Raw genomic sequence first — 537,487 nt, 5'->3', positions numbered from 1 at the left:
TGCCCAAAATTTGTAGTGCATACTGGAGGGATTTACACATCATAGTAAAATGCATTTAGACAAAGCAATCTTTACATTCCAGATATATATATTTTAACCTATGTTTCACCTGTATGGCTTCCTTGGGGTTAATATACATGACTATTTGATATTAGAATAGTTATTAAATTATGAAACTACTTGTAATATTATACTTATCAAATCTTCCATAATGTGCATGTAACATTACATAAATTATTGTAATAATTTTGTTATTGTTCTAATATTATAATATAATACCTAACTGTACAGCTATATTAACATATTAGGTGTATACATCTGTTTTATGAGATATAAAAATAAACACAATTGGTTTCATGATTAGCTGAATATTACATAGATGGAAAATTGAAACTGCTAAGAAACAATAAGAGATGGAAAGGATAAAAAATTTATAAACAGTGTTAAAACCAAAGTGCAAGACTTTGTGAAACTTCAGAGTATGCAAGTGTTAAACTAAAAGTAAGTAGTATCAAGTACAAAGGTATGGAATGTTATTTGAATAGCGATTTAGTTACAAGGATATACCACTCATTGTCTCTTATTATTTTTGGATATTTTTTTTTTGTTAATGAGCCTAGCTTTTATGTATTTTAAAATATTTGATTGTTTGTAAAATAGAAACTTTAAGTTGGTTTCTGTGTTTTGAGTACAGTGTTTACATAGGAAAACTCTGCTGGATTAGTTTTGTATTGGTCATATGTATGTAACACACTGTTCTGAGAAACGTGAAAGGTCTTCTGTTTCTCCTACATATGCATCTCCACATGTATTACAAATGATTTGATAGGAGTGCATTTTTGATATGGCACATTTGTCATGCTCCATTTTTTCTGATGTAGCATTGTTTGTTTTTTTACACATTTTGTATGTGAGAATGAAGACTAATAGCTCTTTCAGAGTTTATCTGGTTTCTGTGTTACGTTGATTTTCAGTTGAAATTATTTAATGGCTTTACAAACCTTGGTTGTGATTGTGTTTATGAAAGGAATATTCATTGTTGATGTTTAAGCATATGTTTGATGTTGTTTTTTGTTGGATTTTTTTTTTTTGGGGGGGCTATTGCTGTTGTAATTTTTGTATGTGTGTGATTTAAAAACAGTGTCAATGTAATATTCAGGGTATCCATTTCATAATAGTAGTTTTGAACTCACATTGTGCTGTTTATATGGCCTGCATGGAGCAGTTTTGATTTATTTTCTTTAATTACTGTTCTTCTATTCTTCTATTACTGTTCCCATTTTAATTATTATTAAAGAGTAGCCTGAGTTTGCAGTGGGTGGTCATGACTAGCTACCTTCCCTCTAGTCTTGCACTGCTAACTTAGGGGCAGCTAGCACAGATAGCCCTCATGTAGTTTTTCATGAAATTCAAATCAAAACAAACAAGTGTGAAGCAATATACTTTATACTAAAGCCAGTGGTACATATCATCCTCATAATCAAGAATTCATGTTTGTTTTAGTTAAATTTCTTTGGAGAGTAAAGCAGACCATGTTGAACAGTACTGATGATTATGTAGTCATGTGAAAACATTTGGAAAAATGTTCGTAGAATAATTCTGTTCAAAATGTTATTTCAAATAAGGCAATGTAATATTGAATAAAGTTTTGCTGTCCTTTAATTCGTATAGTCAGACATTCTCATTTTACTGTGGAAAAGATAATGAATGGGTATCATAAGGAGATTTTATGGTGAGAGGGAAAATCAATTTGGAAAAACATCAGCATCTATTTAAACAATGAAATATTTATCAGCAAATGCATTAATAAGACAGTTGTACAAGTTTCTAATTTGTAATAATGTACAATAAAAGATTCATTTCTTGCTACAGTTTCACATCTGCTAAGAAATTCGTTACACTTAGCAATTGGAAAAGGGGGAGTCAATTGAAATTCTTTAAAAGGAAAATAAAACTTCACTATTTGGGACATGTTTGTTTGTTTTTTCAACGTATAGAAGAAAACGATTGAGAAAGGCCTCACATTTGTTAACAGGAATAAGTAAAAAGCATTCAGTTAGTGTGGTAGCATTTAAGGCATATTGAATACAATGTAAATACCACAAATTTTCTTTCACTTGGGATCAGTGTCTAGTGGTTATGGAGTAGAAGTTTCTCAAACTTCACTCCTTTTATGTGTTTGGGTTTGTTTGCCTTCAGTACAAGTTTGTAAATATTCAAATTGGTGGAGAATAATAATCCTAGTGAAACGTAGCTGAAAAATTTTTACATTTGTCATTTCATAAAGAAACTTCATTGAGATAACCCCTAAAAATACTCGCATGAATCTAATCTCGCATTGGAGAAGTGCTGATTATAATTCTGAATTTACTATATGTACCTAAATGGCATATGAGTACCAGATTGTTGTCCACAGAAAATATATTTGTTAAAGCATTTGTACTCAAGATGTATCTATGAATTGAAAACATCTGTCTGATTCAGGTCCTGACAATTTGGAATGTGAGGTGATGTTCATTTAGAGAATAAAAGCACTTTTATCCATCATACATTTTGGATATTACATTTTCATAACTTCTAGAACCTTCAAACTGCATGTTTATTTCCCATTTTCTGTAGTTACTCTTCCCTACCATGAACTGTTGTTAAGTTAGCAATGTTTAGTAAAATTAATAACCTTTATCAAATATATAATACTGTGTTGAAAGGCTATCTGAAGTTCATTGCACAAGCACTTTGAATTGTAAATGTGGACATGAGGTTTACCAACATTTCTTCAAAGAGTTAGAGGAACAGTGAGTAAAAGGCAACCACCCCATAGTAATCTGTGCTCTATATTGTTGTGAAATGCAAAACATGTTAAACAATGGAAATTGGTATGTTTTTTTAAGATGATAAAACAAGGAATGTTATCAATGTCAGCAAATGCATACTATATATATATATATATAGTGTCTGCTTAAAAAGCTTAAAGTAAGGTCAAGAGTATGTATTCTCAAGATGGCTGGTATGGGTATTAGAACTTTAATTAAAATAAAGTGTGTGTGTGTGTGTGTGTTTTCTTATATAGCAAAGCTACATCAGCCTATCTGCTAAGTCCACTGAGGAGAATTGAATCCCTGATTTTAGAGTTGCAAGTCCGTAAACTTACTGTTGTAACAGTGGGAGACTAAAAGTACAGAACAACGTTTTGACCTTCTTAAGTCATCTGTACTTCATTTGCTCACTGATCAAAAAAAGAATTCTGCTTTATATTCCAAGAAATACCACAGATATGAGTGATATTCATTTATAAGAGATAAATACACTGTTTTACAAGGTCCTTAGTTCATATCATATGTCATATCAAGACTTAAGTTCTCACTTGTAGCCTCAGGAGTTTATCAGAAGGGTTGCTAACTCTAGCACCTTTAGGATCCTTACCAGTAAGTGATTACCACTTTATCAGTGGACATCAGCCAGTAATTGATCACCCATCTCTATTAGTACTCATAACTCTCATTGCAAAAAGATCAATTTTGAACTTTATGGTCAATTCTACTATTCAATGGTAAAGGAGTATCTCAAGAGTTGGTGGGTGGTGATGATTAGCTGTCGTTCTTCTAATATTTCACTTCCAAATTAGGGACGGTTGCTGCAGATAGCTCCCGTTTAGCTTTGCACAAATTTATGTTGAATTTAGAATCATGGCAGTCAGTCCTAGCTGTGTCAAAAGACTTTTGAGTAGATTGGATCACTTACTTAAAGGTCAATCATCTGTGGAGAGATTTATAGTTACTGTTAACATGTATCCTAGATTCTGAAGTTAGAATAGTAGATAAGGAATATATGTAGTCCATTCATCTTCCATATAATGTTATATTACAAGTAACGAATATTTCCAGGTTGATATTATCTAGGCTGAAGCTGAACAAACATTAAGTTGCTGGTATAATATATAAAATAAACTTGACAAACTTAACAACAAAAGTAATAATTACCATACATATGATGGATCTGAGGTTGCTGATTGGACTACACAAGCAATCTGAATTCAACTGAGGTGTCGGTTATCTGTTCTTAGAATATGCTGAACTAGGTGTAGGACCCAGCTGAGTCAGACGAAAATCACTTTAAACTACTAAGGACGCCTTTCCAATTAAACAAATATTACACAGGCTTTCCTGGAGAAATGCGGATATATTAATCACTTAAATGAAGTGTATGCTTAGGACATGATCAAACAGTCTTCAAAACGTGCATGGTAATCTCCAGTAGTAATTGTCAGAAAGGAAAAATAATTTGTGCAGCTTCTGTGTTGACATCTGGTGGATTATACCATTCTTTTCTATTAAGTAGACAAATGTCTATATATGTTGATGGGTGCTCAGTGGTTCAACGATTTAGACTTGGTCTTTAGATATTGGCAGCTCAAGTTATATCGTGAGACCAGATCTAAAACTTTTCAATGCTAGAGACGTGTAATGCTTCCACCACTTTCCAAGAAAATAGTGGAGCATATGATTAAGGAGTTGCTATAAAGTTGATGTCTGGTCTATGTAAACTGTGGTTAGTCGCCCATGTGATAGCATACACGAGCTTTAAACTTAGTTCCTGAACATAAATACTACACAGTGAAGAAAGAACTGCTTGAAATTGTCTTTGTAAAACACTTTTGACATTACCTGTACAACAGAAGATTAACGTTTTGAGTGAACTCTTAATCATTAAAATAGCTTACGAATTTTAAGAACACACAAAGAGTGTGATAGCTTGTGGATCACAACCTTACAGGAGTATGTACTTTAACATGCAATGGTAGTTTTACTGGCTGTATTTAAGTTTAGACATTATGTATTGATGTTGGTATTTTAAAGTGTGGTGTTATGAAAAGGAAAGCTGAAGTAGATAAGATAAACTATAACTGGGTATTCATAGTTTTCCTCTTTAGAAAATAACCCTTAAAGTCATTATGTACTTTAAACTATATTGTCTAAATGTAGAATTTTTCAACTTTTGTTATTTATTCACATTTCTATAGATTTCATATAACACAGGTCAAAACATATAGCCTCTAATGAGTTACAATGACTTTTAAAGTATGAGATCATACAACATTTTTAAAGAGCTAAATCGTCTTCAGTAATAATTGTCGCAAAATAAGGAATGTACGTCATGATTCTATGCTGATTTTAGATTGACGAACATGGTAAGCTAAGTTTCCTTTGCTACGAATATCTGTCTGTATTTGAAAGTTTCCATTCTTTTAACACTGTAGATCTGTCATTTGGATGTTGGAAATTAGCTGAATGGCCAAAGCAAATCTAACGATACTTTTAACAGAGGGAATGGTTTGTAAGCATTCGATATCATGTCTTTGAACCTGAGTAATATGTCCACTAATTATACTCTAGTGGAAAAAATACCCGTTTTTGTGGTTGCTCATTCGAGTCTGCAGCTGGAAATCTAGGAATGGTATTTAATATGATAAAAAATGCAGACTTTGACCTGAAACTAATTAAAAACGCTCTCATGATCATTCACTGAAATGAATTTTCTCAGTTACATAGTATGTGTGGATACAAGTTCTACCGGACCTGCTAATTTAACAGCAGTGGGATAGTGGTCTCAACCTGTTACCACAGCAAGAAGTTCCCAGTATTTTGTATTTTACATCATGTTATCGGTTAATATTTTTGGAGTATTTTTGCATAATGTTAAAAGAATAAGTAAACAACAAACAATATTAAAATCGATACGCAATTTGAAAATAGTTTTAAAATGGGGAATCTACATGTTTAACTTATCTTCAGGAGTGAAAATGAAAGACATAAATGTAATATTTTTTTATTATCAGCTAGATATCAGAAAATGACCTGCTACATCCTTATACAGATATTCATCATACATTTGTCTATTTAATGATCTCCTTTAAACGTTATTATTCCTAAGAAATCGTGGATTTTACTGGTTCCAATACCTTTTGGTTGAGCCAATGTTGCTGTATATTCCCACCATAATATATTACGTTGTGCTTTACATATATGTTCTGCTGTGGCCGAATCTTCAGTTCTTGCATTTTTCACACACTCTTCAAAGTTATGCTAAACGATAATTTAAATCGTGTTTTACCTGTCCAATATAAACACACATTTAATTTTATAAATCTCAGTTTTTCCATTAACTGTATATTATCTCTTGTATTACATAAATTTGTTTTATCTTATTCATCGGTTTAAATCTAGAATAAAGCCCAGCGTGGCTAGGTGGTTAAGACGCTCGACTCGTAATCTGAGGGTCGCGGGTTCGCATCACCTTCACACCAAACATGCTCGCCCTTTCAACCGTGGGGCGTGTTATAATGGTGCGGTCAATCCCACTATTTGTTGGTAAAAGAGTAGCCCAAGAGTTGGCAGTGGGTGGTGATTACGAGTTGCATTCTCTCTAGTCTTACACTGCTAAATTAGGGACGGCTGGAGCAGATAGCCCTTGTGTAGTTTTGCATGGAATTAAAAAACAAACAGAGCCCGGCATGGCCAGGTGGGTTAAGACGTACGACTCGTAATCTGAGGGTCGCGGGTTCGCATTCCCGTCGCACCATGCTCGCCCCTTCAGCCGTGGGTGTGTCATAATGTGTCGGCCAATTCCACTATTCGTTGGTAAAAGAGTAGCTCAAGCGTTGACGGTGGGTAGTGATGACTAGCTGCCTTCCCTCTAGTCTTACAGTGCTAAATTAGGACGTCTAGAGCAGATAGCCCTCGTGTAGCTTTACGCAAAATTAAAAAAAAACAAACAATTGACAGTTTAGTAAAATATGTAAACTATCAAACACAAACACATTTGTTATTCCTGGCCAAGCTAAGTGAGATGAACACGTATGTGTCATAATGGCATGCAAAGCAATAAACAAAATTCTACAGGTTGTTCACTGAACATAATAATGTATGAGAAGTCCCTTCTCCCTATCAACGTATGGTCCTTCTCTACAGTGAACATCCCAAAAATATGTACATGAATATGAGTGGTATGTGTAAGGTCTGTTTTAATTGATACACGTGAGTTTGCAGCAGAAAATATATGTCAAACGTCAGAAGACGCACCACAACAAGACAATAAAGAAATAGCACAAAAGCTTTTTGAATCCGGCAAGGCAAAACTGTATTTTATATCTCAACAACTTGGCCAATGCAAGTTACAGTGGATATATATCAGTAAACTTCATCCATATGTCATATACAAATCTCTAGTACAATGATTCTGCAAAGAATTAAAGGTTGAGATTAACAAGTCACAGTAAGATGAAGATGCCATCTCATCTCTTGTCAATTTACCCAACGAAGAAAAATGTTTGAGACTGATGAACTATGAATAAGTTAGGGCACTTTGCTTAGGAACGTTCTTTTTTCCAAGCTATCAAGTAGAATTTCACTGTGAGAAATGTCTGATACTTGCTTGATTATCAGAAACTAGGATAGTTTATTAAAGGGTATCTTGAGTAAACATAGACATATCATTTTGCATTATAATGACTATTTTTGTGTTTTTAGGGCATGACTTTATATTCAAAATGTCTTATTGAATAGTGATAATAGTAATTTATATCAGTTCATATTTAGTGAATTTCTTATTTTTTTGCTTGATAACAAATTTATGCTACAATTTTAAAGTTAGCAGGGTCCACTCTGGCAGGTAGACTCAAAATGGTTTAGAGTTATAGTCCCCTAAAAAGGAAGGATGAAATGTGTCATGAAGGTTACCCAAGCTAGATAGGAATATAGGAATAGTTATTCAAGATTGATGAATTCTAATTTGCCATAAGTCTTCGTGTTCCTGGTTTTACAAATAGAAATCCCAGTGGTCAACACATTTGAAATTATGTTCTTGCCCTAACAAATATGCTAGTAGGATCACACTTTGTCTACGACATTAAGTGCCAAAGACAAAAATACAAATAGATTTATAGGCCTCATTTTGAAGGAAGTACAAATTTGACTGACATGCCAATAGATTATTCCTACATGTAGGGATTCTAGGAGTATATTTTAAATGTTGTTGACTCTAGATTTGGCACCACATTTTGTATTACAAAGCCCATCAGGGCCCCAGTGGCCATGGTTGAACCTATATTTATATAGTTCCACTCACAGGCTAGCAGGACGAAATGTAACATGCATGCTCGAGTACTATAGCTGGTTATTCTACTGGGACGTGTTTTTGGTATTCACTCTTGGGGTAGTCATTGAAGTAACCGGAAATAATGTAGAAGCTTGATTGGCACATTAGGCCTCTATAAATCATGAGAGGGTCCTTGAACCCCAAAATAGAATGTATTTTATTATAGTCATTGTTAAAGTTTTGTTTTCTTGTGACAGTTGTGTTATTGTCAGTTTAGTTTTTTTTAATTTTGCGCAAAGCTACACGGGGGCTACCTGCGCTAGCCGTCCCTAATTTAGCAGTGTAAGACTAGAGGGAAAGCAACTAGTCATCACCACCCACTGTCAGCTTTTGGACTACTATTTTACTAATTAATAGTGGGATTAACCTTCGCATTATAATGCATCAACGGCTGAAAGGGAAAGCATGTTTGGTTTAACGGAGATTCGAACCCGCGACCCTCAGATTACGAGTCAAGCGCCCTAACCATTTTATCAGCGTAAAGTTAATTCTTGTGTGTGTGTACATTAGTTAATTACCAATATTCAGTGTTCAAAGATTCTCTTTTCTAATGAATTTATTTTACTCAATCATTGTTAAATAATATTCTTGTGCATGTTAGATATTGAAATAAATATTCTACCAAAGTTTTTAATGTACTGTATCTTTGTTTGATGGTTTAATATGTTTTATTTTTTTGGTTTTTATTGAAATGCATTACAAATTTATTCTTAAAGACTTGGACAGTGTAATGTTTCAACTGTAGTTTGAATTGAATTTCTCTGCTATAGGATTTTGTTATCTGTGTTATGTATAAGAATATTCAGGATCAAGAAACAGCTAGGTAATTAATATGACTAATTCAATTCGTAAATTCAATCGATTTTAAAGTACTCCAGTAAATGAGCCTATGGATGTTTGAGATATGGTACTCACGTGGTGTGCAGAAGTGTGTGAACGCAATGAGAAACAGCGATCGTATATCAAAGCAACACCTATATTCTATCAGCAGTTAGGTCAGTCACTAACTGAAAGGAAGTAGCATCCCTTTCACGCTGAACTATCAGGTGGTATTACTCATCAAAATATATGAATTGCATGTTGTAACTATTGTTTGATAATTGCAACTGCGATATCTATTTAGTTGCATTGTTCAGGGTCTTGCAACTCCTGCTTTCCAAGTTAATGATTGGTATTGTCTTTCTGACATGCTCCCATTGGCACAGCAGTATCTCTGTAGACTTACAGTGCTATAAGCCGGATATCAATACCCGTGGTGGGCGGAACACAGATAGCCCTTTGAGTAATTTTGTGTTTAATTGCAAACAAAAACTTCGCAACAAAATATATGAACTACATTTGTATATCGTAAGAATGAAGGTACTAAAAGTATGTTATTTGCTATATTCAAAGGATGTCCAGTTGCCTAGTTAAGATAGCTGGTGTTAGTACACGTAACACATGAGATATCACCAGTTTATACAACTAGAAATGTTAGCCAGGAATGCAAAACTGAGTTAAAATGATATTGCAACTCTCACGTTACGCACTACTGATTGCCTTGATCCAATGAAGCACTCTTTTGACACTTTATGAAGAATGCTTACGAGCTGGCTGAGTGGTTAAAGTTTACCGGAACAAGATGGAGTACTCGCTACAGTCTCTCAGCATCTATGAATATGTGTAACACCTTTGCATATGAGCATTGAGAGTTGTATTCTCAGTCAACGTGGAATATAAATCGGGTTGTTGCAAATCTGAATGTAATCAGCCTTGTTTCATTGGATTTGTTCGCATTTATTTCGCTGTGGTACAAACTGTAATGAGTAAAGCGACTCGTATGACAATTTAATAAGTTTGCTAGTTTTACTGTGGACTATTGTAATTAGTCTTGGTTGGTAAGAGAGTAGGATTAATATATAAACTGGAAAGAGTGTCAAATTATGAGAGAATCGTAGTTGAAAAGTCTTAGTTCAGCTAAATTCTGCTAGATTATTTATTTCACAATGTCAAAAGACAAGTATATTTTCTCTTGTTCACAGTAAACATGCTTTTGCTGTCCAGAATGGTTGCCAGTCATGGACTATCACAATACTACATTGTCTTACACGACTATATACTCTCATATTAGTTGGCATCGTGGAAAGATTGTAATAACTTCAATGATAAAAACTTATTACATTAAAATATATTTTTTGCACATGTAAAGAAAACACCTCTCTCACTCTACATAAAGGAGCAACTCATACCCATAGTCTTTTATTGAGAAGAGACATTACTTGAAAAAGGGTGAGTATTTTTTGCAAAAATCATTCAGTACTTCAGAAAGCAACGGTTGCAAAGCCTTTGATTTCTCGACCAACTTTTTCTCATAACTTTGGGTAAATGAGAGATTGTTACAGAATGTCATTCATACATTTTGTTTTAATAAACCCACAATAAGTGCAGAAAGCAAGTATCATTGGTGCTAATTATTGATACTCATGTGAAAATCGCAAATGAATGGTATAGTGAACATTACTTGATGTCTTAGAAGGTGAGTAAACTGTCAATTACAGATTGTGTTTTAGTGAAATACTTAGATATAAAGTGAAATTTTAGGTGTACAATTAATGAAAAATAATAAATCTGGTGTTGTAAGATGGTCTATTTTTAGTACTTTTACACACTAATATGTAATACAAAAATTAATTGATAAGTTTTGCTACTTCTTTCCAATCAGGTTTTGTGAAACCAGAAGCTATTTTAACTGCTGAGGTGATAATTAATTCCAGCCACAATGATCACAAAGTAACTGACATTCCAGCCAGTTACTGAAGTTTCCTGTCTTTCTTTAGGCACTTCCTCATCTGATTCATTGAACATAATCAAATAACTGTTCTCAGTTTCGTCCTCTTTATCAGCTAAGCTGAGATTCTCCAAAACATTAATTTCATTTTCCTCTGACTTACTGGCCTTTAACGCCAATCCAGGGTTAAACCAAAGTATAAGAAGTTCATCTGTAATATAAGATTACAGCTGATCCATATCTTGTACAAATAAACTTGCACTACGTGAATGTTGGATCTCATATGACAATATATCAACAAATCTAAATGTGGATTTATCCAACTGAAGCCGAGCTGCTTTATTACTACAGCCATACCCAATCTCCACCCAGGAAAGCTAGACCCTAGCATGCAAAATAACGCATGTCTGTCATTATAATTCTTAGCTACTTCATACAAACTTGTGGACACTGTGACGCCTCTGCATTAGATGGTGTATTATACATCACAGCCGCTGAGAGCTTCATTTCTCATCCAATTATAAACATGTTGGGCAAACTACCAATGGATCTTTATTCAGTGAACAGTATGACATACGCCAAGTGTTCGTCACAGTCAGTTTGAATATAATTAACAAAATCTTGCAAGCATATTTTTGGCAGTCAGTATCACATGTTCTGGCAAACTATTGGCGTGACAATGATAAGGTGAATTACACTTTGGACAACTCATACAACAGCTACTATCAAAATTAATTTGCTGAATCTATTCAGGAACTTCAAAATGACCTATCCATTATTGTGCTAATGCATCAGCAGCATACTCTACTAAAGTGTTGAGCAATGAAAAATATATAAATGATTGGTACATATAAATTGCCCCACTCTGTGTTGAGTAGAGGAACAGTGATATCCAAGATTTTTCAATGTAGAGGATATTTAACACTTCTTTGTTAAAGTTTCCTTTGAAGGTTATCCTATCAATACACATTTCATTTTTCCTCTGTTTTTCAGATTCCATGCAGAGGTGGAATTACACCAAATATCACAGTTTGAACATAGCCAATAGAAATGACGTCAGTTGTTGGCATTACTGTGTGTTTGACACTCTAGTGACCTCTAGTTCTTGCATCATGCAAAGTCTAGAAAATTTGCTTCAACAAAGTACTGAGAACCACTAACCTCAACACAGTTTGAGGATCACGTTTATGTGGCTGATAAAAACGATACAACATGCACATCCATAACCACTTGTACACTTGATAAAGATTGTGTGCATCTGCACTATACTTTACAACCTTTTATGCATAACAAGAAACGTCCATGCTAGTTCTGGGAACTCTGTGAACCACTATTACTCGAAATTTTAATCAAACAAAAGATTGGCAGCACTATCTAAGATAATGCACAGCATAATTTGTATATCAGATATGACATAGCTAAACTGTACATTATTGATGGAAATAGTTTATAAACCTTGTTCATGACTGCCTGAATTAATTACGTTATTGTATCGGCCTACACAATATAGTCTTTAATGCCTTTGCTTAATATGATAATATCAACTCCATGAAGACAGACGAAAGGATCAGACATCTTGCTTGTGGTAGTGAGGCCTGAAAATTCCAAGTAATTGTTGGATAGTTAATGCCTCAGTCGTCGAAGTTCATGGTTCTATCACCAAACAAAACCTGAAACAAAGAAGCTACCAGACAATCCAAAGAAACTACTCTAGTAGTTGGCAAGCTAGATGGCAAGCTCAGTGTCTGTATTTCGTATCCAGCCATGAAATATGATATTCAACTATTATCAACACAGGAGAATGCTGACACTAGAATTTCTTTACATATGAAGCAAGCTGATGTGCAAATCACAAAAAAGTATTTGTGTGGCTTCATCACAATCAAAACAGCAGACACTGATGTATTTATCTTAGCTTTTTATTACTTTTCACAGCTCCAGAATATTGAAAAGTTCGAGGTAGATATAAACTCCAGTTGGATACATAATTATACCAATGCTCAAACCTACTTGCACAGATGTGCACAAGTCTTCAAGATTTCATGTACTGACTGGTTGTGACAACGTATCAGATTTCTATGGCTATAGAAAAAGAAAACATGGAAACACTAAAATTTCTGCAAGCTAACAAAAACTATCCAATCCTTGAAACATTAGCTACTAATAACATTCAGACAGCTGTTATGGTATCAATGCAGTTGGTAAGTATTATGTATGATCCACAAAGAAGATATGACTCGGCACACACAAATCTGGATGATCTAGGTGAGAAATTTACATAAAATAATGTACAAATACATAAGTTGTCACCATCAGAACCAGCTTCCTTCAAGCAAGTTAAAATGTATGTTAATTAATGAATGCAAGTGTGAATGATTGCTTATCTGACAAACCCAGATATTTCTACACCAGAGGGTCATGTATAGTACAGGCAGGAAGAAGTGGTTCAACAGAAATTATTTAATGATTCAACAGCAGCTAAGAGGCTAAAAGATCTCGTATATTCATCTTGTGGGAGAAAGCCATGCATCAATGACTGCAGTTGCTCTCAGCATTAATTGCCCTATACTAACGAGTACCTGTTTGTAAACAGTCAGAAACTAAGTGGTAACAAAATGTCTTATGATAATAATCATGATAAAGACAATGATGGTGACCATTGAACAAAAAATCAGGTTACTACATGTAAAATGCATGTTCATAAAATACCATAAATAATTATTCATTTATATACTTTCCTAATTTTGGTATTGACAGAAATGGTACTAGAGATTTTGTGTCAAACATTTGTTATTCATATTAAAAGTCTAGATGTGAATATTTTATCGATGGTCCAGGTCTATAAAAAGCGAATTAGTTCTGAGTTGATATTGTTACACTTTGCTTAAGCTAGCTAGCTGTCTATTCTTGGCTGACCACTCGCCACTTACAAGCTAACTTTTTACTGGCGAAGGTATTTAATGTCCTCGTAGAAATACTAACATTCGAAATTAATTCACTGAAGTCAAACGGTTTGTAATGTTTGAAATATATAAACGTTCCTGGTCAAATATCTGTAGTTTTCCAATTAATAAGTGTTTATCATAATTATAGCTTCCGATGTTTATAGTATACTGACTTGATCGACCCAACAGTACATACTATCTCCTCACATATTGTGATGACTGACTTTTACAGTCATCAGGCGAGATTTTCGAAAATTCAGTTAACCCAACGATAGTGGTGTTCATTAGTATTATATACACACCTAATTCATTGTTAATTCTCACGCTCAAGAATATTCTACAAATTTAGAGAAAAGGCTGGGTTTTTTGCAATACACATATGAATTTCTAAATATGTATTAAACTAAAAGAAAGATAGACAGTAAACTAAATACATAACACTATACCCCTTACATCTATAACCACGAAATCCATCTGCACTACATGACAACTACTACGCCAGAGATTGAATGTTTAGAAATAGGGGTGGTGGCAATTATACCACCAAAAAGTTAGATAATCTTATTAGGGTTAATAGCAATAATTTTTCATCCAGTGACTGAAGCTTCATGGAACTAAAGATTCCAGCATTCATGAGTAATTGGTATTTAAAGAGCTTTCCTAGATGTGAAGAATAAAGATGATGTCAAAACTACAACTCGTCTACTTCATGGAACTAAAGATTCCAGCATTCATGAGTAATTGGTATTTAAAGAGCTTTCCTAGATGTGAAGAACAAAGATGATGTTAAAACTACAACTCATCTACTATGACTGTGTTTGAAAGTATGTTGATGAGAGAATGGCCGACTGAGTAACTTCAAACAATAACTTGTCAGTGGAACTTCAGCTTGTAATGGAACTCAAATTTCCTGATACGACTACTCCCGATCATCAAGGTTGAATCCAGGAAAAACTCCCCAGTGAAAACAAGGAACAAGATGTCATTCTATCGATATATAATGGGACTCGGAAGAAAAAGTCACCAAAAAGACTTGGTGAATTGGACGATTTAATATTGTGTTTTATCTTTTCATATTACGATTGTTCGAAGGACTTCACATCCCAGAAAGTAGGCAATATTGTAAAGAGTTATTATTAACGTTGTAACTTGTTTGTTAACTAGTGAGTATAGAATGTCTCAAAGGTTTTAAAGATTTGATGTCAAATTTTTTCTAGTATATTTGAAGCTAGGTTATAAATAAAAATAGTTGTGAAATGCGTAGAATGATTTTCAAGATAGAAGGTGAACAAATCAAAGTGCGACTCATCGAGGTTACTTTGTACAAGTAAGTTTCGTTTTACTTAGTTAACATTATTTCTCACAAAGGCTTACAACTATTTTGGAATATGTATGAGTGTTCACGTTTACAAAAATGTTAAAAAGGGAAATAATGTAATATATTTTATCACGCCAATGAAATTAAAGCACAATAACAATATGCTGACTTGCTTAAAAGTATTTGTCAGTATAAATAATACTTACTGAAACATGGCCTGGCATGGCCAAGCGCGTAAGGCGTGCAACTCGTAATCCGAGGGTCGTGGGTTCGCGCCCGCGTCGCGCTAAACATGCTCGCCCTCCCAGCCGTGGGGGCGTATAATGTGACGGTCAATCCCACTATTCGTTGGTAAAAGAGTAGCCCTAGAGTTGGCGGTGGGTGGTGATGACTAGCTGCCTTCCCTCTAGTCTTACACTGCTAAATTAGGGACGGCTAGCACAGATAGCCCTCGAGTAGCTTTGTGCGAAATTCCAAAAAACAAAGAAACAAACAAACTTACTGAAACTATATTCGTGATTTATATCTTCTAGCACAAAAAATAATTTTCGATTAACATGTGTTACTTTAACAACTACAACATCATTTATGGCTTTAAAACTGATAAATTATTATCACTATCTGAGTTTGTTGAAAATGTCACAGCGTAATGATGATGATGATAATAATAAAAATGAAAGGATGGTTATCTTTTATCTCTTTACTCTGGTGATTTTTTAAAGCAGCTAGACGGCAGACAGTATATGGCATTTTATGTGTAGGAGTTTAAGGGAAGGTGTGTGAGGTGAAATGTTAGTTAATGATAGTCATATTATTGAGAAAGAATGCTTCTTTCAACTTTCGTTTGTTGATTAGAATATGCCCGTGTTAGTGTATATTGTATACCGTGCGTTACAGTGATAAAAATAAACTTAATAGAAATAACACCACATACGTGATTATTAAGTAAATGTTATTGTGATTACAGACTCGAGGACTTGCTTCGTCGAACCTTCTCGGCCCTACTCTAGAGAAAACTGTTGTAGATTGTGTTGTTGGTACGTTGCAAAACTATGAAGGAGTGAATTAATTGTAGTACAAATAGTTTAAATTAGCGTAATATCATTTTAATTTTGTTTGCATCTGATTGTGCATTTTAATTTTTTCATGCATGTGTTGAATTCAGTTTAGTTTAACACTAAAAAAGTGAACGAGTATCAAAATGAAGGAAAGGCAAATTAAAAAATAGGAGTAGGCCTAACATTAGTCATTAAACATAAAGTAACAGTTGTCCACAATAAAGAAACTATGACATATTTCATGAAGAAAAGTTTTGATACGATGGTGAATAACAATATTCAGGGTCACAAACAAGTAACAATAATGAGCAGTGTGCCAAGGTGTAATAGACCGTATGGAAAACTTGCAAGGGTCTGTGCTATCATTCTGTTACTATTCTAATTTTCACTATCAGAGATAATGAACACAGTCAAATATATTGTAGAAGACGTACAAATTTTATGATACTTTAGGGATAATGTATTTGTCAATGTGGAGATTTCAGGAAAACTTGAACACTGTTGAAGGGAGTTACTGTTTAATATTAGAATAGTGTTATGCATTTTATTAAGAGATTTGAAAACTACAAAATACTATAATTATGCTAAAACAAAAATATTGCAGTTCTGCACTATGTCAGGGAGGTTAAGAAAATTGTGGAATTGACTAATATTTGTTCTGGTATGTCTCAGCAATAAGTTTCTTTTATGTTTAAATGCAATGTAATGTATACTGTGGGAATAATTACATGTTGTCACATTTTATAGTCTCATTATATAAATATAAGTCTCATTAGTGTAATGATGGCCTGTCTTAGTACCTGTGTAATTATTTTTATAAATTTTAGGTACATACATGATTTCTTCCAAATGCTATTGAACAAACTGTTTACTATACATATATTTTCTACATAAGGGTGTATTTACTTCCTCAAGTTAGTGCTCCAACAATTAAGAGACTTGTTTTTGGAGATGTTGAAATTTGTGGTTACATGAGTTTTTCTGGGTAGAGAGATGCCAGATAACAAACTTTTGTTGTAGAAATTTTTAATAATATGTGATGCAAGTACATTTTAGTTGTGGAGGAAAATACTTTTCACATTTCCACAAAAAAACATAGGTCTTTAGTTATCAAGTGATAAAATTCAGTTAAATTTTGAACCAGAATTGGGATTTATCTACTCAATCACACAAGGGTTATTTGTCTTGCTGTTTGGGTAGAAAAATTTATATATTTTTTTTTTTAGGGATTACTGACCTTTTATGGACTGTGATTGAGTCTGATTAGCTATGTATGAAGTGTAGTGTTACTGTTGTCTGGTTTTAGATAACATGGATAATACATGTATAAACATTTGTCTTGGGAATAGTTATATGCGTGTGGACCATTATATAATGTTGGTGAAATTGTAACTTATAATTTATATATATATTTATATATTTCATTTTAACTTAAACACTAGTTCATATTTATTGTTTTGGTGAACTACACAGTATATTTTATGTAGTATACCACAGCAGTAGTTAGAGATTAATTGTAATGCTGATTATGGTATTGTTATATTTTGATTGTATTTTGTGTGACTCCTGTTTTATTAGAAACCATATATCCAAATAAGGGTTTGACCCACAAGCAATCTAGTAGGTATATAGTTAAAAAAAAATTTATTTAAGAAACTGATGGGACATTATTCGCTGCACTGGTAACTTTGTAATTACATTGTTTTTTTATTTATGGAAAGTTTGAAAATAGGATATGTATAATTTAAACTGTTTTCATAAAAGTGTAATCGTACCCCTAGTTTGTTACTTCACTTACACTGATAGGTAGGTCTTTGTTTTATAAGGAAAAGCAATGTGACATGAAGTAAATGTGTTCATTGAAGTCAATTCTTTGCCAAGAAAGAAATAAAATTAATGAAAAATTCTTTACTTTTGTTTCAGTTTTAAACTTAAATACTTTTCATACATTTGTTTAACAGTATTAGTAGATTTTATAGTAACAGCACAAAGCTACAAACCTGATCACAAGGCAAACCATTCCATGGGTTTTAATTCTAATTTTAAAACAACAGCTTAATAATGAGTCTCATGTATACTTTAATCTATTATACTTTTAATGTACTTTCAACAAAATTTTCGTTCCTTAAGAAAACCATTGTTATAATACTTTGTTACATTGGTAGAGTTGATGAATAGGCCCAGAGTTATTTTTAATTATGTGAACTGTGTTATTTATAAAGAATGCTAATTGTTACATGGTTTTTGGTTTTTTATTATAATAAGTTCAAAGATACAGAAGTTAGCAATATGTGTGAGAAATAGAAAATTATGGTTCTCAGGGAAAATACTTTTATAGAATTCTGATGTGTATAAAAGCTGATGGAAAGCATGTAATTAAGATAGAAAAATTCTAATGGGCCCAGCATGACCAGGTGGTTAAGGCACTTGACTCGTAATCCAAGGGTCGTGGGCTCGAATATCCATCACACCAAACATACTCACTCTTTCAGCTGTGGGGGCATTATAATCCAACAGTCAATCCCACTATTCATTGGCAAAAGAGTAGCTCAAGATTTGGCAGTGAGTCGTGATGACTAGCTGCCTTTCCTCTAGTCTTACACTGCTAATTAGAGATGGCTAGCACAGATAGCCCTCATGTAGCTTTGTGCAAAGTTCAAAAACAAAATTCTGGTGATACAGTACTTATATTTAAGGGCAAATTCAGTAAAGCAGAGTAAATAAATGTTAGAATTATGTTGAAGAGAATTCCATTTATATCATAGTTTGTGTTTCTTTCACCTTTTGTGAGTTAAAGAAAAACTTAATATTTTCTTTTTTACACTATTATTTTTACTACTGGAAGGTCCAAGTAAAATGGAGTTAGCCAGAAAACTAAGCCTATATTATAATAAATCTGATTTTATCGCACTGTATTGTACTTGTTACTAAGTTACATTTGTGTAAAAAAATGTTAATTGTACTACATTTTGTGAACTACTGGGAAGCAAATAATCTGATGATTTTTGTCACATAAGAAAGTGCTGATATTATCACATTTCATTGCAATAACAATGAAAAATTAATTAATTTAGACTTGAACAAATGAATAATAGAAATATTTTGGTTAAAGGATTTTAAACTGCTGTCACTGCTCAACATCATAAAGTTATACTTAGGAAACATGTTAACCTTGCATTTAACAAAAGCACATCTCATACTGAAAAAGTTACATAACTCAATTTAAGGTTTCAACCCCATTCAAGTATGCTTGAGAGCAAATGGGCTGTAAAATGTATAATTTCTAATATAAGCTGAAAGCATAATATTTTATGAAGGAACTTGGGTTATTGTTGATACATTTAAACTTTATGTTTGAAATGTAAACTTTGGTAGTTATGGCACTTCCTGCAAAAAAACAAAACAAAAAAAAACATCATTGTCTTGTAAAGTATTTTTTTTCTGTTTTCAGATGACTGACATTCATTAAAGGCAATCAAAATATTTATAAACTTAATGAAGTGGAATGCTAGCAAGATTTTTTAGCATGTAAAAAAAAGCTTTTAAAATAAAGCCTAGCACATAAAATAACACATGCAACTTTACAATAACAGTGATAAATTAAGGTTCCAAACTACAGTAAAGAGTTTACTGATTGGCACTTGCTGGACCTAGGAAGTCCCAAATAAGCAAAAATTCTATTTATGAAAACATTTCTCTTATAATAGTTTACAGGAAAAATATTAACTCCTTGTTAATGTAGTATTTTATATATTATCTTTGTTTTAAACAGTAATAAATGTGAAAGGCCTCAAATTGTATAAAAATGTAAGTATAGTATTTAACGTGTGAATCACAGTAAAGATGGCTTGCAACTGTATTGTATGGGAAATAATGTAAGCAAAACCACAGTTTTGCTACTAGCTCAATTAAACTGAGCATTTGTATTTGGAGAGGTTGATGTTTTTAGTTACCAGAGTTTTCTATATGTGAAAATACTGGATAACAAAGCTTTCACTGTAGTAGTTTTGAAATTGATAAATTAAAAGCAAGGTTTGCTGTTCTTGTAATGGAAGTTTATACTTCTGATGCTTGTATTTATACACTGTATAGCTCTTTGTGTATTTCTTATTTATGGTAACAAAAATATTAACTGTACCTATAGTTCATTAATAGTTTGTAATTTTAGGGTTTTAACCAGGTGTTTTCATTGTAATACAAAAATAAAAACATACTAAACTGGGCACCAGATTAATTGCACTGCAACACTCTTAACTTGATCAAATTGTTAACTATTAAATTAAGCTGTGATATTCTACTAGTTCTACTTTGAACTAAGAACATGAAGTAAAGTGACAAAACCATTCATCTCATTGAGGTTAGTTTTATGTACTTAATGTGAGTATTAGATCCTTTTTATTGCAGAGTTTATAATCAGAGGAAGAGTTAACAAATGTAGAAGATTGGATAAACTGGAAAACTGTGATTGTTTAAACAGAATAGTATATTAATTTGTGCTTTATTTTAGCTCTTACTCCAGTGGAGAGACCAGGCTAAGGTGATAGTTATATTAAAAAACATGTAGTCAATGTTAAAATATCATTTTGTATGTGTAAGGAGACTGTTATTGCATGTCACATTTTTGTTGTTTCTATAATAAATAAACCATAGAAATATGATTGTGTTAGAAGGTCTGAATTACACAACATTTTATTGTATTTTGTTTTGTGGAGATAATGAACAAATTAAGCCATGGAATTATAATTGTCTCAAATTAGTTTTGATAATATCATACTTTCTTTTGGTTCTTATAATGATGCAAGTAGACCAGAGAAATGTAGCTTAGATGAAAAATACTTTTCTATCATTAAAGTAATGAAGATGGAAGTAAATTACAGAGTTATGGTTAAGAAAGAGAATCTTGAAACTATGAAATTTTATTTCAGTTCTTATACTGATGGGGAGTCCATGTAAAGCAGATAATTGGATACTGTTGGGTAAGGGAGGAGCATCATATCATCTTCCTCAAAGCATGATTTTTATTGGTCGTCAAGAATGTGATATTCTCTTGCAGGTAATAATTGTATAATTTTATGTTAAAAGCATTTTTGAGTGATTAAAGATATTTGTTCTTTTGAGGAGCACTGTTTTTAAGTTTATTTTATAATCAATGCTTTTGGGATCAGAGAATATATTTTTACAATAAATGTGTAGATAAATGCAATTAATCTGGTAAAAGTGTTATTAGTTTTTAATATTAATGTTTGTAAATATTTGTTACTATAAGTTATATAATTTTGGTTTATTTAGAATATTAAACTATAAAACTAATTATTAGTGTAGAATTTTTGTTAATAAAATATAGTAGACACTAGGAAAAAATTAGTAAACATTTTCAGAATGAAGAATCACAGATCTAGCTATCAAGTTTCATTACACCTCTGATACATATACTGTTACTTATATTGCAAGAAGGTTAAGAATAATTACAGAATGTTACTGTAATTGTAATTAATAAGGCTCATTGTGTCATTTAACAGTACTGTAAGTTTTGCAGTTCCCAACTGAATTGCATGGCATAATGATATCCAAGTAAAGTATCATGAAAGGAATATCGTGAGACTGCAGCTTAAAGTCTTTTGATTGGTTGCCACAGCAATGATCATATAGGCCAGCTGACTAAACTTGGATTATTAGGCCTCTGAAGTGCAGTTCTGCCAGCTATTGTTGAAATATTTGCTCAGTTGGTTACCTACTAGAAGTAACAATAAAATATATATCACATAAACTACAGAAGTTTTTCCCTATTTTTCTCAATTTGTCTATGGATAACATAAATATTAGGCCTTATTACTTTTTAATGCTTTGCTGGCTTTCATTGTTGAAACCATAACTTTTAATAATATAACATTTTTAGAATAGGTGGCTGTAAACAGTGTGATACTATAGATTTACACCAGTTTCCACCAAAAATAAACATTTTTTAACTTCTTGTAACAGTTAAAATGCACTATTACATGTAATTAAAATGTTTCAATATGTGAACATGTTTCAAAAGAAAAAAAAACAAGATTTATACATACCATATTTAATACATGAAATGAATTATGGCACATGCACACATTTTGATTAGTTGATTGTTGAGATGAGGTATGACATTAATCAGTAAAGTTAAACTCCTTTAAATCAATCAAAAATAGTAATGAGAAATCAAAATGGCAGAAGTTTGGCAAGTTGGATGGTTGAACTAATCTTAAGGTAATAATAAGTGGAAATGCTAACTTCTATTAGTTGATTATTTTACTTAACTAAGTGATGTCAAATATTCACATATAATTGATTGCCAGTTCAACACTAATCACCCAATTCTTGTACCCATGTCTTCATATGTACATGAGAAGTGTTCATGATTTCTTAAGTTTAAAAATCTAATGTAATAACTAACATTTAAATTTTGAAATCTATCAAGAATACAGGAGATAGTCTAATATGAAATAAAAGTTAATACTATAAACTTGTTATAAATTTCTAAAGTCTAGAAAAATAAATAGTTTGAAGATGTTGGGTATTACTAATGCATGTGATGGTTAGATACAAATATTTAGCATTCTCTATTAGGATTTAACTCGAGACTTTCTGATATGGCACCATGGCAGAGCTAATGAGTATGAAAAGATCAAGTGCATTGTTAGAGAAAGTTTTCATTACGTGAACATTTTGATCATTTGCTGTTTAAATCATGTGCATATTTGTGTAGTAATAATGAAGTATTTTAGCCATAAAATTATATTGTAGTACCTTATGATAGCAATTTTATCCCTTTCATAACAAGATTTTTTTCTCTTCTCATGAGAGAAATGAAATGTAATAAAGTTTAAAAATGAAGCCTTCAATATTAAATAGTTTGTCAATGGTTTATATTTGATTTGTATGACAGAAAGAGTATAAATTCATTAATAGAAATTCATATTAAACTGCTAATCTAGTACTGCACTATCTAATGTGCTCACTAGATGACAGCACTAAAATTTATCTGTGAGTTGACACACAATTCTTCTGAAGAGATGTGTAGGTTTGACCATGACCTCATGAGTGTGAGTTGTCTGACAAGTACAAACCTGTAGTAAAGTACACTTACCTTTTGTAGACAAGTAGGGCAAGCTTTTGAATCATTCTGTGATTTTCCTATCTAAATAAGGAATTGTAAGTTTGTGTTATTTGTTGAGCCTTTGTAATACTGAACAATAGCTTGTTTCAGAATTATGCATCTTGCACTTTTGTTGCTGTATTTAAGCAACATTTTTCACATAGATACAACTTTGACACTTTTCTTTAGTACTTCTTGATACTTCTAGAAAACTGTTATTTAAAAATTAAAATGTGGTAAGTTTACTTTGGGTCTTGATTTTTGTTAATTATTTCTGATAACATTTTGTACTAAATTAAGTTATAGATAATTTTTATAAAAGTTGGTGTTGTACAAGTGTGTGAAATATGTTGTTTAATTATAAGAGTATTTAGAACTTGTATCTTACCTACCCTATTATGGTTGTCTTCTTTTATGTGTCTATCTTTTCCTTTCTCAATGAAACATCATTTTAAATTTTGTGATGTTTGTCATTGTGAGAAAACTTAGTTACTTAAAATTAACTACAAGAGAAGGAATACTTTTCATTTAGTATATATTGGAGTAATGCAGTAAGTTAATATACTTTAGCAAAGCAGTTAATAATTTTATTATTCATATTTCTATGTCTCATCAGAATAAGTTCAATTTTGCTTGCGTGAAAAATTTATCCAATCATCACTCACTAATTTTAATGAGTACAAGTTAAAACAGGCCCATTCTTATATTGGATATATACATTTAATTGGTCTACTAGCCTAACCTTTTGAAGGTTGAGTGATGCAATTCCTTAATTATATTCGATCTACCATGTAGAACATTTTGTCACAGTTGAGTGGGATTTAAAATCTAGTTATCTTAAGCACTCTGCTGACGAAATAAGTTGCCTGTACATTTATGTAGTGGTTCTACAAGCATGGTTATGTATGTATGAATATCCATGTTTGTGCAAGTTAGTCCACATAAAAGATTTGAGAGGGTGTGGTTCTAAAGTTTGTGAAACCAGTTGACTGTCTTATATAAGTGCTGTTAGATCCACATATTCAAGTATTTGTGTTAGTTACCAGATTCTGGTTCTGTTTATTGCAAGAATTGCATACAACTTGCTAAAACAAGTGGTTGGTGTTTTTGTGTTGTAAATGCTGTTGGATCCTCAGGATTTCATATTTTATGTATCTTACCTTTGAATTTTGCATAGTACATAGGCACTGTACTGGTTAATGAGATTAGTTGTGTGTATTTGTATGTTGTAAGTACTGTTAACATAGTACAATACAAATTGCATTTTTGTATGATATATCAAGTGCATACAGTTTGATAGAGCTATCTGTTAGTTGCTGTGATGTGTTATGTAAGAAGAGTATTTTAAAGATCAGTATCTTATGCATTTAACATAAGAAATCAAGCCTTTACTACATGTTGAAATACACAACATAATAGTCGATAAAACTAGTTGTATATGTATTTCTTGTGTTACTAAGAGAAATAGTGGTGTATGGCATGTATAACCAAATATTAATATATCTCTTGTGTTTTTTATAACCATCTAGAATTAGCAAGGTTCATGCATACAGTCGGTATGTAAAATTAGGTTGATATTTAATTACATATAGAAAACAAGACTAATATATTTTTTTTAGTGTTCCAGTTATAATGTTGTTAGGTGTTACACTGATGATTACTTAACCATAAATATGACATTGTTTATGTAAATTTTGTCGATCTTCTAGAATTGACAAGAGACACACTGTTACGTATGTTGAGATCAGCTGTCTAACCATGAAATTGTTTTCCCAAGTTGTGTGATTTTTAGCTTTAACAAGGAAAACTTTATTGTGTTTTATAAAAGTTGTATGACTGCAAAATCATGAAACTTACATTTGTTTTCTTTCTGTTTCAGTCTTCTAGTGTTGATAAAAGGCATGCTGTGATATGTTATGATGCCAGTGAACGATACTTTTGTATTAAAGATCTGAACAGTCTAAATGGAGTAAGAAAACTTTTTATTTTGAACTGAAACAAAGAAATGTTCAAGTAGATGGGAATACCTAATTGTTCAGAATTTAAGTTTTTAAGAAAAAAGAAAAATTAATATGAAGCAATTACAATAATAAACATTTTCTTTTAAAGAAAAATTAAATTATATTCTTGAATTCAGAACTAGACACAAATGACATTCTTATGCATAATAAAATAATTATTAATAAAAACAGGTCTGCTCGTTTTGGCAACAACTGTTGTCATCATCATCATTCATGATGGTTGCAATTATTGTTGAAGTTGCTTGGATCATGCTTTTGTTAATAAATATTTTAATATCCATAAAAAAATATTTGCTTTTATTTTTGAGGTAAATAACATAATGTGCATAAGTTATTTTTTTCTAATCATAAAAAATGTAGTTGTCCTGTGATAGTGATTTATAGTAGTAGGTGTTTTAATCAATAGACTGGTTCACAGTTAAATTTCCAAAGTGATAAATATCCCTCATATTGTTTCATGTAGATGTAAATATAGTATGTTTAAATCTTAAGGAATGTACAGTAAAACATTCTGTCACTTACTTCAGACTTATCTAAATGGATTGCGTATACCAGAGCAGTCTTATGTGAAGTTAAATCATCTTGACTGTCTTCGTTTTGGCTATGATATCCTTTTATAGTAATCTACAATGCGACTTAAATACTTGTGTGAACTAGCTGTTCTTTATATACTACTTACAGAAAGTTTCTTTAAACATACATATATGTATATTTATATCCAGAGTGGTAAGTGTTACACTGTTGTCAATGCTGCATGTTTTTTCATTAAAACTATATGCTGGTTCTGAAGTGGTAATAACTAATTATTGCCACTTAGTTTCTCTCTTTTTAGAATAGAATGTATATTGTTGGAAAGTTCACTCAATGTGTATATTTATGGATAGAGTGGTACCATTTGGCTATTCTGAACCTGGCTAGTTTGATATATAAGTTGTTTCTAGTTATATATAACATAGTGCTACTACTTAATCATTTTCACAATACTTATTTTCAGTGTAAATTACATAGCTAATGTCAGTGCTTTCACACAACCTCATTAATCTATTTATTGAATATTACCTCATAACTATTATAATTATTATCTTAGGTAATTTTCTCTGATTTATTTATGAATATGGGAAGTACCATTACATACCAACAATCCAGCTCAATTACATTTTTTCTATACATACAGTAAGATCTTGCCAGGTAATTGTTGTCAACTAGCTTATTTCTTCTGTAAATTACATTTTATAAGGTGAAACTACTTGTTACCAAAGTGGCATATTTCTTGCATAAACTATATAATTATTTTTAACCAAGCCTTGTATAACTTAAATTATTGTTGAATACAAAATGGTACCTTTTAGCTATTAGCATTTGAACTCTTCTGCTGTAAGTTATTAATATAAAATTTATTTTTATTTGTGATTAAATGACAACACATATATTGGTATTTTTCTCCAGCTTGCTCTGTATATTGGTTCTGGAGATTACATAATACAGTATCCTTAGCTTGAAAGATTATTTAATATTATCAGCTTAGAATTAGTTCAGAGGTGCTGAGGAAGTTTTCATGTTTCCTTAGCAGATGTATGGCTTCTAACTTCTGGTATTAAGGTGCATTTAAGCTAAATAATTTTTTTTTTATAAAATAAGTATTTATAAAAAGTTATTTTCATAAAAAAAATATTCAGAAATTATTGTTTTAGTTTTAGATGATATTGCAATTTTATTTTGAAAATTGTTTTTGTAATTTTGTTTCAGTAGTTAAGAATTCATTATTTCAAATATTCATGGAGAGGACAAGTGAGATCTCTGTTTTTGATTGAAACAAAACAAGCAAACCAATCTCTGTTAGCAATTTAAGTAAATCAAAAGCCCAATTTTTTTGTTATTAAGTGTATAATTCATTGTATGTGTAAATATGGTAGCAATGTAGGTCATGAAATATTACTGCTGCATTGTGAATTGTCTGTTCTGAAATTTTGTTTCTACACTTTTCTTTCAGGAAGTAAAATAGTATTTTTAAAGTAATTTTATCAGAGAAAGTTTTCACAGCTAGGATGCACCTTTAGCCCTATCCACCCAGGAATGTTTTGCTGTGCATGACACAGAGTTTGTGTCTTACATTCAAACTTTTATTAAACTATCTTTTGTTTATGATGTACCAATTAGAATAACATAAAATCTTAACTAATAATTCATATTTTAATTGTTTACAAGTTTTAAGTTCATAATTCTACAAGGCAATATTTAAAAAAAAAATCCTGATTTTCCTGTAAAGTGACACATAATGCATTTTCTTTTAGCATGTTATCATCCTTTTTATATCCACCACCCCTTGAAAAAGTATAAAATTTATAGTAAATTACTCTCTGAAAACCCATCTTTGCTCGGATACATCATGTTTGTTATAGTCTTCAACTTGTGCTAGTTCAATGGTTCTTAACGTTGTTGGAGGTACTGAACCCTGGCAGTTTCATACTTGCATTCACTGAACCCTTTGTAGTTGGAAAAATAAAATATAATTTTTTCAAATTCAAAACATAAGTAGATATTTTATTAGTGCACAAAATGAACCATGCATCAGTTGCATGCAATATCACTGTGTTCAAAAATCAAAACCAACAAAATATGAATTTCACAAAAATGTAACTCAGTGAATATTTACTGCAAATCAGTGTGACTTTTGCTGTTGCCTTTCAGAGACAAGTTCAGAAATGTGCGGCTTCATCTTGGCAAGTGCCACTCTCATATCATTTTTGCAACAAAGTCTGTTCCTTTTCTTCATTTTTTACCCATGCTGGATATGACTCTATGGTGGGAAAGTATCCGTCATGAGGCTTTGCGAGTACATCTAAGTGCATGGCAATTGTTTACTTCAGTTCCCTGGGTACAGAAATGTCTCTAATTTCAGACACATTTTCAATCTTATTTACACAGTCATCCAGCAGGGGAAAGTTTGCAAAGTTATCATTCTCTGTTTGTCATTTCCATAACGGTAGCTTTTTTTGAAAAGCCTTCAGGCTTTCTTCTGCCTTGATGATGTTGACTCCACCACCCTGCATCTGTTGATTGAGATGATTGAGAGCATTGAAGATATTGGCCATGTATGCCAAAATGAGAATGAACTTAGATTTTTTGAAGTAATCTGCATGACCGTGTTGGTGCTCTCACAAAAACAGAGCTAATTCCATATGTGTGGCAAAAACACGATTCAGCACCTTTCCCCGGGATAACCACCGAACGTTAGAATGGTACAGATGTACCTCGATTTCAGAGCCCATTTCATTACACAGCTTTTTGAAGATGCAGTGCTTCAAGGCACTATTTTGCACAAAGTTCACACATTCCACTACAATTTTTAATACTTCTGCCAGTTTTGAAGGCAAAGGTTTTGTTGCCAATGCATACCTGTGCAGAACATAGTGCGTTACAATGATGTGTGGTGCATCGGCTTTCACCAGCGCACCAAAACCAGAGTTTCGCCTCAGCATGACTGGAGCTCTGTCCGAACAAACTGCAGAAACCATATCCCATGAAAGATCGTTGTCTCTGAAGAAGTCATCCAAAAGTTTCTTCACTTGGCTGCCTCAGTTGTTGTTGTAAGAGGTTTACAAAATAAAAAATCTTTTATCTTGTCGTTCTTTGCATAGCACATGAATACAAGCTGGTTTAGATTGGAAACGTCGGTGGTCTCGTCCAGTTGAAGGCTGAATTTTGCTGGGCTTGAAATCAGATCTGCAACTACTTGAGCTAAGATGTCATTGCTCATGTCATCTATTCTGTTGCTGATGGTGTCATTTGAAAGAGGAGTTGGGATAACTTATTTTCAGCAGCTTTTCCCAGCATGATATTCGCCATCTTCAATGCAGCTGGTTTTACGAGTGCTTCACTAATGGTGCGTGGTATGCCCTGCTTTGCGATCAAGTACGCAACTTTGTATGATGGTGTGAGGATCGGTTTGTTGATGGGTGCAAAGCTTCCTTACCTTGAATTCAGCAAGCGTTGTGTTCTTGTATTTCCCATCTCCATGCAGCTTTAGGGAGTGTTCTCTTAGTTTTGCTGGTGCTGGACTAGAATTGCTTAACCTGGCATTGCAAATCATGCATTGAGGATGTTGACTCCCATCATGTTCTGTTATACACGTGAATCTATATTGTACGTATTCGTCTGATTACTTTGTTTTTGCTCGACATAGTATGAAGGGATTGAAAGATTAGTAAAAAAATTACAAATGACGCACAATTACTACAGTCACAAGTCGACTGCTAAGGGCACGAAGTTCCCTGCAGCACAGATATTAAGGCCAAGTGATGTGACGTGATCAGCCGTAGTTAATGATGGCCAAGTGGAGCATGACGTCACGAATTATACGAGTGGGGTGAACGGAATGGACTCGCACACAGTGTGTGTGTCTTGACCTCCCCCGAACCCCTGAGACTGACTCACTGAACCCCTGGTGTTTGATTGAACCCAGGTTGAGAACCACTGTGCTAGCTGTAGTAGCTTGTGGGTAATGTAATTTGACAGCATAATGTAAGTTGGTGAGTTGCATGTTCCCCACACAGTATTTAGTCATGGTTCAAAGGGCAGTAAATGAAAATTTAATTATGAATACATGTATATGGTTACAAACTTAGAGTTAAGTAAGATAAATGAGTGTAGTTTCATATTAAAGTGTTAAGTCATTATAAAAAGAAAAAAGGATAACTTACATTTATTTTGATTTTTTTGGTATTTACAAGGTTGGTCAGTTTGGTTGATCCTATTTTGAGTTAGAGAAAATAAAATATAAACTATCAAGTTTTACGTGTATTTAGAAGGTTTTAGGGATTACACAAAGGAATTTTAAATGTTTGAGGTAAAGAAAAGTATTTTGAACATGAAAATTACTTTTTACGTGGATTACTCAAAATAAATACTTGATATATGAATGGGCAGATATTTATTTTATTTTATTAAAAATTCTTCATATTTTTAGTGAAGTATTTTTTTGGGTGTTGAAGACTGTGAAATACTGTCAAATTTTGTAATGATATACACACTATAATGAAAGCAAGAAGTATTAAATCTAAAAAGACTAAATGAGTACAAAGAGGTCATGTGGTTTGTCATATAGACTAACTCTGTGTTGAGAGAGTTAACATTTATTAATTTTACTTGAGTTATTAAACCTTAACCACATTGTACGATCTGATGTATTTTATGTGAGAAAATCTGTAGAAGCTTCTGCTCCAAAACAAACAATAGAATCAAGTAGTTGTCTTTCTCAAGATGACCAGAGTTCTAAAGGGGTAAGTTATTGTTCTATAAAAAATCTATATTTTTTCTCTTAATAAAATAAATTTTATAAAAGTTATCAACTTCTCTCTATAAATGCTGTTTTTCTGTTTTTTAACTTAAGCTATCAATAACAAATACAGGTATTATTTATATTTAGCATGAAGTATAGTCTCTAAGCAACTAAGTAGAAAAAAGAAAACTAGCTGAAAATATACAATACTCCCAATAAATACTATTGCATACATGTAATCGTTTTGGTGAGACTAATAAAATTTGATTACACTGTTTAAGCCCACATAACAATTGTATTTCTTGTGAAAGTTGTTTATTAATAATATAGAATCAAAAATTTCACAAGATTTCAAATTGTTTATATTTTAGTTTTAACTTGAGTTTTATACTTTGAATTAGTATAACATAACCACTTGGACTTCCTGAGTTTTTTCATTTTGTGTGAATATTTTAAATTGCCAATTTGTTATTTCTCAAGATAATTTTGTATATTGCTGTGCAGCAGCATATACAACCCTATAACAACACACACACATTTTATTGTTTTACTCTTTAAAGATATTGATCAGTTTACTTGTAAATCTAAAGATAGTCCTTGTGCATTGATAGGCAACATTACTGAGCAGACCATTCACAGATTCTTGGAACTCTACCAGTCAAAACAGAGAGACTAGTACAAAATTTAAACGTCATTCTGTTGGAGATACAGATGTAAATGGATGTCATGTAGTGGCAAATAGGAAATACAGCACATCAGACAAGTTGCAAGACCCCCAAGAAAAGCTACAATATACTGATTCACTAGAAGACCTCAGGACTACTCCAAATAGTGCTCAAGAGCAGTCTTCCCATTCAAGACTTTCACCAGTGTTTTTGGTTTCACAGAAGTTACAACCTCAAGCAAAACCATCAGTCATGAGTCCTCATGGAAGTCATACTAATGCAAAATCTGCTACACAAACTGACGATAGTAGTCATCCACATTCACCAGGTGAGATTGTTAATATAAGCAATGGCTGTATGGTATATTAGGAGTTTTGTATACAGGTGAACCAGCTACATAAACTTTGGTTGTTTGGTAACTGCCAATTTTGTGTAATGACAATTATGTAAACACTAGGGTATAGCTCATCATAAATGACAGGGAAAATACTAATACCCTCACCCCATAATACACTCTAACCTCACATTTCATAGCTAACTGAAATAAATAAAATTTGTGAAATCGAGTTTGACCAACAAAGAGGTAGAAGAATACACGAGGCAACTTGATAAACAATGACCATGTAATTTCAACAATTTAATTTTAAAGACAAATCAAACAACCTTGTTAATATTGACTGTGTGGTACACCACATAGTATATACTGGTGATATAGCTAAATGAAATATATTTGATCTCAACAGTTTTTGTGATTTCACTTATATAGGAAAATATTTCATTTTACAACAGTTTCAGAATAGTTGAAATCATTGATGAAGTTATCAGAAGAAAACTCATGTGGAGTATCTCCCGTCTGTTGTTATTGTAAAATAGGCACAATTATCTTACATTTCTTTACATTTGTGTTTAATGTTCAAAATGATCTTTGGACCAACTAATTTAACAATAGTGAAGGAGTTTAACTATTTTTATATTTATCCTTGAAAAGGTATTTAAATAGTTATTCACAAATTTATAAGATTCTTTAACTTCAATTTCTAAATTACTTGTAAACTTCAGGTCTACTTGTGTAATAATAATCAGGTTCTTTATCAAATATTCACAGAAGGCACTGCTGTGGAGAAAACCCCAACATCAGCTACCCAACATACTGTTAGTGAAGAAAGCTTTTCAAACAAAGCTGAATCTCCATGTTCCGAGGATAAAAATGATAGGACAGACAGTGGAATTGTTAGTTCTCCAGATAAGGGAGTGGCTACATCACCTGTAGCTTTTACTATTGCTTTTAGTAACGAGTTTGCTGCACCTCGAAAAACGTTGGGTATCAAGGACAGCATAAGCAAATTTGCCCCTCCTGACAGACAACGACAAAGAACTAAAGCTAATGACAATACAAATGGAACAAAGGTATGATGATTAATACATTTATAAGTATCTGGTGAAAAAATTCTGTTTTCAATTTTTACTATTAAAATTTCTATTTGTATCAATTATTTATAACTTTGGAAAACTTTCTGTTACAAAATCTTAAAATTCACTTTCCCATTTCTCACAGTTTTTCTCTGGCATCACTTTGAAACTGGATAAAGTGGGCACATTAAATTTTTAAACATTTTTTACGATTCCAAAAATTATAGTCTTTACAGTGAGTAAAATGGCACTTTGCATTGTTGGGAGGGCACTATGGTTTGTTTATTCCAGTGTCTTTTTTGTTTTGTTTTGAGTAAAGGTCTGTTCCAGGGCCCTAGTTATTGATTGGATAATACAGGGGTTTATTTTATTTGTCAAAAGAAATGTTTTGATATCTTGGACTACTGGACAACTATTGACCCTTTTGCAATGGATTTGGTATAATATACTTGAGCTTGTATGCATATTTGCATATGTTAAGTATTTGCACTATAACTTTTGATACAGCATGTGTATCATTACAAAATTTAGTAGATTTGTAGTAAAGATTACAATTTTTGTTTGTACACAAAAATCAAATTTTTTTAATGAAATAATTTTATTAAAGATTCATTTGTGAAAATAGTGACTTTCATTACCAATCTGAGTGCAAGGTGATTTTGTGTTATTAGTAAAAAACTATTCTTCATCCCAAAAATCTCAGATATTATTTATATAATCTCTAAAACCTCCTAAAAATATTTCGAATGCTTGTTTTTACTAAGACTTCATATTTTGCTACTTTCTCTACCCTGAATATGTGGGGTCTGTCACTTGATCAACCTCATAAACATCATACAAAATTGGGAAAGAAATATGAATTATGCTAGAATGACTACTTATTATCACACAAATAAATATGTAATATACAGTCACATTTTAAGTATTTATTATACATATATATATAAATTATTACTATTTAGAAATAAATTATTAAACTTTTTTTTAAAATACTAAACAATAAATAAAGTAAAACAATTATCTCTTCCAGCTATGATCTCTGAACTCAGTTGCTGCTAGATATAGGTTTCTAAATCTTTTAAAGTTTCTTACGTGGAGGTTATCTCAAACAAAACTTTTTAGAGGTTTATATATATATATATCTGAATAACCAAAGCATCATAAATAATTATCCTGATACCATAGAATTCCTCAATAATTTATTAAGCTTACTAATCAAGATATATTTATATTTTAAAAAAATATGAAACTATGAGAAGACAAGACACAACCTACCTTGAAACCTCAGCTCAAATGAATGTGTTAGCCTTTTCACAGATTAAAATTGTTGAGAAAACCATTAGGGGAACATTCTAAGCTATCGATTGGTTATTCACATGCCATATATTGAAGTAATTCTATATAAGGGCCTGTTTTCATAAGTCATATCTTGGCAAAATAAAAAGATATTAAGTTCTTTTTTTATATATTAGCTTGTTAATATTAGTAAGTTGAGTTTCTAATTTGTATGAAACTATAGACTTAGTGTTTTGACATCACAAACATCTTATTTTAAACAGTGCTACATTCAACATATCATGTGACTCACCAAAATCTCTATTTGGGTGTATTCTTTTAATATTTAATTTTAAATTAAGAAATTAACTCGTATATAATATTGAAGTTTGAATTACAATCTATAATTTGATTCCACACTTATTGACATGACATAAAATTAGTAGTTCAATAACATTTTCAATACAAGTCAACAAATGTGATGACATGGTAATCGACCCATGTTCTATTGCAAAAGGGTTAAAATCAAGCCATGTGTGTACAATTAAAAAGTGTAGATGGCACTCACAAGTAGATATATACAAGTGCTTTGCTATGAAGTATGGAACAGGTTTGTCTGCACATATATACTATGGCAGCATAACTAGTAAAAATAAGTAAGTATAATAGTTTTGCTAGTGTAGATCCATATTACTGTTTAAATTATTATAAAGCATAATTAGCACTGGTATGTTTGTTACTGTATGCTTTTGTAAAGTATAACTACCAAAGAATGTTTGTTACCATATATTGTAGTAAAGTTGAGGTTTAAAAAGTATATGAGTAAAATAAAGTGTAAGCAGTTGTGAGTAGTTTTGCATGTGATTAAAACATTTTATTAAATGTATACAATTATTGCAGATGTATATGTAGAACATATTAAAACATAATGTAGTCAATTACAAATCTGTGCATGTATGTATAAATATATACACATATCCTAAAAAACCAGAGAATTTTTTTACTTTAAGTTCCAGGTTAAAAGTTCATGTAAAATGACTATGAATATAAATGGCCTGGGAAGTGGTAACAAATATATATATTTATGAAAGATATTAAATATACAGTAAGTAATTGTATTTGAGGCTGGTAGAGCTGCCCAATGTAATAGCAGTTAATGGTTAATTATATAGAGTAAAAAAAGAAAAGGATGGGGATAGATAGGAAAAGTGATTCAAGGCTATGTAGCATTAAGAAAAATGTTTGAAATGGCCTGGAAAATTGTTTTTAATCAAAATTGAGAACTCTGAGAAATTTGTAGAATTTTTCTTGTATTGATTTATGTATGTGTGGGAATTTATATGATTAAAAGGCAGTGTTGTAGAATCTAGGTTGATATGACTGAAGTGCACAGTGTAGTATTTACTAGTATAATATATTAAATGGTATATTTTGAAAATAATGTATATATTTAAAAAACTTATTTTTTAGGCACTTTCTCAAGACCTAAAATCTGCAAGTCCCATTGAAGCCAACCGTAAGCAAGAACGGCTTACTTCAGAAAAATCAGGTTTGTACAGGAAAATCAGTTTTAAACTGAAATTTTCAGAACATCAGTATATTATTTACTTAGATAGGAAAAGGTGAAGCATGACATAGTGGTTAGTTATGCTGAACTGTAGATCTAATGTTCCATGATTGATGTCCCATTCCCATGAATATTTGAAACAAATGAAGAAACAAATACAGCATTAGTATAGTTATGTTAAAACAAATGGAATAATAATTTCAGGCAAACCAGAAAAGTGCAATGTTACTTTATTAGCATAATAAGTGAACTATGTTAGTTCAGTGATATTATGATAAAAAGTAACACTTATAATTTTTCTTTGTAAGTAGTGATGATATAATAATTCTTAAAATGAAACAAATAATAGCTTCTTACAACCTTTGTTACTTACACTGGTACTGAACAACAAGGAATATTGATAATTTACAATATAGTACAATAATGTTGAAATAAAAATAAAATTGATGATATAAGTGAATGTGCAAGGCTATTACAGTGATACTAGATTAAGATAAATTATGACATCTTTAGTAGTAGCATAAAATAAAAAGGGAGTTTGGTAATGTGATATTAAAATAAGAGGAACACACTTGCATGTCAATAGAAATGGGGTTAATTTGACTACTTAAATGAAAGGAACAAGTAATATTTATAAATTGTGTTGATGCAACATTTTTCCAGTGCTTTAAATATGTTTGTTCAACTTCTCTAGAAGATAATCATTGGGTTATGTTTCAAAAGGTATTGACAGTGCATGATGTGTGTTAACTCTCTCACTGTGGAATTGGCTAAGTTTGTGACCCCAATTTGATGTATATAGTTTTCATAATATAATGTCTAATATGTTATGTGTATCTTCAGAAAATTTTGCAAGTTTTCAGTAGTCATAACATACTTTTTCACATGAATATGTGAAGTCAATGTGTTGACTGCTACATGTGCAAAGTGAGTTTTCTGTTAACTTTTGTTCATCTGAAAAACCTCATATTTCATTTGTGTAATCTCTACAACCTCCTAAAAATTTCAAATGCTTTTTTTTTTCACGAAAACTATTTTATTTGTAATTTTCTCTACCCTAACTCTGTATGAAGTTGGTCAATTTGACTGACATCATAACCACTAATAAAAAAAGTTGAAATATATCTCAATTACCATTCTTTTTTCTGTTTGGAAAGACTTCATATTGTAACATGAAACTCTTTGTTTGTCCTAAATAGCTTTAAACTCGTAACACCATACATGTATTTCTACTTAAATTTTATTGTATTGTTGCTATTTGAACGTTGTCTAACTAATCCCACAACCAAAGTTGTAAATCACTTGGTGAACATGCAGCTGGCATTACCCTATTAAATTAAATAATACAATAGCTACTCACAAGTGTACCCCATGAAAAGTTATTGTTTTTTTTATTTTATCTAATCTAACCTTAACAACCTAAAGTGTCTATTTTTTTTACATATTCACTACATTTATAGTAATAAATAAAGAATATTCATGAAGAACAAGAAATAATGCACTTACTTGGGGATATTTTTTTGCTGTTGACTGTCAGTGAAGTTTAACCCTACATTTTTATACTAAAAAAATACTGCACTGAATAATTTTATATTTAGTTAAGTAATGCACCAAAGAACACAGAATAACAACATACAAAAAGCAGATAAAATTCTATAAATATCGCACTTTTTTTCTGCCTTTCTAACTATGTGAAAGTAGCTGTTAAAATGTCAGCTGAGCTTGTCAGTATGTGTTTTCTGTGGGAATAAAGTTTGGACTAAAACCAAAATACAGTTCTCTGTTCAGAAAACAGTGTAATATAATATGTCATTTGATAGATTAAAATAATGGCTTCTTATTGGTTTTGAATAATATAGTATTAAACATCAGAGGAGAACTATTGGCAATTTTTGAAAGAAATGATGTGGCAATAGGTCTGATTTTTTTTTATATATGGCTCATTAACCAAATACAATTGAAAACTATAAAATTGTGCTTTATCTGAGAGATGTCACAATGCATTTGGTCTCAGGGAAGCCAACCTCATTACCACTTTGTGCTTGTTATAGTTTTTGTGATATAACTTTTAATACAATACGCATATCTTTACAAAATTATGTGGCTTAACAGTAAACATTAAAAGGTTTTAGTACACAAAATATGATCATTATGATTTGTTCGTGCATTGTTTTATACTTGAATGTTGACTATCCAACATAGAAACTAATTTTCATTTTAAGATTGATCATACTTTTATGCATTAGGAAATAGTGAAATTTCACATCTGAAATCTTTATCTCTAAATAATTATCAAATTTTTTTTTAGAAAAACTGTTTTATCTGCAGTTTTGATGATTATATCTGTGTGGAGCTGGTTGATTTGATTAACGTCATAACCACCATAAAATAAATTAAGAAATAGATATTAAGTTTCTTTCTTTCTAGAGATTATAACAAAAAATCACATTTGCTTAGTCTTAAGTATCTTAAATGTCATACTATTATATATTGATATATATTATTTTTATTTTATTGACCTTTGACATTGTCTGATTAACATTACAGAAGTTGTATTGAGTTGAAGCTTGTGCACTCATGTTTTCCATATCCAGTAATATAACACTGGCTTTTACAAAGTGACTTGTCTTGGCTTTATTCTAATGTGAAATACAGTCACAATTTGGTTATAATACATTGTGTGTGTATGCGTGTGTGCACTTATTGTTATTTACAAACAAGTTCTTGAACTTCAGTTATTTTTCTTAAAACATGAAACAGTAAAAAAAGAAAAAGCAATGATCTCTTCTTGTTATGAACTTTGTGCTTGCTTGCTGCAATTTGCTAAGCCTTGTCAAATCTTGCATGTGGAGGATACAAGGTTTTTTTTTAAATAGCCAAAGGAAACAAATTAGTATGTCACTATTACACACTTCCACTGTAATTTATTAGACTTAGTAACTAAGCTGTATTTAGTATCTGTATGTAAGCACTTGGAAGAGGTGGGTGGAGCCATCTTGATTGATTCACTAAATATAATCGTATTTCAGAAAATAAAAAAAAGAGGTTGTTATTTTATATCTTGGCTTGACAGTATTGATAATTTGAGTTTTTGATTCATAAGAAATATACTGTATTTGGACGTCATAAGCATCTCATTTGGACTGAACATACCACAGCACACACAGAAATCAATACTTAAGAATTTTAATATTTGCTTTTAAGTTAAGCAATTAATTAATATATAATACTAAAATTTGAATTATATTCTGCAATTTGATACCAAACTTGTTGAATTTCATTCATAAAATAGTTGGTCAATAAAATTTTGATTGTAATTCTACAAATGTGATGACACACCCTTTGACCTTTGACAGTAGGAAGACCTGTCAAAAAATGATTAAATTTCTTACTTCTTAGAGGTTGTAAATAAATTAGAAAAGAAGGAATTCCTAGAGTCAATGTTGCAATTCTCATTCAAAGGGAAATTGATGGTTTGCTTTTTAATATTGCATTAAAATTAAGAACTTTTTAAAACTTCTATAATATCAAAATTTGGATTATTATGAATATGTGCATGATGATGTATTTTTAGCTGTGGCATAGTGGTTCATAGAACAGCTTAGTTATTTGTTGTTTTCAAGTAAAACTTTTTAGATCATAGCCCCATCATCTTTTGATCGATTTGAATTCTTATTACAATTTTGGACTCAGTTTGTCAAATCCTTTTGATTGATGTATTTGATCATGCTCAAAGTCTTGTAGGTTAATTTACTCTAATCCTGCCCAAACAAATTTATATTTGAGGGTAGGCTGGTAACGATCCTGATGAATAATAAAGTATTCCCCATGCTTGATATTTCTGGCACAAAGATATATATCAAAGAAAAAAAGAAAAAAAAAGGTCTTGTAGATGAATTTAATCCTGTCTGATTAATTTTATTGTTATTGAGGATTTCCTTTGCTTACTTCTTGTTCAAGTTAATTTAGACAGTGAATTGAAACAGAGTATAGGTTAACATTTGAATTATTATTTTTTATCACCAGATGTTGAGGGGAAAGGTAATTCTTCCATAATTATTATGTAATTCTTTAAGAATAATTAATGTCTGTTCTCTGAAGTATAATTAAGGTACTTAGCAGTATGAAAAAGATATTAAAACATCATTAACTTAAGTTTACTTAATCAACTCTGATACTATTTAGTCTTTGTGTTTTGATTTAACCAAGATTTGGTTAGTGGAAAATGGGGTAGTATGTCTCATAATTAGTCTAATCCACAAAGATTGACCCAACAAAATCTAAATCAAGCCTTTAACCTGAAAATATCAGCATATTGCAGAAATTTAACTTTAATCAATGTATGTTATTGTACTGAGTGTGTATTTTTTTATTTCCTAAATTCTGAATTTTTCTTCTAAAGTTTATATCCATTATTCTATTTGAGGAAATTATAACTTATCTGTGTATCACATTTTTATATTCACCATGTTTTACTGTTTTCAATTTTGTAGTATAATCTCTTTATAAATTGTGATTCATTCTGTAAGTCATTTTTAATTAATATTTTTTCATAACTAATCTTTGTGAATCTTAGAAGAATATTCTGAAGAGAAGGTGAAAGTGAAACATAAGGAGAGTCCTTCAAGGAAGCAGCCTGCTGCTAATGGTAAACTTAGTACTTCTGCAACTTATTTAATACAGAGAATGCTAGACAGTGAACCATCAACAAAGATTGTGTCTGAGCAAGAAACAAGTCAGGAAATATCTCCTTGTTCACTTGAAAGGAAAAAACAGTTTACTCCTCCTCAGAAGCACTCAAGTCCAAAACAAGATTCCAAAAGGCAGCAGAAGCACCTTCATTCCCCTACAGTTGATAAAGAACTTTATATTGGTGATGACAAAAGTGAAACAGGGACATACACTGTAGAAGGAGACCAAACTGACAAAGATCTTGAAGAGGCTCGTCGGAAAATTGATGAAGTCTTTGGTGTGCTTATAAATCATGATTCAGTGTCTGAAACACAAAATGCTTGTACTTTAGTTGGAGGCATAACTAAGGTAAGTAGACAGAGTGTTTATTTTCCATTTTTGATTGGAAGTATTAGTTTTATTTTCATATATTACTGGAATGTCTAAAGAAGGTATTCTTGTTTAAAAGGTTAATTTTGTCTTGAATTTTTGCTATTAATTTTGTTTTTTTTTACTCCTTTTATACCATTTTGTGCTAAATCACTGGTTGTAGAATATCTCAGTTAATGTTTAAGGCTTCTGTAAAAGATGATTATGCTTTGAAATAAAATAATCACTCTTATCCTCTTTCAGTATAGGTTAATAGCACATCATACCTTTAAAATATTTCCAGTCTTTTTTGCAGATAGTATAAATCCTCTTCCTATGAGCATTCCCTTCTGCACACATTACAATTTTTTCTGAATTATGTTCAAAATCTAATTGAACTACTTTCTTATCCAGGTATATAAATAAACTTGGCATAAAAACATTGTTACTAATTCAAATGTTAACATTATTTACATTTTAGGTTATTAATTTTATGATGTAATATTTTAAAAGATCTTCTATTTACACTAGCATGAGAATTGTGGCATTTGCTCTCCAGGCATCTCCTCGTCTCTGCCTTATTTACTAATTCTCCAAGAATTATGAAATTTATTGTAACTTACTCGTTATAATGTTCTCATCACTCAAGGGCATAGTTTTTACAGCCTTCAATCTTATTTCATTACTGAACCATAAACTAGAAAATCAGACCCCTCTTGCCACATCCATCTGTCACAACCATTCTTTCAGAAATTGTTGATTGCTCTTTCTGACACTTTATATTTGTTTTATCTACATTTATTTTCATTTCCAATGTTTTCCAGCTTGTGAAATGCATACAAAAATCGCACAATACAATGTGTGGTCATAGTTTCATTTTGAGTTTACTTACTGATTTGAATGTATATATATATATATATATATATGTATATATTTTACATGGACTGATACAGGAGTAATAAGTATTCAATAATTTTTAACTATCTGTTAAAATATTTTGTTATGTTGAAGATTAAATGTCTCTATGTTACATTTTAAGATAAAGCTGTAGTTGAAAAAGAAATTCTGTCTTTTAGATTCCTGATGCAGTGTCAGAAGAGATGAAAAAACCTGCTGAATTTTCACATCAAGGTGAATTTTTTTAATTTCATAATTTTTTTCGGTAAAGCTTAAAATATATTTTAAAGGTGTCAGAAATAATTCATATAGATTTCTATGTTGAAATGTTCTTGCTAGAAGATGTGAACAAAAATCTAATATATTTTTACCTAAAAAGATTAAATTAAGATTTAAGTATTTATGGTAGTTTAAACTTATGTGAGTTCTGTTTTTGCAAATATTTACATTATCATCAATTATTTATTAGAGAAGGGTATATTACACTTGAAAGAGAGAGCCTTTATTTATTGGAAAAAATAAAATAAATATAGCGAACACTATGCTAGTTGATAAATTCTTTTGTTAATTTTTCATTTGAATTAACATGTGTTGTGAAACTTGTATGATTTTGTTTTTAAAATGCTTTGTGGTTACTAGTTGAATAAAAGGGACTGTTGAATATATGATCACAAGATTGTGCAACAACTTATGACATGGAAGTGTGATATGATAAAAGCTGTTTATGTATGTCCAAAAGAAATATTTAATAAAATGGCGAAGATGCGTGAGAAAATAAACTTAAGGTACCAGCTAAAGACATTGCTTGCAATAGATTGTCAGTTTATCTTTGTACAGGTTCAAGGAATAATGACCACATTCAAAGTTTTCCCAAGTTTTAACATTTAGCTTCTAATTTGTGTACTGCCATTGTTTTGTTTTGTCTTGATGAAATAATTTAAAAAGAATATTAAATTCTATTAACTACTTTGCTGATTAAAAGTTTGAAATCTGGGTCAAAATTAGTTCATTCTGGTTTCCAATCAGATAAATGATTTCATTAATTCCTTAGATTTTTTTTCTTATGAGGATATGTTTTGTTTGAAAATGGTCAATTATGGCTTAGAAAACAAAACCAGAGACATGGTACAATAATGCTAGAAATTTCAAATAAGATTTGTTTACTGTTTTATGCAGAAAGTTCTAAACTAAATAAATGTTTAAGAAGTCTAAACTGAATGTTCAAGGTAGGAATTCTATAGTTTATCAGTGGGAGATAATGAAATCAAAACCTCAAAATGTATTTTTAACTATTAAATACATATAAAATATGTTGTTTTTACTCTGATTATTTTAGGTTAATTCTTAATTAATAATACTTAAATGTGAACTGTTAAGTGAAAGTACATTAGGCTGTCATGATGTTTTAGAACCTACTTAACAGTATTAATCGGGAAGAGGGCTTCTTAGGTAGGATATAACCTTTTGGCTCATTTGGTTAAGAAATTTACGTATTTATTTTTTCAGAGGAGTGTGGATCTGATTACTCTTTAGGATCAACCACACTCAGTAGTTATTAAAGACAGATCTTACTTTACACTGTTAGAGAATCTAACTTTTCACCATAAATAGAATTTTATAGCTTGTCAGAACACCTACAAAGATGTAAAAAACACAATTTAATAGTAAATTGATTAAAGTTATTGGCTTGTTAGAAAGGGCAGGATTTGTTAGGTCATTTGTTTAGACCTTGAATGCTAGAACATTGTGTAATAAGCTATGACAAGGATTAACTTTTCTTGGTTAGAATATTATCTAATGACATAGACCATGGATTAAGTGCTTTTTTAATGATAGCACCTTATCTACTGAGATAAAACATGGATTTACTGTTTCTCCATGAGAGCATCTATTCTAGTGAGACTTAATATGGATTGATCCATGTTGGTTTAGAGTATGTATCTAGTGAGTTAGGACAGGAAACCACTGTTTTGTTCTTTAGTGCACCTATTTGTGACCTAGGTTAGGAAGTTATTATTTTGTTGGCCAGTGTGTGTGTATTCAGTGACTTATGACAGGGAATTATTGTTTTGTTGTTTGGAGCTTGTACCTAATCTGGGACAGGAAATTACTATTTTATTGGTTGGTGCATGCATCTAGTGATAGGGAATTACTATTTTATTGGTCAGAGCATGAATGTTTGTGTGATAGTATATATTCAGTAGCCACATGTTCTATCCTGTAGACCAAGCATGTTGACAACCATATGGTAAATTGCCAACAACCTCAAAAGTGAAGATAGCTGTACATTTTAGCCTGAATTGCAAAAATTAATTGGTTTCTGTCTACTACAAACAAATGGAAGCAGTATCAGTTGGTTTTCCAGCTGCTCTGCTGTATCACTTATTGTGACTGGTTTCTTTATACTAATGCAACTACACTTCTATAGGGTAGGTAGATAATCAGATAGGACCTTGATTGACGTTTGTTCAGTACATTTACTTAATTAACAGGGACAAAAGTTTAAGATGTCAGTTGGTAACAAAAGTCTATATAGTAAGAACAAGTTTTGCTAATTTGGTTAATGAACTGTCTCATTTGCAAGGATAGAGATTGATAGATTAATTGGTTAAAACTCTTAGAAAACTAATGCAGTTTTTAAACCAAATTAGTAACATTGACAGGGTTTATTAGGTTGTTTTGTTAGAGCTTCTTAGTTGACAAGAACTGGCTGCCACATTGACTAGAACCCCTACATCCTTAGCAAGAACAGTGTTTGATATAGGTCAGTTGGTTGGAATATAAACCTAGTTAACCACTATAGAAACTGAATGCCTTGTCAGCTTGAGCATTTAAATTAATTCCAAGGAGAGGGATTGGTAATTTTGTTGACTCAACACATAACTTGTTTGTAAAGATAAGAGTTTAATAGGTCATTTAATTATAGCAGCTGTCAAGATAGCATGGACGAGGTCTGATGTATTAATTATTAGATACCCTTTTCTAGAAGAAATTGGTTTGAATAGTGTAGATTAGTAGTTTGTGTACTTAATGTGTTAGTAAATTGAATCAAAAATGTTTTTACTTCATGTGGATTAGATTCTAGGTTAAATTCAGGATCCTACAAAAATAGAGTTATTCTGATGGTGAAAAGTAATCAATGTAGAAATCTTTCTGGAAAAACAAGCTTAGACATACTAGCTAGTAAATCTTAATTATAGTCAGTGGTACCTTTGGTGTTAGTTTAGTGCCAGTGAAAGGTCTGTACATATGAAGAATTAAAGCAAAATTAATTATATTATTAATCTTGTAATTATTTTTCTTAGTATAAATTATTTAACATTATATATATAATGTGTATCAGTGTTAAGGTTTCAGATGATTATTTCAGAAATCATAGATTAATAAAGTTTTAACAAATTAATTGGATTTTTATTAACTTCAGATTATTTTGTATTAACAAGTTTTGCTTTCATAGTAGTTTAAGTACATCTGATTATGTTAAATTATTTAATCTGTAAGGTTGTACACTTGTATTTAGACATAACTGGATTGATTTCTGTAGACAGTGCATATCTTAAATAGTTTGAGTAATATCACAACTCATTAGTGATTTTTTTTCAAAATAGTATCATCTCTTTCTCCCTGGTATTAATTGAGTTAAAAAATAATTTACAAATTAACTTCATCTTTCCTTTCTCTCTACTGAAGAACATAGCAAAGAACAAACACCATCTAGACCTAAACGTCGTCTTCCCACTCCTCCTGTTCAGAATTTGGTTCAAAGTGTCAACACTACAAGGTCAAGTTCTCCCTCAAGGATTACTCCAAAACCTATTTCTAGTCCACATCCTAAGCGTAAAGGACAGTCCTGTCTTCAACAGTCCTGGCATGGTGAACTTCCAAGTGGACTTTGTGTGCAAGAATCAAGTACAGGTGAGCTTATGGACAGTCGACTGACCACATCAACAAATGATCTTCAATTAAAACCTTTACCACCAGACAGGAGTATAAAGAAGGGAAAGAAAATTTCTACTAAGAGAACAGTGTCACCTGGAAGGTCAAATGATATTATGACAAAATCAGTAGATGGAGCTCTACAGAATCCTGCAGACAAAAGAAGTCCTCGTGCCAAAACTGGAGGGATTCTTTGGAAGAAAATGCCATGGAATCTAACATCATCAGAACAAGATTTAGATCATAGCCGCTCAGAAACAGCCAGTATTGTGTCTGACCTCTCCACAAGCACAGAACCAAGTTCTCAAAGTTCTGGAAGAGGTAAAACAGACTCAGGACCACAGATGAAACTTAATAGAGCATTTGCTTTGCGAAGAGCGAGACTAGGCTTAGATTCAGACACACCTTGTGGTGTCTCAGGTGCCAATAGCCGTCCACCCACTGGCACAACTGATGTCAAAAATAGAGCTACTCACCTTAATCCTTCTCTAAATAGACAAGATGGAGGTCGCTTTAGTCTTAGGCTTCCTCGTAGTTCTCCTCGACCAGGCTCTGCCAAATTCGCAGATGCTAAGAAGCCAGCAGTGGGTCGAGTTAGCTCTCCAAAGGTGAGCTCAGTATAATTCAATACTTATATATTCTTGTATCATTTTTAATAAATATTTAAGCATTAATTATTCTGATATTATACAAGACTTTTATGTAAACATTTTATTTGCTAATTTGAAACTGTTTGATCTGGCCTCTGTGAAACAGTAACTCATAACTTCAATTCTATGATATATGTTTTTAATTTTATTACCTATTGTAATATGATTTTGTATTTAGTATTACATTACAGTTGATGATTCATTTTACTCATTTCATAAATTTGTTGTGATGTATTTAGTCCAATTTAATATTTTGCATTGTCTTACAATTGACATTAAGTATTATTATATTACTTAAGCTTTTAAAATATTAATATTCATGTAACTCTAGAAAGGCTTGTTTTAGATATTTAAAGCATATTTCAAATAAATTGTTTAATAGTAAGTTTTTATCGAACGTTTTTAGTTTTATTATTTAAATGTTGAACTTGTTATTGATAATAACAATTCTTAATGTTTACAAAACTTAACATTTGCTCTATTAATGTTAATAAAATGCAGCTAGTAAATTTAAATACGAAAGTAATTATTTTACAAGATAAGCACTTCAGTGTTTTATTTAAAATAAATGTCTTAATTCAAAGTACAACTAGTAGCTTGCATTATTTATTGACATAAACATAAAAATTTGAACATCATCCAAAAAAGCTTCTAATAGTCATAATCATAACTAGAAATAAATTTTAAAGAAAAAACTCTTTGAATTATATAAGCTGTTTTGGAGAACACAAATAATAGAAAAAGTGTTGCTCACTATTTTAGAGGTTCTTTTACACATAGACACAAGTGGACTTTGATATGAATACTGGTTAGTATTCTTACATTAAATACTTGATAATGAAGCCCCCATGTTGGAATTTGTCAGGTGGACAGCACTTTTAATACAACTTTTGATTTTTTGCCACCATTTTGTTTGGATATTTACCTAATCTGCATTTATGTCCATAATCAATGGTTTTGTTGACTTTGTTTTGTCTGTAAATTCCAAAACACATGCCAAAACATATTTGTGCTGTCTTTCATGAGTTTCTTCAAATGCATAATTACTAATTGTTTGCACAAAACAAGTTCAGTCTTTCCATTTTGTGTAGTTGAACATTTTACGTACATATCTCCATGACATTTTAGCTTGAACCTGATGAATAGCAAATTTAGATGACCTTGTGCCATGTGTTGGCCAGAATGTATGCTTTGTCACATACCCTACAATGGAGAATGCTGGTGATTCATTTATTTGCAATCTTTTACAATTAGAAATTAATACATGCATGATTTTTGCTAATTTTATTGTTATTAAACTCAAAGGGTGTTGAATATATTATTCACTGAGTTTAAGAAATGACTGGTTTTTTTGTGCACATGTGCAAAATACCTACATATTGATCATGAAATTGATTATTATTGTTAAGTTTATCCTCTTTAAACAAGTCACATAAATATGGGAACTTGTGATTTATTAAGAAGAAATACATAAATTGATTTAAGTCAAGAATATTATTATGAAAATTACTGTTAGTTAGTCTGACCTCACACCCTTTTAAAAGGTCAGGTCACCAATATACCTATACTAATTTGTGTGAAGTTTTCTACAATTTATAGCAGGAAGTGGTTACTACTTCATTTCTTAAAATAAAGTATGAAGAGAAATATTTTAGTGAATGCCAAATCAAGTTGAAACTGATAGGGTATGTAAAATGGAACTTTTTTATAAAATTATAAAATATTTAAATTCTAAAATGAAAGAAATGTTTTTTTTTTAAATCAATGAATCATAGACAAAAATTAAAATTTTTACAACATATAAAGTTATAGTAAGATTAAAGCAATTTTGTATGAATTTTTCAAAACTGGAACTAGATACTCTGTGATGAGCTACAGCTTGTTTGATGTAGATAAGAGTTGCTTTGTGCTAATAAATGCCAAACAACCAATCAAGACATATGATATGATGTTGTTATGAATTCTCATTTATAGGCTTTTCTTTTCCCATATTAGGGCTTTACATTGTTCAACCAGCTAGAAACAGTTGCTACAGGTACTAAGAAACCAGAATAATAAATATCTATTCTCCTCTTGCTTTACTGAGATACCACTATATTTTTGCCACCCATATAGATATGCCCCTCTCATATCTTCTATCTTTTAAGTGTCTGTAATTCTCTTTGACAATGCTGTTAAGCATATGTATAATGAAACGAAAGGGTAAATTCTAAACTACATGCAAGAGACAATTGTTTGCTTTGTTTTAACAATTAAAAGTTGATAGTTTCCATGAGGTTTTGATGTGTTTGGACTGTGTTGCTCCGAAGAGTAAAGGAACTTTTTAGCCTATTGATAAGTTACTTAAAAAGCCACATAAACCATAGCAGTTCTAAAACAGTATATTCTAGTGTTTTATCTACTTTTTATGTGCTAAAGAACATATTAAAAACTATATGAATTATTTTTGGACAACCAGCATAGTGAAAAAAACTTGGGTTAAAAACCATAAACCCACGTACAAAAAGTCTCAAGCACTAAATTTCTTGGCTTATATTTTTATTTTTAACAAAAATAACTAAACACTTATAACAGACTTGTATAATAAAAGCTTGCCAATTTTTGTCAAGAAAACTCAAAGTAAAAATTAGAACCTTGTTAGGTTGCTTTTGAAAACTTAAATGGAAACAAAATTAAAAGGTTATTCTTAAGGAATGCACATAAGCTGCATTCATGAGATTTAGTGCTCTGTTTTGCCAGTTAGACATAGTTCAAAGAGAAAGTAGATGTGAAACTGTTAGAAGCTTAAAGGTATTCAAGATAAATGTCATTGTTTGTTATAATCTGCAATTAATCTAGAAAACACTAATTTTAATTTCATTTAATGTTATTCAACTTCCACAACATTCTGCATTAGGATAGAGAAAATTACTTAAAATATAGAGTTGTACACAAAGAAATTGACATTAATTTAGGGTGATGTGGCTATTCTAAAGAAATATGAAACTCTAAGATAAAAAGTAGTGTTTTAATTCTTTATGCATGGAATTGTCTTTCACTGCAACTTTGAAGAATTTTTTATAAATTCACAGGCAAATCTTTTGTAAAAATATTCCATTAATTTTTTCCTTTTGTATATGTGTATAAAAGACTTGTAATGTGTACTAAAAGCTTGTCAGATTTTGTCAAGATACCCTTAGTAAACTGAAAGTTCTCGTTTGTATAGTTTTGTGATAACAGTAGTTATAGGGTCTGTCAAAATGCCAAGCCCATTAAGAGAAAGTTAAGTAAGTACTGTGTATTGGTTTCAACAAAAAAGGAACTGATAAAGGATAGATATTGTAACACATTGATGGATTTATTTAGATATTACATTTTAAATTTTATATCAATATTTTTTGTGTAAGTACATGTGTCAACATTTATTTCTATTACATTATTTATAAGTGTCATGGTTCTTTCTTTCTTTCTGCTGCATCAAGTCCCAGCAAAAAGCAAAGAAAAAACAGGTAGGTTATGATATGTGTCTATGCCTTTGGTCACCCCCCTTTTCTATATCTAATAACCTGGCATAATTTGCAGATTTAAGTTGAATGCTGTATGATTTGTTGTTGGTACTCAAATTAGTCTGCTTGTTGGTTAGGAAAAATTAACAAATGCATGAAAAATAAAATACAATTATCAGGTTATTTTGAAACATTTGGAGACATACTGAAGTGGTATACTATTTGTTGTATAAAAAGGTTTGCATAGAGCTTCAAAAAACATTTCAGCTCTAGAATTTTGGTTAAATGCCAAATAAAAATTCTGTTGAACTTTGAAACTTAAAATTTGTTTTCGTTGTTTTAATTTTTCAGTATTTTACTAACTGGTAGCTGTCATGAAACATTTCAGTTCAAATAGGCTACCATTTAGACTGACACAACATTCAGTTTACTACTTACCTTTTTACCACCAACCACAAGAACTCACCAAGAGAATATAGTAAAAAGTAATAACATTATAATGAAACTTTCATTATTACCAGAATATTTAAGGGAATTATTTTGAAAATACTTTTCATTGTGGGTTATATTAAATACTTACATAGAAGCACTCAGTTGGATGGACATTACTTTGTTTTCTGCTAAAAGTTGTGGTATATTTTAAGAACTCAGGTCACCAAGTGTAGTGAAATAAATCAAGCACCAATTCACCATTTTCAAGATTTGTGGCACAAGGATAATAAATTACTTATGTGTCTCGTACGATCTCCATATTTATTGTTGCCTTTATTATTGAAACAGGTTATTAACCAAGTGACTAATGCCAGTTGGTTGTTGCATGTTCCAGTGAGGTTTTTGTATTAAATAACATTTTGTAACTTCTGCACAATCTGTGAAGCATTTTTCGAGATCTGCTGTATTTGTTAAAATGTTAGCCAATATAACTCTTGTATGATGATATTAACAATAAAATGATCATTGCTTCCTAGTATATATAAGGGTTTTGTATTCTAACATTAACTTCATGAATAAACTGTAGTGAAAATATATTAATACAAATTGTTAATGTGCATAGGCATCCATGATTTAATGTTGAACATGAAGTTGACATGTTCATTTGTATATCTGAGCAGAAATCTGTTTGTAAATAAAAGTGTAAATTTTTTAATCCTGTCAGTTTAAGTTGATAATGGTCTACTTTATATTGTACTAAAAATAGTAACTAAATAAATGTGTAACATTATATTAATAATCTATATTGGTTTATTGCTGTGTGTGATATGATGTTTGCCTTCTGTCATGCTGATGCTGTTTAAATGCAGTTAAAGAATGATTATATATTTTTTATTAATGTTACAAGTAAATCTGTTGAACTATAATGAAAGAAACTGAAATAGAAACATATTACATTGAAATATTCAGTATTTTACAATTCATAGAGCCATTTTTCTTGTTTTTCATATCAAAAAATAACTTAGTAAGAAAAAATAATTTGCTTTAGCCTTCAGATTATAAAGGTCACAAGCGAAATGACAGTGATCCTGGAAAACCAAGAATCTTGCACAGAAAAACTAGTTTCACAGTCACAGTGTCTGATACTGAAGCCCGATCAGGTACACCAAACTCACAGAATTCATCCTTCGATGGGGATAGTAATCAGTTCTTTCACAGATCGGCATCATTCAGTGGAGCAGATGATTTGTTAACAGAACACCGTCCTTTCAGAGGCATTCCTATCAGTTTGTCACATCGAGACTTTACAGGAAAATCACACTTAAGAAGCCAGTCATTCCGTAACAATCAACTAGCAAAAACTAAGCAAGGGACTTACAACAAGAAAGAAGAGGTAAGTTTTGAGGGCAGTGCTTACTGTGTAGGTACCCTGCAATAAATAATTGAAGGATCAGCTGTTTATCTCCAGGTGTATGCATGTAAAATTTGAGTTTTTCATTTAGTTTTATTATTATTATCTTGAAATTTATAAGGCTTGAACTCAACAATACAAGTCTTTAATTTATAGATTTTGAAGAATGTGTATAGTTTATTTTTTGTTTCTTTGTTTGTTTTTAGTTGTACAGGAACTATGTCTTTGTTGTATATCTTTTTATTTTCAGATGTAAAAACTCAGTTTCACTTATACATGTTTTATCCTTAGGTGTTTAGGGATTTAAGCATCATGAAATGAGTAAGACTTTGGTTTTTCTCATGCATTTTTTTCTTAAGATGTACGAAAATTAGAAATGAATATGGATTTTGGTATTTTACATATGTGTACAACTATTTTTTATGAAATTTTTCTTTTTTTGCCAACTATAGAATACGTGAAAGTATATAACAGACGTATGCATCTGCAGATCCGTGTCTTCATATTATGACCAATTTCTATAATTTCAGAGCAATGAAGAATGATAAATGCTTCGTAACATTAATGACTATATAGACCAAACTCTTACAGGTATAATTCCTAACTACATCTTGCTTTTGTGCAATTACTTATGAATTTCTGATTTGTTGTTGTTGTTTCTTTTGTTCTCTATTTATGGCAGTTGTGAATGTCTTTCTGCCACAAAGTTTGGCAGTTCAGCAGTTGTTAATCTTATGTTTTTAGCTATGTCTTTGACACAATCATTCCAATGCTCTCGTCTTCCCCTGCCACTGTTTCGTGTTAGTTGTAAATTATATCCTCTATCTGGTAACTGTTCTCGACCCATTCACACCAAATAACTGAACTATTTCAGTCTCAGTTGTTTTATATGTTTCAGTATGGGTCTCACTACAAGCTGTTGTATAAATATTTTGTTCCTTACATTATTTTATGTGGTTTTGACAGCTTTATGGAGGCATTTCACACAAAGTTGTTCTTTGTTTGTTTTTCTGACTGACATTAATATATGAGTTTCAGGGTTAATACAATGTTGGTCTTGTCTTTTCTAAAGAGATGCCTATGGGCAACTGTGGGGGGAGCATCTGATAGGCTTCATTGTTTGCTCTCTGATACTTGATTTTATCTTTCCACCTAATTTGCCACTTTGCTGAAGGTACTTCCAAAATATTTGAATTTCTTACTTTGTTTCAGTTGGGTCTAGCCACTCTGTAAGCCTACTTGATATTTTGTCAGCACATTTGTTTCTTATACAAAGCCTTTATGCTGTACAATAAGATGCCTTCCCTTTATATCAGAGTCTTGTACCCCTTCTATGCAATGTTCAACTGTTTATGAACTATCAATTTCTTGCTCTTTCTCAGGTTTGTCAAGCATCTTTCATACATAGCTTGATGAGGAGATCCACATATACTTTATTACAGTCTCTTTTACTCCTTTTCTTCCATATGAGTATAATGATTGCTGTTTGTCAGTCTTCTGTAACTTGTTTTCACACCATGCAGTGTAAAAAATTCTTGTACCATAATATGCCAACCTCTTCACATGTTTTTATGGTTTCTGCATATAATTCATTAGAACCTCTGGGTTTGTTTCAATAACTTCTACCTTTTTGTTCCACCATATTGTATTTTTCTTTTTAACCTTCCTCCTTTTTTCCTTCTTGTACAACCCTCAGTGGTGAGGGAACCTCCCAGAGAAGGTTGTGTTCTTTCAGTTTACCTCCTCTGGGATCCAAACATCCACCCACATGGTTGCTGTGCATGGTGACCCATGAAATGGAGAAGAGGATCCTGGTGGTTGAGAGGTTCAACCCTAACACACCACTTTTGCCTTGAATTCCTGTAGATGGGAGTGGCCCCCCTTTGGGTCAGTTGGCTGATCAACTTGGGCTAGTGTCAACCAAGTACCAGTGTTGGATTTTCTCAACAGGTGTTGTGGACATGGTATCTGATGCTGGTGTTTGGGTATAGTGCTCACGAAACCCTGACATTGCTGCAGTGTCCTTGTTCGGCATTGTAGTGCATCCTCTTGTAGGGCTCTATGGTGAGTGGGGACTGAAATATTCCTTTTTTTATATGGATCCTCCAAATAAAAAATTAAATAAAATAGTGAAAAAACAGTCCATAGGTAAACGACCACGTCTTGAAGATTCTGAGCAGCAATCTTCAACATCTGTAACACCTGTTGTACCTCATTTTCTTATATTACATTCTCTTTCAGAAAAACCTTTAGGGCAAATGCCCTCCTTTTTTTATTCAGAAGGGACTAGAAGGACTTGCTTACTCTCCAAAGTCAGTAAAAAAGCTTCGATCTGGAGACATATTGGTTGAAACATCCACATCCCAACACAGTGAACTCCTCTTAAATTCAAAGACAATTGGGGATGTACCTATTGAGGTTACCCCTCTTACTGCCTTGAATTCATCATGAGGAGTTATTGTTGAGAGGGATTTGAAGAATGTCCCCGAGTCAGAGATTCTCGCTGGTTTCTCCACTCAAGGAGTTTCTGCAGTGAGGCGCATCTCCGCTCGCAAAGATGGAGTTACACTGCTAACAAATATCCTCATTTTGACATTTACATCACCATGTGCACCTGCCACCATCAAGGCAGGTTATTTAAATTGCAGGGTACCGCCATACATTCCATACCCTCTCCAATGTTTCCAATGTCAGAGGTTCGGCTACTCAAAGATGTCATGTCATGGTTCCTTGATGTGTGCTTGTTGTGGTGGTGAGAACCACAATGCCTATGAGTGTGAAATGGATCCACATTATGTCAATTGCAATGGTTCTCACCCTTCCTACTTTCATTCTTGCTTTAAATGGTTGGAGGAAAAAGAGGTGCAGCATTTGAAAATGACTCATAACATTACTTATCCAGAGACTTGGAAATTGCTGTCCACCACTGCATCTTTGACATATGCTGCTGCACTTCATTCCACAACTACAGTGGGAGTGCAATCAGATCTATCTGTGCCTCCAAGAAAATCGTTTTCAAAACATATGAAAAGTATTTTGCCCTCCATGGTTAAAAAGGTTGTTGAATCAACTTCTACACCCATCTCTGTTCCTCCCATACATTTCAACAAATCCCAAGATCCACATCCTTTGGTTCCAGGTACAGGCATTTCTTCAGATACATCTTTTTCTCCCACCCCAAGATGCAAAGCAGTCATTTGTTCTTATCCTCAGTCATTGTAATCCCCTTCCAACAACAAAGACCTGCCCAATTGACCCAGGGCATGATCCATGGAAGTTGATAAACCTCCTCCGAATAAGGGCAGTTAGGAAAAAAGACATGGTAGTAAACAGAAGGGTTCTCCAGTCACTTTCTTTGCCTACCCATCATCAAAAATGGCCACCTCGATACAATGGAACTTTCAAGGTTTACGTTCTAAACTGGATGACATCAAAACACTGATTGCTTCCTACCATCCTGCATGTCTTTCTTTACAAGAATCATTTCTGAAACCTGCTGATACAGTCACCTTTTGGCAGTTTTCTCTGTACAGAAATGACAGGCTGTGTGATGGACAAGTACATGGAGGGCTGGCACTGTTGGTTGATCGGCATGTGCCCACCCTGTCTTTGTCACTCAACAAACCCTTGGAGGCCGTAGCCATCCATGTTTCCTTGAGTCATACCATCACTGTTTGTTCTCTCTACCTGTCCCCTGGAGAGACATATAATTAATCAGACCTTGATGCTCTCGTTAAACAGTTGCTGCCTCCCTTTCTACTCCTGGGGGACTTTAATGGACATCATCCCCTCTGGGGAAGTGCTGTTCTTGATAGGAGGGGTTGCTCTGTAGAGCATATGCTCTCTGATCACAATCTTTCTCTTTTCAATACTAGTTCTTCCACTTATTTTCACACACCTAGTCAGTGCTTTTCTGCTATTGATCTCTCAGTTTGCTCCCCTTCATTATTCTCCCATTTTTCATGGAGAGTTGACAATAGTCCACTAGGTAGTGATCACTTTCCTATACTTTTGAGAGAGACTGGCTATGGTCAATGCCACTCTACCTGCGTGCCTCGGCAGAAGCTGGATCAGGCAGACTGGTTCACTTTCACTGGTCACGCAGAACTTGATCCTGCCATCGTGAGTCAGCCATCAATAGACAACTGTGTGGCAGTGGTAACTGACTGTATTATAAAAGCAGCTGCTCAGTGTACTTCTAAAACCTCAACATGTTTTCCATGATATCCTTGTCTGTGGTGGAATCCTGCCTGCCACATGGTACAGAAGGCCAAGAGGTAGCTGATGTCTGGAGCATCGCTGATACTCTAGGTGAAAGCTTTTGCCGTGTATCTAGCACTTCTGCTTGTTCCTCCACTTTCTTCGCCATCAAGACTTGGGCAGAGCTTTCACCTCTTTCCTTCTGAACTGAATCTCTGTTTGACTATAATTGTTCCTTTACACTGGTGGAACTGGAAATAGCCCTTCAGCAGTCTGGCAGTGCATCTGTTGTACCTGATGATGACATGCTGCACTATCTCTTTCCTACTTCTCTTGATATTTTTCGAATTGTTTTTACCTGGATCTGGCAGGAGGATGTTTTTGTAATGCCTGGTACCAGGCTATTTATCTTACCTTTCTCTAAGCATGGGAAAGATCCCAAGTTTCCTTCAAACTACTGTCCACTTGCTTTGATGAGCTGTCTCTGTAAGACCTTAGAGAGGATGGTTAATGCTCGTCTTGTTTGGTTCCTCGAACCAAACAACCTCCTCTCGCCCACCCAGTGCGAGTTCCAATGACAGCACTCCACCACAGACCACCTAATTCAACATGAAATATCAGTCGGAGAAGCCTTTCTCAAGCGACAACACCTTGTATCAATATTGTTTGACATTAAGAAGGCTTATGACACAACATGGAGGTATGGCATTTTGCGAGACCTCCATGTATTTGGAGCTTCAGGAGCAGTGTTCTTTTAAGGTTCCATTCTGCTTCACTGTCTACAGAGGGTCTTACATGTTCCTCGTATGGTGATCTTGTTATTATGTTCCAGTTAAAATCTCACTTAACAAATACTTTATTTTCTTTCTTAATTTCGTTTAACATATCTGCCATACTGTCAAAGAACTATTTTGTTTTATAATATAAGAATGATTATATGGTTTGTACAACTGTATGTAGGGCTACATTTTCAGTTCATTTATCCTTATTTTGATGAATCTTCCTGATGTGTATTCTACCTCCACAACATACTTTGCTATGGCCAGATATAACATGAGACCTATTTTGTGTTTTACTCTGTTTTCTTGGTCAACTCTAGACCACATGTGTAAAATCCATGCATTATTTTAATACTTAATATATTTCTTTTTTGTTGCGAGATATTCTTAGCAGCTTCATTTTGTATTTCACCATTACTTCACCAATTTCTTTCTGTTCAATCCATAGATGTTCGAAGTTACCATTCTAATCCTTGTCTGAATTGATCATTATTTGACTTTCTGTATTCCATTTAAGTCAGTTCAATTTTCCTTTGAACATTCAGAAATCCACTTCTGGCTTGCTGAGCTTGTTGCAGCTTTAGCCAGGATGCTTTAGGGTGACCCAGACCACTTTTCATGGTTACTATAGTGGTTTTGTGAGATATCTCTCACCACATGTATACTTCATCCAAACCCAATAATCTCTGACTTCATCCTGTTTCTAACTCCCATGATGATGGATGAGGGATGTGGCTTTGGGAGATGTTTATGGTATTGCTTTTAAGAATGCTGTAGTTTAAGATCAGTTCAGCTCATTATAAAATTGTTTGTATACCATTATAGTTCTGTTTAGGATGTGTTAAAGCTAAAAATTATTGATTTTCAAATGAGGGGCATGATTTAAAATTCATTTGTATGTCAAAGTATGAAGATTTTTTCCTGATGAAAAGTTGTGTCTAAATGTTTTATTATACTAATTTCTGATATTATTAATATTTTTGTATGGCTAAAGTAGATTCCTAGAGATATGAAAAAAAAACACCTTATGTTTGATATGTTCTGTTAATTGTTTTATATTTTAGGATCTGCTATTTATCCTTGAGTATGAACTGCAATATAGTATTTCAGCATCCATATCTAGTGTAATTTGTTGTGTAAACAGAAGACTTAACTATTTTCATCCAGATATCAAGTTCATTTGAACTATATATTCTTGTTTAGTGACTTGTAAAATGTTTATACATATTTATAGAAAAGCCGAAAACATTTCTGACATTATGGTTTTCACTTTCCACCAGCAATACTATGTGCAACAAAATTATCACAAAAGCAACCAATACAAAAACCACAATTTACAAATTCCACAATCATAATAATGATAGTACTTTTCTGTAGAATCATTAGTGACGTGAAGAAATCCCTGTAAAAGGTTTCCACTTCAAGAATAAAACAGGAGTAAGCAACATAAACATTTTATCCTAACTGTGAGCATACCAATTGAACTTTGAGATTTGGTTTTCTCTAAGTCAAATTCATATAAATTTTTCTGAAACTAAGCTTTAGTAATATATTTTCAGAATTAAAAGGACTATCAGTGCATATTTTTGAATTACTAAAGACATGCACTTCGATTTTCAAAAATTATTGCACTTAAACATATTTCTAAAGTTTATATTATATTTCTTTATAAAACTCTTTTTCTATAAAATTTTCAACATTTATAATGTTTCTTCCAAATTTTAAACACACTAAAAACTAGTTTGCTGTATTTCCAAGTGCATGCAGTATGTGTTTTTCTGGATTTCCAAGTACATGCTTTATTTTTCTAGATTTCTAAGAACATCTGGTGAGTTTGTATGTCTGTTTTTTGTGTTTTCTACCACATTCACTGTCTTTCTTTAGATTTTCAGACGTGTAGTATGTATATTTCTCTAAGATTCTTAGCATATCTAGTGTGTGTGGGTTTATATTATGAAATATATTGTGTCTTTCTCTGCATTTGCAGGCATATATAATGTATGTTTCTCTTGATTTTCAAACTCTTGTAGTGTGTACTTTTCTTGATTTCCGAGTAAGTGCAGTTACAATAATTAGTACTACAAGTTTATGTACTGGATGAGTTTTGTTAACTCAAGCTGTATATGAACAAATGTGACTGAAACTGAAGTGATTGTTGCATCTCTAATTTGGAATTTTTTTCATAATATATGAATAACGTGACTTTCAGTATTTTTGTTTTATGTTGTTACATTAGATTATATGATGCTTTTTTACTTAGTTTATTGATAATGGCTTGAAGGCAGAGATAGATCAGGAGAAAAGTCAGAGTGGTCAGCAGAAAAGAGAACTTTCAGTAAGTGTTTCTTTCTTCTACTTGGCTGATCTGTTTGAAAACAATAAGTACAATTTTTTTTTTTAAGTGTTGATAATGGTAGGAGTTTCAAAACTTGTGTTTTTTATTCCATGTTGGTGTTGCTTTTAAAAGCAGTGCATTCTTCGGATAAGTGCAATGTTATCAAGATGTGATTTGTTTTATTACTTCACTTTTGTTAATAATAACATGATCATATCTCTTAACTGTTTATATTATCACAATAATACTAATCATTTTAATCACATCTTTCTTTACTGGTTTTCTATGTGTTGTCAATAAAAATAATGTATAATAACATTTTATCTACACTTAATATATTCTATGCCATAGATGATGCCTTTCACTGAATGTTGGCTTGTTATAACATACAGTCTATTTGAAATGATATTACTTTCAGTCACTATGAATCAAGTTGATCATGCCAAAGCAGTGGAAGTATTACTCATTATTTGATAACGGTTGTGCTAGTGCACCAGAAAGACTGACATTAATTCTTATTGCATCTTTCTTGACTTGCCCAATGTAGGTTTTCAGTAAGTAAAAATAATTGGCAGGTTTAGTTATGTGTATATTGTACCCTTAATATCAGAGATGTTACCGAGTAATGGATTATGATTCACCAACTTTTTCATTATAAACTTTAAATGTTGTAACTAAAGCTGGATTTATAAAGTATGATAGAGTAAACAGCATTTCTTTGGTAATGACTTATAACAATAGATAAAATGTGATAGAAATGCTTCGGTATACACTTCTTACCCAAGACATTATTGAGTATGAAAAGAATGAGGTAGTTAAAGTTATCACCCATTTTATAGTGATGTGATACCAAATCCATATGTCAGGTAATGCCCCAAGCTTTGTCAGCTTCAATGTTATACAATTTCTTTTATTGTCATAGAATAATGGTTTGTTTTTCCTGACTTTCATTATTATTACAAATAAAGTTGTGAATTGAATGTACAGATTCTCCTTTTGTTTATTACTAATTATGAGAAATGTGATTTTTTTCATTGTCAAGTTGTAATATTTTAAAAAAACTGTTAATTATAAGTTTTCACTAATTTTTAAAAATTGGGTTTATACAAAGATTAGTAAATCTTTTAAAGAAACACTGATCTTCATAGATTCAGTACCAAAATCTCATTTCTCTTGTATAATTGAAAATCACTCTTCACTTTTACTTGTTATTAAAGATTTATAACTTCTTTTAGAAAATTGTAACAATTATTGCTGATGTAACAAATGGCTTATATAAATAGTGTTCTGAGAACTACTGTGTTTGTTGTATCCCAGCTGGCCTGAAGATCTGTAGATTGAATGAAATACATCATCAACAACAAATGTGACAAATACAGTGTGGCTAGAATACTATTGTTATACACTTTTTTAATTCTTGAAAATCCCTAAGGGTCCAGATAAAGATGTGTTTAAAAATACAGTTTTCTTCACTACTGTAAGAATTACTATTTATTGATTAAAACAAAAAGGAAAAAAATATTATTAATGTAAGAAATACTGTGTTGGTTTCAAATATTTATTAAACATCAATCATTTCTCAATGGGTTTTTTTTTCACTAATATAAAAATAACTGTTTTAAGGTATTTGTTGTAAAACACAGTTATATCATTAATAACAGAATAAGAGTTGTCTAGCATCAGCTATTTATTGACATAAAAACTTCATGGTTTTTGCTACTTGTTACATATTATAAATTACCTCAGGTGAGTCTCCAGTTTATTATGTTACATATTATGATTTCAAATAGCTGGGAATTCAAAGTTAATTAAATGTTGATATGTTTTAAATTTATGATATTTTCCAAGAAGATTGATACATACAGTTTTCTTAATACAGATAGTTATTACAAATAATAAATTATATATAAAAGTTTTTACAAACATTACTGAGTCTTCTATCTGGTCTAGAACTGAATATTTTATCAACGGTCCAGGTCCACGATGAGTGAAATAATTTTATGGTGATACACAGATACACTTCACTCAATGTGAATGCAAGCTAGCTTTATTCTTGTTTGTCCTGATGTGGTTTACAAGCTTATTTTTCACAAGGAAGATAAATATCTAATGTTCTTATAGAAATATTAAAATCTAAAGTTAATTCTCTGAAGTTGAATGGTTTGTAATGTTCAGAATCTACAAATGTTCCTGATCAAATATCTATCTTTCTGATTAATAAGCATTTGTCACAGTTAAAGCTGTTGAGGCTTATAGTCTACTGACTAATGACCAAACACTATTCTGTTACTAGTTCTTGGCACGTTGATTTATAATCTGTAGGCAAAGTTCCAGAGAGTTCACTTGGCCCAACAATATTCAAAGATATGCTAGTACTTTAGTAAAACATATATTGTTGATTCTTACTCTTGAGAATCTTCTACAAATTTAGAGAACAGGCAGGACTTGCACACTATACATTTAACAATATAAGTTACATACATATCTAACTATATATTAAACTGAAACAAACATAGATATTGAAATAATATTAAATCCACTGCATGCTGCTGTAGGAATTACTGTTTGTTGGTGTAAGCCTTGTGGTCACTCTTATATTTTATGTTTGTGAGTTTCAACATACATGTGTGACATCTTGTATATTGGGGTTTGTCAGAAGTTCAAGCTCTTAACTGCCACATGTTTGCATAGAATAAGTGTAATCATACCACTTTGCCAAAATAAATACTTTTCATTGTGTAAACATTATTATACATAACTCAGTGACCATTCAACTTGAATCTGATAGCTGTCAAAATGAAGTTTTTCTGAGCTGTATATGTGTCAGAATTTATGCTTTGCCACATATTCTATGTTGGTTATGCATTTATTTGCAATATTTTAACAATAAGAAATCAATACATATATGACTTTTGTTAGTTTTGTTTTAGTTCAGCCAAAAGGCATTGAATAAATTGTTGACTGATTTACAAAAATGCTGACCTCCTGTATTGAGCTGTTTTGACATCAATGAATATATGCACATGGATCATAAATGTTTATCAGAGCTGTAGACATGTTTTTTTTCAGTTATCACTCTTAATTTTAGATGCAGCCTCTTGGGGGCTGATACTGTTACTAGCACCATATGCAGTAACTAAAGAAAATGCAAACAAATAATTTTTCTTTTTTACTGCCCCTCAGTGTGGATTCATGTACGTGGATCCCAAGATTCATTCAAACCACTGTCCAATTACTTTACCCCTCTGTGTGGATTCCTGTATGTGGTGAGGGGACCTCCCAGGGAAGGTTCTGGTATTTTAATTTACCTCTTCTGGGATCTAAACGTTCACCCATGCATTTGCCGTGGGTGGATACCCATGAAAGGGAGGAGAGGATCCTGGTGGTTGAGGGGTCCAACCCTAACACATCACTTTTGCCTTAAATTCCTGTAGACGGGCGGCCTTGGAGTGGTCCCCCTTGGGTCAATCGGCTGGTCCACTTGGACTAGGGTCAACCAAGTACCAGTGTTGGACGTTCTCAACAGGTGTTGTGGATATTGTTTCTGATGCTGGTGTTTGGGTATAGTGTTCACAAAACCCTGGCATTGCTGCAGTGTCCTTGTTTGACATTGTAATGCGTCCCCTCGTAGGGGTCAGTGGGCATCGAAATTTCCCTTTTTATTATGGATCCTACAAATAAAAATTTAAATAAAGTAGTGAAAAAACAGTCCAAAGGTAAACATCCACATCTTGAAGTTTCTGAGCAGCAATCTTTAATATCTGTTACACCTGTTGTACCTCATTTTCTTATCATACATTCTCTTTCAGACAAATCTTTAGGGCAAATGTCCCCCTTTTTTATTCAGAAGGGACTGGAGGGACATGCTGGCTCTCCAAAGCTAGTAAAGAAGCTTTAATCTGGTGACATATTGGTGGAAACATCCACATCTCAACACAGTGAATTCCTCTTGAATTCAAAGGCAATTGGGGATATACCTATTGAGGTTACATCTCATGCTACTTTGAATTCATCATGAGGAGTTATTGTTGAGAGGGATTTGAAGAACATCCCTGAGTCAGAGATTCTCACTAGTTTCTCCACTCAAGGAGTTTCTGCAGTGAGACATATCTCCACTTGCAAAGATGGAAGTATGATGCCAGCCAATATTCTTGTTCTGACATTGTGCCAGAAGTTGTGTTGTGGTTCCCTGAAGTGTGCTCGTTGTGGTGGCAAGTGTGAAATGGACCCTTATTGCATCAATTGCAATGGCTCTCACCCATTCTACTTTCGTTCTTGCCCTAAATGGTTGGAAGAAAAAGAGATACAGCAGTTGAAAATGATTCATAACATTACTTATCCTGCCATTGCTCCTTTTGGCCTTCGTATCCAGGCGCAGTTGGACAAATTGGGTCTGTCCTTGGATAACATTGCTTTATTCACAGGTCAGCCCATCCCACCATGGCTTCTTACAGTCTTCAAATGTGACCTTTCCTTAAGTCATCTGAGAAAAGCAAATACTCCCAATTGGAAGTACCATCTTTTATTTGCTGAACATCATTCGAACCATCCTTCCATTCCTATTTATACGGAGGGTTCAAAACCAGGTGACTCTGTAGGCTCTACCATGGTTTGTTTCAATTTAGTGGTTGCATGCAGAGTCACCTCTACAGCTTCTGTATTCACTGCTGAACTGTATGCCATTTCTCTTGCCCTGAATCACATTGAAGCTAAGCAGTGCTCAAACTGTACTATTTATACTGACTCGCTTAGTTTTCTATTGGCCCTGGAATCTCTTCACTTTTGTTCATACCCTGTTCTTGCTGATATTCAAAACTGACTGGCCCATTTCTCTTTAGCATCTACTTCTATTCAGTTTTTCTGCATACCGGGCCCCATTGGTATTCGAGGGAATGAGCTTTGAGCTCGTTGACACTGCAGCTAAACTGATCTGCTCTGTTACTATCACTGCTGTTCCATATGCAGACTATGGTCCTGTATACAAGGCTTGGCTCTGTGCCAGCTGGCAGTCGACTTGGAGTGAGCAACGTGAAAACAATCTATTCCAAATAAAACCAGATATTGGACTTTGGCCATCTTGCTTCTGTAAGGATCAAAAAAAGGACATTGTTCTAACTGGACTACACATTGGTCACAGTTTTTAACTCATTGTTTTCTTTTATCTATAACTGATGCACCAGTGTGTAGTCTGTATAACACTCGGGTCACAATAGGCGACGTTTTACTTTCTTGCCATTGTTAAGCCTCTCAATGGTGGCACCATTTTAAACGTATTCTGTCCCAAGGTTTATCTGTGATGTTAGACAGTGTGACTGGTGATGGTAAAATTTTTAGTTTTTTAATTTCTACCTTAACCCTTTTTTATTGTGGTTCCCTTTTAAGAATCACAGTCCATCTAGTTTGATTTGAAATTCGAAAATGGCCATAATGTTAAATAACTTGAAACCAGGACTGGAAAGGCCAACTTCAGGTGACTAACGCTGCTGTTTGAACTACCCATTAGTCATCCTGGCGAGTTATTATTAAAATTTTGCAACACGTCTTTTAAAACCTTTATTACTTTACTTTTTGAAAATGGCCATATCGTCAAATAACTCAGAAACAGGACTGGAAAGGCCAACTTCAGGTGACTGATGGTGGTTTTTGTACTTACCTCTTCGTCTTCCTGGTGAGTTATGATAATTACAATTATGCTACAGAAAGTTCTTTGATTTCTATTACTGTAGTTTTTTTCTTAATGTTGTAGACTAGATGTAAACATTTGTTTTATGCTATTTGTTTTTTTTTAAATTTTGTTTTACCTTAATTTCCTTTTCTGAATGTTTACATTAATTTTACCTTTTTCTGGATGTTTGGTGCAGATAGCCTAGCTGCTTTGTGCCATAAAACACTAAATCAGCCAACCAGTCTTATTTACTGAAGTGGAATCAAGCAGTGTGTTGAACTTTAAATAACTAGTGTTAGTTGAAAGTAGTTCTTGCTAGAGTTTTTTTATCTTAGTGAACAACAACAATCATTATTCCAATTGATTGACTTTTCTGATGTTCATTTTTGAGTGTATGTGTATATAATAGCATGGTCACGATGGTAGGAAATACTTTTATATACTACATTTGTGAAAAGAGAACATCACATTCAAATATTTTAATTTTGCAAGATAGTGTAGTAAGTGAAATATCATTCACAATGTATAAAGTACAAAAGACAATGGTTCAGTTTTTCCCAGTACAAGGTTACTTGAATACAGAATTGTTGTTTCCATTATTATTTTGTGTCATCAGTGTCATTATCCCTAATAAGATCAGCCCTTAAATTTACATGTATTGAACAAACAAGCAGAATATTGTCAAAAAGTTACATGAAGGAAACTAGTACAATGCTGCTTAGTATTTTAGAAACTTTAGTTGTCTTTTTGCTCTTTCCACATGGCTTCTTTCATGAGAATTCTTATTAATATCATATTAGTTGCACCAAGCTAGGTTTTACACTTGGTAAATGCAAAAATATTTAATTTTACTTTTAACAGAAAAAATAAATCATGAAGTGTGAATCCTGTATCTGCCATAATTTCATCACCAGGCAAAATGTTCTGATATTCCATATCTGTGAGACAGTTCATCAGATATCAAATGTAGCTCAAGTTGCATTAAAACAAACATTAATTGATCATCTATTTGCAGTTGATAATTTAAAGTATTGAATTCAGTCATTATGTCAACCAGGGTTAAAAGAAATTTGTTTGGTTACATCTATAAAGATAAACATAAAAACTAAACTTAATGCTAACAGTACATTATTACAGGTTAGAGAACATGTATGAATAAATATTTTATAAAATACAATAATCTAATAGATGTGTTGACTGTGTATCAATTCAAGTAACACAATAAAGTCTGAAATAAACATGTGAAGGAATTACAGGTACATGTACAACATACAAGGATAAAATAAATTAATCCACTTTAAAGCAAAATATTAAGTAAACCTATTTATCATCTGTAATATACCTTTATAGAGAAGTGTGTCACTATTTATAACCCCATTTTTAAAGCTGACTTTATCCTTTCTTCAAGTTTACTCTGTATTCCTTTTGCTTCTATTAACATTAAATTGGTTTGGGTACATCTTGTTTGAAAGTCTGACCAGGGTGTTTCATACATGTGATCATTGTACATAATATAGATTCATCATACTGGGTGCTGGTGGTAAGTACATGTAAAACATTGAGTTACGTCGTCACTGCACACACGTGGCTTCTTGATGCAGTTCAATGTCAACATCCATTAAAAGGTTTGGAGACATCATTATCATGAATGTCAAATTGTTCATTCATGTCAATCAACTTTTGTCAACCAGGCATGGCTTTTTTCTCAATTTAAATTTAGGGAACAGATTTCTTTCAGTTGGTGCTCTGTCTGGAAAATGTTTTAAGAAAACATATGCTTTCCAGGTTATGTTTTTCTGTTTATTGCTTTTATCCATTTGAACTTGTTTATTTCTTCACATACTTGTACATGGAGTCACTCCACTTTTTTTTCATTATCCATTGCTAATTCTTAAAGTAAATAGTAATTTAAGAAATGTAACCAAAGGATTGATATTCTTGCTGTTAGAGACATTTTTCCTTTCACTATTATAATGGTAGACACATCATATGATTGATTATTTACATTATATATAAAAAGTTGGTTAATTGTAAATACATGTTCCAGTAAGCCAGACACAGAACTTAGTTAAATCTCATTGAAAGTCAGTAATAACTTACATCAGTCACTAGGAAAAGAAGTGCCTATAACTAAAACTTAAATTTGAATACTGTTGAGTTTGATTTGCATAGAAATTGCATTGACTGCATTTTTCAGTCAAGTTTTAAGAATATTACCTAGTTAATGGTTTAAAATAAAATTCTATGAAGTTTAATTCTTATAAACTATAGGACTGATTTTACTCAAAGTTTTTGTTTGTTCATATTGAGATTTTTAAAATTTGAATTTAAATTTAAGTAAAAACTTTAAAGTATCAGGTGTAGAACTTGTTTCATGGCAACTTAAAACAAAATTCACAGAACTAAGTTACAGAATGAGTAATATTGTATCACCTTATTTTCATATTAAATTGAAAATTAATAAAAATAACAAAAGATTAAAAAATAAAAAGCAGGACTTAAGCACTAACACAGTGAATAATATTCTGAGTGTTATTATATACTTTAAACTTTTTGTGACCCTGTGTAATTTTGAGCACCACACTAAAGACACAACCTACCTGGTTGAAATCTTGGTTTGAAAAGAATAATATGGCTTCCAAGCACTTTAAAATGTCTTGGAAAGCAACTATGGGGACATTCTGAGCTTTTAGTTGGTTATTTTTACTTCATGCATTGAAGCTAGTATATATATGAGGGACCATTTCCAAAAATAGAAAGAGGGGAGTGAAAGGTGTATTTGATTCAGTACATAAGTTATATCTCAACATGTAAGGAAAATAAAGTTCATATTTTGTATTATGGGTTGTCAGTATCAGTAATTTGAGTTCCTGATTCATATCAAACTAAGACTTAAGTGTTTTGACATCATAAACATCTGATTTGAACTAGTGTTGCATTTAACATACCATGTGACTCACAGAAATTTATATTTAAATGTGTTGTCTTAATATTATATTTACTTTTAAATTAAAAATAATACTACAATTTGAATTATATCTACATTTTGATACCAAACTTATTGGCATAAATTCACAGAATATAATAGTTTAATAAAATTGTGAATGTAAGTCAACAAATGAGATGACATAGCCTTTTACCCATCAGTATAGGGTTAAAGAGCATCAAGATTGCATCTCAAGTGAGCTTTTATGTATATTTTAAATCAGTACTAGCCCCTGTCAGCACTGGCAGAGGTTTTGATTACACATCTACATTTCAAATGTTTAATGTTGAACCCTTCCATCAAAAAAGTAATCATTTTATTGTTTTTCAGTTAAGTGGCTTCTTTGTGAGTTGAGACTGTAATAATCAACCCTTAAACTGAAAAAAACATTTACAATAACTGCATTAAAATTTATGAATTTATTTAAACAGGAACAGAAACTAAATAGCACTTAAGTATTTAGTAAGTTCCACACTTCATGCAATTAATTAAATATTTTTACCATCAGAAGAAAAATATCAAGGTATATGAGTGAAATCCTCCCATGCTAGGACTTAAATTTGTTCATGAAATTAATAATTGTAAACTGTTTATTAAAAATTTATATCCATTCTAAAAGTTATGATACATTTGTGTCAAGTATTTATTTTAAAAATTGATTTTTGTTACTACTTTAGGCATTGGACTGCCTAGTAGTGTCAGCTATTTATCAGCTATCAGCCAAACTTCGTAGTACAGCAAGAATCATTCTGGAAAAAGAGAAGTAAGTGCAATATTTTTATTAATATGTTTCAGAAGTGAAAATAAATCAATAGAATCTCAGAACATTACACTATATTCTGTTTTAAATGAGCTGTTTTTCCCAAGAAACAGGCATCCAACAAACAGTGACACACGGCTAATGATTGATGAAGTTCTTCCCCAGATTACAGACAAGAGACTGCCAGACTACACTCTTGACATTAATCATACTAATTTAACCAGAGAATTGTCTAGTGTTCTGAAGAATCTCAAACGTGTAGAGCAAGGTATTGAAGGTAAATAGATTTTTCAGTGACATTATATTCATTACGTATTACAATTTCAGTTAGGCAGAAAATTTAATTTAGAAGTTATATGAATTTTGATATGTATCAGATTTCTAATATTTGCCAAAAAGATTGATACTCAGTTCTCCTTCATAATGCAAATATATTTTAATATACAAATAACAATGCAGTTTATAATGACATTTATTACAAATAATTGAGATAAATAATATATATATATATATATATATACAGCAGTTTTACAAACTTTCAGACAATAATAAGTATTATGTTCAGTCTAGAGCTGAACGTTTTATCAACAATCCAGGTACACAGTGAGCAAATTAATTCTTAGTTGAAATTGTTACACCTCATTTATGCTAACAATGTCTTTTCTTGGCTGGCCTCACACTGGTTACAAATTCACTTCTTTTTAAGGAAAATATCCAATATCCTCATAAAAATAAGTGTCAAATGTTAATTCACTGAAGTTGAACAATTTGTTGTAATGTTCAATATCTGTAAACATTCCTAGTCTAATTCTGAATTTTTCTGATTAATAAGAGTTAATCACAATTATAACTTCAAAGGCATATCGTAGACCGATTGTAACTCACCAATAGTTATAATATTGTTTCTTGGTGTATTGGTTTATGTAGCTTTAGGCAAGATTTCAGAACTTTCAATAATGTTCAAACACATGCTAGGATTTTCATAAAATAAATACTGTTGATTTTAACTCTCATGAATCTTCTGCAGAGTTAGAAAACAGGCAGGACTTGCACATTACACATCCAACAATATGTCATATGCATTAAAAAAAACTGTATTGAAACAAACATAGGCACTAAAATAAATATATAACAGTAAATCTGTTACAGTAATCAATGCTTTTGCAACTAGTTCATATTTTCATGATCTGAGATTTTTGCAGTATGATTCTCATGAACTTGTACTAACAAAAAATATTAAGCTAGTATTTGACTAAAGAATGGAACGAATTTTGTAATGCTCATTGTTTGGAAGGTTTTCAGTAATGTGGAATGTATCATTTAACTATTGGTCTTACTTCTAAAGATCTAAGTATATTATTATTATTAGCTTTTTTTTATCTTTGTTCCACATAAAAGAAATGTAAATCTTATGTTTCTGAACTTTGCACCACCATATTAGGTTTTACATAAGGCATTTATCTTAATATTGTAAACAAATGGGATGGTTTGTGGCTATAAAGTGTAAGGTTTTAAATAACTATATTTGATTACCTTTTTGCAGTTGTAGCTACACTAATGGACTCTCAATGTGAAGATGAATCACCTAAACAGAAGGAACAGAATGCCTCTCATAGTGGCTTTTTTATTGTAGATGTTTAATTTTGCTTTTTTTTATTTTAAGTGGTGGTTGTTGCGTGCAAGGCTTTTAATATGAATGTAATATAGCCAGTAGTTATTAAAAAAAAAAAAAGTATACAATATTAACAAGAAGGTGATCTGTGATGTATAGATGCCTAAAGTAGCAGATGTAAAGATTTCTGTGTTTGCAGCGAGAAATATTTAATATTAACTTCTTGTACATACTATATTATACCTTGTATTTTGTTTGGTATAAGCTATTAGCTGATATTAAGGTTGTGTTTGGTTAACAATATAATTTGTCACCCTATCTTTTACCTTTTAACTAACTGGTAGCCATGAAGATGAGATTACATTAAATATTAAAGCTCTTTTGAGGAATTATTTATGTAATAGTAAATGTTACCTTCAGTCACATTCAAGTTATTTATTTTATTGTTTTAAGTAGACACTTCTGGTGATGGTAACACATAATCATATTGTTTGAAATTAATGATAAACCTCATGTATGTATCTGTCTATCTATCCCAAATTGTTCTTTCTATGAAGAAGTTTATTTTTTGTATCCTACATTCTTCTTATCAGCAAAGTAGCCTAACAGATGCTCCTATATCTATTTTGCTCTGTTTAACAAGAAGTTATTTTTTTATATTCTGTCATGTTCTGATTACTTGAGTAATAATGAATATTTCTGTCTTACTCCATATTATGTAGCAAAATTAGGTAACATTATAATGCAAATTAGTTCCATTGCTTATCTTTTTCTTTCTTGAAAGAATAGTTGGTATTTTTGCACCTTCTCTTGCAAACAAGAAGAGCTTGAGCCCATTCTGTCTGTCATGAAAGAGTTAAGATTTGTGTATTCCACTCTGACATAAAGATTTATATCCTAACCTTCATTTTGCTTCACAATTTTTTATTAGTTGTATTACCATGTTAAGCCAACATTGTTTTGTTTAACATGAAGATTTTACACTTGTCTTGATTTTTTCTCTTCTTTTTAGCAAAAAAAAAAAAGTTCTTGGCACTGCTTGTCCGTTATGAAACTTTTATAGTTCTGTTGTTTTATCCTGTTTGATCAAATTAGTATTGCTGTAATTTACTTTATTTTATTCTGTTCTAAAAGGAACATACTCTTTTTTATTTTTATTTTTCTCTCTTGATGACTCTTGCCCCATCTGATGAACAGAGTAAGTATTGAATTCATGTTAATTAATGAGATACCAGTTAGTAGTGTTTAAAGCATTCCATATTTAGGCCCACTGTTTAGCTAGTTTAAGCTAGTACTCATAAGTGTGGAGCTAGTGATAATTAAATGCTCATGTTGTTCAGTGATTTTTTTAATGTAAGCCCTTCTGTGGATTTATTCCACAGCTTGTAATATCCACACTACTAGTATTTCTCTCTTCATTTGAAAGTAACTTGTGATAACACTGTTTCTAACTTTCCTATATTCCTGAAAATTGTGAATTTTTGATTATCACCCCTTTGTAAATTCTTCACATTGAAATTTGTGAATTGGGTTATTTTAATTGTCTCTCTCTCAATGCTTATAACTTCTGTTTGAAACATGCAGGTCCAAACCAAATATATAAAAATATTATGCATCTTATGGTTTCCTTTGTTCTCATTTTCTTACATTATTAAAAATTAAGTTTGTTTTAGTGACTGTTTCATTAATGTTGTTAATATTTGATTTAAGAGTCAAAATTTTCTTTTGTATACTATGACTCCTTTATGCAATCTAATTTTGTGTTTTAAAATGATTTGAGGTTTGCCATTTCTGCCATTCATTAAAACAGCTTCCACCATGGCAGTCTTTAACATTTATTAAGGAAAATACAAGATTTATTTGAAAACGTATAAAATTGTAAGATTTGTTTAAAACCTTGGACATTTTTTATACTGAATTTCTCTGAAATTTCAGTTAAATTTCAAAAGTGCTACATAATGAATGCATTAGAGGTTTTTAAAGCTTCTGCATATGCATAGTTGTGGATAAACAAGTTCTTTTAGGTGGTTACTGATCTACTATTTCTCTGTAAACAGTAATCACCTACCTTTAAATTTCAGTTAATCACTTGTTTATTTTTAATATTTCTTTGTATCAAGAGGTGCTATTTACTTGTATTTTTGTAATATTAATCTTTCAGATGAAAAAATGTTTATATAGTTGTGAATTACTATGGTACCATGTTGCAAGAAGTGAATGAAAGATGTATTTGAAAAATATGGAACTGTCATGCAAGTCAGTAAAACAAAGGTTAAACTATAATCTAGAAAGCTTTTGAACTTTAAAATTTTTGGAAAAAATTCCATCCATTATTGTTCATTTTCACCTGGTTTTCATTTTCTGTCTTGGTAGGTTGTAAGCTGATAATTACCAGGTTATTTGATTTTTTGGCTAGGGGAGGTGGAGTCTATTGATCCTCAGGTCATAATTACTGTCATGAACAGTTGTAACTTGTGGATTGTTATGTTGTCTTTTATCTTGAATATTCAGAGTCTAAAAGTAAGGAAATATTTATCATTATAACAGTAGACATATGTAGTCTGATAATCATTAATCCATCCAAGCCTATCTTAAACATTTGTAGTTTTATGGTTATCAAGGCATTATTGCATTTAATTTTGAATATTTTAGACCTGAAGATAGTCGTATTTATACTGACCAACTGAAACTTAATAATTATTTTAGAGGTCAAAATATTTACCTGATTATAAACAAATCATCCAGTCCATAGCATAACTGTAATAACATACATTATCCACGCCTCTATTTTAAATATTCTGTTATTTATTTTTGATCATTGGAGTGCTGAACAGTTTGAGAATATTGGTCGTTGGGTCCTACTAACTATTAAGTGTACAATTATAACCATGATAACAAAGTTATCTAAATTTTTCTGTTGGACACTTGTAAGTTAATGATCAGTGGATTGTCTTGATTGTTTAGAAAATTTTTAATATTAGGATCACTAAGTTATCTTGACTTCTATTCTGAACACTGGTACCCTTGTTAATTACCATATTTCATTAACTTCTGTTTTCACAGTTACTGCCTGATTTGGGCCTCTGTAACCATATACTTAGACCTGTGACCAACATGTCAGAAGGGTTTTAAATTTTAGAGTATCCCTTCTTATGGTACAACATAATGAAATCAGTATGATATTGTAGCCTTATGTCTGCTGATCCCAAAAGTTGCATTGGAGTTGCCAACTACTTCATCTAGTGTATTTTTTAACGGTTTCCAAGATAACCATGTAATGTAAATCCAAATGCTTTCAGTTAAAAGTCTTATCTTAGTTCTAAACTTTAGAATATTTTGTTTAATGCACCTGGATATTTTTATAGTTATTGTGTAGCATAGTCAGATGAGTTTTTTGATAATATCTGCATAAACTGGTCCTGTTTTGGTTTATAAGAGAAAAAAATCATTTTGTCACATATATCACAGTTTGTCAAGATAAATTGCATATATTTCTATAATAATCAATTCTTAAGTAAGTGTCAGGGGCACAAGCACTAATTTTTCTGTACACACTAAAATAGTAGACCTAACATTTGATTGTGTATTTTATAAAATTACTGCAGTGTTTCATATCACAAATAAACCATTTTCACAATTCAGAGTATTGGCTGTGTGATTTCTGTAACAAAGTGCTAAAAATAAAGTGGCCTATACCATGTAAAGAAACAGAATAAAGAAGTGTACACAAAATTGACATTAAAGCAATGAGCCACTGGCCAATCTAGTAACAGCAAATGTTTATTGTATGAAGAGCTCTATGTTTATTTATTGTATCAAAAGCTCTCTATGTATTTATTGTACCAAGAGCTCTCTGTGTATTTATCCATTGAAGTGCCATAAAACATAAACACCTGTAGAAAATACAACATTTTTATATGTTCATAATACTTGAATGATGCTCAGACTATGAGAGAGGGATAGTATTTGTAAGTGATACAACAAACAATATGGACCCCAGAGTCCCATAGTAGAGTTTAAAATGTTTCAGAGATAGTCTGTGTTAACTCCACATGCAAAAAAATGTACTTGAAAATAATTTATGAATAAATGAGAAAGAAACAATACAAAATATAGAAATTTGCATCAAAGGCTGTAGGGATCATTCTTCTTTGGAGACTTCTATTTATAATATAGACGGGCTTTCTCCCTGATTTTTGTCATATTGGAATCAAAAGTTATTAAAATATAATGCTAATTGTGAAATATACTCTGGTGCATCTAACAATTTTTCTGAGGGTTAAATGTAAGTTAAGAATGGTAACTAAATTACAGTACTTAAAAATGGAAAAAAGAAAGTACATTGACTAGGTATTAGCAAATATCAGGTTACAGTATCATAAGTTTCAGTATTCCATAGATAAAAGTGTCATGAAAAACTGGAATTTTGGTCACTGGTCTGAATGTAAAGCCTTACCTTGCTAATCATTAGATCTTTCTAGTGTTTATTTTGGATGTTGCAGTCTGGTTTTCAGCTTCTCATCTGTACTTTTAGCTTATTGATTGTAAGGTCTGTCTACCTTCATACTAAATAGTAACTTAATGCTCACTGTATTTTCCAGTCTGTTCTAAAAACTGTAACCTGAGTGTCTCAGGCTTGGCAATTTTATGAACTATATATTAATAATCATTAAGTAATCCTAAACTTTATTCTGGACTGTTGTAGCCAGATGGCCATATTTATCCTGGACAGTTGTAACTTATTGTCCATCATCTAATTTGGGTACTGATAATTTGTGATGGGATCATTAGAGGCACTAAAAAGGTTTCTTTGAAATTGTATAATTTCAGTCAGGAAGTTGTTTTGTAATTTCTCATGGACAGTTATAGCTTGTTCAAAACAGCTCTAAACATTAATATATTACTTGATAATCATCCATTCATTCTGATCTTTTTGTCAACTTAATGATCATCAGATTGCTTTAACTTTTACCTGAAAACTGGTTATATTGATTATCAAGTCAATTTTGTCCTTATCCTTAACTGTCAGAGCTCAGTGAACATAGTGCCATATCTTCTTTCCCTCACAGTATTTTTCCTGATGATTATTAGATCATTTTTACTTATTCCTGATAAACATAACCTGACCATCATTATTTTGGTATGATCTTTAATCTAGAAAGTTTTAACTAACTGATTAAACTAGAAAGATATAGCTAACAAATTATACTAAAAAGTTATAGTTAAGTGATTAAAAAGTTACAACTTGGTAATTAAAGTAAATTTGTAGTTTACATATTATTAATTCATTGGTTTTTTTTATATCAGACTGTTGTAGCTTCATGAATCAGTTGTTCTGTATACTTTGTTAGTGTAAATATACATTCCCAGATATTCCTTAACTTAATAATTGATACCAGTAAGATATTCTGATTATTAGTCACATAATGCGTGTTTGATCTTTGAATCAGAAAATGTCTAACTTATCCTTTCAGTATTAATAACTCAATCACAACTGAATATTATTTTAATAATGATGATATGCTTCAACTATTTTTCAAGTTGATTATCCTGTATAAAATAGACATCTTGTAATCAAAAATATGTCTGCTTAAAATTTTAAGGTCTGATCAAGTCAGTTTTACCTATGTGTAAACAGAATTACGCCAGTGTAATTTAGTGAATGGATTACTTGTAGTGCAGTACTTCATACCATATAAATATTTGAAGCTACTCTACAGTTGTGGATGTGATGAGCATGGTTTTGTACTTTGAAATTTTACTTTTGTTTTTCAGATTCTATGTTTTCACTGGTTTGTAGTTATTTCTAGGTTTTTCACCTTACATAAATTATATTTTTGATTATTAGGAAATGACAGACTTAATGTTCCTCTTCCACAGATTTGGTAACATTTGTCTCTAGTGGACTTGTTTAAATAAGAGCATTTTTTGCCAATCTTGCCTAAATTTTGCATTGTTCTATCTTTGCTATCATAAACTATAGCTAACTATATTGAAAAGTAATATAAAGGTTTAGACTTTAAAGACTAATATAATCTATTTTCATGTTCAGAGGCTTTGGTCATACAATAGATCTCTTTTGAAGGATTCTACTGTGTTTTCGTATTTTGTATCGACACACATGATACTGTAGTGTTTTTTCATTATCTGTGCTAAATGTGTATGTGAAATTATTCAGTTTTCCCCACTGATTGTTATTGCCATCAGTTGATATGTCAACCAATTGAAAAAGTATTGCTGAAACAATAAAATTAATTATATAATAATATGTTTCTGTAGTGTTTATTATAACAGGATTTTGAGATCATGTGATGTAATGATCAATATAGAACATTCTACAGAATGCTTTAAGAAATGTTGCATGCATTGCTGTATAACAGACCCAAAACTCAAACATCTTTGTAAAGTTCACTGAAGAAGAATAATGAACTACTTGAAAGTATTCAGGTTTTGTGTCATGTTTTAAAACCATTGCAACTTTTGTATATGATTCTGTTGGCTAACTTCTTAATCACACTGAATAAGTAGGATACTAGTGTATTGAACTACAGCATGTTAAATAAGCATTAAATATGTTGTGATCATGAGTACAGTGATCTAACATTAAATTTCTCTATGGAATGTTCAGGTACTGAGAATGAGGTTAAAAGCATTGTATTTATTGTTGCAAGTGTTTGTATGTACCTTGTGTGAATGGAAATTACAAGAAATTCAATGTCTATGCTGTTTTGTTACATAATCTTAATGTTGGAAGTGAAAGAGATATAAAATGCATTGAAACCATTGTTATCCATTTTGTCACTGGTTCTTACAGGAAAACTTGTGGACAGTCACAATAATGCATCTAACGTAAATTATGTAATGTGTAGGTTTGTCTAGATTCATCAGTCTTGGTGACTGTACCTATTAACTAAAGTTTCTGGATTGTGTTCCAAAACCAATAATGTTCTATGGCTGTCTTATCAACAAAAGTGGCAGATCTTGGTGTTGTATCTTCTCCCACTTTGTCCATGCATATGGCAAGCTGCTTCAGAACATTCTGTTTGTAAAATGTTTTCTGAAGAAAGTTGAAGGCGGAGGACATTTAGCATCAATTTTTTGATCCACTAGATTTAGCGAATGGCATTGACTCAGAAATTCTTCCATGATGAAATAAAAGCTCCTTGGATGTCCTTGATAACCAGTTTTTGAGCCACTGATTTTTTTACAACAGATTCTTTTGTCAATTTCCAAATGGTGCTTATTTCTGTTATTTGTCTATGGTGCTTGATACTACTTTATCAAATTGTTTTCCAAGTGTGTTGTTGCAGCTGCTTAAACTATTTCTTCTGATTCAGCTTTCACCTGTGTGAGAAAGTAATGTTCCACATCTTTAACCCAAATTATATGGAACTGGTGTATGACCTATAACATCATACAGACCTCTAAGATGTAAATTGAATATGGTAAACAGAGCTGTAGCTTTAACTAACTTGATACAAAAATTAATCTAATACTTACAATACGTTTGTTTACCAACATAAGGACAGATAAGAACATGAAAATAGTTTTCGTTTCACAAAAAATTGAGATTTTTTTGCAAAGATTTCCTATAACTTAAGACATGGAGATCTCAACTGGAATAATCCAGTTATTGTACATATTTTCTTGCATGGAATTACCCCAGCTTGAAAGCAGAAATAACAAATAAGGTCAGCAAATAACCACGTGATACTTTGGTCAGTATACTATACGTACTAGTAAATGTAATGTTCAGTTAGAGCTAACTATACAAAACACCGGACAAGTAATCCTTACTGCATGAATGTGCTTAAATTAAGGTCACGCTCTTAGACCTGGTCATGCTGACGTCTAACCCGTTTAAATTTTCCTTGAAACAAAATTATGGTTATTATTGATATTTCTGAAAGCTTTCCAGTGTAAAATCATCATATTTTCGTTTTCTGAAGAATGTACTTTATAAACGTTTGAGAGGAAATTAAATCATTCTGAATATTATCAGTCCATAATTGGTTAGGATGGGTTCCATGCGTACACAGTTTTATCATTTTGAATGCGAACAGCCATTTTCAGTATTGTGCTCTGAAGGAAAGCAAACCTAACGTACGGAATAGTTTACAGTACTGTTTTTAGCTGCATATGAAATGTATTCACACCAGTTCTTTCAAATTAATTTACTTTTTAATATGGGTTTTCTTTGTTTTCATGATTTGGTGAAACTGTAGCTAATGCTTATTATATTTTACAAATTAAACTAAATGACAAAGTGAAGGTTAGAGCTAATCCATTTTTACCTCGACCGAAAGTGTTCTGATATCAGTTAGCTCAAAAAATATTCATATGAAAAAAAAAACTTGTTACATGCAGTATTTTTGACGTATTTTAGAGTGGAAAGATAAATTGATCACCATGATGAATGTGTGAGACAGTTTGGTATAAATAAAAATACTGTACTACCAAACATGTTTACGTGGACTAACCCCAGATGGTGGTAGGCTTTTTTTTTCTTTTCATCCATAAAAAGAGTTTATTTTTGGTAACTTCAGTTTTTCCCTTCCCATTGTATGGATTCTTAAAATTTCCTCTGTGAGAACTCCGGAAATACTGGGATTGATTATGTTTCACCGACGCGTTAGAACCTAACCCTTACAAACCACCGGAGCTTATGTCTAACCCTTGTAATTCTGCTTGCTACCCTTTTCTAGTTAGATGTGGGTCAGTCTTATGCTAAAGATAGCTCAGGGTCACGCCCCAATGGTCGGCAGCCTACATTTGGCAATGGTGGCTTAGCCATGAGATAACGTCAGGGTCGGACTGTTTACCTGGATCTTAGTACATTCCTATAATACATGACAAAGGGTGGAATCGGCATTGGCTCCTAAAAATAGTTCGCCTTCTTGGCCTGTGGCTAGTGGCGCAAGAAAGGCCGTAAACAAGGTCTTCCAGCACGCTACGTACGTAGTTATTGAATATGAAATACAACTGTGAACTAACGCAAGAACAATTTACATTTTGCATGGAAAAGATAGGGGAGGAATCTTTTGTTGATTTTACCCTTTTGACTAGAGGGTCGAATTCAAGGTTGAACTAAAACCTCTAGTGTCTTTTTCTTGCCGCCATTTTGAATTAATCCTAACCTCTGCATGGGCAAAGTAAAAGCTTTCTGACTTTTCAAATTCAGTACTGAATAAATAAATGTATTTGTTCTGGTAATTAAAGGGGACATATACTGTCTGTGAAAACATCTCGTGATTCTTAATGAAATATTCTTTATTATAGTTTAAATACTTTTACAGGCTTAAGTAACGTGCAACACTTTTGAACACAATTTCCACAGTCATATGTTCTGTTGTATTCGTCAAATACACAAATTTTTAAAGACTTATTTTTTAGTAAGAGGGAAATGTGCCACTGAACACTTTGATACTGTCAGAAAAACATAAAGCAAGTGATAGGGCTAATTCCTGAACGACTCTTTCCACTTGAGACGAACACAATTTGAAACGAGTGTTATTGTAAAACGAACAGTTCGATACTGGAATTTTACTAGAAGATAATCAACCCTTGTTTGTCGTGAAAAGTTATGGTGAGGATATACTGTGGAAACAAGTGTAGGCTTTCCTATTCTGGTGGGTCGTCCTTATGTTTATCAGTCTCCTGTGGCACATTATGAACTAAGGGCTACTCCTATCTTATGTGGCTTACCTCTATTTTGTTTGTGTAATATAAAATAAAACCAAAGTGAATTACGCAGAAATGTTATGAACCTATTGTTAGGGTTTCAGCAAAATTTCAAACGGGGAATAGCCACGGGGAAGGGGACAAAATATCATCCCAATAAGCTAAAAAACCCATTATCTTCTATTTTTTTCAAGGAAAACATTTGGCTTTCATACTAATCACTTAAATTCTTTGTGCATATGTTACCACCTTTTTTGTTTTGAAAAAAGATATATTCCAACACTTTCTAGTGATAGCTACATGCAATATGTTCTCTACAGAAAAAAGATAAACCAATGTTCTCTATATAAAGTGATTATAAATTGTTGTTGCTCAATTAATTACTGTATTACATTTTTGTGATTTACTATAATCAAGGCTCGGTATGGCCAGTTGGCTAAGGCACTCGACTCTTAATCCGAGGGTCGCGGGTTCGATTCCCCGTCACACAAAACATGCTCGCCCTTACAACCGTGGGAGGATGTTATTATGTTACGATCAATCCCACTATTGGTTGTAAAAGATTAGCTCAAGAGTTGGCGGTGGGTGGTGATGACTAGCTGCCTTCCCTCTAGTCTTACACTGCTAAATTAGGGACGGCTAGCGCAGATGGCCTTCGAGTTGCTTTGCGCGAAATTCAAAACAAACAAACAAACCAATCCTATAAACGTTTTACAAGGGTGTAGCTATTACTAAAACATTGGCCTGTCTTCTTTTGAAAACATGGAACTTGTTCTCTACATGACTAAATTTTATTGTGTTTATAAATCGTTGTTTAATTTTCAATAGTAAAATATTGCTTTAAAACTTTAAATACATTGTTAAAAACTATAGATTATTTTTATAGAAATCTAAAAAACAGAAACCTAAATATTAAACAAAAGCTTTATGTTCAGAGATGTCTCGCAGACCTCCATCAACTAAACAGTTGCTAAGTCCTAATGTACCTTTGAATAATAACTAATATATACAGTTTTACTTTGTTTAGAACACTCATTCAGTTATAACGTAAAAAATTTCTTTATCTTCGGAAAAACTTTACTACAAATCATTAATAAAAAACGTTGAATACAAAAAAATTACATTATGTGGATTTTTAAAACGAACTAATAAGCTCTAAGCTATATTAGGTTAAAATATAAATATCCGTTCTAAATAACAACAAAAGAAATATATATATATAACGATCACACCATGAGGTTAAAAACAACACAAGTATGGTTTTCAGACGCTTTTTGTTCTCTTTCTTAAACTGTTTTTTTTTATTCATTATTGATGTATCTCTGTGGATCAGCGTTAAGTTTACAGACCGTCAATGTTAAAATGCAGGATTCGATTCCCCTAAGTGAGCAGAGTGCAACTAGCTAATTGTATAACTTTGTACTAAGAACACAACAACAACAATTCATTATTGATAAAGTTAATAAACAAAGATCGCAAATCAAGATAATACGTTTGTTTTAGAAAGACATCACAACAAGGGCATACTTTCAGAAACGTTCGTGTATTTGCTGGAAACATGAAAAGACGTAGATTACCATAACTTTGGTTCAACATTTGTTTCTGCTGGTTATACTGTATATATCTGGATTATTACAACAATTATTGAGAATTCATATCAAGTTTGTCGTTGGTGAAAGAGAAGATTTTTCTATTACGTGTGTTTCATTAGTTTGTTTTTTTCAAATATATTATGGAATTAATGAAGTATCTAGAAATAAATTCGTATTAGTTTGAAAGTATTTTTTCTGATAAAGTAAACAGAACCCTTACTCGTATAAGCAAGAGAACTCTAGGGTGTTAATACTTCATAACAAATAATTTGTATCAAGATTTTAACTGGCGTCTTCTGGAAGATGTCACCAATCATTAGTTTGTTAGCTGTAAATAGACAAGAGACTTTAGTTATGTCTCCATGACCACTCGACGTTTACCAGAATCCTATCAACACTTTGCCCTTATGTCTGGAAGTATCTACCAAGGTCAAAGTAACATTACACCAAACTCTCATGCTTTACTCCAGTATTGGTCACTGTTGAACTGCCAGCCACAATAATGACTCTCAAAACAAGTGCTAGTCACGTGACATATAGCGATAACAGGCAGTAAAGGATTGTGGGGATGAATTTTGTCCCACATGGCCTTTGCCCGAGATGGACAAGCAGGTCAAACAATGAACACGTATATATTCAAGTTAAACTTCCTGACAACCGTAATATGGCCTCAGGTTCTAATACACAAATGGTCCCATTTCCTAAAATAAATAAAGGGAAATAAACTGGTATTAGAATGAAATCGTATGATTCGTTGCAGGGGTGTCATTGTTTATAACAAACTTTAATTTTTAATCATTTGGGTAAATGTTTCTAAAAGTTATTTTAAAAAAAAATCAGTTTATTTTCCTTGTTTAAGAATGGACTATTGATAAATAAGACAGGCTAATACGAGTTGATTAACAAGTTTAACATATAGTAAATTAGTAGCAAGGTTTATCCAGTTAATATTTTGAATGTCCAACAGTATGTTTATAAATTACATAAATAAGGTTACTACAATATTATTTAAACAACTAAATAATACCTGTAAGATTCAGTTTGTAATAATCAGACATTACCAACACTAATACAGCGATAAACAGAAACGATTTCAAAGAATTAAATAAATATGCAATTTTATTTTAGTTGAAAGCTACGCCGTTCATTATATACGCCCAATAAAAACGCAACATTTAATAGCAAAATAGTTTATAGTTATTATAATGAAATAGTTAATATCTCTTACCACAACTCCGTTATTGTTTTGTGGGAATTCAACTAATAACAAGCTTTATAATGGTTCTTTAAGAGTTCTCTGGTAAGCCTTCCGTCCCATTAAAACCCCCATATTCTGGTTGAGTCACTGATTGATCTTAACATTGTTGATGTTATCAAATATTGTTGTTCACAATTAGGACTCTCCCAGTGGCACAGCGGGATGTCTGCGGACTCGCACCACTAGAAACCGGGTTTCAATACCCTAGGTGGGCAGAGCACAGATAGCTCATTGTGTAGCTTTGTGCTTAATTCTAAACAAACAGTTAGGACATTGAGTTTGAAACACGTTTAATATTTTGTTCTGAATTCCATATTTATTAATTCTTGCATGACAACAACCACTGTTACTGATAACAATTGAAAAAGTTACTTTGTTATTGTTGCTCCAGCACTATTAAACAAGACAAATACAGTTAAAACCGAATAAGCGACAAAAATACCAACATTAAATAATAGGTTGAATACCCACCAAGTTTTTTATGTTTTTTATACAAAAAAGATGTTGTTTCGAACTTGTGCTCTTCGTTAGATTGTACATTTAATTTTAAGAGTCATTGTTATAATCAAGATACTACTACAACAATGTAAACATACATGGAAAAAGTTTCCTTGTTTTTATAATATCCACTGTTATAATCTCAAACGCGACTATAACAAGACAGTGTAAGAAACTTAAAAGGAATTGCATTATCAAAAGTTACGAGATTTATTGTCATAATAAGTCTTCATCCTGTATTATTGAATTTTGAAGCAAAATAACGTAAATGAAAAGAGATGGTGGTGAACGAATCAGATTACATTCGTTGATCAGTCGTTAGGCTAAGGTCAGTTTAATATTAGGTGTTTGTCAGTATTACTGTAAATTTTGGACTCGGTGATTTGTGGGCGGACCATCTTTACAGCAGCCAATGAGGATATGGATAATGTTGCAAGAGCTATAGGAGAAATATTAAGTAAATAGCGCTTTCCTGAGGAAGTGGCCATGGTTGGCTTAAGCCATTGGCTGCCCGAGGCTAACCCTTCCCCCACGACATAACCGTAGTGTATAATCTTGACCTACACGAGAAGCTGAGTGATCTGTGGATCACCGTTACGTGAAGTTAGCTTTTCGGTGTATTCACCTTCTATCTACTGAGAACTTCCAAAACTTGTCACATATGACTTAACCATTACTATTAAATTTCTAATATTTTTTTTTCATCCAGGTGCGTAAAGAGTCTGTATATTTTGGTGTAACAATCTAGTTCTTCTCGTGAACAAAAGATATAACGAAGGTAAGTGGTCTGCTTATTGTCTTATGAACATTGGACCTTGCACGCAGTATGAATAAATGGCCTAAATGTAGCAATGTTTCGTTAGCAAACGTAGGTTTAAGTCGAACTAGGTAAACCTTGAATTGTCACTGATCTATGACTAAATGAAATTATTCATGAATTAAAATACAAAAGTATTTCATACAAGAATGGATTGAAACAAAAAATTAAAAGTTTAATGAAAACTAAAACGAATAAAGTCATAATAGGTCAGCATGACATTTTAAGTACTATCAATTATATTGCAAAAGCATTGAAAATTATGTGCAGATTATTCAAATTAGCAAATGTAATTTATATGTAACTGATAAAGTTTTATGTTACACGTTATTTAAAGTAACGGACGCAACAAAAGCTGAGAGTTTTACATCAGATATATGTAATATATATATATAATTCACAGTAAAAACACGTGATTTAAATAATGAATTTAATTTTTTCTCATAGCTTTCTATTTGTATTGGCTAATATTTTGGGGCGGTACTTATACACAACATTGAACTTATTTGCAAATATAGTGGCGTATTTAGGTAGGAGCTCTAGGGGGCTCAGCCCCAGGGCCCATACTCTTAATGGAGGCCCATTGATAATTTTATTCCCTGTCAAATTACATGAGATGTGGGGCCAACAAAAATTGTTAGCTCCTGGGCCCACACAACCTTAAATCCGCCACTGAGCAAATAGCGTAATTCATCTTCGATATCTAAAACAGTGATAGATAACAGCTTTGGAAATACAAAAATTATTATTATGGTTTCTGGAAGATTCAAGGGGTAGTAAATGATTGAAGCATAAGCGTAAAATAGTAGGTAATTTGTAGAATGAGGTGTGTTAGTAGAATCTCTGAGACCTGATACTAGATAATTAGATAAAGTTAAACGCAATATACAATATGGATTAGGATTCGTGTATGTAATCACATTTTCTAAAAACTGACACTGAAGGGCATGTGGTTTGCATAATGATGTATCTTTCAAATTTTATAAGCAATCAGGTAACAAGAAAAACGTACAAAAATAGAATATTCTGGAAAATTGAGGAATTGGTGTAAGTTCACGATTTTGTAAACGATATGCAAGGTAGACAAAATGTTGTTAATATGTTATATCTTTTATTAGATAACAGAAAAATATGTAAAACTATACGTTTTTAGAATGCACTTGATAAGATCTATTCAAATATATATTCTCAACTCCTAATTTTAACACTAGCTTTTGTAAATACCTGAACTTTTCATGATTTTTATTTACATTTTTTCATAAAAAGTGTTGTGAATCTGTTTTTTTTTTAGATCTTCTAATTCCAGTCAGTCTACAAAATGGTAAAACAAGTTTCTTTGCAATTGTGGAGTTGTTAAAGATATCTTAGAAATAAAATAATTGATGTTATGGAATGGCCAGGTAAATCACTTAATATTAATATGATTGAAATTTTATGGGCTGAGTTTGAATGATTAACGAAAGATTACAAGCCAAACACGGAAGATGGATTTTTTTTGAAATACTCGAAGAAGGATAGCAGCAATCACTCAGGAATATCTGTACAAACTCACTGAAAGCATGTTACGTTGATGTGAGGCAGTATTGAAATCCAAGAGAATGCTGACAAAATATTAACTTGTGAAACTGGTTTGTGTTATTTTGAGTTTCATTTTTAAGTTCGATTATTGCAGAGAAACTTGTTTAATCATTTCTTAGACTGATTGGAATCAGAAGAACTAAGAAACTACAGCAGGTGCACAACACTTTTTTGATAAAATGTAACTAAAATCATGAAAAGTTCAGGTATTTACAAAATCTAGTATTAAAATAAGGATTTGTGATCATATTTGAACAGATCTCGTCGAGTGCGTTCTAAAAACATACTTTTACATATATTTCTTTTCTCTAATAAAAGATATAGCAAATTAACAAAATTTCCAGGGGGTCACTTTTTGTTCACACTTCTGTATCTTACATAGACCCGGCATGGCCAGGCATCCAGTTCCTGTTTATACACTCGTCTCACTCTTTGATATCTGTTTGGACAACAATGTGTTTAGGACAGTACTACAAAGGTAGAAAGTAGCAATGGAATATACTCTACTACCATTACTATCCAACGTTTCCAGAAAAGCTTTGGAAACGAAGTACTTCCATTAAATTAAGCCCAGCATGGTCAGGTGGGCACTCGATTCGTAATCCGAGGGTCGCGGGTTCGAATCCCCGTCACATCAAACATGCTCGCCCTTTCAGCCGTGGGGGCGTTATATGTGACGGTCAATCCAATTATTCGTTTGTATAAAAGAGTAGCCCAAGAGTTGGCGGTGGGTGGTGATGACTAGCTGCCTTTCCTCTAGTCTTACACTACTAAATTAGGGACGGCTAGCACAGATAGTTCTCGAGTAGCTTTGTGCGAAATTCAAAAACAAACTGTATTTTACGAGATAGCTTACATACTGCTGTAGAGAGTTAAAACATTAATTTTAACTACGATTGAGATCTGAAATACCATAATTTTTAAAGGTTGAAATAATGTTAATAACTCTAAAGACTAATAACGCTAAAAATCTGGTTCTGATACCCGCGGTTGACAGAGCACAGATAACCCATTGTACAACTATGCCTTAACAAATAATGAAATATTATAAATAACTTAAGTCTCTACTTTATGAAACCATTGATTTTAATTGCAGCCATAAATTCAAAAGAAAAGTATAAATGTGCATTCACGCACAGTGCTGAAAGGTTTGTTGATATTAATGTAATTTACTTGAAGTTCTACAGACAGATATGATACACAAAAAGGTTTAAATTCACGTTTCTAGAGAAATAAAACACCGTTACGAAGTACTAGAATGTTTAGTAAGATGTAAAAGGGTTTAGATACTTGTATAAATGGCAAGATAATAATTATCTTAATATATCAAAGGTGAAAACTGTTATGTAAATTACTAGAGAACTAATGTTAAAATGCTTGAAGGCCTGTAAAATATTAATTTTAATACTGACATCATTTTAAATACCTACTTTAAGTCATACGTTGTCTAGAATCTTCCACCGTTTTAGTCGTAATCTTGTTCTAAATACTTAGTTAACTTTCCCAATATATAAATTACTCAAAACGGTATGTGTACGAATAAGTGTAATGTCTTTTGTGTTAATGTTTAGGAAATGTTAAGTCAGTATTTATCGACTGAGTTGCAACTTCTTGCTGTGCCATAGCAAACTTAATCAGGCTTGACATTTTGATTATTTACAAGCTGCTTGTTGGTCACATATGTGATGTTACTTTGCACTGATTGAATAGTTTTCATGCCACTAATATAGCTTATATTTATTTTACAGCTTAAATACTACGCCTGTTAAACGTTGCAGAAGCATTCACATGGTAAACGGGTAAAAGAAACAACTATCAGAACATATTCGCTCATATTTAATTTCTGAACACCACAGGATGAATGGACACGCTTTTCCATATTACTCAACTCCACTGTCTTATCCTCAAACAGGTCAATCACTAGATGATCAACCGCTAGACTTTTCAACCAAAAAATCCCAGAATAGTTTAGTTAGACAGTTAAACTACAGAGAAGAAGAATCACCATTTACTCGATCTCCAGATTCTCCTGAACATCTAATTCATGCTACCAATTTAACATTACCTCTCTCCCTAAAACTGCCGACCACGAGAGTCTCACCTCATACTGAATTTGACGAAGTTAAAAAAGATAATATAGCTGAGCACCCAATATCAACCACTAGTTCTATGAGCAGTTTCTCGCCGCCTGGTATTTGTTATGCTTCAAGTCTGGGTATATCCACAAGCTTGGAAAGTTATTCTTCTGGACTACTAACCACTTTACCTTCTGCTCTGTCGTATGGAATCCTAGACCCACGCAAACCAGGCAAAACTACTCGCCCTTTCAAGGCCTATCCCAGAGACCCACTGAACATGCCACTTGGAATACACGGAATTCCATTACAGCTGCCTTTTACACCAGATGTAATTGCAACTCAAAGCATTTTGGCTGGAACCTCTGACCCGTCGTTTTTAAAGTTCAGAGAACATATGCTGGCCAGTCGTAGAAACAGACAAGAGTCTCAGCGGAGATCGTCCTCTAGACAGCAAGTGAATGGGAGAAAAGAAATTAATGAACCAAACAAGAGCTCGGAGGTGGGTAACGTCACCACTGGTAACAGCACTAACAGTATCATTTCATTTGTGGGAGTTCAGAACCACGCGACTGTCACCAACACCAGTGCTCTGTCTGCGGTAACTCAGGACAGCACTAGAATCAGTGGTATCACTAGTCATCCTGTAGAAACCCAAGACAAGTCTAACAGTAACAAAACCAACACTCCACCTTTGATGTCTCAAGGTAATGCTGTCATTGAAAATGCTATTTCTTCACCTGCTGCTTCTCAGAACAAAACTCAATTCTGCGTTCAGGCTGAAAACTTGGTGAACACTTTAGAACTCTATAACAATCAAATAAATGAACGTTCTCTTAGCCCCCCGAGTTCAGCTGATGATAATTCTGTTGCTGTTACTGTAACTACTGTCTCCGAGGCTAACGACTCTATTACAATGTCTACCGATAGTAAGAAAAACAAACAATCCAATGGCACTTCCTTAATTTCAAACGGAATAACAGGGACTCGTCAACTTCACCAGAACACAGACAGCGACAACAGCATTCCAGGAGATGAAGTTATCCTGTCTACAGAAAATGAACTTTTGACGCCTCCATGCTCACAAACTGTTGGTAGAAAGAGAGGACGGTCTCTACCTAATGAAGTAAAGGATGAAGCTTATTGGGAACGAAGAAGAAAAAACAACGAAGCCGCGAAACGTTCGCGTGATGCTCGAAGAATGAAGGAAGACGAGATTGCTATCAGAGCTGCTTTTCTTGAGCAGGAAAACCTAAAACTTCGGATTGAACTTGCTGCTTTAAAAAGTGAGACGGCGAAACTCCGATGTCTCTTATATGGAAACTAAATTGTTAGAAGCTATTTTATATGTAAATTTTTGTTTCTAAGATAAAAAAAATAGTAAATTTAATACGTTATTAATCTTAGTCTTTAAGAAATATAAAAAGCTTTTATCGAAGATAGCTTTTTCTTCATTCACTGTTCATTATATAACGTTAAACATTTGCGTTTTAGATAGTTTCGTGTTAAAAGCAAAACTACAGAATAGGCTACGGCTACCAAGAGGAATCGAACTTCGGACTTTAGTGGTACAAAATTTCAAACCTACTGCCGAGCCATCGGAGACGTATATTTTTAAATATATTATTTTTTAAGCCTAAGTTGTATATAAAGTATGTACAGAAGTATATGAAGTTGTATAAAAGGTCACTGTATTTGAAATTCATTATTCATTCAACATTAATGTACTTCTTCAAGTCCTTAAGAGGATAGATATTCACTGAAGCTAAGACAATAACTGTGAATGATGAAGAGGGTTATGTTATACTTTTTGTGAAACTGTTTTTAAAGTTTAGTAATGTTATCTTGAGAAATTAGTGTTGAGGTGTTGCTTTTAACTTAAAACAAAACTTTTCTTCTTTATTGAAAAGTACAAAAATTGAAACTTAGACTATAACCAATAAATAGGTTGTACTGTTCGTTTTCTTAAAACTGTTTTTAAAGTAAAATATACAAAAGTTTGATCAATTATGTTTTCTCTAAAGTTGTTTGTTGTAATAATATTTTATTGTCTGAATTTAGTTTTTCATTGTCATGACTCACATCTAAACATAATGAATGCTTTTATTTTTTATACTCAGCTGTTTTTATATTTTCTACTCTCTGTGTTTTAGGATCGAATAAATTAATGGTGTATACAAGCAATTATTTGTCAGTACAACTAACCTTATTTCTAAACACATACCAATTCAAAAAGGCTACAGTGACTACTAAATTAAAAAATAATAGTATACATATAGTCAAGACAACATCTTATCATCGTTTCAAATAATATCAAAATAACAATAAGATTTAAAACTAACGTATGGGATAAAAATATATAAACATTCGACTTAAAAATACCTTATATAATCGAGAAGGCCTACGTATAGAAGCCAATGTCTACTTTTTATTTGTTAAACAGACAAAGAATATGTTTTATCTTGTGGTTTTGTGGTATTTACAGAGAAAATGGGTAATATAAACAGTTAACAAGACCATAAACAAAGAAATTCAGGTAACTTATTTGCCATTTATAAAATGTGTCAAACTCAACTACAAAATGAGAAAAGAAACTGGCAAAAAATACACTGTGAAACATAATTAGGCCGCTCAGTAACAGGGTTTGGGATTTGTATAGAGTACCTACCTCATCTCTAGTCTTACACTGCTAAATTCTTGTAGCTTTGCGCGAAATTATAAAAAAAAAAAACAATCATACTACATATGTATAGTTGCTGTTAGAGAGAAGGCAGCTAGTCATCATGACCCACCGCCAACTGGGCCTACATACGGAATACACAGCAATATCAGGAACATTGACAGCCAGAATGGTAGTGTTAACTTTATTTTAGAATATATATACATATAAAGTTCTAACGTTAATTTAGACCACCTCACTAGTCATTAATAGATATGACAGCTGTTTGTGTTTTTTGGACAGAAATGAACATCAATATAATCGTTCATGCTAATATTTCACAGAGTACTTCAGGCATTATGCAATGTAACTGTTGTAAAATCACTTGGTATTTATACAAGCTAAAAGGCCCGGAATGGCCAGGCGGTTAAGGCACTCAACTCGTAATCCGAGGGTTGCAGGTTCGAATCCCTGTCACACCAAACATGTTCACTCTTTCAACCATAGGGGCATTATAATGTGATGGTCAATCCCACTATTCGTTGGTAAAAGAGAAGCCTAAGAGTTGGCGGTGGGCAGTGATGACTAGCTGCCTTCACTTTAGTCTTACACTGCTAAATTAAGGACGGCTAGCAAATAGCTCTCGTGTAGCTAGCTTTGTGCAAAATTCAAAACAAACCAAACCATAAGCTAAACTTGACAACTGCAGTTATAATATTATGCTGCTATCTATGAGTTAATATACTAAGTTCTCTCCAGCGTTGCAAAATAAATATCCAGAAGCAAAATTCAGCTGAACTAAGACTTTTCAGTAAATATCACCAGAATTAATATCCCTGATACTCAAAACAGCATACATCAATAAATATTCAGAATGATACAAACTAAATAAACACTCATTTAGTGGACTATACAATCATAATACTGTACCCATCAAGAGAGAGTAAACCCATCTACTACAGTTGAGAAGAATTAAAAATAAATGCAGAATAAAAAAAAATACGCTAAAATGTATCAAAATTTGATTCAGATTTTGTGCTGATTAAGTGCACAACAACACTTTCACTACGAGTATCCTTATCCTTGCGTGCAGATGTTTAAATTTCATTCCTTCATAAACGCAAACTATCTGAGGAAATTTTTATGTAAACATCCTGTCACTGTCCATCAGAAAATTTCATCTATGTGCTTGAGAAATCCTTTCAATCATTTCCAGTCCCACCGCCTCCCGCTAGTACAGCGGTAAGTCTACGGATTTACAACGCAAAATCAGGGGTTCGATTCTCCGCGGTGGGCTCAGCAGATAGCCCATGTGGCTTTGCTATAAGAAAACACACACAACACCCAGTCTCACCAGACGAAAATGTTCTAGTCATCAGACTAATAACATCAGCTCTGTATCTAGTGAGTATTGTCTAATTTACCGCACACAAAAAGTCTGTTACAGCTCAGTTAGATAGTACAAGTATAAGACGTCATATCAACACCTCACTGTCAAACACAGCTCGATAACTCGGCATGGGTCACAACAACCTTTCGGTTTAGTTTCTGAACTCTTAACGATCGTCTCCAGTCATACAAAGTTTTGATTTTCTATATATTGTAACTACGAACGTCAGCTGTCCTAAATGTAACTTCCATGTGATGTTTTGCCTACATTCTATTGTGAAACATCGTGGTAATTCATGACAAGGAAAACCACTTTCTTTCATTAGTTAATCTACTGATGTTAGTCTACCATCTTACTGATGAACTTTAGTGGTGCTGAGGGGCCGACATATTTAAATAGATATTTGGCCCCTACTATTGGGTTGCAGAATAAATAGTTGCGAAAGGAATTTCGAGTTTTAGTACTGCAACATTTTAAAGTTTTTCATGCCCACCCACACTCTTATTAACATACTTCCCATGTTGGAAACGTTCTCACCTGCCTCATGGGTCACTATCTTGATCACTTTATGCTCAGTTTTTCCTGACAATGAGACAGTTTATGCTGGTGGAATTCTTCTTTTGGCAATAGGAGACAATGACCATCAATATAGTTCAATCCCTCTAGTCAACAACAATCTGTGTGCCTTATAGATACTCCAAATAATGTAACTAATACAGCCTTCAACTGTCCTTACTTTCTGTGAGTTGAGTGTTAAGGGTAGAATTTGGACAATAGCTGTGAAACTTCCCAGCTATAGTTTCCTTTCTTGAATTTGTAACTGTGTAAATAGTATAGAAATGGACCCTTACATCGTAACAAAATGCCGACATCCAGAAGAAGACTTCCGAGGTTAATAGTGTGCCGACTGTAGCAAACCAACAATACTATTAAACGGTGTCTCCTCATACTTCAATTTATAACCTATAAGACGAGGTTCTAAAAGTTCAGTAAAAAACAATACTGGCAACCACTAGTACTTTACATACATCGTACATTGTTAATTCTTAGGCTTGAGTATCTTCTACAAATTTAAAGAATAGGAGGGACTTTCGCAATACACATATGCATTTATATATATTAAATTAAAACAAACATGGATAGTAAAATAAATACATAATTGTAAGTCTGTTACACTTTTAACATACACCCTTGTGCAAATTAATTGAAACAAGACGGAAAATTACGATTTTTAAATTTTTTTTGCGTTTTATTTCTGAGAATCCAAAAATTACTCATAAATTAATAGATGATATGACCACCTTTATTTTTCAGAAGATCATTAATCCACTTTGGCATCGAGTCCATGAGTTGACTGCAATCTTTACTAATTTTTGGATCGCGGTACCACACCTCAATTATGGTCTTATTTAGCTTATCTTTCGTAGTACAGTCTTTTCCCCGACAGATCGCCCAAAGATTTTCAATAGGATTTAAGTCCAGAAAGATTCCAGGCCAGTCCAGCACCTTTATTTGCGTTGTAGTTATAAAATTCTTCACAAGTTTTGATGTGTGGCACGGAGCCAGATCCATCTGGAAATCTCTTTTTCAATTCTGGAACGACTCTTCTCTGCAAAACTTCAATGTACTGTGGTCCTCACATCATACCTTCTACGATATGTAAGCTTCCAATGCCATATTAGCTGAAAAAGCCCCAAAACATCTTCTTCAAGGGATGTTTTACGAACTGATTGATGTGAGATTCTCGAAGTTTCTTACCTGGAGAACTGCGAACATGCAGACTTCTTTGACCCTGTACAAAGAAATGACTCTCGTCACTGAATAACACCTTCCTCCATTGTTTTTGCGTCCAGTTCTTGTATTTCAGACCCCATTGATACCGTTTTTTCTTCGTTGAGTTGGTAAGAAGTTGTTTTTTGACTGGTCTCCTTGCCCTTCTAACGCAATTTCGAATGACGTAATATTCCTCTAAATTTCGTTATATATCCCAAAAATAGATGGACCGTACTGCAAAACACAGCTAATGACGCCGTCTGTGTGAAAAAATGACTATTAAAGAAAATCAGCGGGTCCAGCGAGCCTACACCGGCCGCCATGCTGAAAATATTGTAAAATGACCATTTGTTTCAATTAATTTGCACAAAGGTGTAAAGATGGTCTATTTATGTAAGTGTCTGTAATTAATCATAGTTTTCAGTCCAGTAACTGGAAACTCTTCGACGGTGTATTTAGACTATTTTGTTTTAGGATTTTCTCCGAGAAGGGTAGAGAAAAGACCCTATAATAGGGAACATTTAAACTTTTTCATAAAGAGACAAGTACTTAATAAGTTAAGTGAGTCCCTTACTACCTTCCACAAGAAGGATATGTAATTAGCATCTAGTGAAACCATTAGGGATTTAATAACAAAAGAAAGGAAACATTATCTAACAGTTTCCTTTATCGGATTTTTTTTTTTTTTGTGCTTACTTGACGAATACCCTTAGCTGGTATTAATAATGATATAAAAGCCCTCCCGGTAGCTTAGTAAGTCTGAAGGCTTATGCTAAAATTCGGGATTCAATATAGTTACAGTTGGCACAACGTAGATATACCATTGCGTAGTTTTGCACTTAACAACATACAAACAAAGGAATAATAAAAAAATCTCTATTGAGGATCAAAATTCAGTAATATTTGGCATCTAAAAATGTTGTATTGTTTGTCAGCAAGCCTTTTCGTGGGTATAAATCCGAAGTTTACTCCCATGAACCTGAACAAAAAACGTTTAGGTGTAGAAATGTAAAATAGCGGACATTTATTTGATAAAGCTAACTTTTCCATATATATATAAATATTGATATAGTCATGAAGATGTTAACTTTTAATTTTATAGTTTACCAATGCAGAAACTGAATATTTATTTTTGAAAATTTAATTTTAACCTAGTTTAGGCCTAAAGGCTTGTATTGTTGTGCCCCTCTGTACGCTAATAGCGAGTTTTGAGTTATATAAAGATAAAATTACGAGTTTGATTCCTCGTAGTATATAAGGCACGGATAGCTCATTGTGTAGCTTAACATTAAAAACATCCATTTTCATTTTACGCGCACGCAAGTGTTTCTATTTATAAGTTCCAAGTGCAAAATCCCCTTACAATATTAGAAAAAGGGAATAATAATAGTAAGAAAAAAAAACCTAATACTTGTGGACAAAAATTAATTTCTATGTTGTGTTAAATGTAGTTAAGAATATACTTCAATTGTTGAAACTTTGTAGAATGGACGACAACTGCCTTATAGTGTCTACCAGTCACAACACGCTCTCCACAATCTACCAGGACACTATAAAAGACGGTCAGCACCTACACACACACTGACTTGAAGACGAAAGGCGGAAGACTTTTGAAACGTCGTCTTCTACACTTGTGTCTCCACAAGAGACAGTTGTCGTCCGTTCTACAAAGTTTCATCATGAATACTCTGCCTAAACAATCTACCAAAGAATACATTTCAGTTGTTCTTATATGTTTGTCCCCCGCTAGTACAGTGGTAAGTCTTCGGATTTAGAACACTAAAATCAGGGGTTTGATTCTCCTCGATGGATTCACCAGATAGCCCAACGTGGCTTTGCTATAAGAAAACACGCGCTTTCTCATATGTTTCATAATATATTTATGAGTGTGTGTGCAAAAATCTCAATTTAATTTTTGTACTAAAATATTCTTTTAGCATCACATGATTTTTCCTTATAACTGAGTTATGTCTTAAGTTGTCAGTAATTTCATAAAATTATGTATATGAGAAAAATAAATTTGAGGCCAAAATAAAGATATATTCAAACTTCAAATTGCCTCATCACAACTTCATTTGAGAGTAACGTCATTATTTAGATTGTACCAAACTTAACTTAGATTTTGTTCTCTAAATGTTCAGAGCAGCTCTAAAACGTCATTATAAATCCTGCACGAACCTCTGAATTGCGTCTTCAAGGTTTAATCTTCTGTTGTTAAGTCTAAAGCTATCCAATAGGTTATTTGTGTTATACCTACCACAGAAATTGAAAACCGATATTTTAGTGTCATAAGTATAAAGATTTATCGTTGAGCGACTGATAAGGTGAGAGGCGTTTCCTAAGTAATTCTCTGTTTCTTGAATAATTAGGGCTGTTAGGCGTTAAATCTGTTTAAGAATCTTCCCTTGTGTGCTCTACAAGGCTATCTTCTAGAAAAAAAAATACTTTCCTATAAATTTTCATAATAGCTCTCTGTTCTGGGTAGAATATACTATTTGAGAATGAGTAGCGTTCCCTATAAATAAAATCAAGTCCAATATATCAAACAGCGAAATGTCAGAAATTAAGTACAGAGATATGTTTTACTATAGAACATAACACAGCTCTGCACTATAGAACATAACACAGCTCTGCTGGTGTTAAGTGTTTGTAAACTATTTTCTGATTTTTACTTGAGTGTTTTGAAATTTCGCACAAAGCTACACAAGGGCTATCTGCGCTAGCCGTCCCCAATTTAGCAGTGTAAGACTAGAGAGAAGGCGGCTAGTCATCATGACCCACCGCCAACTCTTGGGCTACTCTTTTACCAACAAATAGTGGAATTGACCGTCACATTACAACTACCCCACGGCTGAAAGGGCGAGCATGTTTGGCGCGACGGGGATGCAAACCCGCGACCCTCATATTACGAGTCGCACGTCTTAACACGCTTGGCCATGCTGGGCCCGAATCTTTTAAGTATATAGTAATGTTTCTGGGTTAAGGAATTTGGTAACACGTTCATAGTTACAAACAAGTAAGAATGTATCATCTACATACCTTTTGTAGAGCATGGGTCTGATATCAGGAGTACTCTTGTTTAGCCAAGTGAGAAAGAATGATATTAGTTAAGGAGAATCCTAGTGGTGAACTCATCACAACGCTATCTCTCTGTTCACAAAACTGACAGTTAAAGAGAAAGTGGTTTTCCTTTAAATTAAAGCTAAGTTTAGTAGTTGTTCAAGTTTAATTACTAGTATGTTGTTAATGATCAATTCAGTGTCGCTAAATTAATCGATTTTTTCTTAAAATCTACCGACTAAAATTAGTGCTCTAGCGAATTCAGTGGAAAAAAACTTAACTAATTCTAACGACTGGTTATGATTTTTGTTAAAAATAAAAGAAAAATATAAATTTAATTGCTGTTATAAGATTGTTTTTTAGATTTACAACTATGTATAGGAAATGGTGCCTAATGCACCGTCATCAGGACTATTGCATAAAAAATATCCCCTTAAATAAAGAGGTTTTATGACCTTCTTATCTTTAACTCCTTCAAACGATGGAAAAAACATGAACGACAAAAATTCAGAAATTATACTTACTTTAATCTTAACTTCTTATTAAATTCATTAACATGGTAGGTTAGGTTAAATTATTTTTAAAATGTTTATCTATACGAGCTAAATACTTATATACAATTTATAAATAAGATATATAATGAATTTGACATAGGTTTATTTATTTCGTGACGTTTAATTCAGATTCTGTCGTAGTGAATATTGACAGTAACCAGTGACGTGCACTGAGCAGCATGACGTACAAAACAATGATATATATATAAGTGGATATAGGAGATATAGGGTGGAGAGGACATAGTAATTATCGGGTCACCTGAGCGACAGTCCGTTAGAGAACTCACCTGCATGTCGATTTCAGGTAACTAGAAGTGAGGAGGTTAGGGATAGAGACGAGGATGTCACTAGAGATAATAACGTCATATTTCCAAGATGCGTCACCAAAGGGCTCGCAACAGAGGAGAAGTAGAGATGATAATATCACCCGAGACGAGAACATGCATGAAGTGGAACCAAAAGGTGTGTTGCTAAGGGCACTTTCTTAGAACGTCTTGGCAGGTGTATATGACAACAAAAGTTGTCCATAAAATGTGTTGCTAGTTCCACGAAGTGGAATAAGAGGGCATAATGATATGATGTCTTAAAAGTAATAATTTAAGCTAATTCGTAAACATGCGTTTAGAGTTTTGCTTTATATGCAGATCATTAACTACAGATTACAAAGGCTAATAACCCCATAGGAGTACATGTCGACTTTTGCTTTTGTTTTCACTTATATAATTATGTGTATTACACATGCTTTACAAAGATGGGCAACGTCACTAAGAATTACAAACAGATTTTAAGAAAGGTATTTCTATACTTTTGTACTAGAGCATGCAAGTTTTAACAGGTCTCATTTAATTTTTCATTTACTAGTGTTTCTATAGGACAGTAATGCTATTAATCCATTTAATTTACTACTGAAATATTTTACCACACCTAATACTTTTATGAATATTGAACAAAACAGCTGATTGCTGTTATATGATTTAGTACACATTTAACATATACTGATCATAGTTTTATTATTTATATTTAATAATGCTTTTCATAAGTATTATTACAACCAATAATTTACTTTTTCAATCCTGGAAAAATGATACTTATTTAATTCTTTATATAAGCTAACATAAAAATTACTGGTTTACTTTATAATTATATATTCACATATAAGACATATTTAACTAGTTGTAATGTTTGATGTAAGTCATATTCTTATGTTAATCCTCTCTGTACGATTTCATTCATATCATTTTGCTACTACTAAATATTATAAATGAATGACTTACTGTTTATCCGATCTATTATAGAATCTATACACATACACATGAACTTAGTTTATAAGCATAAAACATTCATACTTTACAACAATAGCTTAGAATAATGTTTCAACATATATTAGATATTATTATTCAATGATGGGTAGTATGATGATTTCCTGCTATATTTTTCAAAACTAAAATATATTTTTCAACAGTGTCACAATAATACCTAAAAATCAGTGCATTTAATTTGAATGACATACGATTTCTTGCTAGATCGTATTACTATTACATTTAACATACTGCTGGAACTTTTTTCACACTAAACTTTTTGTAACTACTGAAGGATTTAACATACAGGTAACAGTTTTGTCCTAAGTTCTTACATTTTGTCTTAAAAGGACACTTTAACATACAAACTTTCTATACACACATGACACACGTCTCACTAATTTTAATTTTAAAATATGGTTAGTAAATTCTATAATAAATAATTTTGTTACACAATAAATGTGTTCAATCGCTATTATAACATACCATGTTTTTCATAAATCTTGAGCATAGGTATAAATGAAACTTATTCTACAGTTGATATGTAACTAACATTACATAATATTGAAACCCAATTCAAAGTTAAATGTATGTGTGTTTTTCCTAACTGACGTCATTAACACTGAAAGCATAGAATCACCAAATGATACTTCATTTTAATTGACTCATAACTTACAGTATGCTAGGAAGAAAGGAAGCTGACAGAATACAAAGTTCAGTTTGGTCAGTAACATTGCCAGTATTTAGTCTGTCAACATCATGACAGAAAAACTTTTATGAAAACCAGTTATCATTACTCTCTAATATTTAAAATAACTTGTTCAAACTTAATCTAAATTTAATTATTACTTTACAAAACACTAAATGTGTATTTATGCGTTTAAGTTAATTACAGATTTCTATTCAATTGGACACCACATTTCTAAAAATGTATGTAAACAAATTCATGAAGTCTAAATAAGACTGATGCCACACTCACTGAATTATTCGTTAATAAAACTCAATATGCACTACTGTTTTTATATAATTGTCTTAGTTTATAAAATACTGGATTAACTTTTATATAGTTTATGTCCATGTAACTAGAGCCAGGCATGACCAAGTAGTTCAGGCAATGGACTCGCAATCCGAGGGTCGCAGGCTCGAATCACCATACCACTACACAAACTTGCCCTTTCAGCCTTGGGGGCATTATAATGTGACGGCCAACCCCAATGTTCGTTAGTAAAAGAGTAGTCCAAGATTTGGCAGTGGCTGGTGATGATTATCTGCCTTTCTTTTTACTGATAAATTAGGGATAGTTAGCGCAGATAGCCCTCGTGTAGCTTTGCGAAAAATTCAAAAAAGAAACAAACAATATAACTGCTTCTTCATTCCAATTCATTATGTAAGATTTTATACAGTGTAAGAACGATAATGAACAATAGGTCAGTTGGTCACTTTAATTATCTTATGCTATAATTTTCATAGACTCAGAAAATATAATTAACAACTGCGAAACAAAGTTATGGTAACAATTGAATTCCATGCTTCTATATGATAGTATACAGAACACACCCCATAGCATTAGAATAGGTAATTGAAAGGTATGACAAAGATCAGTTCTGAATTGACCAAGCCTATTATAATATATTGTTGTTATTTGTGTTTTACATTATACTTAATATTAAAAATAAACTGATTAAACTGCACACAATCATATGTTTTATACATAAATTTAATGCTCATTATACTATAATCAGAGCTCTTGTATACCACTGAATTTAAAAAGTCAATAAACATACTTCTTTCACACTACATAATGATACATAACACAGAATGTATATTCACGATATTAGATGGGACACTTCCACTTTCTATTGTTCAGGAAATGGAGCAAACGGTCAAAAATTCAGACTGTGTCAGTCAGTTAAGAATAATTATTCAAAGACTGATTAAATTGTACTTTAATATTGACTTAGTCGCCAAAATGTATAACACATGAGATTTCATTATACAAACTATGATTAGTTGTTACTGGGTAGTACTGCCTAATCACAATCAGTTAGAGTTTACATTTTTCACTGTTTTCACAATATGTGAAAGCAAACTGAATTAACATAAGACATAGCACTAAACTCATGTCACTACATAAATTTATATATGATTTAATGCAAACTAATCATGTAATATTTTAGTTAATAGACTAGGTAAAACTAGTTTGTTGACAATTTCATAGCAGAAACTTCCTCACATAGATTTTGAAATTGTTATGATAACACAGTTTTTCACTAAAAATTATAAAAAACATTGCCCTGTGACGTTTTTCTAAAAACGTTTGATCATGGATTAATATATTTGCTACTTTAGTATCTGTAAGTAAAATGTTAACCTTAAATATAACACATTCAGAAATATTTGTTAACACAACTTCGAGATTCACTCACATAATATTAACGAAAACATCTGAGTTAATAAAATATTGATCTACATATGCCTAATTTAGTCCTTTATGATAAATCACATTTTATGAATATCAATTTCTAACGATATGTGCCGTCATTACTTTCTCTCTCTCAGGATATAATGGTCTTGACAATAACCTTTAAGCAAAATCATTTTCTGTGGAAGAAGAACAGTCTTTATCTTCATTACGAATCCTCATTTGAAATATATTATGTCTATTCTGTATAACATTAATAACCCAGTGAAGGAATAGTTGGGGAATATTGAATGTTCAGTCATATGACTGCGTAAATAAAACACATCTCCATAAACAAAACAAATAGGATACTTACCAACATGATTTGCACAGAGATGATGATCACATGATTGTACATTTTAAATATGTTCACCACAAAGTATACACTCGTAACCAATGTCTGTAGGTAAAAATGTATATTATTTTTACCCACATATATAATCCATATCAAAGGAACTTTTTAAGTGACGCCAAAGGGTAAAAATTGTAGCCAATGTTCTGATCTTTGTCCATCAGTTACGTAATCTTTATTTGAAAAACAGTCAGTTCTCTACCATATAATGAAAAGAAAATACTAATATGTTTTACCTGAGAAATAAAAATACTCGACCCGCAATCTGCGGGTGGCGGGCTAGAATCTCGGTCCCACCAAATATGCTTGACGTTTCAGCTGTGGGGACGTTAAAATATGACAATCAATCCCACTATTCGTTGGTGAAAGAGAAGCCCAAGAGTTACTGGTGGGTGGTGAGGACTAGCTGTCTTCCCTCTAGTCTTACAATTAGGGATAGCAAGTGCAGGTAGCCTTCGTGTAACTTTCTGCAAAATTCGAAATCAAGCAAACAAACAAACAACACAGAACACTAATTGTGGCTCTATTAACATATAAAGGACAGATAATTTATTAAATACTTTGTTATATCACTTTATCATTGGAAAAATAAGTACCATCAATATTAAAGAAGGCGCTTTTCAATATTGTAATATATTTTCAAGGTATTGTCTGCAAGACTACACGTTTCTATCCTTTATACGAAATCAGCTTATAAAGAGCATTCCTATAAATTAACAAAAAATTCATTCACTAACGTGGTTAGTTTTCTCTAGAATTCAGCACTTTTCGTAACTATACAGAAAGACAAATGTACTTTTACGAAGCCCCCCTCCAGTGGCTAGGTGGTATATCTGCGGACTTACAAAGCTAAAAATCGGGTTTCGATACACGTGGTGGGCAGAGAACAGATAGCCCATTGAAAAGCTCTGTGCTTAATTCAAAACAACAATCCTCATGAAATCATCAATATCTGATGGTACACTAGAAAATCGTTTTCTGTTTCTAAACTGATACTTTATATTTTTGGTCTAGAACTTACATACTTGTCATTTAAAACTACTATTGTTTGCAAATATAACTCATCAATATCTACACATAGTGCAACTGCTCTAAAGCATTGTTATTTATATATAATAGAGTTTTCGTCTTTACATATTAAGCGTAACAAAGTTGTTGTAAGACTTACTAAAATTTAATTGTGTTCGCTGTAGTAATATAAGTGAGTTAAAGTCATAACATGTTATCACGCGGGTTTCCTTAAATAACAGTTAGCCATCTTTTCATATTAAGGAATAAACGATGTCTGGCAGAAATGAAAAAATGTTATCTACATTTACACTAGTGTTGTGATCATCGATTAAAAAAATATGAATAGTAAACAGGTGTAAAATGTAGAACTGTATTTTTATATTAGTGATTATACTTAAAATTGTTCCATTCATTGTTATCATAGATATACTGAAAATGGAATATGCGTAAGTTCGAAACGTTCACGAATGATTTTTACAATTGTTTAAAATTTCCAGCCTATTTAAACTCTGAATTGAAAATAGCCGTGAGAAAATGTTTTGAACCAAAAGCATTATACGTACTTAAAAAATTCGGTACTCGGTTCCTGTATGCGGAAATTTTTGTCGTTTCAGTATGATATCACTTCTGCGTAATCACTTCTGTCTTTGTAGATGGTTTTAATGATTAAAATATGTATTAGAACGTGTAGAAAAAGGTTCAGACAAATAGAAGAAACTTAACTAACACCACTTTTTCATAACATTAATCAAATAAAATCAAATCAAATAGTGCAGCAGAAACTATCCGAAGCAATTAAGGTGTTTATGGTGCGGAGTATCTCAATGAAAGAAGATGTTGAAGGTGGTTTCAGAAGTTCAGATCAAGTGACTACAGCTTAAGTGATGCGCCACGTTAAGGTTGTCTTGTTGAGTTTGATGATGACTTGCTGCTGGTTGCTCTTGATGAAACTTGTGCTGTAACAGTTGAAGAACTAGCACAGAAGCTTATTTCAAGCTATTCAACAGTTCACCGTTACCTGCAACGGCTTGGAAATGTGTCAAAACTTTGAAAATGGGTTCCCCATAATTTGATAGAAGCCATCCTTAGAGTAAGAGTGGACATTTGCTCTTCTCTGTACTCTCGTGAACATAACTCACCTTTTTATGGACAGGTTAGTAACTGAAGATGAAAAATAGATATTGTATAAAAATGTTAAGCGCCGCAGACAATGGCCAAGCGCAGGTAAACTGGGTAAAGCACAGCCCAAAATGGACCTCCACCGTAGGAAAGTCTTGTTAAGCGTTTGGTGGAATATTGTTGGTGTGATCCACCTTGAATTGCTGCCACTCAATGTAACAATTACATCAGACTTTATTGTCAACAGTTAGGACGCTTGAATGTTTCACTGAAATAAAAGAGGCCTGCTTTGATCAACTGTAAAGGTGTTACGTTACACCAGGATAATGCACGGCGCCATACAAGAAGGATCACATCTACAAAGATTGAAGAGCTAGATTAGGAAAAACTTCCACATCCTCCTTATTCTCCAGACCTTGCCTCATCTGGTTATCATCTATTCCGAAGCTTGCAGAACTATCTTGATGGAAAAAAGCTTGGAACACATGAAGATGTCAAAACTGCCTACTCTACATTCTTTTCCTCCAAACCCCAATAATTTTATAGAAGTGGCATTCAGAAGCTTGTGAACCATTGGCAGAAAGTAATTAATAATAATGGAACATACGTTATTGATTAAATAATATTAAAAACGTTTGAAATCCTTTCTCTTTTTCTGAACCTAAAATTGGACATTACATAAGGGATGACCTGGTAAATAATTAATCTTAAATATGTATATTTTATTAGTTTGTTAAATGATAAAAGCCGAGAGGGGCCGCAATGAACGTTTCGACGCTAAACGAACAAAAAACTACAACATTTTATTTGATGTTAGTAATAACGATAGTCTTTGTGCAATATTTAAGGGAAGTCAAATAAAGAACAAAAAAGTGAAAAAAAGCAGATATTGAGTGAATTTTGGGCCGTGATTTGATAGTACTAGTATGAGGGAAGAAGTGTTTTAATAACTATTATTAAATATTTCTTAACGAAATATTGTACTCAATATTGTACATATTTTAATAATATTACTGTTAGTCAATGTCATTTGAAATTAAATACACCTTAGAATTGGATAATTTTGGCTTGTAGTATTAACGTTTCTATTAATAATATAATATTATGATTATACATTCCATATAAATTTCTAGTTTACGTTTCCGAGAAATGGTTATTGCCATAGTGGTTAGTCTTTATCGTATCTTGGCAGTATACTAGGCCTATGATAGGTATTTGATAATAGTATATATGATTTTAAATTTTAAAGCATTTGTGTTTTATTCGTAACTAGTATAATTATATTTCTTTTCCAGGAGATCCTTTGATGAAAGTGTTATAGCAAGATTATAGAAAAGGTCAGTTGACAACTTTAACATCTATTGCTATGTTCTTTTTGGTGAAAAGGTGGAATGGATTACAAGAAAACATAATGTATGTTTTACAGGTTTGTTGAAATAAAAGATTGGGTTCACTTTGTTTTGACATTTTAAAGCAAATTAAAGACAAGTGAAAAGAGGTTGAAAAGATATATTCTCAAGAAGTGCATGGTATTCAAGCTGCATGTGCCTCAGGAAACTTATTCATTTATCATTTTATTATTACAAAATTATCAAATATTTTTTAACTATAGTCAACCAGTTATAAAGGTATGAATAAAAAAAGTACAAATGAAGTAGAATGGACAGTTAAATGTGAATTTTGTGACCGTAAGTTTAAAAGAAATGTGGATAGAGACAGACATGCAAAAACACATTCAAAGAAAACAACTTTACCGTGTGGAATTTGTGGTAAAGAGTTTTATTACAGGCATTTGGACTCTCACATGAGGATACATACAGGTGAGAAACCTTTCAGTTGTGAAGTATGCAATACAAAGTTTACCCACAAATCAAATTTAAATAGGCACAGAAAACTTCATGATAAAACTGTTCAATTTATTTGTGTTGTGTGTGGTAAACCATTTTTGTCACGTTATGCCTTAGGTCAACATTGGAAATACCACATTGGTGACAAATCATTTAAATGCACTATTTGTGGAAAAGGATTCAGTGAAAACAAGGATTTGAATATTCATAAAAGAATTCATAGTGGTGAAAAGCCTTATAAGTGTGAGTTATGTGAGAAAAGGTTTACACAAATTGGCCATCTTACAACTCATAAGAGAACACATACTGGAGAAAAGCCATATGTATGTACTGTGTGTAGTAAAGGTTTCACTACTAATTCTTCCCTCAACACACATACTCGAATTCATACCGGTGAGAAACCTTTTGGTTGTGATTTTTGTGGCCACAGGTTTACAAGGAGTGCTAACCTCTTGTGTCATATGCTTGTTCATACAGATGAAAAAAAGTTTGAATGTAATATTTGTGAAAGAAAGTTCAAGGACAAAGCATCTTTGAAAAAACATATAAAAACACATTCAGGAGAAAAACCCTTCAAATGTGATACCTGTAGTAAAACATTCATGTCAAAGACATACCTCTCATCACATAGAAGAATGCATGCTGGTGATAAACCTTACAAATGTGATGTTTGCAGTAAAACTTTCTGTGATGACTCCAGCTTACGGAAGCATGTCAGAATGGTTCATAGAAATGATGCTATGTTTCAGTGCAGTTTATGTAACAGCAAGTTTTCTCAAAAGATTCTGCTGATTAATCACATGCCAGTTCACAGTTGTGAAGAAGGACCATATAAGTGTAATATGTGTGAAGATATTTTTGAAAATATTCCTTTATTAGTAAAACACATAAAGTCTCATACATTAAAAAAACAGTTTGTGTGTAAAGTTTGTGGAAAAGGATTTTGTTTTTATGGAAAACTTGTATTTCATATGCGGACACACACAGGCGGAAGACCTTTTCAATGTATTATATGTAGTGAAACCTTTGTGAGGGTTTTGTATTTGAGAAAACATATAGCTAAACGACATGGTAATAAGGCCCTTTACAATGCATATGCCAATTCTAATTTCAATGATGTCAGGGTTACTGTAGAGGATTCTGAAACTGCAGAAACTTCATTTACATCTGGAATAGATACAGAATTACCAAGTGAACTGGTTGAACCAATTGTTAAATTAGAGATCAGAGATGATTGTTACCAGTGTGAAAATTAAAAGCTAAACAGTAGTAAAATGAACTAGAAAGTGAGGGAAGAGGAAATTATTGGGTGGAAGATAAAAAAATTGCATCAAAAATTAAATAAAATGATCATAAACTTATCAATGAAAAAGAAGAGTATAGATTACCCAGTAATGAAAATTATCAAGGTTTTTCAGTATTATGTAGCTTAACAATATGTAGTTAACATTTTGGAACTAAACATTACAATACTAATTTTATACAGATCTCTGTTATCTGTTAGAGTGGTATGGAATTTATATTGTATGACCCTGGACAAAAAAAAATTTTTTTCATATTTTTCATTCAGTTACTAAAAAAAGCACCTCAAGCAAATTTTTAATGAGTAACTCAAGTACCTGAACATCCTGAGCTTATACACACAATATCTATCTGTATATATAATCACAAACCCTTAGTCACAACCATATATTTACGTGAAACACTATTTTATTTCTTGACACCATTATTATAACAAATAGTATTTATCTGAACTGATTTCTCTGTCAGTTTGTATGTGGAGTGCTATACATGTTGAACTGTACAAAATCTTTGTAACTAAATGTTAAAAACCATAAAACATATAAATATGTTCAAAGAGCTAAGAAGCAAAATGCAGTAAATGCCAGTTATGAGGAAACAGATGCCAGTAACAACATATTACTGAATATACAGCATTTTGAATAAAATGTCTTATTTGATAACAAATAATTTTGTTCAGGAATAATATTTATTTTATGATATTTGAATTAATAATAAAGCTGAATTTTTTATGTTTTAATATAATATACAGTGGTTTTTTATAGCATTTTGTCTGAAAATTACAGGATAAAGTATTTTTTGCAAATGGTAAATTGGATATACAGGGTTTTACTCCTTAGCTCTTCACACACACACACACACACTTATACTCAAATTTATCTATTTTTCACTATAAAAATTGGAATATAGCAAAAAAGAATGTTTCTGTGTTTTCTATGATGGGTCAAACACTGAAACAGTCATGGATTGTAAGGTTACTAACTTTTCAAAAATACTCAGAATACAGTATTTATGTACTGTGTCTACAAAATAATCTATTAATGAAGATATGATGAATATTGTAGACTTGAATTTATAGAAATTCAAATGGTTTTTTTTCACCATTAATGTTCAATATGGCACATAGGAAGATTTTGAATCTTTAATGAGAATCAGAACTTTGAGATCAATTGCCTTTCAAGTTGATATTTTTTCCAAACAATATTTTTGTAAAATATTGTACCAAATGAAATATTTTGTTCATTCAATATTAAGAAAAAAATGTACATTTCCTTTTAAATTGGATTGATCAAATGGAAAAATATATGTAATTTAAGGTAATCAAAATGTGTTATGAACTTCAGTTGTCTAGATAATATTAAGTTTAACTGCGTAGAGATAGGGTTGTGTATTGTGAAGTTGTAAATTTTTTTTGAGCAAATGATTTGATCTAAGGTGTGTATATTAAATACAGATTATGGAAAAGTCACCTACAACCATCATATTTTTAAACCCACTCTTACTCTGATTTTGCATGTCATGTTTGTGTTTCAATACCTGAACTCTTTTGTTACAATAATTAGTTGCGACTTTAATAACCTTGCACTTAACTTAGTGGTAGGCAACAATAGGATTTAATTCTTGATGACACTCCTTTGTTTCTGTAAGCACTGAACTTTTGTTTGTCAAATTTTGTGAAACTGATTCTGTGCCAGCCATCAAGACAGTAAAAATGTAAAGCCTTTAAAGAGGTGTGAAGACTTTAGTCTCTATTATTGCATACATTGCCCTGTGTTTTTATGAAGAATAATTATTATGATTTTTCTGTATTTAATCTGCTTCTATGAAATCTGATAATTGTTATTGTTTCAGCATTTTAAAAGTTATTGTGCGTATCTAGAAAATGAAGAGCATTCATACTAAGTTTCTGTATTTCTCAAGTCCACTTGAAAATATTGAAAGTATAGTTTTAAGATAGAGTAAATTAGCTGTTGCTGTTGTCTTGGTAGTGTCAGCTGATTTAAATGTGTTTCACTTGTCTGCAGATTGTATTATAAAAACAGTATTTACACTTTTCTAGAATTAAAAGGGTAGGTTAGATTTTTTGTTTTGTTTTTTTATACATAACAAATAGAACAGTTTTTTGTGTTTGGTGTTTCACTGTAAAGTCAAAAGTAAACATTTTGGTAAGATGTTATTTTACTTTTTTACGTTTGCTCAATCTGTTTTATATATATATTATTTTTGAATTTGCATACAATTTTAGTAAAACGAAATTTAAAACAAGTCCAGCACAAAGTTTTTGTGAAAAGGTCTGATTAAAAGTGAAGGGAGTCATCTATTGACTCAATTTCACCTCTAACTTTTTCTTAACTGAGTGAGACTTTTTTTTTGTATGTAAACCAGGTGAAGTCTGGTTTTACCTGTTAGATGATGTGTAGTGGGATGATCCAGCATCTAGGTGATTTATGAAGAAAAATTAAGCAATTGCATTAGCTGTCATTTTTTTTAATTTAAAAGGTTTTATACACCAAAGTGTGATGTGTGTGTGTGTGTGTATTTATATAATGACATGTTTTTGTGTTTTTTCTGTCTCTCATGATTGTGTTTGTTTAGGCCATGATGTAATGGATGCTCAAAGGATGACATTTAATTTGGCTAATGATATATTGTCTAACATGTTCATCATTAGATGCAATTTTAAATCCTATATATATGTATATAAAATTTGTTTTTAAGTTTTGAGTTAATATATGCATTTCTGTGACAGTTCCACAGTTTTTCTCTTCTGGCTCTCATTGAATGTCTCATATCTTTGTACAAGAACACAAAAAAGCTTGTTATTTTTAGGTTTAAAACGAGTGTTCATAAAAATCTTTTGCCTATTGAGGTAGAAGTAACCTTTTCATTTTTGATCTCTTTTTATTTCAATTAAAATCAGAACTGAAAAGTCAGAAGTATTTCATTTTGTATCAGAATTATACAGATTTGACTGGAGAAAAAAAACTTTCATGCAACCTAAACTTGTGTAGCCCTGTTTAAAACAATCTAGTTCGCATTATTCACTATATAAATAAAAAGAAAATTCAAAAACTTTGTCAAAATATGTAAAACAAGGCCTTATATTTGTTTTATTATGTGTAAACTAATACCTTTCATGATAAAACTCGATGAATACAGAAACTTGTGTTTTAAAGTAGAGAATTTATGATTAAGTTCATTGACATTTTGTGGTTAGCTTATGCATAATACCTATACGTTATCTGCTCTGGCAAAGACTACTTTATACTTTTTGGTGACTTCAAACTGTTAACAGGTATTATAATTATTTAAGCAAGCCTTAGTTAGGGTTTGATGCTAGCTTATTCTTGACAAGATTATACATTAATCTTGGATACCAATGCCAGTGTACGTTGAATCAGTGCACTTCTTCACAGGTGCAGGTGTGAAGCATGTTAATGGATTTGCACTTCTACGTTGACAGCACCAGAATGTCTATACTTCACCACAAAAAATAATTATTTGCAGTCTGTGCTTTTCGACACCTACTATTCCTAGTACTTGTACGGTAGGAAGCCCATTCGCATGTCCCAAGGATCATTGTAATCACCGATGTGCTTGAAAAATGTGGAAGATACATTGGATTATAATATCAGAAGATTACAAAGTCACAGTACAGCATCATCAAAGGCAGTATAACAGAAATGCTGACAGGTGAACCCATCATTGAATGACTGGAATCTTAGACATATGGAGCAATCAGAGCCATTGCAATAGCAGTGATGAACCAAAGAAGCGGTGACAATTCTACTTACAGATGCACAAATCGGGAGCTTCCGGAAGAGTAGCCTCACGTGGCTTGATTTCACGCATTATCTAATTGTAAAATAATATTAATAATAATAAAACTGAACCTTATTTCATAAAAAACTTTCTGAGTAATATCAGGTTTATTTGAGGAAAAAATCATATAATTTGAGTTAACATTTATATAAATGTTTAACTTCAAAAGTTTATAAAATGTGAATGTAAAACGGTGTTTTTATATTTAAAAAAAAAATTTTTTTTTATTGCTAATTTTGATCATCCAAAGTTATCCATTAAAGTTTGTTATTCAATAAAGCCAAAATGTACTTTTTTTTTTATTTTACATAAGGTAAAGATTGTGAGAAATAAGTAAAACCCTCTTTTCTTTTATCATGAAGTTACTTCTCGACTGATGTTAACTTGTTTCACATGTATTAGCATATTTACCATCTTATTTTGTCTCCATGGGCTTAATGGTAATCTTGAGTGGTTAATACTAAAAATCTGGTGTTGAAACCGGTAGTGGACAGAGAAAGAACAGCCCATTTTATAGCACTGCGCTTAACGACAATCCCCCTGTTCTTACTCTCCATTCAAGTAATTACGTACTCAAAGACCGAACTTCTGCATTGTTGGCAACAACTGATTGCATTGCTAAACTCCATATACCTATGTAATATTTTTATAACAAAATATCTCAAACAATATATAACAAAAACCTAGTATAAGGAATATTAAAAAAAATCAACAAATTAATAAAATATCTAAAATACTAAAAAATGTGTGTGCTCTTGAAATACAGTATTATTGGATTACTTTTCTAAAACTTAAAGATCTATAAAAATTTGTTAGGAATGATTAGCAAATTTCGTCATTTCGAAGCTTCGGTTTTCATCATTTCGATGGATTTTAGCTGAGGAAGGCATTTATTTTTGAACCAGATATGCACATTTATTTACCAAGATCATTCATACGAGGTAAATAGGGAGAAAAAATGTTAATGGAAAGTATGAATGATTAGTTAGTCGTAGAACTGGTATAAGAAGTATCCAAAACAATGACAGCCAAAATAGGGATTGAAAATCATTTAAAAGTATATATGACTGATACCACATTCCTTGTGTAATTTATATTGCATCATTTGTTTTGAATACTTCTCATTGCAATTCTACGAATAACTAACGATTCCTGCTTTCCTATAAAATTATATTATTGTTTCCAATTTATTTGCTCAGTTTTTATATGTCCATAGAATGAACACGTCTACACATTTTCAGTGTAGCCATATCACTGATAACTATAACTTTTGTAGCAATTAGAAACAATCACAAATTCATAAAATCCTTTGATTTACAGTATATAAAACTGCTAAGGTTAGGGTTAAATTTTATAAATATGTATTTGTGGTCTTAATTCTTGTTTCATCGCTTTCTGTATCAGGAGCCGTTCTTACTTTTAAAATTCATATTTTGTAATATTTTTGTTAGTGTTATCTTGTTATATCTTTATAAACTATATACTTTACCTTTAGAAACTGTCGCATGTGTTATCCATCGATATGTAGTGTCATCCCCTTGGGTTGAAAAGATATTTAAGTACGTGCTTGATATGTTTACCATCTATATTATATCTATATTATATCTGTATAAATATGTATGTATGTATATACACTGCTGGCCAAAATCTTAATGAACATAAAGAAAAAATATGCATTTTGCGTTGTTAGACACAACCACTTATTTGAGTAGAGCTTCGAAAGATGAAAATAAGAAAAGGGGGAAAAAAAAAACTGTTTTAGCATATAACATGGAAAACGTGAACATTATGAAATTAGCCTAAATACTAGTTGGTCAAAAGTTTAAAACCATACCAAAATATAAGTTCTAAACAGGGTAGGAAATGCCCAACAAGAGATCTCAGTAGTGAGTTGCACGGCCGTCATTGCGAATAACTGCAAACATTCGCTTTGGAATGGTCGATATAAGCGTTTGCAGAAGGCTGGCTGGAATGTTATTCCAAGTGGTGAAGATGGCTTCACGATGATCATGCACTGTTTGGAATTGACGTCCATTTCTATAGACTTCCCTTGCCATCCACCCCAAACATTTTCAGTGGGGCTCAGTTTGGGTGAACACGCAAGATGGTCCAAAAGAATTACGTTATTCACCATGAAAATGTCCTTTGTCTTGCAGGCGTTGTGGATTGCAACATTGTCTTGCTGAAAGATCCAGTCATTTCCACACAAGCGAAGACCTTCAGTCAATAAAGATGCTCTCTCCAACATGCCAATGTAGTCAACTGCTGTTTCCCGCCCCTGCATAACCTAAAGCTTCCATTGTTCCATGGAAGGAGAAAGCACTCCAGAGCATGATGGAACCTCCTCCATTGTGTCGTGTAGAAAATGTCTCTGGTGGGAATTACTTATCGTGCCAGTAACGTTGGAAGCCATCTGAACTATCCAAGTTAATTTTTTTCTCATCAGAGAACAAAACCTTCATCCACTTTTCTACGTCCCATGTTTAGTGCTTCTCAGCAAAGTTTAACTGAGCTGTTTCGTGGTGTGGAAGGAGAAGTGGCCTTTGAAGACGTTTACGGTTTTTAAAGCCTTTCTCTCGTAGATGCCGTCTTATTGTTCTTGAGCTGCATTCTGCGTCCGTAAGGGCCTTAATCTGGTTCGACGATCGGCTGGTGTCTTGCCGGATAACCTGTCGAATCCTCCTCAACGCCGGCGAAATTTTCTTGGACCGACCACTGGAAATTCTCGTTCCGTATCTCTCAGGGACTTTTAAGAAATTTACATCAGCAGTTTTACTAAACCCAATCTCACCAACGATGGCATATTGACAGAGACTTTGCTTTTGCAGCTCGACAGTTTTGCCACGTTCAAACTCTGTCAACTGTTTAGCCTTGCCAAGTTTTTACCCAATGTAACGCAGGAGATGTTAGTGGGAAATGTTGACAACGCTAATGCTTGCACACAAATGACTAAGTTTCGTTACGTGTTTACCGATTAACGCCTTACCCACCTCGACATGCCGGGCTCTTGCTTTTGTAAAAATAGCTTTATTGAAAACTACACAAATCCAAATACTTTTGCTTTAAGTTAGAGCCAAATAATCTTGAAATAAATAATGTTATTAACACTATTTATCCAGTAGAAATAAAAATAAAAGTACTTCAGTATCTAATGTAGAGGCGCATTATTTAGATTTAGAAATTAAAATAATTGATAATGGTATTAATCTAAACACTTTTAACGAAATAAAATATTTTGCTTTTCCAATATTCTGTTCACCCTCTCTTAATATTGTAAGTTATAAGTATTATAACTCGATAATTATTCAAATTTTGTAAAAGTTGTAATAAGTTACAATATGTTATTATTAACGTTGAAATGTTGATACAAAAATTAATATTTAATGGATTTAAAGAAATTCGAAATAAATTTATTAAAATATTCTGTAATAAGTATAAGAATGTTTTAAATTAATATAGACAAGTAAAAAATGAAGAAATTTTGCTGAAAGTTTCTGATAACTATTTCCAGTTGGTTAATAAGGCCATTTAAACAATGTGTCACTACCTTATGAGCTCGGCATGGCCAAGCGTGTTAAGGCGTGCGACTCGTAATCTGAAGGTCGCGGGTTCGCATCCCCGTCGCGCCAAACATGCTCGCCCTTTCAGTCGTGGGGGCGTTATAAAGTGACGGTCAATCTCACTATTCGTTTGCAAAAGAGAAGCCCAAGAGTTGGCGGTGGGTGGTGATGACTAGCTGCCTTCCCTCTAGTCTTACACTGCTAAATTAGGGACGGCTAGCACAGATAGCCCTCGAGTAGCTTTGTGCGAAATTCACAAACAAACACTACTTTATGCAGATTGAAACCTTATCGCATACAAAGGCTTGTTTTGTCTGAAAATTGGTAGTTACAGCAGACTTAATGGGTGATAATTAGGAGTTATACTAGTTAGTTTAATTGGCTCGATTTTTTTGTTTCTTTTTGAATAAGTGTAATTAGTAAGTGTTTATTGGATTCTTCTTTGTAATTAACAGATTATTTTTGTGTTGTGGCCCGGCATGGCCAAGTGGGTCAAGGCGTGGGACTCCTAATCTGAGGGTCGTTATATTTCCGTTATATTTTATTAAACCAGTAAACTTAAGGGGTGATCGGTATGGCTACGGCTATCCGATCGTATTCCGTCCGACCACAGTCGATCAGGTTCGTGGTCCCTGAAGACTCGATCCCATTAGCGATAATAGACGCTATTTGTGATCATCTGAGTGGGAACGTCCTCGAATATCTACAACAATTTTGCAAGGAGCGATATGTGGCGACGCTGTTGTCTTCCACAGTCGCCCAAAAGCTTCTGAATAAAGGTAACTTTACCTTTAAAGGACAATTGAGCCGGCCAGCCAGAATATTAAATGGCTGACCATTCGACCATCGTCTTTCGAACTGCCTTATGACGCAATAGCGTAAAAGCTGCAGAAATATGGGGTGGTAATTAACGTTTGCTACCAGACACGCCCTAATATATGCACGGGTAACAGAAGGGTGTGTTTTAATACGAAGACACCTGTTCCAAACTTCCTTCAGATGAAAGGTTTTTATGTTATGGTGAACTACCCTGGTATGCGACGCATGTGTTGTCGTTGTGGCTACCTGTCTGCAAATCGTGACACTCCACAGTGCAATAAGTGCCAAGTATATGGACACACACGCGACACATGCTTAGTAAAATGATCCTCCTGTGATGACTATCACACGTTGTTACTCTGCCCGCGACGTGTAAAATTGTACGCAGCCAAGGTCACAGGAAAGAGTAAGAAAATCAAGACATCACAACATGACCAGTCATACTGGAGCAGCCCTTGGCACCGGCCCCTCGTTGTGGATTCCTGTACGTTGCGAGGGGACCTCCCAGAGAAGGTTCTATTCCTTAGTTTACCTCCTCTGGGATCTAAACATCCACCCACGTACTTGCCGTGCGTGATGACCCGAGAAGGGGAAAAGAGGATTCTGGTGGTTGAGGGGTCCAATCCTAACACACCACTTTGGTGTTGAATTCCTGTAGACGGGCGGCCTTGGCGTGGCACCACTAGGATCAATCGGTGGGTCTACGTGGGCTAAGGTCAACCAAATACTAGTGTTGGATGTTCTCAATAAGTGTTGTGGACATTGTATCTGATGCTGGTGCTTTAACCAGTGCTTACAAAACCATGGCGTTGCTGCAGTGTCCTTGTTCGGCATTGTAGTGCATTCCCTCGTCGGGCTTCATGGTGGGTGGGGTCAGTGGGCACCAAAATATTATTTTTTATCATGGATTGTCATAATAAAAACTTAAATAAAATAGTGAAAAACAGTCCATAGGTAAACGACCACGTCTTGAAAATTCTAAGCAGCAATCTTCAACATCTGTAACACCTGTACCTCTTTTCCTTATACTACATTCATTTTCAGACAAACAGATATCTCACTTTTTCATTCAGAAGGGACTAGAGGGACTTTCTGGCTCTCCAAAGTCAGTAAAGAAGCATCACTCTGGTGACATAATAGTGGAAACATCCACATCTCAACACAGTTAACTTTTCTTGCATTTAAAGTTGATTGGGCATGCTACTTTAAATTCCTCACAAGGAGTTATTGTTGAGAGGGACTTAAAGAACATCACCAAGTTAGATTCTCGCTGGTTTTCCACCCAAGAAGTTTCTGCAGTGAGGCGTATCTTCACTCGCAAAGAGGGAATTATGATGCTGACCAATGTCCTCATTCTGACATTTACATCACTGCATCCAACTGCCTCCATCAAGGAGGTTATCTTAATTGCTAGGCATGGCCATACATTCCAAACCCGCTCAGATGTTTCGAGTGTCGGCAGTTCAGTTACTCAAAGACATCATGTGGTTCCTTGACGTGTGCTCGTTTCAGTGGCAAGGACCACGATGCCTATGAGTGTGAAATGGACTCTCATTGCATCAATTGCAATAGCTCTCACCCGTCCTACTTTCGTTCTTGCCCTAAATGCTTGGAAGATAAAGAGGTGCAGTGTTTGAAAATGATACAAAACATTACTTATCCACATTACTTAACCTCAAGATCCACTTTCTTTGGTTCTAGGTATGGGCATTTCCTCGAATATATCTTCTTCTTCCACACCACTATGCAAAAACGATCATTTGTTCACGTTCTCAGTCACTGGAATCCTCTTTCAACAACAAAGACATGCCCAGTCGACCCCGTGCAGAATTCATTTTTGAAAATGATTCAAAACATTACTTATCCTGAGGCTGGAAAGTTACTGTCCACCGCTTCATCTCAGACATATGCTGTTGCACTGTGTTCCACTACTACAGTGGGAGTTCAGATGGATCTGTTAGTTGACAATGAGGTTAACTCTAAAGAGGCTCAGTTCTCTTTGTTAGCCTGAGAGAAGGTTCAAGTCGCTGAGGGGGTTCAGACCTTGTTAGTTAGAGAGGAGGTTCCCCTCTCTGTGTGGGGTCAGACCTCCTTGCAGGCAGGTCCAGGGTAGGCTCGGGCTCTCTCTTTGGGTGAGGGTGTTCAGAGGATTCCTTGCTACCACGGATGGGGTTGGGGCCTCTGAAGAAGCTCAAGCCTCTTCACTGGCCTGAGAGGAACTTGACGTCTGTAAGGGGCTCAGGCTTCCCTGTTAGTTAACAATGAGGCTGGGCCTCTGAAGAGTATTTTTTCTCTTTTTAGGTCAAGAGAAGGTTCAATTTTTTTCTCTCAATGCTGGGAGAAAGCAAAGTTTTAGAGTGGTTATCCCAATCGGGTGACCACTCCAATGAGTCTACATCTCATTTTTGTTTAGAAAGGGTGCATGATTCTTCACTGACAGCTCTTACACCTAAGCAACAGCATAAGTAATTTGCTCCGTCGAGAGGCGTTGATGAGTTTATCCTGCATCACACTGAACATCCTGAGAATGTGTAAGTGGGAATCCTCTTCAACTCCAGTTTCTTAAGAAAGGATGGCTATATACGTTGATGTCACCACTCACGGACATAAGATACAACTTATTAATGTCTATGTGCCTATTCAAGGGAAGGAATTGTGGGCTTTCTTTTCCTCCTTGAACAGTTTCTTGATAACACAGGCCGATATTGTCATTGATTGGGGCTTCACTTGTGTTCAGGATCCCCACCTCAAAGATTGAAGGAGAATCCCTTTCTGGCAATCTGCATTCGGTGTTGTCAGACTTCGACTTCCACGATGTCTGGTGTACACTTTACGGTGCTGCCTTTGTCACCACTTGAACTGGTCAGGACGTCTTTTATCACCTGGACTGATTCTATGTCACAGCTGGCCTGAAGCAGTGTCTAGTCAGAGGTGCAGTCTATCGGGTAGGTGATATTTTGTTTCACGTGTCTGACCATCGAGACTTTTTTACCCCAATTCAATATTTTACCCTTTTTTTTTTTCGGGGTCCAGGAGTGTATTGAGACTCAATGTCCCTCTTCTCGCTGAGAATGAGGTGGTGGATGAATTGGTAACCTTTGTCAGGAGCCTCCGTTGCAATGAGACCTGATGGGTGGGTTTTAAGGAAGCCTGTGCCTCCTTGCTGAGGCAAGCAGACTTGAGGCATTCGCAAACTCACCATTTTGCCTTGCAAAGCAAGCAAGACATCTCAGCAGCCTTATTTAGGGGCATACCAATGGACCAGTGGATACTTGCAAACGTTGGCAGGCTTAAAAAGGACATAGACTTGGAATATGCCAAATTATTCTGAGCAGCGAGCATTTCCAATCTGATGGAGTCACTAGGTCCCAGAAATGTTACTAGGATTCCACTGTGTAAGGCACGGGAGATGTTTAAAACAAGCACATCTCCAGTTTGTTGAGGAAAGCAGATCAGGTGTCCTCGGACCTTACTGACATACTCAACACGTGCAATGTTAATGCACTAACTATTCTAGCTGACTATATTCTGCTTCGCCTGTGAACAAGGGAATTTGGCGAGACATTGCACAGTTCTTGCCAACCCTCGATCCTCACATGTTGACAATCTTGTGAAACCCATTATTCATTAAGTTAATGTTGGGTGGCTATTCAGTCCATGTTACTTGGTAAATGTTCTGGATTGGATGGCCTACTAGTGGAATTCTATTGCCACGTGTGGCATGTTATTGGACCCTTTGTTGGACTTTTTAACCACTCTCTGGCTCGTGGGTCCATGCCTGCAGATACGCTGGATGGGCTACTTACTCTAATCTGTAAGGATCTCATCCGATCCAAAGATCGGATCCAATATCTCTCCTGAAAGTGGATGCAAGGATTGTACCTAAAGTCCTCTGTGCCTATTTGAATGCTACTATGTCCTCTCTTGTCCATAGCACTCAGACATGTGGTGTGCAGGTAGAAGTAACTAACAAAATTTGGAGCTTCTATGGGGCCTGTTTCATTACATCATGGACTGGAACATTCCAGCAAATTTTGTGTCACTCGACCAGAGTAAGGCCTTTGACGAGTTCACCACAAATTCTTGTGGTATGTTATAAAGAGATATGGCTTTTCTCCAGTGTTGGTGCAGTATGTGCGAACCTTTTATATGTCTTCTTTGAGCTGGCTTTTAGCAAATGGACACTTGATGACCCCTTTAACATCTGTCAGGGTGTTTATTAAGGATGTCCGTTATCACCATCTCTTTATACGTTAATATAAAGGCCTGCTTTCTAATCTGTAACACTGTTTCAGTGCGTGGCCTTCAGTTGCCAGGAGAGGTGTCAAGCAAGTATGTCAGCCATGTAGATAATGTGAACCTCTTTTTGGGGAACCAAACATTTTTGGGTTCAGCACTGGCAATTGTTAATAAGTACTTTCAGGCCAGTGCAGCTCGACTTATTACGCCAAGTCTAGGGTTCGGTATTTTGGTGAATGGGCCTCAGCTGCAGACACCCTATTTAGATTGGCATGAACTTCATCTGCAGTTAAATGTTTTGGGATTCGCTTCCTTGCGAGTCCTGAAGCTGCCTGGGAGATGGTGCAACATGTCAGTTCGGCAGTTCGAGACTATCGTTTCAGCCCTGTTAACTTGTCTGGTAGAGCAGAGGTGATGAATTGCAGGATATTCCCCTTGGTATAGTGTGTTGGAGCTATTGTTCCTATAAACAATTGCAGTACACAGGCTGCCGAGGAGCACGTTTACACCTTCCTGTGGAGTGGTAAGTTAGAGGCAGTGTCTCGGTTATCTTTAATTAGACAACTCCACAAGGGAGGTCTGGGCATCTCACGTGTCTGGACCAAGTGTTTTCCCTCTTTCTGTCTACGACTAATGTTGTCTGTCTTAGGAAGATCATCCCTGTAGCTAACTTGCTCGTTTCTTGATTGGCATGGGACTCGGGCATTTTGGTATTTCGCCAGACCTAACTAAACCAATGTGTTTTGAACCCACCAATTGGTACACTGTTGAGCTATTGGTTGTAATTAAATTCACAATTTCTGATTTTGATTTTTTCATCTTTTGATTATATATAGATACAATTTTTGCAACTATGTTTCTTTATTTGACTTTTATATTTTTTGTAATTTTCCTCTTATATTTTGTATTCTTTTTTAATTCAGGTTTTGTTTACATAATTTTTGTAGTTTTGAATTTGATTACTTCTATGTAGCTGTATGAATTGTTATGTTGTTGTATGTTAATGTAATGTTTATTTGTACTGTTTTCTTGTAATGTTTTTGTTGTAAATACTTTCAATAAAATAGTAGTTAGTTTGGATAACTGGTTGTGACCCTTTATACTGGTATAATTCATCTACTTGGCTACTAATTAGTGCCTTACCATCGTAATAGGGGCTGGAATGCCAACTTAATGAGAGGTAAGTTTATTTGATTTACTTACCCCTAAGTCGTAATGCCATATTTTTTCTTTATTATTTATTGTCTTTCTTTTTTTACTTTGGAGAGTAATCACCTTCCCACAACTACTTACAGGTAGTGAAGGGTGATATAGATGTGGGATGTTGTGGGCTTGAGTACCCACTTCTTGCTCTCCTAATTTCTATTTGTATTCCTTTGATTATTTCATTATTCTTCATGTGAAACTGGGGAAAGACGGTTAAGACTGTTAAATGGTGTATCCACATGCTTAGACTTGTTTTTCTTTATAACAAATTATACAATATGGAGTTTTATTATACAATATGGAGTTTTATTAGCATGTCGCAAATGGATATCCACAGACCAGTCAAATGAGCTGGAGAAATTCTGTAGCAATAGTCTGAGCCATCTAGGCGCTAGCCCCTGCTAGTGTGATCAGGTAGGTAGGTAGGTAGTAGAAGAAAAAGTTATTGTTTCAGAAAATTTTGAATTGTTATACCAGAAATGTTAGCGATATTTTAAGCGTATTATTAGTGTGTGTGTGTGTGAGACTATATATACATATATACTATATATACATATGTGCATAATATATCATTACCAATATTTTGAATGGATGTTTTTTTGCTTAAGAATTCGATAGGGTGGTTTTTAATGGTGCACAAGTTATTTGGAATTCTTCTCAAACCCAACTATCAAGTACTACTTTACTTAATATAACTGATCTACCAATAAAATTATATTTCAGCTTGTACTGCCTCTAAAAGAATTATTTGCATTTCTACATAATTTATTCGAATACCTCAATTAAGTCATGTCACTTGTAAGAGAAAATGCATAGCATGCACATCATCCAGTACAAAAACGAAATGTTAAACATTGGATATTGGTAAGTTTAGGGATTTGCAACGCTAACATTCAGTGTTAATTCACGCAAAGAACATGGCGGATAGCCCAGAGAAGCTTTGCCATAAATATTTTGATTTTTCTCTGTAAAATTATCTCGCTAATAAGTAACACACTATTTTCAGGCTTAACATTTCCGAAATGATTACGGATTTTTATATTACACATGAAACTTTATGAATGTTATGTAACGTTATGTATTGAAAGAGCTAAGGCAAAAATTACTTCCGTTCTCAGATAATGCAAGAACTGGAGACGGTAAGGAATATCATTCACCATCGTGATCACGTGTAAATGCTGTTTTGTTTTGTTTTTCTGGCCGTATTTATGCAAAACTTTGCTGTGTGATGTCTAGTGAGGTGTGATGATATTACATGTATAATGGGTCAGTTTCTTTCTCAACTCAAAACACATCTTCTTGACATTTAAAAAGTTTGAAAGAAAAGTAAGAAGTTTCAAGTAACGAGCCAGTTATAAACGAAACGTCAAGCATTGTCACGATTCATGCCACTGATCTTACCCAGAGGTCTACCAACTTTTAACTACAGGAGCTTTACCTATACTTGTTTGTAAAAAAAGTACAAGCAACACTAGAACTACGTCATGGAACTGGATAGATACTTAAACACTGTACCAACATAACTTGGAGTAATAGCGAAGAATGAAACAGTCATTCCCAACTGGTGGCAGGAAATCAACATTTACAAAAAATGAAAGTTTGTTTTAAAGGAGGTGTTTATATGGCTAAAAAAATCTTTACCAAGATTTGGACCGAGACTCATGAAGGGCCTTCTGAACGTTTTGCCATCTCCTATAGAGACACTTTCAGGTTTAACAAAACTAAAAATGACCTAAGCAGGTCGAAACGTTGTTCTGTACTTTAAGTTACATAAAGTTTTAATGTCCGTACCAGCTGTCTTGAGAATATAGCGTTAGGCTATACCTTTGTTGCTAAGCAACATAACATAAAATCCGTTGTTGGATGGTGTTTACAAAATGCATTGGCTTTTCTATATATTAGAAATTGTTAACCTAACTGATTTTTACCAATAATCATTCTCTGAAAACGCCACGAATTCATTTTAATGATCTTAAATTTGATTGGCTCAGAAAGAAACTTAAAGTCGAAATAATAAGTATATGACTCCTAAATGGTGAATGCAATCCAGAAGCTTGAAATTACATCAAAATGTAATACAACTCTAATCAGTAATGAAAAAAACTGTTTTTATTGAAACAAATTACAAAGAAAAATACTATTATCCCGAAACAGAACGATGTTTACGTAATATATTACTTGTTAACTTGTGCCATCAGTTGTTATAAAAAAGATCCGAGCAAAATATACTTTTCAAAAAAAGAAACGCAAAAGGGATATTTTGTTATTTTAAAGATGAATATATGTAATAACGTTACAAGCTTAGAGTATGTGATGTTACACGTGTTAAGGCACTGATTGTCAGACCAAAATAACAATAAAATTTGTGCACTTTGAAAACGGAGGAAAACATCGGATTTTTCGCCAAAACGCATGAGATCTGCATGTTCTGCAAGTGCAACATGTGCAAAATCCCTATAAAAGTGACGGGTTCTCGGTTTCCATAGCTCAGTGTTAAGCCACCGACACGCAATACAGTTACGTCAAGACTGACTGAAGCACAACGCAACAACGCCATTGGTCGTTTGGAAGCAGGCGAATTTCGATCAGATGTTGCCAGAGCTGTGAATGTTCACCCAAGCACCATCACAAGGCTATGGAATAGTCACCAACAACATGGATCAACTCGTGACCGTCAACGATCTGGCAGACCTCGTGTGACCACGCCCGCACAAGATCGCAACACCCAGTTATGTCACCTTCGGGATAGGACCACCACTGTGACGTCTACTGCCTCAACCATACCAGGGCTGCGTAGGATTTCCGATCAGACCGTACGCAACCGTCGACGAGATTCTTAGGCCCCATGTGCAACCCATCATGGTGAACGTCAACGACGTTTTTCAACATGACAACGCCCGTCCTCACACAGCCCGACTCACCACTGTCTTCTTGAGACACCACAACATCAACGTTCTTCCCTGGCCCTCCAGATCACCAGATTTAAACCCCATCGAACATCTTTGGGACGAGTTGGACCGACGTCTGCGACGGCCGCAGACTCTACCTCAGCTTGCAACAGCTTTGCAGGCTGAGTGGACAGCCATTCCACAGGATGTGATTCGTCATCTCATCGCTTCCATGGACAGGAGATGCCAAGCAGTTATTGATGCTCACGGGGGGCATACTCGTTATTGACGTTGAGTGACGTTAAACCTCACCTAGTGAGCGTGGACTTCGCCTTTGCAGACTTTGGATGTTCAGCAGTGAATGTGCAAAGTTTCACACATGTCATACAGAACTGCTCGGAATAAACTTGTTAACAATTTGTCTCATATTTTGCCTTTTGCGTTTCTTTTTTTGAAGAGTATATAACAGTAGACAGCAAATAAAACAACTGTTCACACGACGACTAAAAGTTAAAGTTGGGAGAATAATTTATCAAAAAAATTTTATAAAGAGCAAACCATAGTTAGAAAAATATTATTAATCAAGGAATTTGAAGCTCCTGTTTTAATACAGAATTTCACAAGATCTGTCATCACACAGTATTTTAAATACCAGGCTTCTGGCTATATGGGTGATCAATATTTATATACTTTTAAATTTGTCAGATGTTCAGTTACGTACATTTAAGATGACGAAGGTAAATGATGAATGTACAAAGTGTAACCAGTACTACTATTCCAGTTTCAAAATATATTAAATGTAGAAAAAAAAAAAACATGTTGAAGGCTATCTGGAGTACTCGTTCCCTAGATGGAAATTACGTAAGTTCGAGATTAGAACATGAAAAAGATTTGTATCTGTGCAATTAACGTTAGAATAAGTAAATAAATTTAAAGCGTTATGGTTAATGCAATAGAATTTTGTTTTTTCTTAAATGTAATAACATTTTCATCTGCTTTTATTTTTCATTAAAGACTCAATGATCAGTCGTTTCCTGCATATTTCTTGTGTGCCAACTAAAGTTATTGTTTGCTGCATATTCCGAAACAATCAATTTTGACCCGAACAAGAAAATGAACGCGTAGATATCAACTCAAAAAGTAGAGGGAACATTCGCTTTGTTTTAAAATAGTAAAGGTGAGAAACTAAGCTTGACTGTGAGACTTCATTTATTTTAATATTTTTAAATGAGTTTTTCACTAACTTAAGCTACTGCATTAAACTTTTAACTTGTGGTTATGAATATGAAATGGCATTTTACTTTTAAGCAAGATTTAGATGTACTAGAATAGATAACAACCACGAAGTTTATATAGAGTGAGTATACGTTAAATCAGTGTTCAAGAGCGCTATATTTGAAGTAAGGGCAAACATTGCTTTAACACTTGTTCAGTTCTTTAGTATCTGAAATTCAGTCTTTGTGAACGTAAAGAGGCCCTAAGTTACTATGTTTGATATACTACTAACTATTACTACTTGTATATTAATCCTAGATCTGTTGTATCCACATAAAATTAAATATATAGGCTTGAGCAGTAGTAATACTAATTTGGTACCAGTCATGTTAGCTGTCAGATTCTGCAGTCGATATTGCTTTCTCTGGTAGAAAATTGGATTGGTTACGTATAATGATAAAGTACTACAGTAATACTAACAGTCTAATTAGATCTATAACATATTCAACAAGTTGCTTTAAACTATAATCTACTAAGACTAAATTCACAGTACATGAGTGAACCTTATTAGTGATGTCGAGAAACCCACTTGTTGAGAAATTTATATGCAAAAACGGCTCGTTTGGGTTGAGAAAATATTTTACATAGAAGAGCGAACAACGTTTCGACCTTCTTCGGTCATCGTCAGGTTCACAAAGAAAGAGATAACTGACCGGAAGCTGACCACATGTTTGAAAGGGGTTGTGTAACTGTGTGTCGAAATGTAGAGGGCGGTATTAGATGTTTGAATATATAATTTTATTTATTTTATTATATTAATATAGGTATAAAGGCGTTCCTTTATATTGGTTTATTTTGGGTTTAAGTTGTTGTATAAGTAAGGCTTCTTTAATTTAATATAAATTTCTCAACAAGTGGGTTTCTCGACATCACTAATTATTATTTCATCACGGCGATTGTACGAGAAGTGTAAGTTTTTGTGTTTTTCTCAGTGTATTTGTACTTACCTGTTACCATTATGTCTGAACTAGCATACCGTACACCACTATTAACAGTACACGCTCACACGATCGTTAAGAAACTAAGAAATTTAAACCAACGAATTATTAATAGAAGAAATGACATTTATTTTATTCAACAATGTAGAAAAGAACAACTAACCCCTAATTTTGTAAAGGTAAAACTTTCAAAAAATTTTAATACATACACAAACATTATCCAAAATTTACAGAAAAACTACTTAAAGCCATGTTGAACACAAAATACAAAGAACTACATGACTTACAAAACAAAAAATGAACCTAGACCATCAACTGGCATGCTGCATTAAACCAGAGATTTACGGACTTATACAACGAAACATAAACCAAATCAATACTAAGAACGACAGAGACAAAAGATCTGCCACAACAAAAAAACTAGAAAACTAAGATGCAGACAACAGAAAAGACACCAAAACGACAAACCGTTGACTAACCTCATAATTAACAGATCCGACCGTCAATTAAACACAGACGAGAAACAACTACTTAACAAAGGACTCAACTTCGCAATAGCACCTAGGTACATTCCAACCATAGAAATCAAAACATGTTTAGAAGACCTAGCCAGGAGACTTATGATACTTTCTACAGAGAAGAAAACAAGGAAACAACCAAACACAACCAACAGAAAGAAGACAACTTAGATAATTTTATTGACATCCAACAGCCAAACTTCCCAGGTAAAATTACAAATTTATATTTTCCAGAAACACCTAAAACAACATCTTAAACGATTTTTTCAAAGAATTTTCTCACAAAACCATCAACATAATTTCACAAAACAGAAAACTAAAAAACAACCTTACAAAAGAGACATTAATTCCATTAAAACCTAAAACAAGACAAAAACATATAAAATTCTAAAAGCAGATAAAGGTAACGCTATAGTCATAATGAACACGAATGAATACATCCAAAAATGAATAACATCCTATCAGACACGAACAAATTTAAACCAATACACACAAATCCAACAAAGACACACGAGACGCAACTGAACAAATTACTACTACAAATGAAAAAAGCCAACACAATTTCACAAACACTTTATTCCTACCTACATAAAACCGACTCACGCACACCGCAAATATACATCCCAAACCTCATAAACCAGATTGTCCATTACGACCAATAATGTCCACATATGAATCGTTTAATTACAATCTTGGTAAATACATAGCATGGGCATTCTCCAAATATGTAACATCAGCCAGCTCATTCATCAAAGACTCTTTTAATTTCAAGTCTAATCTAAATCAACTTAATCATAAAGCCTTAATGGCCAGTTTCGATGTTATATCCCTCTTTACAGAAGTTCCAACCACTGAAGCCTGCAAGATAGCCTTAGAACTCTATATCCGAGACCCTAACCCAACTATAGAAATTCCCAGTAACCAGTTAGCAACCCTCATAGAATTCACCACGATAAAGACAAACTTCATGTTCAACAACCAAAACTATATACAAACAAACGGCCTAAGCATGGGCAACCCAGTATCACCAGTTCTAGCCAATATTTTATGACACAAGTTGAAACACAAGCAATTAACACAGCATTACATCCACCACTATACTGGTACAGATATGTAGATGACACGCTTGCGGGATTCAAATCTACAGAACACATACTTAATTTTTTTCAATCACATTAACTCTATACATCCCAACATTAACTTCACATGTGAACAGTAAGAAAGCAATCAAATATCATTTCTTAACCTCAAAATTACAAGAACTGACACACAAGTCAAAACAGAAATCCACCAAAAAATCACCCATACTGGACTATACATTCCTTGGGACTCAGCACATGAAACAGAACAAAAACTCAACATACTAAGAAACCAAATAAACACAGCCATAAAACTATGCTCACCAGATAAAATTAACGATGAAGTAGACAAAATAAAATAATACTTCATCAACATCAATAAGTTTCCTCCACAAACCGTAGAAAACATTATACGCACACACCTAGACAGAAAGCAAAATCAACCAACTAAAGTAAATACAGCTCACGAATAAAAGAATCACGAAACCATATACTGCTGTATACCATATATTCCTGACACCAGCAAACAAATAACCAACATTTGGCAAAAATTAGTAACAAAATATGACATTCCAGTTAATACCAAATTTATTCAAAACCCGGCACAAAACTGAGGTCTATACTATGTAAAAACTACACTGACAAGCACCACACCAACATTATTTATAAAATACAATGTGATAACTGCCACGACTTCTATATTGGAGAAACAAGTAGAAAAATGGAAACCAGATTCAAAGAACATAAAAAGTCACCTTCACACGTTTTCGAACACTGCAAGTCAAATAAACACAACATAACCATAGAAAACACTCAAATACTAAATAAAGAAACAAACATAAACAAACGCAAAATTAAAGAAGCCTTACTTATACAACAACTTAAACCCAAAATAAACCAATATAAAGGAACGCCTTTATACCTATATTAATATAATAAAATAAATAAAATTATATATTCAAACATCTAATACCGCCCTCTACATTTCGACACACAGTTACACAACCCCTTTCAAACATGTGGTCAGCTTCCGGTCAGTTACCTCTTTCTTTGTGAACCTGACGATGACTGAAGAAGGTCGAAACGTTGTTCGCTCTTCTATGTAAAATATTTTCTCAACCCAAACGAGCCGTTTTTGCATATAAATGAGTAAACCTAGTGGACGGACGTCTTATGCGGGCCAAGACTAAGGCCTTCGGGTAAAGGCAGAACACTATTTTAAGATTTACTTCATTATAAGTAAACAGGGAGATACAATACGCCCAAAAATATTTTTATGTTAACAGCTAACATGGGATAGAAAAAAATACATAATTTAAAAACAAAATTTTGCTACTATTAACGTGGCATCATCAGATACTCGTGACAATTATACACGGCAGTTAAAGCTATTTGCATCCATATTAAACCCGTTTGGGTCTCTAGTAGTGGATATAAAGGGAAAAGCCTTTTAGTAGCAAGTTGTTAGAGACCACAAAATTATAGTGAAGAAATTAGTGAGAATCGTTACAATGAGATTAAGATTTCAGCTGTTATTGAAGTGATGGGTGATTTTAATTTCAGGCGAATATATTAGGAAATGTTAATTAAAATATCGGAAATAAATGTTTTGGAAACTGTTCGGGATGCCTTCCTGTAAAATTAGTTAAGGAACGTGTGAAACTGTTCGGGATGCCTTCCTGTACCAATTAGTCAAGGAACGTATGAAACTGTTCGGGATGCCTTCCTGTACCAATTAGTCAAGGAACGTATGAAACTGTTCGGGATGCCTTCCTGTACCAATTAGTCAAAGAACGTATGAAACTGTTCGGGTTGCCTTCCTGTACCAATTAGTTAAGGAACGTATGAAACTGTTCGGGATGCCTTCCTGTACCAATTAGTTAAGGAACGTATGAAACTGTTCGGGATGCCTTCCTGTACCAATTAGTTAAGGAACGTATGAAACTGTTCGGGATGCCTTCCTGTACCAATTAGTCAAGGAATGAATGAAACTGTTCGGGATGCCTTCTTGTACCAATTAGTTAAGGAACGTATGAAACTGTTCGGGATGCCTTCCTATACCAATTAGTTAAGGAACGTATGAAACTGTTCGGGATGCCTTTCTGCACCAATTAGTCAAGGAACGTGTGAGAAACAATGCTATTTTAGATTTATTGTTAACTTCAAATATAGAAATGATCGAAAGGTTTGAAATTGGAGAACACCTTAATGCAAATGATTGCTCCATTAGGTGTAATGTTTTGCTGGAAAAGAGATAAAGAAGAACGATATTTGGGTTGCAAATATAAAAAAGCAAATTTTGAAAGGATGATACAAGAATAGTGTTCTAAGTTCAACAGATGAGTTATTTGGCGACACTGATCAGATGTGGAAAATTTTAAAGATGAGTTTTTCAATATTCAAGGCAAATATTTTCCTTTAAAAATAAAGGATAGCTGCAAGTAAAGAAGAACAGGTTGGTTCACAAATAATGTGAAATATTACAGAAACCCATCATAAATTCAAGTAATTTAAAGTGACTGGCGCGACTGGAGACTCAGAAGGTTATAGAAGATAAAAAAAATGAAACGGGAAATTAGGACATCAAAAAGGATGTAGAGAAAAGACTGGCTGAAAGTGCAAAAATAACAGTATGGATTTCTTTAAGTACATTAAAAATTTTAAAATATGAGTATGGCCCTTCAAGTGTGAAAAAAAAAGCTAATATCTGATCATTATAAGATGGCTGGGTTACTAAATTTTACTTTTTTATTCGATTTTTATTAACGAAGATGTTAGCAATATTTCACGTCTTAAATAATGTAAATGACATTGAATAAAGTTACTGCATTAGTTTTGAACTGAATGAAATATTTGGAACATTGAAAAAAAATAAAAGTCTCCTGAGCTAGAAAATAATTCCCCAATGGTTTTGTGAGCCATTTACTATTGTTTTTTGTTAGTTTTTAAATAGTTGGCAGGAATTAGAGGATTGGAGTTAGTTAAGGTAAATTTTCATTTCAAGAGAAGTAATAAAAATTGTATCAGTAATCTTGTATCAGCTGTGGGAAAATATTTGTAAATTGTGTTTAGAAGATGCTTTGCAAAGTAATTTAATGACGTTTGGAATTTTATTAGATAGTGAACATGGTTTCACTACGTAAAGTTTTACATTACAAATATTTCGACATTCTTTAAAAAGGTTACTGCTTATATAGATGAGGGTAAGAGTATAGCTTTGTATCCGGAATTTTCAGAAAGTATTTGATAAAGTGCCACATAAAAGGCTTATGAAGAAACTTACCTCTTTAGGCGTGGGGGATAAATTAACTAAGTGGATAGAAGAGTGTCTGGGTGGAAGAGAGAAGAGGCTGATTACAAATGAAGTTTAATCAAACTGGATTATTGTTGTAAGTAGTGTACCATGGAATGATTATTAAATTACTTTACTTTGCTGATGATATCAAGTTTTTGGGTACTGCTGTTTGAGAAGAGGATACTGCTGTTTTACAAAAGAGTTTAGATTATTTAGTGTGTTGAAAAATAAATGGCAGATGGGTTTTAACTATGATAAATGTAAGCTGTTTCATGTGAGTTATAATAATTTGAATTATAAGTATAGTTCGGATATGAACAACCTTATCAGTATCGTGAAAAAAAGATCTTGATTTAATTGTTGATCAGTCTCTAAAGCCATCCAAGTAGTGCGCTGTTACTAGTGGAAGGGCAAATAAGATTTTGAATTGTATGTACAGAAACACTGAATACAAGTCTAAAGATGTTATAACTTCATTGAACATGTCACTGGTTACGTCAGATTTTGAGTACCATCTTCAGTCTTGGGCTCCTTACCTTAAGAAAAACATTTAATTTTGAAAATGGTTCAGAAAAGGGTTACTAGAACGGTGCCTGGGATGGAGGTGTTGTCATATGAGGAGAAGTTGAAATCTTTCAAATTGTTTTCTCCTGATAAAAGAAGAGTTGGGAGGCATCTGATTGAGCATACGTAAAAAAAGCTGATATACTGTTGATGCATTATCTTTTATCATATTTAATAGTGAGAATAGTAGGAGTAGTGGATACAAATTAACTTTTGGCAGGGTAGGAGTCGTCTCTAGCTAAGATAGTTTCAATTTTCTAAGAGGGTGGATGGCTTTTGGAATGGATGACCTACAGATGTTGTAGAAGCGCTAAATTTAAGTGAGTTTAAGAAACAAGCTTAAGTATATGAATAATCATGGTTGGCTTTAAATATCTTAAATTATTTTAATTAATAGTTTTATGTTTATTTAGTTTCCAACAGTGGTTTGTATGTAAATTACTGCCAATCGCGTAAGATGTACTGCAAGATATTATCCACTCTGAATCCTATTCCTCTGCCCATGAAGCACATACATCTGCCCTGAATGAAACTTAAATTTTTAGGTCTCCAAAAGAATAACACAGACCCATAACAATTCTAATAATGCGAGAATTCTTTCCTTTGCTTCCTTCAAGTATTGTATTTAATATCAAGAAGAATAAAAATATAATTAAATACGAGAAGGACATAAAATATGGTACATTATGGTGCCTGACAGGAAAGGATATAACGGCACAACGATATAATGTATTCTAGTGACACCTGAACCAGATATCGAAAGATGGTCACATTGTTTAATTAAACTGGCCTTAGGGGCTGAAAAACTGTTATTCAGTGAAGAGTGGTGCAGAAATTATATCTTTTTCTAGATTGATTCTTTTATAGCTATTGTGCGAATGTGATTCCGTTTATTTACCAATAAAATCCAACATACAATTTTGTAAAATACATATAATGCAATGAAGAATACAATGAAAGTTTTTCTTAGATTCATTGTTTTACAATATTAATCCTTGAAACGTCGCATATATAGATAATATAAATACATAGATAATACAATTAATGACAAAAATGCAATTCGAAGTCTCTGTTTCAAAGCACCAACAGATGGCGGGTTCACGATGATCGACGTACTTTTTATGTATATTTTCAACTGTATTTCCGATTAGCTTGCTTTTTGAATTTCGCACAAAGCTACTTGAGGGCTATCTATGCTAGCCGTCCCTAATTTAGCAGTGTAAGACTAGAGGGAAGGCAGCTAGTGATCATCACCCACCACCAACTCTTGGGCTACTCTTTTACCAACGAATAGTGGGTTTGACTGTCACATTATAACGCCCCACGGCTGAAAGGGTGAGCATGTTTAGCGCGACGGGGATGCGAACCCTCGACTCTCGGATTAAGAGTCGCACGCTTTAACACGCTTGGCCATGCCGGGCTATTTCCGACTAGAACGTGGTAGGATGGTCAAGCATATTTTTTTCTTTCTTACTATCAAGTCGTTTTCTCAGTTACATCTTCCTATGTTACAGTAATTCCGTCTACCTTTAAAATGGACCCGGCATGGTCAGGTGGTTAAAACTCTCGAATCATAATCTGAGGGTCACGGGTTCCAATTCCCGTCACAGCAAACATGCTCGCCCTTTCAGCCGTAGAGACGGTATAATGTAACGGTCAATTCCACTATTCATTGGTAAAAGAGTTGGCGGTGAGTGGTGATGACTAGCTTCCTTCCCTCTTGTCTTACACTGCTAAATTAGGGACAGCTAGCGCAGTTAGCCCTCGATTAGCTTTGCGTGAAATTCAAAATAAACCGATCCTTTTAAATGTTGTCAACTACATCCATCAAATTAGAGAGAAAAATCATTTTTTTATAATCTCTCATCCGACTTACGAACACTCGTGAAACTATCAAAGCAATATATATATATATATATAAATGGTGAGATCTTTACAGTTATTTTTAATTGTTAGCATGTTTTATCCACCCAACTAAATTTAATCCAAGAATATTTAACTTGCTTTGGTCGCCGATGTTGTCCCTCGTTGGTTCAGCGGTAAGACTACGGATTTACAACGCTAAAATCAGCAGATAACCCGAGGTGGCTTTGCTGTCAGAAAACACACACACACATATACTCGAAGATGTTAGTGTGGTTAGACACGAATACGAAATAGCTTTAAATTTTTTTTGTCCATACAAGGTAACAAAATGTTTGAAGATTTAAATAACGTTAACCAATAAAATGCTTGTCCCATTAACATATCTTATTCTCTTTAATGATTCGGCAGTTATGGTAAGTGAAACTGCTGCTTTTTCCTAATTCTCTTTATCGTTTTCAATAAGTAAGAATTTCCCAAACTGACAATTCAATGTTTCTAATAAATGAATCATAACAGTCATATTGGATGTTGTTCAGTTATTTTTGGCATAAAAAATAATAACGCATTGCGACTTTTTCTTTTTTCACTACCTGAACAATCCTTAAAGAAACATCAAATCAATGAAAAACGTACGGAACTACGTGGGCTTAATTATATAACTGTTAGTAATACAACATGCCCTGGAGCAAATAGGTCCTTACTGACTTTGTTCAATCTCGCAACTTTATTTCTTGACTTAACTCTCAAATTACAAACTTGGTTTTCAGGCTGTTAACTGCTGGAGGTCATATCGAATATTTCTATGTTTCTTCCTGTTGAAAGTGTAAAGTGGGCAGCGTCCGGGTCAAGGGTTAGCAGGAAAGGGCAGTGGACCTGCGTGTATTTACTACACGCCATAAGTTCATGCTCCACTACTTAAGGCTCTGTGGTTACTCTTTAATAGTGACAGTCAAATCCTACTTTGCTGTTTGTCATCCTTTCCTGAGCTATAAAAAATCCACATGATTTTAACACGTTTTATCGGCTCCACTACCGTGATCCATTCAGTTTCAAATGTATGTTTGAAACTCCAGTTACAATAATACTGAGGATACTAATATAGCCTACCCGTTCTAGATTACACATGTGAATTGATACGTCACGTGGGGAAAAAATCTAGATAAGTACAATTGTTGTTTCTCTTTCATATTAATATGGATTACAAACTTAAGACATCTAATTACTTACATGCCACGCGGATAATAGTAACAAACATAAAAAGCACATAGTTGTTAAATGAAGTACCACGAACCTACATGATATACACACTTCATACAATTTGAGTTTTAGTGTAAAACGAATATTAAATTAGAAATAGTCGATTATCCAAAAGTCATGTTAAAAACTACTGCATTTTTTCACATCTAAAAAACACGCTTTTTTGAAACGGATCCTTACCGAAATTAAACTTTAACATTAATTTATTTTTTACATATTCTACTAAAATTGGCCAGCAGTGGCTAATATTCAGCTTGTAGGGTTGCGTTTCTTTATGCCTAATAAAATTCGAGCCACAGTACAGCTAAACACAATGTGTAATTTTCATTGTGCTCACGTAATAAGAAAGTTAGTCCCGTTATTCGGTTCTAAGAGCTGGATAAGGTTTCTTATGATAGTCAGATTAAAATTAGGAACGATTGGGTGATTATGACTTGCCATTTAGCCCTTGTGAACATGAAATGCCCATCAATTGAAAATATTGGAATCAAACTACTAAGAGACTTTCCAGAAGAGTTTGGAAAATTATGAATTCACAATTTTTGACCGAGAGAATATTTGTGTTTAAATGTACGAAAGTCTAATATAAAAAAACAAAAATGAAACGTCTACTAAATATCCACCGCATGTTGAAGTTATTCACCCTCTAGACATTTAGTCCCATTAGTAGTTCTTTTAGATAACTAGTGCCCTGAAAATAATATTGGGATCATTTTGTGGATCAGATAATGATTATTATACTAAGAACCCTTTTCAGTGCTAGCTTGGCTATTAACAAGTTATTGTCATTTCACCAGGTAAAATACGGTTAAGTAATCAGTGTAACTTTTACTAGTATGAGAAAACTATACAAAAGGCTTGACCAAGGCCATGGCCTGACCACTTTTTCATAGTTAAAATTTATGTATTAAAACTTACTTTTTATAATGCAATACATTACGTTGAGTATATGCAGTATGAAAATTCGATATCCTATTTAAATCATAAAAACGTAATATTTATGAGTCGTGGCACCAGGAGTTAGTCTAGCTGAGAGTATTTCCTTTATTTTCTCTCTCTATAAGGTTTATAAGCATGTTATCTGCTGAAAATATTTTGGAAGATCTAGATTTGCTTCTTGAATGACTTTTTCGACAGGTTTGATTCTTTGTAAAGGGCAAAGTCACTGGAATAGAAGCAACAATTACAGAAAATAAATTTGTCAAAGTATATTTACACAAAAGTGGATTTTATGAAATAAAATAAAAATTTATTTAAATAAACAGTGATATCTTGATAAATCTTTACTTTAGTATTAATGGCTAATTACTTAGTTAAAATTGATAAATATCAAATTCCCCGACTTAAACTAGTTTACACCAAAACAATTATTTTTCAGTCAATTTGATAGTATGTCTCAACAGCTATTAGATTTGCCGTACACCAGCCAAACTGTAGAGTCCTGGTATTACACGAAATACCTTGATAACACTTGGTATAGTAGTTGACATATTCTTCTCTACTTTAATTCACAAGTTACTATAATACGCACACTTCACAGTAACGTTACTTAGAATAAAAAATGTTGGAATATTGTATAGGGAAAAACGAAAGTTGAATTTCGTTAAATGAAATTAAACATGTTTGAATATTTATATGGTAGCATAAATATCGGATAAATTTATTATGGTTATTTCAGGGTTACGTAAAACATACGTTACAAAATTTGTTTTCTTGATTCAAAAGTACAAGAATTAAGAACTCGAAGGAAATTATAAGTGAAAATGACTCTACAAGATGTTGAAGACAAAAATGATATGATAGGTAGCGTTCAACTAGTTTTAGCCTGGTATCATAAGTACAAGGTATTTGAAGAAATTCAATGATTATTCAAGTAACAATAAATCTGAATTATATGTGCGTGTTTTTTTAGAGCAAAGCCACATCGGGCTATTTGTTGAGTTCACTGAGAGGAATCGAATCCCTGATTTTAGCGTTGCTAATCCGTTGACTTACCGCTGTACCAGAGGGTGACCCCAATTATATGATTGGATTACATACTTTTCTGTTTGATAATAAATAATAAGCATCAATGGTACACATTCTTAAAGCTTATCAAAATATAAATTAGCCATGGTGAATGGGAGGAGAGGATCTTGGTGGCTGAGGGGTCCAACTTCAAAACTTCACTTTGGCCTCAAATTCCTGTAGACAATCGGCGTTGAAGTGGGCCCCCAGAGGGTCAGTTAGTTGGTCCTCTTGGGCTAGGGTCAACTAAGTACTAGTTTTTGACGTTCTCAACGGGTTTTATGGACATTGTGTCTGATGCTGGTGTTTGGGTGTAGTGCACACGATACCTTGGCATTGCTATAGTGTCCTTGTTTGGCATTGTAGTGCATCCCCTCGTCGGACTCCATGATGAGTGAATTCAGTGGGCATTGAATCTTTTTTCTGTTATAATGGATACTCCCGTCCACGAAAAACATAAATATAAAACTGAAAAAACAAACAAAAACAAACAGGTAATTGGTAAACGACCACCATTGGACGATTCTGTTACACAGTCACCATCTCAGTCGGAATCAACACCTCGATTTCTCATTCTGCATTAATTATGTGAGAAACCTTTAGGGCTTTCTCTTCAAAGCGAAGGCCATTGGGGATATACATATCGAGTTTACTCTTCATGTTACTTTGAATTCCTCAAGTGTAATCATTGTTGAGAGGGATTATTCAAAGAACATTTGTGACTCTGAGATCTTCGCTGGTTTCTCCAGCCAAGGCATTTCTGTGGTTCATCATATCTACACTCATAAGGACAGAATAATGCTGCTTGTTTTTTGTTTTTTTTTTAAATTTCGCACAAAGCTACTGGAGGGCTACCTGTGCTAGCCGTCCCTAATTTAGCAGTGTAAGACTAGAGGGAAGGCAGCTAGTCATCACCACCCACCGCCAACGTTTGGGCTACTCTTTTAGTAACGAATAGTGGGATTGACTGTAACATTATAACGCCCCCACGGCTGAAAGGGTGAGCATGTTTGGTGCGAGGGGGATGCGAACCCGCGACCCTCAGATTACGAGTCGCACGCCTGAACCCACCTGGCCATGACGGGCCTAAAAATAATGCTGCCTATCAATGTTCTTATTTTGATGTTTACATTGCCACACCTACCTGCCACTCTCAAGGCAGGTTACTTGAACTGTAAGGTGTGGCCATATATTCCAAGCCCGCTCTGATGTTTCCAGTGTCAGTGGCTTCGTCATTCAAAAACGTCTTGTCGTGGTTCTTTGACGTGTGCTTGTTGTGGTGACAAAAACCACGACTTCTACGAATACAAACTCGAACCTCACTATGTTAAATGTAGTGGTTCATACCCTTTTACTTTCGTTCTTGCCCTAAGTGGGTAGAGAAACGGGTCTAACGTTTAAGAATGGTGAACTATGTTCTGCTGCTACAGTGGGAGTGCATACAAATCTTTCCATGCCTCTGACAGAGTCATTCTCTAACCATGTGGAGAGTCTTTTTCCCTCCATAGTTAATAGAGCTGATGAGTCAACGTTTATTCCAATTTCTGTTCCCCCCACTTCTTCCAGTGGCTCCCTTGATCCACCTCCTTTAGTTCTGGCTTCTGGCATTTCTTCTGGTCCATCTTCTTCTTTGGCTTCAAGATGCAGAACGATTATTTAACCACGACTTCAGTCGTTGGATTCTTCGTTCATCGACATAGACCACTAGACCCAGGATAGGAACCATGGAGGTAGATAGACCTCCTTCTAATAAAAAAAAACGATATGGGCGAAAACAGAAGAGTTCTCTGTCCAATGAGCCTGGGATGCCTTTCAATAGTATCTCACACTTTCAAATCGCGTTTATTTTCAGAGGGCCTACGAACATAATTGGCTAGTGAGATGTCAAAGCCAGAAGGAATATTGAATTAAGTTCACAACTAGCATCTCTCCTACCACCAAGTCAAAAGTCATATGAGACAAGATTCAGAAGGTCAGTGGGCAGTATATTTCCCCTTTCCATCTTACTTTCCAAGGGCCAGGAAGTGGCTGATACTCAGAGCATCACTGATACTCTCAGTAAAAGTTTCTGGCGGGTATCTAGCATTTTTGCTTCATCCTCTACTTTATTAGCCATCAAGACTCGGGAAGAGTGATCGCTTCTTTCCTTTTGGATTGATTGTCTCTATGATCATAACCGCCCCTTTACACTAGTGGAACTCAAGCTCGCTCTACATTGGTTTGCAGTACATCAGTCAAACTTGATAATATACACCACGAAATGCTGCGCTATCTCTCTCCTGTTTCTCTTGTTATTCTTCTGGTTGTTTTTAACCAGATCTGCAAAAGAAATATTTTCTTGATGCGTGGGCGCCATACTACTGCCCTATCTTTTTTCTAAGCCTTCAAACTACCGTTTAGTTGCTTTGACGATCTGTCTCTGTAAGACCTTAGAAAGAATGATTAATGCTCATCTTGTTTGGTTCTTCAAATCAAACAACCTTCTCTTATCCACCCAATGTGGGTTCTGACATCAGTACTCTATCATGAAACACTTGATTCGACTTAAAACGTCAATCAGGGAAGCCTTTCTCTTACGACAGCGTCTTGTTTCTGTATTTTTTTACCTTTAGAAGGCTTATGGTACTATGTAGAGGCATGGAATTTTGCAAGACCTCCTTTTGTGTGGGTTGTGTGGCCATTTACTCATTTTATTAAACATTTTTAATGGACTGGATATTCCAAGTCCGTGTGGATTTGACACTATCTCATCTTTTCCACAGGAAATTGGAATCCCTCAGGTCTGTGTCTTGAACTTCACATCTTTCATTATAAAGATTAATGCTATCATTGGACAACTCCCTCATACAGTTGCAAACGAACTCTATGTCGACGAATTCCACATCTCGTGTCAGTCGTCGAGTCGATCATGACGTTTATTGAGCGGCAGCTACAGACTGCCTTAAATCATTTTAGTCTTTGTATTCAAGTGTAGTTGGCTGAATTGGCCAGCTTATCCCACCATGGCTTATTACCATCCCCAAATGTGACCTTTCTTGGAAGTACCATATTCTATTTGCTGAACATCTTTTGAATCATCCTTTTATTCTCATTTATAAGGATGGTTCGAAATCAGGTGACTCTGTGGGCTCTGCCATGGTATGTTGTGTTTTGGCAGTTGCACACAGGATCCCCTCTACACTTTCTGTGTTCACTGTCAAATTGTATGCCATTTCTCTTGCCCTGGATCACGTAGAAGCTATGCAGTACACAAACTACTATTTATACCTACTCGCTTAGCTCTCTATTGGTCCTGGAATCACTTCACGTTAGTTCTTACCCTGTTCTCGCCGACTGGCCTATTTCTCTTTATCATCTACATGTATCTAGTTTTTTCTGAATACCAGGCCACATAGGTATTTACGGGAACGTGCTCACTGACACTGTTGTCTGCTCTGGTGCTATCACTCCCGTACCTGTTCCATACATGGACTATAGTTCTCTATTCAAAGCTCGGCTCTATGCCAATTGGAGTGGAATTAGAGTGAGCAACGTGATAACATCCTTTTACATCAAACCTGCTGTTATTATACTAACACTAAAGTTATTATCCAAAAAGAACTTACAATCCTATTATGGATATGTCAGGATGGGCACTTGTACTAAACGAGGCTTCAAGAAGAGCAATTTGTTCTTATATTTCTTGATAAACCTGAAATGTGCTTCAGCTTTCGTGAAATCAGACATTGGTTTAACAATCTTAGAAAAAAATCTACTGAGAAATGCTATGATATAATTAAAACTCCAACCTTCTCATTTCATCGTGGGTTTGGGCCAGTATATTGACTGAATGTTTCTTTGCATGACCAATTAAGGTACCTTCTTTATCCATATGACAAAGGCATTATTTTAGTGTGTGTGCATGAGTACATACTTACTAGGTTAAAAATTTAATCTTGCATTTTTATCTACTCTAAAACTATGGATAGAACAGTAACAGTAGAACCAAATATTCAATAAAACGCATCCTGGTATTTATTTATATTGCTGAAATCCTCAGTTAATAGCCTCAGATGTGCCACGAGCATAATATTGATTTTTGGGTATGCTGAAATGAATGGAACCCTAAAATCATAGCTAGTAGCCACCTCATCTCCACTTGTTTCTCAAATGCACTCAGATGGAAAATGAGCAGCTGATCATCTATAATTAGAGAGAAGCATAAAGATTTTGTTTCATGATGGACATGATGTCACTGTTCATGCGACTACTTAACTGGTTTGAAAACCTTTGTACCTCATTTTGACACTTAAACTGGTCCGTAGAAAACTACACTACTTCGCTTATACGTACAAATATACTATTGTTGCTTTTGCAAAATACATGAATGGCCTAGTCTATAGATTGGTTCCGATCTGTGCAAAAAGTAATTGAGTTTTAGTGGGATGCATTTCCTACCAAAGCTCAGCATACTTTCATATACTAGAAAGTAGACAACTTAGACAAGTATTCATTTGAACTTGCAACCCAACCTTCAAAACACCCAACAGACAAGTTTTATAATCAAAAATCTGATTAAAGAACAACATAAATTAGCTTATTAAACTGTATTGGTAAATTTTTGTAAATCAATAGGCAACTGATGAAATAAAGAAGCACCTTTTTGACGGAAATTCGAAACAATTTGTAAAGATAATCCAGTTTATGTCCACCACACAATCATACACAACAACAAATCAGTTACAACACACACCGAAAAAGTGAACACATTTAGCTAGTACTTCTAAAAAATCTTCACCAAGCCAGAGACAATAATTTGACGAAACTCTATACTTCTACCAATAAATATAGAAAAGAAAGAAAACAAATCGTCGGCCAAACTTTTCCACTTCTTCAAATTTAGTCCCAACATAAACAGACTGTTGCAATGACAGACCCATTTCGATTCCTGAACTTCAAATAAATATTAAACAACTCGAAAACATCCCCTGGTTTATGATATTAAACATCATACTAATAAACCCAACACATACCCTATTAAAATACCTCTGCACAGTATACAACCTCTCAAATAACTCTGGTTTGTACTCTACAACATGGAAATCCACCACGACAACCATTATCCCCACCCCCCACCACCATCACTCCAAAAAGTATAATCTAAGTGACGATGTGTAGTTTGCAGGGTAAACTACTGAAAAAAAATAATCACAATCTGACTCCTTCACCACTTATAAACAAACTATTAACAGACGTAAAGAGCCTCCAGAAAACGCAGACAGACAACAGACTACTAAGTCAAACTGGCTGAAGCTGTTTACTGAAGGTTTAATAACAATCACGAGATAGTAGCCACATTTCTAGATGTTCGACAGAGTGTGGTATGATGGATTCCATTACAAACTAACGCATTATTTGATGGATCTCTAGTCTTTAGTAACATGGCAGCTTCCACCAAAATAAACAAAAAAATATCCACGCTCTTTACAATAAGTTCAGGGGTCTTCCAAGGATTAGTCTTAAACCCGCTCTTGTATATTTGATTGATAAACGATATCAATATTTCCTAACATACATTTGCAAGTACACCGACGAAACTGCCCTTTGGAGCACGTCGGGCGAATCTCGTCTAGCTGAATACAGATTACAATCGCTTCTTATCCACATAACCACAAAAGAAACGAACCTAAAATACAAAACATCACCACATAATCACTAAAATACCCAGATAAAGTTCACGAACAACATTAAATTTCTTGGCATAACTTTTAACAATGAATTAAGATGGAATATACACCTAAACAACGCATTAAAAATAGTCACTCAAAGAATATATTACCACAAAAAACAAGGGGAGGGGTGCGCGAAATGATGGACCTACAATCCCTCACATTAATCTACAAATTGTACATAAGTCCATTTTTAAAAAACGGTAACCACATAACTTTTAACGTGCCACAACATTTATACGCAAAATTACAAACAACACAGTCCAAAGCGATCAGAATAACCCACAGTTTACCATACTATACCAAAGCATGTTACCCAAACAAAATCAAGAAAACTAAAAACAATAAAACAGAGGCTCACTGACTCAACCACAACCTACTATAACAAATCAGAAAATCAAAATAATCTTGCTGCACAGTTCTACAAAATTTCTTACACTCCAATACCATAGTGTGAACATACTTCACTGTACAAAACTCACATAAGCAAACAAGCAGTTTTGACGTTCAGCATACTTGGTCTTTAACCAAGCCTGTCCGACGAACCCACCTGATCAACTGCTCATCTGTATCACGTTCACTTTCTCGTCCTCCTATCTCTATCCTACCTTCAGCATCTCCTAACAGCAACTTTAACAGAAGGAACCTTCTCAACGTCTCACCAACGCATCTTCCTTCCAACTGTTGTTTAAATGTACATGTATCTCTGAGTATATATGTATGCTTGTTTGTTTTGGAATTTGTTTTGGCCAGGTGGGTCAATGCGTTCGACTCGTAATCCGAGGGTCGCGGGTTCGAAGACCCGTCGCACCAAACATGCTCGCCCTTTCAGCCGTGGTGACGTTATAATGTAACAGTAAATCCCACTATCCGTTGGTAAAAGAGTAGCCCAAGAGTTGGCGGTGGGTGGTGATGACTAGCTGCCTTCCCTCGAGTCTTACATTGCTAAATTAGGGACGGCTAGCACAGATAGCCCTCGAGTTGCTTTGTGCGAAATTCCAAAACAAACAAAAAAGACAGGAAAATAATTTTATTTTTAGGGCATTGTATTTTATATGCATGAAACATTTTATATTCCAAACTGGATAAATGAATTTTGAAGAAAAAAAAATTCTGAAACGACATTATAATATGGCTAACCAAGAATCCAAGATGAAAGATGTAAGTACTAAATGTTTAATTTTTTATGTATACAGTTTATTTATTATTATAAATACTATAAGTAAAAATTAGTAACTTATTATAAATGATTTTAAATCAAATAAATATCAAATCAATGGGAGCACAACTCAAATGCGAACATAGTTGTATAATTTGGTATAAACGTGCTGCTAACTGGATCTATCTTTTACAAAAGTCTGCCCAGTGCAATAAGTAGTTGTCAAGGTAGTTTGAAAGTAAAATTCAACTGTAAATGTGAAAACAAGAAAAAAAACTATGTGGAAAAATATATTAGCTTAGGCTGTAAAAATAAATAGTGTGTTACAGTTTGCAAACATTCTGAAATGAAGAAAAGGTAGTGCACATTTATTTTGCTATTTTTCGAAACAGATTGGTATGAGATTGGTCTAATTGATGGATTCTGTATAGTGTTAAATACAAAAATATTACAAATAATGTAAAGTTTTACACAAAACACAACTCCTGATATTCAGTCAGGAGGTTCAAAAATTTTTGCAAATGAAACTTGAAAATGTAAGGTGAAAAAGAGTATTTTTAATTTTAACATGAAAATCACCTGTCTTCAGACTATTGAGAGTTTTAATCAGATTCTGAATACAAATTCACAAGCAAATTTTTAGTAAAAGTACTTTGTGAAAGAACCCGATATTTTTGTGTATTAAACATTTGTTATGTCTACTAAAAGTTTGTGAACTTTTTTAAATGTCCATTTACTGCATTAAAAGTTATAATGTCTATATTTTTATGGTTACCTGTTGATTGTACAATACTTGCAAAGTCAGTCATTTTAACCAATCCTGTATTCCTAGTATTCTATATCCTTAATAAATGTTTCCACAATTATTTCACAAATGAACAATAAAAGGTTGCTTTAAAGCATCTTCAAAATAACATACTTTTCCCCATACTTCACAAATGTACAATTTATTTTGAGTGTGGAGAATTTGATGTTTTCTCAAGGTACTTCCACCAAACTCAGTACAGCTGTATTCTTCCTCTTTAGTGTGAGTACTCTGATGTATTCTGAAGCTTACTACTAATATGTATTTATTATCACTCACATCACAACTGTACCTTCCATCTAAATTGTGTTTTAAATGACATAATCTTAAGATATTTATGCTTGAGAACATTCTGTCACAAGCACTACATTACAGTATGAAGTGTTTTATCTATGTTTAGGACGTCTTGAAAACTATTCACCACAATGAACACAACTGTATGGTTTCTTCCCAGTTTGAATACTATGATGGTTATTCAATTCAATTCTTTTTCTGAACATTTCACCACACTCATCACAACTGTACTTTTCCCCTGTAATGTGTTTCACCTGATGCCCGGTGGTTAAGGTGCTCCACTCATACTCTGAGGGTCATGGTCTCAAATTCCAATCATATCAAACATTCTCGTACTCTCAATCATGGGGGTGTTATAATGTGACAGCCAGTTCCACTGTTTGTTGGTAAAGAGTGGCCTAGGAGTCGACAATGGATGGTGATGACTAGTACCCTTTCCTCTAGTCTTACACTGCTAAATTAGGGATGGCTAGCACAGATAGCCCTCATGTAGCTTTGTGCAAAATTCAAAAACAAACAAACCAATGTTGTTCTTAGTAATCTCTACTTTCAAAATTTTATTGCATATATTAGAACTGAACATTCCCTCTACAATGCAAGTTAATTGTCCCTCTGTAATGTGTGCTAACTATTGGCATTTAAAGTTATTTACGCTTGTGAATATTCTTCCACATACATCACATTTATACGGTTTCTCTCCATTGTGGTTTATTTCATGTATACTGAGGGTATCTTGTCTTGAAAACTTTTCTCAACACAAATCACAACTGTATGATCCCACTCTAGTGTGCACACTAAGATGGTTTCTCAAGTCAATTTTTTTTTAACTTTTCACCACACTCATTACAGCTGGACGTTTCTTCTTTGTTGTGTGTCAAGTTAGGTTTTCTAAAGTTGTATAATTTTGTGAATTCTTTTTTACAAACATCACAATAGTACTGTTTTATTCCTATGTGAAATATTTCATGTTCATACAGTATCTTTTTGAGAAACCATTCACCACACCAATCACAAGTGTGTATTATATGACATAACTGTAGACTACATATTGTTTGGAGGTTTTTGCCACTTACATTACAAATGTGCATTCCTTGGTATTGTGTGTCATCTGGTGTTACTTTAAATAATTTTAACTTGTAGATGTTTTATCATATTTATCACAATTGTATAATTCTTCTGTATTTTGTGTACTCTTATGTTTTATTTTGTAATCTGTATTTTCTGCCACACACGCCACAGCTGTTTTTTTTTTCCTTGTAGTTTTTTGTGTTTGTTTAGGTTATGTAATTTTGAATACTGTTTGACACAGTGTATGGTTTCTCTCCAGTGTGGTTCCTCTAGTGTAATTGAATGTGTTTTTTTTTTGGTTTTGAATTTTTTGTTTGTACGTCCACAACTGTACTTTTTATATATGCTGTGTGCCATCTGATGTTGTCTTTAACTATTTTTATTATGAAATATTTCAATACATATACCATAACAGTATGTTTCATCAACAGTGTGGATACTTTTTTTACCTGTAACAGGATCATTCTGATTAACTTCTCCACTGATCATTTCTTTACTATGTAAATGTGCATTGTGTTCAAATATTTTACCCAAGTCATCACTTTTGTACTGGTCTCTTTCAAAAAACTAGATTTCGCAGCTAAGTTACCATAAGTTGCATATCCATAGCCTAAAACTTCTCCTGAACATTCTATGTCATGATAAGCTGCTCTTCACTGTATTTGTTAATGTATGTCTTGGAATCTAGGTAAAAAAGAAATAAATCTACATTTATTAATTATTACATTTCATTAGTTGAACTTCTAAGATTTTATTCTTTGCATATTTCAATAGTTCATAAAACTAATGATGCCACAAAAATAAAAGGAAAAATACCCAGTACACTCAATTAAATATTAGCTATAAAACTGATTTATTGAACATTTACAAAATTTTTAACTTTCAAATAATTCAAGTGTAAAAATAACATGTTTTAAAATGGCATAATCTAAAGATATTAAAATCACTCCATTTGAAAAATAAATTAACACTCATTTAAAACTATACTAAGCAAATGTAGCTTTAATGAGCATCAAAGCAGTACTGCAGTTTATTATCCAACATGAAACACCTTTTATACTGTCTTCAAAAATTATACTTGCAAATTATATTTCAGTTCTTCCACTGATCTAAGAAACTTACACTATTGTATAAAGAAGTTTCCTGTTTGAGCACATAACATAAAAATATTTTTTGAATCTTACCACATCATTACAGTCTATGTTGGCACTAGATTTGGACAATACAGTTGCTTTCCTTCATTGATAAGCAGAGAGGTTTCTTGTCATTAAGAGTTGCTTACCTTTGAGAATCAATTCCATCTATTAATATTACATAAGCTAATTCACTGATTACTTAAAATTATGAGTAAATTGTCACAGAAATAATCAACTCATCAAAATTATTTTTTTTATTATTTCAACTATCCAAGTAATTGGTATATTACCCTTATGTTTGTTTTTCATTAACAACAAAACTAAACATTGGGTTATGTTATTTGTTTTTGTTTACTAAGAATATCAAAACCTGATTTTAACATTACAAGTTTGTTCAATATTAGGCCAGTATAATCTCATGGTTCGAGGGTCTTGGATCAGATTTTTCATTTCCACTAAACTTACTTGCCCTGTGTATGCTACTAAAACTACTAAAACCATCTGCTACTGTCACTAAATATGATTCTGCTCACTCAAAATAGGCAAGATGATGGTTACATCCACCACCAACTCTTGAACTATCTCAGTGTTAATTAGTGTAAATTTTTCTTTTTTTCTTTTTTTGATGCTTTTATTCTTAACCGAGTAACTGTATTTTTTAATATTGAATAAGCAGATGAAGATACAGGGGTTGAAGACCCCCCTCTCCAGTTGTTTCCAGAAATTATGAAAAGAAAGGAAGGCCAAATAATTTTGTTCTGTACTTTAGTACAGAAAGAAATCGATGTTACTGTTTTTATTTGATTGATCCATTAAGTACCATAAAAGACAAAAAAGAGATTAAAATACGTTGAAAAATTTTCAAATTAATGATGGCGTTTTTAAATTACATTGCTTTAACCTGTTCAGTGCCGGAGACGAGATAACTCGTCCAAGCCGATCAGTAATACAGTGCCACGGTCGAGTTAATTCGTTCTCAATAATACCTAACTTTAACGCTAGATGTCATTACCATACATGCATTTGACCTACTTGCAAAGTGTTTCACTTTCGATCCAAAATGGCGTCACGAAAAAAGTTACAAAATGAAGAAGCATTAGAGTTGTATTGTAGCAGCTGAAATACTTGGCAGTCAACAGGTTAATGTTGTTTTTTTTAAGAATAATGTAAATGTGGCTTCAAACCACAGTTTTGTTAAAATCAGTAAACTGAAGAACGTTGCTAACAAGTTTAGCTGTGCAAACGATTTTATTTCATAACAAATAAAGATCCTGTGGCCAGTTGTAATTCCAGATAAAATCTACACCATGTAAACTTTATATAAATTAAATGTAACTTTACGAATGGGCTGTCTATTTCTTTTTTTAGTTACACATCCCCATATAAGCAAGTCTTCCATATTGGCACAACAATAATTTTGCAGACTTATAACCTTACATACTGGGTTCCGATACCAGTCTTTGAATCATCACAAATAGTCCATTGTGTAGCTTTGTGCTTAACTAAAAAGCATGAGTAAAAAATAAGAAATCAGTTCAATAAACAAGAGTAGATTTGAAACATCATTTTAACACTATAGATCAAAGATTATGGAAGCAATACATACATTTCAATTCGAAACCAACTGAAACTAATGAAATCATTACATTGTTTGGGAAGTATGAGGACCTTGTACTGAAAATATTAATACAATTAAGCACGAAACATGTAAAGATGAATGTTATGGAAAAATTATTGATAATTCAATGTATATTATTTGGTTCTGTAAAAGAGTTGTTTTGAACTTGACGTATACATTTCGATTGTCTCAAAATTTGGAGTTCTGAGTTCGAGGTATATCATTCGGTTGCTTAAATGTATAGGATTTTGAATTCGACTAATTTTAATTATTAGCTTGTCTAAAAGTGCAGAACTTTCAATTCGACAATCATCATTCGGTTATTTAAAAGTGTGTATTTTGAACTGGACAAACATCATTCAGCCATGTAAAAGTGTAGGGTGTTAGATTCGGCGTATACCATTCAGTTGTCTATAACTGAAGAACTCTGGATTAGACAAACATTATTCAGTTGTTTAAGAATGCAGAAATATGAGTTTGAAGTACAACATTCTGGTGTCTAAAACTTCGAAGTTTTGAAATAGACAACATCATTCGTTAGTTAAAAGTGTACTGTTTTGGATTCGACTTTTATAATTTAGTTATCTAAGGTGTAGAGTTCTGAGTTCGGCGAATATTACTTGGGTACTCGGTTGTGTAAAAGTATAGAGGTTGCAATTCAGTATATATCATTCGATCGCATAAAAGTGTAGACTTTGAGTGTGTGTGTTTTCGTATACCAAAGCTACATCGGGCTATTTGCTGACCCACCGAGGGGAATCGAACCCCTGATTTTAGCGTTGTAAATCCATAGACTTATCGCTGTACCAGCGGAGTACTAGAGATTTGAATCACGTTTGTATAATGTAGTTGTACCGTTATAAACATGTAATTTCTATGTATGAAAAATATACTTTAAGTATTATATATCACACATACATGCATAAGTTATAAGCGAAATGTTGTGAACAATTCGTCTATAAGTAGCTGTCTTTTATACAATTTGTAAGGGTTACAAAGCTAAAATATAATATGATTTTACTCAAAAAATCTTGTTATGCATATAACTGAACTGGTTGATCGTTTACTTGTTATCACATTCACAAAGTGATAACAAGAGGACCGAATATACTAAAATCCCTATAAGGATAACATCAGTGTGGGAACTAATCAGAGTATTTACTTTCAGTACGGATGTGTATAGACATTTTGTAAACATGACGAAAATAGCCACACTGGGAAATGCCCATTGACAAAAATTAACAGTAATATGCTAAACTTGTGATAAATAAATATATAATATGCAGTCAAACCCAGTTCTTCGGATAACAGTGTATATGCAATATGATTGTTTAGTAGGCTGTTTACAACTCTCTTTAGTCCTACCATGTGCTATTTCAATAATGAAAATTTCATTACCTTTGTCTTTAAGCAAACAAAACTGTTTATAATACACTGTTGGCAAAAATGTTTGGGTTTCGATGAAATGGGTGCATCCAGCGAAACAGAACGCTCAGGTTCACTAAGTATCCACAGGGATATTTCCTGCTGGATACTATTGTTCCTTATCATTTTACTGAGTGCAATAATAAACCGCTAGCGAAGTGAACGTTTGATAATTGTGATTTTTATATGACGTATTACACAGGAGATATTCAATAAAATTCAACATGGAGTAATTATATCATACATGTATGTAATAAAGACATGAAAATACAATGTATTCTATAAACCGAACAACAACAACTATGTATTTAAACATGACCCTGTCTTTATGCATTTCTTTCCGTTCGTACTTCTATCCTCAAAGTATTTCTTTCAATCAACCGACGGTTCAAGTTCCATTATGTGTGAGAATCCCTTACAAGAAGAAACACTGTTTTTGTCAGTCATTATTTTCTCACACTGACCATTCCGGACACAAACAGGACGACGTTGCTATCTATATGAAAATTTAGGAATTACAAAAACGAATAATTTTCTCGTAATGTACTCTTTAAAAGAAACGTCTATATATATGTGTATGTGTGCAGGGGCGTAGCCAGGGGGGGGGGCTTGGGGTTAATCCCCATGGACCCAAACATTTTAAACAAGTTCAGTTGCCACCTGTGAAGTTTCATAAAGATCTGTGATTACATGGCAGATAATTTCACACACAACAAATGGCCAAATGCAAATTTCTGATTGAAAACTCTTTTAATACAAGTTTTGTCAGAACTAAAGAAATACGATCGAATATCTATGAAAGGCTCAAACGCCTGTTCGTTCTTGCCAGGACATCTACAACACAGTTTGGTTCAACTTTAATATCACGGTGAATGTATAATGAAGCCAGGCCATTTAATCGATCTTCAGTGGTGGTATTTCTCAAATACGTTTTGTGTCTTCTGAGAGTTGAAAACGAACGCTCGACTGAGCTCGTTGGCACAGGCAGCGTGGCAAATACTTTCAAGAGACGAGAAATGACTGGGAACATTTCTGCATTGCACATTGCATATGCATCTATGACATTTTTGGTCTGTTGTACGCAAGTGATTTGTAGCAACCCTAAGTTCATCTACTGCAGCTAGCGAAGTGCTGTCAATGTCAGCCTTGTGTATATTGACCAACTCTTTAATTTGGTCACATTGTTGTGCTGTAGGTTCTGACCATTCTGTGGTAGATCCTGATGGTAGTAAACACATGAAGTTTGTAAGGAGAGTTTTGTGACTGGACAGACGGTCACATATTTGTGAAAGAAAGTTATCAACAAATGGTACAAATACAACAATACGAAAATACTCCTCAGGGCTAGTGGTTTGTAGGTTAGCACGGTACAACTGTCTTTTAACCTGCCTTGGCATTATGATGTCAATTTGAAGCTCACTGCATAGAGTTTGAGCCTCACAGAAAATGTTGTTAAATTCATTCACAGTATTATTTCTGAGTGAACGGATTAAATCTTCCACTATTTCTATGTGATGCATCGCAGCACCTAAATCAATGTTCTGTTGCTGCAGTAAGTTTCACAGAGGTAAACTAAAGGAAAACAATTTAGCAATGGTAAGTAGAGTGATGATGAATTCTGGCTATGTTATAGAATACAACAATTGATTGGCTTGCGTGGCAGAATCTCTGTCTTGCCAACCTGATATGGTCTCAAGGGCATCTGCAACTGCATGGATTAATTCTAGAAAGACAATGACTGAGTCATGCCTCTCAACCCACCGGGTGGAGCAGAGACCTTTCAAACTTTTTTTTCGATTCAGGTGCTTTATTCTTCACCGAAAGAGCCAAATAGTGCTTTCGTTTGGGTGTATTGAGAAAGTTTTTAATACTAGAAATTACTCCCATGCAATTTAGCACAGGAACTTCTTTACAAGTATCAGAAATTGCCAAGTTTAGGGAATGGGCATTGCAGTGTACACAAGATGCAAGTGGGAATTTATCACCACTCGATTCGTAATTCGCAGGTTCGAATCCCCATCACACCAAACATGCTCGCTCTTTCAGCCGTGAGGGCGTTATAATGCGACGGTCAATCCCATTATTCGTTGGTAAAAGAGTTGGCGGTGGGTGATGATGACTAGCTGTCTTTCTTTTGTCTTACACTGCTAAAATCGTTAGAAAAATTTAATTAGACAATTTGACATATTGTCATAAAAATTTCGTGTTGAAACATACAGAAGAGATTTTTAACATTTTTTCAGTAAAATGGTTAAATTGGCACTTTTTTACAGTTTTATTTAATTTCTTATTTCAGTTTATTAGGCACCAGATAGCAACATCATCTGTCCATATGGATACATGTTAGGGAAAAGTGATTGCTGTAAGTTACGAATAAGGATTGACGTTTGTTTGTATTCTATTTATTTATTTGTGAAAAAAAAATGTTTCATAGAAATATGTGTTTATATTAATTTAAAGAGAAAACTATAAAACATAAAGTACATGTGGATTTATAACAAATTAAAAACTGCTACTGAATCGTTATAAAGTGTTTTTGCTAGTATAATTCTTCAAGTATATTTTTCACGAGAAGATGATGAAAAATCGGCTTTGAATATGAATTTCCTTTACACAGAGACACAAAGTAACTTGGATGAACACAATATGTTATATGATAATAAGTAGTGTAAGCAGCATATGTAATGATATTTTTGTGATTTTCAGTTAAAACGAAATATTACAATAGGAAAATACCTGTACTGATTACACCATCACATAAAAGTTTACAAGTTAGGTAAAATTTCTATGAGACCTAACTTACCATACGTGATAGAAATGGCAGGTGTTTCCTAGTGGACAGCGCTGCGGGCTACTTACTATTTAAATGACCCCAGGTTATTTATCTCAACTATTCATTGCATCGTGTTTCAGGATAAGTTTTCGTGTCAAAAATACAAACAGTTGCTCACAAACTGTTAACAAAAACATTAATAAGTGTATTGTAGAAAATATCATACATTAAAGGAACATTTATCAAATATTCACGTTTTGGTATTATTGTGAAAAAAGAGGTTACTTTATGAAAATGTTTCCCAGTGGTACAGCGGTGTGTCTGAAGACTCACACCGATAGAAATCGGGTCTCGATACTTGTAGGGAGCAGAGTACTGATAGCCTAGTGTGTAGCTTTGTGCTTAATTTCAAACAAACAAACAAACAAATTATGGATATTACTTTACTAATTGGCCCTGCATGGCCAAGCGTGTTAAGGTGTTCGAGTCGTAATCCGATGGTCCCAGGTTCCAATTCCCGTTACACCAAACATGTTTGCCCTTTCAGCGGTGGGGGCGTTATTATGTGAGGGTCAATCCCACTATTCGTTGGTAAAAGAGTAGCCCAAGAGTTGGCGGTGGGTGGTGATAATGACTAACTGCCTTCCCTTTAGTCTTACATTGCTAAATTTGGGACGGCTAGCGCTGATAGCCCTCGTGTATCTTTACGCAAAATTAAAAAAACAAACTAAACTGTGTAAAATGCAATAAAATAGTTGGGTATAATGTTGAAAAAATATTTGTTTTATGCCATTTAATTAGAGATGTAGTGTAGGTTTTATGTTACAGTATATATATATACACATATCTTATTACGGTTAATGCATCATACTATGCTTATCATGAGCTAGTTAATAGTCTATTCTATCCATTATTAGTTCTATCACGTATTTCTTTTAACCATAATAATTATTAATACACATTCTTTTTGGTTATCGTCGTACTTTCATAATATTTATTATTTGTGCATTATTTTGTTATATATTGCGAATTATGTATTGATTGTGTTTTGGTGTACTGCAGCTTTAGTAAGACTAAGTTATTTGAAAATATTCATATATAACCGATAGTCTCTCCGTGTTCTATTTCTTACCGAGTCCAGATATTTCTATTTTTTTTCCAAATAGTTTTTTAAATTCAATTTTAATTTGATTTTGTTTATATTCTGATGGAGGTTAGTGATTGAAGACACAACAAACAGGTAAATGCTCGCATTTTTGAAAGCATTTAGTACTAATTTCAGATTAACATACACATAAATGTAGAATATCACCAGCATTGTGCTGGGAACATATTTATGTCAGTGTTAATTCATTTAGCAACACACAGTTACTATGTTCTAGAAATTCGTATGGTTTTCTTATCTTATTCGTTAAGGCATTATATCCAAATTTGTTACTGTTAGTATTTAGATCTCCTATTATAATCAGTCTTTGGTTACGTTAATGTAATTTATTTAATAGGTTTACGTCTATAGCCTTAGAGGACGAGCAGCGAATTGTGATGGATTCATTATTTGATAGGTTGCAGTACCTTCACTTGCTCTTTCAGTCACTATTTGTGACCGAAAATGTTGATTTATGTGTTAATAATATTCTTCTGTTAAGGCATTTTTTGTTTATTGGGTCTTTTATGATCGATATTAATATGTTGGGCTGTGCGTTTTTAGCGAATAATGAACGCATGAATTGTTGGATTATATAAGGAATGTTTTATGCGAAATACTTATTTGTTATTATAACGAATAATGTGATATAATCTTGCTGATTATGTGGGTTTAAATGTGCTGAATCCTCCCAGAAAAAGGTTTTATTTTTACTGCTTCATTTACTTGGTTATTTTCAGTGTTAACATTAGTATTGTTTGATGTTTTTAATATCTCAAGTTGCGGTATATTTTGTGGTTGTTTACCAACTTGTTCCGTGATTTTATTTGGTTTTGTGTTTGTCCTTCTAAAGGTTAACTTATATAACATTGTTACCTGCTTTGGCAGTAGTCGTGTTTTCATTGATGTGTGTGTTTTGTTTGTCTGTGTAATTTCTACTGTTGTTTGAACAATGTTGTGATGTTTGTTGTATATTGTGGTTTTAATTTCCTTATATTTACTCCATCCTTTGTAGTTTACCGTATGTATTTACTTAAAATTACAACAGTACAGATATTCGTGTTTACTTGGATATTATGTATTATGATGATTTTTACCACAATCCACACAGCGTGGGAGAGATTTACAGGCTGCGCTCTTAACACCGGGTGTATTTAATAATCGTAACAAGTACTTTTACTATTGAATTCTACATAACGACAATTATTAGTAAATATAACTAAATCGATATGACTAAATTGATTATGTAAGATGTTATGTTTTCACATAATACTCACAACTTACAGGCAGGATTGTATTTGAAGCCTGAAAAATAACAATAAATAGGTATAATTGTATCCAGAGACTGATTTTGATTAAACCTATTTTGCGTTAATTCTGTTTCCGTCATTCCTTATTATATCATAATGATATATTAATTGTTTATTAATTGCAAATTGTTTGTTTTTCAAAACTATATGTGGCCTGGCATGGCCAAGCGCGTAAGGCGTGCGACTCGTAATCCGAGGGTCGCGGGTTCGCGCCCGCGTCGCGCTACACATGCTCGCCCTCCCAGCCGTGGGGGTGTATAATGTGACGGTCAATCCCACTATTCGTTGGTAAAAGAGTAGCCCAAGAGTTGGCGGTGGGTGGTGATGACTAGCTGCCTTCCCTCTAGTCTTACACTGCTAAATTAGGGACGGCTAACACAGATAGCCCTCGAGTAGCTTTGTGCGAAATTCCCAAACAAACAAACAAAACTATATGCATTAGAACGAAAATTCTTCTAACAAGTGATGTAATAAAACAAAGGTGTGCTGACGTTCACTAAATCCGTATCATGAAATTTATTGTATGTGAAAGTATATGTCATTATGAAAGATGTAATTCACAATAAGTATTTGATATAACAAACTTCACTAACTATTCACATGTGTGGAGGGGCGGGGAATCTGCCCCTCAAAATCCAAGTCGTTTGGGAAAATTGTTTTCTCGATTCGGGCAAAATAGGAGAAAGAGTTTCATTCTCAGAAGTTAAGAATCCTTCACACCACTGTAGTTAATGCTTCAGATTCCATGATGTACAAAATTATTTTAGTGACCACATCAAATATTAGTCACTCATTTTATGCTTTATGTTTGCATGACCCTAATTAATTAAACATCAACCACATTCATTTTTCATGACAAAAATGATATGTTGCACTTAGAGATGCACTAATTTTTACATTATTGTAAGAATTGATAGGGGTACTATCAGAACATATTGGTACAAGCGAGTTCAACTACCACACATATATTAGTAGTACAAAATAAGTATTTTTTTATACATTTCTTGTAGTCTCTAAATTTATGATGTCAAAGAAAATTGTTTGTTTGTTTTGAATTTCGCGTAAAGCAACTCGATGGCTATTTTCGTTGTTCGTCCCTAATTTAGCAGTATAATGTGCCCTTTCTGAATATCGGGTATACTATTCCTTTTTAGATCAATAGTTGCTAGGTTTCTTGTTACCTATTTGGAGGGCAGTTTGTATCAAATGTTCATCTTACTCATGCTCTACATTCTCGCTTCGGTCTTACCCTAACAACCCTTTTACAGTTACTTTTTCCATACATCCTGTAGGGGTTTCTGCAGATACCTTTCCCCTTCTTTTTTCACTTTAGCGTGCATTTCATCTTTGGCTCTGGCATTATATTCGTAGCTTCTTTGTTATTAGGACCTCTTAGATAAAGATGTAGTTTTGGTTCGAGCCAATTTTCCTTCAACGTTACTTGAAGATTTACGTCTGGCACCTTTTCTGAGATATTAAATAGTTGGCACAGTCCCTGAAATTATGGAGCCTGAGGTGACCTCGGGTTACCAATAATCCACCCTTATTGGGCCTCAAATGAATAACTCGGTATGGTCTGTTTTCAAAATTAGGTTTCATGGTCATCCATTGTGATAGTTTCTGTGATGATGTTCCTCTGCACTTTCCACTGCATTGTCATCCTTCATTCCTCAAATGAAGTATTAGAGTCCTTACTACTTTCTATTCCCATGTTGCTGGGGTGGTTAAGGTAGAGGCACTCTCCTGAATGGGTTGCACGAAATGGCAGCTATAACCATTCTGTTGAGAATATGATAATGGTGTTCTGGTGGTGGAGATGAGACGTGCCCTTCAGTGGAGTTGAGCTGTCAACTTATTAGATTATGTGGCTTCCTAGTATCACTTACACAACCACTTAAGTCAAGCTGCCGCCTTACTGAATTACATGGCTTCCTGTTACCATTTACACAACCACTGAAGCTGAGCCGTTACAGTACTGGATGACATGCCCTTTTGCTAGCATTTATACAACCATAAGATTTGAGCTATCATCTTATTGGATGATGTGTCCTGATACCCTTTATATTAGCACTGAAGTTGAGCCATTGAAATTGCAGTTCACGATTTCTATTGGGAGCCCTCATCCTATCCTCATGTGGATGTTGGTATCCATCAAGGAGGCTTTATATTAGTTTAAACCTCTTTTTGTATTATTTCGAACCGCTGATTTTAGCGTTGCAAATCCGTAAACATACCGCTATACCAGAGGGGGACATCACTGAAAGGACAAGTAATTAAATAGGTTTTTCACCAGTTAATTCTTTTGCTTTACAATTGGTTTAACTGCTTATTTATGCTTTCAGACTTTTGCTACTTTTCTTAAGAGAATACCGTTCATATCATGGATTCAGACTAACTATCAGTAAAGTTGTCTTTAACTCTTTCAACCTATAATGTTTTGTTCATTGTAACAAAATTTTCATAATTTCCCTTAAGTTATCACTATACCTTATAATATTTCTCCTGCTCCTCAATATGTACGTTTAAGGCACTTTAAATTAAATTATTTATTTTGTTTGTTGTTTGGTACAAAGTTTCACAATTGGTTATACGTGATGTTTTACCAAAAATATTAAAATTCTATTTTTTTGATATATGGTTCTCTCAGACTAACCACTCAACCACCACTCATGATTTATGACTGACGTTTATAACAAACAAGAAGTTGAATAAAGTGTCTTCCCAAGTAAAACCATCACTTACATTCAGATTACTACAATTTTAACTTTGTGATATTTTTACTGCAAAGTTTCACTGTGGATTATTATTTTTATACTAAGTAATGCTTTCTGTTAAAACTTTACAGAGGACAATTCAAAGTTATTCATTCGATCTTGTATGGTGGATTTAATATTTTGGAAACATTATAAGAAATTCACCGATTACATAGTGATTCCAGAATTGTGGCTATTAGCAGGAGAAAAGAATGTGTGTTCTGATTAAACTGACTACATTAATGAGAACATCCGGAGAAAATCTAGGTAATAACACCTTCTCACACTCATACATGTATACACACAATACCTCGACACACACATAATTCATTTTTAATTTGTATGTTACAATGTGTACTGTCTATACGAACTTTCTATTCGGTGTACCCATTGGACAGATATTTACTAACACGTTCATTGATAGCAGTACGTCTGCGCAATTATACACTTCTAACGGTAAACTAACAGGTCACGTGATTGGTATTGTTTTTGATAATAAGCCTTCAGACTTTCGACTCATACGTGGTTTGTGAATTTTTTACATACAAATGATGAAATGCTCTGCAAATATGTTTGAATAACTAAACATTTTAACACTCACACTAAGTTTAAATCTTTGCCTTTTTTATTCAACTCATACAACATACTGGAGTGTAAGACATTTGCTGTTGTACATTTATTTTAATGCCTACGTTTGTTTTTGTATAGTTTTCCTTTTTGCCTGTGACATTTATTCTGTGTATTGTAACTGAGATTTGTGCAACGCCTGCCTGTTCTAAAAACGTTAGGACGTATCAGGATCGAAGTTTTGAAGTATATGGTAAAGATAGCTGCAAACAGTGGAGGGGTAGAGGAGGTTCATGAGACTCAGTGTACACATTCTGGACTAAAGAAATGCAGAAGTTCCCTGTGCATAGCCAAGGCTCCAGAAGTAGAGCGGGGCCCAACATCTTCCAGGCCGAGGTTTTGGCAAAGCCATAGACCAGAGACCCATAGTCTATTCTTGATCAACTTAGGACACGATAGATGTTGAGCTTAAAACATCGATCCGCTCCCCAAGACGTGGAAGAGAGGGCACAGAGGATGTTTAGTACCCTTGCACACTTGACATATAGCTACTTTATGTGTAGGATGAAAATCTGCTTACTGTCAAGTATAAGCCCTAAGAACTTTACCTCGGGGAAGCACAACATAACCGAGATGGAATTCGGGATCGGGATGAATACCCCATTGGTGGCAAAAGTGCATGAAGATGGGTTTAGAGAGAGAAAAGGTAAAATTGTTTTCTATGGTTCACTTCAGTAAACGATTGAGGGCAGTCTGTAGCTGCCATTCAATAAACCGCATGCTCTACGACTAACATCAGATGTCGACCATAGTTCAAGTATGGAACAGGCACGGTAGTGATGTTGCCAGAGCAGACTTAGCTGCAGTGTCAGCCAGCTCGTTCCTGCAAATACTGTAATGGCCTGGAATCGTCGACATAGAGTCCGTTTGCATGTTTAGGGATTAAGGGGGAGTTGTCCAGTAATGTCATTGATCTTTATAACGAAAAGTGTGACACTCAAAGCAGCCCTGAGGAGCTCCATGTTCCTATGGGAAAAAATGGCAAAATGTCGAACCATCATGAGCTTGAAATCGCTGGTCCACAAAAAATATTTGAAAAAAATTGGCAAATCGCCATGCAATCCATATGAGTGGAGGTCTCGCAAAATGCTATATCACCACGTCGTATCAGAAGCTTTCCCAAGGTAAAAAAACAACAAAAAGCAGAAACAAGACTTTCTCGCTTAAGAAAGGATTTCTTGATTGAAGTTTCTTGTCAGATCGGGGGTTCCATGGTGGAGCACTGTCGTTGACACATTGGGTGAGCAAGAGAAGATTAGATTGTTGTATTCTAGAAACAAAACAAGATTAGCATTAACCATCCTCTCTAAGACCTTACAGAGACAGCATGTCAAAGCAACAGGATGGTAGTTTGAAGGAATCTTAGGATACTTGCCGTTTATTCTTGAAATACAAATAAATGTAAACTTACTGTTTGTGTAACTATTAAAAACATGGAGATGTGTTACTCATAACAAAAGCTTATTCTCTGCATTTGTTTTTTTAGTATTTATAAATTTAGTTTCACCAAAAGAACACTTACCAGAGGTATTTAACACTTTATGGAAGTTTACTTTTTGATGTTCCTTTCATTGTGCTTTATTCATAGATGATACTTACTTTTCTCTATCATTTACAAACGTTTTTGACGTCTGTTTTCGTCACGCTCATGTATTAAGTAGTAATTCTACACTTCAACATCTGATGAGACTTCATTGTACATCTCGTGAAGGTCCATGAGGATATGTTTTTGTTCCTAATTTTGTGTAACGCTGCTCTCGAGAGCTATGCATACTAGCCATCCCTAATTTATCACTTATAGACTAGGGTAAACACAACTAGTTAACACAACCTACGACTTATCATGGTGTTACAACGTTCTGAAGAAAGTAGATTCACTCTATTTGAAATACATTAGTAAATTATATAGTCTTTCTAAATGCGAATGAAAGTTTATTATTTACATAATCTTTTGGGAATAAGTAACTTTTTCCTTTATAGATTCATGCCTTTGGTTGAAAATTACCCAACGTATAATTATATTTTTTCACTCCTTGTCTGATTTGATAAAACATCTTCAGCTTACTCAACTCAATATTCACTTATACCACCGAAAGTTCTTCACTTCCTTGTACGTTCAGAAAACCGTAGTATTAACTTGTGAATCTGAATGTTTCCTTTATACATCTAGCAGAACGCTAGATGCTGTTGATTCAAATTTGTTCAAGAAAGGAAATACAGTCAGAACTGCAACAAATAATAGATTATTCATCTCAGGAGGGAATCAGGATTATACTTTTAACATTACTCAAGAAACTGATGTCTCATGTTTATCTTGGATGAAGTCTGGCAGCCGTACCTGACAATTCAAAATACTTCACTCAACATTCAGGACATCAAGGAGTCATAGGGTAGATACCACATAACACCCTGCTTACAAAACCAGGTATCGTCGTCTCAGACAACTAGGAAGTGTCGCTTTACATCTTCGTTCAATGTCTACATTGGAGCAAATGAGGGCGCAATAAATCCTGAGCATGTGAAATATAAGCCCCAAGACTGTTTCAGGCTACTGGAAGAACATTAACGAGACGGGGCTCGGGATCAGTGTGTATACTTTGTTGGCAGCAAAAATGCATACAAACAGTTTTGGAGTGTAAGAGATTTGCCGTTGTGCATTTATTTTAGTGCCTACGCTTGTTTTTGTATAGTTTTCCTTTTTGCCTGTGACATTTATTCTGTGTAATGTAACTGAGATTTGTGCAAAGCCTGCCTGTTCCCAAAAATTTTAGGACGTTTGTGTGCATAAGAATAAAAAATGTACTAGACGTGTATGCAATACAAGTGATTGACAGTACTGTTGCAAGCAAACTTTGGTGTAGACTCTAGAGATTCGCGTGATTTGTATAAAAGCAAGCACCAAAACAAAATAAAGAGTGTATTATTGGATAGCTACAGTCAGTATGCTATAGGCCTAGGAAAACTACAGAATTTGACCAGAAACGTTATAGATTTCGAACATTAAAAACCATTAAACTTCAATAAATTACTGTGGACGTTAGTGTTTCTACAAGAACATTAAATATCTTCTTTGATAAAAAATGAACTTTTAACAGGTGTAAGGCTGGCCAAGAAAGACATCATTAGCTTAAGCAAGGTCTAACAATATCTGCTCAGAATTAATTTGCTCGTCATGGACCTGGACTATCAATGAAGTATTTTGTTCTAGACCGGAAATAAGGCTTAGTATAGCTTGTAAATTCTTTTGTATAAACCATCATTTATAATAATTATTAGTAATAACCATTATCATATATTTTATTAGTTTCATGTTTGTATGTTAAAATAGATTTGTGTAAAAAGGGAAATTGTGTATATTAATTTTGTTGATAAATAACATAAATTTCATACATATCAATATTTAATTATCTACTAAGATCAAATTCATATTTTCAGTTAATATAAATAATAATACGCAACATAATAAATTGGGGTCTCATGTCAGATATCTGAATGAGAAACAAAATTTATATTAAACTAAAATTCAAATCTTAATTCAATTTATATTTGTCAGTGTCCACAAGATTTGGTCGTGAATTAACCTCTCTGGAACTAATTACTCGAAATTGCCCAAATCTTAGAATTAGAGGTTAAATTTCAATGAGAAAAAACTAACTAAAAAGTGTATTATTAAAATATTAGTCAATGATGATTTGTTCTCTGAAGGAATATTAGGGAAATACTCTTTCGCATAAAGCTACTCGAGGGCTATCTGCGCTAGCCGTCCCTAATTTAGCAGTGTAAGACTAGAGGAAAGGCAGCTAGTCATCACCACCTACCGCCAACTCTTGGGCTACTCTTTCACCAACGAATAGTGGGATTGACCGAACTTTATAACGCCCCCACGGCTGAAAGGGCGAGCATGTTTGGTATAAACCGTCATTTGTAATAACTATTCGTAGTAACCATTATTATATATTTTAGTATTTTCATGTTTGTTGAGTGATAAAGATAAGTTAGAAATCCAATTAAAACACCCCAACAAATCGAGCTTGACCAAGTCCAAATCGAAGCCCAGAAAGAAGAGCAAGGCCGTACTGAAGCGAAAAAAAAAAAGAGGGCAGTCATATCAAATCAGAAAAAGAAAGTAAATGTCTCAAAGGCAAGCAAATCGTTATCAATGCCAAGAGAGAAATTAGGGTGAAAGAAATGGAGTTCAGACTCATCTCCAATCGACCAAGGCAAAATGACAACTTTGAACATAATCAACACATTAAAGTTAATAAATATTTCTAACATTTTTAGAAAGTTGCCCAAACCATGGAATGGCCTATCGAAAAGTGGTCATTATTTTTAGTGTGTTTTGACTGGTAAAGCCCAAGATGCTTATGCTGTTCCCTCTCTAGAAGTCTATGCAGATTATAATAAGGTGAAGAAGCTATCCTTAAAGCATACGAGTTAGTACTAGAGGCTTATCGCTAAAAGTTTCGATGTTATCATAAGCGAAATAGACAAACTCATATGGAGTTCGTCCACGAAAAAAAAAAAAAGGTTTATTTCGATCGATGGTGTAATTCTATGAAATATTGGCAACAGTTTTGAAAAATATGTCTAAATGAGGAACTCAAATGCTGTACATGTGACGACCTCAAAACTTATTTGGATGAAAAGAAAGTTGAAACACTACAAGAAGGAGCAACGCTTTCTGATGATTACATTTTAACACACAAAACCACTTTTTAGTAAAAGGAAATTTGAGCCATTTCAGCAAAAATTTGTACCCGTTTAATCTATTAACACTGAAGATTTATATAAAAATACACTCTTCTAGTTCGAATTATTCTGACAGTCAGAATAAAACTTTATCAAAACCATCAAAGCCTGTCTCTTATTTATGTAAAATGCCTGGTCTTATTATGTCTAACTGTTAGCATTTCAAAAAAAAAAAAAAAAGAGTGGAATGAAACACGTAATGTGTTCATGTTCATATGTGGACCTAGTTTCACCAGATCACCCAATGTTGTTGATTTGGCCACTAATAAAGAGACTGATGTAGTTAGAGAGGAATGTAGAGCTTGCGTAGCTGTTGGTTCTATGTCATTGACAAATGACACTACTAATCCCATACCTTCATGTATTTTACATGATACTGGGATGGCTCAATCATTGTTGTTAGAAGGTGTATTGCCTTGAGATTCGAATCCTGCCACTGGTGAGTGTTACTGCTTATGGTATTGAGGGTGGCTTTGTTAGTTCCTCTTCATAACATTTGTTTAATATCATACCTAGTTTCGGGACCAGTTGTGGTTGGAGTAAGACCTACTCTGTCAATTCAAAATGTAACATTATTGTTTGGAAACGATTTGGCTGGGAGAAAAGTTGTTGCCGAACCCAAAATGGTTAGTGAGCTGATCACTGTTTCATCTAAAGATGATGCTGATAGGGAGAATCCACAAGTGTTTTCCTCGTGTGCTGTGACTCGAGCTCAGGCTAAGAAGTTTACCCACAAATATATAAACACGTAGTGTTCAGAGGACGTTACAGATTTGTCACAGATATTTTGTGGGTCTAACATGGATCGCGTGAATGATTACTCTACTAATAAGTTTTTGGTGAATGGCAATAATAGACGTGAGAGATCTGGTTCAGCTGGTGAAGTTCCATTTGCTAAAAGCAAACTGACCCATAAAGAAGAAAAGGATCCATGGATCTTTTCAGTATTTAAGTATGAGCTCCCAGTGAATGAAATGAAGAAGTTCCAGGTAGTTATTTTTGGAAAATCGTGTGTTAATGAGAAAATATGTATAGGCAGGTAATTTTCTCATTGATTGTTCCTTCTCACACTGTACTTCCGTTACTGCCTTATGCTTCACATTTCTGAATCTTGCTTGGAATTTTCTTTACTCATGATAACGTGAAACCAGTTGTTTTTTAGACTACATTTTCACTTCAAATACCTTGTAGTAAGAGTGTAGAGAAAAACTGTTTGTGTGAAGCTGGTGGAAGCTGTGAAACCGTGAAAACATTTACTAAGAATTACAAAAACAAAATGCAAGTGGAACTACAACATTATAAAATAAATAAGTTCTATTTCTATTACAATTATGAGGAAAAGTATGATAAAAATAATATTTTAGTAACAGTTTGAAACTGTTCTGTGCTATATTATAATTAATGTTTTAATACCCTCTACAGAGCCCCTCAGTGTGCAGTCCTGTACGTGGTGAGGTGACCTCCCAGAAAAGGTTCTGTTCTACCAGTTTAATTCATCTGAAATCTGATCATCCACCCATGTGTTTACCATGCGTAGCGACCCGTAAAGGAGAGGCGAGGATTCTGGTGGTTTAGGGTCCAATCCTAACACACCATATTGACCTTGAATTCCTGTAGCTGGCATTACTGCAGTGCCCTTATTTGGTATAGTAGTGTGTCCCCTCGTACGGCTCCATTGTGGGTGGAGTCAGTGGACCCCAAAATATTATTTCTTTTTTATGAATCCTCCAAATAAAAATAAAATAGTGGAAAACAGATATGTAAACGAACATGTCTTGAGAATTCTGAACAGCAATCTTCAACTTATTCAACACCTGTACCTCATTTTCTGATATTACATTCTTTATCAGACAAATCTTTAGGCAAATGTCTCTTTTTTTTTTTCTCAGAAAGGACTAGAGAGGCTTGCTGACTCTCCTAAGTCAGTCAAAAAGCTATGTTCTGGGGACATCTTAGTGGAAACATCAACTTACAAACACAGTGAACTTCTCTTGCATTCGAAGGCCATTGGAGATATACCAATTGAGGTTATTCCCCATGCTACTTTGAATTCGTCACGATAAGTTTTTGTTGAGAGGGATTTGAAGAGCATCCCCGAATTAGAGATCCTCAATGATTTCTTCACCAAAAGAGTTTCTGAAGTGAGGTGTATCCTCACTTGCAAAGATAGAATTATGATGCCGAACAATTTTGACGTTAACATCACCTCATCCACCTGCCACTGTCAAAGCAGGTTATCTAAATTGTGAAGTATGGCCATATACTCCAAACCTTTTCAGATGTTTCTAGTGTCAATGGTTTGGTCACTCAAAGAAATCATATTCTGGTTTCTTGACATGTGCTTGTTGCAGTAGCAAAGACCATGATGTCTACATGTGCAAAATGGATGGAACCTCCTAGTGTTAATTGTAGTGGCTTTCACACATTTTACTTTTGTTCATGCCCTAGGTGGGTGGAAGAATAAAGAGCTACAGTTTGAAAATGGTTCACAACATTTCTTACCCTGAGTCTCGAAAGTTAATGTCCACTACTCCATCTTGGATGTATGCTGCTGAATTCCATTCCACTGCTACACTGGGAGTGCAGACAGAGATTTCCATGCTTGTAACAGAGTTGTTTTCAAACCACGTGTAAAGTCTTTTGGTCTCAGTGGTTAAAATTTTGATGAGTCAATGTCAACACCCATCTCTGTCCCCATCGGAATGATGACATCTCTCTGGATCTGCTTCCTTTGGTTCTGGGTTTGGGCAATTCCTCGAGTTCATCTTCTCCTGTCCCGAAATGCAGACGATTATTTGTTCATGCCCTCATTTGTTGGAATCTTCTCTCAATGACAGAGATCTGCCCTTCAACCCAAAGTAAGAAGAGGTTGACAGCACTCTTTCTACTAAAGAGAAGAGAGAAAAGTCGAGGTCGAAAACAGAATGGCCCTCCATACAATTCTTCGTTATGTAAATAAATATGACTACATTGATACAGTGGAACTTTCGAGGTTTTCATTCTAATTTAGATGGTATCAAGGCACTGACTGATTCTTATCAGTTTTATTTGTACATAAATCACAGGTTGTGTGACGGACAAGTGAATGGAGGTGTGGCACTGCAGGTTAATGAGCACATTCCTGCTCTATCTTTGCCACTCGATATACCCTATACCCTTGAATGACATAGCATTCCTTGTTTCCAAAGAACAATTCAAACTTGATGCTCTTATTGAATAATTGCTGTCTCCTTTTTTAATCTTGGGGTCTTTAATGGACATAATCCTCTTTGGGGAGGTGCTGGTACTGATGGGAGGGGTCACTCCATTATCACAACGTTTCTCTTTTCAATACGGGTTTTTATACTTGTTTTCAATGCACTTAGTCTTTTGTTGCTATTGATTTCTATGTCTGCTCCCTTTCACGTTTCCTTATTTTTCTTGGGGGTTGACAATGATCCACAGAGTAGTGATCATTTTCTTATCATTTTAAGAGAAAGTGGACGTTGTCGATGTAACCAAACCTGTTTGCCCCGATGGAAGCTGGACCAGGCCAAGTTGGTTAAGGCACTAGACTCGTTTTCCGAGGATCGCAGGTTCGAATACCTGTTACACAAAACATGCTCGCCCTTTCAGCCGTGGGGTGTTATAATGTGACGGTCAATCTCATTATTGGTTGGTAAAAGAGTAGCTCAAGAGTTGGCAATGGGTGGTGATAACTAGCCACCTTCCCCCTAGTCTTACACTGGTAAATTAGGGATGGCTAGCGCAGATAGTCCTCGTGTAGCTTTGCACAAAATTCAAAAGAAACCAACTCTGCCCTCTTGGAATTTCATTCTGTCGTCGTCTGTAACTCATCGATATATGACTCTGTGGAAGCAGTAACTGACTGTATTGTCCAAGCAGCTACTCAATCTATACCTAAAACCTCAACATGTTTTCCATGGTATCCTCGTCCGTGGTGGAATCCTGCCTTCCACGTGACACAGAAGGCTAAAAAATGGGCCTGGGATACCTTTCACAGATATTCCACATTTTCGAACTGCATCGATTTTCAGTATGCCCAGGTACATGCTCAACAGGTAAGTCGTCAAAGCCCAAGGAATTTTGGATTAAATTCACAGCTAGCATTTCTTTTACCACCAGTTCCAAAGTCATATGGGAAAATATTCGGAAGGTCAATGGGTAGTATCCTTCTGCCCCCTTTTTGATATTGCTTTACAATAACCAGAAAGTTGCTGAGGCCCAGAGCATTGCCAATACTCTGGGCAAAAGCTTTTGCAGGGAGGGCATCTAGCAATTTTGCTTCATCCTCAATCTTTTTAGCCATCAAGACTCGGGCAGAGTGATCATCTCTTTCCTTTTGGGCTGATTGTCTCTATGACTATAACTGCCCCTTTATATTGATGGAACTCAAGCTTGCTCTTCATCAGTCTGGCAGTACATCAGTCGGACCAGATGATGTACACTACAAGATGCCGTGTCATCTCTCTCCTGCTTTTCTTGCTATTTTTCTAGTTGTTTAAAGTGGATCTTACAGAAGAGAGCTAATGTGCTTCGTTTTTCTAAGGATCCCAAGATTCCTTTAAACTACTGTCCAACTGCTTTGACAAGCTGTCTCTGTAATACTTTAGAGAGGATGGTTAATGCTCATTTTGTTTCATGCCTCAAATCAAACCTCCTCTCATGAACGCAGTGTCGGTTTTGATGACAGCACTCCACTATGAACCACCTGATTTGACTTGAAACGTTAATTAGAGAAGCCTTTCTCCAGTAACTTCTCGTATCAGTATTCTTTGACCTTGAGAAGGCTTACAATGCTACGTGGATGTATGGCATTTTGCGAGACTTCCAGTCATATGGGATGCGTGGTTTATTCGCCCATTTTTATTAAAACGTTTTTAATGGTTTGGCGATAACAACTTCGTGTGGGTTTGATACTTTCCTAGAGGAACTTGGAGTCCTTACGACTGTATCTTAAGTCTCACACTTTTCAGTATAAAGATTAAGGCCATCACTAAAGAACTCCCTCCAACTGTTGCAGGCTCTATGTCAACGACTTCCACATCTTGTATCAGTTGTTGTAGATGAGGTTTGTTGAGCAGCAACTATACACTGCACTCACTCATTTAATGAAGTGAACCACAGCAAATGGTTTAACCTTTTCTCTCTCCAAAGCCGTTTGCGTGTACTTTTGCCGCAAATAATGTAATCATCCCGATTCTGTTTCAGTGAAGTTATTTTCGTGGTCCCTGAGGTAAAGTGGGTATTATCTTTAATTGTAGTAGGCTGACATTTATACCAGACATCAAGTCAAGTGTACAAGGCCACTGAAAATCCTATGTGAATTGGTGTTCCATGCTGAAGATCTATCATGTTCTCATTTGACCAAACGACTATGGGTTTCTGGTCTATGGCTCTGCCGAGACCTCAGTTTTGAAGATGCTGGACTCCATTCACCATAAGGGTGTTTGGCTCTGCAAGGGGGCTTTTAGTACTTCTTCAGTCCCAAGATTGTAGAAGTTCAAAGTCTCAAGAATCTCCCCTATGCCTCCACAATTTGCAAGTCTTTACTGTATGCTCCAAAACTTCGATCCTTAACACAGCATCGCACCGGGGTTTGTGTTTTCCTTCCTCAGTGGGCCATGCTTGTTCATAATAGACGGTCTGACATTGTTCCTTTTAGCCTTCATATCCAGGTGCAGTTGGCTGAATTGGGTCTGTCCTTAGATGATGTTGCTGTTTCCACAGGTGAGCTCATCCCACTGTGTGTTTTACTATCCTCAAATGTGACCTTTCTTCGAGTCAACTCCCGATTTGAAGTGCCATCTTTTATCTGCCAAACATCCTTTCATTCCCATTCATACAGATGGTTCAAAGTAAGGTGACTCTGGGGGCTCTGTCATGTTTTGTTGTTATTCGGTAGATGCACACATAATACCCTCTACAGTTTCTGTGTTCACTGCCGAATTTTACGCCAGTTCTTTCGTTCTGGATCACGTAGAAGTTATACAGTACACGAACTGTGAACTGTACTATTTATACCAACTTGCTTAGCTCTTTACTAGTATTAGCCTTGAAATCGTTTCACGTTAGTTTTCACCCTGTTCTCGTCGATATTCAAAACCAACTGGCCCATTTCTTTTAAATATCTACTTCCATCCAGTTTTTATGGATTCCAGGCCATTGCAGTATTTGCAGGATCGAGCTGGCTGACACTGCAGCTAAGTCTGCTCTGGCAACATCACTACCGTGCCTGTTCCATACTTGAACGATGGTCCTGTATTCAAAGCTCGGCTCCATGCCAGTAGGCAGTGGACTTGGAATGAGCACGTGATTACAAGCTTTTCCATATTAAGCCTTATGTTACTCTTTCATTGTCTTGCTTTCCAGGGATTGGAATTGGTCCATGCTAAGCTACGCATTGATCAAAGTTTTGCAACTCATTGCTTTCTTTTACCTGAGACTGATGTACCAATGTGTGGTCTGTGTGACACTCAAGTCACAATAGTCCACATTTTACTGTCTTGCCATCGTTACGACTCTCAACGATGGCACCATTCTAAACATATTCTGTCCCAAGGTTTATCTGTAGCGTCAGACAGTGTTATTGGTGATACTGACACTGTCCACCTTACTAATGTTCTTAAATGTTTAAAGGCCATTAGCCTCTTAACTCTGTTTAAGTTTTAACTGGCTGTTTAAGGTTTATTTGGTTTTACATCAGTTCGTTTTTATTTTATTTTTTTACCGCTTGTTTGGCGCAGATAGCCTAGTAACTTTGCGCCAATAAATGCCAACCAACCAACTGAGCCATACCAGCCGTCTTTAGAATTATCGTTACGTTTAATACTACCTCACTCAGTCCAGTTCATGTGTCCCTGCGCTATATAATACTTAAGTTACTTTTCTCTGCGAGTACCTGGCCACAGGATAAAGAATGACTTTTTTGTAAAAGTGCCTAGAATGACCAGGTGGTTGAAGCACTGGTCTCGTAATTTGAAGGGCGCGTTGTCGAATCCCGTCACATTAAACCTGTTCGCCATTTCAGCCGTGGGGGACGTTATAATGTGACGGTCAATCCACTATTTGCTGGTAAAATAGTAGTCCAAGAGTTGGCAGTGGGAAGTGATGACTAGCTACTTTCCCTCTAGTATTACACTGCTAAAGTAGGGATGACCAGCACAGATAGGACTCGTGTAGTTTTGCGCAAAATTGAGACCAAGCCGAGAAATTGTTTGTAAACACAGTATTGCTCCACGTATTGATATACTGGGCATGTAGTATGTAGTAGGTTTTTCTGCATCACACCGTGTACAGAATAAACGTTATTTGGCCTTATGATGTCGGTTTCTAACTGTTGCTATATGTTAATTTATATCGGACGAGTCTGCGATTTATTACGTTATGTACGTTACGCATAACGGCTTTAAACAGTGGAAATTTTAATTTAGAAGTTAATTAAATGTTGATATGTATCAAATTTATGATATTTGTGAACAAGAGTAATACATACAATTTTCTTTAACATAAATATGTTTTAATATACAAAAGAAAAAACAATACTATTTGTAATAACGGGTTTTCCAAATGGTTATTACAAATAATTATTTATATAGAACAATTTTACAAAGTTACAGATAATACTGAATCTTATATTCAGTCTAGAACTGAATATTTTATCGACGATCCAGATTTGCTTGTTTGGAATTTAGCACAACGCTACGCAGTGGGCTATCTGTGCTCTGCCCATCATAAGTATCGAAACCCAGTTTCTAGCAGTGTGAGTCCAAAGACATGCCGCTATGCCACTGGGAGGGGCTATTGACGAACCAGGTCCAAATTAATTTTGTATTGATATTGTTACAACTCTTGGCCTGGCATGGCCAAGCGCGTAAGGCGTGCGACTCGTAATCCGAGGGTCGCGGGTTCGCGCCAAACATGCTCGGCCTCCCAGCCGTGGTGGGGGCGTTATAATGTGACGGTCAATACCACTAATCGTTGGTACAAAAGTAGCCCAAGAGTTGGCGGTGGGTGGTGATGACTAGCTGCCTTCCCTCTAGTCTTACACTGCTAAATTAGGGGCGGCTAGCACAGATAGCCCTCGAGTAGCTTTGTGCGAAATTCCAAAAAAACAAAAAACAAAATTGTTACAACTCGGTTAAGCTACCTAGCTTGATTTGTCTCACGTCGCCGACTTTTTATTGATTAAGATATTTAGTATTTAATGTCCTCGTAGAAATACTAACCTCCGAAGTTAATTCACTTAAAGTTGAATAGCTTGTAATGTTCAAAATTTATAAACGTTCTTGGTAACATTCTATAGTTTTCCGAGTAATAAGCGTTAATTATAGCTTCCGAGGCTTATAGTATACTGACTATAGCTAACAAATAATAATATTTGTCTCTCGACGAATCTGTTTCATATATCAATCACGCGAGATTCTCGAACGTTCAACGATGTGCGAAAACACAAACAACGTGTTGTTGATTCTTGCTCTCGAGAATCTTCTACAAATTTAGAGGACTTGCGCAATATACATCCAACATGCATTATACTGAAACAAACGCAAATATTAAAATAAACGCATAACGGTAAATCCGTTACACTGTCCAGATGCTAGAACATGAGGACTGCCTCAGTTAACAGTCACCTTCTTATATTGTAGATGTCTTGTCCATTAGTAACTGTACCACTGATTTATGAGTGACCGCGTTCCACTCTCACAATTCTTTTGTAAATCTGTTTGGATAACGTTAACCACATACAAAAACGTTTACTCATATATTATCTTGTATCTAGGTAAGCCTTACATTAATATTTCGTGCTGAACTGAATTCTAGAAAAGCTAGTAATATACGCGAGTTAGAAAAGAAAATAGAAATACCTGACCATAATAGCCTTTCTGCTGCTCCTTACTCATGCTTTGCAGGGACTGCTCCTCACGTGACTAATTAATTTACGTGAATGCGTTTCAGGTAATGTATTCACTGCCTTAAAGAAAGATAAAGTTGTATCTTGTTGCTAATCATCAATAGTCAAAATGAGTAAAACAGCAGGTCTGTCAGAAGTTTCGTACCTTAGACTTCAAAAATAATCAAATCTTTGAAGGGGAACAGTCTCTACAGTCCAAATAAATCTCACCCACGAAAGAAAATAACGGTTGGAAGTGTGGCACGTGCAATTGGGATCGTATCAAACCTAAAAATGACTACAGAAGTAAATATGAACGAATAACGATAATCACTTACTACATCAATGCATATTGTTTCATTCAATAGTGCAATGACTACAAGACATGAGCTTATTATCTTTATGGGAGTGGATGGATCTAGGATGATGATAACTGGTTTCTGTAAAATGACAAATCACTTCATACAATTACACTGGCCAGCCCATATTATTGATCCACTGTTGTCAGTATTTTAAAATGTTCATTGCGACCTGTACCCATTTTATCACATATACCATCTATTATTTTAGGACCTTGTATATACAAAAGTGGAGATGTATGAAATGCTAAATTAAGTACCTGTTTATGATTACTTACATTTTAAAAGTTTTATTACCATTACATACAACAGTAATTGTGTTCTATAAAGACAACGCTGTAATGATTATTTACCGACGTTCACTTGAGTGTTTGAAACAGTTAAAAGAACAAAAACTATTTCAGATTTATAGAAATAACTGAACCATCCTCCTTGTTAAGCGAGGCTGATTGTTTTTGTATAAATTCCACGTTCTTTATAAACAGTGTTGTCCTCCACCTGTGTTAAATTCCCGTGTAAATGTCTACATAAAATAAGCACCAATTGCTGCTACGATTCAGTGGTGTTCATGCTGTGAATTCCCGTCCATAAATTGTTGCAACAATCTTGCTTCCTGGTCTACCCATAAGGTAAAATATAACTGCATGCGAGTGATTACTATTCCAAATGTTCTAACTTTCAACATAGTGTGAGAGGTTTGAAATTTTAGATACTATTAACATATTTAGCACGGTAAGTATAGAATATTCCACATTCACCATAGATGCTCTAGTCTGATACGCCCCAACAGAAGTTTCGTTAGAAGAGAATGATACTACTTTCTTAACTGTCTCTGTTAATTTAACGATGTGATTTCATATGAAGTTATAGCCTTAACAGAACAAAATTTTATTCGTTAGCTCACTTGAGAAGTTATTATTAAAAGTTTCCATTTCCACTCTGGAAGAAGAAACATAAGAAAGTATCTGGAAATGGCTTGGTGAAAAAAATACGATGGAAGAAGATGAAACACAGGTTTTTATTATTCTCGTGGATGGACTAAATAAAAAGCAGTGAACAACAGAACAGCATATGCTAGAAATCTTGCACACGTTATATTTTCTCAATTAGATGTACTGTTCAGCGACTTTTCCGACACAAAATAAAAAGTCGGTAAGGATCTCTACAAGTTATATATCTTTGATATCAACAGTACACTACAGGTACTCTACTAATGATTGTGGTTCCACCTATTCTAGAAATCTCCAGAGTAATGATAAAACTATGCGCAAATTTTAGTGCAGCTGATTCAAGAGTTGTTAAAATCGAACTGGTCATAACCATTATACGTTCACAATTCATTACACGAACAAAAGCTTTCATAGTTTATTATTTTACCACGAGTTACCTACCTCCGTTTTAAAAAGTATTGAATATTTCAATAATTCAGGATGTGACTAATGACTAGGCTGTATAATCGACAAGTTTCATACGCAGAACTATGTTTGTCAACTAAGTGAAATGAATTATCTACAGGTTAGAAACTTCATTCTACTCCAACATTTCAACCGTTTCGTAAAGTTCACCCGATTCGTTTATTCTAACACAACAATCAATGCGTACATCACTTATGTTAATGACAAACTATTAAAGATACCCTAAATTAAAGATCAGTAAATGATGTACTTCTTCTGGATTCTCATTTCTTACAAGACACCAAACTTTGGTACGACAACTTGTTGCTGATTTCCATGTGGATGGTCCTCGAGTTTTGTTACATTCCTTTGTATCCCAATACTAATGGATTTAAATGAAATCTTGAAGCTGAATATCCCTTTATGATCCAAGTTATTCAAACGCAATAATTTTTCGGGGGATATCGTTAACTACCTATTAACGCTAGTCAACGTAAAAAAATGTATTTCTGATAGATTTTGTTCTACCTAGACTTTATACTACCTGTTTGTCACGCGACTTGAATATTCGTTTTGATATGACGAATTCAACGCAATGTATTGGCTCTTCGAAACTTAACAATAGTGAAACCTAACATCTGAATTGGCATCGTAAAATGTCATTAAAACTATTTCAGTTTTTATTATATCTAATTTTTTTTAATGTTACTTAAGAAAAGTATTATAAGCAGCATAATTACTGATCATATCTGTACTTCCTTAGAGAAACCAAGCTTAAAATCTTGATTTTATGAGAGAAAAATAACGAAATATCAGTTTCATTATTTACATATATGTTCCGGTCATTTAACAAATGTTTTCTTCATAATGTTAAATACATGTTTATTACTATAATTTGGTTTGACGAATATTTGATTTTCACACATCTGATATTCTGAGGAATATTTAAGTAATCAATATCAGAGACTCTTAATTACATTATTGTCAAATTTACATCTAAACCTTTAAAGATGTTGTAGTGATCGTCCCACGGTGGGAAAACGGCAACTTTACGGATCTACAACACTAAAACAATGGTTCGATCCCTGCAAATAGCCTAAAGTGTCCTTATTTTAAATAGCAGCCAATCCAACGTGTTATAAAGCCTACTGGATTAAAAGTTTAACTTCCAGTCACATATATGTAATAAATTTTTATTCACCTACAATCAACTTGCATCTCAAACATTTTTTGCGACAGGATGATAGTTTGCGAAGCTATCATTTTGTCCAGTTTTAATGTCTTTTGTTTGCTGCTTCTATTTATGCTAATATTTGGATTCATCTAAATGCATATATATCTAGTACCATTAAATTTATTTCTGTCGTTTTCTCTAGGTTGTCACTTGTACATATCTGTGCTAAATCTATATGATAGTATCGTCTGTCCACATAACTTCGTAGGGTGTGGAAGGAACATCAAATTTGTCATGGAGGTTCATTGTGTTTATGAGGAGAGACATACAAATTTTCGGTTTTGCATTTTGTGCCTTTTATAGGCATTTGTTTTACCACTATTTCGCTCCCTGTTGATGGATCTTCATCAAATTTGACATGAAGGTTTGTTGGGTCAGTACGCAGATACATGAAAATTTGAGATTTCACATTTTATTTGACAGTTTATGTGGGCGTTAGCGCGATTACTACAATTACATATACAATGAAAACAATTTTTCATGTCCTAATCACGAACTTACGTAATGTCCGTCTAGGGAACAAGTACTCCAGCTAGTCTTTAACATGTTTTTCTCTACATTTAATACATTTTGAAACTGGAATAGTAGTACTGGTCACACTTTGTACATTTATCATTTACCTTCGTCATCTTAAATGTACGTAACTGAACATCTGACAAATTTAAAAGTATATAAATATTGATCACTCATATAGCCAGAAGCCTGGTATTTAAAATACTGTGTGATGACAGATCTTGTGAAATTCTGTATTAAAACAGGAACTCCATCTTCCTTGATTAAAAACACTTTTTCTGGCTATAGTTTGTTCTTGCATATTTTTTGATGAATTATTATCTCAACATTTCAGCTTTTAATAATCGTGTGAAGTCGTTTTATTTTCTTTATACTGTTACATTTCACTCGACTTTTTATAACAATCTTTGGGCACAAGTTAACAATATATTACGTACAAATCGCTTTGTTTTGGGATAATAGTACTTTTCTCAGACATTTGTTTCAATAAAAACGAAACTTCTTCATTACTCATTAGTGTCAGGATATAGCATTTTAACCTCTTGACTGCCAATTATTTCAGCTATTACAACACAACTAATGCTTCTACATTTTGTAACTTTTTTCGTGAGGCCATTTTGGATCGAAAGTGAAACAAATTGTAAGTAGGTAAAATGCATGTATTGTGACATCTAGCGTTGAAGTTTGGTATTATTGGGAACGAATTAACTCGTCCGTGGAACTGTGTTACCGATCGGCTTGGACGAGTTATCTCGTCTTCGGCACTGAACAGGTTAAGTTTTGTACATTTGGATGTCATTTTAAGTTTTTGGGTTGTATTAACCACTTGTGTGTTACAGATTTTTATTATTCTGACTACTGGAATTTTCTTTGTTTAGTATAATTATCTCGCTTGTTTAGTTAATGTTTAATTGGATAAACACTATACCATCCTGAATCTGTTAGCATTGTGTTCCAAAGATTTCCTTCCAGTCCTATTTTGCAGTTTAAATCTTGTTCCAGTGTAATATTTTCTCCATACTTTTGACTTCTAATTACACAATTTTTCAAGTTTGTACATGAATTTTTCTTCTTAGGTTGGTTACTCATACTTTAATCCTTAGACTTTCAATATAAAGGTTCAATGCTTAGTGCTGTGTTTTTCAGTATAACTTCATACAGGGTTTACACCAAGTTCACAAAATACTAGGACTTGCCCTTCAATAAGACAGCCTGAGAACTTGTAAACTAAAAACTGAGTTTCAATATCTGCGGTTGGCAGACCACTGATAGCCCTTTATGCATAACAAAAAACAAACAAAGAATAGGACTTTCCGAGATTCATATAACTGAAGAAATATAGAAAGAAATTAAAATAAAACTATTTCTTGAATTTGCTCTTTTAAAAAATCTGGGATGTATATTATGAATTAAGCAGAGTTAAGAAATTACTGGACTTTTTTTTTTAACCGACCACAGTGAATTACACAATATCAAGTTAAAAATAGAAACTTTAAGTTATATTATGCTTACTAAATGATGGCGCTCAGATTCAATTAATGTTACATAGTTCAGGACTGTATCATTAGTATAGTAAACAATATTTGTATACTTTGGTTACTCTTTCCTAAAATAAATGTTCTAAAGGTTCCTAATTGGAATTAATGTATATGAGCCATGTTGTCAATAAATTATCCAAACTATTACTTAAAACGACAGTTTCTCATCAGACATATTTTTCTGTAGATTGTGGTTGAATTAACAACGGTTAACCGTCGATTTCCAGTAATATCACTTAAAAGTTCAACATGTTCCAAAGATGTAATTTCTTAATCAAAGCATGACTAAACGCTATTATTTTCATGGTTTTGTAGTCATATTTTTCAAAGAGATCAGAAATAATAATGAGATAAGAGAAAAAACTCTGACACGATTGTTTTCAACTCTCCTTATTTATTAGTGCGCAAAACCCCAAAAACAGCTTCCATAAAGCCACGGGTAACATAAGAACTGCAACTTGACAAATATCTGTAAAGTTTAGTTAATGATAGCCTTTTCTCTTTTTTGCAAAATATACCAATGCTTTATCCTATGGCTACAAACTTATCACTGTCACATCCCGTCAAAACCTCTGTACAAACGAAACGTTAAAACACACCCTCTGCTGAGGCCGACGGGTAAACAATGCCACAAGTACATGTGAAAATAATATATATATGTATCATATATATATATATATATAAACTTAGTCATTGACCAACCCATGCCTATATGTATTTAATAATAATAATAAAATAAAACAGAAGAGGTTGTCCAACTTTTCTAAACAGCCAACTGGAATGCTGTACTTATTTCGGACTACAATGGTGTCTGCATTTTTCAAACATTACAAAAACCAAAATGAAATTTCCTATAATGTTTATTTTTCTCTATGCACAGCTTCTTATATAAAAAATGTGGTTAAAAACTCCACCCAATTTCCACTTTTACGCCTTTTAATGGAAAAACAACTAAACACTCACAATGTGTGTTCATATTTTGTAACTTAATGAATGTTTTAAGTATTTGATCCAAAAACGTTTCAAAAACTTGCATCTAAAATATTAATATCATATACGTTTCGTTTTTTTTCCCAAAATTATCTTAGTAGTAAGAAAAAAATTAAAAATAGTTTCCGTACAATCTCTTTCATACAATTTGATAAACAGAAATCCATTTGAAAAATTCTACACAACTGTGTAAAAACCAATCACGACTATTGTATTTTAAACTCAACAATTTATATAACCAACCATTTAACTGAATAATTCCATTTACCTAACTTTTCTACTGAAGACATCAAATCTAAAATTTATATTTCCCAATGAAAAATAATTACTTTTCCTCTGTTAGATGTTATATAAATATTCTGAAAAATTTCAAGATGATTCTTGAAATCAAACAAGTAAAACAAGACGTTTTGAGAAAAATAATTTCCAGAAAGTTCTATGTGAATTTTTCGATATATATATATTTATACAACGTAGCACATACTGCCGAAAGATGGCGTGGTTCCACATAAAATAAAGACGTGCACCTTTCCATGTATGAAGATAAAACCCGCATCACCCAGGTTCAGCAGAGGCTGATGTAAATTAGCCTACCGCATTTGACCTAACAACTGATGGTAAGAAACTCACAACAAAGAGAGAGACAGTAAGATCCAGCATGCGTTACTTAAGGGAATCCTGATCATTTTGATTTTCACATACGTAAAAATGATAAGGTAGGCGTTAAATAAGAAAACATAAAACATACCTCTCTTTCAAGAAAACAAGGCAGTTGAAACTTTTAAACGTAACATAGTCCATGGTCAAAGTAGGCCTCCTTCAAACAAACAAGTCGTTAACATCCTACGTGTTTGGCACACAAATTTGGTGAATACGGCTGCGTAGAGGTACCCCCTACTGACAACCAACGTCATTACACAGTGGAATCTTTTGAGCCACAAGATTTCAACGACACATTAGCTTCTAATATACAGCTTGCTCACGGTATAATAACTTATATATCATATTCACCAGGTACTAAGGAACATCAAATAACGTCTTAATCTTTTTCTCTCCGCTGTACCCTTGACGCCCCCAGTTTATATGCCATCTAACTGACAGTGTTTCTCTTCCATCATAATGTAGTGCTGATTACCTCAATATTTCCAAGAAAATTTCTATACTAAGAAATGACTAACATTTAGTACAAGTCTGCAGTTTCCCAATTACGTATTGGAAGAATGAAATATGATGAGAACAAGGAACTTAAAATATTACTCTTTATCAATAAATACTTAAAAATTGGTAGCTTTTAACATACTTTACCTATCTGAAGTGGAAGATAATATATTAAAAAAACAATGTAATGGTCATATGACTTGTAATTTGCTCGGTATTAAAAGTTTTATGGATGGCGTCATGGGTACAACAGCCAAAAAGAGTTTTTTGATGAAAAAATATTCAAACTGACTGTGATAACACTGTTTACGTGCCACAAGAACGACTACTATGGAAACACACACTACAAAGACCACACTTTGACCGGGGCACAACTACACCTACATTTGCTACAACAGTTTTACCTATGAAGAATTCACAAGCCAGAAACAACAAACCGGAAACACTGGTGACGTCACAGCAAAAATAGGTTACAACTGGATAAACACACCACGTTTAAGGCAGTCAACTCACTGCAAGTGTTTGATACACTGTGTCTTTGGTTTTGTTAACAACGACACAACATACGCTGTCTGTAAAACCTCTTACACACGTAGACTAGATACGGAGTTCGTTTCAGCAGCTTCTCCCTGTACTATTGGTTGCTGCTGCATATAAAGCGTCCTCTAGTGTGAAGAAGGTTTAGTATATATATTTATGGTATAATACTGGTGCAAGTACTTGTGTACAGATCTTTTCACATTTTCTAAGCTCGTTTTTTTAAAAGATCCAATACTGTGTTTATAATCTGAGCCAGGCTTCAATCCTTAAAATATGAATACATTTTGTTACTGTCTATTATACACTTCAACAAGAAGTTAAACAAGAGATTAGATTTATTTCTCGCTCTTCAGTTATTTTTTTTATTCTAGCTATCTGTCAGAACTGAATCTAATACATCTACCTGGCCGGAAAAGCAACTGAGCGACCACTTCATTAAGTGGAAAACCATGGCTTCTTCTCTTTCGCTGTTTTGAGCAGGAAAGGATGTTATTCGCTGCGTTTTTCCAAATTTAGGTGCTAAATATACTATAAGTGTTATATGAATAATAAAAGAAGGTTAATTCAAGTGTTGAAAACAAAAGTAAAGAAAGAACACCAGAATCTTTTGTTGCTTATACATAATTACAATGCCATAATGTAGTGAGAATTAAACACAATGTATGCTTACACGTCAGCTGCCACATACAGTGGACAAGAAAAAATAAAACAAACTTAAAATTAAACGTTACAAGTGTTCGGCTCCAAAAACACTTAAACAATCAAAACAAACATATTATAAGCCACTACAAACCAAAACAAAAAAAAATCCCCAGTTTACATTTATGTATGAATCTAGGCTGATAACTCAATTACCACAACATTAATTTTGTACAAGGGGACGGTAGTAGTTTCTATAAAGTATTCCAATCCGATTAAGCCTAACTGCTAGGGTCTCCACTGACGTTGCTTTGACAACCACCCGTCCACAGTGCCATCTGGTGACACTTCATGAAATAAAATAAAAAAGGCTTTACACTCACGAAACCCCACAAGGTGTGGAGTACATGTCAAATGGGAGAGGGAGTAGAAGTTACAGCACACCACTGCACTGCACGGGTACAGGAAACACAGGTCACGTGAAATGCACCAAGTGGGCAGTCTAGGAAAGAAGAAACAAACAGGGGTGTTAAACTAAAGTGCAACATAGACAGCTGCCCTCTGGTGGACACCATTTAGTCGAGTATAAGAATTTTCTTTCTGTTGATCTTCGTGTCTAACGTTACTGATTTTTTTTACATTACTTAATGGTAGAAGCTGATTACACATAACACACACACGAAACTACATTTAAACATGTTTCAGCTGAGGTCCAATTAAAAATAATGTTTGTGTACATTCTAAATGGACAGATAATGAACTGTTTCAACATTTACATAAACCACCACCAGAGGGCAAACAATGGACATACTATTCAAACAGTAAACTAAGATTTTGTTACTAAAGAAGAAACATGAATAGGTAAAAAAACAAATAAAAACTCCATGCCATGACAAACAAAAATATATCAGTAATGTTGACCTAAAAATTTTATTTAACGTTTCGGTTAAATCATTTAAATGCCATAATTGTTTACATACATATAAAAATATAAGTTATTTTTAAGTCAGCAAACATTAGTCGTTTTTGTCTTTCAATATTTAGGTTTTTGGTTTATTTTTGTCTCTCAAAAATAATAATAATAACCTTGTATAATGGGGGTTCACTGATTTGAATATCGGAATATTGTATTCACTCACAATTTGCAGTTGCTTACCTAGGAGTATTCGAGGTAAACAAGTTAGGTTTAACAAAAAATATTTTGGTGAAGAGTTACTTCATATAATTATTTCAGCACCTCACAAATAAAGCTTCCTATCACCCACCATTACAAAGGTATATATTATATATTTATAAAAGCTTTCTTTCGGCTCCTATGTAAGTATTAAACAACATGTGACTGAACTCGCGATAAAAAAATGAGAAAATATGTAAGTTATGAAAAAAACACACAAGAAAACTGTATTACAAATATAACATGAGCAACTATGTTACGATAACATAGGAAACTCTACAATATTTTGTAGAAAGATAAAGAAACTAATAAGTTACAAAGTAATGTGAAACACTGTAAGTGTTACACATTCGAGGTGGTTTGTTTCAGAATTTTCACTCAACGTACAGAAAGAGCTACCTGCGTTATTTTGAACTCGTAAGTCTAAGGGAAAGCTGCTAAGGAACATCACACAGTATTAACTTCTGTTGTTACTGTTATCATTTCTAATGGTGAAACTTTACTGAGTAATATGCATCCACTGTATCAGTAGCCTAACTACTTGGGTCATACCCAGCCCAACAGGAAAGAGAATAAATACATTCTAGAAAGACAGGAAATGGCACGGATGTGCTAAAGAATGTCAGGAACTTTCATTCATATAAAAATGAGATTGTTTGTTTATTTCTCGAAAGATTCGCGCTAAGCTACACGAGCTATCTTCGCATGGCCACCCTGTTACATTTTATAGCACACTCGTAACCAGAAATACAAAGTGCGTTTCTGGAGCAACGGGACGCGAACATCATTCTCAGTTCATAAACTGGGTATGGTAACTATTAAGCCATGTCTGACCTCAAAGGAAATAAGACTAATGTGTAACAGTTATAGGTGTTTAAAATACGTTATGGGGATGTGTCATAGAATAATATGAAATTGAGCAATTGTGTTACACACTAAAAAAAAGGAGTACACGTGTCACAGAATCATAAGACATAGGACAATGTGTTGAAGAAAGACAAGAAACAGAACAAGTGTTATAGACGGAAGTGTGTAACAAAATAACAAGAATTGCTGAAGGAACACAGAAAACAAATGTTTAGTATAAATAACATGTATAATGAAGAATTTATAATTAGTTTATAACAAGTTTCTATTCGATCTCACATTAGAAAATGACATGTTTTAAATCAAAGAAACATAATACTGAATAGTATTTTAAAAACAAAAAAGAAAAATCGTGTAAACATTTAACATTTGAAAGTAATGAATCACAGACATTTTAAGTTGTTGGTGTAACGACTTTATTTGTGAATGTAATCATTAGTAAGAACAAAAATAGAGTATAACAGAATTATATCATTCTATTTTTGAACGTAATTATTTGTATGAACCAGAAATACTGTATGTCAAATAATGTTCTATTTGTGATTATTATAATTAGTATGAACAAGAAAACACTGTCTATAACAAAGAAATAATATTCTACTTTTGAATGTAATCATCAGTATGGGCATCAAAACATTATATCACAAATAAATAGCCCCCCAATGGCTCAGCGGTATGTCTACGAACATACAACGCTAAAAACCGGGTTCCGATACCCGTGGTGGGCAGAGCACAGATAGCCCATTGTAAATCTATGTGCTTAATTCAAAACCACAACAACAACACAAATAATCTATTTGTAAATGGAGGGTTATAAAACTACGTGAAATGGAGCAAACGTGTAAAAGAATAAGAAATGGATAATTGAGTTCAAGAAAGATAGAAAACAAACATGTTTAGTATAAGCATTTTATCTCAAATAATTAAGTTTTAAACAATTCAATAATATTAGCAATATACATTTTGGTTTGAATTCACACTAAACAATGACAGAAAATTAAACAGAAAATTACGTTTTAAATCAAACAAACATAATACTTAATACAGTTTTCAAAATTTAACACTTGAAAGTCATGCATTATAAAGAAAGTTTATGTCACTGGTGTAATAAATACTATTTATGAAAGTATTGAATAGTACGAATAGCAAGTACAACAATATACAACATTCTATTTATGTAGTCATTAAGATAAACAAGAAAACAACGAACAGAACAAATACATAACATACTACTTGTGAATGTAATCACTAGTATGAACAAGAAAACAGTGGTTATGAGGAAATAATATAATTTTAAATAAGTACAGAAAAAGTGATATTACAAAAAGTTACAAAAGATATATATATATATATATATATGTATAACATACAACTTGTTAAAATGAATTAGTTGAAACAGTTATGATGTGTGTGTTCATGTTCTACACCAGAATATCTCTTTTGAATAAATACTTTTTTTGGTTTCTTCTGCATTAGCACACTGTGTATCACGCACCTATGCAAAGGAATGTCCAATTTTATAATTAGCATTTGAGTACTCTTGAAATGATATATAAACTACTACCTACAAACTATACAGTCTTGTAGCTACATAAACCCATTTTTCCTTTTTTCTACAGACTACATTACTGTTCTTAGCAACATAATCACCCATAGTTACTTTGTTCTCCCTAATTACAAATTTGCCATTGCACAGGCTAGCAACATTTTTCATTAATTTGCAACTGTTCTAAGTTGCAAGAAACATGTACATATCTGATACTGTTACATGTAGTAACATGTATTAACTGATTTGTTACATCATCCTAATAGGACTTGTTTCAGAATTTTTATACGAAGCTATAAAAAAAGATATTTGTACTTAAAACCTATAATTTTGAAAACTACAAAAAATGAAGATAGGAAACTTCAGCAATGCTGTTTCTTGAGTTGTATCTTACTGTCACTCTTATTTATACAGTTGAAGTGATAAACAGAAAAGTACAAGCTATATTATTGAATAGTTCAGTAACACCTTCGTATGAGTTGCTAAAGTTCAGATAAAAATCAATTTTAATTCACTTGTGCAAGAGTCCCTTGCATTATAAAATTATAAACAAATAGAATTTAGAAATAGTACCCTTGGTTGAAATACTTGAACACAGACATACAATATATGATGTATAAAAACATAATACACAGTACTTAATTCAAAACCTATATTATACAACATTCCATGTTGCTGTAATCTAAGCACAAGAAAGTATAAATATGTATGAGGCTGTGTTCAATCTATGAAACTAACTAAATGCATCATGCTCATTTTAACAAGATCAGACAGAATTGTTACAAAAGCTTACTTTAAAAAGACTACTGTGTGAATATATGTTATGTATGGATGCACTTCAATTTTTACAAGTGTAGCACTGAAAAACAGAAAATTGGAAACACATTGTTTGATGATGTGTTTAAATTCCTTGACAAAAACTAATACACACAAGTTCTTTTCACATACACATTTATGTTACAAAAGATTTATCATAAAACACCAAACACACAAATAGAAAAACACTGGCAAAAATATAAATCCTAAAAGGAAAATTGCAAACACAAAAGGATATAAAAAATACTACTAAAGCCAAGTTTTGATTTTTCATTTTAAGTAACAGTTAGGAGAACTAAGAACCAGTGGTTGAATTAGCTCACAAGTTCAGCATGTGAAAGAAATGCATGAATAGAGGCTCACTTCTGTTTTAACGCAGCTAACTGACAAACTTTTAAAGGAAGAGTTTTAGTATTCCAAGTGGACTTGCAATGACATACAGTTATCAGCCATGATTCAACTCTAATTGTTTTTGGTGTCATTTTGTTTATTTAATTTTAAATATACAAACTATTCAAGTATGCCATATTTTGAAATGTCCATAAAAAATAGTTATAATGTAAATAGTGTTAAAATGCATTCTAAAAAAAATCTATAGTCTATAATTAAGCATAAGGTTACAAAGTTTCACGTATAGTGGCAACTACAAATACATTAAGATGTTAGCAAATAATCAAGATTAAAAAATACCCATCAGTAAACAGCAGTCTGTTTACCTATCTTATGATATTACCAGATCAACAGGTTTCTCCTCTTAACTCACAAAAATCACCACAATACTACAATAATCTAGAGTTTGGTTACCTGTCATTTAAAAATACCAGAATACTATCAGATCAACAGTTTCAGTCTACAATAACAATAAAGAATGAACAGCTATTTTGCTATATATAAACTGCAAATATCATAAAACTATGATACCAACCAACAGTTTATCTACTGATAATTAAAAAAGGCTAAAACACTAATAGATCAACAACTATATCTACTGATTAACTCTTTCCAGATGGGTTAAAGGCTACATCATGTTTGTTGACTTGCTTTCAAAATTTTATTGAACTACTATTTTATGATTTTATGTTAACAAGTTTGTTACCAAACTGTAGAGTATAATTCAAATTTTAATACTATGGATTATCCAGTTTGTTATTTTAAAAGTAAATAATAAAAAATCACAGTTAAATATCAATTTTTGTGAGTCACATAGTACGATGAGTGCAGCACTGGTTGAAATTAAATTTTTGTGATGTCAAATTACCAAGTCTATAATTTTATATGAATTAAGAATTAAAATTACCAATACAGACAAGCCAGAATATAAAACAAGAACCCTATATCTTTTCATTTTGCCTAGATACAGCTCATGTACTGAATCAAACACAGTGCCCCTACTTATATCTTTCTATTTTTGGAAACAGCACCTTACTTCAATATACAACACGAATAACCAATCAAAAGCTTAGAATGCATTCACTAGTGGTGTCCTAAGCCATTTTACTGTGTTAAGAGGCCACCTAATTCTTTCCAACCAAGATTTAAAGCAGGCAGATTGTGTATTTAGTCTGTTCAAAATTTTATTTTTTAGACCAAAATACAGCTTAGTTCTAGTTTGATAAATTATAGTGGAATTCTATGATATCAACATAGTAATTAATTAATATTTGTTTATTCAACTGTATACATAAAATCTTAAAATAATTATTTCGTTTCATATCCTGTATGTATGAAATTTTAAGAGGCTTTGCAGCTTGTGCCAAACAGCAAATGAGTACAATGGTTGTAGCTAAAAGTGATAACTTTTTGCTTTACTTCTTTATTTACTGTGATATATTTTAAGAAAAATAACTATTAACACATTTCTAAATAGTAATAACCTACATACATACACACACACAATGTACAATAAATAAAATATGACTGTATATCACAAGATAGTCTATGAAAATACAGCCAAGACAGGGTTATTCTGTAATGACAACAGGCCAGTTTTATATTATATAGTAGCATGAGTGCATATGTGACATGTTTGTAACTTCTGTATTGTTAGCCAGACACAGCTGAAAGGTCAATATAACAAAAATAATAGGTATATATAAATGTATAATGTTATGTGAGTTATGCCATTTAGTCTAAACACTAGTGTTTTTACGTTATAATCTTTTATCATTCTAGAATGAAAGATGTATAATTTATATTTATTTACTAATTTTTTATTGTGGATATGAGATCAGTCAATTCTACTAAAGCCATATGGAGATTCATTAGAGAAAAACAGATAAGTTTCTTTTCTTAAGAAAACAACTGATAACTAGCTGGACATTATAAATATTTTGTATGTGAAATTTTGATATTTTCTGATGCATAAAATTATTTTTAATCTTAAAAAATGAAAATTACTCTGCATGTTGAACAGGTAACATACAAAAAGAAAAAAAAAAGGCACAAGGAAAACATTGCTTAACAAACCTTAAGACTTAATCCAATAACTTCATATTTTGCATAAGAAAGCCTTGTAATGTTTACTGCTAATCTGCCAAATATTGTGAACATGAACTTTTTATTGTGAACTTTAAAAGTTATAGCATGAAAACTATAACAAACTCAAATGGTTACAAGGTCAGTCCTAGGGCCTAGCCCATGCTGAAAGAGTTAACCATTTTGGCACTGAATAAAAAATTTTAATGTTTGGCATGGTGCTGAATATATATATTTGATACTTCAACTAATTATGGTATCAGTACTAAAAGCACGATATCTCGGAAATAACTCAACAAAAGTCCCTGAAATATTTAGTGATTGTACCCAATACTATATATGTTAAATTTAATACATAAGAATAACAGGAATAAACGAAGACACCCTGATACTCAACGAAGAAGTGCCATGTAAAGCACAATAATTTATTATAAATTGTATAAAATTTGTGCAGCAGGCTGTCAATAGTCTTTGTGGTTATGATATATCTCATGGCATGGCAAAAAACACATGGGGAGATTGCACTGTTTGTAGAAATAATTATTCTGCTTTCTTTTCCTATTGCTGCAAACAGTACAATCAGGTTTGTGTTTTTTGTCCTCATATTGTCCAATACTATATCTTTCCACCAAGCACTGACCTTTATCAGTACTTGGTCTTCCTTTCTGTTTGGCTTTGCTGACATATCCCTCCAGTAAATTTTGAATAATCTGCTCTCTGAATAGTCTTGGAGATACTGGATTTTCACCATTGTTTTTGCAGTCTGCACAATATATTATATATCTGTTAACAAGAACCAGCCTTGGTCAGTCAGTTTATGCAATAAGTTATATGACCCTAACTACACCATGTGCTTACCTAAAGCGGGGGCAGATTCCAGGCCATGAATGTCTTCATTATCACTCTTGTCCGTTACAAGTAAGCTTTCGTTATCATCTGGCTCAAACTCTGTCACTCTCTTCATCGTTAAAAATAATATTGATTACTTCTTTAGTAGTATAAGCTTTTCCTTTGGCATTGTAACAACGTTGCACGTATCAACAGAATATGCAAAAAAGGCGTCTTCTAAAACAATGAACAGTATGATCTACAAAGGCTAGAAAACAAAGAAATCACATGACCTCCAGTTTAAATACCTGCTGGGAATCCCAAGTAAACAATGCATACATGTGGTTCTAGCCTCAAGTGGGTCTACAGGCCTGTGTGATTATGATAATTAGCCACAAGGGTATGTTGTTCACATCTTGTTGACAAAGATCGCCTGTGGCGCTGAGCCTTCAGGTCGACTGCGGTCGCCAACCGTGCCAAAAGGGTTAAATAACCTCACTTTCTATGGAAACTATAGGACCACAGCAGTAATTAGTTGGATTAATTACAACAGTGGTGATATTTTTTTTATGTGGCTTGTATGTTATCTAAGTCTCTTTTTACCAACAAATAAACAGATCTACAAGTTTAGACAAATGTATTTAAAAAGAGGATGTTAAGAATATAAAATGTCCTCAAAAAATGTAGAAAAAATTCCATACTTTCTCAACAAACCATTTTAATTCAGTTTTTTACAGGATGGTCTGCTTTGTAAGATTTATACAATTTCAGTCACTATCTAAAAAGTGTAGTATATAAATGGTAAAAAAATTCACAACAAAGGTGTTTTAAAAATACTTTTATTGAAGATAAAGAAGGTATGTCTTGTCAGGTACAATAAATATTTTTACATAATACTCTTTAGTATATTTATCAGTTGCACAGAGATGTTATTGTGACTCAAGTAGTATAGTAAACTAAATTATTATAATTTCTTTAACTTTAGGCCTTAGAACTGCACAAAGGCATGTTGTGTAACAAAACATTCTATTAATTTCAATTTCTAAATATCTTTACAAGACACGTAATGTTCATATAGGTAAAGCCAGTGATTATAAGTAAGACCTAAAAATGTGGCAACAGAAAATCTGAAATTATTGTATTTTTGTCAAGCACCTTGAGCAAGTTATATTAAAAATAAAACTGTGTCACACATTCCACATACGAATCAAATCAGTAGTACTGCAATCTGCATACGTAACAAATAAAAAATGCATGCTTCCAACTTTTCTGCAGTGCAAATCATCTTTGACAACAAAAACATTTAATGGTTATCACTAAGAACAGGTCAAACTGACTAAGAAGTTACAAGCAATGAAGAGTGCATGCATTCATTTTTTGAGCTTACAAAGAAATATTAATAGGAGAACATAAAGATGAAAACCTTTTTCAAAAAATGGTCAATCATTAAAACAATAATGTAATTCCTGGTTGCTTCTGACAGTTGACAGAATGGATCAAAATCTACATACATTTTCAAACTGGTGAAAACCTCAAGTATAGAAACTAAATGATATGCATAATTTAATAACTTTATAAGAAATGCTATATTCAGGCTTAACTATATTCTAGGTCAAAGGTTTTAATAACCAATATTATGTAAAATATCTAAGTGACAAGCTGGACACTTCTGGAATATCAAGCATGAAAGAATGGCTTCTGCATCACTTAAAGAACACCGTCATGTAATAAGAACATGCAAATAAGCTATTTTCAGATGATTTATCTTTATTTCCCTAAGTGCATTTACTGAGTCAAGTGTTTAGTTCTTACTTAAAAACTAGTATTTACAATTGTCCTTAATTTCAACTTCTGACTAGTCAGCCATCACCTATTCTCATCACTTAATAATGCTCCAAAAACAACTAAACATATACACCACCAGATTTCAGTCCCATGACTCAAAGATTGCAAACTGAATAACTTAACTGGCAGGTCCATTTCAAATGCAAATGTTAACACTTGGATGCAGCAATGGAACATTTAAATGTTTGGCTGCAGTAGTGAAACACTTAAATGTAGTTTAGCATATTAATTTGGCTGGAACAGTGCAATACTTAATTTTGGTTTAAAACATTAATTTGGCTGGAATAGTGCAGTACTTAACTGTAGTTTTAAATGTGAATGTTTAGCTGCAGGTCTCACAGAGGAATATGATTTTTCTCTAATATTACCTGCTGGATGATACTCTGTCATCCTTAGCAATTTGAACATGTCGCATGTTAAAAATAGTACTCTTTCAATATAACAAAGAACAGATTTTGGTGTATATATATTTTAACTATTCCATTTTTAAGAGATTTTGTAGATTGGTAGAATGATCACATATTATATACAGTGTTTCACCTTTGAAGAAAAAGTAAAAAACATATTTCTTGCCTTTATATACTGTTCTCTTTTCAACAAGTAGCATAAAAAAGTTGAGATGGCAGAAAACTATAAATTTGAATGGAAGTTCAATTCTGTTGTTACATGAGAACCTTACAGCTGTCAGGTGATGGACATTATAAACTAATATCAGGTGCAGCAACAACCACAAAGATTGAAAGCAAACTCAACTTTGAATCAATTAGATAAAAATGACCAACTGATGCACAATTTCATAAAAGTTGTTTCCACATACAAATCCAAAAGTCATTTGAAAAGATACACAAAGTTTAATTAATCTGCAAAAATGCAGTAACATTTGTGGAGAGGGCTGCTTCTTAGAAAAGGGCAGAAAAAATAGACTTATGAAAGCCAAATATCTCATCTCATTCCTCACAAGATAATGGAATTCATAGAAGTACTTCTCAACACAAGCAGTGAATGAATGATGTGATGACAGACCATCTACAGATAGGGTAAGATTAATAGGTGCAGTGAGTTACATATATGTTGCAGATGAAAAATATTACACTGACTGCTATAATACATGTACACAAGTGTTCAAAAAGTTACACTGAGAAGCAACAAGGGAATTGTGAAACCCTTCAGATCAGATAAAGCATGTATCTGGAATTCAATATAATGAGTCTAAACTTGAAAGAAAATTATCAAAACACTGGCTGAGAAATTCAGTGAAGATCTCCTAGTGTCACCTTCACTTTGATATGCCAATAATATAACCTTCCACTTAAAAAAAAAAAGTCCTTTCCTGAAACTGGCACCAGATGGTGATGATTTACATACTGTTATCACAAAAGTATTTAATGAGGAGAAGTCAATTGCAACAACTAGTACTAAAACACATGTCTGAGTAAAGATGATGCTTGGTAAGTAACCAGTGAGACATGGTTGCTGTCACCTCATCTCACTTACCCACAGACTTGCAGATTGGGTTAGGCATAAAGAATGCACCTCTCTACAGAAATGTTAAGCTTCAGGCACAACTTTTAGGTGGTGTGTAAATAATTCCATAGATTCACTAGATGTATTTATGACATGAACAAAATATATAACACCAAAATCAGTAAATTCCCTAACTATGAACTAGAAAAATTGAATTCCCACACAAAAATATATTTTTGCCCATTTTTTGTTTAAAAAAATTGTACTTTGTATAAGAGAAATGTTGGAGCAATTCACAAAAAGGTGCTGAAAATGTTAGGAAAACTTGACTTTTGCAATTAGCTAATAATGTTGATTTACTCAGTAAACATTCTATCGTGGACAAATTTCACTTTTGTGCAGCTTTATGCATGTATATTTTGTATGGAGTTCAACTTAATGTGAACGGTTACTTGTGGTAATATGGTACAGTGTATACAGCTCAGATTACCACATGCTGTATTATATGATATTTGTATGCATATATATGGGCAGGTGGGAATTTACATCAAAAATGAATGGTGGTAACAAATGTTTAGTGAGATTAATATCTAGTATAGATGCTTATGACAATAAAACTAACATGAATGTCTCAACTTCTTAGCAATAAACTTTAGCAAAGAAAAACAACCAAATTTGCAAAATCAAACTGTTAATGTTAGATAGACATGACCAACTAGGTCTAGGCAATAGAGAAAACCTAGCTACTGTGAGAAATGTGGGGAAATCCATGAATTAAACAGAACATTATGATTATAAATGTAAACAAAATTTTATGAAAATTTTGATCAGTACAAAACAAAATAACAATAAATAAAATAAAGCTAGCTTTGCCTTTCTCCAGGTAAATACAGAGAACAACACATATCAGTGGTACATGCGTGTATGTATACAGTTCTCAGACATTGTGTACATATTACACTATAGTAGTATGTGCAAGAGTTCCAATGCATCTTGTTTCACTATAGGCTGTACTTGATGGATAGGTCAAGCTGATTAGAATGAGAACATTGAATATAACTGGCCAAGGTCACTGTTGTGTTGTTACAAAGTCTTACATGTCATTGCCTGTTTATTTCCTTAAAAAACTATGTAACTAACATATAGTATGGTTTGGGCTCATTTTTTTCCCAATGCAACAAAAATTTCCAGGAAAATAAAGCATAAGAAATTAGTTGAAAAAATATGCAAATTGCCAATTTAACATTAATTGCACTTTTTAGAAATAAACAAGATATAAAAACATCAAAATCCTCAGCTTTTTCTTGTTTTTTTAAAATCAATCAATACACTCTTCTGGACAATAGTTGATAAAGGTCATGTTGTCCAAAGGACATTGTGAAAATTAAGTGGTTTACCAGAGTTATGGGGGAGGTGTTTGCTGGTATGCCAAAGATATTGGTCAAAATGGTCACAGAAGTTATGATGTATGTATACAATTCTATTGCACTTACTGGTGTCAATGAATTAAGGCTCAGTCTCAAAGAAACAACTATCAGAAGAAAGATCATCAAGGTCTGGGCTGGTGTTCTTGTTAAGCCTGTTTCCATTATGGTGACGTAAATCAGGATTTAGAAGGAGGCTGACTGCTTACTGAAGCAGTTCAACAAATGATGCCACATTTCTATGCTGCTAGTCACATAAATTATGTCTGTTACAGTTTATTCTGCATAAAATCAGTTGATGTACTGCCTGCAGTGTGCTACAGCATTTCTTGTAGATAATACCATGATGCAACACATTCCTGGGTTTTGAAATAATATACGAAGTGACATGTGGATCAAAATAACGTTCATGAGATATGGGTGAGAGCAGGGAGGAATATAGGAAGCAAAATGAAGAGGCCAAGCAATAAAAAATCAAAGAATAAATGAAATCTAAAAAAGCAGCCAATGCCAAAGGTCAAGAAGATTTTTGTTGTATCCTAAAATTTTCTGTTGATCCAACAAAACCAGACATTCATTAAAATTATTATGAACATTATCTCTGGTAGGGTTTCCTACCAACAGCCAATGTTCATGATACAATATCCATTAGATTTAAACAGTGAAAGTTTTTGAAGGTGGTTGGCAAATTATTATAATAAAATATTATAATGTAAACTAGATACAAAAGAGTTATTAAATCAGAATCTTAAAGATGGCTATAAATATGAGTGTGTAAACATACGAAAGGAAATAGACTGTATGTCAAACTGTCATTCTTCAGATCTGTAAAATACATCCCTGGCCATGCACAATCAGCAGAAAAACAAACTTAATATCAATTTATTGCCAAACTAAACTATGACTAAGGCTAAGAATGTCAACATTTAGCTGTTGTAATAGAATGCTTAACTATAGCTTACAATTATATTTAACTCGAGTAATGCAAAAACAGTTTATCAATCATTTGTTACACATAAAGAAACCCGATATTTAGAGCAAGTGCAGATGTCCTTTTCTTCTTGAACATAGCTAAGTATAAAACAGTTATAACTTGTATATGGTCTGAATGTTACATTTTAAACCTGACCACAAATCTAGAATTAGAGATGTAACTGATTTTAACATCAGATCTTATTGTATTATACAATGAGGTTTAAAATTTTGTGTAAGATTAAATGTATTTAATAGCATTTTGCTATAAGCTTTTTGTTGTGCTGAGACCTAAGAATTTAGCTGCATGTTATGTATTGGATAAAAATACAAAATGATATTGCTATTTAAGTTATTTGTAATAATTCTGAAGAGGAGACATCATAATGGGAGTAGTACACAATAAAGGTATATTTTAATGTCTACGTGGTAAAGACACTGAGCATTTACGTATGTCTGTTGACTAGACTAGATGTAACAAATACATACCCTTTGAAGAACGGGTGGATATCTAGGTCAAGGCAGTGGATAGCCATCAGTAAGGTTTGCTGGCATCTTTTGAACGCTTCAACTGAACTTTGAGTCGCTTTGTGCCAATCTGAAACCCATTCATGGCCTGGATGGCAGCCTGGGCACTTACAGGGTTGTCATAACTGACAAATCCTAAAGTGTAAAAAAGAAAACTGCATGTTGATGAAATTCTAGTACTGAATGAAATCTGGGCATAAACCCTGGGGGTATGTTTCCAAAGTTTACTTTCAGTTTGTTACATAAAAAATTGACAAACAATAGCTTAAGGTTTGACTAATATATTTTGTATTTAGTTTTACTATTTTTCAGTATGTAAACCTATACCTCATGAAAGATATCTCCAGGTTCAGTATATGAATAAGATTATTACATCAAGTAAGACTGAGACCCAAGCATCTAATATTACTCTCTTTCTTAGGAAAAATAAACAACAAACGTGATTCTAGCATTATAAGTCAATCACTGATTTGGTGGTACAACAATTTAATAATCATTGTATACAAGTTAGTTGACCTATTCTATCATCTGTAACTCAAAAACTAATCATTAGAAAAATATATTCAACTAATAAAGTAATAACATGATGGGAAAGACAATACCACTGAAAAATAATTATCACCAGATGGTGCTGATCCCAAAACTTGCATAATGGCAATTGTAAACAATCAGCATTAACCATGCCATAATCCACCCCTGCCTTTAGAAACAGCATCTAAATGGTTGTCATTGAATATTGGAATTGCTCTTTTAAAGCATTACTAAACAATAGTACTAACACTAGTGTAGCATTAATATTTTATTGACAAACAAATGACAAATGAAAAGAATCATGAAACAGTACTGAAAGTTGATAAAGAAAAGCAACAAACATGACTGGGCCCTGGTGAGATACATACTAGTACTGTGGAAGTTAAACAGCAGTTGCTGTTGGAGAATTTCATTGGGAATGTAGCACTAGTCAAGATGTCAAACACACCACTCTTAAAATTAACAATGTGGAAAGTCATGATAAAAATGATACCATACTGCTACAACACGATCAACTAAAAACAGTAGTCTGAAATATGTTACAGCTCTGTTGGGGGGAAAACAGATGCCACCATATGGTGATTTCCAAGCTTTAAATTAGTTTCAAACCCATTATCTAGAACAGTATCCAAGATTAAAACTTTTTGTCTTGTGGCTGTTTTTATATATATAAAGTTTATTTGCAATTAATACAAATTGATGACTGAAAGATCTGACATACCAAAGCATTTGCTAAGATTAGTCTGTTTGTCAATGAAGACTTTAGCAGAAATCACAGTCCCAAAAGGAAGAAAAGTTTGGGCCAGGTCACTGTCTGTGAATTCCTGAGGAAGATGGTAGATAAACAGATTGGCACCTTCTGGGCCTGAATAAAAGGAAAAAAAAAAAACAAAACAACAAAAAAGATATTTTAGTAGGTTTAATGAAAAATAAAGTATAACTTAAAATAGCTATGCAAAACTATACCTGAATAAATATTACACTTATGAAAGATGTTTATCATCAAAACAAATAATTCAATTCTGATACAAATGCATTTCCGTACTACAATATGCACCAATACGTATGTTCTTGGTAAAAAGTTAGCATTGCATTTACAGTAACTAATGTTTTCTACTCAATACCTTCCACTTGTTTTCCAGCAGGGCTTTGAGATTGTTGTAATCCAACTTGAGTATAGGTTCCTGGTAAAGCAGCTGTAATGAAATATCATACAATGAGCTTGCAAATTATGATACAATACACATATAAAAATATACTTTGTCATGGACCATGATTTCACACAACTCTATTCAGTTATCAAAACACAAAATAACGAATCATGTCAAGATTACTTGAGCACTACAGAGAATCCTATAAATTAGCATTAAAGATAGGTGAATGACAATAATCTATGAACATTATTTATAAATCGTGATTATTACATATCACTGGAAAACTATGGCTTCAGTTATTTAGTATTAAATTAATTACCAGATAAACAACACCTAATAGGAGAGGGATATTAACTATAAAACCCAAGAGCACATGACAGAACTTAAACTTGCTTTTCCTCCCTGTCAACTGTGAAGTATTCCCTCCAAAAATACAAAAGCCTTCCTGTCATCAATTTACGAATTAATATGAAAAAGAACTAAACTGATTAACCTATATTACATGCTCAAAAAATAAAAACTTGTATATAAAATTAATTGCTTTTATGAATTTTAAGGAAATATTTAGCATTATTAACATTTTATACACTTGTGTAGTTTATAAATTTGTATAACATAATTTACTTATACAAGAACAATTACGCAATTATCAAGAGTTGTTTGAAAGATATAACCTCGTATAACACGAGGCTAATGAGTCTGAAGAGATAATTCAAACTATGAAAAAACTGATACACGTAAATTTCTATTGAGGGAAGTTTCACTTACATGGGTATTGCTGCATTCCTGAGTAGGCTTGGGCAAGAACATCCAAGTTAGGACCATTTGTACTTCCAAGACTGAAAAAAAAACAATAATGGAAAAGCCTCAATAGTTTTGTAACATCCAATATGCATAACCATGTATGTTTTATACTTAACACAGTTTATTTGTCTGCTTGTTAGTTATGCAGGATTGCCTAAGCTATCAGTTATGCTTGTTTCTTACTTATATGTTAATAGATTTATAAAGTAATACATGCTGTCATTCACACAAGTTTTTTAATTTTGGAATAGTAGGAAAAACAACCAAGGATGTTGTCACACATGTCTGCTTTTTTATTTATATACTAAGAGATATATTGAAATATATAATTATTATTTATATTTGTTTATCATGTTTAGATTAGTAGAATGATCTTCATTACAAATTTTACATCATAAGTACTTAGTTTGTGAACTAGTAAGGCTTATGTAAAACCAAGTACACATATGCAATAATGTTTGAAATCAACAATCCTGTAAATATGATTTCCAGACAGCCAATGCTTCTCTGTAAAAGCAACTTAACTAGTTGTAAGAAAAGTTCTCGAATTTCAAGCTGACACACTAGATCCAGACACTACTGTTCACACCTTTTTTCTTACTTTTAGACCAGTAGAGTAAAATTTTTTCTTACTTTTATCATGTAAGATAATAATGTGTGAGAAAAGACAGATTATGTTTACCACTTCGCAGTTCATCCCATCACATCAGTAAATATACCCATGTCATTCGACACATTTTTCTCATTCATATTTCTAACTCACAAGCAGTTGCATTTTCAATGTGATGCACAAACCATTTTGTTTTTAAATAGTTCACAACTGGAGTTGTTACTTTGTGGTACATACGAGTAGAGGATTAAACATATTACCTACATCTTTTATAACAATAGTCAGTTGTTGTCTGTCCTGCATGTGTGTGTGTACACCTTACTCTCCAAATGTGCATGTGCATGCACTTCATTTCAATAAATGTAAGCATATTTTAGTAGAACATATTCAACGCTTAGTCTTAAAATGTTCTAATGTTAGGTCATAAAGTATAACCCTAACTAAACTTAGTCGAAACACATACACAAGTTACAGTGTTAATTTACTTCTACATCAAATATAGGCTGTATTTAATAAAGATTTAACTAATTTTAAGCCTAAGACAAGTGGACTTATAGATTTTGGTGTTTGTGATTAGAATTTTAACGTATTATTCTAGAAATCCCGTATTAAAAGAATTATTGTTGCAATACAGATACTAATCCTACCACAAATATTTTGCAGATTTATGCTAGCATACATATATTACGAAACTGGAATTAGCCTTATTTTAATTGCATCGCCAATAGTGTGAAACAACTTCAATGATCCCTAACACTCACTTTTATTACTTAACATGTATAGTCTCATCAAGACAATGAAATATCCACCAGTTTATATCTGATATATTCTGCACTGTGCACCTTACCCATTCATGCCAGTCAAAGTACCCATACTGGAAAGGGAATTTGTAGTCATTCCTAATGCCATACTGGACACAGGACTCATAGAGTTCATACCACTGAGAGAGGAATTGGCACTGGACATGTTCCCTGATATATTACCTGAGTTGAGAAATATAAGGATGAACAAAATGTACTAAAAGCCAAGCAGTATACTAAATTGCCTTTTACTATCTTACTTTTCAACTAAAAATAAAGTACAATTAAATAGGTATGAAAAGTTTTAAAGATAATTCAACAGAACCACTAATACTTTTTCTTAATAAGACTAAAACATTTTCTATTCAAAAAGGACAAAAGTAACCTTATCACCCATATGTCAAAACTTCATTAAAATATATATATTTAACAGTGTAAGAGATAAAACACTGAAAAAAAATGAAATTCTGATAGTTTACATCTTTGAAAACACAATTTAACTGATACATTCTAGGGGAAAATATATATAACTGTTTAACTTATCTACAAATATCTAAGTTTTAAACACGAATGACCCCGATAAAGATCTATTAACAGTTAGTAAAAATACAATAATGCAGACCATAATTTGTTTAATGTTTCCAAAATTTACATTTCTGACAAATGAACACTATCACAAACAAACTGGACAACAACCAAGTAAGAATGGACATTGGTAACAGCTAGTGCACTGAATTTTTAGAATAAATTATGGTGATGATAGAATGCCATATTAAGAACAAACCTAGCAAGTGCTAGAAGTTAAAAAGCACAGTAAGACTTGACAATTTTCACATGTCTACAAAACAAAACAGCACACCAAAACATGGAGAAAGAAAAATGACCTGGAACACATCCCACAAGAACCTGTAGTTGTTGAAAGATGAAGTAGCTGAGATAGGAACAAAACTGAGACATACAAATGCACATTTCTCACCTGCTCTGACAGCTCTACCAAGGACAGCTGTGTCCCAGAGGCAAACAATGAAGAGTCAACCAACCCAACCAAAGGAAGGAGAAAAAGGCAAGAGTTAGTCAGGTAAATCAGATGATTAGGAATTGTGCCATGCCATACACAGGATAAAATGTACTAAATTAAAACAACCGTCCTCAATTAAACCAATTCTATAGGTTCAATGTAATCTTATATACATTATTACTGTCTAAAGACTGAGCAGATTACAATTCATTACATTTATTTTTCATGAAAATAATGTTTACCCTAGAATAAAAGCACAAACTTTTCTTTTCAATATGTATTTATAATGAAAGTAAGAAAACAATTACATCAATTAAAAATCTTAATTTTGTATCTTAGTAAGCATCAAACAAATCATATCTTAATAATTACATCTGTTAAAACATTAAATGTAAAAAAAATATCACAAGTTGGAAGAAAAAAAAATAAAGTGAAAAGAAACTATAGTCCAAATAGCAACAAAGCACAATATTCTATGGATTTTCAATGTATACAAGTTTTTCAAACAAACTAAACAGGTACATGCATTCAAAAACTGAACTTAAAAATTTACATTGGAAGTTGAGAAGAAATAAAACAACAAGTGTTTATTCACTAACACCAGAATGGTTTGTCTTCAGACTTGTCAGGCAACAAACAACGTCACTGTTAGATTGATATATTGTTTGAAACTAACTAAATACAGCCAGGGGAACCCTTCTACTGAAAATTTGCACTTATATAGAAATTTTTAAAACATTCAACCTTTGTGGCTATAAATGAAGCAAATAATCAGAGATTGACAATTACTTTCCTTCAAAAATTACTAAATTCTGGTAAGCTATAGCATTTTACAGAAGCTGTAGGTATCATTAAGATAACAGCAATACTTAGTATATTTATTGATGGGCACCATAACCAAGTTGCTTTTTTTCCCCTTCTCATAAAGTTTTTTTTTTAATAATAATAAAGAGCTTACAGTATAGGAAGAAGTTTTTTCTTTAATACTTCAGAATTAAAAGATACTAATGTAAATGCTGTCTGAAAAAATTTAAATATTTAAAATTTACTTTGAAGGAAAGTAAGATTTACAGACCTTTACAGAGCATGTTACATTTTTTACTAACAACATAATGCATTTTTGTAACAGTTTTTAAACATGCATTTTTTTCTTTTGAAACCTACTTGTATATAAACATGTATTTTCAAACAATATTTCTCTTTTTACATTTCAGAAAGACTTCCTGTTCACAATATATGGCTTAAGTGCAAAAAAACAAACACTGTATAATATTAAAATCCTTGATGGCACTACTTGATTTTTACATTTTTGGTTTTTTAAATCATGAAAGGACTCAAAAGACTTGCCAAAACCTGTCTTTACCAACTAACAAAGTGAAAGCCAAAATTAATAATGTTTAAAATCTAATACAATAAATGGGTACAGAATCTACAAAGCATTGTGAATTATACATTTAATTCTTTTATCAATATCACTTTTCAGTTCTTTACATAAATTCTATTATAGTGATTATAGAACGGCATTCAAAATATTAAAATCTACAAGTTTGTGTTCTAAAAACCTTAAATGTTTTAGCAATACAATGCATTTGACAGGGTATACAACTTTCTTCATTATACATATTTATTTAATTTTTTTACCATTCTGTTTACATTTCATGAACATTACTTACTGTGGCTTTGGCCTTGATAGCTCAATGGAACTTACAAAAATTAATGTGTAGTTACATTTAAGGTCTCAGTGTAACTCTCACCTGCTGCTGAAAGTCCAGGAATTGCTGTTGAATTATTTCCCCCACCAGCTGCTGCTAATGCTGCCAGGTTCTGTACCATCATAGAGTTAAGTCCAGCTACAAAATGAAAATGAAAACAATTACTTCTAGTTATCAATATATCAGTAAAGAAAACATTATGTAGATATATATATAAACCTGATTTGTGATACTTATTTCATGCAAATTACTAAAAGAACTACACAACTTATCTTTAATAAGACAGAAACAATTTACAATAACATACAAAACTGTAGTTTCCTATTTCAGAATGTAACTGTTCTCTTTACATATAATTAAATATTTAATAAAAAATAAGTATTCCGACAAAATGCCCTAAGAATCTAACACATTTAACATGCAATGAGCAATTTGACAGTGAAACACTTTTTCATCCATTTGTTCTATAACATCTATAGAATAAAAAGGATATATTTTACATGTCTTGTTAATGTGTAAATAATGCTATGAAATTCAGTTGAGAGATGACACACTAAAGTAATGTAGCTTAATATTTAAAAGTGAACTATTTAGTACTATCAAATATAGTAGTTTAAAATATTTACAGTTTAATTACAAACAACAATTTCTCATGTCATAAATTTACCTAGATCTTTATATGAAATCTGGGAAACATTATGAATAATAATACACATCACATCTTTTCATAAGACATTCAACATCTATGAAAATATTCAGGTTTTAAACATCCTATAAAGCTGATAATTTATTAAGCAGGTTATTAAACACAGTAACCCACATGTTAAATTGTTAATTCACAATCTTTTATATGTACATATTAATATTCAAATTTCGATTTTATGTTAATATGAAGATCAGTATTCAATTATATCATGTTTTATTTATTCTTGCAACACTAGTTTTATAATGACAATACATTACATATGATAAAAATTTAATTTAGTGTTTAATTTGTGCAAACACTATTTACACAATAACACATTATACTAATGGAAAATACAACATTATCTTCTTTGAATAACATTTAATTTTACAGTATCATTTCAAATTTTCAACAAACAATGACTAATGAGTAGCAATTTATCTCTGAGAATACCATGCCTAACCTTGTAGCAATGTGTTAGTAATTTTAGAAACTATCCCAATTTTATTTGTTAGAAAACCCAGCACAACACCAGAGTAATGTTAGTAATAATATCTGTACAGTTGACTCTCAATTATCTGGTACAATGAAAGTGAGGCATAACATCAAAAACACAGTTTGCATAAAAAATATGAAAAAAAAACCAACTGAAATATACACATATTTCTACCCAAATAAAAAAGTTACACATAACTCACAGTATGAAAATTGTTATTAAGATCATTTAAAGTCTTCCATTTGATATCCGTTTTCTAAGTTGCAAAATGCAGGTTACGTAAATCAAATTTTGACATTGTGTTCTCAGTCTATAAACACACAACAAGGAAAACTAAAATTCAACAATAAAATAGATAAGATAAAAATAATGAAACAAATGAAAAGAATGGTGAACAAATTGAATAGGAATTGTAGTGAAAGCAGATCAAAGCTTTACTGATATACAACAACTGTTGAAAAGTTTATTCTGCAAATCAGATAATCCGTCCAGGAACAACTGAGAGTCAACTACTATTTTATCTGCTAAAATAACCAGTCTGACCCTGCAGTAACATGTCAGCCACCATCTTCATAGTTTTATATGTTAGAAAAACCAGCCTAATATGTTAATTACATTAGCAAACATCTCAATATTTTTATCTGTTAAAATAATTTTTACCATGCTGCAAATGTTTCAGTTACAATGACATACAAGCTTTCAATCCATGCAAATAATCCACCAATTTTTACAGTTACAATTTTTTATAAATACTGAAGTTAAATATAATTGACAGTGTTACTTCATTATTGAGACTTTGCATTAAGAGCAAACAAGTAGAGAATGTTATTCTAAAATTCAAATTAAGAGTACTATAAATACAAGTTTGTAAACTAAATTGCAAAAATACAAATTACACATTGCTGCATGCATATCAAATATAACATGACCCAGAAGAACAGACAACTTCATCTATATGCAACTAAGTTTTATGAAGATTTATGATTTTATAACTAATATAATTTTAAACCACTGATTTTTTTAAGTTGTTCTAAAAGGTACTTTTTTCATAATAAACTTATCCTGATGTTTAATCCCTCCCCCCTTCTGAATTCCAGTTTTTTTCTTCATACTGTATGTTCTTTTGGGAAGGACATCACAAACAAATACCTAAAGTACTGAAAATGAACTATGCCAACAAAATGAAGCCTCATATTTTAGTTGTGTTTTTACTTACCAGGACTGTTGGTTATGTTAGCTAGCGCGGCAAGGCTTTGTAAGTTGGTGGTATTTAGATCTGGAAGAGGCAAGAATGCAATTTTGTTCAGGCCAAACTGACAACAATTAAATAATGGAGAATTTAAGCATTAAGGGAAAGGACATGTGCTGGTCAGAGTGTACAAAGAATAGGAATTTCTCTCAAAGAGTGAAAGAAAGCAGAAATTGCACAATATAAACAATCACAAAAGAAAGAGAGAAGAATAGAGTAACAACTGACCTGAGGAGTTATTCCCTGAAGTAGGCAAAGACAGGCCTGCAGTTACTCCCTGACCAGTCAGTCCCTGAAGACTCAGGGAATTGATGCCTGAATGAATACAAAAGTTACAGAAAAGGACAGCAAGGAAAGCTCTAAGCAACAGACCAATTCCAAAATATAGAGAACAGAGAAAACAGATCAATAACACAGGCCTATGAAATTTAAGCTTCATAAAAGCTATGCAGAATTTTAAAATAATATTCATTTTTTCTATCATATTAGGATTTTTTTTTTACAACCAGGAGGAAAAACTCTTATTTAGATCAAACAATTAATTTGTATGACACAATGAACATTTTATATTGTTTATGTTTTAGAATGATCAATAAGACTCTCAAGTCACAAATGGTCTAGAGAAATCTATAACCTGTGATTCTCAAAATTTTAAGCACAATGAAATGTGACATGATTTTAATGAAAATGATTTATTTATGTAAAAGTATGTGACATTTTGTGAACAATTCATACTTGGAAAAAAACGATTATTTTCAGACTGAACATGTAAGAATTACTGTAGAGCATGTAGAAGTTTCAAGACAAAAAAAAACATCACAGGCCTGTGTAATTTGCTTAGTTCTTTTGTAAGAGTCTCAAAAGACAACTGCAGTACATGGTAAAACATTTGTGATTAGGAGGAGTTCTGGTTAGTAATTAATATTTTAAGAAATCATGAGAAGCAGGTTAACCTTAAAAGTTGTAACTGTTGTACTGTAAAAAAAAAAACACATGTTCAGCCACAAAGAACTATAAAGTGTACCATTAGTCTTTGTTAATTAGTATGCTACTGAGAAAGAAGATATTAATAAAATCGAGCTTCTGGTCAACCTGTCAAGTCCAATACTTGAGAATTATTAACAAGAGAAATATTTAACATTCTTAAACAGAATATTGATACAGAACTTTCCTTGTCTGCCTTTTAAGAACACTTGTAAACAGCATTAATAACAGGAAGAATGAATATGTTAAGCAAGGTATAACACTCAAAAACAAAATTTCATTAGGTAGAGATTTTAATCTACCAACACAATGCAACATTCAGAAACAATTTATTATTAAATATAAGTCCTAGTCTATCATAACAATACTGAGAAACAAGATACTGTTGAATAGATCCCTAGTTTAGATTAACATTAAACAGCTTTAACTGTTGTATTCTGCTTTCAAATTAGCAATGAAAAACAAAGGATGTTTCAATTAAAAAAATTAATTTGCATGTTCAGCCATAAAAAACAATGTCAGTCTTTCTTAAACCAATTTAGTTTAATACTGAGAAATGGAGATATTAATAAAACTGAACTTCTAGCCTGTTAAGAAATATCAAAACTCTTATGAAAACAATAGGATTTCTTAGTTATCTTTTATATAAACTCACCTAAGTGCTTTAGTTACAATAACAAGCTAATGATGTATAATCTTTCAATCTATATGAATAATCCTCCAATTTTTACAGTAACAATTTCTTATTGATGTTGAAACTAAACATAATTAACAATACTACTTTATTACTGACACTCTACATTAATTGCACAATCCCCCCAAAAAAATTGAGACTGAATGGATCAATAATTTGCTTAGTTCTTTTGTAGGTGGTACTGGAGTCAATTATAATATATAAGGAAATACTAACAAATGGTATTATTATTAAAATTAACTCCTAGACTAATATAATAAACTGAGAAACAGAACATTGTTAAATAACAGCTTAGTCTCCCAACACAGTGCAATTTTCAGAAACAAATTATTAACACCTGCTGCATGAGCCAACCAAACATCTATTAGTACCAAGACTAAAATAGCCCATAATAGGGTAATTCCAGAAACCAGTAATTTAGTGTTATTTTAATAGATCTCGAAGAATGAAACTCAGCAAAACTTCTCAAGTACAAAAGATTAAATATTGATGAAAAATATGGCATGATGAAATCTATGGTGATACCATGATGGGCACTATACCATCATTCTTACATTTACTTTTCATCACTGAAATGGATTATTTTAATTTGAGAATCACAAGTGAAATCATCTCTTTTGCATCTGCTTCAATGCTGTATCTTTGAGATTTACTATTAATGACAAGATACTGAAACTAATGATTTCTTATATACAATAGTAATTGCTCCTTTTAAAGATAACAATACTATTGTGCCCATTTTATGTTTTGCTATCAATGTAGTAATCATCTGACGAATTTCTAATTCAGCTGATTTGTCAAATTGATTGGAATATCTTCAAAAAAGTTCTTCCCTTGTCCGACCTGGACTGACAGTTTAGCTTAATCCCTACACATAAACCATCATGTCCACAACTACATCTGGAACTTTTCAAGCAAGTTTCATTACTACATTGCTTTACTTTATATTTACAAGTTAACTTCTCCATGTTGGTTCTCAAGGTCTTGGATCAGGCAAAGGCCTGACCAGTGGCCTAAACCTCTAAAATAGTACTAAATGTCTCTTTTTGTCTGCACCAATGCAAACTTTTCTAGACTGACTCAATTTTAACATTCAAATCATTAGGTCAGGCTGTTTCATGTAGCAGATATTAAATAATGCTTTTAGTCTATCAACATGGGATAGCATTCAAAAAGTGGAGAATATTAATGTTTATCAAATTGTTAACAGTACAATTTCAGAGAAAAATAATTAAAAGAAAACACAAATATACGAATATCATAAGATACATAAGACAGAAGGCACTTTCAAACAAAAATTATATTAGAAATTTGAGATAGCTAAAAAAGAACAACAAACACATTTACAATTTTCTGTTTAGGAAAAATAATGTTAGTGATGTGGTTAAAGAACATATGCAATCATACCTGTGTTACTGTTGTTGGCAGAAGCTTGTGCTGCTGCAAGAGCTGCTAGCTGCTGCTGAACATTCAAGGAACTAACACCTACACAAGAGGAAAATAACTGTCATCATCTTTTTTCAATCCCACTGGAAATCATTATTAATATTATGAACATTCTTACTTATCCAAACCATATTAGAATTCTACTCTTCTAGCATGAAAAATATATTACTTGATATTTTTATCTTCAAAAGCATCTTATGTAAAACTACCTAAACAACCAAGTAAGAGACTCCAAAAATGACAAATAGCCATCCCTTAACTTAGAACTGCTAACAAGAGGGTAGTCAACCACACAACAGGACTTGTAGTCTAATTTTAACAAAATATCATGACGAACTGCCAAGGATATAATGTTCCTCCTTAGCTGATTATGAATGTATATGGTAGCATACTGTGGTTCAAATCTTGGACCTTCTGAAATACACATGATGCTAATTACTATGTCATACACAGCCCGTAAGGAAAGATCAACAACGATAGATTTGCTACTTGTTTTTGAAGATATAATTCTACACATAAAAAAAATACTATATGTGAATCCTGCTTAAGTTATTTAATAAATTAATTGAATCTTCTCATTACAAATTAAATTTTTATGCCAAACAAAATATTCTAAAACATCTAAAAAAAATTAATCCAAGCACATTCGTATCAAACAAATTTCCATTCAAACAAACATTAAACAATTTTGAACTCTATGACAACATCTTATTCAGCCATAAGTTTCCTCTGAAGTATATAAAAAACTTACTTCGGAAAAAAGCTTGCAAATAATGCTGACCACCTAATTTTTGTTAAGCCAGAAAATTTAGATTACAAAAGTAATGAAATGTAATGAAGCACACAATAAATCCTAAGTGTTAAACTTATGTTGTATTCTAATTGTTAATAATTACATTACAAAAATATACACAAGTAGTATATTCAAGATGAAACTAAATACTCATACTATAAAAACTAATCTTATTTTAAAGTTCATTAAAACTAGCAAACTTGTCACTTTTTTATACTTTACATGGACTATATATAACCAAATCAGATTATCAAAATATAGCACAATTCCTATGAATACAGTACCATTCAAGGTTTAGTAACTACTTAATGAACTCAGATTTAATTAATATACAAGTCAAATAAAGCACTGAAAATAACATGTTTATATTTCACTCCATGTTTATCAATGTATAAAGCAGTAAAAGAAGTAATGAATCAAATAAAAAAATAGAAAAAAACATTAAATAAAACTGAGCAGTTATCTTTGAAGATTAAATTTATATATTGTGCATATATTACTGTTTAACCACTTTTCTTTTTATCATCAAATATATTATTTATTTATACAGTAAAGCTATATATGAACATGAATTTCATTGTTATTTGTTTTTACATGTACACACACACATTATATTATATAATTACACAGCTTGTACACACTGTTTGGAAAAGAAAGAACAATACACAAAGTAAACAGCCATAAAATAATGGTATTTAAATGGCATTCAAAATGGATATTTGCTGTATATATCAGCAGTGGATACTGTATAGCATACAGTTTAAAGTAAGTAGTCAAGTTTTATGATAAAAAAACATTAGTTCTAATTTACTAGATGCATTCCATTTCATGTTAAACAGAACATTATACATATCTTACTTTAAAAAAATCAAAGTATTGAGTTATTAAGGCTTGTATTTAACTTAAAAAAGTAAGGTTTTATGTATGTGTGTATGAAAACTGCTATCAAACAAAACAAGTAATAAAGATTTCTTAAACAACAAATATCAGGTTTGCATTCAGTGTTTAAGCCAACAATTCTATATTTATCATGGCACATCTTAACATATTTACAGTAATTATTCAAGACATAGAAGCCTCACATACCGTAACATTCACCTCCAGCTAACTGCGGAAGGTTGGTGAAACCTCCAAAGGCCCCAGTCTGAGCAGCCTGCTGAAGAAGCTAACATTGAGAACAAAAAAAAAAAAAAATTCCGTATAACCAGACCAGGACACTTTTTAAAATTAAAGGCATCTGGATTCCTTGGAAATCAATCTTCATGGCATATAATACAACACAGAGCATTTTTCTCTCTCTCTTTTAGTTTTTGTTATGTATGTAATTCTATAACTAATATTACTTGTGTTTAATATATTATACACTTTCATTACAGCATCACTTTAGTACACTATTTTTAACACTTACGATTGTAGCAGCGATACACTTCTACTCATTCCTTCAGCAATTTATTTTAATAACCATGTTATAACATGATCATTTTCAAAATAGTTAACCATATTTTAAAATTGCACATAAAAATGCATCCATCTTACAGATGTATCCATGCACTATGTTACGTTTACTATTATTATCCTATGATGGTAGTGTGGCTAATTAGACATTTACTAGTTCAATACACGTTCCATTAATTCAAAAATAAAAAGAAAAATTAATTACTCACATAAATCATTTTCTAGTACTGTTTTTAAAGTCTTCAAATAAAACTCCAAATTAGCATATTTGCATATGAAAGTTTTAAGATGAGTTTTGTAAATGATTAATATTTTTAGTGATCGGTTCCTACAACTTGCAGAATGGTAGTGTGTGTTTTGGACACTAAAACAAATACAAGATTTTTACACATTGCCATAACTAATTTTTAACTGGTACACTAAAGATAAGGCAGCTAGCCAAATCACTCACCACTAACTTGTTGGTTACTTAAATCTGATCAAGTTGTGGAATTTGACCATTACTCTTGCAACACACCTACTTTCACAAAGAGAGAGTTACAAATTTGTGGCAATGAGACACAAACTTCAAACTCCTGAATTTAGTCTACAGACTAACAACTATGTTACAACATGACCATTAAAAGTTTTGAATAACAAGAATAATATTAATGGTAAAGATTTTGAAAGATATATATTCACCTGAATCTGTGGTAAGAAAGAAACTACAATATGTTGAAAACGCCCTTAGCTGTACTACTCAATAAAGACTGATAAATTATTATATAAGTGTGTATTTTATTTATATTTTGTTAGCAAACTGTTAATTCTGGAGAAAAATCAGGTATTTTTTTAACCCTGCATGTATTATATGCTTGATAATTTAAAAAAATTAAAAAAAACAAATATTAATTTCCCATTCATTACACTTATTACCAGATTGCCTCTAATATAAAGGTTTTGAAAATTTTGGGTCTGGATAATACATGAATGCCTCATAAGCATTTTCAAACCTTTTATTTTAAATTAAAACTTACTTACACCAGTATAAGACTTAGAAAATAATAAGCTACACTTTAGTCAAATATAAAACATAACAATCATTAAAACATTTACAACTGGAGACAAGATTTAAATTTGCTTCAAATCACACTGTAAAAACTTTGTTTTTGAAGTGATTTTTAATATCTAAACAAATTACAATTTGTTCTAGTATTTTATCAACTAGTCAATCAAATAATACAGGATCAAGTCAGTTGTTGGCCACAGTCTATCAACAAATAATTTGACATTTCAAGGCTGTTGAATAAAAGATCTTCAACTAAATTATCTTACATTTACATTGTTATTCAATTAATTAATTAATACCACAAACCACTTTTAACTTTGGCAAAATCACGACAGATTCAACTTAAACAAAATAAATTTGTGTACTAGTAAATGTGAATATATAAATTCAGCTCAAAGCCAGTCACTTAGGTTTTGTTCACAATATTTGTCAATGAAATGAAATCAGCCATGATAATATTAAGATTATGCTATATGTATATAAAACAAAAAATTAAATTACAACACAAATATATAAGTGAGTAAAATATAGTGATAGGTTAGCCTCACTGTAAACAATATTTAGATATTCAACCCCAATAATCTATAGAAGGTCAAGTCCAGCTTAGAACATTTAAATAAAGTTTATACAAATGTACAAAGAAGCACAAAAGGTTGTTTGTTGACAATATGAATGTGGGTGGTTCACTAAGGCCTACCTTTTAATCACATCATTTATGAATTTCTATAAATCACTGATTTCTATAAAACTGCTCATTTCAAATATGGTACTAATACACTGTACACTTACTGATAAGTACTGTGGTGCTAAAGTACTAATATTTCCAAAATTAGTCATATTCCATAAGTTAGCCATCATCTGCTGTTGTCGTTTTTGATCCTTTTCTTTTTGAGTATCAGCAAATTTTACCACCAGAGGACTGCTACAACCCTACAATAAGATGGAAAAAGAAAATTCAGAATTTTAAAAATAAAAACAAACCAATACTCATACACACATATACAGTACTGTGCAAAAATGTTAGGACATGAGAATATTTTGTCATTCTTTCCATTTCATGGGCTAATTCTTCCATGTCATTACAGAATGTAAATTTCAATACTATGGTAATGCTTCACTGATTCCTGTTGACAACTGAATGAGCCAGGACGAGAATACTTATCATTCTTTAGAATTCCCATACACTTTCAGACAGAACATGTCATAAGGGTTCTGCTTGAATGAGCAAACTGATCAAATTTAGGGTCTGAAATAACTGTCATGGTATGGTATGCAGTGTCTTGACTATATAGAAAAACCTAGGATATGGTACTAGTATATGCTAAAAGATATGCTAAATTTAATAGTACTCCACAGAGAAACCTTCATAAAAAAACTATATATTAAGTTTGTTCTCATGCCATGGCCCAAAAAACAGAGAAATGACAGTAGAGCAGAGAGTTTGCATAAAAACTTCCCAAGATGCCAGTGGGACTCTCCAATGAATTACCACAGACTTTATATGTTTCCCCTAACACTATCAAATACACTCTAGGTCATGAAATTGTGACATATAAATTTGGAAATAGGAAAGAAAGAGGCAGAAAGAACAACTAAACTCAATGATACTGACATTAAAGATCTTCGTAAATATGGCCTCTGGGACAGAAAAAAAACTACACTGATCTCAAGCACAAGATAAATGACCATGTACCAAATGACACAAGTGTGTCCAGACCTACAGTATTAAGAAGACTCACCGAGAATGGAATATTTGGTTATATGGCAGTTAAAAACCTTTATTTCAGTCTCCAAATATTGTCAAGAGACGGAAATTTGTTAAAAGGTACAAAGATTAAATTGCTGACAATTGGAAAAAGTGTGTTATGGATGGATGAGTCCAAGTTCGGAATATTTGGTTTAAATGTAGGTTGTATGTCAGACAGAAGAAAGATACCTCAATGCATAGCACCTACCATGAAGCATGGGATGATTTGTGGGCATATTTCTGATAGTGCAACACGAGATATTTGCAAAGCAGGTGAAATAATAGAGCAGCACAAGTACTATCAGTTTCTGATCCACTGTGGTATTCTCAGTGATTTGCATATCACAAACAAAGATTTCTACTACCAAGAACATAACAACCTTAAACACTGATCCAACCTACGAAAAAATTTGTGTACAGCATTTTGTTGATTTCAAAAAGAAGCAAACTACCTGCTGTTCATAGAGTTTTCATAGATAAATTTTTATAAAACTTTCAATGGAACTAGCAGATCTAGTTAATGATTTTATTCACACATTTGACTTATAGATTGTTTATATTTGTACAAGTGTCTTTTAATATGTTGTTGTGGGTTATCATTAACTGTAGCCCTAGCATTTGATGCAAAATCCTATAAAATAATAATAATCTGGTTACAAGCACTAAAGTAAAAAACAAATATGCCAATTGTAAAGGCTTGAGAATCATTTCACCCTTAAAATATTAGTAGAATACAGCAATAAAATACTAGTTTTGCACTTTCAGTACTTATGCTGCATGGTTATATCAAATTCCAATGGAAGGCGACATAGTATTGCATTTTCACTTTAGAAATATCCAAGAGCTGCCACAGCTATAATGAGTCATATCATTAAATAATATGAGACCAATACATTAAGAGTATAATAGTTATAGTTGCTATTCATACTAATAGGAAATTGAAGCTAGTTACAAAAGTGGACACTACTCCTGAAGTGAAGAAATTGACTTGTATTATTTTAACCAAAAGAAATGTTTAAGAAAATTTGTTTGTTTTATATTACTTACTTCCATAGTCTGGGAGTGATTCATGCCTTTGATGGCATTAATTGCACACTGGCGAGACCCGTAAGTCACAAATCCACAACCTGAAGAGAAAAATTCAGGATATTTGAAAACAAGCAAAACAACACGTTTTTTTGAAAAGAACCATTTTAATGTTTCTGTTGACAATTATGAAATACATCTTTTGTGCAAATTCCTTAAGTTATGAATTAGGTAGTTAAATTGAAACTTTGAGCACTTTGTCATCAAACACGTATATATACATCTTTGTTCAAACTGTCATAAAGTGTTAAATCAAGACAACTTTTATTTATATAGCGTTTCCTCAGTTCTAAGTAAGTTGTTATAATCTGGTGTACTTTTATTGTAAAACCATTATCATAGCTGACACTGATAAAACCTAAAAATATATATTTACCTCCATGCATAATTCAAAATCAATACTTACTTATATGAAAAGACAAAACTTTTAATTAAAATATCTGCAAAACGTTGCACAGAGTAGTTTTATTTTAAGGGTTAAAAGTTATTTATAAGGGAATGTTTCAGACACCCGTTTCCCCTTGGACTACTTCCTACATTGGAGCACGTGCTTATTAGGAAAATCATCACTACGTACCAGCGCTAGATATAAGTTCCCATTGTTATAAGCTTATGAGAATGACTGCAAGGTCAGCCTCAAACTGCGCACCTTGAAAGACTTTCTATATACCCCTCACTGAACAAAATAAGGTGGTGATTTCCAAGGTCAGTCACATTTAAAAAGATGCAATAAGTGTTCACTAGATCCACATCAAAGAATTTAACAAATATGTGACTCCACTTTCTTAGGTCACGTTTCTTATGGAAATAGCTGTTGAATTCAATATACAATAAAGCCCTAACTAGGCAATTTAGCAGCTAAAGTAGGCCACCATATTTGCGCCCCTTTTCCTCTAAACGTTTTGTGAACGGAGTATTTAGCCTGTGAACTATTAGCACACTCGTTCAGTTTTGTTTTTTTTGACAAGTAACATAACATAGACTGGTTTTTTTCTTTCGGAATTAACTTTTAACTTTGAGAAGGCGAAAGCGTTGCTCCAAAATAAAGGTGTGGGTGCTGTGTTAAATGTTACATTTTTTTTTTTCTTTTTGGTTTTACACTGTTTAACGATCTCGCTTTATGAATATTATTCTTTGTAAAAGGACCGAAAGAGCCATCCAGTCATAAAGAATCAGTGGGTGCAGTGCATGCAGAATGTTGGGAAATTACTGTGAATAAAACATGTAAGCGCTACGCATATCGTCCGCAGCGCCGCGCCACTGTATTAGTGCATGCGAGGAATTCCCATAAAGTGCGATTAATTCGTTGCACGTGTGTATTATTTAAAAAGTTTCATTATTTTTCTGTTTAACATTTCATTTTCGTATCAATCTAAGCCAAAAGTATAAGCAACTACGATAAAGGGTGTATGTGTTAATCTGTGTGTATGTTAGCGCGCGCACGCACACACACACACACACACAACATTCTTTGGATAAAAAAAAAGAAAATATAAAAGTTAGTTCACAAAGTAATAAATTACACACACACTAAATAAATTATATTACGGGTTTTCTTTTAAATCGCGCAAAGTATTCTTAAGTGCTCAAAACTGATATATCTTTTTTCACACGCTCACAATTATTTTCTCCCCATTGTCAGTCATAAAAATACGATAGAACTAAATGTGCATTGCTAGTATAGCTTCGAGATCTCTCAAATAGTTTGCTTGTTTGTTTGTAATTAAACACAAAGAACTATCCATGCTCTGCCAACCACGGGTATCGATACTCTGTTTCAAGCATATAAGCCCGCAGACATGCCGCTGTGCCACTGGTGGGCTCTCTCAAGTACTCACAGACAATTCGACTACAAATCAAATGCGTTATTTTACGTTTATCTTCTCCAATTTCACGAGATTCCGAATATTTCTCGATCAGTTATAAATCTGTTATGATGTGACGTTAAACATTATCAACCAAGAAAGAGTGCGAATGTTCTCCTGAATTCCTACAACAGCGCACTAAAGTTACGATGTTTTTCATGTAATTTCATCAGCCGTTGAGTGCACGCTTAGCAATTACATATGAAATATTTGAATTCCGTGTCCGAAGTTTAAATCATACATGTGGGTTTTAAATCCTATAAAAACATGACAGATTTTGTTTGTTGAATTTCGCACTAATCTATATGAGGGATATCTGCGTTAACCGTCTCTAATTTGGAAGCAACAGATTAGAAAGAAAGTAGCTAGTCAATACAGCTTCACTGCAAACTATTGGATTACCTCTAACCTTCATTGTGCGATTAACCGTCACATTATGATGGTATCACGGATATTGTTTGTTTTGAATTTCGCGCAAAGCTACTCGAGGGCTATCTGCGCTAGCTGTCTTTAGTTTAGTAGTGTAAGACTAGAGGGAAGGCAGCTATTCATCACGACCCACCACCAACTCTAGGGCTACTCTTTTACCAACGAATAGTGGGATTGCCCGTCACATTGTAACGCTCCTACGGCTGAAACGGCGAGCATGCTTGGTGTGACGGGGATTCGAACCCGCGACTCTTGGATTACGAGTCGAGTGTCTTAACCACCTGGCCATGCCGGGCCCTAAAACGGATAAAATGGCTAGTATGCTCGGTGAAAACTTGCAGATTGCCCTAAATACCAGGATATACAAGATACAAAACAATATATTAGTATAATATAACGAAAAAAAAAAGATTTATAACAGAAGGCTTGGAAGAAACAATTAAAACGTTCCAAGCAAGAAAAATCATCCGTACAAAATGCTTGAAAGCAACACAACAATCAAAAGTTTCTTGCAAGTCACTACAAAATACTTTAAGCATAGAGAATTATCACAAGTATGCAGTTTAAACAGGGCACTTTTGTTTATTATAGAAAACAGGTCTGCTTTTTGTTACACGTGGTCTGGCTAATACTCTTCTGCAAGTCCATCTGACACCAAGCCTATAGTGCATCGTTTCTGGCTTGAGATCAGCTATTAAACAAAGAGAAGTGAGTTGAAGTTCCAAAATTATCCATTTGACGTCGTGCAACATAGTTTCTATTCCAATTAATGGCTGTACTAACACTTTTTATTTTGAAATTGTTCGTGTAGAATATGCTACAGTAGTAGTAGTATTTTTAAACCTAAGAACACATGCTAAAGCAGATCAAAATAAAATGCAACCAACCCAAGCAGGAGGAAGTAAAAGTACTTACCTGTAAGTATACTATGACTAACAATAATGTCAACTCCTGTTCACGTTTACCAGGTATTCACCGACACTTAAGTATGCACAGACAAACAATGAGGACCTTTTGTATGGATGACCCATTTAATTCAACGTACTGGAAAAGTATTTCACCTTAACTCACTGTGGGACAACTTTATGTAAGCTACGGTTATATTTTGATGCCTAGGACTAACGTAATAAAATAGCATCAAAAATCTAACTTTAGTTACCTTTAAACGTTAATCTTTGAAAATCAAATAAAACTGAGTATTTCAAACTATTTTTGTTGTTATTGTTCAGCTGAATATATCATTTCTGCTCACTAGCAACTCAACTACATTTATAACATACTGCACCAAAAAACAACTTGTGTAGTTCTTGTACAGTGAGGACTATACAACCTCCAAAAATAGAGCCTCTAATTGCGGAAAAACGGTTAAGAGCTACAAATGATAACGATATACAACGTGGTTTACACACGCTGAAGAGGTAGCATTCAAATATAACTGACTTTGACCTCTTAATTAAAAACGAAACAAAGTGTGACCAAATAATTTTCTCTGCAACCATTTAAGATAATTTAAAAGAAAATCTCCGCTGCTACCGTGACAACAATACAGAATAAATACAGTATATTCACAAAATTGGCACTTTTATTGAATTTTCTTCACGTGATTTCCTCAACGTTTCAGAATTAGGATTGAAAGAGATGGCTGACAATGACTACTTAGTATCAATGAAATAGCAAATAAAAGTTTGGAATGCACCGTCTACTAAAAAAAAATATTTATAGACGTTCTAAGATATTAATGAACCTATCTATTTGCTGGTTTATTATATATTCGAACACACACACACGTGCACACGTCTTAGGTTAGAACTTTGAATTAAAACCACTTTGTATGTATTTTTTAGTTTAGTATATGGACTTACGACTAACTTAAATTTTGTCAGACATCGTAAAAATATTACTAATGGCGAGAAGGGGGTCACTTAACTAAAGGAACAATGCATTCTTATCCCATGAGCCCGAGAGTTTTTATTTTCTCGAAATTTTTACAATGTTTATGCTAATCCCTGTACGCTGAATCCGAAAATATCCATTTTCTCCATTACATATAGATATTTCACAAAATGTCATATGCACTATTACATAAGTGAATCATTTCCACTGAAATTGGGTCACATTTTGTTATGCTTAAAATGCGGACAACCACTGGCTATAGATTTTTCTAAACGTGTGAGACTAATTGATCAATTTAGAACTCACGAGAAACACACCACTAGTACATAAACGATTAACAGGCCACATGACGTGTCATTTTTGGATAGCATTTGTTTATGCGTTATTTTCTCTTTTCAACATTATTTCTTCATTGCTATGGCAACAAACATATACGCTTCAAGTGTGGGAAATCGACGAATTAATCTTGGCTGTATCCGTTTTTAATTGTTTTTATAAACAATGTTTCACTGGTCAATTAAGTTTAATACGCGAAGCACGAGTTTAACATAAGTTGAAACATTATTGTTAGCAGCACACTTTATGTGCTAACGTGTCTTAATTACCATTATAAAATCGTGAGTATCAATATCAGTTGTAAAGGTGATTCACACACACAACAGCTTCACAATTATTCCTACCTAAACAACCTCTCAGAATCTTACAATATCAGTAAATAAACCAAATATTCCAGTCTGCACGAAACTTATCCAACTACTTTGAACTATTCACCTAGAAACTAAAGCAAAGGTTATTTCCTCTAGACGAAAAAACAGAAAACTTCACACTCTCGCATAGTGATATCAAAGACATGTTTATGAGAAGAAACTGTATCAGGACGTTTATCTAGCCAGGTTGTGAACGCCTTTTAATATTTTAAATAAAGTACTTTGTGTAAAACTAAGCTCATAAAATGATATGTTTCTACTTAACATTAATCAAACATTTACTTTATTACGTTTTCTTACACTATACATCTCCTTGTCCAACAGGAAGAACTGAGTGTTGTTATGCAATAATAAATATTCAAATTAAAGAAACAGCTTATGGTCATTTAACTTTCCCACATATACAGTTTTATAAGCATGAATCTTGAATAGTGACACATCATCCAATATTCGTCACTTTTATGTAGTCTAAACTCTAGCCTTTTGAATTAGTATTTTAAGATATAAGCTTTGTTGATGATACTGTTAAAAATCACCAATACATGACCTTACTCAACCCTTGAAAAAAAGTTTCCACATTAGTTATTTAGTTATGTTTCAGCATCATTCATTAGAAAAATATAATATATATTTTAGATATTATTTAAAACTCGTGGGCTACACGTCTAGAAATATATTCACATAACAAGAACGATTCTTGGTATTACAGCTGAATGATGACAAAGTCAGTTTTTTTATTAATAAGGATTTAGTTGAAATAATCGTAACTTTTCTATCTGACCTCTTACAATCTACAATAAAATTTACCATCAACTTACAAAATTGGGAAACAAATGTAACCCATTATCCGAACTATAGTTAAAAACATTTTTTTTGTAATATTTTAACTTTCAGCAAATTATTTCACTTGTAAAGTCCAAATAATATATTTTACTATCAATGACCAATTTTTAGGTTTTATTCTATGCAATGTTAAAAAAAAATATTCTTGCATAGAAGTATATTTTCGACACAGTCTCTTAAGAAAACATGTACATGAAATGAATGGTCTACGGAAAAGCAAACTAATAACGTGTGGCAAGTTTCTTGTAATATCGACAAAAGTATAATTAAATGCTGCAAGTGAACAAATAGTACATCTTAGTGAAGACGTGACAAATACCAATAACCTTGTTAACACAGAAAGAATCAGAGATTACCATTAATTATCGATGTTACCAACTACCTAGCAACATAAGGCATTAAAGACTACCATTCACAAATTTTCTCATCAACTAGTTGGTAAAATAAAGAGCTGGACAACATTGCTACATGTCTCTCCAATCAACTAGCTGGTACAGTAAAGAGCTGGACAACATAGCTAATTGTATATCCAACCAACTAGCTGGTTCAATAAAGATGTAAAGAATATTGCTAATTGTCTCTCTAATCAACTAGCTGTAATAATAAGGAACTAATCATTACTACTCCTAATTATCCTTTTATCAACAAGTTTGAACCCCAAGAAATTATTCCTACTAATCGTTTTCATCAGTTAGCTGTCACAATAAGTAGAGGTTTATCAATGATATATCACTTACTAAAATAGCAAGTAAAGTTGATAATTACCATTGTACGCCTATATAATAAATAAATAATTAGGTATAGTGACTATCGCCACTAGATATAAATATACTATATTTGACATTTTCAATCATAACAGCACTTTATAAGGCATGGGGCTAGGCAGACTCACCAGCCACTCTTCAGGTTCAGACAGATTTCCCTAAATTCTGCCCTGTTAACAGAAGAGTCCCCGAGTAGAGTACATTCTTCTATATGACATCGAAACTTACCTTTACTCTGTCCATTGGCGTCCATGAGTATTGTACATTCTTCTATGTGACATCGAAACTTACCTTTACTCTGTCCATTGGCGTCCCTGAGTACTGTACATTCTTCTATAGAGCCAAAGGGGGAGAACATAATTCTAACATCATTCTCGTTGCACTTTTTAGAGAGCATTCCAATGAAGAGTTTTCTTTCTGTAACGTAAAAACATTAATTATTCTGCATGCAACGTTTTCTATACATAGCCAAAACATGAGTTTACTTAACACATTAAATACCATCCACAATAAACGTTAAATTATGAAAACATTCGTCAACACTAAGTCAATGCAAAAGGATTATCACGTGAACTTTTTTTTTTTTATTATTATTCAGCAACACTCGGACTGTAATGCACACAACAAAAATTAAGTACAGTGGAATCCCTCTAAAGCAGCCACCTTCGGGACTGAGACAAACTGGCCTGATTAGAGGGGTTCCACTGTACATAATTAGGGATTATGTAAACAAAAAAAGGGACTGCGTTTGAATGACCGCTTGCAAGGGGTGACTGAATATGACGGGTGGCCGCTTAGAGGGGTTCCACTGTATATGTATACAATAAATGTTTTATACGATATTACAGCTAATGCTTTAACGTAAACAGTAACACAACAAAATCATTAAAATCTGTAATAACGTTTTGCAATCTTGATGTTTTTCGTTTCATACGAGTTATTAAGCAACAATAAAAAAATGTATATAGACATAAAAGGTAATAAAATACATTGTGATTAAGGTTTTTAGATGATTACGACAACCCATGTTATTGACTTAACACATTACAGCTACGTTATGACCGTCTTTACAGCTGCCATTATTATTATGACAGAAAGTTTATTTTGTAATCGATTTTTTATTGATCATTTACACGAATAATAACAGCGTAAAAACTACTAATATGTATGTGAGGACTAATAAAACCATGCACTTGAGATCAGAAGCCTTGTTAATGTTAACTTGCACATGACCACCGATGATAAATGAAATTACCTTACGAACATTTTAGAGAATTAATGTTCAGCTCTTAATCACAAAAGAAAAACTGCACGAATAGTCGTCATGAAGTCATACAACTATAAATCAATCCAAAAGGAAAGATTTATCTAGATATATATTTATATCTGTGGGTAGACATATGAATGTATGAAATCAGTTTTTTTATAGGAGTGTTTACATTATATTACAAATGGTTATTTAATGAGAAAGAAAAATCCTTCAGATTCAACAGTAGAAAACGTCCATGTTAGAGTAAGTAGTGTGTGGTTCAACTGTTATCTAGGCCCAAACCTTTACTGAAACCAAGTTTTGAATGGTTAAGACTGGTGGTAAGATATTTAGCAGTCCCCTGAAAGGATGTACAAAAAAAAAAAAAAGTTCTCAGCATGTGATTTCTTGATTTATGAGAAGACCGAAAACAAAATTTACTGTGATATTTTCATATTTTTTTAAATGTTTAGTTGCCTGAACACATTACCTGAGACGCCAATATCATTTTATATGGAACACTACTTTCGTAATACAATGTTTTACTTTATTCAGACCCCCGCTAGTACAGCGGTAAGTCTATGGGTTTACAATGCTAAAATCAGGGGTTCGATTTCCCTCGGTAGCTCGATGTGGCTTTGCTACAAGAAAACAAACACACATTTTATTCAATTAAATGGATACATCGTAAATCACCAAATATTACAACTAGTCTAATTTATAAGATTCTTAGCAATGAGTAGGAAAATGCCAGTTATAACACCAGTTCAAAGAACTATTACAATAAAGTACTGCAACTGGTGTTAGAACTTTACGTTACAGCGTTGAATACAATTTAAAATTTCAACTGTACAGTATGAAAGCAAAATTCATTGATTTCTCAAAGTTATATTGTAACTTCAAGACTACTCATGAGATTTTCTAATTTATGTTGCCTAAGTCAATACAACTTTTAGATCGAGATCCCTCAGTACAACATAAATATACATAATGAATCTTCCTTACAGAAGGCCGCTCCATTTTCTTAATATTATACAAAACCATACTACTTAAGAAACGAGGATTTTTGTGCATTACTCACTTCTTCCCTCATTCGAACTTTTGTCACGTTCACTGCACGTGACGAAAACGTTTTCGAAGTTCTCTACCCTATTCACACTGCAAAATGAATTCTACTGTCCGTCCCACTTATGGTATTTTTCTACCCCTAGTAATAACATTTCCAAGTAACCTAAAATGCCATTTACATTCTAAAGACGGCTGGTATAGGTTATAAAACTAATTAAAATAAAGTACAGAACAAAGTTTCGATCTTCTTCGGACATCTTCAGGTTAACAAGATGACCTTAGAAGGTCGAAACATTGTTCTGTAATTTATTTTAGTTAAAGTTCTAATACCCATATCAGCCGCCTTTAGAATACATTTTTACTTCAAGTGATTTTCTCGTCATCATAAAACGTCACATATTTTACACAACATTCTGTTTCGACACTTTTTAATTAAAATCTTTGTATCCCATTATTTTCAATGCATTTTATACAATTAAAAGAAACAAACACAAAGATATAACAGTGATCCAACGTATTGCTACTCATATCGCATTATTTTCAATGTTTTTTGTACCATTAAAAGAAACAAAACATAAAACTGTGTCGGTAACGAAACGTGTTGCTACTGGTTTCTAATTTTTTCATGATACACATTCAAACAGTTCGTGTGTTATGGACATTTCACTACTTCCAAAGAAATATTATATAGCTAGCGTTTATGTACGGTCAACGACCCACATGAGCTAGTGTATGTTTCTAACATTCATCGCAAATGAACTTGTTTATGAAATGGGTAACTCGCTATTGAAAGAACAGCTTTATCACAAAAACCACACGAAAAATTTCAATTCATAGATCGAGAAAAATTAGACAAAGTATTTTTTTAATACACAAGGAAAGTTTTACTCACCACAACACACAAACACTTTCTTCGAAATGAAAAATATTTTAAAGTTGGTTAGTGAAAAACGCTAAAAGACACTTTAGATAACCAAGATACTGCTACAAAACTACACGTGATGAAAAAATAATCATTTTTAAAAAGTTTAAATCTCAAACAGCTGCAGGAAATGGAGAGAAATTACCGTAACGTTTCTACAGTTATATAAAGACAGGTTGGTTGCTACATGCACACGCCCGTGAGCTCACGTACGAACAGGACATGTACGATGGAGCCGGTCCCCCGCTGAAAGAGCAGTAAGTCTTCGGATTTACAACACTAAAATTAGGGGTTCGATTCCACTTCGTGGACACAGCAGATAGTCTCATGTGTCTGCGATAAGAAAAACACTCAAACAATGGGGCCAGGTGTTGATTAGTGGTTAGCATTATAAATAGCACTAATATACACAGGTAACCCTTTAAATAATTGCGAAATATTTTGAACACAGAGTAAAAAATAAGGAAATATACCATCTTAATCCTTACACAATGGAGAGGTACCAAAATGATATATAAGCAGACATAAGAATCCCAAACATTGTCCAAAGATAACCTAGAAATTCCAAGATATATGTGAACAGATAGGTTGTAGTCCCCAATGCGTTTGTAATGGTTTGAAAAACCTGGTTCAATACATTTGATAGCTCAGTCTGTACTGTAGACGTTACAATTTTATAAGTTCGTAAACACTATATATATGGTTGACATTGATTCTGATACGAGATGTGTTATAGGTTAGTTTGTACAAATACATTTACTGTTTGTTACTCAGTCAGTGTAAAAGTTTTCAGATTTTAATTGACTTTTCTTCCCTACAGTAATCTTACAAATACAATTTATCACACTGCCAGTTTGATATATTTGCTGTATTTAGGTATCATATTTACCTTCAGTGCTTGTTATATTATCCTGAAAATGGGACTATAATCTCGTGTCTAAGCTTTGACAGATAGATCTTTTTTTGTTGCTTTGTCAGGTAGGGAGGTTGGGTATTTCATATTTATTGGCACAAAGCTACTAAGCTATATGTGCCAAACAAGATGTAGTATACTATAATGGTATATGGAAATTAAGGTAAAAATACGTAAAATATGTACAATTAAGACCCGCCAGGAAGACTGAAACATTAAGTTCAAACTTGCTGTCAGTCACCCGAAGTTGGCCTATCCAATGAAACTGGATAGAGATAGATGGACCAGTTTGTTTTTGGATATTGATAAGAATAGGGAGTAACTAACATGGAATGATGCCAGGGCCAATAGACAGCTGGGTGAATCAGTATAGATCGTACAATTTGTATATTGCACAGTTTCAATATGATTCAGGGCAAGAGAAATGACCTACAATTCGGCAGCGAACACAAACTGTAGAGGGGATTGTGTGTGATACAACCAAACTGTAACAAACCATGGCAGAGCCTAGAGTCACCTGATTTTGAGCCATCTGTATATATGGGAATGGACGGATCGTTTGAAAGATGTTCAGCAAATAAAGAGCGATATTTCCAATCAGAAGTATCGGCCTTTCTCAGATAACACAAAGATAGGTCACAGTTAGGGATAGTAATTAGTCATGGTGGAAGAGGCCGAACTGTTGATACTGCTATGGTATTTAAAGGTAGATCCAATTTTTCTGATTGTGCCCGGATACGAAGGCTAAAAAGAACAATGGCAGATTTTCTATTATAAAGACTTGTGGCCCACTGAAGATGGAAAACACAACCACAAGTAGGATGCTGTGATAAAAAGCAGAGTTTGGAAGCATACATAAGAGACAGATGTAAACGGCGAATATACAGAAGGGGTTTCATGGGACTCCAGATACAAACTTTGGACTGGAGAAGTACGAAAGGACCCAGTGCAAAACCGAAGCCCCTGATGGTGGATAGTATAAGTTTTCAGTACTGAGGTTCTGGCAGAACCATAAACCACAGACCCATAGTCAAGTTTGGATCGATAAAGGCACAATAAATTTTAAGCATGGAGTATTGATCCACACCCCAAGAGGTGGAAGAGAGGATACAGAGGATGTTCAGTGCTTTAATACATTTAACACAAAGTTGTTTGATATGGGAAATAAAGTTTAATTTACAGTCAAATATAAGACCTAAGAACTTTGCCTCAGGGACGACAGGAAGTACAGCATCATCAATACGAAGTTCTGGATCTGGATGAATACCCCATTGGCGACAGAAATGTACACAAACAGTTTTAAGGAGAGAAGGTTGTTGTTTTGGAATTTCGCACAAAGCTACTCGAAGGCTATCTGTGCTAGCCGTCCCTAATTTAGCAGTGTAAGACTAGAGGGAAGGCAGCTAGTCATCACCACCCACCGCCAACTCTTGGGCTACTCTTTTACCAACGAATAGTGGGATTGATCGTAACATTATACACCCCCACGGTTGATTACGAGTCGCACGCCTTACGCGCTTGGCCATGCCAGGCCGGAGAAGGTTGAAAACTATTTGCTGTGGTCCACTTAAGTACATGACTGATTGTAGTTTGTAGCTGCCGCTGAATAAACCTCATGTTTGAAGAGGTTCACGAGATGTGAAAGTCATCAACTAAAAGACCATTTGCAACTGTAGGGGTAGCTGTTCAATGATGGCATTAATCTTTATTATGAAAAGTGTGACACTCAGAACACAGCCCTGAGAGACTCCAAGTTCCAGTGGAAAAAAAAACGGGAAAGTTTCAAGCCCACACGAACCTGGAATCGGCGGTTCATTAAAAATGCTTAATAAAAAGTGGCAAATTGCCATGCAATCCGTATGAGTGAAGTTCTTACAAGATGCCATATCTTCAGTCAGAGAAGCCTTTTTGAAGCGACATCTTGTTTCTATTTTTTTGATTTAGAGAAAGCTTATGATACAACATGATGTTTCAAGACAAATTAAGTGGTCTATCGTGGAGTGTTGTCTTCGAAACCAAGTGGGTGAGAGAAGGTTGTTTGATTCAAGGAAATAAACAAAACAAGCATTAATCATCCTCTCTAAGGTCTTACTGAGACAATTCGTTAAAGCAATGGGACGATAATTCGAAGGAATCTTTGGATTCTTCCCAGGTTTAAGAACAGGGAGTACAATAGCATGGCGCCAAGCATCAGGAAAGATTTTCTCCTGCCATATCCGGTTAAATACAGCCAGGAGAATAGTAAGAGAGGCAGGAGAAAGGTGACGTAGCATCTCATAACGTATATCATGCCCAACTGATGTATTGCCAGAGCGGTGAAGCGCAAGTTTGAGTTTCACCAGTGTAGTCATAAGAATGATCAGTCGAAAAGGAAAGAGGCAGATGTTCAATTTGTGTTTTAATAGCTAAGAAGGAAGGGGATTAGTTTGAATAGCTAAATACATAAAATCAACATTCATCAAGAGTATTAGCAATGCACTGAGAACCGGCAACTTCCTAGCCATTGGATATTAAGATAAACAAACGGGCAGTAGTATAACGTTCACTCACCTTCCAGATCTTGATCCATGACTTTTGAAATGGTGGTTAAAGAAATGCTGGAGGTATATTTAATCTAAGATTCCTTCTGGCTTTGACGTCTAACTCGCCGAGCCTGTGCACGGGCTTGCTGAAATGCAATGCGGTTCGTAAGCGTTGGATATCTACGAAATTTATCCCAAGCACATTTCTGAGTTTTTCGTGTTATAGAACATAGAAGAAGCAGGATTCCATCAAGGGCGGGGATGCCGTGGGAAAGATGTTAAGGTTTTAGGGAGGCATTGAGCAACTGCTTGGACAATACAGTTAGTTATTGCTGCTACATAATCGTCTATCGATGATTTACATAACATGGCAGGGTCATGTTTCAAGAGAGCAATGAAAGAGGGCCAGTTGACCTGGTCCAACTTCCACTGAGGCATACGGGTCAGGTGGCACTGCCCACAGCCAAACTCTCTTAATATGATAGGAAAATGATCACTACCCCGTGGATTCATGTCAACCTCCCAAGGAGAGCGAGTGAAAAGCGAAGGGGAGCAAATAAAAAAGATCTATAGCAGTAAATAACTGACTGGGTACAAGGAAATAAGTGTAAGAGCAAGTATTAAAGAGGCAGATTGTGTGTGATTCAGGAACATATGCTATATAGCACAACCCATCACATCAATACTAGAACCATCCCAGAGGGGACTATGCCCATTAAGATCCCCCAAGATTAAAAAGGGGGTTGGCAGTTGCTCAATGAGAGCATCAAGGTCTGATAGATGATAATTTTTTCCAGGGGTAAGGGTACAGAGAGAAAACAGTGATGGTACGACCCAAGGAGATACGGATGGCTACAGCCTCCAAAAAGTTATTCAATGACAAGGACCAGGTGGGCATATGTTGATCAACTAGCAGTACTACTTCCCCATGTCCTTGTCCTACACATGACCTGTCATTTCGGTATAAAGAGTATTGTCGAATTCTAACTGTATTAGTAGGTTTTAAAAATGTTTCCTATAAAGAAAGACATTTGGGATGATAAAAGTCAATCAAATCCTTGATGTCATTCACATTTGACTGAAAACCTCGACAGTTCCACTGTATTAGTGTGGCCATTTTTATTTATTTTGGAGGAGAATATGGCACAGAGACCTTCTGTTTGCGACTGCGCTTTTTTCTTTACTGGATGTGGGTCAGTCACTCTCTAGTGGTCCTGCTCTGGTTCGAGTAGGCAGGTAAGTGTTTGTAGATATGTGTTCCAGTGATAGAAGGCGTGAACCAATGGTTTAATTTTTGGGGTGTCAAGAGAGAAAAGACCCCATGGAAACAACTGGGCTTGAACAATGTGAAGTTGGGCAATGGCTGGAAGATGTGGTTGAGACAGAAATAGAAGTGGGTACTGATTCGTTAACTTTGTTGATTTTGGAGGGTATTAGATTAAGATGCACTATTAAGGATTCTGTAGGAGGCAAAAAAAAGGTCTGTCTGGACTCCTACTGTAGCAGTGAAACGGATTACAGCAGCATAAGTCCGAAAAGGAATTGGGAATAGTAATTTCCGAGCCTCTGGGTAAGTAATATTGTGAACTGTCTTTAGACGTTGTACTTCTTTCTCTTCTACCCATTTAGGGCAAGAAGCAAAATAGGAAGGATGTGGGCCATTACAGTTAATACAATGCCGTTCTAGTTGGCATTCAAAAGCATCATGGTCTTTACCACCATAACGGGCACATGTCAATGAACCACGGCAAGATGCTTTCGAATGACCGAATCGCTGACAATGAAAACATCTAACAGGGTTAGGAATACAAGGCCGTAATGTTGTAAATGTTAATATTAGAACATTTGTCGGCCCCATTATCCAGTCTGTACGAGTAAAAATTCGGCGCACGGCTGTAACACCTTGGCTGGTGAAACCAACGAGGATCTCTGACTCAGGAATGGTCTTTAAACCCCTCTCAACTTTAACTCCTCTGGAAGAATTCAAAGTAGAATGAGGAGTAACCTCAATAGGTATATCCCCAATGGCCTATGATTTCAAAGAGTTTGGAATGTTGTGATGAAGATGTTTCCACTAAAATGTCCCCAGACCGGATTCTTTTACCGATTTAGGAGAGCCAGCAAGCCCTTCTAAAACCCTACTGAATAATAATAAAAAAAGGAGACATCTACCCTAAGGGGTTTTCAATTAAAGAACATATAGTTAAAAATCGCGGCACAGATTAAAGTTGTGAGTTGACCGTACAGAGTCATCAATGCATGATCGTTTGCCAGTAGTCGGATTTTTCTCTATGCTGTTATGCTTGTTTTTTTGGTTTTTTTTTAGGGGTGTCCATAATAATAATAAAAAAAATTCGGTGCCCACTGCTGATCTCACCCACCATGAAGCCTAACGAGATGACGCACTACAGTGCCAAATAAGGTCACTGCAGCGACCTTATATCCGATTAAGTTTATAAATAAATAAGGAGTTCAGTTCTGTTCATATGATGACAAGCGGACATCTCAAGGTCACAGAAATGGCTCACATTTAAATCTTCACGTGCTGAACTACCATGACCATATCATTCAAACCAATACATTTTAGAATCGTCGTACAGAAATTACGTCCATTAAAAAAAAAAAAGGATAAAACTTAAATGTTACGCGATCATAAAATTTTCTCACATATCACAAATAGTGATATATTTGTTTTATCACAAAATATAGAATACCTATTAATTGAAATTTCATCCTTTTCCTATCATTACAACGGCTGAACTTAGCATATTGAATCTTATAAAACACTTGGCTTAAAGGTCAATTAATTTACGATGTTTTGTCCGTTGTTTCTAATCCATTAATACATACGTGCTAATAAACATTATAATCGATGTTCTAACTGTCAAACCCTAATGTAAACGATCAGATGATAGAGTCAAAGTATCTCAAAAGTAGTTTACAAGATACCGAAATCCAGAGATGGACAGGACAGTCTGCGCTAAAGTTAAAGCTATTAATTAGTTTTTGCATTTGTTACGAGATTAACCGCCAACTTTACAAGATTTAGAAATACGGTTAGTGTAAAATATAATATTTTCTAACCGTAACTGGGTGTGTCAAGCACTTCCCTGACCTGGAAAGCTTCATCGGAAAACGACCTGTTGTAGTCTTTGTTACATCCAACTGCAACAAGAAGAATTATACTCATTGTTTTTAAAACAATGAAAATTGAGGTCACACAATACTAAAAGAAATGAAAGAAACAAAAACACATGCTGCAGCAACAGCAGGCTAATAACATTTAGTAATATGTCTGAAATGAATAGTAAACTACTACAAACAGCACTAACTCTATAGTTTAGGTACTGAAGAGGAAAGGTCAAAATAAAAGATATTAAATGAAAACGTAGGTAAGTGTACCACGCCTGGTATTTCTATCGAACAGAATGAAATCTCAGTACCTCCAAGTCAACAAAACGGTTTTCCTTTGTATTGCGTGATTTTTAGACTAGGACACAGAAACTTGTAATTTTAGTCTTTTCATTCTCCGTGAGTCGATTCAACACGTCAGTAACATAACCGCTTGCTACACTGATTCTACAGTCTGCGTTCTATGGCCAAGGGGTGTTCCATACATTTACCAATTTGTTAAAATGTTCAAAATTCAGTATGGCTGGCATCAATGCAATATGCCAGTCTTGATTATCACACTATATACATCAACACACTTTTAAATGCCCCGTATAAATGTTTTGTGATCAAATGTTTATTTTTGGCATATTTACTGGACAGAAACATAAATTTAACTTGAGATGGATTGGTTTTACATAGTTTAAAATAAAGCTACTAAGCCATCTCAAGTGTTAAAATACAAACAACAACTAGATGATGGTCTTTCAGTTACAAACACAAGCTGATAATAATCACATAAATAATCCAAATTTCTACTGAATATTGAAGGATAACGAATGGCGAAATGTCAAAATAACATCGAAACAAGAAAAACGAAAGTTTTGTTTGACAATTAGATTAATGCTTTGGTCGTTCAATTTCACTGGTGTATGAGTCAACACTTTCTAACTGCGTACGAACTAAAATCAAGAGAGAAATGTGGGTTAAGTTTATTAATTGCGTCAAATCACTAAAACTAATATTCAATAAAGTCCCAAATCAACATAAACTAACATGCATGTTACACCATCCTCTGGTAATCGGTCAATCTTACTTGTGTAATATTACTCAAATACTCCCACATGCAGTGATGAATTACTGTGGCACTCAGATATAAAGTAATATCACAACACAAGTCTCAATATAAGGGCTATTTATATGTTGAATTTCTGGTAATGTTACTCGAAAGCTATCTGCGCTAGACAGTAAACATCATCTATCGTCAATTCGTGGGCTAATCTAAGCAATTAACGCAACCAACGCACATATTAACTTAATTTTTCGATAACGGAACACTGACTACCGTAGCTCATTGCAATGGTGTTCAACTCATGATTCAATATGTCAAACTCAAAACTGCAGTACTCTTAATTATTCTATAATTAAAATCGTACAAGATTGAGACAACACTTCACAAAAACTGTACAACTAGTTTTATATTAAATGATTTTTAATTTGTTGCTTTCTGTAATTTATGATAATCGCAAGTAATTTGTTTAACTAAAAATGAGACCTAAAATTTTAGAAACACCTTTTGCTAACAATAAATACCAAAAAACAAACAAACAAAACAACAAACGGTAAGATATATATATATATGAAACCAACTGTATCCTATATTTAACTAAGCATAAAATAAAATTCTCTCATCACGTTCAAAGTTTTTTAAAATTTTCACCCCTTTTCCTTCAATAATAATGAAACAACAGTTGACAAAAGTATTTAATGTAATATATACTGCCAATACAAATTTTGTAAACGAATAAATAATCTAGTCAAACGAAGTTTTACACCAAAACATGACTTTCTTGTTCGGACAGACATCAAGACAATGCGTACTTTTACTTTATTGTTATTTACCTTTGGTTTCCACACATCATAACTTTATGAAGGGTGTCACGTGCAGCGAGTCGTCTGAAGTTGCGAGTAACAATCGCCCAAAGACAAATAAATGAGGAGCGGGCACTTCCTGTATTTGATTGGCATTTATTGATCAATGTTTGGTTTAACGGTGTATATGGACTATTTTAGGGCTTTTCCCCCCTGGAAGGAGATAAAATCCATGAAATTGGGCAAATTTCCATCTTTTTAGAACATATTTTTGGGTCTGAATTTAAATATCCAAGTACTTACTCATTTAAGTGAGACTATTATATTCCACAAAGCAAGGTATGCGATTAGTATCTTACAACGTCCAATAAATATCTAATAGCAAATGAAAGAAAAGAACATTAAAATTATCCTTTTTTAAAGTTTCGCGCAAAGTTTCTCGAAAGCTATTTACTCTAGCCGTTCCCAATTTAGAAATGGCAGACCAGAAGAAAGGCAGCTAGTTAATTTCGCCCATCACAAACTTTTGGGCTACCCTTTTACAAATGAATAGTGGGATTAACCGTATTTTATAACCTTCCACGGCTGAAAGGACTAGCACGTTCAGTGGCGGGAATTCGAGCACTTCAACCTCTGATATAGATAAAGTGAGGCTTCGGACTGTCTAAACAACCACAAACACTTCTTAGGCACTTGTTCTCCACAACATTAAAGATGGCCGACGTAAATATATATTAAACATTTTCCATAATAAAAATAAATAAGCAGTATTTAAGATTTATTAATTCTTATCTTAATAACCTGATTTGTAAATAAGTAATTTTAATTACAATTCATTTGCATCTAATTATACTATAGCAGTGTTGTTTCTTCACGAAAGCTGATCATATAAATGGCGTCTTGGTATTTGAAGAAAGGCGAAGCCTTGTCGGCACTGGTTATGGCAGATATAACGTGATTAACATGACATATTCTCATTCGTTTTCACTCACGTGTTCATAGAACTATTCATAGTTTTAACTAACCCAAACTTCTGCCATCTGTCGGTTTTATTTCTGCAAGTGTGCATGATGTATTCATACATTATCCTATTAATAACGCCGTGACTTTAACCTACAAGCCTATGACAGTAACGTCTTTGCAACGTCGATAAATGAAATTTTTTTCAAACATACATTTTGGTAAAAAGTCGGTTACTCAGTTAATGACACATCTCATTTCATGTTTTTCAACGTTCTATGAATGGTCGTCACTAAATTTTTACGCATTTTTCTAGTTAAGAGCGTTATATTTTCTTGTTTTCTGTCTATGATTGTATAAATCTCAAGTAAAGGTAAATCTATATGTTAAATTCTTTCAAGGAATACTCGCAGTTTGTGACATTTTTAATAGTTCTATACTCAATAGTCTACGTTTCCCGGAAATAAGTCAAGTAAAGGTAAAGAGCTATACACAAATGATTTCCATATGGAAACACTGTGACAATGCGTGTACCGTTGTCGCCAGAAATACGTCAATTTTAATGCGTGATACAGAATTTTCTTCTTTTTTCCCTTCTGAGAAATGAACCTAATGACAGCTGTATGAATGCCTATCAGCACGAAAACACTGATAACTAGTTCGTAGGTTGAGAAAACTAATGCAACATAATCACAATTTCCACAACGTTGCCCAAAATTTATCCAATACGTCTAAAACAGTCTCAGGACTGGCGTGGACGTGTAAATACAAATCCCAAACAAGCTAGTGTAATTATTTTATGAGGTCTCAAACGAAATTTTATGAGCTTTCGGAACTGTCGCGCATATAGGGAAACGTTCTACACAGGATGCGAAAAACGGAGTAACTTATTAATATATCCATATAATACCTAGGCATCGTTCCTTATCAGGTTTTAATAACAAACAGTCAAGAATGGTGGCACAAGTCTTCTAAAACAAGTGGCATTTCATTCATTACCATACTCCCTGATGTCAGAAAAGTACGACGTATGAACACAAAACAATCACACAAAATGATTAACTACTGCTTGCAAATAATACAAGGAAAAACGTGGCCACGCCAGAAATTCTCAAGCAAGTTTACAGTCAGTACAACTTAAATAAAATACTAAAAGGAGTTTCCATTATTTTTTAACTGCTGCAAAGTATTTCACAATCAGTCTAATTTCTAATTTTATTATAAACTACACCTTTTACAAGGCCTGTCCAATAGTCTAGGAGATAAACTGCACACAAATAGAAATGGTAAACTAAATTTCAAGGTTAACAATGTTATGTGCACTAAGGTTTTTTTTAACAGAAAAACTATTTCAGAGACAGTAATATCAAGTAAAGGATAGAAAGGCAATATACTTAACAGACAGTAATGTCCTTATAGTAATGATTAAATAATTAGCACAAACAATTAAATCCTAAGTAGCTTCAAAAGACCCAAAAATGTCAACGAAAGACGACATATTTTAAACAATGAAACTATTTTCCAAACTCAAAAATGTGTGAGAAAACACATAGACGGGGTATTCACAACACATGGTGACGACACAATCTTCAGCCATTACTGGTGTTTCAGTTTCCTCCACATGATGCTTTTGATAAATATGTTAAAGTCAACGATGTACTTTAACTTACATACTTTTCAAAGTCTTGAGCAAGTACAGAAGTCTATGGGAGATTGGTTGGGAATAGTATACCATGAACATGCGTTTGTTATACTTGCATGTTCTGAAGGAACTGGAACTGAAGAGTGGCGATACTTTGGTTTGTAGATACGTACCATACTGATTTCCAGTTCACAAAAATATGGTGTTTTCTAGCGATATAGTGATGTCAACACGTTAGTACAAGACTTCGCAGAATTCACCTTGTCATTTTTTCAACTCTCTAATTTGTAACTTCCTACTGTAGTTGTGATGTAAAACGATTACAAATCTGTTGGAAAAACTTTTGCAACGTGTCCTGCATCATCTTTTAAATGTTGTATTACTGATAAGAAACTGACGAAGTTTTGTATTCACTCAGGCATGTTTCATACAACTTTATAATTTCATAATCACACACTAGATACAGGCTCTAGGAAAAGCTTCTGGACTCCACTTTTTTCAACATTTGTTTGAAACTTTTGTAAAATCAGTATAAAATTCTAATAGCAGATAAAAATTAAACTAGTAGCATTTGTTTAAAAAATTACAAAGCAAGGTGGAAGTATTCTTTCAAAGTAGTTTGTTTTTCTGCTTTTAGCGTTTTTTCTTGTCAAAATTATTGTAGCATTAAGGAAAAGAAAAACAAATCTTAATTAAAATGGAAGGAATGACATATTAATAGGTTTATTTTTATCACATGTGAATTTTAAATGAAATTAGATTTTTCATTTATAACAAAAAAAAAGCAATATTCTAACTGGAAACTGTAAATGTAAAAAAATCAAATAAAGCTTGTTTTCTTCTTTATTAACAAAAATAAATTGTAGTTTTTGTTAAAATTTTTTGATGAATAAATTTTACAAATACCCAAGCACTTCTTTTGTGTGTGTGTGTGATGGGGGCTAAGCTGGTTGATTAGAAAGATATGCAGGTTTGGTTAATGTGCAATTTGATATATTACATTGAGGAGAACTGGTGTAGAATTATATCAGCATGCATTATCAATCATCATCTACTCATTTCAAACTCAAGTTCCAAAACATTTCTGGTTGATTTGCGGAAGTTCATAAATGTTTGGTTAAACTGCACGTTTCTTAAAAGTTATTAAAAAAATAATTTTACCTCTCATTCTCTAATACAGAACACGGGAGAAAATATTTGACAAATTACATAAAAAAAAATAAGACTTTAAAGTTCAAGATACAAACTTGTAAAATCTAGTTGAAGAGACGACCCCTACTTCCAATCTCGAACAACCACTTTTGCTATTACCAAGAAAGTAGAGTTTTGCCATTTCTGTCCGTAACAGATATAATTCAACTGCAGAATCGGTAAACGGACAGGCTCGATCGAGGCAAGGAGGCGGCGAAGCTGGCCAACTAAACGAGTGAATAGTAATAAATTCTAATGACCTAAAACCGTAAAGAAAATATTGCTATTATAACAAGTTTTTCTTTCTTTCGGAAGCCAAACTCTACCTAAAATGGATCTTGCAGCGTAGAGTTAGTTCTATGTGTGTGTTTGGTGGATTTAAGATAGTTTCCCCCGTATTGGATGCGAAGAGACGTGGATCATTTTTCTTGCTTGCTTTACACAAATGGCTACCCCATTTGGGAATAACGGATAAGATGTAGAAATCCTTAGAGAAGGAAAAAATTACACAGGGGAAACGGTAACCGCAACAATCGCATTTGGACTCAAATCTCCAATTTCTGCGAGAACGATATTTATGTCCATCATAAACGTCATGTCGCACGTGACGAGAGGTTTTAAAGCTCTGCCATTAAGTAAGGTTTGCAAAGGAAAAAATAACGTGCACAGAATTCTCTCTCCTATGATAAGAACTATAAAAGGCTTTACTGCAGGTTCAAACAGTGGACCACATTCAATTATAAAGAGACGACTAGGTGAATGTGGACTGCCATGCAGTGAAGAACAGAAACAAGCTTCAGAATTCCAGAAAAAATTCGTAAGACATTCATCTTCTTTTAATATGTTGTGTAATAACACAGAAATGGGTCGCCATGTCGTTAAGCTCCATTTGCTATACACCCGGTGGTATCCGCAAACTACCAGTAATGTAACTATGGCTAAAGTCGAAAGACCGAGTGAATTTTCTGTATACGTAGGGTTTTGGATGGGGCCGGAAATGACGACATGAAATATGCCCCAAAATAGATGAAATCTGTGAAGCTAAAACATGAGCAAAAATAATGAATAAAAAGTTTACTACAAAGTACCATGTGGACCAGCCAATGGATGATGAGATTAACTGAGTTTATTAACAAATGAAATATCTGAATTTTAAAATTCCTTTCTCTCTGACACCAATGGGATTTTTTCTTTTATCACGATTGAAGAACACGGGACGGATTCTGGATTTATTAGCAATCTTTTATGCTCTTTCCAAAAGTGCCTTCCAGGGATTTAAATTTTAATTGAATATCGTATTTCAATACCTATGATTATCTGTAACATATGCTTAAGGTAGTTACCGGAAAACATCAAATAGTATTTTCAATGTTTTAATTCTGCGATATAGCTGCATATACACTGTTCAAAAGTTATAAGTGTATGTCGAAAATTTCCTTTTATCAACTTCGAATATAATAATACTCATCCCGTTCTCAGAAATGACGTTTTCCAAATTTTGCCTACAATACTTTGTTACTGTGCCAGAAAATCATCCTTGGGGGAAAAAATACGGCCTATTTTTCGTTTTCTTATCAAAACATAAAATAACTCAAAACGTCATTGTTTCCAAGAAGTGATACATATTCCTCATAGTTAAAATACCTGCAACAGCAATACTTAATGAAGGTAATATCTTCAACATATTAAGGGTATTTTTTACATTACAAGCTAGAGAGAATATTTTAAAAACGTATTGTTTTAAAGCCTTTAAAAGGTACGAATTCCATTTATTACAACAATAACCAATTTTCACACAAATATTCTAAAAATTCTGGTTAACTAGCAGTTTAGCGTTTTCTATTTCTTCAATTTCTTTCCTTTATCCTCAAGTTCTCCTTTAATAGACCACACGTTTAAGAAATTTTATGCAAAATTTAGCGCAAAGCTACTAGAGGTTTACCTGGGCTAGTCTTCCCTAATTCTGAAATGTCATTCTTATAACATATTTAAGCTCCGAAAGTGCAGAGCACGATTTTTTTTTCGGTAACAGTGTGGGAACCACACATACTGACACACGAACTGCTAAGCTGAATAAATTAACTGACATACGAGTACTTTTATTTGTCAGGCATATCTCGAGCCATATTATAACGATAAGTACATTAAAACTTGCGCCATCTCTTGGTAAAAATGTATAAACAACACTTTTCTAAAATGAAGAACAGCATTTAGCAATTCTGATATTTTCGTGGATCTAAACCATTGCTTCGGTATGATTCAGAATATTTTACCAATAATCCTCCATTATAAATAAACGTGTAGAGAGAGAATAACTCAGCTTTATCCTATACGAAGTTGTTTCTCTAATGATCTGTCTTTTAAATGACTCAAGACTTTTCGTGTTGATTTCTAGCTGCTCTGGTGAGTTCTGTTACTGAGAAAAATGCCTTGCTTGTAGCAACATTTAGTATAATTGAAATGCCATTATATACTGTTTTCACAGGAAAACAGTACTTGACCAGAAAAGATTGACGCGAGTTAACTTATAACCAGTCTTGCTGCAAGTATCAACAAACATACATTAGTACTTTAAAGTAGCAAATCCTTATGTGATAATATATCACGATTAAGGGTAACATTTAGGATGCACTAAAAGTAAATTCATAAACATTAAACTTGGTTTTATTTTAGTAATAGCAATATACACTGTTGATATGTAAACAATAAATGATGGTTTTACTTTAAAAGTAACAAAGTATTACTTTGTCACAACCGTTTTACAACGAAAAACCATGACGTAAATTGGAAAGTTACAACTACAGTCTGTCGTAACTTAGTTCAAAATACAGTTTATTTACCACAAGTTGATTTGATTTGGTAAGTAACCAGTAAATATCGAGCAAATTATTTTGATTGTATTTTTTTAGAACTTCACGGAGGACTAATGACTACAGTAAATAGATGTTTTGATTGAACAATACCTTTACTGCAGTTTTTGCTTTTTAAAATCAAGCTGCCCTCTAACGTTTATCTTTTGTTCAGAAAAAGTTAACACTTCCAGATATCAACAACGTTCTACTCATAATAACCCTCATACCCCGTATGAAGGACTTCGAGTTTACACGTCTGAAACAAAATAATATGTATTAAAACTGTACACACGTATTACGCAAAATATTTATCCTAACACAATGCATTTGAAACTATTTGGATACGTAAAGTATTATTATACAGTCACGAAAGAATACGGAAACAGGCAGACGAATGTATTGAGTACACGCTCACTAGTCGAAAGGTGGTTTATACAGTTCTACAAACAGAAAATCTGTAGCACAACGAATCATTTTATGTACCTACGAGAATGAGCAAAATTATGACACTGCGTGTCAAGAGATTGCTTTGTGCTATCGACTAACCCATATACACAACCATTCCGATTATCTAGAAAGCATTTAAAGCTAGCAAAATTGTTGTATACGAATAAAAGCATGTGTAACAAGCTATTAAGAAATTATAACATAAACCAGGGTAGAAAATAAACTTGTATAACGAAATGAGCATATGAGCAGTGCTTTAATAAATACTATTCCAAGTCGGAATTTACCATTAGATTAGTGGAGCAATAACCAATACACGTACAATAACAAGAAGTAAGCACAGTTATTTCTTTGAAGTATATATTACTATAAAATATAAGGAGTTCTAGCACTGATACTTTACATGTTCACACTATCAATATACATTCATCATTTTTTTAAAACACTTGAGTAAATTTATTTCGCATACCTAATATATTGATTTCTTTTTTAAACATGGGTTCACAAAATGATGCCCCCTGCAAAGTCGAGTGATTGTTATTATTATTCCTACTTGAATAAGAATAGGACTGACGAACAACAAATATTTACAACCTCGGATACAAACAGCTTTGTTTGATTGAATGCGGTCTTTAGAAAATTTAACTATGTAAATAAACCATATCACGCTAAAATAATTTACGTTGGAACTATTCAGTGAAAGGGAGAGGCAAACTTATCCATACAAACAACAAAACGAAGTTCCGCAAAATACTGAAAAGGAAACTTCCTATGGAAAGACAATTTATCACAAGTGACAGACCTCCCTTCAACTCTTCACCACCACATAATGCCATGAAAAATGCATGAGAATAGCTGCTATGAAGTAACGAGAGCGTTTTTTGTGTACTTCTCTCAAAGCCGGCTGCCCTGGACGATTAAAAGCTGTGTTCGATATCTACTGTGAGCTTGTATTTCCTGTCTCCGAAGTTGTTGTCAGTTGGTTTCTTTTCATAATGAAATTTAATGTGGTGCCTTAATACAGAAGTGACGTGGAAAAACGGTTCGTCATCAATCTGTCCGATACAGACCCAGAGAAACCTTTTGAGACATCCAGGCGACCAAAACGATCATTACAAAGATTTATAACAAGAGGAAAACTATATCGGTTCCCCTTCTGATATAGAAAAGACAAAGGACAAGAGGCGTACGAGCAAAAAAAAAGCACTGTTGCACTTGACTGGATGATATCTGTCATATGAAATACTCGTTTCTGGGCAAGTAATCAGTAAACTGCACGAGACTCCACGTTTTACCCTCTCCTGCAAAGCCGTTTTTAAAACACTACGCCCAAAACTTGCAGCTTAATGGGATGTTTACCTCACATTCTTGTAGAGTAGAAGATATGTCTACGACAATTTAGCAATCAAAATATCTAATTCAATGATTTTTTACTAACGAGCCAAAATATACTCAAGTTTCTAAACATAACACACACCGTACAAATAGCTGCCTTTTGAAAAAGTTCACATTAAAATATAAGAAATTTACAACTAAGATTTTCCAGCGTCATCTCTCATACATACGTCAACGGATAGCAGGTCATCCTTTCTTTATTTCAGAACTCCTAACACTTGCGTAAATTTTGGCGACATACCTTTCTTCTATGATTGTTGCAACTTAACGTCACTTATAAAAGTCAACTTCTTGGGCAAGACATACTGGATTGTTCGTTATTGATGTATCGCTCAACTAGGTTTATATGGAAAGAGCGGCGAAACTGTTCTAGGGGAGAGAAGTTCTAGAACGCAATACTTTTCAAGGCTGAGAATCAGCATCTTTTGATCTCTATCTACTTATCCATTTCATATTTTCGACAACAGTTATGATTTTAAAAACAGTTAAACAATTTCTTTAATGACAGCTATCCTATTTTACAAACAATAGAGTTGTCCAATTACCAGAAATCATACACTTTCTTAAGACTCGGCTGTCGGTTTTCAGTGTCAAAGGACTTAACACAAGATCTGTTTAATCATTACATGTGCACTTCGCAGACTCCAACTAAGAACCAATTAATTATTATAACATGACAATGACTGATGGACTTGAATTTTTTTATATGCTTAATAATTTTTCTAGCGGTTAATTATAAAAAAGTTGATCAAAACTTTGCCAGAAACATTAGCGAAAAATACGACTGTTTTTAAAGATATGAATAACCAATTGTAGGGTTTGAAGATTTCTTAAAATTTAAATTAAAAAAAAACTTAGTTAAAACTTTTTTTGTAAAAATGTACCTTATTGAAAATAAGCAAAACAATACATTTTTAAATGGTTAGACTAAAATATAGTCACTTTGAAACAAAATGCATAATAATGGCGACAAGAAAATGATGTTATTAGTATTCTTTCGTTCTCTCTCTCTCTCTCTATATATATATATATATATAAAAATTGGAAGAGTATTTTGGATCTTTTTTTAGCTAAGCGAATGAATAATGTTTTAAGACAACAGGAAAAAAATTTCTAAATAATCTCATTCCTTCCACAGAATACAAATTTCTATTTTCAATAACTGCTAACTGCCAATATAAACAGTAATTCCCGTTTATTATTCAAGATTCAACAAAACCGATTATATATAGATTTTTGTTTATAGCCATTTTATAAGATTTATAGAAATTTATAAATCCCAGCATTAATCCAATGAAAGTAGTTCACACTTAAAATGTATTATTTAAATATTGTGAGAACAAGCGAGTCGTATGAAATAAATTCATCTTCGTGACTATTTCGTGTGATGGATTTCTTAGTGTTACTAAACTAAACAAGATATAAAGAATACATTCCTTCAGACGACTATGCAAATATTTATGTATAACTGCCTTCATGTCATGTAAACCTTTCAGTACCATACGATCTTCCGACATGTCGTAAATTATTTAACTTTACCATGAAACCTAAGTGTGGCCCAATCCTATACAAGTGTATTTATACAATAATGCATGAAATAATTAAATACAATAAGATGCAGAATTTACTTAAGTCCTCCTTCCAACAATTTCTACAGAAAGTTACATATGTACATCTTGAATAAATCTGCTCATTTTTGAAAAACAAAAAAATTTTCTACGTGTTCACTTTTGTAGTACTGCAAAATGAGCCAGATACTGTAACTATCACGTCGATTAATCATTAGAGGTATCATTAGTAATGTATCAAACATGACACCACCATTACAACTAACTGCACGAGTACTGTTGTATGCCAGAGTCTGTGTTTTGATTATGAAATGACATTGTTAATGTCCAATGTTTTTTATGAAAATAAAAAAAATACACAGTTGTTTTACATTAAATATCTCTAGTTTTATCGCATATCCAGGATTTGGACAATAAACATTTTGATATTTGTACAAAAAATACCTTGCGCCAGCTTGCAGTTGAGAATGGTTTTAACGTTGTCATATTTGACGATTATACTTCATTAATGTTCGATTACATGCTGACGCTAGACATTCGTGGAACAGTCTGAAAATGGGCACAGTAAAGGTTACGTTAGTTCTCTAATGTGTCTTTAATTTTGGAAATATCAACTAGTAAACTGGTCCAATAATCCCTAACCTTATAGGTTTCGTTTGAAAGTTTATACATTCTATTTATTGAGATATATTTTATTCATGTAAGAAGTTGTTAGAAAACTAAAAATACCTTGAACGATAATGAAATAGATTGTTGAACATGATATCACGTAAGACCATTCATTCTTAACTGTATATATCAATCCTTAGAGAGTTAGTCCCTTACTTCAAAGATGGACAACATCATTAAAAATACGAATTAAACCACACTTAGAGTGCGAGTTTGTCTTTCGATACAGTGGAAAGTTTTGTGGTAAAAATATTTATAAGACTGAAAGTACAGTCGATTACAAAGAAGTTGATGGGAGTTACAAGAGTTTTCTTACATTAATAATAAAAATTTAACGTTGTAGTAAAAACACTTACATGAAGAGTTTAGTGCAGTCATTAATGTATAAATGCGACATATTAATATAAAACCATCACATACACAGCTTCACATTCCGGTAAGAAGAGAATGAGTTCTCCTTTATGAAATCGTACCAAAGATTTATTTTTTATGTAATCAACGTGTTCTTTAATGTACTAACTTCAAATATTCGAAACTCTGGTTAGATAGCACTTCAAAGATTAATGATAATTCTCAACTAGGAGTGCATCAAACTTCAATTAATTTAGTTGATTTGAACTGGTAGAACTCAACAGGCAGAAAAAAGAAACTAAATAATTAGGTAATGTTCAGAGAACATCACCTATGAATAGGGATTTAACACTAGAGGAAAAATTCCTGCTTTGAGTTGGGAAAAAAATACTGAAGTTAAAGAATATCCAGAAGACTGGAATTTTTACTAAGGAAATGGAGAGAGAATTATAATCAACAAGCTAAGCAACATCCACACATCTTTACGCTCGATATTTTAGAAAAGTAACCAAATACATAGCAATCGTATACACTTTATTTTAATAAACATATATATAATTAATTAAAAAAAACTTGATAGCTACAGTCAAACATTTTATGAAACCATACTGCTATGAAAGAATGGCCTAGAGAAAAGAACAGAAATATTTGGAGATATATGAAAAACGAATAGAAAAGGACAAAAACTATTTAGTAAGATTCATAAAAGTATTGTTATTTTTGGCAAAGACAGGAATGCTACCATGGTAAGAAGTTTTAACAACGCATTTAAATATATTTGTTTTTCTGGGTAAATAGTCAAAGAAAACAATAAGGAAAAATACCAACTAATAATTTACTTGCGACATAGTTTCACGTTAAAAATAAGAACGTTGTTTCATTTATGGATCGGGATGATGAAGAAAACAGGTTTTAATTAATTGTTGTTGTTATATTCAACAGCCGAAAAGCCCTGTTGTTCAAGCAATCGCTATTTGCAACTATTATGTTTTACAAAACGGTTAGTTCATGAAAATATCATGTTCACCAAACAGAAAAGGCTTGCACAAACCACTGATTAAGCTAACCTTACAGACTGAGTTTTAGACTTGATGACAGTTTGAAGGTTTCCTAAATAAAAAATAAAATGAAAGATTATGTGTATAGTCGTACGTTTTGTTTGCAGCAGGAAACTCGTTGCATTACAATAAGTAGTAATTAGTGAAAAAACAGCAGCAGCTTGGATACTTATTTCAATGAAGCAATTCGCAGCGGTTCTAAAAATCCTTAATACACAGTCAAATCATTTATGTATAAAATGACGAATTATCCACAATAAATAATCAACATTTTAAATACTAAGCTTTATATATAAAGAATATTCAATAAAGTCATTAGTTATGAGGTCATGAACTACAATAAAATAGGAATCTACAAAAAATTAAATAAAATGTTCTTTGTTTGTTTGTTCTTTACTGAATCAACAATTATTTATTTAAAGAACGCAAATTTATATAGCGCGTAACAACTTACATGCCTGGTACTTACCATGTATTAGTTCCTCTTTGCTTCAACCTTACATTGACCAATCTGCTAATTTAGAGCTTTACAGATTGTTCAAATAGTTTATAAATAGCAATTTTAAAACAAGCTACTTCAAAAGGGCTTCCTGTTAAAAATTTTAAATAAGTAAATTTCCAGTTTACATGATTCATTGAAACAATTGCTGCAAATTCTCTTTTTTCTGAACAATGGCTAATATAGGTCCATCAAAGATTGTAAAATTGGACAGAAAGGTTTAGTTAGTTGGTTCGATAAAGAAATTAGCTTTTTCTGAGAACAGACTTTCATTACAGCAAAAAGTTATGGCCGAACTTCCTTTTCATACAAAAGCACGACAAGAGATCGTATAATTTCGATGAAAGACAACGTTTTTCATTTTTGGGATAAATCTAGGCTTAAAACTCGAGCAAAACACTACTGCAATGAAAAATTAATAGCTCTTTTGCACGAATGAAGCAACATACAGAAACAGAGTAAGACTAGGACTGAGAACCAGATAAAAAAAAAACCGAACATTTTCGGGACAACGTTCATGTAATAAAGATAAAAACAAACTCGTAAAGGATGTAATTCTTGATGGTCCAGCTCTGGCAGCAATTTATCACCAGGTCATAAGGAATTGAAAGTATAATGAGCTGCTGCAGGCCCTTCCACATTACAAAAAAATCAAGTGACTCCTTTACCAAAAAGGGCAACGCCCGAAAAAAATCAAGAAACGTTGCTAATATGAAGCTTTCTTCAACTATTATTTAATAGGGTATGTATTACTAGTCACCAGACTTCTAACAAATCCAATGACAGAAACATTTCACAGTTAGAAGTTAACCGCTATTCAATTCTCGGAAAAACCAACGGCATGAAACTGCAAAAACAATAACAGCATCTTTTGATCCTAAGGGCTCCCTATCTGTTCATTGGGAAGATCCTTTAAGACATCTCAGGCCAGGAATCGCCTGACAGATTTCGAAGTAGTCATTGCAAGAAAAGCTATTTTAAAGTCTTAAAACGTCCTTCTGAGACAGATAAAGCAATGAACGCCTACTGTGGTAAAGCAGTTAAATGACTGATAAGTGTTGTCTTTTGTTTGTTATTAAGCACAAAGCTACACAAAGGGCTGTGCTCTGCTCACCACGGGTATCGAAACCCGGTTTTAGCGTTGTAAGTTCGCAGACATACCACTGCACCACTGGGGGGGGGATTGATAAGTGACAATGTTTCAGCAATGAGCTTCGACATAAAATAAAACAAAACATGGCCAAAAAAGTGATGCTTGAACACTCAATGAGCAAACGAAAAAGCAAATTATTCTATATCTTGCATACAGGGATTACATGTACGAGACTGTCATCAGAAAGTTCTTTTTTATTTGTTTTGTCCTACCAGTAGTCTTCACGGTGCCGTTCTCAAGGCATTTCAACAATTCTGGATGTATATCAATCAGAAGAACTATAAGATTTATGTGATGATGATCAAACTGCTCATTTCATTGCTTATTGTTGGTATCGGCTGATTTCACTTGCAAATAAATGTTTGCAAAGCTCACTACTAAGAAATAATTACCAAGAGCTTTAAAAACTTGGGATCATATTGCTTAGGGATGTGCCTGAGTAAGATATTTGCTTTCAATATTCTGATGCCTCACAAAGGTGCGCGACAGATAGTCCATTTCAATTATAGTCTAAACATCTGAATGTTTGAACAACAGTTTTTCCCTCACAAACTTAGGTGAAGGACCTCAGACATTTTAATTCGTTTGCTTCGAAAATCTACCTTAAAGAAATATTTTTTCTCTGTTTTCCTATTTCAACTCCATCTAATGATTTTCATTTTCTAAGCACCATTCATTAGTATGACATAGATAATCATTCCAAAATATTTCGTCGTCATCTATGGAATGAAAGTGAAGAACTAGTTGGGTTTTTATTTTTTCATGAGAGCATGCTTTTTGAAGTTAAAAAACACGGAAGATGGTTCACGCTTTGGAAAATGGCGGTTCTGAAAACTGTTCCAAAAGAATACAGCTTGATTCTTCTGGAATACAAAACAAAAGCCTCTATTATTATTGTCTTTGAGGGCATATAGAGGTTCTTTAAAATCCTAGGGATTAAAACAACCATTTTAGATAGTTATGTAAATTATTGGTAAAATTGACAGGAATCTAATAAACTTGTTAAAACAATAAAACTTGGTAAATGATACAGCAGAAATATGAGAATTATTAATTCAAAACTAATGTAATCCTAATAAAACAGGATGACTAAAAAAGGATCCTACTTTAAGTTCAAGAAGTTCCCTGAAAAGAAATCGAAACAAAAATTAGCACCTGTAAAAAAGCTAAAGCCTAACAGAAAAACACCTTTATGTCTATTTTGTTCATTGTTTACACTGTTTAATTTAAAATACGCGGATTTTTTTCATAAAACATTTTTGTTTATTATTTACTATGTTTTATTGGAATAAAGTTATTTTATTCTTGTAAGAGTATTTTTATCCGCTTTTAATAATTCAAGTATTTCGGAAAAACCTCTAAATAAACCCCAACTGATAAAATCTTTGGTGATGTGTTTTATCTCATAAAACAAACAAACTTAAAAGGCGAGACTGAATATTAAAAACATTCAACCTTTCCCTCTTTATTGGAGAGTATCCTAATGTCCATGTTATTATTTTATTAACACCCGAATTCTCACAATTCTTAAACGATATTTTGTCATAAGTTTCAAATTGTAAGACTCTGTTTCATAACCTACCATATACAATAAACGTTTTAATCATAACAAGATGAATGATCTTAAGGTATTAGAAAATATCAAAATAAGTTAATGGTCTTCTCCAACCATATACCGTCTTCCATATAAAAAGCGCTGTAGTTCAACACAAGTTTGTTTCGCCTGCCAGTGTACAACCACATACGCACCGTACAAAGAAATGTTGGTACAAAGCACATTTTAAGTTAAGGTAGAAGGTAGTTACGTACTTGTTTCTAGCGTAAAGAATCGTTAATTCTAACTGTCACACACACACGACATTAGTACACTAAACGCTGAGCTGCGATAGATCTGATACCTCCTAGGTCTATACTTGTGTTCTCCAACGATCGATTTGTTCCCTATGGGGCAAATAGATCTATTCTCATCTGACCACAGTATTTTTCAATGTTCTACTACGACTCGTCCAGTCTGAGCGACAAAGAGTGCTTTTCCCCCTAAAATTCACTCTTAACTCCCAGGAACAGTTCCACCCCACCAAACTCCTTATTACTTGTTAAATAACACAGACAAGAGAAATTCTTAAAACGTAATAAGGTATTCTATGCGAAAACATTTTACATTAAAACAAACAAAGCTTCGCAATAGGCTATTTACGCTTTGTCTATCGCGGGGAATTTACCACAGTTCTTAAAAACAAACTCATTAAGAATCGATACTAGAAATCTCGAAGCGGATAAAATACATCGGACACTTTAGTTTTAAAGGAAAATTCTTAAACTTGCTAAACACTGCACTACTGTAGATTTGTTTTGGCGGAGAAAATCAAATGAATTCATTAACAATATGAAAAAATAAAATAAAAAATTAGCAATACAAAACGTACCCGATTAACTGTAAGGCTTACAAATAGTGTCAGAAAACAAACATCATGAATCAATCACAAGCAAGGTTTAGACAAATCTAGCGTGGGAACATTTTACTAGTATCACTTAACAGCAAAATGACAAAACCACCCTGCAACCTGGGAAAGTTATGATTCATTGGTTACTAGCGCACATGTATGATTCGCTGGATTTTTTCAAAGGTCTAACGGTAAAAAAAAACAAAAAAACATGTTACTGTTTGTGTTTGTACGAAAATTAAATCAACTGGGATAAACAGGTAAAAATCTTGGAATCTATCTAGATAATACGCTTGAGTCTGCCCGTGCGGCATCTTCTAGCAAATTTCACAAACTCTACAAATCTTATATCGGTAGAGAGATCTCTTTGCCCAGAGTCCAGAATACATATTGGCATTCAGAAGCATACTACCCGTTTTTCGTTTAGTTAGTATTTTTAATGCAGCGAGTACGCTATACAATGGCACAATATCATTGTCACAACGTAATGACTGGCTTCAACTTTAGTTGTTGCTTTTTATAACTTGCGAAGCATTTCACACAAAAAAAACAACACACTAAATATAATTGCATTTGGCTTTCTTGACTTCCATCTAAAATACGCATGCGCAATTCGTTCAAAACATAACTCTCTGAATACGCATTCAGATGTTTCTACATACTGAACTAAGTTTGCTTTCATTATAATTTTGCATTCACTTTACAATAGTTTAGCCTCGATTTGTTTCAAAGACCGATATAAACACTATTTAGCTTTTTTTTTTTTTTAGTCTTTATTCTTTGTTTCAAACTCTTAAAACGTGTCATACGCTGAGCACTCATAACTGGTTCATACTTAGTACACTATTATAAATACCATTACTATACTGTTTAAGTCTAGTATTATCAAAGAAAGTTAAGTACGTCTAGGTTTATTAAACCGACCGCGTAAATTTTTTTATACAGACTAGGATTTATCGATGTAACACACTGCCTGCAACAAAATGCAACTTAAATGTTGTGTGTGGAAATGACAGAATAAGGAAAATTAAAGTGAATGGCATGAAAACAACCGTAAAGATTTTGCAGATCGTGGCTAATTTACATTAATGTTCTTAATAGTTAATAGCTAACTTTCTTCAGTCCATTTGACAGAACTGTTGGAAAAGCAATCGCGATATAATGTTTACATGCAGTTTGTCAAATTTATGAATAATTCATTGGTTTACTAAAAATACATTATAAACATACAATTCGAAGCTTTAGCTTACTAACTTACTACTGCATATCACAATTTATGTTAATCGATAGTTTTGAAACTGAGTTTCGGACACAGTGGAAAACAACTTGCAATAAAGTCTAACAAAGTGTTCGAAGCACTTTTTGAATAAGAAAGTGCAAGAAGATTCTCTAGAAGATGTTCCCACTTAAGCATCATTCATATCCTATAAACCTCCAAAAATAGTGTTCGGTGAGGTAGAAAGTTAGTTCTAATCTGGCTGGGAGAAATACCACCCTCTCTGTCATGGATCCTTATTCTCGCGAAATGATTGCCCTAGTAAGGAGTCGATGGCTTGAGAAAAGTCATTAGTGGGTTACTTCTTAATTATAACGCGAGTGCAGCGTTATTAATGGACGAGAGTTACTAACATATCTAGACGATAATCTATCCAGTTTGTGCACATTATAACAAATTACGTATAATATCAGGCCCGGCATGGCCAGGTGATTAAGGCACTCGACTCGTAATCTGGGGTCGCGGGTTCGAATCCCCGTTACATCAAACATGCTCGCCCTTTCAGACGTCGGGGCGTTGTAATGTTACGGTCAATCCCACTATTCGTTGGTAAAAGAGTAGCCTAAGAGTTGGCAGTGGGTGGTGATGACTAGCTGCTTTCCCTCTAGTCTTACACTGTTAAATTAGGGGCGACTAGCGCAGATAGCCCTCTTGTAGCTTTGCACGAAATTAAAAAAACAATGTAATATAGGATATCAAAAATTACATATAATACTCAACACAATTACAAAAAAAATGATTCTGAACGTTAGGATGCAAAAAACAAATATCGACAAGAAAAAATCTTTATACAAAAATAAATACAACAAACTTTACTAGAACATGTACCTTACATACTTGACCCACGCAACGTATAATGACCTTAAGAAAACTTTCAGAAATGCATAATAGTTATGTGATTTTCCTCAATATAAACACTGCATTATAGCAGGAAACTAAAATTCAAAAAACAAGTATTGGATAATTGGAATTTATAATATCTTGCCCACGATAATGAAAAGCTATTGTAATGTCAATAATCTCTCAGTTCATTTTTTATTCGAGCCATTCAATTGTCAAGTCATGTAACATGTAATGTTAATGAACAAATATTCATCTACGCTTCTAAACTAATATTTGGTAAAGATAGTCGCATCTTTATAAGATGAATCATGATACGTAAGATTTGCATAACATGAACTGATGGGTGAGAGTTTTTAACAGTAGTTTTGCGTTATCCCAGGGGTTATCCTTACTCCGGAGTTTGTATTTTTACATTTATTTGTGTTATAAGCGTATATAAACTTCCGTATGAAACGACATGAAATGAATAATCTCTGAAGGTTGTAGTACTTTTAAAAAGGGAAGTATCAGATAATTACATTTACGGGAATTTCTCATTCTTGTATGAAAATGCAAGTCACACCTGCTTGTAGCAAGATGAAAACGAGAAATCCGAATGCTAATAAATAAACCTTTGAAAACGTTTCTTCGAACAACTGCCTCAAGAGATTTCCAAAACACTACGAACCTATACAATTTAGACAAGCTTTCAGTGGTTTCAAAAACTGGAAATTGCCAGCTTCGTTATGATATTCGTGTGTTTACCACTAACTATTACAATATAACGTGAAATATTAACGCACTAATAACCTACAAAGTGTTACGATTACACCAAAAAATAAAGCCGAAAAGTCAACGGAAAAGGTTGGGCAGACGATCTGAACATGAACAACGCATATAATTACAAGAACTAAATAAATAAGCTACTTAAAACTACTAGAACACAAAAAGAGAACCGAGAAAGACGAGCGCCAGTCTCAATATACAAAATTGTGTAATAAATATAACTCGGGTAGTCCCATGCAACCTTCAAAACAACTACATAATTAATTACTCACCCTTACCCATTATATTAGCATTAACCACCGACCTTAATGTACCAAACACTTGGGGGCGATCATTACTTGTTTATCAAACTGTCTGATCGATCAGTTTGGCAGTGTCAGACCCTATATTTTGTAAGCATCTAAACTTACTTTTAAACAATTGTCGCTCCCCACAACTATAACAGACACACAGAAGTTTAACAATGTCATTTCCATCCAATAATACAAATATAAATTTATATATCAAGACAGGTCATTCTTGATATTCCTAACAGTTCAAAAAGTGACGGATAATTTATTTTTTATACAGAATGGCGAAAGGAAATGAGACGCAAACAATGTTATAAAAATGGAATACACATACACACACAAATATAATTTGTTTCCGTAACAGCGTTCGGTAATTCTACATCAGCCGTTTTGGGCAACAGGTAATCAATCACACGGTTTCTGCAGAAAATTTCAGCTCGTTTACTGATCAAAATGGTCCATTGTAAGAGAAACCCCTCAGCTTCCCCAAGTAGCGAACTGTCGTGTATAAATCAAGTTCAATGAGAACCTGTTTAGGAACCTTGAACAAAAGAAGGACAAATTATCATGGAAAGTGAAAATCTAACAGGCTAATAAAAGAGAACTAGTTTCACATACGACTTCAAAATTACCTTCCGCTGTTTCTAACTTGTACACAGGCCCAAAATATACCATACAAACTAATGACACTTCCACATTTATGTGTATAACGACGAAATCAATACAACCTCGGGTGTCAAAATTAACTAAAAGTTTAATTAATCTTTCAATTACAGCTTGTTTGCAGCAATTAACTCCATAACATTAAGGAATATTCCGATGTTTTTTTTAACGCACAGACTGTACGAAAGGCAACTCGTCAAATGCACCTACTACCAATTCTTATCTCACCAAACAGTGATATTTCACTACCACTACTACATCTCGCTTAATGTCTAAAATGTGTGTAAAGCGTTTTTACGGCAAAGGACACAACTACTGATCTCTTGAATTTATACGACAGGTACCTTAAGAAGTAAGCCACGCCCAGCCCAAAATTCTGTAATACAAAAAAGTGGGGTTTGACAAATGATGCCAGAATTGACCTTAATAAAATGTTTACTATAAATTAGTAATCCTAGAAAATAGTAAAAACTACATGAAAATAAAATAAGTTTGTTTCTTTGTAGCCAAAAAAAAAGATTCCATTTTTATCCCTTAAATATAAATAAAACAGACAAAAGTGATATATCACCACTTAAACAAGTCAATATACAATACTCAGATATGATATTCATATTACAATGTCTGATAATAATTGTTGGTTTGTTTTGGAATTTCGCACAAAGCTACTCGAGGGCTATCTGTGCTAGCCGTCCCTAATTTAGCAGTGTAAGACGAGAGGGAAAGCAGCTAGTCATCACCACCCACCGCCAACTCTTGGGCTACTCTTTTACCAACGAAAAGTGGGATTGACCGTCACATTATAACGCACGCCTTAACGCGCCCTAACGGCTGGGAGGGCGAGCATGTTTCCAACTGGGGTGTTCAGGAACGAAGTGAGCGACTCGAGGATGGAGAACCCTGGCGGCGCGTTTTAAAAACTGTAATTGATTAGATACCCTTGACGACCCTCAGATTACGATGCGCACGAGAAAACCTTTCACGGCCTGGGCGCGCTAGGCCTGATGAACCAGGCTGCCTATCTGATAATAAAGTGTTGCAATATAACCTATATGAAAAGGAGTGGCTAGTTTTCTCATTTTAGCATGTATTGCAACCCATTTACAAGATTAACACATAAAAAACGTCTGCGTTACAGTACTTATAGACAACTAGCCCTAAGTTAAACGATCATTTCTAATATGCACTTAAAAATCAGTTCCATGCGAAACAGCTAAAACATTTTAGGCCCACAATGTTTTTTCATTCTTGATTGATTGAAAGTAGTACTTGGTGTTTTTCTTTATCAGCCTGTGCTAGAAAAAGTTAAATAAACAAGAACAAAACATAAAAAGACAAGAAAATTCAAATGTTGCAAAACTCGTAGCAAACGCGCATAAAGTATTTTCAACAGAGAAACCATTTGATTCAGGACAAGTAAAAATTAATTATGAGCATTGTTCTCCAGTTTAGAAAATGCGTTCACATCGTAACAACTGTTATTATAAAAAATGATTTACATAAGTAATGTTTGCACCATTTCAGAGTATGTTGTATCCTAAGCCGTTCTGATTAGCTCTGTATTCAGCAAAACGCGTCGTGGGCAATGGATATGCCAGACACTGTGGCTCAAACACTATTATATACTCTTCTTGAAAAACCATAAAGGATGGAATAAATAATGTAATGTCAACAAGATAATGTGCTACTACAAGTATGACTACTTATAATTATACTTCGCCAGCTTAGAAAAGAAGTTTAAAAACACCAATAGATTCAAGAGGGCAATTTGGATTTTGAAAGCACCTGACATCACCTACTAAAATTCACAAAACAAGATTAAGAATTGTAGTTGTTCTGTATTTTATCTCAGGCAAGTCACAAATTTCTTATGTACAGTACGTGTAAAGACTTCAAATAGCTGGAAATTTGAATTTCGAAGTAAATTAGATGTCGATATGTACTAAATTTGATATTTGTCAACACAACTGATACATAAATATTCTTAACGAATATATTTAATATACAAACAAGAATACAATTTATAGTAACTATTTGTAATAACCATAATTTATAAGCAAAAATTTTACAAACTCACATACAATAGTCTTCTATCTGATTCCAAACTCATCAATAGTCATAGTCCACAACGAGCAAATTCATTTTATGTTGATACACGAAAACACTTCACTTGACAAGAATGTTAGTTAGCTGTATTCTTGTTTGGTCTAACAAGATATATATCTCTCTCTAAAAAGTAAGCTTGTACATCTAATGTCCTCGTAGAAATACTAATATCCTAAGTTAATTCGCTGAAGTTGAACGTTCGTAATCCTCAAAATCTATAAAGGTTCCTGGTCAAATACGTGTAGAAAACCAACAATATTCTACAACTGTTTCTCGGCGCCTTGCAATAAGTAGCTTTTATACTCAACAAGACTAGATTCCCGAAAGCTCAACAATACTCGAATATACGCTAGTGTTTTCGTAAAACGTATTGTTGATTCTCGAAAATCTACAAATTTACAGAACAAGCGTGACTTGTGCAATACACATTTAACAATATACGTTACATGCATCAAACTGAAACAAACACTGATACCACAATAAATGTATAAAAGTAAATTCGGTATATGGTTCAGTGGTGTTTTTTTTTTTTTAAGTAATTTATCATTCGGTCCTACGTTATACAACACAGAAAATATAACAAACATACGACTTGTGCAGTCTACACTTTCTGAGAGTTAAGTATCAGAAGTACACAACTTAGTAATACAGTATTTGCAAAAACTATCACCGTTTCTACGTCAAGAAAAATATTATTTCTCGTTTTGTTTTTTCAGATTTAATGAATAATTATTAATAAGAAATTCTGACTAACAGTAAACACGTGTTTGATAATATTAAGCATAATATATCTGCTATATCAAGTGAAGACAAGGACGTTCGATCAGTCCCAGGACTAATTGTTCAGGTAAGATTAATTTTACCACCATAGCATTTTTATTCTGGTTCTCAGACGCTCTCACTTCCTCCCTGGAAATTCTTAATTCTAAATTGAAAATAATTTTACATAAAAATGTGCATCACTAAGTACTATAACAAACAGAAAAACACTGAATGAGTTTTGTGCCGAAAACAAAGAAGGTTATTCGCTACGAAGTTCTTAATGATTTCTTTATGAACCTTACGTTGAGTACTGTTATAACTATAAACACAACCCACGAAAGAGGCTTCTCTTGGCAGTATTCGGTGAAGGGTGTACGTGCGTGTTTTGTTACAGCAAAGCTACATCGGGCTATCTGCTGAGTCCACCGAGGGGAATCGAACCCCTGATTTTAGAGTTGTAAATCTGTAGGCTTACCGCTGTACCAGCGGTGGACCAGTATTCGGTGAATTCGTTTTCTTCATTAACACACAACAATTTATACTTGTGAAACTGTTCGATTTTCGTATTTGCAACCATTAAAATTAAATATAAACTACGCAAATATATCAAATCGGCACCAGGGTTTCATACAAAGTAGGATGGAAGATGATATATAAAATCCTTTAACAAATCTCGAGGTTGTTAATATAGTGTATGTTCTATGTAACAAAATACAGGTTCTACACAAGTTTTAGTTTTTAAGCGAAAAGTTACACAATGAGCTATTTGCAGTGAATTACAGTATATACTTAAAGAAGGAAAACAGGCATCTGTAGTAAATGTTGGTTATACACATGGATATAACCATGGTTAATGCAAATTATTGATGTACATCTTATTTGTAAAAAGAGATGTTAATGTTATCACGTTTGAAATGAAAACTCCAAAATATGAAAATCTCTTATTACCCTATTGAAATATATAAACCATCACACAACCTGAAACCAAAATCAACAAGCTGACGTAAGATACAAACTGTACTCACCGTTTCTGTTTTCACTATCAGCAGGCTTCATCTGGATAGGGTGATGCATCTACAGGCACACAGAGAAGAAACGATCAGACTTGCGTAAATATAAATTAACACGACACATTGTACTCACAGTTCTGATACAAAAATATGCACATAACATTTTACGATCTAAACACACAAATCCAGCGTAGACTAAAATGTAGACAAATGTATACGTTAACCACTCAAACATCAACTAAAATATGAAGCACAAACTGAATTGTATGGGTAATAATGCAAAACATATTAACTAGTTATAGTCAAGAGTTAGATCATGTATATAAAACAAAAATAAATATAATGAATAATTTCCTAAAAACCGTGTTAGGACAACAGGTTTTCAGTGATGACGAGAAACCCACTTGAAATAAAAATGTATTCTCAAGATGACATTACAAACTGTCTTTGTTAACCTGAAGATGACCTAAGGAGATCGAAACGTTGTTCTATACTCAATTTAATTAAAGTTTTAATACACATACCAGCCGTCTTTAGAATACAAGAAGTTTTCGTTTAGTGGATAAAACTATCTTAAAACATTAAAATTAACGGTTTGGAGAATGACAAAAGTCTGTAAAAATGTAAAAATTTTACATTATTTTCTTGCCTTTTCCTGTAATACTTTTACCTTAATTTTGAGCTGAATTATGAATTAATATTTAAAGTAAAACAGCAAGGCATGAGCTAATTATAATCACATGAAATTTAACAACTCCACCTTTCTCTCCTGAAACCTGAACAGATCAACAATCTCACTTATATTTATATCACCCAGATGTTTGTTTAATTCGTATATTTACATATTACTATGCAAAGAGAGCGCTATATAAACAATACAAATTTGGATCACAGGGTGTCCAAAAATACCGAGGTCTTGCAGATGAACTTTATTCCAAAACGCTGATTTAAATTAAACGTTTTTTTTTTTACTTTTGTGGCCCAATATTAATAAATATTCAGAATTCTGACAAACATACTGGAATTTTAAACATTTTATTTATATAGTGGAACTTTATTTGTTCATCAAATTCCAGGTTACCAAATGCTGATGTGGTTAAAAAACCAAACCGTCATAAAATCCCAACTAACGTAACCGAAGACACCCAAAAAATAAATGAATAAAAATCCCCAAGCTCTAAAATATTTAAATACACAGAATTCTCTATTCAACGAAGGGACAAAGATTCCATTTTTCAATAAACCTGACAGCAACGTTATCAAGAAGTCGTCCCAGGATTCAAAACTAGCATCTAACCCTGAACAAAAGTGTGGATACTTTAAAATGTTCCAAGTAATTTATCCAACTGTTTTAAACTAATGGACGCTCATTTAATAAAATCTCACTCGTTAAATAGCAAAGCTATTACTTACAGCCAATAGAGAAACTACACGTCATATATATGTATGTATATCAGTCTTGTCAGTTACACCCTACTACATCCACTACACAGTTAATAAATTATATCAACATGGTGTCTTAATTACATGAGTAATTTCATTGGGGATACACGTCAAACCATTTCCCATTTTACCTTTATCAGCAACATTATTCCTAAATCTTAAGGGAAGAGGGCTATAAACAAATTATTTACGTAAAATTACTCACTTTTCTGGAGCACAAACCTTTAATATTTATACGTAGGTGAAACCTGTATTAACATACGTATAGCTAGATGTGTTATTAAATAAAGCGATTAATAAAACTCTGACTAAACGACCCTGGTGTCTTTTACAGCAAACAATATTCTTATGTTATAGTGCTGGGTACACTCCATTGTTGTCCACATAATTTTTATTACATCTTACAAAAGGAAGATTAAGTGTAATGTTTTTGTTTGTTTGCAAGATACAACTTCAGTTTACTTAATTGTATTAAGTAAATGCCCAGTATTTCAGATCTGTTATGTATAAAAACCAGACTTAGGTTTATAGTAAATCTCACTGGAAACCAATTTTCTAATGTACGTACAAGTTTCTATGCTGCATACTCTAACAAGACAACATGACACCGAACACAATGAGATCAAGTATGAAATAAGATATAATCTAAATTGCCTACTCTCAGTACGATGTCAAGGTTAAAAAATCTCTACGACGCATCTGCACACACAAGGTAGGCTGAAGAATGTTGTTCATTACAGCACGTCTGCACAATATACTGTTATAGAAGAGGGCTGAAGCAGTCACCCATATCAAGCCAACACAATGCACCCGTATCCGTATAACTACGGCTGAATCATGTCACCCATATCAAGCCAACACAATATAGCTGTATCCGTCTAGCTACGACTGAATTAGTTCAGCCACAGCAAGCGTACACAATTTAGCTGTACCCGTCGTAATTACGGCTGAATCAGGTCAGCCATATCAAGCGAACACCAGGTAGCTGTATCCGTCGCAACTGAAGCTAAAACACGTCAGCTGTTGTAAATTAACAGGATGTAGGTCACTCCAGTGAAATGAAGTCAAGAATATCTCTACAAAGACAGTAGCAGAAATAAAATTTCGAAACAGTCAGTATCTAAAAGTTCTAGCTGTACAGGAAAAGGGTAAAAAAGTATATGAAACGTGGCTGAAAAAGTAATAGTAAGAGATACACGGCAATGAAGGATTAAGTCTATCTGGTGTAACATGATACGTGGTAGTACGAGTTTACATGGTGACTGGGACACAAAATCCTAGATTGTTTTACCTGTGTGAGTGATAGTAAATATTTCGTAGTGACAGGAACGTAAAATCTTTAGGCTGTGTACCCGGATCAACTGCAGTAGAAGTCCCGTGACGACAACAAGTCACTAGAATATTAGTGTTTGTATACAGTAGTGAACAGCAGCAGATCCACCAGGTGTCTATACTAACCATGAACTAACAGCGTACATTCTAAATAACATACGCATAACCAAAAATAATACTCAACTATAAAACCTTTAACTAACAATTTCAAATATACTTGCTCTCATCAGCCCTTACCAACAACTTAATCCACAAATAACTCACACAAAAAACTTCATTACTCTGTAGTAACGAACGGTACAACAATACTAAATGTATACAGCCACTACTCTTGAAGACTAATACAAAAACAGATAATTACGTCGTAACCAGGATTACCTGCCTTATATTAAAGAAATCTGGAATATGCAAGTCATCATGTTACGTGTTATAAAGTAGGGTGGAATGGAAAGTATCAAAGCTACATTTTAACATTGTTCAATGTTCATAGGCAGTGCAATTTAATCGAAGAGTGGTCACTTTTAACAAGGGTAAGAACCCTTTCCGACGCAAAATATATACTCCGATCATTAAAATATATTCAGATCGGAGATTAAGAAATTCCAACACGTGAATATTTCTTGTACCTAATGGTATTGGCAACCGAAAGAAAGTTTATAAACTTGAGTCTTAATTTTGTTGAAATTCACACAAAACTACTCAAAGTGCTATCTACACTAACCATTCCTAATTTCTAAATGACAGACTAGAGAGAAGGCAATGAGTCAATACCACTCGCCATCAACTCTTAGTCCAATCTTTATCAACGAATACTTGGATTGACCATAATCTTACAACGTCCCATGGCTGAAGGAGTGAGCATCAAAGGCACGTTTGACTCCGATCCAAAGATTAAGAGTACAACACCCTAACCACTAGGCCATGCTAGGCCTAACTTGAGGCAGCCGGACCATCTCGAGTGATATTCGAAACAAATCGTACTTCAACCGTGATAGGCAAAGTGCGTCGTCTTGTAACAGGTGAGATTACATGAACAGGAACATCAGTACAAAAGTCGTCTACGTGTTTCAGGGTACAATATGCAACAATAAAAAAAGATCTCCATTTGGCAAAGCGACACGAGTTGCTTCCACAATATATTTGTTCAACCTTCGCATACCTCAAACATCTAGAAAATGAAACGTGTATGCACACTATTACATACAGAGAGATATAGGTTACAACGTCGGATGCAGCGCCTATGAAGTTTTGCGCTAATAGATTGTTGACGCAAACTCTGGTAAACCAATCGAAATTCTCACACTTTAGATAGCTTATGAAAAACATATAGTAATACTCTTGATGTAGCAAGTCTTGAGAATAAACAATTTGCAGTGGAAACTACCAAGTGCAACTTTGTCAAGATGTACGACCGTTAGACAGCTTACGACCAGACGTGGTGAATTCGACTGCAACGAAGTGTTGAGGCTCCAAATCGCTTTAATATGAGGTATTCGACCTTACATTTCTTACTTCTAAATTCAGAATAAACATGTATTGCTATGCAATTCATGGCTGAATATGAAACATCGGTTATGTTATCACGCTATTTTCAACTTATGAGCGATTTGGGCATTATAATTATACACGAAAAAAAAAAACGTAATATAAAATATCCCCTAAGCATGCTCCAGTGCCCATATATAGGCCAGAAAAAAACCCACAAAGGGCAAACAAAAGGGGCTTCAATAGCTTTAAAGTAACCTACAGAACAATTATTCTGCGAATCTTTACCTATGAATTAATGAGAAAACCGGAAATCTAAATCAATGCAAAATACTGCCAGAAAAACGTTCTTTCAACTATCGCACAAAAGCAAGAACAGAAACTGTCATATCGAAACACAAAGAGATGCTACTCTTTCAATAGTGCATAATGGATGCATGCACTCAGTCTTCGTAACTCTCTAATGACCCTCAGAGTTCAAAGGAAATACAGCTGTATACAGAGAGAAGCTACACAGGTCGTTTCTTACCTATACATAAAGCTCGAAATTTATTAGACTGTGAAATAAGTTTCAGAAGTATGACATTCGAGAGGATCGACTGCTTCATCAAATACCATGGAAACAGTGTTTAATAACTATATATTTTTTAGCAACCTTGCAGTAGAAAAAACGCATTTTAGATGCAAACCGGAATTGTGTTCTTCATCAAGAAGTCTACTTTCAAGTGAGTATTTGGATGTACAGAAATATAATAGAACCTTTCTACACAACTGAACAGTATTAAATATATTTCTAAGTTTCGATTTCTAAAATACAAAATACTTTCTACCGAACATACAAAAACAAACACTCCACACAGATAAATGAAATACACCTTCTGTAATGGCCCCGACAAGAGATCTTATAAAAATATCCTTCACAAACCTGCATACGTTATCTCGAGGTAAAACTACTAACTGTCTACCAGCTAATTCCCGATCGATATCAATCTATCAGGTATTTTTTTTATCAAGAGACATGAGGATGTGCGTCCTCCACACCATACTATGGTAAGGAAACGTCTTGCATTAAAAGGAGACTAAACAGCTGATTTATCTAACTATGATAAAATAAACAAACGAAGTTTTAAACAGTCGGTGTGTTTAATATTCTCGAACTAAAGTTTAATCATCTGTATGTTTCTATAAGGAACGTTGTGGAAGAATTACAGTTCAGAAGACAGTAGAGGACATGAAGTAATGAGCTGAACAGAAAGAAAGCTCTTGATTATTCTAACATAGTCATAGCTCAAGTCAAAATACTACATCCCGTTTAACGAGTTCTGTACTGCCCTGCAAAACTGCAGTGTTCGCAAAGAAAGTACAGGGGATTCAGCAAATGTTTCAAAACGAACCATCTTCAAATTTAGGTATTTTATATATAATACAAAACATTAGGTAATTTTACTGTCTTGTATTTGAATTCCATCTCTAATTTAATCTCAAACGGATGAATTTGCCTTTCTTGATCTAAAATAAATACTTATTTTGTAGCAGTTCAAAATAAGTGTTAACTTGTATCAACAAACCTTGTGCTATTTTGTTTATAGTTGAGCACAAAGCTACACGGTGGACTATCTATGCTTTGTTCACCAGGGGTATAGATTGTTTTTTGAATTTCGCGCAAAGCTATTCGAGGGCTATCTGCGCTAGCCGTCCCTAATTTAGCAGTGTAAGACTAGAGGGAAGGCAGCTTGTCATCACCACCCACTGCCAACTCTTGGGCTACTCTTTTTACCAACGAATAGTGGAATTGACCACAACATTATAACGCCCACACGGCTGAAAAGGCGAGCATATTTGGTGCGACGGGGATGCGAACCCACGACCCTCAGATTACGAATCGTACGCCTTAGCCCACCTGGCCATGACGGGCCCAGGGGGTATAGAAACCCGGTTTCTAACGTTGCAAGTCCGCAGACACACAATTGTGCCACTGGGTTGGAGGGAGGGCTCATATCTTGGGAATACGATAAAATTACATACCACACATCGATCCAAACCATTGTTACGTTGAGTATTAGAAGTTTTCAATTATTTATTTATCTAAAATCCTACCCCATTAAAAGAACACGAAATATATAGCCACAGGTTATTATGTATATGTGAATTTCGAAACAGAATCCATCAAAGATTTTCATAAGTTCTGTACTGATTGTGGTATTAAAATGCAAACTACAATACACCAAAGATACATTATACCTTGAACATTTACAAATTATGCGTATCAAGATAAAAATTAGTACAGGAGACGAGCAACTAGAATATTTCATCATAATGATACTAAGAGTCTGTGTATTTTTGAAGTTATCACTTCCACTCTGCAGTAACTGAGAGCTTCTCATCAGATCCTATAACATCCAGCATACACTTCCTTTTAATAAATGCGCAATGGTTCGCATTGCCCTGCTGCTCATATATAACCGTTGATTAATTACATTCAGGAATCTCGAAGATGCAATACAGACGTATAATTAAACAAACCAAGTTCACAGAGTATTAAATTTTCATTCTCAAGTCTATGTAATATCCAATTAAAAACAAATATAAATTATACATGAAATTAATTTTATTATTGGCTGATAAAAGATTCATTAATTAGATACAGTATCGCATACGTGTGTTACATACGTGCTTGACATTTTCTCCATCTAGTTAGCAGTTATTCAAGTTTTATGATACATTGGCAAGGGCTATATTAACACACTATAAAGATAAAAAACAACAACAACGTAACAGCGACTGAACATCAACCGCAGATAGATAAAAGCCGGAAAATCAAATAACTCATGATAGTATCTTGAGTAATTAAACCTTAACACTTTGGGGCAACATGTCACGTTATTTAGTATAGGTCGTACATAGTAGTCTATTATACAGCACAGGTTGGCACATTACAATTAATCAGTAAATCGTAAGGAAGTCAAACGAAGTGTAGCTATTAATACATAATTTTATGAATACTATCGTTATACCCAATCAGAATTCAATTCATTATTTCAAAACCATACTTTTTCCCCACGAGGTAAAAATATAAAATTGTGTGCGCGAATTTGAAGAAAGAACTACTTACTCAACTGTAACTTTTATGTACATCTCCAACTAAACTATAGCGTAATTTCAATAATAATAATAAAACATTCAAAAACAATGTTGGAATAGAAACATTTAACTTAGCTATTAAGCACCTGCTCCTTGTTAGAATTAATGATTCAAAATTGGTGATAAATAACAAACTGAAGGCGTTTTGTTTTTATACTTTATCTTTAAATTCAATACCAGAAATCATCAGCTGAGTTGTACGATTAAGAGAACTGGAGTTAACATTATTTTTAACACAAATTTATGATCTAATGCAGTGGTTCTTAACCTTTTTCATCGTCTTACCCCCCCCCCCCAAGACTCTCTAGGGTATTACCGTGACTCCTATAATAATATTTGTAATGGTGAAACGTGTAAAGGTAGAATAAAACAAAACTATATAAAGATCCTAATTTATTAAAAATGTTACAAATAAATGACCTTGAGAAATGCTACAAGTGCTAAACAAATGTAAAATGCATGGGATTACTGATCATCATGAAAAACCTACTTATTCACTCAGTGTGAGGGTTAATAAATATATTAAATAGGATGAAAATTTTGATATTTAAGTTTTAAGTTTGATGTATTAATATTATACAGTTAAAAAATGTAGGCAATTCAAAACGTTGTAATATATGAACATTTTACTAAAAAATTAGACAGGTGGTTGCGCAACAAGCATCTCGACGTGGTTCAACTGCCGCACTTCAGCGTGTTTCTTATTAGCGGGCAGTTATATGCACTTGCCACAAAAACTACAAACTGCTCCGTGATTTCCCCAGTAATTCCCAAACCATCCGTGACCCCCGAGAAACTTCAAACGACCCTCAGGTTAAGAACCACTGATCTAATGGCTTCTAATCTTTTATAAGTTTTGAGCGTATGAATCGTAATATAATATATAGTGTAATAATTAACTCAGCACTAGGTGAGACACCACACAGCGGTTAATATCAGCACTACAAAATATTATGATTTAATTCTTCTCCTTCAGTTAGTTTTGAATTTCTAGAATTAAATTCACTGTAATTGCTACGTTAACAAACAACAACACGGTGAACAATCTCAATAACTTTGACATGGTTGCAATATAACTGTTTTTAGAAGGAATTACAATTTATTAAGCTTGATCATGCAAAAAGGTGAACTATAATGAACTTATGGAGATTTATTTAAACCGTGTGATGCAATACTGAAACTTTATTAGTAAATAGTCCCTATACTGTGTTAAACGTGTACAGTGGGAACACTAATAACTAAATCATTCTCTAATGTCAAGGCAATAAAATTTTAATGTGTTCATGAGCGACTGTTACACCTACTATATGCATCATGTAATTAAAAAACGGTGCAATGGCTAAAATAAGATTTAATGGCAACTCTTTTATATTACAATTCATCAGTATTAATTAAAACAGAACGGTCACTTGTATTACAAAAACGTTTTCTATACTGCTTCACGTTTGAAATTAGCAATACAACTTTTATGTAAATGAGAAAATTATTATTTATATTCATGGCAAAGCTAGACTATCTTCCGCTGTCCCTAATACCGAACTGCTGACCAAAGAGAAGCCAAGCGGCAATACCCTGTCGTCTCTATCAATGCTAAAGAATTGACTGCCATACTTATAACGCATCTACAACTGAAAGTGTAGAAAAGTTTGTCGTCTCGCATGAAATCGAAGAAACAAACTATTTTTTTTGTCTGATGACGAAGGTGATGAAAAACAGTTACACCATATTTACAAAACGTAAGTAGAAATGTTTTAACACTGTTTGCACAAAATGTGAAAGCAAAAACGAAGTAAATAGTTAAAAAGCAAAAATTCTTATATTATAAAACAGGAAATTTAAGTTACTTTTGAAACTTCATACATAAAAACGAGGTTAATGACTGAAGAGGACCGGCAGTGCTTTTCAAATTTCACTCTGGACCAAACTAGTTCAAGCGATTAAAAAAAATCTCATCAATTCTAAAAAGTTATTTGACGTTTAAAATCGTTAAGAAGAGTTAAACTGGGTGGGACAAACGAAAGTGCTATAACACTATTTTTGTACATCCACATCCCTGTATGGTGACTCAACAAAATATCCACTGCTCTGGCCTCTTGAGTGAACATCATTTAAAATACATCAAATAATGAAAAACAGACTTAGTCTACAGTATCGTGAAAGTTAAAAAAGAACATTTTCATGTAATAAGAAATTACTTGTAAAAATAACTCTGCTAAATATTCCTTTCGTGTGAGCTGCAGTCTTTAACTGAGGAGCATATATATCTTTCCCTAATAAAAACTAGTTTCATGTATATTAGTTTCTGGCCTATCGCTGCGCAATGAACTCTATTAAACAATGATATATTTAATTCCGTTAATAATCGTAAAGTTCTCAGAATGAGTTCCAACAAAGGGTATTATTTTTGTCAAGAATAGCAATGAATAGTAAATTACCTATGCATTATACATATTATCACTAAACTGGCTTCCGATTCTAGTTGCACCTGAACACAGTTTTCATTACATAAACCAAGCGAAACATGATTAAAAATACATCAGCATTTCGCTAGAGAAATTCAACCATTACACAAAAACATTATTATTAACGAATACAACTGAAAAGAAAGCTATTACCAGCAACGCCAAACACTGAAGCGGTAATGGAAGATGGGTGGCTAGGGTACAATCCCTTGCCTTCTTGAAGAAAGTTCTGGCGACGAAACTCTGAAGAACGTGCCGAGTGAAAGCTGCTTTGGCATCTGCTGTGGCCTTGGCTTTGAGTCGCTTGCTAAGCCTTCTGTTGAAGGGTTTTACTTCCATGGGCCGATTGGTCATCAGAGTAAGTGTGCTATGTTTCGTTTTAGATTAAATATAACGCACAGAGAAAGTTACGAATTTTGCTTCTTACCGACGAAAACGTATTTATGTATCGTAGCACATAAGCAGTTTTTTATGCAATGACGTAAAATATCAACTTATTAATTTTTCTTAAGAATAATTTGTGCTCATTCAATAATTTTATTTTTCTTATTTACAAAGCAAAAACAATATGTGTATGTATATATATATATATATATATACAAGTAAATAATTATTTCTAAGTTTTGGACAACTTATTATAAGACAGTCACTGTTCACTCTTTTAACGACGCCTCTGGAAGTGCAACTCGAACCACTTAAATGATATAGCTTCGTTTTCCAAATTCTATGTTATTCCAGCCACTTGGTCCTTGTGCTATGCCGCGAGCTCGTTTGATATCGATTGTGGTGAAAAGCCTTATTATGACTGTGTCAGTCTCCAATCAACAGGTAGCGTGGTGTCATCTGGTAAATCACGTGGCAATCGTCTGTATGGAAAGAAAACATGACACTGAAAAACGAGGATATTATGACATCACCTTTTAGTTTACATTATTATTACAACTCAGAAATTAAGTTACTTATCTATATCTCATAACTACGTCTTAGCTACAGATGAGATGAAACTAGTTTTACACACCTAATTCCTTTAACTCTAAAATGACTGAAATACCAAAAGTTGCTGACTGAACTGGAACAATTGCTAAACATCGAATATATCTAAGAGGACAGGAACATGTATATCTGACTAAGTACTACTAAATATTAAGAACAAAACACACAATTCATTTTATTTTACATATTAAAAATAAAGGAATACCTTATTAAGATTACCACGGACATCAAAAGTAAATACAAAGATTACTCTGAATACAAAGCATCAACAAAGAATAATCCGAAGAAACAACAAAAACACTGGATTTATTTATAGTATATTCAAGATAAACAAAACCGTGTACCTTTGCCTACCTTTCCACAAATAAAACACGTGTTTAAACAGGAGAAAAAGTGTCAGCGCAATTTAATAATTTCTAATTTTTTACTGTAGTTTCACTTGCTTGGGGGTTAAAATTTAAGGTAAACTACTGTTAATAACTGATTAACAGTAATTTTTCGGGAAACAACCCAGGGTTGGCTATGGCGAGCGTTAATTGGTTTCGAAGAGGAAGGCTAGAACTGATCTTTTTCACGCGAAGATTCCCTCGTGAATTAACCATGATCGAAGTGAGGAACTTGCTGGTGTGGCTCTCTAATCTCAAAACCATCAAGTTATGTTCCGTAGAAAAAAAACATCTGTAGCAAGTTATTTATTGACTGCTATTTTGTAACGTTTCGGGCTCCTCAACTACGTGTTGATAATCGAATTTAAGTAGGTGTATAGTTCAGCAGCCCATACAGTTGTTAACGTAGAGTTGAGTATCATATCAGTTTATTGATAAGAGGGTATATTAATATATTTACCTTTACGTCTTTTAGTATATCTTGTACAATTTAACAAAACCTATAAAAACAAGTTCACCGGAGATGAAAACTGGAAAGTAATTATTCACAATATAAGCAGCGTTTTTGTACGGATAACTCCAAACTCCTATATAAGTTACCTTAGCTCTCTAACACAATATGCAATCCATCTAACCGAAATGTCCAAAGCTGAAAGGTATTAAAACAGCTTACCACACTAAACCTTGTCACTAACTGCTTGTCTAGTTGGAAACTCGAGTATCGCTAACACACCAGGAAATTCCTTCTCAGATTCCAGAATGTCATGTATAATATCCCACAACCTGGTGTATTTTATTATTTTGCTTAGCAACAAACTCGGAGAACATAGTATAGATTATGTTGAAAAATAAGCCTTACATAGAAAAGTCCAAAATGAATCCATATCATATTTTCTTTGGGGTTTAATTCGGACATATTTCAAAAAAAACAATGATTTTAAAATACTTCTGTATCAATTTTAATGAACAGAATTACGTCAATTTCCCATTTTTCAACGAACAAAGTACGATTTTTTGTTTATTTTACAATGGAATATTTGTATAGCGTTATTGTAAGTGTTTCAAAATATCACTAGTAAGAAAACAAAATGATATTCGAATAATAGAAATTTCTTTTACACGCTGTCGTCACCTAAATTTAATAGGGTTAATTTAAGCATTTTCGTATAACACAGTTAACAATAAGTAATAAGGAACAAAGATTAAAGGCGGACGTAATAATATGTCAACCATTCTGTATTTGCTATATCCAGCGCCAGCGAAGACTTCACAGGTTGCATGTGGCTGGAATTCGATCGACATTTCTTGCACAACAATAATTTAGGTGTGGACAAGAAAAACTCGTACTTCTCGCACAAAAGATGTGGGGTGGGGGCGGATGTATTGTTTTGTATTTAAATGCAAAGATTTTACAAAATGTAAAGGTTGTGATATATATTTAAAATAATTAAAACAGTAATGCAACCTGTCTAGATTACTCATGTGAGAGGTTAAAAACTTAAGCGTTCTAAACAAATCTAATGAGCTTTATTGTCTGATCCAAAACGACAAAACCGATCGACTTATCTAGTAAGAGACACTAAACCAGGCAACGCTTTCAAAACCTGGGTATCTGAGTCGAGTATTAAAACTCAATATGGTGGTGGTACCGGTATTTGACGTGTCTATAGATAAATGAAGAAAGTCGCACATAAAATCTTAATACAGAAATACTGCTGCCTAAAATGGAACTCTGATGAGTGAAAGATCCATTTCCCAAATACCTTTTCCATAGTACTACTTATAAATATGTTAGCGTCTTCCATACTTCTAATTTAATTTCTTCGTAGTTTAAGGAATTTTGAAAAAACCTCTCACATACATGCATACACGTTACTTTTTAAATTATAGAGATACAGGAAAGTGACCTAAATTTACGTATTATCACATTATACCAAAGTAATTTTGAATTACATGTAGTCTCGTCATGTAAGGTTAAGTCTAATACTTGCTATAACTTTTAAAGAAACATGCCTACGATTTCGAGTTATTTTTTTAATATATTTCTTACAATTCAAGCATTTTTTTTTCGAGATTTCAAGCATCAATTTCTGAATTAATCGAGAAATTATTTTGAGAAATGTTTCGATAACTCAATACTTGTATAACAAGTTTTAATTTTCAAGAATTAATTCACAATTTGACAAAGGTATATGGTAATCACAATTACACTATGTGACAAAATTTTTACTTTTTCTTGTTCCTGGGCAGAGTGTTATTTTCCAATTGCTTATGCCTAAAGTAAATGGAAAATACTTATTTTTCTTTTGCGACCTGGTTAATGAAATTTTCAAATTTACCCTTTTTCAGAACATTCCAGGTAAATTCAGTGCTAAGTAGCTGACAGAGAATTTTCAAGAACTTTTTAGAATTTTCTACAAATTTCCATCGTAATATATATACATACATACAGGGGCACACCACTCACAACTTCAGTTTAGTTCTAGCTGCCTAAGTGAACGCATAGACCTATCTGATTTTATCAGAGATGGTATCAAGAAGCGGCAAGCATTCTGCAGACGCATTCTGCTATGTATGTGACCAATTTATCAAGATAAAAGCGAAAATGTACTCTGTGATAGTATCTGCTAAAATGTGTGAAGCCTACAAGGCATATTCGACATGCGTGTCGAGGATCAAGACAAACCCTGGGTGCCTCATTTTACCTGCTAATACTGCAAAAATGCCCAAAAGAAGGTAAGACAGATAATTTTTGTTTTCTTACTCAGTAAGATTTTATATAAATTTTAGACCTTTTAAAATTTAATTTTCTTTTTTTAAATTTCCAACAGTACAGAAAAAATATCAAAATATTTTGCATGAACCTCTTACACATTAGTCTTTACTAAGTTTCCCTGTTATATTTGCCTTTAGGACAGCAGCGACGCCGCAACGCACCACAGTAGGAAGCACTGGCCAAAACGAACCGAGTTCTCTGTGGGGAGGCACAATATCAAGTGTGAGCCACTAGTGGACCTCCAGAAAGTGTTGTTCCCACCACTGCACATAAAACTGGATCTTGTGAAATAATTTGTCACAGCTATTGCAACCTTGAAGTACCTTCGAGACATTTTCCCTAAGCTGTTTGAGGCAAAGGTCAAAGCAAGTGTTTTCGTTGGATCACAAACAAAGAAGATCCTGGAGTGCACAGAATTCCCCAAGAAGCTCAGTAGGAAGGGAAAAAAAAGCTTTAGGCAGCTTTATTGCAGTGGTTTGGGGTTTCTTGGGCAATCACATGGCCGAATATTATGTGGAACTTGTTGAGGCTCTGGTGAAGAACTACGGCAAAATGGGCTGCAGGATGTCCTTGAAAGTCCATATCCTTGACTCTCATCTTAATAAATTCAATGAGAACATGGGAGCATACTCAGAAAAGCAAGGCGAGCGCTTCCATCAAGATACACTGGAGTTTGAACGCCACTACCAAGGAGCGTATAACGAAAACATGATGGGAGACTATTTGGGGACTGATACGTGAAAGTGGTTTACATTACAGTCGCAAGTCTCGAAAAATTACTCATTTGTAAACATTTTTGTTCATTTTTGTATAACTTTAGTATAAATATATGTACATTTTGATTCATATGTTGTTTTATTCAGACTGTTATGTAAACGAAAATGTGCAAGTTTGCCCGTTTTTACATAGAAAATAGGTTAATTTGTAAATTTCATTACCCAGGTCACAATAGCAAGTTTGAAGAAAATAATGGCCAGTTTCTGTACTTTTACAACATAAGCAATTAAGAAATAACAGATTATCCATGAATAAAATTTGTGATACATAGTGTTATATAATCAAAGTGGAAATATACGCATGGGGTTCAAACATTCTACACCACACTATTTGAAAATTAGTTTTTCCAAACCTTGTTAAATAGACGGATATGTATCATGTTATAATGTTCTCTATAACTTAGAAACATGAGGCATAATATGTAAACTTAAAATAATGTTTAAATTTAATACGAATTTACGTTATTCGATAAAGTTGTCTCACGTGTAACTTACCCCACATCATAATCGATGTTTCTCATCATACTAAATTACGTTACAAGAACGACAACGCGATATAAATATGCGAACCATCTAAATACATATTAAAGAACTTACCAACTTTGTTGTGTACATAAATCGACATACATCCAACTTCCAGAAGAAATAATATAAACAAACCAAAAACTTGGTCCAAATTATAACTAATGCAGTCTCGATCCTAATAAGGTACAACGATTGCCGTGTTCAACACTTAATCAACGAAACTACTGGGACGAAATACGAGTTTGATATTCATAAACTACATATATACGATCAACGAACATTTAGAAAACAATCCCATCATCACTAGTAAAGAATACAAGGAAACAAAGGTTTAATATATACAGTTATGTAAAACAGTGACGTGTGAAAACGAAGGATGTACTTGAGAACAGAAGAAATAAAACCAATGAAAACGTAAACATGCATAATTCTCTTTTGTTTAATAATTCTTCCGTTTTCATTAACTAATCTTTGTTTCAACATTACACTTGATCATGACATTTAATTACCATTTATGGTGAAATACGGAGATGGAACTCTAATGAATGATAGATCCATCTTTCAAATAACATTCCTATAGTAAGTACTGTTTAAACCCACCCTTCCCTTATATGTTAGAGTCTTCCATACTTCTAATTTAAATTCTTCATAGTTTAATGAAGTTTAAAAAACTTCCCGCACACATACATAATATATACTCTTTAAATGATATATAGATACAGGAAAGTGGTCTAGATTTACGTGTTATCACATCATACCAAAGTTATTTTGAATAACGTGTATTCTCGTCATACAAGTTTAAGTAGAACAGTTGCTATAGCTTTTAAATAAACATGCCTGCAATTTCGGGTTATTTTTGAATAAATTTCTTTTAATTCCAGCGATTAAATAAATTAAATTAATGTCTATAAATAAAAACACGTTATTACTGCTCTCTGTGGTTCTTCATCTTATAAATTTAATAACGGATGTAATGCTGTACAAATGTTTTTTTTTTTTTTTAAAGTGTGATACATTAAGAAATATTTAGCCCCTCCTTTGGAGAACTGAACTCTTCGTATGTAAACATCATACAGGTGCGCGTAGGTAAAATGCATACCCCGTTTTATTAGATTTTATTCAAAAGATTTCCATTACTTTTTGAAGCACTAAACTTTCAATAATAGTTTTGTCAGACAAGTAGCCGCGTTAATGTTAACAAAGATATACATATGTAGATCCATATACAACCACATATAAGTGTTACTAACTGTATCATGAAGTGTTAAAGGCTACTTTTACCTCAAACAACTTAAATACAAACACCAACGCTTCTTCACATTACATTCAAATTTCATCTTTTAAAACGAATAATTCTGTTTGGTCTCGGTGGAGTGAACATCCACAAGCGGGTTAATTCATGAGCACTACTGAAAGCTTATTACAATAGAAGAATATAAATATTTTACACTCGTGTTTCTAAAGCTATTGATTCAATGAAATGTGTTTATATATAAATAAGTATTCTTTTTCATGTCTCATACAAACATTGCCGCTTTCTACTTAACCCACAGAACTTGCAATTTTAAGTTATTTCTCCTACCTGAATAGCGCCAGGATTCAGAAGTGACAAGGAAGAAAAATGGGCTTTATACGATTTTGTTTCAATTTTTCGTGGAGAGTTATACAAAAACCTATTTGCGCCAGCCGTCCACAACACCTAACTGATACACAAGAACGACGGCAGTTACTCACATCTGACCATGTAGTGTTATTATAATTTAGCCACAACCCAACATTAAGGAGATTCTCACGCTCGAAGAGTGAGGGCACTGCAATCGGGTCAGTGTGTGTGTGTGTTTCCGCGCGCGTACCACGAAAACTAATAAACCAATGTACACAGGATGGGAAGTCAGCATGGGACTGTCCTCTCAGGATTTGATCTGGATTCGGATTCTAGATCACATCTAGAAATTTTTTGCCTAAATTATGGGGAAATATAAAGTAGGATTGGGTTTGTACCAAATTTTATGGGCACAATAAAGTTGAGAATCCTCGTCACTCTAGCCAAACAGTGATTCCTATCGTTAATTAATTTATATTTGAAAATTTTCGTGTGATAAATTTTTCGTTATCCAATGTAAATACACATGCGATCTCGAAATGGGGCGGCTTGTCGAAAGTATGCGTTCTTCCTGGTTGCTACTGTTTGTTTTCATAGCGTTAATGGAACCAAACGTGTGACACGTAGATTCATAACCAGATAAACATAATATTGCACTTGTCCCACCTCTTGAATTGATGTGATCAGTAAAGAAAAGCTCGTGATTAGCATGAGATGACAATATGCTATGGTGTTAAAAAATAAATATACTACAAAGTACTAGTTGAACATGTAATTTACATAACTGCAGTACTGTAGTTTGTTTACAGTTGAACGTGTAATTTACATGTGCATTGTTGTAGTACTGTCGCTTCTTTATTTTGTATCTTCATGATTTCTTTATTTTATAACTTACCTCAACTTGTAATAGCGATAACTAAACTCACGTATTCACCCATTAATTCAGTATATTTTCTTTATATGTTTGTTTTTCTTATAGCGAAGCCACATCGGGCTATATGCTGAGTCCACCGAAGGGAATCGAACCCCTGATTTTAGCTTTGCAAATACGTAGACTTACCGCTGTACCAACGGGGTGCATTTTCTTTATGAATATGCATAATTTATATAGTGATAAAGAAATAATTGTGTCAGAAGTGAAAAACAAACAAATTGTTTATATCCAACTACTGTGTGCTAATATAATAAACTGTATTTATATATGATAGTATCTAGTCATTATATGCTGTTACAAAAAAACCGCATACACATACGAGTTGGCCCAGACAATATTATGCTGTCATAACAAGCCGTATTTAGATAACACTTTGCTTTGAAATTACAACCATAGCTAAGAGTATTACATATTTTAGAGAGGGATATTTAACAACTAGTTAGATAATTATAAAAGTAAGCAACAAGAACAACATTCAGAAATGGAGAAAAGTTTGGAACTATCTCTGCATAGTTTACTTAATAATCAGAACAATATACAACATTTACAAAACAAGAATCCTCCCATACCACTTTTCACTTAATGGTATATGTAAAAAACATACACGAGATAAAAACTAGGAAAAAACATCTTAATGGACAAAAATTAATGCTACACACAGGAGAAAGGTTCTAAAATTGCACGAGGTTAGAATAGCTGATCACCATTAAAAGTAAGTAATTCAACAAAGGGAATTAGGTTCCAACCTACGAGATTTGGGGGTATGACATAATAACTAGAGTTAGCGTCGGGGGTGTGGAAAGTACCAGTTTCTTACACGCATTGTTTATGTCGGAGAAAATGTAGATGAACCTTGCAATATTATTCCAGTTTTTGCTGGATCATTATGATACGTGATGAATACCAAAACACCCCTGTTTTACGTGGTTCCAAAACACTTAGACGTTTGAACAGTAATATATGCGAATACCAAGAGTATAATAACCATACTGTTCTCTAAAACACAAGCATACAAACCTTAACACGAATCACATATTTCATCTTGTAGATGAAAAACTCGTGTTTAGTTCTAACAATACGTCTAGTCTTTTGGATACAGCGATATTCTTATCACAACGTAAAAAAATACCAGTGCATCATAACAGTTACTTTATCTGAGAAGTGCATTCTAATATAATGCTTACATCCGAAATTATAACACCACTATAATGATACAATGTAATATTTTCTAAGAGACTAACATACATCAACACAAGTCACACTATTATCTGACCCCCCCCCTCCGCCCCATCACATCATAGTAATTAATAGCTTCATTTCTGTGACTAAAAATATTATAGTGAGAGAGTTCAAAAAGATAAAAGAATATCGTTTGGAACATGCATCCTGTTTCTTAATTAGTACAAAGACTATTTTTTTATCTTTCTTCAGAATTTGATCGGATGACCAGTTCTATATAAGAAACAGCTTAATAAATAGTCAAACGTATCTAGTGGCTTTATATACTAACAAATCTGTTAACCATGCAGTTGCGTAATAAAAACTATACAACTGCCAGTAAGGTATTATTCCTAACGCATTACTTGTGTCGACGTATACTTCTCTTTATGGAGTCTTAAAACGTTTATTTTACTATTAGCTCATTGCAAAGTGATTTTTTTTTTCTGTTATGTTACACAAACAATAGAACAAAATAAACAGACCATTAAACAACCATTAAACAACTGATCATTCATTACTCGTGATGAGAACACAAATCATTAGAAGCGAACATGTTATATCCGAACACGAACACAACTACATGACTTGTCGAAGATGTTCCTTTGTGCTGGAAGTGAGGTCAATACAACTGCAGAGGTTGTTACTCTGTAATTAGTAAGAAGAAATAAACACGTAAAAAAGATTCTAACAGCGGAAAACCCTTCTCTGGTTTAAATAAGTATTTCAACAGAACATGTAGTTGAAATTGTCGATCACAGAAGTCAGTGTTAAAGTTATAGAACAGTTTCATTTTACCCCTCAAATAAGATAAGGTCTATTCATCGCAATACAGAAAAAGCGCATGCGCATCAAGGTGACTGGAAGAAAGAAGAGGTTGTTCGAATAGTACAAAAATATCATCAAAAACCTAAGAAATAATTTTTGGAACGATTTTCCATCCTACCATTGGTAGTAACCACTACAAATAAATATAAATATGAAAGAGAGAGAAAAGGGGGTTAAACTGTCACATAGTTAACATGAGCGACAACAGTAATTGTCATTAACTTACAATCAAATATAAACTTTGTCTCTTTCAACACACCCATTCACTTGGAAAGGTTCAGTAAATCGGGTGGTCCGGGTCGGAAATAATAGGTAGGCGGTTCAGTTAGGTACTTCGTTCAATAAGCCAATCCGTTTGAAAAGTCGGAGCATGACAGCGGAGGAAATTAATCCGCCTTGCTAATCACCTTCATACGTTCCACCCTGGGGACTAGACGAATATATACGCACGGTTCTGTGAATAGTCTCTAATGATATCTGTGCCGCCATCGGCTTTCTATGAAATTCTTACAGACTGAAAACTCAAATATGTATAATTAAGTAATATTAATGTAGTTTAGAAACATACATTACGTACATAAAGATTCAACTGATTCTTGTTTCACTAATAGGATTCGTCAATCACGTTTGACAGATATCTATTTCAACACTGGTTTATAACAGTTTGTTGCAACTTGTTGGTTTATAACAATTTAGTTCATGGTTCACAACTCCAAAGCAGGTAAAGTTTTTATTTGGAAGTGGGGAAGTAACGTTATACGCTGAGCAATCATAGACATGTACCGATAATATGTAAAGTAAGTACAGAAAACCGAGCGGTAAATAACATGAATAAAATTAAAAATAAAAATGCATTAAGAACATTACTTACGAAACGGAGCGGTGAAATGTTAATCAAGCCAAAACACCGTCTTGTGGGGTCAGCTATTAATCTGAAGAAGTGAAACAGATATCAGGTAGCATTAATAAAGAAAAGGATAACTATTAATATGCACACCCAACTGTTTGTTTAATTATTCAGGGCGTAGCTGATAAGGTTATATCGTCTTCTGACGTCCATAATTTTGAACTGCCTACGTCAGGGTAGGGAGTCAGCCGTCAACACCCACCACCAAGTTTTAAGCTACTCCTTACCAAGAAATAGTAGGATTGATCGAAACATTATAACGTTTCTCTGACTGATAACGTCAATGATCTTATGAAGTGAGAAGAGTAAAAGGTAACGTTAATAAAAACCAAAGAATAGAACTTTGCGTTTTGTGATTAAGAAAATACATCAAAGATACTCAAAAACAAAGTACGAAATACACCAATCAACTTATTACTGTTTGCTACCTATCTTTCATAGTATATCTTGGTCCATACAAAGTTTATAAAACAGTCCACTTATCTGAAGTTCATACATACATTTGTAACAATAAATGCTTATTAGCATACGTTTCATATTTGATGATTTAAGTAAGCCAATACATAATTTTCTTTCTTCTAAAATTCTTGGATCATTGTTTCGCATTCATTCATTATCAAAAAACTGTTTTTCTAAAAGCATTAAGATACTGATTTTTGTAAATATAATTTAAAATACGTTAATACAAGTAAACGTCTGTGGTTATTAAAGATCCAGAATAGTTCATTGTAACCATGTTTGTAAAGTGTATTAAAAGCTTTGTGTCTTAAATACATTTTCAAACTTTTAACACAAGTAAAAGAAAAAACACAACTTATAGCTGAAGACAATGACAAACAAACTTAAAGATATCATTTCCCATCTTGAACAATTTCCTCGACCTTGGAGGCAGAAAGATACAAAGTCTTCTTTCTAATGGCTACAGGTGGTATATTTCTCACTGGCTTACCTTCCTGCTTTATTACCAGATCTAAGCTATCCAGGCTCAATCACCTCAGGGAAATCGATTAGAGCAACACAGAGGACAACGAACCCACGAATAGCGCTTTCATTATTCAAACACAGACCCACAAAATAATAAAATAAAAAAAAATCGAGAGAGAAAAAAGAGGAAGTGGGAAAGGGGAGTACGTTTACGTTATCCAAACTGGGTATAAATGTCATCTTTAGAATAGTACTACACAATTCCTAAGTCTCATGAATTATTGAGATTTCTATTTGTACACAAAACGTTTCTATAGATGACAAAACACTGCGTTTACGCTAGATTTTTCTAAATTAATGGCGATGATCATTGGGTTGGAATAAAACTTTAAGCCACTCACTTTTCAGGGTAACTACTGGCTACAAACAATAACAAAAACGAAAGGTTGGAAGAAAATCTCTTCAAAACGCGAATTATGTATTTCGCAGTCAGAGGTACTTATAAAATCAAGCACTATTATTCCTTCAAGTTCGTTTTTTGTCTACTTTCTGGATTTAGTTTCGCAAGTTAGATATATTACACTTCACTAAGACACATAAAACGAGTTCTAATAATATAACAAGAGTAAAAAAGATCATGGAATAAATGTATAATGAACAAACTAATATCAGAAAATCTGGTACAAATGTAGAAAAAACTATAAACCGAAACAAAATAAACAAAACGAAGGAACACAGAAACTGGGACTAGTATATACTGAATAATAAAATACAGATGTACTAAATATATAACGCATAAAGGTGCAGTATTTGTCAAACGCCTATGACCCACTTTGATCTTTACCTTTGAACCATTACCTTCAAAAGTTAATTAGGTCTGAAAATTTTCATATAGTATCTCTGTTGTATAACTCCCTCGAATGCTCTGTCTTTTCAATGTACCTCCACCCACGTTCTTGCCGACTTGTGAAGGGGAGGAAAAGATCATGTTGGTTGAGGGTTCCAACCCTAATACAACTTTAGCCTTAAATTCCTGTAGACGGGTGGGCCCCTACTCCACCTCAGGCATATGCTGCTGAACTTTGTTCTACTGCTACAGTATGAGTGCCGACATATCTTTCTGTGTCTCTGACAGAGTCGACAAGTCTACGTTTTACTTCACTGTCACCCCCATTCCTTCCAGTGAATGGTTCGGGTGCACTTCCATCGGCCCTGGCTTTTGGCATCTGCTCCGATCCACCCTCTTTGGCTCCGAAATATAGAAGAATTATTTGCTCATGCCCTTAGATTCTGGAATATCCATCTACTAACAGAGATCTGCCCACTTAACTGAGGGCAGGATCCTTCTAATAAAGAAAACGGTGTGATCATAAACCGAAGGGTTTTCCACTCAATTCTCCTAGACCCAAATAAAAATCGCCATTTTGAGCTAGTGGAATTGTCGAGATCCCAATTTCAATATAGACGACACTAAGGCATTGATTGATTCCTGTCACCATGTCTGTCTTTCCTCAGAGGAAAGATTTCTGAAACTTGTTGATACAGTCCCCTTTCAGAAGTTTTCTTTATACCAGAATAACAAGATGAATGACGGACAAGTGCATGGAGGAGTGGTACTGCTGGTCGACCAGCACGTGCCACCTTGGTTTTGCAGCTCGATACACTCTTGAAGGCTGTCGCCATCCGGGTTTCCTTGGATCGTACCATCACTGTTTGTTCTCTCCACTTGTCTCCTGGAGACTTGTGAACAATTAGACCTTAACGTTCTCATTAAAACAGTATCCCACCTGCGGCTGTCTTCCTACTTCAGTGAAAACACTTTCTCTTTCCAAAGAGGAGGTCTGCTATCATTCAATTTTGTCTTCGTATCCCGACAGAGCTTGCTGAATTGGATCTATCCTTGAATGACGTTGCTGACTCCACCGCTCAGCCCATCCCACTTGTGACCCGAGTAATATAAAGTATTGAAAGTATTGACTTGTCTTTGCTGAACATCTTTTGAACTATTTTTCTATTTCCCTTTACAGGGATGGTTCTAAATCAGTTGACTCTGTGGGCTCTGCCATGGTTTGTTGTGACGCAGTGGTTGTTCACAGAAGTCTCTCTACAGTTTCTATGTTCACTGCTGAGTTGTATGTCATTTATATTGCCCAGAATCATGTAGAATATGTCTGTAGTACACCGACTTTTTTCGGTCTCTACTACCCCTGGAATAGCTTCACGTTGGTTCTCCCCCTGTTCTCGTCGATATCCAACAACGGCTTACCCATTTTTCTCTATGTTCTATTAGTATCTAGTTTTACTGGATACCTGGCCACTTTGATACTCATGAGAATCAGCTTGCTGGCACTGCATGAAAATCAGTCTGCTCTGGTGCCGTGCCTATCCTATATATGGACTACAGTCCTACGTTGAAGGCACGGCTTCGCGTCAGTTGACAGCAGATTTGGAGTGAGCAACATCGTAACAAGCCTTTCCAGATCAAACCTTCTGCTGTTTTTTAACCGTCTTGTTTCTATAAGGATCGGAGGGAGGAAATTACCCTAACTAGACTATGCGTTAGTCACAGTTTATTATTAATTCATCGTTTTATTTTACCTGGGATTGATATACCAATATGTGGCCTTTGTGACACACAAGTCACAGCAGCCTATGTTTTACTAGTAGTCGTGCCGTCGTTACGACTGCAAGCAACGGCACAATTTTAGATACGTCTTTTCTCCCGTGACATTGGAAATGGCATTAGCGATAGTAACACTGTCAAGCCTCTGTGTTTTTAACCTTTCACAAACCACTGACCTTTTTAATCCGATTTTCTTTTACACTTTATAATAAGTTTACTTATGTTTTTTCACCGATTCTTTGGCGCAGACAGCCTAGTTGCTTTGTGCCAACAACCAACCTGTTGTATCAGTTTCGTTGAAGTTCATTGCATCGTCCAATGTACAGACATCCTGTCCAAAAGTTTGAGGCGAGCAGGAGGAAACCAATATGGTCTGCTGTGCAAAATTCTGCAGTGAAGTAATAATAAAACTAAAAAAGGATCAATACGTAGAGAACAAATTAACTAGAAAGAACTGAAATATACACTGAAAACAAACAGGGTAAATGTTACACAACCAGCAAAAACAAATGATGCAGACTCAAACTGGCTAAGGCTAAATGTAAAAAAATGTGTGTCATACAGTATCGGAAATAAGTCGCCGTACTTCTTCCCACACCCTTTGTCGTGTTTTCTAACAAACACCCTCGACATTTCACTTTTTCCACCAACAAAATGAATGGACGAATGCATGTACTGTCATTTATACTGAACTATTTGTCCCGTTTTAAAAGGAGATTTTGCTCACAAAATTGGTGTGTTTTAGTCATACATCCACGAATTCCATCCTTACTATCTTGTTCGCATTGTTTTTAAATAATTAATATTGCCCATCCTATATGTACTTCCTTTTTTCAAAACTATCTTTACTCGTGTGTTTAGATTGGTTGTCAATAAATCTATACTGTTTACAGTTTCTAAACAAACGATTTATGATTGCTGCTGCTGTTGTTGTTGTTGTTGTTGTTGTTTTGAAGTGCTGTTTCAACAGAAATAGAAAGATTGTATTTACAACCAAGTTGTAAAGACAAGATTCTAGCTTTAACATTTATTGTTTATTTATTATTTGGCTGGTAATTTCTGTTTCACCCTACACTCAAGTTTTTTAAACGGAAACAAGTTTTTTGTAAGGAAACTAGCTTCCAGGCGTAACGATAACATCGATTACACTAAAAATAATTTTTTTATACTTGCTACTAGTTAATAATACTTACGAAAACGGATAATCTATTTGAAACTAGGCCATTTAAGTGAAATTGGTTGACACCATTGGTTTGGCTTTTATCTAGTAATGAAAAAGAAACTGAAGAAAGAAGAACAAACGTTTTGCTATGATATTTACAGACAATGCTAGAACTTGACTATTGTTGTAATAGGAAACACTGTAAAGTTCTGGTTACCTAACAAAGAGATATGTAAAATAACATTCCGGGTCATCCCTATATTGGCAATGTTACAGCCTGCCTGATATATGATCTACATATAACAATTTGTCCTACGGTAGGATGAAACACTATATTACAGTGATCGAACACTTGAAACTGCACTATTAAATTGCATACAGGGCATGTATTTCGAAACACGTATCTCACCAGCTGCATGACGGGAGAAATTGCGGTTACACATTCTATCACTGGCTCGTCTATGGTTTGACAAATAACAGCTAAAACAGGAGCAATCAGAGATATAGTATACCTTCGCCCAGACGCTCCTTTTAGAGATTACGCGTGTTTATGCTGAGTAGCTTTAAATTTCAACTTCTCAGGTCTAAAATAACCAACGATACAAGTCCTTTTCTGTAGTGTGATGGGTTTAAACCTGTTTCTGTAACATTATACGGTTGGTTGTTTTTTATAGTCTGGTCTCATTTCACAAAAACAATTTTCTACTTATTATAGAAAACACACAAGATGAACACGAACTACGACAAGATTACAGAAACACACACACACACACAACACAAGCTGAACAGAATATGTGCATATAACAGCATGTAAAACAGTTTGTTTATGGTTAAAATACTAAGTCTACCATATTCTGCTGTCCCAACTTCTGAACTATTGAACGAAGAGAAAAGACATGGCCGGAAGCACTTACTACATACTTCTGGACTACCCTTTATCAACGAAACATTAAGATCAACCATCACATTATAACTTCTATATGCGAGAAAGACGAACATACTCTGTTTTATCACGTGATGAACATATTGCGAGCTGAGCGCTCTCAACACGAGGCCAAAAGCAAACTGGCATACATACAGTTAACCCTTAAAACAGCAGGAATGTTGTAGGTAGCAGCATCAATTGATGCTGGCTACTGTGTAAGGGTTAAAGAACTAAACGTGTGATGGAGATGCATTGTCGATATAAACACATTCCGCTGTAATGTACATACCACTTACCATTCTTAAGAATGCAATTAAAAAATAAGATGTATATTACGTGCATGTAAAGAAGTTGACAAACATCTGTCAATGTTTTATTCTTCCCTAAATAAAATACGAATATATTGTAAATAGGCATATTCAGGTAGAACTGAAAAAAAGCGGAGGCATTTTGGATTCAGTCCACAGGATGTATTTAACCCTATCTTGCTTTAATAAAGAGTCTATACATGCATACTTTACCTTTTATAATGCTCTTCTTTTTCGTGAATGGAACATATCCAATTGGAAAATGTTACGGAAGTTTATTTCCCCTACGATGTAATATGAGGATGGTCTTTGACGTAAGCAACTTAAACTACTTTTTAAAAATCTGCATAAATTATAAATGACGTCTGTTTAACAATTTGGATTTTAGGGTTTCATTGTTATGAGACATTATATGAGAATAGCAGTCATAAAATGCTCTATCCTACTTAGAAACAATAAAAGCTTGAAAATTAATAGAATCACCTATACCACCAAATAAAAATGAGCGTGCTGTAGTCGTAATTACTTGTTGTTTAAAGAAACATTTTCAAAAACTCAATAAAAACCACCATTTCCAAGTTTTTGAATTTTTTTTCTTGATTCTGTATAACTTATATAGTGGGATTTGTACAATTAAGAATCAATGTAGATCTACAAAACTTCCAGTCATCCGAACTTTTAATCCTACAATCAATCTTGAAACACACGTCCTTTGTTCAAGTGCCACTCCCTTGCTTTCTGAATAAGAGAACACAGCTGAATAGGGGATCTAATGTTTCAGGAAAGTTCTCATGTTCAATTCAGCCGGAGATCTACTTTCATTACTCACTAAGCTGACCATTCTCTCCGTAGTTCTTCAGAACAAAACTGGAGATTAATTTCATTAAGAGAAATCTGGGAACATTCTTCCTCTTCTGGTCATTCACAGATTAAGTTGAGCTTTCCATAATACTAACAGGTGTAAGGATAGCTAAGATAGATTTTTCTCATTATTATTCAAGAAAGCGGTTTTTAGAATATTTTTCTTACGTAACAATATCCAGTTACACTCAAAACGTTTATCAAAACTTTAAACAATTTGCAGAAAGAGGTTCGTTATCAAGAACACGTTAGTGGGTTGTAATAGAGATCACCCATTTGTAGTTCATTATTATTATTTAATACTGCTCCGCTAGCTTACAGCAAAAATGGCTGTGAATATTGTAATAAAATCTGGACAATATTATAAATGCATCATCGCGCAATGCGTAGAATAAGTTTTAGGCTTATTTTACTATCTAGTGTATATAACAAGGCTCTGTAACCATTAACACCCAATCGTATTAATGTAGTCTGCGGTTTAAATGGAGCCTCATATCCTACTACGTGCATACGTACATAGCTGCGTGCAGACTGTATTGATGTTGCATATCGTTTAGGTACAGGATTCCTACTCTTTCGGACATGGCGCTGCTGCTAGGATAAGTTTTTTTTTTTCTAACTACTGAAGGAGCAATTTCGACCATGTTACATAAACGCCTTGTTTGTCTCCCACAACAGAACTCTTTAACCGATAGTTTAAATAAAAGATACTAATACGCTTGGTTTCTAGCATAGGATCGGCAATCACGGTAGTGGCTGATGTTACTGTCAAATTATAGACATTTCGTAAGTGCGAATTTTATAGATACTACAGATTGAATAACCATCCTTGAAGCTGACTGCAAGGAGTGGCAAAAATCGTGCAAGCAGATGAAACACAATAGCTATACACTTTATATAAACAGAAAGTATTTAGTTTCAGATAAAGTATACAGCAGCAAAGACCCACCAGAGTTTAGGGTCATCATACTGGAAGAAAGTTGTAGAATTGTCACGACTCAAACTCCATCAGAAATAGAGGGAAACGTGTGTTAATATAATCAGTTCATAACTGTTAATTAACATGTTTTCGACTTTGCCTTATATTTGTACTGAATATAGAAGTACATGTATTTACACAGTTCCAATAATTCATATAACTATATATACACACGGCTTTAGAACTTCAAAAACAATAAAGCGTACCTGTATGTGCACACACGCATTTGTATAGTCAATATGCGCAGACATGCATAAAACACTTGCGGTTATAAAGTGCAGTCCATGAACCATCCCAGTATAGTTCAGTTATTCCTCCAATCCAATGTTTACAGACTTTCCACATAGGTGCATAGTATAAATATGGTAGCTATGTATATTCAAGCGTATACATAAATGTGTAATGTTGGTTACCATGTATCACGGTGATCATACATGCTGTACCATTACCAATGTTAACATTGTGGCAATGAGGAGCAATAGCCATCCAATATTCAAGAAGCCGAATCAAGTTTGTCAATGTTTACCAAAAGAGCATCACATAACAACGATGTACTTCATTAAACCAAACTGTTTCGAAGAGACAGCATCGCTATTATATAGATTGATGTCCATCAGGGGCATAAAAAAGCCTAGAAAAAGAAGACTTAAAATTAATTTTAATTTTAAAAGATGTTATAAGGATCTTAAAAATTATAGAAAGAAGAAAAGTAACTTAAAGTGAAAATGTAATACAAAAAGTAAACAAACAAGCTTAAGGTTTGAGACACTGACTTACTTCCTACAGTTACAAATCCTCATTTTGACTTCATGACCTAAACTGTACTACTTAGAAAAGTCAAAATAGGGGGGTTTGTGATTTGAGGAAGTAACATCAACACCGACTCAAACGTTAAGCTTGTGTGTTTACTTTTCTTACTTCCGATCTTGTTTCTGTACTTTTTTGAAAATCCCTTTTCTCCTCGCCCCTTTTAAATTAACAATTTTAATATTGTTTTAATTTAATTACAACATGCATTGTGTAATAGCCCATTTGTTGAATTTTATATATCAGAGCTGGGAAAGCTAGATAGTTTGGAATGCACTTTATCATGAAAAAAAATTATGCAACTAAGTTTTTTTTTGTAAATATGTTTCTTAAATTTAAACAACTAGTACACTGGACCTCTTGAAAAAGCGTAAAAACCATCAAAATAATTAAGTTCTAAACAGAATATTTATAAACTTGTGCTTCTCCAGTTTCTGTTTAGAAAGCACAAAAATAATTATGAAAATAATAATATCGATACTGATTCGTACTTCATTCTTAGTTTTAACAGACAAATTACGAAACACTTGTACAGAAAGTTTCCAGAACCATAACAATTTAAATTTTTTTTTATTACTGAATTGTCAGTTCTAAAGTTTAGTTATTTTATGGAAAAGCTACTAATGTTATGTGTTGTCGTCTCAAGTTTTACCTACATACCAGAGGGATTGCAACCAGCCTTGTTTTAAATAAATTAACAGCAGGATTTACCGTCACATTATAACGTCCCTTAGGTGTTGATTCCATGGCTCGCATATCAGTAATCGAATGTCCTTACCATCTGGCCATGCCAAACATTTTTTTAGTAACAGATATCTTAGCTGAATAATGCTGTGAAATTCCTAAATACTTGTTTTCAGTTCTCAAATAATAAGTGACTTCTACTTTATCACCATACACCAAGTGTGATAAACTGACCTGAATAATTTTATAGAAGTAATAACAGTTCGACCTCCGTAACGTTGAAGTCCCTGATGGCATATTAAAAAACAAAACAAATTAAAGTTTTTTTCATAACTGAACAGATTATGGAAATCTAATAAACATGTGAACAACGAAAATAAAAGTTCTGTGACGTTTAAGTTTAATTTTCTTCATTAAGCCTTTTTACTTGGTTTTATTTGCACTTATCAAAAGAATGCTGAAAATCGCCCACTTCAAGAAAATTCGTACAGGTTAACCTAAAAAAAATCCTTAACGTTGAGAATTATAAGTTCTATGTATAAACAATCTCATCAGGTTTAGAAACAGTGTTTATTTTTCTTCAAAGCTACTCAGGGGCTCGCTGCATCAGCTCTTTCTATTTTAAAAGTAATAGACTAGCTGAAGGCAAATAGTTAACACCAGCCACAATCAACTCTTGTACTGTTGTCACATTGTAATACGCCCACTGCTGAAAGAGTGGTCATATTCAGTGAGATGATTCGAGTGTCCCAATTAAGAGGCCACACTAGGCATCTAGAAATAGATATATCTGGCAAACTATGGTAACTATAAGATAAACTCCATTGTTAACGTAGGCGATGTGTAACCTTATAAAATATTCTCTGAATCTTTAAACAGTGAACATGCTTGTAACTAGTATTAATTTAACCTATGACAAATTTATTGTAACATGAGTGTTTAAAAGAAACGGGAGATTTAACTTCGCCTACTACTAAAGATTAGTAAATTCCTTATAAAGCTAGAAATTCGACCGCCTACAGTTGGTGTTCAGTATAGAAATAGCAGCTTCTTTAGAGCACGGAGATAGTGGTGATAATGGCTGTCTTAAAAATGTAAAAATAAATTAGAATAATAAACGAACGAGTGAAAACAAAGTGAGGATAAACTAAATAAAGCACTCGACGATCAATAAATGTAGCTTTACTGAACACACTTGTTCTACAAAGAAAATATACACGATTTGTAGGAACTTATGTTTTTCTTTTCACTAAAATGTTTTACCTTAAGGACTCAAAAAATTAATATCTTGTAAAATTTGTTCATTCTCTTTGTTAATAATGATTTGTTCATTCTCTTTGTTGATAATGTATAAACACCCATAAATCAACTGTTCATCATAATATCTATCGGTTTTCTCTTTCATAAACAACATGAGCAAGCTTTACATTTGTATGAAACGAGACAAGAAACAATCATATACAGGAAGTGTAAGTTAATTCATGTTTGGGTACATAACTCAAAATTACAATTAATCTCTATTAGCAATAATTAGTTACATTTACCTTAACTGTACACACCGTTCATTTGTGATCTGGATTATATAATTTTATTCACCAATGTGAAACATATTCACCAAAATTTAAACGAATGATAATTAAAATGTCATCTAACACTGTTTTGTTAATCACATATTTACTGCTTCAATTCAATAGAAGTCATTTTAAAGCACACCTCACTCTTACATTACTTACAAAATCTGTGGTATCGTTACTATTTCCAATTATTTTATACGTTTGAAATACATTTTGAAAAGTAACGAATATTAGTTCAATTCACGAATAATTCTCATACGCGTATCTACCTTCGTGGAACATAATCAGATTAATCATATACGAACAAACTTGGGTTTAAAGGTTAAATACCAACTTAGGTAAGTCAAAGGAAATATTGCGTGACATTCGTTACTGGAGCAAAATACCACTCCAGTAAACTTTTCGTTCACTATTAACGAGAGGCTATTTCCTGTGTCCAAGCACCACTTTATTCTTATCTAACCTATATTTGTGACTCACGCAGTGAAAGCAAACATTTCTACTGGGCAGGATACCGTGTTAATTCTGGCCAGTACGCTTGTGTGGTGGTGTGTATGCAGCGTGAGTGACATTTCCCTAAGCACCTGTCCCTCTATTAACAATGCTAAACACACGATCAGTTAAATTTGATTGTTATCAACTGTATAACATGCGCACAAAGGGACCATTCAAATAGTGTGACAGACACCAGTCTCATCATTACCCTGTATTACTGGCTGTCTATTTCCATTTGTTAAGTTCATCAAATATTTATACCACCAAGCTTGCTGGTAGCAAGCAAAACATCTATCAGAAGTTCATAAAAAACTAAAAATATTGGCAGTGACGAAACATGGTTCAGAGAACACAATATAGTAAATCGTCACTAAAGTTTTACTGTTATTATTAATCAATCTAAAACCGCACTACTGCTAAACATGCTATGTTGGTTAGAGTTTTGTAATGACTACGATATTGTTTCTTACCTACAGATATCAATACATATGGTAAAACCAGCATGGAATACATATTTATAGTTAATCTATGCTTTCAGATACTTATGATCCCTACCAATCTAACCAAATGATCCAATGCGACATTTCAGTTTCTTCCACTTTGCTTGTTCGTAGTTAAACACAAAGCTATATAATGGGCTATTTGTGCTTTGCCCATCCCAAGTATCGAAAATCGATTTTCAGCATTATGAGTCTTCAGACTTACCGCTAGAGGGGGAGGTTCTTCCACAAACAGTACAAAATGTCAGAAAAAAAAAAGCATTCATTTCTAGTAATAGTAGTTGTTCATTTCAACATGTATACTTCTGGTTGTAAATGTCATCTAAATTTTTCGATTTTTTTTAAAGCAGCACAAACATTGTTTAGGTACTTGGAATAGCTTAATCTTCGTTATAAAGGAAAACTATGTCAAAGATTATAGATATTTTGTATCTTTCGATTTTCCAGTATCGGAGAACGAATGCATTTGACAGATTCATTAAAACTTGTCAGATTTAGTCTATTTTTCATTACGGGAAAATTTATATGTTAAAATGTATTATTGTTAATTCCATATTCAGCGAAATGAAATATCTTTGCCACAGCTAGTTTTGATGTGTAATATATACGTTGGTATACTTGTTGATTGACAATTCCTTTTTCGCAATCAAAAAGTTTTGATGTACCAGCAAAAGGAAGCAACATATTTAAAAAAAACAAAAAAACCACCAATTTACAATACACCAGAGAACCATGTCTATCGAACAGAGTGAAAATTGAAAGCTAGCTCGAGGCTGAAGTTGGTTATGCAAGATGTGTCATGAATATAAACACGTTTTAAAGCTAAAACTTTTAATAAACCTTTGAACAACCTTTATTGAGAAATTATCAAAGTATTTCGTATGTTCAGCTGGGGTTTATGAAAACTGAATCATATGTTCATAAAGCCCCTTTTCAATTCAGAAGGAGAAGACATCGATTCAATTCAATAGGAAATAAATAAGAAAGATACATTCAAACGTAAGATTCCAATATAAAATGCATGTGACCGAACAAATACGTTATCTGCTAAATAAAAATTGATTTCACAGATACTTCAAAATGAACAAAGCATTTTTTACTGTTATATTTATCACGTGTTTTAGACACTAACTGTTAAGTATTTATGAAGCACGTAATAATAAGGATTCCTTTTTTTCGCGCTGTAACAATTGTTATGCAAATTATGCTCGACATTCTTTTAGTACTAAATATTGTATTCGAGACCTGAGACAGCACTAACCATACCAAATACACAAACGAGACCAGTATCATGTGCTTCTTTTCGTACTCATGCAAAGCACACCACACCTCAAATTGCTATAAAAATGCGTTATACACCTAACTGCAAGATGATTTTGAAACTTAAAAATTTTTCTTTTTGTATGTTTGACTTTAAAATATAATGTTCTAAAACATTATATTACACTATCAAAAAAACATTCCTTACCCAGTAACATGCAGAATAGAGTAACAAAAAACATTCTTTACCCAGTAACATGCAGAATAGAGTAACAAAGCACACAAAGAATAATGAATTCACGAATTTCACCAGCTGCTACAGCACATTATTTTTCTGGTTAGATGCCGCTCACTTAAATTCGTTATTACGATTATCACTTGTCACTGTTTGTTGGGCCCCTCCGAAGTTAACGACCGATAGTTAACAGGCTTTCATATACACCTGATGCCTACAATAAAAGCGTTCAACAACTAAAACACTGAAAATAATGGAATTTTGCGTTTTTAAGTTAATATGAACTTTTAGAAGATTCTTGAGAACGAGGAACAATAATAATCTCTCTCGTCCGAAACCGTTCTACGCATTAAATATCATAGACACGTTTTCGCTTAAATATGTATTCAGAAAACACAATAAGAACATTTCTCTGTGACACTGAGACAACAGCAAATCAATTCAGATTATCTCAATGAGTAACTGAATGGATGCAAAACGAGATGAACGGTCACGTTTTGCGTGACAGAAACTCATTCTTCCAAGCTTCAGAGCAATAAAAGACATCTTAGTTTATTTCACATATTATATCAGTGTGAATACATTTTCTGGAATGAAATATTCTGTCATTTAACGTTAAAGGCACATAGACATTGTCTCCTGTTCACTTTTGTGTTCACTCACATTTCCAACATTATTTACAAGGTAAACGGTATCTAATAGTGAAACTGCTATGCTATTCCTTGACAATCAGGTGTGGTTTGCGAAAAGATTTCCAAATGTTTTGACAATTAAGAATATCACTTACAAATGTATACAACCCTAATGTTACTCCATTTTTCTTCTGTTATAAAATATAAGTTACTACTTATTAGTACAAACCAACTTTTCAATATTTATCCTGAAGAGAGCTATCTATACATGATTCATATTTATCAGAAAGTCTTACTACATATTCTTTAACCTGAACCCAGGCAGTATTAAAGTAGACAATCTTTTTTCAGATATTTCTATAGTTACAGGATAGTTTTTAATATCCATCCACTTTACAAACAAGAACTACAACCGATACTACAGCTATACCTTTCAACTGAAAATGAAGACTATCTACATTTCAGTTTATATAGAGCTCTATCTACTCTTTCCTGTCAGATACCCTGTATTCCTTAAAACCTTACAAAAACATGCGAACTGAAACAAGACAAAAAAAGAATAGAACAGAAAAAGAAACACACGGGTGTGACAAACATTTCAATTATCTCGTTCATCAAAGTGAAGAACGAGCAGCCTGATTTTTGTCTTTACATATATTTTAATACTGTTTTCAGAAATTTTTAAAACCTAAATCATCTTCACTCCCTTACAATACAAAAGTTAATGACAATGCAGCCCAACATGAAAAAGAAACGTACATTACAAAATATTTGAATTATACAAATACGAAGCTTCTGATTCATTTGAGGCTTTAAATAATTAGAAATGATACATAAACAATGGAGAACTTTAATAACGCTTAATTCATAACTTACTATGTTTTTCTTAAATACAACAGTTAGTATTAAAGTAAAAAAAATATTATAGTAAATACTTCCTGAAACAACCAATTAAATAGATCATTAGGAAAATACGTACAAAGGTATACGCAGAACCTTTTCTAAAAAATCATAATCTACTTCAAACACTATTTAAGATGAACACACAATTTCAATATAACGTTAGTTATTACATACACAAATTTTTTACAACTTGAAAAATATCATATCCCAGCTTAAGTAATAAGTAACATGGGAAATTGTATTGGACTTCTGTAAGCATAGATCAAATCTGTTTTTAAAAGCTGGATCGTAATTAAACATAGATTACATCGTGATTACACTCGTGACCTTTCAGATTTTAATTACACGAAAAAATTATTATTAACTTAGAAATTTTACAGGATTGTAACTTACAATATATTATTGATGCAGTAACTTTATAAAGATTACATAAGAATTGTAAAAGACAAGCCGACAGAATTAAAAACTCAGTTTAATATATAGATTCTAAAACAGTTTCTCCAGCTAATTTTTTCTACAGTAGAAATACTTTAAATAATACACGTTCAAAATAAAAGTTAAAAACATTAACCTGTAGTAGATCCGATTTTTTTATCTTAGAAACGGAATTAAACAGCTTCATGACTGATGCGTTATCAAGAACCACAAAAGTGGTTCATAGGATTTAACTGAGAATTTCATAAACCTTCTAATAGAAAATATTGGGAAAAATATCTTAAAAAGAGACTTGTTCTATACAACACTCAATATGTTATCTCAATGACTAAGGCAACTATAATATTGATAACAGCAAAAAAGGTTGATTTTCCGACTGTCAGGCAAAATTCATCCATTAGTTATTCATATCATTCTTATTTCGCAAGCCTACAGAAAAAAAAAAGGCTATGAATATTTATTCAAATTTGGGCAAATCTAAAAATTTTTGCACAGGTCTTAGGGCCATTTTTATGTTGAGTCTTACAAGAGGAGATATTCTATCATTTTTTTCATTGCTAGTGGCAAAGTTCTTCTTTGTAGCTTTCAAGAGATGAATCCTTCAGTAAGAACGACTAGATATAATGCGCCAAAATATATACACAGTTACTAAATAAACTCCCGCAAAGGTTGTAGGGCTATTTTTAAGTTAGTTCAAGAAAGTAGAGATTTTCACTCTATAATACTTTATAGCTCCTTCGCTACCAATATTAGCTCCTTGAAACCATTCTGAAATCGCGAAATATAGAAGCCATTTAAGTACCATTATACTAGTCGGAAGAACTTAGTTTTATTAGGTTAAAGAACATATATATTTATAAGCTTCCACAGCCTTATTATTAATGATTATATTTTAATAAGTCGCTACAGAAAAACGGTTACGAATATTTTTCTGAAACCTGAATAATAGTAATGAATGCAACACTGAGTATGTTATAGGATAGTTTTAAAATTAATTCAAGTATTTTCGATTTTCGTCCTGAATAATTTCTCTCAATCCTTCTTTTGTCGCCATTGAAAAAGATCCGGTGTTTTGCTAATGCCTATTAATTGGAAATTAATGTGCACCTCATAGCGCATTAACTGGAAGCTGCGACGTGGAAGATTCATTATTTCTCGAGTTCGCTGTTGTACTTTATCTCTACGTGGTATTCTGTCACTATTTCAGCGAGTTTTCAAGTGGTAAACAATTACCACAATAGATTTCTCTACTATTGTGAGTGGCGATTTATTCTACTGATTGTCGTAATTCGCTTTGTGAGTGTTTTAGTATGATTTTATTATTGTTATTAATATTTTTATTTCACAAGCCTATGGCAAAACCATCAGTGTATTTTGCGACAAAACCTAAACAAATGAACGATGTGAAATGCTGCGAGCGAATGTTCATTAACTATTTAAAAAGTTGATTTCCGTGGCTAAAAATACATAACATATCCGATGCTGTTTGCCGGTGAATTGATTTGATTTGTTTTGAGTTTCGCGCAAAGCTACTCGAGGGCTATCTGCAATCCGTAATTTAGCAGTGTAAGACCAGTGGAATGCAACTAGTCATCACCAACCGTCAACTCTTGGGCTACTCTTACCAACGAATAGTGGGTTTAACCGGTACATAACACCTAGCGGCTGAAAGGGCGAGCATGTTTAGTGTGACAGGGATTCGAATCCGCGACCCTCAGATTAAGAGTCGAGTGTCTTAACCACCTGGCCATGACGAACCACCATTTGTCGATTAAACGTGTGTTTACAGGAAATCTCAGGCATAAAAAACTACCAGGCTAACTAAATAACGAGTGAGTGATACGAAAAGTCAATGCAGTAATAAAATATTGAAGACATCTAACCATCTGTACGTATGTAGCTCAAAATTTATTTTCCATAAATGGACATGAAAAAACTTAAACATGACAATTCAGAATGGGGATGAAGATCATAAAAAAATTACAGAAACAAACTGAATAAAAATGCAATTATATTATCATGTCAGTAATTAAGAACTTAAAAAAGTACACAAACTCGGTTGAAAATACTGTCTACATTATTTTCATAAGCCAAAAATCCATGTTTTGACTCTCACTAAAATTTATAAGCACTGTAGACATCGTATCAAAATAGAAATCTATAGCTGAGAAAAAATAATGTAGACTATTTCCAGCCTAGTTTATACTCTTTTTTTTCTTTTAGAATCACCAGTTGTAGGCTAGAAAACATTATCGTTGTATTTCGATTCAACTTGTTTCTGTATTTTTTAAGATCCCAATTCCCCCTTTTAAATTAACGCTTTTTAATTATCAAGTATATAAAAATTACACAGAAGTACATTTTAGTTTTGTTTGTAAAAAGAATTACAAACTTCAATTTCAAGTTACTGGGATGAGCTTATTTTTTACATTACAAATTTGCTAGTTGATCATGTAAACTAGCACTGTAAGAAAATTTTTAAAAATTCACTTCTACACCTGTTACAAATGTTCAAAATTATGAACTGACTAATTAAGACTTCATAAAACTGGCCACTCAAGAAGAAAAAAATAAAATATATTTACACTGTTTCCATCACAGTGTTTCATATTTCATAATCAGCCTCATTTGAAATATTTACTTATTCATTAAGAACTATTTCTTTTCAGTTACACAATAGTTAATATTTTAATACTAATTAATTCATTAATGCCAGGAAGAACTTCCTCAAAAGTGAATGGTTTAAACTTTTCTCTGAACGAAGTAAACTCTGTTGCTAATTGAATTCCAGCTCTGGGTATTTAATCTTAAGCCATGTTGACCTTCAAAGTTGTATTTACTCAGCAATTTAGCATTACAAAATACGAAGGCAGTAATAAAATACATTTTATTTTATGATAGTTATTAAAACGTTAAAGACTTGATAAATTTTAAAAAGGATCACACACCTTTCACCTAATTCTTTCTTCCAATTCATATATTTATAAAGTGTTTCAAATACACTAACCTTTTAATATGATTTTCTCCTCAGAGTTTACATTAATCAACCTTCGTATTTCTCACAATTTCCCATTATAATTTCACAGTCTAAGTTGTTTATATATATATATTCCAAACACATAGTTTCTTCATATATTTACAAACAATGAAATATATGAATATTTTGGAAACTGACTGAGCCATAAAATAATAAACTATCAATACAGGAGATTACAAACAAAATGCTGATATGCTTATTATAAAAAACAATCTCAAGTTGAAAAACTTTGCAGCAACAAAAACAAATTGTATAATGATTTCAGGATATCACGTTTCTTTTCTCTACTTTATAAAAAAGGAATACATATTCAGGTATATCTGAAAACATTAAGTGTAAATAACAGTACAATTCCCTGGAATGAATCCACCTGGTATGACGTTTGGTGGAATAGTTTGTAAATATGATTTTCTTTTTCGTCTTACTTCATCATTTATAATGAATTAGTAAAAAATGAGATCTTTCTCACCATTATAAATGTCCCATTATGTTGGTGTCTGTTATTTGTAAATATTCGATAAAGTATTGAATTTACAATAAACCATAATTGAAAATATAGCAAAACAGGTAATTGTATGTTTTTACTTCAAAACACGCTTAAAAACTTCAGTTTTGTAGTAAATTACTGTAATTCATGAGTTCACACAGCTGATATAAAACCATCGCAGTATCTCAGTGTACGTAGCCGACATTAGCGCGCGCAGTTTTCCATAATTTCTTCTAATACAAGAATACTTCTAACAATAACTAAAAATTATCATCTAGACACACACGGATCAATTGTTTGTTTGTCAAATTTCGTGCAAAGCTGTCCGTCACTAACTCTGAAGTGATAAACTGAATGTATGACGTTTAATAAATACCACTCACTGTCAATTGTTTGTTTATTTTTAAATTTCGCACAAAGCTACTCGAGGCCTACACAAAGCTACACAAAGCCGTCCCTAATTTAGTAGTGTAATACTAGAAGGAAGGCAGCTAGTCATCACCACCCACCGCCAACTCTTGGGCTACTCTTTTACCAACGAATAGTGGGATTGACCGTCACATCATAACGCCCACACGGCTGAAAGGGCGAGCATGTTTGGCGCGACGGGGATGCGAACCCGCGACCCTCAGGTCACGAGTCGCACGCCTTAACACGCTTGGCCATGCCAGGTCCCCATTGTCAACTTTTAAACAACTCTTCAACAATGAACTCCGGAGTTCATAGACACATTATAACCTTCCCATAGTTGAAAGGGTGAGCATATTCTCGCGATCTTCAGATTGCAATTCCATCGCCCTAACCGCCAGGAAATAATAGAATAAACCCAAAGACGAAAGCATTCAAACAGAAACTATACATTTATGTCTTTTAAAAACAAATTATATACATACACCGATTTACCGCCCATAATATTAGTCTGTATTTTATAACAACAAGATTTCCCATTCATAACAGAAACTCAGTAATAATATTTTTAATATTTGGATTCATGTATTTCTTTCCAATGGTCAATTTTTATCTCTATTTTGCGTGACACACGACTGAATTACTCTTTATACACACACACACACAATACTTTGGTTCCATACTAATATTTAGATTAAAAAAAAAAAAAGGTACTTCTACACTTAAGTTCCATAACTTGGGCATGGATTCTGTACAAGTTAATAGCATTCACTTATAGCAATTATATTTCATATGCTAAGTCGGTATTAGCTAGAAACAAAGTATTTCAGTAGCATTAGCATCACCGAAACGCTTCTATAATGGGACACGTTGGTTAATTTGAAAATCAGGTTTCTAAAAAAAACGATTTATGTACATTAAAATAACCTATCGTTCTTTGAACTATGATAAATTGTTTGGAGGCGTTACCTCTATATACATAATTATCCTCCGATACTGATGAGCATTTACCAACGTGTGCGTGTTGTATTACAGCTTTTAAAAAGCAATCATAGGCTGGCTGAGAGAGGTCCACGCGAAATGAGCCTTCAACTCATGTTTAATAAGTTCTTCTGTGTTTATTACTTCGAAAATATGGAGCAGAAGATGCTTTCTTTAAGAATTACATCAGCAAGAAATGGGAAACATTTTGAAATGCAATATTAAATACGGAGCGAAACGAAAAAACAACGTTCGTCAAAAAGGGAAAGTTAAAGACGTACGAAATTGAACAAAGGTTTATATGTTAATTGTAGTGTAAAAGTATAATAATATTAATTTATTATCAATAGATACGAACAGTAAACTTTTCTTATAACAGATGGAACAAAATACGCTGTTTATTATACTTCTAATTTTAAGGTTATTTTTTTATTTCAAAATAAGAAGGAATATTAAACATGATACAGTAATTAACTACGCGAACGTTAAGTTACATGCGAACATTCAATTGTAAGGTAGACGGATATGTTTACGTACTTGTATATCAGTTTGTCCTTTTTCTGAAGCATAATATATACTCGTACGATCCTTTATATTCTGGGTGGTGTAGAATGGTCTGAAAATATACTCATTTGATTAATGCTCGATTGTTCAAACACGTGCAATACTGTTTAAGAATATTCTAACGCTCGGTTACCGAAAAATTGTTACGTATAATAAATTAGTAAGTTTTTTTTTATCTTGGAGTGCTTCTGGAAAGGATATAGGAAAACGAGACAGAAACAAGTTCCAACATAGTTCTATTATACTGACTTTACAATTCAGCTGATCCCCAATGTACCAGTCCACACTTACACACACTTATTGTGCCCCTGACTGAATTTATCAGATAAAAATACAAACTGTTTTAAAATATGCTAATGTAAATTGTAGCAGCTATCTTAATGCGCATCAGTGAATAATAATCTATACCCCAGTATCTTATAATCTCATTAACCTTAAAGGTGGGATTATCTATATATCTACTTCTTACCTGTGGCAGATTAATCTCTATAATTAAATTACGCATTAGAGCAGATTTTTCCTTATTATAGAGAAAATGTATACTGTCATTGTGTCTGTCGGTAAAATTAGACCATGTGAAACTGTTGTCCCTCTCCTCTATTTCATCACAACTCTATCATTTCCTCTCAATTACTTTCACGTGTTTCTGGCAGCAATATGTACAACTACCCGCCCAGGTACTCAACCAACTAGAGGGAAGCTATCGACATACACATTTGTACAATGTGCACGAACAGCGCGTGCTCTTCAATACTGTATACTTCTGGAACTATGGTGGACCCTCAACTTTAAAATCGATAACGCTTGTCGTTAGGATCGAAACACCTCCAAATTCCTATATTAAAATAGAAAAAAAAAATCGCAAGTGTATCCAAAAGCCTGATCAGACAGGAGTAGAACTGATCACATCCACTGACTATTAAATAGATTTTTATACAATGTTTTCAGAAGCATTTTTTTCTTTATTTAATATTTCGCTTAAATTTGAATAGCAATTTAGACTGTGAAAATTATAACCTTTCCTTTGTAGTTTGGTGTTCTGTGTGTTCAAATCATAACGTCAGAAAATAGGTAGTTTTAAATTACAAGAATCCATCGAGTGCATAAGTTGATTTCCATAACCAATAGTGAAAGACCAAATTACAGTTATTTCAATATTAATACATACGTTAGGCCTATAAAAGTTGTGTTTTTGACGGTTTATTTGTATGTATACAGTGTTGCTTTTTGCTTGATAAATCATTTTAATTTAATGTTACTGAATGACAGTGTTGGAGATCAACGATTAATACATATTTCAATTTAACACACAGTCATTTGTAATCCTATCCTGTTGTTTACCATTCTAGTGCTGTGTATATAACAGGTGCAACTGGTATTTTCAACTTCAAGTCGCTTTATGATAAAGTACAAAAACGTGACTCGGTGTTCCAGTCTCTCATGCTGTCCACACCACTGCAGCTTGGTTTGGCGACATGTGGTGAGGTCTGGTACCCTGAAATGTCTACTTACGTCAAAACCCTTCTGAATGCAAGCAACGAAGAACTGCTTATATGGTGGTCAAGTAGTTCTGGCAAACCACGTGTTCTAACTAGCAGTCCGAAATCTGTTACTTCTACACACGATCCGTATAGTAATGCCCAAAAGCAACCAACAGAATGGGCAGATTAGGATATGGTGATCAGGGTTCAATGAAGCGTCTCAAAAGTTTTAAGTAGTGGTCAGTTCACACTGGACGAGTCTCAGGAGTTCACAGAGGAAATGAAAAGCTGGTGTTTTTAACCGTGGGGAAAAAAATATTAAAAAAGAAAACATTATGCGATTTCATTGACTGTCAGTGTACATTTTAACGCATTATAATTACTCGGTTGCTACAAACACATTAAACCTAGTGTAACCGTGAAACTTTCGCTCTGTATTTGTAGGTTCACATCTAACCACATTATGAGAAGAATATGATCTTATAGCAATACACAGTTAATCACATAAGTGTCGAAGATATTGAAACGAAAAAATAGGTTAAAAATTACCAAGTTATTTTCGAAAGGATGACATTTCGAGCTAGCTTTCATCGTCAGATTATACAGCTTCAAGTGTTATTTACTTCGTACGTCTGTTTCTTGACCATAGACCTGCAGCTTAGTTTCCATTGCACTCTCCATCATAAGGATGGTATACCTAAACCACATCACTACTGTTTTTTTTTTAATCCATTTAGTGCACAAGAACAACGGATTTCCAATGCCCGTTGTAACCTATACAATCTAAAGAAGAGAGTTATCTGGAAAAGTCATCTCTTCAAAATAAAAATACACTTTGTTATAACAGCATATAGTGTCTGGAAACTATCCTATATAAATAGTTTCATGTAACAGCATACAGTGTCTGGAAACTATCCTATATAAATAGTTTCATGTAACAGCATACAGTGTAGAGATAATATCACGTGTAAATATGGTTTGCTGTAACAGTATGCAATGTCTGGATATTACTGTATGGATATACGGATTACTGTATCAGCATACAGTGATCGGTTACTTCATATGTAAATACTGTTTTGTTTTTAGTGTGTTTTTTTTGTAACAGCATACAAATGACAAGATACTATCATATATAAATATAGTTTGTTATATTACCACACAGCAATTAGATATAAACAATTGTTTGCCACCATATATTCATAAATAAAATATACTGAATTGACGGACAAAAACGTGACTAATTATCTCTGCCACAACTTGAGATGAGCTGTGAAATGAGGAGATCGTACAAAGTGAACAAACTACAGTACTACAATAAAGTACATTACACGTTCAACTAATACTTTGTGGTATATTTATTTTTTAACACCACATTATATTTTCATGCCATGCTAAACACAAACTTTTCTCTGTTAATCACATAAAACCAGGAGGTGGGACAAGTGCAATATTATGTTTATAAGGTTATGCGTCTACGAGTCACGTGTTTGGTTCCATTACCGATATGAAAACAAACAGTAACAACTTGAGAGAACGCATACTCTCGCCCTGCCGCACATTTTCGAGATCGCATGCATTTACGATATATTAGATAACGTAACATTTCTCCCTGAAAACTCAGACCAAAATGATTAACGATAGGGATCACTGTTTTGCTAGAGTGACGTGGAGTCTCAACTTTATTGTGCCCATGAAATTTGGTACAAATTCAATCCCACTTCGAGTTACTAACTCAAAACCGCGAAAATGCCCCACCTCCCCATTATATTAAAAAAAAAATGTTTCAAAGTATTACAGAATCCGAATTCGGGGAAGACAGTCCTATGCCAACTTCCCATCCTGTGTAAAATGTTTATATATTTATGTGCATTAGTTTGTGAGATAGGCGAACGAAAACTGAGGGCCAGGGTATTGCCGTTAATTGTAAACTCGTAGTCTCTTTTGTTTCCAAAAATGTTTCTTCAATGTGACAAGTTATGGGGCATGTATTGTGTTGCTACTGACTCATGATTTACTTGTTAGTGATTTTCATGTTTTATCTTACGGCTGTGAATCTTGACCAATAATCTGCAGTTTAGTTTCCAATGTCTCCACCGTAAAGCTCTCATATCCAAAACACACCATTCTATGGGGTTTTTTTTTTCATTCTATCGGATGTATCTGATCATACATACAGAGATTCACGGACGTAGAGTATGAAGATATGAATGCTATATACTTATATGGAATAGTATGAATGGACATGGTGTAAAAGCAATCTGCGTACTATTGTCATTTATCCAGGCGGAAATATTTCTTGAATATGTTAAATATTGTTGCTTGAGACACATGGGCGGCTTTATCCACCGACTTTTAGGTCCCGTACCTGTTACTGTATGCCGTATTTTGCTTACCATGGCTGGAGTAAAATTTCTTGCAGGTCTCTTTATGGATCGTTCTGGTACCCCAAGCTGATCCATACGTTTTTCCTCTCCCAAACCATTAATTGCAATGGGTATAATAATCTTGCGATTTCCATATTTTCGGTCTGAAAACGTCTTTAAGACCTGACTGTATTAATATTTTGCGTCAAAATAGGTTGTGGTATATTTTTGGAAATCAATACTCAGTAGCATCACATTACCTTAAATTCGCCAACGTTAAAATACCGATATGATGCATGCTGTTCCAAAACGAGTTTGAATCGGTTGTGATTATCGCAAGTCTTGCATATTTCAAGTTATTTTAATACAAAATATTCAATTCTGTAGTTGTAAAACATTTTTAAATTCCACGGTTAAAGATTACATTAATTTAAAACAAAAGCCATTCCGTTAAGAAAACATTCCCGCTCGACAGACACCTACTTCATTATCATTTCAACGAAGTTTTAAACTATTCGTACATTTGACAAATTGTACATTGAGAAATTAAATTAGCTATATATGATTGCGATAAAAAATAGTTTAAAATATAATTCCAAAGAACAATATTGACATGACATATAAACAATGAAGCTGTTAACCAAGGTTTTGGTGAAACTCAAAGCTAAAGATGTTAGACCGAGCTTTGGTGACAATACATTCTTTCTTGTGATTAAAGTCTGGGTTGAGAATGAACGTGTATCGGGGAAACAAGCCTCACTGATCACCCTTCAGCAATTAAATAGTAAGCAAAGAGCAGCAAGCTTTCTAATAATTTGTTTCGATATAATTCTATACATCAGAAGAGAAATATCTTTCTTCGACATCCACAGATATGCATAAAAGAGTGAAAGAAGTGGAATTAGCTTCCCCAAAACACGTGACAGGTGTCAACTTTGTTTTACCTCTGAATATTGCTCACACGTCATTTTCTATTGTCGCCAAGATACTCATTCCTACATTACGAATTGCGTTTGATTACTACAACTAACGCTGTATCTAAACAATTATAAAGTAATCATTAACCTGTCAAGTCTGTAATTTAACAAATCTGTCAACCCACACGTTGGGAGAACGTTATCCATTGCTCTGATGACTTCGTTAACTTACCATGAAGTCTGAGTAAACCAATGTTTAAAACAATGTTTTTATTAACATCTGTCCACAGTACATGAGAATACGTACCTGCATAACCGTTATCGACCTATACTGTATAGTGGGTTATATAACACACACTGCAATATACATGAAACTGTTCAGACAAATCTTACAGCTTTTGACAAGAATATCACGTCAGTCAGTATCTAACACAATCTTCCACAGTTTGCTGTTTGTTTCAAGTTAAGCACAAAACTACACATTGGGATATCTGTACTTCGCCCACCACGGGTGTCAAAACCCGATTTCTAGCATTCTAGTCCACAGACATACCACCGTGTCTGTGAAGGGCATTTATTGCTTCCTTTTAACAATGGTAAAAACTGTTTATATGCTTTTTTGTTATTGTTTTCACGCAATCTGTTTGCACCTTGTTCAGTTTTACAAGCGTAAGATATATATAAACATTGATGCTAGCGTTCTTGTGCTACACACACACACACACACACACATTCTCACTTTTATCCAGTATTAATTTAAAACGTCTAGATAGTAAAAGTTTAACAAATAATACGAAACATCATCTTAGTAATAACACAATATTTCAATTAGATACATAATTTAAAAATTGAGAATGATATTTTTATTGTAATTGTTGAATTATTTATACCTTAATCAAATGCATAAACATTTTCAAATAACAGTATTTATTTACACTTTTAAATAAACCCAAAATTATGAAGCTATGAAGGAGTTTGTTTTGCTTAGAAGTCTGAAAGAATTTTTGTTTTATATAGTGCTTTAAAAATTTAGAAGGGCACAGCTTGCAATAAAAGTTTTATTTTTAGGTGGGGGATAATTTATATTAATATATTTTAAATCTTTGTCACAGTAGGAACATTATTAACCTGGTGTAAACGTCTAAGAACAAGAACAGATTACAATATCCCAGAACGTGGCTTAAACTTTCATAAGAACCAGAATGGGCAAAAATAACCTAATTATCTGTTTGTTGTTAAGCATAAAGCTACAATATGGGCTACCAGTAGTGTGCCCAAATGACGGGATAGTTTCAAATTTTGGCGGTAAAGGCCTTCAAGATGAACTCTCAGCTAACAGAATGTCAGTTACATGGTTCATATACAAGTAAACACCAGAAAAGATTATCATAACCTTAATAAAATCTCAGTACAAGCCATAAAAAAAAACATTACAACAGTTTAGCTTAAGCTTTTGGCAACAATAGAAAGAAATAATTATCTAATTCGCATTTCTGAAAAGGTAAAAAGATCTTTGTAAAAGAAAGAAGTTACAATAATCTGGTTTATACCTTTGTAAGAAAAGGAAATACAATGATTTGGTTTAATCACTGTAAAAGTAGGAACACTTCAAAATAGCTAAAACAGAATTCAGAATTATTTACAATAATCTGTTAAAAATCTGAAGCGAAAAGAGATAACAAAAATACGCTTTATATATTTCTAAATGCGTAAGGAATTTAACGTATGAAAACACAAAAGCTGGAATAAATGTTTGCAGCAGTTTGAAAAATACGCTTGGGGTTGATTAGTACAGATAATATTCAGATTCTGAAATAATTTCTTTTTTTTGTTCAAGTAATTCAATCCAAGCTTTCTTCAAACAGAAAAAGTGTTCACACTTGTCTGGTTATTATTCGCGGCCTACCTTGAAGTCTCTATTTTTAGGGAACACTTAACATCAGTTTACAGGAACGAAACTTTGTGAAGAAACTGTCTCTGCTGAGACTTCTAATTCCTGAAGCCAAATTCAGCTTCACAATGTACGTGATTTCACTTACAAACCGAAAACAAAGAAATGTCAGAAACCTCACTTCGAAAAAGCCCTTTATAGATTATTAAGTAATAATGTAGTTAAGACAGCATATTTTATTATTTAACTATTAAAGTTGTGTTTGTTCTAACTCTGTTTTCCACATTTGTTCTATCTTTATTAGAATTAAACAAAAGAAGCACACGTTGCCATATAGTTATTTGAAAGTTTAAATGATAGGCTTAAGACTGATTTGACACTAACGACACAAGTTCTACAGAGTGTTCGGAAAGTCACTGTGCACTTGTATATTTATTAACAGACATGTTTCAATACAGAATACAGGAGGTAAATATGAATGACAATTATAAACAATGTAGAAAGTGACCCCGTTGGCATCAATACAGGCTTGGATCCTTCTTATTTTGTTTCTAAACACCGCTATCAGTTGCTGGCTTGAAATAGACTGAATAAAATATGATTACAAAACTGCACAGTGACTTTCCGAACACGCTATAGTTTCTAGTATTAACTATGTAAACGCAACAAATGCTTATTAACTGATGCTGTTTAACCCATACGTTTACATCAAAAGGTATAACAATATATGTTAAGGTTAAAACTTTAATAAATTCTAACAGAAAAAAATGTTTTATCATTGTGAAGAAATGGTATTTTCTTTAAAAGCAGCTACATAAAACTTTATACCATTAGTACGCTTATTCCGATATTAAATAGCATACATCATGACTATATATTTGAAATAACGTCTCCAACATTACTTAACAAAGAACATAAGTGCATTATATACACACACACACACACACACTTAATATCTTGTACTTTGTAAGTATCTTAAGTATCTTTTCCGTTTATTTTAAATCCTTCGTGAAATCGCACTCCGTGACAATTCATAACTGCTATTCTTGAAAGGACGTAATAACGATTTCAAGACATGTGGTGGGCAAACGTCCTCTTTAATTACGATTTCACGGAATCTCAGCGTTGTTTAAACAAGGAAAACAACGTGCATGGAACTTAATATGACCGCTTTCTACTTTCCTTGCACAACATACTACAGATAGGCTCCTTGATTTGCGATCAACCAATGACGTATTGAGGTTAGGAACCAGAAAACTAAGCGAATGCAAAAATGTATCACCCCTTTTCTTGTAATACAGGAATTTCTGGACGTATTAAATTATCGTTACAGAAATTAATGGTAGTCTAATATACAAAAAGAGTCATGCACCAACGAAAACAATATAAATGCTATTAAAGAAAGTGATTGTATTAAAGATATGGACAAACACAAACGTGTTCACAATCCTTTTGGTGCGACAGGAAAATACAATAAAAGAAAGCAATAACCGTTGTTCATTGTAGCTTTAAACGACCACCGAGAACTAAAACTTGTGTTTATTCTAAACAATACCAGTGTTTCTTACAACATTGCAACAGATACCACTGTTTACGTGGACTTATCAATTACACAAAATCTTATGTTACATGGACTTATCAATTACACAAAATCTTATGTTACGTAGACTTATCAATTACACAAAATCTTGTCATGTATCTTCACTTGGTTACTTCGTATAACCATGTTCTCCTAAAAAAAATTCGGTCTATCTTACATTCTCATGTCTCAAAAGTAGCTAGCGGTACAATTAATGTCCAAGGAAACTGTTTTCATAAACAGTTCAACAAGTTGCGGAGAAAAAGAAATACTCACTTGATAGAAGTTCCCGGTTTTGTTACAAACGTCTTTCTTTCACAAACAAATTATTGAACATCTTGAAACATGAGATACGCGGCCGGAAAACAATCATATTTCACGAAGACAAAACAGTCACTTCCAATCGAACTTCTTCGCAATGAATAAAAGTTATAAATATATACGTTTTATGAAGTTAAAATCTTTAACTTTTAGACTAGATTATGGAGTGACGACTTCTATAGTCGTGTGTGTTTGGTCACTGGGAATTAGTTTCAACTTTATAAAGTAATATCACACAGAAGGGAGTTTCTCAACCAAAAGCCAGAAGAAGAGCGCTCTTTGTCTCACCCTCGCCTTAACGTGTTGATGTGTGAGCGACGGGCAAGCGCTTGTGCTTGTTTGCTTCTAGCCGTAGCTTCATGGGAGGGCCTATTCGAGGTGAGGGTAGGAAGAATGGACACGAGAAAACAACGCGTTTTGGTGCTGTCAACTATTACATATGGAGAAATAAAGCTGCGACGTTTTCCAAACAACAATTAACCACGAAGACACAAAGTGTATATTACACTACTCTTCTACCGCGATTCACAGCCTGGTAAAGGATAAAGTTAGGATAGAAAGCTAAATTTATATTTAAAGTTACACAACCCTGCACTTACAGAAAAAAATAAACATAGTATCTCAGTACGACTGGTATGGGTATTAACAGTTATTGATAAGGAGAGAACAATATTTCGACATTCCTTGGTCATCTTAACCTGAGAATGATCTAGAAAGGTCGAAACGTTGTTCTCTCCCTATCAATAAAAGTGTTAATTCCCATACCAGTCGATCTGAGATACTATGTTTATTTCGAGTGGGTTTCTTGTCATCAAGAAATACAGATAGTGTGCACTTCATCAGGTATAACAGAATGTTTCACTTTTCTCATCTGGCATGTTTTTTTGTTATTCCAACTGGTTACTGCATCACTGATCATCTTTATGTATAGGATATTGTTTTTAAGTACAACATTAAATCACAAGCACCAGAGAAACGTCGTTTGTCGCAAGTACTTCTATCGTCTGAGGATGTCAAGTTAACATAGGCGAAACGGCGTTTTTCTGATCAATTTTCTTTTGCCACCTACCAGTTCAGATTTTTCATTTATTTTATAATTGCTACTAGTTCGTAATTTCCACTCAAATTCCTAATGTACTGACTATACACGAAAAAGTTAATTGTTTATTTCCTGGAAAGAGAGCCGAAATTCACCTACAGAGGTCACCTGTTTTAACCATTCATACCATTGTACAGTAGTGTGTAAACTGTAAGCAGGCAGCTGGCATTACCATGACGTGACACAAAGGACGCTTAATGTTATAATGCGTGCTGTCGTGACGTCAGTAAAACGCGTGCAAGTCATGAATCACGAGAACAGTTAAGCATTCTGAAAGCATCATGGCATACGAACTTGATATGCAAGAAATAAAAATGTGTTATTCATAATTTGGTTTTATTTACTACTGAAAAAGAAAAAAATTTCGTGGGCCATACGGAGGTACATAAGTATTAAAGGTCAAGCATTACCAAACATCCTAAAACCAACTACAAACTCTTTTGACACATCGATTTAAACTTCCTTTAACAAACAAGTTTGACGAACTTTCTTGTATTAGCCAACTCGTGAAATGAAGATAATTGCTTCCTTAATATTAAATGTTGAAGCTGTGAAATATTAATAGATGAGTGCAGTATGCATAGTTCTATCTAAAGGTTCAGGATAGTAGTTTATTCTACATCCAAAACTCTTTACAAAACTATTATGACGTTTTATCAAAATCTCAACATAACGTTCAACAGCTATACGAATTATTTTCATCTATTTTTACTTCAAGGTATTGTAACAGATTTACTATTATATATTTATTTTAGTATCTATGTTTGTTTCAGTTTAATATAAATTTAGAAATGCGTGTAACTTATATTCTTTAAAGTGTATTACTGAAGTCTGGCCCATTCTCTAAATTTATAAAACATTCTCGAGTGTAAGAACCAACAATGTATGGTGTGTGTATGTAAAAATACTAGTGAGTGCCAGTATTACTGCCAACTGAAATTTTGAGAACATATCCTAAAGTTATGAAATATAATCATAGCAACACGCGAAGAGACAGTTTAATATCGTTGGTTTGCTGCAGTTAGTATACTATAAGCTTTGGAAGTTATAATTATGACTAACGCTAACTAATTGGGAAACTACCAATATATGACAAGGAACGTTTATAGATTTCGAACATAACGAACCGCTACTCTTGTGAATTAGTTTCGGACATTAGTATTTCTATGAGAACATTAGATATCTTCCTCGAAGAAAAACCAGTTTGTCATCAGCGTGAGGCTAGCCAAGAATAAAGAAGCTAGTTTATCACCTCAAAATTAATTCACTCAATGTAAACTGTCGACAAACATATTCAGTTCCAGATCATATAGAAGACTTAATATTGTTTGCACGCTTGTAAAACCTTTGTATATAAATCATTATTTGTAATAACCCTTATTATAAACTGTATCGCTGTTTGTGTATTAAAGTTGTGTTAAAAAAGAAAACTATCAATTTTGTTGACAAATATTATTTTGATACATATTAACATTTAATTAAACTTTGATTTAAAATTTCGCTCTTTGAAACCTTAACATGTAACGGACGTAATATAATAAATCGATTGCTCGTCCGAGATAAGTTATAATACGTAACACAATAAACTGAAAGCTTATATCCGAGATATTTATCAGTGCCAACAAAATTTGATCAAGTCTGACTATCGAGGTTTTCTTGAATCACCCTTTCTCGAAGAACTAAAACGATACAACAAAAGTGAATTATTTGAAATAGCCAAAATTACTGAAATACTAGACGATGATTTGTTGTTTGAGGAAGCATTAGGGAAGTAGTCTAGTGTCTCCACTAGCCAGAGTTGAGTGATAAAAAGATAAGATAAAAATCCAGCCAAAACCTAAACAAATCGTATTTGAACAAAAACTCTATCGAAGCCCAGAAAGAGCAAGCACGTATGGAAGCCAAAAATAAAAAGTAAACGTCTCGAGGCCGATCAAGCTCATATTAAAGCCGAGAAAGAAATTAGACTCAACTTTGATCGACAAAGGCAAAATGAGAACGTTGAAATCAAACAATATATTAAAGTTGCACCATTTACTGAGAATGAAGTTGATAAATATTTCGAACATTTTGAGAAGGATGCTCAAACCAAGGAATAGCCCATCAAAAAATGGTCATTGTTATTACAAAACGTTTCAACTTGTTAACCACAAGAAGCTTATGACGCTCTCTCTCTCTCTCTCTCTAGAAGACTGCACCAATTACGAAGGTTAAAACAGCTATTCTCAAAACATACAAGTTAGTACTGGAGGCTTACTGCCAAAAGTTTCAAGGCTATAATAAGGAAGAATGCCAAACATATATGAAATTTGCCATATGGAAGGGGTTTATTTTGATTGATGGTGTAATACTATGCATATTGGCAACATTTTCGACAAACTAAGAGAATTATGTCTAATTGAGGAATTCAAACACTGCACAAGTGAAACTGCTGCTCTTTCCGATGATTACACTTTAACACACAAAACCACTTCTCATACAAAGAAACTCCTGTTGAGACAGCAAACACCCGTATCTGTTCAACCCACTACCGTTAAGGATTACTTTAGAAAATTCAACTTCTCTATTGTTTGTTCGAAATTAAGCACAAAGCCCATAACAGGTAACAAAATCTGGTTTATTGCAATCTCCCAAACACACTACTGTGCCACTGGAGGGCTCCAACTTCTCTAGTTCGAAATTTATTAAAGGTAAGGTAAAACGTCGTCAATACCTATTTGCCATTTTTGTAAAAGACCTGATCATTTTATGTCCGATTATTAGTGTTTCAAAAAGTGAAATGAAAAGGACGGAACATGGACGTAGTTTCATCAAACGTTTTTGATTTGGCCAGCCAATGATAAAAAGGGGCTGATATAGTTAGGGAGACATTTAGACCCTTTGAATCTGTTGGCTCTGTGTTTTTTCACAAATGACACTGCTAATTCCATACCAATATTTATTTTACGTGATACTAGGGCGATTTAATCATTGTTGTTATAAGGTATATTACCTATAAATTCGAATTCTGCCACTGGTGGGTATGTTATTGCTCAAGATATTAAGAGTGGCTTGTTAATGTTCCTCTTCATAACACGTATTTAGTAACAGACCTAGTTTTGGTACCGGTTGTGGTTGGAGTAAGACCTACTCTACTAATTAAAGGTGTATCATTAATGTTGGGAAAAGATTTGGCTGGGTAAAAGTTGTACCGAACTCATAATCGCGAGCCGATCAGTGTTTCATCTAAGAACGATGTTCTTGAGGAGAATACAGACGAGATTCCCTCTTATGATGAGACTCGAGCTCAGTATAAGAAATTAAGCTAAAAACAGATGAAACTATAAACACGTGTTCAGTTAAATTGACGACATTAGATATTTGTCTCAGATATTTTTTTATCCGACAGATATATTGTGAATAATTGTCCTACTGACAATTCATTGGTAAACGACTATGATGGACGTGCTGAAGTTTCGTTTACTTCAGTTGTCTTGCTTATTTGAAATTAAGTACAAAACTTCACAATGGACCAATACGTGCTCTAGCAGTGTAAGTCCGTACACGTACCATTGTGCCACTGGAGGGGAAGGGCGTTTACTTGAAATAAACTGATCGCTGAGCAAGAAAAGGATCCATAGATCTCATCACTGTTTAAATATGCACTTCCAATAGATAAACTGAAGAAAGTTCCAAATAAATATTTTTTCGAAAATGAGAAAATGAAAACAAGCAAATGTGTCACAGCTCCAGAAAACTGGACAGCTCTTTATCAAATTATTGTTCCAAAAGCATATTGTTCTGAAAGATTTAATCAGAAAATTCCCGTTGCTTCTTTGAAATCTACCCCAGTATTCAAAGTGCCCCTGATTGTTGTGATTATTAACTGCGTTAAGCCAAAAACGTAACATACACGTTTAAGCACTTACACGTGCTATGTCATTTTCAGATCATTTGTAATGACTGTGTTACATACAGTCTTGATTATTAAATTGAAACATAGATATTAAAATAAATACATAGTTAGGAATGCTTTAACTTATACTGATAGATATGTATTCTCTAAATTTGTAGATGATTATCGAATGTAAGAATCAACAATGTATAGTGTGTGTAAAATATTAGTGATTGCCAGTACTACTGCCAACCGAAATTTCGAGAACATAACCCCAATGATTATAAAAGGGAGTCAGAGCAACACGCGGAGAGACAGTTTAATATTTTTGGTTTGATATAGTTAGTAAGCTATACACTTCGGAAACTAACTGTGATAAACGTTTGTTAATAGGAAAACTACACACATTTGATCAGAAACGATTATAGATTCCAAAAATTACAAATCATTTAACTTTAGTAAATTAACTTCGGACTTAGTATTCCTATGAGAACATTATATATCTTCCTTGGAGAAAAGGCAGCTTGCAAACAGCGCAAAGCCATCCAAGAATAGAGGTGCTAGCTAGTTTATCAAATCAAAATTCGTTCATCGTAAACTGTCGATGAAATATTCAGTTTTAGACCATATAGACAACTTAACAGTGTAAAGTTTGTAAAACATTTGTATATAAACCATTATTTATAATAACTATTTGCAAAAAACTATTATTATAAACTGTATCGTTGTTTGTATATTAAATATATATGCGTTAAGAAAGAAAACCGCATGTGTCGCTCTTGTTGGCAAATATAGATTTCATACATATATACTTTCAAATAACTTCTAAATTTAGAATTTCCGACTATTTGAAATCATAATACGTGACGTAACATAATAAATCGGAGACTTGTCGGAGATAAATTATAACACGTAACAACGTTTATATAGGTCATCCCTTATATCTATAAAGTTCAACTGAATGTCAACAAATATCTTAAAAACAAAGTAACTGTTACACACCCTACAAGGAAGTAGATTCCCTATACAATTGACAGGTTGTAAACAATTCTGATGGTTACGCAACAATACCTCACTTCGCTATTTTTGTTGCAATACGAAAGTTATTCTCATCCAGCACCTTCCACCATACGTGCACATCATCCACTTCCTTTTTGCCCCTGCGGCACTTCCTGCTAAACAACGTCTAACTTTCTTCACCCAAGACAAAAATGCAATTAAGTTGTTTAACTGGCTTGCTACTATCTTGAGCGAAGTTTAGACCAGCCAGGACTGGATATCTTGGCTTACTCTAATTTCACTACAATGTTCCATTCTTTATTCTTCCCATTTCAAATTCTAAAAAAAAACACACAAGCGTTTACTACAGACTGGTACTCTCTCTCTATGACTTAAACAGAACGAGTTGCATAGTTGTAAACCACATCAAAATGAAGATTATGAAACCCGTCAAAGCAAGCAGAATGTGAAACTCCATCAATCACTTCCCCACACAAACCACTGGTGAGCAGCATATGTCAAAGTGATTGAGTGCAGAAATTGTTTCACAAAGCCTCAGATACAGCACATAGAAACAAGCATCTATATACCCATAAAAGCGCATAATAATCTTCTACACACTATATAGTCGTAGTACCTTATATATTACAATTTACATGAACAAAAAAGTAAACAAATACACGAGGATCGCCATCTCTCCAGTTAGTAATTTCTGTACACAAGTGTCGACGTTCACAGTTACTTAATTTCTCAAGAATAAACGAGCTTAAACTGTAGATCACTTTGATAAATGCTCGTATTCCCAGAATAAAAATATGCATACGAATAAGCTGTAGTCATATGTCGACCACACATATGAATAATTGTATTTCAAGCATTTATTTATTTATTTATCATTTCTCTTTAATGGGGAGGAGGACACAAGATAGCAAACACTTAGATGAGGAACAGAAAAATGATTTTCAGGTTAGCAGGAACCAAAATGTAGAGAATTTAACAAAAAGGCTTTATCTCAGCTAAGGGCTATTGTGAAGCAGGATTCTCCACTGGGGGTCTGCCGCCCACGCCACCTCAGTGGGAACACCCCTATACAGGGTTGCCTTCTAGTTTTACAATACGCAAGTCCCATCTCTGTCACACGTCCAACTACGAACACACTGTTCCACTACATTTTCCGAAATAGAAAAATGTTTCGAGACACAATTTTTCCATTCCTATAAAATATGATAATTTAGCGAAAAATATAGCCTCACACGAAAAATATTAACTTCATAGTATTCAGCATCATTTTGTGCTGCTCTTTTTCTTCCCCATTTCGTTTTGATACAATTTGGCTTAAATCATGTATTTATTACAGCTAAACTCTTATTTACTACGAATGACGTAATAAACGACATGAATATGGAACAATTACGTACAGCTTCCAACCTTGCCCAACTTCACTAAAATTACTAGTAACTGAATTATATCACGTTTTGTACGTACAGTAAGGATTTTCAGCACATCAACAGCAGTACTATAACCCAATAAAAACGGTGCAAATCTGCCAACTCGTTAAATAATAGTTGTTCAGCAAGGTAAAAAACAACACACAAAACCTGTGGTCTTGCACTCAGTATCTTGTACGTGCTATTGAAAGAGATTAATAATTGAATATTACAAAACATGTAGCTTAACCTCTACCTTCAATACAATGATAATGACAGTTTTCTTGCAAAGTTGCGCCGAAGGGTCAGGTTTTCTGTTCCTCTCTTTCAACTTATTCCCATAAGACTTCAAACAAATGTTTTGCCATGCTCAGTGTGCTGATAAACTGTTTACCATGGGTTTCTAGCTCTATGGTTTGAAAGACAGTTTTCTTTGTCTGCCAATCTCAACCCCGTTTTAACCTAATTGGTACGTGTTCTATTGGAACAAGTGAAACTAAATTCTGTAGTCTGTCTCTTTCAAGTACTTAATTTGGGGGGATGAATCCTCTCCCTTTGCCTGTCCAACGTTTTCTGTCTCTACAAGGACCTGTAATATATGAACAATTATGAGTCAACAATACGAGCAAAGGAAAAAGAGAAGAAAGATCGCTTTGCTTCTTGACTCTACTGCTCGTGGTTGACAGCACCTAACCACAAGCTATCGAAACCCTGCGGGTGTGTGCGAACTGGGAACAACAGAGCCCAAGATAAAGGACAGCACACATGCCAACTTCTTCCCTGAAGATAAAGAAAAAGAAGTTACTGATCTTAAAATACCATGAGAGGATAAACTTTAAAGACTGAATTTTGACTCTAGGTCACGTTCGAGCCAGCAAGGTGAAAAATAACCTTAGTGTAATGTGACATGCTGCATATACATAAAGATATGATGACGAAGATTTAGTTAAAAGTATTAGAATAACTTCCTAAGAACGATTTTCTGAAATATATTTGAAAACATTTTATTTGCCTATAAGAAACAAAAACACTGGCACATATATTGTACCCATTGCAATTCAGATGAATTGTTTGTTATCTTTAGTAAAATATTACGTGACGCTTAACTGAACAAGTTAGTGAATCATAACCTTAACACACATCAAGCAGATAGGATACTATGCTTACATCTGTATTAAAATAAAGGATTTTGACTAGCCTTGTTCTTTGGTAGCTAAAAATGAAGACGTAACCCACGTCTTAGAAAATTGAATGTCAGCTAGGCACAAATAATATTTGAACATGTATATTTTATATATATATTACATATACAACACAGTTTAACACCATGAAACTTTCACAGGAAATGTTTCGGGAGTATTGATAACCCATCAATATTTTCAGTACTGGCTAGTGAAGTCAATAATATTCTAGCAAAAGGAAACGTGCAATTCGGGTAATCTGAAACCTTTCTACAGTTAACTGTTAGTACTACCAAATAGAAGGATGTGTTTAGTGTGTTTCTGGACCCCCCCCCCCGTAATAAGATAGGATACCAATCATCTGTATTACAGAATATAAATGTGTTCTTCGTATCACATTTAAAACCTAATAATTCTCTGAACTAATGCATTCTGATTTCCTTCCGTAGTTTTAGGGCTAACTCTCCTTTCCACAAACATTAGTAATTCACTTTTTGGACTCCTTGGAAGCACGAAGAACTTGAAACTGGTGTGAGAATATTTCACTTATTTTACCGAAATCGTTTACAGAGTTTCATTAAGGACAAAGAAGTTTTGCAAGATAAGATCATAAGACAAACTCCATCGTATTTTTGTTTTTATAGATATGTAATTTTCTATGTATTTAGTCCTACATTACTGGCAGAAGAATATATCAAAAATGATTAGTCGTAACAACTTGGGCCACGCTAACGAAACTTCGTACTGATATCACAACATTCTGCTTTATCACCACATACAATTTTCATTTTACAAATATCTCAAATTATACGCATTTCACTTACTGAACAAATTGATGGATGAAATATATCCTACGTATCTTACATACATATACATGTGTACAAATTGTTATTAAACAGTATTTAATACTTTTTATCTCTCTATATAACAAGGTATTTTTCATTCTTTCAGATAAAAGATAATACATCTAATTTGTTTGAGAAATATGCAAAAGCGTTTTTTTTTTCCTTTGTTCCCGACGAATGAAAAACGTTTTATTTTAGAATCGTGTATTCGTGTAAAAATCCCTACTCTCAAGGTTGATAAACGGGCAACTTCCGACCTTCGTTGATGTATATCGGAGAAAGAAATAGGCACACTACAGGAGACTGTCGGAAGATTAGATGGATGGATGACGAAATCCGTTTTACAAGGTAACAAAAAAAAATTCATTTTGCATGTAAACGGACTTTTTCAATAGAACAAACTTGTCCAAAGGGAGTAGATACCGCAGCCAAAAACCCCAAGCTATAAATCACACAAATCTTTGCCCAGTTTCATATTTTCCCTTTATATCCAACGACAGATGTTTTTGACGGAATAATCAATGCTGTCAATTCTTTAGATGAAAGTGAGACATTAAGAGGACATGACCTGATATTCTTACTTACATTTACGTAGGGTTACAAGTGCAAGTGGAGTTTCGTTATCGATTTTTCACAAATAGTCATTACAGATGCAGAAATAAAGTTTCTATCATAGTTATATGGACAAGATGTTTAATAACAATAGTTGATATTATTAGATGTACTTCCACGGGTCCCCAAAAATGATCTTTTTCATGAGTAACAAATATATTTATTCCTTGTTTTTGAAGTTCATGTATCATGCTGTATTGTAGCCTAGAAGTACATAATCATTCTTGTGATTCATGGCATTCGCACGTTTCACTAACGTCAGAACAGTACAAACTGCAACATTAAGCGTCCCTTATACAACATCTTAAAGTGTCTACTGACAACATTACTATATAGCAGTGGAGTGGTTAAAACAATGACTCCTCCAGGCGGCTTTCGCCTTCTTTTCGGGGAAATTAGCTGAGCTTCCAGCTAACACAGTGACTATACATATCATATGTTATAAAAAAAAAAAGTCCTGTACGCATTATTTGATAATCGTATTCTATGACGTCATTTCCAAAACTCACGGATGTGATATAAAAATTTAAAATAATTGCACTAATTACAAAACCCTAAGATACAAAGAAATGATGCTATATTTACGTTTGCATCAGCGATTTGAATTGTGTTTGGAATATTCGAGCAAAGCTACATAAGGAGTTTGCAATAACCTTAGTTAACAACACCTATCGCCAACCCTTGGACTACTATAATCAAAGAGTGTGATTTAACTGTCACTCTTTCAACGCACCCACAACCCAAAGAACAGAAAGAGCCTATTTTTTTATTATGTAGGATATATGATCCAGCATGCCAATATTAGGCTACGCTTGGCTTCCATATCAAAGAATAAATGTTAAACTAAAAATTCCACTAGCAGGTTTGAATATTTAATGAAAGCATATTACTAATCCCGAAATTTTGGAATTTTTTTAAAACTAAAAGTTAAGTGCAAGTTTCCAGTAGAATGAATGATCTGTTCCTGTAATAAAATATAACTTTCACCACACTCCACAGAGTACAATATAACAAACCTACTATTCTTACAGAATCCTCTCCAAATCTGTCTGATGCTTTTGGCAAGTTCATCATGCTCGTTAGTTTCGCATGATAACAAAATGGGGGAAAAAAATCAAGTAATTCAGTAAACATTTACAGCACAAGGATTACGTGGCAAAAACAAGTGTAATAAAATTTAAGATTGGAAAAAATCATTTTTAAACGGTTGGGAAACAACGATCCATTACACAAATTTATGTTCCTCAATTCTAATCCTTTCAAGACAAAACTGTGAATGACACGTACTGCATATCTATAAAGGCAGAAATATAATAAACAAAATCATACTATTTACCGAAACGTGAAACAGCTACTTGTGTGTTACTCAAGTGGCAAATAAAAATGCTGAAGTATGATATACAATAACACAAATGCACGAAATCAGTTAAGAATCACTAAGATGAAACAAAAACAACACTCTTTGTTCCATTCTTAAAATACACTCCTGAACTAATACCAACTGGTTTCATTCTTAATCGAACTAAACTAATAATTATTTATTGCAAGTTGAAGGAGTGTTATGTGACTGAAATAATTCACTTACACAGATAGAATTATTTCAGTTTATCCTAACTACATTAGAGTTTGTCATTTTAAATTAAGCGTTTGAAAATATAAGATTAATTGAAAACATCGAAATGTATCGCAATAAAGACTCACAATTTCGGTAATAACATTAAAACAGGCTCTGAAAATAGTTTGATAAGTCATTTCCAGTAATGATGAGATATTCCTCCGTAAAAACACACGATTCGAGGAAAATCTCCGTCACTACAGAAATCATGTGATATATGCGTGTCTCGAATTCTGACTGGTATCATAAAAATAGAGTATAAGGTAGACAGATAGCACCGGAATAATATTCTAATCGTTGGTCAAGTGCCTACTTTTTTGTGTAATGAAGTCTTCTGCATATATATACATAGATAATACGGTCACGAGTAAAGCAAAGCTGCATGAAAGTCATTTAAAATGGAAACGATGATCATGTAACACAACATGAAAAGATTATTCATAAAAACATGATGAATGACCCACGCGATTTGCTGTAGCTCCACTGTGTAGTCACTGATGGATTTTGCTCTAAATCGGCTTACTTTTGATGTCATACTGAGGGGAAATCTATCGTATATCTCAGATGTACATTAGTACCCCGAAGCTGCTTATTTCGAATCCATGTAAAGCTTGTCGTCTAAAAGGCGAACTATTACAATTTACGGTAAATCTGTATCAGTATTCTTAAAAGTTTTGTTTTTGTGATTTCAATATTTACAATTAAATAAAATTAGAAAAGTAAAACAATAGTCACTGAATCACAACCAATACCGTATTTCAATGCTAATTTAGTATTTAGACTATACTTCCAAATTAAAAATCATCACCCTCAAAGACTATCCTTCAGAGTAATTACGTCTTAATATACCGTTATCATGTATCATTCTGACAAATTCCCAGTCCTATACGCTAAGTAGTTACAAAATCTTCAAATATGTAAAATTAATGTGTTTTTGTTCTGCTGTGATTAAACACCCGTAGTACTAGTTTTCATTTCTTCTAGGTCGTTTTCATAATACAGTAAAACCTGTCTAAGGCCGAGTAAAATTTCCGGCTTAAGCAGGTTTTCGGACTTAGACACAGTGAACATGCATATCCTTAATTATATATAATTTTTTAGTGGAACTTTATACTTGCTTGACTCAAGAGAAGTAAGACATTTGTGAATAAAGTTCTTATACTGTTTATGCTATATTTATTAGAATAAGAACAAAAACAGACATTTAAAATATAAGTACACAAAATCTTAAATTTATTTGAAGCAAATGTCCAATTTCAACTGTTTCGTTTTTATAATGGACTTTCTCATGCGGTTAAAAGAGAACGTCAATTCTATGGCCTTTTCATGAAGTTTATTTTCTCCTTCATTCTGCATATAATTTGACACTTATTGAACACTTGCGATGAAGTATGAATTTGTATTTCCTCACTATCTTTACCATTTTGTTCATCTTCTGAATCTCTCACACTGTTTCCATCATACGATTATATTACAGATTTTAAATCAATTTCATCAGTTTATGTTAAAACATTCTTGTCAACGTTCACAAAACTTTCCGCGTTCACAGAATTATCTGCGTCAATCTTCTCAATCAGTTTGGATTTCACTAGAATTGTCATAACAAACAACTTATCCACAATCTCCGCCATTATCAAGAATAAATCTACAGTTTCGAAAGCACTTTATTACGCATTCATCTTTTACACATTTGATTGAATGATTTAAAGACGCAATTGCATCTAACACATCAATTTTCATGGTCATTTCAGATGCTCTCATACAGTTGTTAATGTTTGCAATAATATGCTGAAGCATCAGTTTTCTGTATTTCAATTTTATACATTGTATAATTCCATTATCTAGTGGTTGTAGAACTGATGTTGTACATGGAGGTAGAAAGACTAAACGAACATTTGAAAGTTGAACTTTTGGGACACAAGTTACATTATCTGGGGAAAGTAGATTCCTATTTTCTTATTCCATTCTTTTGTTTAATTTAACTGCAAAAATAATGACGGCAGAAAAAAGAACAGACTATATTTAACCAATAACTTACTGTAACAAAATGTCCGAGAATTTATTAATATTTAAACAAATTATTAATTAAATAAGAAATTAATATTTAATCAAAAACGTTTTTTCCGCCTTACTCAGGTTCAAATCCTACTTGTTGATAGATGAGGTAGGAGAAAGATAGTTTTCCGTTCGCATTACGCAGGTTCCGCCTTATAGAGGGCCTTTTATTTATCAGAGAAATCTTAAGATAATGATGCAAAATTTTGATATTTCCGGCTTGTACAGGTTTCCGTCACATGCATTTTCCGGTTTAGACAGGTTTTACTGTGTATTACACACACATTACATACATACTTGCGCTGAAATCTCGTTCTTGAAACGAATGTTTTAACATGACTGAGGAAAACATTAATCTTTAAATAACTTATTAAAAATTAACAGCAAAATGAGTTAAACGAGTTATTCAGTGGAAAGTAAAAAATGAAAACATCCTTACTTGATTGAGTGATTGTTTACTTATTTAATTTCACACTATTTGCGTTAACCGTTACAAATTTTGAACTGATTAACAAGACGCGAAGCAGCTAATGAAAACCATTCACCATCAACTCTTTGGCCACTCTTTACCGAAAAAAGGGATTGATTGTATTATTATAACGCCAATCACGGATGAATTTCGTGGCATATTTCGTAATGGGTTTCGATCCCAATACCCGTAGTTTGCGAGTCAAGCGACATAACCATCAGACTATGTAAGGCCGTTCGTTCCACGTTTAAAATAAATTGGGAAAAATAAAATACATAAAAGGGTGCGCTGTTTGGTCGGGAAAAACAAAACGTTAAAAAGAACGCTGCTGTTTGATGAATCAATATGGCCGTTTAATTGAGCATTCACTATAATTACTATACTACTCCATATTTAAATGGAGTATACTGTTTAACGTTCCAATACCATTAATGGCACACTAACATTACAAACATACTAGTGTGCACAAACAAAATTCAGCTAACAGTTGACACACACTGCTGTACTCTCAACAGTGGTATCACGTTTACTAGTTAATTACGTTTTACTTTGCAAATAGTAAAAGAATCATCTTTAACTGTTTAAATATTTTTACCACGTTAATACTTTATTTTTGAATGATGTATTTTTTTCTATCGTTAACCCTAAATGACCACGGTATGGTTTAGATAAGATTGAAAGTTCGTGTGTTAAACAATTTAAATTTGATAATATTTCATTGCTTCTACCCGTATTCAAATATAACGGGTATTGTAGAAATAAATCTTCCATCATTCATCCTGATTACTTTTTGAGGTTTATTTCTTATAATATAAAAAATGTGTTGTCTTTCTTTTATGTATTGCATCATGACGTTCGGTGAGATAACTGTACATGATGGAGAAATATGAATATTTTTAGATTCAGAGTACAGGAATTGTTTTGGAACACGTAAAGATAATAAAATCATCGCAGAACTGTGTAATTTAATATAATGAAAACATCTAAGTATATGAGTTAGGTTGAAACAAACTATAATAATTTTATTTAGTTCGACTGTTTTAGCAATCAATATTTTTACTGCTAGAAACAGTTTCTCAGGCGTTTATAAGAAAGTTAGATATCTTCTGGCAGTCTTTGGGTTTCCCAATAAATTGTTACATTTATTAATAACATCATAACTCACAGGTTTGGGGCATTATTAACTTGAAGCAACTCTTGTCTGGACTTATGACTTTACTTTATTTACTTTTTTTTTTTGAATGAGAGATAAACTAATTTATATCCTGCGATGTGAAAAACTTCAAATAAACAGTTCTCGCTGCTACCCGCATCACATTTCTGCAATCTCCTAACATCCGTAGTTTGCCTTTTCATAAAAAAGTTCAGAAAAGGAAGTATATATTATATTCTGAGTTGGTTTTCTCTTCAAATAAAAATGTAGAAAAAAAACATGGTTGACGTTTCTTTTCAACATTTCAATTTATATAGTTTTTACTCAATATTTCAGTTTATATAGTTTTTACTTTACGATAACGTAGTAAGTTGCACGCTCCTCACTGACAGCACACAACATACTAAAACTGATAGGTACACAAGTCATGAATTCATCTATACCTGTGTTCATAAAATAGTGGCTGAATATTACATCTTGTATTCATGACAGCTATAACCACCAATACTGAAATAACTAAAGTATAAGCAACTCAAGACAATCACTGAGAAAAATGAGTCTTTATAATTGAAAATATGATATTTTTGGCAACCATACAACTTTTAAATTGAAATCTAGATATTTCATAAATCTCGAAATAAACTGTACTGCATACATAAAGAACTTTTTAACTTTATGTTCTTAAAAACTGACTCAAGAAACATTATTCTGAAAAGAAAAAAATGTAGATAAAACTTATGATGGTGGTTTACATTTACATCGAACAGTGTTTTATCGTAATGTTCGTTTGCGAATTTTGGTTACCACAACCTCAATAACCTATTAATGTTTACGTAATTGACCTTTATGTCCCTTATTTTACTTTCTAGTATGAAAAACTCAACTAATTCCAAAGATAAAAGTGAGAGGAAAGACACTACCACAAGTCACACAAGTTGACATTACATAAAACGTTAATTACCCTGGGGCTTTTTTCATACATCACAGACTTAATAAAAATATTTGCAAAAAGAATAAGTACGTGTTTAAATATTACAAAAACTGTAACTAAAAGTTATAATTCATGCTTCTGTTACCACATTCTACGTAATAATTTCATGTTTCTGTTATCGTATACTATGTAGCAAGTCATGCTTTCTATTATTCTGGAAAGCTACTTCACAACAAATCTCTTACTTTCTCACATTTTTTAAATAGTGGATATGTACTCTCTCTCGTTTTCAATAAAACCTTAAGATTTCTATTACATAAATCATGTATCGTCTCTCGCAAAAGCCACGCATTACCCATTGGCTATCTGCATCTTAAAAAATCGTTCAAGTAGTATAATCTGAATAATATTCTAAAACAATATAAAATATTCCATTTTTATCGCAAAAATGAAACCATACTAATAAAATAAACAAACAAACTATAACGGAAATTCAGAACCCCCCCCCAAAAAAAAAAAACACGAAAAAACGCATCTATCACACAAACATTAAAATGACCACGCTTTTCAATAAAAGTGTCGTGTTAGATTAAAACCCAAAAGTATTCAGCAATAATTTTTATTTTTATTTAAGCTAGCAAAGTTGAATAGCACAGAAAATAAGGATCTCAGACGAGGCATAGCTGCGAAAAGAAGTCGAGATCTATGTAATAATGCAGCCTATAACGTGAAGATTCTTCCTCGGTTAGAAAACTTATACTACAAACCAGCTGCTGTGCGTTTTATTGATACTGATGCCATACACGACATTCACAAAAACAAACAGGTTTAAAGATTACACGAAACGGTTTTTTTTTAATCCTAAAAATACATGTGAAAACGTAACCTAATATACCCACCCACTTGAGTGTTTGGCAGTTTCTCCTTCCTAGAGCAAAAATAAAAAGTGTGACCTTTATTTTAGAAAATTTTTAACTTCAATCTATTTAAACCTTGACATATAGATATATTATGAAATACAGAAGGTACATGTGTATACACACACACGTATATATATAATTTCAACACAAAATGTGGAGCCTGCCTCCACAATGGAGACAAATATACAAGTATCCCTCGAATTTAGACGAAAATTTAATTAACAGATATGACGCTCAACGCAGCTTTCTGGGAACTATCTTAAAGTAATTTTAAATCTTAAAACATTTTCGTTTCATGCAAGTGGATGATAAATTGATAATGGTTATTCCAAGAAAGCAGAATCGTATAGACTTAGTTTAATTCCTTCCTTCTTTGCCAAGATTCCTAGGTACATACAACGAAGTATCGAAGGAAAAGAAGAGAATACGAATTTCTCTCAATCTATCATGAGTAAGTGGTGATCTACTCATCAAAACTTGTTTACACAATACCACGAACAAGAAATCGTTGATAAAATACAAGGGAATTGATATTCGCATCAGTAAGTGAAAACTTTAGTCTAATATTCATTTGTTTAAAAAATTAATTACAAGAATACTGGTCTTCCTTGAGTTTCATTGGTAAAGCTATAATACTGTGATATCAGAGCATTAAGATGATTGAAAAACTGTCCTAATGTCGAAGGAAAAACCTTAGAAAATACTTGTTAATAATGAAAAAGGGTCATATGAAATTCAGAAGTTAATTTCAGCTCTGAACATTAAGCTGCACCTTATTTTATCCAAAATAAACTTTCATTCAACAACCACATAATCTCTCTAAATTTTTCTATAGTTGTAACAAGAAGGACATTTTGTACAAGGAACAATAATAATGTTTTCATCCACTTGTTGAAGGTTCTTTGGGAAAGACACATCGAATTTTTAGTGTTGGTCTTCACTGACTTGTTTTAATATAAGCAAATTTGAATAGTTGGAAGTAAGGCAGGAATCTTAAGGTATGTCTTATTTCAGAGATGTGAACTAAAAGTGCTCACGAGTACAAAAAATTTGGTAACATTTAATATATTCAGCATGTAATACGTAGAAATAGACCTTAATAATAAACATCCACATATTATTAGAGTACACTGATAAACACTTGCCACTGTTGTTTTTGACGTCGATATAACTCTCATCTGACATACGAAGTTGCATAACTGATTATATAGAAAATACTGTTGTATATAGAAAAAAGAGAGAGAAAAGAATATAATATTTCTTCAAATTTATACACTTACCTTACGCTGGGTGTGTCCATATAATTGAAGTGTCCACCCTGTTAATCAATTTAAACATAAAGACTGTGAACAATAACACTAGCACATACGTATTAAACAAATCTGTTCTAAAACCCGAATACCATTTTTCAACCTTTCTAATTCTTGACTTGTGAATGTAAGTTGTCGTTTTTCCCTCTAAATATATTGGCTTAAAACAGCTGTTGAAGCGTTTACACGACGGTTAAACGCAGACTTAAAGTTTCATCCAACGTAGATTACATGCAGATGTTGACGAGTTTGAGGCAAGAATCTACGATATAACGGAGCCAGCTGTTCGATTTACTATACTTAAATATGGATGTCCACAAATTGAAGTCATTGAGATGGGCGACATCTGGCGCGGAGCACGTCATGGTATGTAAGGATTTGATGTAATTACCTGCATGTTACGATGTCTGTATAAAACACTTTCCCACAAAGAGGGCGTAATGAGTACAGAAGTTCACTTTTTATTCGTGTTGTTAGAATAGAAGTTAACAACTGCTATGTTCATTACACGAAAAGAGAATTGTTTTATGCTAAAACAGTAGAGTACCAAGCATACATATACCATCGATAAACTAATCCATTCCACTATTATTAAAGGAACTGATAATACAGGATGATATGCGTTCCGATACAGTAGCTCCCTCTACCGACACTATGAAAGAAGCGCACAAAAAATGTCGTTTATCTGTCAGAGAACAATATCTAAGAATATTGACATTCCAGATATGTACTTCACATCTAACCACTAATCTCACCTTAGCCGTAGTGCTCATGGTAAGGAGATGCTTCTCACTACGCTTGTATTTACATCAAACAGACAACGACAGATTACCGTCATTAGTCGTTAGAAAAAGCAGCATACTTGGAACTTGCATTGACGCCCCCACACACACACACCTTAATACATATATATGTGCTTTACACGCATCAGGAGGCTCGAACTATCGCCATTTGCGAGATAATAAAGTGCAAGTTGTAAAACTAAACAAATCTTAGACCAGAAATTATGATGACACCCATTTGTAAACCTAAAACAAACTTTCTTATCTTTTATTTTGCTAGAAATCTATAATAGCCACATTATGATTCAATTCCCATACAAACTACTCTAGGCTGAAATCTTGTGCCCATCTAGTACTGTTCAGACAATAACAAATCCCCGTAACTAATCATCTCTCCTTCCCGCTTTCATTTCTGTTCTCGTTTTAAACCCACTGTAAGAATAATATATTTCTCAAAGAGACTTATCAACATACAGCTGTGAGAGATGAATAATTGAACTCCCTTATTCATGTTCAATTTTAAGCCTCTAAGCCTACTTTACCCTACCTATACCGTTATGTCTTTGCTAAAACCTTACTATTTTAACGCAGCTTATACATTAGTTATAAAGCACATTGTTCGTCCCTATTTCTCCCTTTTAAATACATTTCGATATTTTCTGTAGAGAATAAATTTGGCGAAAAGTATATTTCATATACTATAATAATCATAACTTCTCAAATACGTTATAGAGTGTACTGACCTAAATGTTACAGGGAGACATACCAATAAACCAACGAAGATATGTATAATCACCACCTATTTACACAAGTTTGTTGAGGTTGTAGTCAACATATGATATTCCTACTAGTGTAAAATAATTCAGTATAACAAAATAAATCCTCTACATCTTAAAAACATTCAGAACCCACAGACAGATGCGAGACATGAATCAATCCCAAATGGAAATATTGGGTTGAGGAATAATTCGTGAGCGTTTTTTCAAGTTAAAAAAATATATTCATAAATGAAACGCTTTCGCAAAATATTTCATGTCATTTGGTAGATAATTTTTTGCTCTAATAGATGGTGTGTTTGATCTTCATATGTCTTTAATTTTTGCTTTCATTTCCAGCTCATTAAATGGAATGTCAAGTGGACAAAATCGAGCGTTTTCGACACCATCTGCTTTTCGCATTTAATTTCTTGCAATTTCGTTTAAAACAATGCATACTATATACCTAGGTATTACATGAAATAAAGTATCATAATAAATGTTTTGGGTGTAATGTGTTCATGCATTGAAGTATTGTATAGTCTTGCATGTAATGCTTGAATGAAATTATTTAAAAACGCTCACGAATTATTCCTCAACCTAATAGATAGTTTCCTTTCAATTCCCGGATGAACTGTGATTTATTTATTCATACATTTGATCCTATTAGGATAAATGTTACAGGTAAAACATCATATATGCATTTAATACTTATGTAAGTTGCATATATAGAAAGAAGCACAAAATCTTAAAAATTACATATAGATTGCATTAATGTCTTTGTGCAATACGAGTAGACGGGGTTACGTCTCAAATATTTTCACTTACGTGGTATGGTGTGTTTCACATGTGAACACGAACTTATGTTTGTACTTGATACTTCTAGTCAGCTTTTATATACAAGTTGGAAAAACTGTAATTGCGTAAACTTAGCTTTCTTTTACAAAGTTACAGATTTTAAGCAATTTCAACAACAAATAATTTGTAAACGAATTAACTTAGTTACAACAGGAAAATAACGGAAATACTTTAAATATTAACGAATCATTTAATAAATCTAACAAGTCTTTTCATAAATCTCTTAAGTGATATCCTCTCTCTAACAACGTCCAATTAAAAGTGAAAAAATATACTGAAATAAATTTTTTACACCTCTTTCTCTTTGATTGACTATGAAATTAAGAAAACGTATTACACCTGCTCATTGGTTGTTTGTAAGAGAATGCGAATGCATTTTTGGCATTTTTATAAATAAAATATGTTAAAAATTAGTGATTCAAATCAATAAGCAGTTAAAGTAATGCACAAACTTTATATCACCAGACTTTGATTTCTTTAACTGGTTATTGATTTGAGTAACTAATTTTTAATATTATTTTCGTGTACAAAAATATATTCGATATTTTTTACACAAACAGAATTGCTACAAGAACACATTTTAAATACTGTTCATAGTATTGGTAACTAAACATGTGCTAGTTTTTTTCTTATTATTCCTTTCCTTTAAAAATCCTTATTACATATTACGAGTTTTAACTAAACATATGCAACATATTCTTGTTAAAACATCCACCAGCAACACAAGCAATCTAATGTAGATTCTTTTTTATATGTTAAATTTAATTATAGTTGTGAAGTGTGTATTTACTAACCTTATCATGAATTAATCATTCTAGGTGTAAATCTTAGACTAGTAATAAAATAAGAGGACAATCAAATGGGACAGCGAAGAATTTTCTACAAATATTTTATAGTGGAAGACACTTCATTTAGTGTTACAAGGTAGTGGTAATATGGTACAAGATTGATCAGCAATGTTATTATAATTCAGGGTTTTTTAAACAAATATTTACAAAAAGAAACTTACCAAGTCAAGGAGTAAAATGGCACTGCTAATGTTACAAAGTTTCACAAATATAATGTAAAAATGAACAACTAGCTAGCTCTTTGGAAACATTAAAATAAAACTTTTAATTCTAATACTTTATCACAGGAGAAGCTACCACATTATCTTAAGGTTAAATATAACAACAATAAGCTACTCCAACGGAACACAAGTAATAGCATCTCTTACCCTGGTTTGTCCAGTAGTCCTTCCCGGGTAACGAGGATCAGTTTCTGATTTGTCTTCTTCACTTCGACTCATTTTCAAAGAAAATTTCACATCACGACAAAAGGTAGCCTGTAGCATAAACTTGCTCAGAGTTTGTCATAACAATGGCGCTCAAGCTTGGAGAGTTGTGCGCGTAAATATCAAAAATACATTTCAGTGTCGAGTTTTCAATGAAAACCCCTAGTCTTTAAGCAAGAAAAAAAATCTTCACAGATACTAGGTTTTTTCGTATATACAAGATTGGAAGAATGAATTCTTAAACAATCTGTCATTAAATTTTGTTCGAAGCTTTCTTTTCAAACGCCATACATGTATGGAAGTATAAGCTAAGTATAAGAGAAGTGCGCGACAGCGTAGCCTTAACTGGACTAAAATGTGCTTCACCTGTTTATTACTTCAAAAGTATCAAAATGTAAAACTGATAGAACTTTCATAATCAAAGTATCCCTGACAAGGTCTTCAATCACGATAATCTGGGTTGGGTGTCCTTCTGCCAATATAAGAGCGTCCCAAGATCAATGTCTGATATGAAATTTCAAAAACCTGTGTCTGTGGTGGATATATCACACGAAAAACTACTTCTTCCAACCCTCCTCTGTTGTGTAGGCCTCGAGTGAAGACTGTTTATTACAGGCCTTAATGTCTGTGTGTGTGTGTGTGTTCACGGAAATACATGAACACATACATTCAGTGGCTACTTTTATTAGGTACACCCATCTAGTACCCGGCAAGACCCCCTTTTGCCTCCAGAACAGCCTGAATTCCTCGCGGCATAGATTCAATAAGGTGCTGGAAACATTCCTTAGGGATTTTGGTCCATGCTAATGCTAACTCGATAGCATTACGCAGTTCCTGCAGAGCTGTCGATCACATTCATGATGCCAGCCTCCCGTTTCTCCTCATCTCAAAGGTGCTCTTTTGGATTGAAATTTGGGGACTGTACAGACCATTGGAATACACTGAAGTCACTGTCATGTTCGTGGAACCACTTTGAAATGATGCGTGCTTTGTGACGTGGCGCATTATCCTGTTGGAAGTAGCCATTGAAAACGAGTAGACTGTGGCCATAATAAAAGGATGCACATGGTCAACACCAATGCTCAGGTACGCTGTGTCATACAAATGATGCTCAATTAGCATTAATGTGTGCCAAGAAAACATTCCATGCACCATTACACCACCAGACTGTATCGTTGACATAAGGCAGGATGAATCCATGGATTCATGCTGTTTACGCCAAATTCTGTGCCTACCATCTGCATGTCGCAGCAGAAATCGAGATTGGATAGACTTTTTTTTAAAAAATCTTCAACTCTTCACTTTTGGTGGGCCCGTTCCCACTGTGGCCTTATCTTCCTGTCTTAACTGACAGAAGTGGAACCCGGTGTGGTGGTCTACTGTTGTAGCCCATCAGCTTCAAGATTCGACGAGTTATGCGTTCAGAGATACCCCTTTTGCACACCACTGTAATAAATAGTGGTTATTTGAGTATTTGTGGCCTTCCTGTCAGCTTGAACGAACCTGGCCATTCTTCTCTGACCTCTCTCATTAATAAGGTGTTTTTTTCGCCCACAGAACTACCGCTCACTAGATGTTTTTCGTTGTTCGCACCATTCTCTGTAAACCAGAAACCGTAGTACGTCGAAAGCCCGGAAGGTCAGCAGTTTGCGAGTTACTGCAACCACCACGTCTAGCACCAACAATCATTCCATGGTTAAAGCCGTTTGGATCACGCATCTTGTCTATTTTAATGTCTGGTCGAACAACTGAACTTTTTGATCATGTCTGCATGCTTTATATATTGAGTTGCAGCTACTGATTCGCTGTTTGGCTATTTGCGTTAAAGAGCGGACGTACCTAATAAAATAGTCACTAAGTGTATATACAGACATGCACAAGCATGTGTGCAATGTTAAACTCGCAACTTTTCTTATACATATAATACAACCAATTTATTTATCAAAGGAAATTCCAATACGGTAGTGTACTTTGTGCACCGTTCACAATATTTACGTCCCTGCTAACATACATGATGTAATTCAGTTTGTTAATGTTTTGAACAGTTAGTGATGATATCCACAACTCGTATATGTTTCTACGATGTTTCGCCGCTCATGTACAATGCACACATGAAGTGCTATCTATTTATTTCAACTATTGTTTACAGTATAAAATTAAAACTGGTAGTCGTTTATAAGCCAGAAAAGTAAATGTTGTATAAGAAGTTTATAATATTATATAATGAAGTCTGTGCAGTTGCCGGACAATCGTAAATTTTGTTTAGATTTTTAAAGCAATTTCATAATACAAATACATTACATTTAATGTAATAATGCTACTACAGTCCTAATGTTTCATTAACGTGATAACGATATTTCCTATGAATGTGCAATTTCTGTACACCAGGTGAGTTGAATACAAATGAGATTGTTTTACATTTGGATACTGATATTATTTGATGCAGCTGGAAAATGGAGATTCTAGCTGATCAAATTGTCCCATGTGGACAAATACGTTTTATTAGACTCCCTATAAGGCTTCCAATTATATGCTTATACAAGAATGTAAGAAGATTAAAAAAACAAAACTTAAGTCTATTAAATTTATATTTTGACAAGAGACACCTAACTCTAGAAAAAAAAGAGCATCGTATGTGTGTGAGTTTCAAAACCTGGTTGTATTTCATATACGAGTTGTTTAAATGATAATTTGTGCACTGATTATTGTAGGGCTATGGAAAGAAACTTATTTATTATTTGTTTCACCATCTTTGTATTCTGTACGCATGCACCATCTACTGGAACTACTTTACCTGGAAAATACGTATGAAGGAATAACCAAACCATCTTTCACTTACCCCAGGTAATGTTTTAATGTTGTGTAGGGCATTCTGAGCTTCCAGCGCCGCCTTCCGGGTATAAAACGTGACAAAGCAGCAACCTGAAAAATAGAAACACGAAGAAATTCAGCCATCAATCCCTATGGTCTGTAGCGACTCCATCAGTTGAAAGCCTTTTTGAGAAATTGCTACATGTGCACCACAAACTAAGTAAAATTTAAATCTGCTACGTATTTAAGTAATATTAATAATAACAACAAAAGAAATTTTACTAATTTTGACCGCAAATTTTTGATAGTTTTTAAAACTTCATATAATCGTGTTCTGTGATAAGTTTACGAAGCTTGCTGCCCTAACGCCTAAAATAAAAACATACAAAACCTGATATTTTTTTACAACTAACTAATAAAGTATCACATAATCACATTATAAAAATATCTCACGTTTCTTCACATCGCACTTTAAGTAAAATTAGAGTCGAACAACCAATCGACATTCTTCCCCTACGTTTGCAAAAGGTTCACGTCATAATAACCATATCACAGAACCAACATAACAACAGGCCCGAACAAAGAAAGGCAGCACAAGATCTACGAAATATTTATTCACTAAGAACAGAAACAAAATTCAATTTGAGTTAACATACACGACAGATGTGGTAACATAAAATGTTCAAAAACACAATAATTAACGTGCTTAATGTTATTCATATCCCAAGTTAAAAACAAAATTAACCTCGTGGTTTTTCTTTTTTACATGATGTCAATACTTAAGCTTAAAAATAAAATAATCAGTATTTTCAACGAATATCTAATTTAGAAATTTCAAAACAACAAATCAGACACTACCCAGAAAATCAAAATCATGAACACTTACATTTAACGATTCATCTGAAATTTTAGATTTCAGAAGTTAAATATTTCAAAATAAAATAACTTAATATTATACAACCATTTAAATAAAACTTCGTAATGACAAAAGTCGACTTTTGTCAAAAATCATAAGTGATAAAATTTGTTAAAACTTCCTATCAAAATTATTTCGCGAAATAGAAAAAAATATATATTTCGCTAAATAGTATAGGAACGCGGTATCGTTTGAAGATTTGTTAGTACACACGAAGATAAGTTTTGATTTTTATCTGAAACAAAAATTAATATTAAACAACCATTACCAATACAATATTACGGGCTCATACATTTTCAGTTGTTTTTTTTTTATCAATTTTAACCCTTCTTTATATAAAATGTTTCAGTCTTAAGCCTAAATAAGGCAATAAATTGATTCCAGTGCCTGTTATCGCAAAGCAACCTTGGTCCAAGAGTAAATGGATCAATACCATGGAAGCACGTCTTCTATGAACAAAATAATGTAACAATCACATAACGGGATGAAATTATTATTTCAAATTTCCTAGCTCTAGAAACATTGAGACGTATCCAATATTACGAAAGTGATTTAGTCGAACTGTTCAAAGGTTGGGTGGTAAACTATTCGTTTTTGAATAATGTGCATTTAATTTGAGTATACAATTTAGTTACTACTTCATTTCTATTTTCAATTTCTCCTACAAGTTTTGATAAATATTAATTAAACGAGTAACCTATTACATCAATTTCCTAATTTATTAGTTCTTGGCTAAGGGTGAGAAAAACTAACGGTTAAGTACAAAACACTTTGATGAACATTTATTGACAAGACAGTAATTTATTGTTTCTCTTTGAAAAGGTTTCTTAGAAGGGAGAGCTCATTTTTCTGTTGAAAACTAGATAAAAATTGAAAGATAACACCTTGATTTAAATTTGAGTTGATTAAAAAATATCCAACATATTATTCGTTAATTAATAAAAACTGTAAGGGCAAATTAAATTTGACTGATGAATGACAAATGAAAATATAGAAGCATATTATTACGACGAAAATTAAATATTGGAAAATATGTTCCTCACTCTTAACTTTCTCATACACACTCTCTCAGTTAGGTGATACAATTTCAACCACAACTACTACAGTCTTCAGATCGTTAAACAAGGAACATTAAATGCAATAGGAGACAATCACCAAGGCTTCAGCAGAATCGCTCTAAACGTTACATGGTTAGTATGTGTTCAGTAACTCAATAGAGACTTGAACAAGTTTTTAAGCTACAACATTTTTACAAATCACATTAGAGATAAGGGGCTCACAGATATTCCATTTTGAAAAGTACGTGTTTTTGGAAAAGTTAAAATCACTATAATCTGAATACTCTCTTCTCAAAGTTTGAAAGATCTGTACCCCTCTAAATGATGGGTGCGGTTACTCTTAAGGCTTAAAATTGCCACCATATTACAAAACAATAACATGGGAGGGAAATTAGATATCAACAGCTATAAGTAATCTTGAACACATTATATGTTATTCACAAAAGCAAAAAGTATCGTATACATTACATTGATAGTAATGTGCTTAAAAACTATTTTGTCGTACCAAGTGCAGCATAACTAGAATTGAATAAACCCTCTATACAGTACGAGAAGAAAGACTTGCAAGGAAATTGAACATACATTAGTTTTTTTGGTATTGCCTACACTTCGAAAATTTAAAACCTGTGGAGATGACCTTTAGTTGTGTAAATGAAACAGGGGTCCAGTGCCATTTGTTTGTACTGACGAAAGTTACGTACAAAAATAACGACAATGGTATAAAGTACCTTTGAAATGCTAATCAGACTGAAAGAAATTGAAGACGAAAAGCAACACATTTTGTTTGCTCATTTTGTCAACATAACAAAACATGATGACGTAAATGCCTTCATCTAGCACTGTGAGCTTATAAAGAGCTTGTAACTTAACTTTCACACACACACAGAGGTTAAAAGGCGTTCGATGCGATGTGCCATGTTTGTCACTACATTTCTCTACATTTCACTCAAATGCGATATGGGTCATTTAAGACCTTTACTGACACCCATCACTGCACCATACTGAAATAGCTGTGACTAACTCTTAAAATTGCAATTTCTAAAGAGAAAAAGAATTGTATCGTATTTATGTTTATTTATTCAAAGCAACAATATAAACAACTTTATACTTTTTCTTCTAAGTTGCGTCATAACAATGTGCAACAATAGAATCTTAAGTTCTGTTAAACCTCAATGTTACGTCACACATGGAAATCCTCACTTCAAAGGTAACAATGTTAAACTATTACATTTAGAACTCTAATTTCTTAGTGTTAGAACTATAAGTATCATCTAACATTAAAAAACTTATCTTGTCAGATAATGAAGCCAGGATTTTAATGCGCTAACGGAGAGCAAAAGCTGCTGGTAGTCAGGGAAAGTGAGAAATGTCACAAAGCTGGACGTAAGCACAAGGGGATGAAAATATTCTATTAACAACTTATAACGTGCTACGTTGCTCAAAAGTTAACTATTCATTGTAATATTAAAGAGTGAAGTATACGTTGATATTTCTTTATATCCTGAGCGATCAGAAAAAAAGAACTACATGTAAAAACGCATTTCTTTATCCCAAACCTTACTGACACATAATCTACATATAAAAACGCAAGTATTTATTCCAAAACCTTACTCACGTATAATCTATATTTATTCTACTGCTGACCAACTCAACACATGAACAAATCAAGATCATTTTACAGTAGCTAGTTTTTCTTTCTAACTTAACACTTACAGAAGAGAGCTTACAGTGGAAAACTCATTATGCTGTTATGGTCTGAGCAAACAAACAGTTAAAACAAATTTCACCAAACCATAATTTTAAACAAATCTCCCGTTTTACTACTTATATTAACTATTCGCTTTGCTGTCCAGGGTTCCATATATTAAACTTTATCATAAGGAATATTATTTATTACTACACGAAATTTTCCTAAATTAGTTTTAAGTGTAAATATTTTTCAAATTGTGTTCTATGCACATGTGTACTTTTGATGTGCCTAAAAAATATAGTATTATAATTAAAATAACCTCTTTACGATCCTTCACTGTCGACCATTTTCTGCAAGGTACACAATAAAAAAACAACAAACAGAACAGTAATCCCAGTTACTCATACAGTATGGTTCTTAAGTAAAAAACATGTTCGTATACTAGGTACTCTTCCTCCTTCCTGTACTTGTGTGGTCATACAGTGTTTGATGGTGTTAGTTGCTGCTTTTTGGGTCAGAGTGAGCTGAATTACTACGACCCTTTTCAGGGCAATGTCCATGTACTATATATATTAGGGTGCGTCAAAAAACAAAAAGTTGTGACACTCAGTCGCTCGCTTATAATTTGATTCCATTCAATGAAAAAAATATGCTAGCGTAAAAAATCAATCCAATACATTAATATTTAGGGGTTGCGCAATGCGCACAAAATAACAACGTGCTTCCGGAACCAAACGAAAAGTTGGCATTAGTGAAAGGCTAGCTTTGGCTTTAGATAGAACCCAGATCAGTGACCGAAAAGCCGCGCAAATTTTGCTTCCTTTTGCAGCTCATATTGGACATAATATCGAGGATCTTGCCATTAGCCCAAGTTCCATAAGGAGGAAACGAATTACTAACCGTACTCTTCTAGCAGCTGAATTGAAGGAAAGTTTTTCTTCAAACGTTCCTTTGACATTACATTGGGATGGTAAGCTGATGCCTGACTTGGTTGGCAGAGAGAAGATCGAACGTTTGGCAATTTTAGTTTCAGGTAAAGGTGTAGAGAAGATTCTTTCAGTGCCCAAAATTGATAGTGGGGATGCAAATTCAGTAGCTTCTGAGATCGGATCAGTTTTAGTAGAATGGAATGTAAAAGACAGAATTAAATCGCTTTGCTTTGACACCACGGCGACCAATACAGGATCCAAATCTGGCGTCTGTCTGAGGATTGAAATGTTACTTGAACGTGAGCTCTTGCACCTTGCCTGTAGACATCACATTTTGGAGATTCTTCTGAGCGCTGTATTCTCTACTCTTGTGATAGAGACATCAAAAAGTCCAGATATTACTTTGTTTTTAAACTTTAGAGATTGTTGGCCTAAAATTAATAAAACTAAGTACATAACAGCAGTAGAAGCAATGCCACTCCGAATACAGCCTTAGAAGGATGATATTATTCAATGTTGTCAGAATCTCCTTCAACCTCATCAACCACGGGACGATTATAAAGAGCTCTTGGAATTAGCTGTCATTTTTCTTGGATCTCTTCCACACGGACGTTCTTCAGTTTCTTTCCGTACTTCTGGTGCTGTACATCGTGCACGATGGATGGCTCGAGCAATATATTCTCTAAATATTTGGATGTTCCAAGAGGAGTTTGGTAGACTGCAACCACGGCCTGCTTCATCTCGTGTTTCATTTGACGCACATTTCTGCATCAAACTTGGCGATTTGTGTGTCTTTATAACTAAACATTACTTGCTCTCATGGTTTACAGCTAAGGATGCTTCCGTGGCAGCTCGAAGGGACCTTACACTACTCAAGGAACTTGCATTGCATGAAAATCATATGAGTAAGGAAGTTGGTACAAAGGCAATGAATCGGCATTTATGGTATTTATCTGAGGTTGCAGTTGGGATTGCGCTCTTTGATGACGGTGTAACGAATAGCGACAAACTCAAGATGGTCTCAAATATGAATACCGTGAAAGGATCTCCTAGGACAACTCTACGTTTAACAGTTGATGCTGCAAGCAATGCTGTTTCCAGAAAACTTCCAGATTTTTTTACCTCGGCAACGAAGAAAATTTTCTACCATCTGGATATTAGTAGCGCATTTTTATCATTACCACCGAAAGAATGGAGCGCCTCCAAAGAGTACAAACAAGGAAAGGAAAGAGTAAAGAAACTTTTTGTGACAAATGACGCAGCTGAAAGAGGAGTAGCTTTAATTCAACGGTTTACGGCAAAGGGCCGCACCAAGAACGAAGATCAATTTCAGTATATGATTCGGGTGGCAGAAGAACATCGGCGAACATAATGCGAAGGGGGCAGGCAAGATAAAACTTCAATGAAATAAATTTTTCTTTCAAGTTTTTATGTTTTTGCTAATTGTATAATCAATAAATATTAAATAATTTCTTTAAATAATTTAATTACCATTAACAATGTAATGTAGGGTAAATTTAAGGAAAATAGTGAACTTTGCGAGGGATGCGCGATCCCTAAATACTTCGCGATTGAAATGAAACTTTGTCTATGTTCTTTTCTCATGCAGTGGCACAACTGAGCAAAAAAAATTGGGACATTTTAATTTTTATCCTTTATCCGCTGACGCACCCTAACATATATATTATAATACATATGTACAAACCAATTGTTGTGTCCTATGCTCCATTTATTTTTAATTTTAACCAACAAAACGGCTTCCTCTCGCCTAAGAAAATGCCATACGAGAAGTACGAAACCGAACGATAAACCTTCATTTGTGAAATCAGAAAATAAAAAAGTTATTTTTTTAAATTAACATTTTATACAGCTAAAAAATGGCTTATTTATTGAGCTACCCCATATAAAAAAGCCACAGGAAACAGGCGGGTATATGTGTAAACATAGGCAATCTCTTTCTCTATTCGTTTAATTTTTTTTTAATTTCATTCTTTGCAAAGTTGAAACCATTTTTTATATTATTTCATGTGACAGTGAAATAGTATATTCATAATAATCAAATAATGACACGGCATTACGTTGTGAAGAGAGGGTTTTTAGTCGTTATATAACTTGTAACAACGTAGATATAAACATCCTACTACATAAGAACCGCTTCTGACTAGACTGGATAAAAAAAAAAAAGTACATCGTCAATTGTAAATTCTGAGCAGTTAATCCACGAAGCCCAACAACAAAAAACATCACTTTCAAGTGAGTAATAACTTTATGGATCTCACCAAACACTAGTCAAAAATGAACAGCATGAAAAGCACGATGCGCAGAGGGAACTTTTTATATGCTAATTCTACATCACTGAACTGTGTATATTTAATTAAATAGGCAGTCTTAATTACTTATTCCTTCGCTTCTTTTTGAATAGCTGCTTCTGGTGGCGTTAAACAGCGTCGTGCTTGAAATGGGTGACGAGTCATTAACAGGAAAAGGGCGTACAACTCTACGTATGTGGCTGTAACAAGATACGTTGAACTGACTATCTAGTAGCGCGTTTCAAACACCTTTTGATTCGCTGGTCTAGAATGTACAAGGTATTTTGTATGATTCTGATTACAGCTATGATTTCAAATTGTCAAACAAACTATTAAAACGATATGCGTAGGTAAATCAGAAGTTCAATTAAACTATAGTTACTATGCAGAAAAAAGTGAAACAGACTTATATCCTGAAGGAGTGAAGTGTGGTTTCATACTAGTATTGTCCCCTAACAGTGACTCGTATTGATCTGACCCGACACAGCCCACAAAAACCACTCAACTATGACCGAGTCCTTGTCTATGCAAAAGTGTCATAATGCCGTTTTTCTTAACAGTTAGGACCACGTACTTGTACGTAGCTAATAAAGCTCATACACTGATGAATTATTTCATACAGTAGGCTATTACCGGTAATAAAACAATAAATTATAATAACCAACAGTGAGTAATACACGAACTTGACAACCAAGCAATTAAGTTAAGCTACAGAGTAACAAACACAAGCCACGACTCCATTAGTACACAAAAATGTTATTGCCCATTTCAAGACAGCCTGGAAGTTAACTTGATACGAAGAGCCAACTACAAACCACAATAACCATTGAATCAATGGTAAGATATTTTATAGCTAGTTTTGAAAGACTTACACCAGCGATCGTTACTAAAACAAAACGCACACACTCTACGAAACCAAAAATTTCACTAAGTTTTAATGGTTAACCTCCTTAATAACGCTGTTTCAGCCATGATCGAATTCACCACGATACTGACCAAGCAAAATATTTCGAGCATGTGTTGTTAAACGCAGTCGCCGAAATACATGCAATAACGTTATTCTAATATGAATCAAACGTAACAAAATGGAAGTTAAGAAATTCCACACCTAATTAAAAAGAAGTAATCTTTAAAACCTTAATCACTAGCATATTAAATATGATGAATTCACTCTGTCTTATTTCTCACGTACTTCTAACAATGAATGTATATACAGGTGCGTCCGAGAAATTAATATGGAACACCATGTAGCACCCGGTCTTTACAGACATCACGATGAAGCATTGTCTTTATATTTGTTTGTTCTAAAGCATAAACGTACACAGTGGGCTATCTATGCTGTGTTCAATACAGGTATATCGAAGCACGATTTTCACTAAGTTAAAAGGCTACAGACTTACTTAGAAGCAATAGATATTTATGTAACAAAATGAAGTACCAAATCTCTATACAGACAATTATTACGCTTACACTCTTGATAACAGTAATATACCTAGTCTCACACAAACAACATTAAGTTTTCACCGCATGTATCTCATACGACAGTAGTTTTCAACCTTTCATGACTAGGGAAACATTTCTTAAGATTTCATAAGAGACACGACCCACTACACAGCTTTAGTGTAAAAACACCACTTGTAAATTATATATTTTCAAAGTATATTCGTTACAATTTCACACATCCTTAACGGGTTAAGAAACGCTGTCACACTGTTGTATATCAAAAGGCAAGAATGATGATTCTAGCGAACGAGCCTTCGATACAACAAACAACATACAATGATTTTTTTTACAAAAGAAATGACCAAATATCATCACTTCCACAAACAAATGTTTAATTCCATCCTTTAATGTCTTAGATTCAACGAGTTTTAATACAAGTATTAATCCGAAACATGTTTATATACGTAATTTGATTTCTTACAAGGTAATTATTGAAGTTATCCTCACAGCTTAAGCTGCTTCATGTAGGATAACAAATGTAATTCAGGCATGCAGACAACATCTGTAACCGCATATTAACGTATTACATTCTGTACAAAGTGAATCAATATAGAATCAAAATGATCTATAAATACTTAAAAATGTCTGTCTACCATAAGTTCTATTCAGTCAGGTCGATCTAACAAAGCATGCAATTTTCATATTTTAGTTCTGAAGTTGTGTCTACATGAGAAATAAGGAACTTCAGCCATCTGTCTTTACCCGCTAGTAATAAAACTAGTTTCCACAGAGCTTTTATTTGTATTCTTAAGCAACCACCATAATTACTAAGTTTCGTACACAACCACCAGTCATCGTAAACCAAAGTTGGCTAAATTATAAGTAAAATATGCGGCAGTCTTTTCTCTCATCCGTCTTGCAGGTCTCGACTGCCCCAGATATCCGCTTGCCTATCACTAGACCACGCAAGGAACTATTACAAATAATGTATGTAGAAGCAGAGAAAATAGATGAACGTTTCATCATAAAAGACCACAAGCTATCAATCTGCGTGTAATGCGGCAAGTCGAGCAATTGGATTATACACATACGTGGATATTTCTGCGCACGCCATATTCAGTTCAGTCTGAGATAGAGAAAAAGCTATTTATAATATGAAATGTTGCTCTTCTTTTGAGCTTCAGAAATCACACCAGAATTCCAAAGTTAGGTAGTCTGGAAGACCATTTAAAATGTAACAATTATAGTTTAAAAGCAAAGTGCTTTGTCATATCTGATTTTAATACAAACTTTAAAAAAAAAAGTTTCATTTTAATTTCTGGCTGTACAGTCTATTTTCATAACTAGCAAAATAATGGAATAAGCCTGTGCAAAGTCTAAATAAAATACTAATAAAGACAAATTTTAAACCATTATAGATGCTGCACGTTACAAACAATTGTGATTACTTTAGCAAAACAAGAATACCAGAGAATAAATTCATACACACAAAACAAGCATGACGGTCGTGAGAAAAGGTGACTTTTTAATTGATTAAACCTACATACAATTAAAACCATAATATAAAACAAAAACTGTTAAATTCATGCAAAACGTTTTGGTAGCGAATTGTATCATTTTCCAAGATTAGCACACCTACAGGTTTTAAATATATTGGTTTCATTCACACTTTTTATCAACGGAAATTAAACAAAATACAAACGACTTGTTTTATAGAAAGTGGTAATTGGTAATTCGGAATTAGAGAATCGACTAGATTGCAGCAATATTATTCAGTTACCTTCCAGCTCATCATAAAGGAAGAAAGAAAGCTAACCTCACTTCATATCTGGATTTAACATAAACATGATTTTTACGTTCAAAGTTAACCAAGTTTACGTTTGTATTAGAAGAAAAAAGAACAAGCAAAAAACAAGTTCATCACTGTTCGTGTAACTATGTTACGTGTTCATATAAATTGTGCTAAAAAAATTAGGGTCGTAAATTTGGCTAAAATAAGAGAGGTTATGTGTTTTGATATACAGGTTAGTCCCAAGAAGAATAAGCTGGTAACATTTACTAATGTTTCCACATACCTGCAGACAAACGGTACTAAATATTTCTAATTTAAATTAGGTAATATAATGGTGCCTGGGTCCTTAAGCTCTGTTACTTTCCATTCTTATCTCTGAACATAAAAAAATAAAACTAAAATGAATTGCCATGGAAAAGAATAACTTTGTTTTCTGTCACATCGCTCATGAAGCTTCGAGTGGCAGTTGTGCCACATTTTGGATATCTCATCATGTGCTGACGCGTGAATCAAACGTCAAATCTAGAGCCAAATACTATGTGATCTCAATCTTACCCAAATAGTAGCTCCTGTTTATCGTATACACAAAACGTGTATAATGTGTGTTTGTTTTCAACCTATGTTCAAAACTGACCAAACTATTCACAGAATAGGCTTTAGTCAAAAATATTTTACTACTACCTTTTTAAACGAAAGTCCTTTGTATGCCACTTCTCTAAATGCCTCTCACTATGCCTAACAGCACATGAAAGTGGACATTTAAAAGCCGGTAAGTCTAGCTAATCGAATTAATTCTGACTTGCAGCCTAACGCTGTTCTATAATGTACAGTTGGCAATGCTTTAAGAGCTTCTCCTTGTTCTCGTGGAAAAAAGTGGTGGAGCAAACCACAGTCTCAACTCTACTATAATGATCTTCTAGCGTGTGGCACTGGTTGACATGCTGATTAAGCTGGATTAATCACTCTCTCCCCTTCCAGGGTTCTCATATCATGGGTCCAGTTCTCCATTAGATGCACGGTGCTGTCATAAGCATGATAATCTCGTTGGCAAGCGACAGGCGGCAAAAGCTAAATGGGCAAAGACACGCGCGTTGAACTAATCTTCTACTGGCCTGAAATGCTTCAATCATAAGAAAACCAATGCCACCTACTAAACAAAGTGTAAAATGACTCACTCACAGGTAAAGGTCAGGACACAGAAAATATAGTCGTAAAAGCTGCGTGTCGAAGGAACGAGAACCTAAACGATGGGTAGAAAGCTGTGTCATTACAATCACAGGATGACTGCCTTCATGGTGAGACAGTATTTCCCAAAACATTAATGTGAGAAATGTTTTTCGCTTAAAGTAAAAATTACTGCATGAAATATAACTTTGCAACCATCTGTTGTATCCTACACCTTTTAGGAAAAACAACAACAAAACTTTAAACCCTTCAAGCTGGACCAAGGGTCTGCACTGGCAACAGGAACACAACAAACGCCAAGATAAATAAGACTTGAGAAGACTCTAGTTCAATAAATATTTTGAGCCAATACCGCAAAAGGTAAACAGACAAGAAGCAAGCAAGCGCATGTTAACACCGAAGCAGTCTAACATGGCGAGAAAGAACCAGCAGCTACAATAATGAAAATGTTTAGAAACTGCAAACAGTATGTATCTAGAGCCAGCATAAGTCTAAACATACAAGTAAAGAAAAACTTGTCAAAAAGAAAAAATAAACAGAGGGATGGCTAATATTAATCCTTTAAAGAATGCAAACAAGACAGCAGAGATGAAATTTACATAATATTCCCAATTAATAGCATAAGCACACAGTGTAGTAGAATGTTAACAGACAACAATAGGTTAAACTCAATTGTAATTGAATAGTTATATACATTGCTATATGTTAATTTTTGACTGTGCTATTATATAGTGATGATACAAATTACATCCCTCCTATCTTGTTTTTGAGGGATTGGTATTAGCCACTATACTTACTTCTGTTGTCGAGTTTTCCCTTTCCTTGTTTGCTTATATTTTTAATGCAGTGTTTCAATAAACGTGGGAAGGTTGGTTTTATAACCAAGTTCTATATACAATGAGGTCCCAGCGGTAATATTTATCGTTTATCTATTACTGGCTGGTAATTACAGTTTCATCCTGTACTTAAGCTTTTTAAAGGGATGCCATATTTCTATAAGAAAGCTAACTTTCAGGGGCAACGATAGCATCGTTTACACTGGAATTATGATTTTTTTAAAATTACTAATAGTTAATAATAATACTTTAACAAAGCGGATATTCTAACCTAAGTGAAATTAGCTGACACCACTGTTTTCGTATTTGAGTTGTCATATAATAAAAAATGAGAACTTTTTGCTGTGATATTTACAAACATTCCCAGAATTTGTGACTCAGTCATTACATGTATCTATAGATATAGATATTGTTATAAAAGGAAACGCTGTAAAGTGCTATCGCCTGCCTGATACATAAATTGAGATATAACGAATTTTTCTTACAGCAAAGCCACATGGGTATATCTGCCGAGTCCACCGAGAGGAATCGAACCCCTGATTTTAGCGTTGTGAATCCGTATACTTACCACTGTACTGAGGGTATTCATTTACAAATTCTGAATATCACCAAGCTGAGCGAACCGAAAAATATATTACGGTTTATTCAGTAACCAATTAACTGTGACGAAATATATTACATTGGAAATATCATTTCGCTTGAACCAAACAAAACTCCAAAACAATATCCCAGTTTATCTACGCGAGAATTTAATACTTATTAAACGTATTAAACACCATGTACAAAAATTGCAGTTAAAAGGTTTGAAATCAATGATACCTTACGGCATTTTATTTTCCATTTGTTCATTAATATTTTCAAAAGTGTTGAAAACTTTTATAACCATACATAAAGTGACAATTAACGTGAAAGAATTACGTTATAACAAACGTTTATTAAGACATTAAAGATTAAAAATACAGAATGACTGAACTTAAGCTTTATACTTCGACTTGCTAGTGTAAGAACATTTTACAAAATCATAGTTTTATTCATGTTAAACATAAGCTAAGGAGAAACAACCTTAAACAACCTCATTAAATACACAGCTGAATTAGCAAAAATATGAAATTAAAAAACATTCAAACACAGGACTCTGAAAATACCTCATTATATATATCAATAAACAAGAGGTGGCATCTGAAATTATTACCGTTAGTAAAAGAGAATGAAGTTCATTAATAGTGCTAAGTTGCAGATACTCTGATCATGCGTTACAAAACTAAAAACAATGAAAGACCTGTTATAAGAACGGTTTCCTCTATTAGGCCTAGATCTACATATAACATTTTCTTGTTATTTCAGCTCATCTAATTACATTCCAGTCCTCCATATACCTTCTAGTACACACACACATGCATCTCGCCACACGGATCACTGTTTTCTTTACGTTCGCTGGTCAGACTACTTTATCAAGTTGTCAATCTTTCAGTTAGAACCCTGTTTGCCATCTCCTAACTTAATATCGCCTTCACGTGTTGCACCACTCTAACTACGTAGAATTTGCACATTAAGTAAACCACGTCAAAAACAATCGAAAAAATAACCATATTATTATTCTAAACCATCAGATGGGTAATTACCAGCACATTCCAACAGAAGTTACGTACATGAAGAATAAGAAAAGTGTGGCTTAGTAACAGGTATACTTTCATTTTCCGTATTAACTGGCGTATCTCGTTAAACCGAAGTTGTTATTAAATCATCTTCTACAGTTTTTCCCAAATGTAAAATCAGTAACCTGATAATAGTTTATATGTCGCTGTTTCTTATCTTAGGGAAAATCTATTATAAAGTCAATTAAAATTACAAATTAATGTTTTCTTGAGAGATATTTATGTCTCCTCGTGGTTATTTTTTTATAAGTGGGTTTTATTATCATTAAAGTAATGGTGTAATTATATTTTTTAAAACACCATTCGCATTCGTCTATTTCGACGGTTCAGTAACCAAACGTGCTTCACCACGACAGTGTTGTCTAACTAAATACAAAGCTTAACATTTATGTTAAAATGTTTTATATGCGACGTTTCGATTGATGGTATGCTTGTGCTGAAACTAACTTTTAAAAAGAACCGAAATTTTCATGAGAAAACTTGATTAAAATAGTTTATACTTAACCAAACTGTTACATTTCCATGATGATCTGTACATTTTCAGACTTAACGCGCTGTATCTAACGGGGAATGTATTAATACAATTAATTTGCACAAGGGTGTACTAATACAATCGACTCAACTTTTTAGGAATGGCCCAAAACTGCAAGCTTTACGAGTTTTTTAAGTACCTTATATTGCTTTATGTTTACTCAATAACCTTATGCCACTTATTCTTATAGATCTTAGTAACATACTCGGTTTCTACATGAAAAGCCAAAATTCAACGATAATATCCGAAAGTAAAAATCACATCGATATTTTTACTTCAGAAACTACAATTAGACAAACAGAACCTGCCGTCACACTGTGTGATTTGTACAATTTAAGTTTATTCAGTTTACGGGTCATAAACAACCCAATGTCAAAACAAAACACTATCTTGAAGAAATTATTGTTCAAGTCTAACAATATGGCCCACAAACTAAATGTGTGCATGTATTCAAAAGTTGTTCTGTGTATCAGATCAGTGATTGTTAAAGTAATTTAAAGCTTGTTGCTGATAGGAAAATTAAAAATACACCACATTAGTATACCAGATGACAAGGTTTAATAATCAGGCATGTCAATGACATTTATGAAAAAAAGAGGAAAAGGTATATAGCCTGGCGCCAGAGGCGCCACAGCGCGGCGCAACCGCGGCTGACTAGAGGGGTCCGAGGGCATGCACCCCCGAGAAATTTTAAAAAAGGATGCTATTTGGTGTGATTTGGTGCAATCTGGGACATAATTTCTTTATGTTTTTTGACATTGCAATGTTGGAAAAGTACACAATATATATAAAAAAAATAACAAAAGGAAATTAAAAGACTAAATCAAACTAATAAAAACAATAACTTTCATTTAAAGTTTTTAGCAGATTTATTTATTCTTTTAATTTGCATTCATTTTTTAGAAGATATATCAAAATATCTAAAATTAACAAAAAATAAAAAGTAAATAAATGAAATTTAAAATTGTTTATTTGCTATTTATTCAGTTTAATTTTTTTCTCAATCAAAATATATTAGTAATATGAGTTAATAAAGCCAAAATAACTCGGTAAATATTTCAAATACAAATCATTTCATTATTATCCTTTTTGTCATCAATAACATCATCATCAACTACTGGTATGCTGCCAATTAAATGTTTTACAGTCATTGCCAATAACTACTTCTCTGCTGCATATATTCCATACAATTTTCAATTCACATAAAATTACTCTTTTGACTAATCATGACTACCTACAGTTCAAATTGTTCATCTATGCAATCTTGTCATTATACTGCTGGTACCTTAATGTCAGTGAATTTTCCATTCTTTCACAAATTGACAATACAAACTAAAACAGCATATGAAGGAAAGCTATGACACTGCTTAAAAATTCAACTTCTGATATGGTTCAATATTAAACTACTGATATCAGTGATATGCCTCAGAAATTAAATTTTGTACAGTCACTGACATCAACAACTACTGCTCTGCTGCATGTATTCCATTAAAATTTCAAATTACTTAAAATTACTCTACATGACTACCTACAGTAAAACTTGTTCATCTATACAATCTTGTCAGTAAATTACTGGTACCTCAATATCAGTATACTTTTCATTCTTTCACAATACAAACTGAAACAGCAAATCAAGGAAAGCTTTGACATTGCTTCAAAATAAAATTAATGATATGCTTTAAAATAAACCACTAACACTGTATGCTGCAGATAATAATAAAATGTTTTTCAGTCACTGATATCAACTTCTGCTCTGCTGCATAAATTACAGTCAAATTTCAAATCACTTAATTTACTTCAATCAATCTTGGCTACTTTCCTCTTTTTCGAGACATGGGTTTCCAGTGCTCTCTTCCGAACTTTTTTCTCTCCTTCTCTGAATGGGCAGCTCTCTGTGCCTCTGCGGCTTTCTGGACTTTTTCTTTAGCCAAGGTGGCTGGGTCAGATTTCACAGAACCATAGACCTCAAGCCTTTCTGCCCTTTTCGTCTGATTCTCCCTCAGCTTTGAGGTATACTTTGAAGCTGCTGATCTAATGTCCTTACACATTCTCTTGTCTACAGGATCAAAATGAACATCTTTCCTTTTAAACATTTCAATCGCTGTTGTTTCTTTGGAGCGTAGAGAATATTTTATCCTCTGGTATGCACACGATACCAGACCACGAGACCTGCAACGAGACTGCCTCCAAGATGGCGGTCAGATTTTTTTTTCCTGCAATAAACATTGAAAAATACGATTTCTCCTCAAAACCACCTACCCGGCCCCCAAATCGCTCATATTTTCTCCTCGAATTTACACGAATCTCGTGGGTGATCGTTGGCCGTTTGAAAACCGCGGAAATCCGCGTTTCAGCGGAAAGATGGCACGCATGAATAATGAGAGAAATAATCTATTTTCAATTATTCTAGAAGCACCAGTATTTTATTTATACGTTTTTAATAAACTAATCAGTTATTACGTAACAGCTTAACATAATTAAAGACTTAGAAAATTATTTACATAGGATGTCCCCTACTTCCATACAAACATTCAATATCTTCGAAGTTCCTTCTAGTTCTCAAATTCACCTACTTGCTATCTAACGCTTAATTTATTTCATATTATGGAAAATTCTGCCTGAATATAAAATAAAAATCTCAATTTATCAAGAAAATAAACGTAAAATATTCACAAACCTGTAGAACATTTTAATATTACAAAAATTAAAAGAAACAAAACGCTGATTTTTAGTAACTCATGCAGTTCATTTTGTGTAATTAGATAAAGGATGCTATTAATTTCTTATACCTAAAACTAACGTTTTGCACACAAATGAAATGGAAACGTATGCACATTACAAATCAGTTTCAAACAATGTGAAATTTGGTATCACATGAAATTAGGAAACCGTAATTTCCTCTAGTGTTCAACTGACTAATACTTAACTTTGGATCAAACTTAAGTATTTTCATTAACTAAAAAACAAACAAGAAATAAAATCTTTCTTGAAGAACAATACGTTTTTACGCAAGAAAAACATTATTTTCGCGATAATTGAGAAATAATACCTGTGCCAGATTTCTGACTTGCTTAAAGTATATCTAAAACAAACAACGCTGTTAAATTTTAAAAAAAAAAGCTTGCACGTCAAACTCATAAAGAGAAGAACTTTCTGAAAAAATGAAGAAAGCCTAACGTAAGTTTCAGAGGCTAGATTTGTTGATAGGAAAATTATTTTCTTGTATGGAAAAAAATTGGAGAGAGGATTATACCACATATATAAAAGAATACATGCGAAAAGGTTTCGATTAAGTTAAAATTACTACACACAAAATCAACTTCTCACGCTTTCGTGCGCAATTTACTTTTAAGCAATTAATAACAAGAAATAGATATGTTCAATACAGGGCACAGCTAAAAAAACGGCAAGGTTTACAAGATACCAAAACATACCGTACAAATACAGAAACAAAGAAGTAGGGTGCTTTTACTCGCATATTAGCAAAATGCAACAAAACCTATTGAACTAAATTAAATGCACAGCCTATCGGGCAGTTCTCGTTTTCGTTCTAAATTAAGGCAAGACATTTTTTTAAAAAATAATCATCACTAGAGAAGATTGGGAAGATATAAGCGTATGAAAAGCACTTGTGCGTTTTATTAGTGCAACAACGCCTTATACAACGTTTCTTTCAAGTCATTTGTACAATACAAATGACTTTTCACTTGAAACTTGTGGAACAAAGAAATAATAAAATAAAATAAAAGCAGAATTGTAAATTTGCACATAAACATTACCTTTAATAAACATTCTTATTTTATCGAAATTGTGCACTCCTGCAACATTTACCCCCAACCCTCAAAAAGAACAACATTTTTAATCAGTCATATAAAGTCTTTTAAAGCTCAATATCCGCCTTCGAATATAATCAACCAACTCCAGGGAGAGTATTCTTATATCTGGTAGTATCCGTTAAAATGTTTTACACTTATGTTAGTTATGAATTGTTTTACGTATTTTCTTGCTATGTCACGTAAAAGTGCGCAAACCACTGATAAGTTTTGATGTCAAGTATATAGTATGTGTATCTTTATTTAATTGTTCAGTTTCACGCAAAGCTATTCGTGGGATTTATTCGCTAGTCGTCTCTAATTTAGAAGTGATACACTAAAAGGACAGCCAATCAATATCACTCTCAGCTAACTTTTAGGCTACACGTTATTTACGAAAAGTGGGATTGAACTTAACTTATGACGCCTTCACAGCTTACAGGGCAAGTACGTTCGGTGACGGGGTTCAAACCTGCAACCTGAAGATTGCGAGTCAAGCGCCCAAACAAATAGGTCATCTAATGTGTAATAATATTCACATACTTAACTTCAAAGAAGTGTTTTTGGTTTTTCTTCAACCGATCTCGATCTACGTCGTTCAAAAATATTCACCAGATTTTCTCACTTTTTTTAAACTGTATTTAAACTTAGTTCTTGTTTTCCTGTATTTCCTGTTCAATAATTTTTTTAACGAGTATTAATTTCTGCCTTAAAATTAAAAGTTCCCTGACGCTACAGACTACAAAAGCATTTCATCTCTTAGCTCTGCCGAACACAGGAGAAGATAAAAGCTCTTCTCAACACAGTCGTGAGATAATAACACTGGCGACTTGCGAGGACGATTTTATTATAGTGCATTTGTTTGGCACAGCTTTTTGTTTCTGTTCGAAAGTGACCGATAAAATTCGGTACATCGACTTATCTGAAAAACGAAGGAGATAAAAACTATAAAAGTGCAGTGAAATCATTACTTTTGAAATTTGTATTTAGTATTTGAAGGATTAAAATCATTTATCAATTAAATATATCTAGAAAAGTATGAATTCAGACAGTCTGTAATAAATGCTTAGTTGTGACTACATAATAAAACAACTGAATACCATTGGTATTGGAAGATCAATTTTATATGACTAATTAAAATGTATGAATAAAAATTTAGTTTACTTCAAAAATAAATTAGGAATCTGTCTACAGCAGGTTTTGACAAATATTTTCAGATCTAGAAGACGGCCCAAAAACTGAGGACTAGGTGTGCCTAATTTAACGTTAGTGCTATTGAAACTGGGAAATGTAGCTACGTATATTTTATTTGCTTTTACAGCAACGATTGCATGCTAACGGTCACACAACACCAACCAACCACTTGATAGTATTGTCTGAACTAACCGCCTTTAGTCCCGACTGAGTCTAGACAAGTGCACTGATTGGATGAACAGAGTGAATGGAAAAAAAAAAAAAGTAAAATTAATAACATGTTGTGGAACCTCAGAGCTTTACTACAGATAAAAACATGAAGTAATGAATTCGCCATTAGAATTCCAGATACAAAGTTCGATTTAGGAGTCAAACAACGTGAAAAATAGTTCCAGACTTCCAAGAGTCTAAACTATTCTAGATTCAAGTATTATTTACCACGAATAAAATACCGGGCGTCCAGGATTTGTCGAGGCCTATTTTACAGTTTGTTGGGTTTTTTTCCATAAAAGATTGATCACCACAATTATAAAAAAGACAAGTCAAATTTCATCATTCGTTGATTTTATCTTAATAAATTAAATGAATGTCTTGTCTGGTGGAAATAAAGATACAGGTTATGAAATTGCTTTTTAATGTTTTCATGCATGTACACGTGTCAAGTTCTCAATTTTTCCCCGCTGGAGTGAAGTTATTTTAAACTGAATGTCACTGTTAGATTATCACATGCGTCTGTTTCATAATAAAAAACAAACTATACTTTTAAATATTACAAATTACAATATTCCAGTACCTCGACAGTGATATAAGTTGATACAAGTTCAAAGGAATTTCAATTCGGTGTTTTGTTCAAATAGACATCAGAGTTCAGCGAGAAGATTAAAAGGACAGTTTAAATCGGGCCAGTGTTATCTACTTATCCATGCCTGAGGTCTTCCACATTTTTATATAACGATCATAGGGTGTCAGCGTTCATGTTTTAATATTACTGGTTTTCCAAACGAAAATAATAAATACCATAATGGTTGAAAACTTCACAATAACAAGTAAAAATAATCAAATTTTACATCATAACTATGTTCACCCGAATGCTGCAAACCCATTATTAAGAACATGCTGTTATCCTATCAAATCGGATACAATAAACAATGTAATAAGGTGCACGATGAAGCTGGGTTTGTTTCAGATTTCGCGCAAAGTTACACAAAGGCTATTAGCAGTGTAAGATAGAGGAAGGCAGCTAGTCATCACCATCTACCACCAACTATTGGACTACTCGTTTACTAGCGAACAGTGGGAATGACCGTGACTTTATAACGCCCCCATAGCTGAAAGAGCGAGCATGTTTGGTGTGACGGGAAATGAAGATGGGTATGACCATGAACTTAAAATGTTTCGTTAGTACACTAATAACGTCCAGTACAACTGCTGAGGAGCAAAAGATATCAGTTCATCAAGGAATACATTTTTTTCACCTCAGCAGCGAGAAGATAGATCAAAAATAGCAAAAGATCTATTTCTACATATCATTTTTCAAGTAATCATGCATCCACCAAGTTCGGGAGTGCGATCTTGTACTTTCGGTTAAACGACAGGGGAAGAACATCCAGGACGATTTCAGTACAAATGTGTGACCACCCACATAAAAATAAAAATTACGTTGATAAAGAAAGCATAAGCTTTAGGAAGTTTGGGAAGTATCATTCAGTTAGCTGAAAAATCCTATAACATTTTCCCAGTGGACTGTCATTCTGACATACCAGCTATAGCAATGAGAAAGAAGAACAGTTCAACCAACCTTTGTGATAGCATTTCATCCCACGCAATAGAACCGGAAGAAATAAAAAGCTTGCATAACGTTACAGTCAACTAATAATACAGAATACTTTAACAATAATGCCTTCAGAGTCAATTCCATTTTCAAGAAGAAACCACACTTCCACAAGAAAGGAGAAAAGAAAAGAAAAACTGCCAGGAAACCAATTCACATAAAAAACACACAAAATGTGTAAAAATAATACGTATATACTTCATAACTTCCTCTATGGTACTCTCCACACGCAGTTATAAGTCTCACACTCTTATTAAACCAATATAATTACAAAAAATAAGCTACATGAAATGGAAATCTTCTGTCAGAAATGTTAAATTAAAATCAAATTTGAAATTATTTACAACAGGTTCTGGGCAAAATATGCTTCGGCAGAATCTGCGTCTTTCTTATTATCTAGACGTGACATTATTTTGACTTATTTCATACTTAACTCACTAGGTCCTCATTCTCCCAAGATAAAATAATGTAATAGTTTAAATTAGGCGGTTTTTGTCACATAACCAAATACTGTGTAATTCAGATCTTATTTGGTCAAAAAGTTATACATTAATCAGCGTACAAAACTAGCTTATACACTGATCTTACGTTTGTAGAAAATTAACAAGCTTCGAAATAGATGCAGGATTTTTTAATATATGTTTTGCTTATACATTTTGGAAACAGGCAGACTGGCTTATTTACAATGCCGGTATACATTTATACGTCTACAATAAATTATAAAGCAAGTACTTCATTAGCATATGATTGATATCCACGAGGCGTAATTACCATCTCATTGTTATGGTAAAGACTAGAATAACACCCGACAACCCATATCGAGGAATATAGTAAAAGGGGCTCCATCTTGTGTTTACGTGTAGGATTACGAAACCGAACTTGTTTTCATTTCCGTTCAAGTAGCACGAAATTAGCTGCAATTCGAAGGTTGACTTAAAACCATAAAAACGTTCAAACAATTACTTAACGATGTAAACTATTACTGTTGTCGCGTATGAAAGATATGTCGCTATAACAACATGCGCACACAATTACTTATTAACGTTGGATATTGAAAGTAATGCTTTCTAATTGCCCACGATTAAAAACAAGGAAAAAAAACGTACGTACATATAATCCTTAAAAACTGTTATTGTTTACAAGCGAACTTTCTATTGTTAATAGGGTTAACTATGTACGAGCTAGACAAATCGAAACGCTAAAAATGAAGATGTTGGAATATTAACTATATTTCCGTTTTTGTTTGTTTTTATACATTCGCATAAGTTTAAGTGAAGGTCACTATAAACAAATAAAATTGTCAAGGTCCAAAAAAGTACCTGTATAGTAAACAGTCCTTAGAAAGTCAGGAAGTAGTTCTTAAGATAAGAGTCGAATGATGATATTGTTTCGTATTTAACTCCTGCCACTACACTTCCGAAGAAGAAGGTGAAGTATTTATTCTCAACTTGTATATACAAACAACAGGTTTTGTATCTCTCAATGATATAAATTATTGTGATCAATACTTAGCAGAGGTTTTCTAATGCTTCACATAGGCAACTTGTTATAAATATTCTGTCAAATTCGAAATCTCAAAATTAAAACTCCATTAACAAATGAAGCTTAAAATTCACGAAGTCGTAACACATAGCCGTATCAAACAAAACAGCCTGATGGTTAACAGCTACATGTTAGGACTAAATCTGGCATGACTATACATGGCCGGTGTTCAAGCGCTTTATCAGTGCGGTTATGTAGTCTAATGTTTACTTAAATACGGCTACTGCTTTAAAGTTAATTAATATTATAATTTGTTTTGACCTAATGAATGAAAGACTTCATAACATAATGTCACAGGAAGATATTCATATAACTTAAGCTATAATATACTGCATTTAATGAATAATGCAGGAACATCAACACAACCAACCGGTATCACTTACATTGGATGCACATTACAGGTCTACATAATCATAAGGTACATGTGGAATGGTATACCAAGTTATGTCCCTTTATTTCGCGATATACAATAAATAGACTATAATTATCTTTTTGTTTCTGGTCAACCACAGGTGTATTTTATCTGACAGATAATGAAATATTTTCCTTATTGCTGAGTAACATATGCGAGCTGTGTCTTGTACGGTCCTAAACAGAGAGTTGTTTAATTAATTAAATTAATTTATAAGGGCAAATTATTTCTTTTAAACCATAGTATGAACCTTTATTGAATTTAAAGCGAGTCGCAATGTATTAAGATGAACTGGCTCTGGAACAGATTTAGGGGTTTATGTGTGTGTATACACACACACACACACAATATAATATAAAGATTCCTAACGTTGATTTTACAGACTGGGTGAGATAACGTATACAACAGCTCAAGAATAAAAACACACATTTTACTCCATTAACAACTACGGCTCACCAGATGCTGCATGTTACCAAGTTAAAATGTGCAAGCTCAATAAATGACCGTATGAATTAATTTAATACTAGCTTTATAAAGCCGCAAAATAACTTGTTAACCCACAGAATAAAAATAATCTCACGCTTCAGTTACAAACTAATTATTGTATGAAAAAAATAAACATTTCACAAACCGACAAGTTTATCCTCATCGGCAGCTACTATTCACTAGATTAAGTCATTAAAAATTTTTTTATAAATTTCTTTAAAATAACTTTTGAATAGAATTTTTTTTTACTAACAACTTAATGTATTTCAATAATGTACACCAAATTTCACACAGTAGATAAAAATGTACATAAATTCAAATGTGAGCTATGTGCGACCCGCATGCCTTGTTATGATTCAGTGAAAGAAAGTGACACACATGCCTTGTCGTTATGGTGTAGTGAAAGAAGTACGAGAGTGAAATTTTAGTTTGGATAAAAACACGGGTTATACTGCATTCCTGGGGAAAAAATAAATATTTGTCACAATAAATTGAAGATATGGAGCAGTTAGAGAGGAGGTCACATATAATTTTAGGTCATAAGTGTAATCCTGTACTTCAGTTTGAAGTACCATTCTTAACTGATGAGCAACGGACCTTAATACAGGCAGTTCAAACAACAAGACCATTTAATCAAGGCGCTGCTACCCTGAAGGAAATTTCAGTCTAGATTTTGTTCTCGTCAAAGCTAATAAATTCTCCCACCTTAATGAGGTCAGGAAGACCGCCATTTACGATACTGACGCTCCATACCTAGCCTGGTTGATATTAAAAGTTTTGTTTTTTTAATATTTGGACACTATATAAATGATTATCCAAATTAATGTTTGGTGAACATTAAACAGAATCGCTGAGAAATTTTAAGAGAATACATTATATGTATTTGCTTGGAAATATCTTTTAATCGTTTTTGATACTGAAGGAAAGTATGGGTTTATTTCCTCGTTGTTACACTGTATGGCGTGAATCTTCTTGTGTGTACATATTACTTTTGTCTAGAAAAACTGATCGATACGTTACGTAAAACATGTTTCAATAGATTAAAAAAAAACAACTGTAGGATGAAAAAGTTGAGACGAATAATGTTTTAGGCTTTAAAAATGTACTGTATTACCACTGTGGTAATTAAGCTAAACAGTATTATAATTGAACGGCCAAAAGTAATAATACAAACAACGAACACCTTTAAAAAATATGAACGACTTACTTAGTAATAATGAATATTCGTAGTCAAGTCAACAAGTTGAGACTTGTTTAGATGTTTAGATTGTACGGTAAATACTTTCACTAATAAGTTGGAAAAATATGCACGAGCTTAAATCTACGCAAATAAAATGCTGGTGTAATATTAAACTGATAGTTTGAAGTCGAAAGTAAATAGTTTTACTTCATTCTTACTGCGTCGCTGGTTAATTCAATAGAGATCACACAGATGTAATAATTAATAAAACAATCTTAAATATACAAAATGCAACTTTTATCGAGACAGGCAAAGACGTTTTTAAAACAACATTAACTTAACGTCTTCTGTTTGTTAGATTCTTCCAACGCAACTGTTTTCTATTATCTCTATCCAGCTGATTTCTAATACAATTTTTATCCCTTACATTTTTGATGCTACTTCGAGGGTTCCCACAGGAATATTTAAGTATTCCGTATATACGCTGAAGATTTAGGCTATTCAAGATGTACAAATTCTTGCCCATCTTGTATACACACACAGTATATCAGTTGCACTGTTAATTATAATGGGTGTAGATACTCGAAAAAAAGGTTAGAACGTTATGTTGAAACAGTTTGTGTGAAGAACGAACTTAATGAAATTACTCTGAAAGAACTTGATATTTTTCTCATTAATACGAATATATGGTATAAACGTTGATGCCTGCGAACAACAGGAGCAATTGCTGGGCCTTTCATGTTTTGTTACGTTATTTTATCTTCGCAGTTGTTTCAGTAATTGGTCACACATCTTGGCAGTAAATCTCCATTGAAGCTATGTATTTGTCTGGTTATTAGATACACAGCTATGTGACTGTGGATTTTCTTCATTATTCTATCCACACAGTTATTTTTCTTCAATAGTGATAACGTACTTTATTTAAACGCTATTAGTGCTGCCACCGTGTTTGATGATAGATTAATTATCATAAAGAAAAACACATAGAATCCAAGTTTCTGGAGAAAGCACAGAGGTCATCGATCGTTGATATTTCTAAACAATTATTTTAGCAAAATGCACTTATAATAAAGTTTAAAAGAGTAGTGGGGAGGGGGCGTATTCTACTTTTTATGCATATTTTACGTGAAAGATAAACTGTGTACGGGTCAGGTGAAAATGTTTCAAAATTAACCTGTTTAATTTCAAGGCTGGTGATTTAATTTATGTTCAAGCCTTAGATATAATCAAAGTTTCTCATGTAAAATAACCAAGTTACATCAACTAGGTTCATAGCCAAATACTGGTTTTTAGTTTGACAGTATTAATAAACGAAATTAGAAAGATGGCAGGCAATAAATGAATATGGTGATTCATCTGATATCGTCTAGAAGCAAACTTTATAGAAGTGTGAAGTGAAAGTTAAACTTTGAACTGTATACTACACACGAGTTCGCGTATTTTAAAAGGAAAAAAACATGGTCTCACTTAAAAGTTACTTATAATAATGTTTTGTTGTCTTTACTATTATCCTTTTCTACGGCGTAGAATCAATGTAAAGTGTTGTCACTGATGTTCCCAGGCTTAGCTTGTGTGAAAATGTGGGGATACAAGCTATTTGCCTAGAGTGAGTGAAACAATTTTAATCCACAATTTTGTAAACTGAAAATCTGATAAAAACAATATATAAGATTATACTTTTTCACAATACATTATAATTGTTCAAATAACTGAAAGAAACCCACTTTCTTTAGTCTGTGATCCTTCTGATTGTCGGCAACATTCTATAAATAGATACGACGTCGTAGTACTCGCTTCGCCATACATTCTTTTAAATGCAACAAAATGTTACTCGGGGTAACGTTACACTAGTGAAACAAAGTTTCTAGAAAAAAAATTAAAACAGTAAATACATGAAAAAAATACTACACATTTAGATTACTTTTTCAACATCGTAAAGGTGAATTTCAACAACCTTGTTCAATCACTATCTTTAGACCATACGTTAACAGAATAATAAAGAATTAGGAAATATTTAGTTTCTTGTAATTGGATGATTTCATCTTTACTAAAATTAATCCTGTCATAGTGAGAAGCTGCAAAATACTTTTGGAAACCAAAAACATGGTTAAATACAAATATATTCACTTTTAATGGAGCCAAGTTTCATTTGTTGTTCATGTAGACTTGATCAAAATTACTGTGTACGTTTATTAAGCATGTCTGTTTTTGCGGTATGTTTCTACGGTCGTAAAGAAGTGTTTACCAATTCAGCAAATATATCTAGCTATTTAAAATACAACAGTAAACTAACAATATATATGTAAATATTTTATTTCAGTTTGTTTAAAATTAAGCGAAGACTTTACTGAACTTTCGATAATAATATTGAAATTTTGCTGTTACATATTATTCTCATTGTCAATCTAATGGTAGTTTTCATTTTCAAATTACTCAAAAAATTGCATTTTCTATCAACAGGTCAATATCAAGACACACCAAAGTGTATTGTACGGCTAAAACAACCTGCAGGACACACTGTGCGTTATTAACAGGAGAGATAATGAAACAGTTTTTTACTTTTTATAGATCTGGCTGTGGTGATCTAAGTTATAACATTTTCAACGGATGCATACATCCTTCACATACTATATTGTAAGGCAATACATTAAGAAATCTCAAATTCTGATTGAATCCCTCCCCTCACCGAAAGTAAGGAAACTTTGACAGAAAAAATTTTTTTCTTCAAATTTGGGATCATTCAACAAAAACTATTCAATTTGACCAACATTTTTGCACATATGTAGGCAAATTCGCGTCAGCTATGGGTCTGAAAATGTTCCTGCAGCTTCGCTTATGGATTTTTTTTTTTTTTTTTTGCCATTCGGATTACAGACGACTGACTTGTAGAAGCAAAATTATAAAGTAAAAGGGTGTGCTATTATTAAATTAGGTTCAAAAGCAAAACATTCAAACTGGTACAGAGTTAATAAAAGACAAGCAGTTGTTTTCTGGCAGTAAAATTATGATTTGTCCTGAGTTTATCAACCATTTTATTCATAGGGAACAATTCATATCTTAACATTATGGTAGGAGGTAAACCGCCAAGGTTTTAAATTTTATTACCGTTAATTACACATACTATACAATTATAGTAATTATATTTGTAACTGTACATTTGTAGACAGTGGCATAAACGTTTTAGTTGCAATTGCTGCATGTTTGTTGTCAAATTTCAGATGTTACTTACTAACACAGTATTGGAAATAATTATTGCAATATATGCACAAGGATAACGATTACTTATAACTATGATTACTTTACTATTAGTACAATATATTACTACAAACACTATAAGTGAAAACTCAAGAAAAACAAACTGTCAATTACAACAGTAATTTCAATCAGCTTTAAACACAATAGTAGTTTTATGCTACAATAAGATTCAGTACGATTATATGAGTTCCAAATATTACGCATTACTATCCACAGTTCAGTCAGATTGTTTTACTGCCGTTTGACTTTCTCAGTTTCCATTAAAAAAAAACATAACGCCTTAACAATATTCATATTAAAGTTTCGTCTGAATCAAATGTTCAATTGAATATTTTCCCTTATATATATTTTCGACACAGTTACTACAGACTAAAATTGCTAGAACCTTGATCTAGAGGGAATGACATGATAAACAAGCATTCGTTTTTATCTGAGAAGCCAATGTGACAATTTTTTTAAATAGATGTTCAAAATACTAAGATGTAGCATACTTGTATTGGACTCTTACAGCATGCTTTACTATAGATGTTGTACTCTGACCATGTTATCGCTTTCCTCACTGCCACTGAACATATTATCGTTGCTTGTTGCTAAACAAGTAAAATTTAAATTAATTTATAAAAAGCACCATCCGCCTCCCCGTATTGTTCATCCCATTAATTGGAATTTGGTGCCCACTTCAGAGTTTTCATATCTCTACCTACGTAGTTGTTTTTGAGCAGGTATAGATTCACACAAGCCACTTCGTACTAACGTGTATCTTACTGTTCTGAAGATAACATTTACACTTGCAACTTGGTTACTGATAATATAAATATTCTCATGTATAATATAAAAAGCATGCAATGAGTTACTTAAAAGTTGTTTTACAAAATTGGGTTTTTCACCTCGACTACTACTGTTACCAACAGTACTTCACGTTTTCATACAGCGTTTATTCAAGCACGATGTTTCGCTTCAATTTATCGCAAGAAGGAGCCTTCATTAGCTATTTATTCATGCACATTTGTCGTGTGACGTTACTGTACTGAGGTTAACGAATCCATTCGCTACAATACTATTCGAAGTAGCGTAATGTCTACATTCTTGGATACGTTATGGTTATATAGGACACACCACAATACAGACTAGGATTCCCCAAATCTTTGAGTTGTCGGCCCCTTGACAAACTTATGAAGTTGTCATCGACCCCAAAATTCTTAGAATATAAATAATAAATGAAACTCCATGCTAAAAATAACCAAAAAACATCAATATATAACCAACTTTTATTAATCATTACACAGTCATTAGGAAGCGTGTAAAAATGAGATTTTAATTTTGTCTAATAAGATGGACACACATATGAACAGGGGCCCATTTTAGACACCTTAACACCAGTAGATCTTTTTCACCTCCTGTACAATCTGATCGACCACCTTTGAAAAACCCTGATACAGACTATCCTAAAGTCCTACAATTTTAACATTTTATACACAATTTATTCACTATTTTCATAATTATTTCAAATATTTCTATCAGGTTCATCTGATTAATATATTATAAACAACAGAATAAAAAGTTTAGCAAGCCAAACGCACCTATTTTTTACATTGGTATATGCAGAAAATATCTAACATGCCATTAAGTAGCATTAGTTTTAAGCTTTTGTTACTCGTATCAAAAAGTAGCAAGATTCGTAGATAACAAAAACATGACAGCCTCGAAATTTCAACGTACTATAACAGAATTGCATAATCACAGGATGTTCTAGCCTGTATTATTATAACCTATTCAAATATCGATATGGTACGATAGGTTATTCTAATACATACACATATTTCTTAAAGCCTGGCAAGGAAATGAAACTACTTAACACACGATCGCTTCCCTTTCCTAGCTCTTCATTTATTTCTGTACTAATCCTACTTCTTCCTGTATCTACTTCATTCTATTCCCATAGGTGTCAAACAAGTCTGTATTCACTTCACATAAATCTCTCTCATTTTCACAGCTCTATCTCAAACTTTTATTATTTTCAGCTTTTTCATTAACAAAATCTTATAGTTGTTATACATCAGCCAGATAAAGTACCATGAAAGATCATTACCTTCTTTAACTGCGTGAAATACAAAAGAAAGGATAGATTTATTTACAGTGGTCTACTCAAAACCTGACACTTCCTTTTCCTTCCTGTCGAAGTCATCACAGTCACGAGGGGAAAAGATATTTTAATGAGTGGCCAATACAACGTGCTAAATATCTGAAAGCTTTTCAGATATGAGTAACAAATTCATTTTGCCTACAATTAGGTTTTGTAATTCTGACAAGTTGGGCGACGTTATCTCATTGAGATCATTGCCAAGCAGTATTGTAAGATTACGACTAACATCCTTTCGTTAGTTTATGTTCAATTAAAATCAAAAACAGGAAAGGTTGCTGAACAACATGGGATTAATAAAAAAAACGTCTGAAGATATAAAGGTAAGCAAAGTGTAAGCAGGCAAATTGCCCAGAGGACCAAAATACATCACTTCATCAAAATGACCGAAAATAAAACACTGGAATTAATAATAATAATAATAGAGAAAGGTCAAGTTAAAATTTACTTAGCTAAACTTTACAATTAGTAAAGTAAATAAAATAAGTAAATCTGTAAAAGTAAAACGGTTTCAAAAACAATTAAATATTAACAATGCACGCTTGGATTCCAAAAACAAATTTCAAAAAGTAAAAAGCAAATAACACGATGGTAAAAATTCCTAAGTTTAGTTTTCACACATTCAATTCTAAAAATAAACAAGCAAAAAACAATATAAACTACTCAAAAGAAAAATTCTTGCTAATATTAAGATGAAATATGCAAAATAGGTATTCTAAACTGAATAGAAAAATAGTGCATCGTGCGTGCAATTGTAAAAAGGATTTTTTTTCTTTTCTTCTATATAATTCCAAATAAAACAAACTAGTGCAAGATGTAATTGGGAAGACCCAAGGGATCTCCATCCTATTACCAAACAAACTAACGCTCAGTTTGTCTGAGCAAAAACAATATACTAGTTTGAGTAAACTTTCACTGTTGACTGCTATAAACACAAACATATTGGAACTGCTACTCTCTAGACCAGACAGGATCGCAGATCATTAGATGAACGATCTCTTTCTACTGCTACATGACAACTGATGAACAAGAACATTGATATAATTTCCCAAATGACTAAGAATATAAATCAAAGTTTGGCAAATTACTTGTTTATTTTGTTAAACACGAATTTATTCAAAGCTTTCTCTGAGAATTAATTCTCGTTGATGAACAAACAAAAATTATAGAATGCAAATATTTTAAAATAGCACTAACACGCCTAAAATATCGAACTGGTCAAGATTTCTTTAACGAAACAAAGTAATAATGTATGTCGCTCGAGAGCACAGAATGGCAAAATACCTAATCACAAAACCGCATTAATTTTGATATTATAACGTTATCTTTGAAACGGCATAATAAATACTAATTAGATTTTTTAATGTAAACGGAAAGGTTGCATGGTCTGAGACATCTTCACAGCTCTTCAGTGCAAACGTAATTTCCCAAGGTGAAACATTGTTTCTTCTGCAACTTTAATCGTTTAACTATAACGTAATAAAGCAAACGTATTAAAATGTTAAAACAACATTATGATTTACAACACTGTTATTCTTGTAAATTAAGATACTATGTACCCATGAGTTCGAATGAGTTAGCTTTGCAATAAAATTGGATTCTTAACTGCTATCGTGAATAAAATACAATATCGTTCTAGCATTAAGTTCTATTATCTACTTTATGACCTAAAAAGTATTGCATATATCAACTTAGAAGGCAGGATCTATAACACCTGCAGTGCATTATTTTACAACGTCAAAAAAAACTTAAGCTCTCACGCTCTCTAGCCAACAGTATTTAAGTTAGGAGAAGGGACAATAATATTTTCCATTCGTGGACACTCTTTAGCTGTTCATACTGTTATGTACAGAATAATACTACTAATTAAAAAGAACACAGATGTACTTTCAAAAAAAGAAAACCTACTATATTTAATCTTATCCTGACAGAAATCAAAATTTTATTATACAAAATTTGCAATGAGCTAAAATAGAAATTACGCATATTAAGAAGCCAGTAAAAGAAAAGACAAACTAGTGTTGGCATTTATAATAAGCGTCTCTACCAACTAGAATGACAAATATTTCTGTAGTAATGTTTTTTTTTTAAAGCAATGAAACCACGTAGGGTGATAAGTGTTGCTGATGGTCGAACGTCTCTATCTTGAAAGATGAGAACCAGACTTAGAACAAATATCTGCAAATACTCGACAAGATAATTATATTTTAAACAGTCATTCTAGTAATTAAATAATACGTCTGCATAAACGAAATTCACGTGAAACAATATAAAACAATTCTGATAAACTATATTGCCGCAAAGTATTAAAACCCATGCGAATTTTCCCCAAGGCAAAATGGTGATTCTGCACAAAACTAAACAAAATATTTAGGTGATTAGAAGAACACTTAAAGTCATCACCGTGGACACTAGGGAGTCAGCAACTAAAGCTCGTTCGAACCATTTCTAATGATGATACTCAGGAGAGCTTGCAAACCCAAAAACTCACAAGTGGAATACGACAAAGTAAGCTTAACGACTACAACATTGGTTCTTCTCAGCTCGACTGAAGAGATAAAGCAATCCATAGGGATGAAAGAAAGCATTACATCGCTTCTTCCTGCGTAGAAACGAGCAGAACAACTTGTTTTGTAATGCAGTTAATACACAGACCATCATGACGGAGAGCATTATCTTTTTCTTAACATGACATTTCAGGCAATACCAGATGTATATACTTAATTCCAAACGAGCTAATGTATTTATGAAAACAATAAATTGACAATGTTCATCGTTATTAATGCTGGAATTATATGAAAATACTGCACGTAAACGTGTAACAGTGCCAAATATACTTACTGGGCTTCAATGAAGCTATAGACAGATAACAATGGAGAGCTGTTTAAAACATATAAATTCAATAAACAAAATATCGCATAAGCACAAATACAGTGACAAGTGTTCAGGTATAAAAAGGGATATAAATCATCTACTGCGTTAACAAAAGTAACAATTTGATAGGTTACCAAATAGAAAGTTCAGTAGCCAGCAACCTTGAAGCATGTATCACACGCCAAAGAATTCCAGCAAAGTAAAAATGTGGCAGGAAGTAAATGAAAGTTTCAGAAAAGTGCTTAAATATAAAAAAACTGAATTTTACAAATTACCAATCTTTTACCGATTCCAAATACAAGTTCGCAAGAACAAAACTAAGTATAAAAAACTTTTGATTTCTAGGAGGATAAAATAATGTATTGTAAGTGTATAGAATCATGGTCGGTCTCTAGTCCAGCTACTTGTATTACGGTACATATAACTCCGAGTAGCTACATTATTGGTAATTCTAAGTTAAACATATATAAATGATAATACAAGTATCGTATGATGTGGAGTTGCGCGAATTTTCAATTTCATGAATTGAGGCAATATTTGGTGTTTTCAATCAAAATTGCAGCCCAATCAGAAATCATCTAGTTTTAGCCATAGTCATCTGATTCAGATCTGATAAACAGAACGATCGGTCAAAGCTCCAAAGTGTAAGCGACTACTCTTAACGAACAGTTTTAAACAGATATTCGATACAGATTTTACATTTTTCTTCCAACATTTCAATGAGGATGAAACTTAAAATAACTGTATGCCTACTACAAGTAACTACTTGAGATGAATGTAAATATTATAAAAGTTCACTAAGAGGTTAAGTAAATGACTTATTTACTTATAACAAAAAGGAAGGGGTGTCTCAAACCCCTATAGATGTTCTCAGCATAAAAATAAAATATTTATAAACGTTTTACCTACGTTACTTTAAAGTAAACGCTATCTTTCACCACTGTGTGTGTGTGTGTGTGTGTGTGTGTGTGTGTGTGTGTGTGTGTGTGTGTGAGACTACAAATGATGAAACTTTGATAAGAAGAGTATTGTGTCATCTTCCACAAAGGCTTTGCGTTCTTCATCAAACTTTAAGGCTTAACTCATGTCCATCAACTGCTTCAATCAAATGGGATTTATCGGCAACTGCAGCCACCTGTAATATTTACACGTTAACTACTAACCAAAATAAGTCAGCCCTATAAACCCTAATATACATTTTCTTTTCAAAGCGCTGTCGTTACAGTTTCTAGATTTCACAATATGTGGCTATCTCATTCAGTGTTAGAAGAAAACTATTCAAGATAATAATTGTTTCCAGAGTTGGTTCTTGTTTTGTATTTTAAATAAAAGATTTTAATACTCTATTATATATATCCAATTTCTTTTCTATTGGTAGTATTGATTAATGAAGCTTTAATTCATAATGGATTAATAACGATCTTCTGGTAAATTCACAAAACCAGATTCCATCTTGTAAGAACTAAATAAAATGGATAACTTCATAAAATTCTGCACTGTAAACATTCAAGATAAAATATGAAACATTTATTTACTGGCAATAAAGCTTTGAAAAAATTAACATTAAATATGTCACCGAGTCCGACAAATATTCTATTTTAAACTACATACAATTGATTACAGAATTACAGCGGAACAACCTAGTAGTACGTGATTATAAGCACCATTGTTGAATAGTTGTTTATGCTCTTCTAAACTTTTAATTCCAACTATATTCACCTTTTCACGTATGTCGATCATAAACAGTTTCAAAGTAGTGTATTGTAAAATGTCATTAGGTAATCAACTCCAATTCTGTCATCTAAAAAGTGCAATCTTTTTCTTAGCCCAAACACGCGAATAAGAATATCCCACTTATAACTTTACCTAAAAACTAAGTAAACAATCTAAGTCCAGACAAGTTTTTACGTCCCAACTCAAAATAATAAATGTGCTACATAGGGGCTTTCAGCCTTTAATGATTAAAGAATGCAAGAAATAGTTGATTTGTATATGATGTAAAACAAATTTTTATCTATCAATTCTATGAGGTTAGTGTAATAGTTTTTCGATTCGTTTTCTGAAATACACACTAAAGATTTTCGTTTTGTTAAAGATAAGCCATAATACCGCGAGAAGTCACTATAAGTATAGAATTAACGAAGAAAAAGTATAATACTATTTCAAGTTACTCGTGTAAAGTTATACATACATCCCAACAAAACATTTAAGAACACAACTGTTTAAGAAACAAGTAAAATTAAATGGTGAAAAAAGGACGGTTTTAAAAATACACGTCTTGCCAAGTGACAGTTGGTAAGCTAAAACACTTTTGCACTTTATCCACGTTATACTTACTCGCAAAATTTCAATAAAATGATTAGTTTAGATAAGCAAGTTAAAATGCGCAATTAACAGAGATAAAACTGCTGGATGCTGCATCTAACTACCATCACTATGGGGCGGCGCCAAGATGCTAATTGATAGATATCAAATAGCAAGTTGGCTTGTTGCCATAGCGATAACCCTTCCTTAACTTCTGAAGCACCCAATCAAGATAAGTTAAAATATCCTGCAAGTTAACAAATGTTCGCGCCATACGGCAGCTCTGAGATATACTTGAAGAATGAACGAAGTCCCTGATGGCTTGCAAAAATTTTGTTTTTGACCAAGACTCTGATGCTTTATCTCCCACGAGAAGTCGCTCATCAGTCGTCATTAACGGGCCTCTCGGTGCGGATCAGGAAACAGTCGCTTGTTTCCGCTTTTGTTCAACGAGATTTCTAAACAATCAAAGTAACGAGCAGGACACCAAGCCCTATGCTCGGAACTCAGTAACCACTCACTCTTTCTGAGCTATTTATTTCTGTGTCTTTGGCTGCAACAATACGTTACGGCCTCCCTGTGGAGATTCTTAGAGACAAATAACTATCTTTCAAACTTGTAGGCATTCCTACAAGTGTTGTTTTTTTATTATTGGTTGCATCTTCTCCCTCACCCAATTCCTTAGAAAATTACAACACGCGAAGAATGAGAGATAACTGAGTTTTGCTTGCTCATGTACTACACTTCAATAACATTCCAAGCATACAACTCTCGACTAAAGATAATTTACCATCTAGAATAGAAAAATAATTAAATGTGAAAATATCATAGGATAAAAACATACAATATTCTCCGGTAAATACGTTATAATATCAGAAGGAATGAGTAAAACATGGATAAACTGTACAAGATATACGCTGAACCCAAGTAGTTAAAAAACTTTGCTTGGGTCAATAGACTTTACAACAACAACAAAATTACAGCCCACAAAATAAAAATAAAAACGTACAATTACCTAAATAAAATACTACGCACTGTGGTAAAGGTCATTAAATATCTTTAGTTTTACTAAATTAACCGTAACTTTAAAGCACGAGAAGTAGTTTTTATTTTGTTTCTCGAAGCTACATTATGGTTAATGAATAATGCGAAATATTCAACAAAACTGCGGAAACAGTAAGCAGAGCGTTTCACATATGGCAAAAAACATTATACAGTAAGTAAAGTGAAATTGTATGTCAGCCACATACGAGATACATTCAGTGCCGACGACGCTCAAGAAAAGTTTGACATGCTGGCTGTGATACAACAAACACAGCAGTACTCGAACAAAAGCTTACATATTATCATACCCAATTTTTGTTATACTAATTTAATTGTTTTGAATACCTAATTTTATGTATATCTGATAGAACGTTTCTGCCTATTTGAGTAATTTGATATAATAATGTTGCTGCGCATAAAACGTTTGTAGTGGACAAACGTTAAATGTGCAGCAACATTAATGTATACAATTGGTTAAATAGGAAGAACTTCTCAACTTTAAACACGTTATAACTGAGTTTTTGCAAGTTTCACTGTAATGCTGATTTTAATATTTGTCAGTTGGTTCCATTTCTGGTATGTTAAATAATTTAGTATTTTCTTCCTGATCTTGAATTTAAGTATACTGTGAATCAGGTAAGGTAAAAAACAAAACATTATTATAACACCATCAGTGAACAAAAAACACTAACTAAATACGTTACATCTTCGTTTCTCTAACCGTACACTTCACCTGACTGAAGGAATAGTCTAGCTTCATCTGTAAAAGGGCAATCGAGGAGGTTGTTTTCTGAATCCCACATATGTACGTCATGCACTATAATGTGCTACTTTAAGATATTTAAGTGAATATTTATAATTTACACAATAAACGTGTTTATTCACCAAATTATGTTTAAAATCAATCTGAAAACCCAGCCAGCAGACATGATGTAGATGAGAATATTTTCGTTATGAAGAAATATTCAGTGACATATCTGTCAGGAGGGAACACTGTCGATTTATTATGTCATTATCTGTCAGGAGGGAACACTATCGATTTATTATGTCATTATCTGTCAGGATGGAACACTATCGATTTATTATGACATTATCTGTCAGGAGGGAACACTATCGATTTATTATGTCATTATCTGTCAGGAGGGAACACTATCGATTTATTATGTCATTATCTGTCAGGATGGAACACTATCGATTTATTATGACATTATCTGTCAGGAGGGAACACTATCGATTTATTATGACATTATCTGTCAGGAGGGAACACTATCGATTTATTATGTCTTCGAATACCTAAATAGAGTAGAATACTAAAAAGTCGTTTGGAGAACATGTTGAGCTTTCTACACACAAGACTTCTTGGCAGTGATTACTTCTTGAATAACAGCCATGATTTTATATGTTCTGCTTTTCATGTGTAGTTTTTAATCACTGTAATCTATAGTTTCAAAATATATATTAACTCCACACCGACTTATTTTTTGAAGTACTTACTGATGTTAACATACAAAGTTGAAAACATTAACTGGATTAGTGTCACTGACAACTACATTAACTTTCTGAAAATCGATAGCACACTCCTCCAGTGTCAGGCCCAGAATGAATTTGCATCAGAATAAATATTTTAATATTTTGTTTTGTTTTTTCTAATTGAGTATTAAAAGAAACTTTAAAACTCCGACTTCTCTTCAATAATGAACAGTTTGCAAGACATGCTCTCGTTTTTCTGTTTAAGACGAAGGACAATAAATCTCCACAAGTCTCTAGTACAATATATCAAAACTCCAAACACTTGTGCAGTGCAATACGTTTGACAAACAGTCATTAATGAACGTGCGGGTCCAAGATGATTGATTTCCAACGATATACAAAAGTACAAATATGTAACAATCATGGCAGGCATTTGGCCACAGCACGACGCCTAGATCTTAAAAGACTTAACTGAACCAATCAATTTTGAGCATCCACTGGCCTGTGTAGCGCACGACTAACACAATCCAAGAACATAAACCTTTGTAGCCATCATTATAATTAATTACCTTTTACGAATATTAATAAGGAAAACGCCCTAGTCGTAGGGGAGTGGGGGACTTTTAATATCCCAACTTTTTTTTTAACCATCTCTAAGACTTGTTTGACTTCAAAGTTTCTGGCACGTGTACCTTATTCACTTTTAATTTGTATACTGACACAATGATTAAAATTAACTAATTTCGACTTCTACGGCCAGAAATGAGAGGGGATTGTCCAAGAGTAGGAAACGGGAGGTGACACAGAAGCAAGCAGTTTACGTTCAGCTAAGTTTTTGTGTTTTTCTTCTTTTCTCTGTTTGTTCGCAAAGTAATTAAATTTGTGGCCATTGCAAACATTAAATACACGAGCTTCGACAAAACTACGGTCACTTGAAAAAAGCTGATTAAATTCCATACTCAAAGCTCAAGGTGCTAACGTTGAGAACGGTTACCGTACACCACTAAACGACACACACCAATGAACTTCTTGTAAAATTACCTAGTATAAAACTCAAGCGTTTGTAGCGGAATAAACCTTACTATTTATACTACACCTATGTAAGAGATGGCTAACCGTACATCATATAATATTTATGAATAAATTCGTTTATTTAACTGTAGATAACGACTTGATTATGGTGAATGAGCTACATTGCACTACACTGTACCAATAAGAAAGATAAATTTGCCTTACAACACATGATATTTTCGTGGAAAGTGAATTTAGAAACTTATAAGACAGAAAAATGGGCTTACAGTATAACACCAGGCGTTTACAGGGAAATTTCTGTTACTTGAATTTCGCACTAAGCTACTCGAGAATTAACTGCGCCAGCCGTTCCTAATTTAGAAATAACCTAGAAGGAAAGTAAACTAGTCAACACCACCCACCATCAGCTCTTGGGCTGCATTAATCGAACAGTAGGATTAACTGTAACATTATAACGCTTACTCCACAGATATGTGGTAACAGTGAATACAACACAGGCACATCCGAGTACGTCAGCATATTCTACAGGAAGTTATGTTTATGAGATATGAAATCAACACTACTGCAGAAGATCTACTATACGAAGCAAACTGTGTATTTGTTCCTATACGTTTCCACTTTTCTTAATCATTAAGCAAACTTAACACAGTGGTACAGGATGAGAAAAGGAATGTCTTAGAATAAAATTTGAGAAATGAAGTTACTATATTAACATATGAGAATGAAATTAATCTACATCTCATTCTAGAAGTTGTGGAGAAAAGAAGTCATCACAGAAATATTCAGAATTTACTCTACAAATATATGATGACAAAGAGTAAAATTACCCGCAGGTCACAGAACTACTTGTGGAGAGGTGAATTTACCTGCAAGAATAAGGTGACAAACGAAGAGGTGAAACTGATCTACCAATCAAATTTTTGAAGTAAACTTACTCTAGAAATATTGAATGATAAATGGGTGGGGGAGGAGCTTATCTTACAAATATATGGTGACAAAGTTAACTCGATTTATTGATCACACAAAACATGGAAGAAGTGTGCTTAACTTAGAAATATATAGCATAATATATAACGAATAAATAGTTATTTAACTATGGGGGATATACCCTGACCTTACCTGATACTGATAAAAAAAAAAAAAAAAACGTTGAAAAAGAAATCACATAAAACATAACGAAGACAACTTATCCTGCAGACCGAAATATTATTTGGAAATGTTCTTCATCTAATGTTTAAGTAAGCCTAATTCTTCTAACATTCATCGTGTTTATATGAAACGAAATTACTAAAAGCTGGATTACTAAAATGTATTAGATATTTTATTCCCAATAAACAACCTTACTGAAATTTGTATGAGAGCATTATTGGTCTTACAACTATTGGATTATCGTTGTCTTTATTTCGTAGAGCAACAAGGCCATTATAAGCTATCTGCTATGTCCACGCGGGGAATTGAATCTCAGACTTTAGCGTTGTGATTCAGTAGGTTTTCCACTGACCCACCGGGGGCTACAGCTATTGGAACTTCTTTTCATATTACTCGTTATTGGTGCAATTTCAATAAATGCTTACAGTTACTCATACGCACAAACACAGCCTTATATTATAACAGTCATCGCAATGTTTAAAGACATAAACCAAGAGACTCAGGTACATAAACTTGAAATACAGTTTTAGATAATTTTTACAGAAATGTTTTTACTACACAATAATGGGCTTCATGTTACGACTTACAAACGTCTTATTAGGCATGATATTGAAGGCAGTGCTGAAACTTAACGGCTCAGAACAATATAACAAGCGTTTTCCTTAATATGATTTGTACAAGTGGAAAAATATATGAATAAATAATGGAAATAAATCAACCCACACAAAATTTCGTATTGCTTAAACACTTTAAAACACTTACATTAAGATGATGAATTCACATAAACCCGTGCAATTTATTTTCAAACAATCGATAAAAGAACATTACAAAATATCAATAATACAGACGTTCACGCTACTCACACTATGCTAAGGAGTGTATATCATGAAAATACGTAAGGTGTACATACTACGTTTCAAATCACTTAACACTTTTTTGGTAGCCCTTACCCAGCTCTGCCGAACAAAGCGAAGCAGAGCCGAGTATAAAAAATTGGGGTTCTTCACATATGAGATAAGTATCTAATGTCAAAGAAACTATCTGCTGGTGCATTTCCTCCTAAACGAACTGTCCTATCCAGACCAATTTGACAATGTAAGTTAGCAGTAAAGAAGCAAACGAAATTAATATAAAACCCATCAATATACTGAAAAATAATATTTTATAAACTAACCCATATATCGTTCCTACAGTAGCTACTGTAGATACTTGAGTCTGAATAAAATTCACACCATAAGAATAAGCACTTAAGCCTGAATTATATTTCTCTAAATATTTCATAATTAAAATATCTTTTCTTATTTCTTGATGTAGAATATAGTTTTCAGTAGAAGAAAAATTAAAGATTATTAAATTTAGTGCATTACATGTATTAAATTCACACAGTAGAAATCCTAACTGCATCTCTACTGCGAACTAAGTTGCTTTAAACAAGAAAACACGCAATTGCTTTGACATTCCTACCAAGTTTGTACACATCTCACTTCAGATCCACAAACCCTGTCTTACAACTTTATTCGAGAATGAACGCTACTGAAAATCCTCGAAGAAATGTTAATTTCTAGCCAATTTATGGGTATTTTCCCCGTTTTCAAAAGAGGAAAGACGGAGAAGTGTAGTCTCCTTTGAATAACGTAAAAACTTTAAGATAAGGCATTTAAAATGCGTTTATAAGAGCTTAAAAAAGAAAGCCAATTACGGACAGAGTTTGTCCTTCATCGGACCTTTCGTGGTTTCACCAAGATAATGTGGCTCACAAAAAAAATTAGTCAAATAGAATATCTACTTAATTTATTTAGCAAGGCTTACAAAATAACGTGTGTCTAACCAGCCAGTAGCATTACTAGTACCTTAATACAGCACTGTATAACAAAGAGTAACTTACGTTAAAACATTTAACCGTCACCTATGTCTCGTTATAATGTACCAGTATCTTTACAAGCATGCGCGCGCGCGCGCTCACACAGTGTATATTACAGAAGCATGTATAATACAATACGGTTGGGGATGTGCTTCTTTTTTTTTTTTGCTATGTACAAATATCCGTACCGTGTAGTACCAGTAAGCATACTATTCAAGCGCTAAAACCCCCACTTATGGATTCGTTTGAATTCATTGTTTGGAAAACCATGAGAGGTTCTACGTGTAGGTAAGACCAACTGACTGTCTTTAGGTGGTCCTCCTTACATGGGTTCGATTCATTGCAACACAAAGCTAACGGGCTATTTATCACTTAAACAAAGGACTGGCTGGCTGCTGTGGATGTACATGTAAAGTTGTTTGCGTCAGTGTGGAAAAGGCTGGCGGGTGTTTTGTTTGAGTCCATTTATTTCCTGTCGATATCACATCCTGAAAAGCCCTTAGAAATACTTCAAACCAATAACTCATGTTCTATTGTTACAAGTCTTATTTTTAAATGCAGAATAATATGGCACATTTTGTAGCAGAACCATGTCACCTAGTTATCTAGGTTAAACTAAAAAACTATCTTACGTGGAACTACATTAAATTAGTAAATAATAAGCACGTGATATTTCCTAGAGAACTTTCCTTTCGTCACTTTATTTAAACTTTGTCACTGTTGTTCAAATCATTTACGTTTTCATAAACAGATCATTCAACCTAGCACGTATACCGCTCTTCACTGGACAAAATATGTCAGTCGGAAAGATCTCAGGTTGAATCCTTAAAACCATTTTCATTCTATTTCACAGTTTACTATTTTAGAATTTTTTTAATCTTCAAAATTTTATAATTACACAAAACAAAACTGACGGTTTGATGACGCATGAAAAAGTCAAAAACCTGGATGAAAATTTAATGTCTCAGCGCACGTGATACATAAGGTTTAGGTAGGACTGCTACATGGAAATGTATATTGCCAGAGAAAATTAGTATTACATAAAAGTGACAAATTACAAAACCATATCAGATATCGAGATTTCTCTGACACTCACTCAAAGTAGGTGCTGGTCTATATTGTACAGTCTTAAAACTGTTTACTTTGGGTTAATAATTATTTTTGACGATGAGGTAAAGATAAGGTTACATAGTATCTTTCAAATGCTATTAAAACTAACGAAATATGAGATCAAACGACTGATACTCAGAAAAGCATAATCATGATAAAGTACTTTTAATTTATGAACACGTGTATTTCATACCACAAGGTTCTTTCACTTCTCCAAAACATTTATTTAGAAAATTACAGAAATACAAACGTTCAGCTCATAAGGAAATGCAAGTCTTTCAGAACCTCACGTAACAGTGCACTGTATTTCTCAAGAAGTATTAATAAAATTTAACATTAGAGCTGAGTAGACAATGCCTAACCTGTAAAATTCCACTCTATTATAAACGTGTTATAGTGGATTTTTCCCCCTTCTCGGTTACTGATTAGTTACACAAATCAAACATCTATATACATGATACAAACTTCATTCCAACTGTACATATAATGTACTCGGAAATGTAAGATGTTCCTAATTAATGCTGTGTTTGCATAGCCAAACGAACCGATAGAACAACTCCAAGCATACACGAAACAACAAACCGGGGAACATTATACCAGATGGAAACATCTGATCCAACGAGCAAGTGAAGATGCGTGACTCACAATCTCTATTTTACTATTACAGAAAAGCTACTACGATGACACGTATAAGGTTATCTCCCAAAATTAACATTCCAGCCCAAGGTGAACATAACCTGTGTTAAAATCATTACACATCCTTTAATAACGGCAGTCTCATTTTTATCTGACAGTCTTAATGTCTAAATTTTCTTGGCTATGTGCGATTTACTCACAAATCTCGAGGTGTTCTATAACACTTCTAACGTACACATACACAGTTACACAAAAATATATCTACAGAATTTGATCAGATACTATGTACAAATACTATAGTAACACTATAGTGTTACTATTTTTTCATCACACTTGTGCTATACGTACAGGAAATACACGGGATACTTATCAATTATGCTGTACACTGTTGTGGGTTGTAAAGTGAAATGATATGGCATTACTTTGCAGTGCACATCCTTGATTTCTAACTATACATTTGTACTTACGAGTATATATGACATATGCCCCAAAAACAATTCACTTTCTAAAACCTACAAAATGTATTAGATCGTATTGATTTATAAACAGTAAATGCTAGTATTCCAGTTAGTAACTGCATAAATAGAAATTAATTAATCCTCTTGTACACGGTGATTAAAAGGAAATATCTTATCCTGCAGGAAATGGCACTTAAGGTAAAATAAACCTGGCTTAAAATACACAGTTGTTCTGATCACACGTTTGCGATATTAAACCATAAAGATAAGAAATTAATCTATATCTCATTCTAGAAGTTGTGGGAAAAGAACTCATCACAGAAAAATTCAGAATTTACCCAACAAATATATGCTTTTATTTGATTTTCCACGACTGCTGACTAGTATTTCATCTGCGTTTAAACTGTATGATAAATGGGATTTCCCAACGTTTTTTAGTGCTATCACCACAGACAATTTCTGTTATGACTTTAAGGTTACGACTGAAAAAAATGGCAATGAAATGTTTAAAGGAAAAATAATTTTAGGACTTAATTTATAATAAATTCATTACTGTTTTGTAAGTGCTGAGGTTAACTGACTAATGCAACAATGTAATATATACATATAGAAAGTTTGTTATTGAATTTTGTGCAAAGCTACACGAGGGCTATCTGCGCTAGCCGACCCTAATTTAACAATATAAGATTAGAGGGAAGGCAGCTAGTCACCACCACCCACCGCCAACACTTGGGCTACTTTTTTTTTTTTTTTTTTACTAACGAATAGTGGGAGTGATGGTCGCATTATAACGCCTCCTCAGCTGAAAGGGAGAGCATGTTTAGTACGACGGGGATTCAAACCAGCGACTCTAAGATTACAATTCGAGTGCTTTCCACCTGGCTATGCAGGGCCTATAGAGAGACAATAGATAAATCATTAACGACCACATACAATAACAAGGCTTACATACACATGCTATTGACCTGATAATCACAAAGCATTATTTCATTTACATATTCTAAGAGTTTTTTGACTATATAATTAGTGGCAATTTAGCTAAACATGCTAATAAAGGTTTAATTCTGAACAAAACAGATTAATGAACTTATAATACAACTGGAACGTATATTCTTACAAAAAAAGGTACGTCTAACATGTACTTAAAGGTTTAACGTTTAAAAGTCAAGTACGTATCCGTTTGTACAAAGAGATTTTACATGGCATATCAAAAGCAAGATGGTAGGTATTGGGCGCAAGGTTTACGTTCCAAACAATTGAACTATTTATGAAGAGACATCACCTAAAATTTCTGCTTAAAAATACGTAGAATATGGCTTGATGGGAGGTCAGAAGATGAAGTTCTTACTACCCCAGATGATAGTCAGTGCAAGTTAAACAAAACATGCGAACCTCCCATCTCCTAAATTGTCATCTTAATACTTAGAAACCTATTTGGTGGTCAGCTCCATCCATTTAAATGTTTTCTGACCGCTGTTCATTTGAGAATGTAGTGGTAATAATTACGAAGTTGTGAAAGTTTTGATAATAGCTGAGAACTTTGTGGTGTTTAACTGCTGACATCAGATACAAGATATAGAAAAACGTGCACTTTCTTACGTATGACAGGAATCAGTATAGCATTCTTTTATATATATAGTAGCAAATAATAGTTTTATACAAAACTTCAATTAAGGAGACAGTGTTCGACTTTTATTTGAACCTTGAGCTTATTTTGCCCTTTATATGACACTCAAACAGCATTTCTACTAAAAGGTTAGCAACTCAGATCTGTATCATCCTGCCAAACACTGATCAGGTTTAAAGTGAACAGCTGTGCATCTCCAAGTTAATATGTTCCTAGCCTCAGGCCGCTTCCTGTGGATTAGATGTGGGGTTAAAATCTGTCTATGACAAGAATTTTTGAAACAGAGAAAGGAATGCTGGTCTAATTCGACAGGCGATAACTCTATCTTTTTTTCTCAACACAGGGATTCTAAGCTACTCAACTCATTTTACTGACATGAGGATAAATATCAAATACATACCGTTTCCTTTTCAAACTATTAATTGTAATGTTTCTGAATACGTGGTAATCGATACACTATATTCTTTCACATGTATGTTAATATCAAACATAATCGTCAAATTATCAGTACCATGAGTATATTACTACTTCAATCTGAATATTATTCAAAGTATTTTTTGTTTAACCAATTATTACTGTCATTAGTGAATTTCACAAGATAGATAGACTGTCATGAATCGCCTTGGATTAGATTTTACCTTCTCCATAATGTAAAATTAAAACAAAGTTTTAATAAATGTCAAATATAATTTCCATTTAATTACGCTAAATACACATTTCAGAATACGACTGCACATTTAGTAACGCCAAGAACATGCACTACTTAAAAAGTTAAAATATCTAAATTAAACTTCGTTATATCATTGAAAAACAAATAATTGCTTCTGAAAAAAACTCAAATGATTCGTGGTATTTTGATGTTCATATAAAAAAATGTAGTTAGAATTTGTTTGTCCACCACCTCTAACATTTGAGTTATTGTAACTTCTTGATACTTTATCAGCACTGTGCAATACCATGCAACCAACTCGGTAAATCGACTTATGCTGAGAAACCAAGTTTACCTAAACAATTATATATATAAAAACGGCTGGTATGGAAAAAGAAAGCACTAGTAGAGGAGCGAACGACCTTTCAACCTTCTTCGGTCATCGTCAAGTTCACAAAGCTGCCCGTCAGTAATCCTTTCTTCCTTTGTGAACCTGTCGATGACCGATGAAGGTCAAAACGTCGTTCGCTCCTCTACTAGTGCTTTCTCTACCATACCGGCCGTTTTTAATAATATAGAATTTTCTCTACAAGTGGGTTTTTTCGTCATCACAGATTATTTACTTAGACAGTTTAATGGCTAATTGACATTTTTCATAACTTCAAATATTAACTGTATTGGTATTAAATTCCGTATATTTTGCTCATATAAGTTATCTGCTCTCGATATAACTGTAGTAAATTATTCCACTTCATTCTTATACTGACTTGTTCTGCCCGGAAATCGCAAAACCTCACAGGCTCAGTTTGCTGGAACATTCAAGAAGTCCCTCGGCTGAGCAGTAAAAGGGGGAAGAGTCAAACCTCCTCTCCCTCAGCATAGGATACTATCTGGCAAGAATTAGCACCAGTTAGGTTAGTGTATTTTCTCGGAGTCCCCCCTCCCCAAAATCCAACTCTAGGCATTGGATCTATGGATCCTCTGCTGCCCCAACGTTTGACATCGACATTTGATTTTATTCTGCCCGTTCTTGGTTTTTCCGCTCTTCACTATCCATTTATTCCTGTTTTTTTTCATCATGTCTCTTCACTACAAATCCTCCCAAGCTCTTTTAAAACACAAGCGGAATGAAAAAAAAAGAAATTTCTTAATACCGCCGGTTATATTTATCTTCAAGCTTCGGTTTGAAGTCAAATAATTTCAAACCGAAATAACTGCCATGGATTTAGATTTTCCTTTTTCTCACTTGCCTCTCACTCACTCAGTTGGTCACTTCGACTATCTTCTCGCACAGTCAAAACAAAATCCGATCTCCTTTCTTACACCATACTCTTGATATAATTAAATATGCAAAACTGTTTTAAAAAAAATTATAAACTATCTCTCTAAACATATTTTTTTAATATTTGAGAAAATAATTTGAAATGTTGGCTGCCTCCAGCTCAAGAAAAGTCCGAAAGAGCTAAAACACCAAAAAGTTTCTGCTACATTTGTGAAAAATGTTACAGTATCACGAGGACAAACGTCGTATACAAAGTAACGGTAGCTTACTAACACTATCGTTAGGGTAAAATTGGTGACGAAGAAAAATGTAAGGTTCCACATTGTGTGTGCGTGTGTATGTGTGCGCGTGCAGTGCAGTTTGTACACCTGGCTTGACACAGTGTCTGAATAAAAAGAAAGTAAGAATGCCGTTTGCAGTCCCCCATGATATGATGTGAACCCAAAGGTCATCTAACTTTTACAGGACTATTTCCGGATATTCATGCAAAATTAAACAATATGTTAAATATATAGATATTACACCTGCAGTGAAACTAGTACTTCATGGGGAAGGTCTTCCGCCAGAAAATTGGAAAACATAATAGTTATCCTATGAAGAATTCAATGAGTCACCATCATCCACTTCATCTATATACTCCTGTGACTTGAACATAAGCTGTCTTATCTGACCAAACAAGAGTTAAATGATCTGATTTGACTTGTCGTTATTAAAACAACATGGGGAACTTGTTGACTATAGTTTACACCAATGAAATTTACTAGCTCCAAGAACAACTTTTAATTTACCGAAGTCACCATTGAAGTTTTGCTTCTTACTACAACGTATAAGATACTCTATGTTTTTGTATATATGTTGATGCACTTATAGAAGAAATAGGTATTGGACATCATCCATCAAGAACGAAGACTGAGTTATTTTTCCGATATAAAATAATGTTTTGAATAAATCTTACAAAACCTAAGAACTAAATGCAATTAGTAATTTTTAATTTCTTATCATTCACACGAGGTTTAAAAATTTTTGAGGGGAATAACATTCGACTCATCTGTACTTCAACCGTAACTGATGACATTTTTAGACGTCCAAAACCCACGAAATCATGTAAATGTCAATAGGAGTTAACAGGAGACAGTATTATCATCCTATCTGTTTACTACCCCGTATTGTACTTAATACTATTTTCTAGAGTTAAATTATTGTTTCACGAAATTTTGGCTAACTATTTAGTTTTCTTCCTTGTACGTTTTTCTATATACGCCCAAGACTATCATATTAAGAAATTAACATTTTTTTTTTACTTATTTTAAACAAGCTTAAATATAAACTATCTTACACAAAAATCAAAACAATTCGTGTTCGAACACCAGCTACTGAAAAAAAAAAATCTACATTACTAAAAACTATCTTTTTAAACGTATAAATTACAAGTCATCCTCTTAACAACAAAAATTCGTTCTTCTTTACACCAAGGACCAGTCATATATAGTTTATACCAGTAAAGAGTGTATCGTTTTTATTCGTAACCCACGCTGAAAATTCTGGTAAAACACACATTTTGTTCATCTTGTCCCCGATTTTATCGTTTTGAAGCTGTTAAATTGATTTTGAAGGACAAGGAAAGTCAAATATTTTCAGCTCATAGTTTTAGTTTTGAAGCCGTTAAACTTATTTTGAAGAACAAGGAAAGTAAAATATTTTCAGCGCACTGTTGTGCAATGGGCTATCTATACTTTGTCCGCCGCTGTGATGGAGCCCCTAATATCATCAGTTTAAAATTATGCACAAGCGCGTATATATGTATATAATTTGTCATAAACAAAAACAAGTCCAAACAAAAATAAAAAACGCTGCACCAAACAAAACGATCCTCAGATTACAGACTATAATGCGGGATATAAAAGGTACCCTGGGTTTTGGAGGTGACTGGGGAAATATGACCCACACTGCGAGAGCGAAATGGGGGTGCTCAAGCCCATAACATAACACATCTTTATCACCCTTCACTGCTTGCAGACAGTTTTGGAAGATGACTGTTCTCCAAAGTAAAGTTGAAAAAATTATAAAGAAAAAAATAATAAGGTACTACCACACGGGGATAAAGTAAGTCAAATAAACTTACCTCCTGAAATTAGCATTCCAGCTATCATTCTGGTGGTAATGCACTAATTAGTACCCAGTAGAAAAATTATGCTAGTATAACTGATCCCAAACCACCCGTAAGTCCACTATAGCTACCAATATTCAGTCTCACAAGCCTTTATATGCGACAAGGTGTTCATTCGCATAAAGTAGTGCCAAGTTGTTTAAATGACCTTATTAACAATTAAAAATAACTATCACAAACTTTTAGGTAATACGTTTATTTAACTTACTTACCCCCAAATGGCAATACCCTTTTTCTTCATTCTTTTATATTCCACATTATAGCCTGTACCTTGGGGATCATTTCAAATGGTGTAGAGTTTTTCATTTTTGTTTCGGCTTGTTTGTGTTTATATAAGATACAGTAAGTATATTTTGTTGTTATAAATCTTTAACATTTGATTGCATAAACTGAAAAACATTATCAAGAATAACCTAAACGTGTTTCTAGGAAGCTAGACGAACATTTCGTTGTGGCATCCAGGTTAACGTCACAACGAAACGTTTCGATAAAAGTCTTTTGTGATTGGCGAATTTTACCAGATTTATCACTACATTATTCAAGTACTGGAGGACGCTAACTCACCTCTCTCTCTCTCTCGCAAAAATGATACAAATATTATGTTTGCAAATGTTCAAGCAATTAAGAATGTTTTGAATTCAAAATAAAGTATGTTAAAGTACAATAAATGTTTGTGTAAATCTAAATCGTTTTCACTATAATTTATGTTTCATGTAACACCATTCATGACACCCGCATACGCTCTCCATAACAATCGTAATACAGGTTTAGGCCTTAGCCCCATAGCGTGATGTAATTTTGGAAATTTCCACAAACGATTGTACAGTCCACGATGTTAGTTTTTTTTATCAGTGTCATCAATCAATTTATAATATAAACTATTATTTACTAGATAATCAGTATTCGCAGCAAAACTTTCCATGTTACAAAAATTATGTAGCAGAAACGAACCCCGTCTCAAATTGACCTAGCAACAAAATGACAGCAAAGAAATGCCCGTGATAAAATGTCCGGATCTCACAAGTCTTAAACAGAACTAGAACTTAAGTAAGAAATAAATTAAAAAGTACAGCAACAACAGGAAAGCTATTCAAGAAATTTACTGATATACAAGTGTACTATATTATGAACAGAACATTTTTCTTCAGTAAATAGTTATTTTACCAAATTCAGTTTTATGCGTGCTCCAGGTCAAGGTTTTTTAAAGACAAAAAGGCACACAAGCTTTTTGTCTGTGTCCATGTATTTTACTTTATAATTCTCAGTACCGTTCTCATTACTTCCCGATTTCCGTCGCACAAGCTTTAATTATATTAGAAGAGCTTCTCTGGATTTCTTCTCCGTGTATTATTTGATAACCTACCGCACTTTTTTAATTAGGATACATATTGTGTCAAAAAACACTAATTTACTCAGATATTTTTTAATCGTTTCCTTCCTTTCAATAGTAATCAAATGCAATTTGAATAACATTTACAAATATGAAATACGATATACAACTTCTAATGAAATGATTTCTCCTTTCGGTAATGAAAATTCTTTTTTTCTGACAAAAGTTAACGATTTTTTTAAATAACCTTGAAAGTAAAAAAATATTTACAAAAATCTGTTTCTTTACTATAAAATATATATTTAAGCTTACTATTCACATTTCTACTTAAGGAAAAACAATTATGGCTCAAGAACACTGCTTTCTAACTACAACAAATCAGTTTCAATCTTATGTTTACAAATTTAATATCTAAAACCTTAAAATTATTTTTATTTTATTATCGTACAAAATCGTACAATTAAATTAACTTAATGGTAAAACCACAATAGTTTCATATTAACGAACCCGGGACAGTAGTTAATTTGAAGGCAAGACGCCAACTGTAAAACATTTTGTAAGATTATCACTCGTTACAAGTTACGTCACCATGCTTACCTGACTACTTCTGACATTGCCAGTTGCAATACCATCCAAACTGAAACACTGAATGTACTTTATAAAAACACAATTTAAATTATATGTTTCGAAAATGAAACTAATAATCTTGCTTCTGTATACTGAAAAATAAATCTTTACAGTTTCACATCCCCTGCATATAAAAATTAGTCAACATATCTATTTTTTTATATAGTTATTCAGCTCCAGGCAGAAAAACGCAACTAGAAAAGGAAATTCTTAATTTGATTTCTTACTTTAACCTAAGAGAGGATACAAATGCGTGTGGGAACAACCAAAGAGATTAGCTTTCTTCAGAGAAGGTAACAACACATCACAGTTTTCTTTGTCTAGATCTAATTACTCTTAGTTAAGCTACATTTAGCACTCACTAAAGACTTGTTCGCTGTGTCAGCATTTGAAATTACAGACTCAACGATGTTTAACAGAACGCCGTAAGTCTCCGCCCTTCTTTAGAAAGTCTTCACTTAGTTCTATACTTTCTTACGGTGTTCCGACTTTCCAGGGTTAAATTCTCCTATTTCTTATCCCGTCCATAGAGTTCATACATCATACATTTAATTTACTCACGTGAATAAACAATTGAACATGCTGCTTTATCGATGTCTAATTTTAAATCCTAGCCACAGTATTGGAAAATTATATTTCTTTTGAATTTTTTACGTCAAAACCTTCGAAACATAATGAAAGGTCAGAACAATCTCTAGAGCATTTCATTTCATATTATTCATTAACACAGTTTTAACGTAAAAGTTCGTATTTTATTTACACAAAGATTTGTAATAAAAATTTTAATTGGAAACAGGAAGAAATAAATAAAAAATTAGCTACATTTTAGTTCAAATACAATCTACATATCGTACCAGTACTAAGTAATTCCGAAATTATAATACGATAAAATTCATAATTAATTTTGGATGCTACCCTTAAATCTTGACCACTGATAACATAATTATACACTCTTAACATGTGATAATGTAACTTTTAAGGTTCAATATGGCATTAAATAACATCATTTTGATGCTTATTAACACTAATTCACGGTAATATCCAACAGAAAAGGCGGCAATTTACAATAAAACTAACTTCCACTAAATAAGGTTTCTAAGATGGTTACTATCGGCTCTTGATATACAATTACACTCAACCAATTTACAGTTGAACAACGCAACTACTAATAGAACAAACTATTCAACACAACAAACCATCAACCACCGGCATTAAATTGTAAACGTGTGCACAACTATGTCAACGCCTACGCTAATCCAGTTTACTATATATGCTATCATAATAAAAGCGCCCGCTTCTAAACTGCTGTCTCCATTCCAAAAACCCCAAGATATTTACAGCTCATTTCGTGTCAGTTTGTAGAGAGGTCTTACACTGAAGTTAATTTATGGCATTAACAGTCTCTACTTGGCACTGCAATGTATACTAAGCATAACAGTGTATTTAACTTCACGTAGATGCTAAAATAAATGTTTGTACAAATTATGTTCTGACGGCAGAAACCACAATAATTTTGAGTTTTCAAAGTGTGTTACCTAAGTCTGCCAGCCATATGATGCTAATAGCAAGAAAGTATGAGTTACAATCCCAATATACAGTGTATCTTATCAATTATAAGTTTAATCATTAAAAACATCACTGTTTTACGTTTAACGATTTCTTGCAAGCTGGATTTTTTTTATTACTTCAAAACATTTTTGTACATTTTCACTAATATGTCTTTCAACTAGAATAAGAAATACCAATGGTACAAGCTGCTAATCTAAATTTACATGAGCTTCAATGTTTACAGCAAACCTTATTATGTAAGATTACATACGACAATGTTTAAACATGTTAGTCACATTTCTGGGTGTCTTGATAATATCAGTATCATATTTTATCCATAATACTAAGCTAATTTATCTAACATAACTCCTCCTCAAAAACATTTTCCGACAAAGAATGTACATTACTTGGATTTTCATACATACAAGTATTGTTCATCTAAAGCTAATTATAACAGCATGTTAAGTTAAACATTAAAATAAAATTCATTTCATAGTAAAAGCATTCCGAAAAAGTTATGCTATAACCTTTACTTCTCTCACAGCACAACAGTCAACATTAAAATGTTATAGAAAAACCTCATTCTTCGGAAGTGAAGCTTTTATTACCATATTATTGAACATTAAACTTATTCAATTCTACAAGATATTCTACGTCCTAATGTCAACCGCTTATAAGATGAAGCATTTTACAGAATACTCTGAACTTATCAAAATTACCATAATACACCACCATAATTTTATTTATACCCACGGCATAACGGCTCAAAGAACAGCTCTTTGTTGTTGTTTTCCAACTTTCTTTTGATGTATTTGACCACGCTCAAGGTATCATAAATTGCGTACTCTAACACTGCTTGAAAGAATTTCAATTTGAGGGTAGACTTGTAGAGATCCTGATAAGTAATAAACTCAAATTGGATATACACCCAACCCCACCCTGTCAAGGTGGTGCACAAAAGTGCAGCTATTAAAGAGAGGTATGTCATATATTAATATACTCTTAATCCTCCTTAGAGAAATTAAGTGCCGTGGATATTGATTATTCCCTATTGTTTATTCTTATAAGTCAAAAATATTGGAAACAGAGATTTTTCTTGAATTCGGTGTAAAATTAACCAGTTCTATCGTTACAGTTACCAGCAAAAATAAGAACTGTTGCTTTGATTATAATTTTATATTAAGATCAAATACAAAATTAAGTATCTCTTCTACTTTCAAGTTTTTTACCTATTTCCATATATTTTTCTTGAAATTGTAAGATTTTTTTATTTGCCCTCTCAAAAACCACAATTCCACTAAACCGATTCATAATAATTAAGTTTCAATGAGTAACTGAAACTTTAAACTTTTGGATTATTTTTGTACTTTCGTGGTTTATAAAAAAAAAAAGAAAAAAAGTTATTTTCATTATGGAGAGGTAGACAGAATAGAAAGACCTTAGAAAAAATATAAATGTGGCATTAACTTTTTATTTTAACTTTTGCATTTCACTGTCAAAAGTAAGAGCGAGAAAACTCTACCATATGAGAGTTTGGTGCAGCTACGTAAAATGACAAGGAAGCAAAGCACAATTTTATTATATAGGTAAACCGCAACTACTGTTTGTTTTTAACACAAATGTACATTGGGCTGTCTGCCATGTCCACCAAGGGAAATCGAGCCCCGAGTGTCAGCGTTGCAAGTCCGTAAAGTTAGCGCTGAACTGCCAAGGGACAATCGTTAATATTAACTCTCGCTAAAAATTACAAGCCCTGTAATATCTTGCAGAGTACAGCACGGTCTCAATAGCCATGTATAGAGTAATGCTTAGAAACTAAGCACTAGGATAGTTACCATTGTTGACATTTCATTATATGTTGACTTACTGTTATGGTATTGTATATCTAAACAAACCTTGTATATTTAGAATTATTTCCTATTGCTACTATTTTTGACTGTATTCCCGAGAGAGCTGTTTGGTTTTAGAATCAATCTACTTCTTTATAAACGTAACTGCATATTATGTAACTTTTCATACTGACTTGAACGAACTAATTTAACCGTATTTTTACAGATTATTGAACTTAGCTTTAACATATTTATATTCGCACACAAAGCTTCCCTTGCACTTTATATTCCTGTATTATTATTATACTTAAATATATTTTTTCATTGATGGTTATGTTGTTTTTTTGCAAGAATTTAGGACTAACCTGAATACCTAAAGCTGGCAAAACTTCAAAAAATGTTATTGGGATTACGACCGAAAATGTCGTTCGCTACGACGGCACCCAACAGACGATTAAATACGGGTTTCAAGTAATTGTACACTTTTCTGTCTCTCTCAGTAATAAGGCAGCTCACGCCTTCTTATGTCTTTGGACAAGGCTTTTTGTTCAGATTGCTTCATTTTACCCAGCTGTCAACTAGCTGATGGAAGGAGGTCAACCTGCGATGGACTGGCATTCCAAGATGTCAACCTTGTATATACCAGCTGTTGGTATTGGGGCCCGTCCCCACCAATTAACATCGTTAGTTTTAAAAGAGCAAGAAATCTTGTCAGAGTAAATGGAATTATTATAAAAAACAATCGTCATGTAAAAGGGACTCTGTAAAGCAAGTTGACTAATTCATACGTTTTACAATATCACAATTGGTCGAACGAATACGTCTCACAAAATGTTTTTTCGTTCTATTACAACACTTGTGACTTTGTTTCCAACAATCGTTACATGTAAACATTTTACTTTTTATGGAATATCATGAAATGTTAATTAGAAAAAAGTAATTTTGAGTATTAAAACAAATTCTTCCAAAGAACTATATAAATTCATGCTTTCTACAAAATAGGAAAACTACGTTTGTGTATGATGGATTTGAAAGTCGTAATTGCAGAAAATAAGACAATGAATCAACAAATTTAATATTTTCTGGTGCAATCCGTAAATACAGATGTAGGTTACAAACTAACGAGTTTTATGGATGTGAGATTGCTTTGCAAAATATCATAGGTTTAAAATAAAAGTATAGTAAATTTTGAAATGCAGTAATGGTTATCTGTTTGTGCGATATTTTTTCTTTAGACTAAATATTAAAATATATTACCTACCAGTATTTGTTTTAGCTTCATAAGTTACTATATAAAATTTTAAAATACAACTTCAATTATGCGATTTTTTAAAAGAAATATAGTATTTATCTGTATACTTCGACTATTTTTTTCATAATTTTAAAAAACATATATCAGCGACAAAGCAGTAGGTTTAAATTAGACTATATTGTACACCTACAGAAACGTTAAACAGTAAAAGGTTGTCCATGAATACTCAACATTTCTCGTAATATGTTCGAGAAATGCTCATCAACTACATAACACACGAAAGGAATCATTTCAACCACTCTACCACACCTCTCGCTTCTCATAAGATATTAATGCATTTAGCAAGAACTTTTCACTTTACTCTGTCATAGATTCCTCTTATAATGCCGCAACTTCAAATGCATTTGTTACACTTCGAACTAACTCCTCCTCAGCCGACTTTCTCTCTTAAAGTTTGCGGTTTCCTTTTACGGGAACTTCAAGTAGTAAAAACAATAATTAAAATGGAAACACTATCTATTCATCATACATGAGTGGAACTTCACGACTAAATGTAGGCGGTGGTTTAACTATCTCTCACATTAACGTGTGTGTTTAGGGAGGAACAGCGAATATTATACTGATATGCTTCGACATTTAATGTTAATATGAGTGGGAAAACTACATTATTAAGAAAAGAAAAACTCGATGTGTAATAAATTAATTTACAATATTATCAATATTTTCAAACCTGCTTATCACAACATTAATGTTTCAAAATACACACAATGGCTCAAGGTCAATCAGATATTTGATATAAAAATGTGGAATTACCATTCTTTCAAGTTTGACTGACAAGTTACACGATTTATTTATTGAAAACTTGATCTTAAATGAGCAACAATACTGTCAATTGAGTTGCATGAGAAACATATAAAATTAAACTTTAGGAAACATGTAAAAACTGCGAACAACAAACAGTAAACATAATAATACACTAGAAAGGCAAGTTTCGTTTTACCGAGGAAAGAATCAGAGAACTGCAAGCAAAACTACAGAAAACTGTTTGTATAGAAAAATATAAATTTCGGGAGCTACCCGTTCTTTAGTTGTTTTTCAAGCGCTGAAAAATATTTTTGAGAAGAAAGAAAGGACATTAAATATCCATCATAAAAGACATTTTATGCGGTTATTTTAAACCATGATATAGGCATAAACAGGCCGATATATTCAATACTTGTTTCATGGGTTAAACAGAATTTAATAAGACAATCTTCCATTAACGAATGCTGAAAACTTACTATTTAGGATCGTCTATATATACTGACCTCTAACTTTTTTAACCAGCCATTCACTACAACGATTCCCCTGTAATATCAGAATTAGTGAAAACAACAAAATAAGCTTTTTCAAAGACAACTGAACCTAATGTAATGTTATATCAGTTCAGTACATCACACGTCACTTCATTCTTACAGCATTAACGTGTTCGATTTACGTTATTACTAATAATATTTGAATAAGGAATTTAAGTAACCAGAGATCTTGATATTTTTCAAAAATCTTTGAAGGGTGTGTTAAATAGGTATACGTTAATACACATTTGTTTCTGTATGGGGTTAGTATAAAATAATTCATGGCAGACTTGAGGAACTCGTGGATTTGGAGTAAAATGAAGTCTGAAACAGAAAAGCAAGGAAGAACTAAGAAAGAATTTGAAATATTGTTACAAAAAGAGTCAAGCTGAGAAAGGGTTTTAAATCCACTGACCACAACTGACAAGCTGAAACTTTGCCAAAGATATGACCTATTGCCATATATGAAATAGTTACAAACTATGTAGAAGCAACGGAATGTAAAATTAAGAAGTATGTCAAGAGATGGTTAAGAGTTTAACATTTTAAGTAATGTCGACATCCACAGCAGTTGCACAGTTATCCTTAGTGGTGTTGTGCCTTGTTGAACAGTTCAAATGGCTAAAGGCAAGATTCTTTATGATACCGAGAGATTCCAAAGATCTAGTGATTAACAATATATCAAATCAGGTCAGTTAACTAATGTAGTAGTGGAAGAGTTTGAGTAAAGATTGAAGTACAAATAGATGGTCAGTGCTATTCAGTTGGAGTGACAGGACGTTGGATATGCCACAAGTGGTAATCTACATCCAGCGAGAAGATGTGATAAAAGTTGGCTCTGCAAAATATTAGGAAAGCAGAAGACGAAAGCAGATTGGATACAGCTGTGGAGGTAAATTAAACAAAGTGGGATAGTACTGAACAACAAAATATGTCTTGAAGCATTCTTTTGAGAATGGTTTGTTTGTTTGTTTGTTTGTTTTGGAATTTCGCACAAAGCTACTCGAGGGCTATCTGTGCTAGCCGTCCCTAATTTAGCAGTGTAAGACTAGAGGGAAGGCAGCTAGTCATCACCACCCACCGCCAACTCTTGGGCTACTCTTTTACCAACGAATAGTGGGATTGACCGTCACATTATACACCCCCACGGCTGGGAGGGCGAGCATGTTTAGCGCGACGCGGGCGCGAACCCGCGACCCTCGGATTACGAGTCGCACGCCTTACGCGCTTGGCCATGCCAGGCCTTGAGAATGGTACCTTTGCAAATTCATTCAAATGGAAATCAACTTATCACCCGCTTCCAACAACAATCTCAATAGATTGTCGTTTTGCATGCGAAAAGAAAGAACCTAAAACATATTCTCAGTTCATACACTTCTGTTCTTTCTAGTAGGATGTACATTAGATGTGCAAAAAATGTCATCAAAATGATTTCGAAATTGGCTGAACAAAAGGTTGAAAGGAACAACTCAGGGCAATCTCCCGGTAGCACCAGCAACTTCATTTAGTTTTTAAAGGGTAAATCCCAATCATGAGCATACAACAAAAATTCAATATCCTTTCATCTGAAAACAAATTTCGAGTATAAAGTTAACATTCCCTAGGGAGGATAACATTTATAAAGCCCACGAGCAAATCACCTAAAAATCTAGAGCAGGGAACAGTGTGTAGGAATAGAAGTTGGAAAGCTTCTTGATATACCTTCGAAGCCTTCTCCTGTAGTTACATTATGAACTATTTTCAAAAGTGGTCACACGACCTAGCTTTTAACACTAGAAAGATAAAATTAGTGAGTATCTTCAGAAAGGTAGATAAACTAAAAGTCCAACGGTATATAACCCAACAGCAGAAGATAGTGTTTTATTCATTGCAGACTCTCCATCTAGAAATAGTTTTGATTGTGAAATCAAACGTGATTGAGCTTGGTGTCAATCAACTGATAATCTCGGTGTAAGCATCTAACTTACACATCATCTCTAGTCTTCATTTATTATAAATCTTAATACCTAAAATTTACTTTGAAATTATTTACTTCACACTAGGCAAAAAATAAAATTCATTTAATTCAGGATTTTAAGTTTAAACTCATTAACCAAAAGACATTTCGAATGATATAAGCATTCTCTTCTATATACACTAAGAAACTGGGATTTTATTTGATCAACAAAATTACTTCTTGATTGATAAGTTTATTTATCAATGACAATTTGGACACAAGATATTCATGACAAAGAAATTACAGATTATACGTATACAGTCTTCCTTTTGTATATAATGTGATCCCTGGAACCTTCGTTGAAGTTAAAAAGATTCATATCAGTCTACAACAAATCTGAATATTTTTGTTATGGACTAATATGAAGCTGTTCTAAGTAAAAAATTGAAAAGCTCAAATTTAACGGCTATAGCTTTCCTATAATTAAAATCTACGTATTATTTTCCAATAAATGTAACACTCCATAAAATAAATGTTTGTTGTTTTGTTTTGTTTTTATCAACGTTGACTGTCACATGCAACGACTTCCGTCCTTAAACCTTTTGAGCCCTTCCGCCACTTTAACATGCTTTGGTTCATCTTCAAGGGTTAAAATATCATGACTTTATATACCACTGTAGCATTCGTTTTCTTTAACTTCCTTCAATTCAATATTATTAAAAGAGGTATGATTTCAATCTTATATTTAAACTGATTTACCTTACTGCCTTCTTAAAACAAAAACGGGGGGGAACAATAAAAACCAATTTCGAAGCGATTGAGGAATTTTGTAAAAAATTTAGCACAAACTTACACGATGGGCTATCTGTGTTGTGCCCATCACGAGTATCGAAGCCCGCTTTTTAGCAGTCAGCCCTCAGCCTTACAGCAAAGCCAGTGGGGGTAATTGAGGAATGCTTCCATACTTGCAGACTTTTTCTTACATTTATAGTACTTTCCTTATTTATTGTCTGATAACTGAAGCATTTGGTATTTTTAAATAGTTGTTTACAGTTTATTCGGTGTTAAGAAAGAAACCAAAGAAATTTTAGGTTTCCCGGAGAAGGTACGCACACAAAGAAATGACATAAGAAGGACGCATGTACTGCAAAATTAAGTTAAGCAATAAGTGAAGCAGTTAAGCTAGCTAGTTAGTATTGAGAATCAAGGGTTAAAGCGTTGCAAAAATAGAACCAAAACTTACCATCCTGTAAAGACGCGGAGAAAAACGCAAGTTATGAGTTTGACAATGAATGGTAAGTTACTGAAAAAGCTATTAAAACTTTTATGATAGCACTTTGATGCAAGATTCATTACTAGAGACTGGAGTTGTGGTACAAGTAAGAAGGCAACCAGTTTATTAATCATCACAATACCCAATTACTTGAGAGTCTTATTTTTGAAAACCCTGATGAGCTCCAGAAATTTCCCAATAAAGTATCAGACACACTCGCAGGTGGTCATGCACACTACTTGGTAACTCGTAAGAATACAAAGAAAACAAAAACTCGTGCCTAGAGTTGAAAGTTCAGTCTCCAAGATAAAGAGTTCTCCAGTCTCTACAGTCGTTGTGATTTAGAACGACTGCATTTACTTGTTTTCTTCTTCAATGGATAAATAATAAGCGCATAAAGTGCCCCTAATAAAGCCATTTTTCCCAGTTTCTTTTCTCCATCTCACATGATAGTAAAGAAATGTCTTAAAACTAAATGTTGATGAAATATTCTAGCATAATAAAAATACTCTAAAGAAAAGCACTCAGAAGCAACCATGGAAATATCACAGCATTAAAAAAACCTTGTAATCCTTCCACGTTCAACTGCAGCTATGAATGCTACTATACATTAAGGCTTCATACGTTTTCATATCGTTAGCTTTGACGTTTACTACACTTGATATGAAAAAAGTTACAGCTATTAAGAAAATAATCCATAGGCAAACATGCGAGCATCCAATCTTATTATTATTATTTCCTTATTTCACGCAGCAAACATTATTTAAACCGGACTAAGTACTTAAAGAAAGCATCGTTATCAGAGTAGGCTAGCCTAAATCTTACTAAGGGATCAGGCAAGACTTTTAATTTTCTTTATGAACATATATATGTGCATCTACCTTATTTCATCACCATGCACCAAATACATTTTCATATCATCATCAATTCCAGGATGTCACCAGTATGGTTAACTGGGATTATAATGTTAAAAAGTAATTCAAAAGTACAATCCACTACTGAAACATTAACAAAAGATCCTCTTAAGAGCCCATTTTCAAGCGGAAATGTCTATAGAACGTTAATCTCGTCTGCTACGCTATTGGGTACTAGAATAGCACGTCATTGATCTCATTAGCACGAGGAGGTCTATTAAATGCCTTTAACATTTATTCCTGATAAGCATTCTGAGTGCTAAATCACAATAAAACTTTTATCTCAAAGTCTTAATTAAGTGGTAGGAGAACTGATGGGAGGAAAACATCCAAGTGAAACGTCCTGTGAACAAAAGTGAATGATAAAGTATCTTTCAGCTGTGTTTCTCAATGTCTAAACCCCACCACCTACAGAACCGTTCAATAACGACCCATAAAATTCCTCATAAGAACATTATTCCAAAATGATCAGATTATAAGATTATACAGTGTATTTGTTTATATAGTTATTCTGTTTCTTGAACTGAGTTTTTGGTTTAATAATCCCCCCCACATAACACCTGGCCTTTCATTACTGTGAATGTCAGTAAGCTTTCAATCTCGCATAGTAGTTCTTTAATAAACTCACTTGTGACATATCTATTAAAAAAGTACTGTACAAAACCTATTAGCAATCAAATAAGTTCTCTTCTGGAATAGTTTTGAACGTGTCAGAAAAACCGCGTATGCAAAGGGATTAATGTGCACAATTCAAAAAAAGAAAATTTTAGAGAATTTTCAGAACCTAACTTTCCGAAAACTTATTGAAAACTAAAAGAAAATGCAAAATACTAAAGGTATCGAAACAATATTCTACTTTTATTAAAATTCTTTGTTTAAGGCTATCAAAGGATAACTTTTTTTCCCCAAAATAATGTGCATAATGTGTGTGTTACTTACTGGAATCATAAACACTTTGTCTTAGCTTTATAATCCTTTAAACAAAACATTTTACAATGACGAGTGAAAAAATCAGTTAACATTCCTGTGCTATTTTTGAAAGTTCAAATTTGTGTAATACTGATGATCAATGTGTACGCAATTGAATCCTAAAAAGTGCTGAAAGGCACAACAGTTTATATTAAATGCCACATAAAATAACCATATGTAACAATAAAAACTGCGTTACACTTCATTCAGTTTGATCAGTTCATAAATGATGTACAAACGCGGTATGACAAAAAAAAAGAGACGCCAGTAATTCGTGAAAAGTATTTTAACATCCAACTTTCACTTGTTACTTGATGTCATACCATAGAGTAAGGAAAGCAGTCATTAATACTGTTTAAGTATTACCGAAAGTAAATCGAAACATCAGGTAGGGCCATTCAACAGAAATCCGTAAAGAAAACTACATAATTTCTTACTTGTTATATAAACTTTCTTTAGTTTCATGTATTTACAATGAACTTGGTTACATTCTCCAGTACCCCTGCCAAACCGTTTTTCCTTCAAACCACAATACACAACAGGAAAATTACACATACACAATGCCAGTAAAAATGAAATCACGAAAGAAACGTTTGTCTTTATGTCGGTGGCCTAACTCGACGAAAATCAACAAAACAAAAGGAAGGAACTTGTGGGCACGGCTATTTTATATCCTCAATCTAAGCTTCTGGTAGAGCGACTTCAACTAATTTACTACTAGCCCTGCACCTTCCGCTCCCTGCAGCCCCGGGAAGCACACAATTAACATACAATTCAAGTCTCTTCGTTTCCGCCCAAATAACTAGTCCTCAGTATTTTTTTCAGTTTTTGCTCTACCCAGCGATACAAGTGGGGTTCGGAAACGAACCTGTTTTCTACTATAGTGGAATAGTGAACGCGCAGCTGAATAACTTCCATATTTAATCTGAGTACCAGTGCAAATTCCTACAAGTTGAAAAGGGTTAGAACAACATCAAAAGAAATAGTTTGATCCTTTTATCATATTATACCATACTTTAGTTACAAGTCATCCAGATTACCTGTTTTTAATTTTTACTCGTTTATCTCAAAACTGCGTGTAAACTATTTTACCAAAAATTATTTCCTATAACCAGTTAGGAGAGTTCTAAACTCGGTCCACTTCTCTCAATAAAAGTAAAATGTTTATTTAAACAGGATCAATACGTGTGCGTGTACACCTTCGTTTTCTAATGTCCTGTTAAATCTAGTTCCTATAAACGTATAAGGAAATTAACTTATAGTATAAGTATATAAGTATAAACTTAGTCAGTTTATTTTATGAATGGGGTTAAATCACTCCAAATTTATATTTTCGTGAAGAGCTCAACTCATTTGCTTCTCGTTTCGAATTATAAACTGTTTGAAAACACCAATTCTTAAAAATAAACCTAATTCACCTTTTGTTTATAAACCTTCAGTATCATATAACGGTACACGCCTAATTAATTTCTTATTTCGGTGTATAAAACAGTTTTAGTGTCAACATCTAATATTAGGACAAACTTACTTGAAACCTACTTATATGAGGTAAGAGCAGTATTTATTTAATATGCACGTATACAGTGCGATAGTATGATTTAATTTAAGCAGATGTTTAAAATGTATTAGCTACCCATCAAGGACAAAGCAAGTATCCTTAAAACGTGTATATATATTAAAAACGTAATTTAATGAACGATGAAACTATATGTGTAGAGCTTTCTTATGGGGTATTTATGTAAAAAAGATCTTGAAAGTGCGTACATAACTTAATGTTTACAATGGTAAGATTTCAAACTACTACTTTCAGGTATATCACCAAGGCTACTATTAAGTTGGCATGTTTTTATGCAGAGAAATTTCCTAAAACAATATAAAAAGTTACATTATGAACATCTCTTGTAATTACAGCATGATAATAAAGTTTAAAACTGAAAGTCTAATACTAACAACATACACTTTTGTGTGTTGTAATAATGAGAATTACATATCTTGCATTTTTCTCCCTTAAAACAGATGCATCAGCGACTCAGCAAGGTTCGATTTGTTTTGTTACAACATGCTCTCATGTATTATATTTTCCTCGCGAATAATTACGAACGACTCTTTACCAAGAACAGTTTAAGGAACATATGAATTACCACACACAAAAACACCTGATTGAAACTGAATAGGTCAATTAGAAGCTGTTTTTGATAAACATACTGAAAAATCATACTTCAAACCTTGAAGCCCCAGCCACCGGTCAGACGCAATTTATCTAAAACAATACTGTAAGAAAATAAGGGAGAGATAAAAAAAAAACGTTTTGTCGTTTTCCAAATCAATCATCTGCTACTTCTCCTCTCCACTGTCAACAAGTGACCGATGATGATGATTGGACCTGGTAGGATATCTGAATGTCCTGGAGAGGCAATTGTCAGTTCCCCTTAGCTATACCCATTTCTTACTTGTCATTTTGCCGTATCTATTAAGCGGTATTTATACCAAAGCCTGATATCCGGCAGTCTTTCATCACAACTGACACTACTTATATCTCACAATGCTAAGCATCGCCACGGACACGTGACATCTTTAATAAATTTCAATTCTGACAAAGAACCGCTAGTACGAAAATGACTCTTGAGATAATAATAAATATGTGTTTTTCGCCATTGTTCTGAACAGACATGGACAATTTCCCATGTTTAGGAAAACGATAGGAAACGTTCAAGCATTTGTTTTCACGAAAACGGAAATAAAATTTTTGTAACACATTCTGGTATTTATACAAGATTTTTTTTCTTTTTAAATAAGTATGATATAAGAATGACAATGCCAAAAACTGCAGAAACAAAGTAGGGAAGACTACACAAAAGCATAGACAAATTCATATATAAGTACCATATATTTCCTCCAAGAAAAACTTATCTAAAAGTTAAATTCCTTTCATTTGCATGGACCCAGCTTTGAATCAAACCATTTAAACTAAATAATGCTATAAAGTCTTACAATATCTACTTGTCTTAAGCTTGTATGAAGGAATCAGTATTCGCCTGGCATGATGAGTTGTCTCGATGCACATCGTGTGTTAGTAAAACACCATATTTCTGTATTCCTCAAATTAAAATACAAAGTGCGTAAGTCATCTCAACAACTTTAAACATTGGTGAGCTAGTGATTCTGAGACTGGAATCAGAAGAATATTTGGCCGTTACGTTACTAGCTAATTTAGAGATGCTATTTTCTGGCCCACCTGAAGCTTTTGAAAACTTCGAAAATCTACGTTAGGTGCTTATAAAATCTCTTACACTGTTATAAAATATATTTGAGACTATAATGAGTAATTCATAATATGGACGGTTATTATTTCCCGGCCCACCCTTAATACTATGCCTAATAATATACTGGCATTTTCTATCCCCGCAACAGAGCGCGGGGATCAAAGGTCCCCTCATGTTCCATAGAAGCTCCAATACATTGATAAGCTTCTCCATTGTTTCTGCAATTATTTCTATGCTTATCTCAAGGGTAAGAAGGGGTTCGTATGCATTATAACTCCCGCTCGTGACACCTAAATACATATGCCAAGTTCGGTCTTCGAACACGGTTCCACTGACACCACCAAAATCCCGAAGTTCAGTAGCAGAAACATAAGATCCGATGCCAAATTTGGATTCAGCGACTCTGAAAACCTACTTCTAGACTCCCATTATCCCTGGGTGACCTTCATGGCTCGTTTTAGTCCCATAAAGGCCACTCATAATAAGGGCACCTGAAATCCACCCCAATTCGGCCTGCCAAATTTTATTCTGCCAGCTCCAAAGCTATGTGAAACGTTCGTGGACGAACAAAAAATAACTCGCACACAAAGCGAATTAGCGAAAGACAAACGCACAAAGTTTCCAAAATTACTCCAGCTGATCGACCACCGCACTCGAGAAAACCATGGGGACAATGACGTGAAACTCGGTGAGGATCAAGTTCACCATGAGGAAAATAAAAATGATCAAAATTTGTATCATTTCGTTTGTTCCTATTAAATTCTGTTATGGAAGATGAATGCTTATTTTATATACACAAACATATTTCCACAGTTTTGCTAAGACCCCACCTCGTTCACGCGATTTACAAAATGACAACACTGAGTTAAATAACGTAAATTTAAAAATAAAAAAGCAGTGTTCCCATACAACCCATGTTCAGCATACACCACTAACAGTAGAGATTGGACTGCTTTTGCACTTTTTGTTCATTCTCAATGTTTATTTATTCGATAACCAATGATTACGCAATAATTCCAAATAAACTCTATGTTCAGAAACATGCACGTCTCGTTTATTTATTTTTAAGTCAACTTTGAGAAATCCTAATTTTTTAAAGCAGGCTGCGTTACGGAAAGTATAAAAATATCATTAACTGCTTATTCTTGTGCTAGGAAATGTCTTAATGACATTGTTATAATGGGAACATTTTTATATGGTTCTCGAATAAATCTTTATCCGTGTTTGCTATCCAATACTAATATCTGCTACTTTTTCTACAACTTATTTCAGTTTCTTACGATGTGATTATCCAATGTTAAACAGTTCTTAAAACAATGAGTACCACAGACTAATAATTTAGTAACTCTTAATAGAAAACGGCAAAAACTTTAATATAACCTTTATATAAGACAATCTCTAAGGGCTAATGTTTACCAATAAGTAGCAGTTTCAAAAGTTTCATGAGTTTTGTTAAGAAAACTGCACATCAACAAAATAATGGCCAAGCCAAGAAACAAGAAATTATAGTTTATTCAGAAAACTGCAGATAGCCTTTCCGACAGCACTTTTTCTCATATTTTATAAGAGCAAGACTTAAGCCTAACCTTATGGGTTTCTTAAAACAACAAAATGAAAAACTATTTATACTTAAAATGTAATAATAATAATAGCATATTCGTTTAAAACATTAATTTTAATCAGAACAAAACACTAAAAGAAATTTACAAGTTTTTTGTGTTTTTTTCAAATTCTTTGATAAAGCCTTTTAGACTACAGTTCTGGCTGAACATCTATCAAGCTATGAATTTGTTCATTGTATGAGATACAAAGATGTCACACTGAGCAACAAAGGCACAAGAACAAAAACGTTATTAAGAGTAGTTTAGTTTGACTTAGACTAAAATACGTGGCGTCACAACAACAAAGTTATTTTCGCTCAGTCTCTCTTCCGATTTGCGCATGCGCTTTTTACTCTATTTGGAATAGAGTCCTGAATATTTCTGCACATATTGATGTTGCTTATGTAGACATTATACGCACGACAGAACAAAAATCGTTAAAAGGTAGGACAGACTGGTCTTTACTATACCTCTACTCTGATGAGTAATTTTGTCTCGTAGTATGTTGATCTGGTAGACTGCTCCAAACTCTTCAAATATTTTCTTAAGATCATTTTCATCCCAGGATCTTGGAATTTGGCCCACGAACATCTTAATAGCGTCGGGGTCGGGCTGTTCATTATGAGGGGAGTTCATTGTTCTGCAAAATAACATGCGGCTATAAATATTTTTTATAACACGAGTAATTAACTTCAAACTCGTTATTTAAAATTCATTTTATGCAGTTCATAACATTATACAATAGTTACATTCGCATAGCCGTCCCTTATCTGAAGTAACTCATAAGAATGAATGTAACTGGTCAAAAGTACCAAAGCACCCATCACCAACTTTTGAACAGTTTTGCCTGACCAAATAATACGATTTGGCTGTCATCTCTAATGGAAAACTCAAGGCCCCCCAAGTCCACAACACGCATCTGAGGCAACAGGACACAAAACATCTTCTATATCTACAAATTGGGAATACAAACCACTAGAACAGGGGTCGGCAACCTCCTCCTATAATATGAAACACCTACAATGCTATTTTCCCAAAACACGATAAAGAATGACACTGATTACAATACACAGTAACACAATACACCCAACGAACACTAACGGCTACAAACTGAATATCCAGTATATTAAAAACTACAACTTCACTTCCGTTAAATAGTGGTGACAGCATTGTTTCCAAGAGCAAATACAGGCAGTAATTAATTAATCAATAGATAAAATTATAAAATTAGAATAGCCAACATTCGCGGGCGAATGCAACATGTTTTCACCACACAATCCCAAAATGGCCAATTTTGATCCTATAAGAATCATAAAATACAAAAATTGAAAACTATCTATATCATTGTTTGGGACCTCAAGGTGTCTTTGTACCAAATATCACGTAAAATGGACGAATACACAACCTAAAATTACGGTCTTCGTGACATAGTGGTCCCCTTATAACAAATAAAAATGAACAAGTCCAACACTTTTCCTTGTCAATGTGTGCTGCCTGTAGAAAAGTATCTTTGTGTCACATTTCAGGTAAAATCGTTAAAATAAGGCTAAATAATCGACCAAAACTCCTAATATTATTGGTTTATTTAACCTATTGACCCCATTAAAATTACCAATAAAATGGATATATCCATATTTTTGTACATATGTGCACGTAATCTGTAGAAAACTATCTTTGTAACAAATTTTACGCAAATAATTGCATTGCTGTTTTTTGTGAACTCCCTTTTAAAACCAAGACTCAAAATTGGCAAATATATTTTTTGTCAATGTGTTGACCGTATGAAAATTTATATGTACCAATTTTCATCTTGATTGCTGTAAATATGACCGGAGCCCATTTCATTTTTGAGTTCTTTAATTTTTCACCCCGTAAAATCTTTTAAACAGTCGTTTGAACGTTTTTAGATCTGTGGAGAAATGAGGGAATGGCGGTCGAAAAGTGTTCAGAAGGAGGAGGAAAGAAACAATAGAAACAGTCACTCTGTGAACAAAAAAACTACATACACTCCATTATTGGGATCACTCTGTAAATACAAAAACTACATACACTCCATTATTGGGATCACTCTGTAAACACAAAAACTACATACACTCCATTATTGAGATCACTCTGTGAATAAAAAACTACATAAACTCCATTGTGGTCACAACATTATATTTTACCCATAAACAGTAATATTACGATAACAAATACAATAGCTATCTGCACTGTGTCCACCACAGGTATCGAAACCCGATTTTAGGGGTACAAACCTTCATACTGGTGGGCTGCAGTAACAGTAATGCGATAAATACGTAATTTCAAATTACAATCAAATCAAGAAGTGATTAAAGTTTTTACGCGTCTACTTTTAAAATAAACTGAGGTACCCGTCCTTTGTTCAAGTTACGAAATTCAAAAATTGTGGGGGTGAAGGGGGGGATGGATGCTATGACAAATAACACAAATCTCTTAACTTTCACACCATTTACTTATATTGTTATAGTAATCACTATCACCACACCAATAAGGTTTAAGAACTCAAGATGTATGCACATAAAACATAGTAACTGTTGTGCGAATGTCAAAATGACTTCGTATTAAAAGATAGTGGCCAATGTAGAGATGCTTCCTGTTACGTGATTTCAACATCCATCTATTAATTGTCCTTCCACTGTGTTTCACGTGATTAATCAATTGACGGTGGGTCATTGGCCACAGAAGTAGAAAAGTCACAGTTCAAACTTGGAAGTAGGTACAACTTAACAGGTAGTCATATCAGTCATTCTTACGGTGTGCATTTCTTGTCATTACATTATTCTGTAGAGTTCTAGCGTACTTTCTGACAGATATCAGACGTTTATATGACATCTCCCACAATTTGTGTATGTTGTCTTATAAAAAATATTTTTTTATACATTAGGTCGTAACGCCATCTATGAATGGCGTTAGCGCTAAATTACGCCAAAGATGATAAATGCTCAATAATAGCAGTAATGACGGAGGGTTGTTAACCTGCCATTTACATAACCCTTGTTCAAAACTATCATCCTACAAAGTTTGTTTCAGAATAGTCAAATGACTAGTAGTAGTCGCATGACGGAAACAGTATTTTTGATCTTCATATATATATATATATACACCAGTTTCGGCATGAGTGCCTCTACTATTAACGATACTTTCGACTGTAAATCCAATAAGATTACGAGGTTTTGACCTATGTACTAGACGTTTAAAACTAGCATAATATTCATTTTTCTTTATTTCCTTTTTTTCGTTAAATATATATATATATATATAGATAGATTTAAATAATAATAATACAAAATATATAAAGAAAATAAAAAAAAAACATAAAAAGGGAAACTCAAAACAATACATGGACATTGCCCTGAAAAGGGCGGAGTGCTGTGGTTTACTCTGGCCCTAAATCACTACAACTGCAACATAGCAGTAACCGACATGAATGTTAGGGATAGAAAATGAGGTGTTTTGCACCTGACCCTCCTGGGTATCTAAAATCCAACATACCCAAACACCCACAAAGAAGAAGCGAGGTTTTGTCAACTTAGGAGATTTAGATTAACTCTAAATCCACATACTAAGCTAATAATGCAAAATAATGTTATTAAAAGTATAGTAATAAATACAAACTGATATGTATTGAACATCCCCATCAACAAAAGCAGCATTAAAGAACATAGTAAAATAACAATGCAAAATATTTATAATAATAAAAGTGCAAAAAAAAAAAAAAGGAATAAAAATACATGTATTAAACATTTCAACCGACACTGCCAAGAATACTGTTCTAAAATATCAAGACAACCTATCTGAAACAAAATAGATAACACGTACACAAGATATGAACAGAAAATATTGTACACAGATAACTTATCCCCAATAAGTGGTGTGTGTGATTGAAAGTGATATTGAGAAATGACGCGATAGTAAACTAACAGTGTACGGACTGGCAGTTTTATAAGGACAAAGAACATGTTATAGTGAATAACCAGGTCTTATAGTTTTAGATTACAACATTACGGCTAAATGTTATTTACACACGGATCAAACCTTCCAGCATAAACAGTCTCAAAAGATAAACAACAAGGAATAAAGCCCACAAAAGACTTGTTGAAGCAATCCATAAAAGTAATTATCTTACAGTAAAATAAATGCTAGCTATTTAGTAAACGATCATTCCAATAACAAACCATCTGGAACGTAGGTAAGAAGTTTTATATACTTAAAATTACATGAAACATACTCATCAGTGCTAACTACACAAGTAATTGACAACACACTGCATCACTGACAAATCAAGGGCTTCATTCATACTTTTCGTGGCATACAGTCACATTATAATGACGACGTTAAAAACTGCAAAACATTAAGCACTAAAAAATGTTTATTAAACGTGGGACGTTTATGACTGGTCTTGCATGTCACCACTGTCATTCCAAGCATTTCAAAGCTAATATGTTGTTTACTATTAATTTTCAGTAGCGCCCAAACTATACGCTTGAGGAGTTATTTTGCCGTGTTTTCGTACAGTAAAACATATTGCAAGGTTTTATTGTCTTTGATAAAACATTTTTTTATTTACATTTTATATTTGATCTCCCTTTTTTAATTTTATTTTTTTTAATAGAAGATACTGCACTTATTTCACATAATTCTGATATTTGTAAAACGGGAAAGAGCCTCATTATTATTAATAATGCATGGTTAATGTTTTTGTTTTTTTTAATAAAAGATATTAATGGTTAAATGTTTCAATTAATCAATGATTAGCTCGTTACAATGATTACAAATTTTAAATATTTCTCACAAGGTAAAAACTTTTGTGTTATTTAGATCATACCATCAATTAAACTACAGCTTGTTAATCATATAAACACCACCTAGACCTCTGCTTTTACACAGCTTGGAGATAAAGATCACAAAATATTTTTATAATGAATTTGGACATTCCTCTCATTATTGTTTATTTTAGATGAAATTATGACCTTGTCTATATTATTATTTAATGTCGTGCGTAATTTTGGAACGATTGCAGTAAAACTTCTCTCTACACTAGCTGGAAGAATAATTTTCACAGACTCAGATGTCTACCTCCGCCACTGAAATACGGAGGTTATGATTTCATCCGTGTGTGTCTGACAGCAAGATTTCTCGAAAATAGGTGAACGGATTTAGAAGAAAGTTGATATGCATCTGGAATATGACCAAACTTAGAAATCAATAGTTTCTGGAAGGTTAGGGTCACAAAATAATAATAATAAACTACATCTGTCAACATATGGACTGATTTTGCAGATTATTTTTGCTCTAAAACTCAGTTAAAAGTGATGGAATTTTGATGAAGCCTGATAGACATATGTAGAATATTGTTTCTCATTGTCCTACCAAAAATAACCTGTGTTCGTTGATAAAGACGGACATACGGAGATGTTTTCATATTTTTGACCAATATGATCAACGCTGCATAGCGAAGGCTTGTGCTCTTCTGAGTGTCTTTAATTTCTAATGTACTTCTCCATCTATACACTTCAGCATTTCAATGGGTGAAGTCTCTGTACTTTGTGTTTTTCCTCCTTTCTCTAAGGCGTAAGCATCTAGTTCCTCAACGAAAACCAAAGCTGATTCAGGAAATGTACGAGTTTAAGTGTTTGATCATTTTATTTTTCGAAATACATTTTTATTGATTAATGATTAAATTAAAAATACGATTAACTGAATAATCAAAATCATGCACTAATAATAAAACAAAGCGTAGTGAAACAAAATAAGTAGAGATCCACTTTACATCCAAAAAAGATATTTAAATTCCTATGAAAAGCTGACCAAAAGCGTTACTGCAAAAAATATACATACAAGTTGTTAAATTCCTTAATATATGTACCGAATTTGTGAACATCGACAAAATAAATTTCACAGCTACCTATTCTCAAGTCCACTGACCATAATTTATGTTAAATTTCAAAACTAAGTTGAATATGAGATCTGCGACGATCACAAACAGCAAGAAAACCACTTAGACGGAATTTTATTCAGTGTAATGTTTGTAGTACTTGGAACAAGGGTACCGAAGGGCTTATTAGTTGATACAATAATTAAGCTTTTCAGCCTCGTTTTCCATTTTAAAGTTTCTAGAAACCACTTTGTAATAGCGTATGTGTTGCGTGTTAGCTTTATTGTTATCTTAGTATGGCATTTAAGGATTAGAAGCAGCAAACTCAGTGAGTTATTGAATCTTAATGAGCTTCAAGTTCTCTCTCTCTCTCTCTCTCTCGGTGTTTGGGTATTGTATGGTCGTACCCTGGAGGACAGGTTCTCTTTCACCTCTTCCTCCTCCCCGTACTTATGTGGTCTTGCAGTATTTGATAGTGATAGTTACTTCATTTTGGGTCAGAGTGTATATTACTCTGATCCTTTTCAGGGCAATATCCATGTATAATGAGCCTCAAGCCAACGTTTGGTTGTTTGTTTTTGAATTTCGCGCAAAGTTACACGGGGGCTATTTGCGCTAGCCGTCTCTAATTTAGCACAGTAAGACGAGAGGGAAGGCAGCTAGTCATCACCACACAACGCCAACTCTTGGGCTATTCTTTCACCAACGAATAGTGGGATAGATCATCATATTATAACACCCCCACGAATGAAAGGGCAAGCATGTTTGGTACGACGAGGATTCGAACCCGCGACCCTCAGATTACGAGTCGAACCTAGCAAAGCCGAGCCTACAACAACGTATTCTTACACATTTGATTCTACCAAGAACGTTTTAGACTATTACACTTTATAATATTACACTGCATGTAAATGTCTTACAAACTGCCGATTTTGTACAATTATAAACTTCCACACTGGCACAAACTATGTATACAAATATACAATTTGGAAGGATTATAAAATCACGAAATAACGAGAAGTTATATATTTATTTCAAAAACGAAAACACGTATTATTTGATAACAGTTTCATAATCATTTAAATTTATTTCGGTGATCAAAACATTGTTAATTTATAGTCTTTGGGCAAGTTAAAAACTAATTTTGATGCTTAAGTCTTTCAGATTTTGAATTACCATATGTTTGTTACAGTTTCTAACTACACGCTGGTGAAGCGCAAGGTATTGTTCGCTATATGAAACACGACTAACATCTTACAATGCAATTCTTTTTTCCTTATAATACATGTAGTTGTTCCATTTGGCATTTCAAACCATGATGTGTAAAACTTACCTTCCAGATACACTGTAAATATTATGACTAAAAAGTCAAAACAAACAAGTTATCGAGTTTTAAAATTTCTGAGGGTGGACAATCCTTATTCTGTTATAAAATACGCTGTAATTTAACCCCAGTTATCTGTTTGCACCTATTTTGGATGTTAGTATAATTATAATCTAGATCATGAAGTATCTTTATACTCCAGTTATAGCACATGCATAATTCAAAAATGAAACGTACGGAACGAATACATACGAATGTATATAATAAGAATTATTAATATAAGAGACACACTTAACGTGCGTTTGTTACTTATATTTTTGTTCATTTAGTTTTTTCTATGTGTTGCAGCTGCAGTCGAAAAATTGTAAAAAACAAACAAACAAAATGAAATGTGTATTTTGTTTCTCGTTTGTCATCCCACGTTATGAGTTTTAAAAGACTACTTTAATAATTAAAAAGATTGTGAAATTGACGTTATGAACAAGATACAATTACTTAGTTTTCTCTATTAAAAATTCATTTGATGCCTAACTTTCACGGATCTAGTTCCAACGAAATCTGCAGAAGATAAACACAAAAAATAACAATTATGGGGAAAATCGTATAAATTAATTAAAACAACATAGAGAAACCGCAAATAAAAATATTAAGGCGTAAAAAAAATACAAATCAAAACTTTATGCATTTCAACTTAATATATGCAAAAATATTCCTACTTAACGATACAAATCTCTACCCAACATCCAAAAAAGGGAATAAATTATTAAACATTACAACCATTACTGGGCATATTATACATGGGAAAATTCCTAGAGAACTTTCAAAATAGATTGGAAAATACTTTTTCGTATACTTGAAAAAATTTAAGAAATACGAAATAATTTCAAGTTACGTAAAAATAAAATTGAGCATTTCTTTTTCATTAAAATAACATTTTAAAATGGACATTTCTGTCGAATGTTTTGCGCTTGAACACAAGTCAAATTAACATTTAATAACGGAGAAGCAAATTACAAATTTTACTTCTTTGCATATATATCAAATGTTGAATTCAAAATGGATGAGAATTTTTTCAATGTTTTGCACGTGTGAATGAACATCTTAAAAAGGCTTGAAGATTTTATCGCTCCCTGTTGCATGTAATTCAAATGCAAATTTCAAACTAGATGTAGAACATTTTTTATAAAACTGCACAAGAATTATACATTGTTTTGAGACATTTTTGAGAATTCAAAGTTAAAGACAAGTGAAAAACGAAAAAATAATCAATCATGAACTTTGGATGAATTTAGATGAGAGCTGCTTTTGTGCATATGTGAGCAATTCCAATTAAAACCTTATTTTAAAAATGAAAAAAAGTGTACATAATTGAATAATTTTCAAAAACAGTCTGTTAAAAAGATTCGTTTCTAGTGTGTTTTTTCTATTGACGAAAAATTGCTGATAAACGCGCTAAACAGTTTAGTGTAGGTAAAATATTAAAGAAATATCAAGCCAATGAGTTTACATACAGCACGACTTTCTTTTCAATTAGGGTATACTCGAGTATAACTACTGTTAAATCCTACGTTATAGAATGATCATCAGATGACAAAGCAGAGGAAATGCAAGTCCATTATTCGCTTCACTGCTTTTCACATGCACAAACAGCTGATGCACACAAGTCGATTCCACGTTTTCCAGCAACACTTCTCAAGTCTATCGAATTTCTCTCCCGAGTTCTGCACGCTTGTCCCACGCTCGATTTCCTGTAATTTTTAGCATTCGAATGAATTCTCGTAGGTTTTTGTATTTCTGTTTCTCAGCTTTATTTTCCAGGAATACTGTTAAGACCAATAATGCTCTAACAGATAAACGGATAGAAGAACGCGCTCTTGCAAACTTCACCTTTTTCACGACAAGCAGTTTCTGTCACATCCCAGATAACTTAACAGTATACATATTATTGAGATGCAAATGCCAGGATACACACACCAAGAAATTATGTATATTTTTCGAAAATCCAAATTTCTCCAGTTATTAAATCAAAATTACTTCCATATTTAAGTAATATGCGGCAACCAAGTAGAAGAGTGGACCGTTTCCATTCAGAACCTGAATGTGCACCTTGTTTGTTTGTTTTTTGTTTTTTTATGAAGAGCAAGTTCCGTAACTCACCTACACAACACAAATCGGCTCACCTCGCAGACAAGTTTCGACATTCACACTTACTACATAATCAACCTATAGGAGAGTTGTGTCTATAATATAAATATGAGGTACACAATACAAATGAATTTATTTTTACTTTCAGAGTAATAAACATAATGACGCATCAAAATATTGTCAGTTTTATAATTCTAAAAAAATTTAAGTCCTTGCATTATAAGATTAATGCGGATGACCAAAACAAAACTGAAATGTTATACATACGTTCTTAAAACCTGAACTTATAACGTATTCAATGGATCTAGTGATCATTATAGGAAGTGATTGCTAAGGCTAGGTTTGATTAAAGGTTATCAATGTTCATCATTCACTCCACTTTACAGTTTTTAAACTAGTTTTAAACAAAACCATCAAATGTTTCCATTTTTGTCGAGTTAAACGGTCTTATACGCGATCTATCTCAAATCCCCCCATATTATATATATATATTCACCTTTAGTGCTGAATACAAACTAAGAAAAGGTTTAAGCAGAAACTGACACACCAACTGATTAATTAACCTAATGCCCTAATTCTCGAATGGCAAAGTGAGAGATCCTTACATACGTTTTTAACATCCAAATGAATTTACCAATTCCCAAGCTACCAAAATAAAGTGGATCACTTTCTTCAGTTTATTCTCTTTTACAATTTATTTTTATTCCCATACGTAATTCAGATGCTGGTTAGTCTAAAATACCCTTTAACCATCACGGGGTTCCAAGAAAACCTTATGGTTCACAGAAGCAATCCCAATGTACGATCAAGTTCTTTCGTTATCTTCAGTTACTTCTTAAGGAGAGTTCGTGTTCGAAAGTAAATCCATTAGGAAAATACGTCCGTGGTATCTATCTCAGCCATGTTTGATTTGTTCAATGTCCCTGAAAACCTTCTATACCAACATTATGCCTGGGTGATCTTCCGGGTATATTTTAGGTCCCTTTCTTCTTCATTATGGCAGATATTTAGATTATATAGGGGTTTGTTACTGTTGTTTTGGTAAGGACACCCCCGTATCACTCCGAGTTCACCTGCCAAATTTAATTCTGCTAGCTCCAAAACTCTGGGAATTTGCAGAGAAACACATTCACAAATTCACAACATGAATAAATACACGGTAAAGGTTCGTTATAGTGTATTAAAACAATTTTGATAAACCTATATAGTGGTAAGTTATTGTTATTACATTCATCAAGCAATGCAAAGTGAAAAAAATAAATTGAAAAAAACATTAACACAATCTAAAATTAAAAGACAAATGTATGTTCACATAACAAATATTGGAATTAAACAGACATCTTTTATAAAGTAAAAACAAATATTTTTATTTCTACTTATGTTCTTGAAGTATATGAGAATTCTCATCCGACTGTAATGAATAAGAATATTCAAAAACCCATTATTACTGATACAAATAAGATTTTGTTTACCATTTGTGCTCATTCTCAAAGCAATTGTCATCAGATGTGTGCATAAAGAACATGTTTATTATTTTCCCAAAACAAAATATTTCACGTTATAAATAAAAAATATAAATATTGTATATTAACTAGCAAACATTAGAGAGAAAAAGTTTATAAACTATCAAAGAAAATAAAAAATTGCAGCATGATTCAAAATTTAGCTACTCCAGAACAATATGCAAGTTGTTTTCATTTTATCTGTATCAAATTAATATGAGAGCATATGCAAAAAATACACTAGCATGGCAAACAGATTAAAAGGTTTTCGTACTGCAACGCAAACACTATCCATACTAAAAACAATAAAGTGTAGGATTGACTATTTTGGGTTTGGTTTTTATAGGAAAAGTTTGTTTGTTTGTTTGTTTTGTATTTCGCGCAAAGCTACACACAAGAGCTATCTGCGCTAGCTATCTCAAGTTCAGCAGTAAGACTAGAGAGAAGGCAGCTAGTCATCTCCATCCGCCGCTAACTCTTGGGCTACTCTTTTACCAACGAAGTGGGATTGACCGTAACTTGATAACGCCCCCACGGTTGAAAGGGCGAGTATGTTTCGTGTAACGGGGATTCGAAACTGAGACCCTCAGATTACGAGTCGAGCGCCTTAACACGCTTGGCCATGCCTGACTATTTTGGGAGCCACCATGAATATATTCTTCATTTTATAATTTCTTTATTACACGTTAAGCAAATTATAGGAACAGCAGCAACAAAATTTAAAGACTTGTACCTTTTAAAGAAGATACAAAGAACAATAATCCTTCAATGTTTGCTATTTCAGAACTATCTTATATATTATAATTTATCTCGGACAAGTCTCCGATTTATTATATTACGTACGTAACGTATTAAGCTTTCAAATAACTGGAAACTTAAATTCGTATTTAAAAGTTAATTAAATGTCGAAATGCGTCAAATTTATATTTGCTGACAAGTTCGGTGTACACTGTTTTCTTTCTTAATATCAATATATTTTAATATTAAAACAAAATAAAATTTATAATAACGGTTATCACAAATAGTTAAAAATATTGTTTTCATATACAATATACTGTGTTTTATTTCATCTGGAACTGAGCGACCAGGTCCACAACGAGCAAATTAATTTTAAGTTGATATTGTTACACCTTGCTCAAGCTAGCTAGCTAGCTTGGCTGGCCTTACACCGCTTATAAGCTGATTTTTTACCTACGAAGGTATTTAATGTACTCGTAGAAATACTAACGTTAGAAGTTAAATCTCTGAAGTTGAACAGTTCGTAATTTTTGAAATCTATAAAAGTTCCTGGTCAAATATCCGAGTTTTCCGATTAATGAGTGTTTATCTCAGTTATAGCTGGCCAACAATATTTTATGACTGTCTCTTGGCTAGCTTTTATACCAACAAGGCGATAATCTCGAACGTTAAATAATATTCCAAGACATGCTAGTGTTTTCGCAAAACATATAGTTGATTTTTGCACTCGAGAATATTCTACAAATCTAGGGAACAGGCGGGACTTGCACACAATACACATTGAGCAATATAATAAAATACATTACACTGGAACAAAGATAGGTATTAAATTAAATGTGTAAAAGTAGTTCAATTACAATGCCAATTGTCACTTCAAGAAAAGAGTTAAAGACAAAATCACAGAAGAACGACAACATAAGCAGTAGAAATGTATTTTTCGATCAAATCGACTGACAATTAGTAGAAAATTCACTATTAAGACACAATATCACTGCTATACATAGATCGTTTACTATCAGTCAGATATTTCTGGACACGCAAAAATTAGCCACCGCGAAGATATAAGATTTTTTTGTTTCAGTGCAAAGCTGAACAACAGGCTCTGTCAATGAAACCAATTTAACGTTGCAAGGCGCATAACAGATACGATAAATATTTTTAACTTATAAGGTTTGGCTATTATTAAAACCAAAAGCTTTACAACGTACTATCTGTGCTCTCCCTCTCTCTCGGTGTTTGGGTATGATATGTTCATACCCTGGAGGGTCAGGTTCTCTTTGACCTCTTCCTCCTCCCCGTACTTATATGGTCTTGCAGTATTGAAATTTGTTATTTTATTTTTAGGTCTGAGTTAACTGAATATTATTCTGATCCTTTTCAGGGCAATGTCCATGTATAGTGGTACATATACGGTTGTTATTTTGCTTTATCAGCAGGATGTCACGTTTGTTGCTGGGACTTTTTTAAACATTAATTTTATTATTTTTTATGTTTAAAATACCAATTGACTGGGGAGAGATATTTAGGACTAACTTCATGTACGAGGTACCTTTCTAGTTCGCATAGTAATTTTTATCGAAGTACGTTATTGTACTATGTAGGAGTCTATCTGATGTATGTTCGAATATTTGTGTATGAATTGAGATGATATAGCTCCTGGAACTATGTATGCTGTTGTGAGGAGTAGTTTGGATTGTTTGTAGTTTGGTTTTTATTATTTTATTGCTTACAGTTATCCATGCTGGAGCTGCCTAATCTATTATTGGTCTAATACATGTTTTATAGATTTTTATTATGTTGTCTGTAGATGCTCCACTGTTTATGCCAGTTAAGACTCCTAGCATAGTTAGTTCTTCGCCAGACCTTATTTTTAATTTCGTTGTCATGATTAATCCAAGTTAATTTTGAATCATAGGTTAGACCTAAACATTTTGCCGATGGGGCAGTCTGAGGTAATGTGCCATTCATATATAGTTCTGGCTGTTGTTTTTTGTGTTTTGTCAATTTCGTAAAGATTACGAGTTGTGTTTTTGCTGTTTATTTTTATTCTATATTTTTAACAGTATTCACTTATTCTATTTAGTTGCGGTTGGATGTTGGTGGCTGCTATTGTTGGTGTTGCGGTACTTTTCCAGGCTGCCACATCATCTGCAAACTGTGAAGAGAACCCATGATTTGGATCCTTCAATGGCATATTGTTTACATATATGATGAAGAGTATGGGGCAAACCACCACTCCCTAAGGGACACCAGCTTCTGGAGTAAAGTACTTAGAAAAGGTACCCTCAACATTCACTCTACACTTTCTATTTTCCAAAAAGTTAGATAGCTAGCGAATAATTCCACGCGGTAGTCCAATTTCATTCATTTGGAACCTTAGACCATCGTGCCATACAGTGTCGAATGCTTACTCGATATCAAGGAAGCAACCGACAGTGCATTGTTTTTTATTGAAACTATCTATTATAGTTTCGGTTAATCTAATTAAATGATCTGTTGCTTGTCTAAATTTTCTGAATCCATTTTGTTCTTTTGGTAATTTTAATGTTATTTCCAAGAATGTGGAGAGTCTGTTGCTGATTCTTTCGAGAATTTTGCCCATACAGCTGGTCAGGCTGATTGGTCTATTGCTATTAAGTTTATTTGCTGGCTTTCCTTCCTTATGGAACATTAATATATTAGCGAGCTTCCAAGAAACTGAGATGTACCCTGAGGATAGAGATAGATTAAAAAGTGTTTTTAGGTGGTCAAACAATTTCGGAGTTCCCTTTTTAGAAGGATGGCTTGTATTTCATCTTCACCTGGAGATTTGTTTTTGTTTTATTGCTTCAAGTAGTTCTTGTAGAGATATTTCTTTCGTTAGTATCGTGTTTTCATAGTTTGTAATAGGTCTTGTGTTTGTCTCAGTTATGTTCATTGGAAAAATTGGTTCAAATTGTTTTTTATTGTTTAATATATGGTTGGTGACTATTGTAGAAATATGTATTCATATCTAGATCAGAGTGAGTTTTAAATGTATTTTAAAATTGAGCTTTGAAAGCTTCGGCTTTTTCTTTATTTGTGAGTGCTATTGTATTATTATGTTCGAGTGCAGGATATTTCTTTGCGACTGTATTATCGTTGATGAGTCTTTTAAGGTGTGTCCAAAATTTTTTGGGTCAGTTTTATCGTTTAGTTTTGAGAAGTTGTCCCATTTATCTTGTTTTGTTTTGTGTTCTGAAGTGATTTCTTATATTGTTTATTTTAATTTTGGTTTCTCTGTCTCTTGTTATCATGTACTGTCTTCTTAATTGTCTTCGTTTTTTGATTATGGTGATGATTTCTGTGGTGGGTTTCCATGTGTTGTTTGTTGTTTTATAGTGTTGTTTTTGGTATTGTTTTCTTGGCTGCTTTCTGAAGGCACTCCGTTGTTTGACAGTAGTTATCCATTTCAATATGGGTTTTAACTTCTTTTATAACGTTATTAGGTAAAAGGTTGTTTAATTCCTGTTTATAATTTGGTCAATTTGCTTTACTGTAATTAAAGTTTTCTTTCCTGAAGGTTATATTTTTATGGGGGACTAGATCGAAGACGCAATATATTGGTAGGTGATCACTATCAAAATCTTTTCCCACCTGGAATTTTATTAATTTTTGGCTCAGATTATATGTGCAAATGCACAGGTCAAATATGTCACTGGAGTTAGTGGCATAGCTTTGTGTGTAGGGGTGGTATCGTTTAATAGGACTATACTGTTGTCATGTATGAACTGTAAGAGACTTCTTCTATTGTTGTTTATGCACCTGCATCCAAAGTTAACATTTTTACTATTTCGGTCTCCCATGACTATAGAGTTTTGGTTGTGGGAAAAGATGTTGTTGAGTAATGTTATATCTAGTTGTTTATTTGGTGAGCAGTATATTCCTGCTGCAGTTACTTTTGTGTTGTTTTATCTGTGCTGTCCCTCGAAGATAGCAAAAATTGAATTTTAGTGCCTTAATACTGCACACTTACCTTTGAGTATATGGAGGTCTAACGTAAGAGAAACAAAACTTTGCCTCATTACTTCATAACTATTTTCTTACACCGATCGAGTTTTTCTGTGATCCAGTTTAAACGTAAAGAAACAAGCGCCAGGTGTTAAGGCATATTACTTTTAATACTCAAAAAACTTAAGGAACTTTATTCAAGCAAATTAATTTAAAATCAGCTTTAAGTTACCAAACGTTTACATGGTTGTATTTATGGATCGTTGTCCGGATTGTTATTTGTTACAAAACAGTAAATCAAGATTATGTCATTTCTCCACCGCTATAAATGTCTTCTTTTTCTCTTTCACCAGGCAGAAAATGCTACATGAACAGATTGCTACACTTCAACAATATACTAAAGTAGTTAAACTCTGATGTACGTTACACTATTAAAGTTTCAGTTCTAAAATAAACAAGAGTTTCAACCTAAGTCATTGTATGTAATAAATCTATATAGTATAAAATCTAAGGCATAAAAATTTATAAGAGTAATAAAATTTATGTCGGAAATTTCAAGTTAATGCTTAAATCAAGCGGGAATAGATAAACGAGTCAGTTAGTGAATAGTTTTATTATCCATGCTCTAACATAGTACAAACCATAGAAACTGTATATAGCCGAGATTGAAGTTTTCTAAGTTTTAAAGATTATATGCAATCGAATTCGAAGAAGTTAAATTACGATCAGCCGGTCAAGTGAATAAACATGCTAAACCCAAAGCTGCCTATGATATATTCTTCGGTAACTCTTGAGAACAGTTACAAATCTTAAAAGAAATGAGATTTTAGAGAAAAAAAATTATTTCATTATTGATATCAAATTCGTAATGCAATAACAACTGCTCACTGTCATTAACTTTTTAATACACGAGTGGATTTTGACATGCCATCAAATCAGAATAATACAAGGAAGAAATTAACCAAAAACCTATATATACATTTGTGTAAAATGTTTCAGATGCCTTATCTTCAGCTGCTCCTAATTAAAATTATTTTTTTATTACGGTAGGATTTCAGAATCATGTTTTTATCGTTTACTCTTCAACTTCTAACAAAATAATTTACGTTGCTTTGAAACCAAACCCACATATTCTTCCCTGCGGAGTTTTATCTTAAGATTTCATTGCTATCATATGAACTTTTACGTATTTCAAATGTCTCTTACAATTACACGATACTCCGCATTTGAATACAAACAACTAGTTCCTGTTTTTGCGAAATAATATTGTGATCATTCATCACTTTATTTTCTTAAGAAAAATATAACTAACATTATTTTACTAAGGTACAAAATAAACTCACAAGCTAACAAATATTTTGATTTTCTTTTTTTTGTGTGTGTATTAGTGCAAATCTACAAGAAGTATCCGCTTAAGATGTCAGTAAATCTGAACTTATGAACTGAAGGAAAGAAAACAGCACCAGTCGCCAGTTCTTGGGCTGCTCTATTCAACTAGTGCGATTTGACTGAGTTTCACAAAACCTATGACCTTCAGTGCAGGGTGCGACTGTAGTTATTTTGTGGTAAAAGGACGAGAACCATGGATCCTAAAGCCACAGTCCGGCAAGTTAACAAGGTCACGTTGGGACCCAAAAATTACCAAGCATGAATATGGGGTACAAAATATGAAAGATCTAGTGATCCACGTGATTGTATCACAAAAGTTCAATTTTAAGAATCTTTTTTTTCCAACTTTTGTATTAATCTTCCTTCAGTGCTATTCTATTGAAGAGATAGTTAAAAATAAATACAAGAATTAGTGACAGTTTACCTAATAAAATTTGTGACGTCAAAATACTAATATTTTAACCCTAAGAAAATTTGAATAAATTTAGATTAGTTTCAAAAAAATACTTAAAAATTACGCAATAACATTCTCGTTAATCTACAGGCTAAAAACACCACTACTTACCCATGATGTTTTTGTAGGTTTATATAATCTGTGGTCAAAGAATTTTATCTGATAAATCAAAGTTTGAATTTAATAAGATAAATTATCCATATCTCGTTACGTGTGTTGTTCTTTCTAACAAACGAAACATTCACAGACTATTAAATAAGATGGATTATTAAAGTATCTAATCTCACGCAAAACACGAACACGTATCAAGTTACTAGTTCTTTAACATTCATATAACTTGAAACAGTTTCTCAATGACGTTTTTTAATAAAAGCGATGTTAATTAATTTGTTAAAAATTTAGAAAATTTTTTAAATTGAATCATTAGTAACTTACGCAGACTATTACATATTAAAAGATAAAAAATACTGTACAAAGTTTTATGATCTACATAATTACTGGTCAGAAAAATGACTTTTTGACCATGTAACCTGTAATTTATCAATCACTCGCATGTAAATTACTTGTTATTTTTGTCAAACACAATTATGTAAAAAATACATTTAAATAATACACAAAAGTTTAAGTTATCTTAAGACGAAAAATTAAAGATATACCAATACATTTTAAATTACTGATTTCAACCAAAATGGTTGAAAACCATGGTATAACAAAATAATCCAGATTACAATGTGGGTAACTCATAGTTAAACTAATTGAAAAATAATAAAAGTAATTTCAAAGCAAGGATAAAGGAAAAGTAGGTTTTACACATTCCATCACATTGATTCAATGCTGCCTGTTAAAGAACAAAACGAAAATGATTGAAGTCACTCATTTTTTATGCAAGACGCGCAGTAGACCTCAACAGAACTGAGTGGGATTAAGTGTGATATTAACGGTATTTTTCACATATTTATTCATTTGTATGAATCATTACAAAAAAGTACCCGATCCCAGTAACGAGAAAAAAATTTAAGTTACTCTCTCAATTTAAATTATTTCATGGTTAACTGTATTGTATTCTTTCTTTCACTCAGAGCCAAAGCTCTAAACCACTTAACACCGCTTACCTTAAAAGGTAATTGTTGAGTATTTAATCATAATAAAAGTCGCTCAACAATAACATACGCTAAATTTAGATTTTTATTTTTTAAATAACGTCACCTTTTGAAATGTAGATGATAGTGTGGCTAATTCCTAACAATTTAGTGAAGAATATCCTACTTGAAATAAAATGTGACAACATTATTCATGTCTGTTCTCAACTTATTTCAAAAGTGAATGTAGAGATTTACCTGCGTGCGCAGGTTTTCAAATAGAAAAAAGATGAACACTCGTACGGACACCACAGTTCGCAATAAATAAGATAAAAGACCTTGTAACCAAAATCACGATGTATAAATACGCTGAAAAAATATGCCTAAACATCCAATGGAATCTGTAATCTCAGGGTTAGAACAAACAGTAAAAACCACTAACTCAACCATCAATGCGAAAAATTTAGGTTTCAAAGTATTAAAAATGTATTTACAAATGAAATAGTCTTAGTGACTTCTCACAGTCCTATATAATGTCACTCGATTAGCATACATGTTTTATACGCTAATATTAATACAAGATCCATTCATCACTGCTGCTCTAATAATCAGATATTAAATGTTAGTTTGACAAATTGAGTCATTAAAATTATCAAGTATCCAATGTTATTATTTTTGTTCTTTTTTACAGATATCAAAGAATATATATACATATATCAAAGAGTAAATTAATCTTTCCTTAAGTGACTGTTTTGGTTGCAGTATTTTTCCATATAGTTATAACCAACATCAAAAAACAACATCCATTTGCAACGCATTTGAAACATTTATCTAATCAGATTACTGTAAAAGAGAGCACACCATTGCAACACGATTTACTTTCACATGTAGTTAATAAAAAGTTCGTTTACTCTAGCTAACAAGTGTCATCCACGTGAAGTTCTAGTAGATAGTGAATTAGAATTTTATTAAGCTGACACATAGCATTCTACTATACTGGTCCACATAATTTGATTAGTGGAATGCCTTTTGTTGTTTTTATAAAACCGGGATACGACATATTATCATACAACCGCAGTATTCACTTGAATTTCATGTCCGGATTTTCATTCTACTACCACATAAATTACTTATCTAACTTGATAAGAAATAAAGAGTTTTCTCATGCTTTCATAAATATCATATAACTAGCTGGATGAAGTAAGCAAGAGTCTGCAATGTGGCACGTGACCTGTTACCATGCAAACTGTGGAACTACCAGCTTCTTATTACCGTCGGGTAAGGAAAACGACTTCTCTTCCCAGGTTTGTTTTAGGTACTAAGTTAAAGTAAATACTCATCGCTCTTATAAATAATTCATGTTATTGATTAATAATAAAGTTCCTAAAACGAGGTCCTTACATGTATACAAAAACTTGTATTCATGCAAAACGTTGTCATGAAAGTTTAAAACCCATTATTCCATTAAAAAACCAAATATGCAACATATTAATCTCGAGCCCTCTCTATTATTTCCATTTATTAGTTCCATAGTTTTATTTTTCTTTCACGTGCTAAAACACCACTAAGTTGTTTTTCATAAAATCTACCCATAATTCATGCTACAACGGTAAACTTGGCATAGCTTCAAGAGTCCAGCCATTCTAGAAGCAAAGAAACTTATTCCAGAAATTGATTTATGCAAGATTTTACTTACATTGCATGATTTATATCTATAAAAATATGGTGAATTATTAGGATTAATTCAGTACCCGAAAAAGTAATCATTAAAAGATAACCTCACAACGCTGTATGCATATTAACATATAAAACACAAAACTAACGTAAATAGGAAACAAGTTGCTCGAGAACTTGGTAACCTCTAGCTCCTCCAAAAGAATGGGGAACAATACTGATGATGGGTCAAAACTTGTACATTGTTTCACGTGTGATAGACACCTGTATCCGCAACCCGCCTACAGAGTGCATGCAATATGGTACTTAGGTTAGATAGTGAATCATGTGTTGAGTAGCATGTACGTGCCACGTGGAGTATTCATGATATTTTTAAGCGTGTTGGAAAATAACGTCTAACAATTCCTTTCCTATTCGTTCCTGGAAGGAGGACATGTACCTGAGGAGGAAATTTTAAAAAGCCGTCGCTCGAACAAAAAAGTTTTTTACACAATTGCATCACACGCACAAAGTGCAATTACAAAAGAGATAAAAATATATTATAAAAACGCCTTTCTCTCTCATTATCACTAACCAAGATTGTATTTTCATCATATGTAACCACGTGCAATTTGCACACTTGTTACCACGATCTATTTCGATGTAGTTAGGTTTATTTTCTATACGTACTATTTTCGTCGGATCTTATACGCTTTTTAGCAGACGAGCAAAGAATATATAGAAGATGACCTACGAAAAACATTAAACACTGGTAATATACGTCGAGCTAAATCTCTTGGCAAATGTGACAGTAGTTTAATAAGACAGGATTATTTTGAAATGTAAGCTTTAGCAAAAGGAATTATAATTTACACTTTTTACACAATACATAGAGAAGGTTGTACTAGAAGGCACTTTTGAATCAAGTTTTCAACTATAAATGCCAACATAACAATAGTTCTATAACAAAAATTAAGAAAGGTCCATGGTAACGTAACCTCTCACCCGTAATCCCCCCATAGAAAGAAAAACAAACAAAATCCTTTCATGTCTTCGCAAATTAGTTCAAAACTCACATAACTTTATCATTAGCACGTGAGAAACACAATCACTGGACATCGTTGAATTCGTAAAAACTAAGCGTTTTGCAACATCTTTCTGAGAAAACGATCATGTTACACAAGTAAATCATCAGAATCACGCAAATAACTCCTATTTTACTCCCATAAACAGAACGTTACGCAAATTAATATACCTCTCACTAATTTTACAAAACCTTCAATTTAAAAATATTGTAAAACATGAATCATCAGTAGAAGATATCTGTTCAACTTAATCTAATTAACTGTAAAATGTAATAAAACATTTTAAAAAAGAAAACTGTTGGATGAACTCCACCATCATCAACAGAGAAGCTCTTTTAACAACTGAAAACTAGTTTCAATCGGTACTTTTATTTCCATGTTCTTTTTCAGTTTTGAATGGTTTCAACAATATATAACGTTTCAAACGCCATCTCGAATTTTCTTAAGTGAATGTTTTACTTGGATATAGATAAAAGAATTAATTAAGAACTGGAGTGCCTCCTATGCTTGACATAGAGTCAAACCTTTTGAGTTCTCCAGTTTTCATGAACACTACCAAATGTAAAGTTACATAAGATCTGGATTCAAAAATAAACAACTTTTTTATTGTAAAAGTCTATCAAGTCTAACAAACACCTGCTAATCTAAACGAAAATTATTGAATCTATTATTCGTGTAATGACGAAAAAATACTACATCAATAAGACAAAATATCTAATTAAATCAGAGGGCTAAATTGTATGTATAAAAGTGTAAATTTAATGGTAGCAAGTTGTAACATCTATGTTGCGCATTAATACTGTAAACGTGTTATTAGTTTTTTCATATATAAATTCACCAGCATGAAGTACGTATGTTAAAAAATATATGGTTGTGAAGTTGAACAGTAAAATACGTGGAAACGCGCTCAATATAAGCAAGCGAGCCTCTTGTCACATACAATCATGGGGCAAATCACTATCGGCTCTCGAAACGTTCGCAATTTCGCAAAATTCTTTAAAAAAAAGAAGACAAGCTCGTGATGAGATTTAAAGGTGGCAATAAACACGTCGCATCGTCAGCTCTGTCTGTACGAATCTCGAAGCCCATATGTTTTAAAAAGAAAAGCACATTTTTCACATCAGAGCTAGATGTTACATGGATACGTTTTGCCTATTACAGACTTAACGAATGGAATTTTAATTTTTCTGAGTTAAAACTGAAGAATTCAAGATAACTGACAGTTACATGGAAAACTGTAAAACGTTAGTATTACAAAGGTGTCGCTGTTAATATTATTGTACTCTAAAATGACCACTACATAATAACAGCACGACTCATATTCGTGAATATTTTTTAACTTCTAGATTTTCTGAAAGTAGGAAGTTGCATATACTCACATGAAGTTACTGTTCCGCGTGTACCTCAACATGAAACAGATTCCTTATGTTCAGCATATTTACATAACTGGCCTTTACAGCTCTTAACTTCTACATGGGGTTTACAGATTCAAAACTGCTACTGGATCAGTTATCACAGAATTCCAAGCAAAATATAAGGAAAACAGTTTATACTGGTTCACTCAGCGAGTAATCAATAGTATGAAAACATGGGTCGTTGTGAATTAAGTTGAAAAAAACGAGAGATTATTTGTAACTGGTTGTTAATAAATTACACAATGAATATCACATATTGAGATTCACTGTCAAGAAAACCCAACAAAATCAGATGTATATGGAATTGATCATGAGTTTTTTACATGATGCGCAAGCGTGACAGACGTTCATTTGTTATCACTGTGCGCAAATTATCGTCTTTAATGAATGCAAGTACTTTCGAAAAGATGCCATCCAACGCCAAATCTGAACGTCTGAAAAGTACACTGTGGTACTCTAGAAGTAAGCAAATAACAACCCACGTCCCTCCATCCCCTAAAACAACAAATATGATGCTCAACTTATTATATGAATATTAAAGTACTAGTGTATAAAGCCTAAAAATATAATTACTGATTTCTACAAGTTGGGAGCTTCTAAGTGATCGGCTACATGCAATGTATATAAACCTTATCTACCATACATATGAAAGTATACAAAGCAGATATAATACAGCCAATATTGTGCATAATTCACATCTTTCAAATAAACTAATACAAGTAGACGATCTCAAATCCTGCAGCCCGAAAATCGGAATGCTCCAGAAAGAGGCTATTCTGGTGAATACCTCCCTTAGCTTGGAGAACTTCCTGACAGCCGGGCTTTTTTCTGGTCAGTGATGTACACTTCAGACTTGAAATTACTGAACACTGCACTAAAGAGTACTGTACAAATAGGTAAATATAAATATGTAAGACATTTGTTTTTGGCCTAACTTTAGATTGAGTACTGGCATAGCCGCTTTGTTTGGTGGGAAGTGGCAATTTGATTCAGTACATGCGGTTTCAGTTCAAACCTGCCCTTTGGCTGTACAGCCTTCTCTGTGTTAACTTGAAATTTAAGAAATTTTCAACTTACTTACCCTCAAAATAGTAGTACCTTATTTTGTTATTCTTATTTTTATTTCAATTCATTTTTCTTTACTTTGTAGAGCAGTCACCTTCCCACAAGTCTGCTAGCAGCGAAGAGTGATATAGACGTGGGACGTTGTGGGGTTGAAAACCCACATCTCGCTCTACTAATTTCTATTGCTACTCTCTCGTTTCCTACGTGAGACTGGCGAATGGAGGTTAAGACTGAGAGACCGTGTATCCTCACCACAGTCACCTCCAAAAAGACATTTTATAATCAAACATTATAACTTGTACCCTGGGATCTTCTCAGTTAGCGCTGCGTTTTTTATTTTTTTTGTTTCGGCTTGTTTTTTTTAAGTTATAACGTGTACATACATATACACAGATACATACAATAACAATACAAACAACCCCATCTGTATTTTTTTCGAAACTTCTAAAGTCACAACTGTGTGTGAAAAACAAGTTCAACCCAACTTCGCAATAATAAAATTATCACATTTTCCACACAATGTCTTTCTTTTCTCTTTTTCTTCTTGTAATAACATACACTGTATGGTGAAATTATCTAAGCCTCATACAGCATATAAAATTAAATACAATACTTGAAAGTTATAAATGTAACAAGAATTACTGAGAATGGAGTCACGTGAATTCTAGTCTGCCTTTTTAAAAATATTTTTATAAAATGTCAAAGCATAATATTTGGGGGTCCACGACCGTTGGTAGCAGGGAGTCTAACATTATACGAGTTGATCCAATTAAGTACTGATAAGGTCCTCCTTTCGTTTAACATGAAAAAAACGAGTAATTAAGCCCATTTTGTTTGGTCAGTTATTTTAGTATTGTAACAGATACAAAATTTATCCACACAATGCAATATGTGAGCCCCATATGTACTGATGCAATATTACAAGTCGGTAATATGTGAGATAACACTCATCTATATGAATCAAACTGTAATCTTTTTTTTTTTTTTTTTTGGAGGGAAGGCTGTGAACACCTGATCTACTTCAATCGAAAAGTAGGATTCGACCGTCGCTCTTATAATGCATCCACAGCGCCAAAGAGCGGAACGTGATTTTGTAGAAACAGAACGGAAACCATGGACCTTCAGACTCGCAGACTGACACATTAGCAACTCCTGACCTACTTAGCAAAAACACAATACTAATAAATTACTCCACAAAAACAAGTCATGCACTTCTTTGAATAAGTGAAGATAGTGTTTCAGCGAACATAAAAAATGCAATCCTGCAAATACCAGAGAAATAGCATGTACAAGGAATATTAACAAAAACTTAACGTAGAACTTTTTTTTAAAAAAAAAGCTTTTAAAAAAAATAAAGTAGTCGATGATGTATATAGACAAACCTAAAATACTCCCAAGAAAGATCATTTAGTTTTGATCAGTATGACCAAGTGCATTAACAAATTTCTATTTCAAGTTATGGAATAAGTAGATATAATTAATCACAAAACACTGGCGTTTTTTTTTAACGTTTTAGATGCCGTTATAGGTTTATATAAAAATATATGTTATTGTGTAGTTAATTTAATAAATAATAATATATCATTACCGTCTGAGGTAACTGGAAACTGCGACTGCAAAATAAATTGGTACTGTACGCTTGTAAACTGTGATAGCATTGCAAAGTGTTTTAATACTAGCACCTCGTATTACTTAGTCATTGAAGAAAAAATGTCTACAAAACACATCGAGTTAATCGATTTCCTACAAGTTACAACAAAGTTTTAACGATAATTTCTAAAAGCTCGATCTGCTTAGATCTAAACTACATTCTTTTAAATAGCTCAAAGAATCAGAATCAAGGTAATACACTGTAATAAGGAAAAAAGATATTGAAAAACTTTTCTCTTCCACAACAGCAACAAGAAATTTTCAGTGTTAGGTCATCCATGCTAGTTCGTAAGTCGTGAATAATAATGGTGGCTTCTGTCAACATCGCAGAACAATCGATCCTCTAAAGCAAGGGAATTAATATTGTGTGCATGGTTTTTATGGTCTTCGATTATGTCTGCCTTTTCTGTCGCTTCTCGACTAACGACTTCCAACACCAGGCGGCTGAGTCACTTTTTCGGAAATATAGAAATACTGCCTCCAAAGCTTGCAATACTTACGAAAACTTGTCGATTATGTAAATAAAAGCTCGTTTTTCTTATACGGGTAAAAGGGAAAACTAACATTATTATTCAGAGCTGAAAAAAAGGCAATCAGTGCAACAGTATATCAGGGCCTTTGATTCCAAATATTTGAATAGTGAACTTAAAAAAACACTTCACTGTGAAAAACCGTGTGTAACAAAATTATATTATACGTAAATGTTACAAGAGACAACTCTGAAAGAGAATTTTTGGTTTTAAATTTCGCACAAAACTGTTCGAGGCTTACCTGCCTTAGCCTTCCCTAATTTTGCTGTGAAACTAAAAGGAAGGCAACGAGTCAACACGACCCACTATCAGCTCTTGGATTATACTGATAGAAAAACGGAATTTGACCATCACTTTTATAACTTACTCATGGTATCAAAGTGCCAAGCGCGATTTGTGTGTGTGGGAGGGGAAGGGCCGCTAATCACGGAGCATCAGATCCACGCAGTACAATCCTAGCACTCTTCTTCTACGTTAAACCAAAGGTATCAACTGCACTGACCCAGCACTTAAAAATGTAAAAAAACGTTACAGCTAACCCATTTGGCCTAAATCTCCAATATTAATTGATTTAACAGGCAACATTTCAAAAGTATAATCTCCTTTAAATATTTAACATGGATAAAACATTTTTATAATATTAACAAACATACTATTAATCTCTCAAATTGCGAGAATGTTTTACACACCTTTCACACAAAACATTAAGTACTACATTTGTACAAATATACACTAGTATATACAGCTGATTTCACAGATAACTGCAATATAAATATTAGTTTTCAACAGAACATTCAGAATTTTCTTTAGGTAGAAATGTTGAGTATTATAAAGCAGATTTGTACATTGAAACTGTTAGCTACCAAAAAGTTTTCTGCTTGAGGTCTAAAAGGTTTTCTAAGGTTTGAAGTACTGAATGTTAAACAATAAAAATATGAATTATCTTTGCATGTAATGAGACATATTTGCCTTTATTTTTCGAGACAGACTTAAACAGAGAAGTTTCCACATATACCAACAAATTCGTATATTTTCCTTCATCTTAAAATCACTCGTCCAGAACAGAATATTTCGTACTTTTTTTCTCTTATAATCAGATTCTGTCTTGAGTAAGGGCTCTGGGAATTAAAAATAAGTTTGTTGTAATTTCATTAATGAGAGTATAATTCAATAGATTTAGAACTTATTAGGAGAAATTATGCAGATTAGTTTTAGAAACAGCGAGCATGTAAATTGTGATACTGTTTATACTTCAAACCAAATTTACAGGTTAATAATCGTGAACTGTATACATGTGTATAGAGAACGGTTAATACTTTTTAATTAAGTTATATTAGTGTGAAAAGTTCAAAGTTTTAGAGTTGTGTTTGTTTCTTACTCTTTAATATTTTCAAGAATAAGTTCTGAACTTCATATTTTAAAGGAATTCATTTGCAACATTTTCTTTTTTTAGAAATCAATGCTCACATTTATTTATTTATTTATAGTTTCATATTTCCTTGTGTTATTTAAACTCTAAATTTTACAATTAACTTTGTCGTTTGTTGTATTTGGGAACTGTGTGTGGAAGTTTCAAGTTTCTTTAAAATATGGACAATATATAATATTGCAAAGTAATTTTATGTTTGTTAGTCATCTAATATGGTGTTGAATATGAGAAGGTTACGCAGTTTTGATTATTCCTTTTCAAATTATTAACGTATCTATATTTTGTCTAATTATTGCATTTAGAATATTTCCTGTTCTGTGGTTATGAGTCGATTTTTTAATCCGTAGTTCATCGTTTAATTTTATGAACTTAGGACTGACACAACTCTACATCTTCCCACACGTACTGGTTTAGATACGTCAACGATGTATTTTATGGGATTGAAGACAGCAACAATCAACATTCATTTCTACAACACGTAAACAACGTTCACTGTCACATCAAATGCATTCATGAAGAGAATGAAAACCAGGTTTTAAACATGGCCGTAACAACAAAATGAAACAGTTTCAACACGAAGCTGGTAATGATATTAATATATATATATATATTGGGTTTGAACTCAACAAAAACACCTAGTGTGATGTATTTACAACACAGCATTCAACACATGTAGTAGCAGTAATTTACAACATGAACTAGAATCAATAGGTGACACATTTATTAACAAAGGTCACTTCTCTACACACATTATCATAACAACCTTAGTCCAGTAAGAAAACAGGAAGGGAAAACAAACTATCAAGGAAATAAAATGCACAAACTCTGACATACTACAAAATGGCTTAACATATCATAGCTATGTAACCAAAAAACCTCGAAAACACGTGGAAACAAGCATAAGAAAAAATAGTATTTGTAACTGAAATCGGAGCATTAAAATCAAAGGTCATTTGCGGAAGTATCTTCAAGTATTGATGCGTTACAACAAAGGCGAAACGGGACGCAACATATAAACATTTAGATCAAAGAACACAATACCCCATCACACATTTACAAACACAACACAAAGAATCAACATTGTTAACTTTAAAATATCATGCTATGAGAACAACATTTATAAAAGTATAATACAGAATTATTAGTTATTCGTGTACTAAAACAATTTGAATCAAAAGACAGGTGTCGCTATATGATTTCTAAATTGCAACAAAATGCTCGCACAGTATTTCACAAAACAGAGAAAGAAACCTGATTATGTTCACACGAATAGTCGAAGTGTGGCAAACAGTTAAAGAATCCACTCAAAAGTTGTATCTTTGGGTTTTAACTTGAGAGTTAGTTTACCCAGTTTTACAGTGTTAAAGGTTGTAAAATACTAATATTTTGAAATATTAAGTGTTAATAAAATGTACACCAAATGGAGATTTCCTATTATTTCTTGCACATCACACTATGAAGTCACCGTAAATTATATTTTTAGTTTTGAATCAACGTTTGTTTTCGTCATATTATAAACTAATATCACCTCTGACTGCAATATTTTCAACGTTATTTAAAATACTAACAACAAAGAAAAATCTAGACTGAACAAATTTTTAACGTTTTTTCTCTTCAGTAAATGAAATAACTCAAAATTGATACTTAGAACAAAATTAAACTAGAATTAACAGAATCATAATTTATGAAATATGCTAAACTTGGAGTTAATGTTAAGGAGTCAATTAATAAAAGATAATTTTATTTACTTTTCTGTGTATGTATCGTCACATACAATAACGATTTGCAACTCTCATTAGTATGTTGTTTGTTTTTTACCTGAGTTGGAGTGATATATAAATCACTTGATTACAGAAGGAAAACTATTCAACCAAAAAGATACATGTTCAAAACACGCTAGGTAAATTGTTCAGTTCACTGAAGTGGACAGAAACGTCTACAAGTTTGCACACGTGTACTTTAAATATTATTAGAAATTAATTAGTGCCGATATCGACCTCGTTCGGAAATCTTTTTTATTCACCAATAAACGAATGCCATCAGTTTATAAGAATGATAAAATAAACGAGTTTAAGTAGTTTTTAATAACATTAATTATCTTCCAAATTTTTTATCACCTGTTATTAATGTACGCTTGTGCACGAAAAGGTTCGATGTGAAATTACACAATACAACTGTTATAGCCACACAAACATCACCACGCTCATAAATAAGAAGCCACGAATAAAACAATTTGTATGCACGTAAGGTCTATTAACTAACAATGCAAAATATACACAGCACATTACTATCAGACAACTAACTTTTCACCCTCAGAATAATTCCTTACTTTGGCTAGGTTTTATCAATCACATAAATGAAGTGTACAATAATGCAAAACAATACCACTAACAATATAGAATTCAACTTTAAAACTTTTAAGACCTGAAGTCAAATACGTGTTCTGAAAATCTCATAAATTTAGATGAGCTTTGAACAACACTCGATTCAAGGTAGAAGGTGAGGGTGTTAAAAATGTGAGAAACTCATTAACCCTAGCGCTATGGTCTCACAACACGCTGAAAATTTTAACATTTTACACAATGCACTTTTTAATAAACATAGGTTGTTAATTTACTATTGCTCGTTCAGCCGGTGTAAAAAAGTCAGTTATGAGAGAACTATTTATGACAATTATGACAACAGAACTATTTTTCACTGCCGTAAAGCGCTCATAAAATGGCTGATTTTTTTTTTTTTTCTCACTCCAAGTATTAACTCGTAGCTCCGTCATCTTTTGAGCGATTTGAGATGTATTTACAGTTTTGGATTCAAGAGGTCAAACCGTTTCGTTTGACGTATTTGACCACACCCAAGATCTCATAGATAAATTTACTCTAATACTGTCTAACATAATTTCAACTTGAGGATAAGCTGATAGAGATCCTAATGAGTAACACAATGGCATGGGGTAAACTTGTTATCCAAGCTTGGTATTGCTGGCGCACAACATTAGCTATGAAAACTTATTCCATTTTTCACTGTCGAGAACGCTTTCATTCTCGTTTTTTGATAAGACTCAACAACATACACCGTCATTTAGCAACAAAACTATCACCTGATTATTATTAGGGCAACTGTGGTGTTTATGATAAATGCTCAATATTCATGTTGATTTGTTAAAAAAGGTTTGTTTTTATTCGTTATTGTTTTGATAACGTCGGTGTTGTAAGGAAAATAGTTTATGACACTGAGTTATAGCCATAATCAAAATTTACTACGTAGTGTTTCAGATAAGTCATTTTTATATATTAGGCCTAATGCTTAAATTAAACTACAAATAGGGCCTATGATTGCTAACGTTATAATCAGTGCTTAAAAAGTTTTAAGCGGTGAAATAATTAATATTATTTTGGTATTCTAACACACTGTCTACTTGTCCTTAAAGTATAAAGAAAAATAATCGTTTGTTTAAAAAGTTTTAAAATGTGTGTCAATGTTAATGTTTCCTAATTCCGGACTTCGAACACAGTGAAACCTAATTCCGGACTCAGAACACAGTGAAACCTAATTCCGGACTCAGAACACAGTGAAACGGCTCAAGAATGCCATTTAAGTCTTTTACATAGTGCACGCATATTTTATTCACAATGACATTTCAACTACAAATGTGATGATTTTAAGAATTACTTCGAGACTGATGAAATAAGTGAATAGTATGAATTTGAGAGGTAGACTTTTCGTTAGTTAAATTCAAGAATTTTCATTAATCATTTAACAATGGTTTCCCCAACTTTAACGGACTTTATACTGGTATAGAAACCAAAGAAGGAAAAAAAAAATGTCTCAGATTAATATACTGTAATTCTGCCTTAACAGTTTCAAGTGTTGCGGCTATTGAGGGTTCCCTCCTGCTTTGTTTTTCATTTGGCTCTAAAGCACAAATCAAAACAAATCTTACCGTATAACAACTGTCCAGATACAAAAGAACTTATCACTGCTTTGAAGACAATGCGCATGTTAACATAGTTGAATGTTCCATCTTGTATAAATTATTATAAAGAATGGTTCAGTATCCAGCCTCTTTCTTTGGCGATACGACTACTGTCATCCAACATACAGAATAAACAAGTAAAACTGAACATTTCAATATACAAAATGGAGAAACTGAATACAAAACGTATTTTTCATTATTCGAAACTTAAAAAAAAATACGCTCTTTCATTCAACTTCATGTTTGTGTATGCGCGCGCGCACAAACAGACGGGCAGACAAGTGAACTAGAAACTATAAATCATGATCTAATAAGCTTTCATCATATATGCAACAAATGTCTTATCGGTTACCATGGTGATTTATATCGCACATCCTTACAAACATGAGTAATAGATGTCTATCTGCAAGCATTACTTAAAAGCCTTACACAGGGAGTAACTACTAGATGATCACATGAAACTTGGAACAGAAATAACTAAACTGATGTTTACATTTACATACTTTCTATTTATGTGTATTATTTAACAAACTGAATGAGCTTTCCTTCCAAACAGGAATAACGCTATACTTTAATATTCGAAAAACTATGAGAAATGTTACGATAATTCACAAATTAAAATCAAAATTCGTTTATTTTTTCACTTTATCGTTTCATAGGTTTATATATGTGATACACTATTTGACATGTATCCAGATAACTAAAGATTACATTTTTATTTAAGTAAAAAACAACACATATATAAAAAACTAACTGTGAAGTACCTTTATACAAAATCAATGGCAGGAAACATTTTTACGAACGTGTATGGTAAGCGACATTTTTTAGCCATCATAGTGTAATAAAAATATAACTTTTTCATTATTTAGGCATTACTAAGTGCTATACTTCAATGTTTGAAACTGATCAATGACAACAACATCAGTGTAAGTATAAGAGCCAAGCCAAATCGACCACCTAATGGAAGCTATATATGATAAGTTATATGCAAGGCAAGACCCTTAATAGTTTACCAATATTCTATACTACAAAAACCATCAATTTGTAATGTTTCAGTGGTGCCTAGGAGAGACGGGCTGGCACTCTACCACGTGCATTGTCAGATATAGGTGGACTTAACAAAGAAAGCAAGCACATCTGCAGACAATATGTTTGTCCACATCCCTTGAAGTTTTTCCACCTACAAATATTTTTCTTCTCTTGATATACACATCTATGGAAGATATACAAAAACAAAAAATCGTTAAATGAAATCGCAAGAATTTTCACGGTACACTATACAACCTCATGAAACCAGAGAGAAGATAGTACATGTAAGATAGTAAGTTAAGTTAGTGTATTGGTTCAGATACTTAACTTTTCTACTTACTTAGAAAACTTTTGATTTTAAATACATTATTCCTGAATTGCGAATCTTTAAATATCTGGTCTCATTAGATTTTTTCCCAGAATTTTCGCGCATAGCGTCCCTAATTATAAGTTGGACTATACAGAGAAAACGGTTGGTCGTTCACCAGCAATACAAACGATCAGCAGAAAGATTATAATCAACATACAGAACAATCGGTATATGTCAGCTGGAAAAGTGTTTGGTGTATCAATTCAGGTCAGCATACAAGACAGCATTTTTAAACAATGTCTCCGGAAACAAGGAAACGTGTCTCGGAGTAGAACTGGCTTCTAATTTGAGGAGTATTTTCAGGAAAGAGTTTCTCTTTGCCCAACCAGAGAAACTCTGTTAGCGTGAGTTTGTCATGAGATTTAACAAACAGGTGGAAAGCTTTTGAATATTGCTGTAGATAACAGTTTGGCAAACTTTGGAAAAACTTATTTCCTCCTGTATGACTATGTCCTCAAACTGTCCACAATCTGCTCAGAACCACTAGTTTTGCTAGGAAAATGGCAAGGAAGAAACCATTTTTGAAAGCAAACTTGTTGTGCAAACACCAGAAAACTTACGGAGAACAGTGAAGAATGGAACTACTGAATAACTTCGTTTTTTAAGGTGACTTATTATAAAAATGAACATGAAATACAATATTTAAAACTCTCTCTTTTCCATTTCTTGTTCGATACTATTCTACTCTTCACAATCCTAAAGTTACTGGTGGTGTCAGTATCAGCTTTGAAACATTTCTTAAGAGATTGTTTTACGTTCTTTAGTTGCAAGTTTTTAAACTCCCAGTATTTATCTTTTTTGCTGTTTTTTATGACGAACTAAGAGCAGAATATTTTTTAATATGGCAACTAACTTTATATATTGTAATGATAATAAACATAGTTAGTAACTAGCCAATACAGTTCAAAATGATTTACTGTAGCTGTTGACTGATCACATTAGTTTGAGATGTGAAATGTTAGGCTGCAGCTGGACATCGTCATGAAGATTTTTTTAGTATACAGGGAGCATGTACAGTTTCTGTGAAACTAAATTCTGTGTGTGTGTCTAGACTAAGACACAATCCCGACTAATGGTAAAAAAAACAGTAGAACAGCAACCCTTTCAAAATAAAACATACTTCTCAAAAATCGCTTTAAATGAAGTTTCATAAGTATTCTATGAAAGTGTGTAATAAAATTTAATATCTATATTTACCTATGTTTACTCCTTCGCTTAATACATATTATAGGGGTTGGTTTCCTAAACACGCTGACTGTATAATGTACAAAGCGATGAGTATCTATCTGCATGTTAGTCCTCTAGCGTTCGTTACTATTGGCTAGTAATTCCTGTTCATCCTGTACTTGTTTTGTGGTGGAACACTGCATAGCTGTCAAAAGGCAAGCTTCAAAGGAAAATAATATCGTTCACACTAGAATTATGTTTGTTTTTTTGCTTATGTAAAATATAGAAGAAACAAATCCACTTTTCAATATCGCTATAAATTGCACAAAAACTTATTCAGTAAACTGTAAAAGGTTTGAATGCAATATACCAAGCCTTTTATGTTGTGGGCTGGTTAAAGAATTGGTTGGTTGACCATTCTGAGCAGATTTTCATTACACTACAGGTTCCACAAACAAGTTCAAGACTAAGATCACATATCTTGGGCAAACCACATTATTGATAAAACTTAATTAACGCCCACTGGGTCTTTCCACCTGGCATTCCTCGTATGGGCCTGTATCATAGTATTTAGCTTATGGAAAGTACAAATATTGCAGGCTAAAGATTTGATTAAAATCTGTCCAACAAAATTGTGACACGTACATTGTACATACAAGCAGTCTGCTTTGAAGTTCACGCAAGACTAGACGTCCCTCATTTAACAGTAAAAGACTAGAGGGGAGGCCGTTAATAACCCAACTCTTTGGCTACTCTTTTACCAACAAATAGTGGGATTGTCCATTAATTATAATGCCCCACATACACACACGACTGAAAGGACTATCATGTTTGGTGGGATTATACAAGTAGCACTAACCAGTTATAGAATGGAAACTGTACATTACTTGGTACGACGATTTCCAAGCCTTGTAAACGTTATTCGGAGCTGCATGTTTTACTACTGCAGTCTATTTAACTCTACATATTGGATTTATTGAAAACCTATACAACGAAAACTTTGGATTCTTTGTTTGGTTGTTTGCAATTAACTGCCACACGACTGACTGTAATTTCAAATACTTGATCACAAATTAAAAAACCAGCAGAGTGTCTTTCTGCTATGTCCAAAATGGCACTGTTTAATTTTGGCTTGCCGGTACGTATGCGTGACGTCACGCGCATAGGGTCTATTCTGCAATTCCTTGCGGACTCATTATGACTTACTATCATTATTCATGACATTTACCGTCAGTTATAGCTTACAGTCATATGGTCTGATTACCTCCCAAGTGCTGGATGACGCACGTCATGACTAAGGAACTGTATTTATTATTTATTCTACAATTATATTTTGACCATTTTATGCACAGTTTCACTTTTATGTCTATTTTCATAAACGTAAAAGAGTGCATGTTATAGTTCCTTTCCCGTTTTAAAATTTATAATAATCAACTGCTAGGTTTATATTATTTTATCCACAGTTTTATTATAATTCATAGTCTATAGTCATGTGCCCAGATGTTTTTTCCTTCAGCCAGACACTACATTTCCATGTAGCATGTTCGCAAAATATTTCATAAAAGAAACAGTACAAATTAGTAGCTTATATGTCGTACGACTCACATACACACAACTTGTACACGTTGAAATTGTGTTAAAATACCATGTATTTCACTTACCTGTTACTGAGACGTGTACAATTCATTCGTGTTTGACATCTCAAATGTAAAAGATGTATTCATTATTAGCCTGCTCAAATATTTTATAATTCACTTGTACGCTGTCTTAGGAATAAAATCATTCAAGCGCTTGTGAACAGCATGCGTGATGCTTTTATTATTAGTTGCATTAAAGACTGTTTTGCAACTCAGTGAACACAGAACTTACGGGAAACAATTTACTATTGGCTGAATCAAATATATCCTAACTTGATAGATTCATATGATCATACAATGTACGTGTGTTTATTCAATATTTATTCACACATTTCTGCAAATCCGATGGAATTATAAATGGGTATGATATGTCATTCGTTGATGTAAGTGTGAAGTTCACTGAATATATTCTATAATTTACTGATCCGCTAGTTTCTGTATTTTAGTGTTTTAGTATTTAACTATCAGGTGTGAATTATATCAAAGGCAAATAGCGGCATTCCTAATTCAATAACACTGTCTGCGCAGCCCTGTTGCGATCGGTTACATGTTTTTAGTTCCTATGGTAAATCTTGGTTTATGTTCAAGGATGGTTTGTTTTCTCATTGTTTTAAACTTAGTTTAACAGTGTAGCAAAGGCTTAAGATAAAATTCCATGCTAACAACTGCTTTTTTTTTTTTTATATAGTTCCTCTGAGACTTGCATGTTTATAATTGAACATCCGTAATAGTCTTTCATACAGTATTTAAGTTTGCCTAGTGTTATAAACTGACAGACAAAATAAATGCTTATTTTACTCATAAATGAATGTATAACTTGCACGATTTTTCCGGCCTTAACTCTTCTTTAGATTTCTCTTCCACTGATAATGCACAGTTTGGGTTATATTTTTATTTTACGTTCACTTTCATTTCTTCCTGTTATGATTTGTTTCGTTTCTTTAATATACACCACTTTCTCTAAAATTCTTCTATCTTTTTCATTTTCACGTGATCTATTCTAACCAGTATTATTTTTCCACGTATACTTTATAGAAAAACATGACGTTGATGATACTTGTGGATATTAATACTGTGTGCGGCATATGCGAGAAGATAAATGTCAACTTCTCCGGCGGAAATGAACCGGGCTCTAAAGGTTGCTTTTGACTGACATTATCGATAAACGCATGAGGTTGGAAATTAGTGGAAAGGCGGGTTGGATATGTTACTCTATATAACTGAATCTCATCACTGCCAGGAAATTACAATTTAGAAAGAGCCAAGCACACTCTGCATTATATACAATCAACTAATGCCTGATTGGTCTACCAAGCTCGTCTGAAAACGACTTACAGCTTCATAACTCTCAAGTTTAATATCAATGGTGTGGGATAAATGCACAAGCAGAGCCTCCAGAGTCAAATAACTTAAGCTATGATTCATAGACTTGCGAATAAACAAAATGATACAAGTAATATCTTAAATCACTTACAAAGTTTAAATAATCATATAAATTGGCGAAAATCCATGAGTTCTAGCACAGTAAGAAATGATACACGAAATACATACATAAGGGTTATCAAACAATACTTTCATTATAATATAGAGACCAAGTATCTGCACTAATGATTGTTACACACGATATAATGCAAACGTGTGATAGTTGCCAGGCGAACACGACGAGCACTTCATACTGCCATCTGCATGTCACGTCACACTCATCGTGATCAACTATTTTGCAACGTATCTTCTCTTGTCTGGGTGAGCTCGCACAGTTACAAATGCACCAAGATGCTTCGTACTTACCTAACGCTCAGTAATCACGCTGCTGTTATCACTAAACCATGTATAACATACATGGTTATAGTTGCTCTTTACTACACAAATTTGTGATTGATTCAATTTATACAACCACACAGTATGCATGCTCTGGTCACCGAAGAATTACTTCTGTAGGTGAAATTATGTGATGTCTAACCTGTTTTTATCTCTACATCTGTGTGTGTGTGTGACTTGTCTGTATACATTTTCGTAACAGGTAGATAACTCAATGGTTCTAAATCTGTGTTTGCTGCCACTGGCCGTATAGGAGGTTCCCTTCAAGGTGGTCCAGAAAGCTTGCATAATACGAAATGAGTGTTAGCAAGGATTACAGATCCATTATGATCCGCAAAAATTCAATTTTAAAATTTTAAAAATTCAGTTGATCCACAAATAAACATTTCAGAACCAGCGAGCCAACAAATGTTGTCGTCGTCTACAATAAAAGTAACATTTATAAATCTTTCAGAAGCTGTTTTTGTTTTTAACAGGTTCAATTTTCATTTATGCTTTGCTTCACCATTAATATCAAATTATAAACCTATCATAAAATACAACGATTACTTTTAATAAAGCATGATATACGGTGATTCCAGAGTATATACAGAATATCCAAAACTTATGTTATCATAATTATCGTACAAGATAACTCCTATCAAGCTTAAGTGCTACTTGTTTAAGTAAAAGCTGTTGACCTTTTCCAATACTTCACGGTATCAAAGTACATGAATAAGAAAGTTGAAACTGATAAATGGAAGTGAGGCATACATACAGTTACACGAATATTTTCATTAATAATGTGCAAGTCTCATTAGTAGCGGCATCTGTCACAGAATGCTATAACTATAGATTTATATCAGAAATATTTAAAAATTCTACAAATGCTTTTTTTAATAATTAGTATACTTACGTCATCAGCACGGATATCTAGGGATGCCAATGACATTTATGAAAAAAAAAGGAAAAGGTATATAGCCTGGCGCCAGAGGCGCCACAGCCGCGCCTGACTAGTGGGGTCCGAGGGCATACACCCCCGGGAAATTTTAAAAAAATGGATGCTATTTGGTGTGATTTGGTGCAATCTGGGACATAATTTCTTTATGTTTTTTGACATTGCAATGTTGGAAAAGTACACAATATATATCATATAAAATAACAAAAGGAAATTAAAGACTAAATCAAACTAATAAAACCATAACATTCATTTACAGTTTTTAGCAGATTGATTTATTTTTTTAATTTGCATTCATTTTTTAGAAGATATATCAAAATATCTAAAATTAACAAATAAAATAAAAAGTAAATAAATGAAATTTAAAATTGTTTATTTGCTATTTATTCAGTTTAATTTTTTCTCAATCAAAATATATTAGTAATATGAGTTAATAAAGCCAAAATAACTCAGTAAATATTTCAAATACAAACCATTTCATTATTATCCATTTTGTCATCAATAACATCATCATCATCAACTACTGGCATGCTGCCAATTAAATGTTTCAGTCATTGCCAATAACTACTTCTCTGCTGCATATATTCCATACAATTTTCAATTCACATAAAATTACTCTTTTGACTAATCATGACTACCTACAGTTCAAATTGTTCATCTATGCAATCTTGTCATTATACTACTGGTACCTTAATGTCAGTGAATTTTCCATTCTTTCACAAATTGACAATACAAACTAAAACAGCATATGAAGGAAAGCTATGACATTGCTTAAAAATTCAACTACTGATATGGTTCAATATTAAACTACTGATATCAGTGATATGCCTCAGAAATTAAATTTTGTACAGTCACTGACATCAACAACTACTGCTCTGCTGCATATATTCCATTAAAATTTCAAATTACTTAAAATTACTCTACATGACTACCTACAGTAAAACTTGTTCATCTATACAATCTCAGTAAATTACTGGTACCTCAATATCAGTATATTTTTCATTCTTTCACAATACAAACTGAAACAGCAAATCAAGGAAAGCTTTGACATTGCTTCAAAATAAAATTAATGATATGCTTTAAAATAAACCACTGGCACTGTATGTTGCAGATAATAATAAAATGTTTTTCAGTCACTGATATCAACTTCTGCTCTGCTGCATAAATTACAGTCAAATTTCAAATCACTTAATTTCCTTTAATCAATCTTGGCTACTTTCCTCTTTTTCGAGACAAGGGTTTCCAGTGCTCTCTTCCAAACTTTTTTTCTCTCCTTCTCTGAATGGGCAGCTCTCTGTGCCTCTGCAGCTTTCTGGACTTTTTCTTTAGCCAAGGTGGCTGGGCCAGATTTCACAGAACCATAGGTCTCAAGCCTTTCTGCCCTTTTCTTCTGATTCTCCCTCAGCTTTGAGGTATACTCTGAAGCTGCTGATCTAATGTCCTTACACATTCTCTTGTCTACAGGATCAAAATGAACATCTTTCCTTTTAAACATTTCAATCGCTGTTGTTTCTTTGGAGCGTATAGAATATTTTATCCTCTGGTATGCACGATACCAGACCACGAGACCTACAAGACTAAACGAGACTGCCTCCAAGATGGTGGTCAGATTTTTTTTTTTCTGCAATAAACATTGAAAAAATACGATTTCTCCTGCAAAACCACCTACCCGGCCCCCAAATCGCTCATATTTTCTCCTCGAATTTACACGAATCTCGTGGGTGATCGTTGGCCGTTTGAAAACTGCGGAAATCTGCGTTTCAGCGGAAAAATGGCACGCATGGATATCAAAAATGTAGTGAGAAAAATGCAATCAATACAAAGACTGCATTCAAGGTTAATATTCATCACAAAAAATTCTACCAATACTTAATGTATGGGTCAAAGAACAAACATGCTTCCACAATTAAAAAGTACTGCTTTTTTGTACATTGTAGTTACAAAACTACTCAATAGGTAAAAAGTGTAATACACCATTTGACTCAGAGAAGGAATTGCATACATAAGCAACATATCTTTCAGTTACTGAAAATTTCCCAAAATTCCACAAGTAAGCCTGTTGCTGGCTCAGTGTATCAACACTAAATCAGCCAAAGGGAGTAATAATCTCAACTCTTTCTTCTTAATCAATCAGTTTTAAAGCTTAGGTAGGAAAAAAAAAATCATGTGTCTGTAAAAAAATGTTCATCATATCAAAGAACTCAGTTTTTATAAACAGATCTTTAATTCTATAATACTGAATACTTTTTAAAACACATATTTGTATGTCCATTTATCCTCAAGTATACAAAATACCCAATTAAGCTTCTCAGCAAAAATTACACGATTTGTTAACATTTCATCTTTATTAAGTACAATGTTTTGTTATATATGGTTAGTAGTATACTTTAAATATCATAATTTATCAGTTGCTTTGCATAACCATGGTAACAATGTCACTTGCTACTACTTTAAAGTACAAGGATAAATTTCTAAAATTCAAAATTATTTCTCTCTATCTTTCTTTATTCAAAAATTCTATTTTATTTCATTTTGTATCAACAAAACTGGTTTAAATGTTGTGTTTCAGTATTTAGTTTACAATAGACTAAGTGGGTATGTGATGAGAATTACATTTTAAATAATACTTCACAAGTGTTATTTCTAATGTTTTTAATGTTGCTCAATAATCTAAAAATATTGTATGTATTAAGATAATTTTAATGTTTTTATTTGACACTTTTAATATTATTTACTGTGCAATATCTGAAAGTTGTGAGATTTAAGTCTGTCACTGAGTGAAATAAGCTTAAGGTATTAGACATCTAATACTCAATGGTCTTTCGAGCCTGCTCATCCCAGCAGTATCAATTTCACTGTATCTTTTAGTTTTTTATATTTGAAGATCAGTTTTTCATTCTCTTGTTTCTTTACAGAAATGTTCCACTGACTGACTATAGCTTTATTTGTGTACAATTATTATGCTATATCTTACTTTATCATATTCCATACTTGAAAGCAGAAGTCATGTTTGTTAAAAAAATGTTACCTGATTTTTATTCAACAAATTAATAATTGTATTTGTTATACTTTTACAACAGAAAATTGGTAAATGTGTGGAATTTCTTTCATTGTTTAGTCATTTTAATATCCACAGCATTACATAATCTAAAAATTACATCCTTCTAAGTTTCACAAACAATTCTGTTCCAACATTAATAAATCTAATTTCATAAAATTAATTTAAACCAAATACATGATTTGAAGGCAGATAAACAAAAGTATTAAACTGCTATTATTGCTATATTTCATCATGGACATCATTTTCACAGGACACTGAATGTAGTTCTCTAGCTTATGCAAAAATCTTGCAACTTTTACGTGGGCAATTCCATGATAGAGGGCTTTAATCACCAGAAATTAAATATTTAAAGAAAACTACATAAAAGTTTCACAGTTAACATAAAATGTGTAAAATTTGGTTCCAAATCAAATTTTTATTGCTGTTGGTTCATTTTCTTGAAAAATAGCACTTTCTGTGGAGTACATTTTTAACATTATGAAGGAAAAAATCTTCCATTGCAATTCTAGATGCTCCTTTTCTGCTTATTAGAGTTCATTAACCCTAAAACTGAAATGCAGAAAACAATTCTACTGTAAAGTTCATACTATGCCTTCACAATGACATTTCAATTTATTTTATCTATAATTCTCTTACCAAAAGAAAAAAAAGTGTGTAAGTTTTCCTGTGAGCTAACTATTGGTTGGAATTAAAACCTGTTTAAAATTCTATTAGGTCTATTCAGTAACCTATCAGATCACTCACTTTTAGTGGGTCTGCTCTGATCTTGTAGAAATTCTGGTCACAGGATTACATGGTGTATTTTATTTTCTCTTACTGTGTAAGCTTGCTGTAATGGAACCTAATCCATCTAATTTAGAATTTTTTGACACAAGAACTCAAAACCAATAATTAAGACATTGTTTGAGTTTAACTTCAATAAAAGTAAATAGAAAGCAGCAACAACTGCCTATTCACAGAGTTTCATGCAATGCTCCTTAAGACAAAGGAGAAACTGTATCTGCACAATATTAAATTGGAAGCATCCATTGATAAGGTGAGTAGACAAACCAACATATCAAGTAAATATTCAACAGAACTAAACAGAAGTGCAACATAATAAATATACTGTTAACATCTTCCTCAGGATCATCATACAACATTTAGATTCAACTGTCCATCAGTTTCAAAATATTTCTTTTTGTTTTAATGGTCCATCAAATTTGTTCAAACAGCACTTTATTCTCTCATCACAATGTTAAATTTTTTTTGACACTTATCATGAGAAAGGTCCAGCAGATGGCACTGAAGGAACCACAGAAAGATTGGTCTCCTTAGAACCATGTCTGGCAAAGCAGAGGTAACAGCAACCAATGAATTTGCTGAAGATGCTGCCAAGAAATGCCAAAATATTCAGATAAAATACTTAATCAAAGTTAAGGCTGAGTTGATAATCAAAACACTGAATGATGATTGAAATAGGATAATTCTCCTTCCTAATGTAAAATGGGTACAGTCACTTATGATTGCACTATGTCATCAATGTGCAGCATCATGCAAATTCTCCTACAAGGCACCACTTCAAATATGCTTATAAAGATGGTGATCACACTGATGATGATGGTGAAAAAAAAAAAAACAGTAAAAAGGGATGTTACAGCCAAAACATGCCCAAGGATCTTAACTTGAAGCAGATGGTTATCAGATATTCTGTCCAAGTGAATGTCATGAAATTTGTTAGGTTATTTAAACTCAGGAAAACAAAATAACCATCAAGTGTTTGAACAAGGTAGAAACTGACAAGTCTGTGACCCAACACTGATAAAAATGCAGATTCTCTTAATAGGTCCTGTGTAATCAAGGTACTCACTGAATCAAAGATAGACATTTAAAAATTGGCTTTACAGATGGAGTTGAAGTGACCTAAATCTGCTGTCTTTTCTATGCCAAACTAGTATCAGAAGAGTTCTCTGAGTACATAGTTGTAAGAACAAGTACCCTGAGGTAGAATTTAATGTATTTACACATATTAAGACAGGTTATTCCCTTACCATGCCAAGTCTTTCTGTTATCAAAATATACTTATTAAATTCAAACAAATATATCAGGACCAAACCTACTTCTATAAATTAGCCACTATCCATGTTTATCTTGTAATGCCAGGTATTAGCTTCAGTTGGCTATAAGATTAAGAAAAAATGTCATGACATTTGTAACCAATTTTTTATCAATACAATAGTTTATTATAGGAAATGGTTTGTACTTTCACAACCCACTGAAGTAATTCTTAAGGCAGAAACTGAGCTTTAGCATTCGAAGTCAAATTTTAAAAACATTGCTGTCAAATATGATTCCATTACCATGGAATTGTCCACACTATTATAACTGTGCTGTTGTAATAAACTTGTGATTTTCTAAGGAATAGTGATATTGGTAATCACATTAATAATTCATCATCAAATCCTAGTGAGCTTTTGCAGTTTTACATCATTTTTTGTAAGATATTTCAAAAATCATAAGCTAAACTGATGACAAAAAAGTACAAATTTCTGCAGCATAGCTGCTGATGTGACTGTTGAAAGTTAGTATTTTCTACAGTTGTCAAAAAGTAAAGTTTCTCAGATTATTTGTGAAAAGTACAAGTAAGCAATGCATTCCAATGGCATTTCATAAATAAATCTGTAATAAAAATCTGAAACACTATATTCTAAATGTGTTACACGGATTTGTGGTGAAACACAACAGGAAGTTAACTACAGGAATTTTCCGTATTACAGAAAATTTTCCACCAATATCCATGATTAAACAAGCGTATGGAGTTTATGTCTTATGATGAGGGAGCAATTCTCCTATCAGAGGGAAGAGAAAATGAGCAATTACCTTTGAAATTGAAGGAGGGTTTCCCACCGATTGCAGTCTTTTATACCATTACTAAGCAAATGATGTAATATGCAAAGTACACAAGATACAAATATATATATCTTTTATATGGTGGTAGAAAATTTATTTCGATTTCCAAGTCCCCATAACTAAACAATAATACTACGATGTCAGTGATAATAAACAAGACTGCCTGCTGATCCTTACTTGTATTTGTTTCATGCATTTTTATATGTAGCTTTATTTTACATATTAACAGATAATACTTACGAGATACAATATTCTCCTAATAGTACATAATTTTCGTTTTATTGCAAGCAATTTTTACTTTATTGTGAAACTCGCGTTAGGAAAGTTACTCACCTATTAAACGTTAAAATACCCATCACTTTGCTTTATTACTGTACAGAAGAATCCAATTTAATTCAAACATCTTCATTGCTAAGGGAAATTAGTTCATAAACGTCTATCACAGTGCTCTGACGAAGGGTGAGGAATACTTTTATAAGTATCATGGTTACAAAAGTTTTAAAGCTACGCCTTGAGCAACATGGCTCTTTTGTTATAGTTACAACCCCAAACTTTCGAGATAAATTTTAGCTTTCCTAAATGCTACCAAAATGCTTTGCAAGCAAAGAAACTAATAAAATATGGATTTGTATTCATCTTTTCGTGGGTCTATTGAAATCCACTTGCGCGCGCGGAAGTGAAACACTGAAATACCAAGTACTATATAAAATTACCGAAGATATGCAGCTTTCTCTTGTTTATCCACAAGCATTCGATTTTTTTACCAGATGAAATAAACAAGATTCGGATTACAATACTCAGCAGGATGTTTATTCTTCTAAAGTAGTTTTGCTGCAGAATTATTTTAAGCAAACGTAACAGATGTACTACGTGATGCTTCTTACTTAGATCAAGTGTACGTTTAACTAAATATATGGTTTAAATTTTCAAAGTTGGCGATGCACTGGAAACCAGTAAGCCTAAAATTTGTCCATAAAAAACAAATCACCATCTGTAAATTCCCCTCCCCACATTCTTCTTCATTTGTCCATTGCGGACTTCAGAAGTGCGTGAAAGTAGTATTTCAGGTCTATTTTTGTCGCCCATAGAAAGGGAATATAAATAGAAAATTTCTATTAACTCATCACTTAGTAATTAATTTGACAAGTTTTATGGGATAAAATAACAAAAATGCATTAAAATAATGATTACTTTAATGTTTATTTTTAAGAATTGTCTGGCCAAGAACTGTGAACAAATTTAAACGCGTAAAATAAACATCTCGATAAGTGTATTTTTTATGGTAGTCTAAACAACTAACACATTTAATATGTAAATGACTAAATAAAAATAAAACATTTCACCTCCGATTATTTCTAAACACACATGGCAAAACTCAAGATATCGTTATTGCAGTTCAGTGAACCGTCATTTTTAATGCCAACTTGGTAAGAAATGTTAACCGAAGTGCAGCATTAAAAACTGTGTCCGCAATTACACATCAACATGTTACGACGGTGGTAAGTAGAACAAGCCAACTAACTTGTGCCAATTTATATATATAACGACACCGCTTACATTTAAGCAAAGTAAGACGTAATCACGTTAATAAATAAACTAGCTACAAGTTTACAAAAGAACCATTATTTCTGTCGTGCAAGAAGTGCACCATATCCCAATGTGCTTCTATGTGTTCTCCCTTTCAGTTACTATAATAAGCTGATGTAGTAATAGCTGTGAAACATGACTTGTTAAGATGGCAAAAGCATGAGGCAAGAGCGTGCATGTATAAAACAACGAATCAACATACACTGCCTGTGCAAACAGTATCTATTTCGAAAATACTACTACACCTGACGACAAGTTGTAAGAACTTGACATAAAACCCCATTTTGTGCAACAAACAGTACAGTAAAGGGTGGAAAAAAACGTACCGTGATTGTGGCTGGATTCGGTCGGCTAAGGCCTCCATTTTGGCTAACACCTGGTCAGTCATGACACTCCCAGCATGCAGGGGTAGAGACAGCTAGAGGGGTAACAGCAAGGAATTTGGGATACACACGCAGTAGGGTTATCTGTCTCTCTCAGCAACAGAATATCTGCCTCTGGAAAGTTATAAGATGTCAGAAATGGCAACCTCGCCTTGTCCTGCCCTAACAATGGCGGCTTTTCACGAATGAGAATACAACCAGACAACTCTATTTGCCGATTATTTACTTTCAAGTGGAAGAAACTACTACAGATATAGCAGTGCTGGCCTAAGTGCGTCACTTATCACCATATCCCCTAGTAACAGGCAAAGTTCACTCCATACATAGACGTTGATAAAATAGCTGCAGCAACCCATTTCATTGTTCTTCACTGGCGAACAATTTTAAAACAGAAGATATTGAACACATACATGTACACAAATAGTGGAGGACGGTGATTCCAACGAGCCTACATGAATATCAAAAGCTGACTAAACAGTAGATGCGCTTCGTCAACTGTATTTACGTACAAGAAAACTCACTATACTATATTCGTACGGACCCTCAACATTTCTCTCGAACTAAACCGCGAGTATCTACTAAAATATAACTACACTTGTGTTTTAACTACCAGGAAATTGTGCTGTTTTTAACATTTCAAAGGTCATTGATTAAAACTCCTATTTAAACGATAATCAAAACGGTTTAACAGTAAGATTTATTAAAAAAATAAACTTAACATATGTTTGAAGTATTAACAAATGCGAAGTTGTAAGTAACTGCTTAATTAGTAACGCATTTGCGCTTTACCTTCACTCTACTGAATATGCAAAAATTTTGTTTGGAGTTGAGCACAATGCTACAAAATGGTTTCTAACATTGTAAGTTCATAGACATCGTTATGCCACTAGAGGGAGTATGCACACGCGTACAATTATTTCACCTAAAAGGCTGAAAACTACGAAGACTTTAGTAACATTTAAAACATTATTTGAAAACAAGTGTTAAAGAGCAAGATCACGAAGTCTGAAATAACTGAGAAATATGACCATAGATGCTGTTCTATAAATATCTGAAAAATATGACCATAGGAGCTGTTCTATAAATAGCTGAAAAATATGACTATAGGAGCTGTTCTATAAATAGCTGAAAAATATGACCATAGAAACTGTTCTATAAATCCACACATTTTAAAAAAACCAGAAATATCACAAAATCATTCCAATCTATAACAAAGTATTCTTTCGGGTGAATTATAGGTATTGTACAAACTGCTATTCTAAGATAAGCCAAACAACAGATAGCCTTATCGTTAATGGATAGTTCATTGTTAAACGACTAAGTACAGAACAGCGTTTATTACCTTAACTTTGTGACCATACATATGATATGAGAATTACCGAAAGCTACAAAATTTGCTGATATTTTTTTTCTTCTGTAATGCATAATGTAATACTGGAATAATTTATAAATCTACTCACACCATACAGTGGAAAACTATACGTAGATTTGACATAAACGGCTCGGTTTCAGCTAATCATTAAGTTTTCACTTAGTCGCAAACACATAACAGCCCATTCTAACATACCCTGATTTTATGCAATTTGGAACATTGTTTTGTCATGTTTTACCTCAGTGGTTCCCAACTTTATGCCGTGTGCTCCAGTCAGACTTGAGCTAGAAGTATATCCCCGATGCATATAACTGATAAAAACGAGAGAGAGAATTCAAAAGTAAGTCAACAATGCAGAGATAGTCTTCCAATTTTGAGGAGTACACGTTTTTAAAAGGCTTTCGTGTAACCCTGGAAATGTGTGTGACGGAAGTGGGGAAGCACTGACGTTTCAAGTCATAAGTCATTTTATTTTAAACCGTTTAAGTAAGGTTATGGTTTCATAAAAAAAAAACTTACTTTTGTTACATACCATTCTGTTTCAGTTCATTAGCAATCGTAATTACTTTTCTCATACAAAGATACAATAATTGAAACCTGTTGTACTTTTTCAAAATTAAGTTACCATATAGTTATAAAAAATAATATAAGCAGTGCTTTTCCGCAGGTTCTTGAAATTGAGAGTCCAAATAAACTCCACGAATCAAAATTTCAGGTTCTTGAAAACTTGCTCCAGAGATTACTAATATCATTCATGACAAATAATAGATTCAAAACACATCGTTAAGTCTAGACTGTAGTGCAATTAGAGTATTGCACGACTTTGTCAGGCGTGTACCGTGGCCACAAAACTTTTGTCAGCAGGATCGCTACTATCTAGATTTAACTGGAGGTCTAGTTGTTGAATCAACTTCAGTAACTATCTCTGTTACATTACCAGTCATATTCTTGGCCATTTTATCATCATCCGATCCCTTCTTCCTAGCCATCAATCCATAAACTTCCCTTTGTGTTAGCTTCGTGCAGTCGATCGATCTGAGCCAATCCTAAACAGTGTTGAGATCACGTGAGCTATAAAAAATTGAGGAAGTCTTCGATTTCACTTAACTTTTTCAATTTTTGGAGGCACGCTATTTTTATAGTTCGATGATCGTGAACAGTATGTGTTCGCGGATTACCTGAAACGATTTGTGTGTCCTTTCGTATTTCAAGGGTCATACCGCACACCAACTCTATGGAATCTGGTAACTAACAGTCTTGTACAACAGGAATACATTTCACACCTACTGAAGTTAAACGTGTAAGATACATTTCATCTAAAAAATATGACTAGCTTAAAAGAACAACTACGCAAAGACCAACTCTGGTATAATTAACTTGTTAATCATCCAGTAACAACTGTATTTTTTCAGCAACAGAGAATTATCTGTTCACAATCCAAAAGATATGAACTATATATAAAAATTTCCATAAAACAGTATTAATTCAAACTATATGAAAAATGTTTCGTGTTAAACTACTAAAACTGTCAGAAGGTTAAGCGTGGACGTTCATCTAGCTAGTATAAATAACAGCTTTACTACTCCCTTAAAAAGGTTGCATTTTGAACTATGTGGTGGAACTTGACAATGTATAGTAACTTAATGCAGAGGTCGGCAACCTTTCTTAGAGTAACGGCAAACTGCTACAAATTCAGAAAGCCTTAATATACGTGAGCGTTTTTTGTTTTACCCTAACTATAGTGAACAGTTTTGGTGTTTAACGACAAAAAAAAAAGCTCAGTTCTACCCGATTTTTTGGGCTATTCAAAAAACGATCGTGGTACAACTTAATACACGATCTATGAAGATACTCTCATAAAGCGGTGAAAAATGTTATTCAAGTATGTATAGCATTATACAAATTTACGGTATAATATAAATAATATACTTTCATGTTTTACCTGATAAAGTTTAAAACATTAGTTTATAACTCAAATGTTGGTATGAAAAACTTTTTATATTCAATTCTGTCAGAAATAACTACAAATCTCATTAGAAGGCAAAGATTCACTTAACACCATCAGGGTACGTTTTATTACTCCCAAGATACGTGTCATTCAAGTATTTCTTTGCGATATTTAAATTTACTACAAATTCTCGATTTTACATCCAAACTGACATTTCTTTGGCACGTAGTAGTTTTCCCTTCGTCTCTCTTTTCATTAATTTCTAGATTTTTCCTGAGGCAATCATTACACTAGAGTCTTAATTACAGTCGAGCTCATTACAGGCTCTACCCGAAGCAACATACATTCCCAATTAACGGAAGAAGTGAAATGACAAATATCTGCTTTAAAAACTCCTCATAAAATTTACCCGAGTAGACGGAGGCTGAAATAAAATAAATGTATCACAACCAGTTAAAAGTTATATACGAGATCACATCAACGTTATTAAAAAATTAAACAGGTACATTGTATTCAGTAACATCACGAGTATCAAGAAAAACACACCAAGCCGTATGGCAGTAAAACAAAATTGCAATAAAGTCCACTAAAATGTCTAGTAAATGTAAAGAATATAAATACAAAATGTAACAGTTGATGTATTTATTAACGTGAAACTGCTTACAAAAGAAAAATATCCAGAATTCCAGTGAAAAGTGCGTAATATGAACAGAAGAAGAACCAACACTCAAATCACTGAACGTTGACTGCAAAACAAACAAATCGAGGATGAATTCAAATATACAGTTTTAATCACAAACAGTTGTCTGCCTAATGAAGAGTAAAATGTTCAATGAGCCAATTTTATGAGAGTCACGTTTGACAGCCTATGGTTTTTGTCATCACGTTTCTCTTAATTAATCCAACACGACTTCCAGATCAGAAGTAAAAATAAATGCTCAATCTTTCATACACTTTGAAATCTGTAGCAGAGGACTAATTATGAAGAATGAGATAAAATACCTGAAGTTAAACAAGATTCAAATTACATTTCTTAAGAGTAACGAGTTTTCCGTTCTTCTTGCATAAAGTTATAGAAGGGCCCCTTTTCTTGCCAAAAACCTGCAAAAACATTATCACTTTCATTTAGTATTTTGTCACACCAACTGGTATTATCTATTATCAGATCATGCTTTACCAGCTTAGCCATCATATACTATAGAACCTATATGTGAATAATACCACTTATAAAAATCAGCAATTTTGCAAAATGTAAAGACACAGAAGTGTTATCTGAACACGCAAAGGTAGCTTCACACCCTTCACTGTTCATGGTGTTTTCTACTTGCTGTTCAGTGCTATTATGATAAACGACCAAATATATTTACCACTTCTGTTTGACAAACACCTGAGTAATATGGATTTTTATCTCAGAAAATTATAGAAGTTTGTATACACATATGGGTGGTCTTCTAAATGCATCAGCTGAGTGTTTGTGGGACTTACCAACCATACTGCACATGTAGGCAAAAAGACTTATGACAAAAATCATGTACTTCCTGAAAAATTAATCAACTTACCCTAATTTTGATTAATTGATTATTTTACATAACATTAACCCATTTGCTATGGGCACAGTAAAATATACACATTTGTACATGTTAAGTATTTGCACAATAACTTTTCATAGAGAATATGTATCTTCACAAAATTGAGTGGACTTTTAGTAAAGATTACACATTTTGTATTACAAAAATGTGATTTTTAATGAAATATTTTTTACTAAAGATTTGTTTGTGAAAACAGTTTCATTACTAGTCTGAGTGCAAAGTGATTTCATGTTATGATTAAAAACTATTTGTCCAAAAAATTTCAAATAAAACTTGCATAATCTTTAAAACTTCCTTAATACATTTCAAACATTTATTTTCAGTAAGACTTTATATTTTATTCTCTATAATCTAACTATGTGGGGTCTTTCACTTCACCAACCTTGCAACCATCAAAAAAAGTTAGACAGTAAATATATATAAATAAACAAGCCACTGTGTTTGATTCAGTGCATAAGCCATATCTCAGCAAAATAAAGAGGTTCTTATTTTATAATATAGCTTCATAATATTAGTAATTTTAGTCCCTAAAATCATAGCAGTGTTTTGTCTCTTAAAATTATCTTTTTTACTTTAATTTTTGAAACGGAATCTATAGCCTTCTAAGGATTGCTGGCCTATTTTTAAAACATTATGAGAAATTACTATGATGTCTGTAATGAAAAGTGGTTTTCTGTAACATGTGGATGACAGGATTGATCCAAATAAAGTGTAATGAACATAAACGAGTCAAGAGAGAAATAATTTACTTTTTGATCAGCACTAAAATTGTTTATAAAATACGTAAAAAGCTACAAGAGCTATATGCACTAGGCATATCTAATTTAGAAGTGAAAAATTCAAGGGAAAGAAGTTAGTCATCATCAGCCACTGCAAACTCTTGGGTTATTCTTCTACCAATGAACAGTGGGATTGACCACTACTTATAATGCCCCCATGTTTGAAAAAACGAACATCTTTGGTGGGACAGGAATGTGAACCCGTACCCATCATACCGTATGTTTTATTTCTGTATATTCTGTGACCATAAACAGATAAGTCTCGACAAGCACTTCAACTTCAATGGCAATACTAGGCCATTATAATGGTATTCTCATGTCATATTTTTGTGCTTATGTGGATTAATAAAGATTATATAAACTGTACAAGAGATATAAAAAAAACTGTTGTTTGATATTACAGAATGTACATGTATATACATACTTGAAACAGTCTTTTAAAAAATTCACATTTGGCATTGACAAAATGGGCATATATATAAATGTTCTGTGGACCAGTTAGAATTTTTATGAGAGGGGTGTTTGAAGTTTTAGTAATTTCTGATTTTTATATCAATTATATATTATCTCAAAATAAGCTGAAAACTACCATTTGTCCAGTAACTTAAGTTTTTACTTCTGCTTAAATTACAGTAAGTTAATGTACTTAATTAATGCAGAAACATACTATTTTATTAATCTCAGTAAACTATACACTATAATTATCTAAATAATAATGTTAACTGATTCTTTAACCTCAATATTCTTTGTGTTCTATCTTGTACACTAGTGTACTATGGTCTAACAGGTAAAGTAAAAGCAAAACTGGATATTAACAACTTATATTTGTTATTGGTAGAGTAATGTCTTGCTAAATAAAATCTAATTCAAATGAAATTTAATTATTTTTGAGCATTTCACATTGAACAATGGTTACTACTTGTTCAATAATTTATGTATAAACATAATAGTTGCACAAACTTTTACACTTTTATCCCTTCATATTATTGTTGCCAAACTTGTATTGTGCCATAATCTCCAGAATAAAGTTAAAGCTGGGTAAGAAAACACATTCAATGAAATCATTAGACATGTTTGTCGAAACTTGCATAATGAAAGCTTGTGAACTTCTCTATTTTTGTGTCGGTATATTTTTGTGACTAGACATTTTTCTCGATAAAGAAAATTTATTTTTAAAAGTCAAATATATTTAATTTCTACTTTATTCTCAACAATGGTGTACAAACAGAAGATCTTGTATCTTGACTTTACTTCATTTCCTTTTAACATTTAGGTAAAGATACTTTTCTCCTTCAAGATTTTTTTCTATGTATTGAATAACTTGTTTTTCCATATAAGGTTGGAAGACTTAGAAATAACTTTACTTTCAAAAGTTATTTTAAATTTAAATTTCCTACACATGAAAACGGTGAAGTAATGGTGTGTCTATAGAAAGCCTCAACAAATATTTTCAGATCTAGGAGCCAGTTCAAAAACTCGGGAATAAGGTGTGCCTAATCTAATTTCACGACTGTATGTAGTGGAAAATGAGGACTACGCTAGTGCCTCGATTATCCTCACCTCCATTATCTGTGATCCTCAATTATCTGCAGTTTTTTTCTTTTCCAAAGATTTTCTCAAATTAATAGTGCCATTACAATTCTACACAATAATTTAAATGTTTTGGAGACCTTGTCGCACAGAGCTTAATTTTGGTTGCAAAAGATCGTGTGTTATATGATATTCGAGGTTTTCGAGTGCAAGGTTTGGCGTGCGTTCAAATCGTAAGTTGCCTGATTCAATGATGACACATCAACGAATACTTTTGTACGCGAACAACAGCAATGATATACCTGATCCATGCTTAGATCCATACAACACGAGCCAGAAACTAGTCATATTTAATATTGGAAAAGATGTTGATAGCGATCATTTACCAACTTGGTGTGTCTTCAGTGTCATCCTCTATAAAAACAATATAACGAATAGAAAAATTCAATTACAAAAAAAAAAATTCAAGTTTGCAAGAACATAAAAAATACTAGATGACCTACTATCTATCAAAATAAACCAAACAGCTGAGACCAATCTGAAGCAGAAGTTTTTACAAATAATCACGGAGTGTTTTCAAAAGGTCGTCAAACAAACAGTTCCACTGCATCAACACAAAATAACAAATGTATGGAAACCACATTTATATTATTAAAAAATGGAAACAACTACGAAGGAAAGTTATGGGAATAAAAGACAAAGCCATAAAAACTCAAACAAAATACGAACAGAAGTTAAACTATTAAACCTAGAAAAATGGGCCTTCTGCTACCAACTAAATGAAAAAAACAGAACCCAAACAATTCTGATAAAATTTAAAAAGACTCACAAACGGAGATAACGCAACAATAAAATATCCACCACTAGAATACATCACCATAACACAAAAACCTTGAAAAAGCCGAAGCCTTCAAACATTTATAAAATACGTTCCAAACACATCACGAACGAGACATGAACACACGTTTATATAATAAAGTAAACAGTTACGTAACAAATAATATGGAATTATTCAAACCTCACATCCCAATTAACGTAAATAACAAACATTAACACAGCAAATTACTACACGACAAAGCTGTTAATAAAGAAATTAACCGAACAAGAACTCTGGGAAGCAACCATTGTAATATTAAACAATGTTATCCCTTCATGCTAGCTATCCTCCTCGAAAAAGATGCTCCGAGATTATTTGAATATCTGAAGGCAATCTTTAAGTTATCCCTAAATTCAGGATATAACCCAGTTTCTTGGAACAGAGCAAATGGATTAATGTTCCATAAAACAGTAAAGGTAGCAATAAACCAAACAGTTATCCGTCCAATCAGCCTGACCAGCTGTGTAGGCAAAATTCTTGAGCGAATAATCAGACTCTCCCCACATTCTTGGATATAACACCAAAATTCCCCGAAGTATAAAATGGATTCAGAAAATTCAGGCAAACAAATCACTTTGTTAGTCTAACTAAATCCATAGTAGATAGTTTTAATTTAAAAAATGTATTGTTTCATGTTTTCTCTACATCGAGAAAGCTTTTGACACTGTATATGGCACAACGGTCCCTGGTTGCGAATGAACAGAAATGGAGTTTTTCTTTAATAGATTGTTTAGGCAGCGTATTCATGATGAAACAGACAACTACCTGTTGCCGTCCATTCTACGAAGTTTCATCAGAAATGGAGTTATCACGCAGAATTATTTGCTGGCTTTTCACCTTTTTGGAAAAGAGAAAATGGAGAACAGATGTTGAAAAAACCTTCTCCGAGTTATTTACTCCAGAAGAAGGTGTCCCTAAGGGAGGGATAGTTAACTCTATCCTCTTCATCATGTCCTGAAAAGATACAAGTCACGGATACTCCTCACAGTTCGCCGATGATGTAGCAATCTGTAAGCATACCCCCATATCATCTTATAGCAGCTACAAATTTCCAAGTCTAATTCTCTTATTCGGCTTAATATAGTCAAAATTAAAATTAACATACCAATAAACCAACTAGTTGTTTCCACAAAAGTAACCAAACAAAAAGAAAAGAAACAAAACTATATATGAACAGAACAATCCTTCAGACTGCTTCATCCGCCAAACTTTTAGGACTGATTTATGACTCCAAACTCAAATGGATAAGCCACTTAATGTTAGAATCCAAATCTGGCAAAAAGGAAACTATGGTGGAAGTCTAACTGGTAAAAACAGTGGAACAACAGCCAACACCACACTAAAGATATAAAAACTATAACTGACTATGCAGCCCCAGTATGAGTAAATGTAGTACCAAAACTACAAGAAAATTGCAAACACAAAACTACTTACAACCACTGTTAAAGTTCTTAGAACATCCTCCGACTTCCTGCACAAATACTCAAACACAGAAACAGTAACAGGTAGACTTCTACATAGTACACTAAATTACTTCGAGAAAAATTGAAGAAAAAACGATTTATACGAACATGACTGATTCTGATGATAGCCCTACGCACATCTACAGTGAATATGCAGGAAATAAAAACAGGCCACTTAATTACTAGACATTTTAAATCTCACAATTTTAAGTTATTGTGAAAACATTATATGGTATTTATGTAAATGGGTTCATCTTCACTTACGATATATGTAAAATACTGAAACATCACTGAGATTCTTTATGAAGTACAAGACTACATGCCAAAACAACGAAGCTAAAGTGTTCTATGCATCTGTTACTTTACATATCTACACGGACATGGCCTGAAAAGTGGTCAAGTGCTCGTAATTTGTAGTAAATAAAATAACATTACTTTGTAAAGAGTACGTGCACGAAAAGGTCAAATGCACCTGACCCTCTCAGGTCTTCAACGACCATTTCCCTGTTAAGACAGCAATACAAAATATTTGTAACTTGCTTAACTTTAACTGGTTAGTGATTTAAAACACATCAGACAAAAACACACAAAATACATATATTTTTTAAATTTCACTCAACTTCATATGTCATCTGCTGTTCTATGGTGCACGGTGGCCATCCTTTAACCACAGGTGCATGTTCAGGTTGTGTAGAGGTGCCACCCAATTACGCAGTCTTCTCTCCTACAGGTAATTGATATCTACAGTCTGTTTTAATAAAGGCTTTTTCGTAATGATTCCCAAGTATACATTTGCGGTAATTATTTTTATTTTTTTCCCCCCAAGTGTTGATAAGGTACAAGAGCAGAAATGTAGGAGCTATGTATGCCTGTGTTAGTGATTAAATTCAGCTAAAACGGGAACGAATAATCATAAGACGAAGTATCGAAGGGAAAAAAAACGGAATTGGACTCGCGTAACTCGTGAACTTCTGAGAAACTGAACGCGGCCGACCGACGGCTCGGCTTTTATGGTTATGACGGTGACGACTTGTATAATTTTTCACGATAATGTGGTTAAACGACAGTTTAAAAAATACTGTTTAAAACATGTAATTTAAACATGTTGAAAAAATTATTTTGATAAAACAACAGGTTAACCAGTGAGATACACTAGCGCCTCGAATATCCGCGATTTTTCGCTTTACCCTGACCGGCGTGAGTAATCGAGGCCCCACTGTATATTTAATTTACTTTCACATCAACGAGTGGTTTATAACGATCGTATGGTGTCAACAACCACTTAACAGTATTCCCTGAACTATGGTCCCACCTGAGTCTAAACACGAGTATTGATTGGTTGAATTCACAGAAAGAAAAACAAAATGGTGCTAAAGTAGTAATGTGTTTTAGGCCTAACATTAATTATGTATTTATCAAATACGGCCTGTATATAATATAAATTAAGAGTAACTTTTGTTGTTGTTTTTTTACTTTGGTTTACTTAGGACTACAGTTTACCGTACTATATACCATCGATAAATACTTGTATCATTCTATGACCTTACTTTAAGCCCTTTAAAAACTTTCATCAGCTTTTAAAACGTTACTGTACAACATTTTGACTAAAGTATACTTGTATCCATTCAAATGAAGTGCCCGCGCATTTTCAAGACAGACAAAAACTGGTTATTGTTATATTCTTTGCTTTCATTCATAATGTCTTAAACAATCTAAACTTTCAATTCACCAATTTACTAAAACTAAAGTGTTCTAGAATTATTGGTACGATCCATACACTCAAAAGCTCTTTATGCATTTCCTATTTAAAAAAAAAATATATATATATATATCTGTGAACCAAATCACTTGTGAGGTCATGTTTCGATCGTTACAGATCCCAATAACGAGTCACATACAAACAATTTCAACATGAAAAACAAATATATCAGTACTGCAATTAGCCCTACTAATTACTGCTGGAATATCCTGTATATCTTACTTAGTAAGTAAATGATTTTGTCCAGTTTGTTTGTTTTTTGGTACAGTGATTTACACTTACTGGTGTAATAAGAAAAAAATACTACTTTATGTAACGTATGAACTCCATCGGTAACTAACGGTGAAAAAGTAGCCAGTAATTTCTGGGTTAATTAATAGATATTCAACGTTTTTAACAAGTTTTTAACATAACTGCCACGACTAACTGGAGTTTCATGAGTGGAATACCGAACATTTCTTCGTGTTTTTCAGAATCTTTAAAAGGTAGTTAAAAACGGCTTCCAACTTACCTTTGTTTCTTTGTTTGTTGTTTTTTTTACTTTTTTTCGGCCGATAAGAATTAATGTACAAGCCTGTTTCATTTTTATTTCTGAAGGAACAAAATGTATGCATATGTATGTATATCAATCATTTTATTGACAGAGTAGTCAACTGAATGTTTTCAGATACACTGCCTAACGAGGAATCCTCTTGAGGTCTACCTAAAAAAGAATATGGGGAACAAATCCTACCAATGCAGCATAGAAGCCAACAGAAATAGCTAGTTTTTGCTGATGGCAGCAGTGCCAATTTTGTCTATCAGTAGTGTAAGTGTCATGTTTGTCACGTCACGTAACAGGAGGCTTCACTTACGCGGCTAAATAAGTGGTTTAAGAACGCGTTCTGTTCATAGCCATTTTCGATAAAAGCCACATTACATGCACTGCAAGATGTCAAACAGTTTATTTTATCGCACAATATATTTATAATAATCAAACGCTACAAAACAGTACTTCTTTCCAAGTACAAAATTCAAAAACCCATCATTACAGACGGTTGAGTTTTGTTTTTTTTTATATATCAAAACGATTCTGAATATGCAGATCAGGAAGGCACGTGACATCCATCGGCTGATATATCATGGTGGAATGGAATTTATTATACATTTGTCTTATTCGTTGAATTTCACGCAAAGCTAGTCGAGGGCTATCTGCCTTAGTCGTCCCTAACTTTGAAGTGACAAAGGGAAAGAGAAAATCGTTACATTTTTTTTCGTGGTTTTGTTTTGTAACTCAGTATTAGATGCTACAGATTTGAGGCATGAAATAACGTATGTTTCTTATTACATTACAAGTAAAACTGTAATAGTTTACGTAATATTTTGCTTCTTCCTGCATTTCCTATTTTTGGCACGGCTCCAACGAGCATTTGGAAATGTGTTTCTTAAGACAAGTGCACATGAAATTTACTGGAGAAATAGAGAATCCAATCAAAGTACACATTTGCATTTCAGATACTACTTACTATTTCCAGTATTATAAATTATATTAAATTTCTAAGATACACTAAGGTATATCACATTTTAGTTACAATCCATTAATATCATTAATTATTGTCTAAACAATGTTAACAATAGGTTCGATATATCATTTACCACAGTTGGTTGCTGCTAATTCCATTATTTACCACGCTAATTTTAATCCATCACGAGTCGATAAACCCTATAAGAATATTTTTTCCAGTTCACTTATACTTCTCTCACATTATTCGGTAGTCTGCTTTCAATCCTGTTCAAGTTTTATCAAACACGACGTTCATACATAGCGAAGTAAAATATTTCAGCAAATTGGTCCAAGATAAAGGTTAATTTAGATTTACAAACAGGACTAAAAGCCCCTTTTAAAATACTCTTACATTCTCTATTTACTTAAAGCTATTCAAGTTCAAATATCAGAAACTTCCTAACACTTTATTTAACCTTTAAAACGGAAGATGTATTAACAAATTGGTTCGTTTGTTTTTCAGTTTTGTGTGGTACTCCTGGAGGACCGTCTAGTTTTAGTGTCAGACTACAGTAGAAGGCAACTACTAAACAACACTCACCCCCTACTTTTGGGCTACTTTAAAATATTCATCATTATTTCTTTCTTTAAGCATAAAACATACAAGGGATGATTCAGGATAAATATATTCCACTTTCTAACTCATTTGCACGATACTATAAACATCACGGTAAATGGATGGAAAATCAAAAATGCGCATTCGATACGTTATCTAAGATAAACGTATTTTAACAAACAGTGCATTCACGACCAAAACAAACATACAAACGCGATGGCGCCAAATACTCATACATTCATGCATTGTGTAAAATAGAATTGTAAAGTTCGCCCTCGAGAGAGGTCGGTAGCAAAATGTAACCTGAAAGCATATCGATCATTCCATATAAAGAGTGCTAAAAAGAAATGGCCAAAATGTCTTGAATAGAATTCCACGCTGGCAGCTTTTGTGCTCTTTGCTATGAACCAGCATAATAAAGTGATGCAGTAGTCTTTAAGTGATGACTAGCAATACTCTATATATTTCAAGCTCCTACAATGTATCAATGTGCAAACGCATGTGAAATATGTATGGTAGTTTTCTAAGTTATCGTAGTGCAGTTTGTTTAAAAATCATGTTTGCATCACAACGCGCGAGACAATGATCAAATCACAAGAAACCTTTAGAATTTTTACCTTTGCTTTTCGAACTTCAAACAAAGCTATTTGACTCCTACCTACACAAGCCGTCCCCAATTCAGAAGTGACTGCCTAAAGGGAAGACGGTCAACACCACTCATCGACAACCTTTGGACTGCTCTTTTACTAACGAAACACGGGATTGACTCTCACACTGAATATGAATATATGTTTAAAAAGTCACCCTTTCACCGATACAACCTAACCGTTCAAATTATGCAAATAAATTATCAAAACCTAATTTCATAAACTACAATTAACAGCTTTAAAAAATCCGATTTATCTGATGAATCCTAACATTTTTCTCCATCACCCCATTTCTTTTATTATTGTTATGAATAGAGAGGTTGCTTTCAGAATAACGAAATGTTTTACACACACAATGTAAATGTTTTATAACATTATTTCTCAAAAATACAGCCTATATCATTCGCTATTTAACAATAAAAACTTCTATTCTCAACTACTAAATGTCTTTATAATGAACATCTCTTGAGAATGCCAAGTAAAAGCACTCACTGTAATCCCATATGTAATAGTGTTATCTATGCTGTTATTATTTAGCAATATTTATGCCTTTGGTATAATGGCAAAACACTGGACTCTATCCAATATATTCTTAAAATCAAACTCCTACCTTTTTTTACCCTTTGAGTTGGAATTACTACAATTATTCTTTTACTTACTACACTCTAAATGTTATACTAATCAACGCAAACACGTACCATATTAGCAAAGAATAAAATACTTCATAACTGAAAACAAGCAGAAAAAATTGCACTCTTTTTACAAATGCGATTTCAACTTCTGACAAAGCTATAAACGTGCATTTTTTCTTTCTCAGTCATACTGACATCAAAGAATACTCAACATCTTATTAGCAAGTTAATTAATTAATGAAGCAGTATCCCTATTCCGTTAAATAATGCATATTTAACTACTACCAAACTTTAATAGACTGCTGGACAGTACAATTGATACCATTTCTACAACTGAACCACGCGCACGTTTTAAATGTTAATACTATAAAAATTACAATAAATAGTCTCGGTAGTGAATCACTTCAAGTAAGCTGCTTCCCGCTCACAATGCGCGTCTTGATCTGAAATCCGTGAACAGCCTTGTTTGATGGCATGGTTATAAACTTCAATTATGCCATCTGTATTCGTTGTTGAGAGATTTGAACGTGTCCGTATTCAGTTTTTATTGTTGTTTGTTTTCGTCAGATTTTTCTTTTTCTCAGTATTCAATGAGATCCTTCCGGTTTTAAAAGAGGTTCGGATACTTCTTCCGGAATAGCCCACAACTGTTTATGACGAACACACTCACATTATCAGTCCTATTTTGATAGAAAGCTTACGGTAACAGATGGGTTTAGTAACTTATAAAGTATGCACTAAATCTACATGTAGTTATGTAACTTAAACTTCCACCTGTATACCTAAGCTCCAGTTAAGCAACACTGCTGGTTTATCTCAGATATAGCATGCACAAGTCAGGACCGAGTTGCTTTTACTTTTGAAGAATTCCTTTTACTTTTGAAAAAAAATGGGTTTACAGAAAACTACTCGACATGTATTGATCAATGTGGTCAATTTCTGTAACAGAATGCAATTCCATAGTTACCACAAATTTTAAATTAGAACATAAACTGGCTTTCTGGTTACTTTTCAACAAAGACATATTTAGCAGAAAGTTAAACGAATATTGATAAGTACCTTCAATAAGCGGCTTGAATGTGTCGAAAACGACTTCACAACTTTGACTTGTTGATCAGCTTTAAGCATTTATGTCGTCTTCAACTGTAGATTTGAACAGTTAATGGCAATATTCTCGAAAATTGTGCTTTTCTACAGCAAACAGAGGGAAAAGGGCGTGATGTGATTTGAAATGGTCTATGTAGAGTATGGAATTTATGCATACTGGGTTTGTTCTGCATATAGAGATGTTAGTTTGTAGGAAGTTAAGTACATTCTTCATAGAGGATTTTGCCTCCCTAAACACACAAAGTGCAAAACGTGTGCGGAAATGGTAATACACAATGGAAGATGCGCAACATTATGTATATTCACGAGGAACGTGAATTGTTTTAACCATGAAAAGCTTCGCAGCGTAGTGCCTTTGATTGATAGTTTCCAGCAGTATTTATACGCGGAAAATGCTTATTATACCATACGTGTTACTTGGGTGCTAACAATTTTTCTCCATGTCACTGAAATTTGGATTCTGTGCTCTGTCAATTACTGTTGAAGCAAAGACCGTCTACAGACTGTATAAACGAACACACATCTCTGACGGCAAAATACTCAAAGACAAAATGCTCTGCACGGTCAGTGGTGAGAAACCCTTACACTGCCGTAGACATGTGAAAGTTCTTCCTGTATTAATGGAGGAGCTGTATAACATGTCCAGAGATTGCTACTAAGTGAGAGAGGGGCACGCAAGGTCAAACCTCAATATAAAGTGAATATCCATAAAGTGCTTTTCGAAATTTTGTTTCAAAGGTCAGGATCTCACAAATTCTAGGTATTTGCTCTCATCACATTAAGTCCAAAAAGCGCCAAAATGTGGATACCCATAAAAAGGTTCACACAAAATGCAAGTCCGTTTCATTATGTAACAAACAAGAATGCAGTATAGTTATTCAGAGTTCAAGCATCTTCTGATTGTGAAGTACGTGGTTGGTACTACCAATGTCGCTAAAGCGACATGCTTTGATGGTCTCGTATACGTTTTATGGTGTCTAAGTTTCTACCATCACCTAAACATATCCCTGCCCCTTCCAACACCATACAAACAGTGTGTACTTGATATAATTAATCAGGATTGAGACTCTGCATGTGTTGATGAATAAAATGACAGTACCATCAATTCAATGGAGAGCTTGAAAGATAACCTGAACCTGTGAATTGTTTCAACATATGAACGTGTTTGTGTTAATCCATAAACAAATCGAATCAATTACATGTATGCAAAAAATTCAGTACCATAAACAATGAAGAATAAACGACCTAATAACAAACTATTAAACTATTTTAAAAGCAATTAACAGAATGATACACATCGATTAATATAGATTTCCACGAATTAAGAGCCGCCATAGTAGAATCTATGACAGTCATATAAGAAATCTTCGTATCTAGAAACTCTGAGAAAACTTTCATCCAAATAGTCATTTTATTAATACACACACACACTTCTTCTAGTTTATTAAATATGTGAATGAGAAATTTGGCAAAATAATGGAATAACAAGGATTTGTAATTTTAATGTGTTTAGTAAGATAATTTATAATATTCCATCTTCAACAATGGATAATTCTTTGAACAGTTTGTTGTATATTGTACATTACCGCTTAAACGAAATAAAAGCAAAAAACCATGCGAAAATACAAAATTATACCATGAACTGTTTTTTCAACATACACTTTTCACAAACACCAATAACCCAGTTTAAAAAGTTCAGACTTTTTAATTTGATGTTTTATCCAGCACATGTATATATTGTAAAAATGTTCAATGAATATACAGAAAAAACATGCTAACTACGTTGTTTCCACTGATTGCTGAACATTACATTTTCAACAAAATATGGTAATCACATAGTTATACACCCACATACATATAAAAATAAAACTACCATGCCACCAAAAAACATACTTCATAACTAGTACTCAAAGACCATAAATATACGAGTAAAATCGAGGAAACTACCTATTAAAACAAATATAAACACTAATAAATATTCCAATGAGGGTAAGATGATGTACGAGTTGATCAGTTTTCGTTCCAACCTGTCTTACTACATACGGTTGAAATCAGCTGAATTTCGTAATAGTCAAGAAGTAAACTTTACTCGAACGCAACTATCTTAAACATGTTAAGATTAGCCATGAATGTTAGATTTAGTTTGGCTAGATCAAAGTGCTGTTACATATATAACATGCATGTCTTGGTTTTTGCAATCTCCCAGAGTTTTATTCACATGACAAACTATTTCAAAGTTACATAAACAATCGTTTGTGGCTGATAAATTTGTAAATAGGAACTCATAAACAAAGACAGTTCTTATATTTCAGATAAATATTACTTAATAAAAATATTTTGTTTGTTCATGGACAAAGCTGAACAATGTTACAGGAATTAAAACACGAATTTTAGTGATAAGAGCCCTCAAGATTACTACAGCCACCAGAGATGATGATACACTGGAAACTATCTTTTTAAAAATAATATTAAATTCTGTTTAAATTAGGTTGTGTTTGTTGTTCTCTGGACCTACATGATCATAATAATATATACAAATAATATTGGCACTGAATGTTAATTCCTCTGCCAAGTATATTTTTTTACCTATTTACAAATACACAAATTTTACTATAGTAAATTTTAAATTATTGTCTTTTGTTACAATTTTGTAAATATTTCTTGTCTCTGTAGAACTACACGGATGAACTACCTCGGCGCCCTCTGTGAGCCACTTTTGAAATAGTTTTCCTTTTAAAATATTTCGGCCTTCACTTTTAATTTTCGTAACCACACTACTATAATACACAAATAAAACTGATTAGCAATAATTTGATTATAAGTCATATTAACATAAAATTTTTAGTGATATATTACTTTAATGGTTTACTTCATAGTTTATTATGACTTTACACTCCTCTCAATAGCTTACTTCAGTTTTAACTCATTTTCTATCTTTCAGATACTTAAGAGAATATAAAATTACCTTTCAGTACAATGTTACATCTCTTCACTCGCCTAAACTCTGTATACGAAACAGTATTTCATAAAATAATGCCATATTTCGTTAATCCACTTAAATTACTTTTTCATTTATAACGTTACTTTTTTATTTGTTTACACTCTTTGAATTTTTTCATTCACGTCCTGAGAAAAATAACTTTACAGCGATATAAAATTCAGTAGTTAGACCGTCTCAGATCTACACTCTTTCAATAATTTTTATAAACACGCAACAAAATAATAAAATACATTTATACACAAGATTAGTTTAAAGCGTATTAAACGTTTTGCACAATTCAAAAATAAATGAATCCCCGTCGTACGAAACATGCTCGCCCTTTCAGCCGTGTGGGCGTTATAATGTTATGGTTAATCCCACTATTCGTTGGTAAAAGAGTATCCCAAGAGTTGGCAGTAGGTGTTGATGACTAGCTGCCTTCCCTCTAGTCTTACACTGCTAAATTAGGGACGGCTAGTGCAGATAGCCCTCGTGTAGATCTGTGCGAAATTCAAGATAAACCAATCAAAAATAAGTAAAAATCACATCAATAATTCAAATACAAAGCTGTGTCTTGAAATCAAGGGGTTGAAATAATCGTAAAAACAATACACAATATAATAACGCTGCAAATACCGATAATTATGAAAAAGATTATCTAAATTCTATTTTTGCTGTTTTTTAGTTAATTGTATAGAGTCCTTAATGATATTTACTCAGTTATAACAATATTCAGTTTTGTCTGAAAATGCGAGTGCACATTATTTAAACAGATGCAACAATACTTTGATATTCTGCACAACACTAAAAGATTATGATTTTTTTTAAAGGTCATAGAACAGTATTATCACTTTACTTAATGACAGTATTAAATACGGTAAAGTTTGGCCTAACTAAACTAAATATATAAAAAAAACGTAACAAGTTAGTGTTATCTCGTTATCGAATACAGGTCATACTTAATAAAGACTTAGGTAGTGTTAAGCCTAAGATACGCAGGCTTATAGATTTTATCCGCGATTACTATTTTTGTATTATTCTGGAAAACCAGTCAAGTACTGTTGCAATAAAGATACTAATTTGACTGCAAATGTTTTATGGATCTGTACTACTTTTTTATCAATTTATTTTCTCCAGTGTTGCTTAAAGGTGAGAGGACAACAGTTATGATAAATTAATTATACGTTATAACTACTAGCTCCCATGTCAACTTCTGGATAAGGGATAAATTTATTACTTCTTTGACGAAAACGATTAAAATATTTGAAATCACTTAACACATCGCACGATCTCAACAAGAGTAAATTTGAAATACTGTACGACAAACTACAGAATAAATCTTACAAGTACTATACAATAAAAACTACGTAGCAATAATATTGAATGTAAATTGCAAATTAATGGATAAACAACTGCCAAACATACAAAACAAATCAAATAAATTACGCTGTAAAGTACAGAATACTGAATAAATAACAGATAAATAATAACAGTATACTACAGAATGAACACAATGTAATTATACGTTGCTCAAAGTAAAAACGTTTTCCATGTAAGTGTCTTGCTTCCCAGTCATTTGATAATAGCTTACACTTGCGTATAAATCAAAATATTTACAAAGTAATATTATATAAATATATACAACGCACGTGCACATATACACATTTATACAAACATTAATGTACTTCACGTTCTTGCAGTCTTTGCATAATCATACAAAAATAACGTAAAATGTGCGATCGCAAGAGTAAATAAACTTTGCTGAAATATTTCAACTACCGCGCGAAATAAAACTGTTCCAAGTCTTGATCTACACTGGTATATAAATACACCCTAAAAACATATTTAAAGCGATATTTTACATATAAAAATACTGAAGTCAAGCAAACTACAAACCCTGGTATTATCAAATTTATAATTTATACTAGTTTGAATTCAGGTGTCGTATTTTGAAATTTAAGTAGGTCTGAAAAGAAAAAAATACAATAGACACATAAGAAGTTAAAATACAGCATACTTATGAATGATAACAGAATTACTTTTTCTAGATAAACGTTTCTATCAACGCAGGTGTGGTGATGGGTAAGCATTTTCTCAAAATTAGAGATGATAGGACATAGAAAATTAAGTTTCTGGTTAGGTTTAAATATTGTAAGTCTTTATTTGAAGTTATGAAAAACCAAAATATGTTATTTACTTAAAGACTGGAAAAGTAAAATACATTTTGAAAATGAAATTATTCTCACGTAACTGTGCTAACATTCTCTCACTAGTTGAAGTACACAGGGAAATACCTTAAAATTTGACAAGCACTATATCTTTGTTTTTTTATTTAACAAATTCTAGTTTTTTTACCGTTTCTGTTTGATTTTCGAATCCTCTGGTTCGTTGGCAGTTTTTAATTTTTAAATTTATAGCTTTAGTTCTGATGCAAACCCACTTTCTTCAGTAACACAGTCTAACGATTTATCACATTGTCAAGTTTTGCATAAATATGTCAGTTTTCCAAGAATATTGCTCCTTCTTCGCTAAAAGAATCCACTCCTATTAGAACTTTTGCTCAATTTAGATGTGCTCCATGCAAATTAAAAAATTACAAAACGCTAACAACCTGCGTATAATAGCCATATCATATATATATATATATATATATATGGCAGTTCGAAAAAATAGCATGTTTTAGACATCTAAAAAGTACACAAAACGTTGAAAGTACGTCGAAACCAAATTAAGAATACAGCCCTTTAGACGAATTACATAATTACATTAAATCATGTCAAAACACACATGATGTCCGTTCTTACATACCTCGATAATGTACTGTATGGTGAAGAAGCATGGAGCATTTTTGACGGAGCGGCAGGTAAATTTTCAACTGTAATTTAATCGGCTTGAGCAGTCAAACGATATCAGCAGACTGAGTCTTGAATGCAGAAACTAAAAACAAAAACAAGCGAACAAGGTATGTATGATTCAGAGGTCCTTACACTTTACGAGAGCTCTGTCTAGCAGGGTAAGGAAAAGGAAATAAATACAAGTTTATTACAATTCGTGGACACAGGACAGAAGGCCGTCTACAGAGGACACAGCCACAAGGACGGACCAGGAAAACCATGGACAGAATAAACAACAGCTTCTGAAAGGAGACAGCACTGTTCTGCTCTCAGGACAAAATTTCTGGATAAAAATATCTTCAGACTCTGAGCTGTCGTATCATCATTCCACAGAAACAAACTAAAATTAGACAGTAACCGCTTACCCTCACCCCCCAAAAAAAAATATCAATAAACTACAAAGAAATGTTATTTCGATTGCTTAAAATTTGAAAAGCTAATTTCCGAAATATTAATATCCTAACGCATTACCAAAGATCAAATGTTAAAGTCGCAGTAGAACAGGAAATACTACCAAATATTTGAAAACATCCTTTTCTTTCAGTTCAAAATTGAGAAATGTAGGACACCACAGACGACCCTTTTCTTTTAGTCAAACTTTACAGCTAACACGTCTGATAAACCACACAAGTTGAAACAATTATTTCTCAACATAATCAATGATCTTACAATAAAACCATGTTGCGTATATTACACTTAAATGAATTTGTTCCTCAGTTATTCACTTCTAAATCAATTTTATTTTAAGTAACACATTACTATAACACATACTACGAAATATGCGGATTAATTTACACGTACAGATAAAAATAGTAAATTAATGTTTCTTACGTGTATCCAATCTGCAGTTAACAGTTGCTATATCAGTCAGCGCCATCTCTTATGAAACTTGACAAACGTTTACAAATTTTCTATTATTCTGTTTTGCCTATTTCATTTCTTCAAAAACTACTATTGAAATTCCAGCTTATCATCTGCGTAACATCTTAAAGCCACTTGATTCCCAACTGTTAAAACAGCAACAGCCAATTGCGTTTCATATTGATCGTTTTAATTGTATTTAGTTTAAGAAACCTCAAATTTTACCCGATTAAAGTAGGATATTTCTCTTTGTTGCATATTATAATAAATATTTTGATAAAGCTCACATCTAAGTTAGTATCAAAGAACTGTGTCAAATTATTTTACACGTTCATACAATACATGAGAAACGGATTCCATGAATGAATGTTTTTACTGTACAACCGTCTACTTTTTCCATTACTTTATCAAGTCGTCCAAAACAACCAATCGAAACTTTTACCCTATCTCTTCAGACAGCTTTCATAAAGACTTTTTGAAAACAGTAACACACCAAACATAATTTTTTATGGGATACCCCAAAAATCTCTGAAAACTATTTCATTTTAGCAACTTCTAAGTGAGTTAACGAGATTCCCACTGTCTCTACATACTATCTAGCGAAACCACAGCCAAGAGAAACGGGCTTGGAGAAAACTTACATGTTTTTGTGAAATTGCTATATTTTCTTTTCTGCGAGTGTGAAACATCAATATTGTTATTAATATAATTATTCCAATAAATAAAGTAAAAACTGTTAATTTGAAATAATCTGTTTCTTATATAAATCATTTGAGCAGGCAATAAACAAACAAACAACAAACTTAACTAATACAAGTATCTGGCGGACTATCAGGGGTTGCTTTCCATAGGCTCAACGTTTACGCCATAAATTAAATCTTCCACGTTTTTATTTTACTCTCAAACTTAAAAAATACTTTATGTTAAATGATTTATGAGATCCTGACGAAATATATATACTGCTGCTTTACCTTTCATTGATACCTTTATTATAATGTCTTAATGGTTATGAAAAATAATTTGATATTTACATCACGTTTTCCATACACATCTTCCTAGCGTTTTTCCTTTCCTATTCTATTATACCCATGTTCTAATCAGTTCCTCGATTTATTTGTGTTCCATTTATGAATCGTAATTTGATTCGTCTAATTTTGTCTATGTTCTACTCTCCTTTTACTTCTATTTAACTTCAAAAACAAATGTGTATATTGTAGATGATCCAACTTCCAACCTTATCGTCCCTAAAAGTTTTCACATTTATCGCACTGATTTGATTCCACCCTTAGTTATTACAACTGTTCTATAGAGAAATAAAATACAAATGGTTTGCCAACCAAGATCCAAACTGCCTATTCCACACGTAGCTATTTTAGCCACTGTCGTATTATACGCTTTACACATATTTAACCATTTTTATCTATGATACAACAATACTTATTTCTCTAAGACTACCTGTTCATACATAAATAAGAAAATGCAGAACATAAAAACTTTGCATAAATTACTGACATACATCACTAAATCCACGGGAACCAATACTAGTCAATTTTTTACATGCTTGGGTAGTGGTGGTTGATTAAACATACTCGATAAAGTTCATATCCACTTAACAGATTCCTCACACAAACGCAAAAGCTAGATTTCAAACAAAAGATTTACATAAGGCTTCCAGCTTCACATAAAAATTAAGTTAGAAATACATGGGGCGCATATACAAACAAAAGGTAAGGGGAGAGAGACTTAAACACAGCAAATAAAGCGATTAAAGTGTTACAACATTCCAAAACAAAACTAATCGCCATGCAAAACCTTTAAACCGTGAAAAGTGACAAATCGAGACTGGATGTATGTTCAAGGGAATTCTTAATAAAATAGCACTGGTTAAAACGTTTACCAGCTGGCACAGAGTTTTAATCAAAATTTATCTTGAATGAGAGAGTATTTTAGCTCGCTTTATTTTGTAATAAAATTTGTTTCACTTTTTATATCTTACATAATATCCAAGCCTTTATATTTATGCACTCGTTATTCATAGTCGCCAATGGAACAGTATTAATTCCACTAATCCCACATACTTGCATAATTTGTTTTGCAAAGAACTAAAACGTACACAAATTTACGTCATAATTCGCTAGGAACTACTACTATGTTTTCGGAGTTATAATTTCTAGAAAACAGCCATACATAGTAAAATTTAAATGTATTCTCTTTCAACGCTATAACAAACGTATTAAAAGGTGGCTTATGAAAATATTCTTGAGTAAAAATAAAGAAACGTAACTGTTTTTCTATCAAATGACAATTTCGAAAAATATGTACGATAAGAAAATAATTATTATAATTACAATATGACACAGGATATGGCGAAAGCAAGCAACTTAGACCACCACCATTACACGAGGTCAGGGCAAAACAGGACGAGGATATGGTATCAGAACAAAATATTAAAAAGAGAGAGAGAGAGAAACCAACAACGAAAAGGCTTACCAGCTCTGTACAGCTCTTACGACAGACACTAGAGGTCAACAGTCACCACTGTAATAAAAATAATTATTATTAATACCAGGCAAATAAATAACAAATATTAACTTTACTTTTTCCCTCTAATACATAATATTGGTTAAGAGTAACTACTATCAATATACAACAACAAATCACTACACTTTTATAAAAGACCACTATAATAATAACTATTATTTATATATATACATTTCATACATTTAAGATCTCTACGCTACTAGATGGCATCAGTGTATACAGAATTTTAAAAATCGTTTATAATATAAATATTATTTTGGCTATCCATCATTGTATAGTTGAGTTCGATGGATTATTTGCGACATGACGTCATAGTGGTTGGTATAAAAATGAGTGTCTAGTCTCTCGTTGCTATAGGCAACGACAACCAGGTTTCCTTGGTTCGGGCAGCAAGTGTACTGCCAACTTATCCACCCAGCTTATCAAATCATGCAGGCAATAGTCAAGTAGTTATGGCGTTGCATTTTTAGTACGTTCGTACACTATGTACTATAGAATAGTTACGAAACTGTAAACATGACTTATCCGAGACACATCCTGATAATGAAATATTAAAAATACATTAAGTTAACAAGCCTGAAGCTCGGTTTTTCCTTTTTTATTTAACCCATGGTTTCACAACATATTGGTAACAAATACTACATATAAAGTATTTGAAATATACTAAAGAAATATACTTGTATCAAAGATGTACTTCATCATCACTGTTATTCCACACTACAGTTTAGTACATGTCAAAGAAGCTGTTTTGCAGACTAAAACAATGCATAAAATTGCAAATCTGGATACACATTGGTAATTTTATAGAAATATGTGGATACTCACATAAAAGATACATTTGCTGATATTTTATACAGCCTTAACCAAAATGTACACTGTTTTGTGTTGAAAGTGTAAGATACTCCAACTTAACAGTTTTAATAGGTTTTAATTAAACCTTAAAACAGAGTTGACAAAACAATTAACTACTGGCCCAATGATAAATGGTTTGCTTAGGCAATATTTTTCTATTATACTATTTTCATTGAGTTCTTACAGTTGACAAGTTTTGAAGACATCCACCCATGCAGTAATAATGAGCAATACATCAATATTAATCACTGAAACTTCTTTCAATTAATACAGATGAAATTAACAGTTAATATGCCCATCTGTTGATACACAACTATTTCTCTTTCCTAGTTATTCTTTCATACTGTACTTTGATAATGAATTGTGTATACCTAGCAGTTTATATCATCTTCACAAGTAGTTTTTATTCAAAATTTGTTTTAGAATATTAACTTGCTTAGGTTCAGCTACTAATAACATTGTTCATTTACATTTTCCAGAATTACTTGGACATTTATAAAAAGAGAATACCTGAGTAAACTTGAAGGTTTGAATAAAGTGCTCAGTAAAATGTTAAGGCATTCTATGAGAGACATTCCCTAATTTTAACACACACACACACACACACACACACACACACACACATATATATATATATATATACAGATTTACAATGTAGTAAAATTCAGACATATTCATGTGAATGAGTCATAAAATGTGCATATGAAAATTTGCAAACATTTAAAAAGCATTTAGATAACCTTATACCATATAAACACAATTAGACTAAAGGTTATTAATACATAGCATATTCAATAGATGCTACTTTTTGTGTTCACAAAATATTAAACTTCTATCAATAGTAAAACAATACATATATGCATGATTCATTATCCAAGTATTGTTTGAAAAAGTACAAGCGGCTTTATGACAGGTGTGCTGAATTTAGTCAGTGTTTCTATGGTGCAATACAGCTGGTATTCTTAATCACAAACCAAGAAAAAGATAAAACATCAAACAAAGCTAATGAAAAATTATCGAGAGTTTGAACATGTTCCATTTACTGTGATTTTTCACTAACTGATAGAGTATTTTATTGCAAAATGAGCTAAAACTTAAGTACACCTACAATAAATGAACAGTGAAACAGTAGAATGTAGCTCCAAAGTCATTTCAGAAGCTCACAGTATTTCTAACCATACTACATCTCTACCAACTTTCACAAAAGAGACAAGTTCTTTCTAGCACATCCTGAGAGCTTTTTGGCAGATGCAGTGCAGCTTTTAATCACATTATACAACCACAAATACCTTCAACTTCCAGCTATGGTTGGCACCTTGACAGATTCAATAAAAGTGGAAACCAACAGCAATAGAACTGATAAAATTTTCTGCAATCAAATTTAAATACATGTTACATCCCATGGCAAGCAGCACAATGAACCAATATAATCTAAAGCTAACCACACACTAATTATTCAAATTTTAAAAATGTAACATTCTTTATTGTTACTAATTTCTCATGTAAAGTTGTATATGCTACGATATTTAAAAGTTCAAAATTAGTTATACATATACATTTAATGCCTAAGAATTGATGTAATTTTCATAAATGTATTTAATACACACTTTAACAAAACTAATTACAAAATAACTACAAGTTTCACTTCAAATTAGATAAATTCCTTTCATTTGATGTATGTTGTTTCCTGGTGTGACAGGGAAATCTCCTTTTGTCCTTAAATAAGACAATCCTTTTGTCTCATTTGGCCACTGGCCAATAAAGGCTTGTATATATTTTAGTGTACACTGGCAATACAGTTTGAACATAGAGAGTCCATGTGTAAGAGATTTGTAATTTAAACTAAACAGCACTAGCTACAAGTACAATACTTTAACATCTTTGTCCCTTACTGTTTATATTCTACAGAGATGAAGCAAATACACACAGAAATATGGACTCAGAAAAGAAAGATGAAATTAAACCTTAAGAATTTACAATGAATGTACAGCTTATGATAGTTACTAAACCAACTTCACTTTGAGGGGAGAAAAAAAAAAAAACCACATTTTTCTTAACTGCCATTAGTTACATAATATAAGCATAATAGATTTATTCTGGGGGAAAGCATACATATTTTGAAAAATACTGGTCTGTCTTCTTAATCAAACAAATTATATTCTGAAGTAGATTCAATACATGTCTAAGTTATCATGTAACTAAAATGGTGCACATACAACATTATTTTTATGAAGTATGTCCTCAAGCATGAATTTTTAACATACAAATACAGGTACTCACTGTTCTGTCTTGATGATGATAAACCTTCTGGTACCCAAGAAAAAATACATTTAACAATTCATTCCAACTGGCACATTCCTCATCAACTAATCATGACAATAACTACTTTCAGTATAGGTAATATCAAGCCACAAGAGTAAGGAATCACAATGCTAATACAATAATAAGCTGGCAAACAATGATTTCTAAGCATAATAAAGATTTATTTTGGAGAAAACATACAAGCTTTGATAGAAGATTGGTCTGTTTTCTTTGGGTATGATCCATAGCTAAGTAATAGAGTCTATATACAGTACAGATACTAAATACACAGGGGTTTATTAATGAAAGTCCCTCAAAAATAAAATCCCTTTATTATGCTTACAGACTATTGTTCATCAACTTATAATAGGAGGTCATTATTACAACAGTAATCACCTACAAACATGCATATCTGACCTTGTTTTATCCTCAAAGAAATAGTTAAGTTGAATTCAATGAAAATATTCAATGATGACTGCAATACTGTTGTGAATAATGCATGCAAGTAAGGTGACATTAGTATTATAAATGCAATTAGTGTTTCAAGTAGATTAACCATATTATGCTGACAACCATAGTAATTGCTTACTAAAGGTTACCATAAAGTCTAGTGCCAGACAAATGTGTGGAATCCATGCAGCCATATTCCATTTCTATCACATGACATTATTTACATCTCAGAGGGCTCAATAATAAACCAAATATGTTAAACAAGACAAAACTGTAAAAAAATTGAAAATCATGGAAACATATAATAGAATGAAACAATGTGGGACAAATATGGTGATCAGTAAACTTTATAAAACAATGCAACACAAATAGCTTACAATAACAGCTTAATAAACCATCAGCACAGTTATCATGCATCTAGAGATACAGTAAGAAGTAGATATGTAAAGAAACTGGTAGAAAGAGCAAACATTTAGAGAGAAAATTGACAAATCACAGATAAGATTTTATGTTTTGAATGGGATTTTTTTTTCTTGCTTCTAGTAAACTTGCTATGATATTGTGTTAAGATGACATAAGTTAAAAACTGTGCAGCAGCTAAAATATAGTTTTAATGAATCCTAATCATTGCTCAAGGTTGTTTAGATACAAGAGAATCATGAATAGGCCATATTTTGATTTGTTGATAAAGATGTATCTGAGCAGTAAAAACAAATCCTGCCATCTGATGAGTCGAATTCTGTTAACTATGTTCAAATACTACTATTTTTGTACCTAAAAAATGAGCTAGGATTTAATAAATAGTACTGTTGTGTTTTTGTATTTTATATTTCATAAAGTTTTGATATATGCAAGTTTTCTTGCTAGGATATTCTTAAATCTGAATTTATCCAGCAAAAAAAACTGAACACAAGTTTATTTTGCTTGTACTCTCACTTTAAACATGTTATTCTCCTATAACACTGCAATTATAAAATATTTATAATTTTTTTTAATTAAGGAGTGAAAATGACACCGAATTAAAAAAAATTAATATTTACAAACCCCCAAAGGTGTGTACTTCAAAAAAGCAAAGGGCTACTAGGCTAAAGAGTTTTAGACGTTCCAAAAACAGGACAATTTTAAACCAATAGCAGCTATTAGTATAAATGTACGATTTTTTTTAAACTACTTATTGTAATCTGTACATTTCTACCACCACAAATCACAAAAATATTCAGTCCATCACTGTTTATATACAGTTATACTGAAGTGATTTTCAACTTAAGTTCACTGCTTAAATGGAAATGTTTTCACATTTCTGATTTCTTGTAAATTGCATTTAAGACAGCACAATTTCCTTCTAGTTGAGCTGTTCTATTACTCTATTTACCAAAGAAGATCCAGAATACATAATGGGTCCATCAGCATTTCAATAACCATCATGTTCAAATACAATCAAGGTCCATTCTGAATAGTTCATAATTATTATGCCCAGTTCCTTCCACCAGTATTAAGTACTGAAGCATTTGGAAAACATGCAAACGATCACCTCATTCCCCGATAGACCAACATGCACAACAACATTCCTCTACAGTCAGCTCCATTTGTTTTCAGTCCTTTACCTGTGTCTCCCTTGAATTATTTGCAACATGCTGACATATTTAAAAGATTACCACTGTGCAACCATTTTACTATCAAACAAATTGCTTAAAAAAAATGGATAACAGTTGGTTAACATCCAAAACCTGTGTAGTTGTATCAGTTTACTGATAATATGCAAAAACGCCTTGTTTGGGTTGAGAAAATATTTTACATAGAAGAGCGAACAATGTTTCAAGCTTCTTCGGTCATCGTCAGGTTCACAAAGAAAGAGGTAACTGACCGGAAGCTGACCACATGTTTGGAAGGGGTTGTGTAACTGAGTGTTGGAATGTAGAGGGCGGTGTTAGATGTTTGAATATATAATTTTATTTATTTTATTATATTAATATAGGTATAAAGGCATTCCTTTATATTGGTTTATTTTTGGTTTAAGTTGTTGTACAAGTAAGGCTTCTTTAATTTTGCATTTGTTTATGTTTGTTTCTTTATTTAGTATGAGTGTTTTCTATGGTTATGTTGTGTTTATTTGACTTGCAATGTTCAAAAATGTGTGAAGGTGACTTTTTATGTTCTTTGAATCTGGTTTCCATTTTTCTACTTGTTTCTCCAATATAGAAGCCGTGGCAGTTATCACATTGTATTTTATAAATAATGTTACCTCTTTCTTTATGAACCTAACGATGACCAAAGAAGGTCAAAACGTTGTTGGCTCTTCTAAGTAAAATATTTTCTCAACCCAAACGAGCCGTTTTTGCATATATATTTCTCTAAAAGTGGGTTTTCTCTTCATCACTGAGTTTACTGATTACTTTAAATACAATCAATTTAATATTAATCTTGATTAATAAACTGTTAGAAAAATCAAAAGCAGTAATTTCAATAAATTGCTTATTTTTGTGACAGTATAATATTGGATTTTCAAACAGCCAATTAGTTTACATTAAACTGATTAATGTAATCTGCTTACAGATAGTTATATTGCCCAGCTATATCTATGAACAAATTCACTGAATCCAGCTGTACCACCAGAGCATTAGTATAAATATAAACATTTTTTTTACTAGGAATACCAACTGCCCATTACATTAAACACTATTTTAAATGATCACCAAATTTCACTGCCTGACAACCATTTACTCTTAAATTAATAATCCTAATTGTCTTCATGGAGTGGAAAAAAGACAGCTAAAATAATCCTTTATGTTATTTTCAATTAACCACCTATTCAAGGGCTAGGTCAAAAGGACCACACTCCAACCTTTATATACAAGGCTCTAAGTTATACATAATGATTATTATAATTCCAAATATACAAAGTGTCTTCACAAAATTAACATTTTCCTCAACCAGCAATTTATTTCTAATAGCTAATTACCTCTCTGCACTAGTGCATAATGTAATTATCATGTGACAATAGCCCTCCACCAATAGTGAAGCAAAATATATCCAAAACACTTGTACTCCAAATTAACTCAATTTAAAAGCAGGAATATTACACATTGATGGTTGAAGGGAAGGGTTGTAAAGTACAAAGAGATAAGTTTCTAACAAATACATTCTTAGCTAAAGAAAATATCTTCCAAAATTATATCCTCAACTTACTACATACAAAGAGTAGAATCCCACAGTGATATGGTGGAGGGGGTCAGTACCATTACAAAAACCTAGAGAAGGTGACTGAAGGGGAAAGTCATTGGAATATGACACCCTATAACAGGATGTAAAAGAGGTAAAACTAACAAGACTCCACATCCATATCACAAAGAGGATACTATTCACACAAATGACAGTATGAAAGAAGGAAGGCAAAGAAGTCAATGCATTACAGGGATGGGCAGAAAAGTGCATAATCAACCAAGCATTTCCACACAACTGGTAAGTTGTACATAAGGTGTAGTGTGATAGATGATCAGAACTATGGTATGGTATTTATTTTGATGTATTAGAAAATTAATGTATGTTACAGGAATAGGAATCATTCAGACACACTCCAACCCACAAGAGATGTATACATATAAAAAGGTTTGAAATCCAATAGCTTTAAAATGTTCCCCATATTTTTCTTACACTCCAGTTACCAAGAAAAATATCTACGAAAGTGGCAGCATCACAAAATAGAACATGAGATAGAGATATTTTACAAATCACACACAGTCCACTGAAGAGACCACATGTGGGCTCAGCTTAAAGGGACAAGCCATTTGAAAACTACAAGTACCCATATAAATAGAACCTTTTTTACAGAGAATATGAAAGTAGAAAGAGTGTAAATGACTGAGCTAGAAAATCCATGTGTCCCAAGGTGGCCCAGCTAATGGATCAAAATGAGGAATGAATTGGAAAATTTAGCCAATCAAGACAGACAATCACCTTGGAAAAGTACTGTGGCCAAGAAAAAGATCTTCCCAGAATAGGTAAAAATGATCCAGTCATCCATGTAATAATGGAAATGAACTCCAAGACTGTGGGCATGGAAAGCAAATGCCCCCTTGACTTTGCTTAATACATAAAGAACTGCAGCAGTGACAAAGAGAACTCAAAACTGGTAAGCATGATTTCATGAATGAATCAAAGAAAATGTTAATATAACAAAGCAACTGAAATATATAAAAAGGCATTTGAGACATCAATTATAATCATCCAGTCCATAGAAAAAAGAACCACAGTGAAGAAGGAACTATTTGATAGTTTAGAGAAAAGTCAATGACAGAACATCAGACACCAGTCTTTCTTATGAAGGGGCAACAAAAGATAAGAATAAAACCCTGGTTAGGGGCAAAAAAAACCCTTTTAACAGCTTTCTTGTCTGAAAGATCTGATGTCATGGCCCTACGAAGTAGAACATACTGAGGATTAAAAAGAAAATGGAAGAAAAAGATGTAAAGTAAAAAGAAAGCTGTTGGAAAGAAGGAACATAACACATTAGTCAGCAGAAAATTAGACCCAAATGTCTGTAAACAAAAACAGATGTGCCTTCTTGGTGTCTAATCCAAATAGTTACAAAGAGAGGTTGTCACCAGGGTGACTTCCAACAGCCAACTTGAAAGGATGGAAAACAGACAAAAAATGCAGAAGGATAAAAAACAGGGAAAGAGAAGATTGAAATGTTCACATGCTTGAAGAAAAAGAGTGGCTTTATAAGGTAAGGAGAGAGAAAGACATACCAAGGAAACAGTATATTCATATTGGGCAGTTTTCAAGATGTTACCCCTAAAAATATGTAGGCAAATAAATGGAGTCAGATTGAGGTCAAAGAGGTAATAGCAGGGAACACAAGAAGTAGATAGAATAGCATCATGTCTCAGAAGGTTCTAACAACAACTGTACCAAGTAAGCATGGATACAGCCAGAGACAAAACTATAAGGTATCAAAAAGTACCAGCTCTATATCTATGGAGAAACTATTAGGATGACAGTGAAGTGCCTTAGAGAAGATATGAAAAAAGGACAGGTCACACATAAAAACAAGTAAAAAGGTGATATGAAAAATCCCAGATGCAGATATTCCAGTATAGTTCTTAATCTCTAGAATATCCAAATTAGTGACAAGTTTCTTCCATATGTTTTCTTTTAATTCAATGGTTTTATTGCTGTAGGCCTCAAATCAAAGTTAATAAGTCACAGTAGGAGCTAAAATAAATGCCACAGGATCTTCAAGTTTAATGTTCCACAAAGTACTGAAGCTCATAAAATTTTAGGTTTTATCTTTCTCAAGCCTTATTAGGCTAAGCTGAGTAGCTTGTAACTTTTGCATTTTAACTATTTTTGTTAAAAACATGTATCAATAAGCATGATATATATATATATACACAATCAGATTTTATAGCACTTACATATTTGAGTGCTTTTACACTGCAGCATAAAATTTAAATGAGCTTTTGTAAACATCAAGTCTTATCAATTTTGGTCTCCAAAAAGAAGTAGTGTAGCTTTTAAATATGCACTTTAGAATAAAAAAAATACACAAGTCACTAATATAAAATGCCCTAAAACTAATATGAATTATACTTAAGATAAAAATAGCTTAAATGGAACCTTTATTACTCAGATCACTAAAATAAAATAACCACACATCAAGCAATTCTGCTGACAAATGGTTTACACAACATCAAAACTAAAAAATTGTAAGACATAGAAGTCAATCTTTTCTTTTTATTGACTGTAAACATGACCATCAACCATATCAACTTCATTAGCAAACAATTTCAAAAGTTGGAGAGCAAAGACATCTCTAGCAGGTTTAACAAATATATCAGCAAGTTGAAGAAGTTCAAATTTTAAGATTGTCTTTTGTAATTAGGTACAATTTGTATTTACAATTGGTTGGAAACAGCAGCAACTTATTTTTATGTAAGAAAAGCTTGCAGTATAGAAATCAAGCTCACACATGTACAAGGTTGATGTCACATTACCCCTTCCTGTTGTTCTTGTCAGTTAAAACTACTTAATCTAGCTGAATGAAATTTGATACATACTTTCCACACATAGTTTGTAGTTAGAAAAGTATATCATTTGGTTTATTACTAGAACTGTATCTTGGGACATGAAGTTTTCAAACTTTTGTCATAAAACATTTTTAAAAAGAAAATTACAAATACTTCCTTTTGTCTAGGTCTTTTTTATATTGTGTGCCTAAACAAATGTAAATGTATCCTACTTTTTTTAAATAATGTCATAACTGTTATATTTGTTATTTTAATATTAATAGCAGAATATTCATTTTATTGGCTGCTCATAGAAAATCTTAAAAAAGCAACTCCTAAAAATATAAAAACAATAAAATTGAATTATTTTTAATGTTACTACTTCATGATTTGTACTTATTACTTATCATTACCCACTGAAGCAGTTTTGTGTGCCAAAATCAGCATAAAACACAAGCACTGACTAGTAAAAATGCAGCATCCACTCATGTTCCAGATCTATACTAATATAATCAACATTTTCCCAACTATACTTTTGACCAAGGTCAGTGTCAAACTAATAACCAGAGTTTGTTTATAGTAATTAAGGAGTTATTGTACTTGTTTCTGTGGTACAAGTAAATTTACTACTACACACAAAACAATGAGTCATCTTAATAGGACATCATCGCAGAACTCCTAGCTTACTACACTCACTAACCCTAAATATCTTCACATCTTCCAATGTAAAAATGTTCCTAGTTTTAAAATAGACATAATACAACACAAAAATATCAAACGAAAACATCATCAAAATAAACTACAACACAAAATCCTATAATTGCAACCTGTTCCTAAGTTTTGCAAATTTTGCATTAGAATCCTTTCTTCTCCACTCTGGAAAGTTTTGCTAAACACTTTTGAGGTATCATATATTACTATCTTGTCTAGAAGCTACGATTTCCTGGCTACTTTCCAACCCACTTGTTGTGGCATCATAGAATCCTCTCAAGCCAAGATTCTTAAAATAGCTATTTATATTACAGGAATATGAATACCATATGACAAATATAAAGTTTGGATGCATCTATATCTGAGGTATATCTTTTGAGATGGGCACAAAATCCTTAAAATGGACAAAGGCTTTGTTTACAGACAATAACCATTAAGATTATATAGATCTAAGTTCACACACTTTTGTTAACATTTTCTTTTCAACTTAGAGAAAATAAATTTTACAAAATTATAAAACATCTTTTATTAGAGTAGATGAAAAAATTGTTGAAATAGAACTACAATTACTATTTTTCAAATAAATTGTAAAATTTCATATGCAATAGCACACTCTCAAACCCAAAGTTGCCCACTGGCCCATGAAGCTTATGCTTGGCTATTTGTCTAATGATAGAGTAGCAGTAGCAGTCACCGAGTAAGCGAGACGTGCTAAACTCCCTCTGCTATCATGTTGTTCTTGCTGCCAGGACCAACTTCAGTCACCTCACTGGTAATTATCGACAGATTACTGCCGCTACAAATTGCCACTTTTATCACTCAGTCCAAGCCTGGTGCAACCGTAAACCCTTCCAGTACCCCAATCCTTCGTCAAGGCAGAAGTTTCTTTTAGCCCTCTACACCTGGAGATATGTCCTATTTTTTAAACCCTGGAACTGTGAAATCAATGTCAGCTGTTCTCCAATGAAGAGCTCTATCAATCTATTCTCCATTTTCCTTAGAGGCATCAACATATCCATTCACTCAGCAGAAATCAAACATGCCATAGAATGCCAAACCAAGACCAAGATACAAGCTATCCACTGAATTTTTTCCAAATATTTTTCAAAATAGTTACAACTTCTAAACACAGTGCCAACTACATTTTATGCAATGGGTGTTACTATCATATATTTCAGTTCAATGCTGAATGACTTCGTCATTGTACCAAGCCATGGATATCTAAACCCTTCAGACAATCAACTGACAACTTTCCACAGTCAACCACTAATTTACTGCTCAACCAACAACCAGCCAGGAAAAGCATGAAAACTTATTCATGCAACTCTGCATCGATGTCACTAACCTCCACTGCCAGCAACAACAGTACTCACCACCAGGACCAAAGACAATGACACTAAGATTGACGATGACCTCAACCTCCAACTGCAACTTAATATGAAGAAGAAATATAACATGTCTTTTCAAACCCCAAGTTCAACTTCATGTGTTACAACCACATGCCAGACTCACACCATGCAAGTCAAGACCACTAGTGTCAGTTGAAACAAACAACCAGATCACAAACACTCAGAAGACACAAATCATCTCAGAATGCTGAAGAACAATACACCAAAGAACATCCAGTGGACTAATCTCAACTCTCACAATCGTCTTCATTACCTGTGGGCATCCATAAGATGTGAATGCAAATTCAAACTGAATTTCCTCATTGCTTTACAAGATCACAGCAAGTCATTTTCCAAGCCACCATCCAACTAGCAAATTCTACATTTTTGCCTTAAGTCATGTGTTATATTCCTATATGTATCATTAACCTTGATTTCTTTTCAGATACTTCTGGACACAGTCTGGATAGATTATTCAGTGCTCTGACCATGAAAGTGGATTTTCTCAGGGTACTCCAGATTCCCTCACACATTTAAACTTGAGGCATTGGATCTTTAGATCCCGGCCAAGGCAACATCCTTGCATGGCCCCAAATCTCATCGTTTGGGTTGATGTTTCGTCTCATCTGCTGTTAACTCACTTCTTCTGCCATCTAACTTTTTGGACTGTGAACTCCAAAATGGTACTATTTCTACTCATCCAAAGACAGAGTCCAACCCTGCTGAGGTGGAAGGGCCAGTGAAGGTGCATAAGTCTCAAATCAAGTAAAGAAAGACCACACTGAAAGAACAGGTGTTAGAATATGAAAAGAAAACACACTAATGTGGTATAGCACTACTTCTGAAAGAAATATGCTCTTCATACAGCAATTAACTCTTTTGCAATGATTCAGAGGTCAGGACGTCATCACATTTGTTGACTTGCATTCAACATTTTACTGAATATTATGTCAATAAGTTTGGTGTCAAATTATAGATCAATTCAAATTTTAACATTTTATATCAGTTAATTCCATAAAAGTAAATATTAAATGAACACACTGAAATATCAACTGTTGTAAGTCACAAGGAAGGTTAAATGCAGCACCAGTTAAAATTAGATGTTTGTAATGTCAAAATACTAAGTTTATAATTTTGTATGAATTAGGAACTCAAATTACCAATACTGACAAAATAGAATATGAAATAAGAACCTTGTATACTTTTATTTTGCTGATATATGACTTATGTAAAACTGTTGTTTAGCCATAACATGAAATCTCTTCACACTCAAAATAATAAAACAAACTGGATATTTTCACAAACAAATCTTTGGTAAAAATATTTTGTTACAAAACCTGTTCTTTTTTGTTCAGAAACACTTGTAATCTTTATTACAAATCTACCAGATCTTGTGAAGATGCAATTACTGCCTGAAAAGTTATAGTATAAATATTTAATGTATGCAAGTGCACATAGAAACTCATTATACCAAGCCCATTGCAAAAGTGTCAATACAGTAACACAAATAAGGCAGAACCAAGTTGACAGGCACCACTAAAGTCACTAAAGAAATGTACAACACCAAATTATTGTATGAAGTGCTGGATAACTATGACATCAATCAGTATAGTGGTGAAAAGCATGGAAAACTTGTGTGTATGCAAACATTTTCACAGAAATGTATGTACCAATAGAAGTGACACAAGTTACTCTAAATGCAGTCCATCAAAGCAAAACATCTAGTGGAAATGCTTGTACAAGATATAGCAATCAACAAGTGCAGTCTGCTTGGGCAAAAACATTCAGGGGAAGCACCTTAGATACATAGGATTATGAAAGATATAAACTACTGTTATGAGTGCAACTATCAGGGTCATCATAACTAGCCTTCTGTTCACATCCATGTCATAACGAGCCAATGTTAGGAACAAGACGCAGTACTGAACAGTGATGGTAAGTCACAGTACGATGCCAGCATAAGAGCTATAGCTTGACTAGGGCTTAAGGACCATGATATGTATCTGAAAGATGCTGCATTGGAGGGGACTTTTTTTTTCTTTAAATGAATGAATGACAGGCATGATTAAACTTGTATTCAATTTAACATATAAGATGCTCTACAAATACATGATAGCACAACTCAGCCCCCAAGCAGTGTTGATAAACTGGACATAACTAATGGAGAAATGAGCCTTATTACCTAAACAGTTAAGTGTGTTAATATACAAATTACAGTGATTATACTATTAATGCATATATCCTTATTTGATCAGCTGCATGGTCTAGTGGTTAATGAGCATTTGCAGACACAGAACCCAATAACATACATTTCCATAATAAATCATAGCTAGTCATCTGGTATTATTTTGTATACAAACTGAGGGATGCTAGTAGCACTGCTTATTAGTAATATATACTTTCCCAATAAAAACCCTAAAAATGTTGAGTTTAAGACAAAATTCTTTGTCAAGAGTAAAATTATACTTTAAGACAGAGAACATACCTTTACCATAAATTAAAACCAATCAACTCCACAGACTTAATAATGACATTTTTTTTACAAAAGCTTAGCAATCCATGAATTCTGCTAATCAATTAATCTTCAGGTTCATTAATCATTTTAATTCAACTAATTGATTATTCTGAGATAGCTAACAAACATTGGCTATCCTAACATGAGAAGTATTAAAAAAACAGAAGAAAACTAATACTGAAAATCAGGTTCAAGTTGGGAAATGTCAGTGAGTAAAAGAAAATATGCAGCCCAGTTAACTAATGAATGGATAGTTGCTGTAAAATTCTTATCAATGATGTAAGTGATGTTACCAGTTCAGCTGCTAAATTTGATGTTATTTCTTCAAGTTACATGCTCAATCCTTTTTCTGCACTTTTTTTCACACCTCTAACATGTTTTTTTTTAATTAGATATCATGACTATTTATTGATGCACACCAATAAACCATAGCAAGTAAGAAAAAGTGACACTTGGTAACCAACATTAGTTTTAAATAACAAACCTATTATTTATACTTGGTATATATATACTTTACAGAACCAGCCAGATTATTTCTAAAATAGTATTAACCCTTAAACAGTGAGAATGTTGTGGGTAGTAACATCAACTGATGACTGCCACTTAAGGGTTAATAACTTCCTTTATTCTAATATGAAAACTGGATTAATAGTTTGTTGTCATCTGCACACACTCAAAACAGCCATATCAATGATTAATATTTACCCTAATATTACATCATGCTAAGAATCTTTAGTTAGGAGAATTTAATAAAATGTAGCAAATTTGTGCTTAAAAGTTGGTAATGAACAACAGATGCCCACCGATATGCTTCTTTTGAAAACTTGAGCAAGAAAGTGCTAATCTAGTTTGTTTGGCTTAACCAATAATTATATATCTGCAAGTGCCCTCATCTCATAGTTCTGCTATTCTATCTAAATTAGCTGTCTTTAATCTGAAGGACAAAAAAACTAGAAATAGTCCACTTTTACTCTTAGACGAAGCTAAGCAAAAACTTCAGACATAACTCTCACAACTTTTTGAACAGATGTGCAAACATTTGGTCAAATTTGAGCAGTTTTTGTCAAATAACTTTATACATGTGGCTTGCATTTAACTGTAGTTTATAAAGATCTATCAATGTACCAAAGTTAAAAAAAATCCATGAAAGTATATTTTTATATAAAATAAAGTTTCATTAGTTTTGGTGCAACAAGATAAAATTCAAGATTTTATATCATGTATTTTTAATGCATTGCCTTGCAATTTAGTATATGAAGAGTCCAGTAGAACACCTCCACTGAAAACATGTGACATGGGATTATCACAGTCTGAGCTACAGAAAATTGCTAAACTAACATTCATTTTAATAAGACACAGTGTGTCATGCAGGTTGTTTTGGTTGCATGACACCCCAAATTGTCTCAGTAATTCAATAAATGTAAAAAATGCATTAAAAATACTTTAAAATATAGAAAATATCAATTCAAAGCAATGTTAAAGCTGATGAAACTGCCTGCTGTGGAGATGACAGGCGTAATACTTTTAAAACGTTGTCCTCTATACTTGTGTCTCCATAACAGGCAGTAGCCGTCCATTATAGTTTTAAAACTATATTGTCATAATACTGTTAGCCCATGGTAACAAAAATTTTAACAATCTATCAAGGAATATAGTGTTAAAATGTTTGTTACCATGGGCCAACAATATTATGACAATATAGTTTTAAAACATTTAAATGACAAAAACGTATAGATATATCCTAAAAGTTGTTAATAAAGTAAAACAAACATTAAATGTATAAAATAACTACAATATACATGCAGATACACACACACAACTTACAAAAGAAAATGAAATTTGTCAAATAATGATAAACTAGGCATTTCTTATCTATTACCCATAATTTATAAAAGTAAAGAAATATTCAGAAACAAATATGTTATAATATCCTTAGAAAAGCGGATCCTTCACAAATCTCTAGAAGACCAATTAAAGTGGAAAAACTAGGTGATTGAATCATTGAATTCTATTATGGACATAATTCAAACTATTTACATATGATGTACAAAATTATACAAGAGATAATACTGGTTAAAATTAAACAGTTACTAAAGAAAATTGAAAAGAAAAAAAAAGTTTTAATATCATTAGATATAGTTTATTTTCATCTAGATATTAAATATTAGTGTGGTATAAAAATCACTGAATATCATTGAAATACCCAGATTTATTACACCCGTGGTTTAATAAACAAGTTATAACTAAAAGTTTAAACCCTAGATTTTATTCTTTATTTCTTTACAATGACAACAAAAAAGTAGCTTCAACTTACACCACTTCACTGATGGGATATCTTGAATTGAAAATATTTAGCAGTTTTGTTTTAAGTATTTTGAAAGTAACTATATCAATTGCTTTAATGTGAAACTGAAAATGCTTTTTATATTTCAAAAACCTGAATCAAATTGAACCTAATATAAAGTTTAATCTTGAATGATTAATGCATCTTTTTTTAGATATGTAAAAAGACTGAAACATTTATATCAAAAACCTACTAATTCACACAGCATTTAAACATTTATAGTAATCATTTGTATCATTATTCAAAAAATATAGATGTTTTACTTAGCTAAAATTTGAATAAAGAAAATTGAGAAAAATCAAACATAAAACAGCAACAAATTATTACTTTTGTAATAACACATTGTCCTGGAATTAAAATTAACATTTATGATATCCAAAAAAAATAAGCAAGAATTTCAAACACAACTTTAAAAGCTACATTTGAAAATAAAGCATATTATTATGAAGACAACTGAAAAATTTATAAAATATCACAAATCAGAAAAAAATGAAGCAAAGAAATCTAATGAAAATATTTTTTCTCTGTAATAAACCAAACTGTTGTATTTGTGAAAAAAGTTATATTACACACAGCAAATACTACAGTCCTTACTGGGAAAAACAAATTTTAAACTAAATTTAGTTAATATATGAACATGATAAAACATGTCTATTGTACTTAAATACTAAAATAAAGATTCAAATAACTGCCAATTATCTGGTAAGAAACTCAATAATGTATTATGGAAAAATGCTGCACTTTCCAAGAAATTTTTTTTCAAATATTTTTATTTTTGAGTGTGCACATTGGAGGGGAGAGATGATGACTGTTTAAAAGTGCTTTGGAAGCAAGATTATTTGGCTTCATTTTACTTTTATTAATGCAAAGTAATGGATAATAAAAAAGTGATTTTCACACCTTTGAGGATTGTGAAAATAATTCTCTGTCCAGAACTAAATTTAGCTAGTGAAACATCACTATTTGCTAGTTATTCAAATTTTGTTTATCAACCAATTTCTTAAGTTAAAACATACAAAAAGCATCCTAGAAACAACCATAAAGCCTTAACAGTAAATGTAATGATCAAACTGCTGCCACCTGTCAGTAAACTGGATAGCTTGCCAATTAATTCCTACACACTGTTATGTGATACCTTGTTAAGAGACAAAGAAAAACTATTTTGGTACATAATTTTTCAGTACATTATTTCAACTGAAAACAGAATTGAGTTTCAATAAGAATTTCTTATTAAAATTGTTATCTTTCATGTTATTTCTATTTAGTGCAACTAAATAATAAATTAAACCAAGAAAAAGATGGTACAAAAATTACTAAAATGATTGACTAAACAAATTGATAATGATAAGTTTTAAATAAAACAGAGCTGCTGTACATAATGTTACAGCATTGGATATGGCAGTTTTAGTGTGGGTGACATAACATTCTTTTCTATATCAGTTCTTAAAACAAATAATTTAAATCACTTCATAGCTATGTACGTAACTATGCATATGTCTTCTCTTAAAGCTCTTAATAATTCTGGAAATGACCACCCAAGCTTAGTTTTGGCAGTGATGTAAAATAACTATCACCTAACAATAGACTGAAGCAATGTTAAAATTTTCCTTACTTTAAAATGGATTTCTGAAAAATACTCACCACCACACAACAGCTTGATTCCTTCACATACCTGACTCAAAAATTTGCATGTCACTAAATTTGAGCTATCAGTCACCTAAAAAAACATGCATGTAAACTGTGCTAGTGCATGATTTCTTCATCATGTGATAATAGCCCTCCATCAATATATGGGCAACACAATTTCCTTTTACAATACACCCCTCAAGGCATATGCTCTCAAATAAACTTTAATTGTATATAAGGCAAAAAGAATTGCATTGGGAGTGGAGAGGACAGGTGAGAAGGTGTGTGAAAAGGTACTTACCAGAAACAGATTTTCAGGTAAAGAAAATGTTAACTTCAGGAAACAATACTCCACCTCTTCACAGATAACAAATAGAATCCCACGATAAAACAGTGGAGGAGTCAATGTAAACATAAAACCTAGAAGATCTCTCTTCAAAAAGAACCCAAAGAAAAAGCACATGCAATATGACATCAAATGGTAGGAGCTCCACTACCCACCCCAGAGGGAGACTGCATCACATCTCAGCCACAGTATACTTTTAACCCAGAAAGAAAAGTAAAGCAAATGAGACCCAGACACCACTGAGTGGATATAATTTTGGATGGCCAACAAAGCACTAGCACACAAGTAAATGTCAGTCAAAAAAAATGTAATGTGATTAGATCACTATCAGACAATATGTGTATTGTAATGACTAAACTAGACAAACAGAAACAAGGGTGATTAACTTTTCTTGCTACAGGATGAGGGCACACTAGCTATTTGAAGGGTGACCCACACCACACAGACAGTGTCACCACTACCCAACTTCCAACTGTATTATGCTATACACAATCAGTAAGAAACTCTCCAATATCTACCACCCCCACTGGTTTCACTTGAAAAAGGAGGAAGAAAAATAAGTTTATTTTATTTGTAAATAGTAATAATGTATACACATACATCATGTATTATAACTGAAATGTCATTGTATTTTATAAAATACTAGTCCACTAAAACACAATCAAGACAGGTCACTTTGTAAAATCTAAGAGTCAGTTTTATATTCTTGGATATCACAACATGAATGCACTTACACTGTGTCATTGTAACTTCTGTATTGTTAACCAGGCATGGATGAAAGGTGAATTTAATAAAATAATAAATTTATATAAATGTATAATGTTATGACATTTAAGCTATTTAAATCAAATATTTGTGTTTGAATTATAACATGTTATCAAGCCAGAAAGAAAACAGCATAATTTATGCTTACTTCCTAATTTTTACGGTGGTTACAAGATTGATCAAATCTATCAACCATGTCCAGATATTCTGATTTGACAGTGAAAATAGCAGATGAAAGTTACTTTCTCCAAAAAACCTAAGATAATTATCTAGAAATTATAAATATCTCACACATGAAAGTTCAAAACTTCTTCATGCGTAAAAGTATTTTTAATCTTAAAATGAAAAATACTCTGAGTTGTCCAGTCAAAACTCTTAAAAAAAAACAACAGAAAATCTTTAAAATATATTACTTAATTTAAAAATCTGACTTTTTATAAAGGTCTTGTAATGTTTACTAATAACCTGCAAAACACTGTAAATATATGCATACATTATCAAAAATCACATAATTACTTTCATGAATACCTTTTTGTTTATGAGCCAAGTTAATTCGAACTAACCTGTAATTAAAAGGTTAACTAATGGAATAGTTCAATTACTGTCTCCTCATCACAATTCAAGTGATGTTGATGCAATGAGACCATGAGAAAAGTGGGGAGAAGTTGCCATGAAACCTTATAATTGTAGTAAGTATTGGTATAATAAACCTAAAGTAAAAATATAGTGTGGCATCCATCCAGCCTAGGACCAAATGCACAAAATTAATCACAAAAGTAAAATATCAATTCAAATTTTAAACTTAAATCATTTCTCAATTAAGCTATTCTGTTTTCCTTAAAAACAAACCACTTTAATCATGAAATCAACAAATATTTTTCCAGTTTTGTTGTCTGTACATTTCATTTTATATTTTTGGTACATAACAATACTAGAGGTTATACATTTGCTGTTAAGCAACACAACACAAAAGCCACTGTTGTAATGTAGTGTTACCAAAATGCACTAGCTTTTTTATACAAGTATTTAATTCTTACTAATTTATACAAATAAATTATACAAATATGTCAAATTAATTCCACAAATGACCTTATTCTTAATTGGCTCACAAAGGAATTTACTTATATTTGTATACCTCTTTGTTAGTTAAGCTTTATTTCAGAAAACTTATTTCAGTTAGCTACAATTTGGTTTGTTTTGAATTTTGCGCAAAGCTACACGAGGTCTATCTGCGTTAATGGTCCCTAATTTAGCAATGTAAAACTAGAGGGAAGGCAGTTAGTCATCACCACTTACTGTCAACTCTTGGGCTACTCTTTTACCAACAAATAGTAGGACTGACCATTACATTATAATGCTCACATGACTGAAAGGGTGGGCATGTTTTGTGTGATAGGGATTCAAACCTGCGACCCTCAGATAACGAGCCGAGTGTCTTAACCACCTGGCCATGCCAGGCCTAGTTACGAAATATGAGGGTATACTTTAGGGCTGGTAGTACTTACCCCTTCATTTTTGATAAGATATATAGTAGTGTTTACTGTAAGTATATGTTTATTAAATGCATTATCATAAAATTTAATATGCTTTCAGTAAACATTGCAAGTATGTTATGCACAAAAAAATAGAATTTGTAATAAAGCATTTCTACTAACGATACATCTATGTATTAACTGAGTTATAAACTGACTCACAGTGCAAGGTGACTTTCATGCTAAGAATAATACCATATTTCCTGACATCAAAGACACTTTTTTCCCCAGTATAACTCTCAAAAACTTAACCCACATCTTTCAGGCTGAAGTTTACATTGCTCATAGGCCTAAACCTAAGCCTAGAGAAAGCACTTCTATACTAAACAGTAATCCAAGCTCCTCTATACAGCCCAGAATGAAATGTACAAGTTATTTAGTATTAAATAACAAAGAAAAGCATGTCACTGTACATATGGTGCTGTACTGCCAGCATTCTTCAACTCCTCAAGCTTAAAATAACATGACTGATAATAATACAGATATTGTGGTAATATAAATTGCACATTTACAAAGGAAGATAAGTATATAGCTCACAAAAAATGAGAAGGGGCAAGAGGATTTATGTACCACAAGTCATTAAACAATCCACAAAACATCTTGGTATGATTGGTGGAAGTGCTGTGACCTTATTCTTATGTTTATATTTCTTTTCAAAATTTAGCTAATCAAAATGGGGGTGCTTCTTTAATGCCAGAAAATATGGTACTTTATCTTAACATTTTATTTACATAACCTCTACAATCCCTAAAATGAATACAGCATGTTTTCAGTAAAAGTTTGTACTTAACCTTATTTTCTTTATCATTACATTAACTGTGGTACAAGCTAAAAAAACATTAAATAAAATTAAAAGAACAATTTATTTTCTAGAATGACAGCAGATTCTAACAATTATAATTAACCTAAATAGTCTCAGACGAGTGATAGTATATATCCGTTTCCATTTAATTGTTTTATTATTATTTGAAATTTGAATCATGTTTATCTGGCATTACAAGGGAATAAATACCATTGACAGCTTTATGCAAATTAAGATAAAAATAATATATACTGAATTACATCACAAATGGCAATTAGTGTGCATTCCTGCATTTTACTTTTCACTTAAGATTCCTTTTATAATTTAAAGTTTAATTTTTACATTTTGGTTACTTTTAATACAATAAATAATCATATACAGTAACTTTCTTACTTGTGTCAGGACTCATCCTTTTTGTTGCAAGAAAGATTAAGTATTAAAAGCCTACATTTCTGTAATGATGATGTTCAAAAATATTTATTTCAAATATACAATTTAAGACAAAATATTATGATGTATAAAAATAGAATGTCTTAAATTCCTAAAATTTAACTGGTTTTATAAGTTAAAAGTTATGTTAGTTCATCAAAACAGACTTTACAATAGCAAGTAATTTAAACTATAGACAAATATTTCAAAACCTTTTGTCAAAATGAGCTAGCCTTGTAAAGAATTCAGTGAAGTAAAATATAATTTCAAGCATCAGAATAAAACATAAAACTTAAAATTATTTTTGCAGCTCTAAGATTTAGAAATGATAGCAAAAAAAACTGTCTTGATTGGTGATAACAAGCTGACTGATATGGAATGTGTTGCAATTTGCAGTAATGAAAGCCATTCCATTTACAATAGTTCAATGAGTGAATTTTATGAGTTCATGAAAGTATTGATTTATATTTCTATATTTTTCAAAGGTGAATATGCAAAGGCAACTCTGAAGGACCAAATGATCCCTTGCTGTCCATATGTTACAGTCACCAGCTATAATTTTAGCTCTCCATCTCAATAATACAACACAACAATATTCTTCATGTAGTAAAACAATAAAAACTACACACTGCAAAATAATTTCTTGTCAGCTTGAAGCTTACAATGGCTTTCTGGCAGTTAGCTTAAAAACTTCTATCAATAAAACCAGGAATTCTTCTTGCTCTTTGCAACACACTTAAGCTCTCAGGAGAAGATAACTGTTTCAGACCAAATGACTTTCATATTCACTCAGCCTCTTAACAATGGTGTTCCTGAATTTATTTTGGTAAACCTCAACATTAGTTATTCTAACACAAGTATACATAATTTAGTCCCTACAGAAAAACATAACTCTTCAATCATTAAAACAAATTTAGAATTCACTCCTACTTCAACAGATGTCGAATTGTTCACTCAACAGATTCCACAGTGTACTACAAAAAATTTAAAACTGATGTTTAATTCATCTGATTGCTTTCCATTTCTGCCAACTGGCTGTATCAATACTGTGTATTAAATTCAATAGTTGTCTATGGTTAGAACACAGCTACTAATTTGGAGTAGTTTTAATGGCTTTTGACAGCCTGTCACTTGACAGTTATCAACAGAATAACTGCAACTAGTGGCAAAAAATACTTGGAGAAAGTATAGCACTGAGAATGAATCAACTTCTAATATCAATGTCAACAATCTCATAAAGGTACTCAAAGTTAGAAAAAAGCATAAAAATTTAAAGACCTTCATTACGACAGCGAACATTTTTTGTACTACTTGTAACAAGGTAATTAAATGCAAAAGAAAGTCTACCGTTAAGGATCACATGAAATCCATGAAGAATTTAAGATAAAAGTCCTATGTTTTGCAACCTCATCCCAAGTTAAAATTCAATAACAAAAATATTAATGATTTATTGAAAATCAGTTACTGATGAAGAATGACAAGCATCTTTTCACACATTATCATTAACAATGATGCATAAATAAAGTAGTAAAATGATATAACCTCCTTGTAGAAAAAATGATGAAATAGTCTAAAACAAGGGTTCTCAATTTTTTTGTCAGGAGGCCTGACAAATATTTTCATGTGTGATGACCCAACACATCTACCAAGTCATAGGAAAATACTGTATATAGACTAATATATCCATTATCAAATTTTGTCTTGCAAACCCTTTTTAAGTTGGTAATTCCAGTTTGAGAAACACTGACCTGAAGTGTTAAAACTAATACAAGTTATTATCACGAGACTTTAATAGTTGGTACAATCAAAATCACTAACTTCAATTAATTTGTTATTTTCATAAGTCATGATGCTAATCAAGACAAACAATCTTAAATTAGTTAAAAATATAATTGGCATTTACTTTGATAGTTTTAATAGAAGAAACAGTTATAACTATAAACACTAACGTCAGTGAACTAATTATTTTTGCAACATTAATGGATTACTTTGTGTGGCATAACTGATGTAATAACTGGTGATAATAAATACAGTCAACCTTCAATATAAATTTGTTTTTTAACCCTGAATGTTAGCCATGTTTAACAAAAATAACTCAGGTTAAATTACCTCAAGAAACACTTGTGATAAATCAATGCAACATATAGAAACCTACCATCCATAAAATAAATAAAGCTCTACAGCATATGAACTGAAAGAAACATTCAACTTTTCAGACAATATGTTCATAACTTTATTAGCTTAAAAATACACTTTTATAGTTTTCCTGTAAAAACTCAGTTTTCAAACTATATAAATTAAAAGTAGACTTGTATGAGAGATTCAAAATTAAAATTTTGCAGCTCGGACTTTTATATAAGACAAATTTTATTTAAATAAACATCAAATGTAAATTAAAATCTGAGGATAGGTCAGACAAAATTTTATAATTTAATCTCATTATTTTTCCTTTTAAAAACATGTTTTTACAAAAAACCTTTTATGTATTAAAATCAGACGTCTTTGTTTTATTTGCATTGACATTAAAACGCAGTAAAACCTTAAATATAAAAGTTAAGCTTAAGGTCAACGTGAGGTTAAAAAATGCCTTCGTAATATTATCAGCGGCTTAAATAAGCCTAACTTTTTAATCATTATACGTGACATAGGCTTAGCTGAAGTAGATAGACACCAGCAAGTGTTGACAGAGTTATATAGTCAATTTCTTAAGCGCGTGAACAAACATCGTTAGAGTCAGTTTGTTTTCTCCTTACGAAATCGAAGAGACACCCAAGCACTACTTATCTTTGCATAATAATGATTCACATGCATCAACTAAAACAGTAAAAGATAGGTAATTTTACTTACCTAAGCAACGAAGAGACGAACACACACACAAGTCACACGAGGACGACAGCTAACAAAATGGCGTGACAGGTATCCAGAGAGGTAGCGCTTACATCGACATGTGATCAGGCGCCAATTTGAGGTTTAATATTTTCATACCGAAAAAATAAATAAATAAAATATCAACTTGAAAAGCACTGTTTTCATAACTTCAGGCCCAATTCGTAAATAATAAATCCCATTTTTGATTCTACATGCATTTTTCTATCTACATTAATCAGTTAGTACTATTCACCACATTGAAGTTTTATTCACCAATAAACACGGTTTTCTTACTCATTACGTTTTCACTCTGTAACTTTTTTTATTCTAGGTACATTGCTTTTGTTATAAGACAGGTGTGATTTGGTGGTCTATAAATGTATGGATTTGCAGTTTATATCTCAATTCCGTCAAAACGAGCTTTGAACTTTCGAACCAGGGGAAAAATATAAGATATACAATAAAATTACGACAACATGAACAAACATTTGACAATGTGTGCATGGCAGGAGAGTAGCCAAGGGGGTGCGGGTGGGGGGTTAACATCATCATGAACCCAAACTTTTAGACAGGTTCAGTTGCTACCTGTGAAGTTTCATAAAGATCCGTGATTGCATGGCAGATAATTTCACACACAACAAATGGTCAAATGCAAATTTCTGATTGAACACTCTTTTAATACAGCAAGTTTTGTCAGAACTAGAGAAATACAATCGAATATCTATGAAAGGCTCAAACGCCTGCTCGTTCTTGCCAGGACATCTACAACACAGTTTGGTTCAACTTTAATATCACTGTGAACGAATAATGAGGCCAGGCCATTCAATCGATCTTCAGTGGTGGTATTTCTTAAATATGTTTCGAGTCTTCTGAGAGTTAAAAACAAACGCTCCACTGAACTTGTTGACACAGGCAGCGTGACAAATACTTTCAACAGTCTAGAAATGACTGGGAACATTTCTGCATTGCACATTGCATATGCATCTATGACATTTTTTGGTATGTTGTTCACAAGTGATTTGTACCAAACCCTAAGTTCACCTACTGCAGGTAGTGGAGTGCTGTCAACGTCATCCTTGTATATATTGACCAACTCTTAAATTTAGTCATATTGTTGTGCTGTAGGTTCTGACCGTTCTGTGGTAGATCCTGATGGTAGTAGACACATGAAGTTTGTAAGGAGAGTTTTGTGATTGGACAGACGGTCACATATTTGTGAAAGAAAGTGATCAACAAATGGTACAAGTACAACAATACGAAAGTACTCCTCAGGGCTAGTGGTTTGTGAGTTAACACGGTGCATCTGTCTTTTACCCTGCATTGGCATTATGATGTCAATTTGAAGCTCACTACACAGAGTTTGAGCCTCACAGAAAATGTTGTTAAATTCATTCACCGTATTATTTCTGAGTGAACGGATTAAATCTTTCACTATTTCTGCGATTTCTATGATTCACTAAATCATGTTCTGTTGCTGCAGTAAGTTGCACAGAAGTAAACTAAAGGAAAACAATTTAGCAATGGTAAGTAGAATGATGATGAATTCTGGCTGTGTTATAGAACATAACAATTGATTGGCTTGTGTGGCAGAATCTCAGTCTTGCCAACCTGATATGGTCTCAAGGGTATCTAGAACTGCATGGATTAATTTTAGAAAGACAATGACTGAGTCATGTCTCTCAACCCACCGGGTGGGGTAGAGGCCTTTCAAACTTTTTTTTTCGATTCAGGTGCTTTATTCTTCACCGAAAGAGCCAAATAGTGCTTTCGTTTGGGTGTATTGAGAAAGTTTTTAATACTAGAAATTACTCCCATGCAATTTAGCACAAGAACTTCTTTACAAGTATAAGAAATTGCCAAGTTTATGGAATGGGCACTGCAGTGTACATAGAGTGCAAATGTGAATTTATCAGTTATGTGTTTCTGGACACCATTCAATTTCCCACTCATAGAGACAGCACCGTCATACCCTTGTCCGTGCAGGTAAGCCATGTCAATACCATATTTTGTTAGATTGGCTATGAGAACATCAGCCAAGTTTCTGTCTGTCACATCACAAACGGGTATAAATTGCAAAAAATCTTCTCTCATTGCAACAGAGTTGTCACTGGCATCCAAATATCTAAAACACAGTGAAAACTGTTCAATGCTTGAAATATCTGTTGTTTCATCAGCTAATATTGAGAAACACTTTGCAACATTAACCCTGTTGACCAAAGAATAAAGAACATGAGTATTACAAGCATTAATGATTTCATTTTGAATTTGAGGACTCAGATACGTAGCATTCCTCTTTGTACTCTTAAGACTTGCTGAAAGCTTGACATTACACTTTGCCTTGTAGGGGAAAATTGCCCGAAAATTCCCATCATTATTGATGGGTTCCTCATCAGTTTCACCAACAAACATTGGACCAGAATCATATTTTCCCCTTAAAGCTAAACCCTGTCTCCCACACAGCAATACAGTATCAATAATAAACATTAAATATTGTCGGTTTTGTTCAATTTCTTGCTTGTAAGTTGCACCAAGCTGCAAGTGCACATATGAACTTGTGTTTACGACCTGTAGAAAATTATTAGCTTTTTCTTTGCTGTCTTGGTAGTATTGTTTCAATTCATTTGCCTTGAAGTCTTCAACAGCCTTCTTCCAGTTTGTGTATGGAAATTTTACTAGTTGTCCCAATTTCTGACTTCCAACACCAGCACCATCAGGAGCGAAAAAACAGCAGTACTTGCAGAAAGCACCCTTTGCATGTTGACTGTAGAGTAGCCATCTCCACTGTGAAAGCCAACGATGCTGAAAACGTAGCTTTCTTGGACCACACTGGGGGAAAACATAATCACTTCCTGGCTTCCAGGCATTCTCAAGGAGGCATTTTGTGGTTTCAGCGTTTATCTAAAAGAAACAGAAAGATATAGTTCTAATTGAGTTATTTTGCACATAGGAAAGTTTGTTATGAGAGTACAACAACCTCGAAGAGAAAGGCTTAGAGCTGTACTTCACAGAGCAGGGCTAACATCCTGTGGCTGTAGGCCTTCAATCACTAGCAGCAATGAGTATTTGCATAATTTTTAATACAAAATTAATATAATGAAGAGTCCACTTACTTGTTTACTAATGATGACATCATCAGAAATGTAATCTCCAATATCCCAGACTGGACCTGAGGTGGTAGTGGCAGCACTGGTAGAAGGCCACGGTGATGACTCTGACAATTCAGTTGACAATTTGGATTCAACCTGATTGGCTGCAGCAGAATGATCAGGTTCAGCTTCATGAATAGGTTTAAAGAACCCATGCAGTATGTTTTGCTTTTTCAGGCTTGACATAGTGAATGATTGTTTATCGCAACCTCTGTTTGTCAACGTCACATTCTTTTTTGTCAACGTTACACTCACAGTACCATTGGCGCCATGGTGTTGCCAGCCTGCCACGGTGCCACCCACTGTTTATTTGTGAAGTTAATTCTTGAAATCCGTGGAATCTGAACATACACTGTTCATGATATTTGAATACAGATTATAGACACTATACATATATTTTGCACTCTTTTGAGTGACTCTATATTTTATATGTTTATAACAGGACTGTAGGCTTACTTTGCTGGGCAGATAACTTTAAGTTATATATTATATATTTAAGCCTCTATATTTATTTATAATTAAAAAAAATAAGACAAACACCTCAGTGTGCCATTTCGAAATTTGCCAAAAAGGTGGTCTCAGAATGCATAATTCAGGCTTTTCTTTTATGTTTTTATTTTAAAAAATTTCCGGAGGAGCATGCCCCCGGACCCCCCTAGCATGTCTTTGCGCCTGCGCACTTGCATCAAGCACTCAAACTACCCTCCCCAAATGGCCATTTCTGACTACGCCCTGGTGCATGGTAACAAACTTTTAATTACTTTAATTTAAGGTTTCGGAATGTGTATGTTCCATCTTCAATAAACTATACTGAAGAAGGTATTATATATTAACTTCAACATTGTGTAATAAAAATATTAAAATACCTCCTCAAAGGAAAAAGTCAATTAAAAAACAAGAATGTGTGTGTGTGTTTTCTTTTAGCAAAGCCACATCGGGATATCTGCTGAGCCCACCGATGGGAATCAAACCCCTAATTTTAGCGTTGTAAATCCGTTACTTACCGCTGTACTAGCGGGAGGCAAAAATATCAAAGAACATGACAATGAAATAATTGTAACAATATTATACATTAATTGCTCATTTACCTCAGTTGAAGGATTTGTGAGACACTCCGCTTTTTCTTCCTTTACCTCTACAGGGGGCGCCACCTATGCTGATGAAGTACTCTAAAATCAATTTACTCAGCGTGGTATATGCTATGTGAAACACTTCTGAAAAGGATGTTGATGGTGAAGTTGGATCTTAGAAACGGCCTATTTACTTCATATTATGATGATCCTGAAATTGTTGGATTGTTTTCCTGGAAAAGAGATAAAATGGCCCCTTTGGAAGTTTCCATATATGGCATGTCAATCAAATATACTGGTGAAGCGCTCTCCTATGGGACACATCTTTGGGTTATTTCAGCTACTTGGGCTTAAATTAATACTAAGACTTATATTTAAATTTCTTTTATTTGTGAGTTTTTGCCGTTTCCTTGGCTCCAAGTGGCATTGGATACATTGTAGAAAGCAGTGCTCAGATGACTGGTACACTTTTCATTGTGAGTTTGATAGAATCCACACTATCTGTCTCACACTTATTCTGCCTATAGAAAATGATCCCTACTATCTGCAGACAGTTTGATCAAAGTTGCTATTTTTCAAGTATCAAGCTTCACCTAAATCAGCTGTGTTTCTCCTAGGTCATCACAACCTTGATAATTTTCCTCACCTATCCTATAACCCTGCTACATTTCCTCCGTTATTATCTAGTTGTTACAATAACAGAACCCAGGTCTGATAAGAAAGATATGAATAAGAAGCTGTTCTTCTTGGAACTACTGTAGAAGAAGTTTTGGTATCCTTTTAACAATGCAGTTGTTACCATTATAGGCCCACCATGTTACTGTGCTGAAATAGCTTTCATGTTGGCATTATGTTCTAACTCAGGGCATTCAATGAATTTTTCTGCATTTCTCTGCTGCACTCTTAGATTATAGAATGTGACATTATTATACTCTTGCAATGCTTAATTGAATGTGTATTCTTACCTTCCAAATTTGAACTTTTCATTAGTCACTTCAGTGATGCATGATCTATTGGAAAAATGAATAGTGCCTCACAACTACAAGCAGAACCTGCATTCAAAATTGTCAATGTGTGGATTGCATACACAATCACATAATCAACCCGATCCTTCATAAGAGACAGCATCATCTCAATTTCACTCACACTAGCATCTATATCTAATATGAACTTACAATCTTGTTATGGATATACTAGCTAAAGCGTTTCCATGAAAGGACACTTTAGATATGGAAATTTTTGCTCACACTCCTTGGTACATGTGAAAAGCTTATTAACATTGACAAAAGTAGATAGGGGTGCATCAATCTTGGAAAATTTTAACCACAAAATGTCAATAATACTACGTGAATTCAAGGAAATTCAAACGTATCTCATTGTGGGCAGTAGCCTGTTTACAATTGTTGTTATCTTCAGAATGTTTGTAGAGATATCTCTTCTAACATGATATTACCAAGAAATTCTATTGAAGTACACTTATCTTTATCTTTAATCCTGATACTGTTATTTGCTTAGAAATCATGGACAAGTGCGTAACAATAAACTCAAATAGTTGGCCGAATACCAAGACATCGTAAAAACTTACCAGACATCTCTCTCATTGTGGTCCTTTAAACATAATCTTTATCGGTTTTTCGAAAATGTCTGGGTGTTGAAGCAGTTTTACACCCTACTCTTAACATTCGGCTCGACTTGCCAGTAACCAGAGGCTAGATCAAATATACTGAAGACTGCCTGGTTTTCAACATTTTCATACATTCATCTGCTAATGAAAAGACATTAACATGCTTCACATCACACGATATTTTTAAATTTTTTGAGTTATTTCAGTGATGCTTGGTTTACAGAACATGTCGACAGTGTTTCGTATATACTACAAGCAGTGTCTACACTAAGAATTGACAGTGTGCAACTTTCATACACAATTATATGTTCCATCATATCCTGCCCCTGAGACAGCACTATTTCAGTTTCCCTCTCACTGACATTTGTATCAGACATGAACTCACAACCCTGTCATGAATATTCCGATCAATCTTAGGCTGTGTTAATTTTATGGAGCCTTAGTGCTCGTTGCTGCACGAAGTTGCTACACAAACATTATGAGTAGAGCTTGATAGCCTTGTTTGTTAAAGGGTGATCAGCTTGCTTGTGGCGTAGAGAAATTAACTGTGGGCCCACTCACAGTGGGACTTCAGTGTGCCAATGTATACTTGGCTGAACAATAAAGTCTGGTTAGTGGAGACTTATGGCAGAAGCTGCTAGGTTTTTCCCTATATTTAGTCTGAGGTAACCATCTAAAACCTCATCACTCCAGAAACTGTACCTGTCAGGAGTGCAAATATCTTGCATATTTCAATGCCTCATTTGGAAGTTCCTTGAGGAACTTATCCACTAGGGTAACCTCATTACTTGCCACCACCATTGCTAGGTAGGCTTTCACATGCGTGCTATGCAGATCATTCATGAAAGCACCTGAATTCTCCACCAAGCACAACTTAGCGATTATGTGTCCCAGATATCCATTTATTTCTATGTCACATATACGACTATATTGGACTGTATAAGCTCAGTATCAGTTTAATAAGGGCTGGAATTTCTTATAGTAAGTGTTTGTGACTTATTGGCAATAAATGTCAACAATAAACGAACCGCACACAATCCACTTATTTTAAAATATGTATATTCAAAAAAGTCAAACGTATGTACAAACAATGTATTTACACTATCGTTACAACAGTTGAATATATAACTTTAAATAATTATTTTTTCTTCAAAAGTCCTCACAGTCTAGTTCAGTTACCTTAGAACTTAACTGATAAGAGGAATTATTTTTTATGCTCCATTTGTTACAATACAACTTGCGATTATAACACTTTAAAAGTCACCCCTATACACTCTTTATGGCTGAACTTACTAACACTGTCTAGATCTATATCTTTCACTAACTTTGTCTTACTTTCACTTCCACTACCTTAACTTTCTTTCACTAACTTCGTTCTTTCTGTATTTTCACGTATTTATACACATGACAGAAAAATCTAGAAATATCTAGCCCACTAGTGACAACAATATTCACATAAAGAGAAAACTTAGAAGCTTTGAGTAAGATGATGTCAACAGTATTACAAAAGCCTGGTAGAAAAATCAAACTGCATACACTATGTAAGTGTCATACAGAGTTACGTAACAAAACTTGTCATAATTACCGCTTTTGAAATGATTAACTTCTAAGATTCTTGTTATAAAATTAAATGTTAAATCGCTAAACAAACTAAATAACAACTCTTCAAATTACACTGTCTTGTATATCCTACACTCAGTATTAAGTATTGCATTGCCTATTTCTGAGACCATCAGTTACAATCAGTAATCTGTAGTGAGCAGCCCAAGTCTTCCTTGGTTGCATCTTTGTAGGTCGAGCAAGTGATCAGCTTGATAACGTGTAACCTCGACCCAAATCTCATTCTGGCAGACTTTTGGATTATCTCAAACTTGACAGTCCAGTTTGAAAGTGCACAATCAGGTAAACAGATTCCATGACCCCTGTAATCTGTTGAGTTTCTGAGCAACGAGAGAACAAATGAATGTCTTGTCTATATGCCTTGCAATCCTACAGGTTTTTCCATGATACAGGGTGTCAAGGTACTCGCAGACTAAACTTCTCCTTAATCAGAATAATACTTTCTCAGTATCAATACTGCCAAGAAACAGAGTAAGCATGGACATTATGAGCAAGTCTGGCATGTGAACCTGAAAATTCGTGGTTCACATTCCATTGCCGCTAAAATGAGTTGGAAAATTTGAAGACAAGAATGTGCACGTGGTATAAGAGTTACAGTCAAATCCCATTATTCGCTAAAAAAAAAAGTAACCTAAGAGTTGGTGGCAGGTACTGTTGGCTGCTCGCCCTCTTCCACTCGTCTATCAGCCCAAAATTAAGGACAGATAGGCTCATGCGTCTTTTTATGCAGTTTTGTAAGAAAACTTCTGAATAGAAAAGCTAAGCAATTTAGTGTCAATGGTGGATGTGATTTAAAGCCATTTTTGACTGTCAGTGTCATCTTTATGAATAAAAGGAAACAAAATGCCTGTAACACATTATTGGAAAACATAACTGTTCACATTCATCTCAGTACAAACTGCCTAACTATTAAAATATCATAAAGCCAATTTTATATCAGTTTGTATTATTTCATTTCCTACCATTTTTTGTCCTACCTTATATAAAGTATATATATTTCTAGTTAACTCAAAAATTCATGTCATTGGATGCAAAATAATTTTTTTTAAGCATGTATTTAAACGTGTTTTGAAACGTAGCAGGATGATTTCATCAAATATCTTTAATTTTATTTTGGTTGTTTGTGCAGATGCTGACAAAATGCTGATAACCTACTGTAGAGGTCATTCGAAGAAAGCGTCCAAATACTTAGATAATATTTTGAAGGTATGCATACAAACAAGAACAATATTTTAACCATGCATAAAAGGAAATTTATGCTTTCTTACGTGGGATATTTTTCCTTATATATCACACCATTGTTTCTTAACCTTTCAGGCCCGGCATGGCCAGGTGGGTTAAAGCGTTCGACTCGTAATTAATCTGTGGGTCGCGGGCTCGAATCCCCCTCACACTAAACATGCTCGCCCTTTCAGCCGTGGGGGCGTTATAATGTTATGGTCAATCCCACTATTCTTTGGTAAAAGAGTAGCCCAAGAGTTGGTGGTGGGTGGTGATGACTAACTGCCATCCCTCTAGTCTTACACTGCTAAATTAGGGACAGCTAGCGCAGATAGCCCTCGTGTAGCTTTACACGAAATTAAAAAACAAAACTTAATCTTTTTTATTCTCCGTTTCCCCAGTCAATCTGATGCACATTATATATTTAAAAACAACAGCTTAAAAGTGGTTTATATTAATTAAAACGTAATTCAAAATTAATAAATTTAAGGGCGAGCAACAATACGTAAGTAGTAAGAACTGGCTAATGGAATACACTGGTAACTCATAAAACTCCCTTCCAGTTTTGAGATATGATATTCATTTTATTTATAAAGGTTTTTTCTCAAAGAGGTACACATACTACAGTCTGGTAACCTCTGAATCAAATAATATTCTAAAAAAATGCAGAAGTATATAAACCTGAGAAACTAGTTCCAAACGTTACAACGAGCATAATCTTATCGAGAGAAAAATCTGTTAACATGTAGCTTTTATGGCATTTTTCCGATAATACAAAATAGCAAATATAGATACGAAAACTATGTGGGCTCAAACACTATTAACCTCATTTTTCAAATCATAAACTTTTCTTTACGGGATTTACATTCCAGAGTTATTGGAAGTAACTTGGTGGTGCTGATTTCAACAATGTGGTTTTTGTGTTGTTATATCTCAGTATTTTATCACCACTATATAAGATATTATACAATAAATTCAATACAATACATTTATACTGTGAAATTAAGTTTACTTGGAGAGTTTAATGAGTAGAAGGCATATGGTCTGTATATAATTGTAGCGAATTGCACTACTTTTGCTTTATATCAAGTTTGCTAAAACATTTTAGAAGTCCCTCGACTGAGCTTCAAAGGGGCCGAGTCAGATGCCTCTTTCTCACTCTGCGACTTTGATTTAAAAAGTTTTGAAATTTTAATTCTGTAAATATAAATTATTTTGCAGTTTTTATAATATACTTTGAAATGTAGACTGCCACCAGCTCAAGAAAAGTCCAAAAGTTCAAATATTATCCAAACAATTTCTTTTACATTGTGGAAAATATATCACAGTTTCACGAAGGAAAAACATCACACACAAGGGAAAAGTAAAACTTAGAATATGCCTGTAGATTTTATATCTCCATCAGTGATCAATAGGTTTGTGTATGGACCAGAGATGCTAAGTAAGACATCCTTAAATATAACAATTTTAGGTTGTGACTTAAATACTTGTGTTGAAAGACACTGGTATAAAGAGGTGCGCAGATCATGTTAAATGTCCGAGGAGCTTGGAAACATATTAGTAGGTTATTAGATAGAATTGTATAAGTTAATGTGCGTTCAATCAAAATAAATCAAAATAAGTATGTAGAATAAAACCCAGTTTCGTATTGTCAAGATTAAAATAAACTCATACTTATCAGATTTCATGTGAATCCCCTGTTTTGTTAAGTTTAACCCATTGTTGAACTCATATAACTTTTTATAACTTTTTTAAGCAGATAAATAATAAACATATTTCATGACCTAGACAATATAAAATTGTAAGCCTAATTATTCAATCGGTTGGTTGAGCAGTGTTGACTAAGAAAAGAAGAGTCTCCCTAATTTTGGAAACCTGATACTATCAGACATTTATGAACCTGCGTCAACAAGGTCATAGATTAGTCAGTCTAATTTAAATTCTGTTAAACATTCCTAAGACTTCTTGTCCGTCAATACATTAATTCATCATTTGAGGTCGCAGAGTTTAACGTTGCAAAGCATTTGTGACAGTGAATTGTGCTAACTGGCTATTATCCTACTGATATGTAGTTCAAAATTAGGATTGGCTATACCTAAACCTTAGCCTTTTCGTTTAACCTGCTTGTGCATAAAATGCTGATCATGTTGAATGTTCATGTCCTGTTAGGTCCTATCTCTTACTACTTATCATTTGAGGACACCTTGTTAGTAAGTTCTAACATGAATTATTTTCATTTTATTGAATCTAAAAAAACACATATTATTATTATTATTGTAAATGCTATTATCGTGATATCCAAATTATTTATTGTATTTCTGTAACAAACCTCAATCGTTAATCATCAACAACTGTTTTCAATACTTACAAGTTTATTATAAAAATAATTTTTGTGTTAGGTAATATTGTGTAATCACATCGATCAGATTAAGTATGACTAACAATGGAAGAAATATTTGCAAGGGTAGCATGGGACCTGCAACGTTTTTATTCTGGTATGTAATTATTAATGATCAGTATTTGTTCGTTTTTTTGTTTATTGAATTTCGTGCAAAGCTACTCGAGGGCTATCTGCGCTAGCCGTCCCTAATTTAGCAGTGTAAGACTAGAGGGAAGGCAGCTAGTCATCACCACCCACCGCCAACTCTTGGGCTACTCTTTTACCAACGAATAGTGGGATTGACCGTCAAATTATAACGCCCCCACGGCTGAAAGGGTGAGCATGTTTTGGTGCCACTGGGAGTCGAACGCTTTAACACACTTGGCCATGTCGGGCCCAGCTAGGGATAGACGACTTCTGATGAAATGTAAGTAAACAAAATATATTTAGCCAATTCAATAGCTTAGATTCCCTGGATCAATGGTACTCACAATGTTTTAGGAGATTACTGATGCATCAATGAGATATTTTGAGGATTTTATGATAAGGAGCAAAAGCACTAGCGAAATATTAGGGACAGATGTTAGGTTACGAGAACCACTGTATGCCAGTTCGGGAGATATAACGATTGGAGTGAGAATAATCTAGATTTAATATGATTCCCAAGTAAAAGGTAATTATTCTGTTTACCTAAACTAACTCTAGTAGTAACTTGTTAAAGACAAAGACTTTGATTGCTATGAATAACTAGTAACAAATCTTAAATTTAGAATTTATAAAATAAGAGAATATGATAATAAATCAAAATAATTGCGAGAACTAAAAATAGGCCTAATTCTATTTATGAAAAAAGACTGAGTTATTGAAAACACTTGTAGAGTATGATTAAGCTCCAGCTATGGACAGACAAAAACAATAGTTCCTTATTGAGTTCTTCTATAGTGTGGCATTCCTCAGATTAAACAACAAAGTAGAAATTTAGGCCCGCTAATAGTAGGAAGTTCTTGAGTATTGTGATGTATTTCCAATTTGCAACAGATATGTCACGAAGAAAAAGACAAGACACAAGTCCACTAAAATAACATATATTTAATTATAATATCACAAGTTACACAATAGAACAACACAAAGTAACAAAGCTGTCAGCAAACAATCTTGTGCACTTTAGACACGAAAACCGGCATGTTACTACTAAAAAAAGACAATGTAGACTTTAATAAAAATGGCCTGCTCTTGATAGTTCTAATACTACATAAAACCTATCCGAATAGTTAAAATAACTCACGATTAAGTAAAGTATAAATGAAAACTACAAAAATATGAAATATGAACCCCAACTTGTGATTTATTAACATAGACTTGAAAATTGTTTCATTATACTTTACTTCAACTATCCACCTGAATCAAAAGCTGCAATGTTTCTCTGTGAAACAAACCCTGTACTGTTTGTATACAATAAACATAAACAACAACAAAAAGAAGAAAGAAAAAGATTGGTTTGTTTGAATTTTGCGCAAAACTGCACGAGGGCAATCTGTGATAGCCGTCCCTAATTTAGTAGTCTAAGACTAAATAGAGAGAGAAGGCAACTAATCGTTACCACCCACAGCCAACTCTTGGGCTACTCTTTTACCAACAGATAGTGGGATTGACCTTCACATTATAACGCCCCCATGGCTGAAAGGGCGAGCATGGTTGGTGGGAAGGGGACTCGAACCCGCGACTCTCAGATTAGTAGTCGAACGCCTTAACCCACCTGGCCATGCCGGGTCTTAAGGACACATAAAAATTTAATGCAAAAAATTTAAAAGTTTCGTGAAAAGTTAAAGAAAGTCACACAAAATCTGAGTTCTTCAACACAAGCATAAACTATAAACTTAATTAAATATGTCAATTTGTTTCGGCCTTTTAGCATACAAAATCATACGTTTTATACTAGTTTCCTCAATTAATTAGAAGAAGGTGTGCAAACCAAGGGCGTGACTGTCCACAGCTTTTATCTGTTTTGTCGAGAAAAAAAAAAAGAGTTTAGCTTGCTATCTACGTGCTTACGTGTTTCTCTAAGAAATGAGATTAATAGGATTTGGCCTTCACCCAAAATTCCACTTGCTTCTTAGAGAAAGCTAAATGTAATGAATTGATTGAATACATTATTGTGTGTTAAAGGGAATTATGATAAACAACAATTTCAAAATATTTTCATTTTTTAACTGAAGCAGTGGATAACGTATAGAACATTCCTGTACTACAACAGGCATACTGATTAGATTATTGTTAATAATAAAGTTATATTTAAGCAGCTTCTGTTAGAGTGAAAATAGATGAGAAAAAATAATCAATGTGTCAGATGATTAATGGCTTTTGAAAATTACACGGGTTAATCTTGTTGAACAAAATATTAATTAAATATTATCCTCAGAAATGGGAAACCTCTGATTAGAAACTTATATATACTGACCTAGTAATGCACCTACCAACGTAAATTAGAATTCTTGAACTTAATTTATGAACTATACTAGAAGCAGAAAGATATAATTAATACCTTTACAGTTTTTGTCTTAAGAAATGATTGTTGTTGTTTTAACGCAAATTTACAGAATGAGCTATTTTCCCTTTACTGCTATGGGGAATCGAACCCCAGATTTTAGCCTTGTAAGTCATAAACTTACAACTTACCGATAAGGAGACACAGAAAATGTAATCTCATAATCAATTAAAGAATATAAAGGAGAAGACATGCAAGTAATTTAAATGGATTAAATAAAACAAATATTTAGAAAACTGGTAATAGTTCTTCATAAACACAAGAAAAAGGATAATATTCTTTCTGGAATTTTGAATTAGAAGATGAATTAATACGAAAATCAAGTTGCATGATTTTAGAATCCATACAATCACGCAAAAGGATTTTACCACAACTGTTAGTACCTAAAGAAAAGTTAAGCAACATATCAGACCTTCGAATAGTGTTACTGGGAATATCATTTGGTTTGGTTTGTTTGTTCTTTTGTTATTAAGCACAAAACTACACAAAGAGCTATCTGTGCTCTGCTCACCACGGGTATCAAAACCCGGTTTCTGGCAGTATGAATTCACAGGCATACCACTGGTGGGCCCTAATTTTAGCGTTGCAGGTCTGTATACTTATCGCTCTCCCACCGAGGAAATGATTGTGGTGGAACCCTTAACACTTTAACTTCTAAATGTTATTTTTCATGGTCAGATGTGAAGATAATATTTCCCTCTTTTCGAATTCGTTTAATTAAGAACAACAAACTTAAGTAATAGATTAATTTTTTAAAAAAAGATGAAAAACAAACAAACATAACAAATCTTGCAAGTGTTAAAGACAATAAAGTAACATTTTACATATCGGTTTCAAGTTTAAAATACTGTCAAAAACATTCAAAATGTAACTTGAGTGACATCTCAGTTTAATGTTACTACCATACACTAAAGTCCCGTAAACATTCCAGTTTTATGTAACAATTAAAAAGCATGGTAAAGATCTCACTTTAACGTAACTAGCATGATATAAATTCCATTAAACATCTTAGTTTAATATTTCAGTTTATTATAACTATCACAATTTAAAGTTTAGTAACATTTCACTTTAATGTAACTATCATAATCCAAAGTATCGTAAACATCTTAATTTAGTGTAACTATAATAAGTTCTAGTGACTATTCCAGTTTAATATAACTATTACAATCTTGAGAGTAGTAAATATTTTACTTTAATGCAAAATAATAATCTAAAGTGTATTAAATAATCCATTTTATTGTAACTATTACATCTAAATCGTTGTGAATATTTTAGTTTAACGCGACTACCTTAATCTATTTTGTTAACTCATATCAGTAACCAGGAAATTATATTTTCTAAAACAAGTTTGTTTGCAGTTAAACACAAAGCTACACAATGGGGTATCTATGCCCTGTCCATCACGGGTATCGAAATCCGGTTTCTAGCGGTGTGAGTCTGTAGACATACCGCTGTACTACTAGGTGGCAAACATTAAATCAATGGGTGAACTAGTTACGTTGAGTTCTAGGCTTAGTTTGGAAACTAACCATGTTTCTTTGACACATAGACGTTTTTTTCATCGTTGCAGTTGAATGGAATCTTGTTTCTATATTGTTTAAACGCAAACTAAGGTAACTAGTCCATCAACTGACTTATTATTAAACTTATTATAATCTAGTGTGTAGTAATTGTTTGTTTTGGAATTTCGCGCAAAGCTACATGAGGGCTATTTGCACTAGTGTGTATTAAACAATGCAATTTAATGTGATTATCGATGTCTAAAGACCATTTACCATACTTAATCTTAACGTCTAATAAATATACCAGTCTATTATAGTTCTCATAATCTCAAGCCTTGTAAACATTTTGAATTACTGCATTTATTAAACACTTAAATCAAGGTAAGATCCTCATTGATAAGGGAGTTGGAGACTTTTTGTGAAAATTCACTTTTTTATTGGGTAATAGTAATGATATAAGTTTCACTAAGTTTCAGCCCATATTTGCAAATGATAAAAAAATCGTTAAACGATTAAAGCTAGCTTTGTTATTATTTTATTTAAATATATTTAACTCTTGACTTATATTTTCTAGCATAATACATCATCCACTTTAACAATGATATTACGGAGCTGAATGGCTGAAATGGTGTATTTTATTATTAAACAGTTTGAACTATCTTTTTTGTGTGTATCTTTTTGTTGCGTGTTAAAAGTCCAGTTGATTCAGATCAATGGAATTATCGATAGATCGTTCCTCTGTAATTTTTAAAAGCAGGAAAGGCGGTATAAATACCTAATTATAAAAAGGAATATAAATGACTGATTTATATTATCAAGTGTTATGAATCATTACAATAAAACTGAAATATTCTTTAAAATTCATTATAAGAGGCACAAAATAGCTTTGTAGGGTTAAAATATTTAATATTCAGTCTTATTAAAATTTCATCACACTTTTTAACATAAAAGTATCATGATTCGTTGTTTTGTAAGCGCTAAAACAACACGCAAGCTATAGGCAAATCTTTACTGGTTTATTGCTGAAAGTAAGGAAACAACAATTCTCTAACTTAAATGAAAAGAAATCACTGATATTGTTCTGACAACGTTTTCTATATTTGATCAGAAAACTAGGATGTTAAAAATTGGTTTATATAAATAAATACAACACTACACACACATATACATAATGTTATAGAAAGTGACTTTGTTTGTGTTTCCATTAGCGTTTCTAGTATCCAGTATTTATTATTTCGTATATTTTGTATAACTGCATCTCCTAAACTTTATTCAATACACAGTGGAAACATAACACTATATAAAGACGAAAGTGACATCATGCGTGACATTTTATACGACCGTTGTTCATTCTTACAGCATGTAGTCATCATTTGTTATCAGTCGAAAAACGCCGTGGTGCAAGACGTTTTTCAGCTAACGGAGATGATCAGGTCAAGATAGACAAATAGCTTCAAACGTCGTGGTTGTGTTGGACACAATCAGAGCAATTTAAAATCTTCGCGACTAAACTTCGTTTATTAAGACTATATACAAATGTAATATAAATTATCTTAGAATATAGAATATCTTTTATAGGTTTTCTGTTCACTGTTGTATTCTTTGTAGCCATGCAACTATTTCTTCATATACTACATATTAGAATTTGGTTAAATTTAGGCTTCAAAATAAATATATTTCTTTCGCAGTTAATTGTAATGGTAATATTGTGTCTTATGAATCCGAAACACTAAACATATATATTTCTGCACTTATTTCTATACATCACATGCAGTGAGCCTCATAACATTTTTTTAAATACTTATTTGAAGAATAGCTTGAGAGTTATGAGCTTATCGAGACCGTCTGACAAACCCACTCTGAACTTAACGACTAGTTTAGGCGTTCTAGCCTTGTGTTGATTGTTTGAACTATAAACGATTTCCAGAGTCTAGTTTATTTGTGTGTACTATAATATTGTTTCTCTATTAATCAGAACACTATGAGTTCATTTACGATAGAAAGAACGATACAGAAATAAACACGAATGATTTTTATTTTTATAAGTAACTGTGATAGTCTTGGATGTGTTGTATCGTAAAACATATTATTGCATATGAGATAACAAACCTTTCTATTATGGCTGTAAAAATGACAACGAAACCTGAACTTCGGGCCTAACTGGAAAATTAAAGGACTCCAAATTAGATTTAGCATTCAAAAAAATAAAAAAGAGATGTGTTTTTAACCACATTAAACAATTGCCACTGTCGCATAACTCAAGTATTCTTGCTGATGTACAACCAGTAGATGGAGCAGTTGGACATTTTTGCAAAATTCACGTGCTTGCTGATGTACGATCTATAGATGAATAAGTAAATCAATTTTGACCGCCGATAACTGTGCAGTTAATACCAGGAAATTATATCAGCACAGTCATCCAAGACTAACTAGAAGCTTTCCTTTTTATATGTTTAGGTACTATCAACAAATATCACAAGATGTTAAATAGCATCACAATAATGTTATGCTAAAATTTCGTTTTGTAGACTTAAGCTGGAAATGATTTGAATGTATAGCTCGAAGTATGCATACAGTAGCATATTAATTGTAAAGGTTTTTAAATCTCCAGATATTCTTCGCATAAGGGTTTTATATACTCGACTTTTGTGAAAAATACGAAAGATCTCAATCAGGTTAATTCCCATGCGTAATCAATTTGATTTCGTTGTCCATTTTACTGATAAAATTTCATCTGGTCAATACTTTTATTTATTAAACACTGGGAACATTTGGCTTAAAGATTAATTGAAGATAAGTTATTAAAACTAACAAAAATGTTTCAGTTATTTTTGAAATATTGTAAAAACTGTTTGGAGAGAAATACAACGGGAAAAAATCGAACACCCTTAATATTAAGAGAAGCACGATTAAAAATTGGTTTCTTCATTCAAGCTTTCTTAACTGTGACTTGAATGTTAACATTAGTTCATTTGATATACCATGGTTACATCAGTTCAGAGTTGAGTTTACATCCATTAGGAGAAGTTGTTATATTCGTACTTTATTATTACACCTTCATTCAGTATGTGACAAACCAACTCATAACAGAATAATTAAGCATCCCATAAGTAATAATATTTCTGTTAGTTTTAAACCAGTAATTACACCATTGCTGCGACAGTTAAGGTTGACGTGAGTAATTTCTCATCTTATCATTTAATAAAGTATTACTCTTATTACTTCTCGAGAGGTTATTATAGCAACTGACAATGTTCAGAAAATTTTTATAGGAAAAGTTTGTTTGTTTGTTTTGGAATTTCGCGCAAAGCTACTGGAGAGCTATCTGGGCTAACCATCCCTAATTTTGCAGTGTAAGACTAGAGGGAAGACAGCTAGTCATCAACGCTCACCGCCAACTCTTGGGCTACTCTTTTACCCACGAATAGTGGGATTGAATTGACCGGAACATTATAACGCCCCCAAGACTGGAAGGGCGAGCATGTTTCGTGCGACGAGGATTCGAACCAGCGACCCTCACATTATGAGTCGATCTCCTTAACCCATCTGGCCATGCCGGGCCTATAGAAAAAGAACCCAATGAAATCTATTGAATTCTGCTCTGTTTCAGTCATTCTCCAGTGCAATCAATCCACATTATACAAGAAACGAGTCTAGAGGAAAAGTGGAACTGGTAGTTGGATGAGATGTCAAATATTATAGATATTTATCCCTCTGTACAGAATTCTTAGTTATCATGTTATAGATGATAACTAGTGTTTTCGTTCCCCACTGTTAACGAATCTATACTACAATAACTTAGGAAAAAATATTCACAAAACTGCGGTATACATATTCACGTTATATAGGCCATCCTGAGACTAACTTATGTTTAATCAAAGGCCAATCAGTTTATTTAGTTTGAACTCACACTCCTATCTTGTTTCATAATATCTGAGAGACTAACAAACCAATATACCTTTCGACAGGACAGTTACAGGCATATTCAATTTAGATAAATTTACCTCTTGCTCTCCTGGAATTCATATATCAACATTACTTAAAATAACGTTCACTTTACAGAGCTAAACTTCATTGAAGGAAACACATTATAATCTTCCACAGTACCCTTACTCATTGGGTGCATACTGCATAATAACTGTAGTCTTGATAAATAGCCACTAATCTGTTATCATAAGATTATCCGTGTGAATCAATCTGACAATAATATCTACTTATAAATTAAACAACGTCCATAACATGGCGTATAAATGAATAAATATGTAGAAACATTGATGAAAAGAAATCTAGTCGTTATATGTATTACAGTAAAACTGGGCATGCCATACAAAAATTAAATATATCTGACTACAAATGATACTATCAAACTTATCCAAACCAGTTTTACGCTAATCGTGCAAAGAAGGTAAGATCTGTCAACCTTTGCATCAATTCATTGTTAAATGTTAAATAGCATATTGTAGCCGAATTGGAAAATAGTATAACACATTTAGTTAACCTAAGCTCAACCATTCACCATCCTGACAGCACTAAACGAACACCAATTACAAGGAACACTATACACAATCTGCAAGCCTCTTATAGAAGCTGCAAAAGCTCGTTCTACCTAAGTTATCAACATACAGCTAGACATGCACACAGGGGTGTCATTCCACAAAGGTTTTAAGGAAGGGGTAAAAAAGGGAATTAGAGGCCTCCTCTTTACAGTAATAACACCCAGTAACAAATTGAGAGAAACAATAAAAAATTGCATGAATATACCTAATGAAGCACCGGATATTGTCTATAGATTAAAGTGAGTAAAGTGAGTATTTAACTTAAACTTTTACTGCTGATTGTATACATAAAATAAATACTCTTTCATCCAGAGGATTTAATGATCTAAAAACAATAAGATATGGTGATCTCTTTATCCCTCTCTTTACGTTTATTGTTCCAGTCAATACTAGAGGAGATGACAGAGAAAGAACTATATTAGATAAATGGGAATTGTGTATTTCTCAGAACAACTGATGATTTGTAAAGCATTTCAATTAACGCTTCAATTAATAAATCTAACAGACATTTAAAAGTATCCCCCTTTTGTTTTTTTACAATTTGGAACACAGCGTACACAAAGTTGCTGTCAATAATTTTGAATTATACCTATGTAAGTTCTCGCGAGATAATAGAAGAGGGCTTTGTTATAGAATTTTCAATGCAATCTTTAGGCAGAAAAAATTTAAAATATAGTAATAGTGTAGCTTTGGGCAAGAAAAAAGAAAATGTTTCATTGTCTGGCTAGTTCCCCCCTCAGTAGGCTCAGCAGATAGCCCGATGTGGTTTTGCTATAAGAAAATACATACACACAGGCTAGTCCTTATATTTTCGATGTTCTCCAAATAAATTACACATACATACTACCCTTTGTGTTGTTATATTATTACAGAAACTGCCATTTGAGGTGCCTCTAATAAGTTTGAAGGGGAAGCTATCGCTTAACTCCGATGATGCCTCTAACTGACTCGGATAGTGTAACAACTGTTAGCCAAGATATACAAAAGCTGGATATATTATACACGCATATAATTCTTATTTATTTATTACATCACAGTAAGAAAACAAACAATGAATGGCAATTGTTCCAGTACTTTGAAACTTGGGCCCCTGTCACAATGTTACAGTCAGTTCCACTGTTTGTTGATAAAAGAGTTGCTTGTGGGTGGTGTTGACTAAGAGTCTTTCCTCTGGTCTATTACTGCCAAATTAAGGACGGCTAGCCCAGATAATCCTTGTGTAGTTTTCTGCGAAATTCAAAACAAAAGATATAAAGTGATGATGGGAGAATAAATTATTTAATAATTTTATCACATTTAAAAAAAAAATAAGTGTTTTCCAAATCAGCGGCTATCATTTCCGCCTCTTTTCTTGTTGTTGTTTCTCTTCCTATGTTGCGTGTGAGTGTAGAAATAAAACAATTCATAATCATGAACCAAGTTATGTTTTCCTTATTGTACTGTAATTTTATGTTCACGATTACATGGGAGCTCAACCATTAATTTTTCTTCTTTTGTTTAAAATAACTTCAGCATTAAAGATAATTTATAATATTCTCAAAGATAGTTCTTCTAAAGGAAGTAGTTAAATCCAAAACTTAAAAAAAGATTGTTATTATGTTTGTGTGCATATGTGCGTGGGTGGGGTGGGACAGGTTAGACTATATTCAGTTGTAATTTCTTTTTAGCCACACTGTGTTACTACATTGAGAGTAAACAAAAAACGTTTCTTGGCAAAATAAAAGATAAAATCTTTGTTAAGAATTTCAGTCGACTTATTTTGGTAATGTCATCATTAGGGCTAGTGACTGCAGTGATTATGGCCAAACCTAACACTGTAGTTACTACCGTGACGATGATAATCAAACCACCAAATAAGACGGCTGAGATTTTTTATAAAGAGTTCATCTTTCATTGTACCATGAAAAGTACATTTGGTTATTTACTTTTAATATTTTAGCTCATTTAATAATCTTTTCACCAACAAACTTCAAGAATTTGAAGTTAAACAAAAGAGAAGTGAAATTACTTGTCAGCATATGAGTTTGTTTTTGCTTTTGAATTTCGCGCAAAGCTACTCGAGGGCCATCTGCACTAGCCGTCTCTAATTTAGCAGTGTAAGACTAGAGGGAAGGCAGCTAGTCATAACCACTCACCGCCAACTCTTGGGCTACTCTTTTACTAACGAATAGTGGGATTGACCGTACCATTATATCACCCCCACGGCTGAAAAGGCGAGCATGTTTGGTGCGACGGGGATTCGAACCCGCGACCCTCAGATTACAAGTCGAACGCCTTAACTCAGCTGGCCATACCGGGCCGTTTTTTATAGAATTGTGAGGGTTATCACTCAAATTCAATTACTCTTAAGAGATGGCGCCACCTATCAACTAGTTTGCGATTGCCCTTTACAAGTGCTTTTGTTACGTTTTACCTCAGTAGCTTGTTTTGTTTTTCGCACAAAGCTACTCGAGGGCTATCTGTGCTAGCCGTCCCTAATTTAGCAGTGTAAGACTAGAAGGAAGGCAGCTAGTCATCACCACCCACCGCCAACTCTTGGGCTACTCTTTTACCAACGAATAGTGGGATTGACCGTCACATTATACACCCCCACGGCTGGGAGGGCGAGCATGTTTAGCGTGACGCGGGCGCGAACCCGCGACCCTCGGATTACGAGTCGCACGCCTTACGCGCTTGACCATGCCAGGCCACCTCAGTAGCACAAGAATGTTGAAGAAAATTCAACAGTTCTCTGATGCTGTCAGATAATTTGTTATTTCCGTTCATTAGGTTTTTAATGTTATTATTTACGTGTCATTTAACAGTTTTAAGTTGTAGTGATGTCAGTTATTTGAAGTTAATTACTATTTTATTAATGACCTATTTCAACTGCTAAACACGACTATAAAGTATTGGCAACTAGTTTCTCTATGCGGGATAAAGAGGACAAGAGCAGACTCTTCTAAGTTTCTTAGATTTTTGTTTCTTCATTTACAAAAAACTGTTTTAGGGCTAACTTATTTTTTTCTAAAATCGGTAGTAACGAAAAAAATATAACAGTAGTTACATATATTATGTTTGAGTCCTTGCATAGGAAATCAGATTTGTAGTTTTTCGTGTATTAAAAAAATGCCAGCTGAATTAGAAACAACCGGCACTATATTATTACTCATGAAAGTGACTCACACGAACATTAAGTATATAATGACTGTAGTCTATGAAAATGTCAAAACATTTTAGATAAAATGTAAATGTCCCAAAAGCGACATTCTATTACACACATATACCAAAACTTCAGTTTGTTTGTTTGTTCAATTTTGTAAAAAGCTATAGGGGGGTCTCTCTACGTTAGCGCTCTCAATAGGCTAGGCATCTAGTCATCACCATCCACTGCCAACTCTTGGGCTACTCTTTTACCAACGAATAATGGGATTGACCGTCACATTATAACGCACCCACGGCTGAAAGGCCGAGAATGTTTGGTGTGAGGGGGATTCGAGCCCGCGACCTACAGATTGATTACGAGTCGAACGCCTTAATCCACCTGGCCATGCTGAGCCCCAGAAAGAAGTGAATGATGAACGATTTGTTTTTGATATACAATCCTTCAATTGTGGAAAACTTGTTTCATTCCTCCTGTTTTAAACTAATTAATATATTATATATTAATTCTCTTTCTCTACTATATTTTCACACAGTTCTTTTACCCTGAATAGTTTGTAAATTGAAATGAAATGTTTCTTTTTGTAAGAATCGTTCTGCCGACCATGTAGCGTTTGTTATGTATTATGTTTTTATCGTACATGTTTACATAAAAGAAATGTATAATTATCTTTATATATTATTTATCTTACTTTGACTTTACTCTGAATTTATAAAAATTATTCACTAGCTCGAAAAACTAAAAATGCGTCTAATTTTAAAATTTAAAGTCTTGGATACAAATATCAAGGATACTTGCCATTTGGCTTCGCTGTTTACAGGGCAAAGTTATTATTACGTGTGAATGGCATATTTGACCTGTCATATTGTTAAATGCATGACCGATATTCGATTTGTTTTCCTAATGTCCCATGGTAGACGTACCTTAATTAAATAAAGGCGTAGTGTGGAACAACGCAGCATACCAAATGAACAGGTATAAAATATACGAAAAGTTCATTGCACTCTTACTGAATGTCTTGTTTGTTCTAAACACAACAGGGTGTTGATGTAGATGTGACATTTTCAGTTCTTATATATTTTATTCGTAATGAATTTTCGATCGTTCCACAGAATGACACTGCACAATAGACTTATGAATGGTGAAATATAAAAGAAAAAAATTTAGAAAATTACTTGATAAGAAAAATAATGTAGACCCAAAAAAATGTTACACTTTGAAACGGAAGGTTTATTCTATTCTGAATGGACGAATAAAAACGCGCACAATAGAGCCTTCAAGATAGTTCTTAAACTACATTCCAAGCCAATCCAGATCAGTACACATACCTCCAACATGAAAGCAGTGGTTACGAGAGAGTATCCCTATACCTCGAAATCAAGAGACCATTTTTGTGAGAAATTTGGCCGAAGAAAGATGAATTACAATAGCTATCTTGCACTACAAATCTGATAAGTCCATTGATGCAGCCGCGTGCAGTTGGAACATTACTTATTCATTTCATAAAGTTAATGAGCTATTTTCATTGACACTGTGCTGCTTATTTGATAGCATAAGCCACGAGTACTTTCAGTTTAAAAGTGGCCTGAGATAGGTCTGATGGAATCATCTTGTGTGAGAGAGTAACAACTGATTAAACAACATAATTAGGAGTGACGGCCCAGCATGGTCAAGTGGGTTAAGGCGTTCGACTCGTAATCCGAGGGTCACGGGTTCGAATCCCCGTCGCACCAAACATGCTCGCCATTTCAGCCGTGGGGATGTTATAATGTGATGGTCAATCCCACTATTTGTTGGTAAAAGAGTAGTCCAAGAGTTGACGGTGGGTGGTGATGACTAGCTGCCTTCCCTCTAGTCTTACACTTCTAAATTAGGGACGGATAGCGCAGATAACCCTCGTGTAGCTTCGCGCGAAATTAAAAAAAAACAAAAAAAAACAACAATCAGAAATGAGTATTCCCTTGCTCTTCTTTGGCATTAATACATTATATGTAGATCATATTTCTAATTAGTTGGTAGATGACATTCTATCAAGCTGATTTTGAAAATAAAACTAAAAAAAATAAAAAGACCCTTACACTCCAAATAATTATAAGATAACTTATTTTATTTTAATGTGGGTTTCGTCTGGGCGACTTCTTCAAGGCCAGAACGTAACAACTCTTTTTTGATTTTAATTTTATTATCGGAATGTGCAAATTCCTCCATATACTGTACTAAAATTTTTGGAAAGCAACAAATATTCAAGCTTAATTTTAAACATTTTAACCAATACTTGTCTCATGTGCCTCATACGTCACGGTTTGATATAACAATCTATAGCTCCCGTTCAGCAAATCATAGGATGATAAACTAAGCACGTAAGGAGAGTCACCCCTTTTTTTTTTTCCTCCTGTCTGATGTACTATAGTACCTGTCAAGCAGTTGGACGAAATATCTGTAGGATTTTGTGTCCGTTTTTCTTGATCATGTAGTAACGTGAATTAATTTAGGTGTGCAAATAACATTATGACATTTCGTCGAATTCGTTACTCGATATACACTAGAACAGTTGTTTAACGGTTGAATTTATACAAATATAACACTACTGTATGTGGTCTGTCCGTTTAATAACTCTCTAGATCAGGGGAGAGATGATTCCCAAGGTGCGAGGATCATGAATTTAAAGCAAAACAAAATTGGTATACAGGTTCATTACTGATTTGGGGTGCAAACACTGAAAAGGTTACCAATTCTTGGAGAAGGTTTTGCATTTTGCGTGTTTTAACACTACTTCGCCCCTGTTGATGGGTATTCATCCTTGTGGAGACACATGCAAATTTACGGCTTCTCATTTCATGTTTTGAAGTTTTTATTGGCATATTTTTATAATTATATGTATAAGGGGAGCAACTTTTCATGTACTAGGATAACCTTTCATTAATAATAAAGTTATGTAACGGGTACTCAAGCTAATAAACAATGTATATGTTAAATATTTCTTATACATACAGGTGAGAGAAATGTTGGAGAAAGATGTACCTTTGTAACTATTTCAAACAAACGTTGCGTTGATTTGATTATAACACCAGAAACATGCTATATTGTTTAAATACTTATGTTAATCATTAGATTATGGTAGAAGTTTAAAATAATGTTTTAATGGTGTGAAGTGAGAACGACATTAAAATTAACCAACGTCATTATTTATTATATACACAAAGTATGTATGGGGGCGAAGTAATAATATCAAAAATCTTTACTTTTTGTTTTTATTATTATTTTAGTTTGTGTAAACATCCTATTCATAAAGTGGTTTATCATAAATTCATTTTTAGTATGAGTTGCTTTAAAACAAATTATGTGTATAGGAAAACTGTGTTATATATTTAAAACTTGGGAAATTGTTTTATGGATTGCCTTTCTTTGATTAACAGTTTAAGACAGAAATTATCAGTATTACAAAGAATGGTGAATCTTGAATGAGTTATCGGACGTCCGATTTGATGTCTGTGGTTTCGGATAGTCGTGTGCTTGTGTATGCGAACGATAAGATGTTTAGTTTATCTATATAGGCAGCCTTGCAGTCTCCACACGAATATTTACATACAATCCGAGAGCGAAGAGAGATAGGTAGACAATCCTTTGTTTTTAAGAGATGTTTTAACGTAAAGTATCGTTTGAAAATGATGTTAAGTTTGACTTGTGGAACATCGTTGTTTAAAAAGTATAACGCTTTGTTGTCCGAGGTAAAGGGTGGTAAATATTTTTGTGGGTGTTTTATATCTTTTGGTTAAGTTTTTAATAATTTTCTTGGGATATTCATTACCCAATAATATTTCATAAATAAAATTAATCTGAGAGTGTGAAATAAAATACGTTGAACAGATGTCAAAGTCGGTCTGTTTTTAAGTTGATCTTATATCCTACAGGAATGAAACTACCAAACTTGGTAAATTGTCCTGTGAATGTTTCCTTTCGACACATTGACGTTAAAAACATTGAATATATCGAGTAGTTAATAGATCTAGAAAAGGCAAGGTATTAATTTTTTTTCAATTTAATAGGTAAACTGTAAATTGTAAATACTTAAGGACTTGATTACTTTCTCTTATGTATAACACGTACGATAAAATGATGAAATGTATAATTATCTACTGGGCGACTCGCAGTATTGCTGCTAATTTTTTCTTTCTCCTCACTATCTATCCTTGGTAGTGTGAGATCCTCAGTTTTTCTATATAAAGTGAAAAAGGCAAATAGAAAATAACTTATTTTAATATTTTGCCAAAGAAAAAGTTATAAAGGGAGAAACGTTTCATAAAACAGGAGCAGTTATTAGTATCACACAAATATTATGTAAACCAGCTTTGTAAATAAATATGCTTTGAGAAAAGATAATGACAAGAAAGTAAAATGGGTCAGCCTGAGTTTTACTTTCTTACTAACAAAATCAGTAGAAATGTGATGCCTGAATTTCTTTTCAGAACTGTTGTAACAAGTGTAAAAGTAATTTTCTATCACATACTGACTGGCTTAGTAGAAGCATGATATTCTTCAAAGTGACTTATACTTATATGAACTCTGCACTGCTTGTGAATACACTGAAGGTTGTGAGGAAGCACATTCTCTACTTTTCCTTTCTTCAATAAAAACTGAAAATTGTTTTCCACTTGAAAGTCATTCATGTGCTTCTGATAAGGCTGATGATGGAATACTTGATAAATAAGAAGGTTCTCCTCTACTTGAAATTAGCAGTTTCACAAGGGATTCCACCAATTATAAGTGGAACTTCTGTGTGCACGTGTCCCTGTTACTTACCTGTTTGCAAACAATAAAACAGTTAGCAATAGAGCGGTCAACAACAGTTTTATATGGAATAGCATAATAGTTGAGAAATTGGTCATTAAGATTAACCACACCCATAAAATTGTCATAATCCACAATTAACTGTGGCTTGTTAATCCTGTTTTATTATCATTTCTATTACTGTAGAACTGTGCATTCTAGAAGGAGCATTAATGTTTCTTACCAGTCCACTTCTCAGCAGTCAAAAGAGACACAGCTGAAAAGGTGCAACTCTCCTGTTTTTAATTTATCTGAGACTAAATCTAGAAAGTGGGCCCGTTCCTTTCTACAAGTACCATAAACACAAGTGCTAAGTGAAGGCAACTTATCAAACAAAGTTGGGGAGGAATAAAAATTCAGTAAAAAGAGAATGTTTCTCTTCTAAGAGTAGTTAAGCTGTATCAGCTAAGCTATTGGAAGGTACACATTCTTCCTAACCAGAATGTGCTATAAATTGTTGACAATACCTCACCCCATATCACAGCTTCTGCCAGAACCCACAATTTATTCTCTCACATGGTAGGCTTGTTAGGTAATTATAGTTTAAATGAAATTCTGCCCTTTAGTCCTAACATTTGTTCATTAACAGACATTTTTCTAGAAGGGTTTCTGTGAGTTGGAAAAAAATTAATAGTTGATAATCAAGAACAGGCCAGAGTTTGAAGAGTATTATGCTCAGCATTTGTTCTAGATAGATTATTAGTGTTGTCATTAAAATGCAAAAAAATGAATAATAATTAAAAAATTTGCTTTAAAAATATCAAAGAAAATCAAGGTGGATCAACTAAAAGAATGGTAGACCATTAATCCTGGTAATATGGGAACCAAGCTATACCCACATAACCAAAAAAAAACCAACTAAAATTTCTTCACTATTTTAGTATTTTTCTTTACTTTCTAACATAGATATCTAGGTGTTCATCTTGATTGTGTGTAAGTCTGTTTCTTTGGCAATTTTGAGAATACAAAAAAAAGGAGTTGAAACATCAGATGGAGTATGACACGTGTTAGTTTTAAGGAAAGGATACTCACTAAATTAAACTCTTTCACAGTTTGCTTTGCTTATTTTTAAAGGATTTCCATTTCCACTATGCATTGGTCAAAGGGCTTTGTTGTGTTTACTTGCCATTTTGTAAGTGTATATAATACTGGTCATGGGAGAACTTGTAATGATATCCACAGAATTATGTGGATCATGATGAGGGTCTTGTGTCCTTGAAGATAGATCAAGCTCCTTCAGTAAGGCTGGTTCACCTGGATCCATTGTGTTGACATCATGACATTATCTAGGAGGAAAGAAACTTCTTCAGGGAAGGAAGCTAAAAGAAGGAAAAAAAAGAAAAACATTTCATTTACTGAGAACTTACTTCTTCTCGAGTGAATTCATTAGAATTGTATTAGAAACATTTTATTGTGTGTCATTAATGTTTTGTTTGCATAGCTTATAGAGCAACATAATACACATATACATTTGATTTATTCTGCATACTTTCATTGATTTATCTAAACTTAAAAGTTCTAAGAACATGCGTACTTAACAAATTTACATAACTTCTACAGTTTGCTATTAACTGTATTTTTTATAGATAAAATTATTTAGAAAACATATACAACATGTATCTATTGTTACACTCCAATAGCGTTTAGTCTCTTGGAACAGCGGTATATATAATTTACACATATTGTCTAAATCATAAACAGTAGTAGATAGTATCTACACCATAAATATTCACAATGCTTAGATGTTTAAACCTATGATCCTAATATAGGTTGAATACAAAATTCAGTACAATTTTGAAATAATTATCTTCTTTCAAATGTCGTGTCATTTCCGTGGGAAACAATGCTGGAGTGGTCAGGTCATTGTCACAGCTAAACAATGCATACCATTACAAGATTTGGGATCATGCCCCCCCTCCCCAGAAAATGTTCGAACATTTGAATTCTTGCTCCATTTTGATTACAAATACTACATACACTGAGTGTAATTTACTAAATTAAAAGAAATAAGTTTTAATATGTAAGTTGTAGTTATACATACCATGGAAAAAGCGGTCAGGCCAAAGCCTCACTGGCCTCACCGCTTCCTACGGCCCTATCGGGTTCTGCGTTGGGGTTTGGCTCATGTTTGGAACAGGGAAGGTTACCTGCACCTTCGACCTCTTCCTTCCCACTATCAGTAGATTTTTTTTGCTCTCTTATTTATATTGCAGCATCAGGTGTTTCAAATTTAACGTCTAATTTGTCTTCCTTCTGAAATTATTTTTGGTACTTTTTTTATTCTTTAAAAGTTCTACTTCTTGCCAGGTGAAAACTAGTGTCGACAAAAAACTTAAATGTCCCGCGAAGTTTTCCACGTACAACTTATAACTGTATAATTGTAAACAACTAATAAATTACGGCCATAAAACTGACAACCGGCGTGATCTCCACCAGCAAGTGAACTCTGTCTCCCATTAAAGCACGTTGCTTTAACTCTGGTTACAACTTCGTCATTTTCATTTGTCATTGGTTTTTCTCCACCAATTAAAATTATCTTTACTTCAACAGACAGCTTAAACTTTGCGGGATAGTCGACACCAGGACTTTAAGTCCTTAAATTAAGTTGCATGATTTGAAAATTAAAACATTTTAGCAAATTTGACCAATAAAATAAAAGCTTTTGAAAAATCCTACCCTCAGATGAAAAACATAACAACAATAAAAAGGATAATGAATTTATAAAGAACAAGCTTTACTTACCATAAATTAGATTTATAAACGACATAAATATATTGAAATGTATATACTGAAAAGAAGAATATTATATTCTTGTTGGACAGATATTAATAAAGACAACCATCAAAAAGGTTAAGTTCAGTAGGACGCTTGTTCTGCTTGTTTGTTTTCTTGAATTTCGAGCACAGCTAAACGAGGACTATCAACGTTATCCGTCCTTAATTTAGTAGTGTAAGACAAGAGGAAAGAGACCTAGTGATCACCACCTTTTGGACTACTCATTTACTAACGAATATAGAATTGGTCATTACTTTACAACACCCAGACGCTTAAAAGGTCAAGCATATTTGGTGTGACGGGAATTGGAATACGTGACCCTCAGATTAGGAGTCGAGTGCCCTAACCACCTGGCACGCTTCTTTCAGAACTTTTTTAAAATTACATTAAGTGTTTTAGAAGCTTTGAACATGAAAATTATACCTTAATTTGCCCTATAAAATAATAGTTTGTCAACAAATGTTTACTCAGAAATGAAAATTCAGATAATGATTTTATATAGAATATACTTTACTTTTCTCTTCGTCCACCGCTGGTACAGTGATAAGTCTACGGATTTACAACGCTACAATCAGGTGTTCGATTCCACTCCGTGGACACAGCAGATAGCTCGATGTGCCTTCACTGTAAGAAAATACACATACTTTACTTTTCTGTGATTGGTTGTCTTATCAAGTGGGCTCATTATAAAAGTTCTGTTTTCCAAATTTAATAATTACTAACGTACGGAGTGTCCAGACATTTCTGCACAACTGTGAAAACATCTTTGTTTTGTTAGACAGAGTTTCTAATAGATCAACAGATTATTTCAAGAAATATATGAACAAAATTGTTTTACTGAACACTGAAACACTTTATTATACGTGTGAACATAAAACTAAGTACTTCTCCACAAAAAATGTAGCAAACTCGTTATGTAACCTACGGCTACCTACAACAGTGAAAAAACTGTACCTAAGTACAGTGTTTGTTTTATCTAGAAATGGGATTTATATAAAAAAATACTACTGTATATTTAATCGGCAACTATGGAACTGTTTGTGAGAAACAAGTCTATATATTTATAATGAATGATAAAAAGGGGAATATCTGCTTGTTATGTTACGCACCATCACGTGACAGATAATCGTAACGTGATTGCAGCTGCTGCATGTTGTTTGTTTTGAATTTCGCGCAAAGCTACACGAGGGCTATCTGCGCTAGCCTTCCCTAATTTAGCAGTGTAAGACTAGAGGAAAATGCAGCTAGTCATCAATACTCACTACCTTCTCTTGGGCTACTCTTTTACCAACGAATAGCGGGATTGACCGTTACCTTATAACGTCCCCGGCTGAAAGGGCGAGCATGTTAGCATAATTACACACACAAATACAGACATATCAGTAATTGCAAAACTATGCTCAAAAGTCATATACCCTCAAATTCTTTGGATACATCTAAATTAGAATGGATAGATTAAATACAAATGACCCAGACAGGAGGTATAGCTTTATTGTATAGCAATAGATGCCCACTTAACAAAAAATAAATGAAATAGCAGATGCTTACCGTTATTTATGAAGAACTGTCCATATAAATAAACAAATTATACGAACACAACAAAAGTCTAATTATGATAGAAGATCTTAATAAAAAACACAAAGATCTGTATAAGGTACAAGAAATATAAGTGGGATAAACTTGTATAACTTCCTAGAAAATAAGGACTGTGTGTTGTTAAATGATGCTACACCTACACACACACGTCTCTTACAACACCAGAGACATTTTTGGTCGTTACGAATACTCATCAACTCAATAACAACTGTACACATTTCAGTTAAGGATGTAATCTCGTCAGTGATCACTTATCTATCAGGTGCGTCTTCGATCTCGAACCCTACCATAATAAACTCATAGGTAAACCAAAGTTTAATTATAGGAAAGCAAACTTGAAAGAACACGGCAATATCCTCGACAAATTACAATCAAATTCGACAATAAATCAAGCCGAGAAACCAATGGATGTTGATGACTACTGCGAATCAATTACCGAGTGCCTCAAGAAAGCTGCAGACTAGTTTGTACAAAAACAAAAACAATAGACAAGTAATAACAAATGGCAAACACATACAGAAGTAATAAACATTATAAGAAACCTCGCTACCTAAGAAGAATTTGTATATGCAGTATAGACCTACACGTCAAAACTCAGTTAAACAAACAAAGAAACAAAATAAATTGGATTCTTACTGTTCCTGGCTGAATGAGAATACAGATCCAAAGCAATTAAGGATACACTTGAAACGATTCGTAAACAGCTAAAATGACAACAAAACCTATCGAAGCGTGAAAATAAGGTGCCGTACAATAACATACAAAAAGCAAAAGTTTTCACAAAACAACTGAAAAACGAATTTAAAACACATGACATTGGAAAGTAGACAGCTTTCTACTGGAGAAAACTCCAGTCCTTTGCGATAATTTGGTGCTGATTTCAGAAACGCAGTCAGAATTTGTACATCAACTCTACATTTTGGGCTATTATTGTGATATTTCGATATTTTATTACTACTATATGATGTTTTATGCAGTTAACTCGATACAATAGATTTATGCTGTGAACTTATTTGGACATTTTAATGGGTAAAAGGTATAAATTTGGTAATTTCAAACATTGTCTGTATTGTATTGTATTGGTGTAAATTTCCAAATATATATGCTATTGTTCTCAACATAATCGTAGTAAATTAAACCACTTTTCTCACCTGTTTTGCCTTGGAATCACGAAACCATCACGTGCTTCGACTGCGAGAACTTTCCAAAAGTCCCTCGACTGAGTACAGTTAAAGCAAAGTCCGGCCTTCTTCACTGTGTTATCCCCGCGATATAATAAATTCTGCAAAAAATCATTTCTTAGATTTTTTAAAACTCTAGTTCTTTAAATATAAATTATTTTATATTTTTATATAAAATAATTTGAAATGCTGGCTGACTTCAACTTGCGAAAGGTCCAAAAGTGCAAAATTATCAAAATAGTTCCTGATACGTTTGTGGAAAATATATCATAGTTTCACGAAGAGAAAATATCCCATACAAGGTAAAGAAAGCTTACTACCACTATTTTTTGATGTAATAATTGGTGACCATGAAAAACCTTAAGCTCCACATGTGTGTTGTACAGTTTGCACATTGATTTGACACAGTAGCTGAATAAGAATAAAACAAATATCCCATGTGCAGTTACAATGATATGAGCCCAAAGATCATCTAACTGACTGTTATTTTTGCATGATTAATGCTTCTGGATATTCAGGCAAAATCAAACAGCACATTAATTATCCATTAATATAGCATATGACATACCAATACCTCATCCACCAGTAGTTGGGAAAACAGAAGAGCTATCTCGTGAAGAACACAATGAATCATCTTTATCTAGTAATTATATTCCTGTGAGACTTTGTCATAAACTGTCTCATATGATCACACAGGAAGAGGTAAATTATTTGATTCGTAGTTTTACTCTATCAATACAACATGAGAAGCGTTTTGGTTCTCCTTTACAGTAATGGAATTTATCATAACCAGACACAAGAGTTTCAATTTACCATCAGAGTCTTGCTTCTTACTTCAGCATACAAGATACTTTGTATTTATGTATAAACTCTGATGCACTAGTGGAAGAATTGTGTACTGAACATCATCCTCAAGAACCGAAATCTCTTATCAACTCATCTAAAATTATTCTGAAAGTTGTAATTTCATACAGTGGGAATACTAAGTTCTCAATTCCTGTTGCTCATGAAATGAACATAAAAGAAACTTATCAAAGCATGCAGGTTACGGGTTCTTAAATGCAGTTTTCATGACACATTAGATTATTTTGAATTGCTCTATCATAACTCGAAAACTGGACATTATCACTAACTTTCAAAATGATTTTTGAATCAGTTTTGTTAAGTTACTCAGAAACTGTTCTATATTTGCTAGTGGCAGAGAAATTTCGTTTGTTGTGTGGTGTAATGAACCACATATGAACATTTACTATTTTCATTCAGTAAATGAGCATGTACTACAAAAATATATTTTCACATCAAGATTTTCAGCTAATACCATCAACATTAAAGGTTTGCAACAGACAAATAATAGTGATTATGCTAGTAAAACAATAAATACAATCAGAAAAAAATGGAAGTCATCACATCCATAAAACACACCAAAAGTAAAGTATCAGGAGAATATGACATACGGGCCATGTGCCTCAAAAATGGCAATCAGATATTGTTGACCACTTAGCAACACAGCTTAATTTACCCCTCAACCCAGGTTATATCCCAACCTCTTAGAAGCAACCATATATTCTTATGTTCCGTATGGAAGGTAGACAAGACCAGCGAATAAACTATAGAGCTACTGTCAAGTCAGCTGCATAGACAAAATTTTAGAAAGATTAATTAGTAATAGACTCTCCATTTTCCTTGAAATAACATCAAAATTATCTTAAGTACAAAATAGCTTTAGAAGTTTCCCACATATCTCAAATCATTTAGTTAAATTAAACGAAACCATTGTAGATAATTCCAGCCAAAAGAAATGCACTGTCTCCTGCTTTCTCGATTTAGTGAAAACGTTCGCCACTGTATGGCATAATGCTGTACGATTCCAAATGAAACAAATAGAAATACCGATAGGTATTATTCGCTGGTTATCTAATGTTTTTTTGGAAAATAGAAAGTAACTGAATACGCCTATCCATGATGGATCCACCTTGCACTATCATGTATTAAGAAATTACAAACAGTATAAAACTCAATATTCACCACAACATTGAAAGTACCCAGAACAACAACAAAAAAAACCCTCATCATTTATGCTCAAATATGCAAACATGTGCAACCAATCAACGACACTCCTAAACTGCTCATTCATTTAGTTCGACAAAAATTTATACAAAAGTGATTCACCAGCCTCTATACATCGTTACGTCATACATGATGATGATTGCACTAGATATTTCTATTCACTTAGTATTTTGTATAAAGAAAATACCACCTCTGCTAGATTATAAAAAATATCATTAGATTAAGATATCAAAAATGTATTTAAAAGGGTATTTATAGAAAATACTCGTCCAATAACTTAATAAAACGAAAAAGTAAAGATTTGCCAACGGAACTGTTTATGAAGCGTAGGACTGTTACACAATAAAATCAAGAAAAGGAGCGAAACGCAATAATACTACAAGTTTTATATTTATGGACATAGCCTTGGAAATGGACAGAAGGATCAGTATAATTACCCGAAAAGTGTACGACTTGTTTGGAATTTCACACTAAGCTGCACAATAGCTATCTGGCTAGCCGTCCCTAATCTAGCAGTGCAAGACCAGAGAGAAGGCAGATAGTCATCACCACACACCGCCAACTCTTGGGCTACTCTTTTACTATCGAATAGTGGGATCGGCCGAATAATTATACCGCCTCCGCGGCTGAAAGGGCGAACATAATTGGTGGAGGAGATTAGAACTTGCCACTCGCAGATTGCGGGCGAATCGAGCACCCTACCCACCTGGCCATGCCGGACCAGGAAATTTATGAGGCCTGATCTCGTAATGTAAATCAAATTGGGTTAAACAGAAAATATACATATACCGTTAAGAAAGGAGGAAGAGATTTTCATATATACAAATGAGACTAAATACCTATCATATCGAACAGTGCACACTTGTAAAGATAGAGTCAAAGCATTTAAACAACACACAGAAAAGATACTCAGAAGACATTCTGACCACAAATAAACAGTCACTTCTACAACCAAGTAAATGATCATATAACACGCAATAGGAATATTTACAAACTATAATTCCCAACACACATTAATAACACTAACAACAATATTGAACAAGATAATAATCACACCGCCCATCAAGCCATCAAAGAAATTAGTAACAAAAATTGCACAATTAGTAAAATTAACCAAAAATAAAGCTCCTAGAGGAGATGGCATATATACCACCCTCCTTAAGGAAAATACTCAACAACGGTTTGAAATACACGTTTTAATCTATGTTTAAACTTCAGTTGCATTTCAGCCTCTTGGAAGTGAGTGAATGTGTTAATAAATCGGATAGTTACTGTCCGATCAGTCTGACCAACTGTACAGTCAACATTACAGAGAGAATAGAAAGTAATGATGCTTCACATTCTTGGAGCTCACATCAGGATTACGGATGTACAAAACGGTTTCAGATAATTTTGACAAACAACGCATCATTTATTTAAACTAACTGAAACCACTTTTGATGGCTTTAATTAGTAAAAAAGAATGCACTGTCTCCTGTTTCATCGATACAGAAGAAGCAAGCTTTTGACACTGTATGGCATAGCGACCTAAAGTTCCGTATGGCTGTCAAACGTTTTAAAAAAGAGAAAATGCAGAATAAATATGGGGGGGGGGCGCCTACCAAGATTACATAATTTCTGAGATAGGTGTTCCCCAGGCTATCTAAGGCCATCTAAAGCTGAACTTTATGTTTATAACTAGATTAAAGAATTACGAGGGCATTGAAAGGATATTTATGTATAATTTCCTTGTTGTGATTTAAATCTAAAAATAAAATGTGCGTGAATATCACCGGAACCTTTGACAATGCGCAGGACTATCGCACAGGTTAAATAAAGAAGTAGTGATATCAACATAATTATTACTACTTCCATCACCTACACAGACATGACCTTGAAAGACAAAAGTATATTCCCAGGAAGATTGGTACAACCACTGGTCTTTGAGTCATTTAATATTTATTTTGAAAAATCATATTGTTTTAATTCAGTATTCCATGGAGTAAGTATATCTTTCGTTTTTCTTTGTTTTAAAAAAAAAATATTTAAACATTGGCCCAGCCCAACTCGCTATTATATGTAGTAAAATTGTATTCTGTATTGTATATCTGCGTATAAGAGTGCTTGCTAAAATAAACGTGTTTGAAATGTCAAGTAAAACTGTATTTAGGTGTTTTAACATACAAAAACATATGTACGTTTTTCTTACTATCATTTTTGCAGTAATGTCCAAATCCGTTTGTGCTGTGTCATTGAGACGAAAGACGCTCTGTGTACGTTGCCGGTAATTGAACACTTACTCATGTTGATGTGGTCGTTTTATCCGCTCAATAGAAACTAAACTTAGGGCACATTCAAACACAGATCTGTAATAAAGATGAATACATGTATGAAGCAAGCGTGAAATTTGTTAACTACGTGCACGTGAAATATTAATCAAGAATAAAAAATGCAGAGTTGTCAATTAGAAAACTTAAAACAGACAAATTTACACTTTATGGAAGGATAAAACGTTATTACGGTTTTTAGGATTATATATTAGAGCGCGTAAGTAAAATGTTCAATTGAAACAACTGTAAGTTTTAAATTATGCTTTATAAAAGCCATTTCTTAATGCAATTATCCCAATATTTCAAAGCTTATAACGTGTAGTAACTCAAATACTTCATACTGAGATATTTTTCTGGAACGAAACAGCTTCAGGAAAGGTCATGTCGAGTTTCAAACACTTTCATCCACTAGTTTTATTTTTGGAACGAGATAGGATGAAAACTACGTAGACTATTTCAAAATGACGTAGCTGTTTCTTGAACGTTTCCACAACGTTTCTATAATAAACTCAAAAGTAACGAAACGAAATGCTACTTGTTGAATTTTAATCCAGTTCACTGTGCTCGAGTCTGAAGTAAGTTTTTAAGTTTTATACATAAAAATTATCTCGTTAGGTCTCAAATAATTGTTCTTTTTTTCCTTAGTGGGATGACGATGATGACCAAAAGCTATGAAGTACCAATCAACTGTTACGCTATTTATGAACATCACATACACCTAACATAGAGATCGTTCACAATATATCATGCACATGCCATCTAAACGTCTCAAAGTATACCAGGCACGACACAACTTGCGGTTTTGGTCGTAAAAACCTCTCCACACTCTATCCTCTGCAAATAATTAAATCCTGGATTTTAGTGTTTTAAATCTGTAAGCTTATGGTTGACCCTTTGGAGGACCATGATACAAATACATATCATGAACACATGCAAAAACTGACTTATAATACATATGGTTTCCATACAATCACGCTTTCTCTAGAAACATATCAAACACATGTAACCTAATATCTGTAACTACGTATTATACACATAGTAGTTTATAATACACACACGAATTTCACGGAGTTATTTGTGACTTCATACTATACGCATGTAATATAGTTAGCTTTAGTTACATACCAAATTCATGTAACTAACTTATCTGTAACTATTTACTAATATTTGTCCTACAGTTCGGTGGAGAGAAATAATATACAAGTTTCAGCACGTCAGAACAATATTCTAGGAAATATGGGATTCGTAATCTTTGCGACACTTTATTAGATAAATATATACTGTCGCATTGACAATTACTTTCCCTTTCCGTCTTTTTTTTATTCTGAAAATTAATACGCTGTCTTTGTTCACTTCCCATGACTCATATAAAGCTAATAGAGTACGCTTGATTCAGCATTTAGATCGCTGCATGTAAACATATGTTTCAAAAATACATCCATATATGCTGGTATCAAATATTGTATTTTGTTGATAGAGGTTCGAAAAGCAAGATATATAATCGACATAACAAGAAATGCACTTACCCAGGTAAGCGTATATCAAGCTTCCCAATTTCCATTTCTGTACAATAGCATCATAAAAATATTTTGATACTTTTATTGCTTGGTAAAAGATTTCATTACTGTGTAATATACAACATTGTTTTAATACCTAGAAAGTATCATTTTATCACCGGATAAAATAATTTTTATCATAGGATATCAAGAGATTCCAAACCACGTGCATTATGAAATATCTTCAAACAATAATAAAGAAAAGCTAAAATACATTGTTCTAACTGTATATATAGTGTAAGCAGTACTTGCGAATATTGTTCTAGTTTACTCGAAATATAAATACGTGGGCTCGACGATAGCGAACAAAAAAAAAAACAGTCGGTAATAATGAACATTATAAGTACGAGGGGATTCCACAACAATGAGCGACAGAAAAACTCGGTAAACGTCCAAATAATTCAGATTTCATTGGGATTTTAACTCGTAAATCACAGAAATGCGTTGATTTTATTGGAATCTCTGTCTAGTACAAAAAGAATGAATACGTTTCAAACAATATAGAGACATAAACATTTATAATGGTATTAATAGTTACCATACTAATAAAAACTTAAAGAAATGTTTACTTATTATATTAATTTGTGGGAAGGTTCACATATCTTATTAAATACGGAAAAAGTAAAACGAAAACATTTCAGCTTCTTTCCATGTGAATATGGTAATTAGTTGTATATACTTTTAGCAACAACCACGTACATTTTTCGTTGAGCGACAAAAATTTAGTGAATTAGCCTCTTATTAAAATAGTTTTTGTTTGTTTGTTGTAAAACACAAAGTTACACGTAGGCTATCTGTACTCTTCCCACTGCGTTCATCAAAACCCAATTTCTAGCGTTATAAGCTTACTGACTCACCAGTAAACCACGGTGAGCATTAAATTAGCACATGTTTCACTTATATTACTATGGGATTAAGGGCAGAACATTAATAACATTGTCATTACATTTGGTTTAGTGTATGTCACTGCCGAATAAAACCTATCACTCAACTCTAGGGATTATTAGGCTAGCGTCTTTATAGTATTGCTACTTAATGTCAGTCATCCGTGAGCCACAGCGCTATGTGTTGCACGTAACATATACACTAATTGAATCAGGTTTCTTCAGCTCGTTGTCAGGGAGTGTTTAACTTAATGTCAAATGTAATAGAAAGATGTTCCTGCTGAAGTCCTCGGGAAATTACGTTATAGAAAATAGAAGTGAACAGAGGTGCAGCTTTCTGTTACAAAACTTAAACCTTAATGTATTGTTACTAACAAATATCAGAGGTGAATTTTTTGTTACAAAAACGTGAACAATAATGTAGTATTACTGACAAATATCAGAGGTGTAGCTTTTTGTTACAAAAACTTGAGTATTGACAAGTATCAGTTGTTTAGCTTTTTTATGCTAAATTTAAACATTATTGTATTGTTACATGAAATATTGTAGGTGTTTATATTGTATTGTTACTGAGAGTGATCAATATGAACATTAATCATAAATAATAAATCAATAATAAACGTCGACATTATGGTATTATAACAGACACGTACAAAAGATTCTAACACTAATCTCAAATACTGTTTTTTTGTCACTGAGCAATTAATTATGAAACTGTAGGTTTTTAACGATATATTTGAATACCAGGGTATTGTTACTGACAAATATAAAGAGCTTTATCTTTCTTTAATAAAGTTGTGTATTAGTTTATTATTACTGACAAGTAGAAGAGGTATATCTATTTAAATTATTGGACTTGTGTTGCTAAATATAATAAATGAAGGTTTCCGTTAGTAAGCGTGAACTTTATTGTATGGTTTCTAATATTAGTGAAGTAAGTTCGTAATTACATACGTAAGAACTGCTACATTACGTCTTGTACATCTATATACGTGTGTGTGCATGTGTGGTACATATTTTTGTTACTGAATTTGAACGTTTATTTTTTAACAGTAATTATTTATTTCCTTGTTACAATAATACATGTAAATAGCTATTTATAAAAAACCCCTGATATTAAATAAAACGTAACTAACAAAAGAAACATATTATAACATGTACTGGTGAGGATACAATTAAGAGTCACTAGTTATTATAACTCAACAATGATAATAAAATAATACAAGTTTATATAAGTTTAATTTATACACATGTGTACACAGACACATTCATGCATGCATACATACATAACTATACAAATATATATATATTGTTTATTCACATAAATATAAATGTGCTTATGTTTATTTAACTTTTGTGCAATAAGCAATCGTTATAGTTCTCTTGTTTAATTTTAAAATTATCTTGACAAGTTAAGTCTAAATGACACCTGATATTGACTTATTTGTTTATTAATACAATTTGGTGAAACAAAATAATTTTTAATTTGATATATTTTAGTGCTATTATGTGCAACTTTTTATTATAATATTGCAATCATATAATACATATAAATAGGTTCTGACATATCGTACAGCATATTTCTGTTATAGCTTAAATATTGGTGTGTTTTTACTGAAAATATTAGAAGTGTGTCTTTCTGTTACTGAACTTGAACATTTGTGTATCATTCTTATAATACTGACAAATATCAAACATCTAACTTTCTGATGCTCAACTGTTTGTTTTTTTGTTTTTTGAATTTCGCACAAAGCTTCTCTAGGGCTATCTGTGCTAGCCGTCTCTACTTTAGCGGTGTAAGACAAGAGGAAGGCAGATAGTCATCACCACCCACCGCCAACTCTTGGGCTACTCGTTTACCAACGAATAGTGGGATTAATCGTCACATTATAACGCCCCCACGTCTGAAAGGGTGAGCATGTTTGGCGCGACGGGGATGCGAACAAAATGTTAATTAAGGTGTTAATTAACGCCTTAACACGCTTGGCCATGCTGGGCCAGGATGCTCAACTACAACAATGGTGTATATTTGCTGAAGTGAACTGAATTACATTTGTGTTACACTGCTGACATAAAAGATAATACAGGCAAAGATGTCATAGATTTTCTGTCAGAGTAATTAAAATATTACATTATAACATTATAAATGTTATAGTGTTTAAAAGTAACAACAGCGTATAACTGAAAAATAAAATGCTTATAATCTAAGTGGTCCATTTTTAATACAGGTTTACCTGTTTCTTTAAGCCTTTAGAAGCCTCGTTATACGTGTAGAACAAAGGTCATGATACAGGGCATTACTGTTAATACGTAGAAGAAAGTTAATAATACACTTAGCACAGTGTAGTAACTATTGATACAACGATTTCGTTTCCATCTTATTCTTTTTTTTTTTCTTATGAAGAGTAGAGATTACCAGTCACTATTTTAACGTTATTTAACAGTATCCACCGCCAACCCTTGGGCCATCTTGTCTCTCAGATAATGGAGATTACTAGTCACTCTTTTAACGTTATTCAACAGTACCCACCGCCAACTCTTGGGCCATCTTGTCTGTCAGATAATGGAGATTACCAATCACTGTTTTAGTGTTATTCAACAGTACCCTTCGCCAACCCTTGGGTAATCTTGTCTGTCAAATAATGGAGATTACCAGTCACTGTTTTAACGTTATTCAACAGTACCCGCCACCAACCCTTGGGTAACGTTGTCTGTCAGATAGTGTAATTTATTAACCGACACTATTTTAGAGCCCCACGAACCAGTTGCATACGTATACAAGGGAAAAATGACCCTTAAAAACTTTACATTTATTATTGTATCTAAAACAATAAGTGTCAGATTAAAAAAAAACATCATCTAACTGTTTATTGCCACTCGTGAGCAATGACTTCCAAACAGAATATTAAACATGTTGCATGTTAGCGTTTATTGTTACACTGTAAGCAATGAAAACTAAGTATTTAAAATGTTACATGCTACCTGTTACTATAACATGTGTAAGGAAAGAAAACATGATATATCAGTTTGTTATAGGTAATCATTTATTGCTACACGTCCAAATAAGAAAACTGGATTTCTTTTCAGCACGACGCATTACTGTTTATTATTACATATACAAAACATGACTTAAGATATTACTGCATCTCTACTTCTTTTTACCAGTTTATTCTTTAAAATACTACCACAGTTATATAACCTTCCGATAGACTTACCTTTTTATCACAATTCTTTCGTAACCAGTACTGACTGCTTTTAACACAGATATTGCTATAAACACTTGATTGTTTCCATGCTGCTTTGTGAAAAAAAAAAAAATCATGCTTTTAACACCGAACGTTATATGCACTTGATTGTTCTGGTGCTGCTCTGTGAATATGGTTAATCTGTAATAAAATAAGCTTAACTTCGAATCATCTGAACAATCAGTCTTATCTGAAACGTTAACATTTTATATTCACAAACTAAAATTTCAACTAGGTATGTAACCTTCGATATTTTTTTACTTATTCTGTGAAAAACTGTATTTAAGTTTATACAAACACTGAATTATTTCACAATAAGACAGACTGTGTTCCCCAGACAGTTTTAGTATACAAATACACACAGGTTTGTTTGTTTTCTAATAACAAAAATGACGTGGAATTTTCCGTCAAAAACTAAATTTAAGCAAATACATCGTTGTGAAGTGAAGTCACGTTTTTGTCTTGAATTATGGTTTGATCAGTCCAGGAATAAATAGAACATGTTAGAAACGATTCGTTCTTCATCTGACATAATTTTTAAAAAGTTTTTTTTTATGACGTGTTGATTTTGAATTCACTACAATTATTACATGGTTATGAAGATTGTAGAGCATTTAAAACAAAGACTGTGCATTAGTCAATAAGAGATTGACTAATTATTAAATAAGTGTTGTATTTTACCTATAACACTTGTGTTATTTTTAGCACAATTTTTTTTTACTGTGTTAAGTTCACGTTATTGTTCTTTCTCACCGCTTGCTTCATTGTGTTCAAAGAGATTTTAGTCCCTTTGTTGTCCTGGATTCAATTTTGTTTCCAACAATTGTTTTTTTACTGTGTTAAGTTCACGTTATTGTTCTTTCTCACCGCTTGCTTCATTGTGTTCAAAGAGATTTTAGTCCCTTTGTTGTCCTGGATTCAATTTTGTTTCCAACCTTATTATTCTGATTACTAGAACCAGTCATATTTAATGTTGACTGTGTATGGGAGAACTGTAGTTCATTATGTGGACAAGGTTGGTTTAGCCGGCTTTTTGTTGTTGTTTTTTTTGTAAAGTAGTGTGAATGTATTAAGATCCAAAACGCATAGAGTGGGCGTCACGGTGTGAAATTTTACTCTTCCGGCTTCACAGTATAAACATATTTTACTAATACGCAGAACAATGTTGGAATACAGTAACTTTTGAAGCCTCTATGTCAAGAGAACTCTGCAAATTTCTGTTCCTGAAACAATAACAATTCTGTCTATATTTGTGTATTTGGTATACATTTTTTTCCCGAAATCTCATCATAAATACAAATCATCAAATTTGAAAATCTGTTTTTATATAGATATACATATATAGCACTATCTTAACACTATCGTATAACACTATAAGACACGTGTAAAATAACCTTAAACATCGCCTTCTTGTGCTGCTCAGCGATAACTTTAAGTGCTAATAATGTTAAAAAATTTGGATTTGATCCTAGCGATAGATACAGCACAGATGGTTCATTGTGAAATTTGGGCTTAAAAGATCTGGCCAACACATTCGTTCTTTAAAAGTTCAAAGCAAGAAAGCAACGGTATTGTAGCTACTCTTATAA

General features: G+C 33.2%; 4 protein-coding genes and 2 long non-coding RNA genes across 61 annotated transcripts; 4 read left to right on the top strand and 2 right to left on the bottom strand.

Moving 5' to 3' along the window:
- The first annotated feature begins 15,897 nt into the window (after positions 1–15,897).
- On the top strand, positions 15,898–71,620 carry LOC143222802 (uncharacterized). 7 transcript variants are annotated; one of them, XM_076449842.1, is made up of 18 exons: positions 15,898–15,959; positions 16,152–16,221; positions 21,168–21,295; positions 25,248–25,337; positions 25,917–25,995; positions 30,565–30,668; positions 31,279–31,660; positions 32,438–32,739; positions 35,488–35,566; positions 40,161–40,624; positions 41,701–41,755; positions 45,212–46,065; positions 49,569–49,595; positions 51,073–51,417; positions 58,675–58,749; positions 68,078–68,163; positions 68,268–68,437; positions 69,704–71,620. In XM_076449842.1, the coding sequence occupies exons 3-18, from the start codon at positions 21,179–21,181 to the stop codon at positions 69,799–69,801; spliced, it is 3,327 nt and encodes a 1,108-aa protein (XP_076305957.1). In that variant the 5' UTR covers positions 15,898–15,959; positions 16,152–16,221; positions 21,168–21,178; the 3' UTR covers positions 69,802–71,620. The 7 variants fall into 7 exon arrangements, with proteins under 7 accessions (XP_076305957.1, XP_076305962.1, XP_076305959.1 ...); XM_076449843.1 differs by having other exon boundaries at positions 15,950–15,968; XM_076449847.1 differs by lacking the exon at positions 49,569–49,595 and having other exon boundaries at positions 15,899–15,959.
- A 15,233-nt stretch (positions 71,621–86,853) lies between these two features.
- On the top strand, positions 86,854–89,128 carry LOC143224200 (uncharacterized). The gene has a single exon (XM_076452632.1). The coding sequence runs from the start codon at positions 87,054–87,056 to the stop codon at positions 88,596–88,598; it is 1,545 nt and encodes a 514-aa protein (XP_076308747.1). The 5' UTR covers positions 86,854–87,053; the 3' UTR covers positions 88,599–89,128.
- A 15,121-nt stretch (positions 89,129–104,249) lies between these two features.
- LOC143222801 (uncharacterized) lies at positions 104,250–110,205 on the top strand. Its single transcript, XR_013012490.1, has 2 exons — positions 104,250–104,374; positions 109,514–110,205. It is a non-coding gene; the product is annotated as an uncharacterized LOC143222801 (long non-coding RNA).
- On the top strand, positions 104,374–107,174 carry LOC143222800 (uncharacterized). Its single transcript, XM_076449840.1, has one exon. It carries the CDS (start codon positions 104,579–104,581, stop codon positions 106,049–106,051), a length of 1,473 nt encoding a protein of 490 aa, XP_076305955.1. The 5' UTR covers positions 104,374–104,578; the 3' UTR covers positions 106,052–107,174.
- A 66,102-nt stretch (positions 110,206–176,307) lies between the features above and the next one.
- LOC143222798 (CUGBP Elav-like family member 2) lies at positions 176,308–492,767 on the bottom strand. Of its 50 annotated transcripts, none has more exons than XM_076449788.1 (22): positions 492,632–492,767; positions 467,665–467,712; positions 464,228–464,356; positions 396,934–397,103; positions 328,756–328,838; positions 253,629–253,677; positions 227,771–227,851; positions 218,304–218,429; positions 211,473–211,552; positions 209,468–209,608; positions 207,262–207,340; positions 205,344–205,421; positions 202,487–202,573; positions 202,226–202,285; positions 199,871–199,966; positions 198,075–198,101; positions 197,146–197,281; positions 195,653–195,723; positions 194,855–194,926; positions 194,452–194,595; positions 193,161–193,334; positions 176,308–179,762 (listed from the first exon to the last, which is right to left on the bottom strand). In XM_076449788.1, the coding sequence occupies exons 3-21, from the start codon at positions 464,263–464,265 to the stop codon at positions 193,207–193,209; spliced, it is 1,746 nt and encodes a 581-aa protein (XP_076305903.1). In that variant the 5' UTR covers positions 464,266–464,356; positions 467,665–467,712; positions 492,632–492,767; the 3' UTR covers positions 176,308–179,762; positions 193,161–193,206. The 50 variants fall into 50 exon arrangements, with proteins under 50 accessions (XP_076305903.1, XP_076305900.1, XP_076305907.1 ...); XM_076449785.1 differs by lacking the exon at positions 464,228–464,356 and adding an exon at positions 442,581–442,751; XM_076449792.1 differs by lacking the exon at positions 198,075–198,101 and having other exon boundaries at positions 492,632–492,766.
- Positions 492,768–521,222: 28,455 nt separating this feature from the next.
- LOC143224199 (uncharacterized) lies at positions 521,223–525,932 on the bottom strand. Its single transcript, XR_013013263.1, has 3 exons — positions 525,808–525,932; positions 523,575–523,684; positions 521,223–521,604 (listed from the first exon to the last, which is right to left on the bottom strand). It is a non-coding gene; the product is annotated as an uncharacterized LOC143224199 (long non-coding RNA).
- Positions 525,933–537,487: the final 11,555 nt, after the last annotated feature.

The sequence above is a fragment of the Tachypleus tridentatus genome, chromosome 8 (assembly GCF_004210375.1).
Source record: "Tachypleus tridentatus isolate NWPU-2018 chromosome 8, ASM421037v1, whole genome shotgun sequence".
Taxonomy (NCBI): domain Eukaryota; kingdom Metazoa; phylum Arthropoda; class Merostomata; order Xiphosura; family Limulidae; genus Tachypleus; species Tachypleus tridentatus.
Note: the sequence above shows the minus strand (reverse complement) of the source record. Positions and strands in the feature narration are given on the sequence as shown.

Coding starts and splice junctions, on each gene's coding strand:
- LOC143222802 (XM_076449842.1), top strand. CDS start 21,179: ATGGGGAGTCCATGTAAAGCAGATAATTGGATACTGTTGGGTAAGGGA. Junction 40,625..41,700: donor TAGTTGGAGGCATAACTAAG/GTAAGTAGACAG, acceptor TCTGTCTTTTAG/ATTCCTGATGCAGTGTCAGA. Junction 49,596..51,072: donor AAAAAGCAAAGAAAAAACAG/GTAGGTTATGAT, acceptor AATTTGCTTTAG/CCTTCAGATTATAAAGGTCA.
- LOC143224200 (XM_076452632.1), top strand. CDS start 87,054: ATGAATGGACACGCTTTTCCATATTACTCAACTCCACTGTCTTATCCT.
- LOC143222800 (XM_076449840.1), top strand. CDS start 104,579: ATGAATAAAAAAAGTACAAATGAAGTAGAATGGACAGTTAAATGTGAA.
- LOC143222798 (XM_076449785.1), bottom strand. CDS start 442,642: ATGACTGACCAGGTGTTAGCCAAAATGGAGGCCTTAGCCGACCGAATC. Junction 205,422..207,261: donor AGCTGGAGGTGAATGTTACG/GTATGTGAGGCT, acceptor CCTCTTGTGTAG/GTGTTAGTTCCTTGAATGTT. Junction 194,596..194,854: donor TGCTGGAAAACAAGTGGAAG/GTATTGAGTAGA, acceptor CCTTTTATTCAG/GCCCAGAAGGTGCCAATCTG.